The sequence below is a fragment of the Papilio machaon genome, chromosome 15 (assembly GCF_912999745.1).
Source record: "Papilio machaon chromosome 15, ilPapMach1.1, whole genome shotgun sequence".
In the NCBI taxonomy this organism is placed as follows: Eukaryota; Metazoa; Arthropoda; class Insecta; order Lepidoptera; family Papilionidae; genus Papilio; species Papilio machaon.
Window position 1 is genome coordinate 1,115,048 of NC_060000.1, and position 553,363 is coordinate 1,668,410.

The following is a 553,363-nucleotide window of genomic DNA, read 5'->3' on the forward strand; positions in this document are numbered from 1 at the left end:
ACAATTTTCGTAACAAACACTTAAAGAATTCAACAAATTATTTAATTTACGCTCATTTATAGAACGACTAGAAATAATTTTTGTTATGATTATGTTTTGCTCCATATGTAGTTTCAAAAATGTATATAGTTCCGCGAATACTTTATAGGGGTTAGTATCAGAACTACCCAAAGAGAGAATTATCCAATCATTTTTATTCAATTCTTTAAGTGGTTTTCTTAAAATAATATCTGATGGTGTATCCGGATACGTAAAGGCTGTTATATCGTAGTTACATGGGTTCTTATAGTTAGATCTTAATTTAATCAAAGCTGCAGCAGTTCCCGAAGCTTGTTGATCACCTAGAATGTATATCTTATTTTTCTTCTCCAGGTCTTCTTGGCCATCCAGATTTGGGTCTTTAAATGCCGGTCGATTTCTGTCTACCCCATCCGTTCTCAATTTAGAAGCGATATTACTTTCAGTAATATTTCCCTTGTCCTTGGCGTTCAAGTTATTTTGATCATGGTGAATTGGCTCAGTTTGTAAGTGATTAGCGGACACCTGTTTAGTAGGTTCATTGTTGGTTGTTTCATAATTAGGGCTGTCTTTCGAACTATTGCAATGATCAAATTGTTTCGTAAAGAAAGTGTCTTTATACACAGCTTTTTTTAATTTGGTGTTTTCTAAGTTAAGTTGGATAATTTTATTTTCGGCACTGACAAGTTGTTGACGAAGTTGATCTATTTCGTTCTTTAAGTCCGTTATTTGAGAATTTTCTACCAATGAAGTGTCGGTGGAGCTCTTTGGAGAGTCATCAGTTGATGGATTACTGTCACTTCCAGATCTGCTAAGTCTTATTAATGACAATTTGTTTTTGTGAGATTTATTTCTCAATGTTATATTTTCATTTTCATTGCACGTATTTGAAATTTGTGCTGTTTTAGAAGACGGATTTTGCACATTGGATTGTTCTGGAGAAGAAGTAATTAACAATGTCTTCTTGACTTTTTTTGATGGGTTTTTTATACATAAGGCGCATTTCCATTTTTGTTTATTTTCGGAAGACATCAAATAAAATCTTTTTGTACTAACGTTTGTACATTCAATCTCATAATGCTTTTGACAAACGAAACATGTAAGGTATTCTTTTCCCTTTATACTATTTCGGCATTTTTCACAATAAAATTGGTTACTTTTCCCCTTAGTTGCCATGTTTGCTAATTAGCCTCTTATATTGATTTGTAGAAAAGATCCTTCTTTATGTAATGGTGGATAACAAGAATTTTTTGTCTCTTAAAATTTAATTTATCACAAAATCCAAGTGAAAAACACAGAAAAAGTGTTACCGTGCGGGGTCTTGAACCTTGATCAATTTCGTTAGAAGTGCTATGCACTACAAATTGCGCCAAATTTACTTATGATTATACGATGTAAAATTACTCCTTATTCCAACTCAACATTATTGAATCGAATGATTGAATGGTGTATGATCTCAGGCATTTAGAGTTACCGCCTTTTTCACTATTTAATCTTTTTTAACACCACATTTAAAAACACTGCTTATTTACTTATCAGAATACTTCAGATGGTTATATTCTTAAAAATTAAACATATTTGACGTTCAATTTACTCAATTGTAACAGTAACTTTGTTTTTAAATGAGTTTCTTTGTGTTTTACACTCACACGTATTTAAGGTTGAAATTTTATTTTTACTTTGATTTAATGCAAGATAACACTGTCACTTCATTTTTGATGGTTTTACTATGTTTTCATTTGATAAGAACGTTTAGAAAAGCACTTAAATATTTTAAAAATTTAAAAATAGACAGAGGTAATTTGCTTGACACCTAACGAACTTGACAGACCCCTAACGAACTTGACAGACCCCTAACGAACTTGACAGACCAAAAATTATATTAATTCTTCCATAATATAATAACCAAAAATTATCTTAATATTTCAGTGTCGACACATGCTTATAAATGATTGATAAAAATGCAAAGAATAAGAAATAAATGCTATGTTTAAAAAAAGGAAACGACGAAAACGTGCCCGGTCAAAGTACGCTACATAATTTGTATTTAAAATTATGAGTTATACGTGAATTTAGTGTCGGGACAATCGTGTGAAATACAATGCCCTCTTTGCTTTTTATGCAATAATATTGTTAAGATTTATGAATACGTCTTCACTGACTAATAACATGTATAAAAACATAATGTTTATGCTGTTTAAAAACACAAATAACTGTTACAATTTTCACTGTAGTGGAAACACACATTTATGATAATACTAGCTGTCGCCCGCGACTCCGTCCGCGCTTAGTTAAAAAAACTTAATAGGTGTATGAAAAATATAAAATTTCATAAAAGTTGGCCAAGTCGTTTTGGTGGAGTATGGTAACTAATTGTGACACGAGAATTTTTATGTAAGATGTACTTTATATAAGTTAAATAAGTTATTGCCAACGACAGTTAAGTCACGACTTTTGGGGACACTTTTATAATTTGTATACTTATTGCATTACTTATTTACCATATTTATCAATAGAATTATGTTTTTTGAAATAAATTTCACCTTTAAATGTTTTAGGAACGAACTGCAGAGCAGTTCAATGATCGTGTAAAGTCGATCGATGTACGGAGTTCATCCGGTGTCAAGCATTGCCCGCATTAGATAAGGCTGTTTTATATATAAATAAAATAAGATATATGTATATAAAATATTAATATATAAGATAATATAAAATAAACTTAAATAATTACAAAAACAAATAAATTAGAAATATGTATCTGTATTTTGAACCATTTTTCCCATTTTATATTACAATAGGCGATTAAATTTACATATGTTTTAAACTTGTAAGAAAAGAAATAATTTATTATGAAATTTATTTTATTTATCAAAGAAATTGTACCATTTTTAATACGTCAACATTTTTAAAGCTTTATAATTTAGATTGTACATCTTCTCGAATATTCTCTGTGGCGGCGACTTTATTGGGGGTCGTGTTTTGGAATCCCTTTTTGTACATGGTGATGACGACAGCGCCCCCTACGCCCAGGTTGTGCTGCAAGCCGATACGCGCCTTAGGTACCTGTACAATAAACAACAATGGTTTATATCTGACAAAAAAAACAACAAAATAAAAAAGACTAGGTTGACTACTTGGTTTAAAATCAAAACCTAATCATTTTAAACAGTGTAATTTTTTATGTTTTTTAATGTTTTATCCGATTGGACGAAAATTTGCGTGTTGCGTTACGTCAGTTGCATTGTGAGATTGTGACTGTAGCCTTAAAAGCTTACTGATATTGAAATTAGCTGATCAAATTTTGCAACATATATCACCGATCAATCTCCTTCGAGCCTCCCTCTTCAACGCGACACTGGCGAAACAATCAGTGCCCAGTTGGCACACCTAAAAGCCACTGCTTGGAAATTGAATTGAATTGATATTGAAATTATATGTCATTTTGACAGGTGGGGTTACCTAAAGAATTGAAGAAAGTAAAACAGATATAAAACTACTTCGAATAAGACTATCTTAATGGTAGCTCTCATCTCCACCTAGACCTGGCCTAGTTTATCTGTAGGCGACGCCCATGTATATCAATAACATTTGACCCGAAGGTGAAAAAAGTAAGCATTACAAATGTAAAAACGCCGGATATCATCTGATTAGATTTCACGTACTTACAAATTGATAAGACATATTGTTTGTTTAAAGATAAACAGTATTGTACTTTGTCCTTATATGTCATAGATTGTCTATGGGAGGCTGCTTTTGGGCAACTTGATTTTTTATTATTTTAGAAAATTTAAGAATTGAAACAAAACAAACGTAACGACCGTTAGTATTGAGCTACTTAGTAATTCTTATCCTTTCATATCCATCGTGACTCCGCTTTTTGGAGGTCTTATATTTGCAATACCTTGCACAAGGTCTACATGAGTACCCACCTGTCTGGGTCCCGCCTCGCCGCGCAGCTGCCATACGAGCTCCGCACACTGCGCAAGCCCAGTGGCGCCTATCGGGTGGCCTTTGGCGATAAGGCCGCCGCTCGGGTTGACCACCACCCGCCCGCCGTACGTGTTGTCCCCGGCGTCGATGAATTTGGCCGCCTCTCCCTCGCCGCACAGCTGCAGTCCCTCGTATACTATCATCTCGTTGCAAGCGAAGCAGTCGTGCAGCTCCACCACGTCAACTTCCTTGGGGGAGACGCCGGTCTTCTGGTAGATTCGGCTGGCGGCCAGCGCGGTCATGTCCGAGCCCGCTATCTTCATGCAGCTCTTCTCCTCGAAGATGGCCGGCGTGTCGGTCGCCATCTCCATGCCGATGATCTCCACCGCGCGATCCTGCAGGCCGTGCGCCTTGACAGCATCTTCGGACATGAGCACTGCCGCGCCGGCGCCGTCGCTCGTCGGGCAACACTCGAGCTTCGTCAGGGGCCCGTAGATACGCCGTGAGTCCAGGATCTCCTCGACGGAATACTCGCGCTTGCTCTGCGCGCGCGGGTTGCGCGCGCCATTCCGATGGTTCTTGGCGGCGATCTTAGCGAGGTGAACCTCAGTGGCGCCGTATTTGCGCATGTACTCGATGCCCGCGTTGCCGAAGTATTGCGGTGTGTGCGGCAGTTTCTGAACCTCGAACATCTCTCCCATTTTTGCGAGGTGCCTGCCCAACGGACTCGCGCGGTCTGTGAAGCGTCCGGATCCTAGCGGACCCGGCGCCATCTTTTCGAAGCCGACTGCGAGGGCGATGTCGCATAGACCGCCCTCGATGAGCTGCTTGGCCAGGAAGAGTGCGGTGGAGCCGGTTGAACAGTTGTTGTTGACGTTATAGATGGGGATGCCAGTCATGCCGACCTGGTAGAGCACGCGCTGGCCACAGCACGAGTCGCCGGACACGTAGCCGCAGACGGCCTGCTGCACGGCGGCGTAGGGCAGGTTGGCGTCGCGCAGGGCTCCCTCTACCGCCTCCTTGCCCATCTCCGGGTAATCGCGGTCGGGGCTCGGCTTCACGAACGGGGTCATGCCCACACCCACCACGAAAACCTTTCTACCCATTGTTTTTTTTAATTCTGAATTAAAAAATTAAAACAATAATTGTACGACGAGTCGGGTGAATGTCGACGTAGCTACAACGTTTGCGAATTATTTTGATAACGCAGATACCTATATATTGTCAACTCCGCGAGGAAACAAGGTCAGATAAGTAAAAAACTAGGATTCCCTGTAAGACTATCGACGCTGCAAAACACTGCGATGTTGTTGCCTTTAAGTTTTATGTAAAGTTTTTTTCATATTATACTGAGCATATTACAAGGAAACGAGGAAAATAACCTAAACTCACACGATTTCAAAACTGAACCAGACTAGTTTCATATTCCTAATACTTTTAATTTATTACGGAACCATCATAATGTATTATCTTACCTTTGATTACAATATCAACGCCTTGCCAATCTTTGACATAATGCATTCTCTTATATATACGAGTACTATAAAATTAACACTAATGAGAAGCATTTTACATCATCAGACGCAAGCGATGTTTGAACCACAAATTAGACAATAACAGAAGATATTGAAAGTGCATTTCTACTGCATAAACACGATATGTTTAGGATGAAAATGTTCATTTATGTATATGAATATATGTATATGGGTCATTCCATGTCAAATCGACAAATTTTTTACCTGACCCCCTTTGATTTCGCTGAAAATTTTCTATCTTTTTCTACCCCCCGAAAGTTATTTTTCAGAATTTTTTCAATTTTTTTTTCATAATTCAAAAAAAGTTATGAATTTTTGAAAAAAAAACCGCTCTTTTATTTTTAAATTGCCAGAACTTTTTCAAAAATTTACCGTTTGAGAACTTTTTTTTTTTCAAAATTTTTGTTTTCAAATGTAGTTTTCGAAAAAAAATATGAAAAAATTTTCAGAATCCCAGATATATGAAATATTATAGTTTTTTTTGAAAAAAAAACGTAATTTTCTCAAAGTCCGACCGTTTTATTTTTTATTTTTTTTTGCTCTAAAAATACTTCAACTAATTCTGCAATGATCCCCGTTAATCAAAAGATGTGACGACAATCGCTTCTCATTTTTTTTCTTGATTGTAAAAAAAAATTTGTTGAATTTTTGCTGATTTTATATAACTTTAACACTTTAAAAAAAATCAGATTAAGAATCCAACTCCTAAATTTCCTAAATTTTAACATTATCTACTGTTACTACTAATTCAGAAATCGGAAGACTTATTTATGTACGTGTAATTTTACAATGTTTCTAAAGACAATGTTTATAAGATTTATAACTTGAATAAACATTATGGTTGTACAAATCACGCTCAAAACGTAACTTGAACAGGATATTGTGCAAGTCCACACAAACACATCACGAAATGTTCAAGTTTATTTTCCTTCCCTATGCTAAACCATAATAAATCGTATTATTCATGCGACAATGTTTTAAAACTTTACATAAGGTTGTTATATAACAAAATTTGTAGCCAATACAATACTAACATTTTAACAGTAAATGTAATCAAATAGAATGAGTAAAAACCTTTTAGAATGTATTTAATCCTAATTCATAATGTGTATTTAATACTTTTCGACTATTCAAAAAGATAAAAAACCGGTTTTTTACATAAATCGTAGTAATTATGTAGTGGCATTTACATTATACATTTATGTTTATGTTGCCCTCTATCGCCATTGTAACTTTATTTATACTAAAGATTTTTTAACGAATGTATATCGATAATGGCGTGTTTGTGATATGTCAATTTTTTTTTTTGTTTCAAACGAACAAAAATTACCCAACACTGCTAATAGATGTCGCTGTAAAATAAATATTACCAAGGTAGCTGTACTTTAGTGTTACTTTTCTAGCACGATATCTATGTCCAAGTGATTTGTTATCAAATGCAGTAAAAAAATTATGAAAAAAGCATGTAATTGCTTTTTTTTCTTGTTTGTGTTTATAAGACTAAAATATCAATTTTTGATTTGTTTCAAACAAACAAAATTTACCCAATAATGCTAATAGATGTCGCTGTTAAATAAATATTATCAAGTTCCAAGTGGTAGCCGTACTTTAGTATTATTTTTCTAGCATGATATCTATGTCCATATGATTTGTTATCAAATACAGTAAAAAAATAATGAAAAAAGCATTTGATACCTTTTCATTATTTTTTCTTGTTCACAAAACGCAGTGAACAGTGTAAAAAAGTCGTTTGTGGTCACTACTGAACAAAAGATGGCGTTATACTAAAGTTTAAATTTTGGCGCGAATTTTTCCATCCTTCGCGGCCATTTTGCCTTTTTGATGACTGGAAGAGAAGTCGCGTTGATTCTTGTTGTCAAAGCCTTTGCGATAGATGGCGACTACGACCGCTCCACCTAGCCCCAGGTTGTGTTGAAGCCCAATACGCGCGTTTTGTACCTGGAAGAGTGAATGAATACAGACATAATTTAGAAGTTCATACACATTAGTCGAGTCGAGGCGCATTGCTCATCTATATATAAAAGAGTAAATTTACTGCCTCAACTATCAACACGCAGCCAAAACGTCTGGGTGTAGAGACTTGATATTTTGCATAGAGGTTCCTGTTGCATCGTAGGCGTCCACTAATTAAGAATTTTACGAAATGCGTCCCCTAAGGGTCCTAAATGGAGTCAAATGTTTGAATGGAGCAAAGTTATTCCTTGAGCAGAATTTCATGAAAATTGAGATAAATACTTTTCAGCACAAATAATTAACGACAACTTTAAGGCTTTTTTCAAATTTTATTTCCAAAGGTGTAAAAATGGGAGTTTAAGTTCTAGGTTTTTTTTTTATTTCGCGAGGACGAAGTCGCGGGCGACTGCTAGTAATTGATATATTTTTTAAATTCCTTATTTACCATGTTTATCAATCGAATTATACTTTTTTTTAAGTAAATCATTCTTGAAACATTAGAGTAAAATTACCAATAATATTAATTTTGATTGTTAGAACCTTTATCGTTGCTGTATTGTTAGGATACCAAATGTACATGTACATGTACTCGATCGATGTACGGAGTTCACCCGGTGTCAAGCATTGTCCGCATTAGATAAGGCTGTTGTATATATAAATAAAATAAGATATATGCATATAGAAGATAATATAAAAAAACTAAAATAATTACAAACACAAAAAAATGAGAAAAATCGCCATAAAAAAGTAAAAATAACATAGAATATTATCTGTATTTTGAACCATTTTTCCCATTTTATATTGCAATAGCAATAGGCGATTAAACTTACATATGTTTTAAACTTTAATTTATTTTAGTTCTCAAAGAAATTGTACCATTTTTAATACGTCAACATTTTTAAAGCTTTATAATTTAGATTGTACATCTTCTCGAATATTCTCTGTGGCGGCGACTTTATTGGGGGTCGTGTTTTGGAATCCCTTTTTGTACATGGTGATGACGACAGCGCCTCCTACGCCCAGGTTGTGCTGCAATCCGATACGCGCCTTAGGTACCTGTATAATAAACAACAATAGTTTATATCTGCCAAAAAAAATAAAAAGACTAGGTTGACTACTTGGTTTAAAATAAAAACCTAAACATTGTAAACTGTGTAATGTTTTATGTTTTTTTAATGTTTTATCCGATTGGACGAAAATTTGCATGTTGCGTTACGTCAGTTGCATTGTGAGATTGTGACTGTAGCCTAAAAAGCTTACTGATATTGAAATTAGCTGGTCAAATTTTGCAACATATATCACCGATCAATCTCCTTCGAGCCTCCCTCTTCAACGCGAAACTGGCGAAACAATTAGTGCCCAGTTGGCATACCTAAAAGCCACTGCTTGGAAATTGAATTGAATTGATTTTGAAATTATATGTCATTTTGACAGGTGGGGTTACCTAAAGAATTGAAGAAAGTAAAACAGATATAAAACTACTTCGAATAAGACTATCTTAATGGTAGCTCTCATCTCCACCTAGACCTGGCCTAGTTTATCTGTAGGCGACGCCCATGTATATCAATAACATTTGACCCGAAGGTGAAAAAAGTAAGCATTACAAATGTAAAAACGCCGGATATCATCTGATTACATATCACGTACTTACAAATTGATAAGACATATTGTTTGTTTAAAGATAAACAGTATTATACTTTATCCTTATATAAGATATCCTCAGATTGCCTATGGGTGGCATCAAGTCTTTTGGGCAACTTGATTTCTTATTATTTTAGAAAATTTAAGAATTGAAACCAAACAAACGTAACGGCATTTAGTATTTAGCTACTTAGTTATACCTATCCTTTCATATCCATCGTGACTCCACTTTTCGGAGGTCTTATATTTGCAATACCTCCATAAGGTCTCCGTCACTACCCACCTGTCTAGGTCCTGCCTCGCCCCGGAGCTGCCAAACGAGCTCCGCGCACTGCGCCAGCCCAGTGGCGCCCAGCGGGTGGCCCTTGGCAATAAGGCCGCCGCTCGGGTTGACCACCACCCGCCCGCCGTACGTGTTGTCCCCAGCGTCAATAAACTTGCCCGCCTCCCCTTCGCCGCACAGCTGAAGTCCCTCGTATGTTATCATCTCGTTGGAAGCGAAGCAGTCGTGCAGCTCCACCACGTCAACTTCCTTGGGGGAGACGCCGGTCTTCTGGTAGATTCGGCTGGCGGCCAGCGCGGTCATGTCCGAGCCCACCACCTTCATGCAGCTCTTCTCCTGGAAGACGGCCGGCGTGTCGGTCGCCATCTCCATGCCGATGATCTCCACCGCGCGATCCTGCAGGCCGCGCGCCTTGACAGCATCTTCGGACATGAGCACTGCCGCGCCGGCGCCATCGCTCGTCGGGCAGCACTCGAGCTTCGTCAGCGGCCCGTAGATACGCCGTGAGTTTAGGATCTCCTCGACGGTATACTCGCGCTTGCTCTGCGCGCGCGGGTTGCGCGTGCCATGCCGATGGTTCTTGGCGGCGATCTTAGCGAGGTGAAGCTCAGTGGTGCCGTATTTGCGCATGTGCTCCAGGCCTGCGTTGCCGAAGTATTGCGGCGTGTGCGGCAGATCCTGGAGCTCAGCCATCTCGCCCATTTTTGCGAGGTGTCTGTCCAGCGGACCCGCGCGGTCTTTGAAGTGTCCGGATCCTAGCGGACCCGGAGCCATCTTTTCGAAGCCGACTGCGAGGGCGATGTCGCATAGACCGCCCTCGATGAGCTGCTTGGCCAGGAAGAGTGCGTTGGAGCCGGTAGAACAGTTGTTGTTGACGTTGTATATGGGGATGCCGGTCATGCCGACCTGGTAGAGCACGCGCTGGCCGCAGCACGAGTCGCCGAACACGTAGCCGCAGACGGCCTGCTGCACGTCGGCGTAGGGCAGGTTGGCGTCGCGGAGGGCCCCCTCTACCGCCTCCTTGCCCATCTCTGGGTAATCGCGGTCGGAGCTCGGCTTCACGAACGGGGTCATACCCACACCCACCACGAAAACCTTTCTACCCATTGTTTTTTTAAATTCTGAATTAAAAAATTAAAACAATAATTGTACGACGAGTCGGGTGAATGTCGACGTAGCTACAACGTTTGCGAATTATTTTGATAACGCAGATACCTATATATTGTCAACTCCGCGAGGAAACAAGGTCAGATAAGTAAAAAACTAGGATTCCCTGTAAGACTATCGACGCTGCAAAACACTGCGATGTTGCCTTTAAGTTTTATGTAAAGCTTTTTTCGTATTATACTGAGCATATAACAAGGAAATAAGGAAAATAACCTAAACTCACACGATTTCAAAACTGAACCAGACTAGTTTCATATTCCTAATACTTTTAATTTATTACGGAACCATCATAACGTATTATCTTACCTTTGATTACAATATCAACGCTTTGCCAATCTTTGACATAATGCATTCTTTTATTTATACTAAAAAATTAACAGACATCATCAGACGCATCATCATCATCAGCTCACTATACGTCCCCCTGAAGGGCTCGGAGCCCACCCCAAGTTAGGGGGTTATCTGAAATTCAACGTCTATCTGAAAATTTATGATAAGTAAAACATATATTTAAAAAAAGTTATATTTAGAATCCGACTCTGGGGAACAATTTCATAAATTTAAACATAATCTACTGTAAATACTAATTCAGAAATCGGAATACTTATTATGTACGTGTAATTTTACAATGTTTCTATGATTCATCATCAACCTGACCTTATCCCTATGGCGGGTCGGCACAGTATGTACTACTCCTCCACACATCTCTATCAGCCGTCATATCTGAATTTACCACCTTCTTATGCATATCCTCTTTCACACAATCTATTCATACTTTCTTTGGTCTTCCTCTACCTTTATAGCCATCCACATTCAATCTCATTCCTTTTTTGTTTATATGATCAACTTTAAGCTAAAGCATGATAGCCATATTATTCATGCGACGATATTTTAACACTTTTCATAAAATTTTAAAAGTAAATGTAACCAAATAGAATGATTAAAAACTATTTAGAATTTATTTAAACTTAATACATATTATTACGTAATATTTGTCGACTATTCAAAATGATAAAAACCCAGTTTTTCATATCGATGGTAATAAATATATAGACCCCATTTACATTATGCATTTATGTTTATGTTGGCCTCTGTCTCTAATGTTGCATGTTTTTTTAATATTATTTTTTTTTTTTAAAAAGGTATATCAATAGTTGTGTATTTATATAGAAGTTTTTGATTCGTTTCAAAGAAACTAAAATTACCCAATACTGCTAGTAGATGTCGCTGTAAAATAAATATTACCAACTTCAAGTGGCAGCCGTACTTTAGATCGATTTATCTAGCATGATATCTATGTCCAAGTGATTTATGAGGTAGTTTGTTTTCAAATACAATAATAAATATACTGAAAAAACATGTAATTGCTTTTTATTACTTTTTCTGTTTTATAAAACGCAACAATGGAAAAACAAAGTCGTTTGCGGTGACTACTGAACAAAAGATGGCGTTGTAATAAAATTTAAATTTTGGCGCGAATTTTTCCATCCTTCGCGGCCATTTTGCCTTCTTGATGACTGGAAGAGAAGTCGCGTTGATTCTTGTTGTCAAAGCCTTTGCGATAGATGGCGACTACAACCGCTCCGCCTAGCCCCAGGTTGTGTTGAAGCCCAATACGCGCGTTTTGTACCTGGAAGAGTGAATACAGACTTTAGAAGTTCATACACATTAGTCGAGTCGAGACGCATTGCTCGTATTCATATAACCGTGAATTTTCACTGTTTTAATACTTGTATTCATATTGTTGTCCTGCTTTTTCAAACTCAATTAGAGGGAAAACAAAATGATGTTATACAATTGTTTAGTGGAAACCCACCGTATGAAACTAACGATAGAAAGGAAGCCAATCGAGAGCAAAAAGTCCTAGCATTTACCTGTTAAACAATACAATGCATATTTACATAATAGGAACAAAGGTGAAGGTTGCACAACTATGCATAAACATTTCTCAGACTTAAGTTATAAAAACACAATTATATCTTTGATTAATATAATAGGTAACTAATAATAATAAAGTTTATGTCAAGCCAATCGCATTTGACTTTAATCTTTCTTATATTTTAAATTCAAATGTTTAGATGGATGGATGTTTTTTTAAGGTATCTCCAGAACTGCTAACCGAATCTCGTAGAATTTTTATTTTGCTTACTCTCAACAAAGTTTAAAGTGGAAATCTGTAAGAGCTTAACAAGTACCCACCTGTCTCGCTCCCGCCTCTCCCCGCAGCTGCCACACGAGCTCGGCGCACTGTGCAAGCCCGGTGGCGCCGATAGGGTTGCCCTTTGCGAGCAGTCCACCGCTCGGGTTCACCACCACCTGTCCGCCGTAAGTGTTGAGACCTGCGTCCACGAACGCCCCGCCTTTCCCCTCCTCGCACAGCCGTAAAGCTTCGTAAGTAATCAGTTCATTGCTTGAAAAGCAATCGTGGAGTTCAACCACATCCACCTCACGGGGAGAAATCCCGGTCGTCTTGTATACCTGATCTGCGGCTAGCGCTGTCATATCGTATCCCGCTATCCTCAGCCGAGTCGTGTCCGTGAAAACGGCGTTTGTGTCGGTGGCCAGCGCGATTCCGACGATCTCGACTGCTTTTGAAGCTAAATTGTGTCGAGCCACTGCCTGCTCCGACATCAGCACAACAGCCGCCGCCCCGTCGCAGTTCGCACAACACTGCAGCTTAGTCAACGGACCGAATACTCTCTTAGAATTCAATATTTCTTCTAGCGTATACACATTTCTGTTGAGTGCATAAGGATTCGCGGAGCCGTTTCTATGATTCTTGACGGCAATTTTAGCGAACTGCGCCTCCGTGGTGCCGTATTTTTCCATATGTTCTTTAGCCGCGTTACCGAAACATTGAGCGGCGATTGGTGCTTTTTCTAATTTAACAATTTCGAGCATTTTCTTGATGTGTATATCGGCGGGATAGGTACGGTCGGGGTATGCGGTGGCGGGTAAGGCGCCGGCGGTCATCTTCTCGAAGCCGAGAGCCAGCACGACGTGTGCGCCGGCTTGGACCAGGCGGTGCGCGAAGTGCAGCGCGGTGCCGCCTGTGGCACCGTGGTTGTTGATATTATGTACCGGCACTCCTGTCATGCCCACCTGATACAGCACGCGTTGCCCGCACGCAGAGTTCCCGTACACGTACCCGCAGACGGCCTGTTCGATGACGTCATAGGTAACCCCCGCGTCCGTTAGCGCCTTCTCCACAGCCTCCTTGCCGAACTCCGGGTAATCTCGCGATGAGTTGGGCTTCACAAACTCAGTCATACCGACACCGACCGCGTACACTTTAGAGCACATCGTTTTATTACTAATATTTATATATCTAAATATTATTGTGGAATTTTGAGTCTATCAAATAAATTAAACTGATATAATGCGATAATACAAGTATTGTTTATAAACGATTACCATTGAATGTGTTGAGATAACAAGTTACACAGTGCAGTCATTGAAGTTGTATCGCCATTTCTGTCGCACAGGTACAAGGTGATTGCGAAAGCATATAACATGGTATATTATGTTGTTTTCCCAACTACTACTCCGCTCAGTCCGGTTTTCTCAACAAATAGGCAATAAAATAATTAAGTAATTATTATAACTACTCTCATTAATAATTAACAAAAAAACTATTCCAAAAAAGTAAATATTATTGTGTACTGTGGAAAATTGTTTATTTTAAACAATTATTGATCCTGACATAAAATATAATTATTTAACTTTTGCGATAAAAGAAAAAAAAAATTATAATCATTCATAATTTCAGTAATTTTTCTTCTATGGTATTTTTTTGGATTGAAAATATCCTTCCGTACTCTTAGTTGCTTTTAGTAAAATGAGACATTGTTCTGGGCTATTGCTTTTTTCTGATATCAACGACCTTTATTTTACGATAAAATGTTATCGTAAAATAAAGGTAGTTTGTATTAAGTTAAATTAAGTTAAATAAAAGGTATTTTGTTTTTAAGCTAACTTTAGACCATCAGCCACATAGCATCAGGTAGTTTTTTCTTTCTTTAATATTTTGCCATTGGGCTGATTGACCCAACAGTAAAACATATCAATTTGTTAAAGCTTTCTAACGATATTGGTATCGGTTGAAACCTAACAAATACTACAGTATTGAAGGATGGATGGAGCAAACTGTAAGAACAGTTGAACGATTTTTGATGAGCATAGAGTTTAATTATATTCTGGAATAGAGTGGTCGCATCCAAAAATTGTACACAAAGGTATAAATAAAACATTTGTATGGAAATCATTTAGTTTTATTGCTCCACAAGATACTTATCAAGCTTTTCAAGTAAAAACACACTTCGAAACCACACGTTACGAATATGTGTGTGCATAACAGAACATTGTTTTTTTTTTATATATATTTATTTAATATCTTAAATCTCTAAACTATCAGGTACTTTATAATATGCAAACATCTGTAATTAATATTGGCTGTTTAAAAAAAAAACAAACTGAACCGATGCAATCCAAAAAACAAACAAACAAGGAATGTTTAGTTGGATTAGAGTTTATTTGAACGCAATTTTTTTTCTGATATAAACACACACAATTCATAATCAAGACGTTTCAATGGTATTACCACAGGTAACAAACAGTCGCAAATATTGGTCAAATACAGATTAAAAATAAATCATACAAAATTATGCCACCTTCGGTATTACAAAAAAAAAAGACTTTATATGAGTTAAGTGAAGACTTTCTTAGTTAAAAAAATGTGACGTCTTCGTAAAATATAAAAAAAAATATTTAAAAACAAAATTTATTGCACACTACTTATTTCAAATTTTTCGAAGCAGCTTCAGTACCTTTAAAATGTTTTTTTATATTCACAATAATTTTAACCAATACATGAGTTGGGCAAGATTTTAAATAACAAAAATTATGAGTTTAGAAATTATTTATTTGGCAAGAATGGATCTAATACATTTTAAAATAATTTTAAAATATTTTTTATTACTTTCAGCAAAAGTTGTAAAAAAAACTCATAATAAAACAAAAAAAATACAAAAATACGTTCACTTAAATAATTCAAAAAACTGTTTTAAAAATTATCATTAAATAATTCTAAATTTAGTCATTGACCGAAAGGTGGCATTGATTTATTTTAAAAAAAGAAAAAAATTGTTTCTGGTTTTATATGAAATTAATCGACTGCTATAAAAGATATTTATATTGTAAATGTACATATTTAAATGAAACAAACATACATTGAGATCACAGGAGTACGTAATTATACCCTGGCAATTACCGTACGCGATCTGAACCCAACATCCGTATATAAAAAAAAGGTTATCTTTTAAAAAGGCCATCGAAATTTAACACTAATTTAATAACTAATTTACTCCATAGATTAATAATTCCCGAACTTTATGGGCTGTGACACATTTGACAGAAAAAAAAACATCTTAAAAAAGCTTTTAACTCAAATATAGCACAAGAATATCTGTACCGGTGGTCATAAGTGAAACTAAATTATAACAGTTCACTAGAGCCAATGTGTCAATGTCAAAAAAATATTCACAAATATTTTATTGTAATTAAAATTGGCTTGTATATTTTTTGTTATTAAAACAGGCTTGTATTTTTTCCTTTGATTAAATACAAGATAAAAAAAAGTTCCTATGTCCGTTTCCTGGTTCTAAGCTACCTGCCTACCAATTTTCAGTCAATTCGATTCAGCCGTTCTTGAGTTATAAATAGTGTAACTAACACGACTTTCTTTTATATATATAGATATAAATTCTATGCAAAGTAGGTTATATATATTTTATGACTGAACTAACTGACCACTAGACCAGGTATCCTTGTTTGACTATATTTTAGAGTACTTCTGGTATAGAGCAAATTTTTTTTTATTTAATGGCAACAAATGTCATTTAACAATATATGTTGCCATATTTGTGTGATGGATTTAAGGTTCATACGCGTTTTATCTACATTTTAAAAGGTTTACAACAGCCTGGCAATCGTTCATTATGTACAATTAAATTTATATTTACACAAATAAGGATCTCACTGTCTTATATGAATAAAAAGTTATATGTTACATGGGGTCATTATATTTTATATATCTGATTGGCGATGATACAAAAATAAAAATAAAACTTGAGAGGTGTGTTGGGACACCCGGATGGAACGAAGTTCCTTTCAATTAATTAGTGAAGGAACCAATGTTTATTCTATGAATTAAAAACTTAAGTCTTCACAAGAAGTACATTTTATTTCTATGAATTTTCGTTATATATTGTCACGTCGTTGCCATGGTGAAGTAGCGCTCAGTCGTCGTTAACATACTTATTATAGCAAAAAGTGTCGTGACAACTTTTCGTAAGAATTTTTTCCGTCTAGCCCTCTTTCACAACGCGCGATAAGAAACTTCATTCCAAAAAAAAAATTAAATCTGAGGCAGCACAAATTTTTTAATAACGTATTTAGTATAAAATTAAAATTTTTCTAAATAAAAATTAATTTGCTTTCATGTGATTATTTTCTGTTGTGATTTCAAAAAATTATGTTTTCACAAATACATTATATGAATATAATATTAATTATTTCACAACACTATCCCTTAATTGAGATTTAATCTCAATTAAAATATAATTAACAAGGGTAATAACAATATTTAATGTCAATTGTACGTCAAATCGTCTACAAGACTTTAGATACAAAGATGGATATATTCTTAATAATTGTTTTAATTCAAATGTTCGTGGTTTTTAGCACCATTTTTTTTTCCTTCAAAAAGACAGTGAGACAACCTTTTGAAACTTTCCCATCGTTACAATATAACCTACGCTAATAATTAAAGCGTAACATTAGTAAACAGCCTAATACATTACGACACAACTCCAATTTTGCAGGCCTTCGACAACAGGACACTTTTTAAAAGTTAATTTTTCAATTACAGATTTAAAAAAAAAATGAATTGGTTTTATAGACCGACAAGTATATCTGACCTGGTAAGCGTAAGTTAAATTGACAGCACACTAGCGCCCTCCTGTCAATGTTAAAAAAGTGTAATTTTTCATAATTTTAGTTATTTTCTGAGATAAGCGATAGCAGCGTCTCTCATCAGATCAGATATCCTTATTTTTCTATACTTGAAAATGGCTAAGCCATTCCATTTTAGAAAAAAATCCGAATTATTATTTTTTATATGAAAACTATATTTCAAAAACAAAACGAACCAAAATAGTTGCCAATAAATACTATTTTTTATATACAATTAAATACTAAAGTTAGCCAAGCCAAAAATATAGCACCAAAACACGTGTCTAACAACGGTACAGATAGAAAAGTTTCACATACGAGTACATTAGTACCTTAACAACTTGACATGCTTCCCTTCAATATAAACTAAATTTATCCATTAAAAATAAATTATTATTATTACACTCGCCTGTGGTGCCTATTTTAAAAAATAAAATGGTAATTAAATTTTTTTTTCTCGAAACGTCTCTGACTAGAGATACGACCTAACCTAAAAAAATGAACAAATTATTATAACAACTATCTACAACGAAACATTAGCACTCTTCGTGAATAGATTACGAAAAAATGTTCCAAATACATGTTTGAGCTTTGCCAAAACATATAATTAAAAAAAAAGTGAAATCGAATTTCACAAAAAAAATTCAATGTCTTCTATATCTTTTGCCAGGCACAAGTTTTTTTTTAAATGAAGACTCTCAGGAAGAATATAGAATTTTTTCCATGCGATGTCTAAATTATGCAAGAGTTGAAATTATTCCAAGTACAAATTGACTTCAGAAGAACTTCCACTGGATAGAAAATTTTCAAATTTATAATTTGAGAAAATAATACGAAGGAAAATATTTTTCATCGCCCAAATAATTTAGGGCACAATTGAATTACAAAATATTAAATACAACTCGGTTATATACATTTTAATTAATTCAAAGTGCCCTTAAAGTTGGCACGTATTAAATCTATTTAAAAAAAATACTAACAGATAATAAAATATTGTAGGTAAAAAAGTTGCCATGTGCAACAGAATAAAATATTGTCTATGGTACGCTTAGATAAATCATAAAAAAAAGTTTGCTCCGAGGCAAAGACAAAATAAAAATGCACTAGTACTGGCAAAGGCTACGGTATCATTATGCCACGTGTTTTGTACAAACGTAGAAAATGCTTAAAAATGTATGAACTATCAAATATTTCATTAAAAATTGTGATGATAAAAATGTGAGGATCTCTAAAATCGAGATATTTGTTCATACAACCGATTGGCGATAATTTTAACATGTTTTTTTTAATATTTACAAATAGACAAAGAAACCAATACCTAGATATAATTCAGGCAGTGTTATACGTAGCTTATTTTTTTCATTTAAATATTATTGCTTCAAAAACCTGACAGTTCAAACAACTTTTAATCTTAAATGAGAAATTTTTTTCACTTATTTTAGCCGAATTATTTAACATTTATATACAATGAGGTAGAAATTTGGGATCGAACCCATTTTTTTTGTCAACCGATAATTTTAAGTATCATTTATAACTTAAGTCACCAGTTACAGGCAAAACAAATGAAAAAAAATACAACAGAATTTTTTAGCAGCTCTAAGAAACAAAGTTTTGATAGACAGGCCAAATATTAATTTAGAAATAGATAAGCTTTTAAGTATCCCTGTCTAAGAATTGACATGATCTCTTTACAGTAAACAAAATCTTTTACGTAATTTGCAAAGGAAATTTTGTGTTTTTTCCTGTTTTATATTTTGTTGATTTTAATTAGTAAAAAGGATGGTAACAAAAAAACTAAACTACGTCAAAACGGAGCACAATTCTCAGTTTTTTTGTATGTACATGAATTATGTAAATCATGTCATGTTATTATTTGGTTTATGAAGTTTATACAGAGTCATTTATATAGGATTAGTAACATATACATTTGTAAAACGTCTGTCTCATCAGTACTTGTGTTATTTATATAAAACATTTTGATATGTTTATCAGTATAACATTATTATATGTACGTAGTATGACGAGTAAAATAAATATAAATGTTAATTGCATGTTTGTATGTGTGTCGTAGCGTAGTATAACGATGACAGGTAGAAAAAGAGTGTATTTAAAAAAGAACCTGATTAATACAACGGTTGTGTAAAAAAACTTAAGAATAACCCTGTATAAATTATGCTTACCGTTTTAGGCTTTATCAACTATTTCACTATATTATTAAACTTGAGTATTTCATTAATTATTGGTTAAAAAAGCACAGAGTGAGGTTACACGGAGAGGCAACGGCTGTGCCTTCAGAATGGCACACATCGAAGAGTCTACAAGGAAAATAACTGGCTATTACGTAGAAAATAACATGTGATCTCACAAAACTGTACTTGATATGAACATATGTACAACTGTATTTGTCTGTCCTTTAACTGCAGCGTCTATACAATACACAGAGCCCGCTGCCGCCGGCGCGCTGCTGGCGGATACCTCGCCGCACCGCACCGCGCACAGTCAACGGGACATATCGTTTTACAACAGTAAGCATCTATAAATATGTCGTACAATAGACAAAAAAAAACATTTTGAAGTTTCATACACATGACGTTTCCGAACGAAATTAAATTTCTTAATGTTTTTACAAATCATTCAGCACCTCAAAGTTTTGTACTGCGTCGTCGCTATCGACTTCACTGAGCGTCCGGCGCGCGACGCGTCACGGCCGCGAGGCGCGTGATGACTCGCGCGGGTCAACACGCCGGCGACTCCCGCGACTCCCGGGACTCCCGTGTCTCCGACTCCCCCCGCTCCGGCTTGTTGTCCTCGGCGTGGTCGGCGGCGCGCTCTCGCCGGTCCAGCTCCCGCTCGCGCTGGTCGAGACGAGCCTCGCGCCGCGCCACCGCCGCCTCGCGCTCCTCCAGCCGGCGCGTGCGCTCCGCCAGCCGCGCCTCGGCGTCCAGCAGCCGCGCCGTCAGCTCGCCCTCGGCGTGCGGCGGCGGCGACGTGGACGACGTCACGTCGTCGACGGGTGGCGTCAGCGGCTTGAGCGCGACGTTGGGCTGGAAGTCGCGCTCGAAGCGCGCGCAGTCAGCCAGTCGCACGACGCGCTCGGGGTGCAGCAGCGTGGGCTCCGCCTTGCCCCAGGGCCGGAAGGCGGGCGCGGCGCGGTAGGGCAGGTGGGCGTACGGGTCCAGGTACAGGGCGTAACCGTAGTCCTCGCCGCGCGCCTTCTTCGGCGGCGAGTCCGGCGGTTCCGGCTTGCACACCACCGTCTCCACCACCTGGAATTGAGACAAGTTACTATTAAAATGTGCATCATACTTTGAGATTACTATTCTTCAAAATTGCGTTGACAAATCAAGGGGGTGATACGAGTGTAGAGGCGCTTATTTATGCAAATAAAATATGGTTAGTCCAAAGTCGACGCAAGAAGAATTTAAATATTAATTTATAAAGAGCGTACAAATATACAGAGATGGCTAGCAAATGCTGTTGCTAACGGCCTGTTTCTATTTATAATGCAGCATACAACATAGCGGCTATAGCTTTCTGCAGAATCATGTCTGAGTTACGTAATGCAGGGCGGAGCTGGCACGAAGAGTTGTGGAGTGGGGTTAGTGAGGGTCGTAGTGTGGGGTGCCGGGGGGTCAGACGGCGCGCGTCACAGGCCACGAGCTGGATGTAGGTCGCGGCCGGGCCGCAGACGACCCCCAGACGCCGCCACTCCGCGACGACGCGACTCAAGCACGGTACGGTGCCTGCCCAATACCTCTTCACTAATATCAATATTCGATGAATTGGTACAAAGTACAGTTAATACGCAAAATAATACAAATTAATATTTTTTCTCATATTAATAAGTTGATGCATTTTTTCTAGTTAGGATCCTGTATTACTACTTCTACTTCCTACGCTTTATTGACCAACTTTAACCAAGGAACGTTAAATATAATTTAGATGATAACAATAAAAACATATAAGCTAGTATTTAAAATAAAGTTTGCTTTACAAAATACTACGTTATCTTTATTCTTTCATAACTTTACTCATTATTTTGTAAAATGTCAAAAAAGTATCAATATAGATCCTTTCACAAGCGTCGGTATATTCAAGATAAAATGTCCCCGAGGAAGTGTTTAAGAAGAAAATCTGTAAAAGCGATTCGTTGAGGTAAACCTACTGAATGCGTGTAGAGCTGGCGGGAGGCGAGGGCGCTACGGGGTGGCGCCCCCAACACACCCCGCGCCGGCGCCGGACACCCGCCTGGCTTGTTTGGGCGGCACAGGGTTGCCTGAACGACCTTAGAATTCTGACCTAATTATAATAAAATAGGTACCGAATTTTTGGTAGAGCTCCGGCCACGACTTTATTTACTTTATAATACATATTTTAATATGTAGTTCAATATGGTATATATTAACAAAATCGACGCCTTCTTAAGTGCAACCTTTCTTTAAAGAGTTAATTGATCCAAAAGTAATAGAGTCCATTGAAACCATGAGTATATATCATAGTCAATAACGTTTGAACATTTACTACAACATACAATTAAGAACACCACAATAAGAATTTAACATTTTAAATAAAGAATATTTGAAATACTTGTATTACATTCATCTTGTGTGTGTGTGAGTTGTGGCAGCACTATCGAGCGACGGTGCAGCGGGCGGGTTTGCACGTCAATGGCGGGCGGGGGGTCGCAGGGGGTTGCCGACATCGCGACCTACTTGCGACTAATTCAGGCTTTTCTGTGCACAAGGCGCCCTCGCGTTTTCATACCATATAATGAACCTGTGATATTAATGTCAGGTTTATTTACCTTCAAGCCTTTGCTGATTTTACATAACACGTGTAAAAATAAAACAAATCTAAATCCTTACATAACTAATTAATGCCACATTAGTTTTTCATATCAGTCAGCTTCTAAAGTACGACATAAAATTTTTGATATAGAATGAATGAATAGATGAAAGAATACTTCGACCTAAGCTCTACAATGACACTTAGGACTGCTTAGGCCGGATGTAATGTGCGCCGTGTGACCGGACCTTCAGTACTAAGTTTCGCCAGTTACCTGACGGATTTTTTTATATTATAAGGTGGCAAGCGAACAATCGACCACCTGAATTTTCCGAAATAACAAAGAGACCGCTGCCCAAATACATCCACATTTGCAGATATTCACAAATTTCTGATAAACCATTCAGCGAATAAAAAGTATGAAAGACGAGGAATTATATTAGGCAGGCAAAGCACAACGCCGAATAGACAAAACATCTCTAGCGTCCATTACTACACTGACACTATTGTAAACATACATTTAGGGTTCACGCAAAATTATTTTGATGTCCTTTCAATAGTATATTACGTTAAAATCGTAACAAACTAGTAGATGCCTTTAAAAATCCTACTGGTTTAGAAGAACCTCCCTAATTATACATTTCTTTTTCAACTTGTGTATTTAATTTTACTACATCATAAACTCTTGACTAAAAACAAAAACAAAAAACCTTTAAACTCTAAACATTTAAATAAAAACATCTACAATAATTCTACAAAAACAATTATCGGTATGAATCATAAACATTTATAAAATATGTGCATATTATGACACGTATAAATTAATTATTTTACTAAGACAATAAAGGTTCTGCATGTATGACGTATTCAAAGCACGCGCCATGTAACAAACAAATTAATAATGATCGACTGGCAACCCTGCGGCGGCTGTCAATGTACGCGCGCTTGTTTTGACAGCGCGCAAGAAATGGCGCGGATTCCTAAAACGTTTGAGTCGAATCATCCACCATTTAATGAATGTTGTATGTTGATTTAACCCGTTCATTACCGGCTTACGTTGCTAGACGTGTTTAAACTGTTGCATATTTGAATGAGCACACTATCTCGTTTATGTTATCACGTCTCGGTGCTGTTATTCTACTGTATTCTAGTGTATGACTACTTTTATAGCGCGAAAGATTTTATAGAAACATCCGCCGATTCAACTCTGGTAAATAAGTCTTTTGGCATTTTCCACAGTTGGTACTTTTAACATTTTTGTATGCCCTCATTACATCAATTTAATAAGCGACAGACTTCAAATAATCGAAATACGAAATAAATTCATTTGAAGTGATATTTTAAATAAACATTCGATATAATTCCTAGAGTTTCAAATGAAATATTAATCTACAAAGTATTTCTACAACTTTATAATACTTCTTGAATTTCCTTGAGAAATCAATACAACGCAACTCAAAACACACAATACAATGAATGCTGAAGTCAAAAGTCAACCAAAACCAATAGACAAAAATCTATACCCGAGGATCAAAAAATTACAATAACAATACAATTGACACATGACTTTTAAGACGTTTATTTCTAAATCTTTTTACTGGCAACACTCTCATAGATCGCAGCCGATAGTGGCCACGTGTTCATGCAATTTAAATAAGCAACAACAATGACATGTGAAGGTGAAAAGCGACATTTGGCTAACAGATAAGCCGCGTACAGATACGAGACCTAACTTCTTATCTGGAACGGCTAACAATGATATTTTAACAATAACCATAGTGGGACACGTGAAAATATTTCTCTACATATTTTTTTAATGTAAGAGAATGAGGCAAAAAAGTGATGAGAACACCGATGTGATCAACCACGCCCGTGGACATGCGCAACACCATATGAACTGCAGAGGCGTTGCCGGCCTTTAATGAGATGAAAGCTCACTTCTTGAAGGACCCTAACTCGTATTGGTTTGGAAATACCGCCGAGGACCGACCATTCCACAACACAACTGTGAGCTATTATTGAGGTTAAGCGAACATTGTTTCATATTAATCGTTCCAAAATATCCAAAATTCTTGTTTAGGTATTTTTGCTAGGCTATACGTTTAGCAAATGACAGTGTTTTTTTTAACTAAAACATTTCAAAATGAACAATTGAAGATTTTACTATAAACTCCCAGAATGGACCATTAGAAAGATATATTCAAAGGGGTTTTTTGTTTAGCTTCTCATGGCTAAGAAATGCTAGTTATGATTGAATAGTATTTACAGTTGTTCTATTCGATGGGATTAAATAAATATTATCCATTTAGAATTCCAACGTCGTTGCGTGACATGTTTTGAAAAACCTTTTTATAGGCATTTTTGCTATAAATTATAAACTACGATAATTTTTTTTATATTTTTCACAATCCATTGGTAATTATCAAACGTAAAAAACTTCTCGAAAATAACACGTCACGTAGCTTTCTATGTTGTGCAAAAAAACAAAATCAGAATTTAAAAAAATATTGCACTAATTTCATAGCTAAAATGTCATAGACTAAAAAAAGCATGATAAAGAAAGGAAACGTCTTTCATCTATTTCAGCTCTTGCCAAACATATACGATCTGTAAACATAACCTTTAATAAGCAATAGACATAACACCGTTCTGAAATCTTGAATCATATCCGTTTTAATCAATAACCGATTCCACAATTTGGCGGACACCCAACAAAGAACAATGGAGTTCGGAATGACATAAACAGCAACACCACTCCTCAACGCATCATCCCCAAAGGTAGGGAGGTTATCACGTAAACTCCCTTAACCATCAAGGTCACACGTTTCAAGCTTCTACCCTTTTACAGAAATAACAATCTTATACTTTAGACATAGAGTTGAAACTGCTTTATCGATTGTAGTGAAACGAATTCTTTGTTATAAATTGAACTGTAATCTTTGTCGATACGGTTTAAATTCGTTTGTATATGTGAACATAGCGTGCGCGTTATAGTATTTTGGATAGTATTATCTGTTGGGCAATCAATGAATTTTAGCTCGGTGCCATGAATTATGTATACGTTTATACGAGGAATTGTTTGAAAACAAGCCTCAGCTGCTGTTGAGCGACACAGTGGCGCCCTCATCTCCGGATGTTGGTAGAAATTCACGAACATCTTAAAATTCCTAAAGCTATGCTAAGTATGGTTTAGAAATGAACGAGTAATTGGTGAAAAGTAATGTATGACCACGTATTATAAGAATTTATTGCGAAAATATAAGAGCATTAATTAATGTTTTTTCTTGCAGTTTTTGCCTTCATATTTAATAACGTTTTACATCAAAACCGGCCGCTAACAAACGTGAAAAAGTAAATAGTTATGGAGACGTAATAAAATTCGTATATCGATTGCTATCTTTATCGACGTCTTCAGAATACACCTTAACAGTGTAAAAAACCGTGCCATTATAACTAAATAGCTGTCGCCCGCAATTCCGTCTGCGCATGATTAAAAAACTTATTCTGTAGCCTATGTATTCTTCCAGGCGTTGTTTCACATCTATACCAAATTTCAGTCCATGCACCGTTCTAGATATATCTTTTAACAAATATTCGCATTTATAATATTAGTAAGATAACAAGGCCCAGAAGCATGTAGGTAGTTGCAGACGGCAGACAAGAATAGGCGGAACTATCGCTGTTATAGCGGGGGTGGACACGGAAGGTTAGCGATTGTACTGACTTCGATTACCCATATTAATGTATAGACCTACGTTTGGAATAAACGTAACATTATCGTAGGTTTCCATTGCGTTAAACATCGAATGGTTAGTCGTCAGATCTTTTGTTGTAAGAATATTAGTGGGATTGGTTTTGAAAAACGATAAAACGATTTTGTAAGAAATTAATTGCTATAAAACTTCTCTGTAGTATCCCATATATTTATTTATTTATTTATTCTTTAGCACTTTTAAAAGTACAAGGAGGACTTAATGCCTAAAGGCATTCTCTACCAGTCATCCGGTATATGAGAGGAAAGTATTATTATGTGTACTCACGTTATTACATTAAAAAGTATAATGCTAAAATATAATTTCAGACTTTCGTGGTTTTTACTAATATACTAGCTCAAACAGCCTAATCGTGGTAAAAATCCCGTTTCTTACGAACAGTATAATGCTAAAATTTGCCTCCAACTCAGGGACTCGCTAAGGGAGATGTAACATAGATTTAATACGAGAAATAAGTATAGTTATTAAAAGAATGGCTGGAATATTACAATAACAATATAGTACTGCATTCTCAGTTAGAAACACAACAATCTTTACAATCTGTTTATTGTTACATATCTAAGATGGTTACTTCTGATAAGCTTCCTGAAATGTTGCCATACCGATCCAACATAAACAATAACAATGAAATTATAATGGTTTTCATAAATTATAAACGAAATATAAATAAACTTTTGCATGTTATTTTGCATTTTATTGTTGTAAATATAGTAAAGAAAACTTATCGCGCTCTTATCAACTTGTCACTCAAAAGCATCGGTTAGAACGACAACAATGTAGATCCCAGCTTTCATCTAATCAATAGAATGTCTTCTATTGCGGCTATTGGTTATTATGTCATACGATGTCGGTATATCGGGTGTTGACTTATGTATTTAATTATTAGATAAGAGGTCATTAAGTAGAGCTTTGAGATGTCGCAATAAGTGGACAATTCGTTCCTCGAATCTGGCAGGATGTCACCACTCCCGGCGCAGACATTAGGGCTTCCAAGAAGACCTGGCTAATAGCTTACTGGAAACAATCCCTATTTAAGATACGATTTCACTGTGCGAACTACATTGCGCATTCGAATGTATATTAAAGTTAGAGTCTTGTTTTTATGTAATTTTACTCGTTTGATTTTTAAGATTTTTTAACACTTTATGGTTTAAAATTTGGATTTTGGAACACTCAAAGTTTGTCTTAAAGTATTTAACTTCTTTTTAACACGGAATGATAGTTGGGTATTCAAAATAAATATCAGGCGAAACATATTAACGAAGACCGGGTTAAAAATATTGTGTTAACTCTACTTACAAATAACTTCTCATTGCAAATCTCATTTAATAATTACACACTTCGTATTCGTATTCCTTACTTTCGTTTTTGTTATTTTGTTATTTTAATGACGTATTTGCAAACAGTAGGTCGTTCAGTTCAACTATATCAGCTTGAGGTCGTCCACTACCGAATGAAGGCCCTTCTAATGATTGGTCCTAACCTACCCTCAACCAGGATACTCCCGCAATCTTGACCAGGTTACAGTCTATCTTGCGGGAGACCTCACAGACATTGCAGCTACACGTAGATTATAAAAATCTACTAAAAAAGACATTGCCAAAAAGTTGTATTTGAATAATTTTCTTAGTGAAAATAGCCCTTAATAAGATGCTCATGTTCGCGACATTGTGCAGGCAAATTGCTTGGGCGGCTGTTACACCGTAATGCACCGGCCAGTGTGTAATTTGCGCAGTCATTCCGACATTATCTGCGTGTCACACTACAACTAATTGTTATACCTGCTCACAACTTTATGACGGTTAGAATGTGTTTAAACGGGTTTAAATCTTTAATTAACTTAATGCTTTGTATTGTATGATATAATAAAATGTGGCAGAAATATAATGGTACAGAACACAAAGGGAAACATGTCAAATTTATAAAAAATTTATTAAAAAAAAATAATAATATCAAAATAACTTATGTTTGACAGCTAATAGTAAACGTGTGGCGTGACGGAATCATTCTTTCTTTCTTAAGCTTTAATTTTACACCTCGCTGGTATAAACTACCCAGTAAATGTCTATTCTAGACGGTTTATATTCCAAGTTACATACTAAGATGTAAACACGTTTGTGCGCAAGTGTACCGTAAATCTCTCTATTAGAACCAATTAGATCGATACTGTGCTGCCTGACTGGTGACATTTGAACACAGTGTGAGAGTGTGACATTTAGATTTACTAAGCTCCAAGGCAATTGTTGCTCATAGAGCCGATATTACGAAGTTACGTACCGCTCTATGTATGTGATTTTTATCTAGCCGTTACCCATTACTTTTTATGCATGGATTTAAAAAGGAAACTCAGATTGTAATTTAACTCGGATGCAAATTTCAATCAGATCCGTTCTGGAATAAGTTGATTATAACCCCATCTCCCTTTGGTTACCTGCTACTCGATCAACTATGAGGTAGATTAGTTCTACTAGCATAGTCAGTCTAGTCGAAGTATTAGAAAAGCAAACGTTTGTTTACAACTTAAATTGTTTTGATCCCGTCCAGTATGTCAAAGGTAATTGAAATATGGCACTGAAAGCATTGAACTGTGGTATGTATGCCACCAGGGAGTGTTAATGTGCGAAATATCTTCCGCCATTGTTGTTTCAAGTTTCGCGGTACGTGACACCGCGGCTGGTAACACTGCCCACGACTATATTACGTTTTACGGCTTTGTTTACATCCGCACGACAATGGCCGCTCCGCATACCGTTCTATGTATATGAATTATTATATAAGTATATCTTAGTGTCAATTTCTTTATATTGTTTTTCCTAGACTGTTCAAATAATATTATGGCAACAATAAATATCAGTTACAATAGCTGGCATTTGATGAGCAATTTTTTACTTTAGTATAATTTAACAACTGTCATTGAATGCGTTTTAAATCATATGTAAAATGTAATAAATATTTCGCATTTTAAAATAAATTTTTTTTAAAGATCACTTTTAATAACGAAAAAAAATAATAACGCATTCCGTTCTGAAATCATAAATTAATTTAACGATTGAGTTTAATGGCGCCATTATATTTATTCAAAACATCGATTCGTTTTTCGAACTGTTTGCGTTCGTTTGAATTTCGAATCCAATGAAAGTTGTTTAATGTCACATTTGTTTTATGCCAGTGACTAATTATTTTCCATGAAGACTTCATTCATCTGTCAGATAGATTGTCACATTAATTAAAAAAAATTTAAAGCATATATCATGCGGATAATATTTTGATTCTCTTTCATATTATGAATAATCTCTAAATATTTGGTCGCCAGCCAATGGTCACCAAATATTCACCATGATCGACTCTGCCAAGAACTATTTCTACTCGGAAATATATTTTTTTTAATTAGTAATGATGAAATTACTCTTGTTCATGTTTATATTAATATTATACTAATTAAATGTTAAAATATTGCAATAATCAATATCTAGCTTTATGATTATAGTATAAATTGATAGTAATACAATGTATGGATATGAAGGTAAAATCAATATTTTATCATTAACCGACCTTGTCTTATAACATGCAAATCGTTAATAGGTCAATTGATTAATTTGTACTGATCAAATACGTCCACGCGGAATTAAAAATAAAACAGTATCAATAGACACGTGTTTTTTTAAAAACTATCTTACTAATATTAGAAAGACGAATATTTAGATGGATGGATGGATGTTTGTTTGAAGGCTAAACGTATCTTGATAAACTTTGGCACATATATATGGAACATAGGTTGAAAGAAGATACAGGCTACTTTTACTCCGTGCGTACGAATTCGCGGGCAAAAGCTAGTGTTCTATATCTGTGACAAATTTCAAAAAGAGTTGTCAAACCGTTACGAAATTATCTAGTAAATATGTATGTGATGATTTCACGTAACATTTCATAACAACAAACTTGTTAACAAAGAAAAATGGCACAAAGATAAGTAAAAGTTTATCGTCCCTGTACTATTATGAACTAATTAGTTGAGATTCATTGATGGGGATGTACTTTATTTGGCATGTGGAAGTTTTGTATTTATATCGTGGTCAACTTGTGAGTCGAAGTTTCCACATTCTTTGTCAATGATAGTGAATTTTCGGAGAAACATCGCCGTTTATCGTGAGTTGTTTGGCGCCCGTGTTAAAACGAAATTCCGGTGCACTCGTGTTTGTAAGAAAATTATGTTCATTCATTTTGCGAGTTATTAAAAATGTCTAATCAGTTTGAAATTATTGTCTTCCATTTTTGTTACTAATGTAAATATAACTAATAATTTATTATCTATACCTATATATAAAAGAAAGTTGTGTTAGTTACACTATTTATAACTCAATAACGGCTGAATCGATTTGACTGAAAATTGGTGGGCAGGTAGCTTAGAACCAGGAAACGGACATAGGATAATTTTTACCCCGTCTTCTATTTTTTATTCCGCGCGGACGGAGTCGCGGGCAAAAGCTAGTATTTAAATAAAAGACATTTTGCGCACAGAGTTGCATTCGTGAGACGGTCATTTTTAATAAACTTCGCGTAAATGTGCACTCGTAAAAACTGGCCGCCAATAAAATGTACGAAATCAGCACAAGTCGCGTCGTCAACTAACATAATTGCAATCTTAACATTCCTTTCAGTTTTCCTATAATCGTACTAATTAATGTATTAATGTAAATAACACTTTTTATTACAATTAAAAGAAAGTCTCACTGTAAATTAAAAAAAAGAAAAAATATTGGTAAATCGAATGACATCTCACTTGTCAAAATATGTTATGACGTTTATGCTACAGGTAATAATCGATAACTTTTTTATAATAATGACCTTTGGACCACCAACCCGCACTTGGCCAGCGTGGTTGACTATGGCCTAGTCACCCCTAAATTGGGGTAGGCTCCGAGCCCCTCGGTGGGGATGTAAAGCGAGCTGATGATGATGATGATGAATGACCTTTATATTTATGACCTTTCCATAGTATAGTAATTCAAAGATGTTAGAAGGACGTATTTAAGAAAGTTGAACAAATATAGTGTTTCAAAAAACGACCAGTAAGCAGATTATTTATCTGACAAGGCTAAAATCTAATTAAAAACAAAGAAAAAGAAATGTTAACATAAAATAAGATGACATTAAGGAAAATCAGATTTGTCACAAAAAAAAATCAGTAGACAAGCAAAGCAGCACTTAACACCTACGGATATAAAAATTCTACATAAAAAACGTAAGAGCTTTTACGCAAATTCCATTCAAATTTAACATACTATATTCTTCGGAAAAAAAGATAAAAAACATTGTGACATTTATTGGTGCATATAAAAAATACGATCACAAATGAATTACATATTTTCCGAGGTTCAAAAGTTTTCTATTGGCAGTGTTGCCAACATTCCCTGGCGCGGGGTGACATGGGACATTCAATTATCCATCTTCCAGGGCCGTTGAATCATACACAAGCATGGACTGTACTGCCAAAATGCCAAATATCTTGAATTCTTCTAGAAGAAATGTATGATTCAGAAGAAAATTCAATATTAGAGTACCAAATTTGATTATGTTCCGACCCATCTAACAAAAATTGCTTCTGAAATCAAATTTTTATACCTCTGAAATTCGAAAAATTGCATCCATAAAGAAACTTTCTAGTATGCAATACTTCGAAATACAAAATAAGACAAAGTAAAATAACCAAATAAACAATGAATAAAGGAAGAAAGCTCTCACATAATTGCTAACGACAACTCTTCTATGCTCGAAATATTTCGTTAGCAAGCTATAACCACAGACTTATCGTTAAAAAAAAACGGAGAATGTGCACATTTTTTTCTCCAGCCACAAAACACACGAGAGCGCTCAGAACAATGGATACTTTTTATAAACATGTGGAACGAAAACTGTACCACTTTGCTGTTTTCTTAGAAACCTATCCTGCAGTACAATAACAAAACTTCATTAAAATGTTATATGGATCAATAGAGTGATGTTTGTTAGAAAGTATCTCAAGAACGGCTCAACGGATCTTGATGAAATTTAGCACATATATAGAACATAGTCTGGAAGAACACATAAGCTACTTAATAACTTTCTTTTACTCCGTGCGAACGAAGTCGCGTGCGACAGCTAGTTTAATACTAGTAAGATTATGAACTTAATGAATCATCATTCCCATTACTAAGCCTATAGTACTGCACTCAGGTGTTTTTCCTCAAGTCTAGACGGACAGGGCGTCTAGTTCATTCAATATCTACGATGCACGTGTAAACTGTACTACGTGCAATCAACGCATGTGATATTACTCTTAGCAAGAAACATGGAAAAAAAAATAGGATATATCTGTCAAGAAAAATATTATTATATAGGTAGTCAATGTTTACGAGTATTAGCCGGTATTAATTGGCAAAATGACCTTGGACTATTCCTGTTGTTATTTTTTTTAATAAACATTTCGGAACATTCCTGAAGGACCCTCTTTAGCGTACAAATATTTATAAAGCGAAAAAAACTTTTCCATCCTTCTAAGAATAGAATGAATAAAGCATTCTTATCCTATTTCGAGAAGAAATGCGCAATGAAAAAAAAAACGTATAATTTAATTACAAAACCAAAGATAATTGGAAAAAAACCTCTGTATAAAACATATCGTCATCCCTCTCATTATCATAGACAAAAAATAGATAAAAAAATGTGTTAAAAGAGGATTATGGTCTCAGAAACCCAATGTTAGGAAAATGAAATATCCAAATTACCAAAAATTAGGCACATCTTTTTACTATCTCAACGACAAACATCGTAATTTTTGTGCCATTAGAAAAACCTAAAAAAAGGAAAGCATAGGTAATTCATGTTGTTTAGTCTAGTATGTAACAACATAAACACGTCGATTGACGTCACAAAACGGGCCACATTAATCACACGTGCTATACTCCACGCGTGAACTGACACGCAGCATAACATGAATGGCAGCTTTGCAAACTATTTTAAACTTTAATCCTAGACAATAAGGTGTTAAATATAATTTACAATGGTGATGGCCTGTCACAACATATTTCGAGTTTGTTGTTCGAAAAAGGATTTGGTACGTTTTTTTCACATCATACTGTAATGAAAGGTGTTGGTGTGAAGATGAACATTATAAATGTTACTGTTGCTGTCGCCCGCGACTCCGTCCGCGCGCAGTTTAAAAAAAGTAAATGGGGGGGGGTATGAAAAATAGATGTTGGCCGATTCTCAGACCTACTGAATATGCTCACAAAATTTCATGAGAATCAGTCAAGCCGTTTCGGAGGAGTTCAAATTCGAACCCCGTGACACGAGAATTTTTTATAATAGATATTCCGTCTATTTTTCTACAAAAAAAGAACTGTTATCAAGTGTCTAGTATTTGTGATCACTTTAGCAGGCGAACTCCTCGTCATGTTCCCAATTCTAATAAAAATTAACACACGTTTGAAATACTTACGATTATCTTAAACGCAAACTGTGATGTACACTAAAAAAAATGACACAATATTATTTCGGTAACAAATAAGATGAGTAATCGATATTAAGATCTTGAAAATGGTAGCAACCCTATTGTTGGGCAATAAATACATATGTAAGAGTACATTTAAATTTCAATTGTTGCTCCGTATCGTGCTTATTGTGTTTTGTATCGATGTTACTTCCATGTAAATGATAGAATTTAAATGTCCCACGCATACATACAAAGGACACAAACTACAACGCGAGATGGAGACGTGGTTTTTTACGACACGTTGTTCTTTCTGTTTTAAAGACAAGAAATGCAAAATAGTAGGCATTATGATCTTAAAGTCATGACATTCAAATAAAATTTAATCTTGTGCAAGGAGAAATTCGATGACAATGTTTCAAACAACAACCTAGAGGGGTAGGCAGACACCACGGACCTCCATTTTGCGCGGTTCTGACATTCATCCTGTTTCCAACATGAAAAATGTTAAATCAAAAATGTTAAAACAAAAATTATTTATTTCCTATCATCTTACTTATTACTAATATTATAAATGTGAAAGTTTAGGTGGATGGAGAGATGTTTGTTTGAGGGTATCTCCGGAATGGCTCAACGGATCATGATGAAATTAAGCACATATGTAGAATATGTTCTGGAAAAACTAATAGGCTACTTATTGTTTTTTTATATAGTATAGTTTTAAATAAATAAAAAAATGAACTTAGTATCAGAAAAAAGCTTCGTTCATTTCATGTTATAAAAAAATACGTCCATGTGTTTTAACTTCTAATTTTTTTACGCCTATTATGCATTCAAGGTAAGAGTTCACAAAAGGCAAGATCTGTATCGAAAGTGTAATAAAACTCCATGTTGAGCAAGACTAATATTTTAATGTACCCTCTGAATAAACATAAAAATGCACAGATAACAAATCATTCACTTGTTTATGAATACAGATACTACATCATCCTCCTTCCTTTTTTTTTTTTTTTAACCAAAACATTATGCAAAAATCTTACAAACTAATTAGAACAGCAAAACTTAAACTTAACATAAAGTAAATACTTTTTTTTTTTTAACCATAATAATAACAGAAAAAAAAATTTAAACTATTAACATTTAGCTTAATGTAAAACTAAATAAGTATTTTAAACTTCAATTACGGAAACAAATTTTTAAACTTATTTTTCGCTGAAATAGCCGCCTGCCTAACATCAATTTTTTGCGCATTATTATTGGGTAAGAGTGAAGACGTTGCGATTGTGGTGGCCTCGTTACCTAGGTCGCGTTGTAATGCCGAGTCTGCGCTAGACGTTCCCGGGATGCAGCCGCTCTCAGTGGGTTCAGTAGCGCCATAGGCACTGCCCTGCTGACCAATATTAATCAAATGCCGCCTATTACGTCTGTAACATCTGCCCGCGGCATCACTAACAAAATAAGATCGTGGTTGCGCAGCGCGCTCCTGCACACGGCCGCGCCTGCGCCGACTCACTCCGTCCGCGATGATCACCTCCTGCCCGGCCTGCAGCTCCGGGAGCGCCCTCGTGTGCCAGTCGTATCTAGTTTTACACTTAAATTGTTTTTCTCGAATGTTTTTATAATCTTCGCTATTGTCTCGAGAAGGTTTAAGTTTGCTCAAATGTATGGGAAGCCGAGTATTTATCCTACGACCCATCAATAACTCCGAAGGTGAAGCGATGCCGTCACGCGGTGTCGCTCGAAAATTTAATAATCCTAGATAATTAATTTGTTTTACGGCGAATTCACATTTTTTACGATTAAATTTAATACCTACTTCTCTGGCCCTATCGAGAAGGGCCTTTAAGCGCCTATCGTGTTCTTCGATATTTACGCCCCAAACGACAATATCGTCTACGAACGAGTCAACGCCTTCTAAATCCTCTAGAATCTGTCGAATTTTTGAATGAAAAACTTCCGGTGCACAATTAATTCCGTACGGTAAGCGCAAGAACTGGTAACGCCCGAAAGGCGTCCCGAAGGTACATAAATCGGCGCTCGCATCATCGATCTCACACATCCAAAAACCCGAGCGCGCGTCGAGCTTGCTGAAAACGGTGGCCCCTTGCAGCCTGCAAGTTATCTCCGCGAGCGTGGGCAACGGGTAGTGTGCGCGGCGCACGGCTTTGTTGAGCGGACGCGGATCAAGACACACGCGAATGCCGCCGTCCTTCTTGGCGGCCACCACTATCGCGTTAACCCACTCCGTCGGATGAGAAACTTTTCGTATCACGCCTAACTCCGTCATGCGATTCAATTCGACTAACAACTTTTGTCTAACACCTATAGGTATTTTTCTAACAGGACATATCGACGGTTGTACACTCTCATCGATTACAATTTTATATTTACCCGGTAACTTGCCCAACCCCTTGAATAAATCGTCGTAAGATGTAATGTCAATAGTATGGATACGCCTTATCATACCTAATTCTTCACAAGCATTTTTACCGAGTACACTTTGACAATTATGTTTAGTAACAATGAAATGCAAATTATATGTACGACTTTTGTATGTCCATGACAAATCACATGCTCCGACAACAGTTAAGTAATTACCACAAAATGACTGCGCTCTTGTGTTATCTGAATATAAAATAGCAAAGTCGCATCCTAGTCTTTTAAACGTATCTATAGAAATAACATTTAAATCTGAACCCGTATCTAACTTAAATAACTCGCGATTTCCACTACAATTTAAAATTAAATATTCATACCATTTGCCGCCATACTTGTTGTCCTTACATTTTTCACGAAGAGTCGAAACATGATAAAGATCCTTATCACTATCACTTTCGTAACTTTCATTTAATTGCATTACTTTTTTATAAAACTTTTGCCGACAACACTTTTTAAAATGTCCTATTTGATTGCATAAAAAACAAATAGCTTTTTTAGCTGGGCAGGTAATATCGCTATTGCAATTGTAATTAGCGCAACAAAGACATTTAACTCGTGGCGAGACTTCGGAGCGCCGACGCGCCGCCGGCAGGGGGCGCTGTTGGCCGCCGCGACCGCGCCCGCGCCGCCCGTTGCCCCACGCGCCCGCCACGGCGTCCACCGCGAGGCCCGACGCTCCCGGCTCCGGCTCCGCCGATCCGCCTTTTGTTTCTTCTATCTGCTGAGTCTCCTCGTTAGACATTTCATTTGCCTGACATATTTTTACTGCCTTAGCCAGCGTAAGATCCTCGGTCCTGAGTAATCTTTCCCTCACGACGCCATCCGCTACTCCACAAACTATTCTGTCGCGTATCAAGCCGTCTTCTAAATGTTCGAACTCACAGGACTGACTCAACAATTTAAGTGCGGTGACATATTCGTCTATGGACTCCCCTCGGTTTTGAGATCGCGTAAAAAATTTAAATCTGGTGATCGTCGTATTTTGCTTCGATCCAAAGTGTTCATTAAATTTTTTCACCAAAATCTCGATATCCTCGGCGTCCTCATCTTTCGTAAATTTAAACGTAGTATACACATCGTAACCTTCCGGGCCGATTAAATTAACTAACAGACTGCTTTGTACATCTTTTGTACTTTTGTGTACTCCCGACGCTTTCAAAAAGACTTGAAACTGTTTATACCACTTTCGCCAGGCGTCTGCGCGCGCCGCCGGCCCACCTTGTAAAATTAATTCTGCTGGAGGTCTAGCGTGCTCCATTTTAGCGCAAAACTACACTTTTCTAATAAAATCGTAATTTAACACCGCTGCCACCATGTAATAAAACTCCATGTTGAGCAAGACTAATATTTTAATGTACCCTCTGAATAAACATAAAAATGCACAGATAACAAATCATTCACTTGTTTATGAATACAGATACTACAGAAAGTTAGTGGGACAAAAATAACACACAAAGAATAAGTTCATAATAGCTCTCAACAGTCGAACAATAAATAACGGCGAAATTAAAAAGAAAAGTCGTAATACTTTTACATTAAAAACGATACTTCAGTGGGTCTAGCGCTACTATTTGTGACAATCCATTTTTGGTGTACTTTACACATGATAACTTATCTCGACAGTTTTTATACAAATTTTGTCGATGTCGATATTATGGCGATTGTCACAAATATTCATGATAGGTCCACAAGTGGCTGAATAATGGGTTTGCGTGTGCCAAAATAAATAAAAAAGCCAACGCGCCATATTTGCTCATTTATACTAGTAACGCCAGTAAAGTTTTACAAATCAATTAGCAACTTCGTATCGTAAAAATATTAGATTAGTCGTAAACAGTAACTGCAGCGGACTTGTTTGTTAAACTTTAGTGTCACTCAGAGTTACTGAAACAAATCCTTACGGTACACAAAAGAACGCCCTCTGTGACTATTGAACGACAAAACTAATTGCCGTACTCAGTGGCAAATATTTTTGCAATGAAATGCCTTAGGCTGCTAAGTCTCAAAAAAAATTATAAATAGAATAAACTTTTTCCAAATCTAATACATTTTGTATAAACCTACCACCTTTTTGTGGAAACTTAAACCTACCACGTACTCAAACCCGCTCATGACTGTTATGAGATTGTGTAAGGCGGGCTTTTGACCTCACATTTGTACTATGTATTATGTATCTTTACTCAGCATTGCCTATTTTAATCTGTTACTCATCTATTGACATGATATTTAGCGGGAAATCTGACAGGCCTCTTAAGTCCTCTTTCCACTAAACGACTAGAGGCGTGTGCGGTTAGACAATGGAAAAAGAGGTTTCAGAGCTCAGTTACTGTAACTGTTATTAGGAATCTAAATTCAGTTGTATTAAACTGAATATTTATTATATTATCTAGCTGACGCCCGCGACTCCGTCTGCGCGGAATTAAAAATAACGTAATAAGTAGCCTTCCAGTCTATGTTCTATGCTAAATTTGATCGAGAATCGTTAAGCCGTTCTGGACATCCATTCAAACATACACATCTATACATATAAAAGAAAGTCGTGTTAGTTACACTATTTATAACTCAAGATTGTTCGAACTGATTTAGCTGAAAATTGATGGGGACGTAGCTTAGAACTAGGAGACGGACATAGGAACTTTTTTATCTTGTGTGCATTTTTTTTATTCCGCGCGGACGGAGTCGCGGGTAAAAGCTAGTTTATAATATTAGTAAGATTTATCTATAACTTTAAACATAGTCTCTAAATGCAAAACGACATGCAATACATTATTCTTGTATCCGTTGACTAAGACTAACAACAGCAAGGAATCAAAATCGAACCTAAACTTGTTGAATCGCTTCGTACAAATCCTTCATAATGCAAATGTATTAATTTTAATCAACAGCACCTGCTAAAAGACTAACGATTACAAGCAATTTTAGACTCTGTCTTTATTAAAATAAGGTCGTAGTTTCCTTGTTTGTGGAATAGCAATAGTTGAAATACAATATTAGTCGCAGTAGATGTTGGAGTTTTGCCAAGCTCTGGGGTTGACAGTGGCCGGTAATAGATAGCACTGCCCACAGGTGGGCATGTCTCTGTCACCGCAACCGTAATGAGACGAATTTTATATCAACGACATTCTTGCACACATTTTAATATTTTGTAATATGCATATTGGTAATTGTATAAATATTTGCTAAACTAAAAGAAATGTAAACTGATTTGACATTTTACCAAAGGTAGATGGTTGTTATGAAAAAAATATCCTTGCAAGTGTCAGTTTATCGTTATTAATTCATAAGGGCTCCTATCTCATATATTAAAATAAATATAACTTTTTTTTTTGGTTTTTATTATGTAATAATGAACCATAAAAAACTATGATGTCATGAGTCAACTTTGAAGAGCATTTTTATATCTACAATTTCCCGCTCAAATCTGACAATCATAGATAACAAATAGTTACGTCAAATGACACAGACTAACGAACGGGCGAAGTATAGACAAGTAACATGTCGCAACTCCACAGAATCATCTATTAACATCAAACGGTACAAGTCTTGGTTAAGCTTGTGGCAGAAATAACGTGGCTTTTGCCTGTCTTAATGCTCCTTGTGCTAAATGTCAGCCGGAGTACGGGAATAGGACGTAATAAGAGCAAATCATGTGGACACGCTTTTAGCGAGGGGTGGACGAACCGGGGTCAACGAACTAGCACAATTGCAACTAAACAGACATCGGTATGTTATTAATTATATTATTCTCCGAGGAATAATAAACATATTGTGATGCAGAATGTTTTTATATGACAAGAATTTGTTAACAAGTTTTTATAAAAAAAAAAAAACAATTTCTTGATTGCTCTGTCATAGCGGATCTTATATTGTACGCTGTAATCTAAGAAACATTACCTTTTAAGATGAAACTGGATTATCTCATTATTAAATTGGTATATTACCTGGAACAATAAAAAAACAAAATAAGTGACTACAGATTAAAAAAAATCGATACATATTATTTAGAAATAGTCCATGAATTAATACATCGGCAAATAACTAACATTTGAAACGTTGCAAATACCCACACTATTTATTTCTCGGCTCAGTCAAACGACCAATCTTCGACGGCTTATTGCTTATATATTTAAAAATAAAAAAATAAAGATGTCTTTAAAAAGATTCGATTTTTGTTCACAGGACGATACAAATGTAAATAAAAGGCATTTGCATATAAATATTTCATTTTCACGTAAATGTGTATGTCCACACGTTATTTGGAATAGTTTTTATTCTAATAACACAATTTGACATTTTTGAACTGAACTACTTTTCCATAAAATGACTTTTAACGTTGTTAAATAATGTATTTAACTATTTGTAAACCGATCCTTCATTTATCAGTTAGATTTTCAAGCCAAAAGATGATTAGCTAATATTACACAGTTCGCATTCTATCTCAAAAGAAAATCCTTTGCTGCTGCGTCTTCTATTGTGAGAAGATTAATAAAATATAAACACGAAAAAAACCAAGCAAGCCAAAAGCCACGTAACAACTTAACAATGGTGTGCCAGAATAGGCTCGCCAGGTGAAATACCACGACCACACAGAAGACAGGCGTGAAGTAATTCCACGTTTCGATTGATGAGTGTGGTGCCGGAGGTCTTATTTTAGTCTTCTTTCCCTTCCCACCCTTTTCTAATTAGGAAAGGATAGGATGGGGAAGTGGATTTGGCGGAATAGGGGTCGCATAGGTAGAGGAATATCCTCTTTCTGTGCGTCTTCTTCTCCGTTGATTAAAGGTAGGCAACGCATCTGCATTTGCGGATGTCTACGAGGAACGATCGCCTCGCTACTTAGGCGAATTCAGGTGGCCGTTTGTTCGTTTGCCATCTTTTGATATAAAAAAAATAACCAAGAATAACTACTACACTTTCGTCATAAGACGACAGGCATTTATCCAAGATAAAAACACATCAAAATGCTGTTAAAATATGGCGCAACCTCAATACTCCGTCATACACTTTTTATCTAAGCTCGCGCAAAACACTAAAATCAAGTTCTTAATTGGAGCCTTGAACTATTATGGCACGTCGGAGATAAGTGTACTGTTCTGCTTGACATGCCAACTCAAGTGGATACTTGGATCTGGCTCTTCACCACTCAAATTGAGATCCAGGATTCGTTAGGAAGATCAGATCCTTATCGTACTATTCTAGTTATAATAATACAAACGACTCTACTATTATGTAGTAATAACACTACTCTTAGATTTTATAAAGTTGTCTAAAAATTATTTCCAGTTCAGATTTCGTTTAGTAGTTATTTTTTTTATTAATTTTTAATTTATTGTTGAAAAAAATATACATAATTCAAGATATTTTGCGTATTATCATTTTTAAGTAAACTTTAGGTGTCATTATAACAGACTTATCAATTGAACAGAATTAAATATGTCAGTATTAGTAATAAAATGTGTTATTTAGGTAGATGATAACGACAGACGACACCTGTAGCGGTTGCATATTAATATCGTATTGAATTAAATATTCATTCGAGCAAATGTTTCGTATTACCACTGTTCATGGCTTTTATTGTAACAAAAGCATTTATATTTTCAACAACGTCCGTTTTTGTCTCAACTAGTTTAACTTAATAATTCAGAACAAATTGTATTTAAATAAATATCATTATTTTTTTTGCGAAATATACTTAAATCGTTGTGAAATATCAAGCAATATAAAATAGTATGTGTAAATTATACATAGTCCAATCTACAACTTTCAGAATTTTTAATTACTAGCTCTTTATGTAGAACTAGTTGTCGCCCGCGACTCCGTCCGCGCGGAATTAAAAAAAACATTATTAGTAGCCTATGTGTTCTTGCGGACTATGTCCTACGTCTATTGCTAAATTTCATGAAGATCCATAGTTCTGTTCCGGAGATACCATCAAACATCCATCCATCCAAATATTCGCATTTATAATATTAGTAAGATTGATGCGAGATATCTATACTAAGTTAAAGCTTAATAAATTACTCGTACCAGTGCGTAGAATTAACACGTTACATTAAAATACTTGGTTTGTATAAAATAAATCTAATATATAAAATTCTCGTGTCACAGTTTTCGTTCCCGTACTCCTCCGAAACGGCTCGACCGATTCTCATGAAATTTTGTGAGCATATTCAGTAGGTCTGAGAATCGGACAACATCTATTTTTCATTTTTTTTTTAACTGCGCGCGGACGGAGTCGCGGGCGACAACTAGTAACAATATAAATATGTTATGGAATATAACTTTGTGAGCATAGCAACATAGAGAAATGGTCAAACCACATATGACCACAAGGAAAACCAGTTCGCGTGTGCGTTGTTTATTGGGTTTTTCCAATTTCAGTTATGGTATTTTAGTTATAAATATTGTGTTTAATGTTCTATCTATCTTTATTATAGTTTTTTATGGTATCAGACAGGTTAAGACGAGCTGTCATGAAATACAAAAAGGAGAAGTGGATTTGAAGGAGGGGTAGCATAGGAAAGGTATATATTCTCTTTCTGTACGTCTCCTCCACTATCAATGAAAGGTAGGCAACGTATCTGAAATCGCGGATGTCTATAGACTGCGATAGCTTCGCTATTTCAGCAAATTCTTGTGACCGCTTGCAAGCTTGAAACTTTGTAATATAAAGTAAAAAAAAAATTAAGATTTCACTCTAATTTCCTGACATTGAGATAGTTTAAATCTCGAAAACCGAGGGTAAAAGCTTTGCCTAGAAGCGTAATTATTAATTAATCATCATATATGTTTACACCAACCTCTTATTATGACAAGTACTAAGTACTATGTGGTAGTCAGAGGGCGCACTATCTCGGGTCGGGGCCAGCGCGTGCGCACGCTTCTGTTGAACTATCCAACAAGGATGTGAACCTATTGCCCTTAGTTCATGTTGGTTGAATGTACTAAATTGTTAGCTATAATTTTAGCTGAAGACACAGAGTTATAGACAAAAATTTTGTAAATTCGTCTACAAAAATATTTGCGAAAAACGCCTTAAAAAAACAAATATAAATACGTGGAGTTAAAAAATTTATACCCCTTTTAACAGATGAACGTGACATAGTTAAAGTAATTGTGGAAAAGGAGTGCAAATTTTAATTTTAAAAAATACACTAAGGTTGCCTCTTAAACGATTTTGAGTCACAGACTGGCTACTTTACAATATTATTGTGACACAAAGCAATCTCGGTTATTGTTTTATTAAACTGTTGTACTGATAGTCGAGGCGGGGGCGGTAAATAGGTCATTTGCTATCTGCAATTGCATAAATAAATACTTTGTTGACGTAAATAATTGATCAGACGCAGGGACTACTGCGTACGACGTAGCTCGTAAAATTGAAGACAGACCAGATGTAATGTACAAACAAATTGAATACCTATTTTTGTAAATAATACTGATTAATAAATTACTTGGTTTCAATTTTCAGAAGCTTTCACATCTTTAATAATTATATGGGTAACACACATTAAAAAAAATGACGAATTAAACCTTCTTTTTTAGAAGTCGAGTAAAAATAGAGTAAAATAAACAAAAATGTGATTTGTCACTTTTCATACAAAAACGTAAGTACAATTATTCTAAAACTACTCATATCAATGTGGTTCTTGACATCAAGTCATGCAAATATTTGAACAAATATTCGGCCATTATTTGGAAGCTGGACGCTGTTTTCAATTATACAGCACATTAGCAGGAGCCGACAAACAGATCGCTTTACTATTTGTACACCAAATAATTACGGTGTTTGAGTGTGGAATTGTACGAGGGAAAGTCAACGCCTTATACACCCTTAATATCAACTTTTTTTTCCCGCCTGATAAGAAAGACTAGAATACTGTTAGGAACTTTAATATCTGGGCCATATTAAAGTGAAGTTATCACAAACTGATTCGCCAATAGAATGGGATAATGGCAGGAATATGATAACTACATAGTTGCGAATAGCGTTGCCAGGCGTCCGGATAAAGCCGGACATAGGTAGGCTTTTTGATTGCGTGTCCGGCCAAAATAATGTCCGGCTTTTGTTAGGCTTTTTACATTTCGCAAACGAGAGTGGCCGAACGCCGGCGACGAGAGTCGACTGACGCTCGTGTCCGGCCTTTCTACCCAAATGTCCGAAAAATACACAACTTCTTTAAGAATAATACACTATCTTTACAAGTATATAAGACGCAGTAGATAACGCACAACTAGGAAGTAAGTGTTATTCACTTGCAGTATCGCAGCATATCAATCAGGTCACGGAACATAAATTATCTCAGCCAAACTAAAATATGTCACGAGTGGCGCCAAATTGATAATTACACTATAATTAATGTTGCAAATCGACCAATCTGTTTGTTTATAAACAAACTAGCTGTCGCCCGCAATTCCGTTCGCACGGAATTAAAAAATCCAGACTATGTTCAACATATATGCCAAACTTCATCGAGATCCATGCAGTCATTCTGTAGATACCTTGTAACTTGTAACAAACATCCATCCATCCATCTAAATATTCGCATTTAGAATATTAGTAAGACTATCATTTATTCTTTTGTTTCTTGGCACAAAGTCGACATTATTTCATGCAAAACCTGAACGATCGATTTTTAGGAGAGTTAAATTCCGATATAAAAACTTTATAAACAAAACAATCACTAAGGAAAGAGTGTTTCTTATTAATAACTAGCTTTTACCCGCGACTCCGTCCGCGCGGAATAAAAAATAGAAAATGGGGTAAAAATTATCCTATGTCCGTTTCCTGGTTCTAAGCTGCCTGCCCACCAATTTTCAGTCAAATCGATTCAGCCGTTCTTGAGTTATAAATAGTGTAACTAACACGACTTTCTTTTAAATATATAGATTCATAATATTTTTTATTAAATATAGCTTTGTACACTTCATCGCATTAACTTTAATAGTGTCAAATTTTATGTGCATCCGTTAGAGCAATTTTCTCAAGAAGGAGTACTAATACTAACAAATAAATACATATAACGATTTGATGCCTTTATAAAAAGTTAACTCCAAGCATTATCGTATAGTAAATGTTGCTACGATGTTAACGAACTAAACACGTATACCGTTTTACCTTCGTGCGGTTGATTTTAATTTTAATTAATGATTATCTTCTGTGCCATCAACAAAGCTATGGAATGTGACCCTTTTTTATTACTACAACTCACACTATCGCAACTTCATAAATATACATACTTTTTATGAGTTTTTATTTACATTATTTTCCCACATGGTTACCTTGTTTTACCTAAACATTCGTTGTTTTTCATTTCACATCTTCTGTTATAAAAAAAACTGGCCAGGTGAGAGTCTTACTAGCGCACCGAGTGTTCCGTATAAACATGTAGGTTTTTAAGTAAAATTTATGGTTTTCGTAATTTTTCCTTTATCTGTACTGTTAGACGTTGTTTCGTATCAAATTTCTAGATTCTGAGTTCACTGTAGGTTTTAATTCACTTTCGGCTGTCGAAAATTTGCGGCAGAAACGGCTTTATCTTTTGGTTTCTTTGGCTTAGAATTTTCTTTTTTTTTCACAGCTCTAAGGGACAATAGACCTGAGTATTTGATATAAATGCCAGCTTGAAATCTCCCCGCGTTTCTGAGAAAAAGGATCTTGACAGACAGACGAACACACAATAAAAGTGATTTTATAAGGGTTCCGTTTTTTCCTTTCAATGTACAGAACCCTAATAAAAACTTCAAATTTCTAAGAGATGTTTACTATATTGAGTGTAAAATCTATTTTTATATGTAGGCATATCGAGTAGCAGTTCTAACAAAGCCTCTTAAAACCAATTCAATAATTAACATATAAGTGAGATGCGAAGTGCGAAAACATTTAGTTACCCGCACGACGGTAACGAATAAAGCCACATAAATATTGATGGTCCGGCCACAAAGAAAGTACGTAGTTATTTATTCATGTTGATCAGGTGCAAATGCCGCCGTGGACCCTATGGCGATGCGATAAGCTCTCGGCCTATTCAGATTAAAGAGTACGAAGCGTCGGCGATGCATATGCAGCGTGCAGCCGCATCCTGCCGTCATCAGTATGCCGGCCCGGCACCCGGACACGCCGTACTGACGATATCTAGAAGCTGTCGACGTATTGAATATAAATTACACGAAATTATAGCATAAGCATAAAATCCGCGTTACGTGCCGACGCCGTGCCGACGCCGACGTGTGTCGCCATTTTGAAACTCGAGCGCACGCGGGTGCGTTCTGTAAGGCGCGCGGTGCGGCGACCCCGTGACCGCGCGCACATATTAATGCATTGACCGCCCACGGTCGCTATAACACGACCGAGTTTACTCGTCTCAGCGATGTACTAAACGAGCAAACGCTGACTCACCTACTCAAAACGGCTGTATACGATGATGTTGCCAGACTCGCCTCGGATGGGCTCTGCCATCGCAGACAAGTTTATTGTTTTCGTTTTACACTTTTTTCATGTTTACGATTCGGAGCGAGGTCGCCACGCACCCGTTTGGAAGATTTTTTACGACTAAATGTGTAGTTTAGGCCACAAAATATGTCTGGGTCGAAATTCTTAAAGTTAAGCACGTCTTTTAATGATATCTGCTACAAAAATATATCTACATAATATTTTTTTGTGAGATTTGGACCAATTATTGAATTCTGCCACTTCTCTTCTTCTTGGTATGACATAAAAAGCGAATAATAAGTAGCATTATGTTAAAGAGTTCAGAACTTGGTTACTATTACTCGTTTGTATACGAACTGTAGTTGCAGCTAATAACAATAGCCGAAAGCTGGGTGTGGCAACCCTATTACCAATCGTAGTTTACCGCAGGTTACCTTACTAGTTTCTTATTAGAATTAGTATCAACAAACTCAACAAAATATTCTACACTAGATGTAGCCTGCGACTCTGTCCGTGCGGAATTTAAAAAAAAACGTAAAATGTATTCTTCCAAGATACTGGCAACGCCAGCTGTAACCATCTTTTACAAAGAAAAATATTCCCTTCTCGTAAATATGTAAAAGCGAAGTAGGTAACGTTACGTTTCGAACAGCAGACTGATATAAGCCGACCTTGAAAAAAGCCAACGACAATTTACAAGTCAAATAATACAATAGAGTCGGCGATATGCAGTCTATTGCGCGTATACTATGTGACTGTGGATGTACGAGATTGTTGGAACGACGATACGGCGGCCATATTGTCTTGTGACGTCACCACTAGGCTCGCCAACATGCCCTCAACCTTTGTATCAGACAGGAGTAGCCAATGTTGCGTATGTAGGCACACAATAACGGTATCACCTTTAATTCATTGTTGGCGATATACATTTATCTTTATTTATTGTCGATTTTATAACACGAAATAAAATGATATTTCACGCGTTTATAATAAAACTAGCTGTCGCCTGCGACTCTAAAAAAAAAACTTATTAAGTAGCATATGTGTTCTTCCCGACTATGTTTTATATGTATGCCAAATTTCATCGAAATTCATTGAGCCGTTCTGGAGATACCTTCAAACAAACGTCCATCTAAACATTCGCATAGTAAGATTTAATTTTTTTTTAAATTATATTATGATAAAACATCCGCAGATATCGCATCTTAGAGTACAGATTAAGAATATAGATATCGTTGTACTAGTGATGTGTTGTTGAACTATGCGAGGTAATACGGAGGGTAATTTTATTCGGTTGCCATGCCGTTTTTGTTATCGAGAGATCACGGTGGTCGGGCGGTCTGGCAGGCGGGCAAACGTCAAGGTCAACTTTACAACTGTGCCGCGCACCACACTGCCACCATTGATTTCACCACTGACGCAACGCGTCCTCTTTGATACAATTACAACATTACAAAACTTCAAACGCAGTAAACATTGGACAAAAGTTTAGAACAATGTACAGTCAGCTTCATAAATATAGTGGCAGTCAAGATATCCAAATATATAGGAACACCTAAAGTGATCAATTATATAAGTACAACCAAAGTCATCAAATTAATTGAAGCATCCACTCTGCTCAAAAACACCGGAGCGTTCACATCGTCATATATATGAGTACATTCAAAGTGCCCATAATTATAGTAACAGACATAGCGTCAATAGTAACGAAGCATCGAAAGTATGCAAAAATATCGCAACATTTGACAAAATTGAACTCTATCTCTATTCACTTAAGATACACTTTGAAATATACTACTTCTGTTAAATTCATTTGACGCTTTGTATCAACATAATAGGTTGTCCAATAAGTTCGTTCCGATTTTCAATAGGTATCTTAGAATAGACCCGAATATATTACAATTATTGAAAACATATGACATGTTTACATAACACATACATACTGAAAAGCTTAACTTCAGCCATATTTTGACAAATGGTAGGACACGATTCGTTCTTTTCTACCAGTTTTATAAAAACTGATTGACTTAATTTTTGCCGAAATACATAAGACTTTTTGCTATAAAATCGAACAAATATAATTTAAAAGACGTATGCCAAAACTTAAGGGCCTTTAAAATTTCCCTTAAAAATGGGCACGAACTTATCGGACAACCCAACATTTTTCTTCTTATTATTATAACGTAACGCTTAAAATTTATAAATTTACGATACATGACAGATACCTAATCTACCTATCTATATATATAAAAGAAAGTCGTGTTAGTTACACTGTTTATAACTCAAGTTCGGTCGAACTGATTTAGCTGAAAATTGATGGGGAGGTAGCTTAGAACTAGGAGACGGACATAGGAACTTTTTATCTTGTGATCATTTTTTTTATTCCGCGCGGACGAAGTCGCGGGTAAAAGCTAGTAAGTAATATCAAATTTTATTCTGTCACAATATGTGCTAGTTTCAGTGTTTTACTATTTTCGCCGCAGTACGTAAGTTTAATGGTTCGAATCCCAGGCTTACAAGGATTTTATTTTTCAATATTATCAATATATGTAGGTATAGAGCTTGATTTATTTTTTATGAAAAGGAAAATCTAGTAATTTACTTAGAATATGTTTTTTACTTAACAAAAACAATTTAAAATTTTTATTTTTGGGGTATTAAATATTTAAATAAAATTAATAACGATTAGGTTCGGCCATCTGTACAACTTCTGTTAAATTAATTGACAATTTGTATCAAAATATTTTTCTCTTCCTGTTAGGTATCTTCAGTCCGGTTGCAGTAGAATTTGCCAAGCATAGATTTATTACACGTATTCGATGTCGCCTGTGACAGTCCGCGCGGAATTAAATGACGAAACTTACAATTACAAATGTGAACAATAAAAAAACATGCTAATGACGCCTCGATTAAAAAAAGGGACAAGGAATATTGTGGTTCCTTAATTTTTAAAGATGTCGAATAGTAACCAATAATTGTTGCGATAAAGTTCAATTTTATATAACGCTTTGATAATAAAATTAAAAACCTTAAAAATTCGGGATTCGAATCGCCAAAACTGCGTATTACAGCGAGCAGTTAAGCCGTAAGGCCAAACTGGCATATATGGTGACAAATTAAAATTTGATATTGCTTATCTATCTCGTACCTATCTGTCATGCGGGACGTAAACTTGAAGTAAATAGCAAAAAAATGTTTTGATATAAAATGTCAAATGAATTTAACAGAAGTAGTATATTTCAAAGTGTATCTTAAGTGAATAGAGATAGAGTTCAATTTTGTCAAATGTTACGATATTTTTGCTTACTTTCGATGCTTCGTTACTATTGACGCTATGTCTGTTACTATAATTATGGGCACTTTGAATGTACTCATATATATGACGATGTGAACGCTCCGGTGTTTTTGAGCAGAGTGGATGCTTCAATTAATTTGATAACTTTGGTTGTACTTATATAATTGATTATTTTAGGTGTTCCTATATATTTGGATATCTTGACTGCCACTATATTTATGAAGCTGACTGTACATATGTCTAGATAAAAAAAAACGAGAGTTGTGTTAGGATTGCGCCAAATGAAAATTCGTAATGTCTGCTTACTACTTTATTAGATCGGTTGTGTATAAAGGACAGTAGCTTAGAAATACTATTTCTGTACTATTTATAATAAACTAGCTTTTACCCGCGACTCCGTCCGCGCGGAATAAAAAAAATGCATACAAGATAAAAAAGTTCCTATGTCCGTCTCCTAGTTCTAAGCTACCACAATTTTCAGCTAAATCAGTACGACCGATCTTGAGTTATAAGTAGTGTAACTAACACGAATTTCTTTTATATATATAGATAGATTATCTCCGCATGATTTTGAATTAATTACTAAACGTTATTTTTCCGTTGTTCAATAATATTTTAAATGTTAAAAAGTTAATTAACGTTCAACGAATGAATGAAATGAATGAATACACTCATTTCATTAATTCAATGAATGAATGAAAACAACTCGGATAATAAATCTGCCAAACTGCATAGTTTGTTGGCAGCGCCTACTTTCTTTATATTCACTCAATACAATGGTCAAACTGTTGCAATATACTCATTAACTAAACCCAATAATCGATCTTTAAGATCGAGCTTGAAGATTATTTCATATGTTGATTTACTTTGAATGAGAAGTTGTCCTTAACTTTACAATCATTTAAATTCTTACATCTTTATAACTCTCTACCATCATCCATAAAAAAATTTCATTTAATCATTTTAAATCAAAACTAGCTCAATACACTTTAGATTGTTGTAAAAAAAGTTAACTAAATAAAAATAACTAAACGACGAGTATATTGTATTATGTAAGTGACTTTTTCTTTGTCTTTTTGAGCATAAATTCTTTAAACCTTAATTCTATATTGCCGAATTCTAATCAAATTTCAATAATAAATAGTGACCAGTTATGACGTTGGAAAAAGTAAGGGCAGTGATTTATCATAAATATAATTATACATAAGAGTATTTTACATTATTACTAGCTGTCGCCCGCGACTCCGTCCGCGCACAGTTAAAAAAAAATGAAAAATAGAAGTTGGCCGATTCTCAGACCTACTGAATATGCTCACAAAATTTCATGAGAATCGGTCAAGCCGTTTCGGAGGAGTACGGGAACGAAAACTGTGACACGAGAGTTTTATATATTAGATTCCAATTGTCCTATTGATCAAATTAATCATACTAATATTCTAAATGCGAATGTTTAGATGGATGGATGGATGTTTGTTGGAGGTATCTCCAGAACGGTTGAACGGATCTTGATGAAATTTGGCACAAATGTAGAACATAGTCTGGAAGAACACAAAGACTATTATGTTTTTTTTAATACCGCGCGGATGGAGTCGCGGTCGACAGCTAGTAATATGTAACTACCGATCTAATGTAATGTAAAATGTTTTGTTATTGTAACATTTTACGTGTTTTAATATTGACTTGTTAATTATACCTATATTTTTTATAATTAAGTCGATTTAAAATAAAAATATATAGACGAATTGAATACCTCTTCTATTATGAAGTCGGTTAAAAATCGCATATCATTTTAAAATTATAATTTCTTTAATAAAAAAAAAATCATATCATTAACCCAGTTTAAGGATGTTATATTAAAAATATAATATGAATAGATAGAATACATGAGGATATAATTAGCAGATTTATTGAAGTACGACTTCATAAGAAGAACACGCTGGAAGCAGTAACTAAGGAAAAAGGAATGGGAAGTTGCTCGTTAGCATAATTCCGATAAGGAATTATTCATACGAGCGTGAGTATTGTATGGCGCAGCATTTGTTTTAACTCTACATACCTACATACATATATACATACTCGGATGGACATAACTGACTCATAGCAAAAGGGCAATAACTGCTTTAGTACTGTTTACTATGCACTCAGGACGCGCGCAATATGTTGCTTTTGCCTTTTTGAAACGGTAATTTAAAAAACGGAAATGTCATTTAAGCTGTGTTGACACAGTGCAATATTTTGCTTTTATACTGAAAAAATAACTAAGATCAAGATTAAAACTTAATTTGAATTTTAAACATCGATTTACTTACTCTTGAAATTGAACTGAAATTTCTCATACCAAATGTCAATTATTTATTACCTGTAACAAATAAAAGCAGTTTTATCAAAAAAAAAAAACATCAGTCAATTTTTATTTTCACCGTGACATGCAAAATGTGACGAAAACACAGATAAAATATGACATAAATTATCAACTAAAAAAAATGCCTAAAATATATCGCATTCTTTTTCCCGCTAACAAAACACCTACTCATTTTATAAAACTGATGCGATTTAAATATAAAATTATTTGTAGTTAATTCGTAAACGACATTTTTTTCAAGTGGCGGACAAAAAAAAAACGATAAATTCCTGAACGTCAACGCACTGGGAGCGGGTTGGCAAGAGCGCGCGCGATCCAGATCTGTCAAACAGCTCTCTAGAATAATGGCCGCTTATTTTTGGCGCGAACGAATAGTGTTACCATTTATCAGGATTTCGTATGACACTCAGGTATTTGATATTAATGATATATTGAAAGCATACAGGTATATACCTAAATTATATTCTACAAAATATAATTTTGAAATATAATTTTTATAATGTTCAGTATTGCCAATTAGATAAGGGGAAAGGTAACAAGCGTCACTTGTTTTGTAATAATGAACATTTTAAAATGCAAAATATACTATAGTGCAGTGCAGTAGTATAGTAGTTTTTTTTTCGACCGCTGCGCTGTTTACATTGTGTTAATATTTCTATCATTCCGTCAAGTTTATAAGGTTACTATCTTCACAAGTATATAGGCTATATATACATTGGATTAAATTATAACATTTCTCTTGCACTGTCTCGTTTAAAAAGCAAAATGGTCACCCCAAATGTGCTCATATCATCAAATTCATTAAAAAGTGATAATACATGAAATTAATAATCTCTCTCGTTTCCAGCGAAATAATATTGTGCAAGACATACGACGCCAGCGCCATGACCTGCTATAAATTGCATTCTAGAACATCGAGGTGATGATTTGATTCTCATATTTACAGCGAGGTTTATCCAACTTATGTTTTAAATGTAATTTATTGATCACTCCGATGTTTGCTTTTATATATAGATGTCGCCCGCAAGTCAGTCCGCGCGGAATTAACGAAAAAACTTAATTTGTCTATGTGTTTTTCCAGACTATGTTCTACATCTATACCAAATTTCAGCGGGATCCATTCTGCCGTTCTGAAGATACCTACAAATAAACATCCATTGATCCATCCATCATAAACAAGCAATACGACTTCGCACGTGTATTAAGCAACTAAATCCAATATGAACATCGAGAAAAAATTAACCCTATAATTTAAGTTAGATCTATTTACTTAGATTAATTTGGTAGTTACGGAGTTTATCTTAGAAATAGCTCGTGATACGAGATTTTCAATATGATAATATACATACGACTATTTACCTAGCCACGAACATTCTTAGATAATATAATTGTTGATATCACACGTTTTTATTTATACGATTAGAAAAGACAGATTGGGTTTGAAATCCATAACTAAATTTCGTGGAAATGTTAGCAGTTAACTTGACACTATCACATATCTTCGACACTTATTTAATCTTACTATCTTACTAATATTATAAATGCAAATATTGGATGGATGGATGGATGTTTGTTTGAAGTTATCTCCGGAACGGCTTAACGGATCTTTATGAAATTCGGCACTGATGTAGAACATAGTCTGGATGAACACATATACTTACTACGTTTTTTATATATACTTATTACGTTTTTTTTTAATTCCGTGCGGACGCAGTCACGGGTGACAGCTAGTAATAAAATATATTTATATTTTCAATATGTGAATCTGTTCATAGGAACATTATATATTACCACGTAAAGCATATTTCTATATACCTAAGTATATAAACGACTTCACAGGTATATACTCAGCCCCCTTGCATACATTGCTAGTGCTTTAGCACTCTCCTGTACTATTTACTAGGATTTCATCCCTAAGGGTCCTAGGTACGATGTTTACAGTTCTGCTAACCCTTTTTAATGACACCGGCGCGCCCCTAGCACTTGAAGCGTGGGGTGCATTTAGAAAGAAGCTTGTAATTAAAGGTGGGGAGCTAAACTTGCCTACAGCGGATACACTTTGAAATAATGAGCATCGGTGACTTTATCGTATGGTCTTTCATGGTTTAATATCTCTCCCTTTTTATCAAGAATCTTTTACTAGTCCACTTTATTGGAAGATAGCCGAGCGATAACTATGCTTTTAGCATCTATAACTGATATAACGTTGAAGGTGCGATTTCACGAGACACGGCAGACTGCAAACTGCAATAGCAGGCGACGACGGCATGTATCGCAACGGCAGACAGCAGTATTAATTTGTACTATGCGGATCTCACTTCTTCACAAAGTTCTTTTTAAACAAAAGCTCCAATGGTTTTTAACTTTAATAAAACTTATCTCACTGTCAGCTTTATCCGTACAAGCACTAAAAAGGATGTAAGTAAATAAATCGTCAAATAAACATGTATGCTTGCGCAAAATGAACTGTACCTTGTTATATTTAGATGAAACTCGTCGCAACGGCCAAAAATTACAGTCCGAATTAAGTCGTAAACTTCTCCATAAAACGAATGAAAATATACTTTAAAAATGCAAAATAAAGCCTTAAGAAGAATTACGTCGTTTCGGTGACATGTTAAAGATACAGCTAAATAATGTTCAAGTTCGTTGTACTTTCGGGATTTTTGTATTTTATTTCACTGTTTGTAAGAATTGTTAAGGTCAATTTATACTGCTGTTTTGAATTACGCGAGTTGATCTCATGCAATTTAATTCAACTGAGTGCATTGCCCTTTACTTTATCTACACTGTATAGAAGTATTAAAGTTATCTTACATCATGCATAAAAGCATAATTGTTAAAGAGTTTTATGAACGAACGTATTATGCGACAGAATGACATTTAGAGGTTTAAGTTTTTTTTTTACTTTTACTGAATTAAAAGATTTTGAAACGCACAGTTTATTTATTTTTTAGTTACAAATCTTCTATATTACCTATATATATAAAAGAAAGTCGTGTTAGTTACACTATTTATAACTCAAGAACGGCTGAATCGATTTGACTGAAAATTGGTGGGCAGGTAGCTTAGAACCAGGAAACGGACATAGGATAATTTTTACCCCGTTTTCTATTTTTTTTATTCCGGGCGGTCGGAGTCGCGGGTTAAAGCTAGTTCTTAATATTTCAGAAGCGTATTAATATTAATGCCTAGATGTTTTGTAAATACGTATTTATCATTTAATTTATCTTTTGTTTTCATAATAAATGAGTATAGAAAAAAATATCTAGACACCAATAATATAATAAATTCATAGCTTTAATAGGTTTCACCTCTATATCTAAATGTTATTTTTATTCAATCCAATTAACATTCAATTTATTGCTTTCAAAAGCAAAATACGTTTGTGGATTGAATTCTCGTGGCTAATTTCTTTTATTTAAAATTTAAAACAACTTTTTTTTAAATAATATTTTTTTTAAAGTCAAAAAAATGTATGGCAAAAAAACTTTTATATACAGAAAATATCGTAATTTCAAACACAACTTACAATATAACTGTGGAATTCCACTGCAGTGACGCTTGTATTAATTAAAGGATTGACAAAGGAGTGGAGTTCTACTGTAAAACTGCATAAACTTTTTCCCGCGACTCTGTCCGCGCGGAATAAAAAAAAAAAGAAATGAAAACGGGGTATAAAATTATCCTATGTCCTTTTCCTGGTTCTAAGCTACCTACCCACAAATTTTCAGCTAAATCAATTCAGCCGTTCTTGAGTTATAAATGGTGTAACTAACACAACTTTCTTTTATATATTTATATAGATATAGATTTTAACTGACATTACAATAAAATTAAAGTCTGCATACAAATTCCTTCGTAATCGGGGGATCCTAAATCAGCTTGAACAACACGTATTATTCTAGTGTTTCCATCTCTGCATTTCTACCCACGTTACTCACATTTCGCAGATATCACGAGTCGAGTCTCGTATCGCAGTACCATCTTTGAAAACATAAAGTCAGTACGATGAACCCAAACAGGACTCTAGTCTATAAAAGTTCTACATTAGCATAAAACAATAATATATATTATGAATAAAATATTAAAAACGAACACTGTTTTTTTTTTTTTGTTATTTATTACGAGCGATTTAAAAAAAAAGAGTTCGTGAGACACGCAAACGCTCGAAATTTAAAAAATGTAAATATAATAACTTTATGTTTTAAGTTTCAATATATAAATCTAAATTAATTAGTAGTAACTATTATTATAATACTAGCTGTCGCCCGCGACACTGTCCGCGCCGAATTAAAACAAAACTTAATAAGTACTTAATAGCTTATGTGTTCTTCCAGACTATGATTTATATTTATGCCAAATTTCATCGAGTTCCGTTAAGCCGTTCTGGAGATATTTTCAAACAAACATTCGCATTTATAATATTTAAGTAAGAAGTAACATTATTTTTGTATATTTATTTTAATCCACCACTTTTTGTACAATGTTATTTATATATGTTGTACATATTGAACCAATATAAAATAAAGAATAACATTAAAATGCATTGCTCGTTTGAGCAATAACTTAGACAATATGGTAAGCATTTGCAAACGTTTTATTAACAGCAACAATAATGTTGTTCTTAAAATAACTCTAATTTGCATTTAGAATGATCATCATAAATATTTATCATTATAAATATTAATCATTTATATTCTTGTGGTAGGAATTAGGAATCATTAATTTTTAAAAATTTTCGGCAAAATGAAATATTCAATATGAAATTTTAAAACAGAGATAATTTTATTGCAATATATCCTTTATACGTGATTTAAAAAATTAAATAAAAAAAATCTAATATGATTGACCGACGCAAATTATCATAAATCCAATTTGTAATTTAATGATTCATATTAAATTATTCTAAATTTATTAATTAGTGTTAATGAAAAATAAATTATTAATTAGTGTTAATGATTCATAGATTTAGGATAACTTGGAGGAGCAATCCACCTAATTGACATATAGTAATTTAAAAATATCATGATTTTCCATTGCTGAAACATCCGTCATCTTCAACAGTGATAGTTTGAATGAGAGATGAAAATATTTTTTTTACGGTTTCGTCACTTTTAAAAAGAAATGTGAGATGCCTGTTATAATTAATAGAGTAATTTATGTAATAATAATAAAAAACAAAACAATAAAAAGATAATGCAAAACAAAATAACTATTCTAAAAAACAATCGAACCTAGATAAGTGACTCCTAAAGGACCACGATATGTCTCTTGCTTACGGAGGTTGCCCGTCGGGACCGCTCAATGACTCTCGCTTATCCAGGTACGACTGACTACTAAAAATTGCTCCACAGTACCTTGCAACCCCAGAATCCATCGTCACATTTAACTTTTGTTTAATTTCAACTTATTTCAAAGGTCGTTCAACGCTATATATTCATACGACTTTGTGATGGTCATACCAATTAGGTTTTTATTTTGTTGGATTAATTAATTATACTTCATACCGACGAAAATAACAGCGCAGCAGATTAAATTGCAGGCTTCATTAATTTTTTTTACGAGCATAAAAAGTGGCTATATACTGCGTGAATTGGACTTGGTACCTAAAGGTAGAATTTCAATTACCTTATATATATTTTTTTAAAGAATATTGTCGTAAGATAGAATAATGAAAAGTATATGAACACTAAGGTAATACACGGCTATGTAGCCTTCAAGTCTTGGAAAAAAAAAGTTAATTGTAAATCCAAAAACCGACCGACTCTGTTGCATCTCCGCGAAAGAATTAATATATCTCACTCACCCAAATCGGTATAATGAATAGTTTAGAGTACAAACGAACACAAAGAAATATAATGCATGTAACCTTCTAAGTCACAAGTCTTTTCTAAAAGACTTGCACAATTTTCTACAAGTATAAAAAACTAGCCGTCGTCCTTCGACTCTGTCCGCGTAGAATTAAAAAAACTTAATTAGCTTATTCCAGACTTTGTTCTACATCTATGGCAAATTTCAGCGAGTTCAGTTTCGCAGTTTTGGAGAGACCTTGTAATAAACATCTATCCATCAATCCAAACATTCGTATTTATTATATTAGGTAGCAATAAGATAGTAAGATAGAAGTAAGAAAATTAATAAAACAGACTTGTTTTCATCTATCATCCCTTCTTTTCACAATGGTTTCAATGTTTTTATCTTTAAATGTTTCGTAACATGTCTGAACGATGAGTAGAGACTTACATTTTGCGTAAGAAAGTCGGCGCGTTACAACCCGACTAATTGTATTTAAATGTTCATTGTTTTGATTCGGATTCATTTATTCATCAGTCGGTACTTTAGAGGTGCATTAGAATTCTTTGTGTATAGCGGAAGTGACGCGGATGTACTGGATTGTGACAAGCTTATTTCTTTGATGTAAATACACACTTTTTGGTCCCTCGAGCATCAAACGTAAGCGCTTTTGACGCTTTCAGTTGAGGTCGCTTTTGGTATGAGTATGAAATTTAAGGTTTGGAATGGACTGAATTTTGCGGATCTTCACATTGTCGTCCATTGAAAATTAAGTTGGATTAAACTTTATATTATTAATCTTTATATTTAAAATTAAAATAAATATCTTGTTATAATATAAGCGGTTAACGAGTTTTAAAACATCTTTTATGTTAATTAACCAAGGCAGATGTAATAGAACACGTGGAAGGCTATAAGTTAGGGAATAAAGGGGTATCGGGGAGTAAAGGGCCGGGGTCGACGTCCCGACAGCTGACGGGACCAGGGACGCCCGGGGCAACGAACTCACGGGTACCATAGCGTCTATCTAGCTCGGTACTAACATCTCCACGTCTCCCTGCCCCCCTGGTACTTCATACTTTATTATCACGTTTTAACAATATGGCTTGTACTCTGATATACAGAGTAATGTGGAAATACTAGAAAATTCCAATAAAGTTTGTACTTTTTTTACTGTTTTGTTTGTACTGTTTTGAAGACAACGATAAAAAATAATTATGATAATAATGGTAGGTAATATTTTGGGATATTTATTACTTGCTTTTATGAGTATGCAAATAATATATGTCTAGTCTAGTCTATCCAAGTAGACTTTGACTAGTTCGCAAGACTTGACCACAACGCTAGACAGGTTTAATGCAAGATTATCATCCGCTTTCTCTTCGATTATTAAGATGAAAAATGTATTTTAAAGGAAGTTCGAGAACCTGGTAGCGCGTCAGGTCCACGCCTCAACTTGCCTCGACGAGGTTTTTTCCCCGGCATCATTTTGTTTTGATATAACAATTAAGTCGGGCACCGCGTTGCCAACCGGTCGCAAGGTCGTTACCCCTGCCCACAGGCCACAACAAAACTCTTCGCCGCACGCCGGCTTGTTGCGATGGCGAAATTTCAAAAAAGGACATTTAAATAAATAAGAAAGAGAAGCTTTAGTGCACAAACAATTTATTCCTCTTCTTTCCGACGCACTCGCACTCGTTTAAACTGCGCGGCGTTCGAAAGAGATAAAACAACAAGGTCACCGGTCAGTCAGCAGTCGGCCGTCAGACGGCGGGGCGCGCGGGCGGGTGGTGCGCGCGCGCAGACGGCGCAACATGGCGGCGGTGACGTCACGCCGCGAGCCTCCGGTGCACGTTGCAGGCACCGAGTGTGTAACGCGTGAATAATTAAACAACACACGCAAGCGACGCGGCGGCGGCCATTATAACCTCTCTATGTTCTCTTTGTATCAGACACATGATGAACGATATTTTTTTGTTGTATAATTTATTACATGTTTTACAGCACGCGAGCTAGGCGTAGTCGCACGCACCACTTGTTTACGCTTCAAATGAGAAATGATAATATGTAAAAATAAAGTCAAAGACCCTTAGAAGTAGGCGATTAACAATTCTTGAACTATTATAGATAGTATTACATTAAAACAAGAAGCGAACTGTTACAAATATGCATGCATAATTCTTTTATCTAAAAAACTTGCTTAATGTCACAAAAAAAGACTACAAAAAAGTAACTATGTAATGGAACATTGAAGGCATATCTTTGAAGCGTACTTGGGTCCATTTCCCAGTTTGTGGCAATGCTATTTGTGACACTCGCAGGGAGCGGATTGTCAACGCGCCAAAAATGTATAATTAGACAGTTGTCAAATTCCCGCGCTCTCTACCACAGAGTATATCGCCTACCAGCTTGATTGAGTTGCGCAATCATATAGATATTTTTGTATTTCACTCAACTAAACCGCATGTAATTACGACAGATGTGTCGGGAGATATTAGGTTAAACTAATGGTTGTTTCTTTTTGAATTTATTTGCTAATTTGTTCCATTTATTATTTAAATTTATTTGTTTGCTTTATATTCGTTTTAAGAATTAATTTGTAGGAAATGATGACATATATGATGACATAACCTCAATCTTCCATCCTGGAACATGTTCGTAGAGATTTCGTTCAGAGAGATTACCACGACGATGTTTTCGTAACTTGAATTGTAATAGTATAATATCTGTTTTCATAATATCTGTCACCGCCAACATGTCATTTCCTTGATCAGTTATTAAGTGAACATAAATCTCATCTTTATAATAAACATTTGCACAACCAATATTTGCAATTAAATACAAATTTCAATGGTGTTTTCACGTAGATCGACTTCACACTGACATTGACCTCGTGAATGTGATTAATTATTTAGTGGGGTGTTGGGGGACGGTTATCCAGACGCGTGCCACCCCCGGGCCGTTTTGCGGGGTGCGGACTGAGGGATGCCGGGTGGGTCAGGGGGTGGCCTATAATAATTTTAGCACGTCGCGTCGGCAGCGTGAATATAAAATGTGGCACGGCTAGTGATGCACGCGCAATAACTTCAGTCTTAACAAGTTTACATAACTATTAAGTATACGGACATGGTGTTTTCAAGTATCATTTAAAACCTATTCTATAAATATTTGTTGATAAATTGAGGTTAATGGTATCACATATTTACCAAATAAAATATAACTATCTAAGTACAAAGATAGTTCAGTACGAGATAAAGATTCGTTCAAAAGTATCGAATAGAATAGACATCACTAGCAATACTAAAAGGATATTTCGTCACAGTTTCTGTAGCGTTCTCACCTGCGACACACGATATGGGTTTTATATAACGTCACAAAATGTGACAAGATTTATTTTAGGTAGGTAAATACGTTTTCATCTTATATTTTTCAATATAATACGTTATAGTTACTAACGATGTTAGTAGTTCTATTCTATTCTGTAATATAATTTACGAAAAAAGGTTGAGTAGAGACCAGAATTGATCCTCCAGGATCTCATCCATCAAACGGCAACAGATTTTGTATCGGACTCTAACTGAAACATTTTGTAGGAAGTTCAAGTCTATTTCACAAAATCGGCTTTTTGTTTTTTTACTACCAATGGAAGGTTTTTGTTAATATTGGAAAAGGAAACTTTGTCGACCCTTTTTAGACCTTAATAATTAAAATATTTAAAAACCCTTAATTAATAATTATTTGTGCTGAAAAACGTTAATATAAATTTTAAAGAGATTCTGCCAAAGGAATAACATACAAACTTTGGACCCCGTTTTGGACCCTTAGAGGACGATTTTCGTAAAATCCCTTCTTAGTGAACGCCTACGATGCAACAGGAACCTCTTTGCAAAATATCAAGTCTCTAGACCCAGCGGTTTCGGCTGTGCATTGATACTTGAGTCAGTCAGTTTACTCTTTTATATATATAGGTTAGAAAAGAAATATTTAACTTGTAATCAAGTATAATAAAGGATATTGTAATAATACGATTTAATAAGAGAAAATTTGATGTTATACAAATATTAGATACAAATTGTATAGGAAAAATGTTAAAAATACACACAGGTCGTGGGCAGCAATTTTACCCTCGAAAGACTGCCCACGCACTACATTAAGTGTGCCAAGATATAGAGAATAGAGATTCAATGACATAAAGAAACATGTGCTGTTTATGAACCAACCTACTTCATATATAAGAAAAATGTTAAAAAGACCGGAGAACTGAGGTCAAAGGCAACAGCTGGTTTTTTTTTATAGTATAAAGTAGCAAAGAAAAAAATTGTTCGATTTGCTGCCTTCAGGATTCATAAGAGATTTTCCCTTCCTTTACTCCAATCTCTCGCCGAGTCTAATTCTCCTTCCTATCTGATCCTTATTAAAGAATGAGACAGGCAAAAGGACTGAAATTAGGGCTTCGGCACCACAGTCATCAGAAACGCGGAGTTATTACTCTTGACGCCTGTCTTCTGTGTAGTCATGGTATAGCAATAGTTAATAGAGCAGGCCCATTCGTGTATCAGATGTTATTGCGCGGTCTACCATTTGTGTGAATTATGAAAATAATACGGGATTTTATCGTAATAACGTGTAACTTCTTTCTCAGAGACCACAGAGTTTGCTTAGTCATTTGGTTCGAATCATAATATTTGTAAACATTTACCAATAACTTATAATAAAAAATAAACCACAATTACATAACATTACGGCTAACATAAATAAAGTAAAACTATGCTGTCAAGACCGTGGCAGCCATATTTCCCGCCAACCGACGACCTTTACAAACATACGAGGCGTAAAGTTGTACGTTATACATAACTGCATTCATACATTTCATTCACACACAACAAATACAAACAAAATATGCAATAAACAACGTATTACTTCAAATACTAGTAGTTTGCTGTTCGTTTTTTTTGCATTTGGTATTACTGCGCGGTCTTCCCAGTGGTTTTATGTTTTCTTTTATATGTTGGGAAAACAGCAAGCGGTCACCTGAATTCGCCGAAATAGCGAAAAAAATATGTTCCCTACCTCTAATCGACGACTCTCCCGTTAAATCCACTTACCCCTTCCCATCATGTATGTATAAAAAAAGGGTGGGAAGGGAACATGGACTGAATTAGTCGTGGTACTGCACCGGGTGAGACGACCAATGCTGTGCTTCCAACAAATGTTGTTGTTGCGGGCTCTACCATTAAATTTGTTTTTCGCCTTTGCAAGTGTCTCTGGAACTTCAAAAATCTTAATGAAATTTGGCACAGATGTAGAACATAGTCTGGAAGAACACATAGATTACTTATTAAGTTTTTTTTTAATTCCGTGCGGACGGAGTCGCGAGCGACAGCTATTTACTTATACATGTGTTTTCTAACCTTGGTGCCAACTTCATATTGTCTATTGTAAACCTAAAAATTGTCATACTACTGACATCGCACAATCTAATTGCTTTCAAGGTGACACATACGCTTAGCCGGGTCGGCCTTTCTGTATAAATGGATTTAGGTTGTTGAATTATTCAGTAACAAGGTTCGCATGCTTTGTCTTTACTTTGACATTTATTTGAAATCATAATAAAACTGCAGAATTAAAAAAGTAGCCTAAAACATTCCAGCGTGCATCAACTAACTTCCCGTCATGCATGGCATCATTGCATGGCGGACAAACACAATTTTAAAAATTGTTTTTTTCGTTCTTAGCTTCGTAAATACATCATGTTAGAAATATGTTTTTTTTTAAATTTTACATAGACACTTAAAATTTATTAATATATAGTATAGATATAAATTGTTGTTTCCTTTTTTACTAATTACTCGAAAATATGATAACTTTTGCAAGTTGGCTACTGCAAATCGAAATTATCACTTCTGTGGAACCGAAATCTGGCTAATATTATAATTGCGAATGTTTGGATGGATAGATGGATGTTTGTTAGAAGGTATCTCCAGAACGGCTCATCGGATCTGGATGAAATTAGGCATGGATATAAAACATAGTCTGGAAGAACACAGGTTATAAATTAAATCTTTTTTTAATTCGGCTTGGATGGATTCGCGACAGCTAGCATTTATATTAATTTTCATAATTCCAAACGCTACGTTTTACGCAAAACTTCTATAATGAAAATATAATGCGGAATATATTCATCGTCCGCATTATATTTTCTGCGAAGTATAGCTCTCATTCTGCGAAGTGGCACACACTGCTGAAAGCACTCAGGTTTGCACGTCGCCCGCGCAAAATCATAAAAACATACCTATAGATAGGTACAAAAAACAAGACAAGCTGTTACTAGGCGGTCTTACTACACGGCCACGTGAAATAGAAATCGGCATGCGGGTTATTTTCAAGCAGTAATTGTACTACCTGATTTGGTCGGTTAGCAACATCGTGGTTCGGGTTATCCGCCTGCATTGAATACACAATCGAAGATTGCCATTTTAAGTAGGATTTGCGTATTCTAAATTCTCGGCTCGTGAAAAGTAAATATAGGTTCGAATGTGTTTAGTACGCGGTCCAACATTGTGAAGATAACACCTGAATATTAAATAGATTATTTTTAAAACTTTTTTTAATCTGTACAGATTGCCGTGGTGCCTTGACGTGAGATAACGACGGAATGTTAATTTTATTTGTGAAGTTCGTAAACATGCTGGTAAAAAGTAAAGATACCATTTGTTTTATTTTTAAATAACATTATAATGGATTTAGATTGCCGTCATAGATGATGGTCGAAAACGCCCAACAAACGCGGATGTCAAAACTTAAAATTCTCGCCAAGACAATTTCCACTAACTTTATTAACGCGATTGCCGCAGATAATAGAATTAGCTGCAATCATCGAGTTAAAGAAACGTTAACCTAGAGCAAAGGTTCCAGAGATTACAATCCAAGTGGCGGGTAACATTGACCAAACGTCGCGACGGCGTCGGAAGGTAAGGCCGTGCGATTGGCGGGCGCGGCGGGCTCGCCGGTTATGCAACTCCGTTCACTTTGCACGTTTAGCGAGCGCTTCACGAGATGGCGCTCGCTGGCTACGAAGTAATGAGGTTTTATGTGAATACTTTAACAATAAAATTGCTATTTGTTTGAAAATGGTCTCTGAAAGGTATGTAAACATACATGTTTCTAGGTACTTATGGATGGATCTGAATTAAGTGAGTCCATTTTTATATGATCTTATGACTCATGATTTTAATTATTCTAATTAAAAAAAAAATTTCGATTGAAAATACAACATCAATTCAAGATTTTATAGGTTATAAATTACGTGTTAACTGCATCGTTGTTTTTTTTTACTGCAATTAAAGACCTTCTACAAGCACGTGGGTGAAACCGAAATGTCATTATAAATTTTTTTTAATTCCGTTGACTCATTCAAAAATAACACGTTATAAAGAAAATTAAATTCGTTTCTTTGTTTCACTAGTTGGTGTAACAACCTGCCAAGGTTAGGACAATGTATAAACCTGCATGGTTTAACTTCATGTTGTAAAACAGAATAACCACACCAGACTTACATTCGACTATTTATTTATTATTTATTTAGAACTAGCTGTTGCCCGGGACTCCGTCCGAGCTGAATTAAATAAAACATAACAGCCTATGTGTTCTTCCAGACTATGTTCTACATCTGTGCCAGATATCATTAAGTTCCATTAAGCCGTTCCGGAGATACCTTTAAACAAACATCCATCCATCCATCTAAGCTTTTGCATTTATAATATTAGTAAATAACTAAAATCTTTGATAGCCTAGTGAATATGTCTAATACGAAAGGTAAGTCGACAAATGCGTGTATGCAAAAAAAAAAAAAAAACAATTTTATAGACGCAAATCCTAACTTCAAAACCCATACATTTTTTTAGACAATTTTTGGTGTGAAATTATAGTCAAAATCAAAATGCAAAAAACTATAAATATTAAAGGCTTTTTTTAGAAAACTTTAATTTTTTTTATCTTTGATTATACATAATACGACTTTACAATTAAACTATGTTCAGTTAGACTTCTATTTTAATTGCATACAATTCTTTGTATTTCACGAAGAATTTTTTTAAAATGTTGAAACATAATCAACACGCAACAATGTGTTTCACAGACGTTATAGTCCGGCGCCTATAGCGGAAGAGGCAGGTCTGGCGCCGAAAGATATTTACATAAAAAAACTGACCGGTCCGTCGGTCTGTCAGTTCACAGCGCGGTCGGAAGTATATCATTGTAACTAAGTGTATACGAGAGTTTTCTACTAGCAGCTGTTAGACCGTTACATCAATACATATGTATCACAACTTGTTATCTTGTTTTAGAAACATTTTGTAAAACTAACAGCGATAGATCTGTTGCATAAAAAGATCAATAAATAAGCTATAAAATTTCGATATTTCGAGTCTTTTTTGCACACTGTACTTACTGTCTATAAATGGATAGGTGATTGTTTGGAAATGAAAGCTTTTGCTTTACGTGACAGTTAATTTTACCTATATAATTAGTTCGAATCCCCGCGACCGTTACAAACCACTACCATCAATGGCGAAAACCAAATAGGCACAAAATACTACGTTTTGTAGCCAGTCCATTTATAGAGGTCAATGTGGAACATCGGTCTAAATTCGAATTACATTTTAAATTCACGTATACTTTTAACTACATCAAGCTCATAACGATTCAATAAAATATGATTAAGTATTAAGTTCAAAGTGAATCAATGGTCAAAGCCACTTTGGCAGTATATATAAAAAGTCAAACAACGTACAATATAGTTCAAAGATTTTAAAAGATATATATTACTTAAAGTAAACCGTGAAATCTGTTATCTAGGACATTCAAGACAGAACAAGAAAACATATTGGTAGAGCATGTAGTGGTAAGTCACACGAATAGTGGAAAACTATTTACGGATCGGTCCAGCCGGTCGCCGGTCGCCTCTGTCGTTAGCTATAGCATTAAGACCGCGCGTCGCAGAATAACAATGTCATATGCGGGTGCATTCAGCGTGGAAGGAGAAATGGTTTTGCTATTTGTATACTGCAGGTATTGTATACTCTTTTTTATATAAGCGGCCACTTTAATTCGCAGAAACAATCAAGCGACGGTTACCAATAGACATCAGCAATTGCAGATGCGTTATCTATCTTATAAACAACGCACAGAAAGGGGATAATTCCTATGCGTCCACTTCTACGTCAAATCCATTTCCCCTTCCCATCCTTTCCTTATAAGAAATGGGTCGCTATTTAGGCGAATTCAGGTGGCCGCTTGCTCCTTTGCCAGATTATATAAAAAAAGTTATTTTCGCGTTTGCAATTGTGATTATCACACGGCAGCCGTATCTACCGATGCGATAAGTAACACCAGTTGCCATGCTGTGCATACACTACGTGATAACGATTATACGGCTTATCAATTTATACCCCAAAACTTATAGCTTACTATCGTAACTAGAGTAACTCTAAGAGTGCTTTAGTGTGGATTTATCGTACTAAATGTACACTAAGTGCAACTTAAGGACCCTAAGGGATATTACAACATGTTTTATACTAACAGACGGAGACGCAACTCGTCACCCGTCAAGTGGATTGCGGAGGATCGTTTGGCCACGCCAAATGGAGGTCCGTGATCTCTGCCAACCCCTCTGGCTTCCGCGCAACTTGTGTGTGTGTCATATTAACAATGATATGAGAACAAAACAGTGTGTAGCTGACCTCTGCTCTAACTGATAAAATTGTTTTCGTTACGCGTCATTCGATAAAGTAAAATACCTATAATCTACAGACAAAACAAAATACAATGTATATAAGGAACAAATAATTCCGTTTTCTTTAATATCAACCTTAACACTTTTAATATAAAGATTATTTTTCAAACTTCAATAACATAAACTGCGTCTCAAGTCAACATATTAAATTTCTTCCAAGTATAAAAAATGTTATTACGACTATAACTTAATTAATTATTTCTCATTGCTAAGCACTAAGTCAAACTACATCCGTGGATTCCAAGTGTACATTCAAACTTAGATAAGCGAGAGGCCAAGGGATTTTACAGTAGTCGTATAGTAGATCCAGCAACAACAAAATTTGTTGGGTGCACGAATGAGCCGGGCCGACCGGTGAAATACCACGACCACACAGAAGACAGGCAGGAAGTGGAAGCAATTCCGCGTTTCGTCTGATGAGTGTGGTGCTGGAGGCCAAATTTTAGTGGACCTACCCACCCTTTTGTTATAAGAAAAGGATGGGAAGGGGAAGTGGTTTTGACGGTAGAGGGGACGCATAGGAAGTGGATATACCCTCTTTCTGTGTGCCCCCTCCTCTGTCGATTATAGGTAGGCAAAGCATCTGCAATTGCGCATGTCTATGGGCAGCGATGGCTTCGCTTTTTAGGCAGGCTCAGGTAACCGTTTGCTCGTTTGCCATCTTATGATATAATATATATGTATATATATTTTTCTCTCTCTAAGCCGAGTTTCTCGCTAATGGAGGCCGTTTGTTGGGAACCGGGCGATTCTCGCCTATAAAGGTTCGACTTTATTTCTGACGACTTATTTATACTTGTATAGTCACTATGTCAGCTTATAAATTTTTTCTCATATCGAAGTTATAGTATTTATTAGTTGGATTAATAAATAATGAGGAGGTTCCTATCTTTGCAGCCCTGACCGCTGATTGGTGCACTATAGTAGCACTAGTATTGATATAAATTAAGTAAATATATAGTATATGGAAAATATGAAATAGATTTTTATTTTACATCTATATATATATTGACGAAAACTGTTGTGCGTCACTTCGTCGACCTTCGCGAGTACATTTCCTTTAAATCATACTGATAAAAATTCTTATCTTTCAAGTCTAGTCTTTGACAAAACTGCTTTGTTTACATATATAACATTAATAGTTGTCATAAACCATTTTAATAGCTATCGATTACTATTGTTTACTTTGTATCTATATCAATATATATAAAAGAAAGTTGTGTTAGTTACACTATTTATAACTCAAGAACGGCTGAATCGATTTGACTGAAAATTGGTGGGCAGGTAGCTTAGAACCAGGAAACGGACGTAGGATAATTTTTATCCCGTTTTCTATTTTTTATTCCGCGCGGACGGAGTCGCGGGTAAAAGCTAGTATTTAAAAAAAATTGGAGCTTCTGTATATAATATTAAAAAAAATATTTCTTGAACGTGATAAGGTATGGTATGGTATTATATCGAAAAACCAATTTTTTAAATTTTTATCCGTCTGTCTGCCTATCCGCAAGTCCGCATTTGTTCCGGATACTCGACGAAACAGATGAGCCAATTTTGACAGGACTTAGACTACTTTTAGTATAGAAATTTTATTATAGACTATCAAAAACCCTCGAACTCAAGAGAAAAGATACAAAATATTAAAATAAAAAAAAATGCTAACAGATAAAAGTTACATGTCATGAGATATCGAGTAAGGCTCTTTGTACTAAAACCAACATTAGTTTTGTAAACCCGGCGATTTTCGTCGTTAAGCGACTTAAACAATACAATTTTATAAAGGTTCGTATACAACGCGTGTTGCCGACATTTCTGTCATCTCCAAAGACAATCGTTCGCAACCCGTTTGTCAATAATGTCGTGAGACTAGTCGTAATTTTTCAAGATGGCGGAAGAAATCTATACAGTTGACATGTGTTCTCAATTTAACGTTGTTCACGGAGCGCGCAACGCGATCCTCGAGTTGCAACAACATATTAGTTTCGACGGTTTACGTTGCCTTGTATACGATGGGCTTAAGTCTCATCATCGGGAGAGCGGTATGGAGTATACATTAATATTTTTTTCACTACAGACCAACACAAAAGACTTGCTAGCGGAAGTAAAACAGGTATCGTGAGGTTTAGAGAAGCCCTACTAAACCTTCAGATGCCACGGTTCGGTCAGGCAAAGGTGAACGCGGAGTTTAGTGGATAGTCCGGCTTAAATCACAAAGCCGTCTCTGCTGCTCCCGCTGCAGGGACAGCGAAATTCGTAACAAAAAAACCCTTCAGAGGTTACTGAAGGAACTAAATCAAATATGTTATTTACCACTGTCTAATATTATTAAAATTATACAAAGACGGCACGAGTTATCTTTTAGAATTAATACATAAGAAAGAGAACTTTCAAACGACAGCTAGTAACAATTCGTCTGATCTGTTTTTTCCACTGATTTCTACTACAATTTAAATCCACATTCCTAAATCTTGGAACCAACGACTGTCAGAATTTGGTCTATAATACTATTGTAAAAGGCAATCAATTACGTCGAAAACAATTTTTTATCACAATATGTGCAAGCTAAAGTAACACGTGATCGTTTTACAATAGAGATTATATTACTAAAAAATCCTATAAGATTTTTCCTGTCACCTAACAAGAAATTTTTATGACTTTTTTAGCGTTACAAGGGTTTGCTCACAGAAATGCTAATCTTGTTTTTTATTACCTTAATATTTTTTAGTTTACGATACATAGTAATAGCGGTCGTTTATTATAAAAGCGACAAAAACTGTTCAAAAATATTGCTATAAAAATTAGTTCGATGGATTTAATATAAAAAAAATGGATTTGAATGTATATAAAATTGAGAACTTCAAATATAAATTGCTCAAAAAGGCGCTCGAATATCTTAAGTTTTTTAGATAACATTAAATTCCTATCAAGAAAAGCTTACAGTTTTTATCTAATTATATCATAATAAATAAATTACAGTACATTTTTTAAATTAAAATTTCCATAATAAAACACATTTAGATTTTACGCGTAAATATGCATGTATTTAATTTTAAACAATAATTTTTTTATCATGAAATTCAAATAATAAAAAATAAAGTTTAAAAAATATTTTTCTTTTACCAACGTCGATCTATGAAGAATAAATTACAGTGTATTTAACTAATATTACTTTTTTATATTATGTACACATGATATAGGCTGTTTAAAGCTACCTAAAACAAAAAAAAAATTCTATGTTTTTGTCTGTCCTGGATTATCTCCGAAAAAGCTTGACGAGACTTTTAATGTAAAGTCGCTTACGTATGCTAGAGTAGCGTAGACATATTTTATTTTAAATAATATAATAAATAGTAAGAAATATTTATTATATTCTGTAAAATAAAATCATTTAATTCTGTTTACGTCGACACAAATACACTTAGTACGTTCTTTTGGGACTTTATACGCTCACTTGTTAATAAAGAAATTATATTGTCCCGGTAACAATAAACTTTCATCTTGATAAAATGTTAACGTCATCGATCCCTTTTACCTAATGAACTTAATTTGATTACAGTATGTCTTTATCCTTAGGTCTCCACCGAAACATTTGAATAGAAAATTCCCGTTAGGAAGTAATTATATAATGTTTGTTTATTACTACTCGTAACGTTTTTTCATGGGAAAAAAGATATGCGTGCTTATATCGTTGACTGATTTAACTATTACTGATGCAAAAAAAAAATTATGTACTTTAAGAATGGTCTAGATATTATCTCGTAATAGACATAATAGGGAATGTTTATTCATCAGGACAGCGCAATCTTATCTGTTGTGGGAACAGGCTCGGTCACTGCAAGTCGACGCGCTTCTCTTCTAGTAATGGACCAAGGAGGAGAAAGCGAATCTTTTATTCTATTGCACGACTGTGTGATAACTAGTTTCATCTTTTATAGATATTACCATGCACGATCACCGAGATCAAAGTCGATGTATCATCATATACGGCAAGTGTACAGGCAAAATGTTGATGAAGGATACCAATACAATGTATTGGTAGGTATGTAGTTATTGCACCAGAAAAGAATGTGTCTCCATAGATATAACCCACACTACGCAATGACCTGTTAAAATATAACCTAGAAAGAAGAAACTTGGTATGAAAGTAGTGGTACTGACCTGTTTTCTTTTGAGTGGTGCGTGCGCGTGCGCGGTGTCGCGGTCGCGCGCCGCCATGTCATCGAGCAAGGCGCCGCACTTCTCCTGCTCCGCCTCCTCGTCCGCCACCAGCAGAAAGCGTCGCCAGCGTGCCGAGTCGAAGCCCCAGTGGCAGGTGCGGTGCTCGGTGGCGTGCGAGTGGCACACGAAGCGGCGCGGCCCGTACAGCGCGCGGCACTCGGCGCACTGCACCAGGCCCAGCGCGGGCGCGCACACGCCGCGCGCACCCCCGAAGCACTCGTGGTAGACGCGAAAACCTGGCAGCTTGTGAGGGCGCGCGGCGGCCGGCGCGTGCAGCAGCGCCGCGCACAATCGCTCCGCGTCCGTCTGTGTGATGAGGCCGCACGAGGGGGCCGAGCGCGGCAGCACACCCGTCGCCTTCAGCTCGTGCAGTTGCTCGCCCGTGCAGCGCGAGCAGTAGATTTGCAGCTCGTCGCACACGCGGTTGATCTGCTCGAGGCTGAAGTCTGTCAACACCGAGGTCAGGATCTGCGGCAGGCACAGCCGCCGTTCGCCGCCCACGCTGAAGCACGAGATGGGCTCGCCCTCCAGCAGCGTCTCGCCGCGCTCGCCCACCACCGGGTCGGGGGCGAGCAGCAGGGGCGGCGCGGCGGGCGCGCGGGGCACCGGGGCCGGCGGCGGGGCACGCGCGGGCGCGGTGGGCGTCCCGGCGCGGCCTCGCCCCGGGCCCTGCAGGCTGCGCGGCGCGCTCGCCTGGTACGTCTTCAGCACGGAGCTGATATGCGGCGTCACTACATCCATGCTCGCTCGTGGCCGCTCGCGCGCATCTCCCGCGCCCTAGCGGGCGCCGGCCCGCGCGACTCGCTCCGCCCGCGGCGCGAACATGTCTGCCGCCGCGCGACGCGCGACCCGACCGTCGCGACGGCCCGGCCGCGGCGTCCCCGCCCCGTCGCCCGACCGTGCAAAAATACGCGAACCGAATCTCACATAACTGTCGCGCGATCCTTATCCGAATCAATGCGGCGCACACTTCACTTCTCGATCCGTCGAAGAAATCCGATAGGAAAACTGCCGGAGCGTCGCTTTGTAAATAGCGAGCCGTGACGAGTACTCGGCTGGTACGAAGGCGTAGAGTCCGGCGACCGGCGACTGGCGACTGGCCGCAGTCGAGGCAGCAGACGGATGGCTCGGCTACTGAGAGTCTAGCCGGCGCCCCGCACCCCGCGCCCGCACGCCCCGCGCCGCGTCACGTGACCGACCTTCCCGTCAAAATATCCAGAATGGCGGCGCGAGCTGCGCCCAAAGAATAAAACTTACCATTCGTTGTTGGGTTAAATAATAACTTTATAAAAAGTGGACATAAAATAATAATGTAAAGAAAAGAAGTTCATATTTTTTAAAGTTGATATTTACCAATTATGATATATGTTCTTTTAATAAATTTAAAAAAAGTTTTGTTGTTATTATGTAACTGTTAAATGGATCTCTTTACACTTAGCGTAAGAATTAATACGATAGAATTAAGACTACGATAGATTAAGATTAAGAATTAAGGCGTCTTAAAACTTCGTATTGAAAACTGCCATAATCTTTACCTTACGCGTTGTTAAATCAATTGTTAAGTTTTGTTAAATTTGCACAGACATCACATATAAATAAGTGAAGCAAAAACTTTGTTACCCTTTAAATAAAATTGCGAGATCAGATGAACGAGAAATTTAAAACGGTTAAAGTTAATGTGGAGACAAAGTGCATAAAGCTATTGTTAATCAAATATAAAAAATAATCTTTGACTATAAATTGTGGTCGAATTTCAACCAATGGGCGACCACTAAATTCATGAATTTACAAATTTAATCTTTAAAGAAAACGAAATGCTACGACTTGCGATTTTAGCCTCTAAGAGAAAGGCAAATTTTTGTTAAAATACATGAATGAATAAAAGTCGTATCTTTGTTTTAATCTTTGCAAACGCGACACGCGCGGGGCGTTGAGGGGTGCGGGGGGAAGTGCTGCGGGACGCGGGGAGGGGCGGCTGCGTCTAGTGAGACCGTTCGCTCGCAGCTCCATGAAAAGTGCTTTTATCACTCTTTTTGGCTTATTTAAAATTAGTACTTATCTGGTTACGATAGAGTTTAATTTGGAGTATTTAACATAATTTTGCGAACGGCGGATCACGTGTTTTACTTTATTATCAACCTTATTGTATTGTGCTAAGATTTATTTTCGTTGTGTTGTGATGTCCCAAGGCATTTTGAGTAGGCAGCTTACTTGGATATACACCACTCCAACCATCGCCGGTGTTGTGTTGTACGACTGGGACTAGGATACCTTAACTACGGCTCAGCGACGCGATCTTGGCGATTTGTTATGAATTCGTAATAGGTACCTATCATGTATCACAAAAGTCTTCGTAAACAAAAATTTAACTTAATGTCGTCACACCTGTGCTATTATCAAACAAAATTGGTGGCGTCTTTTTTTAATATTATGATTTTATTTTAATCCTCAAGTGGCAACCGAAAAAGCAGCCGCCTGAATTCGCCGAAATGGCGAAGCGACCGCTATCCATAGACATCCGCAATTGAAGATATCTACCTTTAATCGACAGAGTAGAGGATGCACAAAAATCAAATATTTTCCCTTCTTATGCGTCCCCTCCGCTGTCAAATCCACTTCCCCTTCCCATCCTTCCATAAGAAGAAAAGGGTAAGAAGGGAAAGAGGACCAAGTTTAGTCATCCGGGTCGGTCAAGCCGGCCCATTCGTACAACAGATATTGTTGGTAGCGTCTACTATTAGTAAGTCTATATCGTCTAATCTATATCATTTTTAAGAGCGAAAATAAACTTATTAAGACAATAAATTCAGAAGGAAACGCTCTTTACCATTTATCCCGTGTCTTATCGAAGCAAGCACCACTCACTATTTTTCATTAGGTCCTACCTCTGGAGTTGTACGCTTGGGCTCTTGCTCTACTTGGGAGAAGAGCGATCTCTGTTCATCCCAGCATTTCTTTTTTTTTGCTAACTTTTCGACACACAACAATCAACAATAATAACAATAAAGTTGGATTTTAAATATTAATTGTTTTTTTTTGTCCATAAATAGATAACATATATTAATTTAGTACATCCTAGTAATAAGTGATTGATTTGTTATAATTTAAAGAAATGATATGTAACAACGCCTGGAAAAGGCATGAATGTACAAATAAATAAATATTTGTCAAGATAGATAATAGATGGCGCTTTTAAAAATTTGAACGTAGTGATGGGATCAAAACGTAAGCGTTGATCTAATCCAGGTAGAGGATAGTAAAAATCGATTTTTATTTCCAATTTATCTTTTTATAACATGTATCGATGTTCAGGGATACTTGAAAACTTTTTTTATATCTCGTTCATTTTTTTAAAACATCTTACGAATTAAATATTAGGTTCTCAAATAGATTTTAACCTAATTTTGATAAAAAAAATATAAACTTCTAAATGATATGATAATTACATTATTAGAATCGATTTACTTAAGTAAAAGTATTTTTAATCTGTAGTTTCAATGAATTGATTGAAAACTGAATTTGATTTTGAATTGTCAAATGTCAAACTTTACGTTTGAGCTTAAAGACCGTACTTAAGTTTTTGTCGTTTTCGTCTAATATCTAGATTGAATTTCTCATGATTTGAGTTCAACCAATCGCTACTGGCGTAATTACGATTTATCAATCATCAAAAACTAATAATACCCAACAAAGTAAGTTCTTGGAAAGAAATCATCACTTTATGATTTATACCTACTTGGCGTAGTTTAGTTGTCTTTGCTTAATAACTTTATATTATCTTTGTCTTTTTAAACAGGTTTTTAGAGTTAATGGATCCGTGGGGCTGCAAAGTTGTAGGCGAGGCTAAAGTATCGGCATTTGAGGATAATTTCAAGCCCTCAGAAGTGTTCGAGAAACTGTCAGATTCCGCAGAATATCTCGCTATTTTAGGTATAACATTATGAATGTAGATAATATAGTTGTTTACTTTAAATTAGGGTTATCATGCTTCAAATACAATTTAAGTGTTACTTTGAATGAACGGTTTGTTCAGTGTGTACATTTTATTTTGTGAGTTTCAATGTTATACATACATTTATAGTTTGCATTATTTGTGCTGCTTATTTTAAAATTCTATTTAATTGATGTAATTAGGTATTGATCTGCATGAAATGTAAATGAAATAGTTTTAAATGAATTAAACTAACCTTCTAATAATCCTATTTCTTTCATAATTGTATACCAATTTTGTGTAATTTTAAACAGCATTGGTTTAATGAATTTTGTTTCTTTTTACAGAAAGAAAACTGAAGGCCGTCAGATCTAAGAATAAAGTAGTTGAGAACTTAGCAGCATACAGAGCTGACTGTCTCAACCGCCTGCTGCGAGAAGGCTGCAACCTCGATCCTGTCATCGGAGACACAGAAGACGAGAAACTACTTCAGGAGTAATATAATTATCTAACTAATCTTGTAAGTTATAATGGCTTCCTCAACTTGTAGCATTGATCTGTCGGGTCCCACATATTGTATTGTCTCAGGGGCCTCACAGGGTATCGGTCGAGCGATTGCTGCAGAAGTGGCAAAGCTGTTAGGGCCAAAGTCTCTTATGTTGCTATTAGCACGTAATGCAGATGAATTGGCCAAAACTGCTTCGATGTGCCAATCCGATAATGTCAAAGCCATCTATAAATCAATTGATTTGGGCAAAGCATCAACCAAAGAGATGAATGATCTTATCATTAATTCTCTTGAAGGTTATAAAGTGACAGATTTTGCAACTTGCTTAATTTTCCATAATGTAGGCTCTCTGGGTAACTTAGCTGTTGAGACCTCACGAATTGAAGATTCAAATGAACTTGCACAATATTATGATCTTAATGTATTTAAGGTTATATCTTTAAATACGCAATTTTTAAAGATTTTTGAGTCCGTTGAGGACAGGATTATTATTGTTAATATAACATCTTTGTGCGCTATCAAGCCAATGAGTGGTATGGCTTACTACTGTAGCGGTAAAGCTGCGAGGGAGATGTATTTCAAGGTACTTGCTGAAGAGAAAAAACATATTAAGGTGTTAAACTATTCACCTGGCCCAGTGGAGACATCTATGATTGACTATGTGTTGTCAGAAGCAGTGAACGATAACCTGAGGGATGTATTTACATCATTCAAGAACCAGGGAGTACTACTAAAGCCTGATATGACAGCTCGGAAATGTATGAAAGTTCTCCAAGCTGGAAAGTTCACTCCCGGAGAGCATGTTGATTATTTTGATGATGAATGAAGTAAGAGAAATTTAACACATTGAATGCTGTCCACTTTGTGAGTTTTATACAAGAAAATTGTAGTGGCATAGAATGTGTTAAAATGCTTATGAAACTTATGACAAAATTTAATCTCGATAATCATCATGACTTAGAAATTGTCTTTTAAATGTGCTAAATAACTTTAAATTTTTTATTTCTTATGCTAATTATATGTGTAACTAACATTCCTATAAAAATTACTTGAGGCTATAGGGTAATCATGTAATTTAATGCTGAAAAATAAAAAAAAAAGATCGTAACACTTCGAATTTTATAAATTGTTGCTTTCAAGCTATTGTCGAAGCCTCCCTATTTAATATGTTGTATTTAAAATATTCTATACGTTTCAAATAAGAATTTGTTTGATCATGATTACGATCTGTCAAATGTCACTAAAAAGTACAGATTCCAACAAAAAACAACTAAATTATATTTTTGACCTCCGGGATAATTAAAATAAATTATATTGAATAATTATCTGTTTTGCTGACCCTATTTTTTCGATTTGACAGCTATGACGTCACAATATGGCGCGACGTTACGCACATTGTTATTTGAAACGTAAGTCTATGAATGCAATTCATATTTTACAATAAAAACTTGCAAATCTATGGTGTTTTGTTTTTAATAACCCCCTCTTACATTTTAACATTAAACCTTCTAATATGAGTTACATTCATACATTAGTTCACATTTTATCTAAGTTTATCTTTTCAACCTTCACCTTCACCTTTATCTAATCTTTGAGTATTATTCCCATTGTATTAGAAGTTACATTATATTACATGATAAATAATTGCTGAGTCAGTAATCAAAATGAGTACAATAGTTAGATATCTTCCCGGCTTTTAACTTCACGCGACTTGCTGCGTAACACAGTTAGCGCAAGTCGCCGATGACCTTCATCCGCCTAAATATTAGAAAATAACCATACATTGACGATATAAAAATTGTAGAGTAGTTTAAAGTGTCTATTGTCACCTAGGGTCTTTCTAAGGAGACAAGGTGGTTAACAAATATAGTTATTAAAAGGCCACCTACCTAAAATTAATATTCAAAATGTTGTAAAAGTTCAGTCATAAGGATATTCTTCCAAATCAAATTGAAATACAGATTCTGTCTGAAGATAAAATCATTTTTATAACACAAGTTGAAAAACGAACGACATGTTTAATAAGATGATCATCGGCATCCATTAAGTTATTTCAACACTGGCAACTTAAGGTTACAAATACTAAATACTCTATTTAAAAACTCCATCAATTAAATCATTATATTGTCGTAGTGACGATGAGCGGAGGCAGGAAGAGCCTGTTCATGTTCTTGATGCGGCTGGCGTGGCGCTGCCGGTTCAGCATGCCGTTGCTGCTGAGCGGTACAGTGGCCCTGCTCGGACACGCCTGGATGTTCCAGATACGAGTCCATACCGTACATAGACTGCATGAAAACGAGGTAATTGATTACGTCCAGTTAAAGTCTATTAAACTTAGATTTTTTACTACACAATAAGTAAAATAGTTTTTTAATGTTATAAGATATTTTGGTAAATTTCGAATAATCAGCAATTTTTAAATTAATTGTGTTTCCCTTAAACCGAGTTTGACATTAAATTTTAAATGATATTTTGCACTATAAATTAATGAAAACCGCATCACAATCCGTTGACGTCTTTTATAAAATAGCGTACACAAACACACAGACATCACGACAGATATAATACCTATAAAACGTTTAGACTTCTGTAATGTTATAAAAACTCCCCATAATAGATTTTTTTTAATTTCTATTGTACCCAGCTGGCATATTATGACGACCTGGGAGACCAGGATGACGAGGATGGGTCTTGGGAGACAGATTCCACGGACTCGTGGGAGACAATCGTAGAGGAAGTTGCTTACGGCTGATCGTAACAAGTTAGTTATTATTTTTTCATTACATGTGGTAACGTGCCAAATATATTTCTAAGTGTACTAATTATAATCTGTATTGTTTATTAATATTATTTGGTTATGCTTACGATACGTATTCTATGATGAAAATTAGCGTTATTGGAATACGTTTTTTTTTATAAGTTGCAACATTGCGAAGTGATGGCTTATGGTGACTTATTGGGAATAGACAATATGTTATGAATTATGAAGGTAGATTTAAAACATATTTATGGACTCGTCCTTAGTAAATAACCTAAAATCAATATTAAAAACATGACGGTAGAAAAATTGTATTTGATTTTTGTATTCTTTTAATAATAATTAATCTGTGCTGATGATTTATTTGAAATGACTAAGATTTTCTGTAATTAAAGTATTTAGTAATTTATATTAATTTATATATTGTTATATAAAACTGCTTTAAAAAACAATTGTAGTAATTATACAAAGTTAAATATAAGTTATTTGGAATTATTACATAGATCTAAAAGTTCAATTTTAAGTTATTCTTATTTTTTTTAATTCGGGCTGTGTTATTAATAAAACGTACAGGATATATGTTTTTTTTATTGCAAATGAACTCAAAGTAGTAAGTACAATGTGACCGTTTTAAATCCCTCATAACTACAACTTTGTATTTAACTGCAAAATTTCCATGATAGTGGCAGTTTCACGTTGGGCCGTTCGACCTACCGATCGATTAGCAAAGTGAGATTTTTTTTGAATGACTCAATCGGTCCAATGGAAAAAATGTCTCATTTCGCCATTCATCGGTAAACTGATCGGCCAAAAGGGAATCACCCATTAATAAGGAGCTGAGAAGTGCACCTCATTCTACAAAGAAATCATAGAATACCGTATCTTGTATTTAAGGTCGATAGACCTAGCACGACAATCGACATCGTATCGTCATTGTATCGGGTGTAGACAACACTAAAAATCTCATACTAGTTTCGACATAATTGACGATGACGATATGGAGACGCTTGTCAGAAATATTCGTACTAGGTCCAAAAGTCTATAGATAAAGTAACATTTGATTAGCCATATTTCTAGCAGAATAGACAAAATATATTGTAGAAGTACGTGACAAGTATGGGAACATATTGATAGTTATTAGGGGAGCTGGTATTTGACCTACTGTTTATTCCACTGCTGAGTGCAGCTTAGCACAAAACTTCTCTTATCCTATATAAATAAAACTAACATTATCGAAAACGTTAACCTTTCCATTATTTATAAATGTACATCCAATTTATTTATAAATATTTTTACAAACGTGCATTGACATAACTCGACCACCTCATGGGAGTGGCAAGACCCACAGGAAAATACACAAGTTTACTATTTCTTTTTTGGTGGCGGTGGTTGGTTGAACTTCAAGTACAACGAGACGAGCTGCTCGAGGAAAAGGAACAGCAGTACAGTCTGCGGCCCCAGTTTAGTGTACGTGGGCACGAAGCCCGACCACAACTTGAGTGGTCCTTCGTTCTTGATTATTTGTACCAGCACTTTCACCTGACTTGTGGGCTCTGATGCATTTTGTACCCTGTAATAAAGTCTGACATGAAGAAGCGAGTCGACTGTATTGTTTTTCTACTAATATCTATCTATTATTGGATTTTGGTAATCAGTTTATCGAATATATCATGCGCCAAGTACAACAGGTCTTCGACGCTAGCAACAGTTTCTTAGCCATAGATTATTCATTCTTTTACTAACAAATATATCTTTCTCGCTGTTTCGGCTCTGGGACATTATCCACTTACCTGGTCTTAACAATGTCCACGGGTAGGTAGACGATGGTGGTGATGAAGCCGGATATCATAGCGGCCGCGAAGTGCAACCCTATGCCCTCGCCCATCACCGGCAGCAGCATCTCGCGCGCCTGGCGAGTACATTACTGATAGTTCCGTAACACAAAATCCATATGATAGCGAACCCGTGCGTGTAACAAAACTGAACAGTTATTGATATGAAATCTTGCTTTGCCTTTCAGCTATACTTGCAAGGTTAAACCTGTCCTGCAAAAATTATGTACGTGGTCCGCAAAAACGTGCCAATTCACGGGAGAATGGAAGTCTTTTTTTCATCGTCTAGGGATAACACAACACCTCTTACCCAGAGCCTAAACCCGCCCAATCGTCTATCCATCCTAGATCTATCTCCTGCCAAGTGCAACACACAGAAACACACGTTATCCTCATGACACACACCTGAGCGTACCCGCCAAGCTGCGCGGCATTGACGATGGCTGACCGGGTGACGGTGGAAGCGACGCCACGGAACAGTGCCATCGGGCCCTCCTCGCGTACTATCCTGTACACAATACAGCTGTCATAATCAGCAATACAACAACATATCTACTTATCAATACTAAAGGATTTAAAAGCAGTACTACCATTGTTTAAAAGCACAATGTCAAGACAGAACACTATTACTTTGACAGTACCCCAAACTATACTATTATCACACTTTACTGCTCTGCCTTACTGGCCGAATATGAAACTACGGGTGTCATATCTCATTAAACCTGAAGATAGCATCGATGACGTTCTTGTAATTTCTTCTCTTCTCCGGCGGCATTTGGCCGTCGGCCGTCATCCGGATGAGAGCGATCTCCGCCGGGTTGCCCACCACGGCCCCCACGCTGCCCGCGATCGACGCGAGGCACAGCTTCGCCACGAAGCTCGGGTTGCCGTAGTGACTGCAACAAAATGCATATTTAAACAAGCCACCATATTATCTACGTCCCCTCCATCCCGAAATACACTTTCCCTTTTCACCTTTTAAGAAAAAGAAGACTATAAATTGGTCTCCGGCAACACTCCAGGTTAAACGTCTGTCTTCTGTGTAGTAGCGGCACCAGGCGAGCGGGCCATTCATGTTGCGGTTCAGACACCACCATTGTTCTATTAATACTTCTTGATACTTCCTTTATCGTAAAATCGTCAGAATATTAACCTGCTTTTATTGCATTTCACTTTGCCAAGCTTACCCTTTATAAAAGTCTAGAAGGGAGTAAAAGCAGCCCGTCCTGCCGGCGGTGTAGGTGGCCTGCCGGCAAAGCGAGGCAGAAAGGCCGCTGTAGAAGCCGAGAATTCCCTCCTTGCGAGCGATTCTCTGTACTACAGTCATCGTGGACAGCTTCACCTTAGGCCCCAGCAACTGCATGCGCGTCTTCACAAGGTCGGCAGGGTGCACCACACTCGCTGCCATCATGCTAACATTAAATATATAAATCAATTAGATTCCTCAAGGTCTGTCTATAAAATATTTATTAATTTCTTAGGGTATCATTTGTAAAATAATAATTAAATCCTAATTAAAATTCTTATGGTGAGTTTTCACTGTCACAACTCCTACATATGTTATGACTATTGAAATAGAATGAGACAGACAAACATAGCAATAATATTTCCAATTGTGAATGAAAACCATGCACAGAAGAAAGTTGAAAGCATAAAACAGAAGTAGTTCATACTATGCAGTGCCGATGTTAGGGCGTAGTCGGGTGACCGCCAAGGGCACTAGACAGAGAGACAGGTTTACGAATTACACAGTCTCACATAACTCCACCAAAGGCATGGTAACAAAAAGAAGGGCACTGTATACTTGCTTAGGGCGCCAGTAGAGTTAAAACTATTACTCATATATCTAAGCACCATAGTTGAAAGATGGTAGTTGATGTTTAATGTAGAACTATAACTCACCCACTGCATCCACCCAGGATGAAGTTAGCCCATCTTGGTATCTGTGGTTCTGCCATTTTTGTTGTAAAACATAACTTGCAATGTCCACATACTATATACTTTGTCCGGTCACTATTTTACAATTTTTCGTAATCACTTTCGTATTTTAACTGAGAACACTGCACCGCGTTGCTTGTTTGAGAAATTTTGTAACGTTGACATTGAAATTCAAGTTGACATATGTATTGTTTTTAACTTTACGCATATTTATTTCTTATCCGAGATGTCATGAAATATTCATTACCTTAGCAATGTATTCTGAAGGAGGTATATTATAGTTAACATATATAAATGCGAATGTTTGGATGTATGGATGGATGGATGTTTGATAGAAGTTATCTCCAGAACTGCTGTATAGATCACGCTGAAATTTTGCATGCATGTAGATAGTCTGGAAGAACACATAGACTACAAAATAATTTTTTTTTTGTTCTGCGTTGACGTAGTCACGAGCGACAGCTAGTATATAAAATAGTTTGCCAAGAATAGGAACTGTTCCATAAAATTGTCAATTTGTGTGAGAGTATAAAATGTTTGCTATGTAATTACATGTAAAACTAACGAACATATATGTACGTATAGATGTTGCTAGGTATATATAGATGTTGAAGGAATAAATAAAATTAAATTTAATCCTTTCAACTATTACAAACTCCATAGTAAAAAAAATACAAACTAATAAAATAAAAATTAATTTAAATCGGAAATAAAAGGGAATATCTAATACTGATTGGTTAGGGTCCTCACTCAGCTGCCCAGAGCTGATATGATCTTCGAAATGAGAGCAGTGTGCCGTAAACGCGTCAAATGAAAATCCGTAATCTCTGCCTATCCCACTAGTTCACAGTTATGTTATATTTGTAATAATAAATAGTAAGTCAGTTATGTTGTAAAATAAAACACATTTATTGAAAATAATTTTTATTTTTATCTAAGGCATATTATTAATATTTTAATTAAATACATAAAATCTCGTAATCACCACTCCCACACCTCGGTGAAATCTTGTTCCACTGGAAAATGTCGCCTAGAATTAAATAAATAAAATGTTAATCATAATATTAGTATATTATCTAGTCTTTATTCTTTTAATCATTTTATTGTAAGTATCAGTGGAAATAGAAACTATATTCAAGTAGGTTAAGTTGTAATACTTCAATAGTTTGTACCTGCGCGGTGGCGGTGTGAGAGGTGAGGCGGGGCCGGAGCGCGCGCGGCCTCCTTGTCCCGCTTGCCGCCGCGCTACCTCGCCCAGTAGACTCAGGCATGAACGCGACAAACGCTGACTGAAGTTCTGATAACACCAACATTGGATATCATTAACACGTTCAGTGCCATCTACTCTGTCTGGTGAATAACACAATGTTTGCTAAAAATCTTTACAAATAATCAAATTAATAAAGTCACCATCACAAAAGAAACTGCAGCTCTTTAACTTTAAACTCTTCTTTATTAAATTAATAAAATCATCGGTCTTTTATCTCCCGCTTACAGTAGACTTATTAGTTTATTTCCTTGTGAATACTGACCGGGAGGCAGGAGCCCTTCATCTCGCGCAGGTCGATCTTGCGGAACAGCTCGCAGACCAGCAGCTCGTGCAAGGCGGGCGTGCGCGCGCCGAAGATCTGGTCGATTAGATCCACCGCCTGGTGAACACACGTGGTCAACTCAAGACTATGGAAAAATCAACTGCCAAGGCCTGGACAATCACTATAAATGAGTAAAGAAACAACAACTCAAGTTCAACAAGAAAGTTATATCATAAATGTATCGTAAACCTCTGCACTAACACAGTTCGTATACTCCTTTAAGAACCGTCTTTGAGGATTTCTTCACAAGTGTGTCTATGATATTATTCTTACGTGAGGATATATCGGCGCGAGGTCATCTAGTAGCGCCATGTTGGTGTCCTGTCCGGCGCACATCTCGAAGAGCACGTGGCCCAGCGACAGCACCTCGGCCAGCTCCGGCGCAGCCACCACCAGCAGAGGGCAGCGTGGCAGAGCGCCGATCAAAGTGTTCTCCAGACCTGATATCCTGAGGATAGCAGACAACAACTATTGGTGACTAACGGACAGTCTACTCCATAAATCGTTAAAAAAAAGACCAATCTTTTTGTCGTCGTATTGACCTCTTACAGCTTTGGGTGATCTCATGTTGGGGAGAGAGTCAAAGTCCATATATCTGTGAGATAGACAGTTATTTAGAAAACTAATTAATGATAGACTCTACCGTGCAACTCCATTCTGCACTACGACATTCCCAGTGTGCAAGTGCCGGAAGGGTGGGAAGCCCTTATCCTTGAGAAAGAGAAGGCCCTCCAGGATTTGTCTGCCGAAGGTGGCCACCTGCCACGTCGGCAGCCCCACTCCGCATTGGTTGTATTTCTTGCTGTACTCCTCGTTCCACGTACTCTGTTATAAAATTACCAACTAGTCATTTTATCAGGTCTTAACATATGGGCACATTTTACGATTCTTTGTGGCATATCTGCTTTCAATAATTTATTATAGGGATTAAAACTTGCGAGCACATGTCTTTACATATAGGTGTTAGGTGGCCCCACTCCTGGTGGAGAAAGGGCTGGGGTGTACCTTATAGATGAGATCCTTGAGCGTGCCGCGGGGGTTGAGCGGGGTGATTGTGAGCGCGTGCCCGCTGGCGAGACGCATGTCGAGTGCTGGCAGCACATAGGGGTGGTGCAGCGCGCGGAACAGCTCGCTGGTCAGTTGCTGGCACCGCTCGTTGCCCTCCAACGGGCACTTGCTCGTCAACGGCACCTGAGACATGTGAGACACGTGCGGAAAAGGTTTTCGCGTGTTTCTGTGCTATTTCGACTATTTTGACACAGGTTCTATACATGTTTATAGTGTTGTTTTTTCAAAGATAAAAAAAAACAATTTCAAACAAAATGCACTCAAAAGTAACCTAAAAAAACCAATTGCAAACAAAATGCACTCAAAAGTAACATAAAAAAAATTTCAAACAAAATGCACTAAAAAGAAACAAAATAATGTCATGAAAACTCTCTAAACTCTAGTAGTTAGTAGTAGGGGCTCAGTTTTCCGCAACTCCACGACAAGCGCGTATTTTGCGTGTCTCTAAACTCTAAAGAAAGTTCTCTTCTTTCTTGTAACATGTCTATATTGTATAATTATTGTTATTTCGCAGTCGGTGTCGGCCGAAGTAAATAGGTGACATTTTATATTTGAGATGTATTAGACATACTTACGTTTATGTCCCTACTTAGGCCGAAACCGACTCCAAAATAACAATAATTATACAATATAGACATGTTACAAGAAAGAAGAGAACTTTCTTTAGAGTTTAGAGACACGCAAAATACGCGCTTGTCGTGGAGTTGCGGAAAACTGAGCCCCTACTACTAACTACTAGAGTTTAGAGAGTTTTCATGACATTATTTTGTTTCTTTTTAGTGCATTTTGTTTGAATTTTTTTTTATGTTACTTTTGAGTGCATTTTGTTTGCAATTGGTTTTTTTAGGTTACTTTTGAGTGCATTTTGTTTGAAATTGTTTTTTTATGTTACTTTTGAGTGCATTTTGTTTGAAATTGGTTTTTTTAGGTTACTTTTGAGTGCATTTTGTTTGAGATTGTTTTTTTTTGAAGTCGGCTATTTTTTTTTCTTAAAATTTTTGTTTTATTTCACAATTTTTAGTGAATTTGAAGTTCAATTACAAATTTCCTTAATACATATAAAGACATCAATAGGACAAATAAAGAAAAGGACTTTCCTATTTGATATGTGTGTACTTCAATTCAAAAACTAATTTAGAATGCAGCAGATAACCACTTATCCTTTAAACAATGAAATAATTATCAAAATCGGTATACAAATTGAAAATTACCGAACTAATACATCGTAGCGTGCCTTTAATTTTGTCCAGCCGCGCACCGCACTAGCATTTTTCGAATGCGCGTAGTTTTCAATTATTTAATATCTTCCAAACTATTGATCAGAATTACATAGTTTAAAGGCTAATGTAATCTGCATTTAATACTCTAGCCATCAAACATATTTATTTGGATAAGGATTCATGTCGAATATAATATAATAGCGCCGTAAGCTTACGACGCTGTTTTTCGTGTGCATTTTAATCGAAGTTTGTTCACAATAACATGGTTTTTGTGAGACATCCATAGATGATAGATATATGCCACCGAAGACTTTTATTTAGCAAATTTAAGGATATATAATTACTCCATACATCATTTTTATGTAAGTCATATAGTTTGACCTACGTAAGCCCAGAAAGCAAAATTGTGCTTTTCGTGTAGCATTTTTCGTTTCCGCGTAATTTTATTCTTACGATATCTCCTAAACTATTAGACAGAATGATGTAGTTTCAATTGCAAATATAATCTATATTAAATACTCTTGATAATGAACATGTTTATTTACATAAGGGTTAATACTGAACTCGAATAATAGCGTCGGAAATAGGGCATGAATTTAATTGATGTTTCTGAAGAAAAAAATGGTTATTGTGAGAAAACTATAAAAGATAGATATATGCTATCGCGGACTTTTATTTAGCACATTTAAAGAGCTACAATTCGCCATACATCATTTTGATGTAGGTCTTATAGTTTAGCCTACGTAAGCGCTGAAAGCAAAAATGTCCCTAATTTTCGCAACAAATTTTGAAGCTATATTCAAAATCTACTAGTCTTCTAGTTATTTAAAAAAAAAACAAAAAAATGGGACCCACCTGCAAGCACTTCCTTTCGATTAAAATATTTTTCATCAAAATCGGACCACCAGGGGCGGAGTTTCGCGGTAACACACATAAAAAAAAAAAAAATACAGTCGAATTGATAACCTCCTTCTTTTTGAAGTCGGCTAATAAAAGGGATGGCAATATGAATATGAATAGATGGTGTGTAAGAAAAAAAAAGAAGTCAAATGTGAAATTTAAAAATAACTCACCAACGAAAGTAGTCTGTCTGTTTTAGTTGATTTGTCGTATATTATGAACCAGTGCTTGTACGGACGAGACCCGATCGCGCCTAGCTGAGATTTTAATTCGTACCTAAAAGAAGGACAAGGGATAAATAAAATAATAAGTAATCATAACGATGGGTACCGGGAATAAAGCCGCAATCGTAAAAATGAAAATGTTCAGGAAAAAATATTTAATGAAATTATGGAATAACTATAAAACCACTGAATATCTTAAAATAAATTATATGTCACCTTGTTCGTTATTTTTTGCCTAAAGTACTGTTGCAGTTACAAGATTGTATATTTTATACAAATAGGAAAAAATCGGTAAAGATCATATTGCTACTATTTATGTCGAAAGGTTGTTCCCATAATAGTCACTTACAGCTTTGTTCCACGAAAAAAAAATGAATGTTGATACAGTAATCATATGTTACAGCTTTTTTCAGTGTATTATAGGATACACGATGGATACAGTAACCATAGTTTGTGTTCTTATTCCTTGAACTTGATGAGCGTTTTGTGGACGGTATTCATATTTTACTGTTTATCATCGTTGTATGTTTTTTTTAAATCTTTTATCTTTGCGTGAATATCTTATTTTTATTGACAGTAATGTATAGTGCGTTTAATGTTTACATGTTTTATTCCCTGGAAGAAAGCCGTAATTACAATTGCTGGTCTAAAATTGAAACAAAAATTTCACTTTCAACATAACCGTATTGTTCCAGTAATATTTTTTGTAAACGTTTACCAGGAACAAACAATTAATGTACAAAGTGATTTTTCTATTTTTGTCATTTTTCATCAGAATTAAGTAAAAAAAATATATAAGGTGTATTTAGGTCCGTAGATACCGAATCTGACTTAACCCGAAGACTGTCGCAATATCCATTGCGACATTATTCCAACTACCCATCGATAAATTAATCTCAACTTAAAATAACAAATAATTTTCTATTTTGTAAAATTTGTAAATTGGATCAAATAACCATAATTTCAAAGAAATGGTTGTTCAGAAAAGAATTACTTCGTTAAAAGGCGGAAAGACTGTAATTTGTTGACATAGTTTTTATGTTTACCTTGAAGTCTGCGAGAGGTACTCCGAACATATCGCCAGTGCAACTGAACTCTCGAATGATGCCTCAGCTGTTCTGTGAAAATAAGTTAAAATGGTGACGTAATTGAGATATAACTAAGTTGCATCTGTCTTTAGAATTTAATATGGATAAAATTGAAAACTTCTCATAAAGAACATTAGGATGAAATGCAGAAAAAATGAGGTAAATTTGTATCATCATCAGCTCACTATACGTCCTTATTGAGGGGTCGGAGCCTACTCTATTGTGCTTACTTGGGCGAGGAGTTAGACTCAGAGGGCGAAGACTTGCCGGATCCACCGATCAGGGACTTGTTAAACAGCAGCTTTGCGAGTGAATCAATCTTCTGCGCGACCAGCGGGGTCCGCTCCGAGTTCTCTTCTGTATTTGTACATATGAATTATATCCTTGTTACAGTTGAACAGCGATTTTTAACTTAACAGACGAACATAAATTGTGTGGTGGCCATTACAGTATATTTTATTTTTCATACCTTCACTCTCATCTCGATCAGTAGACACGGACCTCACTTTGAATGCGTTCCTTTTCTGCGCGGCAGCTATAGACTGAGGATTGAGTTCTGCTGCTGACTGCGCCCGGCGACAAGCAACTCTCTTCTTCTTCTTTCTATAACTGGACCTGGAGCGCTCCTGGTAGAACCTATCATGTCCTGTCGTCTCTGACTCTCTCTCTCTACCTTCGGCGTTCGCTTTCAAATGCTGGTATAGATTGAACATTTTACAATATCTTATCACATACAACTTTATTTTTTTTATTATGTATACCATTAAATGGTTTTATTCACTGTTTAATTTAACACTACAGCTTTTTATACTATTTAATATTACTGATAAGTAATAAAATTATTTTTTTGTGATAAAATGACTTGGAGCAATGTATTTGTCGTAAAGTTTGGTCTATATGTGCGGTGTGTTTGATCTGCTTGAGTACCGACTAATTGAAACCTCACAAGTAACAGCATTATGTTGCAAAGACGAACGCTGTTCGTACTATGTTCGAAGTCTATAAGTCGTTATTATAGATTCGAAACACATGTCCTTTATACGACTTCGGAAAATTTTGGAGATATATAGACTATTTAAATTAATATCAAAGGCAACATACATAAATTTGGGGAAAAAATGAGGGGAAATGACTGAAAAATTTTTTTTTTCTCCATGCGTGGAAGGCTGCCACTGCCCACCCCACCTGAGTCGCAGCTGACGGTCGCGAGTATTCATAGTATAAGTCCCTTATGCATTTTACGAATTTTCTATTGGGAGGGACTTGGTCATGAAAATCTGTTACTGGCTCCTGGAATAACAGTTACACCATCAAAAGCTTAAAGGTTTCAAGGTCGTGTTTATTATAGACATCATTCGTGACATGAACGACAAAACAGATATTAAGTAGAACCAAATTAAAAACTAGTGTATCTCTAATTATAAAATTCAGTTATATGCATTTTTATATTTAAAATTCTATCACATTACAGTATTTTCAGTGTTTTATTATTATAATAACATTTCGTAAATAAATTAGACAACTCCAATCGAAGGACAAGCACGCTTTTGTTACTAACAGTGTGTAAGTATTAAATGACCTTCCTTTAATTGAATACGTACACTTGAAAAATATCATATTAAATACTACATTGGCAAATAAATGCACATAGGGTTGCCAGGTCGCCAAACCTACTAGCCGGACAGTCCAGCCAGTTTGGCCGGACATTTGGGTAGAAAGGTCGGACTCCCTATATTATTTAGGATTTTGTCTCAGTATTAATAGGTACGCTCTCGTTTGGGAAATGTAAAAAGCATAACAAAAGCCGGAAAACCGTTTATTTTGGCCGGACACGCAATCAAAAAGCCTACCTATGTCCGGCTTTATTCGGACGCCTGGCAACGCTAAATGTACATACGGTAGGAGTAGTTCTAGGGAGAGATGGATTGCGTCGACAGTGACACATTTAAAAACTGATTTCGACTGAAATGATGGAGGACGAAAACTGGTGCGCTAACCCTTCGTGACTGGAATAAGGACAGCGAGATGATAATGTTATTGGGTATTGTGTTAATTTTATTATTACTTCTGTACTTCCTTTTCTATTGACTATGAAAGTTTAAATATATTTTAAAATACAGTTCATTGTCAATTCTCGCTCGTAACTTAGTACGGCTTCAATGAGACGTGTAGGGATTTGTAAGACGCATGAAAACTCACCTTGAAAAACTAATAGAGAGATCCGATTATTATAAATTAATTATCTACAAATCGTGAACCTTTTGTGATTTGTCTAGGCAAGTTTCAGATAGAAAATTCGCAAATTGCCGTGTTATATTTAGACATTGTAAAAGTGACTGTGATAGTGAATTTACAATATACCTCGGCAAATTGCAATCTTTCGGTGACATATATTCATACAGACGACTGAGTAAATGCGCGTTGGAAACATATAACGCGATTACCCGCGTCATAAACAAATATAATTGTATTTGTCTATAAACGTTCGTCTTTTCGTAACTAACAGGTGTCAGCGATTTCATCCGCGCAGAATTAAAAAAAAATCTAGTAATAAATATAGTCTATGTCATCCGAGTATAGTGCAGTTTCCCAATAGTGAGTGAGTGAGTAGTTTTGTAGTCAATTCAATGCAAATAAAAATTTTCTGTTTAAAATGTTAGTCTGTACTAGATGCGTGCGAAGAAACTATTTTTTATCTGTACCTTTCCTAGATCTATCATTTTTCGTCAAATAATGTTTCGTGTACGTTAATGAGGTATTAGGTTACTGAAGTTTTGTTTTTTAAAACCTGTTTCCTTTAGTTCTTTAAAGTAGTTTTGAGTTTTGAATAAAGCAAAATCATAAATATTTGAATTTAAACGGGTTTTCGCTCTTGTTTGTTGTGAAAACAACGGTTATTATAATTATCTAAAACTAGCTTTTACCTGCGATTCCGTCCGCGCGGAATAAAAATTAGAAAACGGGGTAAAAATTATCCTATGTCCGATTCCTTGTTCTAAGCTACCTGCCCACCAATTTTCAGTCAAATCGATTCAGCCGTTCTTGAGTTATAAATAGTGTAACTAACACGACTTACTTTTATATATATAGATATGGTTTACTCAAAATTAACATTTGCACATTAATGTGAGCAATAAACTTATGGAAGAGGTAACATTTCGTTTTTACTTTCAAAGTTGGGTTTCATGGGATGTTAAATAATAAACAAACATTAACAAAGACATTTAATTAACAATATTTTCTCGCTAAAATTAGTCACAAATAAAAATAAAACTGCCTCTATAAAAATATAGCTTTTATCAAATTCATAACTATTATTATATCACATGTTGCTATTTAATTGTTGGAATTTTATAAGTATTGAAAGTAGACAAACAAAAAGTATTTGTGCTTTTTGTGCATATTTGATTTCCGCCATTTTGGCAATGTCGGTGGCGTTAGTAGCGATGGTGGAAACTCGAAGTAATAGACAGAACTGTCAGTAGCTTCAACATGTACAAATTGGAACAAAGTAAAAGCTGTCATTTCCAAGCACCGACCTGTCCATATATAAAGAGGTCAATGGATTTAAAATGTGACATCGCGCCAAAACCAAATCGACCACAGATCAAACAATAGTTGATAAAATGCAAACTAATGAAAACTATTTTGTTATAAATAGAAAAAATATATAAACAAACTATACATTTAACGTAGAATGATTTGATATTCGAAATCATTCTTTATTTATTGTATCTACAAAAACATAATCTTAAATATCGAAGAAAAAAAATATACAAATCATTTATTCGTTGCGAAATCTTTGTTAAATTTTAAGTAAGTATTTTTTAAACTTTTGAGCGTATTTTTAATAATTTTATGGCAACACATAGGAACTAAAAACTATTGTGCATTTCTAAGCAGTTAATTTTAAAAAACTTCCATACATAGATAGAACGATAGTATATATTTTAAAGCAAACTATCAAAATTTGCACAAAACAATTTTCGTATCCTAAAATATGTGACAGGAAAAAAAGGTTTCAAAAGTGGTAATAAACTTAAAAGACAGGGAAATGAACATTTTATATATTATCAACTTCTATCTAAGTATGTAATGTTGTTTACTACAATTGCAGAAGTTAATCTTTCATAAATAAAAGCGTCTTATCGTAAATTTCTGAGACCAAAATCCTCGTTTGAAACATATTGAAAACTCTGTTTTGTTAAAGATAAAGACAATGATGTTGATAGGTTTATACAGAGATTTAGGTCTTGGAAATGAACGGTAATTAAAAGCGGAACATAGAGAATACTGAATCTTAACTTGGTTTGACAAACGCAAGGGTTTTGCATATGTTTACTTCACACAACATAACATAATCTAATGTTATCGTTAACACTTAAAGTAAATATTACTTAAGTTGGAGTATAGGTATTCGATACCGTATTGTAAAAGTTTGATATAAAATCTTTTTAAAACTATCAGTATCTGTTTTGTCATACAAAAATATACTTTAAGTTTATAGTTTAAGGCTGAATGTCGCTTGGTCTTCAATATGTTCAAAGATTAATAATCATTTTGAATTCATTTTGTATTCTCATTTGCAATACTTAATCTTTGTCTTTACAAAGAGTAATTATTACATGTCATTTAATCTATGACCATAGCATAGATTATTTGACGTTTTTATTTTTTATAAAAAGGTTTTAATATGTAAATTTCATGCGACATTCAGCTAACTTCCAGACACATTTAAGTCAATTTGAAGTATATAGTATTGAGCTGTTCAAGGAATATAAATGTTAGGACTGTGTGAGGTCCCAGACGGGTGTAGTATGGCAGGAAACCCTTCCACAGAGAGAATACGCCCTCATTGCGCAGGAGTGACGTCACAACTGACAACTGAGATTGACCTTTAGCTGCATTTTGAATTCTGGAATGAAAAATAATAAGTAATAAATAGGATTGTGTTAAATTTGGGTTTCGACTAACCTTAAACTTGTATTATAATAATAAAATTGACACTGAAGTTTTACCGGTACAAATATCTATTAAATATTCAAGATATGTTGATTTTTTAATTATGCCATATCTATTTTTTTTTTTAAGTTTTTTTTACAAGTATTAGTAAGAATTCTTTATTTATTTTTCAGTCAAACTGTATTTAGATATGTATGACAATGTATTCAATATAAATTCATTAATTTCGCTATTCGTATTAATTAAAAATAACCTTGGGAGTGATAGATCTATAATCAGTAGTCGCCCATTGGTCGAAATACTAACATAATTCATAATCAAAGAGTTTTTTATAATGTTCAATGTATCAAAATTCTAGTTTATTTTTTCTCTCAATTTCTTTAAAAAGGAATAACATTTCACGTATTCTTTTATTTATAAAAATAACTAAATTACAAAGAAAAAAATATTTACGGGTATAATGAATTTTATTATAAACGTCATCTAACTACATTACAAAAGATTAAAAATAATAAAAACATTTCATTTGTTATTCATACATCATTGTCTATGATATTATTTCACAATGAAAATATTATTCTTTAAATGTTTATTATTATTTATTTTCGTAATAAATTAATTGTAATAAAAAAATAGAAACCTAAATTATTACACGAAATCCAAAAATCAATAAAAACATTCTGGTGACTTCTTAAAATAAATTTAATTATTTATTTAATATTAAAACAATAATTTATTAATAATCACAGATTAATTGCATATTTAAATAAAATTAAAATCACAGATAATATTTTAATACGAATAAACCGTAATTAATTAAAAATAAAGTTAGAATTTAACAATTTAAGTAAAGCCATAAATTAGTTATCACAGATAAAAAACCGAGACGTTTGAGAGTAATAGAAAAAAATCTAAGTGTAATTATAGGTTTAGTTATTATAAAAATATTTTAAATATAACTGTGGGTCTTTCTGTTGTAAAAGACATCTTATTTTTTTTTTTTTTATAGAGAATGTAATGGACGACAATAAATATGAGTAAAAAAAATGTCTGAAATAATCTTGTTTATACTTTATTACTTTGGTTCTAAAAAACCCTAATTGCTTAATTTTGTGCCTTTTTTCCCTTTTTGAGTTTAATTTCTAACAATTCACTCCAGCTCTATTCTTTAAGGTATTTTGTAAAAATCTTTTATAATTCTCGTCTACTTATTAACATAACCTCCTTCTTTTTGAAGTCGGCTAAAAAAACCAACAAATTTTCGTATTTATGCTGTACACATAGAAATATTTTTAGGGACAAACTTTCATCCCTATTTAGATATTTACAGCATAAATTTTAAATCGTACTGAAATAAGTACTAAATTATTTCGAGTATTAAGGGGACATAACTTTTCGATACAAATTTTCATCCCCTTGATTTTCAGAGGATTTTTAATTATTTGCTCTCAAAATGGTTTACGTCAAATTTCAATTAAGCAATAATGACCCCAGACAAACTTACATTTTTACTTTTTTTTTTAGACTTTTATAAAACAAGCAAGTAATATCTAAGATGTATTAGAAACTAGATCTAAATTAGATCCGAAAATAGTCAACGCGTTCAATGTCACACCAATTTTGACGCATTAAAGTGAACTCGTAGGAGTAGCAATAAAAATGATGAACAGAAGGACCCCTTTTAGGGGTCATTGTTAACCTCTAGTAGTATTAATGTAGTAAATTTAATATTATACACGAAATGCGTTTCTTTAGGCATATTTTTAATACACTATATAACTTGTGTAAGCGACAGTTTACGCGTATTTGAGGTAGGCAGAATTGAATTGTTCTAGGAATATGAATGTAAGGACGGTGTGGGGTCCCAGTCTAGTGTAGTAAGGCAGGAAACCTTTCCACAAAGACAACACGCCTTCTTTGGCCAACAAATTCGTGATAATTCCCATTTGACTTTCACCTTTACCGGCATTTTGTATCCTGTAATTGTCAAACTTTGTAATTTTCCTTCTTCAAATTATTTTCTATCGAAATACAAGTTACATGAAAGACTACTTAATTTTCACTTAAGTTGAAGAACCCACTAAATTAATTGTATAAATACCATTTAATTACATCGTGAAAAGTATTTAATTTAGGATAGGATTGTGACAGGAAAATGAATGAGTGACCCGTGAAGTAATATATGTAATCTGGAGTTATATATCTGTTTGACGTGTGTAAATCAGCTCTGAATCGGTTCATAAGTTAAGCTCACAAAGTCTAGAACCGTTGAGCTGCGGCTCTATACCTAAAAATAGTAACTCATCGAGTAGTGAACTGAAATTGAGCTGATCTTCAGGACATCAACTTTAGTTGTGTATGTCTAGTGTATGTCTATTCTATACTGTGCACTGACCTGGTCTTGATGATGTCTACTGGCATGGAGGCGATGGTGGTGACGAGACCGGACACCATGGAGGCACAAAAGTGCAGTTGGATGCCATCCGGTACTACGCCCACGAACCACTCCCGCGCCTATGACACACATCGACCTCTAGTAAATCACTTATGCCACAAAAAGTCAAACTCAGTGCTGAGAGAAGATTTTTCTACTCAACTGACTCAACTGAACTGACTGTTTTAAGTAACAAATAGAGTTATTGATATTTTTTGACTAACTCATATGAGGGGCCCTACTTGGTGCGACTCTTTACCTGTGAGTATGTACCGAGCTGCGCCGCGTTGACGACCATAGCGCGAGCGACTGTGGGAGTGGCGCCTCGCCACAGCTTCAACACACCTTCTTCCTTGATGATCCTGCCCGGGATACAAATATAATGCTGTACCTTGTATAACTCTCACAGAAACACAAATACTTTGGTATTATGACATCACAAAGCACGATCACAAAAAAGTTTCATATTGATCATTTAAGATAACTTCTAGTATTAGTAGTTACCTGAGAATGGCATCGACAACGTTTTTGTAGTTCCTGCGTTGTTCCTTGGGCAGGCGGCCGTCGGCGGTCATCCGGATGAGCGCGACTTCGGCGGGAGTGCCCACGAAGGCTCCCACCGAGCCCGCAGCCACGCCCAGAATCGCCTTCATGCCGAAGCCGGGGTTGTCTCCGTACGTTCTGGCGTACAAATATATCATGGTATACAAATTTTGCCAGAAGTAGAGCCCGCAGCAACATATGGCTGCTTCACGAATGGTTTACTCAACCAGTACAATACCACAACCACACAGAAGACAGGGGTGAAAGTAATTCCGCATTTTGTCTAACGATTTTGTATGCCGGTGGCCTAATTACACTTCCCCTTCCTACCCTTTTCTTATAAGGGAAAATTAGAATGAGTTAATTAAATAACAGTAGAGGGCAGACTGTTAACAAATCAATGGAATTATCTACTAAATATTATAAATACGAATGTTTAGACGAATGGATGGATGGAAGGATGTTTGAAGGTATCTCCGGAACGACACAACGGATCTTGATGAAATTTTGCACAGTTGTAGAACATAGTCTAGTAGAACACATAGGCTACTACATATTTTTTTTTTTTAATTTCGCGCATACGGAGTTGCAGGCTACAGCTAGTATGAAGATAAAAGAGCGGTCAGCTAGTGACAATATATTCATCCTTTAGTATATATTTATTTAACTAAGAATTTATATATAAATTGTATACATAATCTTTAACACACAATAGACGTAATCGAGTGTCAGGACAAAGGGGTGTCAATTAACCAGTTGATTGCACTGTAAATTATGTATTCGTGAGTGAAGTCTCGGTCACCTGATCCTATATACACCAGCATTATGTAATCTGTTACTATAAAGATTGAGACAATTTACAATGGACAAGTGTAAATAAGTACAGTGGCCGTTGTTTGCGGTGTTCAACCTTAAAAACAATAAACATTTAAACATCTTGTACGTCTATCACGTACTTGAGTACTTTTAACATTGCAATACTGAGGAGTATAGTACAGGCTATACACATTGCTTATAATTCGATAAAAATATAGATAGCAAGTATTGCAAAAAGTTGCGAAGTGCAAGGCAATTTGTCATCACCGCGAACGAAGGCAACTGTACAGGTATATATGACCTTGACATCGAGAGCGAACAGCGCGTGACAAGGTACACTGTAGCTAGAAGTAATTATTGACCAAGCATGTGATCAAGGCTGCCCTACATTCTCTATGGCAAAGTCACGCTGAAACTTTCCTTTGCGATCCAAAGACGAAATTATGTTAACATATGAACGTCAAATTCCGTACATGACAGCCATTAAGATATTTCATTTAAAATGATGATAAAGTTTAGTTATATAGTAAAATAATATTATGTAATAAATCAATAAATAAATATATAACAAATTTATATGAATAAAAGTGTTTTACTACAAATATTTTGGTACTTTTGTGTCATATTGTAGAGTATAGTTTGTCCATGGTTAAAGGTGGATTGGAACTTTGTAAAACAGGCAACACCTCAGTCAAAGTGACCTTTGTAACTATCATTACAATTAATTATAAAGATATAATGTCCAGTAGATTAAAGATAATTTTGAATAGATAAATACAAGATAGATGAAAGATAATCTGTAAACACGTGCTACGTACGTGATGGAAAAAAATTCTAAACCTGCATAATTTTCTATTTAATACTTATTCAAAATTAGAGAGCTGTCAAGACACAAGTGTACCTTTATCAGTTGGTAACACATTTGCAGTTCCTCTGCTGTTATGTAATAATAACAAAGTTATCCTAAGTTATATGTTGATCACTTAACCATCGATTTCCTTATATCTGTAGTTTCAAACACAGGGTAGTAAGTAACTCACTATTTGTTCGCCTTTTTATAAAAAAAAGTTACAAGACAGACACTGCTCTGTGCAGTGAAATGATCTAAGCAAAAAAGTCTATTAGTTTATGGAAACTTTATGGTTTACCATAGATTTATCAGTGGTAAACATTGACAATTAATAATATATAAAAAGAAATGACTCACTGCTTGTAAGAATCAAACAACCAGTTGTAGACACCGAGACGGGTTGTTGTGTAGGTGGCCTGTCTCAGTAGACCTGCTGATAGACCGGTGTACAGCGAGAAGAAACCTTCCTTGGCTATGATTTCGCCAGCCACCGCGAAACTGGACGCATTCCCGCCACCCAGCTGCATCCTCGTCTTGATTAAGTCCAACGGTTGGACTACACATGTGGCGGCCATACTGCAACAAACAAACATTCGTTTAGGCTCTAGGCAGACAAAATGGAAAATGTCAAAAATTTTCCTTTGTCAGTTGGATACTAAACAATAAATTTTACTCAACTGCCTGACTATGACTATGAAAGGGTCATGAGATGGCTTAACAACCAATATGTCGAAGTATAGCATTTGTCGTGTTTTGTTTAAGATAGTTGACAAGATAATCTATATATATATAAAAGAAATTTGTGTTAGTTACACTATTTATAAATGAAGAATGGCTGAATCGATTTGACTGAAAATTGGTGGGCAGGTAGCTTAGAACCAGGAAACGGACATAGGATAATTTTTATCCCGTTTTCATCATTTTCTTTTTCCGCGCGGACGGAGTCGCGGGTAAAAGCTAGTAATATAAAAACTAAAAAGGAATCCCTTTAGGCAAGGTTCTGAAGATACTGGCAGCATTCCCCCTTTGAATGGCTAGACTAATTCTTTGTCAGAGGTAGCTGCCTTATATATTGACAATATATCTTATATCAGTAGTAATATTAAATAAAATAAAATAACATTTATTCTTGTGCACCATTACATACAATATTAGTAGTATTTTTTGCCAATTATAATCAAGTTTAGAATAATCTGAAATATAAAAGTCTAGCCATACATTGATATAAGCTTGGTGCATTGTTATTTTTACACAAAAATTGCAAACTAAAAAACTGGACTAAAGCCAATCTAGACTGAAAATAAGTTATGCAACATTACTTTCTATATTACAACAGACAGTGGTTCGAAAATAGTTCGAAATTCGTTAATTCATATTCAAAGACTATTTCTGATAAAAATAACTTTATGCACTTTTTTAACACTTCAACTTTAATAATGTCAGTTTAAATTTCATGTTCATCAGTTTGCAAATCTCTGTAAGATAAAAAGTTCATAATTCAATAGAAGTGAAAAATTATAAAAACCTATCTAAACAATTTTTGTTTTACTTTTATAATGCTGTAATCATAGACTTATTAAAAACAGACATATTTGTAAAATAAATCCATCTATATCTAATATATAAAATTCTCGTGTCACAGTTTTCGTCACCGTACTCCTCCGAAACGGCTTGACCGATTCTCATGAAATTTTGTGAGCATATTCAGTAGGTCTGAGAATCGGCCAACATCTATTTTTCATTTTTTTTTTAACTGCGCGCGGACGGAATCGCGGGCGACAGCTAGTATATATATATAAAGTTGGAACCTTGGAAACTTGTAATATCGATAAAAATCATATATCATACTCAAGATGTATTTGCATTGCTAATAATGAAAAACCAATTTTAAAAATGCATGTCTGTTTATATCTGTGAAACCAATCAGGTGTTTCCTGTTATATCAATCAGTGTATGGATCAAGTGGCCCAAAGGAAAACACGCAACCTGTATATGCATAGTATTGTATCAGGACAGGAGAAATGATAAATTACACATAAAATTGAGGTTTCTTTATATATGAGCTAAATTTTTAATAAATTTATTTCGTTTTCTTTAAATTCCTACTGTTGAACTGTTCTAGCAGAATCAAAGCAACAAATATTACAAAAAATAGACTACATCTACACTGGACACTATGTCCATTACATAACTATCGCAGTTGAATAAATGTTTACGTTAATTGGAGGTCATGCATAGAGATAACAATTTTATTTTACGTTTAACATTGTGCCGTTAATTAAAGTATAAACTTTTTGACAAATGTATAAACTTCGGGGGGTTTTATAATTCTTTCAACTATGAGTTTAAAAATTAAGTCCTAAAATAATTGCAAACACTTGAAATAATTATTTTAAGTAAAAATATATGCTGAAACGACTTTGATCCCTTAAGGACGTTACGAGATAAATAAATATAAAAATAAACTTACCCGGCAAGGCCACCAAATGCAAATTTTAGAGCATTTGGTACATAGCGTTCTTTGGGAGGTTCAGACATTTTGAGCACACAACCTATTTACAGGATTAAATACTAAATTCTTTTTGACTATTGTAACATTTGCTGGAAGAAGGCGATCGTCTTGTCTTGCTTGACTGATAAAAATTTTACTGTCAGATTTTGACCCAAGTTCAAAAATTGACAGCTCGGACCATCGGACATAAATACATTTGGCAACAGATTAATATTGTCTTACTTAGATAATAAAATATATTCTGCGGTTTATAATGGCGAAGCCCTTTTTTAATTTAGTAATACTCAAGTAAAATAATTGAAACTGGTATAAAACTGAATACTTATTTGCATGTCATGATAAAAAGAAGAACAAAGTGAAATCAAAGTCTTATTTTGCCTGAGTACCTAATCCATATTTCTTTTCTCGGCGAATATAGTTACGTCGAATGAATTAGAGTAAATTAAATTTTTTAGTAAAGTAAAAATTTCCATAGTTGTAAAAGAATTTCTTAAATGAGGATTTTATCGCAACCCAGTGTCCGATCTTTAGTCGCCAAAATGGCAAGTCAAATAAGCACAAAATGCCACGGCGCATAGCCGATCCACCTGATATATGTCAGTGCCACCGGGTCCAGGAAGTTATCAGTGTGTTCTCTTTTAATTTTTATCCTATAATATATTATACTACATATTACTGTGCTTGTATCACTGAAGTATGAGGTATAAAGAAATATAAAAAAATAATTATAAAGCAAGTCTATGACACGGTAATAATAATACCGCGAGTGAGAGAGATACAGTTATACACAATTCCTGTGACGTGACAAAGACAGGGATAACTATCTTCCGTCCCTTTCTGCGTACCAGGGTTTGGGCTTTGTTTGGAACAAAGGTTGTCCCCTACAAACAACCTAGGTTGTCCCTGACAAAGTTTGACATTCGTGTTATTTTTCGAAAATTGTGAGTACTTAGTGGCTGTAATTGTGCAAAAATATTTTGATATTACAGTTTTAGTAAGGTAAAGTTTATAAAACATGGTATACTGCTGTATCGTCGGTTGTAAAAGCCGTAGTGAGCGAAAAGAGAAAAACATAACCTTTCACTCGTAAGTACTGAAACTACGCACTTATTCACATGTATTCATACAAAATAAGGAAGAAAATACAAACTAGTTGTTCTTTACAGTCTTTGTAATAACTAATATGTTAAAATACGGGTAAAATCAGCTAAAATAAAATAGTATTTTTCGAACATTATGCGCCCAAACGCAGATGTCATTTGTGTCAAATAATATACTGTAGATCTGGGAAACAAGCGGCCATATTAAACTTCTTTTCAAATTGGTTGGTTATTACCCGTAAAAATAATACCACCATCTTGTTGTAAAAATTACCCTGAATTTAGGGGAAATAAATTATAGTATGTATAATGTATATAAATGAAACAATTCACATTTTTTATACTATTTTCAACAGATTTCAAAAGGAGTTTTTAATTCTGGTATATGCTGTGTTTTTAAATATTTGATACTTTCTTATCCCGTTGATTTTAAAGAGTATGCTTTTTAATTTGTCCCATGTAAATTTTGTTTCTTAGAAATTACAATCAAAATAGTTTAATATTAAGTAGTTTTACATGTAGTGTTCACTGTAATGATATACAGAGTAATTTAAAATTATATGACTATAATATTGGTATGTTTTTTGTAGCTTTTTATGAAGACTTAGGGCTTCGTGCATATCGAAGAAAAATAGGACATCGTTTGAATGCTCGTCTAATGGACCTAAGACTGAAGAGATGCCGCGCTTTGTTGAAGCGGTACGCGGGAAAAAAATATCGGGAAATTCTTTTTTTGGAGTCACTCAAGACATCCTTGATTAAGGCAGCCGCCGATATTGACATGGACCTCGTTCGTGCTGTGATAGACAACTGGCCGAGCAGATTGAAGGCCTGTATTCAAAATCACGGATGTCATTTTGAATAAACTTTAGTGTCATAAGAATCTATGTTTTGTTAAGTTCATTTTGGTAAATAAATGGTCACATAATGAATAAACTTGTTTCAATTATTTTATATTAAACATGTGACAGAATTTATGACCTGACTAAGTATTACTAAAAAAAATCTGTTTACGTAATCTTAGTCACATAAACAAAAATTACGCATTGTTTTTATATTTATTACGTTTATTAATAACAATTTAATTGGGAATATATAAATTGGTCTATATTAAATTATATCGTAATTATTCATTTTCGGGACAAAACAAATAACTGGTAACCCCAATCCTTTTACATATATATAGGTATAGTCTATAGTACTCTCTATCTGTCCCTTACGGGTGAACGCGCATGCCATATCTATATAATTCTTCATCTGAGTTATAAAGGCTTTTATCTATTTTTTTATTTGACATTATCCAGTCGGGTCAAAACTCTATGATCGTTGTTGTTGTTTACGTTTTCAGTAGTTTGTTTTTGTTGTTGTTAAAATTCATTGCAAAATTAAATTTTGCTTTCGCATTGTATGTTAAGTGTAAATTACATACTAAAATATACGTATTATGTCGCAAAGACGACATATTAGAACAAGTGCCGTTGAAGATACCACTACGTTGGATCGTGCTGTGACGGAATGCGTTCGATACATTTTTTCTCGTGAAGGAAGCAAAATTCCAATAAAAAGGGCGGAAATTTTAAAATATTTACAAAATGCCTGCGAGACTACTTCCAACCAAATTAGTAGTGTAATGGTTGAAGCGAACAAAGTTTTAAAAACGGTTTGTTTCTTAACATATTTAGACATTTTTTTCATTTACAATTAATAAATAATGTCTGTATGTGATATCAAAGTATCAGATTTCGCGAACATGATGTAGTTGCGTTGTTTATGACTAAAATCTATTTTTTTCCATTTCTGTCTTTGGTTTTCTTTAATTTATGAATTCACGGGCGATAGTATAATATATAAGTCATACTGCCGCACTTACTTATTGTTAAATAGTTTTTTTAAGCAGGCCCTAAGTGCAAATTTAGTTTAACAAATACACACTCAGGGTCCACCTAAATTATCTTTCTACAAATCTAAATTTGGCAGTCAATAATAGTTTTATTTATTAATTGTTATTAGCCTGAGAAAATATTATTCTGTTTTTACATATTTTAGGTATATGGTTACAAGTTGGTACAGGTTGAAGCAAAGAATGGTGTACAGTACATTGTAGTACTTGATGAAGAGTGTCAATCATTGTCATCAAGTGTCATAGATCCGCAGCAAAGAAGGATATTGATTGCGTGTTTAATCCACATATTTATGTCAGGAGGTCCCGTTAAAGAAGGTTTGTTGCCATTACATCGAATTTTAAATGAGCTTTGCTAGGGAATTCGAAATTATTACTATAGCTGGCCTCTTTATATCATGAACTAGTGGTAGCTCTAGAATTGGTCTGTGCAGAATATGCCCACATGTATCAGCTACCTTCCTGGCAAAGTCCCGTCAAAATCTGTCCAGCCATTCTGAAGATATGATATCAAATGTATAGTAAACTATCACAACCGATCAAATGTACACCATAAGAGTTATAATTTTGCACATTTGTATTTGCTATGACAAATTTTCATCCTTATATTGTGAGTGTTAAGTGACGTTCAACTAAATGAGTAGGAAATAAATATCCTCAACTGTATTGAACAGTTACTTTTTATTTATAGATGATATGTGGAAATTTCTCTCGGAATCTGGTCTGATAGAAGAAAATGATTATGCTGGCCGAAAATCCTTTATCAGCACTACAACTAAACAAATGTATTTACTTTACACTAAGGTATGTTTTTTAATTGTAATCGGATATATATTAGATAGAGCGTTGGTGGCTTAGAGGTTAAATACTTGACTTGTAATCTGCATGTCCTGGGTTCGAATTCCGCTATGTACTAATGAGTTTTTCGATTTACATATGTACATTTATCCAACATTCTTATGTTGAAGGAAAACATCGTTATGTAACCTGCACATATCTGAGAAGAAGTTCAAAGATATGTGTGAAGTCAACCTGCACTTGGCCAGCGTGGTTGACTATGTCCTAGTCACCCTTAACTTGTAGTAGGCTCCGAAGCCCCTCGGTGGGGACGTATAGTGAGCTGATGATGATGAATACATATTATACATAAAATTATTCTCAAAGATTTTTTATCTAGTTGAATGTCTTATTTATCATTTTAATGTGGGATTTTTATGTAAAATAATGTAAAATAAAAGAAAAAATACATTGAATAAATTTTATTTATAGACAAGAAGAAGAAGACATAATAGCTATAATATCTTAAGATAGTAATATTTGTATGTCATTATGATTTGGTGTTTTTTTTTTTACTTTAGGTAGGTGATGGTGAGTTAGCTAGAAATATATTTGAATGGGGCAAAAGAGCTACTGAGGAATTACCAAAAATATTTCTACTTAACAAATTGGCAGAGGTATGTATAAAATTGCTTTCATTATTTTTTATTAATTTAAAATATGAAGTTTATTTTTTTAGGTTATGTGATTTATAAAAAAAAATAAAGCAGCTAATGTTCGATTCTGTCAGGTTACTAGAGGATTACACAGTTAAAATATCGTTTTTTTTTTTTTTTTTCAGGCTTTAGGCAAAACACCTGATCACTGGTATGAACAATATAAAGAAGCTACCGAAGGGACCTAAATTTAGATATCCATATCTTTGTAAACAAATAAAACTATATTATACACAAATATGTTTTTTTTTATGACTCACTACATTCTGTATGCACTAATGATGATGATTTTCTCTGCATGATAGGCACTTTTTTTCAAACAAGCCAAGGTTGTATTAAACATAATGAGTGCTTCTAAAAGAAGTATCGTCGTTTGGTTTGCGCCTATCAAGGCCACCCTTAAGTGTTTGTATCCGCCCCTAAGGTCCCAGCAACCCTTATAGACTTGGTTAAAATTGTTCTGATTCAACTAATTTAAATCACCGAAGCAGCCCTAGTAAAAAGAGAAAGGGGCTTAAGCAAAATGGTATCGTGTGGCATGAATAGAGATGTGTTTCTTTCATCACTGGCAAGTATCGTGAAACCTGAAATCATGTAACTAAGGTCCTCAAGTTGTTACAAACTTCGTTAAATAATTATATTTAATATTAAATAAAAGATACGTTTCCAATTCCGACACGATTTCCGGCAACATATTTTTAACAAATTAAGTGATGCAAACGAATGAGCTTATCGTTACTTTTGCAATTACTAGAAAAATAAATAAATAATTTTAAATTCTTTTCCAATTTGAGATTTTTTTTGGTAATGTAAAAATTCTGAAATAAATATGACAACACCATGAATATGACTTCAGTTAAGCTCCGTGTACACTGTGTACTGCGTACATATTTGTAATTTTTACATTTGATACACTGAAAATGATAAATGTTTTTATTGCTTGACAAACAAAAGGATTTTGTTTTTTACATTAGTATGCATGTTGGTTTGTATGTATATCGATTCCAATGTGATCGATTATTTTGATGTAATTTGTAAATACTTTTTTGGAAGTTCAGCAGTTTTCATTTAATGTATAATTGTATTTATTATATTAAACTTTCGTTTTCATGCTGCTTCGTTTTTGCTTCGAAATGCTTGCTATTTCATTCGATGGTCGCAATGCGTTTAATGTTTTATTTTTAGTTAAGCTTTATCTATCCTATGGTTTAGGCCAGTGTAAACGTAACTTTACAGAGAAACGTCATCGTGCCGATGCCGCGGATTAGAGGCCTTGGTATATAATGAACACTTGATTGGCCACTGGGGGCATTTGCGATTGCGAGCGGCTTGTTTTTGTAGGCGGTAATATAAGCCGGTTGCTTATCTATTTTTCTTGTTACTAGGTGCTTATCAATTGGGTAAGTTTACTTCTTTTGTTAATAACGACTAGGAAATATTTTGCTTTATTATGGTGTTTTTATTCAACGATTTAGGTTATACATAATATCGAAAGCAGGTACCTAGATTAGATACCTTCTACCTATAAATTGCTGCCATTGTTGGTAACACTTTACAAGAGGGAATCGTAAATCGTAATTTGTTTCGAAGAAAAAAATAAAAATGTTTATCTCTCATAGTAAATGTTATTTTCACAGGCTTTACATTTTTTTTTAAATAGAAAATGGTCCAATGTACATTATTCAAAACTCGGAACACACATTTTCGCTTTTTGGACAATAAACACTTAAAGATACACCTATGGCTTATATAATTTTATTCTTATTATTAAAATTATTATAAATTGAAACGATAAAGCCCAATAAAAAGGGTTTAGTGAGTACTAAAGACGAGAAAGATTAACCTAGTATGCTAGAATAATGTGTTGTATTTTTAATAGGAAAATGACAAAGACGAAATTCTACTACTTCAATATACGAGCTCTGGGCGAGTCATGTCGCCTACTGCTGACCTACACCGGCGAGGAATTTGAAGACCACCGTGTTGGCATGGAAGAATGGAAGGAACTGAAACCAAGTCAGTATCAATATTTAATATTAGGATGATATTTTTTTTTCACAAAAAAATGCATTACACTAGATTCATAAAAAGTCGCCAAACTGCACAGCAGTTCGATAACGAAAGACACTGATTATCTTATACTTAACCTACTTTGATTTATATTTTCAACGGAGCAGTCAAAATAGTAATAATTAATGAGACGCTATGTTAAACATTTTAACACATATTGTAATTAATTTTCTAAAAAATACTTTTAACTTATTTTTTACAACATTTCTTGATGTTATCACATGATGTGGGTCATTTTTAAGCCATTCTATAGCATTGTACAATTTCGAAACAAGGTATTTAGTTGTTATCTCACCATAGTAGTTACTTGCCCTAATTGTAACATATTGGCCCTCTCTCACCCATTTGGTATTGCATATATTGCTTGCTTTAATTTTATGTTCTTCTCTGAAATAGTTATCTAATATTATCCTCAATTTAACTTTCTTTTCCATAGGCAAAATTTTACATATTGTAAACAGTTGATTGTAATTTTTTTACATGATTCTAACATATTTTTGTTCACTAATTTTTATAAATCTAATTTGTAAGTTTTCTATATCTAATAAATATGTCTTAAATGTCCTACCATAAACAGCAACATCATAGTTTATGCTAGAATCTACAAATGCATAATAAATCATATATAAAGTTTATCTATCCACAATTAGCTTCAGTTAAAAAAACTTTCCTAAGAGTATTGATAGCTACCAACCTCATCTATGTGACACTTCCAATTACTGTGTTCAACTGTTATTAAACCAACATATCTGTACTTTTGAACATATTCCAGTTACGGACATGTACAAGCTGGTTTACACATGGAGGCACTCAGGAGTGTCCTGTAATACTTCTGTCACTGTTATTAATACTTTTTGCACCTTTATTATAATATATGCGCATGCACTTATTTTTACTTATGTTAATAATGATACAATTCTCGTGCGCCCATTTGGTTATACTGTCAAAATCAGCCTGTATGTTATTTTGTATTTATGTTACATATTTATCGCCATATATTAAACACATGTCATCAGCGTACATGTACATATAGGAGTGATGTTATGTAAATACATTCCGGACATTATGTAAATCTATAAAGTTGGCAAATGAAAAAGTATGGATGGATTGTGTGAAAGAGGATATGCGTAAGAAGGGGGTAAATTCAGATATGATGGCTGATAGAGATGTATGGAGGAGTAGCACATACTGTGCCGACCCTCCATAGGGATAAGGGCAGGTTGATGATGATGATGATGATGATAAAGTTGGCAAATGAGGAAGCGGTCTTATTAGAGCATAGGATGTGCAAAAAAAGGTATACATTATACTAAAATTATAGACTTATGATCCTTAATGAAGCATTTGTAATTTACCTGATATAATTCAATGAGTAAAATTACAAATAATTGCGTATAAACCAAAAATTCCCATAATTTAATATTTTAAAGGGCCACTTTTACGAATTCACCATTTTCAGTGAACTTGACTTTAATTCCAGAAAATATAAACCCCACTGTGGACTCCATGGGATCGCCCGGAGCCATTTTAGAAGTATAAATAAATCATACTAATACTAATATTATAAATTTGTATGTATGGATGGATGGGATCTTGCTGAAATCTGGTGTAGATAAAAAAATATTTGGATGAATACATAGGCTACTAATAAAGTTTTCTTTTAATTCCGTTCAAACAAGATTGTGGGTGACAACTTGTATATATTATATTAAAGTATACTAAAAAAAAAATTAGGAAAATCCATAGGTCAAAGTTGATTATCTCTTACAACTTAGCTACAGTAACTAATCTAATCAGTAAACAATAAGTGATTTAGCACAGGTGTAGAATATAGTCTGGAAGAACACATAGACTGCTTATTAAAGTTTTTTTTTTAATTCCATGCAAACGTAGTCACGGACGTCAGCTAGTAATAAATAAAAAAGGAGTTTTATTATTGATTCATCAATTTCCGTCACCTTGACTCAGTATGAATAACAACCATGTTTGTTACCACAACACAGACAGTCCTGTACAATCGCGCACAACAGTACAATAGTGTATAGTGGTACAATCAACAACTCTATCAACGGATGTGCAATTTGTTTGTGACTGTACCACTGTTTACTTAATTATTTTTTCATATGGCTGTATATGATAAAAGTAGATATGTTTTTTTTTAATTTGATGATGACTAAGACAAAGGAAACAAATGGTTGAACACATGTAATGGAAAATTCTGATTGTTTATCTTATTTTTAGTACTGTTTATTTGAACATTACATTTTATTGATACGATTGTGGATAATATTTTGATAGCAAGGTATGAGTAGTCTAGACAATGGAACTGATTTTTTTTAAATACTATTTTATCTCTGATAAATATTTGTCAGAGATTTTGTGAGTCTTTATGTATAATTTTGTTTGCATGAGTTATTATGTTAAAGTTAAATTCTTTCGATCTAATGACTTATATAATATTAAAGACTTTTTTATATATTTAAGGTTACGTTTAACAAGTTACATTTTTAATACATATTTATAATTTTTTCTCTAAGGTTACGATTTTCCGAGTACTTAACTATTTCTCAATACTTTATCTAGTTGTATTTGTATATATATCTATATATATAAAAGAAAGTCGTGTTAGTTACACTATTTATAACTCAAGAACGGCTGAATCGATTTGACTGAAAATTGGTGGGCAAGTAACTTAGAACCAGGAAACGGACATAGGATAATTTTTACCCCGTTTTCTATTTTTTTATTCCGCGCGGACGGAGTCGCGGGTAAAAGCTAGTATTACATATGAGGTAGATGCTACTACGCGCGGAACTAATTTTGATTAGTGAAGTATCAATCGAAGTCATTTGAACTTTTAATAGAAAACAAAATTCAGTGGATTGTCCTTCCAGAGCTGTAGGGTCAGTTTTTTTGTTATGTTCTTATTCAATTTATCAGAAACGGTGTTCGGTCAGCTGCCGATCCTGGAGATGGACGGCAAGCAGTACGCGCAGAGTAACGCCATCTGTCGCTACCTCGGCCGCAAGCACGGCCTCGCCGGAGACACGATCGAAGAGGACCTCATCATTGACCAGAACGTCGACTTCCTCAATGATATTAGAATCAGTAAGTAGAATTGAGACTTGTAATTGACGGCTTGGAATTTTGTTGTAAAAATCGCTGCGCAGAACAGGGAAAGGGTACTGCGTAGTGCTCAGATCTTGACTCTCCAGAAAGATGTCTATATTGTATAAAGTCAGTGATTGTCAAACTTAATTTCTTTCACCCCCTTTGAAAATCAATTATATTTCAGAGCCCCCCTAATTTTTATTCAGCCCTAAAACTTAAAAACCACAATTTCATTACTTTAATTAATTTCATTGCCCCCCATTTTTTTGGGCCCCTTATCGCCCCCTCCTAGGTTTCAAATGCCCCCAAGGGGGCGTTATCGCCCACTTTGGGAAACACTGTATAAAGTAAACTATTTTTATCCTTATGACTGGTATATAAAATGGTGGCGGGTGACAGTAAGTGCCCGTTTCCACCAAGAAGTGTTCGTGTACGTTGTCAATAATTTTTTTGTTCTTCATTATTATTATTATTAATTAACTAAGTGCAATATACTAAAGGTTTATCTACGTAATTAAATAAATAACGAATTTTTTTTTAATAAATGACTTTTATCGAAAACCTGTTGTAATACGGTGCGTTTGAAGGTCGCGAATTAGTCATTGTGTTTTGAAGCTTTAGTGTTTTTACATAAAACACATTAGTGAGATATTATCTTTATAAAAATAGTTGTTACAATGAGTAGTTTTTTTAAAGCGGTAAATTATGTATGTTTTTGTTATGTGAACTATCTTACTTATTATTAAAATTATAAATAAATCCGCATGTTTAGATGTCTACATAGACTACTTATTACGTTTTTTTTTAAATTCTGCGCAGTCAGAGTCGCGGGAGACAGTTAGTATGGAGATAAAATGGTACTGTCAAATTAGTAATTATTGTTTATAACAATGAAGTATAGGAACATTATATGTTTTTAAATTGATTTTATTGTTTCTATTAGCACATCTACATAAAAAAGTGAAGTTATTACGTTCGTAATTTGATGGTATCATTAGCGACTAGTCCTTTTTTTGAGAAAAAATATTACAGTGCAGTATTTAATTACGAATCTCAAAATACGTATTCTCCATCAATAATAGGCCCACCTGGTAATGTTTCAAATATCTTGGCGAGAGTTATCGTAGGTACGGAGAACATTATTTTAAGTAGGGCGGGGGGAGTCGCGGGCAAAGGCGGGTTTAGAATAAATATACTAACAAAGTATTGTTACACAGAGGCGGCCGCAGTGCACTATGAGAACGACGAGACGGTGAAAGCCAAGAAGCACGAAGATTTTGCCAAGAACGTCTACCCTGCAATGCTCAACAAGCTTGATGAAATCATCAAGCAGAACAACGGTCATCTCGCACTTGGCAAAGTAAGAAATAAAATAAAATTCTCGTGTCACACGGGGTTCGAACTTGAACTCCTCCGAAACGGCTTGACCGATTCTCATGAAATTTTGTGAGCATATTCAGTAGGTCTGAGAATCGGCCAACATCTATTTTTCATATCCCCCCCCCCCCATTTAGTTTTTTCTTTTTTTAACTGCGCGCTGACGGAGTCGCGGGCGACAGCTAGTAGACCTATAAAATTCGATAGTTTCGACGTAATTACAGTCAAAATCTGTTATAACGACATCGAAGGGACTACTCATATTGAGTCGTAAAAACCGATAGTTGTAACAACCGGTGACAGGTATTAATAGGAAAGATATGTAATAACATTCAGCCAGGACCTTTGATTTTGGTCAATTTAACCGGTATGTTGTTCTAAACGATGTCGCTATAAACGGTTTTGACTGTAGTTGTATTGGAAAACTTTGTCAATTGCACAATATTTAATGTTTTTTTTTTTAATTTAGGATTAACTTGATGAATAAAGTTCTTGGTGAATTAAAAAAAATTATTTCGTTTAAACTGTTTTTGATGCTCTTCAAATTAACCAAACATTTTTAGTTATCCTGTTTATTTTTTCTTTTATGTACTTCCTGTTCAGAGTGTTCAGAGTGACTGTTCTTATTCTGTCACATCGAACTTAAGTATATAATATTGTAAGTTTGTAAGTAGATTTTATGATTATTAATTTTTGACAGCTGACGTGGGGCGACTTCGTATTCGCTGGTATCTTCCTTTACCTGAAGACGATGCTGCAGATGCCCGACTTGGAGGAGAAGTATCCCAGTTTTAAGAAGCTCTACGACACCGTCTTCTCCTTCCCCAAGATCCAGGATTACGTCTCCAAATTGCCTACGCCAGTGTACAACTTTTAACGCCCCTTTAAACCATTGTACAACTTGTAACATGACGTGTGTAAATCAGTGTTCACCATCTGACATTTCTTTTAACCATGCTACAATATCTTATAGGTCTATAGACCATTGTACAACATCTGAAATATCTATAAACCATTGTACAATAACTCACTTGTTGTTAAACTATTGTTTAATATCTAACTTGTTTATAAACCATTCTACAATATCAAACTTGACCTTTAACAATTGTACAATATCTAACATGTATATAAACCATTCTAAAATATGTAACATTTCCTCAAAAGATTGTACAATATGTAACATCTCCTTAAACCATTCTACATTACCTACTTCAAATTTAACCCAGGGTACACCATCTAACGTTTTTTTAAAACATTGTATAACATCTCAGACATGACCGTTAACTAATGTACAACATGTAACATGTCTGTAAACCAGTTGTACAACATGTAACATGTCTGTAAACCAGTTGTACAACATGTAACATTTCTGTAAACCAGTTGTACAACATGTAACATGTTTGTCAATCAGTTGTATAACATGTAACATATCTGTAAACCAGTTGTACAACATGTGACATGTCTCTACATCAGTTGTACAACATGTAACATGTTTGTTAATAAGTTGTACAACATGTAACATGTCTATAAACCAGTTGTACAACATGTAACATTTCTGTAAACCAGTTGTACAACATGTAACATGTTTGTCAATCAGTTGTATAACATGTAACATATCTGTAAACCAGTTGTACAACATGTGACATGTCTGTACATCAGTTGTACAACATGTAACATGTTTGTTAATAAGTTGTACAACATGTAACATGTCTATAAACCAGTTGTACAACATGTAACATATCTGTAATCAGTTGTACAACATGAAACATCTCTGTAAACCAGTTGTACAACATGTAACATGTCTGTAAATCAGTTGTACAACATGTAACATGTCTGTAGGTTTACAGTTTAGGAATTTAGGGTTTTATTTCTTTGAGTATAACGTGTGTAAAATGGTTAAAAATAATAACAATATATGGCGTGATAAAGAACTGCTTTATTCGTCGCCTTAATATTTTAACATTTGAAATTCAAAGTGCCTTACGTGTTGCATTATTAATTGATGTCATTCAAAGTGTCATAAAAATATTTTAAGGTGAATTACAGAAAAAAAGCACAACATATAAATGTGCTTTTTATATTTTATTTTTGAATAATAAACAATTGTATTACAAGTGGTGGTATTATTTTAGATTTAAATCGAAAACTCATTGGTACATGGCGGGATTCGAACCCAGAACTTGCAGATTACAAGTCAAGCGCTTAACCCTTGAGCCACCGACACTCAAATATTAAATTTTGTTTTTGATAATATCCATTCCACTGACTAGTTATATTTATCGATTTAAAAGAAAACATAATATTATTTTCTTTAAAATATAATTATTAAATAAAAATATTTTATACATGAAACATGGAATATTAATTAATAATCAGTTTTTGGCGCTGCGTCAATGAAAGCCTTCACTTTAAAAGCAAAAACTGTGTCCCTCAGTCAGAAAATAAAGAAAACATACAGATGCAAAGAAAAAAATAAGGGAAGATTTTATTAATGTTGTTGAAGATGACGCAATAGATAATGGACAAAGAAATTATGTGTGTGGCTGAGTATTAAAATAATGTCTTAGAAGAATTGTTAAAAGATGTGAAACATGCCGAAATGACATGATTTCAAGAAGTGATCATGCCAGTAATGCATACATAAAGGCAAAAGAATATTTTCCTGATAAAAAGTGGCTGTGCTACCCTTCTTTATTATTATTTTCTGCTGCTTTTTGAAACTGATTGTTTCAAATAGCAGCAGAAAAGATTACGCGCTTAAATTCACGAAAAAGAACGTAAACAAACAAATGCGACAAGTGCCGAAAGGCCGCGCACGGACTGCGCGTTTCGCGCCACGCATTTGGAACTCTCAGCCGGCGTAAAGTTCCGTTTCTATCTCCGTTATAAAAGTAGCGGAAACAGAAGCAGAAACGGATGTTTAAAAGCGCGCGCGCGGAACTTCCGCACTTGCGGAAACAGAATCAGAGATCCGTTGCATCACTAATATATACGTACTCTTTGGATGACACGATGGATGACATTTAAAAGAATTAATGTTCAAATGTTTCATCGGGTATATCGATAGATGGCACTATTATATTATACACTATTATATGTATTATAGTCGCGGTGAACGATAAGTAAGGAAGTGTCCTGGGCCTGCACTTATTGCACTCCTGATACGCAGTAACAGTAAGTGTCTGTTTACATCAAGAAGTGGTTGTGTATAATTTTTTGTTCATTATTATTATTAATTAATGTGTACAACACAGATGTTAATGCAAAAGGTATATTTTTCAATAAATAGCTGTTTTTTCGATTCCTGTTGCAATACGGTACGTTTGGAGGTGGCGAATTAGTCATTGTGTTTTGAAGCCCAGTGTTTCTACACAAAACACGTACACGTACACGTACGAGTATCAAGATGAGTTTCATAATAGTTTTTGCTATGAGTAGTTTTGTTAAAGGAGTATAGCATGTGTGTTTTTACTTTGTTAACTATCTTATTTCTTACTATAATATTGTAAATGCGAATGTTTGGATGTATTGATGGACATTTGTTTAAAGGTATCTCCAGAACGGTTCAACGGATCTTGATGAAATTTTGTATAGTTGTAGATCATAATCTGGAAGAACACGTATGCTACTAATTAAGTTTTATATTTAAATTCCGCGCAGAAGGAGTTGCGAGCGATAGCTGGTATGATAACGAAATGGTACTGGCAAATGAGTCATAAAATAATTGTTTACTGCAATGAAGTGTCGGAAAGTTACATGTTTTTGTTGATTTAATGTTTCTATTTGTACATCTGCATATAGAAGTGAAGTTATTACGTTCGTCATTTGATCATCGAAGGTACGGAGAACATAATTTTAGGTAGGGCAGGAGGAGTCACGGGCAAAAGCTGGTTTTGAATAAAAATACTAATGGAACATTGTTATATAGAGGCGGCTGCAGTCCACTATAAGAACGACAAGACAGTGAAAGCCAAAAAGCACGACGATTTTGCCAAGAACGTCTACCCTGCAGTGCTCAACAAGCTTGAGAACAAAGGTCATCTCACACTTGGCAAAGTAAGAAAACTTTCAAATCAATATACCTATAAAATTCGATAGTTTCGACGTAATTAGTTGTATTGGAAAACTTTGTCAATTGCACAATATTTAATGTTTTTTTTTAATTTAGAATTAACTTGATGAATAAAGTTCTTGATGAATTAAAAAATTATTTCGTTTAAACTGTTTCTGATGCTCTTAAAATTAATAAATTATTTATTTTTTCTTTTATGTACTTTCTGTTCAGAGTGTTATACTGTTCTTATTCTGTCACATCGAACTTTACAATATAATATTGTAAGCATATTTTATGATTATTAATTTTTGGCATCTTCCTTTACCTGAGACAATTTTGCAGATACCCAACTTGAAAGAGAAGTATCTCAGTTTTAAGAAGCTCTACGACACCGTCTTCTTCTTCCCCAAGATCCAGGACTACGTCTCTAAATTGCCTACGCCAGTGTACAACTTTTAACGCGCCTGTAAACCATTGTACAACTTCTAACACGATGTGTGTAAATCAGTGTTCACCGTCTGGCATTTCTATTGACCATGCTACAATATCTTATAGGTCTATAGACCATTGTACAACACCTAAAATATCTGTAAACCATTGTACAATAACTCACTTGTTGTTAAACTATTGTATTATATCAAACGTGATTATAAACCAGTCTTCAATACCACACTTGACCTTTAACAATTGTACAATAACTAACATGTATATAGACTATTCTACAATATCAAACTTGGTCTTTGACAATTGCAGAATATCAAACATGTTTATAAAACAGTCTACAATATCTAACATTTCTGTAAAAAATTCTATAATATGTAACGCGTCCTTAACATCTTCTACAATGCCTGATATAAATTTAACCCAGTGTACCAAAAACAATTTCCTTAAAACATTGTACAACATCTCAGACATGACCATTAACTGATGTACAAATCTTAACATGCCTGTAAGCCAGTTGTACAACATGTAACATGTCTGTAGGTTTACAGTTTAGGAATTTAGGGTTTTATTTCTTTGAGTATAGCGTGTGTAAAATGGTTAAAAATAATAACAATATATGGCGTGATAAAGAACTGCTTTATTCGTCGCCTTAATATTTTAACATTTGAAATGCAAAGTGCCTTACATGTTGCATTATTAATTGATGTCATTCAAGTGTCATAAAAATATTTTAAGGTGAATTACAGAAAAAAGCACAACATATAAATGTGTTTTTTATATTTTATTTTTGAATAATAAACAATTATATTACAAGTGGTGGTATTATTTTAGATTTTTTTTAATATATCAAAAGATGGCATACGAGCAAACGGCCATCTGAATTTACCGAAACAGCAAAGCGACCACCGCCCATAGACATCCGCAATTGCAGATGCGTTGCCTACCTTTAATCAACGGAAAAGGGGACGCACGGAAAGAGGATGTCACCCCTTCCTATACCTCCTCTTTAACGACAAATCCACTTCCACTCCCCACTTTCTTATTAGAAAAGGGTAGGGACGTAGACTAAAATTAGGGCTCCGGCACCACACTCATCAGACTGTACGCGGAATTGCTTTCACTTGACGCCTGTCTTCTGTGTGGTCGTGGTATTTCACCGGTAGACCCGGTCCCGGCCCATTTGTGCACCCAACAAATATTGTTGTTGCGGGATCTACCACTGTAAAATAAATAAACTATCTGGCTCAGATATTGAGAGAAATAATAACTATTTGATGGATAGCTTTCATATATACAGGATGTGGGAAAGATGTGCAACAGAGTACCACAAATTCCTTAGTTAACAATATGGCGATTTAATCCAAATTACCTCTAAGCAAAGTTTATGCAACTTTGGTATCATTTATAATACCATCTATTAAAGACTTTTCGAGATCAGTTTAAAAATTTTACCCTGAAGAGTGCAAAATAACAATAAGGAATCGGGGAGGACAGTTAGTATAGGAATAGGTTTATGTGAATGTTTTTTAAGTTTAAGTGAAATATAACAACAACATAACTCACATCCGTAACACAGGGGTAGGCAGAGACCATGGACCTCCATTTGGCACGGTTCTAAGTTCTAACACACTAGCATAGTACGTCGGTTAAGTAAAATCATTGAAATCTGCAGAATACCGATTTTAGTTGAGGTACTCATAACCTCTAGGAATATCGTTACTTACTTATGTGTGTCCGTTATCTTTAATTATGTATGTTCTAGTTATTTTTAATTAAACTGATTAATAAATGTAAGCTGTTGTCTTTCAAAATACCTGTATTCATACATAAATGAACACAATGACAATGGAATGTAGATGTCGCTTCCCGTGATATGAGGCGACCGTTACGGTGGCCTTGAGATATGATGCGTATTGCAAATTGCTTCGTGTGAGTAACAATTTCGGTAAGTTTCCACTACCTTAACACATTATTACAATGTTTCCGTCGCTTTCTTTCTTTTTGAAAACGTTATACAAGTGGAATTACTCGATTATGCTATGTACACAACCTATTGCCCGACTGTGAGCGTTTTAAAGATGCAAAGATTATATGGGGAAAGATTTTGGTATATGGCGGGATTCGAACCCAGGGCCTGCACACAAGTCAAGCGCTTAACCCTTGAGCCACCGACACTCAATAATTAAATTTTGTTTTTGATAATATACATTTTACTGACTAGTTATATTTATCGATTTAAAATAAAACAAAATATGTTCTTTAAAAAATATAATTATTAAATAAAAAATATGTTATACATGAAACATGGAATATTAACTAATAATCAGTTTTTGGCGCTGCGTCAATGAAAGCCTTCACTTTAGGCAAAGCACAAACTGTGTCCCTCAGTTTCTTGAAGCTCGGATACTTTTCATCCAAATCCGGCGTTTGAGTGAGCATTTTGAGCGCGTCGTACATCCCGGCGAATATAAAATCGGCCCATGTCAACTGAGAAATATATAAAACACCATAAAATCATAAAAAAATAGTTTAATTAGCTTTAATTATAAAATTTTAGTATTCTTATCGTACCTTTCCTGCAGCTAAATGTCCGTTATTCTTCTGAATAATTTCATCCAACTTTCCAAACAAGAGCGGCAACTGGTTCTTCTTAAGGTCCTCAACTTTCGTTGCTTTTAGTTTCTCGTCAGGTTCGTAATGCGCTGACGCCGCCTCTGGCGACGTAAAATTGTAATTCAAAACTTTATTAGTCTGTACCTACATATGATTGTAGAAGCGCACTTAGCTTATAACTTCAATCTTATACTACGAATATTATAAATGCGAATGATGCATGCAAATTTGGCACAGATGTAGAAGTCTGGAAGAACACATAGGTTACTTATTAAATGTTTATTTTTTAATTCACGGGTGACATCTACTCTTGTATAAAAAAGCTAGTCATTAGAAATAGAACGATCCATACGATACTTACTCAAGCGTACATCGTTAAAGAAGTCCATGTTCTGATCGATGATAAGATCTTCCTCTATGTCTGCGCCAGCGAGACCGTACTTACGTCCGAGGTAGCGGCAGATGGCCACGCATTGAGCGTACTGCTTCCCGTCTATCTCTACCATCGGCAGCTGACCGAATGGTGTCTCTAGAAGATACCACGTAAATATAGAAAAAGATGCAATTTAAGTAGACATAATGAAGAGATGAATGGATTGCGTGAAATGTAATATGATCAAGATTAGAGAGACTGTGATGAAGGTAAAGAACGATAGTAGAATATCTGGTGCGCCGACTATACGTGAGTGGGATAAGTAAAGAGGGTTGAAGACTGAAAGTAAGACTTTAAGTGAACATAAGTTACGATCATGACATGTAATGCAATTATAAATCTAGATGTTAGATTAGGAAGTTGGCTAAACAAGCAATTTATATTTTATCAGTTTTATCAAGAATAATGGCTTTGTTAAAGCTTCGGCTAAATGGAAACCTTTGTTAATTATGCAAATGCACACTTGTAGCCATCATTGAATATTTTATTACCGTCTGGTCGTTTGTAATTTGTCTGGGTGCATTAAATCGGTTTTATTGAATATCGATCAAATCCATTCGCAAAGACATGTCTAACATTTGTATTTTCAACTCTGTTTTACAATATACCTAGGCAAATTACATACGACTGTCATTTACTATAGGTGACTGTACTTGGTTTTAATTCCGGCCATTGTTCCTTCTCTATGCGGACATCTTCGAACTCCTGACCGCCGTAAGCCAGCAACATACGTATACCCTCGCCCAAACCTTTCACGTTGAAATACGTCACAGTCACCTTCGGCATTGTTTAGCTTCAGTTATTCTTACTTCTGTAATAAAAAAAAATTAATCTTACTAATATTATAAAAGCGAATGTTTAGATGGATGACTGTTTGTTTGAAGGTATCTCCGGAACGGTTCAACGGATCACGCTGAAATTTGGTACATATGTAGAACGTAGTCTAGAATATTATAGGCTACATATTACGCTTTTTTTACGATTATAATTAGGTAAAGGTAATTAAACTACTCACAGTTGTGGAAATAAAACAATTGCTTTTTAATTATATCACTTGTGTAAATTAATAAGTAGATGAAGTATTAAATCTTATCAGCTAACAGTGTGATTTTATGCTGCGTGCAACGCCTGTCATTTCTAAACAGGCAATAATACGAAAATAAAATTTAACCTCGTTATTCAATAAATTCTTTTAATATTTTTAACGTGTACTTTAAACTACGCAAGCGCCTAGTAAAATCATATTACGACATAAGTGTGAATATCGTAATATGATTTATTAGGCGCTTACTAAAGCGTTGACGGTATAAATAAATTATATACGAGTATAAGGTGGTACAAATAAAAAAAAATTATTAGTTAAATTTAAGTTAATTTTTAATTAATAAGATATCAATAATTATTTACTTTTTAAAAACTCTATCTTAGACACATCACACGTAATCTAAGACTATCTCAACTACTAGCCTATCTAGTTGTCAACAAACCTATATACATTGTCCTCCGTATCTTTTCAAATCGAATGATAAACAAATTAAACAAAGCTCTTTATAGTTCCACTAACTTTATTATCTTGTAGGCTATGGGGCTATTGACTCCATCCTTATAGGTTTTTAAGCAATAAGAGAATTGTCTAAACCTAAGTTATTACAAATAAACGGTTGCTGGATATTACTCAATTACGATGTATCGATAGTCTAATGCTTAAGTGTAGGCACACATCCGATCGAAGTCGAGGCTTCGAATCCTATTCGGGTTTCGTGAACTATATTTTAGCACAAACTAAGTTGAATCAGCTCACTATACGGCCCCACGGAGGAACTCAGAGCCTACCCTAAGTTAGGGGTGACTAGACCATAGTCAACCACGCTAGCCCAGTGCGGGTTGACTTTACACATATCTTTAAAATTATTCGCAGATATGTGCAGCATCACGATGTTTTCCTTCACCGTAAGAACGTCGGATAAATGAACATATGTAAATTGAAAACACATTGGTACAGGATTCGAACCTACAGATTGAAAGACAAGTGCTTAACCCCTGAGCCGCTCTTGTTAAAAGACGCTCAACGAAGTTGAACTGGATAATATTTATAATCTATATCTATATATATAAAAGAAAGTCGTGTTAGTTACACTATTTATAACTCAAGAACGGCTGAATCGATTTGACTGAAAATTGGTGGGCAGGTAGCTTAGAAGCAGGAAACGGACATAGGATAATTTTTACCCCGTTTTCTATTTTTTATTCCGCGCGGACGAAGTCGTGGGTAAAAGCTAGTCTATATATATAAAAGAAAGTGGTGTTAGTTACACTATTTATAACTCAAGATCGGTCGAACTGATTTAGGTGAAAATTGATGGGGAGGTAGCTTAGAACTAGGAGACGGACATAGGAACTTTTTTATCTTGTGTGATTTTTTTTTATTCCGCGCGGACGGAGCCGCAGGATTCATCACTATAAATAAATGTTAATATTTTTGTTCCCTAAACTAATTAAAATACCTAAATTTGAAGATATCGACACGCAAGCTCCAGTTAAATAATCGGTTAGTGATAAATATAAAAAGACCCAGTGTAAAGTTTATCGCTTTTTTATCTTCAAAGCAATTATCTTTCGAAGACAAACATGCTGTGAGAAGTATACTATCTTTGATACCTAAACTATGATGCACATTTAGCGTTGCCAGGCGCCCGGATAAAGCCAGATATAGGTAGGCTTTTTGATTGCGTGTCCGGCCAAAATAAACGGTTGTTCGGCTTTTGTTAGGCTTCTTACATATCCCAAACGAGAGTGTACCTATTAATACTGAGACAAATTCTAAATAATACATGGTGTCCGACCTTTCTAGCCAAATGTCCGGCCAAACTGGCTGGTCTGTCCGGCTAGTAGGTTTGGCGACCTGGCAACCCTATGCACATTCATACAATCGTAACATACAAATAATAAAATTAACTTATATTTTAACCGAAAAAGTTTCGAATCATTATTGAATGATTAAGTGGCCTTAACTATAGAACTGCAATTTTTGGTAAGATTTTAGGCTGCTAGTCAGTAATTGGTCATATAATGTAGGATTTGTCCTCTTTAAACACTATTTGGAGAAGCTAACCCACCTACGTTTTCTGAGGGTAGATTTTAGTAATGTTGTCTGTAGGTTTTTGTGTGGCTATAGAACATTTTTACAATATTTTTTTTATGAAATTTAATATAGAAGATATTAAGTAATTACGATTTTAGCTTGTTATAAATCCGAGTTAAGATAATAGTTGTAAATTATTGAAAACTTTAAAGAATAAAACTTTCTATATTTGTATTGGCTCGATTTTCCACGAAACCACCACAAGCGCGTTGTTTGCGTGTAAAAGTCTATACTTCTTTAAATCAAGTTAACATTTTTTAAATAGTACTGTATCTAAAGTCAGACATCAAATTATAAAACCGGGCGAGGTACCTATCAATTGAATAATAAAACGCCGGCCGGTTAAATTAATTTTAAATCGCAGGCGAAATATATTCGTATGTTATTTATATAAAATATATATATATATATATATATTTATATATATATTGTTATTATAACTCTAATGCAGACGAATAAAAGAAATGAGGACTAAATTAAAACCGAAAATACTTACATAGAATAAAAAGATTGTCTGGAATGCACTCAACCAACACAATGTAGACGTGAAACTACAAATTGCTCCAACAACCAACTACCGAACGGCAGCGTCAGTGGTACCAACCGTACCAACTAGCAACAAATAACCGGCTATTGACCAACGGTTATGTTATGAGTGTGCGTGTGACCTTGGAAAGTCCACAGCAGTATTCACAGAGTATACACGTAGAGAGAAATCTTTTATCTTGTTAACATCACAGTATATTGTCTGTAAATTAGTCGTATTACACTAATATATGCACCAATTTTATTAAAGACTAGTGATCGACCGCGACTTCATCAGTGCGAACTGAAAAATATCTAAGTTACCTTTTAAGCCATTATCTATAACAATTGCGGATTTGCGGCATAAAGAAATTGAAAGACAATTTTAAAAAAGAAATTTGAGCCGTCATGGGACGCCTGGCAGATGTGAAATATCGTGTGTGTACAAGTAATATGCATAAAAGATAATATTATTAAAATAATAATATGTATATATATGTATACCTTAGTAAAGCGTGGCGACCCGTCGCCACGCCAACAATTCGGTTTACAAGTGATCCTATAGATGTTTCACATCAAAACCTGTTTCTTTATAAACAATGCAAATACCTACATCATTTGTATGATTTTTTCGCACATTTCTTAGATTTTCTGAAGATTTTTCCTATGGAATAGGATACATATTTATGTATTTGTACTGTATGCCAACAACATAACTATTTGGTGTCATATAACTGTAAATAGCAGGAATAAAAATAGTCTATGTTAACGATGTTACCGGCGTCAACACAAATCCAAGGTCAACATTAAGAGTATCGCATACAAAATATTCCATGAGGAAGATGAAAAAAAGTTAATATACTATTTCATACTTCATAGACTAAAAAACCTATTAAATCTTGTTGATGTAATTGATGATAATTATATTCGAATATTTGCAGATCTAAGCGAGAGTTTTTTGGGTTGTTCATAATGAAAATGATGATGATTTGTTTTTTTTGTACATATTTTGCTAGTGGAAACTCATGGGTATTGTTATTTTGATTGGCTTATTCGTCATATGTACAGCGGTAGATCCCGCGACAACAATATTTGTTGGGTGCACGAATTGGTCGGGTCGACCGATGCAATACCACGACCACACAGAAGACAGGCGTCAAGTGATGATTCTTCTGATGAGTGTGGTACCGGAGGCCTAATTTTAATCCTCTTTCCCTTCTCACCCTTTTTAGGAAAGGATGGGAAGGGGAAGTGGATTTGGCGGAAGAGGGGACGCATAGGAAGGAAAAGTATCCTATTTCTGTGCGTCCCCTTCTCCGTTGATTAAAGGTAGGCAACGCATCTTTATTTGCGGATGTCTATGGGCAACGGTCGCCTCGCTATTGCGGCGAATCCAGGTGGCCGTTTGCTCGTTTGCCACCTTATGATATTAAAATATATATATATATATTAATTATCGATACTCCAGTACGGCTGAGAGAGTCAGAATATAAATATATATATGAAATTGAGTAGAGAAAAAGATGTTGCATTTTGTTGTAAAATTTTTCACTAGCGTTTCCATACTTTAACGTTTTTTTTACAACTAATCAAACTTTAACTATATTAAGTAGTGATGCAACGGATGTCTGTTTCCGTTTCCGCAAGTGCGGAAGTTCCGCGTGCTTTTCAACATCCGTTTCTGCTTCTGTTTCCGCAACTTTTATAACGGAGATAAAACGGAACTTTACAACGGCTGAGAGATCCAAATGCGCGGCGCGAGACGCGCAGTCCGTGCGCGGCCTTTCTGCACTTGTCGCATTTGTTTGTTTACGTACTATTTTGTGATTTTAAGCGCGTAATATTTTCTGCTGCTGTTTGAAACAATCAGTTTCTCTTGCTGGAGTAAACTGTCTAGTTGTTGTCCACATAAAATTTGACAACTGGCAAAATGTGACTATTTCATACTTACGAGTTATTAAATGTACTTTTGAATAAGTGATAACCATGTAATGTATATCATCATCATTATATAGTTAGAAATATATTTGTCGTTTGTCAACACGAGTGGTTTGGCGAACTTTAATTTGTAAATAGTGTAATTTTTTTCCTAAAAGTAAATTTAAAAAAAACGCGTAGTTTAACTTATTGCAGCGCAGTAAAAATATATACATTGAAGGCTAAAGGACACTGATATCCAATGCCTTAATAAATTAAAAACGAATACAAACTGTTTTTAACGAAAAAAATATTTTTGTAAATAAGTTTTTTATTATTATTTACACTTCTGTTTCCGCATCCGTTTCCGTTTCCGTTTCTGCTAAAATTTATTTTTGACATCTGTTTCCGTTTCTGGTTCCGGTAAGACACTTCCGTTGCATCACTAATATTAAGGCATAAAACAGAAACCATTTTTTTAAATATGGGTTTTAATTTAAAAAATAAAATAAAAATTAATAACTATTCATACTTTGGTCAACAAAGAAAAAAAAACTAATTTATTTTTTAACTGAAAAATAAATAAATAAAATTTACTTTATTATTAAAAATAACATAGTGATACAATAAAAATAATGATATAATATAACATCGGAATAAACTTTTATAAAAACTAAAAATCTGTCTTGGGCGCAGATTCACAGAACTCTTTAACTTTGGGCAGCGAGCGCACGGTGTCTCTCAACTTGGAGAAACTTGGATACTTTTCATCCAGGTCTGGTATATGTGTAAACATTTTCAGGGCGTCGTACACACCGGCGAACATAAAGTCTGCCCACGTCAGCTGAAAAAAATAACTTTTTGAAAAATCATCTCATCATCAGCTCACTATACGTTCCCACCAAGGGGCTCGGAACCTACACCAAGTTAAAGGTGACTAGGCCATAGTCAACCACGCTGGACCAGTGCGGGTTGGTTGACTTCACACATAACATTGAATTTATTCTCAGATATGAGCAGGTTGCATTACAATGTATTCCTTCACCGTAATGAAGTCTGATAAATGAAAATATGTAAATCGAAAATCTTAAAACACATTGATACATAGCGGGATTCGAACCCAGGACCTGTAGATTGCAAGTCAAGTGCTTAACCCTTGAGCCACTGTAGCTCAAATTTGAAAAATAGTGGTAGTTAAAAAGATGTCCTCTTTCAAATATCTGTTCTCATCTTGTAAAAACGAAGCAATATATTTAAAGATAGAAATTTCAGTAAATACTACTAAGTAAATAGATATATTTTCGACAAATATTTTCATATCATTATTGAATAATACTTACCCTCCCGGCAGCTAAAAATCCGTTGTTCTCTTTTATTATTTCATCCAATTTGCTAAACAGAAAGGGGAAATGGTTCTTCTTGAGGTCCTCCAGCTTAGCTTTTTTGACTTTCTCATCAGACTCATAATTCGCTGCCGCAGCCTCTGCAATAAATAAAGCGTCAAAATATATGAATACTTGATTTAACAAATCGCTAAAGTTCTTAGTTACGCTTCTACAGAGAGTACATAACACATTTTGACTATCTTTTTTTTATAAGAGAAGGCGGCAAACGAGCAGCGGGAATACCAAGGTGTTCATCGACACCCATGGACATCTGCAATACCAGAGGAATCGTAGATGCATTGCCGGCCTTTGAGATGGTGATACGCTCGCTTCTTGAAGGACCTTAAGTCCTAGCGGTTTGGAAATACCGCCGAGGACAGAACATTCCACAACGCGGCTGTACGAGGTAGAAAGCTACGCGAAAACAGCACGGTTGTGGATTGCCAGCCATCGAGCCAGTTATCAATAAGTAACTTCTAAGTCATAGCTTTCTAGTTAATAGATTCTGCAGAACAACTACATAGATCTGAACAGATACACTATTTAACAGTTATCTTTAATTTCCGCGGGCAGTAGCTAGGATCTACCTAAAACAGTCTATAGTTGTACTAGGCCTTTATGACTTGTGCTCTATGCAGAACTTTGATTTCGCATTCAATTTCGTCCTGGCGTATTAAGTACTACAGAATTTGAGTAATATAACTCACTCATCCGGATGTCATTTAAGAAGTCCATGTTCTGGTCGATGAGCAGATCCTCCTCTAGTGTGGTACCGGCCAGACCGTATTTGCGGCCGAGGTAGCGACAAATGGCAATGGACTGAGCGTACTGCTTGCCATCTATCTCGAGCAACGGCATCTGCCCAAATGGCGTCTCTGAGAAGAAAGAGAAATTATTACAAGTAATAAAATCTCATAAACAGAATGCACAAACTGAATTAGAATAGAGTTTAGGTAATTATCGTTTACTAACTAGGTTTCAACTCCGCCCATTGTTCTTTGTCTACGCGAATGTCTTCGAACTCCTGACCGCCGTAAGCCAGCAACATACGTATACCCTCGCCCAGACCTTTCACGTTGAAATACGTCACTGTCACCTTCGGCATTGTCTGACGATGGAAGATATTAATTCTATCAAAAAAACCAATTTCAAACAAAATGCACTCAATAGTAACCTAAAAAAAACAATTTCAAACAAAATGCACTCAAAAGTAACATAAAAAAACAATTTTAAACAAAATGCATTCAAAAGTACCATAAAAAACAATCTCAAACAAAATGCACTAAAAAGAAACAAAATAATGACATGAAAACTTCTTTCTTTCTTTCTTCTCTCTTTCAAAAACCCTCTAAACTCTAAAGAAAGTTCTCTTCTTTCTTGTAACATGTTTATATTGTATAATTATTGTTATTTCGCAGTCGGTGTCGGCCGAAGTAAATATAATATTATACATTTTATATTTGAGATGTATGAGACATACTTACGTTTATGTCCCTACTTAGGTCGAAACCGACTCCAAAATAACAATAATTATACAATATAGACATGTTACAAGAAAGAAGAGAACTTTCTTTAGAGTTTAGAGGGTTTTTGAAAGAGAGAAGAAAGAAAGAAAGAAGTTTTCATGTCATTATTTTGTTTCTTTTTAGTGCATTTTGTTTGAGATTGTTTTTTATGGTACTTTTGAATGCATTTTGTTTAAAATTGTTTTTTTATGTTACTTTTGAGTGCATTTTGTTTGAAATTGGTTTTTTTAGGTTACTATTGAGTGCATTTTGTTTGAAATTGGTTTTTTTAGGTTACTTTTGAGTGCATTTTGTTTGAGATTGTTTTTTTTGAAGTCGGCTATTTTTTTTTCTTAAAATTTTTGTTTTATTTCACAATTTTTAGTGAATTTGAAGTTCAATTACAAATTTCCTTAATACATATAAAGACATAAATAAGACAAATAAAGAAAAGGACTTTCCTATTTGATATGTGTGTACTTCAATTCAAAAACTAATTTAGAATGCAGCAGATAACCACTTATCCTTTAAACAATGAAACAATTATCAAAATCGGTATACAAATTGAAAATTAACGAACTAATACATCGTAGCGTGCCTTTAATTTTGTCCAGCCGCGCGCCGCACTAGCATTTTTCGAATGCGCGTAGTTTTTAATTATTTAATATCTCCCAAACTATTGATCAGAATTACATAGTTTAAAGGCTAATGTAATCTGCATTTAATACTCTAGCCATCAAACATATTTATTTGGATAAGGATTCATATCGAATATAATATAATAGCGCCGTAAGCTTACGACGCTGTTTTTCGTGTGCATTTTAATCGAAGTTTGTTCACAATAACATGGTTTTTGTGAGACATCCATAGATGATAGATATATGCCACCGAAGACTGTTATTTAGCAAATTTAAGGATCTATAATTACTCCATACATCATTTTTATGTAAGTCATATAGTTTGACCTACGTAAGCCCAGAAGCAAAATTGTGCTTTTCGTGTAGCATTTTTCGTTTCCGCGTAATTTTATTCTTACGATATCTCCTAAACTATTAGACAGAATGATATAGTTTCAATTGCAAATATAATCTACATTAAATTATCTTGATAATGAACATGTTTATTTACATAAGGGTTAATACTGAACTCGAATAATAGCGTCGGAAATAGGGCATGAATTTAATTGATGTTTCTGAAGAAAAAAATGGTTATTGTGAGAAAACTATAAAAGATAGATATATGCTATCGCTTACTTTTATTTAGCACATTTAAAGAGCTACAATACGCCATACATCATTTTTATGTAGGTCCTATAGTTTAGCCTACGTAAGCGCTGAAAGCAAAAATGTCCCTAATTTTCGCAACAAATTTTGAAGCTATATTCAAAATCTACTAGTCTTCTAGTTATTTAAAAAAAAAAACAAAAAAATGGGACCCACCTGCAAGCACTTCCTTTCGATTAAAATATTTTTCATCAAAATCGGACCACCAGGGGCGGAGTTTCGCGGTAACACACATAAAAAAAAAAAAAAATACAGTCGAATTGATAACCTCCTTCTTTTTGAAGTCGGCTAAAAACAGAAATATCTTAAATCACAGGAAAAAAGAAAGACATTTAGGATGTACTTGAATGGGGAAAATGTCTTGCTTATAGCCTAATATATAAAAATCTTTTAATAGAACCGTTTTTTCTTAAGGTGCAGATTTTCGTTCTACAAATCTCACTTACTAATATTATAAATGCGAATGTTTATTTGTATGGATGGATGTTAGATTGGTATCTCGAGGCATGGCATAGCATAGTCTAGAACATTTAGACTACTAATTAAGTTTTTTTTAATCACGTGAGCAACAGTTATCTTATTAGGTAATTGTTGTTACGGTGAAACATCTAGATAAGTTCCCCGATAACATTATCAAAGTATTTATTTATATAAAGTGCTATTTTATACATATCAAGGATGATTTTTACCTTATCTAATAAGGTGAAGTAGTGATATATAAATCAAGTATAGCTTAAACTTGTTTAACTTGAATTATTCTCGTACATATTCATTGGTTCATGGGAATGTCTATGGGTCAATAGCCTCAAGCAAAGGCAGGGAGTGAACAATGTGTTATTACAGTTACTGTTGTTACAAGTTACAAATTAAATACTTTAAAGGTTTAGAACACAGATATCTAATATATAAAATTCTCGTGTCAGAGTTTTCGTCACCGTACTCCTCCGAAACGGCTTGACCGATTCTCATGAAATTTTGTGAGCATATTCAGTAGGTCTGAGAATCGGCCAACATCTATTTTTCATACCCCTGTTAAGTTTTTTTTAAATGCGCGCGGACGGAGTCGCGGGCGACAGGTAGTATTACTCTAGAATGAGCCTTTCATAAAAGTTTAACGTTTAATGGGAAGACAATTTTCGAAATATTATTGCGCGTGACGTGAATATTTACACGGACAATAAAAAAAAAACCAAATTCAGGAAAATATTGTGTATAAAATTAGAAATAAAATAAACTAAAGCATTTTTTAAAATGAAATTAAAACCCAAAACATTTTTAACAAATACAATATTGTGATGTTAAAAATTAATTTTAAGCATAATAAAAGATGATTAAGCAATTTATTTAAAAAGTAAATTTTATGTAAATTGCATAATCTCGGGAAATTTGCCATAAAAAGGCTTCACTTTTCTGCATAGTTGTAAATCTATGTTTTATATTTGGAACAAAAGGATTGATTTATTTAAATCTTTTTGCGAGAAATCACTTACGAATTACGATGGAATAAAACACGATGTATAGCGCAATTGACAGTACTACCAACTTAACCACACTGGCTGTATGTTATGTTTTGAATGGTTTTGTATCTTCGTGTGGCCATGGATATTTTATCGCACAAAGAGTAAAGTTATAACACAGAAAGGACATACAAGTAGCCATGTTATTTTGTTTAACCTTGAGCGTAGGTCCACATGAACAGCGGTAAATAGTAAATAATAATAAATAATCTTGTAGACAGCAGATTATAGCATTATAGCAGATACTTAGCCTTTACTTAGTATCTAATTATCTAAGTTACTAAGTATCTAATATTATAGTTCAAATTTATTAATTTAGTTACGAGACAGAACAATCAGGCCTCCACTAATGCCCAATGAAGGTATTTGAATTCTTAGTTGAATTGAATTAAAAAATATAAATTTTCTTAACTCGCTTCCAGTCTGTTTATTACTACTCTGTGAGAATTGACAATGAATGAATGATCGAAATTATCTTTTTCACACAAGTATTACATTTACACAGTTTCAAGTGGTTGTTTAAATATTTGTTTATTTAAATTTACGTACGTTCGATTAAAAATATTACAAGAAAACAAAAGAATTAAGTAAGTTTAATTCAAGCAACAATGTTCGTAACTTGGTTTAAACATGGACTAAGAGTATAATCTCTGTGGTTTTAAAACACATTATTGTTGTCTTTGTTTTTTCATAGAGAATGAGCGGGATGATAAAATGTTTTTAAACACGTTTTTTGACAATGGGAACCCAACGTCATGTAAAACTGGCAATTTGTTGCACAATTATAGGTTTTATTTTTGTTTTATTGTTTTTTCATTAGTCATGTTCATTTGAACAATGTATTTTATATGCACATTTGCAGTGAGTGTATTTGAAAAATTAAAAAAAAATATTGCAGGGCTATTGTTAATGGACTATTCCTTTCCTTTTGGTGTTATAAACAAAACAGAAGCAATAAAATAAGTCAACAACTTATCATAATATATATATCTTTATATCATGTTCGCCTCATGTTTTTTTTTCTAATCTACGTTTTTCGAACACATGGTCGCGTGAGCAAACGATGGTGTGGTGGTGATGAGGTGTGGTCTTGAATGTGACTGGTGTCGCCATTCTCGATAATATAGTCACAGAGCACATTGTTACTTACGTATGCTCACTGAATATTATCAGCAACACGATAGACACAATACTAATCAGTTGTACTGTGGTGACATTTTTTTGTATGTATTGTATTTAAAACGTCAAACTTTAAAGCGTGCGGTTTGCTAACGGGTTTTGAATGTACATGGTTTCGGGTTGTTTTGCAGGCAGATTGTACCGTAGCAATCTATTTTTAGCACATACCGCGTTATGTCGTCGGCGTGTAACAACGTTGTGTTATTGCTTAAATATGACGAAAGTATTAGTAAAGAGTTGAATTAAAAAGTATTTACGGTGGTAACTAAAGGTGTAGGCAGAGTTAAATAATTGTTTTTAAACATTTGACGCATATCTCTATAGTTATCAATGTATTCAGTGACGTCCGTTACAGGTATTACATTTTTTTTTGTGTCATAGTGTCAGTAACCCTAAAAATTAAGTGAAACATAATTAAAAGTATAAAACATAAGTAAAAGCCGGATAATATAATGTGATTCTTTATTTAAGAAAAAATGTATTTAAACGTTTACTCAATTTTTCCTTAAATCGTCATCATCAGCTTTTGTCAGGCCACTGGACTGGCTTTCTCCAATGCTTTCCACAGTATGCTGTCCCCCGCCTTCCGCATTCACTAGGAGCGAGGGCGACCTACGCTCATGTTTCCCTTTCGTGGCCTCCGTACAATGAATTTTTGTTCACTTCGTATATAATGATTTACATAAAAGTATTTACATAAAAGTAGCGATGTGTTTGTAGGTATATAGAAGTGGAACCGACGAACAATGAAATTCTCTCCTCCATCAAATATAATTCAAGAATTAACTAGTTTCGTTTGTCGTTTGTTAACATTGAGTCAAGTTCTTAGCGTACAGTGTAATAAGTATAGATTGTTACAATTAGTCAGTTTGGCAACATATGCCTTGTGGATCGTTTAAGGCAATTTAAAAGGGCGTAATGTCAAGTAAGGCAACATGATGTCAACTATCCTAACTTTCCACTGTCTACCAAAAAGTTAGACTTTTTTTTAATAATTTCACGTAGTTAAAGAAAAGGATAATTTAAGTATGAATCTAATAAATCGTCAGTTTCATGTAAAAAATATAAAAAACTATCAAAATGTTTTTTTATCAAAATAGATGGCGCTGTTCTCAATCTTGGAAATACTTTAAGATGATGATTTCCTTGGTCTAAATTACGTTAAAAAAAACTAGTGTTATCAGTTCTTGATAAATATGTCAAGTTTAAATTTAATCTTATATTTGGAAGTAGGTAAGAAGTCTTTAAAATAATCTGAATCACATGCTTGAAGTGAAGTTAATAAAGTTTGTTAAATATTTCTTAAAAGTATTTTTTCATTGCTTTTTCTTTAGTAGAATTAGTTGAGGAAATTTCTGCGCATGCTTAAAATTTAAATAAACTATGCGAATTTTTAACGCATGTTAAGTTAATTAACATAATTTATTAAGCCCCCTTTTCATTGGAGCTCTTCAATTACGCGATTTAACGCTCAGACAAGCAACACGTTGTTCAACAGTTCGTTGTACGGTTCGACGCGACCGTACATACAAGTTGGAAAGTGTGTGATAACTTTAAATATCAACCGGTTTCAACGTTATTTTTTTCACTTGTTTTTTTGTTCGATTCAATTCTTGAAGCGTGTTTTCCTCAAGTTTTTTTGCAGTACTGTATTTGTCGTCCTCTAACGTGCATTGAATTAATATACAAAAGACCTTGTTTTTTTTCTTCGATTTCGTATTTCGCTGATAAAGTACGCTTAATAGTATATAGGTTTGGTTAAAGTAAACATTTTTATATTTCAGAAAAAATTGTTTCGAAGTGTACATGATCGTAAAAAATTACATTGTAATTTTTTTAAAATGTTATTAAGAATGTAAGTGAACATAAAGCGCCATATTCAAGAGTAATTACAATAAAAATGTTTTGATCGTGCAAAGAACAACAGCGTTTGTGTTAACGTGAGGTGTAAATAAAAAACTTCGTGATAAACGCAGAAAATATAGTGAAAATGGAAAGAAATGATACTGAACGTAAGGAGAAGGAAGAGATAGAGATAATAGAGACGATGGAGAAGTTCGGCAGGTATCAGATGCTGCAGTACTTCTTGATCTGCCTACCCGCTGTAGTTGTCACCATGTTAAATGTTAACTATGTGTTCGTCGCTGGAGACATTAATTATAGGTATGTACGTATTATTTCTATTATATTTTTTTAATTTTCGAAGCAGCATATTCCCCAATTGGACATACTGGGATCACAGAAGACCCGGTGGGGATATGGCGGGAAATTAAGTTAAGGGGTCAAAAGTAGAAGCGTGGTTTACGAACATCCACTTCAGAAGGCATATCGGGTAGAAGAGAAGTCTTATTCCCGACGTGCCAACTTAAATGTTGGGTACTATAACCTATTGCGATGTGTAAAAGTTTGAATTTGATTTCGAAACACTGAATTTGAAGTCACATTGTTGAAAATAGGGAATGAAAATGTGAAAAAAGTACTAAAATAGCAAGTGAAATCCACAATAAAAATAACCTACATGTCATCGATTACAGATGTCGTATACCAGAATGTGATGATCAATATCCAGTGTACAATACATCATGGTGGCCGAACAAGAACATAGACAGGTGTACGAGGCCATTGGTCAAGGAACTTACAGGGGGATCGTGCACCAATGATAGTTTCACTGAGGCTGTCGCAGTCTGCACGGAATGGGTGTACGAAACCAATGAAACTGTTGTTGCCGAGGTTAGTGAATCAAGAATAATAAATTAAGCGTCTGACGATGAAAACATCAAAGCAGTGTCCAGAAATATTACTTCTTTATCCAATTTAATGTGGAAGGCGGAGGATCGCATACTGTAGGAGGCATTGTTGAAGACCTATGTCCAGTAATGGGCAGATAAAAGCTGATGATGATGATGATGAATCTCATCAAACTTAATTGTAAATTACACTCTATCTCTATGCATTCCAGTTGGATCTCGGATGTCAGCCTTGGAAGATAAATCTGATCGGCACAATGCACAACATTGGCATGTCCCTCGCAATGATGGCCTCAGGATGGCTGTGTGATAGGTATGTATGAACAAAGATTTACATTCTTTAGCTTTAGCCACTTAGGATCGATTATCGTAAAGCAAACTGTCACTATAACAGTAATACTAAGATTTAGTTTAGAATGTATGTATATTGCTTTGACAACATTTTAATTAAATCGCACTGTGAACGCCAAATGATATTTCCACGAAGTAGATAAGAAATTGTTCAACTTATTACATCATCACCACGTTTTTCTTATGAGTCGTCAGGTGCATATGCATCCCCACTCTCTGACCTCGGATTCTACTCTGAGTTAGAGGATAAAAGGCCTTAGTCTACCACCCTCGCCATCGCGGGTTGGTCGACTTCACATACTTTTTTGAATTTCTTCGCGATATTACATAATAATGTTATGAATTTTTATTTCATTACCTTTTTTAATTAATTTAAAATTATTCATTATAATTACGGTAAAAAATTGTTCAATTACAAAATGAAATTGTTAGATCTTCGGAAGTGGTACATCTTCGTTAATGACCGGATGTTAAAATTAAACCTATAAAATAAAAAAAAAACAATTAAAGATAAATTTCAAAAAGGCTTCAACTATCGAAAAAATCGTAAAAAAATGAAATGTTATTGATATGTTTTTAAGTTTTAACGTCGATCGGCAATGAAATATGTAAAATTTTTACAGATTCGGTCGTATGCCAACATTAATCATGTGCTCGGTTGGAAGCTGCGTCGGTCTGTTGAAAATTTTCACATCAACCTACTCTGTGTACGTGGTGATAGAAATGCTAGAAGCCACAATCTCTAGCGGAGCGTACACGGCTGGCATGGTATTAAGTAGGTTAAATACATACGAAATACATCACAATAAAAATATTACACAGAAAAATACACGCACGGTCGGTTTTAGCATTTCCGATGCCCTAGGCGCTCCTTTATGTTACTATGGCGCCTGTGTCGCCCCTTTAGGTCCGGCGGCCTCGGCGGTTGCCCCACTTGGACCTACCCTAACGTCTTACTAAAAAAGGTTACAACATGTCCGTCTTAACCACAGTGGGCGCCCGGGTCCAAAAATTAGTCATCAATTACAATCATTGGCTGACTTCCTCCAGAGCTTGGCGCCCGGGCTCCTCCTGAATATGCCTCGCAACCCTTAAATACCAGGGTTAAGATAACCCTTGGTAGCAATATATTAGAAACTCATTTGTTTGTAGCTAAAACGTCACAGTGAAAAGAGTTTTTTTTTTAGATTTATTTTTAACGGTTATTATTTAACACGCCAGTGCCAACGATTCGCTTGAGGTTCACTTAAAACAAATCACAGTAGCATGGAACGTGTTAATGATCAAATATTTTTGATTTCAGTGATAGAAATCGGTGGTAAAAACAACAGAGTTTTAGCTGGAGTTATATTCGCTTATGCTGTTTACCTTGGAGAGACGTTGTACGCTATTATTGCAATGTTCCTGCCTTACTGGAAACATCTCGTCGCTGCTATTTATAGCCCTTCAATAGCATTCGTCTTATTAATATTTGTTCTCAAAGAAAGTCCTCGATGGCAATTACTGAATGATAAAACTGAACTTGCTAAGAATACACTATTACTAGTAGCAAAAGTTAACAAAGTAAATATTGATAGAGAGAAATTGCTTCATATGAATGCAGAGGATTTAAAAAAGGAATATAATATAAACAGTTATGAAGAGAGAGAAGGTTTTATGGCTATATTTAAATCTAGAGAGATGATAAAGAGAGCGATAGTCGCTGCGTTTTGTAAGTTCACGGTTGGTTTTGTGTATTATGGCTTGATGATAAACTCTGTCTTCTTGCCTGGCAGTAAATACACTAACTTCATGTTGGCCACCGCCATGTCTTACCCGGGAGAGTTATTATCTTTGTACTTAATGAATAAAGTTGGAAGGAAATTTCCATTGATATTTGGGTACTTAATTTGTGGTGTGCTCTGCGCTGTAACTGGTTGGATACCTGAAGGTAAAATAGTACAGTATATTTCCGTTTCTCCATCGTTTTGCAATGCATTCATTGATATCATCTTCTCTAATCACCATTTTATTAGATACTAACTTTTGCACGCGACTGTCTGAGCAGAATTAAAAAAAACTTAGTAGTCTATGCGTTCTTTCAGATTATGTTCTACATCTATGGCAAATTTCAACGAGATCTATTGAGGCATAGATCAAAAAAACATTCGCATTTATAATATTAGTAAGATAGAAGTAAGATGGTTTTCATTTATCGTATGGTAATCCACTGTTATAATGTTTACTTTCACAGCTTACACTTGGCTTAAAATAACCATATTCCTATTGGGTAAGCTGATAATATCAGTCTGTTACACTGGAGTGATAACATACACGATGGAACTCTTCCCTACAAGTGTAAGAGGCACTATGCTCGGCGTGTGCTCCGTCAGTGCGGGCATAGGTAGCATGATTGCGCCTTTAACCCCTATACTTGTAAGTACCTCTTCAACCAGTCAACCTTTAAATTATATTTTATTTCGCCTTATCTAAAGTGGCCAAACATCATGGTCATCTATAACAAAAAAGCCTTATAAGAGGGAAGAGACAAAAAGAAAAAGGGTGTTTACCTTTCCTATTTATTTAAAACTAGCAACATTTCTCTCGTCGTGTGACAAAATAGTCAGTCACATTTTTGGTTGTATGGAATGGGGTATCTGTACTAGTAAAGTATTATTTGTCGTTTTAACTTTTAAATTTCAGAACTCAGTGTCCGTAGTCCTGCCGCCGATGATATTTGGTATCACAGCATTAATTTCTGGTGTACTTCTCATACGTACTCCGGAGACCAAAGACGCACCATTAATGGATACAATACAGCAAGTAGATTTAGCCCAGTCGTTAATTCCAAGAAAAAAACCAAATGTAGATATCGAAATTACATACGAATTTAATAAAAATAATAAAGATTGAATCTGTTTTTTTATTTTTATTAAAAACTATCTTTGAATTGGGCCATTAATCCATTACAGTTTGGTAGGTATATAGAACTGAGAACAGGGAACTGTAGAGGAAGGTAATATTACTAAAGTTTACTTTAAAAAAAAATTAAAAATTTTCATGCCTTTAGTAACTCAAATTGAATTGAAAGATGTATCGATTATTAATGTTTCAGTGTTGAAACAACTGTACTAAACACATTGTATTTTATTGTTTCCTCTTTTTGAAAAAAATATCTACAAAACAATAAATCTTTGTACAGGTGTTTTGGCAATAGAAGCCCACGGTAACTTCATATAAAACGTCTTTAGTTTATTGATTAAGTCAAAACTTTATAATAGACACTATCTGAAATGACCATCTAGGTTTTTTCAGGGGATGTTACAATTTTTAATAGCAGTACTTAATGCTTATTGTGACTAGGCAATTTAAAAAAATGGGATTTTAATACATACTGGAGGAGTAATTTATTTGAACAAATTAAAACAATATATACATTAAAATGCACGTACATGTTTAGTTGAAGTACAGTACGCACAGTCAGTCACACATACAGTCTTCTCTGCTGTTATGTTTATGAAGAAATAAACTGAGTTAAAAGTAAATTGTTGTATGGATTTTTTGGCAGTCAAAGCCGGTTACGAAAGGTACTGAACATTTGGGGCTTTTCTGAAATATACTATTTACTGATAAGTATCAATGAATCATATATTTGTAAAGAGACCTCGCCATATTGCGGAAAAATATGGTACTAATTTCTTTGTGCATTAGTAGGTGATGTAATAAAGAATGCGATTGAAGCGCCGAGCCGCGCCGTCAGGTTGCATTTTTATGTTCTTGGTTAGCCTATAGAAAAAGAAATTATATACATTTTCCTTGACTTTATATTTTCACCTAGATTGTTATCAGTTCTTGATAAATATATCAAGTTGAAATCTTATATTTGGCAGTAGATGAAAAGTGTGTGACATACATACTAGTGAAGTTAATGAAAGATGATTTTTTTTTATCATTGTGCAATTTGGTAAAAGTTTTTTTCTTTTTAATAAAATAAATTGTAATAACTTCTACGTTTGCTTAGAATTTTAGATGTACTACACAAATAATTAACGCATGTGTAATACTTAATAAATTAAACCCCTTTTTCACTAGAGCGACTGTTGCAGTTTGTGTTCAGATACGAATAGGTCGTGACACGATACGACGACGGTATAAGTTGGAAATTGCTAAACTGCTAAAACCGGTTTTTAGCGCTTAAATATTCTTGTAACCCGGTTTTTGTTCGTTTCTTATCTTGGACCTAGTTTCCTTAATTTTTTTTGTGTAGTTTTTTCGTCGTCGTATATCTAATGTTGAATTAAAATTCAAATGAGTTTGTTTGTTCTTTAATATATCATTTCACTGATACTTAAAAGTATGGAGTAAGTTAAAAAGTTTTTTACAGTGGTTTTTTGGGTGCACGAATGGGCTGGGTCGACCGGTGCAATACCACGATCACACAGAAGACAGGAATGAAGTGGAAGCAATTCCGCGTTTCGTCTGATGAGTGTGGAGGCCTAATTTTAGTCCACTTTCCCTCTCTACCCTTTTCTTATAAGGATTTAACAGAGGAGGGGATGCATAGGCAGAGGATATATCCTCTTTCTGTGCGTCCCCGCCTATGGATTTAAGGTACATAACGCATTCGCAATTGCGGATCTCTATGGGCAGCGGTCGCTTTGCTATTTAGGCGGACTCAGGTGACCGCTTGTTCATTTGCCACCTAATGATATATTAAAAAAAATATTTCAGAAAAAATAATTTCGAAGTGTATGTGATCAAAGAAATTCAAGGGAAATAAAGAAAGATTTTGTTTTGATGAAACAAAGAACTGCACAACATTAGTGTTTACAAAAACTTCATGATAAACGTAGAAAATACCATGAAAATGGAAACAAATGACAGTGAACGTAATGAGAAGAAAGAGATAGAGATAATAGAGACGATGGAGAAGTTCGGCAGGTATCAGATGCTGCAGTACTTCTTGATCTGCCTACAAGCTGTTGCCGTCACCATGTTCAATGTTAACTATGTGTTCGTCGCTGGAGACATTAATTATAGGTATACGTATAGTTTCAATTATACATTTTTTACTTCTTCATTTCAAATTGGTCTTCTCAAGGAAGACCTTCTGGGACCATGGAAAACCAGGCGAGCATATGTTGGTAAAAAAAGGTTAGGGTCCACAAGTAGAAGAAGGAATATACTTGTTTACGGAAGTAAACTTCAGTTTGCTTGTCGGGTAGAAGGTTACTCTTATTCCTAACGTTTCAACTCAAATGTTTTGTACAAATGAACTTTATTTCGAAATTCGAAATACTAGATTCGAAAACACGTTACTTTAGATTGTGAAATATAGGAATAGTAATTGTTAAAAAAATCCTGAAATAGCAAGTGAAATACGCAATAAAAATAACCTACATGTCATCGATTACAGATGCCGTATACCAGAATGTGATGATCAATATCCAGTGTACAATACATCATGGTGGCCGAACAAGAACATAGACAGATGTACGAGGCCACTGGTCAAGGAACTTACAGGGGGATCGTGCACCAATGACAGTTTCACTGAGGCTGTCGCAGTCTGCACGGAATGGGTGTACGAAACCAATGAAACTGTTGTTGCTGAGGTAAGAAAAATGTTTATAATTAAAGTTTGAAAATATAAACAACTTTACGTCTAGAATTCATATTATGGATGGACAGTTAAATGAACATCAATTCATATTTCCGAGCAATGTCCTACAGAAACTGAAAAAAAAAATAGATGTAAAATGTAACTGTAGAGCTTCACTATCGAAACTTATATAAAATATTGCCATTCTTAACATTCTATTTGAAAAAAGACAAAGACGGCAACAAAAATAGAATTTCTGGACGCAGTAACGCATAAAGTTCTAAGTCGGTTTTTGGATTCCAGCTGGATCTCGCGTGTCAGCCGTGGAAGATAAATCTGATCGGCACAATGCACAACATTGGCATGTCTCTCGCAATGATGGCCTCTGGATGGCTGTGTGATAGGTATGTACTGATAAAGAATTGAATTAGTGTCCCACATAGACTCTAATGTCGTTAAATATTCACAATAAAAGCTTTAATTTATTTCTTGTTCTTAGTTGCTCTGACAAATTTTCAATCAAATTGCATTGTGAACGCATTTCCACTGGACTTTTAAGATCATCATCGTCATTATAGTCTTTTAACTTTACATTGTCTCCGTCACCTTGTATTCCTTCCCAATCTCTGTTTACCTTGAGTTAGAGGATGCCTTTATCAACCACCCTGACATAGTTGGGTTGGTTCATATTTGTAGATAAACTAGCTGTCGCCCGCGACTCCGTCCGCGCGCAGTTAAAAAAAACTAAATGGGGGGTATGAAAAATAGATGTTGGCCGATTCTCAGACCTACTCAAAATGCTCACAAAATTTCATGAGAATCGGTCAAGCCGTTTCGGAGGAGTTCAAGTTCGAACCCCGTGACACGAGAATTTTCAAACATACAAGTTTAACCATAAAAACATTAATTCAATACTAGCAGTTGCCTGCGACTTCTGCGGAGCAGATTAAAAAAAACATGAATAAATCTATATACCCTTTGTTACTAGGATAGGGATCGTGTAGCTTCCTAACAGTGAAAAAAAATTTCAAATCAGTTGAGTAATTTCGGAGACTATTCAATGCAAACAAACAAACTAAGTATCAATTTTTATTATTTCTGCAACATTTCGCTGAGTCATTTTGATAGTGATCTGTAAACGAGGAAATTGAAAGATTCAACCAAAAGAGATAAGAAAAATGATTGTAACTGTTCCTTCCATTGTAAAAATACACTGTAATCGCATTGTCCTTGTTGCAACAGTGATAAAAAAATCTTTTTACATTTCATTATCTCTGTTATTTCATTTTTACAGATTCGGTCGTATGCCAACATTGATCATGTGCTCGGTTGGAAGCTGCGTCGGTCTGTTGAAAATTTTCACGACCACCTACTCTGTGTACGTGGTGATAGAAATGCTAGAAGCCACAATCTCTAGCGGAGCGTACACGGCTGGCATGGTATTAAGTAGGTTAAATACATCACAATAAAAATTACTACACATTTAGATACACATTACACTGTTATTAAAGCAAAAGTTAGTAACATGGCCGTCTTAACCAAATTGGGCGCTCGGATGTAAAAATAATGCTGGCTGGAATCCATCCTTATGTAGTAGACGTGCCGCGCGTTCGAACGAAAAAGTTTGAATCATCGTTCCTTGTGCGTATTGTTTAGGAATAAGTTGCCGGCGTCAGTTTTTCCGTCCAAGTACGATGTGGGGGATCTTTAGACCACATCTTCACCTCATCGGGTGAGATCGTGGTCAAGCGCTAAATTTTTCAATATAAAAAAAAAAATTGGCACCCTCAAAAATTTTACGTCCATTGGCTGGTACACCCCGAGCTCGGCTCTTAGGCGCCTCCAGAAGACGCCTCGCATCCTTTACATCCCAGGGTTAAAACAACCCGGGTAGCAACACATCACGAAAGGAGGTTCATTTGTTTGTTTTCTCCACATTTGTAATATAACAAGTTAGTGCCATCTGCTTCTTCAGGAGATAAATTACCTTAATAGCATTCGTACTCTTTAAATACTTTTGATTTCAGTGATAGAAATCGGTGGTAAAAACAACAGAGTTTTAGCTGGAGTTATATTCGCTTATGCTGTTTACCTTGGAGAGACGTTGTACGCTATTATTGCAATGTTCCTGCCTTACTGGAAACATCTCGTTGCTGCTATTTATAGCCCTTCAATAGCATTCGTCTTATTAATATTTGTTCTCAAAGAAAGTCCTCGATGGCAATTACTGAATGATAAAACTGAACGTGCTAAGAATACACTATTACTTGTAGCAAAAGTTAACAAAGTAAATATTGATAGAGAGAAATTGCTTCATATGAATGCAGAGGATTTAAAAAAGGAATATAATATAAACAGTTATGAAGAGAGAGAAGGTTTTATGGCTATATTTAAATCTAGAGAGATGATAAAGAGAGCGATAGTCGCTGCGTTTTGTAAGTTCACGGTTGGCTTTGTGTATTATGGCTTGATGATTAACTCCGTCTTTTTACCTGGCAACAAACATACTAATTTCATGTTGGCCACCACCATGTCGTTCCCCGGCGAGCTGATATCGTTGTACTCAATGAATAAAATCGGAAGAAAATATCCGTTAATATTTGGGTTCTTATTATGTGGTGTTTTCTGCGTTGTGACTGGCTGGATACCTGAAGGTAAAGTAGTATATTATATTTTTCTTAATATGTTTACGAATTGCGATGCTTTTAAAGATATAATTTGTCGCATGTTTTTTTACACAGTTTTCCTAAGACAAGATTCTTTTTATTTATTACCTAACACCACAAATTAGGACATGATTTGAGAAGCCTCGGAACAAAAACCGACAAATTTTTTGATACAATTTTAATCCACGGCTATATTTTCTTTCACAGCTTACACTTGGTTTAAAATAACTGTATTCCTATTTGGTAAGTTGATAATATCAGTCTGTTACACTGGAGTGATCACCTACACCATGGAACTCTTCCCTACAAGCGTGAGAGGCACTATGCTCGGCGTGTGCTCCGTTAGTGGTGGCATTGGCAGCCTGATTGCGCCTCTAACCCCCATACTGGTAAGTACCTCTTCCATAAGTCAATTTCCACTCGTACTTCAATTACACTAAACTGTTACATTGAAATTTTAAGATTTTCAAGTGTCATTATTTTCTTATCGCATACGAGCAAGCGTACATCCATATGTTTATTGCTCCACTGCCTATGGGCACCCGAAAAAATGAAGAAGCCGATGCATTACATACTGTTAATAAACAATATGAGAGGACAAACAGAAAAAAAAGGGTTCTTCTTTCATACCCACGTGGTTAAAATTACAATTACAGTTGTTATAATTTCATCACTTTCGTTTATATTTTGATGGAATGTATTCTTGTAATTTGTAATATATTCTCGTTGATTCAAAAGTAACAATGCGTGGATAACGTAACGTTTATATAAGACTTTTTTGATTTAATTTGAGATTAGCGCCATCTATCGAGCGGAGATAGAATAACCAGATTAACCTAGCACGAATATTTGTGACAATCGCCTCCGTATCGTCATAGTCGATCAATGTTGAAATTAGTATGAAGTTTTTAATGTACATTTACGTCCGATAGGGTCCGCTACACAAATTTTGTTGATGACGCTACGACAACGATTATAACAAACATTCGTTCTGGAGCCGCTGTACTAATAGAGTATCGTCTACGATCTTAATAATAGCCAGAGTCACATTTTTGGTTGTATGGAATGGGGTATATGTACTAAAATGTATAGTAAAGTATTATCTGTCGTTTTATTATAGGTCAAATGTTTGTTCAACTTTAAACTTTCAGAACTCAGTGTCCGTAGTCCTGCCGCCGATGATATTTGGTATCACAGCATTAATTTCTGGTGTACTTCTCATACGTACTCCGGAGACCAAAGACGCACCATTGATGGATACAATACAGCAAGTAGATTTAGCCCAGTCGTTAATTACAAGAAAAAATACAAATGTAGATATCGAAATTACTTACGAATTTAATAAAAATAATAAAGATTGAATTTCATATTCATTGTAGTTTTTTTCAAAAATGTGCTCATTATCACATGTAATCCAAACGAAACTAGTTTGCTAGTATGTATATTTCTGTACTGAAACTCGAAAAAACACATTCGTCCCTCTCATTACTTCCTCTGTTTGAACATACAAAACAATACGTCTTTGTTCAAGTGTTTTGGTAGTAGAAGTCAATAGTAACTTCGTACATATAAATATTCTAGCTGTCACCGCAGTCCGTCCGTGCGGAACTAAAATTATTTAAGAACATTGAGTGGTTTAAGAGATACCTTCTAAAAAGCATGCATTCATCCATCCATCTATTTAGACATTCGTATTTATAATATTATTATTATTTATAGTATCAGAAAGATTAGTAATATTGTTGTTCGTTTGTCGATTTATGTATAAAAATGAAAAAAAAAAAATTTTTAACGAATCTACATCTCACTCATAAAAATCTATATCTAATCGTCTATGGTTCTATTCTGGCAAAAAGGAAACATACATAAAAATCCACATACTTATAAAAGCGCGGGAAAAGAAACCGATAATCGTATGGATTCAAAAATTAATATGTAATACAAGTATTTACTAGATAACTTTAACGCTATTTATAGATTTAATTGTGTAATTTATGTTTTCGATTTTTTGATAATTACTACGAAAAATATAATCGATCTTTAAAAATCGATAATAAAGAAAAAAAAATTATTTATTTTTAAATCTATGATGTGATTGGATGCGTGGTGTCGTGTGACATAAAATACAAAGTAACAGTTACATTACGTTACAATATTTTTTAGGGTTCCGTACCTCGAAAGGAATAAATGGAACCCTTATAGGATCACTTTGTTGTCCGTCCGTCTGTCTGTCTGTCAAGACCCTTTTTCTCATAAACGCATGTAGGTATCAAGCTGGAATATATATATCAAATACTCAGGTTCCTTGGAACTGTAACAAAATCAAACTTCTATGTCAACGCTATCAAACGAAACAACAATTTATACCGCATATTTATAACTCAAATTCTCTGAATCAAAACCTTAAGGGTTATAGAACAGATAAAGGAAAAATTGCGAGACATGCTACTTGTTTGTCGTGATGTGTGAACTTCTACTTATATATTTACAGGTTTGTATGGAACCCTCCGTGCTAAAAAAATAATTTAATACGCTTCAGTACTCCGCTGTTGTATAAAATTCATTATTGTGATAAGTATTTTAAACATCACGTCGTGTTCAATTGTAAGTTTTTAAAGTAATTCATCTATCTTACTTTTTTTTTATAAAATAAGGCGACAAACGACCAGCGGGAACTTCTTACTTTTTAGCCGACTTCAAAAAGAAGGAGGTTATCAATCTGACTTTATTTTTCAGTTGTTTTTATTTATTTCTTTATTTTTTCATTTTATTAATCGAAAGGTAGTGATTGCAGATGGGTCCCATTTTTTATTGATTTTTAAAATTAACAATATGACTAGTAGATTTTGAGTTTAACTGCAAAATGCGATGCGAACATTAAGGACTTTTTTACTTTCATCGCTTACGTAGGCTAAACTATAGGACCTACATAAAAATGATGTATCAAAGAATTGTAGCTCTTTAAATGTGCTAAATAAAAGTCTGCGTTAGCATATATCATCTATCTTTTGTAGTTTTCTCACAATAACCATTTTTTTCTTAAGAAACATCAAATAGATTCTTGACCTATTTCCGACGCTATTATTCGTGTTCACTATTAACCCTTATGTAAATAAATATCATTATCAAGAGAATTTAATGTATTTGCCCTTGGAACTATATCATTCTGTTTAATAGTTTAGGAGATATACAAAGAAACGAAAAATGTTACATCGCGTTACAAAAAAAATATATATTTCTTGGCTTTCGTAGGTCAAACTATATGATATACATAAAAATGATGTATGAACGAATTATAGATCCTTAAATTTCCTTAATAAAAGTCTTTGGTGGCATATGTCTATTATCTATGGATGTCTCACAATAACCATGTTATTGTGAAAAAACGTCGATTAAAATGCACACGAATAACAGCGTCGTAAGCTTTACGGCGCTATTACCTTTATAATTATTATATTCGGTATGAATCCTTATTGAAATAAATATGTTTTAAGGCTAGAGTATTAAATGCACATTAGCCTTTCAAACTATATAATTCTGACCTGAGTTTGGAAGATATCAAATGATTAAAAACTACGCGCATCTGAAAAATGCTACTGCGGCGCTTGGCTGCACAGAATTAAAGGCACGCTACGATGTATTAGGTCGTTACTTTTGAATTAGTATACCGATTTTGATAATTCCGTCCGCGTGGAATAAAAAAAAACTCAGTTGCCTATGTGTTCTTCCAGACTGTGTTCTATATCTTTAACTAATTTTGAATTTCGTCATAGAATCGCTTTGAGGCGAATGAACTTTATCTAAAGGGGCTTGTTCTACTAGACGTATAATATACGAATATAAGACGTAATTAAACCACTTTTTATCATTTCGTATTGTGATTAAAATAATTTAAATAAAAGATATAAAATATAGTTTCAATTAATTGTTATCTTTTTTATTAATAAGTGAAAACATCACACAGAAAATGGACGTGATGAAAAATAAATTCAGTCCTAAGGATAAAACGCAAATATGTGACATAATGGAAAGACTGGGTAAATTTCAAAGGATACAATACGCTTTCTCGTTTCTGGCAACACTCTTGGTCACAATAACACATATTAATTATGTCTTTGTTGCTGGAGAATTAAACTATAGGTATGTAAAAAAAATTCTTACAAATTTTCAAAAAAAAATCTTAATTTCAGTAATTGACAAAACTGCAATTTTTTTAAAGAAATTGAATAAGCATAGGATTTCAATTGTTGGAAAGCGTCGGTGGCTTAGGGGTTAAGCATTTGTTATGTAATCTGCAGGTTCCGGGTTCGAATCCCGCCATGTACCAATGAGTTTTTCAATTTTCGATTTGATATGTACATTTATCTGATGTTCTACAGTGAAGGAAATCAAATGTTTGCGAAGAATTTCTAGGATAGTGTGTGAAGTGGGTAGGCTCCTAGCCCCTCATTGGGGAAGTATAGTGAGCTGATGATGAGTATTTGAATTTAGAAAGGACTAGGGCACTGCACTTATTGTACAAAACTCGAGTGTAGTAAATTGCTGCTCTTCTAGTATTATTATCAGTCTTTTCACATTACTTGGCGGCCCAAGGTCATCTTTGCGCTGTCTAGTGCATCCCTGCATCCCGCTACACCAAAAATTGTGTTCTGCGCAGCAACTAGCGCGAATTTAAGAGCCGCCAAGATATCTGAAAATAATTTTATTATAAACTTTGTGCGTCCATATAGGTTTCCCATTCCATCCATTCATTCAGCCTCTGCCACTGCTGGGCATAGACTCCCCCAAAGATCTCCCATTACTAAGAAAAATTCGCATTTACGTAAGGCCCGATTAATTTTACAGATGTCTTATACCAGAATGCGAAGACACGTATAAAGATTACAGTCCAACATGGTGGCCCAACAGTACAATTGGCAAATGTTTAAAACCAATACTTAGGCCAAATGTTGGGCCAATTTGCACCAATGACAGTTTTACGAGCGAATTAGAAGATTGCACGGAATGGGTTTATGAAACCAATAACACTGTAGTAGCAGAGGTAAATTATTTTTAATATTTATTACGTCACTATAGCGATGGCTCCTACGAATAAGGGCCAATGTACAAATTGACAACTTTTCAGGAAAGGCTCTTAAACTTTCAAACATATAGGATAATGGCCGCATAGGCCCTTTTACTTTTACTTCTATGTTGTTAACTAAACTAAGTAGGAGGTAGCTTTTAACACATAAAAAGTAAAAATCATCAAATTATTACGTTGGCCCTTATGCGATATTATAGGACTCATCGATAGTCCTGCTCTTTCATTTGTTTTTACGGTGGTATATTTAATTAAAATTTTAATGTCATTTCTTTTAAAACATGTATGAAGTCTTACTGCATAAATTAACATACATAATTAATTAGATTTTTATTCTGTCTTTAAAAATTTTCAATGCTATCAGTTTTTTGCACTTTATATACTTAATTAGTGGATAACCACTCGCAACTTTACAACACAACTTTAGCTTTTTTTACCTTAGTATTTATGTATTAATATTATAAATGCGAATGTAACTCCGGCGAATGTAACGGAAAAACTGCCTTTTGCCTTTTTCCGTCCAAGTACGATGTGGGGGCCTTCAAGAGGCCTTGAATAGGCATCTACAAAGTAAGCGCGTACCATCCTTAGACCACATCATCACCTCATCGGGTGGGATCGTGGTCAAGCGCTAACTTTTTCAAGATAAAAAAAACTCTGTCTGGCTGTCTCGCTTCCACACCAAAACTACTGAACCGATTTAAATGAAATTTGGTACACACGTAGTCTAGAACCTGAGAAAAGACATTATTCATGTAACAACGTTGAAGCTGTTTAAAGATAGTATGCCACGAAACCTTTGCCTTGATACTTACCACGACATTTTCTGGAAATATCTGGCAACTTATTCCACTTGTTTGGTTAATGTACAATGAAAGAAAATTCAATTAGCTTCTTTTAACGCGTGGTATCTACAATAACTGTGCATTCAAAGTGGAGACTCAGCAAAAAATAGTTATCAGTCCTATCCATAGTCTAACAAACTAAATGTAAAAATTAATTTCCAGCTCAAACTCGGCTGCCAACCTTGGAAAGTCAATATGATTGGTACAACGCACAGTATTGGCTTGCTATTGGCAATGATCGTCTCTGGATGGATGATAGATAGGTCTGTTATAATTTGTTGCTAAAAATAATTCATCAGGCGCTCACATATTTATATAACAAAGTACTTAACCAATATTAAAATTGCGAAGCTATATTTAGTAGTAGTAGGTAAACAAAAAGTTTTGGAAAATCGGCTAAGTAGTGAACAACAACGTCAAGGAACGTCTGATGTAATGCCAGCGTATCACATTGCACAAGTTATCATGTTGGATTATGGTTGGGTATGTAACCCATGTGTGGATTTTAGACGGTTTTGGACATAAACAGAAGTTTGCGTTCAATGAATCTATAATCTAATGAACCTCCTTAATAACCATTGCGTGACTTGTAATGTGATTGTAAGCCTTCTCATTTTCCTCTAGATTTGGTCGCAAGCCAATATTTATATTCTGTCTGGTGGGAAGTTGCATCGGACATTTAAAAGCTTTTACGTCAGTCTATTATATTTACGTGCTGATCGAGTTGATAGAAGCGGTGATCACCGGCGGTGCTTACACTGCGGTCTCCGTTCTAAGTGGGTAACTGTTTTTTTATTATTGAATTTTGTTTAGGAGTGTTATCATCACCCATTCTTTTGATAGACATGGCCAGTATTAAATTAAAAAAGTTACTAGTTTTGCAATACTGCTATTAAGTAAAGATGATTTTCTTAGGTTATATTTTTTTATATTATAAGGTGGCAAACGAGAAAGTGGCTATCTGAATTCGCTGAAAAAGCGAAGCGACCGCTGCCCATATACATCCGTAATTGAGGATGCGTTTCCTTCCTTTCATCGACGGAGGAGGGGATACACAGACAAATAATATTTCCTCTTCTTCTGCGTCCCCTCATCCATCAAATCCACATCCCCTTGCCATCCATTCCTTATAAGAAAAGGATGAGAAGGGAACCTGGACTAAAATTAGGCTTCCGGCACGCACATTCATCAGTTGAACTGCGGCATTGTTCCCACTTCACGCCTGTCTTCTGTGTGGTTGTGGTACTCATATTTCATCAGGCGAGCCGGCACATTCGTGCCATAGATATTGTTGTTGTTGACGTCTACCACTGTTAAAATTAAAACTATCGCTGTACTTATTACTTACTTTTCTTAAAGTTGCTTAAACTCATATAACTTTGTTTATCTGACACAACTTTAAATATTTCAGTGATGGAAATTGGCGGAAAGAAAAATAGACTATTAGCTGGTGTTATCTATGCATTCGGAATATACCTGGGCGAATCTGTATTCGCAGTCATGGCAATGTTCGTGCCATACTGGAAGAATTTGATCAAAGTCATCTACACGCCACCTATATTGATTTTATCATATGTGTACTTTTTAAAGGAGAGCCCGCGATGGCAAATTGTCAAAGGAAAAACTGAATGCGCGAAGAAAACTCTCTTACTAATATCAGAATATAATAAAGTTAATATTAACAAGGATAAATTAGAAAGTATGAATGAAGAAGAACTTAAGATAGAATTCAAAATAGAGAATTGTCAGCAAAAAGAAACCTTTAGAGATGCGATGAAGTCAAGGGAGATTATAAAACGACTTGTGGTTGGTTCGTTCGCTAGGTTCGCCGCTTGCTTCATTTACTATGGTCTAATTATCAACTCTGTATCTCTTCCGGGGAATAAATATACGAATTTTCTCTTGTCTTCGGTAATGTCGTATCCGGGAGACTTGACGGCTTTATATTTGATGAATAACGTTGGCAGAAAGTTGACACTTGTCTATGGTTACATTGTTTGCGGATTGCTCTGCGTTGCATCTGTTTGCTTTCCTGATGGTATGTGGTAAAAATAACTATTGTTTTACATTGTACCCGATTTGAGAATCCGTAAGTTAGTTTTTTCTTAGTAGAAGGTAAACTTGCAAAGGGTCACCTAATTTTGTCAAAATAACGAGGTCATCACTACACATTGTCATCTGGAACAAGTTAGAAGGTTACTTTACGTGCAGGAAGACGATATTTTCCCTTCCTATGTTCCAGCCAAATTCGCTTTCCCTTTCTATCCTTACTTTATAAGAAGAGGATGGCAAGGGGAAGAGGACTAGAATTTGGCCTCAGGCACATTCTTGAAAAATTAACAAATGAAGTTTTGTTTTTTGTGTCTTTCAGATTACGCTTGGGCCAATACAGCTTTCTTCTTAGTCAGTAAGATGGTGGTGTCTGGTTGTTTCATAGGAGTAGTGGCTTATACCATAGAACTATTTCCAACCAGCGTAAGAGGCACGTTGATCGGAATATCTGCTTTAGCTGCCAGCATTGGTAACATTCTTGCACCCTTAACTCCTATTATGGTTGGTAATTTTTTAATTTATTTAAAAATAGTTATAAATAATTACTGAATTATCTCAAATTCGGACTGAAATGATTTTGCCGAGTGACGTGATATTAGTTTCGTATCTCTTGAGTATCTCGGGGGTACAAGTCGAGTTTTTGGTTTTGGATTCAACTGTGTAATAACATTTGAAATGAAATGGTATGTTTTAAATTGCAGAAAACGTTTTCACCTATTCTGCCATCTTTAACTTTCGGCGCACTGGCTATTGTCGCCGGATTGCTTATTACAATGACACCAGAGACTAAGGACTCTGCTCTTATAGACACAATAGAGCAAGTGGAACGCGACATAAATGTACATGAAGCTGACAAGAAAAATAATGTACTACATGGACAAATAAATGAATCATATGTCAGCAAAGATGAAGTATAAGTTTTAAAATAAGTTAGGTTAGGTTATTTTAAGAAAAATAAATAAATAAGAATAATATTGTTTTTTTTTTCTTAGATAAAGAAGCGCCTGTAAATATAAAATAGCAAATATATATTAAAATATTTTTATCTACCAGATTTCAATGTGTTATTCGAGATATGTATATTTATCATAATAACAATTATAAAACCAATTTTTATCGATAGAGTCCAGTAACAGTGTTTAACAATAAAGATTGAACGGATAAATAAGAGTTTGATTGGGTTCTTGAATATACAGTCGAACCTGGATAAGCGAGAATCTCGGGTAAGATAGAAAACTCTTTAAACGAGAAATATATCACGGCGCCTAGGACTCCGGTTATCTAGTTTCGTAGAAGACCCGACCACAACAATCAGGAATGTACAAACCAAAATTCTCCATCTTTTTATTTATTTCTGCACTTTTAAAATTCTTTGTCAAAGAATAAAAACATTAACTTCTGTAAGATGTCATTAGGAGTTGACAGTTGATGACAATGTGACAACTTCTTTCATCATCATTTATTTTAAATCTTTGTATACAAAGACAGGTATTACGTTTATTTAATATATTGTTGATTCAGTACAATCTCATTATAATCGTCTAGTGTAGATATTTGTAATGCTTTTGTATACAAAATCTAAAGGAGTACGTAACTTGCGACTTGTTGACAATTTTGCAATGCAATTGATGACTTATTATATGTTCAATGAAACATATTACACGAGAAAAGCTTTCTTAAATTAATTACAATTTTGTTTTTTGTGTATTCAACGTCTTTTAACTTGTCACTGTCTTTTAACTTTTAACGTGTCTCTTGGTGTTGTTTGTTTAATACTCATGGAATCAACTATTTGATGAATTTGTTCCTTATTTTAATGACATTAACGTAAAAAGTGCTTAGGAGTTTGATTTTCTTTTAAAAGTCATGTCATGTCATGGCAACATGTCAAAAGGATATATTGAACAGTGGTAGACGCCTGCAACAACATCTGTTGCACGCATTGGCCGGCTCGTCCTGTGTAATACCACGACCATATAGAAGAAGCGTCAAGTGGATGTATTTCATCTGATGAGTATGCTGGAGGCCTAATATTAGTTCGCTTTCCCTACCTACCCTTTTCTTATAAGGAGAGGATAGGTGGGGAAGTGGAGAAGGGGACATAAAAGGGGAAAATATTTTGTTTATGTGCGTCCCCTCCTCTTTCGATTAAAGGTAGACAACGTATCTGTAATGTGGTCGCTTTGCTATCACGGTCAATTAAGGTGGCTGCTTGCTTGTCTACCACCTTATGAAATAAAAAAAATACTCGCAGACCATTTCCTTTCCCAAGGTTCCTTTTTAACGCTCCATTTTACTTTGAAATGACTATTCTATTATTTGATTTATTCTGCTTGTATCTCAGGGAAGTTTCTGAAAGATGTAAAAGCTGCATTACTGTCGAATATGAACCCTATTAACTGATGATATATAAAACAAACAAATTACCGCAATTACAAGTATCGGAAGTATTCAAAGTTAATGGACTGGATTTACATATAAAAAATCCGATACGTAAAAAATATTTTAAAATATTAATATAATTGCAATTGCAAATACATGTTGTCAAAATGGCTAGCGGTGGTAAGAGAGAAGTTGAAATTGATGAAACAATGGAAAAATTTGGTGTATACCAAACGGTTCAGTATTTCTTAATTTGCCTGCCTGTTATGTTTGTTACAATGTTCAATGTCAACTATGTTTTTGTCGCTGGTGAGATAAATTATCGGTAAGTAAGTCTATCTTCATCACTTCATCACTGGTATTCCTATTCTATTCCTTCATCATCATCTCTCTGTCCTTATCCTACTCAAGTAGGGTCGGTCTACCAGTTTTCGTCATCCAGATCAATATATTTTCCATTATTTCTATCGTTACTCCATTCTTATCAAACTTCATACATCTTCATAACTTCATATCATATCTTCTTCATCTTAGTTCACTTTCTAACCATTTTAAAAGTAGCAGCCAAATGAAATGAACTACCTTCTTTTTCTTCAACCTCTGTAGTCTCTATTTATTTCCCTAGTCTTTCCTGGTCTCTCGTGGACCTCAGGGCAGAACAGTTTGGGAATCACTGGTTCATCATTTCAGTTGCCGTATTCCAGAGTGCGACGACCAATCGACCGCGTATCCAGCCTACAAGCCGTCTTGGTGGCCAGACAAACACATAGATAAATGCACGAGGCCCATGATAAAGCAGCTCACTGGAGGAGCGTGTACTAAACAAAGTTTCTCTGACAAAGGAGAAGTGTGCAAAGAATGGGTTTATGAAACCAACGATACAGTTATAGCAGAGGTTTGTTCAAAAGAAACTATAGAAATAATAAAGATAATGTATCAAAAGCAATAAAATCGCTAACCAGAGTTTTGATGCGGTTATTGTATCAGTAGTTGCGACAAACTTCTATTGTCTACCGTTCATAAACTTTTTTTCTTGAAACGATTGAAGCAAGGTGTACATAAAATATGTCGTCACCATCTTTGTGTGACATCACACAAAATAACGATCCTCGAAAGCGGAATAAGTTCTTTTGCTTCGATATTGCTGTGGTCAATATAACGTAATTGAATATTTAGGTGTATAACTTTTCAGTTAAATCTCGCATGTCAACCATGGAAGTCAAATATGATTGGCGCTGTCCACAATGTTGGTTTGTCGATTGCGTGGCTCGCCTCTGGCTACCTCTCAGATAGGTATGTACAGTGGATAACGTTTATTTCCAGTGCTCACAAGGTCCAGAACTTGTCCTAAAGGATATTTGTTCTATTTATAGGTTCGGTCGAAAGCCGACTTTAATTTTGTGCGGCGTGCTGGGTGGCATCGGTCTGTTCAAAGCTTTTACGACGTCATACTTCTTGTATATCGTACTAGAATTCTTGGAAGGAACTATCGGGGGTGGCTGTTATACAGCTGCTATGGTATTAAGTAAGAAAAAAACTATTAGTCAACTTTAAAACTAATTTACTGACATAACTTTAGTACATCTGACTTCGGCAACCTCTATAGTGTTAATAACGTTAGACAATAATGAAGTTATAGTATTTTTAGATGCCAGTAACTTAACTCTAGTAAAATGGAGGTGTACTTATGCCATTCCATGACGACTAAATTTAATGATTGATATTTCTTTGACTAGAACAGATAGATTCTTCCGTGATGGTTGTTTGTGTTCGACTTGATCAAGTGACTTGAACATGACAATATTGAATCCATTAATTTTGTTTTCAGTGATAGAAATCGGCGGCGTTGAGAACAGAGTGTTGGCTGGTGTAATATTTTCTTATGCTATTTACGTTGGAGAGACACTGTTCGCTCTCATTGCGATGTTTGTGCCTTTTTGGAAAACTCTGATTGTGATAGTTTACAGCCCTGTCATCGCTTTTCTATCTTTTTTCTATTTGATCAAGGAAAGTCCTCGATGGGAATTACTAAATGATAAAACGGAAGAAGCTAAGAACACGTTACTTTATATAGCAAGGGTTAACAAAATAAATATTAATAAAGAGAAATTATTAAATATGACAGCAGGGAATTTAAGGGGAGAGTTTAAAATGGATACATATCAAGAAAGAGAAAGTTTTAGAGCCGTTATCAGATCTAGAGAGATGATGAAGCGAACATTGGTTGCAGGGTTTTGTAAATTCACATCAGGTTTTGTGTATTATGGCTTAATGATAAACTCTGTATTCTTGCCTGGCAGTAAATACACTAACTTCATGTTGGCCACCGTCATGTCGTATCCGGGCGAGCTGATGTCGTTATATTTTATGAATAAATTCGGAAGGAAATTTCCATTGATATATGGATTTTTATTATGTGGAGTGCTATGTTCTGCATGTGGTGCTGTACCTGAAGGTAAACAGGCTACATAAATTTCTGTTCACAAGTAATTTATTTAAAGAGTGCGGAGCACTCTGTATATTAAATATCTCTTACAGATTATAAAGCTATTAAAGTTACTCTATTTCTATTGGGTAAGCTGATAGTGTCGGTATGTTTCACTGGGGTGATCACGTACACTATGGAGCTGTTCCCCACCAGCGTTAGGGGTACGATGCTTGGCGTTTGCTCAGTTTGTGCAGGCTTTGGAAGCATCCTGGCACCACTCACACCCATATTGGTAAGTGGTTCTTGAGTCTTTTGAAATAAAATTTAATATTGTAAAAAAAAACGTGCTGCATAAAAACACGCAATAAACCCAGTAAACACAAAATAATAGAATAGAATTTTTAACAGAAGGCAAAAGTGGCCGTTATATGTAACTAACCAGGGGCGTTAACTAGTCAGTACGGGACGCCTTTGACCAAGGAGAACCACTCACTACGAGTGCGGTAGTAAAATCAGTAGACAATAGTAGAAAATTCTGATAAAAGACAGGAAAGATTTATATGCATTGAAAAGGTGATGGACTGATATTTTAACAATAATTATTAATTTCAGAATCAAGTGTCCATAATTCTACCACCGTTGATATTCGGAGCCACTGCCCTCTTATCTGGGGTGCTCCTGACACGCACCCCGGAAACCAAGGGCGCTCCTCTCATGGACACTATTGAACAATTGGATAGAACTTACGGCCAGCCTTCAAGCAGCAGTTAATTATGAATAAAAATATTGATGATGCATACTATTGTTTGATTTTTTGCTTATTTAACTATCACCACATCCAGAGACGAACGGCCGATGGGGCCGCAAAGTACTGGAATGGCGGCCACGTACAGGTCGACGCAGCGTGGGCAGGCCTCCCGCAAGATGGACCGATGATCTGGTCAAGGTTGCAGGAGTATCCTAGATGCGGATTACACAGGACCGATCATCGTGGCGATCTTTGGGGGAGGCCTATGCCCAGCAGTGAGCGTAACGAGGCTGAATGGATGGATGGACATCCAGATATAATATTGCTCTCATTATCTATGTAAAAATTAAGAACAATATGTTTTATGGATGTGATATGATTAAGAAAACATGACTGAAGGTAGATTGATGTGGTGGATTAAATCTGGTGTGCGGATCTACGTAAGTGGGATAAGGAGAGGGATATCACACACCTTCATTATCTCACTGTCCTGTATCTAGCTAAGAACTGTCAAAGGACAGAGTTCTATAATATAATCATCTAAAATATTCCGTGATTGCTATGATAATGCGTTATAAAGAAGCATGGGCTTACATTTTATTATATTAGTACAGATGTTGTAAAATTTAGTGCCGTAGGAAAATCCAAGTCTAAATTTATATAATATCTATAATTAGTCACATTTACGACTGCTCGGGCATAATTGTGTTTATTTTTTGAGTTCCGTGAAAGCAAAAAAGAATAGATGTTGTTTTATGTCTTTTTTCTGTGACTTTGTCCACGAAATAAATAAAAAAAACTTGTTGTTTATGTGCTCTTCTACATCTACACCAAATTTCATCCAGATCCATGAAGCCATTTTGGACATACCTGCTATCATTAGTAATATTAGTAAGCATTGCTTTAATCATTTTCTAGACGTAAAAATAAATAGAACTAAGATAAGAATCTTTATGATGTTAATGCGAGATGAAATCTGCAAAATCCAACTGTTTATAAAACAATACGTAATAACCATTATCATTATTATAATGTAACGCGTAACGTTAACTAGTTGCTAATACTTAGGATAAAAATTGAAAAAAACTAATATTAAAAACGGGAAATTTGAAAGAAAATCTAATAAACTTTGGTATTTTTTAAATCAGTGTATAACAAAACAAACGAATTATTGTATAGGTTTACGTTTTTTGATTATGTTTTATAGATTCTGTAAATTCTGAGTGTATTCGTTGGAAATATTGATGTTAAATTGAAATTTGTATAAAATGTTAACTCAGTGAATAAAAACAACTTGATTGACAAATTAAACAACAGGATTTGAAAATATATAATTTTCAATAATATATAGTAAAGATATTCATCTAACAGGATATTTCTAATTATAACTTATGAAAATGGGAGCAAATGATACTGAACGTAAGGAGAAGGAAGAGATAGAGATAATAGAGACAATGGAGAAGTTCGGCAGATATCAGATGCTGCAGTACTTCTTGATCTGCCTACCCGCTGTAGTTGTCACCATGTTAAATGTTAACTACGTATTCGTCGCTGGAGAGATCAACTACAGGTACATTCGAGGATATTTATATTCATCTTATCAGCCTGCCCTTTTCTCTATGGAGGGACGGCACAGTATGTACTACTTCTTCATTTTTTTATGTTACAAGTTGGCAAACGAGCAAGCGGTCACATGAATTCGCCGAAATGGCGAAGCGACCGCTGCCCATAGACATTCGCGGATGCGTTGCCTACCCTCAATCGACGAAGGAGGAGACGCACAAAAAGAGAATATTTAACCTTCCTATGCATCTCCTCCTCCATCAAATCCTCCCCTTCCCATCCTTTCCTTATAAGGAAAGGGATGGGAAGGGAAAGAGGACTAAAATTAGGCCTCCAAATCATATCTGCCCTTATATTCACTGCCGTCTTATCCATATGCTTTTGTACACAATCCATCCATATTTTCAAATCCTTTTCATTTTTTAAATTCCACCCAAAATTGTTGTTTTGATCTTAGCTTCTGTCAATTTTTACAGGTACCTAAAATAGCTAGTGAAATCCAAGATTAAAAAAACTTTATCATCATCGATTACAGATGTCGTATACCAGAATGTGATGATCAATATCCAGTGTACAATACATCATGGTGGCCGAACAAGAACATAGACAGATGTACGAGGCCATTGGTCAAGGAACTTACAGGGGGATCGTGCACCAATGACAGTTTCACTGAGGCTGTCGCAGTCTGCACGGAATGGGTCTACGAAAGCAATGAAACTGTTGTTGCTGAGGTTTGTGAATATAAGATACCATAGGAAAAACGGATCTAACAGTGATAGAGTTTGCAATAACAAGGTCTGCTGCACGAATCACCTTCTATGTACTGTCTATTAAAGCAACCAGCACCTACAACCTTATAGCAAATTGCTACAGACAGTTTAAACTTCGCTCTTTCAGCGAAATAAGTGACATCATACTCTTACGCCACTTTAATTTTAAAGGAACTAACAATAAGCCTTTCAGAAAAGATCTTGCGGGTCAATGACCTGGATCCGTCAAAAATCACAGGAAAAGTACAGATTAAAGATTTTCGATTTGAGGGTTTTGACGTCACAATTTAATGCGGGTTATGTTATTTAATATACTGTGATAACTCAAGTTAAACATTTTAGTTTAGCATCTGATCACCAACAGTTTCGTTGTGATTTTCACTTACATTCGCTTTTGAATTTTTGAAAAAACAAACAAATGATACACGATTTTTTTTCAGAACCAGCCAGTATGTCCTCTAGATCAAAAAAGTTTACATAGGTATTACCTACTTGGTTGCTTAAACTTTTTTGATTTGTTTAGTTCAATCTTTCGCTTTTTGCCTTACTGTTAAATTTTAATCTCGATGTAATTTGGTTTTCAAGTGAAATATTATTTATTAAACTTCTTTTCGTTGTTATTGTATATCGTTAAAACAAACTTTGCATAATTTATCTCGAGGAAAACATCTTAACAAATATATTACAGTCTTGTGTACAACTATTATTACATTATACACATATTTAACATTAAAATTAACATAATTTAATCTTAAGCATATAAAATATTCATGCAAATATAATAAAGATAATTATAGAATAGTTTAGAACGTTTGATAACAGTTTGTAAATGTATCTAATTAGTTAAATAATATTATAAAAAGACAAGAATATCTTTATATATATATATATAAAAGAAAGTCGTGTTAGTTACACTATTTATAACTCAAGATCGGTCGAACTGATTTAGCTGAAAATTGATGGGGAGATAGCTTAGAATTAGGAGACGGACATGGGAACTTTTATCTTGTGTGATTTTTTTTATTCCGCGCGGACGGAGTCGCGGGTAACAGCTAGTATTGTATAATTAAATATTTATGAATTTAAATCAAGGACAAGCGTTTGAAAATCATTAAACTGTTATTAGAATAGTAAATTGTAAGAAAATATGTACATTTTTAAAAACTACGTACCAATTAAGATTGACCTGACTGTAATCACCTCTTATTAATATCAATTGTGGTACCTTTCGTTATATCAATTATTTTTTTATTCTCACAAATTGTATTGTGTAATTTAATGATAGTATCTAAACTGAGATAAGGTATAATTAAATTATTATTGACGACCATTCAATTAAAATTACGTTTCTTAGGATATTTTTTTAACAATAACTTTATGCACTTCGTATTCAAATTATCTTTAATTGTTTAAAATTTTACTTTGTTAAAAATGAATATTTTTTCACGTTAAATTATTAATGTAATCTTATATTCCCATTAGTTAGACGATGTTTCAAAAACTTGCTCGTACTGGCTGGTATTCATCGCTTTTACAGTTAAAATGGGATAACAATACGGTTTATTACGTGTATTAATTGTGGAATCGTACAGTTTAAGCCATTACTGTATTTTGATTTTGTATAAAATAATATCCTGTTTTATTTTCAGCTCGATCTAGGATGTCAACCATGGAAGTCAAATCTGATTGGCACAATCCATAATGTAGGCTTCTCGATCGCAATGTTGGCCTCTGGATGGATGGCTGACCGGTACGTATTTATATGAAGTACTAACTGCCGAAGCAAAGTCTACAGTCAAATCTAGAATCTAGATGAATAAAATGTAGATTTAGTACATATTTAAAAATCACACAGCTGTAGTATAACGGGCAATTTTGTTGAAAAATATGTTATTACTTATTCATTTGCCCATAAACTAAAAAACTTGATAGAAAACGGTTGGGTACTAATAACAGATTAAGGATTTTTATAGAAAAACCATAGTCATGAGAATGGAAGAATAAGGCTAAATACAGACCAACTGCAGCGCAAGTAAGGCTATCTCCGTCCGCGCGGAATAAAAAACTCAATTAATAACCTACATGTTCTTCCAGACTACGTTCTACAACTATGCCAAATTTCAGCGAGATCCGTTGAGCTGTTATGGAGATACAAACATCAGTCCATTCGTCCATGCAACCATCCATACATCCATCCCATACATTCCCACTTATAATATTAGTAAGGTTTTCAGATTTGGTCGTTTACCGACTTTGATACTGTGTTCAGTTGGAAGCTGTATTGGAATATTAAAAGTCTTCGCCTCAACATATTATGCTTACGTCTTAATAGAATTGATAGAAGCAACTATTGCTGGAGGAACGTACACATCTGCTATGGTACTAAGTAAGTTAAACAATTTTGAATGTCTATATCGACGCTGGAAAGCATAAACGCTGTAACCCCGAAAGTATGAACTTTACAGGAGAGCCAAAAAATGATAACTCGTGAGCTGATACGCCTACAAGCATGCGGTATTTAGCAATGTTGTGTAGTTTGTGCTAACCTATAATAAAATCATTATCGTTTAATAATGGTTGAAATTATTAACGTGTGAAAAACATATTCGCGATTTCAAGGGTTACAGCGTTTATGCTTTCCAGCGTCGATATATTTAAATTAGCAGGAGATGGTAAGTCATTTCTTTTGATGTTAAGTGCCCTCCATAATTAACAATATCTGCAACAGTTAGAATCCATAAAATAAAAAATTTATAGGTCGGGATCGGGACAGGTCGATGTCCGCTGCCTTTCTTAAAATGATTAGTGGCGCACAGTTTCTTACACAGGGAATATTTTTTATAACTTACATTACAATATTTTTATAACCTTACTTTTGATTTCAGTGATAGAAATAGGCGGTAAAAAGAACAGAGTTTTAGCGGGAGTTATATTTGCTTACGCTATCTATGTAGGTGAAACGCTGTTCGCTCTCATTGCAATGTTTGTACCTTACTGGAAAAATTTGGTTTTGATCATTTATAGTCCAGCAATATTGTCTATCCTTCTATTGTTTGTAATCAAAGAAAGTCCTCGATGGCAATTATTAAACAACAAAACGAAAAGCGCTAAAAATACTCTACTCCACGTGGCCAAAATCAACAAAGTTAATATTAATAATGAAAAATTACTAAATATGAACGAAGAAAATCTTAAGAAAGAATTCAATATTGATAGTTACGAAGAAAAAGAAGGTTTAACGGCTATATTTAAGTCCAGAGAGATGATAAAACGATCATTAGTCGCTGCGTTTTGCAAATTTACTTCGGGCTTTGTGTACTACGGTTTGATGGTGAACTCCGTCTTCTTACCGGGTAATAAATATACTAACTTTATGCTCGCATCTGTGATGTCATATCCTGGAGAGCTGATGTCTTTATATTTGATGAATAAGATTGGAAGGAAATTCCCTTTGATATATGGATACGTACTGAGTGGACTGCTATGTGCCACTTGTGGTTGGATACCAGAAGGTTTGTATACTTTATTTATTTTTTATGTACTAGTTTTTACTTATGAAGTTTAGAGAATGGGATTCACGTCATCCATTCAATTGTTTCTCTTTCAGATTACACTTGGCTTAAAATAACCGTATTCCTATTGGGTAAGCTGATAGTATCAGTATGTTACACTGGAGTGATCACCTATACCATGGAACTCTTCCCCACAAGCGTGAGAGGCACCTTGCTGGGAGTGTGTTCTGTCAGTGCCGCGTTTGGTAGTATGTTGGCACCCCTCACTCCTATATTAGTAAGTATACTATATTCCTCAATGTCCAATCCATCCAATGATCCAATTAGGGTACAATTTACCCTCGATTTAACTTCTATTCTAAAGTTAGACTCAGTACAGCCTTTTATATATCCATCAAATGGCTTAGTTATTTGGAGCATCGGTGGCTTAGAGGTTAAGCATTTGAGTTGTAATCTGCAGCTCCTGGGTTCGAATCCAGCCACTTACCAATGTGTTTTTCTATTTTCGATATACATATGACCATTTATCCGACGTTCTTACGATGAAGGAAAACATCGTGATGCAACCTGCACATAAATAAATTATTATTCAAAAATATGTGTGAATTCAACCAACCCGCACTGGGCCAGCGTGGTTGACTATGGCCTAGTCACCACTAACTCAGGGTAGGCTCTGAGCCTCTCAGTGGGGAAGTATAATGAGCTGAGAATGATGAGTATTCAGTTTGGGGAATGAGGGAGCCAAGTATAACATATATCATACCTTTGACTAGTACGAGTATAATAAACTTGTGGCACTTAATTCACACAACCAATTTGATTAGAAACAGTCTCAAAGGGATTTCTATAATTATCCCAGTGACAATGATCAAATGTGACAGTCTTCATTTCGCCTAAAAAAATAATGATGGAACATTATTTTTCATATAATTCAAATTTCAGAATTCCGTGTCTGTGGTTCTTCCATCAATGATCTTCGGAATAACCGCCATTGTCTCTGGCATTCTTCTGACGAGGACGCCGGAGACCAAAGACGTGCCTCTCATGGACACCATCGACCAAGTGGAGAAAGCTCGAGTAAAGGCACTTCGAGATGCAAACGTACAAGGCGAAGATAATGATGCATTTAATAAAAATATCAACGAATAATAGACAACACTTTTATTTGAAACGCTAAACTACGCAAGAAGTTAATAATAGCACTGTTTGTTAACTAAAAAAACAAGAAACCAGCTGACTGTTCAAAGTTCGTAATCATTTGTTAAATTACTAATATTTCTTGAAGCCATTTCAGGTTAGCTCTAGGGTTGTGCTAGCACACGGCTAACGATAATAGTAGGATTCGAATCCACGACTGAGATCCGTACTCTTAGGTTATTTACGCTTCATGCTAATTGAACGGGACCTTACTCTGGCTAAAGCTGAGTGGTAATATTGTACAGCAGAGCCTAGCATGTCTTTCATAGAATCGTTTGCCTAGGCTGGATCGATCTGAAAAGAAAAGGGGAAAAATTAACACCATGTATGAATCATAAAAACGTAACCGAACTATAGTGCCCTTGACTTTGGCATTGAGTTTTCAACGTAGCGTAGGTACGATATACAATAACTGAAGGTTCTTAGGATAATATTTGCAAGAAATATATTAATAATTAATATTGGTACTTTCATATTCAGAATCGTAAAACAATGTAAAGATAAAAACTAATCTCATTATTTAATCAATAATTTTTTTTTTCAATCGTAAATTTGGCTATAATGTTATGTAAAGTTTTGCAATCCATACTATTTTTTTGTTATATGTAATACTATTAAATTATTTATCAGTCGTAGATATTTTATTGGACTGAGATATTTTAATTTGTAACTGATAAAATTGTCTTATCTTCCGTTTATTATAAAATATAATTTTCATGATGTCCTACATATTGACTACATATGGCGTGTCATGGTAACACTAATGCGCCATGACTCGACATTTTTAGAGACTTACGATGATATTATATTGTCATTGCATAATATTTATGTGTCATTTTGAATGAGTAATTTTTTTTTATTCATTAGATATTAAATAAACATCAATTCACTTTTACCGACTTCAAAAAAGAGGTTTTCAATTCGTCTGTATGTTTTATTTAATTTTTCATGAATAACCCTTTTATATTTTATCTACGTACATATAATATATTTAATTCAGAATAATAATACTAATATATAAACAGCTACAACACTCATGTATATTTGTCACTGGGTGGGAGTCACTTTGAATAAGTGAAGGGCCGCGTCCGAGAAATAATACTGGTCAGATTCATACTGATGAAAGGCCCCCGATGGGATCGAAACTAGTCTGTACCGACACCGGACAAAACAAATATACGTGTATGTTATAACCATTCATATATATGTTTATGATAATGTCTCAGGAAAGTTTGAATAATTCAGAATGATTGTTAAATATTCATGTTTAAAATAATTTTAATTTCTGTCAATTCATTCATAACAATTATTGCATTGCAATGCTTAGTAATATATTTATGCGTAAGCAAGTATTAACATGATCAATAAAAAAAATCTAAATCATTCTGATAAACGAAAAAATATACAATAGATAAAAATTAAATTATTATTTTCATTAATTTATGTTGTGAAATCTTGCGCAATGATGGTATGGAAGATTTTTTTTAGTTTTTAGGTTAAGACTTTTGTATTTTTCTTTAATATTGAAAAAAACTAGCGCTTGACCACGATCCCATCCGATGAAGTGATGATGTGGTCTAAAGATGGTATGCTCTAGCTTTGTAAAAGCCTATTCACTCTACTCTTGAAGTGACGTCGTACTTGGACGGAAAAATCTGAATGTTCCAATCCTTTGCAGTACGCACAAGGAACGATGATGGATTCCAGCCGTATGTTTGAACATCTGGCTGAATGGTGATGGTGGAATTATATCATGTAATTCCAGCGCACACTCTCCAAAATGCAGCCATTGGTACTATTCAGACTGCACTAGCGGGTGCGGTGGCGGGCGCGGGCGCTCGGGTCTTGGCGTCTGCGTATTCACAGTGGCGATCGAGCTAGGAGTGTCATTGCACATGTGATAGGTCGTTCTCAAACTTTGCTACATGATGAAGACATGGATGAAGATTTGTTTTTATTAATGGAAAATTCATACTTGAAATGGAAATTTCAATATATGAAGTTTGGCACACACGATTTAAATAAAGGAAGAGAAAAGTTTGGAGAATTTTATGTATTATACGCTGATTTACGGACGTATCCCGATAAATTCTTTGAATACACGAGACGACGCTTCGGCGGGTGAATCAAAACGGTTTAGAACCACTCGCGTAGTCGCCTAACAGACGCTATATCACTGTGAACGATACGGGCGGACTGAGCCATTAGAAACTCCCGCGCCACGCGCGCCCGCGCCCGCCTCATGAAGACGCGCAGCTCGCGGGAGCACTGTGAACGCAAATGGCGTCTGCATACATTTTGATTTACACGCGCCCGCGCTAGCACCCGCGCCCGCCGGCACTCTGAAAGAGCACTTAGATTTTGAATCTGATGAATTTGTTGTCACAATGTAAAAAACTAGCTAGTTTTTTGTGAGTTAGCCTAGGCGATCGAAATATCTTCCTATGTCATGTTTATGTATAAGGAACACAGCTTTACATAAAGATATTCTTACTAATATTATATATGCGAAAGTTTAAGTGGATGGAGGGATGGATAATTATTTGTTAGATGATATTTTCAAAACAACAAAATGGATCTAGTAGAAATTTGGCATAGATGTTGAACATAGTCTAGGAGAACTCATATGCTAATAACTAAGTTTTTTTTTAATTCCGCACAAACGGAATCAACGGATCGGGACGGGTCCAATTCTAGTCGGTGCCGTCACCAAACAATTAGCCGTACATACTTATATTTAGTTTATAAATTGTTTTTATAAAAACATTGTACTAGAGACTAAATAAACTCAGGAATAGTCATTCTTGGTCATGTTTCGACAGTGATTCACGAATCTTTGTCTCGTAGACTTTCAAAATTAAACTGATTTCAGTGAAAGCTTTAACTTCTAACTCTTAACAGGCTCCCGAGGGTCCACGGAAGTCCTAACTGGACCTGGGAGATCCTGAAATACTTTAAGAATCACTGTGTTACGATTTTAATTCATAATAAGAAATATACTAACTATTCATGCATTGTGAATAACAATATGTAGTTTTATAGATCAGTGAAATTCGAAGTCATTACTCAAAGACTACAAATTTCGCCAAATATTCCAGAAAAAATATGTACTACATATTACATAAATGATGTGATATTCAATTTTCAATTGAGAATATATATTTGACCGGTAGTACCGTGGCGATAAAAAAAAGTGCAAGTCACAGATGTACAAGATATCAACAGGTTTTAATATAAATATTTGGCCCCACGTCGCTATAACAGTGTGTTCACAGTGTGAAACAGACGTGTTACGTTCCTCACAGTTTTTAAATTAAATAACATTTTGTAAGTATTTTTTTATTTATTCATAATATTTTCAAATAGTTTTCTATATTTTTTAAAATTACTTTAATCATATTTTTCAATTAATTTTTTCGAATGATTTTTTGTCATAAATGATAAAAATAAAAAAATAATACAATTTTGTTTTTTAGTTTCCATGTTCTATCTTCAATTTAAAATACATTTTGTATGATTTTTCTGCAATGGACTTTTTTCTAAAATCTTACAATAGCAACGCTACTCGTGTTAATGGTCAATATTTATTCCACAGTACAATGAAGAACGTTAAAGTAACGTATTTCGATATTGAGGGCGTCGCTGAGGCGATCCGCTGGCTCCTGGCCTATGGTGGTCAGGAATTTGAAGACGTCCGCGTTGGCTTCGCGGACTGGCCAGCTTTCAAGCCAAGTTAGTATAAGAAACCATTAATGGACTTAAAATCTATATACAAAATTAATTTCGAATACTTTCGCTACTTAAGCGTTTAATAAAGAAGATTTGTTTTTCAGTTTTTATTCTTCTACACAGAGCTATGTTTAAAAAATGTTGGCTCGTATAGCACTTGCGACGTCTATGTAATTTTATTGTATCGTCTACTTATTTTAGTAACAACTAGCTTTTACCCGCGACTCCGTCCGCGCGGAATAAAAAATAGAAAAGGGGGTAAAAATTATCCTATGTCCATTTCCTGGTTCTAAGCTACCTGCCCACCAATTTTCAGTCCAATCGATTCAGCCGTTCTTGAGTTATAAATGGTGTAACTAACACAACTTTCTTTTATATATATATATAGATTAAGTTCATTTAATGAAATAGATATGATATTCATGAAAAGACTTTGAATAATTTCAGATAATACATCTTGCCACAGTATTCATTGATGCATTATTACAAAAATATTAATTAAAATCATGTTTCTATTATTTCCAGAAACGCCACATGGTGTTATGCCCCTGCTGGAATTTGACGGCAAAGTGTACGGTCAGAGTTTTGCTATCTGTCGTTACCTCGGCAAGAAATACGGCCTTGCCGGTAAGACCCTGGAGGAAGACCTAGTTATCGATCAAAATACCGATTTCTACGCAGATGTCCGTTTAAGTAAGTCGAATTTTATATCAACCATTGGAAAAAATATATTTTTTTCAAAAAATTAGGTAACCTAACCTTTTAAAGAGGCTCTCTCAGTTAGTATTTTTTCACGAAATGTCAAAGGAGTAGTCTTACTGATTCTTAAACTCACGTTAGTTTTTTGTTATTTCAGAGGGAATTCAGTCGTTCTGGGAACCTGATGCAAGTGTAAAGGCGGTGAAACAAGAGGCTCTCGTGAAGACCGTGTACCCAGAACTACTGCCAAAGTTGGAGAAAATCATTAAAGAAAACAACGGTCACATGGCCCTCGGCAGAGTGAGTCTTAACTCAAATATATTAACTTTGTATTAACAGACATTTTTAAAGCAACTTCATATGTTTATTTTTAAGATTTCGCTGAAAGAATGAACCAGCACATGACCACTGATGTTGTGTTTTTTCAATGAGCATTTCCATAAAAATGACTTTACAATATTAATATGTTTAAATACGTTTTGTTTCAGTTGACTTGGGCTGATTTTGTGTTCGCTGGATTTTATGAGTTCTTCAAACAACAATCACTGATTCCGGATATGGACGAGAAATACCCAAGCTTCAAAAAGTTGAGGGAAACCGTTTTGAACGTGCCCGCAGTCAAAAAGTACTTGGAATCAAAGTCGAAATAAATGTAGTGTTATTATAAGTTTGTTACTTTGTTGTTAAGAATTAATTTAAATTATAAAATAAATTAAAAACTATCTTTCAATTGCATTGTTTTTTTTTTACTTCGAAAAATTAAAAAAGAGGATATTTTTTATTCTTGATTCTTATGATCTCTTAATTCATATACATATAAAAATTATAGAAACGGACAAAGTCAAAGATCTGACGTGGTAGTAAATAAATTCTGTCACTTTTTGCAATCAATAATGTTCTTATCATGCGTAGACTTTCAGGGTGAGTATAGAGAGTCTTTTATACTATCCCAGTACCAGTATGGAAGATTTTATTGCAAAACCAACAATTATAAAACTAATAAGATAAGTAGAATATAACACACTGTATTATATTAAAACGTTGCATTAAAATATTTTTTTATATTTTACAAATTATGACAAAGTAGAAGGCTTCGCAAGTGTTCTTACAATTACATTACAGTTTTAGTTGCGGGATGTCCACCACGGCACAGCTCGAAGGTGGCCTTGGGCCACCAAGATATTTAAAAAGAACTATAGTAATCAAAGCAGTTTCAGCACAACCGTTTTTTTTGTTTTTATAAATAGCCAATTCACGATAACTCGGCAATAATAATTGTAGTATAAAGTTGTTACTCATCGTATTGCTCGTTACGTTGATACATGCTCTTCATTTTAGAAGTGTCGAGTCATGCCACGTATTCATAATGATGTATAGTATAGTGAATATTTTTATGCACTAGCTGATGCCCGCAACTCTCGTCAGTGTGGAAAATATGCCTATTTTACTCCTACATACATAAGCTACTTTAAAAGAAACCAACGATAAGATTGAAAAACTTATCTTGATAAATTACTCAAAATGCGTCGAAGGAAAAGCCACTTGCAGAACTTAGAAAAAGCTATATAATTTAAAAAACCTTTAGTATCATATTATTTTAAAACAATTCCAAATAGACAATAAATAAAATTAATCAGAAAGATGAAAACTCTTTTCTTATAGTTTTATTTTTCGTTATAAAAATTTAATTTAATTTATTTACTACGAATTTATTAATTGATAATATTTATGACAATAAACACAAGCAAATATAACGAATTTAACAACAATATATGATAGATGTGATATGTAGAGTACCTTGGAAGGACTGACATAAGCTAAGTGACATTTGTATTAATTCGTACTGTTGTCTCTATTTTGCCAAACACAACAAATATAATGACAAGTGTCACTGAAGTAGATTTATAGGGTAAGAGTCAACATTCTCCTTCATACAAGACTGTCAGACAAGGGTTGGCGCAGTACATGCAACCCCTATTACTGTATGTGACGCCGTCGGAGCCGCATACCGGCTGGTACTGAGTGGAGCAGGCGCAGTTCTGAGCATACGCCGTCTGCAGACATAACAGCAAACAGATAAACACTGAAATGAGAAAATCATTCTTTTATTATCATGGTTTTTGTATTGAAAAACTTGTAAAAAAAATATTTTATACATGTTATGTAAAGAAAATGAGACAAAAGATTGACAATGCAAACTGTTCATGAACAGATAGATTTTATATGTGGCAACATTTTATTACAAACATTACACTTTTTTGTGGCGCCATTGCACACCTTGCACACACATTTAGGTGAAGAGAAAACCAAAAATGTTGCCACATAGAAAATCTTTCTGTTCATGAACACAGACTATTTGGCAAACTTACGGTAACCGTGAGCTGAAATTTGATACAGGGAAACATTTTTACGACCCAAATGAATATTCGATCTTGAAATATTTATGCTTATCCATGGTATCTATTTTCAATCCATTTTGTATTATTTTAATCTACATAAACATTGCAATAGCCAACGAAAAATATAATCTGTTGTTAACAGGGCGATAAAATTTAGTTTTATTCCCCGCGACTCCGTCCGCGCGGAATAAAAAATAGAAAACGGGGTAAAAATTATCCTATGTCCGTTTCCTGGTTCTAAGCTACCTGCCCACCAATTTTCAATCAAATCGATTCAGCCGTTCTTGAGTTATAAATAGTGTAACTAACATGACTTTCTTTTATATATATACTAGCTTTTACCCGCGACTCCGTCCGCTCGGAATAAAAAAAAATGCACACAAAATAAAAAAGTTCCTATGTCCGTCTCCTAGTTCTAAGCTACCTCCCCATCAATTTTCAGCTAAATTAGTTCGATCGATCTGGAGTTATAAATAGTGTAACTAACACGACTTTCTTTTATATATATAGATAGATAGATTTACAAAGAAAATAATATAATTTTCAATCCAGGACCGAATATTGATAATTATTTCGACAAGTATATTAATTATTTTAGGAATTACTTACCGAATGTACGAAGCATCTTAAATGTAAGCTTGTTTCAATTATCTGATAATTTTGAACGTTGTTGCATTTTATACCAACAAACAACAATGCATTAAAGTAAACATCGAATGGTTTCTTACATTCTGTATTGTTATATACTTTTATGAATAAAATAATTGAATAAATACAAAAGCCTTTTTTCAATGTAAAATTTGTTTAAATATATGATTCACTAGCAGTCGCCCGCGACTCCATTTGCGCGTTTTTAAAAACTTAATCTATGTGGTCTTCCAGACTAAGTTCTATATCTGTGCCAAATTTCATCAACATCCGTTAAGCCGTTCTGGAGATACTTTCAAACAAATATCCATCCATCCATCCATCCATCTAAGCATTTACATTTATAATATTAGTAAGATAATTTGTGTGATGTTATTATATTTTAAAATTATCGGTAAAGAAAGAAAGAAAAAGGTAAGTAGATAGCCTATATAGGATCCAGTTAAAATTATATCTTTACTAGTTGTCGCCCTACTCCGTCGACGCGGGATAAAAAAAAATGTAGTAGCCTATGTGTTCTTTCAGACTATGTTCTATATTTCTGCCAAATTTCAGCGATATTCATGCAACCGTTCTAGAGATACCTTCTAACAAACATCCATCCATCCATATATCTATTCCAATTTATAATATTAGTATAATTATACAAGTGTCTGAATATAGATTATAAACTAGGTTTATCGATAGAGGTAATATTCTATTCTTTCCTCTAATGTCATAAGCGAGTAAGTCTTCTCTATTTTCTACATTAACTACTGTTTATAATAATAAAATTACTGTATTATTTTTCATTAATCGATACTTAAAATTATTTAAAAACTGAAATGTAACACGTAAACATGTATACTTTCATGTCTGTGTAATGTTTAAATAGCTGAAAATTTATGCAAACAAATTTTAACCAGTTTGTTATTGTGTACTATTATTTACTTGGGTTAACGTTTGTCTGTTTGATTATACAAAACAAAAGCAATACATTAATCACACTGTAAAAACACTTGGGACAAAATTGTATGAAGTTTTGCTAAGAAATAAAACAAATTAATTTTTAAAACATGTATACATTCAGAAATAAATTAGAAATATAACTAATAAAGTAATTTATAAATCCCTTGTTCATATGTCTTAGGTCGTATGCCTTTAATCCTGCAGGGTCCTTGAGCGATGACCTTCAGATTGGTTTTTTGACATCTCATGCATTGTACGTTGGAATAGGTGTGGCCATCAGAGGCACAAACCGGCCAGTATACGCGGGGGCAGGGACAAGATAAGCCAGCAGCTATGGTAGCTAGCATCAAGAATAGGAGGACTGAAAGAAAAGAGCGTTAAATACAAATAGACATGAATAACCTATTACAATAAGAATATTAATAGTCTCGAGACATTTCCATTTATGTTAATTAAACAAAAATTGTAGCTATGCGTAGAAAGAAAATTGATACAACTTACCAACTTTAAGAGACATTACTTTAAATAAAATTACTTTAAAAATTAAAGGTACAGTCCTTTCAGTACACAGTTTTTTTTGATACTCGATTTAAAAAAAACAACTCTTTTATAGTCGGTGTAATGATAAGCCACTTATTGGTTATCTCATAATAAACTATTAACCTTTATTTGAGCATAAAGTGTTTGTTTATTGATTTCTCGTTCTATGTATATAACAAGATAGGAACGGATTCGTTTATGGGTCTAATAGGGATGTGCCAATTATTTCTTACTGATGGAAAAACTGAATTTTGTGGGAAACTTGGAACCGCATCCATATTTTTTCTAGGTTATGTGTTTCCCAGAAAAGAACTTCCTATAGAAAAAGCTATGGCAGTAATAGTGATTTGTACATTTTACTATAATTTTCCATCAGGCGCTGGTTATGATTTTTTGACAAATGAGTCTGTACCATGTGTTTCACTGCTCAAATACCAACGCAAAAGTATTTTAGCATTTCTGTTCCCTATTAGTATTTTTGAAAAAAAAACTTTAGAACCGAACTGAATAAAAAATCACTTAGGTAAATGAAATCAAATTCATTTTCCATTTACTAATATTATAAATGCGAAAGTAACTGTAGCTGAACGCCAAAACTACTAAACCGATTTAGATTAAATTTGGTACTCATATACCTATAGTCTAGAGTTTAATAAAGGCTACTTTTAATTGCGAAAAATAACCGTTGTAAGGGGTTGAAAGGGGGGATGGAAAGTTGTATGGAAATATCGACATTTTTACAGTTTGAAGAAGCTTGGAAATTATTTTTTAATCTGTTAATTTGATATAAATAAATTTGACGGAATAGGCGATGGAAATTTGTATGCGAATATTGAAAGTTTATGTGAATGTTTTGTAAGTTTAATATGTTTGTAGTTTTAATTTTTATAATTTTGAGTAAATTAATTAGCCTAAATCGTTTAAAATGCTACCCGAAGACAGCATTTCACACGAACGAAGTCGCGGGCAATTACTGATATATTTTATATCAATTGCCTCACGAAGAAAAAACATATTTATTAATTGTGTAAATGTTTAGACGACACAATCTGATCACTTCTCAAGAAAACTCGACTAGGAATACACATTGTGTAATTGTGTAAACTTGCGACATTGCTCTGTGAATGAATATATCATCATATACTCATATTCATAGTTATTTTATGGGCCAAGGTCTTACGATCTAATGATATTTACTATATTAATTATTAATTTGTTTGGTAGTCAGTGGTAGCGAAACACATTCCTCGTTAGGGGAACATCATGCCACTTTGTGGCAAAGGGATGTAATTAGACTTCATTATTCTATTTTATGGATTTTGATATAACCATTTTAAAATTAATGGATTTGATAATTTAAATAAACAAAAGCAAACAGAATGTTTTGGAAGTTTGTAATCGCACTACCTAGTTATATTATAAACTGAACAAAACAGTAGTTTACATAAAATTTTTAGACATTTCGCAAGCTATTCGCAGTGTTCGAAGTATTTAACTAAGTTTGTGGAAGGGAGCGAGTTTAAATTGAATGTTATTTTGCAAGAATAAAGAAACAATTTGTCAGAACCAGAGAAGTATGTTGAATTGTTAGACTGTATTTAATAAAATAATAAATCGTAAAGTAAATAAAGATGTTTACGAAGACATCGTTGTATCAATCACGTGCGTCAATCCAGTGAGTTTACGTCCGTCGGTTCAATACAATAAATAACTTAAACGAAAGATATAAGATTAAGATTCTGTTAGACACGGTCATAAAATAAATCCTTTCGAAATACGGAGTAAAAATGATATCTTACTTCTTAGCTTCTTACTAATATTATAAATGCGAATGTTTAGATGGATGGATGTTTGTTTGAAGGTATCTCCGGAACGACTCAAGGAATCTTAATGAAATTTGGCATAGATGTAAAGCATAGTCTGGAAGAACACATAGGCTACTAATAAAGTTTTTTTTTAATTCCGCGCTGACGGAGTCGCGGGCGAAAGCGTGTACAACATAGTTTCGAAAAATTACGAAAACCGAAACGTTTCTTGATAGAAGTAATGTATTACGAATACTACGTTAATTTAGGATGAAAGCAAATCCCTTTACGAATTAAAATAATATTTTTGCTTTGTTGTTTATTGCAATAATTATACTCATGCAGGCAAACACAAAAAATTGATAAAAACGCTTTTACATCGAGAAAACAATCTGTCTAAGTGTATTTATATCTTCGTAACAAACATAATTATTCTTATGTGCTTTTATAATTTAACCCTTTGAACGACCATGGTAAGTGAGAACGAAAACGTATTTTTGTTTGTTATGAGGCCACTCGCTAATGCAACAATAATGTTACGTACACAAAACCGAGTTCAGTTTACACAAGTAACAGTTAACGAAAACATTTATTTCCTATATAAATCAGACAGAAACAACAAAAAAATCGTAATTCTCTATTTCACATTGAGTAGACAAGATGGCTGCCATTGTGAAGTTGACATTTGTTTTTTTAATCTGTTGCGTGGTTTTCGGACGTTCGGATACACGACCTCAATCGAATTCACCTCAAGTAGTATCGAAATTATCAGGACCTGAACATCATTTCGAGAAGAGATCAGCTGATTATGACGGAGATGACGCAGATGGATTCATTCAAGCACAACGTCCTTATGAAAACTCTTTCGATAGACCTCACAGAATTCGAGTGTTGCCAGGTTTTCTTCATTAATTATAAATTATTTGTAAGTTTTATTAATGTGTAAATAAAATATCTGTTATGGGGCTTATGCAATGTTAATATTCGTTTAACTTCATTTTTCCTTTTCTTTATTGCTTTTAATTTTTATCATTCTGTACTTATGATAATCAACTGAAAATGGCATTTGTTTAAATAAAACACAATTTTTTTATGTTTAAATGAAATTTATTTAAAAAATATGTCTTAAACACGTGTTTTAAATTTATTACATAAGTAACAGATTGTAATAATATGTTCATCAATTATATTTCAATAGATACCTATTGCAAATACTTAGGATAATTTTTAAAACATCTAAATTACCAAAAAAATACAAAAAGAAACTTTTCTAAATTCTTAACGTCGATGATTTATATTTAATAATGACAAATATCGCGATAAAATTTAACATAAAAATGACCAAGGACCATAAAATTACTTAACACTAACGATTATAAACGTACGTCCGAACCCAATAATCGATCCTTATTTAATTTTACAAAAATGGATTTTACTACAAGTACTTTAATCACTTGAATTTACAGCTAACTGATAAAAAAACAGCCATTAAATAATCTTTGTAATCGTAAAATATATGCCAAATCCATTATTGGGTCCGCACGTTACAATGGCTTAAACATAATGTAAAAATTGGTGCATCAATATACATAATATAGAAAATCTTTGAAGTCGTTGATACAAACAGAATGTATCTAAAACTTTTAATAACAAAAGCACCGTTGATTCAGCGAATCCATCTTAAAATTATCATATAAAAAATTAAAAGATTTACTTTTTAAAAACCATATTATTGTACTTCGGACTACATTTGTTACAAAATTGTCATTTTAACCTATTACCCTATATATCTGCATAAAATTAAAAATATATTGTAATCCAAATTAGAGTGATGCATTGACCTCTATAGATATAGACAGGTCGCTTGGAAAAGCTTTGGATTCGTTCCAATTTAAATGGTTAATTCTATCTATATTAATATTAGTTCGAATCCTCACCACCTATACCAACAGCTACCGTCAGCGTCAAAATGGCGGAAATCAAATAGGCTCAAAATAACATACATTTTAGCCTGTCCATTTATAGATTGGCGGGTAAGTATCGGGCTAAATGGTTAATGGAAACCTGTGGTTATTTAACTAAAATATTACGTTAATAAGAAAATACTAAATTACTTTTGGCACTTTGCGAATTCACATCTTTTTTGGGTGCTTACACACTTCGTTAAAATATACAAATAAAATATTTAACATTGTTTGTCTTACAAACTTTACATACTTAATATTAAATATGTATTTTCATTTTTAATAAGAGATTTTTTAATCTATAAATTGTTACTTTTCAAAGACAAAATACAAATGTAAAACTAATTTATACCTATGAAGTAATAACTAAACAAGGTAAAGTAAACAATTGTTTATAAAGATTCTCAATTGCGGCTAAATGGTTCCTTCAGGTGAGAAATCTGCACTAAGGATTCACTTAGCGCTACGAAGGTAAGGGAATTATATAAAAAATAAACTATATCTGGGATTAAAAAATGCTTATGTGTTCTGCATAGGTTAATTTACTGCCAAACAAATAACCGAACTAAATCCTTTTTTACTTATTTAACCACAAGCTGTCAACCGCGACTTCGTCCGCTTGGATTAACAAAAAACTTATTACGTAGCCTATGTGTTCTTCCAGACTGCTCTACACCTATGCCAGAGCTCATCAAGATCCGTTGAGCCGTTTCGGAGATACCTTTAAACAAACATCCATCTATCCATCTAAACATTCGCATTTATAATATTCGTAAGATTATATTGGCAATTAAGTTATTGCTGATTTAATAAAAAGAAGGAAATTATTTAAAAATATTCAATTAGAAACTGTCAGTTTTCGATGACCTTTTGTCATCTCTCAAAATTCAAAATTCGTAAAATATGTCACTAAATAATATTCGGATCTACCTTAGTATCGAATATTGGTTTCCGCTGTTATTTACATGATCATTAATTCTTAACATACAAGTATTTTAAACATTCGATCTAAATATACATATAATATTATATATCTTATATACTCACGGGAGGAATAGTTTTTTTTATAATAACTAGATGAAAACTATACCATAACATTTAAGCCTAAGTAATTATAAGTACCTCTGTTGCCATGAGGTGCTTATTTTTACCATAGAATATAAGTATTTTCCGACATTACACACGGACCTCCATATGGTGTGGCCAAATGAACCTCCGCAATCCACTTTTCGCCATTTCGGGAGAAGGAACTTTACGGATGGAGAGCCGCGTCACCGTCTATCTCCCGGCAATTCACACATATGTGCGGGTTGCATCACGATGTTTTCCTTCATCGTACGAACTTGGGATAAATGTACATATGTAAATCGAAAATCAAAAACATATTAGTACATTGGGGATTCGAACCCAGGACCTGTAGCTTGCAAGTCAAGTGCTTAACCCCTAGCCACCAGCGCTCTATTTCCGACATGCATGACATTTGAAGACAACCGGTCCTAGTCATTGGGCCAGCGTGATTAAAACCTCGTCAAGAGCGTGCCTATCAAACGTAATCAAATTATAAAAAAGATATTAATTTTTCATAAATGAAAATGTGTTACTTAGATCTTAAAATAATTATAAATGAACTACATATATCTTTAATTTCTTCAAATAATAAAAATTATACGTAAACTTACTCTATGAAAACTGGTTTAAAATAACTATCCTATTAACTCATTATCTGGCCCGTTCCCACTCATGTAAGGTCGGCATACAAAGTTTTATAAACCTTAAATTTTTGACTAAATGTTATATGGCCGGTCGCCTGCGTGTCTCCAACCCTACTTGAGAGGAACTATCTTATTAACTAATGTTTGATAAATATCTCTATGTTTTTTATCGATTCCTACAAAAATATAACATCAAATTAAGTTAGTTTAACATAATATGTATTTTGGTAGACTTTATTCTTTGGGTTTATTTTCCAATAATTTTTAAGTACGAAGGAACTTTAAATTTAATGTCTTTGTAAGTACTAATATATATATATATTTTATATTATTACATTTAAAGCAATTACATTTTTTCTTTTGAATACCAAAACTATCTTAAAAAGAAGTAAAACATATCAATCTTACTTCCTACAACTGTAGTTCTTTAGTTATAGACTTTAATATTTGTAAAAACTTCTTGTCGGAGGCCAAGGGCCATTTTAGACGCGCCACAGAGTTATTTAATATTTCTTAAGGTAAACTGGTCAGTACTTTCGACAGTACTAGAAGAATGAGTATGCAAACACTAGTAGAGTAGTATATCTAAGGTATTCTGAAGGTAACTGGTCAGTACTCCCTGCGGCAATAGTAACCTAGGGTACGACACTTCTGGCACAAATGCTGCGGATGAATCTTGGACTGGTCACTCACGTCCAGACCATCTGGCTTCTCCAATGGCCTCTGGAAATCAAGATAATAAGAATTGAAAATTGTTTTTTTTTTTTGCAAGAGTAAGGATAACTCATAAACTATTTGTCAGATTTTGATAAAAATGGAACCGCAAGTTGGCATGGCTGCGACTGTCGTAGAAATTGCTATTGCTAAGTGCAAGGCTTAACGGAAGATCCAAAAAGGGATGTGTTTTGTTGTTACGTCAAAGAGTGTACGTAAAAGTAAATAACGTAATAAGTTGTTATATTTATAAAATACTTGCAACTCATTCCGCGCAGAATTTAAAAAAATTATCTTCTGTTCTTCTACACTATGGCACTATTGTACATCTGTGGCAAATTTCGTCAAGATCGGTTAAACCGTTTCGGAGATACCTTCAAACAAACATACATCCATCCATCCATCTAAAAATTCGCATTTATAATGTTAGTAAGAAGCTAAGAAGTAAGATTCTTGTACTTGGTACTCTGAATTGGGTAATGTATGTCTGTTATTTATAGTATTTTTTATGTTCACAACACATCACTGTGAAATATATGTAGTCGTAAACAAGTCATATTTATGAGTATATTACAGGAATAAAATTTTATACGTCATTAGCCGTATATTACATTGTTATTAAAATAAAATTAAATAAACAGATAACATAAATAAACACTGCAAAAAGTTTGCGAATCGTTTGCTGGCAACTTCCACACTGTTAAAAAAAATAATAAATGCAAACTGTTTCTCATTCAAATATAATTTTTATATTTTCACTAGCTTTTACCCGCGACTCCGTCCGCGCAGAATAAAAAATAGAAAACGAGGTAAAAATTATCCTATGTCCTTTTCCTGGTTCTAAGTTACCTGCTCACCAATTTTCAGTCAAATCGATTCAGCCGTTCTTGAGTTATAAATAGTGTAACTAACACGACTTTCTTTTATATATATAGATTACGTTTTGAAATATGTATGTATACATGTTACAAAGTAAACGATGGTATTCTTTTTTCAAATATTCAAAATATGTTCAACTGTTCAGAGGCAAGGAACTAGATAGAGCAAAAATTATATCAACTAGTAATAGGCAACTAACTGTATACATGTAATTAAACTGTGCAACTCTTAGCAACGTAGCAAGTAACAACTAAATTTGCTATAACTAAAATCCTATGTTGGAATTGTATGGTGTTATATGGTTAATCAAATAATATTTCCTTCAGCTAAACAATCACCTGTTTATGTGGGAAGACGTTAATCCGACATTTGATACACTCCTGTCCGTTGTTGGCCCAGGAGTTCCCACTCATCCATTTGCGTTTGCACTTCGGGCACTTGTACTCGCCGAAGCACCGCTTTTTACCCTGATACGGGGTCAACCCTTCACCTTTCGGACGAGCCTGGAATGTATTATAATTAATCAATTAACCTAAAACGTGAAAATGTGACATTTTTCACTTGTGAGTTTTATTTTTTTTGAAAATTCAATATGTAATGACGTTAAAAAATATAGAGCAGGTGTAGACAGCTTTATTGTTTATTAGGTACATTAAATATTTCTAGTAACAGATCGCTCTACGTGACTATAGCGCATTTAAAGTTTTGTAAACATCCAGCTTGAGATGAAATTCTTAGAAAAATCGTGACTGTAATTCAATTACAATGTAATGTGATTGGCCGGCTTATGTTACAATTAGAGTTGGTACACACTGGGCAATTCAAATAGGCATATAACGCGCGTTTAAAGAAACTTTTAAACTTATCTACACTTAGAGAAGGACACGCCTTGAACTGTGTATAAATATATATTGTTGTCGCTTTTTTTTTCAAAGAGAATCAAAGAGATGATAATATGTGTAATTAGTAATGTAAATTCTATAATTAGAACGCGCGCTACCATTTTTCCAAACGCCCTGTGTGTACTCACCCTTAACCTCAGAGCTGCAGAAACGCTTGCGAGGCGTTTTGCTATCGCCTTGCACCTTACAACGGACGTCTTGCACAAACAAATTCACTTTTCTACGAATAGCAAATCTAATATTATATTCGTGAGATCAGTGGTAGAGCCAGCAACAACATCTGTTGCTCCACATAGAAGACAGGCGTGAAGTGGAAGCAATTCCGTGTTTCGTCTAATGAGTGTGCACGCCGAAGGCCTATTTTTGACTCTCTTAACCTTCTCACCCTTTTCTTGGAAAGAATGGGAGGGTGAAGCAGATTTGGTGGAGAAGGGGATAGATAGGAAGGGGCAATATCCTCTTACTGTGCGTTCCCTTCTCTGTCGATTACGAGCAGCGTGAATTTAACTCAAAATGCGGTCTTATGGCAATCACTAGTTCAGATAAAAGCAAAGTCAAAGTTGAAAGCTGAAACAATACGTCCTTGTTCAGTTCCATGACGGTTTTATTTGCATGAAACAATGATGTATTTAGTTTGATTTAATTAATCATACGACGATAACCCGAATATAGGTTATCGTCGTTAGAATTATCAGCAAAAATTAAACAACAGTTGAACAAGTACTACATTAGTGCCTTCAAAAGTGTAGTCACTTGGCACTTACTAAATGACCATATCCTTTAAAATCAGGTATCAAAAAATTTAACTTGAGGTTCGTCTGCTATTTAGAGAAAAAGTTCTGTTAATAGAATCCAGGGCCAAGTTACTAACAATTAGAATAACTTTTAACTGTTGAATGGTATTATATAAATAAATTAATTAATGACCAAATTGGCATTTTGCCACACGGAGCCGATGCCGTGGTGCGGAAATAACAGAACGGTTACTCGACTTGTTATAAAAAATATTGTCACCGCCTTATAGTCTTAATTTAATATTTTTTAGTCGAAAGAAGGGATATATAATATTGAAAAGTATTTATTTCAATCCTCAAGAAAATATTACAGACAAGGTTAATGCTATAATTAAATATCCAAATGCGTGATAACTAAGTCACTACTCGCCTCAGTGGGACATTGCCGTGTTCCCAGATTTCTATGTTACTTACATCGTACAAAAACAACACAACTCATGCCATGGAACATAACACAGACGGGTAGACAGAGGTAACAGATTTCCATTTAGCGTGGCCCTGAACCATTTTGACTCAGATACATATCACGCAAGCAAGCTCGTCAGATGCTCATGCTTACATTGAAGGTATACAATAATGACGTGCATACCTGTGGGCAATCTCCAATGTAATGTCCTTTCTTAAAGCAAAGATGACACATGTAAGCTGGAGGCGGCGGGCGCGTTGGGCGACGCAGGGACAATGCGGCCAGTTGGTCCGCCAGCGAGGAGACGTCGTCGGAGGGCGCTGTAGAGCATGGTGCCGCCGTCGGCAGCGGGCCCCAGATAGAACCCGGCACCCACTGGAACCAATCAAAATATATGTCCTCATGATATGAAACTTAGGTCCAGTATAAACCCACTGGAAACATAAGTATTGCTGAATGGATTGACCAGGGATTTCATTACCTATTATAAAGTGAGGTTGAAACGAACAGCATTAACGCTTTTATAATGTGATCTCTACGAAATCAAATAAAACTTGTTGTTCATATCACTCTGATTCATAGATTTTCTAAAATAAACACTCACATTTCTTTTTAACTTCACATGTATAAGAAAATATAACCTTACGCTGCGCTTATGAAGGCATTGGATCCACCCGGGTAATTTAAAATATCAACCTGGTACTACGCCCATAGTTAACTGACTGCTTTGTCTACTGATCTCATGTATAGGAAACATCTGGTTATCGGTCAGCAAGACTTCCGTTTGGTCAAACAGAACGAGGTTCGGACAAACGAAATCGCGGTAAATTCTCCCCCCCTTCAGTCCACCACGTCGGTCTCTGCGCGATCGCTGTGCACGCGCATCTGTTTAATGAGTTAGTGCTCCGATTAGGGCTGACAATAATTTTAAAATATTATTTTTTCATATTAAAAATATGTTAAAATAATTCATAGTTGACTACGTCCGCACGGAATTAAAAAAAAACTAATAAGTAGCCTATGTCTTCTACCATATTATGTTCTACATCTGTGCCAAATTTCTTCAAGATCCGTTAAGCCGTTCCAAATATACCTTCACACAAACATCCATCCATCCATCTAAACTTTCGCATCTATATATATATAAAATAAAGTCGTATTAGTTACACTATTTATAACTCAAGATCGGTCAAACTGATATAACTGAAAATTGATAGTTTATAATCTTAGTAAGATTCTGTATATTTTGATGGTAATATTGAAGTAATACAAAAATTAAGATAGTAAGTAATTAAGCATGCATAAAGATCGACGAGTGACAACCCTACCACCGCTCCAATTCGGAAATGCGTGCGTTGACGTCTGGAGGCGAACGCGTGGTCTCTGTATTGTACAAAAATTATTGGTTGAAAATTAGATTCTTCCCCTCTTTTTACTTCATCAGCGAATCCTATGAACCTGGTTACAACAATAAAATTTCAGAGTGCATAAGCAATGAGGAGTCCCGATGTTGATATTACGTTTCGATGCGCATTTTGCCATTTTTGTTTTGTCCTTTACTGTCGATCAGATTAAAATATGGGAATAAATCAGATCGAGAAAAACAAGCAGGTATTTATGTTTACGCAAGAATTTCATACCATTATGCGAGTAAACTGCGTAGTAACTTGAATTTAGGTACTTATTACTTAAGTTAAAAACTATCTAAGTTAACAACTACAAACTCTTTATAGATGCTTAAATTTTCCTATTCCGGTGATACAGGATGATGATATTGTAAGATTAATTTATTTTTTTCATTTTTTTATGCATTTCATCTTCTATTTTGAATTGTGTGAAATTCAAGTTCCTATGGTCTTTTAATTCAATCTGGATGTTGTCTTGTGATTGTTATATCTTAACATCACATAATTACGCATTAATTTTACATTTGTTATTATTTAGTCAACGAATTTTATTCAAGATGTGACTTTACAAATCTTTAATACAATTAATTCGATGTTTTCCACAATTTCAAAACAGTCTGGTGTTACTCATGAAATGCAATGGTAATGTGTTTTTTATTTTGTTTTGACACAGATCGTGACGTAGAGGTCTCGGGTAAATGCGTAGGAGGTAAGAGACGCGCCTACTGGTTTGTGTGCGATTTTATATCGGGAAATTATTTCAAACAAGCATGGACAAAAATAATGTTGTGTTCGGAAAATGAAAACTATAAAATTCAACTTGTTGGTATAGCCTGAGTAGAAATATAAAACACCTCACCATACTAAAGTTTTTAATGAAGTTGGTTAGTTACTGACCACGTGAAATGTGGTCATCATTATCATCAGCCGTTATCAGCCCACTGGTGGACATAAGGCGTACTCAATGACTTCCACAGTATGCTGTACTTCGCCTTTTAACCAGGAGGGAGGGTGCCCCACACTCCGAGATGTGTTCGTAAGACATTAATGAGTTTGAAGTTGTAGCGCAGTTAAACTAGTTATTTACTGTCTATAACGTTAAACTGACCAGTACAGAGATAATTGTAGCTGTATCAGTTACACAAAGATACTTTTCATTTCATTTAAATTGATGACAGTTTATCTTTTAGTATAAGAGTTTCGCCAGTGGCTACCCACGGTAAGATGCGGTATCAAAGCAACCCGCCAATCACCGGATGACGTTATACGACTCTTAACTAAGAGTAACTTGAATCTCTTAACAACAAGCTTTGTCACTTGAAATGTAAGACGTAATAAACTTGAAGAGGTAACATAATTTATTCTTATAAGTAGTCAATAATTATTTTATTGTTTATCAATATAATTAACCTATTTTATATTAAGAGAGGTTTTCATTCTTCTTAAATATCTTACTATTGGAATCTGTTGGGATAAAATGTATCCCATGTTATTTTCTGTGCTCCTGATAGTCTCTGTAAAATTATAATCATGTTCTTGTGACATATGTAGAATAAACGTATTTTTCCCATTGGACCAATAATCGGTGGCCGGATCGGCCCAACGGGAAACATGCATTGTACTTAAAATAATGCTTAAGATTTTTAAATATACTGCTACCAATTAATACACGAATTCAATATGAAAACTTTGTTAGGTTACAAAGAACAGCTTGAGCACAGGTGTTGAATGAACATATTTGGAATTCTGGAGATCGCTCTATAATTAGTGAGTTTTACCGACTTGTATTTGGTCGTAACTTGATCTTGCTTTTAGATTACCTATTTAAGACATAGATTAAGAGAAGGCACTACCTCCTGTAACACAGGTCCCCACCTACCACAGGAGGCAGAGTCCTAAGAAATTGTAAAAAGTTTTTGTGGATCAATAAAATTTATTTTTTTATTTTTTTATTTTATTAGATACAAATAAAATATGAAAGAATACTGACTTAACTTAGACGTAGACACAAAAATTGCTTATACTAGACTTGTAATATTTCCTAATAGAATCAAATATACCTTGACTGATATCTTTCCTCTGTTACTTTCTAGAAAAGAAATAGGCCATCGCGAAAATATTATGCAAAACCTTCTGACCATATCTCCATTCAAAAAGCACTAATTTGTTAATAACATGAAATCTCTAGATGGAAGTAGACTTCAGGAATTGATCTGCCTTAAACTACTACCAACCACTGAGTTATTATGCTATCAAATTGAACAGATGAACAAAACGCAAACGAGTATGAAGCATTGAATTTGTTTATTTCATCAACCGAACGCTCGGCCATTCAAACAATTAGTTAGCGGGGTCAAACACCTATCCTACTTCCTTCAATCATTATGTATGTACGTTATGATTGAATTCGTCAATAGACTATCTACAACCCAACCTTTTGAATACTCCATTCCCAAACTTTGTACACCGTGCGTTTAGAGCAGTGATTCCCAAACTGGTTCAGATGAATCCATTGGGGTCCACAGAGAGCCGGTAGGAGTGTTTAGATGGAAAAGAAGTTGAAGGTTCACAAGTTGAATTAAATTTGTCGCATTTAATGCAGCAGCAAATGTCTCCCCTTTCTGACCAACGCTCTGGGCAATCACCCAACCGCGCCCTACCCCAACGCCAGCTCTACAGTTCACCGAAACCCGTTAAAATTTTAAAGCGGTCTAAGGAAAAAAAAGTTTGTGAATCTTTGGTATAGATCTCTAAATCATTATGAGTTATCGATGTAAGTAACATTAGTTTTATTCTTTTAGTAGTATTATAATTAGTGTACTAATATATGTGCAAATAACTCTAATCAACTTTGTTCTCTCGGCTACTGGTTAATTTATTAAAAATGTTAAGTAACGAATAAATCAATTGCGTTCTATTTCACAACAATTAACTCTTTATACATCAACGGAACGTTTAACAATAATCTGTTGTTCTGAGGATTTAACGGGGACAAATTACACATGTTTAATTTCTATCGTTTTAGCACGTGGACGTTTTATAAATAACTATTTCATCTTCGTTATGTCAATTTTATAAGAAAGTATCCTAACTTTTGATCTTAATGTTGTTTTAGACAAATCTGTCATCTTTAACAATCATCAACATTGCTTCGGCTTCTTTTAAAAACCTATACTTATATCCCAAGATCCTATTGGGCATTAAAGTTGTCGAAAACAGAACATTACGTTGAGATTACTCAATAATTTAATTCGTTCTTCTAAATAGTAATACTAAGTCATAAATATCATTGATTGCCACGTATATATTGGAATCAAACACTCTAAAAGTTGTATTTGAATGCTTTGGATATAATGGTACTTCTGTATCTAAGGTATATTCTGTGCCTAGGATAAAAAGAGTAGTAGAAATTGCTTAACCATATTCATAATAAAATAATCGAAAAATCCTTCCGACTATAACCCTATGACATTCAGAAGAATACGAACCAAATGACAGCACTCTCGTCTAAATTGGTTCAGTCGTTTAGCCTACAAGAGATCACAATGGAAGACTCGCATACAACTATCATAACATGACCCTTCGGAGTCGGAGTAAGTCTGGTAAAAAATAAAAACTCTTACCGGATCATTCTGATCTTGGTTCAGGAAGAGCCAGCCTAGTAAAGCTTGCTGGCAGTTGTCTGAGTTGCCACACCATTGTGGCAGGTCGGAGCTGATGGCAGCCGGTGACATTGCACCATCAGTACTTCTACCACCCTTGACCACAAGATAAAAAGTTTCTATCACAAGTGACCACAGAGCAGTAAACACTGTTTCACAAGTATACTGGTTCAGCACTTGTTGTCGTTGTTATACTGGTATTTTTACAATGTCAGTGTATACGTGGTGAGGGCGGCGGCCGGGCAAGGCGGTATTTTTGGCTCGCAATGTGTCGGGCTGCGCGCGCGCCGGTTACTCTCGAACTAGTAGCAGCCGCTCCTTAAGACGGGAGATGGGAATAGGCATAGTGTTGGCCGAAATACTGAGAGTTAGTGTAGTGATATCGATAGTTGGATATTAAAAATGAAAAGCTTTCTATTTCTTCCGAGTTTCTTTCGCTGTTAAAGGAGATCTGTTTACCAAGATTTATGAATTTATTTACGAATTCCAGATGTACTCCGTTCACAAAAATATACCTTGTATATTGGTTGCTCACAACTTCAGTTTTGCCTACGATTATCTCTTATCCAACTGCGATAACTTAAAAATTTTAATCACTCATATCAAAATTACATTCTCAACTCAAAATAATAAAAAAAACTGTTACTTATTGTAAACAATATGCTTCAATTTATCAATTTTATAATTTTCAACTCATTTATTATAGACAATATGCTTCAATGTATCGATAAAACAGTCTTAAAATCGTGTCCCAACACTACGTGGAACATGTGGGCGCCGACGCGCGGGGTCTCCGTGGAACAATATTTTCGTTCAGCCCCCCTACCACGATATCACAGCCGGCATCCTAACGATATCCCGTGCTCTGAAACAAAGCGACAGATTTGTACAACAAAGCTTAATAGTAACAAGCTTTCACCCATATGCAGTTCTTTTGATGACGTCACTTACGTATAGAAAACGCTTTTTAAATAATAGTTTGTTGTTTTTTATTTCCTTAATTAGCCACCGCTGTTTAGTTGTTTAGTGTTCGTCTTTAGTTCCTATTATTTGAAGGTTCGTTTACATTTTAGTGATTTAGTTTATGTAGATGTTAATAAATTACTTGATCTCGGAAAGGAAGAGTCATATTTTGTTGAAAAGTGATGTGAAACTGACGAACAATGCAACAAAAAGGTTAGTTTTGTTTTGTTTACTATAAAAAGGCTAAGTTTGTCATATATTGTGCAACGATATTTATGCGTATTGTTTACGAAATGTGCTTTTTTTTTTCGAAAAATGTATAAATCGATGTCTCTTATGAATAAGCCAATGTGGATATTGACAACTTTTCAGGTTTTCGGAGGAACAGGTTTCAGGAACGGAGAGGTTTTCACGGTTTGAACTATATAGGAAAATAAGCCGCATAGGCCCTTTTACTTCAACAAAAAATAACATTAACACCTGTAAATGTGTTTTTTGTTTAGTGCATGTTGTTAACTAAACTAAGAGGTAGCTTTTAACACAAAAAAGAAAAAATTACCAATTTGTTAATTTGGCCCTTATACGTAGTACCCATCGAAATATCAGGAATGCTTGAAAGAATTATCAAGTGGATAATTCTTTCGAGCAGCCACTTCAATTCCCACTTCTAAAATACATTGTTGAATTCGGCTAAGATTTCAAATCTTACACAAACTTTAAGTGTGAAATTTATTTGAAGTACTTTTATTTTAAGGTTAGAAAAAAAACTTATTTCTTTTATCACTTTCTTATTTTTTGTATTGTATTTGACTTTGAAAGCTTTCCAAACTTTCTATATTAATTATAAGTTATTTCGCTCCTTATATTTTACTTCTTACTAATGATGGATGGATAGATGCAAGTTCAAATTCATTTATTACAAATTTTCACAAAAATATGTACTATGCAGAAACACAGATTTATTATAAATCAACCACACAAAAATTCCTCCACGCTATAGATACCACTTCCAAGCAATAAATTATACAATCCCCGTTTAAATTATCTGGCATTCAACATCTTCAGGACATTTGGTACCTTGTTATAAATTTGTATACACATAAACAAACAGCTATTAGTATATTTAGTAAGTCTAGGATTATCTTGTAGTACTAATCTAAAATTGTCACGCCGGTTGCGAACAGTGAATAATTTTTTATGCTTCCGTACAAACAAACAAATGGATGGATGGATGTTTGTTAGAAGGTATCTCCGGAGTGGTATAAAATTTGACACATATGTAAGACACAGTCTAGAAAAACACTTGGGCTACTTATAATGTTTTTTTTTTTATTTCGCGAACGACGGAATTGCGGGCGACAGCTAGTTTAATATATTAAGCCCTTTGCCCGTTCAGAGACAATAGTTGATGGTTAGTTTTTATTTAAACATATTACTTGTGAAGGATAAATAATACTTTAGTGGAACGCAATCGATTAAAATAAGGCGACATCGTCACCGCAACGAAGTCAATTGACGCTCTTTAATTGATCACAATAAAGAGTGGCTCGAGATGGTAACCCTATTAAATTAGAATAACCACTTTCATCTTTGTAACGTATCAGTATCGTGTACATGTTAAATTGGTTGGGTTATAATAATGTTAGAAACAAAACATTCAATGGATATAGATAGATGTAAGCTAGCAAATATATTGTAAAGAGCTCAATTGCTCGTACAATGCAACAAGTGCAATACTTTAAAGTTGTAAAATAAACACACAAAAAAATTACTCTTTTGTAAGTTGAATAAATATAGCCAACCCTAGTCCTTTTCCCACTAAGACACCTGTGCTAATAAGGATGTTTAGACGGTGCAATTAGAAAAAATAAATTCATGCACCATGCAGGTTTAATTATTTGCGACATTGATTATTAATGTTAATAACTGGCAATCAAGAAGTCTAAACTTTATGAGTAAAATCAATTTGACATTTCTGTTTTATCAAATACAAAATTGACAGTTCGTATTGTCACGTCTTGTTTCAATTTTATTGCTTCTATTTTACAAAATATTTATCGAAAATTATTGATCATTGTTTTAATTAAAATATACTGTGAAGAGTGAAGATTTTGTGCAAATAACCATTTTTTCGGTAAGTGACTTTCGGTAGTTGGCCTTAGTGGAGTTCACACTCGTAAAATAATGATATCACTAATCAACACATCTGATAAAAACTGATGGCAGGTCAATTTAAAAAAATAAATATACACAATTTCTCAATTTTCAATTTATTTTTGTGTGTTTTGTGTAAATTGACTGTGATGTAACAATGATTTTTCCCTTTGATTTCTACTACCGAATAAAAAACATATATTGTTCACATAGAAAAAATTGAACTTATAAACTACGTGATTAAATCTAGACTTACTGTTGACAAGCATGGTTGACTATGGCCTAGTCATCCCTGACTTAGGGTAGGCTCCAAGCCCCTCAATAGGAACTTGTCGTGAGCTCATTAGTGTCTTCAGATGAATATTGTGCGTTTATAGTTATGACAATAATAAATTCTTCCAAGTAACATGTAACAAAATATTGCATGATGGTTAAAAAAGGAGCTCAATTTCGCTGATTAGAAAAACATGGAGAGTTTTCTGAGAACTAGATGGCGTCACCGGAGGCAGACAATATTGTAGAACCTTCTGCGTAGCTTATCGTATTGTAATATTAAACGTATATTAGCAAGAATAAAGATACATTGTTGCATATGCATGATTGCACAACGACAGGATGTTTGTCTAAAATTTTATACTAATTTGAGTTCGATTTTTAAGAATTAATTATAATGACTAAATAAAAAGAAGCTAAATTATTTACCGTGGGTTACTGAGACCAAAATCTCTGTATAAAACATATCGTTATCCCAGTCATTATCTTTGACAAAATAGATATAACGATGTGTTTTAAACGGGGATTTTGTCTCGGAAACCCACAGTAAGATGTGAAAGTGTTTATAGAATTTCACGCAATCTATCTCTTCTTCTCTTAAGCCTAACTCATACCGACGTGTAATCTTACTAATATTATAAATGCGAAAATTTAAATGGATGGATGTTTTTAGACGGTATTTCCGGTACGGCTCAGCGGTTTTTAATGAAATTTGGCATTGATATAAAACATAGTCTGGAGAAAGAAATAGGCTACTTAGTAAATTTTTTTTTATTTCCTCGCGGACGGAGTCGCGAGCGACAGCTAGTATGTTATAAAAAACCATAACGTATGACTATACATCTACCAAGGATAAGATAAAAAGATTTACTGTACTGGTATTAAAGTGTAAAGCTCTCAGATTTCATTTCTAAATTAAACAGTAGTTAATTATTTAGAAAACACGAACATCACGCTATAGAAAATCGTTTCGCGTGAATAAACTTATCATCACTTATGATCTAAAATCTCCTTGAAAAATTTACAGGGTGTTCACATTACTTCGCAAGATACGTGTCAATGCACTTCTATTGCATGTAACATACTGTAGAGTTGAAGCGGTTTTTTTAAACCGTGTAATGCCCATTCATTGCCTTTAAGAGGACAGACTATTTCTGCTCAGTTATTTCGGCAATTGCTATTTGTCCACTTTTTCTACAATGTTTCTACGTAATCTGCAAACTGGGATTCACTGGTAGAAGTTGACATATATAAATTACTAGCTTTTACCCGCGACTCCGTCCGCGCGTAATAAAAAATATCCTATGTCCGTTTCCTGGTTCTAAGCTACCTGCCCACCAATTTTCAGTCAAATCGATTCAGCCGTTCTTGAGTTATAAATAGTGTAACTAACACGACTTTCTTTTATATATATAGATAACCTAACCTAACCTAACACTTTACATGTAATTTAGTCTAACTTAAAGAATACTCAGTACCCTAGTAAGTTGATTAGTTAAGACGAAATGTGAAACTATAACAAATGGTTAGATATACTGTTATTACGACGGTCATTACCCACAAACCTCGTTCACGTGGTCTGATAGTGCAAAGTTTGGCAATACATGTATTAAGGTCAAGCGGCGTCTTGTGGGTACGATTTGTTTTAGTTATGTAAAATTCCCGTACCCTCGAACTTAGCCCTTGTTAGCTATTGTTCGTACGCTACACTAGAGTGCAAGTGAAGTGCAAAAATTAAGTTGTGAAAGATTTTAATTAGCTTCACAGTCCTACTATCTATTTTCAAATGAGCGTCGTAGATTCTTAGGAAAACCACTGGACTTGAATCGGCCAAACAAATAACATACCAATATGTCGGACCATGCCTAGTCACCCCTGATTTAGCGGAGCTCTCGATTGGGATATTTATAAACTGACGATGATATTTTTAAATGATGCACATATATTTAGCGAATATGTTGCACTGTTGACCAACGTCTTGACCGCAAGCCGCCACACGCAAGGGGTTGTTGACCGCACCCAGTCTGCGGCTCAGCCTTACAGCCCCCTACCCCTACAGTCTTATCCGCCGCATCTACGTAATAACACCGTGACTTCTACGTTACGTAATGTATAACACGTACATTATTTATACATGCCCGGTAATGTACTCGGCAAATTACTATTACAGCAAACTAACATTAATTTGTAATTTGAAATGGTGTTTTGTTTGAAGTTTTACCATTTAAAAAAAAAAAACTTGAGAGGTGTCAAGGGACACCCGGATGGAACGAAGTTCCTTTCAATTAATTAGTGAAGGAACCAATGTTTATTCTATGCATAAAAAACTTAAGTCTTCACAAGAAGTACATTTTATTTCTATGAATTTTCGTTATATATTGTCACGTCGTTGCCATGGTGATATAGCAAAAAGTGTCGTGACAACTTTTCGTAAGAATTTTTTCCGTCTAGCCCCCTTTCACAACGCGCGATAAGGAACTTCGTTCCAAAAATGAGTATAGACGCGGTATAGGCGGTTGCTTTATGTTTTCTCATACATACTGGAGAAGCACGACTTTCATTTGTTTAGATTAGTGATTCCCAAAGTGGTGAAGGACACAATAGGATCCACGGAAGCAATGGCACTGTTGCATGTTGACGGGAAATAAATTTAAGAATAAAACTGTACTAATGTACCATACTCCTGCAGAATGTTCACTGAAACCAGCAAAATTTTAAAAGGATATCTACGAGAAAAAAGTTTGAAAATATTTGATTTCTATCCTGTGGGAGTTATATTAATAAATCTATAAGTTATAAATAGCTTCTAGATTTCTTTTAAGTCGAAATGAATAAGTCAAATGTAAACTATATAAAACATTTCATGCTTAGTCTGATGTAATTGCGAAATTACAATAAAATTGTCGGAACAGGCAGTAGGTAGGCTATTAAAGTGCTCATTACGGGGAAATGCAATTTTATAGCAACCACTGCTTTGTAGATAGTAGTTAATTGAAAACATGAATAATATCTATCCTACAGCAATTACTCTTCCAACTGTAACTAATAAATTATAAACCTTTTTTTTTATAAGAGAAGGGGGCAAACGGGCAGCGGGAACACCAAGGTGTTCATCGACGCCCATGGACATCCGCAATACCAGAGGAATCGCAAATGCGTTGCCGGCCTTTAAGATGGTGATACGCTCGCTTCTTGAAGGACCCTAAGTCGTACTGGTTTGGAAATACCGCCGAGGACAGACCATTCCACAACGCGGCCGTGCGCGGCAAGAAATTTCGCGAGAACCGCACTGTTGTGGAATGCCAGCCGTCCAGATGGTATGGATGGTACCTGGCGGTCTGTCGGGTCGTCCGATGACGAAACTCGGCGGCAGGAATCGTTCCAAACAGTTCTTCGGAACACTCCCCGTGGTATAAACGATAAAAAATGCAGAGGGAACTGACGTCCCTCCGCAAGGCCAGAGTATCAAGCCGATCGGTAAGAGCTCGGTCGTTGACGATTCGAGTCGCTCTCCGTTGTATGCGGTCAAATGGAAGAAGCTGGTATTGGGGTGCTCCAGCCCAGAGGTGCGAGCAGTATTCCATGTGGGGCCGAACTTGCGCCTTGTACAGTTGTAGGTGGTGGCCCGGCTGGAAATACTGCTTCGCCCTACTGAGCACACCCAGCTTTTTGGAGGCCAGCTTGGCCTTGTCTTCCAAGTGACCGCGAAACTGAACGTCACTCGATATGTCAACGCCGAGAATACCGATACTGGCTGAGGCAACCAGGGGAGTGCCCTCAAAATGGAGATTTACGACAAAGGGTTGTACCTTAACTATTCTATTTTTCTATTTATTTCATTTCGTGTAGAGAAAACCAGAGAAATGGAAGTCAGTGGTCACTGTCTTATGTTATGTTGTTTTTGATAACTATTTTGAATGTATGTTCAAAAAGTAGAAAGAATTATATTTAGTAACCCAAAGGGATAGGTAGAGATCACGGACTTGCATTTGGTGCGGCCAGATGAACCTCCGCAATCCACTTTTCGCCATTTCGGGAGACGGAACGTGACGGGTGGCGAGCCGCGACGCCGTCTTTTTATCCCGGGAATTCACACACATGTGCGGGTTGCATCACGATGTTTTCCATCACCGTACAAACTTCGGATAAATGTATACAGTCAAAACCGTTTATAGCGACATCGTTTAGAACAACATACCGGTTAAATTGACCAAAATCAAAGGTCCTGGCTGAATGTTATTACATATCTTTCCTATTAATACCTGTCACCGGTTGTTACAACTATCGGTTTTTACGACTCAATATGAGTAGTCCCTTCGATGTCGTTATAACAGATTTTGACTGTATATGTAAATCGAAAACACATTGGTATATGGCGGGATTCGAACCCAGGACCTGCAGATTGCAAGTCAAGTGTTTAACCCCTGAGTAACCGATGCTCACATCAGATATAAGGTAACTTTTATAAGTGAAATTGGACTGATTTAAACAGAAACTTTGATAAGTTTGTAACAAAAACACGACGAAAACACGAAATTGATTTATATGAATTTACGAATAATTCTGTAGGTAACATTATAGATCAGCCATTTTGCATATCCATAAGTTGTGAATAAACTTTATTTTTTGGTACAAAAAAAATCTTTACTAATAAAATTTATGTCCACAAATGCAAAGGGAAGCTAGCGGTCAAAGTTCTTGGCGTATTGAGACCCAATACAATGATATCCGAATGTCATACAGGCTACGGTTGCAACTGCAAGCTGCTAGACTTTGATTTATGTGTCGTTTATATTTCTCGGTACAGCACCGCTACTAATCCGACTTTAATGATGCCGTGTGAGTTTACCCGTAACGTTATTAAAATGTTTTTCTGATTTTTCTTCTCTTCTGTTTTTCTTGATGATAACTGCATTGTGCAATTACTGATTTCGACAAATTTTTCTTCATCGAATAGAAGTCTTGTTAAAGTACGACCGGCATTATTAGATTATTCCATATTTCTACGACAAAATTGATTAAATTTTACTATCTTAATAATATTATATTAACCATCAAAACATTTGCATTTATAATATTAACACGTTCGCTGCCAACCACGCACGGGTGCGGGGTACGGTGTCTATGCTATGGGCCGTCCACGCACCGGCGCGGTCTCTCGTCGTATTAGATTCATATACTCAATTTGGCGCAGGCACCGGGCCAGAGGTTTTGTTTTTGACTCGGCACTACGCTTGAAATTTCAAATTATCTTAATGTGTTTTTGGTTTTTGAGTATGTTGGACGGTTGAGTTGTTAATCAGAAATAAACTTTTAAATTCGACCAAACAAAAAAATATATGTGGCCTCCTGGTTGACCTCAAATTTTTCAAGTGGCAGCGAACCTGTTAATAAGATAAGTAATTGACTGCAGAACATAAATATTTCAACCGGATACGTTCTGTTACAAAATAATCGCTAGAATTCAAATATTTATAATAAAGTAAGAACCATACTTTGAATAATAAATAATCCATCGAAAAAAACACGCTTCGTAGCCGCATATCTGAATTCAGTCTACGTCGCTACGCGTTCGCAATCGCATGCCTTCGTAGACTGTCTACGACGTAGGTACCTTGGGACACGCGAATTATAAGTTAACTTGTTAATTGTTAATTAAATTATAAAGTTTTAAGTTAATTTCTGTCATAATAAATGTGTTGTTTGAATGAAGTGAAATGTGGTGAGTTTTCATGTTTTTTTTTACGATCGTGTTCGTTAAATTTATTGTGGTTATGAATAATACTGTCAAGTATAGTGGCTTTAAATGTACATGTTTTTGGACGTTAGCGAATGGTTATTTATTTCTTTGTAACTGTTAAGAATCCAAGTATGATAGTACATAGACAGGTCCTTTTTATAAGAATCTTTCTAAACCCAGGTGTCTAAGTAAAATGTGTACTGTCTCACGTTCTGAATAATAATGTCAGAAAAAGCAAAAAAAAGTTTCATTAATTATTTTATTTCTAATATTTTAAAGGACCCAAACCTTCTTTGACTTATTTAAACACTACTAAAATGTCATCAACATTTTTCCAGTCGTTTAACTGCACATAGAGGACAAATACAGAGATTTGTACGTACATATAAATAATAGTACGCGCGTGATGCCAGATATCAGTTGATATGAAAGTTTGGTCAATGAAAAAATTATGACGTAATGCCTCGTTATAAAACCGCAACGAAAATTCTTCAGATATTGTTCCTATACATTTTTATTGATTAGTAATATTAACATGACGGGAGTAAATCGCTACGAGCACGCGACGGGTACGCTACGATGTACTTTTTGCCGGTTTGAAGCCTGCAAGGGAACTTTATTAGCATTGTTGCGACTTGCGATTAAAGTGAGCACATTTGAATTTACTGGCAAGAGGGTAATGCTTTTTTATGATTAACTAGATTTTACCCGCGACTCCGTCCGCGCGGAAAAAAAAATAGAAAACGGGGTAAAAATTCCTATGTCCGTTTCCTGGTTCTAAGCTACCTGCCCACCAATTTTCAGTCAAATCGATTCAGCCGTTCTTGATTTATAAATAGTGTAACTAACACGACTTTCTTTTATATAGATTTTATGACTGTTAATTCCATCGTGATCGTTCCTACCTATAACACTGAAAATTGTGACAAGTAAGGGCGCAGTTTTATAAGTCGGTAAATTGGTCGTTACTATGCATGAGTGGTGCGAGAGATTTCTTGTCCACGCATGCCATAGCGCTCGTATATGAGAACCGTTTTCACTAGTCGTAAGCGCCCGCATGCGTTGGATACTCCTATCTTTACCTTACCGCGCATTGTACTCTTCAACTGAGCTTCGTGCACGGCGCTTAATTTACATCGGTCGATCATTTTCAATAGTCGAAATTCTGTATGCGGGGAGTCCCTGCCTGTGCGTCGACCGAATTATCGACTCTAGAAAATATACCTAAGATGACATTGGATTATAAGTCTAAAGAAGAAGTGAAACGTTTATAATTGTGTCTATAAATAAATTACGACGTAATACCGGCTTATTTATTTTTTTTACAAAATGAGTCACAGTTGTGTAACAAGTTGCCGGTAAGTTAGTGCATGTCCTCGTAGTCACTGCCGCTGCGACACGGTGCGGTTAGGAAACTCGATATTTATGAAGACACGCACTAAAGACACGCTATTCCTGCTTACCCCCTGATTTCCCCCCTTTAAAAATACTTTAGTAATTGGTAGTAATGGTAATTCTGAGATTGAATTATAACTAGTTTCTAAATGGTTATATTGAGTTTTAGAAGTTAACTTAACCATTTTACATAAGTTTTAATATGGCAGGATTTCAACCCAAATTTCCAATATTAGTAGTCCGCAGCTTTAACCTTTAGACTATTGATGCTATGTTATTTTTTATATCATAAGGTGGCAAACGAGCAAACGGCCGCCTGGATTCGCCGCAACAGCGAGGCGACCGTTGCCCATAGACATCCGCAAATGCAGATGCGTTGCCTACCATTAATCAACGGAGAAGGGGACGCACAGAAAGAGGATATTTCTCCTTCCTATGCGTCCCCTCTTCCGCCAAATCCACTCCCCCTTCCCATCCTTTCCTAATAAGAAAAGGGTGGGAAGGGAAAGAGGACTAAAATTAGGCCTCCAGTACCACACTCATCAAACGAAACGCGGAGTAGCTTCCACTTCACGCCTGTCTTCGTGCACCAAACAAATATTGTTGTTGCGGGATCTACCACCTTAGATGTTATCAAGGGTTTTGTTTAGTAATAAAAAATTTAGATATGTTATTAAATAATCATTGGGTTATCAATGTTATTAGATTAAATTCTATTCTAGGCATGTACGGTTGACAATACAAGTCTAATTGCGACGAGCACACCGTCTCTATGACATTGACATAGAAAGCTATCGTCACGCTATTGCCGTATCGGTGTAAACATAGTTACATGCGTCATATGTCCCTCAAGCTGTCACGTAATCTGATTTTTATCTGGGCTTTGATTCGATCACATTCTATTGTTTGTTATTGATTTTGCTGTCGGTACGATGTTTTTTCTGGAATGTTTATGCTTTTTATAGTGGGTTCGTACTTACGAAATATTTATATATGAAAATAGTTTTGATATTAAGTGGTAAGTTACATTTCTAAAAGTGGTAGACGCATGCAATACCATGGTCACAAGGAAAAAAGGAGAGGAGTGTAAGAAATTCCGCAATCGGTCTGTTGGTGTGATCTAATTTTAATCCCCTTCCCACCCTTTTCTTTTAAGAAAGAATGAGAAGGGGAAATGGATTTGACGGAAGAGAAACGCATGGTAAGGGGTCATGTCCTCTTTGTGTACGAATCTTCCTCCGACGACTAAAAGTAGGCAAGGCATCTGCGATTGCAGATGTCTATGGGAATCGGTCGCTTCGCTGTTTCGGCGAATTCAGGTAGCCGGTTGCTCGTTTGGCACCGTAAAAACAAAATTAGCTGGTTGGTCAATAAGTATAAATGGTTTGTAACTACGTTCTATTATACTACCATTCATTTTTTACTTGATGTTATTTTTGCAATAATTTGCGTCCACCTATAGTTTCGTAATTCATAAGTAATGACCCATGTTGACGACACCTGTCCGTGACCCCAGCTGTCACCAATGTTTGAACAAACATTTGTCTCAATTATTGGCCGCGCATTGAATAAACTAGCTGACCTTCAAACAAAGCCCTGTTTAGTATCACACGAGGGCATAACATTAAGACAGAGCAATAGTTGCAGTACTGTTATTGTTGTTTAGAACAGAACTCTACTGTTTTGAACGTATGTGGGTGTTTAGACTGCCGTGACAATTGTATTGTTCTCTCAGTTTTCTCATAGAAAGAAATAAGGATGACAATATTATGCCGATATAAATGTAACTACATTCGAAACGAACACTTTGAACGCATACAATGACAGTACTGCACTGTTCTACTGCTCTGCCTTACTGTTCTGCCCTTGTGTGTACCTAGCCTAACAGAAAATAGCTTTTTATGTATTATTTCATTGACATGGAATAAAGCTATCGTTTATAATGTTTATGAACTATGTTATCATATTACTTTGATGAATAGAAGTTGATTGTTTGATATTGTAATTATAAATCGATTTTGTTATTTATTAACTTGGAAGTAAAATATAACTTATATAATTGATCTTGAAATCGTCTAAATAATCGATACAAGATAACTGTAATGTTCAGTATGTAAAATACGATAAAACTCATGTTTTAAGAATACTATGTGCAATATGTTATTGTGAGTATTTTTAGTCATTTTTATTCTAATATGGTTATATAATAATATTATTTATATTAGCTTAATAAAAAATATTTATCACTTCGATGTAATATGACAAAGGATTTAGAAGTTTTAAAATGTTCCGTAGCATTTAAATAAATAAGTATATAATAGCAGTAAGGTTTTATTAGAAAGTAACAAGGAAAATAGATTCCGCGCTTACTGTATGATTAGTAGTGCGGTGGCGTGGGAGAGAACACGCGGTACTGGTAGTGGCACAAGTTATATGCGTTTAGCGACATAAGAAGAAGGAATCTTTGTGTATTTCTCTCAAACTAATTCTATGATTTTCGTCAGTAGTAGAGTCCGCAATAGTGTTTGCTGCTGAATTATTCGGACCGGAGTAGTACCGACCACGCAGAAGACAAGCGTGAAGTGGAAGAAATTTCGCGTATTGTCTGATGTGTGTATGCCAAATGCTAAATCTAGTCCTCTTTCCTTTCCTAAACTTTTCAAATATGGAATAAATGTTAAGAGGAAGCGGATGTAACATTACTTGTTCAGTTGGACATCAAGACAATATGAATACCTCATAAAGTGAGTCCGTTCTATAGGTCAAATACGACGTATAGATAATTGTCTTGTAATTATCACGTCTGCTACGTTTTTCTGTTGCGAAAATAGGTCGTCTAGAAAACTGTCACCTGCTTATTTAATTATTTATTATAAACTAGCTTTTACCCGCGACTTCGTCCGCGCGGAATAAAAAAAATGCACACAAGATAAAAAAGTTCCTATGTCCGTCTCCTAGTTCTAAACTACCTCCCCATCAATTTTCAGCTTAATCGTGTTAAGCTTAGTCGTAAACTTTAAATAGTGTAACTAACACGACTTTCTTTTATATATATAGATGTAATGTGTTTATAAGTATTCGTAAGGAGATCTCTGTACATGACTACTTCTCCATCCAGATCCTCTCTTTTTCCGAAGATTAATTCCTTCTCAGCTATCTATCTCTGGACATCTGAAATCTCATTTCTACACATATGTTTCATCTCTTTCAGGTGTCACGTGAAGATATAAAGATGTATTCGTTGCCATCCGGCTGTGATGCGTCCCCTCGCGCGGCTCCTGTCTCCCTCGTGTAGTGCACGCGGCATGGACAAGTACGAGCAACTTTCTGTTGTAAGTTATATACTTATATACTTGATGTAATAAGTATTTAGTATAGAATAGCCACGAAAATACCGAGATGGAAGAAATGTTAGACCTTGTTCGACCAAGCCAAGGCCCAAAGGAGCTTAATAACCGAAAAGACAAGTGAACTACAGATCGATGCGGCATAGTTAAGTCTTCCGAGACAAGCTGTAGGGACGCTGTCAAAGGTGCGAGATTTTAAGAAAATAGCAATAAAGCACATTCAAAAGGAGTTTTAACGTAATTTTCACTGTCGATACAAGCGAACAGAATAATTACCTCAGAAGCTCCTGGGATAATGGAGTGCTAGCGACGTTTTTGTAGTAGTGCTTAGATAGTAAAATTCATTCTTACATTGACTCTTATGAATAGAACTGTTGACGTCGCCAGTCATTATTTAGATTCAATATTGAATATTTACGTTTAGAGAAATATTTTTAAGTAAAGGACAGACGCACATGTGGCATCCCAGTCCAGTAAAGGGATAAAACAAAAGGAAATGGCCTGCGGATAGCGGATGACTGGCCGACCGGCGGCCAGGTCAACTTTCACAATAGAGACCCCAACTGTACCGTCGGGACGTTTCGTAGCATGTGAACCGATGCAGCAGCATTGAAAATTATTAAGAGAAGCGTGCGCTCTTTTCTTGACTGCAGATTGGTACTTTGTTAGTTCATTGCTTTCAATACATCCTTGGGATAAGTTTTGGAGTCATTTTGAAATGTACCCAGGTAGGTGAAGGATCGTATGGCGTGGTGCTTAAGTGCCGACGGCGCGACAACGGCCAGCTAGTCGCCATTAAGAAATTCCTGGAGACGGAGGACGACGCCGCCGTCCGCAAGATGGCGCTTAGAGAGATTCGCATGCTCAAGGTCAGCATCAATGTTAATTGCACATTCTAACAAAATAACCACATGTAAGATGTAAGAGACCTAAAATACTTCTAAATTATCAACATGAGTCAACGGGCAAGTCATTTTTCTTCTATAAAGTGATCGATTATTTTCTTTCAATTATTGTGTCTTAGAAAGGTTGCCGTAATCCATTGGGCTCTTTTAAGCGATACTTGGTCGATGATTGACATTGTACATATGTTACTAACTCTACTCTATAAGAAGCTTTTTCTTTAAATATTACTCTATATACAACAATATAAATTTCCTCATTGGTCTCCTCTGTGTGATTTCCCCAGAAGTTGCGTCACGACCACCTGGTAAACATGATCGAGGTGTTCCGACGCAAGCGCCGCTTCTACCTTGTCTTTGAATACCTGGACCATACTCTACTGGACGAGTTGGAGGCAGCGCACGGCGGTCTGGGCGACCACACCACGCGTCGCCATTTGTACCAGCTGCTTAAAGGCATCGAGTATTGCCATCAGAATTCGGTATCTATAACGTGTTTGTGAACTGAAAATCTCTGGCAATTCTTCTGTGGCAATTGTTCCAAATAACTTTATCTCTTTCAACTGAATATAATTAAGGTAACTGGTGACCAAACTTTGGAGATTAAGGACTTATTTTTGACACGATCCTGGTATACTGCGCGCGGTCCGGTTTATCTTAAATGCTACAAAGATCAAGTATATTAGTAAATAAACGGTAAGATGAAAACATTTGCCAAGAAAAGCTGTTGTTTAAATTGGAAAGTCGTAACTTCTGAGCGTTGATATGAAATTATTTGTTAATTCCTGAGTAGATAATCCACCGCGACGTGAAGCCGGAGAACGTGCTGGTGTCGCAGACGGGCGTGGTGAAGCTGTGCGACCTGGGGTTTGCGCGCGCGCTCGCTGCTCCCGGCGAGCCTTACACTGAGTACGTGGCCACGCGCTGGTATCGCGCTCCGGAGCTGCTCGTCGCTGAGCACAGGTACATACCTACACACCAGTCTTTCGTAACCTTTGATCTCTCACCACATTCGGTAACCCTCGATGATCTGGAAGTAGGTATATCAAAGAAAGTATGGATGGATTGTGTGAAATAGAATAGAGATGAATGGAAAAGAAGTACATACTGTGCTGACCATCTGTAGGTAAAAGGCCAGGATGATGATGGTTATGAATTTGGAAGTTGGAAGAATGTTTTCATAGCTATTTTGATCAAACTGTAGGTATGGTCCAGAGGTGGACATCTGGGCGATCGGTTGTCTATTCGCGGAGATGCTGTCGGGCGACCCGCTGTTCCCGGGGGACTCCGATATAGACCAGCTCGCACTCATCATCAGAACTGTTGGTGAGATTGTAATACTTTAACTGGAATACTTATATAAGCGGTGTAGTATCTACAGTCTTTACATGGTCTTTTAATTTCGATAATGGTCTACTTGTGATACTGATAGGTAAGTTAGCGCCGAGACACCAGCAGGTGGTATCCCGTCTGTCGGGGGGTGCGGCGCTGGGCGGGCAAAGTGGGACATGCGTCGCGGGGGCAGCGCGCGGCTCTTTGCCCGGTGCGGGCGCGGCGCGTGATCTGCTCGCTGCTTGTCTACGCACAGAACCCAGAGCGCGGCCCACCGCAACAGTACTACTTAGACACAAGTTAGTCAACACTCATACATACAACCGACAGAGAGTCTTCGTCAGAGCAGAATAAAAAAGTAGTCTATAATATGCCCGCATACATCAACTACTTGGAACAAACGCGGCTTGCAGACAGATAGGCAAGACTTTTAAAAATTGGTTTTTTCTTATAGGTAAAGTAAATACAGCTCACGTACATGAAATGTGACGTTGCCGGTATCAGTTTTTCCGTTCAAGTATGAAGCTTCAAAGAGTGAAGTGAATAGGCATTTACTAAGCAAGCGTGTACTATCTTTAGACCACATCATCATCTTAACATCGTGGTCAAGCGCTTAGCTTTTTCATTTAAAAAATTATGATTTTTTATTTCGATATTATTTTATACAATGACACCAATTTTTTACAAATATAGTGTGTGTCGGAATTGTAAGTTGTCTTAAGTCGTCGATTTAAGTGAATTTTTCGTTCATTTAGCAATGGTATAATTAATTTCAGATATTTCACTGCGGATGGTTTCGCAGAGAGCTTCAACGCTGAGCTGAGGGCTATGTTAGGCAAAGAGATACGGGTAAGTTGGACAAATATGTTGCCATTGTTTAAACACAAACTGTCAAATATTATGTATCCTTGTTTCTATTTAAATTAAATAAATACCAAATATAAAATTCTTTAACATATTTCATTAAAACGTTTCATATAATATATTTTTGTTTCAGACCCCTCCAGCGCAGCAGAGCACAGCGCGCAGTGGAAAGCCGCGGCAACAGTGGACCCTCAGTATTATGCAAGTTAGTACTGAGAACGCGTTATTACTGCCAAGTGAAGTTCAAAAAATTACTTCTTAACTTGTAGTTGTTCATCACAAATGGAGTCTCATGTTCAATTCTTTTTGCTGAATTTACACTAAGGGTATTTTTTCTTGTATTTTCAGCCGGAAAACAACATTTCGAGAACAAATAGTACACACGAGGAATCCCTCATAGATTATAACTACAATCCTAGTGAGTGTATTCCCTGATAGCACAGATAATATAATGTTACACTTGTTCAGATGTTTTGTTTCGTAATTTGAACATAATTAGTCATAACGCCATCTATTAGTTCAACTTATACATTACCTTAGTAACCGTGAGTTTCTAAGACCAAAATCTACGTTTACAACATATTGTTATCTCTGTTTTGTTCTAGATAATGACAGCGATGAACATATGTTTAATACAGAGATTTTGAATTTAGAAACCCACGATAAGAAATGCAATCCCTCTCATTGTCTCATTGAACGATATTATAAGAGCTTAGTTTTCTTTTTCTTACTTGTTAATTCATTAATTATACCAGTATTTCGTCTACCTATCACACTTTTATGACGTAAATTTAATATTATTTTGTATCAAAAGGTTCGGAGACGCCGGCTGAGGGCGTTCCTGTTGCAAAGAAATCGTCTAGCGTCTTATCAACAACAATGTCACCTCAGTTGACCGAAGCTGATGAGGTATACATACTTCTTGGATAATTGTATAGGAATAATATTTTTAATAGCATTTGCATGTGACTTCTTCCGCTTCCGCGTAGAATTAAAAATATTTAGTAATAATAAGCTATGTCATTTCGGGATTAGTGACTTTCCAACAGTGAAAGAATTTTTCAAATTGACTTATCGTTGATTTCTGATATCAAAATCGTTCGTCATGCCATCTTTGACAAAACAGAGGAGATTTTGGTTTCAAAAACTCACGGTTAGTAGTTTCTAGGCCTTTTTTTTCCGGGTGGGGAAATCTTCAAAAGATACCCTGCCTTCTGGGGGAAAGGCAGGGTTATGTGAGATTTGACTCTCTAAAACCCCTTCGGTGGCCATCCTCAAGTGCAACTGGTAAGAGTTACGTGATCTCCAAAGGAACGCAACGGGACAAGTAGTTTCTAGGCATATTCAATATAATTAAATCTTTACTTTTTCTAATATTAGTATACTTATAACGTCAAAAAGAATGTTTGAAACTTGGCTCAGGGGGCGCTACAATAGCTTTATTACATCACAATCTGTACGTAATTTTAGTTCCATATTTTTCCATAAGATGGACGGGTTTTATACGATTCAGGTTATGATAAAAAATATGTTGTCTTATCAGGCAAGTGTGTCTCTACCGGCACCGCGGCCCCCCATCAACCGCTCCCTCGCCCGCCTTGTCAACGAAACCTTCCAGGTTAATACTCCAATAGTTATTCTATTAAATTATGAAGCAATTTTAATGATTACTATCAATTTCATTTAGTTTTTTTGTATACCACGCTTCGATATGAAAATTTGTTACCCAATTTAAAAGCTGATAATCAGAGACATTGAGCACTCACGCTAATGGTAAAATTAGGCTTTGAATCTTATACAAAAGAAAGCTTTTTAATTCTTGTTTTTACTTCTCAGACATTTCCAGTTCCCGTCAGCACTTACCCAAGAACGCCTTATATAAAGAAGTAAGTGTTCATAATAATCGTTCTTAAATCTAAATCCTGAATACGCAATATCTTTTAAGCCTTCAACCTCTCTTATAACCACAATCAATAAAAAAATAAGTAAGGTTTTTTTTTAACATGTTTCATTACATTGTTATTTTATCATATTAAAGTGAACTCCTTAAAACAGGGTGAACAGCAAGCTGGTGATGGACAAGGATATGTTGGGGGAATGTCTCAAAAAGTCCACTAAGTCTCATCCACCTAACTTCTCCCTACCATATGTGCCGGGAGGTAAGAATTAAAACTTTGTAACGTTTAAAAAAAACATATTAAAAAATTGAATTCGTTTGAGAAATATTTATATTAAAAGTAGTTTTTTTTTAATAATCCAGTACAACATACGTCATGCTTTTATATTTATGTAAAAATTTAAAATAATGTTATTACTTCAGCCAGCAACAGTCCCATGAAGAAGGTAAAAAAGCCTCTGATGCACCACTCCGTCAGATCTTACGACACCTGGGACACTATGGTGAGTAAATTATTCCTAATTAGTACATAATAATTATCGATTTTTGCCCTGAAAAGTATCTCAGATGTTATTCAAGACTATATGTTCTTCCAGATTGTGTTCTACCAAATTTTATCCAGATCCGTTGAGCGTAAATTATAATAGATTTTAGGTGAACTTTACGTACGTCCGATAAAGAGATTTAATACAAAAGATACGATGGCGATTGTCACAACTATTCGTGTTAGGTCCACGGGTAGACTTGTTCGACTATAATTTTGACTGTCAAAATGTTGTCAGTGGTCAAAATATTGGTGGTATGACACGCAACCTCAAGACATGTTATTGTACACTCGCTAGATGGCGTAATTCCGATGGGTCTAATGTATAACGGCCAAAGTAACAAATTGATGATTTTAACTCTTTTATGTTAAAAGCTACCTCTTAGTTTAGTTAACAACATGCACTAAACAAAATACATATTTACACGTGTAAATGTTATTTTTTTGCTGAAGTAAAAGGGCCTATTCACCCTATTTTCCTATATGGTTGAAATTTTAAGAGCCTCTCCTGTAAAGTTGTCAATTTGCACATTAGCCCTTAATCGTAGGAGCCATCGATTTATAACTTTACTTTCAGCGGGGTGGAACAGAGTCGACGTTCGAGTCTCGCACGCCGACCAACTTACCATACATGTGACTCTACAAGCACGGCTTCTACAAGCTGTGCCATCGCTACTGACTTGTACACTGTGTACATATATCATCGCACTGCCTTTGTACACTTTGTATATGTTAAGTCAACAGACTTGTGTACGCTTTGTACATGTTCAGTGTTCAGTCAATAGACTTGTGCAGTGTCAGTTAATGTTGAGTGACAATTGTGAAATTGATGATTAATGATTTAGGTACAGGATGTGATTTTTAACTTTTTCTTGTCAAGTTTGTTTATAAATTGTATCAAATGTCATCAAGTATTATTCCATAATATTTATTTAGTAGTTAAAACTCAATAGTTACTAGTATTTGTGCTGTTTTTGTTATTTATTTTAAATAATTAGTAATAATCGCAGGACATTGTAAGAATATGAAGGGAAAATTAAGTATTTTAAAAATAAATTAATGTTTTCATAGAAATTTCGATAGGTTTTATTTGAAGAATTTTTTTTTTTTTTAATATTCTGGCAAAAAATTAAAAATAATTTATTAACTGACTCATTAAAAAAGTACTAAATCATTTTTAATTTATAATTAAAATCAAAAGATATCAACATGTAAACATTAAATGTTTGTGATTTCTTATAAATAATTATTAAATGTAAATAAATATAACCTAAAAATTTTTACGCGCCATTTTTATATTTCTTGAATACTTAATAATTATGTATTTAAATTTATTTAAAATAGATTTATCTAAAAATAGAAATATTGTTAAATATGTCGTGTGTAATGTAAATATCAAAAATTAACTTATAAATATATTGTATACAACTTATATACCTTTTTATATTGTCGTAAATAAAGTACTCAAGCGTCGTATGTTTAATAAATTGTTAGGGTTTTTGTTAAATATTTCAGAGTATTGAACTGATCGTTAATATTACATCAATACAATTTGTCAAATAGATTTTGGTACTCGTTAATATTAATTTTTAAATTAGTATTTATATAATAAACGCGATATTGTACATAATTTTATTGTTTTTTTATTTTCTCTAAACTTTACGAAGTGTAAATTATAATAATACGTGAAGTGAAAAGCTATAAAAATCTCTAAACCTTGGATTAACGTGAAATTAGACACAGTTAATACGGTTATGATGTGCATAATATTTGAAATCAAGAAAATCTTTATTTTATTTTTATTATATAGCTGTCGCCCGCGACTATCCGCGGAATAAAAAAAACAGTACTCTATGTCTTGTTTCCAGACTATGTTCTACATCTGTACCAAATTTCATCAAGATCCGTTGAGCCGTTTTGGAGATATCTTCAAATAAACATCCATCCATCCATCTAAACTTTCGCATTTATAATATTAGTATGATTTTACGTTTACAACTATTAGGAATAAAAAGACAACTTATATTTTATTTTTATTTATTTGTAATTGGCAGTTTATAACTAATGTTATACATTTGAAAATATTATATACATAAGAGTTAAATATAAACATGTTTTTGATTACAAATATTACAAAACATCGCATATAATAATATAGACATTTAATTACTTTGGATTTCTTACGTGTAATATGAAAATAGGATCTTTTCGTGTGTTCTCACTGACGAAACTTTTACAGAAACATTAACAATCTTTAAAGTTTTTTGTTTCCAATAGAAATCAAAATTAAGGCCTCCATTGATCTTTTTTATAACTTTAAAAAGTTTCTGTTATATATCTAATGACATAATATATAGCATTAAAAATAAAAATATGCAAAATGCGAGCGAAATTAAAAAAAATTATGAAAATACAATTATTTTTAAATAAAATGGAAGCAGATTTTTTTTCGAGATCATTTTTTTCTTTCATTCTAATAATTTAAAAAGAAATATTAAAAATTTATTAGAAATATCCTAAAATATTAGATTTAAAAAATATTATTTTTAATTTGAATTAAAAAGCACGAAAAATAGGTATCAAAAGATTAAATATTCACATATTTATTAGTAATCTTAAAAGAGACCTAAAGTACTATTAAATAAGGTTCATAATCAAACTAACCTAGACACCTAGGATACAATTGACTGGTGTGTAAAAATTATCAACTAAATAAAACGCGCTACATTCGAAATGAAGACATGTAACTATATTCATTTAGACCCAACTGACGAATAAAGTTATATCTCATAAATCATAAGAAATGTAACTTTTCATCGGATGTGTTGTATGTCGAATAAAGATCTAAATGCTAGATTTAATTCAGGATAAGATAGACGCATGTAAAACTCCACTGTACGTAACATATGTAGACAGCCATATATTTCTCAAAAAGACTGCAGTACGCGTTCCCATTGTATAGTTAGAGGAGTAACGTTGACGTGTGACGTCATCGCTGACGTCAGTAGTGACGTAGTTCAGAAGAGTGGCGGATGCTGTGGGGGGCAGGCCGTGGTGAGCACTTCTCCCCCGCTCTCCGTGATCGCCACCTTCTTGTGGTGATTTATGAGATCGGCTGCAATTTAAAGACAAAAAATAAATCCACTAACATAAATAGTTTTAAATTAATCAAAAAAGGGGGTTAAAACGAACAAAGTTCTTTGTTTTAAGTTATAGATACATATGCTATTGTGACGTCATCTGTTGAATATTGAAATGTACGTCAATAGATGGCGTTCTTAAAATATAATAAGTCGCTATTAAGATTATGTCTAAAGAAATTACTAATGTCTAAAAAAATTAGATCCGAGTTTGACTCGGATCTAATTTTTGCATTTCGTAAAACTATACACATATGAGTACATAGTAATCTGCATAAAATATCTTATTTTTCGACAAACGAGCAGACGGATTTACCTGGATTTACCGAAATACCGAGGTAACAGTTGCCTCGGTATTTCGGTAAATCCAGATGGCCGTCTGCTCGTTTGAGAAGGAAAAATTCCCTTCCTATGCGTCCCCTCTTCCGCCAAATTCACTTCACCTTCCCATCCTTTCCTAATAACAAAAGGATGAGAAGAGAAAGAGGACAAAAATAAGTCCTCCAGCACCACACTCATCAGACTGTACTTGGAATTACTTCCACTTGACGCCTGTCTTCTGTGTGGTCCAACAAATGGTGTTGCGGGATCTACCACTGTTAATGTGTAGATACAACATACAATAATAAAACCATCTATATATATAAAAGAAAGTCGTGTTATTTATACTATTTATAACTCAAGAACGGCTGAATCGATTTGACTGAAAATTGGTGGGCAGGTAGCTTAGAACCAGGAAACGGACATAGGATAATTTTTACCCCGTTTTCTTTTTTTTTATTCCGCGCGGACGGAGTCGCGGGTAAAAGCTAGTATATAGATATAAAAAGGGGGTGTGTAGGAATGAGAGAGTTACCGAGTGAGTTGTGTGTGATGGTGGCATTGCCGAGTAGACGGTATCCGCGCTCAGCCTCCACCAGGTAGTGCTTGCAGCGATCTTGTGCTCGGTACGACAGTGCGTAGCCCCACACACGCTCTGACACACGCACCAGGAAACTGCCCACCTCACAACACATCAGCAAACCTTCTGCCTCCGACCTCGAGATCAGACCTGATCCGACACAACATTATACAACACAACTTGGAGAAATACCAGCTTTCTGAACGATATCATTAGAGGATTCTATAATAATTACCATGGAACCAGTCGACGGGTTTGTTATCCTGGTCCAGACCTACTCCCTTCTTCAACTCGTGTGTCTTGAACCACTCCAGCACAGCCTCGCGGTTGGGTGGTCTGCCGGCTGCAATTTACAAAGTCAAAAATGTTTTAGAAGTTCCAAAAGAACTTGATCTGAAAGTTTTTAACGAGGTATCTTGAGTTGATTAGAGTCCTTCTACAAATACTAGTATGTCACACCTCTGACCAGTATACCAGGAGGAGAAAGAAGTGAGTTTACCTTGCGAAGGGCAGGGTGGGGGATCTATCTCTGTACTGAGGCGGTGTGCCTCTCTCGCCGCGCGCGCTATCTCGCGCATGGCCGCCTCCGCCTCCTTAGCCTTGCGCTCTACACAACACATCAAATCAATACTTCATTATAAAGAAAAACGGAAGAAGACCATTGAATACAGTAACTTATAAAGAACAAAATGAAAATAGTCGTTGATAGATTCCATATCATGAGTTTTGAATACTTTGAAAGTGAACAAGAGTTATGTAGTGACCTTGTTCTCGCCAGACGGCGTCCATGTGTTGTGTGGTGCGCTGAGCGTCCCGCAGTGTGCGAGCTCGGCGCGCGCGCAGACCTCGCAATATGTCGCCTGCGCGCGCCGCTGCCACGCGTCTCTCCCACGCCGCCACGCGCAGGCTCACACCATCCCCCACACCCACCCCTGACTCCTAAACCACGCCCAAAATCATCAGCTTCGAGCAACAAAAGGATCCCTATTTTCCACTCTATACCAGTGAAATGCCGTTAACTTCTAGGATTTATAAGGTCTACAAGGGTATCAATAGTTGTCTATAATAGAAGTACTTTGAACTTCGTTACATAAAAGAAATCCTCTTTCTCTTCTCTTCTTCTAAAAGTTTATTGATAGCAGTTATACAACGTATGGTAAAATTCTTGTCATTTTATTATAAAACTAACCTGTATCACATCTCTGACGTCCCTCTTGCCTTCAATGAAGTTGAAATGCATTGTATTCTTGTTGAGGTCGAGTTTCATGGCGTCAAATTCGGCCTTGTCCAGATCCTTGGGCGAGGGCATCGGCCCCAACTCCTCCATGCGCGCGCGCAGCTCGTCCACTGAGCAGTACAGGTCTAGTGTATCCTCAAGCGAGTCAACATTTTTTGGGGATAAATCGAACTTCTGGAACAATACATCAATAATCTCAATACTTTTGTACATCAGCTTAATATAGTTACTGAAAATAACATTCATAATACCGGATTATAATTGATGAATGAAAAAAGATTTCGAAACACCAGAGACACATAATCTCAATTTCATGATCTTGTGAAATTGCGTTATTGTTGAGCGCCATCTATGATCCGACTGGAAAACCACTTTAACAGCAATAAACTATATAACACATTACCTGTTCCAAGGTATCCAGCGGCTGGAATTCAATGAGATGTGTAAGCTCCTTCTCGACCGACTTCCTAAGCTGGTGCGCCTCCTGGCAGGCTTGCGACAGCGCGCGCTGACGAGCTTCTTCAGCTAGAATATCCTCGATACTGCGGTCGTCAGGATGCTCTCCCATTACCCATACCTGGCAAAAGATGTAGAGTATAACATTAGGGATGTAATAAGTTTTTAAATAACTTGTTTTAATTGATATTTTTCGATTAACGTCTGTACCAATTTAACCACATCATATTTTAACGTATAAATTTAAAATGAAATCATTGTTCCAAAAAGTCCACCTCAATTTATAAAAGAAATTTTATCGGTTTTTATATATTTTGTTACCTTTCAATATAAAAACATAGTAAAGCTCCTTTATAATTTGCGTTTAGAATTACATGACCTTGTCTCACTTGGGCTTGGTGTTTTATACCAATTACGTTAAATATAGGACAATAACGTTGTACGTAGATAAAGGAAGGGCGAGGTTAAAATAGACCAAGGTTATGTTACGTTTTTACAATCAAATTGTCTTCAAGTCAACAACGCAACTAGACATAGTCCTGATAAATGAATGCAATATTTAAGGATAAACCTAGTTTCCTCTATGTATGTTTTTTTTTATCTTATATATAAAATTCTCGTGTCACAATGTTCGTTCCCGTACTCCTCCGAAACGGCTTGACCGATTCTCATGAAATTTTGTGAGCATGTTGAGTAGGTCTGAGAATCGGCCAACGTCTATTTTTCATACACCACTAAACTCATTAAGTTTTTTTTAACCTTCATTTATCTTACTTCTTACTAATGTCATAAAAGCAAATGTTTAGATGGATGAATGGATCAATGTTTGTTTCAAGATATCTTCGAAACGGCTCAACGGATCTCGATGAAATTTGTCACAGATGTAGAACACAGTCTACATATTAAGTTTTTTTTGTACACATCGGCTACTTATTTAGTTTTTTTTTAATTCCGCGCTGACGGAGTCGCGGACGACAGCTAATAATGATATAAGCCTATCTCAAAATGTCTACAAAACTGTAATGACATAAAAAGTAATAAGATAATTTCAGAGTTTACGTCAACAATATAATTACGATAACAAAATAAAACTAAAACTAAAAAGAGTAACTGCAAATTTGTTGAAAAATACTAAAACAACAAGTACATTAAAAGGAGGTAACCTACTTGCGAAGTTCATGTGAACCGTGCTATGTAATTAGTTTAATGTAAGCATAAAATTTGAATTGTTCTAGAATATATAACTTGACCGTTACATATGAGCGTAACGTCTTTGGCCGCCATTAGCCCAATTTCCCGCGCAAATGTTATATCATTGTTTATGGTCAGATGTCGCTGCGAGGTGATTTCGCGCTAAAACGTACGCATTTAACTTACTTATGGACGTGGTAAAAGTCTAGATATGTCTAATTGTGTAAGACTACGACGTCGTAAAAAAACTAGTATTTTTTTATTTATATTCCACTTGAATGTATCCGTCTTCATTACTACTGTAGTCTTTTTGTAACTGATCTCACTGATGTCCAAAATACTACTTAATAGTGATGGAGATAAGGTCTATTATTGCATATCATTTTCTATTATTAAAAACAACCTGCTTTTATTAATATTTATACAATATAGAGTGAAGGGCAAAATCAGTGTATCTAATCCATTTAAGTTTGCATAATATAACAGTTATTTACTTCATAGTAATTTATAATATATTACATGACATAAGTGGGCCTAGCACGAATATTTGTGACAACCGCCATCGTATCGTCAACGTAAGTACACCAAAAATCTCATACTAATTTTGACATAATTGACGTTGACGATACGAAGACGATTGTCACAGATATTCGTACTAGACCCACAGATGAACAAAGAATTACTTCCACTTGACGCGTGTCTTCTGTATAGTCGTGGTATTGCACCAATCGAGGTCATTCTTTCAGCTAATGTTGCTGGGGATTCTACCACTGTTATTCTACGGCATAGTCGTTACTAATAGTAGACTTACCCAGGGTTCACCATCCTCGCCCTTCAGGAACTGCACGTGCTTTTTCCCGTTAGCTTCAAACTTTGGCTTGTCTATGACTTCTTTGCTCACTTTATCATCCCACACACGCCAGCGACGCACCTGTAAACAAACGCATACTTGAACAACAAAAACTTAATAATAATAAGTCATTGAATATATTCAGAAACTTGGTGTTAAATGGTAGAAGTCATCCTAGACGAATGTACACCAACCTTAGTAAAGACGTGGAAAATACGAAAGAATTGTGTCTAAACCGCTCCAAATGGGAACTATAATGTATAACTTCTAATTATAAAATTGAAGAAAATATTATATTTAATCTGCACCACAACAAAGATTACACAATCTTTTCTCTGCAGAGAGCAGAGACGTAATATTATTTATTATTACGTCAGAGATAAGGGCAATCGGGAGCGCAGTAGACGGACGTCAATGTTAGTTATCGGCGGATGCTGCGGCGTCGCAGTCGGTCTTAGTGCTGGCGATAACAAATGGCGCCGGACGGAAACACTAATAAATTAGGACAACTTCGATAAGGCTTTGGGACCCTAGGGTTGGTGACAGGCAGTCGGCCGGCCGTAAAAAATTAAGCCAAAACTTTTTACTTTGTAAAACCTTGTTCGACGTCCCCACGGAGATGATTACCTTTGAAAAATAGATGGTTCAAATTGTATTTATAAATTAAAAAAAAATACTGTGCTGACCTCTTGACACACGTGAACAAATAAATCTGCAATCACCTTGAACGCAGTAAAGCTGATTCGACTTAGCAGCAACATTTATTCTAGTTAGACTTACACTATACAGACATGACAAGGTTAAGTCCAATACAGACGGACTTCTATAAGCGAGAGTCATTGTTCGGTCCCTATGAACAACTTCTCGGACTCGAACTCGGATTAGAGGGAAGCCCCTATAAGCGAGAATAGTACTGAGGTCCCTTAGACTCTCGTTTACCCAGATTTGATTGCATATACAATTAAACAACTATTGACTGTACAACAAGACATACGTTTAAAAAGCATAATAAAAAAATCTAACATTAACCTCTATGTTACATTCTAGATCTTAAAACAACATAAATGTAATTGATTAATATATGATTCTTTCCGTTTACCTTGTTCTTGACTTAAGTTATTACTTGAATAAAAAAACATATCCATAAAACGTCGCTGTTAGAAATAGAATCTTGAACAAGCACAACCATAATGAGACAAATCGGTTAAAAAGAACCAAACAATGACAGCTGCATTCCTGTAAGCTCTGACTCATACGAGTTGACTCACAGGATAAAATACAGTTGAGCAGTTTATTTTCTAAACACTACGATGAAATGTCGTTTGACGTGCACAAAGCAATTAACTGGAAAACTTGTGTCATGGGAAAACTCTCGTAAAATCTATGGTTGTAGTGTTTATAACATGCGCCATCGTATCGTCGTTTGCAAATCGTTTATAAAATTTGTATTAAAGTTTGTGCAGCGCTATAAAGTAAACCTATCTTACTAATATTATAAATGCGTATTTTAGATGGATGGATGGATGTTTGCTTAAAGATATCTCCGGAAAGGCTCACCGAATCTCGATTAAATTTGGCATAGATGTGGAACATAGTCTGGAACAAGTCTGGAAGAACACATAGGCTATTTATAAAATTTTCTATAATCCCGTCCGGACGGAGTCGTGGGCGATAGCTAGTCGGATATAAAGTAAACTAACAATCTAATACTCATTTTGAAATAATTGACGATGTTAATACGAAGGCGCTTGTTTCAAATATTCGTGCAAGGTCTACTGTTTTTTGTGCGATATTCGGTCCTTAGAAGCAAATTTTTTTACTGTATGTATTACCATGAGTATAAGAAACTAACAAAACTCGAATGTAACAAAAGAAAACCGATCGACATCGATTGTATTTTATTAAAACCGCAAACCGTCCTTGATATAGTATCTAAAAATAACACGTAACATTTATTGTTAGAATAAAAAAAAGGTAAAGGAAATAGAAAAAAACTCGACGTGAAAATGGCGTGAAATCGTGTGGTAATTGTATGAAAAATAAAGCTATTGTCCAACTAGATCTATTTTGAGTATTTATTTATAATTGAGTATTGATTGCAAAAAAAACTATAGACTTTTAAGTCCTATTATCATTAAGTAGCACATTCAGGGACGTTATACAGTTACTCTAGCGCTAATTCTCATTTAATCTACACTAAATGACTTCCTTAGTGACAAATTAATGTTTCTGAGTGCAGCAGTTAAAGATGCTTACTAGTAACTTAAAATCTACGTTACAGATATAGACATACGAGTACAAGTTTAATTATTTCATAGCACCATTGGCTTGGATTATGGACTTTCTGTATTTAGAAAGCACTTAAAGCGTATCATTATATAATTTAATACTGGTATCAATGTCAGCTTACTAGAAAGTCTAAATTAAACACTAAGTCCTGCTTCCACTAGAAACGACGATAACGATGTTACTAACATTATAAATGCGAATGTTTAGATGGGTGGATGGATAGATAGATGAGTGGATGTTTGCTTGAAGGTAACTCCGGAACGGCTCAACGGATCTTGATGAAATTTGGCGCAGACGTAGAACAAAATCTGGAAGAACACATAGATTATTTATTATGTTTTTTTAATTCTCCGCGGACGGATTCACGGACGACAGCTAGTGTTAATTATTTGTAAAGGTGTAAATAGACTATAGCGTTACCTGTTCCTCACGCATCTTGCAAAAGAGCGTCTGTTTCTGCGTCTCGTCGAGCTCGGCGAGGATCTCCGGGTCAACCCACATGTCGCGCAGAATCTGCTGCAACATGGCGACCACCCTGAAAAACAAAAAATATCTTATAATTAAGCATTTAAATCGCTTACTTAACTAAATATTGAACTAAAGGACCATTTAGACGATACCAATGCAACAAATGTACGTAATAATCTTTATTAATTGTTACTGCAACTGTTATTTAGATTATACAAGATATATGTTGGTTAAATTTAATTGTATGCAACAGGCAACTTGCATCGTGTAAATGGGCCTTTAATATTGCGTATAGAATATGTATAGAGTATGTTTAAAATGCACGTATAGTGACGTGCATTTTAAACATACTCAGAGAAATAATGCACGATCATTCATTAAAAGGTCATTAACCATAGATAAAAGTATAGTCTAATAGGTGGTTGCAATCATTAGAAATTTGATTAAGCATCGCAAATAATACTGGCCACAAATAGAAAGAGACGTAATTGTATATAAGAAAAAAAAAGTCCAAAATTAAAGACTAGAATTCTTTATCCAGTTGCGTATATTATTTTTATTCCATGTATAAAAACGACAAATAATTGTAGTCGTACCAGAACTAAAAGCAGCGAATTAGATTACTTCCACATCCTTCTTCGACCATCGATGTATAATTAACTATGCGTTATCTTTTAGTTCCGCATTAACCTAACGTGTGTAAAAGACGTTAACCTTCTAGTAATCGTTTCGCTCAGAGCGTATAAACCTATCTTTTTTTCTGTTTCAACCATTTTCAAAGGATATCTTAAACGACTCGGCAGCCGTAAAATAACTATTTCTTATAATTAAATCATTCTGAAAGGTTATATTACAATTAACAATGATATCTCAAAAAACTTAAACGAGAAATTGCTTTCCAAACGGCTTATTTATTTCGAAAATTCAACACAGCTGTTGTTTGTTAAAACATCCGCACCCTCATACAGGCTACAACAATGTGGTTTGTTACAACAAATATTATCTTTCCGAGCAAAAGAAAACGCATATAAACAACAATTCTTTACGTGCTTTATACAAGGAATTTGTGTTTATTCTACAGAACTACCAATTGTCGTGAAATCAATCAAAAAACCTTGGATATAAATCTAATCTATACATCTTACTAATATTATAAAAGCGATGGATGGATGTTTGTTTATAGGTATCTCCGAGACGGCTGAACGGATCTTGATGTTTGGCACAGATATAGAGCATAGTCTGGAAGAACACATAGGCTACTTATTAAGTTTTTTTTTAATTCCGCGCGGACGGAATGACGGGCGATAGCTAGTATTTTATAAAAAGGAAAGATTTGTATTTTATATGTAACGAATAAATTCAAAAGCTATTGGAGCTATTTCAAAAATTCTTATGCCATTAGAGAGCTTCATTATCACTGAGTAACATAGGCTATATTTATTACTAGATTTTTTTTAATTCGACGCGTCGAATGAAAAAGTTAGTTGTTTATAAATACAAGAAAAATAAAATATTCTTTTGTCTATTTAATTATTTTTCTGCTTTAATTCTGCTTTAAGGTGACGTAAAACTCCCAAGTTTCGCATTAATAAAAGCTTGTCAATATTGAAAAAACACTTAAAAATATAATATACGTCGTGTATACATTTTCTGTAATAATTCTGAATCCAATTCATCACACACCCCTAAACGTTGCTTCATTTGAATACATATCGTACATACTTCCCAGAAAGTGCCACACAATAGGTTCTCCTCGCAGCGGACATACAAAGCCGTGCGCAGGCGCAGCATAAATAATTCATTTCAATGACGCCGGTTTAAACTTGCTCCGTCTCTTCAATTGTTACAAAGCTAACAAAGATTGGAAAAAAAAAGTTGAAACAACAATATGTAAAGGTCTATGAAGCTTACTAATATTATAAACTAGCTTTTACCCGCGACTCCGTCCGCGCGGAATAAAAAATAGAAAACGGGGTAAAAATTATCCTATGTCCGTTTCCTGGTTCTAAGCTACCTGCCAACCAATTTTCAGTCAAATCGATTCAGCTGTTCTTGAGTTATAAATAGTGTAACTAACACAACTTTCTTTTATATATATAGATGTGAATGTTTGGATAGATGCATAGTTTGATAGTATCTCCGGAACAGATCTACGGATCTTCATAAAATTTGGCTTGGCTACTAATAAAGTGTTTTTCCGCACAGACGGAATCGCGGGTTACAACTAGTAATAACATAAAAAGAACATTGTTATTATATGTAACATGAGAAATTATACACGGGCAATGTGTTATATAAACAAGTTTTAAAACAATCAGTTTCCACTACGAAACCTATACAAAAACATATACATATTTTCATGTTGACGTTGTTTCTGCAGTGTAAACTAACGGAGAAACATGTATTTAAAGATGTTAATTCATTTCTTAATGTAATAAGACATGATTGCAGTAGTATTAATATCGCTTAATGTATCTCTAATTGTGAGTCATTATCTTTGAAGCAATATCATTACCATATGTAGGATTCAAAAGGATTTCATAACGACAAACATGTATCTCGGGTCGAAGTACAGTCGAGGACGTTTATTCCCTACCCATTTTGATGAAATTCAGAACTCACGATGCAATTAAGTTGATATTTTGTCAGCAACATTGCTGTATAACATTCGATATGAAGAGCGACGTGAATTTATTTCTTTTGTAATCAAATTTTATACTAGTGTACTGAGCCTTATTCAAAGTAAAGCTAAATATAAATTTTATCTATATACATTAGTATGTAAATTATGTAAATAAATAAAGATGAAAACAATAAGTTATATTAAAAAATAAACACATCGAGACAATACAAATCAGTGCGTCACAAAAATCAGTACAGAGTAGTGGCTTTGTACAAAGACACGTTGTGCTATAGAGCAGTAAAGTCAGTATAACAAGCAGATCTTACGAGGCCGGCAGACAAAGGCGAGTCGTGATCAACCGTTGCACCACTCGCTACGATAATAGCTAAGGCGTTTAAAAGTGAAGGTGACTTGAAATACCGACTTGATAGGACAGGTTTAGCTCAAGTTAGGGCTGCCTAAAAACTTTTGGCTATGAAGTATAACGCAAACTTTATAAGCGCCTTACTAAATTACTGCTGTAAGCCTTCTTTTCCAAAGCTTAATGTAAATATTATTACCTTATTTATCTAACATATAAAATTCTCGTGTCACGAGGTTCGAACTTGAACTCCTCCGAAACGGCTTGACCGATTCTCATGAAATTTTGTGAGCATATTCAGTAGGTCTGAGAATCGGCCAACATCTATTTTTCATAAACCCCCCCCCGCCCCCCATTTAGTTTTTTTTAACTGCGCGCGGACGGAGTCGCGGGCGACAGCTAGTTTTGTTATATGATTTTTGTAAGATCTTATATGAGTGGAGTATTCTCCCTTCTTTTTTGCTTTTGCAAACCTTCCAATATTAGACAGTAAATACAGTTCGTATATAGTCAATGTGACAACCCTATAATCGAGCTTTAACATTGCAAGAGTACGTACACTTATGTTTAGTATTCAAGTTGTAAAATCTCATGAGAAAATTGTCCATTTCATGTACATTCGGGGTCGACCAGTGCAATATCAAAAGCAGAGCAAGTTAGGACACGTTTTGAGATATTTTTAATGCAGTAGTTCAACCAGTAAGGCAATGCTTTAACATAATTTAATAGCATGCAATATACGTACAAGTGAAGTCAAAAAGCGCGTAAACAAGAATTGTGAATTTGGAGACCGTCAAAAAGAGAAAAGTTGCATATTTGGGACACAAATAAAATAAGCATCAAGCAATAATCTAGCTCATTATTCTGGGTAAAATCGTTAGCAGAAAAAGTTATGGCTGAGAAACATCCGGGAGTGAAGACTTTCGGGAATCCTGGTCGTATTGCTAACGTCACTTCTTTCGCTTAGCACAAAGAAAGATGCGTTCGGGCACCAAACTGCCAACATCTATCTATATATATAAAAGAAAGTCGTGTTAGTTACACTATTTATAACTCAAGAACGGCTGAATCGATTTGACTGAAAATTGGTGGGCAGGTAGCTTAGAACCAGGAAAAGGACATAGGATAATTTTTACCCCGTTTTCTATTTTTTATTCCGCGCGGACGGAGTCGCGGGTAAAAGCTAGTTTAGTATTAAAAAAACTATAAGAATAAAAGAAAAGCTGATTTTAATGTAACACACATGTAAACATGTTTTTTGCGTATCATTTCTTTGTTTCAATGTGCACCATCGCCCTTGAATCTCGCACCAACGCCCACAGAGTAATTAGTATCTACAGTAGGTCAACAAACAGACAATTTATGTGAACTATTGACACAGACTGTACTCACATGTAATGAGTATGGATGTAGGTGGATGGTATTAAATTAAAAAGAAACTATCAATTTCACTATATCTGTTTTTTTTTGTACACTTATTTTTTATATTATGAGTGTAGGACCATAGGGTCCCTAAAGATGATTAAGGACAGACACTGGCTCACCACTACCACACTGGAGCGCAGGCGCACGTCCGCTTCGTACCGCGTTCGTCACTCAACTACCCAGAGACAGCTGTGCCTTCCAGTGTGGTACATGAGACAGTGAATTGTATCTATTCCATAGACACAAACACTACATCCCTTCCTTGTTAACAAGTTTTATTTTATTATTATTTTCAACTCAATAAACATCTTATATATATTTTTTTACTGTAATTATAAATTAATAATTTCCAACCAGATTGTTTCATTCATTAATGTTTGATGTATCTTCATTTAAATTTCCATTACATTTCCATTCCCCTTCCACTCTTTTTAGATGTGTAACGTTCATTCTTAGTATTTGTCCAGTTTCTTCATTCCTTACCGTGACATGTAGTTTTTCCGACTACATGAGGCGTAGAGATAAATGTACTTGCAAGTTTGTTTGTCCTATCTAATTCTTTAACATAAATTTCGAGTCCTCTGGGGCAACCTCAATTCCAATTGAATGGAATTCTCTGTAGTCAGCAATAGAAGTGTTCCAATTTAATGGTAACCGAAGTGTTTCCAATTTAATGGTAACCGAAGTGTTTCCAATTTAATGGTAACCGAAGTGTTTCCAATTTAATGGTAACCGAAGTGTTTCCAATTTAATGGTAACCGAAGTGTTTCCAATTTAATGGTAACCGAAGTGTTTCCAATTTAATGGTAACCGAAGTGTTTCCAATTTAATGGTAACCTAACTGTTTCCAATTTAATGGTAACCTAACTGTTTACAATTTAATGGTAACCTAACTGTTTCCAATTTAATGGTAATCTAAGTGTTTCCAATTTAATGGTAACCTAAGTGTTTCCAATTTAATGGTAACCTAACTGTTTCCAATTTAATGGTAATCTAAGTGTTTCCAATTTAATGGTTACCTAACTGTTTCCAATTAAATGGTAATCTAAGTGTTTCAAATTTAATGGTAATCTAAGTGTTTCCAATTTAATGGTAACCTAACTGTTTCCAATTTAATGGTAACCTAACTGTTTCCAATTAAATGGTAATCTAAGTGTTTCCAATTTAATGGTAATCTAAGTGTTTCCAATTTAATGGTAATCTAAGTGTTTCCAATTTAATGGTTACCTAACTGTTTCCAATTTAATGGTAATCTAAGTGTTTCCAATTAAATGGTAATCTAAGTGTTTCCAATTCAATGGTAATCTAAGTGTTTCCAATTTAATGGTAATCTAAGTGTTTCCAATTTAATGGTAACCTAACTGTTTCCAATTAAATGGTAACCTAACTGTTTCCAATTAAATGGTAATCTAAGTGTTTCCAATTTAATGGTTACCTAACTGTTTCCAATTTAATAGTAATCTAAGTGTTTCCAATTTAATGGTAACCTCAATTCCAATTGAATGGAATTCTCTGTGTTCATTGACACTGTATTAATCCAATTTAATGTATTCACAACTACTGAAAATCATTACCACCAATTTAATTTTTTGATTACCGAACTCATACTAATGAACTTTATAACAAACAAAATTACTTAATGTCACTCAAATGTTTAAATTTAAGACTTGTACTCTCATAATGAACATAACAAATAAAAACATTAAGTCTAACATTAAACTCGAAAAAGAGATAACAAACATAACTGACGTAACAAACACAAATTAAAATCTATTACTCCGCGAACTAACTATGGAATAAAACTATTTCGTTCGAAGGCGTTCAAATGTTTAACAACTGTCAGACGAGATAAAGAATTGTAACAGTATTAATGCTTTCAAAAATAAACTTAAATCATATATCATCGCTGAACTGTAATAATCTCTCAATATTTTCTACATATATAACTTTGTCATTTCTGTCAAGTTAGATTCTCTTCTATAATTGTGTTAAGGTTTATTTTGCTTTATATTGATCCTGTATTCTGTATCTATATTACGTATTAACCCGCAAGCCTGTATGATATACATATTTATTTTTCGGGTATATCGATAATTGTTCAGCATAGTTTAATAACATTTAAAAACTTCACAAAACATTTGTTTATAGCAAACGCTTTAAACTTACACCTTCCTTACAACGCACAGAAAAACTATAACTATTACTTTAAATAAATGCAATTACTCATAACAATTTTTTTAAAATAAAATTACGAGCACGGATTTACAGAAGTTGTTTACGCACGGCGGTACGGTTCCGAACATATCTACTCCTTTTTTTTTTTTGTTTTTTTTTAATGAGAAATAAAGATCTTTATACCTAATGGTAGTCATAAAAATTAATTAAATTAAAAGAAATTTACATCATCTGATTAAATGATGTACTCATCGAACAACGCCATCAGAAGTCATGTCGTCATAACAAGAACAATGTTTACATTTCCGTTCATGTGACTGTACAACCAACTTAATGGATATCTGCAATAATTAACAACTGATATAGGAGAACGGTAGGTCTTGTTGCTAACAAACATTTTACGTATAATTTAGATATATTTTGTAGTACAGAAAATACAAAACAAAACAACAAAAGTGTGAGTCATTGTCACTATCAGTGGCTGCAATGAACTCCCCTCGAAGATATACTATGATCGCCATGAATAGTACGAAGAAAAGTATATAGATTAACCTTAAATTAAATTGAAATCTAATTTTTTTTTCATTATTTTGCATAATAATATGCATTATTATGCATAATTTCATATAAACCAAACGGCTATGCCAATAAAGTATTTACTATTTAATCACGATAATTATGCATTATTCAAATGCACACTTAGCTAATCCATTTCCCTTTTTTTTTTTTTTTTTTTTTAGATTGCAGTTGTTACTAAGTATCAATGTTATCATAAGTCATAAGATCATTGGTTTAAGTATGTATCAATTCACTAATCACTCAGCGTTCCGACCGACGCCATGATGTATTATCAAGCCGGCGTATCAACAACACTCAAGCTTAATGTCAAAATTAAGTATTGAATTAAATAATTGAAAAATGTTGTATGTCGAAACTAAACCGAATAATAATTATATCATGTAGCATCGAATCTTATCCCTATTCTTTCGTTTAAAGAAAAGTTCTGAAGGGGTCTTTCCTGTTACTGAGTGAGGAGTACAGTTATACATCATAAAATACTAATATAATGTTTCTCTTATATTCGTGTTTTTTTTTTTCGCTTGCACTGATTCTAAGGCACTTTAAGATATCTTTATTTTGAAGCTCAACTTCCCCATTCATTTGCGGCCAATATGGAACAGTACTAAAAGTTTAATGTTGCAATCTTCACAAAAAGTTTTAAACTCTTCATTTACAAACTGCTGGCTCATTTACAATCTGCAGTGATTGAATGTGGATAGCCCAGTCGACTAAAGAGTTCCTTCAGGATGTTAATAATTTGTGAACCTGTTATGGTCCTGGTCACAGGTGGGCACAGTTAAGCAAAAGTTAACTTCGTTAATCTTTAATTCGTTAAATAAAAATGTAACTTCGTTAATCGTTAAAGCCTTTAATTAATAAATATTTAACGCAATTTAAAGTTGACAGTTAAAGTTAATTTTTGTTTATATTATAAGGGACAATCAGGCAAATGGCCATATGAATAATCTCCGAATCGCATGGACCGATTTTGTCGAGACTATCAATAGAACCTAGGCTATATTTTTTCCGCGCTTACGAAATCACGGACGAACGCTAAACCTATCTATAGTTTAGTTATATTTTAAATTCAAATAAAACTTAGACGATTGGGCCGATGTACTACTGTCTGTACAATACACATGACAGCGTGCACTAGTTACACACACTTGTATACTACACTGACAATGATGGACAAATGACCTTTTCAGTCATTTTTTTTTTATCGACATTCCGACGTCACGGAATTAGAGTTAACTAAATTTAGACAACACAAATTTTCTATTAAACTGTGAGACCTGGTAATATTCAAAAGAAAATAATCAAAACTTTTGTGCAGTATTTACATGTATCTGTTACTATTTGCACCCGTATATTCATTTGCTCATGCTCCCACAATTGAACATTTAATTTTACGTATAATTTGGTAATATATATATATATATTTTTTTGCTAAGGACCCACGAACAGACTTTAGTATTAACTACTTTTTTATTTATTAACATAGGTTTATCAATAACACTTCTTAACATCAGAGGGAACTTATTGTAACATTGATAAATAAACTATATAACCAATCTAGTGATACATCTCAACGCATCAAACTATACAACTGAGATGCCATCGATAACTTCTAGCATCTAATGATATCTCGTCGGATCTAATGTTATATGTTAAATAAAGTTATATTGCTCTCAGTGTACAGAGTGTACGTCACATGACCACGACATAACGAAAACAACCGATTGCGGGTGATGTCTTCTATCTTTCTTATCACCTATAAAATCGTTATAGTCAATTAGTAAGAATATGTTTTGACTTATTTTCAACGACATTCTATTAATTTTAAAACAATCTTTCGATATACGCAAAAATCATAATTACACTAACACAATTATTCTATCTCTTTCTTCATTTTTTCTCGTTTTAGCGTATACTTTTTTTTGTTGTAAACAAACAAATTATCTTCGCTATTGTAATAATGTACCTCTCTTTTTAGCAGTCGTTGCAATATCAGCTGCTTCCTACTGAAAATGTTCGATTTAAATCTAAAATCTAAAATACCTTCAATTTAATAAAAGTTCTTTTGTTTTTACTAATGCTTCTTATTTAAAAGAAGTCCGAGACACATTAAATTCAATCTAATGAATTTCATTTTGTACAACGTAATAAAATAGTTTAGAATATCTCTAATTTAATAGAAATCCAAATTATAAATGTATACTTTTCAATACTATTTTACCTTACCTTATTAGGTTTACCTATTTATGCATTCATATATCCAATTTAATGGATATCCAAAATAGACGAAGATATATCACCAATTTAATGGAAATCCAGAACACTATATATCTGTATTATCTATATATAAAAAAGAAAGTCGTATTAGTTACACCATTTATAACTCAAGAACGGCTGAATCGATTTGACTGAAAATTGGTGGGCAGGCAGCTCAGAACCAGGAAACGGACATAGGATAATTTTTACCCCGTTTTCTATCTTTTTATTCCGCGCGGACAAAGTCGCGGGTAAAAGCTAGTTTTAGTTAAAATGATAGCCGATTTTCAAAATACGGCCTGTACTTGTCATTTTACGTGAAATACTTAGTTGCAGTTAATAGATAATAGACCCATATTTCGTATGACACTGTCTTAGATCCTAGAACGGTTCGTTGAAGAAGATTCACAAATACCTTTGCCAGAAATATAATTATTTCTGAACAAAATAAATATGTCAGTTGATACTTATTGTAGCATTTGATGTGTCTCGTTACAGAGAATATTTGATGACCAAATAGTGGGTAGATTAATATAACAGATTTAAAACATCTTTACAAATAAATCAGGCCACCCGTTGACCCCGCCTTTTATTGACGTTCCTTACACTTATGAAGATTGATATTGTAAGTACTTGAAGGTATAATAATTTACAATAATTTCAATCGCTTTTTTTTTTACAATTAATTTTTTACAGTTAGCTGTAATAATTTGTAAATATTATTGACAATTAAAATTTTTGTGAACTAAACTTTAATAGATAAATATTCCTACTCATCATAATAAATAGATAACGACGGCGGAAGTGATATCGCATGCTTGCAATAAATCATCATTACTATTTTACACGTATACAACTTATAAAATCGTATAAACTGTAAACTAATGTTCCCCATATCATATTGTCATCTTTCTTCTATTATGAAATCTATAATAATTGTACTCTACTTTTAGGCATCAAATTAAATATCTTGATTGCAATGTTTTAATTTACACACAAGTATTTTATTACTTAGGGCGCAAAATACGGACATAGTTACCAATTTTCTATTTTGTTTTTTTTTTTTTTTTCACCTCGTCGCCATTTGTAGGACCATAGGGTCCCTAAAGATGATTAAGGACAGACACTGGCTCACCACTACCACACTGGAGCGCAGGCGCACGTCCGCTTCGTACCGCGTTCGTCACTCAACTACCCAGAGACAGCTGTGCCTTCCAGTGTGGTACATGAGACAGTGAATTGTATCTATTCCATAGACACAAACACTACAATGAGCTTTATGAAAAAAATTTAAATCTATCTTAGACCAATCTTTTTCTTATTTTATTGGAACGAAGTTCCTTATCGCGCGTTGTGAAAGGGGGCTAGACGGAAAAAAAAATTACGAAAAGTTGTCACGACACTTTTTGCTATATCACCATGGCAACGACGTGACAATATATAACGAAAATTCATAGAAATGAAATGTACTTCTTGTGAAGACTTAAGTTTTTTATGCATAGAATAAACATTGGTTCCTTCACTAATTAATTGAAAGGAACTTCGTTCCATCCGGGTGTCCCTTGACACCTCTCAAGTTTTTTTTTTTTAGCTACGTAGTGTAATATTCTATTAACTTAAATTTTATTATGTTGCATATTATTTAATATTATGCTCTAACATTTTTACAATACAATAAATGTTTCTCTTACGGTCACTTAAAACACATTAATATTTTTATTCAGAAGAACCAATTAAATATAAACTTTAACGAAGCAAGTCTGAATGTAAGCCATTAAGTTATGAGTCGATCAGTTCATATTATGTTCTCACCGAGAGACTCAAAGCCTATCCAAGTTAGAGGACATATAGACCATAGACAACCACGCTGGCTCAGTATTCAGTATATAATTTCTTCACAGATGTGTACAGGTTACATCACGATGTTTTCCTTCACATATAAAATTTTCTACATTATTAAAAACATCCTATGTTACTCAAAGATGATGTAGTAATCTAATAATTTTTGATATCGGTCCAGTAGTTTTTGAGTTTATTTTCACATACAAAACCTACATACATAATCTTCAAACGAAGTATGCTCTAGATTTATTCAACATAATTAACATGGCGGTCGTCTTTTGTCAGAATTTAGGTTGAAACTTCGCACAACTTAATGTTAAAGAACAAAAAGAATTGCGTGACTTAAATAAAAGAAATTTCGTTTTGTTTAGCAATTTAAGTTGAATATTGTGATTTTATTCTCAAAGTAATTCTGTTTTAGATAATTATAAGTTGTTATGGATATAAAGTTACGGAAAAACAAATATTTTAAGGCTATACTACTATATAATATAACTTTTAAAGTTATATTATATAGTCGTGGTTCTTCATGTTCTATCCATTACAGTGGTTCGTTGAAAAATAAAGAAGTTAAAACTTTTTATGGATTGGTATAAATATTCAATATTTAATTTATATCATATTAATATTATAAATGCGAATGTTTAGATGGATGTTTGTTTGAAGGTATCTCCGGAACGGATCTTAATGAAATTTGGCACAGATGCAGAACATAGTCTGGAAGAACACATAGGCTACTTATTACGTTTATTTTTAATTCCGCGCGGATGAAGTCGCAGGCGGCAGCTTCTTTTATATAAATATCATTAATAAATTAATAATTCTGATCCAATATAGTCTAGTGACTAGATCTATATATTCTTATTTAAAACTCAATGTACACGAATGACATATTTAACTAAACAAATGACCTTGTGTACCGCCTTGACCGAGATTCGAGAGACAGGTGAAAAGATGTCCGTGTAAAGGCAGTAGTAGAACTCAATAATACCTTTCTCTGACAGTATGTGTCATCGTCGGTATATGTCGCATTTTACAGTTATACAATTTTTTTCTTTTTTTGTGTAGGCCACTGCAAGTTAACAATTTATTATTTATGTTACAAGAGCATTAATGACGAGATAATGTAATCTCCTTGGTGCACAAACATTACGCCCTTTATTAACTTGATTTTCTTTGGCATATTTTTAAATTTTGATTAATTAACTGTCATACTTAATTTTCAACTTTTATTAATTAATCTGACAAATTGCTTGGCAGTTAAGGCAATACCTTTGCCCCATTTTTGCGACAAAGATGCGCGCTGTCAGTGACAAATTTGGCGGGAGACAAAAGAGTACGCTCGAAAGTGTGCCGAGCAAGCGAAACAAATTTGAGGTTATGTGCGATGTCACAGTTTGAAACCAATTTCTATCTCACAACTTTCTTAAAACATATCTAAGTTAGTTAAAACGCTACATATATCGAACTTTAAATGTACACTAAACGTACTTATATATCAAATTTTATAGTAAGGAAAGACAACTTTAATAGTAGCTGTAACCGACGAATTTGTGTGCTTAGATATAAAAAAAATGCTAGGACTGTGACATATTGAAAATAATCTTTACAACTAGCCAACCGCCAATCCGCGATGATTTGTATGCCATAGATTAAAAAAAAAACAGACGCGAATACTTTTCATTTATTTTAGCCACAGAGTATATAAGTCATTTGACATTACTGTCACATTTCTGGTTACTCATCAAATTTTATTTTTATCTAATAACACACTGAAACAACCTGAGAATGTTGAAACAATTTAAACAAAAGCAATGCTATTATAACTATCATTAAATTATACAATCTTCTAACAATCAAATTGCATCACACACTTTTATTATGTATTATTAAGATTCAAACATTATGTCTCGAGTTTCTTTTCCCATTGCTTTAGATTCAAAATAAACAAGACGCATGATAGAATAAAAATAACATAAGTTTGTAAAAAAAAACTGTTTAAATAAATTAGAAAGAATATTTCGTAAATGTACTTTTATATTATTATTTTAATTTCGTCTCCAATAAAAAATTTGAATAAATTACTTGACATTTATAACATCTGTAATTTACATGATTTTTTTTATCAGAAACAAAATAACTACGGTACCTAAATTAAAGTTAAAAAAAAATTAAAGTCTCCAAAATAAATCCATCTTATTAATATTATAAATGCTAATGTTCAGATAGATCGACGGATGGATGTTTGTTAGAAGGTAACTCTGGAACGGCTAAACGGATCTTGACGAAATTTCATATAGTCTGGAAGAACACATAGGCTACTTATTAAGTTTTCTTTTAATACTGGGCGAATGATATCGCGGGTGACAGATAGAAGACAAAAAAAACATTGTCAGCCAGTGAAATGTATAAAGATAATGTCTCATTTCCATTGAATTCCACTATACAAAATATACTTTCTAAAGGTGATCTTACACTCATTACATTAAAAAACAACAAATGAAAAAAAAAACGAAAGTGAAAATAATATTCTCATGACAAATTACAACCTGCCAGTTAGTTACATAACACAGGCCATAAAAAGTGCACTTACAAAGGAAACAATTAATGTCAAAATTAAAAACAAAAGCCGATTTAACTTTTTATTACTCAATTATATAACGAGAATCGTCTCAGTTGCCAGAAAGAAATCAGGACGCCATTTTTTTACGATCCGTTTTCTGCTTTTTTTGTTACAGCACCAGCAGTTGCCTGTTAATTCGCCCTAGCGGAATAAAAAATCTAGTAATAATTATAGCCTATATAACCCAAGGAAAGTGTAGCTTCCCAACAGTGAAAAAATTTTTCAAATCGGTAGTTGTTTCGGAGCCTATTCAATGCAAACAAACTATCAAATCTATCTTTTTCGTTTCATCTACATCTAAATCGTTTATATTATACTATTGGAGACCGCGACTACGCGCGGAATTAAAAAAAAACTAAATTAGCAGCATATGTGTTCTTCCAGACTATGTTCTACATCTACACCAAGTTTCATCGAGATCCATGCAGCCGTTATTTCCAGAACGGCAACCTTGCAACATACATCCATCCATCTAAACATTCGCATTTATAATATTATTAAGATCACTGTTAGGAACAAAAAAGTACACCAATTTACTCTGGGTAAAATTAAAATATACTGGTTAACCTTACAACCGTCAAAACGACCGTTTCGTTTAAAACCCCATATATTGTTAATCAATACACGTAGAAATACCTAAACGTGTCCCTGTTTCGAACGTAACTGTGTCGATGAACTCCGACAAACGCTGCCAAATAACATTCACAAATTCAGAAGGCATATAACTTGGTGGTTACAGTCCAAGAATACATTTCCGGGTTCCAATTTAAACGAATTCTCAAAATAATTTGCATGTATAAAAACGTTATTTTTTTGCGCTTTAGGCAGTGAAAATTTAAAATACACAATATTAAAATTTAACATCAGTGTTAATCCAAAAATAAACCATTTATTAAAAAACATTAAATAATTTACGTTTTAATAATTGATTAGCATGAATATAATAATTTGACATATGATTGTTAACATGTGTTTTTCGATTTTCGATTTACATATGTACATTTATCCGACTTTCTTACGGTGAAGGAAAACATCGTGATGAAACCTGCACATATCTTAATCAATGATATGTGTGAAGTCAACCAACCCGCACTGGGTAAGCGTGGTTGACTATTGCCTAGTCACCCCTAACTTGGGGTAGGCTCCGAGCCCCTCGATGGGGGCGTATAGTGTGCTGATGGTGAATGATGAATATTTTAATAAATATAGTAAACTAGCTTTCACCCGCGACTCCGTCCGCGCGGAATAGAAAAAATGCACACAAAATAAAAAAGTTCCTATGTCCATCTCCTAGTTCTAAGCTATCTCCCCATCATTTTTCAGCTAAATCAGTTCGACCGATCTTGAGTTAGAAATAGTGTAACTAACACGACTTTCTTTTATATATACAGAAGATAGTAAACTGCCATATTAAGTATCGTGCACATTAACAATATGTCAAACACGAATTTTGACATAGAAAAAGCAACAATTCGTTCCAACCTGATAAATACGAAACAATTTTATGGTCTCATAAACTATAAAAGGCTATACTTAAATCAATAACGGTATTAAATTTAGTTTAATTTAACTTAAAAGTTGCCTCTCACTTTGCATTGCATGAAAATCTTGTTGATTTTGTTTAGAAAAATAGATTTATTAACTTAATCAGGAACTTTTTTGAATCCATACGTTCAGCTAATTACGTATAAATATGGTATTACGAAAATACACTTTTTAACAAGTTTATTAAAATCATTATAATCTTACTCTTACTAATATTATAAAAGCGAATGTTTAGATGGATGGATGCATGGATGGATGTTTGTTTGAAGGTATCTCCGGAACGGCTCAACGGATCTTGATGAAATTTGACACGGTTGTAGAACAAAGTCTGTTAGAACACATAGGTCACTTATAAAAGGTTTTTTGCCACGCGAACAGAGTCGCGACAGCTAGTATAGCTAAATATCAGAGAAAATATAAAAAGGAAACTTTATTCCTTTTTTATGTACAAACGGTAGTCTCTAAATAAGAAATAAAAATAAATAGATTTCTTGGAATCTAGGGTTAGAAAACTTATTAGCCACATCGCTCTTTATCAATTGGAATTCGAAGCTAGAACAAGGCAACAAGACAATCGTCACAATTTGTCGTCATCGCCCGCATTTTAAAAATGCAGTTATTTTTATTACAACACAGGTTAACGCCATCGCAACGCCACGCAACAGTCGTCCAACGAACCCAGAGACGATAGTGATTCATAAATGTGTACCTTATTCCAAATGATCCAAAAAAATAAATAAAAGGTAAAAATTAAAATAAAAAATAATTACGAAAAGTTATTTGCAAAAACTTTTTGTTACTCTATTTCGTCCCATAATTAAAAAAATAGATATAAAATAGTAGTAGTTGCTTTATGTATTCACTAGCTGTCGCCTGCGACTCCGTTCGGTATTAAAAAAAAAACTTAATAATTAGCCTATGTATTCTTCCCGACTATGTTCTACATCTGTGTCAGTTTTCATCAAGATCCGTTAAACGTTTTGGAGATAGCATACAAACATCCATACATCCATCTAAACATTCGCATTTATAAAATTAAGTAAGATTTATAACCAAAGAAACTTACAAATTATTCATTTAAAATGAATGTACCTATACATTTCAAATTTTCTAATACATCAATATCCTAATACAGCTCACAACAAATTCCTATATAGATTTCACACACATGTAAGAGAGAAAAATGCGTGTTAGCCAGCTCAATCGGTCAGTGAGATGTAGACTTGTTTCTAGGCTGACGACTGGCCTGGCATCTAAATCGTATCGGAATTGTGTCGGATCGCATGAGGCCATAAACACATGTTACGATTGACTGCCTAGTTATTTTTAAAGCTGATCTAATTTTTTTAAAGAGTATGTTTAAAGGTTCTCAATTTTTTATTCCTTTACAACTTTAAAGCAAGATATTTTTCGATTTCCTGATTACACAGTCATTTCAGAATACAGATTTTACAACCCTACAGAAATGAGAAGAGCGTAGAAGCGACTACAAAGAAACTTATCTATTAAACATCTTTCAATTCTCCGTATAATACATATTAAGTTGTATATAACTGCATTCACATATATATGTATACATCTTCGTACGACACGGAACATAGCAATTAACGCATATCTTTGATAGCGCAGTCATTAACACATAACTACGATGCTTTTTCCGCTAATCTAAATCTATACATGTATGTACAAGGAAGTTAACATACAAATGGTCGTTAAACTTGGAATCTGCATTACTATATTCAATACAAAACTCATTATCATTACTCTATAATACTGTATGACATCGGTAGCTCAGGGGTTAAACACTTGACATGCAATCTGTAGGTCCTGGGTTCGAATACTGCCATGTACCAATGTATTTTCGATTTACATATGTACATCTACCTAAGAAGAAATTCAATGATATGTGTGAAGTCAACCAACCCGTACTGGGACAGCGCGGTTGGACTATAGCCTAGTCACCACCTAACAGGGTAGACTCCGAGCCACTCGATGAAGACGTTTAGTTAGCTGATTATTTTGACTGTATGATTTTATAACTAAAACATTTAAAGTTAAAGCTCTTCGTCCATCTGGAACCCCCCCACCCTCGTGATCGCCGAGGTCAGCCATGGCGTTCACTCGCTACTATCTCGACGTCTCCGATTAAGCGGTACAGAGATTACTAAAAGGTTAGCAAAGCGATACAAAATCGAGTGGAACTGACGAATACTTGTTTATCTTTAATATAGATAAAAAGAAAAAACATTGTCAATTGTTTTTTCAAAAATTTAATATAGCTATGTCTCCATAAATTGATTTAATAGATTTATTTTTAATATTTATAAATTTAATTTAATTTTTAAAACAATGTCAAAATAATAGTTGCAACATGGCATCGTAACGCTCATTTTATTACGTATTAATCAATGCAAGTTTTACCTTTAACCGAAGCAAAGATTGCTATTTATTTGCAGGGGTCATTAGGCATTAACGGATGTCGACTATTACATAGCCTTGATGACAGAAAGTACATAGATCTCTACCTAGTCTACAACAGAAAGTTCGCTTACTTTGTTAAACTAGGTAACTAGAAATTCCAATCCCATTCATGATTTTTCATATAAAGAATTTTATATATTATATGTACTAGTAAAATATGAGCACTATTTAATTACTCGTATTAGCTAAATGCATTTCCTACAAGATTTAAGGTCTGTTACAGCATATAAAGATACTAGAAAAAACTATTTCTTAATCGTTAAAATTGGAAATTACAAGTCGCACGGCGGCCTAGACGCAACAACTCTGCAGCTTGTGGCAATGTACAGCGTATTGTCCGTAACAAATGTACCGTCCACAATCGTTATAACGCATGTGTCACAATAGTGTTAGATCTTACTGGTCAACATAAGTAGGGCTGCCAACGTTTAATATAAAACTAGCTGTCGGCCGCAACTCTATCCAAGCGGCACTAAAAAAAAACTTAATTAGTAGCCTAGATGTTCTTCCAGACTATGTTAGATACCTTCAAAGAAACATCCATTCATCCATCTAAACATTCGCATTTATAATGTTAGTAAGAAATAAGGTGTTAACTTGTTTATAAACGTAAGTCCGAACACTGGCAGCAAATGACCAATGACGAAAAAACAAAACTGCTGTAAGCAAACTGCAGTCACTTGTTTCAAAGCAGTAGCCTCAAATGCACGCAATATTTAACATTGCGTGCATTTGAAGCCTTAGTTATATAGAGATTGTAAATTTACTAATTTGTACTATTCAATACAATCCTTTATATGTACTATATAGTATATAATACATATATAATACGGATCATAGTATACAATAGTATTGTACTGGATATATCCTTAAAACCGACAACGGTTATTTAAGTAACCTAGTGTAACAAAACAAAATGTCATGGCCTTAAGAATCTCAGTCGTAAAAAAAGTTATGCATTTTTATGAATGTTTATAACTGGCTATAGTCACAACACATTGTTATAAATCCAGACATGTACTTGGTAAACAAATATCACTTATTTACCATTAATCACTTAATTGCGAGGTAGATAATCTGTAAGGATAATCGTACGTTTCCGCAATAATTTTCGAATGTACGAATATTACTGTGACACATACTTTATTTAGGTTTAGTATTGGTCATACCTTTAAATATAGTATAGACAAAAAATACGACAGTTTTCTTAACTCTCATGGCCGGTATTATGCAACAAAAGTATATTGACAACATCATAGGATTACTAAGCGATATCAATTGAAGAACTTTCACTGTCGTTAGGTGAAAACCGTTACCACGTCTCTATTCAAGAGGCTGAAAGATAAATCACTTTGAATACCACTAAGACATATTTAATTTTCCAATATGTTATCTAATGCAATGTTGAGCTTCAAGCGTGAAACAGCTATATTTTTTTTATTCAATTCGGAATTATTAGTGACACTCGAAACGTAAAGAGATATATAGAGAAAGCAAAAGTGTAATGCTTGTAGTCGTTGTTCAATCGTGTAGAAAGTATAGTTTTGAGTGGTTGAAAATAAACCTTAGGTTTTGGATGCTATATTACGAAAGCAAATTGTGATTCCTTCTTTCTTTTTCCTGATTTCTCTTTTTTCCTATCCTTAAAAAGATAATTTCCGATTTTAAAAAAAAAGTTATTTGTCACAGCTAAAGCGAACATTAATGTGAGAAACAAAACTCTTTATTGTTATTTTACCTTACATTGACAATTTTAGAATGTGTACTTTTGTGATTATGTTTTTTAAAAACAAGTGAACAAACAAAGCTGTAAATGTACACTTTGTTGCAAAAAAAATAACACAAAAACCATAACTGAGGGTGTCGACGGAACGAACCCTAAGTTGTTTTTTGTCGTTTTTTATACATTGCGCCGTCCCTTTGTTGTCCTAGGGGAGTATACGTAAACGTACACAAATGCTATATGACTGTCTAGACATTTTTAATGATTAAGAGTTTTTTTTTTTCAATTAGTTTAAATTGATTATTACTAATACTTGACTTGTTTACTACAATATAATGTGCTGATGATATTAAGGCGTTTAACAATACATCATTACATCAAAAAATATTTATCTATATATATAAAAGAAAGTCGTGTTAGTTACACTATTTATAAGTCAAGAACGGCTGAATCGATTTGATTGAAAATTGGTGGGCAGGTAGCTTAGAACCAGGAAACGGACATAGGATAATTTTTACTCCGTTTTCTATTATTTATTCCGCGCGGACGGAGTCGCGGGTAAAAGCTAATTTAATAATATGCATAGAGTTTTCAATTGGATGTAAAGAACTTGTATCTATCTGTATTAACCTTCTAATACTTTATCATATGACTCACTGGCAACAAATTTTATATGTTTATATATAAAAAAAAACACGTTAAACCAGTTTGAAATTTTTAACGGTCATTTATTCGTCGATTATTTAACATGTTATTTGGCGTTCGTGTAATATTATTTTGACAACAGTGTAATTCTTATATTTAAAAAGATCTGTCAATGTAAGAATGGTTCAGTAGTTCCTAAAAGAGTCCCACAGTTCGCTTATCTTCTACACTAAGCTAGTTAGGTTAACAATGATTGTGTTAGTAAGTTATATAAAAACAGAAGTATATATCTTAAAACAAAGAATGATTTCGATACATTATGTATAAATGTTTATTGTTTATATTTATAAATAAATAACAAAGTGATCGGACCGGATATGTAACCTTGTCAGTAGTGAATGTCAGGGTAACACGTAAGCGCTTCTTAATGTGGGTCTGTACGTTACACTTATACAATATATGGGCATTTCTTTCATCATCAGCTCGCTATACGTCCCCACTGAGGGGCTCGGCCATAGACAACCACGCTGACCTAGTACGGGTTTGTCGACTTCACACATATAATTGAATTTCTTCTCAGATATGTGCAGCATCACGATGTTTACCTTCACGTCGCGTCGGATAAATGTACATATGTAAATCAAAAGCCGAAAAACACATTGGTACATGGCGTGGTTCGAACCCCAAGACCTGCAGATTACAAGTCAAGAGCTTAACCCCTGAGCCACTGACGCACCTTTCACTTCTTTTTGAAAAAAAATGAGATAACAATGCGTCCTTAGAAGAGCAACCTTCATTTTAGCTAAAATAAAGGTTAGAACACACTATATGTCGATCTCTTATAAAAAAAACTTCTTGAGATAAATTAATAACTCGTATTTTGTAACGTATTTACTGGTGTTTATAAAATAAAGCATTGCGTTGTATAAATTAATGCTTAGACACAAGTAGTACGCATGTTGAACAGGGAAACGACAAGCGGGCGCACATTTCTCATTCCACAGATGATATTTCCCAGTACCGTACTTCACTTTCGCCAATACACGAACACTTCACATCCATCATTGTATACCGGTTCAAAGTTAGCTTTGTGCAAAATTGGTTTGTTATTTAAAAAACATTATTTTTTTACTTTATTGCTTATATTACAATAAAATAGTTATATTTTAATAGTAAAAGAAGAACAACTCAATTGTTTGGTTCATTTCCTAATTTGAATTATAAAAATAGTTACACCTGTACATGATTTAAAAAAGACGACGCCGAAGCATAACCTATCAGTGACTTTAATTACGGTAAACTTTAATTATTTCAACTTTAATTATCAATTAAATAAACTTCGAATACTAAGGGGGTGCTGCGATGCGAAAACAATAATCTTTATGCGAAGCCAAAGACATCCCTTTCACATAGGACTTTCAGCTCATAATCGAGTGTAAGATTTTTATTAACCTGTGCCCGTCGTACATTGTGGTAACTACGTGAAAGTGAAGTTACAATGAAATTGGTGAAAATATTCCTATCATTAAAAACCTGCATCGTATGCGATTAGGGTTGCCACATACAAAAATATAAAAAGACTAGTTTAACTTACCATTGAACTACAGGATGTTAAAAATTTACAATTTAATTTTTATGTATTGTAATGAAATGTGATATTTCATCCTGTATATAAAAAAGTTTATTAAATGTTCAAACATACATAATGATATATTATTTAAATTAATGCGAGCAGATTAATATGTCCCATTCTTTGTACAAAATCATGGTCACCCTACTCATTAAATAATTACAGCCAGATTGTTGAAATGCGATATAATGATATTAACGAGTGCATCTTGTATAACATTACGAGTTATGATGAGATATTGTTCCACTAATTAGTGAACACAAATCACTCTAATTACACTTGTAATAGAAATATGTTTGTTTTCTTTTCAGTCAGCTTTCCCAAAAAAACAACCTCGAATAGACGCTGGTAAATAGATTACATGTATTATTTATTTAAATTTTAACACGTGTTTTTTATCAAAAGACTTATCTTACAAATAATTATATTCTTAGTCTCCTTGAAAGAATTAAAATCAAAATGAAATGGAGAATTTTAACCTCTATAAATCATGGTTACACTACTATATTATACAAATAAGTTGTATAAATTAGGCTGATGCATTTTGATTTTTCGTCTGGCATACAAACTCGTTATATTCTTAATTATCCGCCATTTATGTATTGAAAAATAATATCTTTGCACCGGATGATGTTATAACATTTAAATAAATTTAAAATAATATAATTTAAATGACGCAAGAATCAATAAACATATTATATAACTTAATATCTTGCTAATATTATAAATACGAATGTTTAGATGGATGGATGGATGTTTAAAGGTATCTCCGGAACGACTCAACGGATCTTGATGAAATTTGACAATTAAAATGGCAATTTGTGCCCTCAAGGGCAACCATGTGTACATCTATGCCAAATTTCATCGAAATCGGTTGAGCCGTTCCGGAGATACCTTTAAACAAACATACATCCAGCCATCCATCCATCCATCTAAACATTCGCATTTATAATATAAGTAAGAAGTAAGATAATTGGCCTTCTTGTCGAACTACGAACAGAACTTTGTACGATTTCAGTTGGTTTTGTGTTTAGGGCATCAAATCTCAACACCTTTATACTTACCAAATTAGACCTTATATACTAGGAAAAAGAACATGCTTTTAGAGCATTCTGGGTCAATTAGTTCCAAATAAATGTTAACGTTATTTACGTACCAATCAATGGACCTAGCACGAATATTTGTGACAATCGCCTTCATATCATCCTCGTCAATATGTCAAAATTACTATTGGATTTTTGGTGTATTTTACGGCCGATAGGGGGCGCTATACAAATTTTAATACAAATTTTATCGATGAAGATACAATGAAATTGTCAGATAAATTAAGATTTATAAGGTGTATTATTTTAAATTTTTATCACACACCTATTTTTGTTATGTTTACGACCGATAATGAAATTGGTGCGTCTTGATTGTATGGTCTACTAAAACAGACACGTTGATAACAAGTTTAAGGTAAGTAAACAATTAAAAAAATGAGATAAGATATAGTTCCAAGAAAGCTATTTAAGAAGCAATTAAAGGTTTATTAATCACGTTTTTCTTTTTCAACGCGGTCATAATTTATCGAAAAGAATAAATATATATAGGTTTGTATCCAGAACATATTACCCTGTGCGAAACCATAACGTTTCTAATTCATATAAGCCACAATACAGAAAAAACACATCTTTGAATGTAATAAACAATAATAATAGAAATATACAATACGCATAAAAGTAGGTATTATAATTTGAGGTGGGGTCAAACGTGCAGTTTTAGTCATGAATCAAAATGGCGGGCGATAAGCGCGTTGTAACGCACGAGGTCCATTTGTCGTCAGCAACGCGCGACGCGGCGATAACTTCTATTGTTGTACGTATTTGGAGCAGAAATACATGTAAAATATTCACTACATCATTCAGAAAGTATTTAACAAGTCCTTCAGTCTTTTAACTACTGACGTTGACATCTGTCAAAATTTGTCGCCATTCTGTCATATACACAACATAATGTCACTTTCACCAATTTAACATGACAAGAATGACATCGTAAGTATCAATATCGATATTTTAAGTACGAAAAATAGACAATAACTTACTAGTTAATTCACTGATTCTTTTAAACTTTAGTGAAAAAAAGAAAGTACATTTTAAAATGGGAAAGTAAAATTAACAATATTATCATTTATCATATATCACGTCTAAAATAACATTAAAATACAGCAAAAACTTAAAATCGACTAAACTTTTCCTGAATAAAGATCAAAGTAAACAAACAACTATTAACCGACAGCATTCATTCATAAATTAGTTATTTATTACTATAATAAAAATAACATAATAATAATAAATCACTTTGAGAAAGCTGTTATAGACATGCTAATAACAGTTCATGAAATTTCGAGACCATATTTTATTTTAAACGTTTACCTGTCCGCAATCAATGTCATTTACCTCGCTAATTGTCTACGGTTGATAGCTGGATGTTGCCAGTTTTGACAGCACGAATAATTTAAAAGTAAAAGTTACATAATTTAAATGGCGGAGTGGATCAGCTGCAGCTTTAGAATGGTTCGATTTTAACGATATCTTCTCTAACTGTGAGATAAACGATTTAAAATAATTTATTTATAAAATACTAGCGACCCGCCCCGGCTTCGCACGGGTGCAATGCAAAATATACCTACTACAGAATAAATGCACAATTTATTTAAGGTACTTAAATGGATAAGGATTAATGCTGTATTGTTTAAAATCACTTCGTAAAAGAATAAAAATGGTTATGCTGGGTTATCCCTAAGAGATAGACATATACCATCGCGGACTTTTTTGTTGAACTTTTTAAGGTGAACAATACTGTAGTACATTATTTTGGTCTATCTCGTAGGGTTCAGCCAGCGTTTGCAATATAAGCGCAAAAAAACGTGCTTATTTACGACATCACATTAGAAAACTTTAAATTTATCAGTGTTTCTCTACTATATTATGCATTTATTATACATACAAACCTTCCTTAAGAATCACTCTATCTATTAAAAAAAACCGCGTCAAAATCCGTTGCATAGTTTTAAAGATCTAAGCATACATACGGACATACAGCGAAAGCGACTTTGTTTTATACTATGTATTGATATATATATATGTAAATTACATAAATATTCAGATCAACTCTTTCCGCTTTCATAATAACAGGATAATAATAGCTGTATATTATGTAGAACCCGCATTTCCTTCCTAACATGTAAAGCACTTTAACATGCTCAACTAATAAAATTTGAGTATCTGTATGTGCCCTTACTTGTAACGAAAATCCATTTTTTATTGTCTGTCTGCAAATCCGCATGTGTGGAAGTAACGTATGTATTTTTTATTATACGTTGACGAAGTCGCGGGCAATTGCTAGTTGTTAATAACCATACTGTTTATACCGTCTACGGCAAAGCGAAGAAAATTGTAAGTTCACTTTTACTGTCATTTTTCTTTTCTCCCATATATTCCCATTGTGCTATCGCAACGAAATGAAAGTGGTCTTACAAACTATGATTCTTTAATGATTTAATGCTAGTTTTTTTCACATACGTGCGTATTAGTAAACTAAAATATAAATTTACAAACATACTATGGTTATAAAAGCCAAAATATGCACATACATAACTTTAAGCCGGATTCGATGGTATACTAAAATGGTGATCGCTCAGTCAAACCAGTTCATTTTGACACAACTCCTCTAATAAGGCAACTCCCGAATCCAAATAAATATTTGACTTGTTGTACGTTAAATGATAATTAGTCAATTAAATTAATTATTCTAATTTAAAATCGTATAAAGCATAAAAAAAACGTTTTAATTATTGAGGATTAACATGACGACTGATTTTTCATGAATCGTTTAAAAAAGATTACCTCATAACGGAGAGTTTTGGTAACAATTAACAAAATGATTGGATACCAATTAACAACATACAGATAAGTCATTTAATCAAATAAGAAAGAAGGTTATATAGGTTTAGATATTTTATAACTTACTAGCTGTCGCCCGCGACTCCGTCCGCGCGAAATTAAAAAAAAAACTTATTACGTAGTCTACGTTTTCTTCGAGGCTGATCTTATTTCATCAAGATCCGTTGAGGTGTTCCGGAGATACCTTCAAACAAACAACCATCCATCCATCGAAACATACGCATTAATAATATTAGTAAGAAGTAAGATAGATTCCTAATCTGAAGCACAAAGGTAAAGCAAAAAAAAAAAGAGAACCGGAGGCCTTTTGTTGGATCTTACCCTCAGATTTGTCTCTTATAATACAAAATGATATTTAGTAAATCAATTCTCGGTTGGACACAAAACATGTATAAAAGAGTCCATCTATAGATTATACAACTATAGGTTAAAATTAATTTCAAATCAGAGCAAGCGTTAATGTCTACTGCTTAAATATATAGATATATCTTTTATTCTCATGGAAAGAAACAGAAATGACTATATTTTTGTACAGGAACGTCAACAGAAGAAGTGGTAGTTAGTGATAATATTCTAGCAGTGCTAGTGTTTCTAATCTGCCTGACGACCTTTGATGTACTGTTGAATGAGTGTCTAGGTTTTGTTCTAAGCTTTCAACTAGGCCAACGAGATTAAAGAAATAATGCAAACTAACCTTGTTTTAATTATTTCCCATTAACACAAGAAATAAGTAATTTTCTTTGTATTTAACTCCATACATACGACCTAAGTACCTACATAGTTCATTCGTATGACGTCAAAAATTACTTTTTTTTTAGATACATTGGAATATATTAACCAATATAATTATTATTTTGGTAGTTCATAAATAATTTAAACATAAATTGTAACATCCTGTATAAAAACTTAGTTAAGCGGCGTTCAGGTGCAAAATAACAGGTTGCAAGCTTGCGTTAAGTTCCATATTTGTCGATTTTTTGTATCACAAGGAAGACACTTGTTAACTTAATATTATTATCACCATAAACATAAAAAAGTGATTTTTTTGTTAGTATATAAACATACTTTATTTTATATATAACATTATTTATTTCGGCATCGCTGTTTTGGCTTCCTTTGTTAAATGTTGATCCGAGAATCGATCTAGTAACTATATTTATATATTTAAATATAGTTTATTGTAACATTTTCAATCCTTAATCCTTGATAATAATTATGTGAGTAAATCTATAGATTTTGTCGTTAGTCAAAGACAAGCGAACTTAGTTCACAAATAAAACAGAAACCATACGACAGTCAGCTTTAGTTATCACCAAAATTAATTATTCACCATTTACATTCTATTTCAACTCATCTTAGTATTCAATATTCGTAATTATAATTCAAATAAGAAGCTTAAAAGCACTCGTTAAACAGTTGGATTTAGGATCCTATACACAAGACAGTTATAATATTATTAAAATAATAAGACTTATAAAGGAACGGCTAAAACACTCACGTATATATATCCGGTGTCGGCACCGACTAGTTTCGAGCCCTTTGGCGGCCCTTCATCGGAATCGGCCCGTCGCTCACGGCGTGAGTGTTTGAATGGTGGGCCCCGATGGGCTCGAAACTAGTCGGTGCTGACACCGGATATATATACGTGAGTGTTTTAACCATCCTATATAAGTTACTGATAATGTCTCACGAAAGTTTGAATAATTTAAGATAATAAGACTTTTTAAAAATATACATTTGTAGAATGGAGTGTATTAAATACCTGTGTGGACGTAACCTAAAGGCTACAGGAGTTTATCGTGAATTAGTATTCAAAGCACCAACTTCCCGTTGTATATATCAGACGTTACATAATCATGGGAAAGTGAACGCCGTTTAAATTAATGAACTAAGTAAACTTAGGGTCGCTACACATTTTATATTAACTTGGTTATTGAGTACTTTACTTGGGAATTTTAAATAAGAGCAAATAACTTCAAGTAAGAACTTTAAACAAAATATAATAAAATGCTCTAAATTCATTATTTTTTACTATGAAAGGTAAAAAAATCGACTTCACAAGTACATCTACTTGTAAATTCGTGGTATTTCCAGAATAAGTATAAGGTTTAAATTTAAACTTAGTATGAAGGAAAAAAACATTGTTTATTATTCAAAGCACAGCGTTTCTGTAAACCGACACATATCCCATTTCCTGCCGTTCAATGTTTCACGGAATATTGAATTTTATACTTTACTACCTAACTTTAATGGTCACTGTAAGCTCCCTTAGTGCGGATTAAGTAAGAGAAATTTACACCAAGAGATCAGTGTAAATAACTACACTGATCTCTATAACCCACTGCGTAGGTTGCAGGCCGTAGTGTTTTGTGCTAATTCGATCTTCGTTAATAGCGGCAGGGGTTATTAGCGGTGAGGACTCAAACTAAATATTAGAGATAGAATTAACTGTCAGTAAAATCAACAGCCGCATTTAAATTGAAACGTAAAGAACTATGAAAATCAAACCGCATTTAATTGCGTAACTTTCGCAATTCGTCGAGTTTAGATCAGGAATTCGGTGACAATGTGTCCGATAAGGTTGAGTTGCGAAGCGGCGTAGCAACGAAACAGGCGACAATCGGTCGAACAAAAGCAACCCGCAGGCAATACCGGCTCTGGTGAGAGAGCGAGACAGCGCCCATAAATACCTTTACGATAGGGTGACCATATTCAATATTCTTACTAATTTTAATGGGAATGTTTAGTTATCTCCATAACGACATGGATCTTGATGAAAAATCTGGAAGCACACATAGGCTACTTACAAAGTTTTTTTTAATTCCCCGAGGACGGAGTCGCAGGCAACAGCTAGTGTAATATTAATATATTATAAGTTGTTTAGGGATTAAGTCTTTTTCTAAAGGCTATGAGGTTTCTACAAGTACGAGAAGGTTATATTTAAAGAAAGATTGACTGTCAGTCAAAGAAATCATTCGATACTGGAGATGTATCTAGTGAAAATTTCTTTTAGTATTTTCAGTTATCAAGAGAAACTACCTTGACCAAAAAAATCTCGACAAGAATGTTTAAATATTCAAACTAGATCACACTTCAGGGTTGCTTATTCAAATCTTTACCGAGATAAACATTGGAATCACATGGTTTTACTACTGTCATGTGATCATTAAGGTGTGTTTTCACTGTTGAAGTCTGAGATAAATTAAAATTAAATAAAAAACGATTAATAAATACGGATAGTTTAATTTAAATGTTATTTTTGAATTTCTTCTAAAATATGTGCAGCATCATGATGTTTTTTTTTTTCACCGTAAGATTGTCGGATAAATGTACATATGTAAATCGAAAAACACATTGGTGCATGTAAGAATTCGGTCCCATTACCTGTGTGCTTAACCTCTGAGCCACTGACTTTCTTTCATGATTGTACAAGACTGTATTTCGTTAAACGTTTACAGTTATTGACCGCCATTAAACAAATAACCCTGTCATTACCGGATATTTGTCTTAGGATACGCTGTTCTTTGTGAAGACGTAAAGAGCAACTAAATATGAATCTTGAATATTTAGCAACAAAGAGATGACAGGGCAGTCACATTTATAACTTTCCTTGAATTCTTTAAAAACGTTGTCGCAGATAACAGATCTTTAAAGAAAAACAATTCATCAAATTTCACTATCTTATCAGTCACATGTCTCAGTTTGTAACTCATGGCTTATGTTCTCAATTTGTGATGTTTTTAAATAGATAAATATTAAGGGATTTACCATTAAAAAAACCTTTGACAGTGTTTCAAACACATTTTAGCTTCAACGTACGTCAAGCAACGTAAAACACGTGTTTAAATAAACGGAGTCTAACAGTATTTTTTGGAGTAATACATTGAATATTTTTAACTTAAAATTTAGAATAAGGATTCTAAAATGAGGTACTTTTTTCAACAAATAGTGCGTTCATCGATAAGACAAAGCGATAATAAAAGATGAATACCAAATACTTATATTTTACCACAATAAGACTGTCCTAAATTCATACAATTTTAAATGTTATCCTAGTATTACTAAATAAATCCAACGCAACGCAGCAATCTTTGTCTCACTGCAGGCTATTTATTTTAAACTCTATTCCTTGAGCATAGAGATTAATATCACTTAAAAGATACTACAATTGCGCTAATATTTACATCGGAACTGTTCACGAAGAATTTTACCCTTGAACCTAAAACAAAGAATTCTCTTATTGAATTTGAAAGTACTCTTGAACATATTTTAGTGTGTACATAGCTTTATTTAACACTATGGTTTTAAACGCTTTTACCACTATGGTAATAAGATTCTTTATTGATGAAAATTAACCATTATTTCAGGGTCATTGGTGAATTGAATAAACATATCTGTAAACTAAAGCAATGTATTCACACGAGGGTAGAACAGTAATACAGAGTATTAGACGGTGCAGTACTGCTACTGTTTTAACGCTGTGCTAAGACAGATTACTATAAATGTGCGTTCAAATAAAGACAAAACATGAAGAGAGTCATCAGAACTATGGTGTGATCATACCAGTCAATATATCGTTGATTCGAATCTCAAATCGGTCCAAATAACATCCACACTATCTTATCTGTTTTAATCAACAATCAGACAAATATCATATGTTTACTTTTTACCTTATTTGTTCGCACTCGCAATTAGATAAAACAGGGTAATTACTATAATTTCGCGGATTAAATGACACATTGAAATAATGTAAACATTGATTATTAATAATGTTATCTAAACAATAAAAAAATCTACTAAAAACACAGTTCCAAAAGATTAGTGCAATCGGAATAACCCAGTACTGGAATGAATCCTTCCTCTTTGAATCGGTACCCATAGAAATCAAATAGTACACAATTTTAACTTAGTATATAACACGTTGAACAAAACACTCAATAACTCATTACAGACGCAAACGGAGCCAATTCATTTCCTACTTATTTAATGCGTAAAATACAACATGCATCAACAAAGAAACTGTAAATAGAACTAGTTATAAAATCATATAAATTCCTTGATTACAACAATAGTATGCAAACATCGTTGTATAATATAGCCTAACGAAATTTACGCTTGCAAGGATTTATACGCACACTGGCTGTCACCCGCGACCCCTTCCGCTCGAAATTAAAAAAGAACGTAATAAGTAGCTTATGTGTTCATTCAGAATATATTCTACATCTGTGCCAAATTTCGTCAAGATCCGTTGAGCCGTTTTGGAGATACCATCTAAACATTCGCATTTATTATTATTATTATTATTTTACCACATGTACATGTACGATCTTAATGAATATTCAGGTATATATTCATATACGTGGTATTTTTTGATCTTTTTTTAAAAAAACTACAAGATTATAGAAAAAGAACCCTTGTTAAAATCGTAATTAACAAATTTTCATCCTCACATTTTTATATAATGTAACAATATCTTTTTTACACAATCAAACTGACACTCGAGGACTATTCAAATGCAAGGGAAGTCGTATCAGTTCCTTCCTTTGTTCATCTCATACATACAAAATACCTAAAAAGCGTAAGTAATATATTAAACATGTTATTCACGTCAACAATAACTTGTTACAAAGTCAATGTTACATAATTGCGATGTAACAAGCTTGGATTAAATGTTACATTTTACAATTTGTATTTAATACATGCGCACACGTGACCTAAATGTTACTGGACATTTCCAACACCGCGTTACTTTTTGCCGATAAAAATATGTTACAGTTTCGCAACGTCAGCTATGCGAAAACTTAAATTGTTGTTGCAAATCGAAATGTTATTAATTACAAAATCTATCACGTTGCAGCTTGTATGACTGACTTACGACCAGTCAGGTCGGGAATTCGAAACCAATTCAGCGTTATGCCTATTAAACAATCTAATTCTAATTAAACTGTAACATAAAATGTATGATAGCTAATAATAAATTGAAAGGAATAAGATGTTATCATGTCCCAAATTTCGCAATCTCAACGACGTAAAAATTGACACTAAAATCCAATTTAAAAAGGTCAATCGCCATCTTTAATATATCCATATTTCAAATTTTATATTTTTAAATTTAAACTTTATCAAAATAACACAACAATATGATGGTAACAATAGTTACATTCGGGTTAAAGTTTACGTATATGTTTATATTTAATTTTAATACAATAATAATTTAATATTAATTATTATTTATTATAGTAATTACGAAAACAAATAATATAAACTGTAACATACTGGTACGTTGAGATCATTTAACGTTAAATTCATCATAGTATGTAGTACACTTACTAAGTTAATTTCGGTCTAAAATAAATTATAATAAAAATTTCTGTTGTTTGCATATTCTCAGTCTGAAAAGCTATGTTTCTGTTTGCAAAAAAATTGTAACAACATGCGATGTTTTGTTTTGGTAACAAAATCAAAAAAAGGAAAGTTTATCGTATACTTACAATTCTCAACTTCTGTGGAATAAACAATAAACTTGTACAGTGTTCTCTTCACAAAACTTTAAAACACAAAAGCACACACTAATACACTTTTTATCGTTTTATTTCCTCAATATTTTGAAGGCGTATTTATAAATCTAACAATTCCGTTGAATTTAAATTTATAAAATACGAGCACATGCAACACTACTGCGCGCTCTTCGGCGACTGACAGCGAATGGCGTTGACGCATTCGTTCAAAAACGAGAAAACGCTTCCTTTGCATTGCGGCGACATTGTTCCATTCTCAACGCAAATAAAGATAACTTTTATATAGATACACATTTGATGTAATCAGTAAATGCGTTTAATGCTGTAAAAAAGAATTACTGCAGATAACATAAATAGTCGAGATTTATGATCCACTAACTTCCTAAAATAGTGTTATGTCACACAACTACATATATTTTCGCTGTTCCTATACAATAAGGTTGGATCGGAGTCAAACCCATATTCGTTCGTTCTTTTATCACCTACAATTCGTTTTCAAGAATCGAATACTTTATAGGTCTATTTCTACTAATCTCTAAAACTTTACTGGTCAAAATTTGAAATAAAATCAATCAATTACTAACGTCAATAAAAACTAAATCTATTTATAAGCAAGAAAAGTAATTGTGTCAGTTATTTGGCATTGCTCTAACCTAAAACTCTATGCCATTCCTAGCCTAAATCGATGGGTAGTTGGAATAATGTCGCAATGGATATTGCGACAGTCTTCGGGTTAAGTCAGATTCGGTATCTACGGACCTAAATACACCTTATATATTTTTTTTACTTAATTCTGATGAAAAATGACAAAAATAGAAAAATCACTTTGTACATTAATTGTTTGTTCCTGGTAAACGTTTAGAAAAATATTACTGGAACAATACGGTTATGTTGAAAGTGAAATTTTTGTTTCAATTTTAGACCAGCAATTGTAATTACGGCTTTCTTCCAGGGAATAAAACATGTAAACATTAAACGCACTATACATTACTGTACCTACTTTGATGTTAACAGATTCGCACTAAACATTGCTGTACCTACTAAACTATCGTTGAGTCGTTACTCAATGGCAGCAAATATTAAATCACGCACAAGACTACCAAACTATAGTTATTTTATTTGTATTACTGAAGATAATAATCTACAATAATTATTTTACAATTTTATAGTCATCTGTTAATGATTCGAATTAATGTACCTGTGTCAAAATTTTTGTTTTTTGATATTTTACAAATGACATGTACTTAAATCATCATCATCATCAACCTGCCCTTATCCCTATGGAGGGTCGGCACATTCAATCTCATTACTTTTTTGTTTATATGATTATCATCCCTCCGCATAACATGTCCAAACCACGCTAACCTTCTGCTCCTCAATTTCTCGATAACTGGCGTTACTTTCAAACTTCCTCTGATATGCACATTCTTAACTTTATCTTTTCTTGTCACACCACACATCCATCTTAGCATACGCATCTCAGCTACATGCAATATTCTTTCATCCGAAACCTTGGTGGCCCAACATTCAGATCCGTACAATAAGACAGGTCTTACGATTGACTTGTAGATCTGTCCCTTAAGCTTGGGTGGCATTCTTGGATCACAAGTCACACCGGTGACCTGTCGCCATTTCATCCAACCTGCATTTATTCGGCTTTTCACATCCCGGTCAACACCACTATCGTATTGGACGAGTGAACCGAGGTACTTAAAATCGGAGCAGGTTGGTAGGTCAACACCATTTAAAGCGATTGGAGAAAAGCTGGTCGGACCACCAAAATCGCAGAACAAATGTTCAGTTTTGGTTCTGCCGATTTTAAGACCAGCTCTCTCCAATTTATCTCGCCATTTTTCCAACCTGCTCTGCACCTCGCATTCATCCTCCCCGACAAGCACGATGTCATCAGCATAAAGCATACACCAGGGTGCTTCCTCCTGTATGTCTGATGTTAGCGCATCCATTACCAGGAGGAAGAGATACGGACTTAAAGCCGAACCCTGGTGTAGGCCTACCGAGACACCAAACCTGTCACTATCGCCAACAGCGGACTGGATGTGTGTATTGGCTCGACAATACATAGCACGAATAAGTTGCAGGTATTTCCCAGGCACTCCTTTCACTTTCAAAGCCCACCACAAAACCTTCCTCGGAACCCTATCGTATGCTTTTTCGAGGTCTACAAACACCATGTGCAGGTTTTTATGCACACGCCTATATTTCTCGCAAAGTTGGCGAATAGCAAAAATGGCATCCGTAGTCCCCCGTCCTGGTGTAAACCCAAATTGGTTCCGAGTTACCTCACTCTCCTCTCTTATTCTTCCGTCCACCACTCTCTCCCAAGCTTTCATACTGTGTGACATGAGCTTTATTCCTCTATAGTTGTTACAGATTTGTACATCACCCTTGTTTTTAAAAATTGGCACCAGCGAACTCCTACACCACTCATCTGGAATCACCTCTTCCTGTAACAACTTGTTGAAGAATAGAGTCAGCCACACCAATCCGTCCGCCTTTAGGAGCTTCCATACCTCCACTGGTATTCCATCCGGCCCAACTGCTTTTCCGTTCTTCATAACTTGCACCGCTTTCTTTACTTCATCCACGCTAATCTCTTTCACCATACCAATATTAACCGGCACTTTTTCCAACACTCCACTCCAAATATTCTCTTCGTTCATCAATTTTTCAAAATAATCCTTCCAACGCTGTTTAATATCATTATCATCCGCCAATACATTTCCTTCATCGTCTTTAAACTTGATGTGGTTTACATCTCTTGCATTCCTTTCTCTCTCTCTCTTGCTATACGGAACAGGCGTTTTTGTCCCGGCGGGCTGTTCAGGGATTCATATAATTTATCTTGTGCCTGTGCCTTAGCAGTTGCGATGGCTTTCTTAGTAAATGACATATACTTAAATGTCGCTGATAATATATATTTATTAACACCGAAATACGAGTAAAACATAATGGTGACATTTTAGAGAAATTTACACGTTTAGACGTTGTTTCTACGTATTCTACAGCTGAATCTGCAACTCTTCCTGAATTACAAGGAGCTTACAACGAACCGGTTCCTGTGTCGAAAGCTCTGTACTCTGATCTACTGAGTCTTTGTAACAGTCATGATATTCCACAATATTATCACGATTTCTATAAATCTTTGGCATGTGGAACCGACGAAGCTGCTGAGGTACAGGATCCGCTACAGGAGTCAAGTTTTTAGACGTGATTTTGCTTTAAATATTTTGGTACCCAATTTTTTTATTATGTTAAGATAATACGAATGTTGGTTTAGATGAGTTTATTTCCTACAGTTCCTAATAAACTAGTCTTAGTTTATTATAATTAGAGTAGGTACATTTTATAAAATAATTTAATTTAAATAGCACAAGTTTTAAAGTTAAGCATAAGTACCTTTTTTATTAGGAATTCTTAATTTTCATGGATAATATAAGTAAAAAAGTCTTATAAAGTCACGAATTTGTCATTTTAATTATGCTACTTTGATTCAATAAAAGATTGTTTAATAATAACATAATGCTCTTTTTTCTACCACTTTAAATGATCCATTCTTATATTTCTAGTAAAAAAATAATAATAATAAAAGCACTGTCAATAAAAATAAGATATTCACGCAAAGATAAAAGATTAAAAAAAAACATACAACGATGAATATACAGTAAAATATGAATACCGTCCACAAAACGCTCATCAAGTTCAAGGAATAAGAACACAAACTATGGTTACTGTATCCATCGTGTATCCTATAATACACTGAAAAAAGCTGTAACATATTATTACTGTATCGAAATTCATTTTTTTTTTCGTGGAACAAAGCTGTAAGTGACTATTATGGGAACAACCTTTCGACATAAATAGTAGCAATATGATCTTTACCGATTTTTTCCTATTTGGATAAAATATACAATCTTGTAACTGCAACAGTACTTTAGGCAAAAAATAACGAACAAGGTGACATATAATTTATTTTAAGATATTCAGTGGTTTTATAGTTATTCCATAATTTCATTAAATATTTTTTCCTGAACATTTTCATTTTTACGATTGCGGCTTTATTCCCGGTACCCATCGAAATAGTTCGATGAAATAGGGTAACGACATCTTTTTCTGCCCAACTAATAATAAAAAGATACTATTAAATTAATTGATAAGCAGACTTTATATTATTAAATTAAATTAGTAACATCAGTAGCATCGTAATAATGAAAAATAAATAAATGTCGGCTGTTAAAATTAGTAAAATTTTGCAGAATGAAACCGTTACGCTTCCGCCCATTCGTGGTATATCGCGAATTTGTAACACACTGACAGATGTGTACACAGGCCTGCTATAATTTCTCTCATAAAGAACTGTATAACATCAGTTATCGTCTAACATGCAACTTTTAAAATATACTCACCATTTACACGAATGTTGTTAACGAATAGATAAAATACCTTATTATTTCTCATTAGTAATATAATATCTTTTAAATCAAATATACTTCGTGTTCAGGGTTCATATATCGGCAATGTTTGATTGCTGTTGTCACCCATCTCCCGAGTACAACCCTAAGCCTATTTGAATAACTGATTCGTACTAATTAATTACCTTTAAAGTATTATTCCTGTATTACAATAAGAAGTTGATTCGAGAGCAAAAATTCAGAGAATATGTACATGTACCATGCGTTCGGAATCGAATATTTTATATCGGATATATTTAGCGAATTTTCAGTTGCTCCCATTTAAATTATGATCGATGGATCTAGATCAGGTCTTGTTTGACATTCCGTCTACAATTCTTAGACTGAACGATAAGTAATATTCATCTATGAAAACAAAACACCCAAAAATTATGGCTGATTTATGGAGGCCTGAAAATCCTCTATTAGGAGTGATCAATTGTATGGAATAAATAACAAATTCAGACTATTTTTTTTAAGTACATTTATATTATAAAATACATTTATAAAGTTGCGATTGCAAAATTATAGTGTTTTTGATTACACCATCATTACGTAATTTTTATAAAATAAAAGGAAGACGAACAGCAGCTGGTTTTTTAATCTGTGCCAAAAAACAGCGCGTCAAATTGCACACAGGTGTTTAATTACGTACAATCTGCGTCGCAAATGTTTATACATGCACGACCAGAGCTGGGCATTAACTCGTTAATCCGTTAATCGTTAATTAACGAAGTTAACATTTTGCTTAACGGATTAACTTTTAAGTTAACTTCAAAAAGTGTTAACGCTTTTGTTAACTTCCGTTAAACTCAACTTCCGTTAATAAAAGTCCGTTAATCGTTAAATTTGGAGAAATTTGAAACTTGGAGACGTGCTGACATTTTGTTTAAATTACGTGCCACGCCACACTCGTAAGTCCAACTATGTTGGGCGACTGATGATTAAACTGGGCGATTCAAATGGTGAACGAACAAGTTCATAATTGATATAATATGTGAAGTTCGCGTGCAAGTGTGATGCATCAGAGTGTCCAGGAAAGACGTGAACAACAGGACAAAATCAAAAGAAGGTTCGAAATAGTATATTTCATTACGAGTATATAAAAGCATGAGTATGTAATAGCCCACATTCCGAACGCTCTTCGTCCCTGCAATACGCCACTTTTTGAGCAACTGCATTAAACACTTTTTTACTCGTGCTTTTTCTTTAGCTTTTCTAAACTTGTCTTTCCCAACTGTCATAATAATGTCTGTTAAAAGGAATAACCAACCACGAAGTTTTTACAAAAAAAAATCATTGATGTTTTTATGATTCATGCAAATATTTCTAAAAAGAAGCTTCTAATTTGTTACAATATCAGATATAATGATTTGATTCAATGAATTAGGTTAGTTTTCATTTTATTTCATCTCATTAAATTTCAATTTCATTTCATATCAATAAAAATAATCTACTGAAGACTTGGCTGTTTGGGCATATTTCCCTTTGCCTACCCAGAATGGGTGAAGAAAACAAAAAAAATCTCTGTTTGTCTCTGTCTTTTACGGTTGGTGCCATTTTCCAAACATTTTAGTTGAGTTTATTGTGTTTTTATTATTCTATTACATTGCTTCATTTTTTCGCAACTGTATCAAAAATAGTTGTATAGTACACGCGCGAAACTGTCATTACAACTTGTTCCGACTGTCAACCCTCACCTTCGGCTGCGCCTCGGCTTGGGTAGACATTTGCTGGAACTCTTTGCAATATGAGGCTTTCCGCCCTCGTAATGAAATATACTATAATGCATTCATATTTGTCTCTAATACTAATGTGTACATTCTATAAATGTATAGTCAAATTACTATTTTAAACAAGTGTCGCCACATAAGTGTGAAATTAGTATGTATAATTTTGGTATGGTTAACTATTAACGATTAACTTTAACTTGCGTTAAATTTTCGAGAATTTAACGCTTTAACGATTAACGAAGTTAATTTTTTAATTAACGAATTAACGATTAACGAAGTTAACTTTTCGATTAACTGTGCCCACCTGTGTGCACGACATTTAAAATCACTAGGGTAAGACCATATAGTATTATTGATTTATTTAGTAAAAACATTTTAATCTTAGTAATATTATAAATGTAAAAGTTTAAATGGTTGGATGGATGTTTGTTAGAACGGCTACAGGGATCTTGCTGAAATTTGGCATAGATGTAGAATATAGTCTGGAAGAACATATAGACTGCTAATTAAGCTTCTTTTTAATCTCGCACGTATGGATTCGCGACCGATAGCTAGTTTATTAATAATTAAAATTTAGTTGTCAAGTTAGTTTTAAGACGAAATATTAAGTCAGTTTTTTTTATATAAAACTAGCTTTTATCCGCGACTCCGTCCGCGCGGAATAAAAAAATAGAAAACGGGGTAAAAATTATCCTATGTCCATTTCCTAGTTCTAAGCTACCTGCCCACCAATTTTCACTCAAATCGATTCAGCCGTTCTTGAGTTATAAATAGTGTAACTAATACGACTTTCTTTTATATACCTATATATGGATGAACTTAACAACAAGAATAATATCATAAAAAGTTACCATTACCTATAATCTATAGAAAAAAAATATATTTGAATATATTTGACGTTGACTGTACTTTAACAACAATGACACCAGATAAAATAACATCGTAGATTTTGTACAGCCTCTGTAAGTTAGTTACGTTTCGTAACGTGTTATTTAATATTTAATACAAATTAAAATCTGAGAGCCTAAAAGGGAAATGTAAATTAATTAATATTAACTGCTCTGTTTAAATCTTATCTTTAAATTTATTTTACCGAGAATCTTTATACCTAGCTAACATATACAAACTTACCAATTGAAGAAATTAGACATTCAGTCATGGGTAGGTGGTATATGACCGTCGCTCCAAGCCACAATGAAATAAATTGGACTGTCATTTTAAACACAGTATAATTGAAATCACGAGTGTCCATTTGTGAACATTAACCACCATTTTATTTTGAGTTAAATTAAACATCAACGAAGCCACGCTATTCTGTAATTGATTTTTTTCGGTGTGTGATTCAAGGAGCTTACCGTGCTGGACCAGCGTGTTTACCTAGCCTAGCCTAGTTACCCCTAATTTAGGGTAAATTCGAACCACTCGGTGTAAGCTGAAGACCCTCTCAAATTAATAATAATAAGTAAATAAATATAATCGAGGCAATTCCTATTTTGATTCAAATATAACAATAAGAAAAGTATAAACAACAAACAAAAAGAAAAAGTTATAATAGCCAAAATGTCGTAACCATTCTATCTACAATCGAAATGTTTTTACCCGAATGTCACCAGAGACAATTGACATTGACAAACCAACAGTGATGTCTATGGAGAAAATGGGTCAGACAAAGTACCGATGATCAAACCATTGTCTGGAAGATAATGACTTATTGTATAATTTCGTAACCCCCTTGACGCATCTAGTGAGGGATGACCCCAGACTTAGTTGTTCTCCACATTATCAAATAAATCTGAACACCGATCCTGTATGAGTATAAATTAATAACAGTCATAATTTGTCGTTACATATATGTGCACATAATGTAAACCAATAAAAGCCTTGGTAGAGACCTTCTGAAGAAAGGATATACGCACTGTTGCGTTTATAACAACCGCATATGTACTATTAAATTTTAATAATCCCTATTCTTAAAGCAATAAAAACTAAAATCCTTTGCAGATAAGTATTTAAATTTTTGGTTATAGTTTTTATTATATCAAAAATGACATAATTGCATATAATTTAGATGATGTTTTTTTCAGATACAAATGATCTTTGTGTCTGTTTAGCAAATTTAATCTATTATATTCCGTCTGATTATAATAAATCTATAGCTTTTATTAGGATATGGATCACGACAATAATGGAATGGCGAGATTCGAACCCACGACTGATAGATCGGTACTCTTACCCGTACCCTTAACCGTAAGGCTATTGGTGCATCAAAAAAGGATAGCCATGGAATCTACATGTGTATTGTAAGGGCATATCAGTAGTTCATACGACACGCACTATTTTTCCTATCGTTATACAATCGTTGTTTCCAGTTCAGATAACAGTCCGGTTAACCGTCCGGGCACCGTTAACACCGATAGCTCAGCCGTCAGAGTGTAACGAAATGGATAATCGTTACGTGAGAACCGGACTAATAGGATTTTATATCTATAGCACTGTAAACAACGCTCGATTATTGAAAAAAAATTATAAATATAACACTAACGAGAGTTCAAACAAATTGAGTATTGCAATGTACTGTAAAAATGAACTTATTTGAATATGTATTATCTTACAAACATTATAAATGCGAATGTTTGGATGGATGTATGGATGGATAGATGGATGTTTATTTGAAGGTATCTCCAAAACGGCTCAACGGATCTAGATGAAATTGGGTATAGATGTATATTATAGTCTGGAGGAACACATGGGCAACTCGTTATGTTTTATTTAATTCCACGCGGACGAAGTCGCGGGCGACAGCTAGTTATAGATTAACTATATTGATTTATTTCCTTTTTATATATATATTAGAAAATAAAACTTGAAAAATATAATATCAGTAATGAAAACCAAAATTAAAATAAAGTAAAGAGCGTTGTTTTTACTAGCGGACATATTTAATCTGGCATATCCCGCGCACCGCACACTCTTGTTACGTTGGTAAATAACATCGACGTACTTTCGTGTGCGAATCTTTTAATTACTAAATAGAAAGTAGCTGCGTTTTATCGAGCAATACATACTGTTAAGACGGCTTGTTATTTTCGTACGTTGTCATCTGTCACACGTGAAATTCCTATTCATTTTACATTAATTAAAAGAGTCATAGACAACTCTTAAATGTATTTTTTAAACTGTAAAAAGCATTAACAACTAACTAACTTTTTGTGTCACTGATTAAAATAAATTTAATTAAGATTTTCATCTTTACAAATATTTCTATGGATCTATTATTTTAATCGATATCGCTAGGGTAAGACAGTTGCATGTCACTTGTCAAAACAGTTTAATTTTCTAAGACTGATAGCGTTAAACCTTTGCATTAAAACCAATTTGTTATAATTTATTACGAAACTGCAAGAAAATATAAGATATACCTAAATAAAATAAAGACTGTATCGATTTTGTAACATAATGAAATTTAGTAAATAATATAAGAAGAGATTTTATTAATTTAAATATGTTAATATAAGAAATAATCTTAATACTCATATTAATATTTTCATAGGAAACGATCGAATTTTGTGGAAATCGCGAGCTTAATAATAAAATAATTTTCCCACTTCCTACAGAAAACAAATAAAATTAAACATACAAAGTGCAATGCAAAGGTACCCATTCTTTGGCTAATATAAGATAGGAAAAAAAGGGAATTTAGGCCCTTATTTACATTGCATAGAAGTAGAAAGAACAGCTGGTGGACTGACAACTTATGAATAATTATATCACCGCAAAGATCATTAGAGGAATAACATTAAATATTAAAAAAAATCCTTATCACAGTAATGTAAGAATGTTACTTTGTCCATGACGATAATTAAAAAATATAACATGTATTGAGAAATAGATATAACGAGATGAAAGTAACAACGCACATAATTAATTCCGCACGAGAACTGCCACCGGCGGGATATCTCGACTTCGGAATGAAAGTCTCGCATAAAACTAATCTTGTTAATTAATTTTCGTGGCGAAAATAATTACTCGGCCGGTTTATTGCAGGCGCGGTAAAACTGCGATTCGTAACTACGAATTAACGTCAATTGTAGGAATAATAAGATTCGGTCGCGTGTTTACTTAATTAGTTTTGCACAGCGCAATAATCCATCTGATTTAATGCCATATTTGGAACTTAAACACTCATAATAAAAATACAAAATACTGTAACTCTTACTTAGTATGGATGATTGTGATTATTCATCTTATTATGTTCATTTTCAGTGCGATTCTTTTTGTAGCAATCCTGATTACAGAGCAAAATTAACCGAAGTCAAAGTTAGAATTATCTAATACGAGTAAATCAAAATAGTTGAACCTGTTAAATATAAGGTAAAATATAATTTATTGAAACCATTATAGTAAGCAACGCAACAGCGCCTGATATTTAAAGATATTTAATAAGATAAAAAAATGTTATAATGCAAGAAATGGTTATAATTATTGACACAATTAATTTCAAAATGCATAGTGATTAATATAGGCTGTAAGATCCAAGCTTCTTTCTTGTTTACATTTACCTTAAAAACTTCACTTTGGTCAGCTTGACAGATGTCAAAATGACATTGACACTTGCATCACGTGAGACGCGGGAAGTGTTAGGAAAGTTCAAGGTTGACAATAATTTCAAAAATATTACATACTTGGTAATCATTTAACCTTTAACATTTAGTAGTAAGTGTTATCATAATATTATGTCCAGCCGAATGTCATTTTTAAAGTCGGGTAAAGGCAAAATTATTCTCGCCACTGTGTTTGCTTTGCATCTTGCAATTTACTTTGCTAAGCCGTCATATTTCAAGGACTCGACTGAAAAAAAATCCATTGAAGCACCGCCGAAGTACTTGCCATAAATCGGAATGACCTTATGCAAGACTTGGTACGGAAATTGACAACTGTCAAAAAAAGTCAAATTAAATCGATACTTAAAAAATATCCATTCATGAGGTATAAAGGCGTGTTGTCAGTGATTGCGCCTTACTTAGTCCGTAGAGGTGCTTCGAAAAACATCGTCAGAACCATGAGTAGTTCCGGAAAATACCAAGTTTACGTCACTCGCTCAGATATGCCACAATGTGGCATAGAATTACTTAAGAAACAGTAAGTTGTGACATTATTCTTCATCTAAAACATTTCCAAGAATGTTTTTATACACATCATCTTGTTCCTCTTTGACAAATGTAAGGTTATGTTTGGTATACACAATAACTCGTCATACGTCATAAAAAACACAACTATTATTTTATGTTCGATTCCTGTATATATTCCTCTTAAAATAATTTTGTGTCAGTGATGAAATTATAAAATCATAAAATTATTTTATCATTTGACAATTTTCAGGTGTGATTTAAAAGTTTGGGAACAAGCATCACCATGTCCAAGACAAGAGTTGCTGAAACATGTAGCTGGTGCCAACGGAATCTATTGTTCACTTACGGACAAGATAGATAAAGAACTGTTAGATGCGGCAGGATCTGGACTAAAGGTTGTGGCTACCATATCTGTGGGTCATGACCATATTGATGTGCAGGAATGTAAAAAACGAGGTATCCGGATTGGTTATACTCCAGATGTCTTGACTGATGCTACTGCAGAACTTACGGTAATTCCAATTGAATCACTTAAATAAAACAGTTAATTTCCAAAAATCCAACAAAGTAGATTATCTCTGAATCTACTATAAATTGTAATTTATTAATATTGTTGCAGTTGGCACTCCTCTTATCCACATCAAGACGTTTACCAGAAGCACAAAATGAAGCAAGAACAGGTGGCTGGGTTTCCTGGGCTCCGACATGGATGACAGGACCAGGACTTGCCGGTGCCACTGTTGGAATTGTTGGATTCGGGAGAATAGGCCAAGCAGTTGCTAGAAGAGTGAAATCTTTTAATACTGCAAAAATTATTTATTTCAACCGCAGTGTAAGACCTGAGGCCGAAGAAGTTGGTGCAGTTAAAGTAACATTTGACGAATTACTCACTCAGAGCGACTTTGTGATATGTTGCTGTGCATTAGTACCTGAAACTAAAGAAATATTCAACAAAACAGCATTCGAAAAGATGAAACGAACTGCAATTTTTGTGAACACAAGTCGAGGTGGGACTGTTGACCAGGATGCATTGATAGAGGCTTTACAAAATAATACTATTCGAGCTGCAGGCTTAGATGTGACTACTCCTGAACCTCTACCTTTAGATAGTCCATTATTTAAGCTAAAGAATTGTATTGTACTACCTCATATAGGCAGTGCTTCAATCGAAGCTAGGAACACAATGAGTGAACTCACAGCTCAAAATATACTGGCCGCTTTAAATGACACTAAAATGCCAGCTGAACTTAAGTAAACTTATACAAAACTGTTATCTATTTGTACTGTATAAAGTGTAAATTTAATAGCAATTATATATAACTAGCTTTTACCCGCGACTCCGTCCGCGCGGAATAAAAAATAGAAAACGGAGTAAAAAGTATCCTATGTCCTTTTCCTGGTTCTAAGCTACCTGCCCACCAATTATCAGTCAAATCGATTCAGCCGTTCTTGAGTTATAAATAGTGTAACTAACACAACTTTTTTTTATATATATAGATATATATTAAAAGCCAAGTTTTACTTTATTTACATAAAACATTTAATTTAAACATACGCAAGAATATTCAATTATATGAAAATTTTAAATTGAAGAGTAAATTTGCATATGCAGTGAATAAAAATAAACAACACATTATTTTATCATAATTTATTAAACCTTAACCTTATCTTAGTACATATCACACTGTCAGTCTATCAGACTAGTCATTGTGCTCATGTTGAGCCTCAGATTCTCTCCAGTTGTTTTGAACCATCTCAACTATCATGTTCCACCATTTTGACTGCATAAAATAGTATATTGAACATACTATTATGAACAACCAAGACAACACTAAGAAATAGTCCGTATCTTTTTCTACAATACTAGAAACTGGGCCTTGGAAGTCCTTAGAGGTAACCAAAAGTTCTAAAGGATACTGTCCAGTGATAGCATGAACAAATTTACTAAACGACTGGATATTGTATTCCGTTCCATTAAATTTACCAACTGGTCTACCGTTATGGAACATTTTAAGAGTTGGAACACCTACTATGCCATATTGAGCATTAATTCCATGGTATTTTAAAGCATCTAATGCCACCATCTTTATATTAGGATAAGATCTGGCTAAAGCATTGAAATGTGGTGCAGCATGAGCACTAAAGGGACAAGCTCTCGCATAAAATAATACTAAGACACAATCGGCTTCTGTATCCCGACTAGTTATATCCGGTTTCACTTGCAATAGCTTAGCTAAGTGTGTTCCGTTTATAATTTCCACCTCTATTTCTTCAGTCCCTTCATATAAAATCTCCTTGCATTTAACAAGTTTCCGAGTCTCGTTTGCTGTGTTTGTTCTGTTTTCTGCAGTGACATTTGCAGATGTTACATGGTTGTAGAGGTTTGTTAATGTTTTGTTAACATCGGAAACAACATTTGAAAGCAATGATTCTGATTCATCAACATTTGGAATATCCGGTTCCTCTTCATTCTCTATTGTATCAATTGTTTCTTCATCAACATCAAACTGGTTGGTTATTATTGGCAAACCTTAAAGTAAAATAATAAAATAAGTAGACAGTACATTAAATAATTATCATGTTTAATTAACAATGTATTTTTATATTGTTAAAATGCATAAACAATTTTTTTTAGGTAACAATGCAGTGAAATATATATTTTGAAGTTATTTAGATAATTTACAAGTTCATATAATATATGTATGGACTTTGCCCAATTCTACAAGCGCATTTTAAATTCATGAATAGTATATTTCAACATTTCAAATCGAATCTTCGATTTATTTGTTTAAAAATATTTCAGAACACATCTAAATCTATGATAATACGTACAGATTACAAGTATCAGAGTAAACAATAGCCTACTTCTCCGAGTCATGTTATATATTTTTAAACTTCTTATAAATCACTTATAAATCGAGCTCACAAACCACAATTTATTTACAAATTATAATTTTTGATTTAGAATTTAAAAATCAAAGTTGACTGTCATCCGTCACTGTCACTGTCAAGGCCGAAAGTAACTTTTTAAAAAAATCGTTTTATGGCTTTGGATTCTAACCTTTTTGGGCCTTTTACGAGACCAAAAAAACTTCCGAAGTGTTTTCGACAGATTTCAGTTGGTCGAAGCGAAACCATTATTTAATTATTCCAAGTTCTATTATTTCAAACATACAGGTGAAGGTTTTATTTATCCTTTTAATGGTAAAAAAGCAAGCCCACACATACACTTTCTAAGAGGTTACCTTAATTACCATTAAACGACTCTGAGTGCGTGAGATTGAGTACAAGAAACCATGTACTATGTATGGTCAGTATAATTAATACATTTACAAAATATTTTCAGAAGCGCCTGCAATAGCAATGTGTCACATTGATCTGCGAGTTTCGTATCGCGCAGGAGCAATCCTTGACCGGAAAGAAACAAAAGTAAGTGGTGATCCATCGCAAGGAAAAGCACAGACATCGTTTTTCAATATTATGCTAAATGTAAATTGGAGATTTAATAAAAAAACAAGCATTTACGCTCGTAGCCCGGAGAGGTAAGCAGAGACTACGGATTCCCATTTAGCGTGATACTTGAACAACTATCTCACCATCTCCTCACATACTTGGGAAACCGAAAATTGCTTCAAGATTTCTTCGTCTTGTAGACGAATCCCTTGACGGTGATAAACGAGACAATTTTGAGATGCCAAAATTTATAGGTCTCCTACACATTAAATTTACCTACAAAAAAACTAAATCGACGATGCGCCGCGTACAGCAGATATATTTAACCACGGTGTCGTCAGATTACGTTCTACGTGTGTTCGCGAATGCGCCTCATTCTCACTTCGCCGCATTGTCTTATTTCGTGGCAATGGCAAAGCGGCGCGGGCGATCTAGTGATGGACTAGTATGAAAAATATCGATGAACGTATATTTTACAGACCATACTAAAAATATAATAACTTACTTAAACTTAAACACTTGACTTACAATCTGCAGGTCCTGGGTTCGAATCCCGCCATGTACCAATGTGTTTTTCGATTTTCGATTTACATATGTACATTTATCCGAAGTTCTTACGGTGAAGGAAAACATCGTGATGCAACCTGCACGTATCTGAGAAGAAATTCAATGATATGTGTGAAGTCAACCAACCCGCACTTGGCCAGCGTGGTTGACTATGGCCTAGTCACCCCTAACTTGGGGTAGGCTCCGAGTCCCTCGGTGGGGACGTATAGTGAGCTGATGATGATGACTAAAATATTGAATGTATTACGTCTAACGATTTAAAATTTAATCACTGAAAGACAGGTAGTCCTGTTAACTCCTAAAAGAAAAGAAGTGTGGTAAAAATCAAAAAACAGATTCAGTCAGCACACGTCATCATACTTACTATTTATGGATTCCTAAAGATTTCCACAAACATCAATTCATTGCTGGTCTGTGCCTGCACTATGGAGAAAGAAACTGAAAACATAAACACAATTAAAACGTCGATGTTATAAGGTAACAAATCCAAAGTTTATAAAAAAACCAATCTCACAGTCTATCGATATATTAAAGTTTAAAAATATCGATACACTTACCGCTCTTTCTCAAACAGTTGCCGCGCAAACATCGGCGCGTCCCGCCGATCAGTCGACTGATCCCTATTTTAAATAACTAATTATTCACAAAGACTTATTGGTGGTAAATAAATAATCAGAATGACTTCTTCGTGGGATAACCGTGTTGCTTTTGTTGTGAGATATTTATATGGTGAGTACCCTTAATATGCTTATCTTGCTCATTTAAATATATTCGTAATTATTTCTAAAATCTTAATAATTATTTTTTTTAGTATACAAAATTATATCGAACATAATTCTTAATCTGTGGTCTAAATAGAAAGATAAAGGTGTAATCTTTATGAAATGGGTATCAATATATTTTTGAATTTAGTAGATCAAACACGAAATTAAAATGTGCATAATCGTACCAAGAATGGAATCTTCGACATCTAGTTACGAGGCACAAAACTAAATTGTCGTGTCTAAATTTTCGTCTCTCTTTCGATAAATTCGCTATTTAATTTACATTTGTGTATCTACAAAACTGTTGTAACTTAGTATATTTTATTTCGTATATTTTTATAACAAAATCTTTTGAAGAAACTCCAGCTATTTAATTCATCTGCGCCAAAAATTTTGTATAGTGTTTAGTACACGTATGTACTCACGAGAGCACAATGACTTTTACTGTTAATGTTGAATTTAATTCAATTGGCACCATTCTAAGTTTGAGACAGACTTTAAAAACGTACACTAACAGTATTTTTTCTTTTTATCACGACTTCAAAGGGTATAAAAAAGCAAATAATTTGACTGCAATAAAACGTACAGATGTTAAATGATTCTTGCTCTCGAAATATAATTTAGAATGTTGCGTTTATCTGTTGCGTCAGCAGTGCAGTATCCACATAGCTGACATTTCATCTGAATTTTCGTATAAACTAAACGCATTCACGTCAACTCTAAATATATTAAATTCACTGATCATCTAAACACACGCACGTGTTTGAATTAAAACGTGGGATGAATTTATGTATTTCAACAAAATTCCACGCTTACTACTTATTTTCCGACGTCGAAAATTTTAAGCTTTCGAACACGTTTCATGTATGTTAAATATTTGGCTTTATTAGTACTAATTTGATTTATTTATGTGTTTAATTTTTAGGCTACTGATGGGACTTTCAGGCAGCATAGAATACCTTTTTCGCCTCTACCACATTCATTTATATCTATGGTCATAGATTATAATAATTTATATTTTGGCATAGAACATAATGAGCTATCAATTTGTATTGTTCACGCGCAGCGGCCAAATTACGTTAAGGTTACAACATGACAGATATAGAGTGGACTTGACCTGTGCTGTTAATTAATATTGACTTGCACAGTACAGTACAGACTTGGCTACTTACAGTCTAATAGTGTACTGAATGTCTGTTTATATTCCAGATATCGACTGCAACGGTTACTTGGACGCTCACGACTTCCACTGCTTGGCGCTGCGGTCGTGCGTGCTGGAGGGACGTGGGGAGTGTAGCGGCGCACGGCTGCAGCGCTACCGGCACATCATGCTCAGCCTGTGGGAGGAGATCGCGCAGCTCGCGGACTTCGACAAGGTGCCAGACTATGTCGGTTATCACATCCCACATACTCTACCGCAGTGTACGCAACGCAATGCATGCAAAGGGATACAAGACTTTAATTTTAATCAGATTTATATCAAAGACTAGATATTCATAGATTATATGCGTAAGAAGATGGTAAATTCAGATATGACGTCTGATAGAGATGTATGGAGGAGTAGTACATACTGTGCTGATCCTCCATAGGGATAAGGGCAGGTTGATGATAACTAGATGTTTGTAGACCCGTTATTTTGTTATAATCCTATGAAGTATGTAACTCTCGGTAGAAACAGTTTTGGGTAAGACTGACACATAAAATATCTGCTTTGTTCTTGGAGTAAAATAAATATTTGTAAAGAAAAAAAAAACAGAGTAAATTCCAGACGGAATAGTCAAATGGTGATAGTACTCATATAATTAGGCTATGATTTTTTGACTTAATTCAATTATGTAATAGCTGGCTTGTATCCCTTTTGACGTAGATAGGCCTGCAAATGTGAATGTAATCGTAGATGCATTGTTAGTGTATGCTAGAAGCATGTAAATGGTGGGTATATTACATTACATTATTCGACATTACAAACACACAAAATACCCACAACAAGTCAATACACTCTCCAATATACAATATTCTTTGATTTAAAAATGAAACAAAATTGCTACATGATTTAATTTAAGTAATAATAATAAATTAAACATTGCTTTTAGTTTTAGCGCTTTAAAAACACGCTGCAGCCAAAGCGCACGCTTTTGCTTCAAATGTCATCTCATCCGCCATCTTTGTTTGACAGTTTATTTTTTCTAGGACGGTATAATAACAGTGGATGAGTTCAAACAGGCAGTTATGAACTGTTGTGTAGGCAGAAAGTATGAAGACTTCCCACAGGCTATGAAGGCATTTATAGAATCGAATTTTAGAATGATAGACTTGAACAGTGACGGTGTTTTGGCTTTAGAAGAATACAGATACGACTGTGTGCAGAGGATGGTCCTTGAGGATATCAAGATTATTGATGAGGCGTTCTATTCCTTATTAAATGTAAGTTATTATTTAATTTATTGCTATTATCATATATTTTCATAGTATTAGTGTCTAATAGTTGTGCGGCCGTTATTTCTATAGTGTGGGTAGTCCGAAAAAGTCAGTTTAAAAACTAATTTAATGTGTTAGAAATCCTTATTTCCTGTGACATTGTTTAAGGTGCGTTGTTAAATAAATATTATATGTATAAAACTACATTTTATTTATCTACAAGTGATAATTATTTAAAGAAATTCCTCTTGAAGCAAAACGTAGTTTCTGCAATTTTGATAATTAATTTTGGCAAGATGTCACGTAGATTTATGTTAAGGTAATTAGACCGTTTAATGATCGGTTTCAATTAAAGTTATTCGAGCCAGTAAATATTGCGTCTAGACAACTAGAGGTTAGGCTATAAATATCTTGTTTCTAAAGCAATTTGATTAGTGTTGGATGCCAAACTTATGTTCGAAGGACCAATTTGCTATTGTTATTATTCTTTTAAATATTAAACAATTACGTCCCCACTGATGGGCTCGGAGCCTACCCTAATTAGGGGTGACAAGGGCATAGTCAACTACCGAACCGAAAGAAAACCGAAAAAAAAACACATTGGTACATGGCGAGATTCGAACTTAGGACCTGTAGATAACAGGTTAAGTGCATAAATACTGGGCCACAGACGCTCAGAGTTTAAGACCTGACCTTTCCTTTCCTGACTCAGAAACATTTTTGTACATAACTCAGATTACAGCAACTTTTTTAAAGATGTTTTGTTTTAAAAATTTTCAGAAATAGCTAAGATATAAAGATTTTTCTCATCATCACGAATAGCGTAGTCGAAATATAATTATGCAACAAGATGAATGATCTTGTTATAAGAGCTTTCCCCTGGCGAGTGGCCAACTGGTGCGCGGATCACGGTACGCTGGTCGCGTGTGCCGGGGAACACGCCCGCTCTATTTTCATCTCACTTTCAACATATCATAATATTATTATACACAATGTTTTGTATCTAATCGCATATATCTTAAATGCACAATATAAATTCTTATATAATAATTAAATTACATCACATATCTACCTTGATGGTTGTCAGGCGAACCAAATGTGGATAGAGGTCAAGGAAAGACCGTCATAAAGTTTGCTTAAAACTGTACCATGTTTTAGGATGACGACCGTAGAAGAGGAGGTATTACCCTGTCGCGGTATCAAGAATTATTTGCCCAGTTCCTTGGTGACCAGAGCGAGGACTGTCCGGCGAAACATTTGTTCGGACCTCTAGAACTATAGCCAACTATAGCCGTGTGTGTAAATGAGGTGATTTTCAGTGATAAAACTTACTCCGGTCAGACATATATAAGATTATTATTTCGTTTATAATGTGTTATTTAATCTACTTCGGTTAAGCATTTTCAGTTATCTCGTCTCGTTACGAAATCAGGGTTTTTGAGGTTAACTGTCAAAAGTTACAGAAATTCTTTTAATATGGACCTCACCTGATGTCCCTGTTGGTTGTTATAATGTAGCATTGTTTAAAGAAAATAATTTTTTAATTGTACTCAAGTACTTTTAATCTTGTCTTAAGGTATCAGTTATTGTATTGTCCTAATTTTATTGAGATTTAAATATAGTCTGTTAATAATAAATACTGTGACTTTTGTCAATATTTCATCTGTGGTACAGATAAAAATATTTTATGATATTTTTTTTTGTTATAAAATAAAATTATTTTTTCTCTATGTTGAAATAAAATTTTGTTCAACAATTTTTGTTTCTTTTTTATTTTATTTAAACACACAGTATATTATTTTATTTATTTATTTAAAACACAATTACACAGAATTTATTGAAAGAACAATAAACACTTTATATACAGAGTAAATAGCAAATATACAAATTACTATTTGATATAAAACGTCAAAGTGGTTAGTTGGTATATAAATTTAATTAATATTAACATGATTACAATTTACCTTAGTTTATTTTAATTTTAAACCAAACCATTTTTAAATGGAATCGCATTGTGAGTAAATATTCTTTGTCAATTTCAAGATGGCCGCCTTTTATTATATTACGAATTTACTAAACAATAACTTGGTTAATTACTAAATTAACCATGTTATACTATATTTTTATTTATATTTCATAAGTAAATACTACATTATTTTTTCTACATAATAACAAAAAAATTTATACAAAACGTGATTAATATATACATTATCTAAAAATAGTTCCTGTTAAAGTGTAGTCATGCGTAGAAAAATTTGCCAAATCGTACAAAGCTATATTATTAATTTAAATCTTTGATTTGGTACTTTAGCACTTCAAGTTACGTTATATTTTAACCGAAATCCATTGTCGTGTCACTTGTCATCACTTATATTCCTTTTGAGAACATATTTTTTCAATGTCACCAACAATAACGTAACTAAATGTGCAACGATACCGAATATGTTTTTTTCTTTTCGTTGAAGATGTGGATATTAGATTATTATATTAAAGTAAACTAGTTTTTGATATGAAAAACAACGTTAAAAAGAATCTAGATTTTTCGACAAAACTCTACTATAAAAAATGTTTAATGCGTAAATTGACATTTGAAAGGCCCTGCCAAAAAAACCTTATAAATGATGTTGCCAGGTTATTCAAATAAAATTTTTAAACATTTAATTGTTTTACTACTGCATACATTTCAGTAAGTAATCCTGTTTACAAGATTTTTTTTACTTCAAATACAATTTTTTGGTATCATCGCATATATTTAATTTTCTTTACAAGAATTTTTTAAAGTTAGTTTTAAATATTTCAAATTAGTTTTTTCCTAATTTTGTTTTTTTTTTCATCGACAAATACCAAATCACTATAAAGCATAAACTTTTAAATTCAATGACTAACATTTCATAAATACTCGTATTGTAAAAAATATTATAAGAAAAAAAAATTGGTCCACTTGAAGTCGAATATTGTAACCAGTTACATCTGTTAAAAACAAGATTATAAACGGTTTTTTTCCTTTTAAAATAAAATTAACTATTAAAAAATATATAAATATTTCACAAAAGCGTAAATATACTACTAGTATTATTAAAGTTTATCTACAAGCCTCAAATATACAACTATATGTAGTTACTACGATGATATTTACTCTAGAAATTTAAATTCACGTCGTATAAATATTTCCAGCGAGAAAAGACAAGTTAAACATACTAGTAATTTGATAGTTTAACTGAAATCGTATAACAATTTCTTTTGTAAAGAAGGGTATTTTCAAAAAACTCTTATTACTTTACTCTCGTTTCCTTAGATTTTTATCTCTTTATATATTTGTGTTACATCAACAATATCGAAATTCTTAATCACGATATTGTTTTCTGTTATATATTTATCACAAATAATTTAATTACTTTTATTAATAAATTATTAGGTTCATTTCAATAATACATTTAAACTTTATTCTATAGAAATAAAGAAACTCCTACAATCGAATAGTCGTCATTTTAATGGGGCAATTTTTGTAATTCGATTGATTGTGTTTGATACTTTTACATTAAAATTACCGAATTTTATTATTTTTTAGACAATTGACATTAAAATAATTCATCTGATAAAAAAAAAAAAAATTAAGAAACTAGTTCGAGACTTTAGTTTATAATATCACATCTAATAATAAACAAGTATTAAAATATGGAATAATTATCAAAGACTATAATAATTGTATGTCTTTGGTCTAGTGAACAAAAATGTGGAAGACAAAAACTTATTTAGAGAAATTTTTGATCGGAACGGGAATTTTTCTATAAAGATCAACCATCTTATAATACTTTTAATTTTTTAAGCTTGTAACCTTAAATGTTTGAAACGAGACAAACAAGTCAATTACCACAATAAACTACACTACACCGTAACAGTCCACTAGCTGTGTTGCTGCCAATACCACATTGTCCACTTGCTTTTAGTTTCTTGTTTTCACTAATGTCGCGATTCGTAATCCTCTTTTCACCTCAATATGCTAATACAATTTAAATAATATCTTATTTCTTAATTCTTTAGATAATGTACCTTAGATATAACAAAGCTTATAGTAAAATCTTTTCATAACTCTGCTTATTTGCATTCTATAAGTAAGTACGTTGCTCGTATCATTTCGTTGTTCTTAAAGTACAAATCATTTCGTTACATTCGAATTTACATCATTACTAACAATCTTTTATCCAAAACACTATTTATGCTAATTTTTAAAAACGAATTATAATACATAAATTGCATTTGACAAAGTTCTTTGCAAGTATCAAGAAGATGTGCGAACTACTCGTATATTGGATGGACAATGTGATTACGAATCGCGATCGCAAGGTCTTACGATAGATGGCGCTACATCTCGTTGGTGAGGGGCTCTGAGCTGGAGGCGTGGGGCTCCGGCTGGTTGTCTAGACTGCCGTAGGCGCGGCCGCGTCCTGACACCCGCCAGCGTCCCCGACGACGGGTTATGCCTACAAACAACCAACGCAAGTATAACAATAACGATATTCATACTACGACCCCCAGTCATTCGTGATTAGAGACATTCTTTTCTTGCAGACCCCCTTTTAAAATTTTACTATTTTCGGTGAATCCCCTACTAGTATAATTCATATTTAACTTATAAAGCTTATCTTTATTTCTCGTCATCGCACACAACCGCCGGCGCTCCCGTAGAAACCAGGGGGTCCTAGATCACTTTGAGGATAAATGCTTTAGTTCCTGTCCCTTGAGCATGCATGTATCGCTCTTTCGGCGTGTTATATACATTTGGAGCAATTTTAAAACACAAAAATGTACTACACACTATGTTATTATTTTGACAGATGTACAATTTCAAATTCAATTTACGCATGCAACAATGGAAGAAATGAAAATTACTAAAGCAATGGTACATAGAATAATACAAATGCGGTCTAAATTTAAAAGCAAAAGCACATTAAACTTTTTTTTTTAAGTTATTGACAGTCAAAATAATAATTATGAGTTACTGTTTAACTCTGAAATAGATACTTTGTAAACGCTATTACTCTAGTCACATAAAGAGGTATTTCACTAAGATAATAAATGGTAACTATAAGTACTTTACAGTCAAGTTATAAATGTTATCGTTATCCATAAGTGTTACCTTGTACTCTATCTGTTAAATGTTTGTATATCGCTTACAGGAAATGATCGATATCACCTTACTATAGCTTAGCACCCGTATGCGCGTGCGCAGTGCGTTATGAATAAAACATTTTTAATTACAAATATGGGAACATAAATTCAAAATTACATAATAATCACATACTACGAGTACATTATGTAAGTAGTTCACTTAACTCAAACCTACCAGTAAATCTAAATTTTATTTGTACAATACCTACTCGTAATTGTATCTAAAATTGTGCTAATTATTTTTCGTTTGGCAACACAAAACATAACTTTTACTTCTTCAAATTCCCAAACACTGGCTACTAACAACTGTTACAAACGAATTAAAAATAAATTTAATCTATAACTCTATTCTCAAACATTCAAACAATCAGTAGAATATTCCTATTAGTGCAAATGCGTCATAATAACGAAGTGGTTAAGAGATAAGACTGCGGTTTGTGTTCATTGCACAATATTCGTAATTAAGATCGTGTTCACTCTACAAGCAGTGTGTACATTTAACCTGGGTGTTGTGTTAAATTATTTTTTTTTATAACCGAAAAACCTGCACAAGAATATTTTCAAGTGACTTTGATATTTGTTCCCAATATTATGACGTTATTTTATTTATGTATCATGGAAGTTATCTTTTTTATTAATATTCATTTTTATTTTCTAATTTATTCTTACGTCCTATAATTTAGATTAAAAAGTATTTTTGCTTGTGATTACTGAAAGGCTTAATTTTTTTTTAATTAAAATACATACCTTTGTGATTGTCTTTTTTAAGCCAGTGATTTTGATGACTGGTTTAAAGTGATATGAATTATTTTCCAAACAAAACTAACTGTGAGTTTCTGAGACCAAATTATCCGTTGAAAAAATATTGTTAGTTTTGTTTTCAAAGATAATGACAGATGCCGATATGTTTTAAACCAGTGATTGTCAAACTTATTTTCTTTCACCGCCCCCTTTGAAAATCAATTATATTTCAGAGCCCTCTAATTTTTATTCAGCTCTAAAACTTAAAAACCACAATTTCATTACTTTAATTAATTTCAATGCCCCCCATTTTTTGGGCCCCTTATCGCCCCCTCCTAGGTTTCAAACGCCCCCAAGGGGGCGTTATCGCCCACTTTGGGAAAAACTTTTTTAATCGAAGATTTTGGTCTCAGAAAACCATTTGATTACATTTGAGTTTCTTGTTTTTGTTTTCAGATTATTTAAAAAATTACTTGCAATAGCAAGCTTTAGTTAATTATAACTATTTTTCTGTGGCGGTTTTATCAAAGTTCAGTCCTTATAAAAAATGTAAAATACGACAGGAACTAATATCAAAGACTTAAATATTTCTCACATTGCAATTCTTAGAGAATTGTTGTCAGCGGAGTTTATTTCAAGCAAGAAAAACTATCACAAAATGGCTATGAGTGTATTACTATGAACTACCCTTGTGATTTTTTTTTAATTATTTGCAAAGCTTTTTTTAAGTCTGTATTATTAATGCTGTTTTTTCTGAATAAATAATATTTCTTACGTTGTTTTGACTTGCGCACAGAAGCTCCTTTTTGATCCAAAGAGAAGAAAAATACAAATTTAGTAAAAACTTATTCACTAACAAACTGCTCGGTTGGCATTATGTATATTGGACCTTTGTACTCACAAATGAATTAAAAAAAAATAACTGTCAAAAAACGAGTGCTCATTAAAAATGGCGGTTTTTATGGCAGGCATGCAAAAAAAAACTGGCAACAATTAGTGCCAAGCAGTTGCTAAAATTAAAAAATAAAACAAAAAGAATTGGTCGAAAAAAAATATTTTATTTCAATTACAAATACGCAATAAGCTATTACAAATATACCACTTTGGAAAAGATCCCACAGAGTAAGTACTAACTTTAAGTAATGGAGATTCCTTAGTGTTGAAATATAATATTAAATACACAATTATCTAGTATTAAAAACTCCTAAAATCACTAGGAACATGGGAGGCTTTCTACAAAATGCCCCTAAACATTAAACTAAATCAAGAAACCGGACATTAATTACCCCTAGAATAAATTAATTTGTTCCTTTATTTAATCCCATGGCCTTTACAGATGTACCTGTAAATTATACAACTTAATTGTCATACAAAATCAACTAAATGGGAGAGAGATAGAGACATAGAAAGAGTCAGTGTTGCCAACACCACTTTAGTTATATTGGAAGAGATATCCCATTGTTAGTTTGAAAATAAATTAATACATGTGCGACATCAAGTATAAATACAGCCCATCCGCCATCGCCACTTAGAATGCTCGAAATAAATACAAAAAAAAATAATACTGAATTTTATTTAAAAAAAAAATCCAATTATTTAATTTCCATATATCGCAAATTTAATGTCTTTTTTATTAATTAAAGACATATTTATGATATGAATATGGATAGTTTTCATAACCTCAAAAATAAAAAAAAATGTAAATAAAAATTATATGCCTTTTTATATAATTTATGTAAAAAAAATTGTCACAACTTTTCATAAGTTTGTTTATTGTTAAAATAATAAGTACTTCCAATAAAAATAATTTCAAATGTTACCAGATTTTATCAATATATAATCTCTTTTAAAATCTCTTATTTACGAAAAAATTTAAAGCAGTCTTAGTTTCGAGGCGTCTTTATTATTTGACACAAAAAATATACAAAAAAAAATATTTCATATCATTTTTTTAATTACGACTATTATAAAATCATTAAAGTTATATAAAAGATAAAAATCGAAAAATATTTTTGTCTAATTTTTGTGTCAAAAAGTGTAAAAACAAAAATAAGCTGTTTATAGCAAATAAATATTAAAAGGCTGTGAATATTTAATTTAAAACTATTTAAAAATTTATTATTTTTTATTTAAATCAATTCAAATTGGCGATATTTTAGCCAAATTAAAAAGGTAATTGTAAAAATAATTAAGCAAAAAATAAATTACATTAAAATGAAAGGAAAATATTTAATTTATAAATAACAATAACATTCACTCCATACATTTACACAATAAAATACATTCAATCAAAATGTATCCGAATATTACGCACGCTTTTTCCAAAAAAAAAAAAAGTTATTCGAAAATCTACTAACATTTAAGCATAATATTCAAAATTAATGACAAAAAATAATTAACATTACTTCAAAAAATACTCACAAAAAAAACACTTTTTTTTCGTATTTGCGCGCACCTCAAAAAATTCAACAGGGGTAAAAAAAAATACAGATTTTTTTGGTGTTGCCATATACAATTAAGTACTAACAATTAAGTATCAGTGTTATTGTGAAATAAATGTGCAAATAAAAAGGCGGTGGCGCCCAAAGCCGACAACAAAAAAAAAATTAAATAAATTCGAATAAAATAGGAATGGCTAGTGTCAATACATCTAACATATACATACATACATGCAAATGAGATATTAAAAGAAAAAAATCATATTCCGTATTCTGTCACAGACCATTCAATGGTCAACCAGACCCATGGATCAGAAATTTGTAAAAAAAAAATCGAAATTTTTTTTTCGATATAAATTACAAATTTCTGAACTCATTAACAATAAATAAATGCATTTCACCATATCAATTGAGATGGAAACTTTTAAAGTTTCGAACACTAAAGGCAGTGTACAAAGAACAAAAAAAAAATATTTTTTTTTCGTTTAACTGCAAACCACCTTTAAACTTTACATATAGCCCGAAACCGTTAGTAAGCGATACGAGAGTAGACAATGTTCAAAAAATGTGTGCAACCATCCAAAGTAAAGAAAAAAATATTAAAAAATCTACGAAAAATTACATACAAAATGTATTGACACGCGACATTATATTGACAAATTTTTTTATAATTAAATACTAACACGTTCACTGCCGACTCGCTTTGGTAGTTTACTTACATCCGAAAAATAATGTAGCAAGTAACGTGTTAAAATAGAAAAAAATATAAAATAACCCAACACTCATAAAAGTTAAAGTCTTTTGGTGTTGATTATAAAAAATCTATCATCTTTAAATAAAAAACTAGTGTATACACTTCGGATGGTGTTACACAATAATGAATCTTAACAGTATGACAACAAAGTCGATTCTCGTCCGCTGTAAGCTAGCAGTCAAAGTTATACTGTGTGTATGTCTCGCCGCTTACTCTCGTGAGTGAAGTCTCCGCGACGCCCAGCTCTTTGCCGCGCAGCAGCTGCTTCGCCAACTTCTGTTTGTTGATCGGCGACCCTGGAAAAGGCATTACGTTACCTGCCTGCCTGTACACGTACAATGTTAAACACGTGCAAAGCAAATAGCGGTTGCCAAATTATTAAAAGAAAAGAATAAAGAAAAAAAAATTAAAAAAAAAATTTTTTTTTTTAAATATTTTTTTTTTGTCTTTTTTTGCACAAAAACCGTTTTAAGACTGTTATATGTTTAAATTTGTTATAATGAATTAAAGCATAAGACATCTGCATAGGAAAAAACACCTCAAATTTTAGACCGAACTTCGTCAATTTCAGTTCTATAGTATCTCTCAATTTCCACTTACTAGAACGAAGATTTAAGAGTTCATTTAAGTATATTTAAAATAAAATATACTCGGGAACCACTATTTGAAAGCATCTATTATAGTGTAAGCAGTACATTATTTTTTGTTAATATATCATTTTAGATTTTTTTTCATAGAAAACTATATGTTAGTTCGACATAAAAGCGAAAATAAAGTAAATTAAGCTGTTTAAACAAAAAAAAAAAATATCTTGCCATAAATTAAAAGACTTACCAAAACTACAATTTGTTAGTAAATTTAGACAATTAGTTGTTACTTCACCGCAAAAAAAACAAGAAAAAGAACTGTCTTTAATACGTCCATTAAAAAAATTCACATTATTAAAAACAGTTGTTACAAAATTAATAGAAATAAAAACACTATTTATAAAAAATAATTCTGATTCAAAGGTCCAACATACAAGCAAAAAAAAAAACGAAAAAAAGGCGACAAAATAAAAAAAGTCAAAACAATATATAGAAATAAGAAGCATGCAAATGTTTTTTTGAATATTTTTAAATAAATTTGTGTAGTTTAAAGAATAGCGATAAAACTAGATGTTTTCTGAAGAAAGCGTTTTCTATATTAAAAAAAAAATATATATTCCATCTTTTTGTTTAAATAAAAAATAATAATAATTAATGAATTAAATATTTATTTTATGTCTTATTATTTGTATATTTACTGTCGTAGATTATAAATGCGAATGTATGGATGGATGGATGGATGTTTGTTTGAAGGTATCTCAAGAACGGCTCAACGAATCTCGATGAAATTTGGCACAGATATAGAACATAGTGTGGAAGAATCACATAGGCTACTTATTATGTTTTATTTTATTTACGCACAAACGGAGTCATGGGCGACAGCTAGTTAAAACTAAAATAAATACTATGATATCAGTGAAGTAAAAATTGTAATTCACTTGAAATGTAACCGACTTAATAAATAAATAGCTCTCTATAGATTTTGTATATGCTACATGTTACCAATTGCCGGTGTGAGGTGCACGAGGTGTGTGAGGTCCGTGAGGTGTGTGAGGTGCGTGAGGTACGTACTTGAGGTGCGTGAGGTACGTGAGGTGTGTAAGGTGTGTGAGGTGTGTGACGTGTGTGAGGTGTGTGAGGTGTGTGAGGTGCGTGAGGTGCACGAGGTGTGTGAGGTGTGTGAGGTGCGTGAGGTGCACGAGGTGTGTGAGGTGTGTGAGGTGTGTGACGTGTGTGAGGTGTGTGAGGTACGTGAGATGTGTGAGGTATGTGAGATGCGTGAGGTGCGTGAGATGTGTGAGGTATGAGACAACTCACCGATATAGCTGAGCATGACGGGCAGGAAGATGAGGCCATGCGCCGCACCAAACAGCACAATGCCGAGGTACATTCGGAAGTAGAACACCTGTACAACAAACAATTTTCATAGTTGAAATAAATAAATAAATAAATGCCTAAGTTTCTTCCTCAAACAAGAGCTAACTTTCAGTAAAAGTCCTGTCAGAATTGGTTCAACCATTTAGGACATTATCCGGAATGAACTTGGATTAAGGAACCGACAGCTGGTAGAAAATAAAATTACATTACATACAATATACTATAACATATATAGCGTCGGTGGTTCAGGGGTTAAGCACTTGACTTGCAATCCTGGTTTTGGGTTCGAATCCCATAATCGAATATACATAAGGACGTCGGTGGCTCAGGGGTTAAGCAATCTGCAGGTCCTGGGTTCGAAATCCGCCATATACAAATGTGTTATGATGTCGATTTTCAATTTACACATATACATTTATCTGACATTCTTACTATGAAGGAAAACATCGTGATGATGTACATATCTGAGAAGAAATTCAAAGATATGTGTAAAGTCAACCCGCACTTGGCCTTGCGGTAGGCTCCTAACCCTTGATGGGGATATCTAAGTGTTCTGATGGTGCTAGTATACAATTTGATCCTTCAAGTCGGATGTTACCTGGAAGATCTGGCTCTTGGCGGTGGCGAGGACGATGATGCCGCCGAACTTGGTGAGCGTGATGCCGGAGAGCACTGAGGAGCCCATACGTGTGAGTGCTGCGGCCGCGCGCTCCTCACGAGAACCTCCCGCCGACACGCTGAAGCTGTGCACCAAGTGCGAGCAGAACTCCACCGCTATACCCACAGCCATCACCTGACACAAAAAATATAGTCACATCACAACACAACCAAAATCCCTAATTATACATCTTTTTTTTTAGAACTTATTTCACTTATATGTGTATGAAAATTAACAATTATTTACTGCTGTAACTGACGCAATGACTAAGGCTTTTGCAGAAAAAAGGCCTTGTCCATTCAGCATTGCAAAACTTATAGGAACTTGGATTTTTATACTTGATAATATGTACATGCCTGTTACTTTTGAGTTTTTATGTTTTTAGATTATTATACTTTCCAATTATTGTTTGCTTTCTGTATGGATTAAATGAGTTTATTATTATTATACTCGTTGTTTTTTTTTTCAAATATCTTGGCGGCTCAGAAAACAATTTTAGGTACATACTAAATGCGCGCTTACATTATATACGTCACCTTGAACTGCCTAGATGAAGAAAAAGACTTATATTCATCTTGTATCTTCAAATTTTACTTGATACACATTTTAACGTCATATTTAAGTCATAACACAATATAAACAGCTTAACTATATAAAGCTAACAAATTATTTGATTGTTAAAACCAAAAGTATCAAATCTAGTTGATAATTTCTAAGAATTAAAGCGTTTATACAAACTCTTTAGTTTCAGTTGTATGTATAGATGCTGTGACGTAGTATGATGTACTTACAGTGGATTTCTGAGACGAAAATCTTTGACAAAGCAGATATAACAGTATGTTTTAAATCAGTGATTGTCATACTTAATTTCTTATACCGCACCCTTTGAAAATCAATTATATTTCAAAGCCCCCTAATTTTTATTCAGTCCTAAAACTTAAAAACCACACTTTCATTACTTTAAATAATTTCAATGCCCCTCATTTTTTGGACCTCTTATCGCCTCCTCCTAGGTTTCAAACGCCCCCAAGGGGTAGTTATCGCCCACTTTGGGAAATACTGTTTCAAACTGTAATTTTGGTCTCAGAAAGCCACAGTTAGTACAGTATAGTGTTACTCACCAAGTTGACTAATGAGACAGCATTGAGACTGATCCCCCACCAGTACATGAGCCCGCCGATGTTCACAACTATCATTGTTATAGTTATCACCACAACCTGGATGAAAAAATTACAATTTGATTAGAAATATTAATAGTTATTCATAACTTTTAGTTAAGAAACAAGAAAAAAAACTACGTTTACTATTGAAAATATCAAAGTAATTAACAAATCGATGGCTCCTACGTAAACAGTAGTGTATTTAAAATGAAAATTTAGGAAAAAAACAAAACTTTAAACATTAATATCATTAAAAACGACGAATTAAACATGAAAACACAGATAGAAATTAAAATTTATCAAGTTAATCTTAGTAATATTATAAATGCAAAAATATTAATGTATGGATGGATGTATGTTGGGCTCAACGGCATAATGGCTCAACGGATCTTAATGAAATTTGGTACAAATGTAGAACACAAGCTACTTTTAAGATTTTCTAATACCTCACAGACAACTAGAACAACAATATACATAGAAATCATAGAAATTACTATTTAAATATACAAAAAAAAAAAAAACAGACTCACCAATGCCGAGAACAAATCAAAGCCCATCAATATGAACGTAACAATAAATATAGATAGTACAGAAATGCCCATACTTTTCAATGTATCGGGCCACATCGTCAGATATTGTTCATAAAACACATAGAAAACAGAATAAGGGAAGACATTCACTGTCGTTGTTTCATTCATAGACTTCAAATGTCTATTCATTGTCTCTGTTAAATTAGCTGCCACAGTTCTAGCAGATCTTAAAGCTGAATAATAATCATAACTAGTTTTCAATACTGTGTGGTATCCTTGATAGAAAGTTGCACCGATTTTAGTTTTATTTTTATATTTATAATTAACTGCTTGTGAATAAGCCGCATGCCCTCCTTTAGGACACGATGGTGTTGGGTTATCTTGTAAAAAGAATGGCACATAGTGTTCAAAGTTTGACGCATTTGGACGTTGTTCGGGACCTTCTAATGGTATATTACATCTTTTGCAACCTGAAAATGGAAAGATTTTTTTTTAGACATAAATAATTTATTGATCGTAAAAATCTTAAAATAATTAGACAGAACAAATCGAATTTCATCAATATGAAATTATGGATGGATTGTGTGAAAGAGGATATGCGTAAGAAGGTGGTAAATTCAGATATGACGTCTGATAGAGATGTATGGAGAAGTACATACTGCGCCGACCCTCCATAGGGATAAGGGCAGGTTGATGATAACATAATAAAAAAATTAAGACAGTATTTCAAGTACATTATAATTCAAACATAATATGTTAACCCTTTTGTCGCATGCTAATATGAAATATTACTAGAAATAATAATTATTCAAAGAATATATATTTTAAGGGTAAAACATTCTTTTTTAAACCACGTTGACGTCAATAATATCAATTAGCGGCGGTTAAAGGGTTAAAACACATGTACTAAACAGTTAGACAATATTTAGTACACGTGTACTAAACAGTTAGCGGTAAGCGCCATCTAGTGGCTTAATAAATTCAAATTTTTTGATGTTAAGATATGAGATTATCAGAACTAACTGGTATAAGAGTTGGGACAGAAGCTGGAGTTGGCGGGGAAGTAGCGGCAGCAGTCAGGTGAGGCGGACCAGTCGAAGAAGTCATCCAGCCAGGAGTTTGGAGCCTGCGCCAGGTACGTCTCGTTCGATGACAGGTATGCTAAAAATACACAATATTGCTTAATTCACATGATTTTCAATGAAGTAATGCGAAATAAACAATAATTTTAAAAATTATCTGAATTATTTAACCTTTTAACCAACATTGGCTAAATGTTTTAGTTTATCCTACCTATAAATGCGAATCTATATCTATATATATAAAAGAAAGTCGTGTTAGTTACACTATTTATAACTCAAGAACGGCTGAATCGATTTGACTGAAAATTGGTGGGCAGGTAGCACAGGTGGGCACAGTTAATCGAAAAGTTAACTTCGTTAATCGTTAATTCGTTAATTAAAAAATTAACTTCGTTAATCGTTAAAGCGTTAAACTCCCGAAAATTTAACGCAAGTTAAAGTTAATCGTTAACAGTTAACCATACCAAAATTATACATACTAATTTCACAATTATGTGGCGACACTTGTTTAAAATAGTAATTTGACTATACATTTATAGAATGTACACATTAGTATTAGAGACAAGTATGAATGCATTATAGTATATTTCATTACTAGTGCGGAAAGCCTGTCATTGCAGTTGGAACAAGTTGTAATGACAGTTTCGCACGTGTACTAAACAACTATTTTTGATACAGTTGCGAAAAAATAAGCAATTTAATAGAATAATAAAAACACAATAAGCTCAACCAACTGAAATGTTTGGAAAATGGCGCCAACCGTAAAAGAATACAAACAGAGATTTTTTTTTGTTTCCTTCACCCATTCTGGGTAGGCAAAGGGAACTATGCCCAAACAACCAAGTCTTCAGTAGATTATTTTTATTGATATGAAATGAAAATGAAATTTAATGAGATGAAATAAAATGAAAACTAACCTAATTCATTGAATCAAATCATTAAATCTGATATTTTAACAAATTAGGAGTTTCTTTTTAGAAACATTTTCATGAATCATAAAAACTTTAATGATTTTTTTTTGTAAAAACTTCGTGGTTGGTTTTTCTTTTTAACAGACATTATTTTTACAGTTGGGAAAGAGAACGCACGTGTTCGGAAAAGTGTTTTAATACAGTTGCTCAAAAAGTGGCGTATTGCAGGGACGAAGAGCGTTCGGAATGTGGGCTATTACATACTCGTGCTTTTATATACTCGTAACGAAATATATAATACTATTTCGAATCTTCTTTTGACTTTCATGAAATTTTTTCCGGACGCTCTGATGCATCACACTTGCACGCGAACTTGACAAATATCAATGATCAACGCTTTCGTTCACCATTCGAGTTGCCGACAGTCGCCCAACATAGCTGAACTTACGAGCGTGGCGTGGAACGTAATTTAAACAAAATGACAGCTCGTCTCCAAGTTTCTAATTTAACGATTAACGGACTTTTATTAACGGAAGTAGAGTTTAACGGAAGTTAACAAAAGCGTTAACACTTCTTGAAGTTAACTTAAAAGTTAATCCGTTAAGCAAAATGTTAACTTCGTTAATTAACGATTAACGGATTAACGAGTTAACGCCCAGCTCTGGCAGGTAGCTTAGAACCAGGAAACGGACATAGGATAATTTTTACCCCGCTTTCTATTTTTTATTCCGCGCGGCCGAAGTCGCGGGTAAAAGCTAGTATATTATAAATGCGAATGTTAAGATGGATGGATGTTTGTTTGAAAGTATCTTTGGAACCGCTGAACGGATCTTGATGAAATTTGGCACAGATGCAGAATATCTGGAATAATACATAGACTACTTTAAAGTTTTTTTTTAATTCGCTCGGACAGAGCCGCGAGCGACAGCTAGTTCAATTATACACTTTAATTGTATCAACTAAAATATGAAAATGTAACTCACCTCCATACAACTGCATGGAAAGACTGTCAGAGTTACAGAAGCGAGTGCCGCAGACCATATTCTGAGCGTCTCTGCGCGAGAAGTCTAGACCATCCATCAGGACAAAGTAGACCGGAGGTCCAATGTTGAGGTACTTGTTGAGATGCTGGAAGTACTTCAGCTGGAAGCTGTCCTGCGGCATCGACAGCTCCTGGTCCAGTCCTATCTCTATGTGTGGCGCCACCTGAAACAATCGCATTGATTATAGTTTTATCAAGACTAGTTTTTGCTTGCGACTTCGTCCACGCAGTATTAAAAAAAGGGTGAAAAGAATTTAATTTTAACGTCTGGGCCAAATTTCAATAAATCAAACATATTCTACGGGAACTGTACACATTTTTGGGAACACAAGTAGTCTATGTATTTTTCCAGATTGTATTCTACATCTATACATTTTCATCAAGATCCATGCAGCCGTTCTAGAGATACTTTCTAACAAACATCCATCCATACATACAAGCATTTATAATATTAGTAAGAAGTAAGATACTCTTCACCATAGACTCAGATATGTGTAGTCATTTCTCTACATTAAAAAAAGATACTGAGAGAAATCATACAAATTTAAGTACATTGGAATTTAAAAAATGAATTTAAAATAGTTTAGGCGCTGTATTACTAACCGCAACAGATGAGCAGAGCCAGGCGAAGAAGACTATCATGACGGTGGCGCGCACCTCACGCCGCATCAGGAAGGGTACGTAGGCGTGTTGGAACAGTTTGTACAGCGCGCCCTCGCCCGCGCCCACAGCGCCCTCCGCCTTGCTGCCGCTCAGACAACACAACACGTCGAACCTACGATACACATGTATCTATATATACTGAAATGTTCAAAGTATTACAAAAAAAAAACCAATCCGGTAATAAAAACGAAGTAACAGCCCGAGCCGAGTGAGAGAACTTGAGTCTAGTTACTCTTAAACGAGGTTTAGGCAAAGCGCCATCTGCGCCCGGCCACCTCAAACCCGGTGAAACTGTAAATGCTTCCTCAAGGCAAACAGTGACTACTCAGTCACAAAAAAATAATAAAAAAAAGTATTACAAAGGTTGAAGATTTTCTTTATATCTGCGTAGTGTTAAGATGGCGTTCGGGGGTCTTTTTTTTAATTGTTAATTTTTAGACAAACACATTTAACTACTAAAAATGGACTGTTCTGAATGGACTGCGCGCTGTATTGCCGCGAGACAAACAATTTATACTTTTAGTGACGTCAATGACATTTTAGGGGTTTCTACAAACGTGACTGTTATGTTGCCCTATTGTTAATTGTTCATAACAGTATATTGTGAGGAGGAAGACGTAAGTATGGGTTAACTACACTTTCTCGTTGCTTTTTATGTAGGCGAGACCAACATATGTGTTTAGAGAACAGAAGAGAATGTAAAAAATTGGTATTTCATTAACAGCGACGTAAAACATCACTAGTACGAAACATGTTTTTTTTTAATATTTTCATTTTTTGCAAAATTCGGTAAAAAATACAATTTCCTGTCTGTGAATAACTCAAAACATTGATTTAGTTGAGTGCAATACACGTATATCTGCGTACCTGTTGGCATTCTGTCGATGTGTATCAATAGCGAGCAGGGCCACGAAGCAGGTGACCTGCAGCAGGAAGTCTACGAGCAGAGCAGCACCAGCGTACAGCGCGAAGGCTCTCACCGCCGGCATATCACTCAGCGCTCCCAAGAAGAAGCACACAGACTCTGACACCGATGTCAGGAACATGGACGGTCCAACCTGACCCAGACTGTGTACATATACAAATTTAAAAAACACCTATAAACAAAATATAATCGCTTAAGATGACGATTGGTTGAAATTATTAAAAAAATATGTATAGCATCTTCAACAACTGCGACCTTGCTAGTTTTTCTCGTGAGAATAAAAAACAAACTCTCAATTGATATATACGTATGCAAGTATATACAACCTGTACAGTCAGACATTTTCGTGATGTCACACTTACAGAAAAAATAAAAAATAACCTATTAAGTCAGTATCTTTCTATCAGTGAGAATCACAAACAACGTCATAAGAGTAAATAGCAATTACGCTGGGCTTCTGACATCAAAATCTGCATTTAAAAAACAGGAACGACGATATGTCTTCATACAAACATTTTGGTCTCAAAAACCCACGGTTAATGGTGTAACATTAACCAACCTTTTTTCATATAAACATCAAAAACTACGTCTTTTTCAATATTGTTACCGCGTTATCCTCTCAATGATTACGCAACGTTCAAACGGCTATTGTTTTTAAAGTGGAATACCGTTAAATTCACTGATAGTACATAAGATATACGTACGTCCTGCCGATGTGTTCAGCGACGGTCTCATTAGGTCGTCGCGGCTCTCGCTGGCTGGTCTGCACCAGGATGAAGATGTTGTCAACACCCACCGCCAGCACGAGGAAGGGTATAACCTCGACGATGATGAGTGTGGCAGCCACACCCGCGTACCCAAACATACCCACGGAGCACACCACAGACGCCAGTACTATTAATACGCCTGAAAATATTACATGCATATTAAAACGTACTTTAACTGAGACCAAAACAGTCTATTTCAAAGTATGACTAAGAATCTAGATCAGGGATTCCCAAAGAGGTCGATATTGAACTTAAAGCATTGCTAATTCTCACTCTGTCTTCTTCTATTGACCTAAGTCAGAATGAATAATAATAATTGATCTTAAAAGTAGGTAATTTGGCCATATGGGGTCTGAGGCAACGGTTCATTTTGAAAAAAGGGGTCACTTGTGCAAAATAATTTGGGGATCTCTGATCTAGAGTTTCGTAATTTGTGAATTTTAAGTGTCGTAAAGTTATTGCTATCTTTGTTTTTTTTTTCAATAAGAAATTAGTGGTAGATATCTCGGTAGCTCTTCATTTCTTAAGAGTCGCTACGCAGAACATAATGTTAGGTGTGTTGGCATGTAACAGAGTGTGGAGTAGAGCCCTACCCATCGCGCACATGACATTGGGTCAAGATATTTGAAAAGAACTATACATAAGGACGTCGGTGGCTCAGGGGTTAAGCAATCTGCAGGTCCTGAGTTCGAATCCCGCCATATACAAATGTGTTTTAATTTTCGATTTATATATGTACATTTATCTGACATTCTTACTGTGAAGGAAAACATCGTGATGCTGCACATATCTGAGAAGAAATTCAATGATATGTGTGAAGTCAACCCGGACTTGGCCAGCATTGACTATGTCCTAGTCACCCCTAACATAGGGTAGGCTTCGAGCTCCTCAATGTGGATGTGAGCTGATGATGATGATAAATGCAGGTACCAAGTAGACTGACCTCCCAGTCCCAAGGTGACCTTGCTGTCAATGAGCAGCCTGGAGCAGGTGGTGAAGCGTCCCAGCGAGATGGCGATGTACGCGAACATGATGAAGTAAGAGACAAGTATAGTTGACACATCCGACTGCGACTCCCGGTCCAGCTCGTCCTCTATGGAGCGCTCCGACGTGTACGCGATGTCCATGTACGAAGGCATCTCATTCTCCGTGTAGTTCTTCATGAACTCTATGAACTTCTTCTCCCATTCCAATGCCGGTTTTAGCTGGAAAAAAATAAATATTTACTAACATATTGAAGAAAATTTATTAATCTTATATACAAAATTCTCGTGTCACAGTTTTCGTCACCGTACTTCTCCGAAACGGCTTGACCCATTCTCATGAAATTTTGTGAGCATATTCAGTAGGTCTGAGAATCGGCCAACATCTATTTTTCATTTTTTTTTAACTGTGCCCGGACGGAGTCGCGAGCGACAGCTAGTGTAATATATATAAAAGAAAGTGGTGTTAGTTACACTATTTATAACTCAAGATCGGTCGAACTGATTTAGGTGAACATTAATGGGGAGGTAGCTTAGAACTAGGAAATGGACATAGGATAATTTTTACCCCGTTTTCTATTTTTTTATTCCGCGCGGACGGAGTCGCGGGTAAAAGCTAGTATTTAAAAAAAAATAGTAATTTAAAAATATTACTTTACTAAGCGTGTGAAAAACTGATGTCAATTCTAAGTATATTAGAAGAAATTTCAAAATCTAGTACATACTTGACTGGTATCATGTTTGTTGTTGACCAGTATGGTGATGATGAGAGCATCTGCCTGGTGGAAGCGCGAGGTGCTGGTGAGGGGTTCTCCGGGAGCGAGGAAGCCGCCCAGGGCCACTCCTGGCAGTACTGGTCCACCATACGGCGCCAAGCACAGGTAGGGGTTGCTGTACAATGCGTTACATTAGAAATCAAAGCTTGTGTCTAAAGGAAAAAAAATCGTTATATTTCAAACATTTATTTCCTTTCATTCTTGACTTGTTCAAAAAACAAGTTGTTCTTTCACCACTGAGGGGCTCAAGACAAGTACCTAGTTAGGGCACCTAGTTAGGTTATTCTACCCTTAGTTAGGGGGTTGGTTGATTTCTCACATATCATTGAATTTATTCTCAGATATGTGCAGCATTAAAGATGTTTTCCTTCACAGTAAGAATGTCGGAATTTACATATGTAAATTTAAAATCTAAAAACACATTGGTACATGGCAGGATTCGAACCCAGTACTTATATATTACAAGTATTTAACCACTAAGCCACTGACACTCTTATTATTTTTTGATCAAGTAATCAAAATGTAAACAAAAGTTTGTTAATCACATCAAAACAAAGTCGTCACAAAAATGAATGAGGTCATTTTAAAAACAAATTAAACTTAAAAAAAAAGTTATGATTAGATGAGATGGGCCCATGGGTGATGTGCTTCACTCACCTGGCACAAGATAATACGGTGTCCAGGTACTGATTATCTTCTAGATTATCTAGCAAGTTGTCTCGGCTGTTCCCCCACCAGCCCCATATAGACTGTACGGCGCAAACTGATGACGTCGTCGCCGCTGAGAACTGAGACTGCAGCGGAGCGAAGCAAATATCCTCTAACTTCGTCTCATTACCCAAAGCTGAAAGAGATAGATATATATCACTCAGTTTCTACTAGCATTATTTACATACAAGTATTTCAGTTTGGAAAGTTCTCGAATGTTCTGTACTAAATTCAGTGAAAATTTCATGCTAGTGGAAAATGGGTCTAAAATTTACAATTTAACGTGTTGTCTTTTTGTAATTTTTGAAGATTGTGAAAATCCTAAAACAAATCCATTACTGCAAATTTATTTCGATTACAGAATTGTCGCCACGAAATTGTCTAACACACTTTTTCTTCCATATTTTAATGCGTATCAAACTTATAAAAAATAACGAAACGTAAATCATTTAATTTTTTAAATTTGACTGAAGTTATCCTTTTATAGAATAAGTACACATGTCATGTTTTTTCATACATAAAATTATTTACATATAATAAATCAGCACGGGTTTATCTGACAATCTATTACATCTTACTAATATAAATGCGAATGTTTAGTTTGTTTGAAGATATCTTCAGAACGGCTGCATGGATCTCAATGAACTTTGGCACAGACATAGAACATAATCTGGAAGAACACATAGGCTACTTATAACGTTGTTTTTTAATTCCCTGCGAATGGAGTCGCGGTTAAAAGCTAGTCATTTGATATTTCTGACACGTATTAAAAATGTCAACTAACCCATGATCCTCTCTTGCAGATCCAATACATCGAGTAAGAAAGTAGAGTTGAAAACCGGACCGAAGTCGAGCACAGTGCCCGAAGGGGTCGTGTACTCCACCTTGGGTAGACCCTTCGAGCTGATGATGAGCATCTCAGTGCGATAGAACGGTTCGAAATGGCTATCGAAGTAGTCTCTCTCCATACGCGAGCGGGAGTTCGGTGCAGCCCAGAGCTCTACAGGATTGGTCGTCACTTGCATATATTTTATACCGAAGCCGAGGGAAACAACGAAACATAGACCTGTAACACAAATTACACGCTTAAAAACTTAATCTTACTAATTTTGTAAATGCGAACATTTAGATGGATGGATGGATGAATATATGTTTGAAAGTATCTCCGGAACAGCTCAACGGATCTTGTTAAAATTTGTCACAGATCTAGAAAAAGACCTGGAAGATCTAAAACATAGGCTTTTTTTTAATACCACGCGGACGAAGTCACGGAAATTCGCTATTTTATATATTTGGCGAAATTGAAAAAAGCATGAATAATTTGTCTGTTTTACGTCTTTACCAAGGAACAAAACAATCCAAGGACGGGACGCCATGATGCACCCCCACCACTGGAAGAAGTCCTCCAGCCTGGTCTCAGTCTCTGCTCCGAGCCGCTCAAAGAACGTCGCATCAGCAGCACCATCCGCCTGGTCAGCTGTCCAACCTACACTAGTCGGGTTTGTTGACATCTCTTGGTTCGTATCTGAAGCTACACCTGAGTAAAATAGATTCATTTAAAAATATTATAAGAAACCGATAAAATTTTGGTTATCTAAACAATATTGAAGTTAGCTAAAAAAATATTTTTTTTTTGTCCTAAAAATTGCACTTGAACAAACTTTAACTCTAAAACTTATATTGATGAATATACCTATACATATTATGTTTAGGTTTTAGAATATAAAAATATCGAAACATTGCTTAGTAAACAAAAAAATATCTACTTTAATTATTTTTCTATCAATAAAAAAAAATCATAAATAAATACACAAAATAACAATATTATCTCAGTGCAATCCTACATAAGAAAAGAAAAAAAAAGTTTTTTTTTCTAAACAGCATTATAGTACCTACCCAAATTTCATTTAACAAGAAAAATTACGGAACAATTAACTTCAAACTTTCGTGATTTTTACTAATATACTGTTCGTAAGAAACGGGATTGTTAAGGTGAATATACACTAGAGCATTTTCTCAAGCATTTCTATGTAATGTAACGTTTTAACGAATGATATGATACAGGTAAAAGCATAGTTTCCAAAGCACGTCTGGTTCGTGAAAGTGTGATACACTAGAACATATTATAGAGCGGCTCGTTGTTTTGTTACAAGTAAATGCTCTTGTCTATACCCACCTTTACCACGATTAGGCTGTTTGACCTCCCTATATTTCGACACAGTTGCAAGCGCCATGTTCACGGGTTGACTGGTGTTGTGCGGTACTATGATAAATTTTAAAGATAGCCGAATCAGAAAGAAGGTATACCGATACGGCTATCTTTAACATTTTTCACACTACCGCACAATACCAGTCAACCCGTGAACATGGCGCATGCAACTGTGCCGAAATATCGGGACCTCAAACAGCCTAATCGTGATAAGAATTCCGTTTCTTACGAACAGTAAACGGAAAATCAACACAACGGACAACAAATTGGAAACGCCAACACAACACTCAAAGAATACAGAATATACATATATATGACTTTATATAATAAATATTAAGATAGAAGTTATTGTATACCTTTTTACTTGTATTAGATTATATTTAATGACAGATACCATGCAAAATATAGTTATAATGCAATTAAATCAAAGTTAGAAACACAACATGCAAATACAATATTCAATAACAAATAACTTACAACAACCGATCAACAACATAATAAAAAAACAATAATTACATTTACAGAGGAACAATGTATTCATGCCATGGACATTTTAGTTGTATAAAGAACTAAAAAAATAAAATGTCATATTTGTCTATGCTTTGTTTTGACGTATGTCAGTGCAAAATAATGAAACAAAAACCAAATGCAATATAATTAAATTGCTTATTAAAGACAGAGCATTTAAATGAGTAGGAAAAAATACAAAAAAAAAATAACACGTGCAGTGCCACCTTTGCAAGTTGACTTTTATAAAAATTGTATTAGCTTGAAAGTGTTATGGAGTCATTTTGTATTACTTGCATATAATTATTGTTGATCGGTTATAAATAAAAAACATGAGCCCTAAACTAAATTATACACCTATTTAAATGTCAATATAAATACCTGGAGTAAAACTAACGATTGCTAATATAAAATTAGACAATTTAATTGTATATATGTATATTTAATAATTTATAACTGTACCTACAAAAATGGAATCCGTTTTAATTTATAGATAGTAATAATTTTTTAAACATAAAAACATAGATAAGAATTCGAAAGTAGAGTTATCTATTGTTTTGATATAACTGAAAGGAATTCGTAACATTTTACATACATTGTTTAATATTTGTATTACATCATATACGTATCAGAAATCTTTAAATTATAGTTAATACGAACGTTCCTATGCGAAAATACTTAGGTATTCTGATATTAAGTGGGCCTTTTAACGCTTTATCCTAGTACAGTGTTCGGAATTTGATTTGGCACATCGGGAATAAGCAATCTTTTCTGTCTGACGTGCCAACTTAAGCAGATAGTACTTGATATTGTGTGTGGTATTTGTACCAAATTGTGGTGAACTTGTGGTGATATTGTGGTGAAGTTGTGATGGTGTTGTGATGTAGTGTGATACGTACTAGATCTGTGGCTGTGCAGCGGACTGGTCTCCGAGCCGCCGCGGACGTCCTCCCCGCCTCGCGCCCAATCGTCTGTTCCCAAGCACCGCGTTAGCACCGTCGAATATTATACCGTACAGAAATACACCTTATTTTCAAAGGTTTAAGACTCAAAGTTACTTTGATAAACCTTTTTTTTTAATCAACAAAATATTTTTTTGGCATTTTTTATAAGTTGCCAATGTCATTGTCGTTGACTTTTTTTTTTAATCTGAAGGTGGATTTCTATAGATATTTGATGTCATATTAATAAATCAATAAAATGTATAAGTGGCCATGCATTACATATTGTGAAGGTTAATTTTATGACACAGTATAAAAAATAAAATAAAGAGTATCGTAGTGCATGGTAACTCATATCCAACACCTTATTGGAAATACCACCACGCACAAGTCTTACGTCCAAATTTTTTTTTAATATCAATATTAATATTTAATTTAAAGCTAACACCTTGTGCGTAATTTTACAATGGAACAATATTACGTAATATGGTTTCTACGTAAATAATCGTAACCCATAATTTTGAGTTTTGCAAGTCATTTAGCCTGCGTGAAAACATACGACTCTTTACATCAGAACCATGGATTTGTATTTCTTATATATTTTAAAAATAAAACCAATATTGAATAATTCCATTCATAAATGTTACAATTACTTAAAATTGTGTCAAAATTTCTGTTTTTTTTTAAATATAATATTTGTAATATTGTTCCATCTTATATTTTCTACGTGTTTAGTTTTGATAAAAAAAAAAAAAAACCATCACCAATTTCTAAATTTAAAAAAGCAGAATCACCATTGCCATATTAAATGTATCTGCAAAAAGTTTTCGCATTCAATTAAATATAAATACATAAATATACAATGTTGTACACCAAGGTGTTATAGATATGTAGGTCTGTGATTTGTTCTGTAAATTAAAAAAAAAATATTCGGTAGACTTGAGCGAGATGGCGTTACCGATATGATTTTGAATTTAAACATTTTTTTTTGAATAAGACATAAAAGAAAATCATCGAAAATGTTGTATTAAAAAATTGTAAAAAAAAAAAATCTCTATAAAACAAAAATGAATATCTAATGTAAACAGTTCTTGTGACTTGATTACCAGTCTTCTTTGACGTAATAAAACAATAACATAACAATCTCCAACAAAAAAAAAATTGTTTCTTAAAAAAAGTTATTCGCTGTCCATATAACCCCTTATTTCACTTTTTCGATCGATTTTCCAATCTTCATTCCAACGTAGGCACTGTATTAAGTTATACAACTCACCGACTTGGTTCTCGTTGGGATTGCAGCAGTAGACGCCGCTGAGGAAGAGCGTTGAGAAGATGAGGAAGATGATGGCCATGACGAAGGCGTAGCCGTCGGTGCCCATGATGGTGAAGGGGCGGTGCGGCGGAGGACGAGGCGGCGGCACCGGACACGACGCCGCGCAGTCCAGGCACGAGCAGCCCGGCTGGCCCTGCGCACGCGCACACTCACAGCGTGTTGCCAGCACACAGTGCTAATAACCCTTACACTATTGTTTCTAAGACCAATGTATGAACCATTTTCACAATTACACTTTGATTTCATATTTCTGCTTTTAGCTAGAAAAATACGTAAAAAAATTTAATTTCCAATTTCACTTGTATTAGTTTTGCACAGAACCCTCTCAAACTCCTCAATAAATTTATATAACGAATGATAATTAATGGTCTTACATTGATACTGGCACTGCAGGATCTCGTAGGAGGCTGATAGGGTACAAACTGGTCAACGGGCTCGTCACCCGAGATGTAGTTAATCTGAAAGGGCACCAGGCCGGTGGACGCGTCGCCCATGAAGTCGAACCACCGCTGCGGCGTGCAGTACGCCGCGCCCCATGACCCGCACATCAGATCTAACGCGCGCTGGTTGCTTGAAGGCATTTGTACCTGCATTTATCAAAAAAAAAACATCTAACTTCCGTACTCAGAGTAACTAGTTGGTCACTATGGATGTCCCTTAATGACAACTTTATTAATAAAAGTGTCAGCAGCTAAAGTCTTGACTAAATGATTGGATAAGCTTTTAACAGAGCATTGATACTCTCGACGCAGGGGTTGCTACAATATAGAAATTTTAATAATAAGTTTACGAAAGCTGTAGAAGAATAGTAAACTAAAGAAATATGTTACCTGAAGACATGAATCAAATGTAGAGTTCATATAAGTCGCGCCGAGATGATAGTCGATCTCTTCGATCTGTTCCTTCTTATCTGAAATTAAAGCAGAATTTAATTAAATTAAAAAAAAAACTTTACTTAACTCTCATCAGTCTAATGACAAGATCATAGGGAACTGTTTTTCAACCCGTTTAATGCCACGAGCTCTCAACCAAACAGCTAATAGAAACAGAAATATAACTGAAAATTCACACGAACTACTTGGGAGGTAAGGGGGATTGTGCTCTTATGAGCCAACCAGCATTAGGTTACCTTTGTTAAGTGACGTCCTGACGGGCTTGAGGAACTTGCTCTGATCGGGAGCGCATGTCATGCCACAGATGTGTTGCAGGAAGTTCTCGTAGCAGGCGGGGCAGCGCACCAGCAAGTTCTCAGCCTGCACGATCTTGCTTTCAAAATTCTTCAACTGCTCAATGTTGCAACATGCCACGCCGCCAGCTGCGATCGACGGACAATACTTCTGGATGATTGGCTGCAACAAATAATGCTCTATGAATCTCTCTTTGAATGCTCAAGTTTTGTTAACAGGTTCAGTGCTGCAGAACATAAAAAAAATCTTAGTAATATGGAACTTGATAAATATCTACTTAGATTAAGTATGTTTGGTTTCATTTGATATAAGAAGGATCTTGGAAGGTCAACAATTTTGAAGATTGAGGTGTTATTCGGTACCAGTGCCTATTTCACAGAATGTCAGGCACTGCAGGATCGTGTAACCGTCTCGACTTATTGTAAATGGATATTTTAAAGTGATAAAAGTATCATATTTGTGGGACTTTTTGCAATCTAAAACATTCTGTAAGCAAAAATTTGATAACTGTTGCATGACCGTAGTTTAAGTTCTCAAGTTAAAAGGTTTTCAGTAATGAAACCCGAGTTATGGTTTTTTTTATCATATCTATTACACAGATAGAGATTGTTTATTGGGAATATGTTGAAATTGCTCAACATTATAAGGATGGAGATAACAAAATGACCACTCCCTGAGTGGTTCAGGCTAGGGCTACTACCTCTTCTCGTTTAACGAATTTGCATGGTTTATACTAGAGCTAAGTGAATATCTGGTGTAAAGTAAAACAAGTCACTGTCCTTTTTGCTGATGATCAAGGTTTGGACGGCTTTTCAAAGAGTCTAGGGTTAACAAATCATTTTAAATCGCTAGTATTCGGATTGTCTGTTACGTTTATTAAATGTTGGCAGCCCTAGACACAGCTCGCCCGAGATTCGACCCGCATAATAACGCACTGTCTGTCATCTCTTGTTCACTATGATAAGAGACACGGATGACTTTCTCATGATTCCCCTTTATATTAACTTTAATAATGTTATATTGAACACCAAGATAGTAAGTGAACAAAGTGTTTCATCTATACATTAAATACAAATGAAATCTCTGTATGTAATAGCAACATTTTTTGTCTGTTTTGATTTTTGTCTGTCCGCAAGTCCATGTTTGTTTCGAAAAAAATACTTTATATACGAATATGTGTTCTTCGAAACTATGTTCTACATCTGTGCCAAATTTCATCAAGATCCGTGGAGCCGTTCCGGAGATGCCTTCAAACATCCATCCATCTAAACTTTCGCATAAAGATTTTTACGACTTCTTATTGCAAATCCCTTTGATGTCGGTAGCCGGTTTTCACTGTTGATTAAATATATTTTTTTGTATTTTTCTTAAAAGATCAACTGATAACGCCAAGGTTATATATTTATATGCAAGGCCTTTAAAACGTTTCTCAGTATTATTCCATCAAGATTTCCTTCTCTTGAACATAAAAAGATGCACTTGTTGGTACATCACTACAAACATTTAAAATTAACTAAAAACCTTATGAGTCCACCTACAAATAAAAACCATAAAAAAATTGCGGAATAATATAAGAATACTCTCGTTAGAAATTTAAAAAAAGCTCGTAAAACAATACTTCAAACATATTTGTCCCCGTGTAAGTTCACTGCCCGAATCACACGGATTAAAACATAGTCATTTCCCTCTTTCACCTTAAATAAATTAAGATAGCAACTTGTTTCATGTTTCGGCAGTGGAAATTCACGTTTCATGGAATAAAATAAACGTACAATTTTTTTTAAGTATTACTTATCGATATGTCATTCATATGAAATAATCCTTACTAATATGAAATAAATGTCAAACAAATACTCGTGGTTATCAGCCAGCTGTGCGCTCCGGTCAATTGATAACGCACCTGCGGTTAACAGAACTTTATCAGATTAATTCTACTATAATGAAATTACTAACTTTTGCCTGCGAATCCGTCCGCGCGGAATTCAAAATAAAAACTTTATAAGTAATGTGTTCTTCCAGAGTATGTTCTACATCTTTGCTAAATTTCATTCCATTTCCTTCCAACAAACATCCATCCATCTAAACATACATACGTATTTATAATATTAGGAAGATTAGTCACAAAAGCCCTGTATACCTACATTTTTTAGTAAAATTGAACAACATAACCTATGTTTTAAGTTAAATACGTAGCCATACGTTTTTTAAATCGAAAATCCACGATTAAAACTTTTATTGTATCACGCATTTTTAGAAGACTTTTAGTACTTAAAAAGTGATAAATTAGACTCTATTGTCGCGACCACCCCGCCATGGGGTACGCGAGACATTCACGCGTTGATGAGTGAAAAATTAGCGTTGTGAACGCGGCTTTCGAGGAGAATTTAATGAACGAAAAAGTTCAATTACAGTCGAACCTGAAAAAATAAGAATCCAATGGACTGCGATATTTTTCTCGCTCACAGAGGTTCTTTAAACCACTGGTTAAAGAAAGAGAAGAGAAACAGTATTCTCGCTTATGTATGACGTCAGTAGTGACCATCGACTCTCACTTGTAGAGGTTTCTCGCTAATCCATGTTCAACTGTTTATCCGTTGTTTCTATTTCAAATACTAGTAATACTTTAATATAATTTTATGTCAATTGTTCGAAGTCACAACCAATTATTATTTCAACAATTATCATGTTGGTTATCAAGTTCAGCTTTATTAAGGCTATAAAATGTTATTACGTGCATTATGTAAATGACATCCTTGAAAATTTATTTACGACAAAATCGCAAGATATACTGCAAATAATTATTTATCAACATGCTGTATCAAATGTTTTTTTTTTTAAATCAACGTTCATGCTATCAAATGAAAAATAATTCATCATAGATGATAATCAGTCGACAGAACTCATACAAAAGCCTATCCCTTATCATCATGCAATAAACTTCCGCAACTCAAACCATACATTTTAAGTTCTTTGATATATGAACAGAATACACAATAGACAAATGTTCTGTTTTTCCTATTCTATTTTCCTGGAAGAACCGAGTCGTTTTATTACTAGCCATAGAGTAAGGTTATTTTTTTATTAATTACACGTGTCTGAGTAATGCAACTGAGCAGGTTTTATCAATGTTTACTGTACAACTGAGTCACGCTCGAGCCGTACTAAGACAATACTGGACAGTAATGCGAATAACAAATAAATGACGTGACGTCTGAGATTGTGGTCATACCGGTGGTACAAATTATTCAAAGGAACACGTCAAAAAGAAGTATCGATTTCCAACAAAACAGACGCCGGTCTTTTGAAACAAATAAACATCCGAAAAGATATTAAATTGGCAGTAACTCTCGATATGTAATGTATTTTTTATTTCTAATAGCGACTTTCTACAGGACTCTAGTGGATCAGAGCTAAGTACTTACCTAAGTTGAAGGTTTGAGTCTTCTACTATCAACTGTTTTACGCTAGTTCCTATCTTTATCAAATTTATGTGTGTAAATGGAGATAAAAAAAGTATTTATTTATACTTTTGTTATAAGTCCGTCCATCTACAAATTGCAAGCCATATTCAATATCTTTAATTACATCACAGCATTTCTATAATTCATACAAACAAACGATGCATCGACAATGTACGTTACGTAACAGCTGACAGCAGCTACTATGACACTAATCATATTGCATAACTCAATGAGTTAGGTAATAATCTATTCCTCAGGGACCTTCAAAACATAACACACGCAGGCTACGGCGGTTTATACAGTAGGTTTCCATTGTAGCATTGTTTACTTGTACCCAATCTTACTAATATTATAAACTAGCTTTTACCCGCGACTCCGTCCGCGCGGAATAAAAAATAGAAAACAGGGTAAAAATTATCCTATGTCCGTTTCCTGGTTCTAAGCTACCTGCCCACCAATTTTCAGTCAAATCGATTCAGCCGTTCTTGAGTTATAAATAGTGTAACTAACACGACTTTCTTTTATATATATAGATAGATGCGAATGTTTGAATTGAAGGTATCTATACGGATCTCATGAAATTTGGCAAAGATGTAGATAATAGTCTGAAAGAACACGTAGGCTATGTTATTATGTTTTTTTAATTCCACGCGGACGGAGCCGCGGACGACAGCTAGTTCTATATATACCTAAGTCAATAAATTTAGAGAGAATTCCGAATTTGACTTCAATGCTATCAATAAGCGTTAACTAGTAAATAAACGTTCCATTATTTAAAAGAAACTCTATCTATTATTATAAAATTAAAGCTTTAAGATTAATATCAATATAAACAAATAAGGTTTTGTTTTATATAACAATAAGCGACTCCCTTATTAAAGAGCTGCTCAGTATAATCAAATGGAGAATGGTCTATTATTTAATGACGTCATTGTTTAATAATAGGATTCAGTAATACATAGCTTTATCTCAAACGATGAAAGCTACATGATAAGAATCTACCATTTCGAAAGCATTAGTAGCGTATTTCTCAGTTAAATTGTTTAAACTTTCGTGAGACATCATAATTAATTAATTAAGAAACGGCTTAACTCACGTTTGACGTATTTCTCAGTGTTGGCAAAACAAAACTAGCCAAACTTGGACATTTAAAACTATCTAAATTAGCGTTTCTAACCTCGTGAGGTTGAGAGGCAGCCATAATAACCAATCTGGTAATTTGAAAAAAAACTGTTGAACCTAATTTCTGTTTACTATAAAAAAAATGTTCACTAGAAAACTGTCTTTAGCCATCGATAACACGCTGTGTAATACTAATTACAAGCAATAAAATTTCTCGTCAGGAAATCAATATCGATGATAAGCAAAGGTCAACATTTAACTACGATGTTATATCTACTTCTATAAGAAAATACCTAACAATTCGATTTATGGTGCATTTCCACTGCATAAACATGTATTCAAAAATATATTGGCAATAGTAAATGGCATAATAGAAAATGGAAACCGATTTTTTTAGCCGACTTCAAAAAGAAGGAGGTTATCAATTCGACTGCATTTTTTTTTGTGTGTTACCGTGAAACTCCGCCCCTGGTAGTCCGATTTTGATAATTTTGTTTCTTTTTTTTTTAGACTGGATAACATTTCATTTTGATCCCAATATAAAGTTTTGATACTGAGTCAGCACTCATCATTTTATATTTACAAAAACAAATTGTATAATAAAAAAATTTACCATAAACGCAAACCGGTTTCAGGAATTCATCACATATTTATGTAGATTTTACAACGCCATAGGCAAATTTAAACTTCCTATTTGTGTTCGATTTCCGCAACCTAAACTTCCTAATTGGATACTAAATTACATTTAGGAAATGGACATAACATAACAATAACATAAATAATCTGTATAATGTTTCGAACAAACCACCGGATACATTATAAAATATTTAGTAACAATCATTTTAACACAAAATACACAATTGCAAAAAAATACTGTCATTACCATCTTACTAATATTATAAATGCGAATATTTGGATGGATGGATGGATGGATGTTTTTAAGAAGGTATCTTCAGAAGGACTCAATAGATACAAATGAAATTTTACATAGATGTAGAACATAGTCTGGACGAACGCATAGGCTATTAAATTAATTTTTTTAATTACACAAGCGGAGTCGCCGGCGACGGCAAGTATTGTTATAAATCCTTACTAATATTATAAATGCGAAAGTAACTCTGTCTGTCTGTCTGTCTGTCTTGCTTTCACGTCAAAACTACTGAACCGATTTAAATGAAATTTGGTACACAGATAGTCTAGAGCCTGAGAAAGGACATAGGCTATATTTTCACGCGAAAAAGGGGTTGTAAGGGGTTGAAAGTGGGGGTGAAAGTTTGTATGGAATTATCGTCATTATTGCAGTTAGAAGTTTGAAACTTATTTTTAAAGTAGCTAATTTGATATAAATAAATATGAAATAATTTTTTTGTAAAAATTTTACCCCCAAGAGTGCTAAATAACAATAGGGGATGAAATTTTGTTTGGCAATATGTGAGGTTTTGGTGAATGTTTTGTTTAATATGTTTTGCTGTTACCCTTACCAATATTTAGTCTAGAGCCTGAGGATGGACATAGGCTACATTTTAACGCAAAAAAGGGGTTGTAAGGGGTTGAAAGTGGGGGTGAAAGTTTGTATGGAATTATCGTCATTATTGCAGTTAGTAGCTTGAAACTTATTTTTAAGGCAGCTAATTTGATATAAATAAATATGAAATAATTTTTATGTAAAAATTTTACCCTCAAGGGTGCTAAATAAAAAAGGGGATGAAATTTTGTTTGGCAATATGTGAGGTTTTGGTGAATGTTTTGTTTAATATGTTTTGCTGTTACCTTTACCAATATTTAGTCTAGAGCCTGAGGATGGACATAGGCTACATTTTAACGCGAAAAAGGGGTTATAATGGGTTGAAAGTGGGGGTGAAAGTTTGTATGGAATTATCGTCATTATTGCAGTTAGAAGTTTGAAACTTATTTTTAAGGCAGCTAATTTGATATAAATAAATATGAAATAATTTTTTTGTAAAAATTTTACCCCCAAGGGTCTAAATAACAATAGGGGATGAAATTTTGTTTGGCAATATGTGAGGTTTTGGTGAATGTTTTGTTTAATATGTTTTGCTGTTACCCTTACCAATATTTATTCTAGATCCTGAGGAAGGATATAGGCTACATTTTAACGCGTAAAAGGGGTTGGAAGTGGGGGTGAAAGTTTGTATGGAATTATCGTCATTTTTACAGTTAGAAGCTAAAATCTTATATTTAAGGTAGCTAATTTGATATAAATAATTATGAAATTAATTTTTTGTAAAAATTTAACCCCCAAGGGCGCTAAATAAAAATAGGGGATGAAACTTTGTTTGGCAATATGTGAGGTTTTGGTGAATGTTTTGTTTAATATGTTTTGCTATTACCCTTACCAATATTTAGTCAAGAGCCTGAGGAAGGACATAGGGCACATTTTAACGCGATAAAGGGTTTGTAAGGGGTTGAAAGTGGTGGTGGAAATTTGTATGGAAGTATCGTCATTTTTACAGTTACAAGTTTAAAACTTATTTTTGTGGCTGCTAATTTGATATAAATAAATATGAAATTCAACGTTTGAAAAACTGTTACCCTCAAGGGTGCTAAATAAAAAAGGGGATGAAATTTTGTTTGGGAATATTTTAGACATTTGGCGCGGTCCTGGCACACCTCTCTCTATGTTCTTCTACATCCATACATCAAATTATAGCACGTCGTTAAGTAAAATAATTAGCCTTAAAAAATTCTATCCGAAGACAGAATTTCACGCGGACGAAGTCGCGGGCACAGCTAGTTCTTACTAATATTACAAATGCAAATGTTTAGATGGATCTCTTTAAGTACGTACTAACGTAATTTGGCATAAATGTAGTTTGGAACTAAGTATTTTTTTAATTTCGTAAGGAACGACTCGCGGGCGAAAGTTCATGTTTTTTTACTGCTTTGTATGAAAAAAAAAATGGCTACATTTAAAGTAACATGATGTTAATAATAAATCTTAGATAAAGCTTAGATAAAGTGAAGAAGTAATATGACCAAAGAAAAACATTTTTTCAAATAGTATTTAATTCAAAGAATAATAATAATTTGAATATAAAATTATTATCCTCGTGGTATTAAAAATAACTACTACAATACACAAAACAAAATTATTTTGAGTAGACGGTAGCCTCAACGCAATTTGAAGGTGATTCGCAAAAAAAAAGCACGAATCTTGCAGACGGTTAAACTTGTTCGGACAGCATTGTTTTTTGATCTTTTTTTGCTTCTAAATGTTGGTACTAAAATAAAAAGAATTCAATTGGAAGCATTGAATATAATAGTTTACATAAATTACCTATACCGTGGGTGCTCAATATCAAAAAAGGTACAAAAACACATCAGTATCCTTCTCCAAGAAAAAAAAAACTGAATTAACTGATAAATCTTAGTCCTGAAAATATCAAAAATGTAGTATATCAGATGGTAGGTAATTTTTTTTAACATCAAAATACAATTCTGCATCGTATCCGAATATTTTATCCGAAACTTCATGCAACAAAATCTTACACAACAGCAACCAAAAAAAGCGATATATTCGCGTCTGCGAAACGTGTCTAAAATCGAACGTCTACCCAATGCGACTCTTCGAACCCGTTTTAACGAGTTCCCGAAGTCTGGAGCAGACAAGTACAATCCGTCTGCATACCAACGTTAATGTTCCGTAGATGAGATAATAATATCCTTTAACTCACTATTAACCATTTTTTTTTTTTTTTTTATGAGGGGAAATGCAGTTACGCACCCCTGCGCCAGGAAGTGCAATGGCGCAGGGAGTGTGGGACTCGCCTAAAGACGTTCGGCCATACCCACTAAAACCCCTCGGGCCCTCCACGTCGCCTTGCGGCTGGGACACGGGAACACTCGCGCAATCTTCCGCGACCCAGCCGGCGACCGTCCGCTACCGCAGACACACTTCCTCACGGGGGCAGTGAGTACCCCCCACAACGCGCGTCATAAGGCGCACCCATAACGCCGGGAGCGCCTGGCACCTAAAAAGGTATGCGGCGGACGATGGGGCAATGGGCCGTCCATCGCCCGGAGCTCTCCGCTAAGGAGGTAGACGGCGGGTGTGCGCCTGCCGCCTGCGTCCATCGCGACGTCGGCGAAGAGGGTCCGCGGCTGCGTCCTCCTCTCGCCGTCGTTCTGCCGCCTCCTTCAGCGCCATCACCTCCTCGCAAAAGGAGGCGACAGCGTTCCAGGAACTCTCACTACCCACCATCGCGTTGACGACAGCGGGCAGCGAGAGGTCCCTCCCTATTTCTGCCGCGAGTGCGGCGCGCTGGTCCGAAACTCACTATTAACCATATAGTAACTACAAAGCATGTCCATTTAATAACTATATCAGTTATACTCCAGGATGTCGTAACGCACATTTTTTAACCCCTGTTATGAGTCAATCCGTTTATACTCTATCTCTTTAAAACGGATATACATATACTAATATATACTAATACATATTGGCTATGTACCCAGGGATATTGTAGTTTCCAAACAGTGAAAGAATTTGCCTATTCAATGCAAACAATCAGATCTTTCCTATTTATCTAGTCTCTCTAATATATAAAATTCTCGTGTCACAGTTTTCGTTCCCGTACTCCTCCTAAACGGCTTGACCGATTCTCATGAAATTTTGTGAGCATATTGAGTAGGTCTGAGAATCGGCCAACATCTATTTTTCATACCTCTATTAATTTTTTTTTGAACTGCGCACGGACGGAGTCGCGGGCGACAGCTTGTAATATTATAGTATAGAAGTATTATGACAGACAAGTAGAATTTAACGTTATACTTTGTATCTTTAATAAATTTTTTAAACAACACTAACAGGTACTTCTTATACATGAATTTTACTCCTGGTTATAAATTTTATTAAATACTAGCTTTTACCCGCGACTCCGTCCGCGCGGAATAAAAAATAGAAAACGGGGTAAAAATTATCCTATGTCCGTTTCCTGGTTCTAAGCTACCTGCCCACCAATTTTCAGTCAAATCGATTCAGCCGTTCTTGAGTTATAAATGGTGTAACTAACACGACTTTCTTTTATATATATAGATAATCCGTATCAGATAATATATGAAGTAATTTATCAAAAAAGAATTTCTCAACAAAGAAGTGAAATTACCTCTCGAGTGCAGACTTGTAATTAAACTCTTCAAAGAAACAAAGGTATTATCAAGTGAGCAAAGTAAAACAAAATAGGGAGGGAAATGGGTAAAATAAAGGTCTCCGGAAAATCCCACACAAATAAAATTAATGGTGAGCAAAACGTTGTTGTTTATTTAATATAAAATACCATTTGGGTTAAACTATCAACTTTAACTTTGACAGACACAAAATGACATCTTTGCTAGCAAAGAATAGGTCAATAATAATACTGCAGAATTTTTTGGTTATATCATAATATTGCTATAGCATATTTATTTACATTAGGTAAAAAAGATTGTTTAATTTCTTACATTTATACCATACTAGCTTTTGCCCGCGAATTCGTCCGCGTGGAATAAAAAAAAACCCGGATGAATAGTAGTACTATTATATTCTAAACTTGTGCCAAATTTCAATAAGAAATGTCGAACTGTTGGAGATTTAGCGAGTAAATATGTATGTTAATCATATATATCCCACGAAGAACATACACATTTCCGGGATAATAGGTAACCTATGTGTTCCTCCAGACTGTGGTCTACATCTATACCAAAGATCGACATCCATTTCGCCATTACCTAGTAATAAACATCCATCCATTCGCATTTATAATATTAGTAACTTACAATCTATAAGACAGGAATGAAGTGTACATTTGTACGTCATCAAAAAAAGTACGTCATTTGTAAAAGTAAAATGGCGACATTCAAGATCAAAACATCAATTAAACTATATACAGATCGTACTAAAATTTCGCAAGCGCACGTTTGTTTGGCAACGCGCTGCCTATCGTAACGTTACGCCATTTTGTATTCTGTACCAACAGCATACCTTATATAATGGCGGAAAATATGTAAAAAAATGTGATAATACACAACAAAATACCAGAAATAATCATAATAAAGTATCATAAAGTGAATAAATCCAAATTAAAAATCGGGAAGTTTGTGAGGTCAAACAACAAACAGTCATAATATTTAAAAAAAAAGATTAAAAATAAGAACAAAGTGATAAAACTGGTTATTCTTCATCGTAAACTGGTTTTAACATTTACATGACTTCGACGTTCAAGTATTACTTATGTTACTTCGTAATGTTAAATTTTATCCGTAAATTTTTACCGCCGAAAAACTAATACAATAACAAATCCCTCACATTCTCTTTGAACTACGATATTTGGTAAATAATATTTTTTTAATAATAATATCAATTTTGGAACTGTTAAATCCTATTCATTTTCCCTTGCCCAACCGATTTTAAGGTTATACGAAATATTTTCTAGGAACCCATGCCGTACGAATACACGATAGGATTGTTTCTACGAAATACGTCTCGCCATTTGTACGTATCGTAAATAATAAACATAAACATCACCCAGAGCCAAGAATATAAAGTGATGCTAAAATGTAATGAAAATAGTACAGAGGGACTGTTGTACCTACTTAAAAATTATAGCAATAATACATTATTTATCTATGACCCGAAATCTTACTAATTCTTACTTATATTATAAATGCAAATGTTTAGATGGATGGATGTTTATTTGAAGATATCTCCAGAATTCCTCAACGGATGTTGATGAAATTTGGTATAGATGTAGAACATAGTCTAGAACATACATGTTTTATTTTAATTCGCGGAATTAAGTCGCCGGCGACAACTAGTATTTTCTATAAAGTGAAACTAATTTGAAAAATCCTTTAAAACACTATTCTATGATACTTTTCTAATTTATTGAGCTTTATTTAATAGCTCATAATAATCATTGTACTGATTTTATTCCAAGTATCTTTCCATCATAAAATTTTCAAGAGCATAAATACACAAATTAGTCAATCGCAGACGACATTGAAAACTCGAAGGAACAACATGTTAATTGACATTTCAAATAAACCAGTCATCGTTAATATAATTATTATGTCCTTACTTCAATTGGTGACACAGAACAAAACTGCGTTTCAACATTTCAGACCCAAAAGGCAAGAAATCACGTGACTTAAATTGCAACACTCCAGGTCTTAATCGTCACTAAAGGACTCGTCGGTGCATGTCTGTTTAAACGACGCTTAGTGTTAATGAATAACAAATGAATCCGCAAATTCATAGCCGAAACACAACAACATATTGTTATCTCAGTTTGTCCAATGAGACAGAAAGGGATAAAATAGGATTACACGAATATTTCGACAGTGATAATCAACGGTTATCTACAAACTTATCTAGTACTAAATGATATACGGTACACAATCATGACGCACTTAAGACCCAATGCCAAGTTCTACAAACACTATGTTTGTATTGAACTGCGCCTCTGGAAACTCATCACAACATTTATATTTAGCTATATGAAACATTCCCACAAATGCATATGCTGTAAAGTGAACAAAGTATGGAAGTATTTTTTTATATTTACTCATGGAATGTTTGACAAATATATTCATGACTAACTGTCGCCCGCGATTCTCCTTTCACGGATTTTTCCTTTCTCCGTCTCCGTTCGCGCGGAATTAAAAACATATGTAATTGGTAGCATATGTTTTCTTCCAGGCTATGTTTTTATATCCATGCCAAATTTCATCCAGATGCGTTGAGTTTGATGAGTTGAGCCATTACAGTTATAAACCTAGTAATTCGTAAGTAGAACAATAATATGGAAAATCTTACGATTTGAATAAAAATGTGTCGCCATAAAACTAAACCAGTATTCGTCTCTAGGTGATTAAAGAAACGAGTTTAAAGTATTTAGTCATTGTCTTAACGATCTTACGAAATATATTTTATCATAGGATATTAAAAAACTATAAAAAATTAAATTATTTTACAGTAACAGTCTTATTTAACATCTTCAATGTTAAGGAAAACGCAGTATTCAAATTCACACAATTCCATGTTTACGTCACGGTTTCAATTAAACCGGTTTCAAACAATTTTCAGATTTAGATATTAACTGAGTAATTTGTGACCAGATGACGACATTAACTATGAAGTCATATGTTAATTATATTTATTAGTTGTAACATTACGAAATATTTTTTAAACAAGTCGAGAAAAACAATAGAATAACTTTTAAAAAAGGACAAAGGAAGGAAAAAAAACTTTTTTTTTGGCTACATGTTCTAAATGCCTTTGTATAATATGCCCTGACATCAATACAAAAATATGGGTACAGAAATGAATATCACATATAAATTCATTATAATTAAAAACCCAATGCTTAAACTTTTTTTGTTAGATAAATTACGTCAGCTTGAGTCACGTTTTTTTACAAAGCCATTTGTGTCATTGATAACGTTCCATGAATATTTTCTAGTATCTAAAGCAATTAATTCGTCATCAGTAAGCGAGTATAAAGTAAACAATTTTGACTCATTGATACTTTTACTTATTAAAATGATTGTACTTATTTGTTAGTTAGTCGATCATCTTCAAAAAACAATAAAATACAGTCAAAATCTGTTATAACGACATCGAAGGGACTACTCATATTGAGTCGTAAAAACCGATAGTTGTAACAACCGGTGACAGGTATTAATAGGAAAGATATGTATATAACATTCAGCCAGGACCTTTGATTTTGGTCAATTTAACCGGTATGTTGTTCTAAACGGTGTCGCCATAAACGGTTTTGACTGTAATTATGAATGGATTGTGTCAAAAAGGATATTTATGTAAAACTGGCTGACAGCCGCGTCTCCATCAGCGCGGCATTAAAAAACTTAATAAGTAGCCTATGTGCTCTTCCAGACTATATTCTACATGTGTGCCAAATATCATCAAAATCCGTTGAGCCGTTATCAAGATGCATTCTAACAAACATCCATCCACCTAAACTTTCGCATTTATAAAATTACTAAGATGTGAGTTCAGATATGACGGCTAATAGCGATATATGCATAAAGTTGATAAAAATTAGCTTTTCTAGTTCAGACAATCTAAGACCTGTCTGCATTCGCCAAACCGTAAAGTGTTTATTGGTGCGGAAAAACGTTCACAGTACAATGTACGATAGCATGCTTTGAACTCCGTGGGTCTTAAAGCAAATATTATGTTTTCTGCTTAAAAAAGTCGTACCATAGAATAAAAAAACACTCAAATATGAGTGAAATTAAAGTTATAAACAACAAAAAATCCAGCTGTCAATGCGCGTCGACGTCGAACTGTTGACTTGAGCGATATCACTCGCAAGTGGCGACCCACTTTCGCCGCGTTACTGCACGAAGGAAGCAATATTCTACGTTCATTCTAGAACATACTATTTGATCTTAGATGACGTACGCGTGTAGCCATCAAAAGACATCCAATGTAGCCAAGTTTTTATGCAAGTATCAAGAATACTAAAACTTTAAATACTCCCTAATCTTATCTTCTATATATATAAAAGAAAGTTGTGTTAGTTACACTATTTATAACTCAAGATCAGTCGAACTGATTTAGCTGAAAATTGATGGGGAGGTAGCTTAGAACTAGGAGACAGACATAGGAACTTTTTTTTATCTTGTGTGCACTTTTTTTATTCCGCGCGGACGGAGTCGCGGGTAAAAGCTAGTGTATAATAAACTAAAAAACTAGCTAGTAAAATCATTAAATTTTCTAACAGGAGTAATAACATAATTTTAACACGTTCAGTACTCGCCGGGCTTTCATGCGAAAAAAAACTTAGTGGCATGGAACGTATTAAATCATGACATTTGGATGACAAGTAATATGGCATTCATTTGAGTCAAAATTATAAATTCTTGCCGTGAAATGATTATTTCATGAGGAGAAAACAGGCTAGAATAAATTAATGGCGCTAAGATTATTAATATTTTTATAATTGAAACGAAAAACAAAATGCCATTATTTTCAATACAAAGTACATTGCTTGGTAATGACAAATCACGTTTCAATCATGTTACGGTCACAATAAGCAGTTTTTTGATTGGTATTAGGAGACCAACGAAGCGTGCAATCTCATAACTCGGTCGGGGCTTCTAAGAGCCTTCCTAGACAAATACAAATGCAAATCCGCTTTATTTACTAGAAAAAATACAGCTATATAATAGAAAAAAAACACACGCCTTATTATTACATATAATTTTTTTTCAACCCTTTTTCTATACTTCAAAGATTTTAAATGTTGGTAATACATATCGCTTTACGTCAAGAAAAGTGTAATATAAAAATGAAAATTTGTCTTTACCTCTAGACAACTTCAATAAAACATATCATGTAAACTTAAACTATCTAATCTATCACGTTTTAAACTAAATATTGAATGACGCATTCTAAATATATAAACTAAACTTATATAAATTATCAAAATTATATATTTAACTCAACGTTTAGTTCAATTGAGTAATGTAAAGTTTTGTTCTAATATAATATTTGTTTTAAGATTTTAGTTGAACAGTTGACCATTATATCGATTATTCAAATTGCAATCAATTTATAGGGTTTACTGTGCGTTTCCACTATCGAAACTTGTGTATAGAGACATATTGTTGTTTCCGTTTTATCAAGTAGATTGAAAGAGGGGTAGACAGGGATTTCTGACTTCCACAGCGCGGTCCTGGCACCTCTTCCACATTCATATATCTACAAATGCACGTCAGTTTATCCTTTTAATACCGTCCATATTGAGTATTTCGCCAAGGTCGTATCTGAACGTTGGCTTGATATGAATTTCGCAACGTAAACCTCAACCATCATGGTATTATAAGAACGATACTAATTTTAACTCGACCGCGTACGGGTCAAGTTCCTAGTTCCTCAAAGAGAACTGGGTCTGTAGTGACGTAGAACTGCATATCGCGGCTAAATATAGCCTCGGACGCACGCCACCCTGTGACCTACTTGGACCGCCCTTGGGGGTGCCCATAATATTAGTTGCAATTATTTCAATTTAAATTATAAAGAATTAAAAACATTTTTTATCCTTTAATTAAACTGCTGGTATATATTAATTGTATTTTTAATCATTTTTTTTTTAATTTAAGTATTTTGATGAAGATAGCTCAAGTTTATTTTCATTATATAAGATCCGTTTTCCACTAGTGTCGATAGCTATACAACTGTGGGCTTACGCAGTCGCTAGTGGAAATGATACCCTGACGCGTAGTGTTACTTAGTGATAGGTACTCACCATTGATGCATTGTCTATGGGCTGTGCGGTGCCGTTGTAGGCGCAGTTGTATATAGTAAACGCTTGCTGTGTGCACACGCCGTACCACACGCAATGACCATCTTCAGCCGCACAACCAGGTATCTGCAACAATTAACAATACAATCAACATCTTGGTGTCCTGGATCGTGAAACCTCGTGTACCATGTATGTGTGTACCTGTTACCTTTATAAAAAAAGAACTACTAAATATTACCTAAATTTAGATGTATATTAACCAGTTCTGAACCAGTTCAAAGTTCAGATCACGGAGAATTGAACCGATGAACTGCAGCTCAATAATTCAATAGCTCACGGCTCATCGCGATATACTATATTAGGCAACGAGCCGCAAGCAGCTTGGTGACTTCGCAGTCCGTAGTTCAAAACGCAAATCATAAATCTATACACGTACAAATTGAGCTTAACTGTGAGCTGATTCACTGATCTGCTTCACACATGTGAACCGTGAGCTGATCTGCATGTCATCAATTTTAGAATTACGCATGACTACCTAAATTCATTCAAACATAGTTGAAATCACTGACCACAAAAGAAACATGAAATCCTTCCAGGAAAATAAAAAAAAAACTTCTTATTTCAAATTATTCAATGTCGAGATCAAAAACCAATCACAGCATTACAATAAAAGAACAGGCTGATAAGAATCAGATGTATTATACATACGATCGACGCAAATGCGAACTGATTTACAGGAAGAACCGTTACGTCGACGTCCACCTAACTTGATTATACAGGACACAAGCTAGTTGTTTACAAAAAAATATATATAAAACAGACTCGAAATAGAGCATAATTCATGCCAAAATAGATCAACTTTATACCTAAGCTAGGAATCGGAAAAAACAACTTTATCACATTTGTTTTTTTACTATTCGCTTGTTTCCATGGTATTATAGTGTCTAACTTATGTCTAAAAGAATTCTACAATATCTATTGGAAGACAAAATCATTGACTAACAGTTGGTTTCTGAGACCAAAATATCTGTAAAATAACATATTGTCTCCCTGTCATTACTTTTGACAAAACAGAGATAATAATATGTTTTCAAAGAGTATTTTCTTCTCAAAAACCCATTATTTACTTAATTGTCTAAAACAGCGGAAAACTTGTACAAAACCATATTGTTACTCGTATCATCCTTGAATAAAAAAAAAATCATAATTAACAACTTTTTTGTAAAGTTGTTCATAGAGTAGATATAGAACCCGTCATTTAACAGCCTTATAATCCTTAGTCTTGTCACTTTACATTCAAATAAACTAATAGATATGCCAAATTCAAACTCAATATAAAAAGGTTGAGCGTAGCCGCAAGCTCCGACAGTGACCTCTATACCTCATCCATAAACGAGCAGGAAATCTCACTTCCTGCATCTACTTATTCATATGACTCGTTGTAAGCAAACAGAATAACATGAATCGATAAACATTCCAATATTGTATAAATAATCTATGACACGTATAAATAAAATAGCAATAAAAAATATTTATTTGTTAACTCTGAATAAAGCGGGATATGTCGTTAACAATTTGACTGTAGTAAGATTCAGAAATTTTAACACACGCTCAAATCAGTGATAATATAAAACCCTAGTACGAACACAAAAATTAAATTACATAAAATACAAATGTATTATGTACATAAAACATATAACATTATATTACATAAGAAAAATAATTTTCAACCGATGATGCTCACTTCATTAACTTAAGATAGCTTCTTATGATTCACTTTCACAATGTGTGACGAAATATTACATAAAAACACTAGTTTATTCGATATAAAAAAAAAAATATTTCGTGAATGACACATAATCGAGTCGTATCTACTCCTGCGCAGCGTGCTGCACGAAACTTTTATTTCTTTTAACGATTAACACTGGTATTTTTATAGCAAAAATAAGCAAATATTTTGTATGACAGATTGAGGAGAACGAAACGGATATTAATATGATGTTTGACGAACGCTATCCAATGATTTCAACATATTTGCAAAACTTTGGCCAACTTTTATAAGACTGAGAGCAGGATAGATAAAGAAATCGTTTAGGATTGGGTCAGGTGCAACAATTTACTATCAGTTCATATCCATCAGCTCACTATACGTCCCCACTGAGGGAGCCTACCCTAAGTTAGGGGTGACCAGGCCAAACACGCTGGCCCAGTGCGGGATGGTCGACTTCACACATATAATTAAATTTCTTCTCAGATATATGCAGGTTGCATCACGATGTTTTCCTTCACCGTAAGAATGTCGTTGCATATGCAAATCGAAAATCACATTGGTACATTGCGGGAATCGAACCAAGGAATTGCAGACTGCAAGTCAAGTGCTTAACCCCTGAGCCACCGACGCTCTAATCTCTCTATCGCTCTACTATAAGTTACTTTGTCCAATTATTGTTGAAGTTCGAATGTGTCAAAGGATGATTTGAAAAACATCGCCACAAATTGGGACTAATCTCTTAATCAACACCAGTATATGCTATTGATTGGGAAAAAAAAACTGAATCATTGTTGTTTGTTGTTTATAATAAGTTATAACCGCACATCGATCATTTAGAAATCATCTATGCTAAAATAAACTACTGTTAATGCTACATACTGACTACATTTCAATAATATTTAAACACGAGGAAAAAGCAAAATATTTTAAATTTCCCTATCATAACATAAAACAATTAGCAATAAGTTTTAGTTCCAATGAAATAGACTAATAAAGAAAATCCACGTGTCATCAAAACACACTAAACCCAACATACTTAAAGGCAAAATACTAAATTCGCTTCCCACTTGAGTTCGTATAGCAAATTGTTTTGTTTGAAACTATATTAACAACCGTTTCTAATAAGAACTTTCCGTTCTTAAAATATTTACAAGAAAACCAGTTTATTACATAATAATTCTTAAAACGTAATATTGTGCAATTGATGACCCATGGGTATGACTTTGACCTGTTTACTATTTAAGGTCGAATTATCAAACCTTAACATTAAAACTAAAATTTATAAAGATTATTAATTAGAAACAAAGAGGTTTAATAAATCAGCCATAGACATGGAAAACTTTTCCCAACATACTCTGTAGTCATCAGAAATTCGAATAATAAACTCAACTTCACATGGAGACTATGCTCTTAATCTATGCTTAATTTTAGCGAGATCGGTTTAGAAGTTCTGGAGATACGTAATAACAGCCATCCATCCATCTGTCAAAACTTTCGCAGTTATCATATCAGTAAGAATAATTGTATAGAATAGTATAATTTGAAATCTATATATATAAAAGAAAGTCGTGTTAGTTACACTATTTATAACTCAAGAACGGCTGAAGCTTAGAACCAGGAAACGGACATAGGATAATTTTTACCCCGTTTTCTATTTTATATTCCGCGCGGACGGAGCCGCGGGTAAAAGCTAGTTAAATATAATCAAAACACTAGTAAATATCTAACAAAGAAGTTTCCTTTGTATAAACTAGGTTGATGAACTGACCTTTACATACATAGTACAAACCAAAATGACCTTTCAAATAGAATTTGTTACATTAAAGCTGATTTCCCACGAGAGGAGTTCGGCAAAGCAAACTACGCTTGTTTGAAATGAATATGAAAACGAAAGGCTAACGTAAATTTCGCTAGCGTTAAAATAACGCTCAAAAAATTACTAAAAAATTAGTCGAGGTAATTTTCTTAAATATGTAAAAAAATATTGAACTCAACCTTTGTATTACTATATTTGACTTTATACATCAGAAATTGTAACAATTTGTATAATATACTAGCTACGAAGAAAAAGCAGAGATCAAAAAGTTAATTTTTTAGCAAGACCAAAAAGGTTTTGACTTTACAATGTTCATATTTTACAAGTTTTTATTTAGTTTCACCTGTCCCGATGTTTGTGATCAAATCTTCCCGGTTACTGATTGAGTTGAAATTTTGCACACAAGTGTAATCGCGTGACAATGCAATATAGTAATGACATGGTACTGATCTGATTATGGAGCTGGAAGATAGCCATAGGAAATTCACAATGAAACTACACAACCTTATCGAATTTGAGCTCGTTTGAATCGTCCTAACGAGTAGTTTGACTGTTTTTTTTTAATTTTTAGCTATTTTAATTAACAAGAATTCAATACAACCTTGTTTTCTAAAAGTTTTGTTCTTTTTTTAATTTTATTATATAGCTATCAGCTCTAAGAAAAGCACGAGTTTCCTCCTGTCTTTATAAGGTGTGAGACGAAGGAAACCTTTCCAAATAACACAGATAAGCGAAGAGCGACCCGGTATTCAAAAAGTATTTAATGTAAACAAGTCATATAAAAATTCTCACTTTATTGAACATCAATATGTCAATACATTTTACGATCGGAAAAAACGCTAGATGGTGTTATTTACAATGTAATCTTAAACAATAGAACAGTGTAAAAAACATATTTTGATCAATCCTATGTATTTATAAAACAATAAGAAACAAAGATAAAATATATATATATGTATATAAGTATATATATATATATATATATACATATAAGAAAGTCGTGTTAGTTACACTATTTATAACTCAAGAACGGCTGAACCGATTTGACTGAAAATTTATGGCTTTAAAATTTTTACCCCGTTAACTATTTTTTATTCCGCGCAGACGGAGTCGCGGGTAAAAGCTAGTGTACAATAAACGTCAGATAAAAATAGTATGTTTATTCCAATCAATAGATAAGAGTACGAATGGATGAAAAACAGGATCAAAGTCTGAATACTAGAACATATTGCGCAAGTAAATTAATTTCTGAGTTCTCTTCGGCGACATGTATATCAAAATGTCTTTGTTATACTCCTAGAAGCTTCGAATATTGTAATAATACATTTGGTGATGTTGCCAAGCCATGAACATTGTCATCGAGAACAGTCGTTACCATCTAATTACAGTCAATCAACTCACAATGTTACATTGGCAACTGAATGGAATTCATCGTATCGGACTACTGGAATGAACACATATTGTTAGATATTTAAGTATCTAGATATTATTATATATTTACTAGCTATAGCCCCTGACTCTGTTCTAGCGGAATTAAAAAAAAGAAACTTAATTAGTAGCTTATGTGTTCTTCCAACCTATGTTCTATATTTATGCTAAATTTCAGAGAGATCAATGCAGCCGTTTCGGATAACTTGTAACAAACATCCATCCATCCATCCATCTATACATCTAAACAATGGCATTTATAACATTAGTAAGATATATTGTTTATAAAAATGTTGTTTGTTTGTTGCACATTTTTATATGTAAAAATTATTTATTTATTTTATTGAATTAAATCAATAATAATTCCTATTAAAATCTGCATCTTCAAATATGAAAACATCAGAAACAAAAATACACTTAATAACGAATTGTTTTCTATTGTTGTAGGTATTTTGAACAGATCGTCGCATAAAGGCAAAGGCAAAAATTTCAAAAACAAAAAAACAAATTACGGAACACATCTGCCATAATTGGGATTGCTTTTTTTTTCAAAAATGAAAATTAGATGCATAATATAACAACAACAAAAATTATACGCGGATTTATTGAAGCCATATAAATATTCTAGAGAAATTTATAAGTCTTCAGTTCAATACGTTGCAAATTGCACTTTCAGTTGAAAGAAATAAAATACTCATTGCCATGGTGCCAAGACATACACATATGGGGGGGCGAATAAATCAGGAATTTCCGGTCAAACCGACGTAGTGAGCTGAGTCACGCATATTAGTAATTGAATTATATAGACTTGTTTGAAAACAATACAGCATATACGAATACAAATCATCTCTCACTGAAAGTGAAATCAAATCTACTAAAAAAAACATACAAGGCGATTAAATTTTGTTACTATCTAAAACATGCATTGAGATAAAACTCCACATCGTCTTCTCGTTCCTTGTAGCGCTTACTTCAACTCACAGTTAATGGTTACTTAAACAGTCCTTTAGTGACCACTTAACGAATATAAGTGTGGTTAGTCTTTGTGATAGTAAGACCTGTTATCAATACATGGTAGCTTTCCACTCTTTTGTTTATAAAAAAAAAACAAAAGAGCGCAGACCATTTCTATTGTTGAGTGTTTTCAAACAAAAGTAATCTTTCATTTGAATGTGATAAGATAACGACTAATATGTAATAACTAATTTTTACGTCTGATAGCGTAACCGTGGGGTTCCACGGCACAAGCATTTATACAAAATAACGTATTGTCTGGTAGTGGAGATCCACGGTAACAATGACAATATCGTTGTCAATAACAGATGAGTATAGAAGTTTTTCATCAAAATGATTCTGCATTTTAACTTAGTAACCATACACTATGTCCTTCTTCGGTTATATTTCTGGATAGATGGATTCATTAGAAGGTATCTCTAGAACCGTTCAATGGATCTTTATGAAATTTGGCATCAGAACCCATAGACTACAATTAAATTTTTTTAATCACGTGCGAACGAAGTCTCTGACGACAGCTAGTTACTTATAACCTCATCCTCATCATTTCCTTAATGCTAGAGGCTTTACAATCAAAGAGGCCCTGTTTAGGAACTTATGTAGTACAAAATAAATTCTTGTATGAAGCCAGACGTTGTAATTATAAACATTTCGCTTGTTCATACTCTATACATTAGCATTTCATAAGGCGAATACTGTTTAAAGCATTTAGTAGTTTCTCAGAGTGCGGAGGCAAGGTCGTCATAAAACCCAATGTTTACGTCTAACTTTTCGACAACTTCCTGCTATGAATTATTTCGAATGCACACGAATGCTTCCACAGCGGTCGTCTAATTTTAGTACTTTTAATTGCATTTGTATAGCACTTGAAATTCTAAATGAAATTTGGATGAAATTTCAGATCAGCTTATACAATACTTAAAAAATGAATATACATGGACATGAAGTATTTAAACCATTATCAATACATAGTATAAAACAAAGTCGCTTTCGCTGTATGTCCGTATGTATGCTTAGATCTTTAAAACTACGCAACGGATTTTGACGCGGTTTTTTTTAATAGATAGAGTGATTCTTAAGGAAGGTTTGTATGTATAATAAATGCATAATATAGTAGAGAAACACTGATAAATTTAAAGGTTTCTAATGTGAACGCTGTGAACGTTGTGTATAAGGACATTCTGTAGTAGGTATATTTTGCATTGCACCCGTGCGAAGCCGGGGCGGGTCGCTAGTAATATAATAAAACCCAAAATTATCGTTGTTAAAGACGTTTTTTATAGATTTCATGTTATTTTCAAATAGGTTTTAATTAAGTCCAAGTTAATAGTTTGATGTAAATAATTTGATAGTATTGAAGATGCATATGCATAGTTAAAAAATACCGTGAGAAATACATCTTATTTACTCGCCTCCATGTATTTTTATCCATCTTAGGAATATTATAAATGCGATTTTTTTGTTACTATGTAACTCCAGAACAACTGAACTAATCTAGATAACATTTAGATCCGAAATAGATTACAGTTTGGGATAAAGCATAGACGAATTCATTCACTAATTACAGGTACCAAGTCGTGGGAAACCCAAAACATAAAAACCAATGTGCAAATAAGCAAGCAAGAAGACAATTTTAATATATTTACAATTATTTAGCACATTTACATTAATTAAAAGATAATATGTTATTAACATACAAAATACCTACTTATTTTCAAAAATAATTACTTACAAAGGAAATATACCAAAATCCTATCAGTTGCTACACCTTTAAAATAAATAGGAAAGTAATTAATTATTAATTATTTGTATATTATATTTCAATATATCGAAGCAAGTATATTTGAAATTACTACAAAATCTTCAAGTAGATACAAACACGTCTACCCATGACAAAATGCCACTCACTTTCGAATTAAAGAAGCATGAAGATCGGACAACCAGGAGCGCAGTTACGAAGTAACAAAAAAAAGTAAAAAAATCATACAGACGAATTGAAAACCTTCTCCTTTTTAAATATGGCCAAATCTAAGCCAACTTGGATCATATACAACACATATATTGTAATGGAATTTTTGAAGGAATTGCCAATATGAATGTACCAATATCATGAAGATCCGTTGAACCGTTCTGGAGATACATTTCAACAAACATCCATCCCTAAACATTCACATTTATAAAAAATCTACTAATGTTCAATCTTATTCCTACTTAGTAAGTCATATTTTTTCTTGATTTATTTATAAATTTGTCGAAATAATTTAAAGAACATGAGCACCATTTCGGAATCAACACCGAATTAAACATGAACTTGGGGTCTTGGAGATAAATATATGCGGGTAGCAACACTATACAGAGAAAGATTTGAATTCGCTTCCGACATAAGATCGAATATCGTATCGTAAACTATAACCATAAGAGCTATAATTCAGCAGTTATATATGTTGATATGACAAGTATTCGATCTAATTGCTTTGTGAGCGTCAAAAGAAATTTAACCGATGGGTAGGAAATGAATACTTGCGTCAACGAAAATTATATTCATGTGCATTTTTATGTGTAATAGAGACTGTCAAACTTTATATTCCTCTGCGTAAAAACTGACTTGCAATTCTGGATTTATTTGTGTTACCGACTAGATTGTATAACATAAATAGACAAACATATGTTGTGGGTCTAGCACGAACATTTGTCACAATTGGCGTATCGTCATGATGTCAAAATTAGTATGAAATTTTTAGTGTACTTTAACGCTCGATAGGGGGCGCTACACATATTTTAATATAGATTTTGTCAACGATGATACGATGGCGATTATCAAAAATATTCGTGCTAGGCCCACCGTTAACGCTTCTGAAATAAGAAACGAATTTAACTATTAAACCAATTAAATAATTAAACCAGTACTGGTAACTTACATTAAAATTCTAGTGCAGTGATACGTGTATGTACCACGTTCTCTTTGGTTTTTAAAATACATATATTGAGAGGGGTAGACCTACCCATAAAAATCTTAGCTAGCTAACTAGTGTTTCAATTAAATTTTAGCTTAAACATGGTTCATATATCTTTTATCGCGCGCTGATATTAGACATTTATAGTACCTAATCATAATTATCAATATGAATATGCTTAGCCTTCTGAAATGTGACAAATAAATAACAAATTACTAATACAGGAAACAGTTTCGATGATACATATTTCAGTGTAAAACAATCTGTTTTAAAACTACGTTGACGTCCATAATGTCTCCCGGCGGTCAAAGGGTCCAACTAAACGGCTGTATTTTTGTAGTAATACAGTATGTTTTTTTATAAAAGAGAGAGGAAAGTCATGTCGAGTTCGTAAGCGGTTTTCTCAAAGTTATCAACATGTCAATATTATTTACAAGTTTAATGACACTCTCGATAAAGTATCTTTTCACTTAAGATAATATCAAAATTGTTTATTGATAACATGTTAAGACAACATACAATAAAGATATTAACATAGTATACAAACAATCCGCTCTGATTTCACACAGGTTACTATCATTTTAATTTAAAATTTCGGAGTTTATCCCGGACATAGATCGTTACTCGAAATTATTGGAAAACATGTTTTATTAGCACAAAAACCTAAAGATAATTTCATTCCATACTAAAACCTAGATATGTACGCTCAAAGATATGTATGTATTCAAGACAAGTCCTTGAAGTGGTTTATGTTTGTTAATTTGATTGTAGTTTTCCACGAGCAAATAATTAACGTGCAATAAACTCGTAATTTTATCGCGTATCTCCTTTTCTGTAACTTTTTTTTAACATTTCTTCACATTCTACATATACATTGATTTAAATAGTACAGGAGCTTTTCTATTAACTTACAATAGGGTAACATTTTTCGCGACGAGGTCTATTCCACTATGAACTCCTGCAATTTTAATATCTCAATCGATTTTGAACAAATAGAATTCATTCGATTGCCTTTTGTTACTGCTCATTTTTTGTTTTAAATATTAATAAAAAAAAGTTGTATGTCTGGATGTTGAGGTCAGTGTTTACAAGGAAGCGAGATGCGCATATCACAACATTGTCATGCGGTGTGCATACGAGGTGACGCGGTTCAGGCCTTGAACTACGTCACTATGACTGTTGCTTTTAACATTTACGTACTGAACTTTTACAAACTTAGTTACTAACTAGAATTAATTTCCAAGCTGAGGACCAAACTAACAATAAACGATTAATTGAAAACCTCCACAAAATGCAGACTGAAAAAATTCCAAGGAATACGCATTGAACGACACGTACAGTAAATAATTGATTAAGGTTATTGAGGCTACAGACGGTCATAGTTGAATGGTAATACAAACCTATACATAACTAACATACCCGTAAAAACATTACCTTACTGTCAATCAGACAACGATAGATATACTACCCAATAGCTGAACTATGAATTACGATCAACCAACAACACGCCCGCCTTAAAAATGTACATATCGCTTCGAAAATACAAATTTCCGTTTTATCACCACACCTCTGTCTATTTTTCAAACTCTATCACATAATATTAAACTTATTTACTATATCTATTGTTAAATATCATATATATTTTATTCAAACCTTCTTAAAGTACAATTACTATTAACCAAATATCCTTGTGAAATGTCTCTTTTCATTCTTGACATTCCAAAGAACGATATGGATTATGAATCAGGTTGTCTCCCTTGTAAGGGAACGTACCCATACTACGTGACCCGTTTAGGGGGGGGGCGGAGTCTTTAAAATACTACGGTCAGTCACTTGGTTCAGCTTTTTGTCACGTAGTCGATTTTAATGAGAGAAATCTCGTATTTTTCGACCTATATTCGAATATAGCGCGGTGTTTAGCGCTTTGTAAACTCACAGTTGGTGCATGGTGGTGCAGTGGACAACCTGTCTCGCGTGCGACCTCTGCGGATTCTATCCAGGAGGCTACAAGAAGTTTTATGTGTTTTGGAAGTCGTCTTTATTGCAGTCTTATGCAATAAAGACGAGTATGAGTCAAATTATTATTTTTTTCAATTTTTGCCTGTGAAATGATTAAAAATCATAATTATGAATTACTACGTGAAAACTAAAGGGGGAGGGGGTGGTATTGGCATATACTACGAATGGTCACCGAGGGGAGGGAGGGGTCGAAAAATCTTAAAAAATAGGTCACGTAGTATGGGTATGTTCCCTAAGGTCATAGTAGACAAAATGCCGTCTATATCTCCCCAACAAAAGTTCACATTAGTGTCACTAATCTTGACATTTTTATGACACGAGATGTTTTGTAACTATCCACTCTGTATTAAGGTTAGTTTTAAGGCTGGGAGCGCCCAATAAAAAGATCAATGGACATTATCAAACCAAAGAAGTAGTTACTGAGAGCCGTTATATAACAAACGTTCCTCTATATGATTATTAGCCCTTGACATGCTCTTTATTGGTTTTGATTCGAACGATATCAAAGACTCTATGGTTTCCATTCATGTTTTACACTGTTAACGAATGTTTTATAGATTAATTAGAACACGCATTAAGTCCACAACACAGTGATAATATAAGTATTTCTATTGGAAGCTAATAATAATTTATTATTAACTGCTATTCCTGGTGTTTCTTCTACCACGTGGATATGTCATATATAATTAATTCCAGTCAAAATCCCTAGCCATAGACAGAATACAATTTAAAATAAAATACGCTAAATCGTAAATCACAAAATATTTCTAACTAGCTTTTACACGCGACTCCGTCCGCGCGGAATAAAAAATAGAAAACGGGGTAAAAATTATCCTATGCCCGTTTCCTGGTTCTAAGGTACCTGCCCACCAATTTTCAGTCAAATCGATTCAGCCGTTCTTGAGTTATAAATAGTGTAACTAACACAACTTTCTTTTATGTATTTCTAATAAAACACGTTTTCTCACATAACTATATATCATTACTTATCCTTATTTTTCAATATTAACTGGCATTTTCATGAAAAAACTAAACTTGAACTTCAGAAACTTGACTTTCAAATACGATAATGGCCGCCATTGGATTTTGACATAATTTAGACTTCCAATCGAAACGAGACATATGTATTTGGATGTGAATATCGCTGTTAGTTCCTACCACTGAAACAACTGAATAGAGAACCCTTTCAAAAAAACAGTTGAGAAAAGTTAAAACTACTTTAACCTTAACCTACATAAACAATATCAATTACACACTTTTCATAAATTCTAAATTAGTATAGTAAATTTAAAAAGTAGCCATCATTTTTACACAGCCTTGACTTGCTTTCATTCTGCCAACTTCGCTCAGTGAACATATTATAATAAACACAAATATAAAAATGGTCCTTCGAGAACAATCAATATTTGTTAATTGTTACCACTTACTAGTAAAAACATGTCAAAAAGTCTTAAAAACATGGAATATACAATTTCATGTTGAATTTGAAATGCGTTACTGCACTGAACGAAAAATTTTTTTACAATAAACGCCGGAACATAATTTTTTCGTTCTTCTAGATATTTATTGATATATATTGATAGTAATTCTTCAGATATGATCGTAAAAAAAAAGCACATGAATGTTTCGTTTAAAAATACGGCCTTTCCTCTTAACCTCAAAGAGTCGGCCTCTGACTTTAAAGTTAAAAAACGGTGTAAGCACTTTAATGCAAGGATACTAGTTCGATTAAATAACCAAGGTTTGCTCTACATTATAACACGGACAGTGTCACTATTTTTCCTGGTGAGTTCGCTTTCATACCAAAAAATTATTGGCAGTGAACGTGTTAATAGGAGATGCCACATGTAAAATCTTTATAGAAATAATCTTCTGCCTTTTTTTCAACCAAGAAAGTCTTAACCCTACCAAAAGATAAATAAAACACAGTTTCAACAAGTGAAGGCTCTTTTATATATAAAATTATGCTCACTAACTACTACACTTTCCAACAAATAGTTTACGAGCGATAGAGAAAATGGTGGTATAAATTACGTCGCGTGCTCAACACTTACAAATAAAAGCTATCGATTTATGCTTCGCCGCAATATTCACGGCGAAAGCCTAAAAAGGTCGCGGCCGTGAAAACAGGCTAGTATCAGCAGACAACAGAAAACATAGGAAAGTAATGTTACATAGTGCACAATATGTACTGTACACTATATCAACAACATGTACATAAGATGTACAATGTGTACATAATGTACACATTGCACAAGTCTGAAGTGCCTATATCAGTCAAATAAATCCTTATATTGTAGAGTACTATAGGCTATGGGAAACCTTTATACAGCAAACTGCAAACTTACTTCACAAATATAAACTCAGACTTCAGACTAATATAATTACAAATGATATGAAATAAAATATACTATTTGCATTAAAAAATGATAGACATTTAGAAGACATTTTCATTAGAGTCCAATTAATATGAGTGCCTGCATGTCAATCATCATGCAGCTCTCCAAACTTCTAGAATCAATTGAGACGGCGCATTTCGTTAATAGTATGAATTAATTTTAATTGGCAGACACAACTTGTTCATTGATGGCCATTAAAGGCTAGGGGAGGAAGTTCCATATAATAAATTTTAATAGGATAAATTGTGAATTGAAACATCAAGAAATTTATCTGTTCACTTATTGAACTGACTGTCGCCCGAGACTTCGTTCAGTCGATATTAAAAAATGTCCTTCCAGACTATTTTTTACATATGAGCCAAATTTTATCAAAATCCATTGTATAGTTCTGGACATAACTTCTAAGAAACATGCATCCATCCTTAGATCCAAAATTTCGCATTTATAATGTCCTAGACGTCGCCCACGATTCTGTCCGCAGTGAATAAAAATATATATATATAGTCTATGTGTTCTTCCAAACTATGTTCTATTTCTGTGCCAGATTTCATCAAGATCCGTGAAGTTGTTCCGGAGATAACTTCTAACAAACATCCATTCATCTAAACATTCAAATTTATAATATTAGTAAGAAGCAAGATAACATAAGATTGATATTATGTTGAAAATTTGGGGCTGTTGTTTCAAAACCAATAGTGTGTTTTCTAAAGCAGAACTCATTTTAACAATCTTCAAACTTATACATGCAAATATAAACAAAAATTTTGAAAATAATTTGTTAATCAGAAATTAAAAACCTTCACTTTTTATAACATTGTTATGTCTACATAACGTAACTCTATAGTATGTAACACATTCTTGCATATTTCGGCCACACAATGCACAGAGGAGACGAAAGCCTAAAGAGATCATAGTGGTGAAAGCAGGAGATTGTATGGCCTCTCACCGACCAGATGAAGCAACAAAGTGAAGAACCAGTCATCAACCAATTTCTATGCAATCATGAGAGTCACACTGAACCGCAATCGGTGTCAGTGAATCATCTACTCCAGTACTAAACCTGATGCTAACCACGATCCGCAGCCATGATTGACCAACTCTAGAGAGATGTAAGTAACAAAAAATTATATGGACAAGCATAACAAAAGATCCAAATCTATTATTAACAGTAAATGTTTCCAGTTTAAAGCAAAGATCAATATTTCAAACAGGATTACTATTGGTGTATTTGTGTATAACAAAGATTTTTTTTTACGTTCCTCTATGATTATTGACTAATTCTTAAGCAAATCAGAATGGAGACAAAATAAGATAGAATATTGCGATAATTATTCTTTATTTACTATGGAGAACAATAAAATATTATTATTTTAATATGTTAACTTATGTTAAGAGTGCGTAGTTTCTCTCATCGGCACAAATCTGATAAAAAAATTATAGGGCAAATGTAGGTAAATTAGAAAATAGCGTACGGTACATTACAATACGTAAGCAAACAATAAAAACATGACGAATAGTTCACAACATGACTCTCGCGTTATAATTAATAGCGCGGAACAATAAAAAGTAATCATTCTTTGATACTTACATATTCTGCAAAGGATATCAAAAACAGGTAACTCAAGGCTTGAAGCAATCTCCGCGAATATCTTGGATGAACACCTGCCATTGCGGAGTATTCAAATTCACTATTTATTTGCAACTTAAGTATTTTGTCATATCATAATTACACTATAAAAGAATAACAATGGAGGAGACACTGGGAAACACTAATTTCCGAAATAACTTAAAACACACCCTATTCCCGTCAAGACTTTTAATCGAATGATCAAGTCAAAGAGTGTGATGGAAGAAAAATAAAAAAGCATAGACAGCTTCGTCCAAAGAGTACATTATAATTAAATATCACTGCATTAAAATATTTTAAGTACGTTTTATATTTTTTTATGTTCCAATAAGCAAAATTGTACTTCAATTATATATTACTCTACAAGAATTCAAATCTAAAAAAGTAAACAAAAGTTCTTCGTTTTTAAATTTTTGCTTTAGCTTTTGCCTTCTCTTTGGAATGCACTTTATCTAGGGAAGCTGTATTGGATAAAGTAGCGCTGCTATCCACTGGAGTATGAAACCTTTTAAAAAGGTCTATGCTGCTACTGCTATCATGATTGTTTCTGTCAGAATTCAATAAAACCTTCTTAGAAAATGACATGATAGCTATAGTACAAGAAGAATCTTGATCCTTTGCAGTTTTTTGACGTTAGCAGAGGGGCGCTTATAAGTTTCAAGGGTAAAAATCTCCTTACTTTTTTCGAAAGTCGTTTCGCCCCTCTGTTAATGTCAAAATTAACAAATTAACCTACGCGTCATAACACCATGAGTCATATTTATATGCAATTTCGATATTATGGGAACGGCAACATTAAACCGCTCAGCTCACTTCCTGGTCAAAATATGATGTTGTCAAGATGACATTGACAGTTCAGATATTTTCCGATTGCCACAAGATCCTTTTCGAATCGAAATATTATATTGTTTGTTTGAGTTGGATTAGTGATCTTTGCTTTAACATGTTTTGTCAGACAAATATTGAACTTAATACTAGTTAGTCAAAGAAATTTAGTCGTTGTTTAATTAATTTTTATTCTAGATTATTTGCACTGCAGGAAATGCTTTGAAATTTTTAAAAACGCATCGTCAAAATCGATAAAACCGTATATGTATGTTACAACTAACTGCTTACTTATTGCTTAATGTCATGGAACGAAGGGAAAGGCAGAGATGCGTATACATTTCTGCTAATCAAAAAAAGAAGCTCATTGAATTGATCACAAAACACCCTGAGTTGATATCGTGCAAATTAAACCAAAATTTTAATTACAAGGACTCACAAAATATATGGCGTAGCATAGCTAACGAGTGTAATGCTATACCGGGAGCAAAGAAAACATGGACGCAATGGAGGAAGGTACATATAACTTTTTTTAAGTCACCCTAACTTGAAATATTTATTTTAGTAAACGCCAGCTTAACTGATGGCTAATGGAATGTGAAGGCAGATACATTTATAATTTATCTTTTCTATTTTAGACATGGTATGATCTACGATGTAATACTAAAAGGAGGCGCGCAGAAACAAATGGAGTAACCACATCTAATGTTTTCCTGACTCAGGCTGAACAAGAGGCATTGGGTATTAAAAGTTCCAATGAGGAGACTCCACTAGAAGATATGCATGAAGAAAATTTAAGTGACATATCTGCTGCATCTTTAAGCGAACCTGAATCATTACCGGAACAAAAAGTTAATATATCCACGGTGGATATAAACTTTCCGAAAAAAAACAAAAATTCCTCAAAAAATTCAGGCAGTTGTAACTTAAGTTGTGATATAATAGCTGCACAGGAACAGAGAAAATTAGAGATGAAAGAAGATTATTTGAGTTTTAAAAAGGAGTATTTGAAACAGAAGCTAACATTGATGAAAGAACAAAATGATGCACTTAAAAGTATAGCAAAAGAACTCACAAATATGAAATGAATGCATTTAAAAAATATAAATAAGTTAGCAGTTATTGTTTTGTCATATTTTAAATAAGATTCTTAGATAAATAGACTAAAGAGATACAGTTGGAACTGGACGAGCAAATAGTCCTGATGTTTTTAGCGCCTAAAACCACTTTAATCACATGTACAGTTGCAGTTTTTTTAATGACACATAATTGAAATTCTCTAAATTTAGCATTCCTGCATAGCTGAAATACTTCTTATATCTTTTGGGGAATTATTGTAATTAAAATGTAATTTTACACACTCTGTATTTACTTTCATTAATAATAAAGTCAATATTAAATACATAATAGATTAAAATCATGGCTTAACCAGAATTTTTTGGCAAAAAAAAATCTATGTATTTGTGTGCTCATTTTTAATCAAATTATTTTGTGCAAACAATTTCTTGGTTTAAATTGAGATTTTGTTATCATAAGATAGATTTTATAACTTTTACTTTTATGACTTGTAATTTATATACAGTAAAACCCGCTTAATACGATTTCTCAGGGACCCCACCTAAAACGCGTCTTAAGCGAGAAAGCGTATTATGCGGGATAGGGAAAATAAACAAACTTACTACATATTATTATGTATTTTGTTCTTATTATTTTAAATTATGTACATTCAATACATTACATATTACAATACATATTGTATTTAAAATAATCACTTATTTTGGTTTGACAGAAAGATTTTGATGCATTAGCAATTAAAAGATTTGCAACATAATGCAACTTTTGCAGTGCGTCTTCACTTTGATCCAAAGAAGCAACATAGCATCTTAAATCATTAACAGCTGATAATGCCCGGGCGTTTGATAAAACCGGAGTCAACTCATCTTCGTCTTTATCATTATCACTTATATAGGCCTCGTTTTGTGTGTTATTCACATTCTCAATAAGATCTTCAATTTATTGAATTTCGTACGGTGCTACATTGTCGTCAATGGAAGAATATCCAGGAAAACCGTGCAGTACATGGGGTTCTTCTTCTACCAACACGACGGCTCATCCTCGCCGTTAGAGCGGTCTCGGCTGGCCTCGAGTGCGGGCGTATGGCCTGAGCGAGGGCGTATTAAACGGGATGACGAATCGTATTAAGCGTTAAGAAATGTATGAGAATATGTCTCAAGTTGCAGGGACTGGCGTAAAGCGGCGTATTATGCGAGAAATCGTATTAAGCGTGATCGTATTAAACGGGTTATACTGTATTACCAATTAAATTGTAAATGTATTACTATTACTGAGAATTTCAAATGTTGTGATTTGTACAAGATTATAATAATTATTATTTTATTCAAAGTGAATGGATTTTAGTGCCGGGTATATTATTAAGCCTCTATAATGGATAACGGCTGTTTCAGTACCTTCATAAGCAAAAAACTCAAGTTTATGAGAAACATCTATAAGTCAAAAAAATGTTAGTCCCTTGGACTTTTGCTTATCCAAATTTAACTGTTTATTGTATATAGTCCTATCTCTGTATATAAAAAATAGTGTAACAATTTGTTATCTTTATTTAAAACTTATCTTAAAGTAGGTTCTATCTTATGGTAAGTAAATATTCGATGTACAAGATTACAATAACCTTAATGTGAGATAACAAACTTGTCCTTCATGAAAACAGTAAATATAATTGTATTAATGTTTATTTTATTAATGAATTTTTGGATGGATACATTTTTGTTACCCAATTGAACGGGTCTGCATTTAATTTGGAACATTGCATATTCTACTTTGTAAGATTTTTTCTTAATTTTATGTGGATCGATGGAGTCACTGGCGACAGCTAGTAATTATAAAAAGAATGAGAATTTTGTAAAGAAAATAAAAAAACAAATTAGTAGAAAATAGTGTTTATTCAAGGCACTGAACAAAATAGTCTTCTACAAGTCTGTTATTTTCTATTGCGTGCAAAATACAATCAGTGGCAATATTTGATTTAAAACATCTCATAACAAATATCAAAAATAAATAATTTAACAAATGATTTTTTTGTTTTGTTTTATTTACAGTAAATATAACAAACATTGTTAAAACTTACAGTGAAATTGAATTTACTACCTAATTATATACTTAATATATTTTTGATATTTATTTACATGCTGTATTAATGCCTAAACATTGTCATGTTCTGAATTATGAAGAATCACAATCAAAAATTATCTGTGCTCCATACAATTGTAAAAACAATTATGTTACAGATAAACATATTTTAACTTACAGAAAGTTAACTAAACTTTTAAAAATCTCTACTAGGTATTTTTTTAATAATATCAAAGGTTAGGTGCAACCCAGTCCAAGAATTTGATAGCCAATTCAAACCCAACAAAGCATGCAGCGTTTGCTGGGAAAGCTCTGATCATGACTGGAGTTACTCCCTTATACAGAGCTAATGGACCCTCTCTCTCCATCAACTGTTTGAAGACATCCCTCATACCGTTTGGGTATGTACCCTCTGGGGCTGTTTGAAGTCTACTCTTGAGTACGTCGGCCGGCATGCCCACCAGCCAGTTAGCTATCCCCGCACAACCTCCAGCTACTATGGTAGCCACCATCTTCAGTTTATTACTTGCATCCTCTGGTACAAGGACCTCTTTTATCCACTCATATGTCATGAAGTACATACCACTAGCTGGCACATCTCTCAAAATAGTAGCAACACTTCCTTTGTAGATGCTTCTGATACCACCCTCTGCGTATAACTGTCTGGCACAGTCGACCATGCCTTTGTACTTCTGTGGCGCGTTCGCACCTTGTTGAATTTGGAGTAGACACTTTATCCTTTCGCCCGGAGCCATAATAGAAGTTGTGAACACACCAGAAAAAGCACCTGCAGCAAATAATTCTGTCTTTGTAAGTACTTGATCTTCGTCCGACTTTATTAACTTTTTACCTAAACCAAAACCAAAGAAACTGATAGCAAAAATAGGCGCTACTCCTGTTAAAGGCGCTGACATTCCCTTGTAAAGCCCACGGAATCCTTCAAGCTGCACAGTTTTTTTAAAACAGTCCCAAGTTCCCTTGTACAAGACGGTTTCTCCTGGTTTTGGTAGAGGCATTGTTTGTAATCTCACTTTTATCGTGTCCATCGGATGTCCTGATAAAACAGTACAAACACCACCAAAACCACCGCTCAAAAAATATTTTATGGGGCTACTCTTCTCCGACATTTTCGCTATTTGTCTTTAGTAGAATAGAAAGGAAGGTCAATCACTCCCACAGTTGAAACAACACAAAATTAAAATGTCAAAGTCCAGTCCACGAGAGCTGTTTATCAAAGTTGGCCAAAGTTTACTTTCTTTCACATTTATACTTATATACAACATATCAAGATAGATAACAAACGTCATCGATGAAATATTGTTGATTAAATTGTTGCCATATTATTACAGATTTTTTTCAGTCATGTATACTCTTTGTTTGACATATTTAGATTTTTGAAATTGACATGACTGATGATGATATGTTTTTGACATCAGTCAACTCATAAAATATTATGATGTTAGTAGTATTTTTTTCTATTTTCCATCAGTTTTTATTTCTTTAGTTTACACTTAGATCTTATATATACTTAGTAAAATGTGTAGTTAGAAATAATAATAATGAACAGAAAATTGTACACACATTTTGTGAGACCAACTTCACCAACACAAAGAGCACCAGCTTTGCAGCAATCGATATTGAGTGGAACAGAAGCTAAGAAATTATATTTAGAAGAAGTAAAAGAAGTTAAATATCCTGTTCCAGCTAAAGAAACATACAGATCAGATAAAAAAAGAGGCACAAAACGAAAAGCTTGCACAAACGAAGTACAATATTGTGAAAGAGAATTATTTCTTTCTGTACAAAATAATGACGTAGTCAAGCTTATACAAATTTTAGATGCATTTCCCGATAAAATAAACGTATGTGATAGTTTCGGATGGAGTTTGCTTATGATAGCTTGTCAAGCAAATGCTGTGGAAATTGTGAAAGAGCTCCTTAAACGAGGTATTGATATGTCTGTAAGAGATACTGCAGGCAATTCTGCACGTAGTTTAGTTATCAAGAATAGAAATTTCACTTTGGCTGATATACTCCTTAGTCACAAATCTGATGAGGAGACTAAAGAACCAAGGAAAATGCCTACTATCAACTCCATGGATGAATATATTTGTGATATCTGCAACAATAAGAAGTTTTTAAATAAACAACAGCATTTATCATCAACTTTGCACAATATAAATGCTAGTAAAGGAAGAAAAATACCCACAAACTATGTTATACCTGAATCAAATAAAGGTTATCAGATAATGTTGAGAGGTGGCTGGGATAAGGAGGCAGGTTTAGGTCCTGATGGTTCAGGGAAGAAATACCCTATCAAAGCTACAAAGAAAATTGATAAGACTGGTTTAGGGCATAAGAAAAAAACAATAGAAACAATTTTAAATGAAGAACATGAAAAGGCAAAATGTAAGAATTTAAATGCAAGGAATGACCACAAAAACAGGCTACTGGAAATAAACTTTAGAAGACAATTTTATTAATTGCTGTAACAGTTCTGCTACAGAAGTACTGTGATGTGCAAGCCAATCCTATCCAAATATTTTAACAATGTTAAACAATGTACAAAATATAAAAAGGAATGTCTTAAAAATATATACTTGTGAAGCATTTGGTATTTATTTACACCCTTTTACATTAAAAACTTAAAAATAATTCCTATGAAATCGATTAGTAAATTCATATTTTTTACTGGATTGTCTTTGTCAATTAGGTTTGTTGTTCTGTTTAATTGACTTTTACTTTTTACAGTAACATTGCTGAAGGTTTACGATGTAATTTAACATTTAAGGGAAAATTATTGTTGTTAATGAACCAAAACACTGAACACAACACATTATGACTGACTAGCGATCGCCCGTGATTTCGTCAGCGTAGAATTAAAAAAACATCATGTGTACCAAATATGTTTTTTTTTTTGGTATTACATACCGACACTCCAATTTATTAATTTGTATAGATATGCCATTTCCAAACGATTGCGTTTTTTCGATTGTCAATTGTCAATGTTGTTTTGTCCGGAAATTGTCATTGTCAGTTTCTGTTTCGGATTTCTGTCATTGAAAGTTTGAAAATAAAGCGCTTTTTGTTTAGACGTGATTTTTTTGCAAGTGGTTGATGTGAGATTTGAATGTTATTTAATTTATAATTAACTCAAATTAAAATAAGTTGATAAAAGTGGAGAATAGACAAAATGTCGTGTAGTAAAGAAGAAATTGAGAGAAAACGTTTAGCAGCAATACAAAAGAGACAAACGAAATTATCTTCACCGAATAGCCCTCTGGGAAATATTTCTATATCGAATACTACTCAGGGTAGTCCTTCTTTTACTGCCCAAAATATAAACGGTCGTAAACTTTACCATCCATACAAAAAACCAGAAATAAATGAATCGGAAAATATTCCTGTGACTAAGGTTGTTAGTGGAACAATATACTTGATATCGGAGAGTAGATTCGAAGTAAATCCATCAGAATTCTGTGTTCCACTTATTAATATTTTCAAATCTATATCATCTAAATGCTATGGTAAGTAAACAAACAATTTAAACTATAGTACATTAGAAATCACCTAATAAATTGGTTAAACTGACTTACTAGGTTACTTTATTTAAAGCCATACAATATATCTTTATAAAAAAAATATATCAGACACTACAATTAAATACTCCCAGTCTCTTTATTATCTTATAATGTTTAGTCTGTAATTTGTGGAGTTTATTTTGATTTTATTACCTTTTGATTTTGTTGATTTGTGACCATAGTTGTTTTTATATTACAGATGCTAATACAAAGTTGTGGAATTTCTCAATAGAGGATTATGAACAGCTGATGTCCAAAGTAGCTCCATTGGCACCGCATGTTGTTCTTGGTGCATTACCTGCTTACGTTCTAAAGGTATATAGTATCGGACAAGATACCATGCAGTATTTTTATTTAATTAGTGAATTTTAAAATAAGAATATTCTGTTTTTTTTTTGTATCCAAACTTATTTATTTGTTGTTTCTTATTGTGTATTGTTTCAGGTTGTAAGAGAGAATATAACAGATCCTAATAATATAGATCTGACACCTGTGGAGGCAACATTAAGAAACAAGCTAATGCCATTTCAAGAAGATGGTGTCAGGTTAGATATATATATATATATATATATGTTGTAGGATTATGAAAATCTATTTTTACACCAACTTGAAGTCTATAGTCTAGGAAATATTAATGGCTCCTATGCAAAGTATTGTATGTTCAATACGCAACTTTTGCAAGACATTAATATGATTATTAGAATGCATCAAACGTGAACATTCAATAGAGAAAACTACAATAGAGAAACTACAGTTATTTTTAACGTTACTTTAAATCTACACAGAAATTAATAATAATAATAATAAATTAATTTATTAGTATATATTAAGTTAATTTAAAAACATAAAACAAAGAGTAAATCGCAAAATTGTGGTTTATAATAGTTTACGTAAGAACCCTTCTATATAAAATTGAATATTCAATATTTTTTTCACTGTTACAAATTAGCTAAAAAGACATCAAAAAATATTTCCTTCAACTTCATATTCATTTTTTTGTAGTAAATCTCGTAGTTATGTTATTAAACATTTTTAAGTACATTTAATAACTTTTACTAGGTTTGGTATAGCACATCGTGGTAGATGTATGATAGCAGATGACATGGGCCTCGGAAAGACATTCCAGGCTTTAGCCATAGCAAGCTACTACAAACATAATTGGCCACTACTTATTGTCACTACTTCATCTATGAGGTAAGTTTTGAGTTTATTGTCAATTTAGTATTATAATTAAACTAGCTGTTGCCCGCGACTCTATTCGCGCGGAATTAAAAAAAATAATTAATAAGTAGCTTATGTATTCTGCCAGACTATGTTTTATATCTGTGCCAAATTTCTTGAAGATCTGTTGAGCCGTTTTGAAGATACCTTCAAACAAACATCCATCCATCCATCTAAACATTCGCATTTATAATATTAGTAAGATAATATAATATGTTTCATTATTTCTAATGGTGTTTGTGTGTTTTTTTCTTTTATTTGCAGTAGATCTTAAAAAAAATCTTCACTGTTAACTTAAATGTTCATTGTTCAGATTTCGAAGTTTGCCCAAATGTTCAATTTGTTTTACTAGTAGGAACATTACATGTCATAAGATTGTCATTCCAAAGTTGTTAGATGGAGCTATTTTCTTATGTTCTCTTTTCACTAGTAACTATAATTATGACAGATTTTTCATGTCAACAATATTCAGAAAAATATTCCAGGTAATAATCCCAATGACTGGAATGATTTTGATCGTAAAGTAGTATCATTAGGTACTTTTTTAAATTCTTCGCTAACAAAGTTGAAGGAGACCATTTATGTATTAATATAATAATAGACCTTTACTTTTTTTTATTATAAGTACTTAAATTCGCCGAAATACCGAAGTTACCAATGCCCATAGTCAACTATGAATGCAGATAGTTGTTTTTAAATGCATTGTTATATTAATGACGTGATGTTTATTTAGGGATACATGGCAAAACAAAGTATACGAGCTCCTTCCCTCAGTGCCGCTCATGAACATTGTCACACTTAGCAGCGGGAAGGACACACAGCTTGTTGCTGACAAACAGGTTGATATAATTAAAAATACCTAATAATTTTGCATGGATTTTTTATTATTTGTTAAATTGCAGTAGCTTTATTCTATAATTTTCAAAATTTTGTATTTTTTTTCCAATCTGTTTTTTTTATTGATATATGTATATTTATTGTTTTTAATTGAAACTTAAGTTTGTTTTTCAGACAGAAGTAGTAATAGTGAGCTATAAAATAACAAGTATGCACACAGACTTGCTCAAGAGTAAAAATTTTGGAGTAGTTATACTTGTAAGTTGAATCTTACTATCTTACTGCGGATAATTGGATGGATGGATGGATGTATGTTAGAAGGTATCTCCGGAACGGCTCGACGGATCTTGATGATGTTTGGCACAGATGTAGAACACAGTAACAATGGTAGATGCCAGTAACAACAACATCAGTTGCACGAATGTGTCGGCTCGTCCGGTGAAATACCACGACCACACAGGAGACAGACGTCAAGTGGAAGTAATTCCGCGTACAGTCTGATGAGTGTGTTGCCGGTGGACTAATTTTAGTCCTCCTTCCCTTCCACATCTTTTCTTAAAAGGAAAGGATGGAAAACAGCATTAAAAGTTCGTTACAAGTTCTTTAAACAGTTGTGAATATATGTTTTTATTCAAATGTTTGGAATGTCAACCCACAGCAAAACCTTTGTTGCATGACTAACTTGTAATCTGAAGGTCCTGGCTTCGAATCTCGCCATGTACTAATGGGATGTTTGATTTACATATGTACATTTATCCGACTTACGATGAAGGAAAACATCCTGATGCTGCACATATCTGAGAAGAAATTCAATGATATGTGTAAAGTCAACCCGCACTGGGCCAGCGTGGTTGACTATGGAGTCATGACTTAGGCTTCGAGCCCCTCAGTGGATATACAGAGAGCTGATGATGATAAATTTGTATAGGACGAGTCTCATCATTTGAAGTCGAACAAGTCTCAGTGTACAACAGCATTAGTCCGCGTGTGTCGCGGCGCTGCCCGGGTGCTGCTGCTGAGCGGTACGCCTGCACTCAGCCGCCCCGTTGAACTTTACACACAACTCTTGCTTATTGACAACAAATTCTTCGGCTCATATACTGAATATGGTGAGTAATAGATAAGTGAGACACGTGTACACACGCACAAATTTACTTACATATACGCACATATGCACACACATTTAGGTACATGTACGCACTTACACACACATTTACGTACATGTACGCACATATACACACACATTTACGTACATGTACGCACATATACACACACATTTACGTACATGTACGCACATATACACACACATTTACGTACATGTACGCACGTATACGTACACATTTATACACATAAGTACACTCACACGCATAAACTACACCTGGTTTACATTATGCCAGTATAGTAGGGCATAATGTAAATATTATGGTACCAGTGATACAAAACAGTACATTTCAGACCAGTGCTAATGTTCTACTGTACTGGCATAATGTAAACATGTCACGATATTGAGTAGTACTGATATTTTAAATGGACAGTTTCTAATGTAAAATATGTAGAATAATTTTGATTTTATTCTTCGCTAGGTTAAGGATCATATAAACATGATGATAATTATTTCTGTTTAACTATTTAAATTAATTTGATATTTTCTTCAAAATAATTATAGAATAAAACAAATTAAGTTAAGGAAAAATAATATTAACTTACATTTCACAATCATCACCACTTTTAAGAACTCTGCATTTGATTTCTTATCAATCTTACTTCTTACTAATGTTATAAATGCGAATTTTTGGATGGATGGATGTTTGAAGGTATCTCCACAAAAGCTCAACGGATTTCAATGAAATTTGCCATAAATATAGAACATAGTCTGGAATAACACATTTTTTTATTTAATTCTGCACAAACGGAGTCGCAGGCCACAGCCAATTATAGTATAACAATATATTGTAGGTAAGAGGTACTGTGCGGGCAGACAGACTAACTTCGGCTGGGACATGTCCGGTCAGTCCAACCTCGCCGAGCTGCAGATTTTGCTGCAGAAGAAGTTTCTTATCAGAAGAACTAAGGAACAAGTTTTAACCACTCTCGAAAGTAAGACCAGGTCAGTGGCACACTCGCGTAATAATTAAGACTCGTTTAACTAATTTAGAGATTCCAAATTTTTTCAGTTTACTCTCTACTTTTCCCCAACTTGTGAACCCTTAATTTAGCCCCAAAATGGCGTAAATAAAACAGGCACAAAATACTACAGCTTAAAGCCTATCCATACAGCAGAGACTGAATTGTTTGCAGAGAGACGGTATTACTGGACGAGTCATTACTTCAGTTCAGCAAAGAGGATCAGAAAGAGTTGTCAGAGATGGCGGACACGTGGCGAGCAAGTCGGCCCTCGGATAAACACTCTGCCCTCATCTCTTACTTCACGGAGTCTGCCAGGGTCAAGACACCAGCTATATGGTCAGTATACAGCTCACAAAGGACTTCCACTTGGCACTCTTCTGGCACACCTCTATCATATGTAGCATTCTTTTACTGTTCCTTAACAGTATGAATGAAATGTTTACTGAATTTAAAATATGTTATTACGATTTGATAAATTAATAAACATTAGTTTCTGTCAGCGATTTTGTCCGGGAAGAATAAAAAAAAACGGGACAAAAAGTATCTTATGTTTGTCTCTTGGTTCAAAGCTACCTCCCTACCAATTTTCAACCAAATCGGTTCAGCTGTTACCAAACTTAGTTGATTTTCAGTGGAACTAACACTATTTTTTTTATATATTTATATAGACTAGCTGTGGTCCGCAACTCCGATAGCGTTGGATAAAAAAAAGTAGCCTATGTGTTCTTACGGATTATGTTCTACATTTGTGACAAATTTCATCAAGATCAGTTGAGCTATTCCGGAGATACTTTCAAACAAACATCCATCCATCCAAACATTTGTATTAATGATAGAGACTATACAAAGAACAGTTATATACGTATTTATGTTTTTATATAGTTTTTTTACATAACAATTGTTGTTCCAGTAAATATATAAAGCAGGTGATAAAAGAGGAAGGCGTGGGTAAGTTTCTGGTGTTTGCTCATCACCGCAGCGTGGTGCAGGCTGTCTGTGCTGCACTGGACCAGCTCAACACCAGGTACATCTGCATCGATGGACACACGCCGTCCACCTCCAGAGCGGTCAGTTCTTACAACTTTCTCATCATTTGACAATAAATAACAACCTAATCTTAGTCCTGGACTAGGAGGGGATGATTAGGAAGGGAAAATGCAGAAAGACAAGAAAATACATTCCTCTTACAGCGGTTCCTTCGCTATTTCAGCGAATTCAGTTCTTTTGCCATCTTATGTTATAAAAAATAACACATCAAAATATTTATAGTTAAACAAGGATATTTGAAACAATGAGAGCGGCGCTAGTGTCGCGGTTGGTTCTTTTAAATATATATAAAACCTACTTAGATGTAGAAAATTATATAAAAGAAAAAATTATATGACAATAACAGCACAAAGAGGTTTTGGTGACATTTTTTAAGTTGACAGTAGGGCGCTAGTGAAATAGCGTAGCTTGAAATAGCTAAAAATAAGTTAATAAAAATATTCTAATCAGCACTTTATTTTTTTTAAATCTAATATATAAAATTCTCGTGTCACGGGGTTCGAACTTGAACTCCTCCGAAATGGCTTGACCGATTCTCATGAAATTTTGTGAGCATATTCAGTAGGTCTGAGAATCGGACAACATCTATTTTTCATAACCCCCCACCCCCATTTAGTTTTTTTTTTAACTGCGCGCGGACGGAGTCGCGGGCGACAGCTAGTTTACTTATAAAAGTTTAGCATATTTAACTAATTAACTATGCTAATTTCAATTGCATTCTAAAATGATGTTGTTACAGGAGTTGGTGGAGAGGTTCCAGCACGTGGCGGCGTGTCGCTGCGCCGTGCTGTCGCTGACTGCAGCAGGCGCGGGCATCACCCTCACTGCAGCCAACCTCGTACTCTTTGCTGAACTGCACTGGAACCCTGGAGTTAGTTACATCACCTCGTGATCAGTTTATGTCTTCACAAGTGGGACTAAATGGTGGAAAGCGGTCACAGGAATTTTTTATGGCAACACAGAACGGCCACCTAAATTCATTGAAAACATTGCTCTTAGAGGAACCGCAATTGCAGATGCACAAAAAGAGAGTATTCTCCCTTTCTTCCATCAAATCCATTTCTCTTTCTATTTATTTGCTTTAAAGAAAGTTATTAGAAGAAAAAGAGTACTAAAATTAGGTCCCCGGAATACACAATTGTTAAGTGAAACATGGAATTACTTCCTCTGTGTTGTCTAAATGTTTGTTTTGTATATAACATTGTAATATGTTATTAAATTTAGATAAAACTAATATAAATGTATATTTAAATAGTAATAACTAGCTTTTACCCGCGAATTCGTCCGCGCGGAATAAAAAAAAATGCACACATGATAAAAAAGTTCCTATGTCCGTCTCCTAGTTCTAAGCTACCTGCCCACCAATTTTCAGTCAAATCGATTCAGCCGTTCTTGAGTTATAAATAGTGTAACTAACACAACTTTCTTTTATATATATAGATTAATATTGTATGAACGTATTATAGATGCTGATGCAGGCGGAGTCTCGCGCACATCGTATCGGATGCTGCGGCGAGGTGCGCGTGCGCTACTTGTTGGCGAACAACACAGCTGATGACTTCATCTGGCCAATGTTACAGAACAAATTAGATGTATGTGTCGCAGTCATATTGTATAATCCGCCGTATTATATTACGGCTAACTGTTATAAAAAACAAGGCTGTTTTGAAATGAGGCAGTTCAACGAATAGCAGGATTAAAAACGGCGAAATTGAGTCCGCATTTCTGAATTCTCAACTAGTATAATATTTATGAACTGATTTTTTCTTTAGGATTTTTTATTTTTATGATTTTTTATTTTTATGGTAAATAATTGCGTCACACTAATGACATTTTGATATATTTTGTTTAATTATAAGGTGGCAAATGAGTAAGTGGTTACATGAATTCGCTGAAATGGCGAAGCGACTGCTGCCCACAGACATTCTCGATTACAGATGCATTGCCTATTAAAGCGACGGAGAAGGGGACGCACAGATAGAAAATTGCCTTTCCTATGTGTGCCTTTCTCCGTCAAATTCACTGCCCCTTCCCATCCTTTCCTTATAAGAAAAGGGTGGGGAGAGAAAGAAGGCTTAAATTTAACCCCCAACACTTTATATGACATAATTCATCAAGAGGTATTATATCTATGTTTTTACCTGTCTATTTAGCTACTTTCTTGCTTGAGTCATCTTTTTTTCTTTTCAGGTACTTAATAACGTGGGACTAAGCGGTGATACATTTAAAGACACCACAATAACACATCAGGTATGTTTTATTCCATACAATTTTTTTTATTGAATAATTGCATGCAATAAAATTTTATAAATTCTGACGCCTGTGAAAAATTAATAGCAATTATTCTCTTGTGACATTTTGCATGAATTTTCTATCAAGTAATGTTTCATTTTATTAAGAAATTATTTTTTATAGGGAAATAATAATATAACGCAATATTTAACACCGAATTACACAAAGAACAAGAACGATTTTATCCCGGGAACAAATATAAGGAAGAATTCAATACAACAATGTGATATGCCACAGAATGGTAAATCTGCAACTGAATGTACTAAAAACGAAGAATCTTTCTTAGAACATGATCAAGATGATGATTTATTGGCGAATTTGGAATTATAACCAACTGTTATTTATTTATTTCGTCTATTTATTAAAATATATTTTGATTTATTAAGTTATTTACTATCCCCATACAATAACAGTAGATGTTTTATGAAGTTTTGTTTGTTAATCTTACATTTCCTAACGTAAACATGTCGGTACAAGTCGCGGCTGCTGAATGACGTCATTAATCTTAGGTCACATGTTTTTGTATGTGAATAGTATTTATGTATGTATTTTTCTAATTTATTCCCAACTAGCTGTATCCCCAGACTCCGATTGTACGGAATCAAAAAAAAAACTTAGTAGCCGATGTGTTCTTTCAGATTATATTCTACATCTGTGTCAAATTTCAGCGATTTCCGTTGAGCCGTTATGGAGATACTTTCTAACAAATATCCATATCCATCCATCCATACATCCAATATTTCGCATTTATAATATTAGTAAGATGTCAACTTTAGATAGTCTTTTTTTAAATGTTTATTTTTGTAAATATGAAAATAAAATAGTACTTTTGTTGTTATGATGAATTAAAACATTAAATTGTCTTATTTCTCGTTTTTTTTTATGTTTTTAAACATTTTTATGAGTGTGTTGAAGTTGACGTGTGTAGAGTGTAACTATTTTTAACTTATTTGGTAATAATAATTTTAAATTCATATAACGAAATATTCACACGTAAAGAATCTTAAGAGGTATAAAAAAATCTTAACATCGTAACAATTTATTAAAAACACAAATGGTAAATTATGTAATAACTTAACAATTATAAATTCCCACAATTAATGTTATCAAATAAAACAAAAAAGCACTTATCTACACTGAACTATTGGAACTGTATTGGATGTAAACCATTCGTACGTACTAGCAATGAAGATTAGAGTCATTTAAATAATGTTTCATATGGCACGATGAAACAATAGAAATATTTTTTTTTATATATAATCTGTGCACTTAATTCAGAAATACATTAAATAATTATAAAAAAAAAAATTAAAGCTTCATTTGATTCCATTTTCAAAATAGAAAATCAATAATAAAATATAACCTAATTCGTATCACATTTGCAATATATTATTGCGTAAAATATTTAAACCTATAATTTACACCCACAATAATTTGGCAAGCTTTATATATTCCTTTAGCGGTGTTACTGCAATTCTTTGTACGAAATGACGCATTTTAAATAAATAACAACATTAAAATTCATCGCAAGATCCAAGTCCTTTTATAGTGAGGTGAGTTCCCGCGCATTTCATAAGACATTTGTTGCCGTAAGTGATTCCGTTTGATGCACACACCGGCTGTAGATTCCTCGTACATGCACAAAGAGGCGTTTTAGGAAAATCGTCTTTATTTGCGTCACAAGAATCAACATGGAGTACGTGTAAGTCAGGATTTGTTTCGCGAGCACAGTTCAGTAAGCATGGGTTATTGTACGTGAAACCATCTGTGCCACAGACTAATTTTGTTTCTCTATTCTTACAACCGCAAGAATCATCGACATCTCGAATGTTCCTACACGCTCCTCTATGGCTGATATCTAGTCTGTGGATTTGTCTCTGGCGACATCTGAGGGTGCATGGATTGGGATAAGTTTCACCATCTGTACCGCATACTGGATTGAATTCGAACGTGCATATGCAGTTGTCTGGGATAACTGGGGGAGCTTCGCATTTACCGTAACTTTGTAGGGAGAGATCTGGATCAGATGCGCGAGCGCAGTTGAGCATACAAACGTTGCTATAAGTTTTTCCATTTGAACCGCATACGGGATTTTTCTCGCGCGTGCAAACACATGGTGGTAAAGCGGTTGTCACTGATATATACAGGACTAACATTGATATTGTGCCTGTGAAAAATACAAAATAATATACTATTACGAAGAAGTATCAAAATTCGCCCTTTAAATACTGATATCTGTGATGTTATTCTAAGATTAATTTCTTGATTTCTAGTCTAATTAGTAATATTACATTATGTAGTAACTAGATAAAACTGTCCTTATATACCTGACCTACACATGTTAGACATGAAGGCTAACTTTTACAATAATATCGTATTTGATCTGTTTGTTTTCTCCGCTAAGTTGCATTAATTATCTTATGTAATGTAGATGGTGAATAAATAGCCATGAGAAATAATTACTTCGTTCTTTTACATCTATTGTAAATTCACAGTCTAGAAGAAACTTGGTGAACTAGTAGAATTGGTACTCACTTTAATTAATTTTTGTTATTTTTTTAATTCATCTGGCTTAAGTCTTAAAACTCAAAAACAAAAATATTGTCTCCTCTACTATCTCGAAAATAGGTTAACAAAAATAAGATTTACAGCATTCTAAATGTCTATCTAGATACCACTTCCGAATGACTAAAACAACATCTTACTATCTCTCTTTCTACCTTTAAAAAAACTAGAATACCAATTTGTTTTTATACGATACTAGCTGTCGCCCGCGAGTCTGTCCACGCGGAATTAAAATAAACATAATAAGTAGCATATGGGGTCTTCCAGGCTATGTTCTACATCTGTACCAAATTTCAACAAGATTCGTTGAGCGGTTTCGGAGATATCTTCAAACAAACATTCATCCATCTAAACTTTCGAATTTATAATATTAGTAAGGTATTATCAGGGATTAAAAATTAAATAGTTAACACTTACCGGTTAAATACATTGTGAAAATAAAAGTTTGCTTGATAACACGAATTACAATGAAAAAGTTGAAATTCTTTCAAATAACTAGGATTATCAACAAAGTATCCGAATGCGCTAGTAGCGTTAGTTACAATGCGATCGTATGCGGCTAGCGTTCGTTTATATCACGTTGGGCATTTCAAACAAGGCCTCGTAAAACCCGACTAATGACGTAGTAACTCGCAATGCGTTTTTCCCGACCCTCTGTAAGGGCAATTGTGTTGTCAAGATGAGCCAATACACACATATTTGTAAACATTGATTCCTTTTTAATATTCATTCATGTTTTATTGAGAAATATATATAAACTATGGAAACAATTGTACGTTTTTTTAACTTTGGTTGTTGTCTTCGGTCCCTTGGTTTTTGTTAATTTAGAATTTGGTAAGTCTATGTCATAAAGGCACAAACTATAGAGAGTGTAAAACCAGTTTGCTATATACATACTTGGCATTATGTACGGATTTTGTTATGTATACAGTATTTATTATGACGTGTAATATTGTGCACGTCATATAGGTACCTACTCAAAAATTATTTGTAAGAAATAAAAAGGTAAGGCCGTCGATACGTCAATTATACGCATTAAAAAAATGCAAGGGTTGACAATTTGTACAGATGTTCCTTTATTGAAAATCCTCGGTTAAATATAGTAAAAAATATAGTAAAATATAGTTAACAATATAGTAAAAAAAACTACAATACATGTAAAGTATTTAACAGATAATAAATTATGTATATTGTGCATATTCTGTGGTCCATCAATATTAAAATTTGGCTAGCATGAGGGTAATGGGGGAATTACTTCTGTGAGTAATTATCCTCAAAATTAGCGAATTACTAGTAAACCTTAATGTTATTGTGAAGAAGATGTAGTGTTTCATATATGTTTGACGTCTAATCTCGAGTCGATTTTCGAAATATCATCTGCCCAATGGGAATTTTTATCTTTCGTCCGGAGGCCGTTTTGACTAACTTTTGTGCTCCAGATTAAGTATCCATTTCAGTATTTCCTGGGTATAAAAAATGCCTTGACTCACTTTAATCACTATAAAGTGTCAGCCAGTTAAGTAATTGTAATTTATTCCCGAGCATTGTTTTCTGTTGTAAGGTCTAGTTACAGGAAAATAATAAAAATAGGATATTGAGCGTGATGAGTAAACTCAAATTATAAATTATGCTAATGAAGATTCGCGCCAATTACTTGGACGCCATGTTTCCTGATCCATTATTAAAAATGGCGGCGTTCATTGAAAGGATATTAATCTTAATATTACTGATATTGTTATGACAACATAATATTAGATTTAATTTTAATAATGCAATTTTCAGTTCGCATATAAATTAAAAATTACCACGGAAATACTGGGATACGGATTATTATATTCTTTTGATTTTAAATAATTTGTTTAAGATTTATGTGTGCCAGGAACGCACCAACGGGAAGTCTGTTATCTCTGTTTACCCCACTAGAACTACCCCACTTAATGGATGTGAGTTATGTTTTTGCAGTTTAAAAGATTATTTCACACTTCATTGTAGTTCTGACCTGTTAAAGAATTAGCAACGTTAGACTTGAAGACTAATCTTACAATTGCTTCTAATTCATGAATCATGTATATGTCGCCAAAAAATTGCTGCTTTCCTCATTAAGTATTTTGTTTACGTGGCAACATACTCTTATTTTTTTACTAGTGTAATGACAACTTAGGCTTTACCAGTGTCAAATCGATTGGCATTAATGAAACAAATATCAGACTTTTTTACAGCAGCATGTTTTGTAGCCACTGAATGAAATTAATAAGTCGAATAACGTAGCTTTTACCGTGACCAGTAAAACTGAAGTTTATGTGCTATTGCATAATATGATGTATTACTTTTTTATTTAACATCTCGGACGTGAGACTGCAACGAACCATTGAATTAAATGCAGCTTTAATATTTTTATTTCATACGTGATATCTTGTTATAGTTACATCTATATATATAAAAATGAATTGCTGTTCGTTAGTCTCACTAAAACTCGAGAACGGCTGAACGGATTAATCTTATCTTAGTCTTGAAATTTTCGTGGAAGTCTAGGGAAGGTTTAAAAGGCGAGAAAAAATTCATACCGCTATTAAGTGTTTTTTCCTGCGCGCGGACGGATTCGCGGGCGACAGCTAGTATTAAATAATTCCTAATAAGTATATTATAATAAATAATATTACCAGTTTTGACTAGTTTTAAGCGACTATATTGATCTAAGTAAAAAAAATTCAGTCGAATTGATAACCTCCTTCTTTTTGAAGTCGGCTAAAAACCAAATAATATCAAAGGTTTCTATAGTTGTTACTAAGTCAAATTTAGAAAGCTTAATTGTCGCATTTGATATTCTGTACTAGATAAACATAGCGACACATTCAGTATCCATTTTCTAACTAAATGTGGCAGTATTTGTAGATTTCTCATACAAAATCTACAATATGGAACTCCTAAGTAAGTCATTAAATGAGTCTGAGTGCAAAGTAAGTCTTGGGCCGGCTTTACAGGTCATTGTACAATGCATGATGGTATTAAATAATAATGTTTTGCGCAAGAAATCGCGACATGTATTATTTAGTATTACGCCTTGTTACGAAATGGACGTGTGGATTGTCTTTTAAAGCTGCCGCCTGTGGACGAAGCACGAATATTTGTGACAATCGCCATCATAACTTCATCGACAGCAGCGCTCGATGTTCCTATATCCCCGATGTCGGTACACCAAAAATCTCATATTATTCTTGTCATAATTGACGTTGACGATACGAATTGTCACACATATTGCTAGGCCCACTGACCTGTTGACAGTTTTATGTTGCGAAAAACTATCTTTCGTATTTGAAAAATAATATGTAAACAATATTGAGATTGGAAATCCACAGTTCCTGGACAACAATGAGAATTGAAACAATGCTGTGTTTTGTCCATGAAAATGAGTATAAATAGTAGTGAATCTTGGTTTTTTAAACAAACTTTCTTATTATGTATACGCTGTTCAGAATATTGTACACAAGGTTTTTTAAAACACTTCTCATTCTCTATGGTTACTTATAACAATACTTTTTTGTAGAAATGTTTTGAAAATGCAAAAACACGTTAATTAGTGCTAACCGAAAAATTAACTTTTGCCTGTAACTTCCTTTATTGTAGAATTAAGAAAAAGTAGTTTATGTGTTTATGTGTTCCTCCAGACTGTAGTTCCTCGTTCCGGAGGTACTTTTCGTGTTTGTAATATTAGTACTAAAATGTAATTTTAGTGTTGTGGTTATTAAGCCTCTGAATGGTCCTGTTGTGACAAGGAGTGTGACCTTGAGGAACAGACAACGTGACGCTTGATGCTTGAGATGCGAGTAATATGTTGTTGATTATTAAAAGGAATAACACTTTACAATGACGTTGTAGGGTAACCATTCTAACTGATAGTATAATTTCCCATATTTGTATAAGTGCAACTAATTAATGAGAATATTTTTAGCATAGACCATTGTAAATCCTATGTCAGCCTAGGGTGGGGGATGACTCCTTACATACAGCACGACTCGCACGGGAGGTGCACCGACATTAATCAACGGTGCACCCCCAATGCGGAGCACGAAATAAAACCTCCTAATGCTGGTTAACGAAAGACATTTATTTGATGCATATTTCACTTTTTATTTGTTCTTAGATGCCTGACCAAGCATGATCATTTTTTAAACGATCGACATATGTGTGTGTGTTTCGTTTCAGTCTTCTAGATTTCCTCCGTGCAGTGTGTTTTTTTGCACAGATCACATGTGCCCTACATATTCTAGTTGTTGTGCACTCTTCTAATACTACGCATAGGCTCTGTTCTAGCCATGGTCGTTGATACGAACACTATTCTCGGCAGAAACAGGTTTCAAAAAAGGTTAGTCTGGCAACACTACCACTACAAAAAGTTGTCACAACTTATTTTAGTTAGTGGCCAGTATAATGCATTTATAATTAAACTACGTTACATTCTTATAATTAAAGTATAGTCTTAACTGGATTAGCAAGAAACCTCTATAAGCGAGACATTGTCCAGTCTGGACAGACCTCTAAAAGCGAGAAACATAACGCGGTCCTTTAGACTCTCGCTTAAACAGGTTCGAATGTATTTTATTCTTGAGCTAACTGATGGTGGTGTTAAGTTTAAAAAGTTTTCTTGTCATTTAGTTCTTGTAATTTCTATATTTGTTGGGGATATTTTCTATCTCCCGATCATTAGACTGCCATTTTTACAGTGACATCTGTCTACATTTCTAGTTTAATATTCATATTTCTTGTTTTTGCCTGACTTAAGATACTACGGAGGTTTTAATCCACAACTTCTATCTGACATCATGGTCATAATACAGCAGTAAGTGGTTAATGCACAGATGGACAACGGTTCGACCGTGGCGTAAATAAATATAATAAAGTTATACTTCATATAATTAAAGATGTGTTTAACACGTTACTCGCCACTATAAGGTTTTCGTATGAAAGTAAACTTGCCAGGCAAGTCGGTGATACTAAACGTGTTGAGACAATGAATGTGTAAACAGATTTGTAACACTGTAACATGAATCGATTAACAATTCACTCGTCAAATCAATTTACGTTTAGATTACAAGTGGTCAGAATGCAACATACATACACACAAATACGCATATGTAAAAACATATGTGCGACAAACATTATTCCTTAGTCAGTCGACTATATATATGTTAAATTTTTCTTTACTCTTCAATAACTTTATTTAACTTGTAAATTAACAGTTCATAATTTTCCTGTATCTGTTCTGTGAACATTTATCAGTAAGTACGTTTGTAAACATCAAGATTATCGGCATTCCTGTAAATACAATTGTTTATTTACTACTCAAAATAAATTGTAAAGTCAATAGACGTACTTCTCATGAGTACTTGCATTACAAATTTAACGGATACCAAAAAAAGGAGTCATAACATGACCTAAATGTCGCATATTCATAATTGTACTTTTCCAATACCACAAATCTTGTTACGTAAATCAATCGATTTTATTTTTGAAATTTTTTTTTTATAAGAGTTAGCGAAGAAAACCCTATACTATCCCACAATGTTTACAGTTTTGTGATACGCTTTACTAAAAAACTATTACGCTTTCAGATTTAAAGAGCTATTTCTAGATGTGTTAGCAATTGAAAAAATACAGAAAAAACGCCATCTGTTGGTAAATGAAAAACAAAAAATATTAAAATTAATTCGCTGTCATTAAGTAAATGATATATATTTTTTTATTATATTATACAAATTATGACAATAGCCAAGAAAGCTTTGTGAGCCCTACTAAAGCTCGCGTTTTGATAGTATTTTTTAAAGCTTTGTCAGTCACCATTTTATGTCAATGTTTAAAATATTCTGTTTTTAAGACTGCGAACCAAGTGACATGCAACAAAACAGTTTCTCAACTCTCCGCTAATAATGATAACCTATGTATGTTGATAATTTTTAAAATTATTTCGAAATTGCTTGTATGTTTTTCTCATTGTGTATAAATTAAATTAATTGTTAATTATCAGTATTGTTAATTATTGTAATCGAATACGAATAAAATCATCAACAAACCTTGAACTATTATCTGAGTAAGGTCCTGGCTATTACCCTTTGAGACAAAGAGTTGTAAGATTTAATTAATATACTGTTTGTAAGAAACAGGATTCTTACGAACAGTATATTAGTAAAAAACCACGACAGTTTGAAGTTATAAATGTAATCCTTGTTAGTAAATGTTTTAAATATATACTAGCTGTCGCTCGTAATTCCATTTGCGCGCAATAAGAATAAAGCATAATAAGTAGTCTAAGTGTTCTTCCAGACATTCATGCCAAATTTCATCAAGATCCGTTGAACCGTTCTGGAGATACTTTCAAACAAACATCCATCCATCTAAACATTCGCATTTATAATATTAGTAAGATTAGAAAGGTATATGAAGTAAACAGAAAAAGTATTAAACATATTTTAACAACTTTATTTTTAATAATTTTATACATTAGCAATAATCATACAATTTATAAAAAAAAAGTATTTATAAAACTTTCGTATGACATCTTGAATAAAAAAAGTCTTGAGTATAATTAGATTTTTGTAAAATATAAGTACTTATAATTAAAAGATGGCAAAAGAGACACATAAAACACTAACAAACATACAGCATATTAAATATGAATTTTATATAGAAATTAATGGTCGCTCGCGACTTTGTCAGCGCGGAAATAAAAAATATGGCCGCGTGCATTATATTCCTGTCAAAATCGATCCAGTCGTACTGGACATAACCTGGAACAAACGCGGACTTACGAACAGATATAAAGACAACCAGACATAAAATTAAAAAACAAAAAACATAACTTGTACGAATCTTTTCTTTCTCGAGATTTCATACAGACACTCCAATTTTATTAATATGCATGTTTGATAAGAAATAAAAAAATCAATATTTATCTGACATTTTGCATTAACGACCTGTCCGATTGAGTTATCTGTGCGTCAACATTTTGAAATATTATTTTGCATCTGTCATTGCATCCTTTATAAGAAGTAAAAAAAAAATAGAATTGTACGTCACAATTAAAGGCATATAACAAAAAAAACTAACAAAAAAGATTACAATCAATTGTTTACAATATGTAAAATTTTGCCTATAGAAAAGAAAGTTAAGTTAAGGATTATATTAGATAACTATTTCAGAGAAGAACATAAAATTAAAGCAAACAATATATACAAAACCAAACGGGTGAGAGAGGGCCAATATGTTACAACTAGGGCAAGTAATTACTACGGTGAGAGAACAACCAAATATCTTGTTCCCAAATTGTACAATGCTATAGAATGGCTTAGAAATGACCCACATCAGGTGATAGCATCAAAAAATGTTGTAAAAAATAAGCTAAAAAAGTATTTTTTAGAAAATTAATTACACTTAATAGTAGGTTTAGTATAATATAATGAGTGTCTGTCGCCATCAAACTGCTGTGCAGTTTGGCGACTTTTTATAATTCTTGTGTAGTGTAATTTTTTTGTGAATAAATAAATAAAAAAAAAAAAAAAATAGATCACAATTAAGGGGAATTTCAACTGTTGCAACAAATATATGACAACAATTGCCATGTCAATCATTCACTATGAATAAACATAGATAGTAATATTGTTTTCATACATGCCTTACTACAATCAGGGACTTCCCGTTTTATAAACAATTGTATGCAAATATTTTAACAGGGCCCAAAGCTCTGAACGTCAGTACCCGAGCACTGCAATAGACACATATTATTGTAGGTGTTACCATCCGTACCGCAAACCGGGAAATAATTCCTAGCACAACTACACGAAGGAAGATTGTTCGCGTTTTCTACCACGTTGACTCTATTATCACAAGGCCCGACGTGCACCATGTATAAGCTGGGATTGGCCTGGGTAGAGCATTCCAGTACACAAGCATTGCTATACGTAGCGCCGTCACTGCCGCACACGAATTTAGAATCTCTGGGACAAGTGCAAGGGGATATGCTTGCGACTTTAATTTGCCTCTTCTGTCTACATTCGCCATGGTAATGCACACGAAGAGTTGGATCAGCTGTTCGTTGGCATTGGAACTCGCATTCGTTCGCGTATGTTTCTCCATTCGATGCGCATATCGGATTGTTCTCGAAGGTGCAGAAGCAACTGGGTGCTTCTCGCTTGCATCTGCCGACTGTCTGCAGGATGATGCTAGGGTTCGATGCGCGTGCGCAGTTTAACATGCATTCGTTACTGTAAGTCTGTCCATTGGAGCCGCACACCGGCTTCTTGTCTCGTGCGCACACGCAAGGAGGTAATGCGACAGTCATGGATATGGATCCGATTAAAAGGAGAATACCTGATGAAAAACATATACATTATTAGCGTAGGTTTTCATTCCCCAAACTTGCATTAAAACATATTGTCATTAAAAAACATAACCGTTGTAAGGTTTAGTAACTGTTTAATAACCTTTTATATGGTGTAAAAAATAAATTATCGATTATTTTTCTTAGTCAATAACTAGGAGTTTTAGTTTTGTCGAGCAGGCGTAAAGGTGTGAAATTTTTAATTATTTCTACTCTGAATGTTTTCTTCGAATAATTAATTTAAATACTTATTATAAAAGTTAATCTTCTTTATTTAGAAACAGTGAGTTGTTCGTGATGTTATCTGATTTACTTTGACCATTTAATCCCGATTGTAAATGTATGACTAGATGAGTAAGAATTGCTTTTTTGTGATTATATTAATGTGACTATTTTATTCATATTTTATTTAAACTATCTTAAAAAATTATAAAATTAATTATGAAATTAATTAATTAATTAATTCACGGTCGTTAAGTCCACTTATATTTCTTTAAGAAGCCTTTATGCTATAATTCTTATGACTTGCCTCATTTTATTATTTTTACTTACTTTAAATATATAACAAACTTAACGTCTTGTTCAAATAATAAAATTCTTAAGTCTTGTTTGTTATCTATCTACGAAAAACAATATATTAATTCTTCATTGTTATTAAGAAATAAAAAAAAATCTTTGTAAAAATGTTTTGATAATGTAAAAATATACAAATAAAAAATCGTATGACTTTAATCATATGAAAACGTAAACAACTTACCGAATTGATAAATCATTTTGAAGGCCACTTTATTGATAATTTATCTGACACTGTCGTCTTCTCAGTTGCCAATATTATAATGATGTGTTTGAGACAGACGCATATATTTATATGCTAACAAAATCAGTGTTCACACGCACTTAGTAACTTGGACGTCTTGTGTTTACTTTGTAAATCCCCGGTTGACGTGATCTATACAGACATACAAATATACAAATAGACGAGACTTCGAGGAACACCTGATGCGGTTTACTTTAACCTCGGCTAGTAGAGAATTAGTCAATTAAAATGAGAAAATTTTGTTTTTAACTAGATTATACGTGGTAAAATAAATAGAAAATCTGAGTTATAAGTTTTTCACCAACTAGGACGAGTTAGGAAACTAGTACGTCCCATTTGTTTAGTAAATATAAGGCATGGTTTACACTGTAATGTACTTATAATAATAATAGGTCTGACTGCTCATGTAACAAATTAAAAGAAACTAATAGAGGTATATAGTCTGTTAAACACATCTTAAAAATGAAATTATATTTACGAATTCTTTATGTATTCGATCATAGATAAGTTGATTAACAAATTGTTGCAGCTGTAATATTGTAACTTTTAAAATTAATTTATTTACTGAGATATGATTATTTTTGTAAAACATGTGAACTTTTCACACGTTTAGCATTTTCATTGTTAGATCAAAATTACAAAATGATTACGTTAAACATTAAAAATTGTTTAGAGTTAAGAGAATTTATCCAGTGCATTTCTGTAACCTTGACCTTACGTTGAATCGATTAGTTCAGGGCTATCTCTTTAACTTATTTAGTACAGACTTTTCTTCTTAAAAGTAAAGTCGAGAAACCTCAGAATTCTTTACACACAAAGGTAACAGACAATATCTATGAGTTCAAGTATAAAGGCAGTGGCAATCTAAGATGACATCAAAGGGGAGTTTCTTAATTCGTATTTTTTTTATCTGGTTAAGCAGAGGTCCTTTGACATAAGGTTGGCTGGTTATTCTCCGCCATTTTTAAATTAAAAATAATAAACAATATAAGCGTACGTGTATGTACGAATAGGAATACCGAGACCAGGAAAACGCAGTTCTTGAAACTGGTATTAGTAAATATGTCTGATTGTAGACTCGTCAAATGTTTGACGAGACATGTTGTTTTGTTCGTCTGTATCTTTGCATTGTTCTCAGAAAACGTTGTAAGAAAATAGGTTTTTCTTCCGGATGAATTTACGACTGTTTACTGCCAGCATAGACTCGGTTTTGTTTATGGTGGAATGTAGCTGATGATAATTATTTTTTTTATCTGTTGTTAGTTATTTTTGGCTGGTGGTTGGTATACTGAGATTCGAATTTTGGATTCTATTACTAGTAAGTACTTCGTACATTAGAAATGTTTCTTATCGAATAACCTTCTAATTATATTTAGGATGTTATAGTGGTGAGACGAATTAAAAACGAATAACTCATGTTTGTTTATTGTCAGTAGTTTTTTTCTGAGAGTTTTTTTCGTATCGTCATCGAAAAAATATGTATTATATCAGGCGTAAGTACACCAAAAATCATCATCATATAATTAACGATGAAATACGAAAGCGATTGTCGCAAATATACGTGTTAGGCCAACTAAACTATAAACTAAATTTAATGAGCAATTGAATAAAAATGCGAATTTACATTGTTCGTTTTCATTCATATATCTACTGCCTTAATTTAACTGGTTATCTATTGATTGTTACATTTACGCAGCCCAAATTAAGACTTAGTGGGTCGTAAATTTTAGTGAGTCGGGAAACAGAGACATTTTATTACCGTTATCCTTTCTTTTGATTACCAAACGGATGTATCATGCTAGTGTTGCCTGTTAATATATTAACGTGGAATTTCGGTGAAATTGCAAGTTGCATACGTCTCCGGTGTTTATTTGACGTCTGACGTTGTCAAAATTTCCCGCCAATGGATTACAGAATCAGTTAGTTTATTTTATTTTACTAAAATATTAAATATAAAGGACACAAAAATGGTAATTTGGAAATACTTGTTGTTTGCACTGTTATGGTTGTCCTCAGTGTATGTGACCCGTTCCTCCGAGGTCACGGCCTTCACTAAGCGACTAACTTAGAGTAGGCTCGAACCCTACGATTTATAGATAAACTAAATTTATTCCTCTAATAGAAGTAGGTGTTTCGGAGTTTAAATTTTTCAACATTTCGAATTAAGTGTGATTTAAAATTTAAATTATGTAATTACTTTTTTCTAGTGATTTTGTCTTTATTTTTAATCTACATTGGAGTGGCAGCGAAGCAAGAACCATGGGCCGACTGGTCAGAGAAACGCTGTCTGTGCACATCAGAATACGCGCCGATCTGTGCGAACGACATGCGTCGGTATAGAAACTCGTGTACCTATGAATGTCGTTTGAACCATCTTTACAACAACAATGAACGTCTGATAAAATCGATTGATTGTAAACTATTACCACCTCCTACACCTCACTGAATATTGTAATCTTCGAATACAAATAAAATAGTAAATAAATAAATAAAAAGTTTTAATGTCTACATTTATTTAATGCATCATGGAATAAATAAAAAAAAGAAATATTTCTTTACGTAGAGCCCCCAGCATTAGTTACTGCACGAATAGCCTCGACCGATGCAGTAACATCAACATGCAGAAGACACGTGTGAAGTAATTATGCGTTTCGTATGTTTTGGAACCAGACTTTTTAAGTAAAATACATCAACTAAATTTCTAAAGTTCTCTAACTAGTGTTACAAAAAAACACACGTCAAGAAATAGCAATATTGAGTTTCACGTTCCTTGAGTATGTCAACTTAATGTTCACTCATATAAGATGCTAAGAAACTTGGTAAAGTATCGGATTGCGACGCTAATTACTGGATAAAATGCATAAGAAATGTTAAACGAAAGTGACTGGATATGAGAAGTAAATAAATCGAATAATAACTTTCACTTAAAATTCAAGCCGTTTAAGCTGCAGGTCAAAATAGATCGGACATACATAAGGGCCTCGCCAGCCAATGACTATAAAAAGCTTTTATAGAGCTAGATCTATGGGTAGGGGTAGTTTTTTTTTCTAAGGAATGCATATCAACATGTGGTTAAATATTTTTAATAAAATCTGGCAGAATTTATATATCTACTAGCTTTTACCCGCGACTCCGTCCGCGCGGAATAAATAATAAATAGAAAATGGGGTAAAAATTATCCTATGTCCGTTTCCTGGTTCTAAGCTACCTGCCCACCAATTTTCAGTCAAATCGATTCAGCCGTTCTTGAGTTATAAATAGTGTAACTAACACGACTTTGTTTTATATATTTAGATTTAAATTTTTTTAGATTCTCTAGAACTAGAAAAAGTAGATGTGTCCCCATGGCGATGTTCTTAGATACACACGCATACGTTAAAAATTACCCATTAGTCGTATGAGAAAATAACTTCAAAAGTATTTTAACAATGTCTGATAATACTTGATGATAAATTTAAATCGACAATTAAAACGTCTATATCTGAAAGAAAATAAACACGTACAATAAATAAAGACGTTAAAATGTTTCGATTCAACAGGTAAGTGGGTCGTACCGTTTATGGGCTATAACTGAACGAGAATTAAACATTTTGTCAGCTTTTATTATCCATTATCCGTTTCGCCGGAAACATACAATAATATAGCTAAATGTATATTAAGGTACAGTTGTGAAGAAAGTTGTATTACCAGTCCAAACAACGAACTGTAAACACTGAAAGTTGAAGTTAATATTTTAAGCTATGGATTACAGAATCGGTTAGTTATTTCAATTTTGTTTGTTTGTTTTGTAGTGTTGAAATATTAACACGTATACTTTAGTATATGAATTCGTTCAATAAACAGTAGAAGACAGTTTCACTTATCACAAAATGGACTTCCTTCCAAAGACTTTGTGTTGTTTAAATTTTGAATTCATAGTATACAGTATAGTTCATTTATACTATTTTATATATTTTTTTTACATTTTCAGTAGCACTCTTGCTTGTGATGATGTCTTCAGCTCTTGGTGAAACCAGGCCGGGCTTGTCGTGGCCGGATTGTCCATGTCCTAAGATAATGCGTCCTGTTTGTTCCACGAATAACTTAAATTTTAACAGCCCCTGCCACTTTCAGTGTTACGCTGATGCATTCCAAAAAGAAAAAGGGATTAAATTGTCTATTTTAAAAGAATCCGAATGTTAGGTCGAAATATTAAACAAAAACAAAAATTCTTTCATATGGTCTTTTATTATAACAATTCCAGAATACAATTACATAAAACTTGTGCAAGTGTAAAAGTACAAAAAAAAAAACAAGTACAAATAAAAAAAAATCCTTTATTCAATTATTATGTTTTCTTCTTATATCAATCTTGTTTTGCTAAGATTTTTTACTCCATTAAATTAAAAACATAGTAATATATATTACAGTACCATTTATTATAAATAATAATTATCTACTGTTAGAGGAATTATATTCTATATTATTCATATATGATATATTTCAAGTCCTTATCCAATTTATTTTTAATAGCAGCTATGTTTTGGCTATTTCATTTACACATAGTTATAATTACAGTTGAACCTGGATAAGCTAGAAACCTCTGTGACCCAATGAATACTCGACCATAAGCGAGAACTTCAAATAGAGATAAACCTCAATAAGCAAGAGATATATTATGGTCCCTTTGACTCACATTTATCCAGGTTCAACTGTAATTAAAGTTTCGATGGCATTAATTCATCCAGTGTAAATTTCTTTCTTAAAAAGTCACCTTTATAAACTTCAGAGGGTAAAAAACACTGTAAAAATAAGTGAGTTATAAGTCCCGTTATACCCCATACTTTATGTTTCTCACACAGGAAAATAGGTATTGGATGTTTCTCATATTTTAGGTGCGCATGATTTCTTATATCACATAGCTCTTTCATTGGCACAGTAAATATTTCATCTACTTCATTAATGTTACGTCGCAATGCAGTTGGGTCGAAGTTTATTATTTCACCAACTACAGGTGTGATGAGCATATCTTTATTTCTTCCCTGCACTTGTGGCATTTCGCACCATACGTCTACTTTATCTGCTGGAACGCCTATTTCCTCTTCAGTTTCTCGTAAAGCTGTTTCCACTACACTTTCACCCTCTTCCTTTTTACCACCAGGAAACGATACTTGTCCACTATGGTTTTTCAAGTTTGAAGATCGAAGAGTATATAGAAGATACACTTCGCCGTTTTGCACACATAAGGGTACCAAAACAGAGGCATTGTACTTAGGTTTTTCTTTATTGAAGAAAAATCCTGGCAGCTCTTTTATATTCGCAACACACCGTTCGCGCGCTACACTCGACATCAAAATTTGTGGGGACAAAGACATAACGGGACCTTAAAACGGTCTATTTACAGTAAACATATTACTTATCTAATAGGTTCAAAGTTTGCTTCCCAAAACTTTTTTTATCATTGCATACTTTACTATCAATTATCATTGATTGCTGATCACGTCACATACAAATATTGAATTGACATTTTAAATTTGACAGTGACAATAATGACAAATGACAGACCAGACATTATTGCCATTTACAGTATTTGTAGAAACTACGCGCAAAACCCTTACTTGAGAAGGCTCCTCACCCCTCCCCGAGAACACGTATAGGAACTGACGACGACGTGCAAAAATTATTCATCAAGACAGGACTGGAATGGACATGAAATGGCTTTTAACTGTATTACACTAGGGTGCGCCTCATACAAATCCGCATAATGCGTTACTCAATCCACGCTTTGCTTCCAACAAATTTTAAAAGTGCGAAGTAAAACTGTTGATTTCATTCCTCTTCTTCTACATGAAGTTCTTGTTAAAAATAAATAATCATATTACAATTTAATAGAATAAAAAAGGCATATCATAGAATATTTTTTTTATTAAAGGTATAAAAGCTACATATAACATTAGCATACAAAAATGCATATTTAAAATATGATTAGATAGGAAAACGCGTTTATCAGTCTGCTTTAATATTAACTGTTTTTCAAAGTTTTTAATATTCCATAGGTCAGGTTATACAAAGCATTAATTACATTCAAAATCGTTAATGTATTAACTCACTCAACACAATGTATGAAACGATTTGTATTAATGAATGAGTAAAGAAATTAAAATAAAAACTAAAGAAAAGGCATGCAAAATAAAACACAAATAAAAAAATAATATTTATCCAGGTTTATTTCTTAACATTTAAATTATAATCTAATAACGCTATATAATCGTGTAAATGCTATGATAATTGCATAACTTTACATAATTATAAAGCATTAATATTTTATACAATCAAAATACGTCGAATGACATGTTGATCATCTCTCGCTGTGTACTATTATGTATCAGGTCTTTGCCTGAACTTAAAAAAATAAAAATAATAATGTTGCCAGAAATAAAAATGGTCCACGCCAATCTACAACGCGATATAAAATGAACTATGAAAATTTAAAACATCACAACATTTTGTAAGAAGGGTTTATAAAAGGTAACAATGTTTCCTAAAAAAAGTTCAATAGTAAAAGGCTACCAGAATGTATAATAATATAGTTTTTTTTTTGTTTTATATACTCATCAGTGTTAAATAAGTCAGACGTCAATCATTTTTAATAAAGTAAAATAAGTTTAAGATAAATAAAGAAGATATAAGTATAAGTACCTAAATTGTACCTTTAAAAAGGTAACCATGAGGCAGGCAAGAGCGCTCACTGTGATTTAAAAAAAAAACTTTTTAATCTCTGATTTGGCGCATGATAAGGCAGAGGCAGAATAACTCAATGGCGGTAAAATTTCTAACCTAAAACATTTAAATAAACTTGGAAATATCATTAAATACTGTAAAACTGATCTTAAATTTAAATCAATTGTGAATATAATACAAAATGCCTGATGAATTCGTTGTTTTTGAACAATCTATTACAAAATGCGCTATTTACTAGGTATTTTTAGGTTATGAAAACTGAAGTGTTCAGATTCCCAAAACATAAATTAACTTTTGTATCACCTCTGCCAGATTTCAATCGTATATAAAAAGTTATATAGTTTTAAATTAATCAACTTTTTAACAAAAATAATCGCCATACATACTTCCCACTTGATTTAACCAAAATACGGTTTAATTAGGCTTCATTTACCTTCCAGTTAACAACATGATTAGGTTAGCTAAGTAACAATCACCACATTTAAAACATAAATTAATAAATTTAGATAACACCTCATACACTCAAACTGTAATGTGCAATGTACTAACAAATTTTTATTCTGTTATCGCGATATAATTATAGTAACTTTTTAATTTTCTTACAAAATTACAAAAATAGTTTTAAAAATTGGATTTATGGACGGGCCAAGGGATAGTTGAATTAAGAAGTGTCACACAATGCAACTTTTATTTCGGAAAAACATCCCCGGGCACTTTATGTCTAGGGTTGGAAAATGTCGATATTATTATGAAAATGAATAAAAAAAATTACAGCAATTATTTTTCAATATCAATCATTCATATGGATTTCGTAAACATTAGAGTAAAATAGTACTAAGATATATAACCTTGAACCGAAAATACGCTATCTTTTAACAAAAATAAAATATGCCAACTTATATATTTCAATGTATTAAAATCGATATTGCCATAAATAATATTATGTTTCGCAACCCTAATGACGTCAGTCGACATGACGTGTGAGACGTGTAGTCATTGCATGTATACGAAGCATGTACCGCTTAATGTCTATTGTACAATGTTTACAGTCCACGGTGTGGCAACACCGGCTGTCGTTACTCTGTGGCGCTCAAGTCGTTGACGTCGATGGGAATTGACGTGGTAAATGTCGGCGTCTCCAATTCTTCGTGTTTCTTCATTTTAAGTGCCTGTAAATTATAATTTATAGTTAAATTCAATCTGAATATAAAATAAAATAAGACGCGAGTTTGTTCAATAGTTCTTTTTTAATCTAACATAGAATAACCTAATAGTCAAATAGGTTTTGCATTTATTATTATTTATTTTTGTCTAAAATTTACATATTTGCAATAACTTTGCACCATCCGTACAATTTTTACTTTAGAAAAAATGTACAATTTTGAAGAAAGTAAGTCAGTATATAGAATAATAAAATACTTAAAAGAATAAGTTAGTTGTAAAAGATCCAAATTAAAAAAAGATTAAAATAAATATAAATACGTATTAGTAAATAAAACCCAACCTGACTCACAACACCAATACAAGCCTGAAATGTTAATTTAATGATGTTGACGGATTTTCCATTCCCACCAAAACAAACACATTAATGAATGATGAAGCATTAGGTCTGCTGAATACAATGATGCAGAAATCGATTTATTTATATATGTTTTTTAATTAAGATATTAGTATATATTTGAGTATTATGCTGAGTCGTAAAATCTATTACTTTTGACATTTAAAACATGAAATTTTAGAAACATTATAACCACGATGAAAATTTGTTTGAGGCAATCGTTAAAAAACATGCAAAAATGTTTTTATTTTCATGTCAAATGTTTTATATTATAAGTCAAATTATATTAAATTCTTAATTACAGTAGTTTGGTAAAATAATTAATTTGATACAATCATTATTATTTATTGTTATGGCAACATCATTCTTGACATAATTTTAATGTTTATCCTGTATATTTAAGGACTGGCTAAAACTTAAAATCTACCCATTTGGTATCGAAAAAAATTAATGAAACTATATTTTTCCGAAAGATGATTAAAACGCTTTTAGTTTTTTAGGTTTTATATAAGGCATGGAATACTTGCTTAGGACCTATAGCTAAAAGCGCTTGTTGTTTATTGATAAAGCAATAATAGGATACTCTTTATCGACGCACATTTATTCATTTTACTAAAATAGAATTTAAAAATGTTAACCTTATATTTAATAAAACAAAAACTTCCACCTCTTTTTAAACAGAAAATGTACAATGCCGTCCACACTTACAACAGCGAGTGTTTGCTTTGTGCTTTAAGTATTTTAATGTAAAAAAACAGATTAATTAACATAGAAATATTTTAAAAAAATATTCAAATAACCTAATTAACAAACTGTCAATGTCAAACCATAGACAATACAATATCTCTATGTTCATTACGTAAGTAAAGCTCCAGCCCGCGCAAACAACAATTAGGCACGTGGTGACGTTAAACGCATAGATAATTGTTTTGTTTTTATAAAATGGCGCGAAATGTTTCAGCATGACAACGCAACGCGCAACGTACCGGGTCATCTTCGATCCTTTGTCGTGTCGGCTTCGGCGACATGAGCAAACCTTTTGTCGACAACTGTTGGTGACAGCGAAAAATATTCATAGTATACATATAACGGATAGTACATTATCCCATAGAAAATAATCCCGAATTAAAAAATACTTCGAGAAATAGAAAAGAAAGAGTATAGTGCAGCTGAATAGACCCCATTATAAAGTAAAATAAATTATAATATTATACAATGGCAACATTAAGGAGTAAGTATATCATTCCAGTCAAATTTTGACTAACACTTTTGGCTACTTTTAAGATATATAAATAAAAAAAAAACATTAGAATCAATCAAATAAGAATTGGTATAGTTCTAGCATACAAGTACCAGGAGATCAGTAATCATGTGGTATGTGTACCTGCTGCAGCTTGTAGTGGTTGATGATGTCCTGGTCGGCGGGGCAGCTCTGTGTGAACGCGTCCAGCTGGTACATGTGGTACATGTAGCGCCACAACGCACGGAAATTCGTCTGCAATACAACAAATAACTTTGTAAACATCTATATCTATATATTTATAAGAAAGTCGTGTTAGTTACACTATTTATAACTCAAGATCGGTCGAACTGATTTGACTGAAAATTGATGGGTAGGTAGCTTAGAACCAGGAAACGGACATAGGATAATTTTTACCCCGTTTTCTATTTTTTTTTATTCCGCGCGGACGGAGTCGCGGGTAAAAGCTAGTTTATAATAAATTATATATAAACTATTGCAAAAGAATTATTTTAATTTCTATGTGTTAAGACGATCCTTTAACTAACCTCCCAATTACCTAAATGGGGAAATATTCTAGCTAGTTAATGTTAATGTTTAGATGGATGGATGAATGGATGTTTTTTTACAATTTATCTCCAGAACGGCTGCATGGATCTCGATGAAATTTGGTATAGATGTAGAACACAGAAGAAAGAAAACAAATTATGTTTTTTTTTTAATTCCGCGCTGACGGAGTTGCGGGCGACAGGTAGTATAGTCTAAATAAGTATATGAAAAATAGATTTCTAGGTTTAGGCTGACTCTAGTGTAGCCTTCTGAAAGAAAAGTGACACATCAATGATAACAAAAATAAGTTTGTATTTCAATTATTCACGATGTTGATAAGGGACGAAGAATACATACCGGTATCTCGAAGTCGACAAAGTACTTTCCAGCGACGCGGATGTGCTGCAGACGCGGCATCAGTTCGCAGTCGAAGCAGCACATTGTGTCGCCCGTTAAGAATCTAAAAAGACATTCAATTTTATATGAAAACAATTTACTATACTGCATTTTTATCCATGCTGACGTAAGTTTGGATTAGTTTATGCCCGCTACTGGTTATATGCGAGCGCATGTCTTCGTAGTTGGGTCCACTACGAGTTACATCACTTTATCAATACCTAAAATTGTGTTGAGGACAGTATCTCGTGAAAAATTTCCATAAAGTTTAGTATGGTAAAGAATTTAATATCTGATAGCAGTTATTTTGATATATAAATTGTGCCTTGACTATGGTCAGGATTTAGCTGTCACTGACCTGGTCGCGCGGCGTTCAAGCAGCGCGTCAATGCGTCCGAGGTGTGCGCGCAGGGCGGCGGATTTCTGCTCGTCCTTGCGCACCAGCACCAGCTTCAGCTTGGAGTACAGGTTTTCGATCAATGACGCCACTTCTTTGTCCTGGAATGACGACAGAAAGCTTGTTATATATCTAAAAGAGGCGGAGATTTAGGAAATTCCAACTGACTTGGGCCTAACTGACTTCTCGCGCTTTCTTCAAATTCAATCTACGCACCCACATTCCTAAGCTGTAATCTCACTACTATTTTTTTAAGGATAAGGTACAACGAATATAAGGCCGTTAAAACATAGTTTGAAAATCGCAACTGGGATATGTACCTGTACAAATAGATTATGTCCGCCGGGCACGGACTTCATGATGTGACGCTCAATCTTCTCGTTCTCGAGGATGGCGAGGCCGTTGTCGATCAGTATGGGCGGATGCGTCGCCTCAAAGTTGGTGCGGAAGTCCGGCGGCGGCTTCTGCATGTCCACTGTCGTCACCTACAACACCAAGCATTTATGAATACCTGGTAATTATGTCCAGCCGAAAAAATTTCATTGTTACTCGCATTGACAGAGTTCTATGAAAGTCTAGACAGGCCAATAGCAATTGTGTTCATGTTTTCACCGCAGCGACCGTAAAGCCCTTGAATACGATCACTAATCCTGAAAGCTATATCGTCTATACTCTATACAGTCGTAAAAAATGCTTTTTTGTATGTTACGCAGACAATCAAAGAATCTAGTGCCACTAGATTATTTTTATTAATTTAACATTGCTTTTTATATTATCGACAGCAACCCTTCGTAAGTGGGACAAGATCTGGGAGATGATGATTGCTTTATATTAGTAAAATTGAAGCCTAAACAATACTCAGTAATTTGGCTTAACCCTTCGTTTAACTTACTTTTAAACTGATTGTCTTCAGCTCTGCTAGTAGGTAGAGGTCCATAAAATATTCCTGACAGAAGAGGCACGCTCCTTTCCGCCGCCCATCGATTGTCGACGCCTGAAAAAATTTGTTCATTTAAAAAAAATGTTAGTTTACTATATACTAACCAATCCATACTAACGATTCACAATAACCGTTACGTACTCGTTTTATAAATTAAAAACAAGGTCGTCCGACAACGTCACTTTATCCAAATCTAATTTAACACTACTTAATGGATTTTATAACGGTTTTCGCTTTTTATAACAAACCAGCGGGGTTAGGCAGTAAAAAACAAAAACGAAACGAAAGCGACTGTCGTTCGATTGTGATTGGTTGAGAGACTGACGTCTGACGTCACGCGTTAAAACCGTAGGCAGTAACACGCACGAAAGACGAAAGACGAAGCGTCGTCTATCGTCTATCGTTTTTCGACCAAGTCCTTTGAAATTCTTAGGCAGTAACACGAAATGACATTTCCAATCGTTTTAAAAGCGACACGATCGTTCGTTTTTGAGACGATCGACAAAGGTGTCTCGTTTTGCCGCGAAGTCAACCGAATCAACTTTAGTTAAATATCTTAAACTATTATTAAATATTAAATAAAACTTCTAAGGTGAGAAATCAATTTGGTATTATGTTATAAATGATTTGTTAGTTGAATAAAGTAAACAATTTATGATTTGGCATATTATAGATATGTCTCGCATGTGGAACGCCTTGATGTTAGAAGCTGCAGATGCCGAAGCTAAAAAGATGTCTCGGCAGCGTATGCTTCTACAAAGATTAAAGAATCGCGAACGGTTACTCCAAAAAATTCCGGATTGGCAGTTTAGAGCTCATTACAGGCTGAATAAGGAAGAGTTCCACTCGTTGTGTGACGAGCTCAGGCACAATACCAGTTTAAAAGGTTCGAAAACAACTTCACTGGAACTTAAGGTAAATTGATTTCTTATGATATATGTTTTTTTTTAATATATGTGTGTTAAAAGGTGATTATGTATTTAATATGATTAATGTTAACTTTAGTCACTTTGAGTCTTATACTGACACAATTATTATATTTTAGGTGCTGACAGCATTGAGCTTTTATGCCATGGGTTCATATCAGAAAGGTGTTGCTAATGAGGTACATATGAATCAAAAAAGTGTAAGTCGGTGTATCAGAGAGGTGACAAAAGCTCTGAATGAGATTTCAAGTAAATGGATACAATTCCCACAAACAAGCACACAAAGAACTAAAATTAAGCAAGGGTAGGGGTTACTATATATAAATTCTGTCATTTTATTACCTTGAGCACATACAACTACTTACAAATATTATTTTACAGATTTTATACTAAGTTTAATTTTCCTGGTGTAATTGGTGCCATTGATTGCACCCATGTGGCCATAGTTCGTCCAGCTGCAGATGTACTTTGTTTTTATAACAGAAAAGGCTTTCATTCTCTTAATGTCCAAATGGTATGAACCTTTTTATGTTTGTTATAATAATTATAAGATAATTAAAGATTAATCTCAATTAAATATTTTAGGTATGTGACAGTGATCTCAGAATCACTAATGTTAATGCCAAGTTTGGTGGTGCAAGTCACAACAGTCATATCTGGGCAAGTAGAAGACTGCAAAGCCATATGGAGGCTCTGCAACTATCTGGCAAGTCAGTTTGGTTGTTGGGTAATTGCATTTTTAGTAGAAAAATATTTAATAGGTGATGTTCTATGTTAAATATTATTTGTAACTTTAAATTACTTATAACATTTTAGGTGACAGTGGTTACCTTCAAAGGAGCTACCTTATGACACCTATTCTGAATGCAGAACCAGGATCTAGAGGAGAGAACTACACTAGAGTGCATGTCAAGGCCCGAAACTGCATAGAAAGGGCATTTGTTTAAATATAGATTTTGATATTTGTTAGGTCAGCGTATCCTTTATTATCACCCTGATTATGCAGCAGAAATTGTTATTGCACGTGTGGTACTGCATAACATGCTCATAGATTCAAGAGGAACTCCTACAGATGATGCAGAAGTACTTTTGTCCACTGCTCCTACACAACCAACTGTTGTTGAAAACGGGCTGGATGTGATTGTGGGGCGGGCTGTTAGGAATAGACTAATTATTGGCAGTTTTTAGTTTGGTTGAAGAAGCCCACACAATAATGTCTAAAAGTGTATTTTTAAGAAGAAATATGATGAAGATGAATGTTTTACAAATTAAAAATAAACTTTATTTATATACAATTATTTTTTATTTCAATATTCACTTAAACATTAATTACACAAGTTACAACCAAAACCAATGTAAATGTTACATGTTTTTGCATTTGAGACTGCATCTCAAAGCATAAGCATTACATTAATAAGCCAGTGAGTGAGGGTCCTGGATGCCATTTCCCTCTCCTTTGAACTGATGATGGGGCAGCTATACTCTTGAAGAGGAGGCAACATATATATCATTTTGTTCATCATCTGAAATATCATGATAAAGTTATTAATGTTTAAACTGTATATAATAAGATAAAACTAAACATTAAATTGTATCAATTGATTTTAGTTAATTTATTTTACCCAAATGATTAAACAGAAACATGGGCAAATAAATTGAGGTACTAATTAAATATTTTTCTATTAATACAGTTACCAACTGAAGAATAGATTTGCATATCTGTTTTCTAAATGAAATAACATAGCATTGTAATAAATTACTGTCAGTGATCTGCTCCAAAATTTGTATTTGGATAGATGGTTCCTCAAATGGAGGCTCCTCATTTGACTGTTCCTCTACTGGTAGTCCTAAAATATAAAGTTTGGGTGATGAAATGTGATATTCGTAGCTAGGAAAATGGCAACTACAAAACTATTGTTATTAAATACATTAAATACATGATTCAATAGCAAGGGCACTTGCAAAGAATAAGTAAAATAAAAAAGGATGTGTCTGCCAGCATAACAAACATGCTTCAGAATGAATGTCTTGTTTTATGTTTACAATCATTATTACATTAGAACCAACCTTGATCCATTGCTCCATAGACTTGTCAGGATCACTACCTGCCTTACCCAGCAACATCTTTAATAGTTGGCAAAGTTCCTGGCGCCTCACTCTTCCCTGCGGGGTGTTTACCATTTTAAATACGTTATTGACGTACCTTTCCATAAATTCCACCATTATGGCGATTTGCTCATTGCTTGCGTTTTAAGAATTCATTTTACAAAACGTAAATTGAAACACAAACACTTCACTAAACTTTTGTATTTTTACCGCGAGAATATTTGACCTTTATACGTCAAATTCAAATGACACAATGTTGATCGTCAAGTATAGACAATAATTTGTTTTTTTTGACGATTCACCTTCGTCTGCACGAAAGCGACTGTCGTCTGTTACTGCCTAGCCTTACACGGAAAAACGAGAGACGCTATCGCTTAGACGAAACGATCGATCGTTTCGTTTTTAGTTTTTTACTGCCTAACCCCGCAGTGGTTGCCAGCGTCTTCGTCAGCGCAAAATAAAAAAAGGTCATAGTAAAATTTTCGCGTGCATCCTACCGTCCCGTGAAAATCGGTCCAGCCGATCCGCAAATAACCCGGAACAAACAGACAGAGCACCGCAAATGTGTACAAAATATGATTTTTTATTTTAATACTACAAACAGAAACTCCAATTTTATTGATATAAATATATAAAAATCACGTTTTTCGTTTAATTTTACGAAGAAGCGTAATCCTGACTAGATCGCGAATCATTTAGGGGATAAAGAATGTCTGATTTGAGAAGCAGTTTCATAACGGCCATTATATCTTATTTATCTATGCGTTATTTACAAATTATAATAAAAATACTATTGAATAAAATAAATCGTTCGAAACCAGGTGTGATCTTCAAATTTCGGAAAGCACGCTAATAGAATTTATTTGATAATGCAAATAAACCGGATTTGTATTGGATGTTTCGTGACCAAATACATAATGTTATACATATTTACAAAAAGATCCTTAGTTCTTTGAATAATCTATCTTCTATGTAAAAAGATACATTGAAAAGTATAACTGATAAAGCCGTTTTCTTGAAAGTGGAGATTGAAAGGGACAAAGGAAGGCATGAGGTAGGTAACTTAAAGGTCTTGTGTCATCATCTTCTTAATAAAGAATGCTTTGCATTACACAATAAAATTATGCTTAATCAAAAATCTCACATTATTATGGTTTGTTATTTAATAAATAGTTACGTATATAACAAACATGTTTCCGGATGTGTTACAACTATGTGAGAACGTAGCAAAGTGCAAATATGTAATCTTAGCCCACTACTTTGTTATTTTTATATATTTACATACAATAAATCATTACATAATAATGTAAAAACATTTTTAACAAACATGTTGACTCTAAACTTATGTGGCAATTTACGTTATGTAAAAAGACTTGTTTTATTAATAAAAATATAAAATGTATGCATGTATCCGTAATATTTATCACAAGACATCCAATATATTGATGGCTCCTACGAATAAGGGTCAATGTGCACATTGACAACTTTTCAGGACCTTTACTGAAGCAAAAAATGACAGTTACACCTGTAAATGTGTATTTTTAGTGCATGTTAACTAAACTAAGAGGTGGCTTTTAACACAAAAAAAGTTATAAATATGATATTTTTTTACAACTTGGTACTAATAAGATGCCCGGTTACGTCAATCTAAAACGTCAGACAGAAAGTGATATAATTTTTAAAATTACGCTACTGAAATTAAAATATTTAACCGTTTTGAATATTTTTATAGGTTTTTAAACTATAATTATGTCCGCAATAACCTTCTAAATAAGTATACGTCATAACATTTGTACGAATAAAAATTAACGAGTTGTCCTACTCCTCCGCGTAAATTATAAAAAGATTGAGTAGCTTATGCGTTATTCCAGACTAATTTATTCATTCAGTAGTAACAAACATCCATACATTAAAATAATCAGTAAGAAGTAAAATAGTATAGTTATCTCTGTTTTTTTCTAAAGGGAATTACAGGGATGGCGATATCGTACCTATAATGCAGGTGTTACGACATCTTAAGATGAGACCTTCACTGCATATTCATGCGACATTGGACGATTGTACGAGGCGCCGAGCCATGACAAATTGTGTGGCGTATGTTTAACATCACTTTAGTTAAGACTTATTGAAATACGATATATTTGTATGAATATTTATAAATCAAAATTAAATAACTAACCACTGGCATGTTAAAGGAGAATTATTTCGCTACATATCTTCTTAAGCTTGTGAACACTAAATTTAATGACACGGCATCGTACACCCCGGGACTCATTCTATCCTTTGATATAGACTTAGCATTCCTAATTACCAGCTAACTGCCGCCATCGCGTTTGTAATTAATTGGTGCAGACGCGACGCACGAGTTGTCCTACTGACGTGTAAGGAAAATGTCAAATACTTTACCCTACATATTTGAAATGTCGTCTGTGAGTCATTGCTTCTATGAAGTTATATTGTCATTGTCCTCTTTGTTAATTTTAATTGTAAGTACTTATACTTTTATTATCCTTATACAGCATTAAGTAAAGGGTTCTATTGATTTATTTTGAAACAAACTCAGATTAATAGTACAATTTTTTATACAAATAACTTATTACATTTGGTTCAAAACAATAGCTTAATGTTGGTATCTAACCTATAACTCGACCTACAGTTTGAGAACCCTGTCAAAATTACATGACACGTACTCACGCTAGACATTTAAATGTCTACAGCGTGTTCTAACATTGCAGATATATGTATTTATGTCTATGTATGAAAGTTCTTTGTTAAGTGTGCCGTGAGTCACCCGATACATCTACAGTTCGAGGTCAAAGGGCCACATGGTATATGGGGACTTTCTAAATTCGCATTAATGCCTGAACCTGCCTAGAAATTATCGAGAAAGTGTGCGTTCATTTTAGTACAAGAGAAGAGCAATTATCATCTCAAAGGTTATTTCCTTATTTATGTACCCTATACTAAGTATAGTATAAAGGATGTGCAGTGAGTTAAAATACTACAGATTTGCATCTGAGACAATGTTAGCTGTTTAGGTTGGCTGACCAGTAATGTTTTTATCGATAAAACCGTGCCGTTGTTCGTGCAACCGTTTAGGGTAGTTCTGGCATAAATAGACATTATTATCGATGGTTTTCCAATCGGACGATACTCTACGCTATTGTAGTCACGTTATGTCCGCGGGCTCGGTAGCGCATAATCACATAAACAATGTTATTTTTTTTCAATGAGTATTTTTTAAATACGCTCTGTAAAATACTATATACTGCGAAAGTTTAGATGTATGGATGGATGTTTGTAAGAATGTAATTCCATAACGGTTCAGAGGAAAAGTAAATTTATGTTGAAATAGGATGATTAAGGATACGGACACTAATTGAGGGAAATACCGGCTAGGTGACGGCAATTTTCTGGAAGGAAGGTCCTGTCAATCTTCATTATACTATGTTCCATATAAAAATCTTTAAGAACTCTAGGATCTTAAATTCATATTGATTTTAGAATTAAGTGGCGAATGAAATTATTCATATTGTGTCTGTCCTGTCTTTTGTTCATAATAAAGTTATACAAAAACAAGTCTTTTGTTTGTAATATCTTTAATCATCAATTTTTCCCTTGCTTGCTACCCCATAATAAATTGCCAAATTGTGTGCTAATTAAGGAAATAAGACGCATGAAATTGATATTCTCCATGGTACACCCAAACCGAACCTATTGTCACCGTTCAATGGGCGAGCGGAATAGAAACCCGGGTGTGCGGTGATGCGTGTCGCGCTAGCTGCGCAGATGTTCGCCAATCGCGCGGGCCGTGTGTACTGGACACAATTAGAAAATCGTAAAGCGACACCGGCGACATCCGATACGCTTGGGACCTGCAAATTATATGCCAATCGGCCTTCAGTCTATTCCTATTGATATAGTTAATTCAATTTGAAATAGTGACATCAGGTGCAATTTTATTTTTAAGTAAAGTAACGTTAAATGAAAAATAATCTAGTGTTGCGTTGTATTCTCCGACAGGTTAGGGAAAGTTGGAGTATAATGATCAGTTGAAGAATTGGATAAACGTAAACGAATAAATCCAATGACTCGATAAAAAGGACGTTATTTCATTGAAAACACGCACTGTACGCGCAAAGATTCCTCATTGCTCGAAGGCGTCGAAGCGAAACGCATCTCACGCTGAAAACAAAATAAATGTTCCAACGCCAAATTACAACATCACAGCTCGGCACGATATGATGATGCAGAGTGGAGTACGTGGCCGACCAGCCGTGGCAAACAAACATCAGAGTCAATGACACCCCAACATATAGCCACTTTCGGTTTCGTGATAACGAAAGCAACAAATACATCTCCCGCGCAACGCAAGACGCGCTATTTTAGCCAAGATGGCGGCGAAAAAAGTCGATAACCCGTCACGGAGTCCGCGCAAGCGCAGCACTGGCCACCAATTTATCTTTATTTGAATTTACTGTAACGTTCCGCTAAGAAGTTCGATTAGAAACTCTATTGAAAGTGACACTAAATGGTTTTAATTAATTAAGAATAATTTTGTGCACGTTCTGCCAAGGGACAATTTCATTTCGTTACATCAATTCGCTGTAAAATCTCATCAATTTCTCCGTGTTGGGAGAGTAGTTGCTAAAACCTTTTAGGTTGCCTGCGACAGGTTTGGCCGCTCGCTGATCCCTAAACCTGTCCAGGTATCAGTTTGAGTGCGGTGACCCGGGACAGTGAAATGCGACACTCGATTGCGAACCGGCAAGCCCGCCGCCGACCGTGAAAGTGACCACCTCTCTAATACTAGCAGAAAACGCCTTGCTTTTTTATAACTAAGGTTTGATATTGACATCGAACTACTAGACAATTCAAACTTTAATACATAGTGAAAGTACAAATATAGTAATAGCAAAATGCCATCTTTAATTCACAAAAAAACCTATTTTAAAGTTGCAATATGCTTATTTTTGAAGAAAAAAAACGTCGCATGATGCATGCGTGTTACTTCACGCGAAAATCTACGACTGTCTTCCGTATTTTGCAGTGTTGACACTGAAAGTCTTGACTTTACTAGTTTTTTTTAAACTATTTAAGGTTAAATGATTACTAAATAAAAATGTGTTTTTAAGTTTCTAGTAACTGCGATGAATTTCGGCTTTTCATTCGTCATCTGATTAACCTAAGCCATTGCTAAAGTTACACCTCTATCTTATCTTTGTAGGTCATGTAAAACAATGGGTATTACACACAAATATTGCGTTAGAATACATCACCTACTACCCGCCTATTTAACCGTTAGTTTCCACTGCTGACACACCTGTATTAGTTATCTCTATTTTTTTTTTTTTCAGAGAAAATGAAAGGTATGATAAAAGCGTGATGTTTTTTACGACTATTCGGCAATAGAAAACCACAAATTGATTGTGTTTAGAAAAAATATAAAGACAATTAGATTTTGTTGTCTCTAAAAAATAATATTTCGTACACAAGATGTAATATATTTGCGTTCCTGATTTGGATCGATTTTGACAGAACTTTAAAAGAAAAGTAGCTAATGTTTGCGGAAATATTACACCATTACTGTAGACTACTTTTTTATTTAATTCCATGCTGACAAAGTCGCGAGCGACCGCTAGAACTGTATATAGGTAATAAATTGTCGCTTGCTTATTTTCGTACACAAACGTAAAGTAACAGTTTACTTGCAGTACAACAAGTGAGTTAATATTCATAGCGCGCGCACAACACTGTTTTTGTTGAATGGGACACAAATGACACCGTTTATTGCACACTGTCCGGTTTCCATTGGGACTTATTAATATTAATGTTACTAATATTATGATAAATGCGAATGTTTAGATGGATGAATGTTTGAACGTATCTCCGGAACGGCTCAACGGATCTTGATGAAATTCGGCACAGGTCTAGGACATAGTCTGGAAGAACACAACAGTTACTACTACCTATTACGTTTTTTTTTAATTACTCGCGGACAGAGTCGCGGACGACTGCTAGTAATTACATAAAAAACTTTAGGACCATTTTAAGCATTGGCTATTATATCTGCCAACGTTGTAATGATTTGGATTTATTCCAAAATAAGTACTTTCAAGTATTGAACGTTAGTCCTCGTTACAGTATTCACAAGGTTATAATGATTCAGATTTATTTATAAGCATTCATATAACTTGAAAATTAAAAACGCATGACGCAGTATTCTTGAAACTCAACTTGATAGAGCTTTGTTTACACGCCAGTTAGTTCGCATATAATATATTACGATGACATCATACTTAATACATATATAGTCATAAACTTATAGTTAATATAGTCATCTGCTGTGTTAATGACATCATAGCCTTGACTTAAAAATGCTTAAAGATATCCCTTATTACTCAGTACACAGGAAATAACTTGTAATCTAATAATGTTACATTTTAGTACCTTTATATGTACACATTCATGGGCGTCACCAGGCGATGACCTATGCTAGGTCTAGAAGGGGGATCTACCATTAATATGGTCTTATTCGAAGTAGTTTTTATATATGTATTTTACATTCTACGATTCTCTAGGTGGAGCAGCTAATAATAATCTCTTATAGTACTTAAATAAAAAGTGTAACTTAATCAGACAGTCTCAGGTATCCCTAGTTTCGTGTAAGCAGTCGTCCGGCTGATAAGATAGCTGGTTTCTTCACAAACCAGCTATTAATTTAATGTTACTTTACAACACGATAAGCAGTAAGCAGTTATCGTAACCTTGCCTTTCGTTATACGTTTAAATAATTCACAATATGTTTTAAATTAAAATCACAACTTTAGGCCCTGTAGGAAAATTTTCAGTAATCGAAAATAAATTTGTGTTAATTCGTATAACCTCTAAATCCAGGTAAGAATAATTTTTAAAAAACAAATTAATATTTAATTTTTTTACATAAATTGTTTACTATGTTTGAAGTTAACAATATCATTTCAACATATCAATCATAACCAAGAGATTATTTGGAACAAATTAAACACGTAACAGTATTGCACACCGCGCTTGCATTGTGAATGCAAAATACATATTACATATATGAAATGTCACGTAATATTGCCCAATTATGTTATGTCCAACATTGTTATCACATTATTACAACATTAATTTATACAACAATATTTTTATGTTGGAATCCATAAATAATCTAAAGAAGAAATAGTCTAGGTGTCAATGTAACCTCGAACCTGGATAAGCTAGTGTTATACGGTCTAGGCAAATGACCTCAATAAGCGAGAAACTATATAAGCGAGATGGTAATAATGTGTACACATTTGTTACGACAGTGTAAACTCACCGTTATATTTGTATCCGACGACTGTAAGTAAAAAAGGAATGGACAGTCGCGGGGGCCATGACCGAGCGGCCGAGCCCAGCTGATTCGAGCACAGTTGTGCAACACGCACACAGACGTATTGCATTAAAACATAATCTTCTGTATAAAGTAGGTATTGGCACTTCGATATGAATATGGTTACGAAGGAAATGTCCGACAGGTGATTGATTTAACTTATTGTCATTGACATAGTGTCAAACTAGATATAGAGTTAGTTCGTGGCCAATCAACAACCGATTACCTGACCAAAATAGTGAAACATATACTGTCTAAATTTCTCACGTAGTCCATTCATTATAAAGACCCGACGTAGCACGAATATTGTGACAATCACGATCGAATACGATACGAAGCTGAAGCTGAGCTGATCACAAATATTCCTACTAGGTCCAATTTAATGTTTAACATTGGTTACCACACAACACAAACTATTCATTTGTGGCTTGTATTACATAGAAATAGTACAAATATAAAGATAGAATAAAAACCACACTTGAATTAATTACACACTGCAATTTAATACCTGTCGGTACAAGGTTGTCATTTGTTTTGCAAAAATATAGAACACACAGCGCTTTTATTATTAAAAAAATACAAATTATAGCCATCGTAAATGCGTTATTTTGATAGTTATACACTCGTGATAGTAAACGGAAAATAGTTATATGAAAGACAGGATAATTCTAGAAATAATTAATTAATGTTTTTTACAAGTGCACGTTAGCATACTTTATGTGGCATGCGTACAACGGTAGACATTTTTTTATATTGAATAAGCCAGCGACCACGATTATACATGTCAGCTGATACGGCTTAATACAATTTAAACGCTTTTCAATTTTTTAAACTCTAGGCAGGTGCGTGAATTTTTTTTGCCATATTGCACAATATTTTTGTTTTAAGAGTTCGAACTCGATTTTAATGTTGCCTGTTTAAGGAATAAAAATTTTCTTTATTAACAGTTTACTAATTTAGATTTTAACTATTTTATTTTACAGCTTACATAAAAGCATTCGTGTTTACCCTTACCCTACATAGTAATTTGACTAATTAGTTGAACATTTTAACCTAAAAATGCTGTACACATTTAAAGCCGTCTATATCCCATTATGATAAAATAGGAATGTCGGACACTATCGACGGTTCTCCTCTTAATTGCTTATTCCATTAAAATTACTTTAATATAACTATGTTTAAGGACTTCTTACCGTGAGTTCTCACTGCACACACAAACAATAACATATTCCGAAAATTGAAATATTAAAATGATCGAGTTTGTTGGAAAAGACTTTAATACAAAATCGCACACGCATTGTCATTTAAAATTCCTCAGTGAGAACAGGTGAAAATTTCTAACGGTTCCAAGAAAGACGAGTCGATTGTCAATGTCGCTGCATATTTTTCATAGACGTATTATATGTTTCTATTCAGATACTTTTGCTTTAAAGCATACACACGATGAATATATGCAAACCCTTATTCTAAAGAGGTAAACAGAGGTGATATGGATATCCACTAGGCAACTCTTTAGCTTCTACGTTTCTATTAGTAATATTATAAGAAGATTATTTTCAGATATTGAATTAATATAAAAAATGGGTATTGAGAGAAAACTATAAAAGATAGATATATGCTATCGCGGACTTTTATTTAACACCTTTAAAGAGCTACAATTCTTCCATACATCATTTTTATGTAGGTCCTATAGTTTAGCCTACGTAAGCGCTGAAAGCAAAAATGTCCCTAATTTTTAAAAAATCTACACTAGTCTTCTAATTATTTTAAAAAAATGGGACCGATCTACAAGCACTTCCTTTCGATTAAAATAATTTAAAAAAAAATACAGTCGAATTGATAACCTCCTTCTTTTTGAAGTCGGCTAAAAAGAGTGATGTATGGAGTGGGGATTCTCTTCGCGTACTTTCTTTGTTCTGGATCGTTGCAATATTAATTCGGAAACATACTCAATCATTGTAATACTCGAAAAAATATTGTTAAACACTATTTAAACGCGTATTTTAACCCATTGACCTCCGCTGATTGTTATATGTATCACCACAATGCTTTCGGTATAAGCACTTTATTATTTATTGGTAAAGATCGCATTTCGCAAATCTGAGCAGAGACGAGAGTCACGGTATAAAAGGGTTGACATATGTTTTAGCTAAAATGTATTTGAAAAACCAAGTTTTTATGGCAAGGACATTAAAGATTAATCGATGTCCAACTTCATATTCAAAGAACAATGTTCAACCGCTAGCTAATAATAAAAAAATCGTGTGGTAATTGTTCGTGTTTCAACACATTTCTAGTTGGCATACAACATCTGCATCACTTATCGTACTGGACATAATAAGCCGGATGCATTTGATAGCGTTAAATGACAGATGAAGCAAAAAAAGCGCTTTAACATAGACCAAGCGCTTTTAGCTACGGCTGAATAGCACATAGAGTCTAATGAACACGGCTAATGAGGATAACGACGATTAGAAACTATGACTTTACATCGACACGAGAAAAAAATAACAGGAAATGTTATCTGTATTGTCTACTTAGCAGAATAATTATATCGGACGGAATCGGACGGACACCGGCTAGTCATCGGGATAGCTTAGAAAATTAATAATCGGACTATACACTTGAATAGTTCATAATGTGTGTTCACCATGGTCGTCGTCAAGGGGCGGGGGGAAGGTAACAGAGAATCGCAAAATGTAAAATAGTTATTCGAAATACTACGCTTACAATCCTACATGGATAATTCCAAAACAGCTTATCAAGTTTTCCATTTTCATTAAATCCTCTTTGGAATAACCTTCTACTAATCCCCCTCTTGATCATCGACTGGCGACGCTCTTCTAGGTGACATATTAATCCGGTTCTTATTACACCAACCTAATAAGATTAGGTCCGAAGAATTTTACGCTATATTAGTGACCTATATATTAATCCTGTTTGGCAGACCTTATATACCAGAATATACCAGAGTAACATAGGCCTATAGATTTATATCGCTTTAACAGTTATTGGTAATTACCGGAAGATGACGGTACTTTGAACGTTATTGTGGTTAAATTAACTAGAGAATAAATGCAAATGCCTGAGAATACGTATTAGCACTACAAAGCAGTTAAACCAATCTTGCACTCGGTAAAAATAAGTCGGATTGACAATTGAAACGATGAATCTGAAGGACGAGAACTTGGTGCACTCACAACACATAGACTGAGAATAGGACAGGGACAAAATGATAATAATTTACTCATTATAAATTTTAGCATTACTAAGTTACGAAATCTTTAATATTCATAAATACCTTTTCGTATGTAAGTACATTCGTTTGAACTAAAATGTATCGTTATCAGACGTTCCGGTTAAATATTGCAGATAAAAATGTAGAAAACACTACTATTGAACTATGAACTGTATTACCTCACATTTAGATAGTGTTTTGCACTTTGTGTTTAACTGCAGTTTTATTTAAATATATGATAGTGCGCTAATCTAACGGAAAATTAAAAATGTCCTTGCTGGTGACGTTCCAAAGCTGATGGTGCAACAAACTTTTTGTACAGCCGTTTCCTTATTCTTACTTCTTAACGGCCAGTATCTATCCCATTTACCTGTAACAATAAAAACAATATTTTAAAGTTGGCAAAACTGATTCGACTTATGATTGTTTTTTAAACATCGAACAAGTCATTGTTGTTTGAGTCAGTTAGTTAGTTTTCACGAGCGTGTCGAAATAGCCCACTTTCCCTTTTAAAGCGTTAATATCTGTCTAAAACACTTTCGCCGAGTGTACACGATTTTTTTAAACTAGCACAAAATCTGCATGCATTCAACCAAAAAAAAATCAGTCGTCCGGGAAAACAATTCTGTGTAATATAAATTAACTTGAGGAAGAGCATTATCTTGTGCCTGTTAAAATACTGGTTTATTTTAATTTACAAAGTTTCACAACGTATCCGATAAAACAAATAAATTAAAACACACATTAAAAAAATTACTGAATGTGAAACTTAGTTTAAACTATTAAAAAATCATTCAATTAATATAAAAAGTTAAATTAATACGAGATAATTGCATTCTGAATGCATTAATCCAGTTGGTCCTTCGAGCCGGACGGCAATAATTGCTTTAGGAAGGTACAAAAACACGTAAACATCGTAATATAGTAACGGTTTACGCGGGAATAGCTTATCTGTATGCAACCTCGACCGCGCACCGACTTACGTCATCTGCACAGGCTATAAACCGGCGTATTTCTTTTAAAAGCACCGATATAGTTATATTCTCTGTTGACTTTATTTTTTTTACAATTATAATAAAAAAAACTAAGAGTAAAAAGGTAACACATATTATTTAATTCTTTGAATAATACAAGGTTATTATGATTTTTCAGTCAATGACAAAGGACAGATTCAACTTTATTCCATTGATGTACAAAACTTTGCAACAGAAATAGGACACACTACAAACAAGAGACAGTTTAATTTTTTTTCTTATAAATGCTAAAGATTAGATAAGATACTATAAGATAAGGTAGATATAATATAAGTATTATTTATAACTAGCTGTCGCCCTCAACTCCGTCCGCGCGGAATTAAAAAAAAAACGCTTTTCCAGATTATGTTCTATGTCTGTGCCAAATTTCATCAACATCTGTTAAGCCATTCCGGATATACCTTCAAACAAACATCCATCTATCCATCTAAACATTAGCATTTATTATATCAGTAAGATTAGATCGTAAAATAACTACTATATTACTGTGATTATGAGTTCTTGTGATGAAATACCAGAGAATGGTCTGTAAATAATTTTCTATCAATTATGAATTAACAGTAATCATGGAAACGAGAAATGGCAGAGAATATTCATCTTGTTTCATGCATGATAACATTTTCAACGAAGGAAATCGAGTTCAAATAATCAACAAGAATTGAATAAAATAAAACAGCAAGCTTTGTTTACATTTTAATTGAACAAAATTTCAATACGATTTCTACAAAATCGTCTTTGAGGATTGCCTTGTATTAGTTGATTACGGGTCTATCACAAGTTTTTTTTTTTTTTTATAACAAAAGGGGGCAAACGAGCGGCGCGAACACCGAAGTGATCATCGACGCCCATGGACATCCAAGTTTAAGTTTTTTCAAGTTTCATAAGAACTGGAAAAACTTTTTATAATTAAGATTTTTTAGTATCTAAACCTTGTCTATGGTCCACGAAACATACTTCCAAAGTTACATCAAAATCTGTCCTGTGGTTTTGGAACACATAGGGTACAAAAATACGAACATTCATTTCTATTTATATAGATGAAGACAGAAAATTATTTTATATGTGACATATACAGAATCAAACAGTCGCGTCGCCACAATAGTTAGTCACGACGGGCGCACATTAGCACTTAGTTGTTGAAGTACACTTGATAATTAAGACGTCCTTGGCGACTACGGCGTCGTCTTTGAAGTGACACTTTTTGACATTACGTAATCACCTACACATTTAGCAGTATAAGACGATATCTTCATCCTTTACCAAACATAGCTAAGCACCTACTTCTGAAGAAAATCATTTGAACCTCAACGAACAGTCTTCATAAATAATTCGGTCTACCTAGTAACTTCTAGACTCTTACAAATTATTATTATGTGGGCATATCAAAACATATTTGCCACCAAGAATTATTGATTTAAACAATCGGATGCCACTTATTACTTTAAAAAAAATACACAATACTATGTTCTTTTTGTTGATATTGAAATATAACGGTTGAGATTCAAACCCACGACCAACAGATAGTATGCCGGACGTCATGTCACTGAACTATCGCTACTTTAGTTTCACATAGTATGTGAATTGTGTCAGACACACCTACACATGGTCTATTTACTCGAATTACATAATTGTACAATTGTCGATCTCTGATGTTCAAAAGTCATCATTTTTTGTGTAAAATAATTATAATTCGTGTGTAACACTGAATCATATAGTTAAAAATAGCGTCAATTGTTGATAACAAAAACGTAATGTTATAAACACGTGGTAACATTTAACGATGAAGAGAAATGTATAATTACTTTAGATGTTTGGTTTAGTACAATAGAAAGTATGGATGGATTGTTTGAAAGAGGGTGAATTCAGATATGACGGCTGATAAAGATGTATGGAGGAGTAGTAAATATTATGTCGACCCTCCAAAGAGATAAAGGCAGGTTGATGTTTAAATGAGTGTAACCTTTAGTTTCCACTGCCGAAATAATCGAACGAAAACTAGTCTCGACCATGGAACCCCACAAAATGAGCTGCAAAAAAAAATATTTTAACTAACAACAATAAGAATTACTAGTATCTGACTATTGCTAAAATAGACCAGTTTCGTGATTAACTTAACAGTCGTATATTTATCATTTAATTGAACTTACTGTTAGTTACATTTAACAACCAAGTCCGTAACTTCGTAATAGATATAGCTAGCGTATTGTCACAACGGAACAATTACAAAGCGGGTCAATGACCGGGAGTAATTGAGAGGAACAGAAGAAAGCTGTACCGTTGGACAAACAATCTAAAGAATAAAACAAAAGGGAAATAGTTTCGAGAACATTCGACCAACCAACCGCAAATGTTGGAGCAAATCGTCTGCGGTTCCAATAACTGTGCCACGTAGTTTGCTAACGACACTAATGGTTTACGCCAAAGTTAAATTATATAGTTCAGGTAATAAGCCGTCACGGCTCATCATGCAAATAGAGTAGACGAAGAGAACAGTAATTTCACTACAAGTATCTTGTTAGTTCTTTATTTTATAGTATTAAAACTAGGACTGGCATAAATCTACAAATAAAACATAAAAAAGGAAAGTATATATGTACAACACCACTAGCCTCTGTTCTTGTGCGTTAGTGTAAAATACTACCAATAAAGCATATTGTTGAAAATAAAGCCGCGTTTTCAACACTTGGGTAATATAATTCTAGTAGGTTTCATATTATGATACCCTGGTCCCACGTTGTGAACCAGCACGTTAATACATATATAGGCATGTACTGCAATGTTACACTCATAATTGTCACCATTACGCAACCGGAGCGTAATCTTGTTAATGCCAGTTTCACACGAGGGACACAGTAGACAGTGCGCTGTGGTGTACTGCAGTACTGCTATTGTTTCCACATACACTGGAAAAAACTTAATACGTCTAGGAGGGCCGTTCTCAGTGCTGTAATATTGTACTGTTTTGCCTCACTGTGGTCCTCGTGTGAAGCAAAACAAAAAGTTACGCACTATTTGTACTAGTGGCCGTGAGAACAATGCCGTCGAAATGTGTCGTAGTGTAATCTGGGTCGCTTATACACGAGATTTGTTAAAACTTAGAAAAGGAAAGACAGACATACGTAATAGTAGTCCGCCTCCACAACATAACGTTACGTTGTTTCTCTACTATTCTATTCAAATACTTTTAAGTATGAACTTTTGGATTCTGATATACGATGTTACTGGTCATAAAAGAAAAAAAACAGTCAGCCTGACGGGTCAGGATGGGTGACATATTGTATCGTTCGTGATAGAACCAGTGGAAAATTGACCAAGCGTCACCATACAATAGAGTGTGAATTTAGTGAAACGAGATTAAAAATTGGATTTCATTAATAAGTTGTTTATGTTTCTAGTCGTCAGGCGTCCTCAAATGGAATTAACACTAAAAATTCTTCTTATAACTTCACTCTATACTCGATGATGATGCATAAATTATACCTAAACTAGTGATTTAATATGTTATCTGCTTAATAAATAGGAAGATAATAAAAGATTAACATTCGTTCTCTTCCAAGGATTGAATACATGAGAGATAAAAATAATCTGTATGACATCATTGTTTAATGAGTACAGCTAACCTAAATCTATGGCATGGCGTGGGGGATATATTCCGATCTCGATTTTCAAATATATACTTAGATTCAAATTGGTTGGTGCACCATTTTATATATATTATTTTACTACTCTGAAATATAAAACAACTAATGATTTCATGAGAGTTAAATGTAAATTTCCTTTTTACTTTAATTTAAACATTTAAATAAATTAAATATGCTTTATTGAAAAATAAAGAAATAGTTTCAAAATGAACCATTTAATATTCAACAAAACGTATTATAACACAGGACAACAAAATCAAACTTTTTTTTTGTTGCATGAAGTTTTTCTACTGTTGTTTACTAATTTGGGTGCGCTGATTTCAAATCTATTCTCAGATTTTTTGTAGCAGCTCTAGTTAGTGAGATACAGGTACCGGCTTGAATTTACATAAGTAGTCGGTAGTTTCTATCTATAGCGGTGTAACTTAACTAGTTCCTTTATAAATTTCATTATGTCTTCCTCAAGAAGGACGTGTTTAATCATCCTGATTGTTTTTGTGTTATTTGTGGAGAATATATGTTCCAAAAATTTCGTTTTAATGTGTCGGACTTTGTGAAAAAGGCATACTTCGACTACTTTTGGTTACCATTGCCGCCAAACGCCAAACCTTGGATACCAAGTTTGGTATGCAAAAGTTGTGTTGAATCTTTGCGACTGTGGGGAAACAAAAAAAGACCCACTTTTAAGTACAAAGCTCCTATGATTTGGCGTGAACCATCCAACCATCATGATGACTGTTATTTCTGTTTAACGAAAATCATAGGAATAAACCACAAAAATTGCTCTAAGTGGATATATCCAAACTTAAAATCTGCCATACGAACAGTCTTGAGTATTAGTGAAACATCAACATCACAGTATGCATATAAAACTGGGGTTGATAAAACAGTTCGTAAAAGCTCTTAACAAAGATGGCGAATGTTTCAAATACATTGAAAAAGTGTTTCCAAAATTGAGTAGTAAGAAAATCAAAGGTGGTATTTTCGATGGCCCACAAATCAGGAAGTTGATAGATGATAAAAAATTTATCAACCATATGACAGCTGTCGAGAAATGTGCATGGGAAGAGTTTGCTTGTGTAGTGAGAAATTTTTTGGGCAACAGGAAGTCTGACGGGTACATTCAGCACGTTGAACAGTTGCTGATACACTTCCAGCGGCTTGGATGCAACACGAGTATCAAGCTTCACTACCTTCACAGCCATCTTGACTATTTTCCTGAAAATCTCGGTGACCTGAGCGAGGAACAAGGAGAGCGCTTTCACCGGCATATTCGGAGAGATATCAGGGATACTGGAATGAACATATGATGGCTGATTATTGTTGGAGCATTCAAAATAGTACTCATATTACATCTCACTCTAGAAAATCCAAAAAAAGGACATTTTGTTCTGAATAAATATATTTAATACATTTTTTATAATTAAACTATGTGCATTTTCAATGAAAAGCCCTGTCAATTCGTAACTCCAAAACTAGAGCTGCTTCATAAAAACGGCATATATTTTTGAAATCAGCGTGGAAAAACTATTCAGATTCATGTAAAAAATCTCATGCAACAGACATGCTGTAATCCAGTGTAATATTATCAAAAAACAACTTTTACTGATTGTAGATAAGATAAATAAAGCAATTGATAAAATGTAAATTGTTGAAGTAGATTACATTTTCAAATAAATAACTGTTACATAACAAAATTTAATCCCGTACTCAGAGTCGTAGTCACCAAGGAAGACTATTTCAAACGTTAAATTCCCTTTACGTGTTTTGAATTTTAAGTTTCTTTGATTAATATAACTGAATAAATAATACATCTATGTTTGTGTTGTGTAAAGTCTGTTACTTATACGATTATCTTATCTACCTATATCAGTTTATCACGCAGGCGCAGTTCTGGGCAATGGCGCAGTGACGTCACAACATACGGCAGAACGCTCGTGAAATCTGTTTTACGAAAATAATAAATGTGAATGTTTGGATGGATGGATAGATATTTGTTAGAAGGTACAGTTTGGCATGGATGTAGAACATAGTCTGGAAGAACACATAGTCTACTAATTATGTTTTTTTTTCTAATTCAGCGCAAACGGTGTCGCGGCCGACAGCTAGTACTTAGGAGAACTATCTGTGAGTGTGAATTACAACTTGCAGGTTCTAAACCTAAACGAAATTGTATTCTTTTGTCCATTTAAGAATTAATACATGATAAGATTTTTTTAAATCAAATTTCACATGTTTATAAAATTAATTTCGTATTCAATTTTTATTTTTCCATTGTTTGAATGAACATTGCTAAATTAAAATGTGCATCTAGATGATTTTCACGCAATTTTAACATTAATGTAGGGTCTAACAAGGATAATTTCTATGAATCACTTGACTGTTTATTTCAACAATAGGTTAAACGTTATATAAATAAAACATCACATTGTAAAAACACAATATGCACATCGAATATAAAAGGGTTTAGAAGCGCAGTCTAATAACACTGGTCTGCAAAAAAAATTTTTTTTTCTCTCCTTCAAATGTTATGCAGTTATCTTGTCTGATACAACAATACTGAACATAAATATATCATTCAAAGTTTTCTAGCACATATATATTCTTTGGGACGGAATTTTTAAGATAAACAATTTTTTAATATGAAATTTTTATCATTCATTTAATTACTTAAATAATGTTGGATGTACACTATTACACAACCTTTAAAACGCATATGACAATATCATTACTAGTTGTTAATACCATTTTATTTAGTCGTTTTTTTTCCTTTTCATATTTTATAAAGGAGTTTCCTGATAAATCGACCAACAAAAATCTGCAAGTATTGCTTCGGACCATTTCCCGTTGTGTCCTCTCTATGTGCAAAATATCGTGATGAAACCTCTCACAGTCTTCATCAGATACTGTTATGAGATTTGGTGCGAAAAATTTTAAGTGAGAGTGCAAAAAATGAATTTTAAGAAACATGTTACTTTTTTGAGCCTTGCAGGAAATGAAGAAGTTCTTGTTTGATTTCCTGATAGTTCTGATTTTTTTCCAAGAAAATTTTGGCACAAATTTTCTACAAAAGCAGTCTGCGCCCTTTTTTCGAATTGATTTAAATTTATTTAAAACTTGAGTCCTTCATAAGCTCGAGTATTTGAGGACCTACGAAAATTCCTTCTTCTAATTTCGCCTCATCCGGGGAAACTTTGTTTTCTAGTACTGAAAGTACTGAGCTATCACAAATTTTTCATAAGACCCAGCTTTATATGAAGTGGTGGAATTTTTTTTTCACTAGGAACGAAAGGATATTCCTTTACATTTTTAGATACAGGAGACAAACTCAGAGAGGTTTTGATTTTGAAAAAAAAAAAAAAACGTTCTTTGTGGTCAGCTTTTTACTACGTTGTGTTTGTCTTTTGCGCGACTGTCCCACTCACATAAAAAACCACAAAATTTGGTATTTACCATTTGGTGATTTTAACTGGACTGCAATGAGGACATCCTCCTTGCAGGCCAGTTAAAATTGCTACAAATTTAGATCAACGTAAATGTTCTATGCGTATTGTGAATTTTTGATTTCTTGCAGTAATAACATCATATTCCCATATAATTTTCTTTCATATTCGCTTAAAAAAGCGTCAGATAATACTTTTTTCTCTCTTTCTATCACTGCACACCGTTTATTTGTGTGCAAATACAATCTCAACCAATTAAAGTTGCTTTAACGCGAGAATAACATAGTATAGTATAGCAAAAAATCCCATAATTTCAAAAAATCTAAAATCAACATTAAAAAAAAATTAGACGTGATAGCATAAAACGAAAAGCAGATATAGATTGAGGATGGTAAACTCTTTAAACGGATCATACTTTTATTCAAAGGAGGATTTCGTTGCAGACCAGTGTAATAATTGATGGAGAATTTAAAGTGAATGAATACGAGATAGTGTGACGTCATGTGTTGCAGCGTGGGATTGTACGTTTTTAAACTGTGTACGATTCACGTGCAGATTTATATTAATATCACATTGACAAACATATGAGTGTAACATAGCATATACGGACCAATCATAAAGCATTTTAAAACTCATACATGTTAACTAAAAAAAAACAAGATAGCCAGCTTGTGTAGAATTTATTCTAGGATATAAAAAAAGATGGACAAGCGAGCAAGAAAACGGACAGAAAATAAAAAGTTTATTTTGTCTGCTTGAACATATTATTATTGTAATGTTTTCAATATTTTAATAAATTTCTCGTCAACAAGGCAAAGGATAATATAATGTAAGATGTTTCTCAGATGCGGAGGATGTTCGTGCCAGAGGTCGCCACGAGGTCGGCTGACTCATCGCAAACCGGATCCGCAACGAACCTGACTTAAATACTATTTCCACTAAGAGGCTTAGCTGCGCAACTCTGGCCGCGCACTACCGCATAATTGGAAATAGAATGACAGACATCAAACAAATAACGGTAGACAGTACATTTTATACACTAATGCTCAATCTATCTTTGTTTTTTACTTATTACAAAATCATAGTATGTCGTTTACTTTGCTAATGAATTTCAAATGAGAACCCTTTATACTCACTTTAAATTCACATTTAATGACTGGCTACAAAAAACAATAAAGTAAGAGTAAGTAACTCTAAGTAAGAGGATTCGAAATTATACTCAGACATATAAAGTCTTGCCAGGTCGCTAAACCTACTAGCCGGCTAGCCGGACAGACCAGCAAGTTTGGCCGGACATGCGGGTGGAAAGGTCGGACACCCTATATTATTTAGGATTTTGTCTCAGTATTAACAGGCACACTCTCGTTTGGTAAATGTAAAAAGCCTAACAAAAGCCGGAAAACAGTTTAATTTGGCCGGACACGCAATAAAAAAGCCTACCTATGTCCGGCTTTATCCGGACGCCTGGCAACGCTAGACATATGTGTGCTTATAAATTTTTAGATATAAATGTAGAACAAAAACATCATTTTGTTATTGTTGATGAATCTTAAATGTATGTGTAATGCGATTGTGTACTTCTGTCCATCTCTCTTCTGAATACTTATTAAAAGAAATGTTAGAATCTAGCTACTTATTGAGTTGTTAGCTTGTCACGATCATTGTTGATTATAAAATTCAAATGCGCGCTGAAAGTGGACGGAGGCGTGGCTCTCGGACATGCGATGCAACCAACATACAAGTTAAAGGCGTTTCTACAAGAGTTGGAATGAAGATATATGATTATCATCAAATTATAGGTCGATTTTTATCTATTGAAGGAAAGAGAAAGGCAAATGAGCAAGCGGGTCGTCTGATGTCAATTAATACGTATTATCGATAGGTATTTGTTACAGAATTCGGATCCTAGTAGAAAATAAACTAACATACCATTTTTTTTATCTCGTCTACAATAGCATAAAACAAGATAATTAAAATTAAAAAAAAAATAGAATGTAATTCAACTCGTTAATAAAATTCATATTATGAAGTTACCAAAAATGGCGAGTAACAATTTTATTTACTCATTCACTCAAAAAAATTACCGATCGTAATATAAGACGATTAAAAACAATTGAACACCGACGAAGGATGTTCGACGTGACATTTAACTAAGGAGGTTTAATATCGTTCTTTTTTTTATTCTAATTTTAATGTGGAAGCAACGTAACGGCTGACAGCTGCGGACACAGCCGCGCCATATGCGGTCAGGGCGTCGATAACTATGGAGGTACAGACTATAAACCCTCACCTCACCTTACAGCTTAAGACGTTTTCAATAAAAAAAAACATTTTATCTTGCATATTTGCATTATGCAAAGTAAACAACAGTATATTTGTTGACTGTTGAATATTTTACAGCGTAATTGTTGCACAAAGTGTAATTATCAAAACATTTTTATTGATTTAAAATGATGTTCAACGTTGAATACAAGCTATAATTTAAAGTAATTATTTTTATTGCCACATTTATCACAGACGATTAACTCAAGACGATATTACTTAATAAGTCCTTATTAAAATGAATAAAAAAAACGAATTGGTAACAAAAACTCTAATTGTATTATAGAAATCTTTTATAGTTCGCATTTTTTTCGAAAATTTTTATAAACTTCTCGTTACATACATAAACTGCCTTCTGTATTTTTTTAATTAAAAATCTAGTTAAAAAAATATCTCTTATCATTACTTTGTAATAAAATAAGTAGTATGTAGAAAATTTACAGATCTAAAAAGCACATTCAATTATAATTGAATTTAAAAATTACATTTTAACTGCAAACACACATCTTAATTTATCTTCTTCGTACTACGGTCATTATAGCAAGCTGCAAGTTGATAATTGGTACATCCCTTACAACTTTTTATACGATGGGATGAAAATAAACGGCGCGTGCGCATGCCCTAATGATTCCGTCACACCTGTCGTTACGTTTGAGAGAAAAAGAATTCTAATCTATACATTTATGTTATTGTTGTCAATGGTTAATTTGTACATAGAATTATTATTTATACGCATTTTATTTATTTTGCATATCAGTGAAATCGAATTAAAAAGAGGAGGTTTTTCAATTCGTGTGTATTTCTATAACTCCAAAAAGTATTTAACTAGTAGTCAAATGGCGGATTCAAACCCATGACCTTATAATAACATAACAGTTTTGATAACTCGTTTCTTTTTTAAATAGACAGACAGGCTCCCGTCCGTATAATTTTAGCAGGTGATATCTGACTTCATCTTTATATGGTATTAAATAATTTATAAAAAAAAAACTGTAACGAGATCATACGAATCACCTCCTTTATATTGCAATCGTTATTAAACTGACGCTGACAAACTGTCAGCCTGACTGAATAACAAAGCCACAGGATAATAACGCGACAGGTGAATGTTAAAACACCGCCATTTTTTATCACGATAGAAAATGAACTGAAAATTAAAAAAATATAATCTGAGCAATATTTATCAAAAAATTTGGACCTTACCTGATGACGTCACATCATCTTAACACGTTCCGATTTTTATGGCATTACAAAGAATTAATTCAGAAGGCGGGTTAATGACATGGAAAGTGTTAATATTGAGGAAAATTCAATTTGAAATACTTATTCAAAGCGTTCTATTTATGTTTAACATATTAAGAAGTGCGTCATCACAGCTGTATCAAAGTACAGTCATTCCTCTAAACTAGGGATTCTCAAAGGGGTCGATTTGAACTTAAAGCATTGCTAATTCTCACTCTGCCTTCTTCTATTGACCAAAGTCAGAATGAAAAATAATAATAATAACAATAATTGATCTTAAAAGTAGGTAATTTGGCCACGTGGGTTTGTGGAAACAGTTCATTTTGGAAAAGGGGGTCACTTGTCCAAAATAATTCTGGAATCCCTGCTCTAAACGTTGCAACACGTCTGTCACATTGTTAATCAATACGAACAACATTACCCAAGTAAGGCACTCGATATATCGCCACGACGTGATTCCCCAACAAATATCTATCGCATTTGTCTTTATTTTACTTCATTCGTATGTTTCTTAAACTTATCACGTAAGTAGGTCTTTCTTGTTTTATTTCTTTATGTTTAAAATTAGAAGCAGCGTTTTTAAAAGTACACTTTTGTACAGTTTCGAAACAAAGATCGCTAATTTCTATTTCGTTGAGTAATACAATATTAAAATCAAATATTTTTTGCTACTATATGCAGTACGGTCTAAGAAGAAAGGCGATAACTTGTAAAGCTTACTAATATTATAAATGTGAATGTTTGGATGGATGGATAGATGTTTCTGACAAGGTATCTCCAAAACGGCTGCATGTATCTCGCTTAAATTTGGTATTGGTGTAGAGAACAAAGTCTGGAAGAACACATAGGCCACAAATTATCGGCGGATTCGCAGGCGACAGCTAGTCAAACTATATTTACGATAATGATGATGACATATTCGTTTTGACGAGTTATTCGATTTACTAATTTAAATTGCTCCTAAATATAAACTTACTATCATGGTCAATATAATATGCTACGATTTATTAGTATTTTAATGTGATGAGTTATTTTGATTGCGGTTACGTGATTTAGGCAACGTTTCGTGACGACGGACAATTATAAAACTGCATTATCAGTGCGAATAATCGCCACAGTATATATCTCATTTCAGTTTTCGCGAAGATAATCTATCATTTCTTAGATCGTATTAAATAAATCTTAAAAGCAAAAACGTTTTTAACACGAACGTATCTGTAAAATTCTGCTTTTGTTTCGTATCATATTGCATGGTTTTCATTGTCTATAGTTTGTGACTATTAATATGCACGCTGCACCAATGGGAGTGGGAGGATTTGAACGCATTCAGGCACCCCTGGTGAGGAAAAAATCTTTTACCCTAACTGGATCCGGTGATAATTGGTATCTGAAAGAAATTATAACAAACTAGCTTTTACCCGCCACTTCTTGCGTGCAGAATTTAAAAAAAACAATGTAAGTATCCCGTGTGTTCTTCAAGACTATGTTCTACATCTGTGCTAAATTTCATCGACATCCCTTGAGCCGTTTTGCAGATACCTTCCAAGCATTCATCCATCCAATCATCTATACATCCAAAGATTCGAATTTATAATATCAGTAAGATGGAGAACATGTTTTAAAATTATATTTCATTTAGTGTATAAGTCAACGAAAGTCGGCCACGTATGATTTGTGAAAGAATCGATCGATATATAATTCACGCCGCGAAACCAGTCTGTTATGTAAAAGGTGTATAAAACTCGCGCTATTGTAACCTCAACGACATTATGCATAATCTGTCTGCGTAGCCTTGTTTATTAAATGTCAGAATTGACACAGATTGTTCTTAGTTTTAAGTACATTTGTAATATTCCTACAAATTAAAAAAATAAATAAAAAGGAATCCTTTTTTGGTGTAAACTCTTAAATGAAACAGCATGAGATTGTTAAATGGATTCTAATAAAACTAACGATTAATTAATAATTTTTATTTTTGAAAACATCGCGACACCTAGAAAGTATTGTGTACGATGGGATCTTTAAAAAAAGTTTTCACATGTATTATTAAATATATTTTTTTCTATACACTTTGACATAAAAAGTGAGAGGTTAGTGGCACATCATCACATTCACGCCTCGATACAAACGTTCACGGCCATTTTGGTTTGGTAGAATCGAGTTGCCTTGTATTTGGGACGACTTGCACACTGTCTCGATGTTTCGAAATCAAATCGATTACACTAACTTTTTTTATTTCTACACGCTATATTACAACATACCAGGAACTTTTGAGCATTAATCTGTATACAATTGTGAAAGTATTGTTTAAATTTATATGCATAAATAATGTGGATTGATAGGTGACCTTATTTAAAACGGATAGACTGAAATGACGAACGATTTGAATGATTTAAAATCAGAAATTATTGTAGAAGTAAATGTAAAAATATGTATGTAATTTAGACACCACACAAATTCAATGATGCCGCTAATTTGATAACCGCTGATTGATAATTTTGTCTATTATAAGTATCATAATTACTTTGATAATCATATTGAACAATACCTTTGGCTATTAGTGTATTAATCAACTTAATAGCACTAACAATGAAACGCTCACGTCGATTATATTAGACGGTAAAAACAAAAGCACTATGATATCTTACTAATATTATAAATGCGAATGTTTGGATGGATGTTTGTTTGAAGGTATCACCAGAGCGGCTCAATCTCGATGAAATTTGGTATAGATAAAGATCATAGTCTGGAAAACACATAGGCTACTCACTACGTTTTTTTAAATTGTGATCAGAGTCGCAGGCGACAGCTAGTATCTTATATTATAAATGCGATATATAGATATATTTTAGATTTAAAAAAAACAAAACTTTTTAATTTGTAGAGGTAGAGGTAACAATATATTCGTTTCTCATAGTAATGTCTATCTTCGTAGTAGAATAACTTCGGAGCTATGAACAGCGTTGCCGTGAATTTACCGTGGGTTTCTGAGACCAATATCTGTATATAAAATATATCATCATCCCTGTCATTGTCTTTGTCAGTAACACACGGTTACTGGAGTCACGTTCTCACAAATTAATCTATGCATAGAGTATAAAGAGTGCACCTAATTCGAACTTGTTCAATTCGAGCAATTTCTTCAACAATCGACACAATTACGGGTAATATACTAGCTTTCATTGAAAAAGAAAACTTTAGAAACGCATTCGATCGCAAATCTTGCATTATCTCTTAAGTACGGTCAATTAATTATTAGAAAAGTGCAACAAAGCATACTATAGCAAATAGACACGACATAGTAGACGCGAGAACGTTACGAGATTAGCATAGTAGAGATATATAGACTTGGATTGTCCAATAAAACCTATTACAGTACTTAACTATAAATGTTCCCCAACACGTTAATTAAAACCAGTAAATTGTAAAATTAAACCTGGTTTAAAATCTTTAAACTATTTATACTTTCGGTTATAATGGTTATTTAGAATTTCAAGATTTGTATAATCATCGGTGGCTCAGGGGTTAAGCACTTGACTTGCAATCTGCAGGTCCTGGGTTCGAATCCCGTCATGTACCAGTGTGTTTTTCGATTTACATATGTACATTTCCGACGTTCTTACGGTGAAGGAAAACATCGTGATGCAACCTGCACATATCTGAGAAGAAATTCAATGATATGTGTGAAGTCAATCAACCCGCACTTGGCCAGCGTGGTTGACTATGGCCTAGTCACCCCTAACTTGGGGTAGGCTCCAAGCCCCTCAGTGGGGACGTAGAGTGAGCTGATGATAAAGAGTTGTATAATAGACAAAGTCTGGAGGGCATAACGGAAACTAATTTACAAAAGGCTCATTAGGGTCCCCCTGTCAATGTCAAAAACATGTTACAATATCCTTGAGCATATGAGAGGCGCACTGTTATCTCGTTTAGTTCTATTTGAAAATATTATTTAAAATCTATCTAGGTACATAAAATGACGAATAATGACGAACAAGAGACGAATTTAGGTCTACAAGGAGCTTGATTAATTTGTTAATATATATGTAATACTAGCTGTCGCCCGCGAATCCGTCCGCGCGCAGTTAAAAAAAAAAATTGAAAAATAGATGTTGGCCGATTCTCAGACCTACCGAATATGCTCACAAAATTTCATGAGAATCGGTCAAGCCGTTTCGGAGGAGTACGGTGACGAAAACTATGACCAGAGAATTTTATATATTAGATGATGTATCAATCTAAATAGTATGGAGTTACTACGAGAACTCAGGTCGTAAGTGGCAAATAAATTGGACGACTTTAGGAATAAATTAGGAAACTTTTGCTCACTGCCATAAAATACTTGTGTGACTATATTATCCTGGTTTAACTAGTAATTTAGGTTCAGATAAACTTACAGGCTTGCGGCATTACAATCATATTTAGCGTGAACAGCGAACTCTTGTGATATATAGATCTGTCAATAGTTCGTTGTCACAGTGGCGACTGGGGACTGGGAGCGAAGTGTGTGGTGGCGTGTCTAATGTCACTTTCGCCACCGCTCGCGCAGGTTTCTGTTTCGAAGGCGCGCAGGCGCTCTCTCCGCGCGGAATGCTCGCTATAGGACACGTTTCATTGCACAATCTCAACAAGATAGGGCTTACACTTTTTGCAAAAAAAGATTTTATCTAATACATAGACGACAAAAATAAAAGTTATTTAAATTGTCTATAGTTTTTTACTAAACTCCATACGTACCATCTTCAAAAAATTCTTCGTAAAGCGAAACCGCACGCAATGGAATCGCAATTGAGATATCTGTTAAAAATTACGTAAAAGAATCTTGAAATTAAAAAAAAATTAACAGTTAAATCATAACATAATCTGCAATAATCACATGCTAATTACTACGCATACGTAATCTGTTTACATTGCAATCAAGCTTCGCGTAGCATAACACAAGTCTAGATTTACTTGTTACTAATTAGGTTCGTACAAGACATCTATCTCAGATGTATCATCCATCACATATGTATCTTTTAATGATCTAAAATTAATTGAAATTATTTACGATCTCTACACACGAAATGTTTACATTTTTTCTTATACCTTTGTGGATATCTTACATATTATATGATTTTGTTATTTAACTAAGAGAGTAAAAGTTCTCTGTAGTCATTATTTATAAAAATTTAGACATTTACCATAAAACTAAATACATAATAATGATCTTGGTTTATTTGTATGTAGAATTTGAATATGCAAGAAGACGAGGACATCTGGTCTGTTGGAGATGTCAAAATCAATTGACAGCTTACTATGGCTACCCCAGCATAGCTGTCTTGTATTTTTTTCTTTTACATCTTTCTATGTATAATTCGGTTTTATATCTTTTGTGACAGGCCAAACTGCAATAGCACTTCTTTCACCACACCAGACCCGTCTTTGACTATATTTACAAACCATGTATAATAAACGATAAATAAATTTGAGACTTGTAATGAAAAACTTATAAGAAAATATATAAAAAGTTAATGGTGTGAAACAATAGAACATTATCATGACTAATAGACCAACTAATAGGAAAGTTGTATAAATTCATGTGTCACACCGGTTTCCAACTATTGCGTACTCATTATACTAATGTCTGTCTAGTTGCCATTGACTTTAATCCTTCATTAAAAAAAATTATACAAATGTATATTTTAATAATGAATTAAATCTATTATACTATATCTCTGTCTCGTAAAAGAATTATTATTGACCTGAAAATTGACAAAACTAAAATGGTTTATTTTTATAATCATACTAGCTTTTACCCGCGACTCCGTCCGCGCGGAATAAAAAAAATGCACAGAAGATAAAAAAAAGTTCCTATGTCCATCTCCTAGTTCTAAGCTACCTCCCCATCAATTTTCAGCTAAATCAGTTCGACCGGTCTTGAGTTATAAATAGTGTAACTAACATGACTTTCTTTTATATATATAAGATAGCTATTAAACATTAATTATGACACAAAGTTTTTTAGCTCTCTTTACCTAACCATTACAACACTATCATTGTGTTTACCTGGGCTAATAGTGATGGCTCAATAATATTTTTTTAACCTCATAAGTTACTTTAGAAACTATATACAACTAATAACCACAACTCTAATTTTGGCAATAATCATCAAGCATGCTATAGGCTATATTTCAAGATAAATGAAAAAATTACGATGAATATAAAAGTAGAATAATACAAAAAACAGAAATTGACTTAAAGTACATTAAAGTACTTTTACTATTGAATATGTGAAACATGAATTGTATTGCAAATTATACATTTGGCTAATCTCCAAATTTTCTGTGAAGTATTCAGAACAGATATGTACCTAGTTTATTTATTATTTATGGTAAAACACATAAATTTAGATTAGAATCGGCGATCATTAATACTTTTCCATAGTAGATATCACTAATAATTCTAAGCTACACTTTGTGTTGCAAATTATTATGACCTTTGCAATTTCATTCTCCAAACAAGTTAAAATTATTTAATAATTAAAAAAGAGAATCTAAAGAGAAATTAAAAGAGAAAAAGATATGTTATCTTTAGAAGAAGTAAGTCTTTGCAATGACCTTTCTATCGAAGTCACCTTTATATTTATCTAAAGCAATAGTTATCGTGAAATGTGAAAAATAATCTTGACGAAGTGCAGTCATGACCTATATAAATCTCGTTTAAAAATTTTAAGTTATAAAAAAGTTCTGACCAACCGTATTAAAAGGTACTCTTAAGAATATAGATCACTTGTCTTAGTTTATACGAGCAAAACGCCATATGCCGTGCATAAAATGACCGCATAATAATATATAACATATTAACATGCGGAAGAATCGTGAACATTTTCATGTATACTTCGATACATCAATACTCGAAGACGATAAGTTATCACCATATCACGAAAATATTATCTTTTATAGTTTAAAACACATAAAAACAGTGAAGCAGCGTTATATGCCAACACCTCAAAATCTTTAAGACCGATTATTGCGCATGCCGTGTTGTCTGAGTGTATTGCAGATCTCGGGTTCGCGTATAAACACGTGTAAAATTAATTGTACCTTTATGATCAGCTCGATCTCCGGCACGTCTCCGTTCGCTGTTCCATTCTCGGCAATTTCATCCGACATCGTGAACTTAAAAAACACTCGAAAATATTACAATAATTCGATCACACAAAAACACACAACCGACACCGTATCAAAACACCGACTGACTGGCCATGACACAGAGTATATGAAAATAGAGTCGTGACTTGATGTTTTCGTGCATCAAAATTAATGCTTGCAACACAAAATCAACTGTACCACCATTACAACACTATAACTGCAAGGCTACCAATATAACAAAAAGAGACATGTGACGTGTGCGACGTGTGTCATGTCAAATCTGTCAAACAGCACATTGAAGTTAGCTTCATGAGTCAAAGACTAGACACACAGACTCGAATATTTTTTTTTGAAAATGGCCTCCTAATGAATGAAACTTCTTATTGTTTTTGTCAAAAAAAACATTTATATATTAATTCATCCATATTGATCCTGTAGTTTTAACAGACACAGCATTAACATGTTTCCAAAACATTAAATGAGATTTTGATTGTTCGACATTTACCGCTGTACTCGTCAGATCTATTCAAGAAAAGTCAAAGAAAGTCGCGTTTTTTCAAATAATTTGACAAAAACGTACAAGTTTGGCAAAAATATTTTTCTCTTTAAGAAGAATCCTCAATTAAATTTTCTAGCTTTGGCAAGGGAAATCTTGTTACGCATCTGTGTTCGATTACTCTGTGTAGTTTGACATTGACATCAAATTGACATGTTGAGTAAGTAGTGGAAAAATAGAAATATTTTGAGGAAAGTTGATCGTTTGATGTAATAAATAAACAAAATATTAAAAATGGCTACAGTGGAAGTATCAGAAACTACGTCAACCACAAATAAGGAAATGACCTTTGCTGAAAAGCAAGCTGAACGTATGAAGAGACTACGTTCTCTTCACTCAGCTAGAAACGAAGCAAGAAGTCATAATCATCAAGAAGTTGTTGCGGAGGAGGCTAGAAATAAACTTCCTCCAAATTACGAAGCCAAACGAAGACAAGCAGAATGGTTATTAGACGATCAAAAGAAACGTGAAGAAGCTGCCAAGGAAGGTAAAGAGTACGATAGAGTGAAGTTATTAAACATATCAGCGACAGAAGCAGAAAGACTTGAACGTAAAAAGAAGAAAAAGAATCCCGATCAAGGTTTCTCCACATATGAGCAAGCAACAGTAAGGCAATACAATCGACTTGTAAAGAATATGCCCGCAGCTGATATGGAACAATACGAAAAACAGAAACAAAAATATGGTGATGCATTTTATGGTGGACCTAACGTTATTATACATGGTATGCATGAAGATAGAAAGGATGCTATTGACAAAATGGTTGATGATTTAGAAGGGCAAATTGCAAAACGTGCGAAATATTCTCGACGTCGTATCCACAATGATGACGCAGATATTGATTACATTAATGAAAGGAATGCTAAATTCAATAAGAAGTTGGAGAGATTCTACGGAGAGCATACATCAGAAATTAAACAAAATTTGGAAAGAGGAACTGCAATATAAACCAACAAATTACATTTGAATAAATGTAAATCTACAATAGTATTTTTTTATTTTTATAATAATTGTGCACAGATAATGCACTTGAACTGATATTGTGTTCAAAATCATTTTTATGTCTATAAAAAAAAAGTATTTATGTATATCAAATTTAAATCTTTGTATTTTATTTTAGAAAATGGACTTTAATGTTCTTAAATGGGAATTATTAAAACAAATAAATTAAACAATTTTCAATAACAAGTTTATTTGATACATGTGCTGATTAAGTACAAATTATTCAATAGAAATTGTATACATAATGAAGGTCTAAATAAGCATACTTTAAAAAATATATATTCTTACACACATCTGTGCAAGCAATATTTAATAAAATTTGTTTTATTTCATTTTTATTGTAGGTACTAACAATTATTCAATTTACACTTGAAACATTCACATAAAACATGAGAATTTAGTTTATTCAAGATGGCAAATGATCCAGCTTCCAATTTATAAATTTGACTGAATCCCAACAATTTTATTATAAAATAAAAATTTATCACTGCTTCAATTAAATTTTTTTTAGTCCTTGCACAGATGTTGCCTTTGATTAGATTATATAAAAATCTTACACAAGTACTTACTCATATATACAGTGAGCATGAATTGTTTACACAAAGAGAAATGCTTATTTCTTATTACATACAAGAACAGAAATACATAGCATCGACTAGAAATCACAGTATCTGTTTCAATGCAACTTATAAAATTCTACAAAATTTTCAATAGAAATAATACAAAAAATGTCTGCTTCAGGCCTCTTGATGTAGTAAAACTGACCTGTAATAGTTTTAAGTTAATACTTGAGTTTGGTTTATTTCTGTTATTTAAAATTCCTAATGGGTAAAAAAACAATCACTTATTGACCCATTACAGGAAAGATAAAGCAGCATTGTTGTAAATAGTAAAATATCTTTGTTGAATTGCTTTTTATTATCTTTTATAAAGGAAAAATAATATAGTTTTATGAATTTTCAAAGGTTTTATTTTTTGGTGTATTTTTAGAATTAATTTTTATATTATTTAGCTACTACGTTATATTTAATTTTAAAAAATTCCTCCCATTAGGGTTGGCGACAGGCAGGCGGCCGGCCGTAAAAACTTTAAGGTTCGTAAAACCTTGTGTGCCGACCCCACGTAAGTGGGATAAGGCCAGGGGGATGATGAATTTTCAAAGGCCAGATTTTTAAACTTTTAATCTGGGAAGCAAATGTAATTCTAGTGGCAACAAAATTATGACTGTGTTTAAAAATATAAAGCTGTATTAATTCGATTCGATCGAAAAATTTATGTTGAAATATTTACAAAACCATAGATACAAAATGGCAATTTTTTTTTAAATGTTTCATGTCACTATGATTTTTTATAGTGAATGTTGAAGGCAAGTTGGTGGCTCAATGAGTTAATTTAATAAGCTGCTGTTAAGTTATTGCTCTGATAAGTTATTGCAAAATTTTAATCTACTGTAAGTGGTAGGATTTTTAGGGTTGACCAAAAATATGGTTAAGTTAGTGGTATGAGTCATTGTGAAGACTCTTCAAAAGTTTGCAGGAAATAATTTTTGAAATACTTAATGATTTGAATTTTTCTAAATTTGACTTAGGATTAAGTTTTTTTTATAGAAGGTGGGGAAAAGTGAAGACAGTATGGATTTGTATTTTTTAATACTGGGTAAGGCCAATAATATTTCATAAAAAATTATTTATAAACATTGGTTTATTATGGCTGTTGCCAGCAGAAGCAGAAATGGAGTAATAAATCATTTGTCTTCAGATGAACTGTAATCAACATAAAAAATGACTATAACAAACGTCAATTCCAGAGTTATGTTTTTTATTCGAATTGTATTTTTGCGCCCCTTTTGTTATATGGAAAAATGTCGGGGCTTTGCAGCCATAATTTAAGGGGAGGTTAATTGTAACAATGTATTTTTTATTGCATCTTAACGAAACGATATTTGCTTTATTTTTGGCTAATAAATAGCTTTAAATAATAATTATGGTAGGGTAATATAGAGATCAAAATAGTATTAAAAAAATTGACTGTTTAGTGGCCAGCATTTTAAAAATTCGGATCATTTAAAATGAAATTGATGATTACTTTTCCTGTTTTGAAATTCATTTACGCTTATTTTTTCTTTGTATCCAAAAATACCGGAGTTTATAACTTTTTTTAAATAGTCATATTATTTTCTTGTAAATTCATTACAAACCCTGTTTCATTAAGTTATCAATGAACATTAATAATAACATACTTCCTGAATTACATAAATTTTTGTTTGATACTAATTATAAAGAAATATTTCGCTACAAAATATTTGAATTTAATTAATTTCCTATCCACCTTAAGTGCAGCAGTGTTAAAATGTAAATAACAGGGAGTTATTCGCATTTGGTACAACAGAGCACTCAATGAGTATAGGAAAGAAAAGGTAACAAAATTTTATCTTTTATTACGGGAAAGCGCGAACTGATTCATTGCAATTACTCTATAAACCACACCAGTAATAGATAATAATGCCATTTTAACACAAATGCCCATTTATCTATACATTCTCATAATTAATCCTCACAATAATAAAACAGATCCCACTTCCCCCAGCATGGAATGTGTTAAATTAGAATATTCTTTTTTTAACATCGAATCAGACTTCTATTTTAAAAACAACCAAATGCGAATATCACAGATTAAAAAACATTAACATATACTGCACTTAAGACTGACAGTTTTACTTATAAATAATGATTTCCTTCGCGTCTCATAAAACCCACGATCGCACTATTTCTGAAAACGAAAAATCTCATTGAAATGTGCCAATTGGTTAACATTTTTTTTTAATTTTCCTTTCTCTTTTCATGTATAGTCTATGTCGACATACTTACTTCGTCGACCTGGCATTAGACGTACTGTTATTCCATCAGGAGCTCGAACTGCATAAAATAATAAACAAATCTTAGCAAAAAATACAGCAATCAATATAAAAAAATAAAACGATGAACATCACAACATTCAAAGAACAACATCGTGTTAGAAAGATTAATTGAAAGAAAAAAAACTTACCTTTTCAAAACCAGTCACACCAAGCTTATGCATTATATTAAGACAAAGGAAATAAATTGAATAATTTTATTGACCAACATTTTTATTACGTGATATACAGAAATTTAAACTATCACAATGCTCTTATTTATAAAACACATAACATACAAAGTGTACAAGAATACCTGTAAAGATCGTAAATAACTACAAAAACTATTTTACGTGCTTTTTGCCGTATTTCAAATCAATTACCTTACAGTGGATTACCACTGCCGAAACACACAACGTACTGCTGTCTCATTTTTTCAAGGAGTTTCGGCAGTTGAAACGCACTGTCATATTGTGCACACATACTGGCAATTATATTTCCATAGACAATTTATGTTTTTTTTTATATAATATTTTTTATCCAATCTACAAAGCCACTACTTTCATTGTAATACTGCAGTGTGATTTGTCACACCATTCAATATATAATATACCATATTACCAATAGTATCACTTGCAGCTTGCATAATACTTATTACCGGGTCACTAAACAGCAAAAAAAGTGCCAATTTTAACTAGAATTAATTAGTGTGTAAAAATTTTTCCTATCTTCGTAAAAATTTTACCACCAAATTTTTTCTAGAAAAAACACATCTTTTACTCGGTGATTTAAAATTCTACATTTTTGTGATGCTATTAAGGCACAAACATACAATTTTGTACTGTTCCATACTTTAGTATTACTTTTTTTTTATATTTTAACATACTATAAAATATATATTACTATAAAAATTATTGTTATAATTCCAACAGTAACATGAAAAAAAAAATGATAAATGTCTACGCCAATCACTACCATCCGCTAAAAAATCGAAAAATCTCTGACCTGTTGGTCAATTATCTGTTTGAAAATTTGATGTTTTATAAATTTACAGTTGTGGGATGACATTATTGTGCGTAAGAGATATAACAGTGAAGATTTAAAGGCGTGTATAGTGAGCAATAGGTAAATCCTTGAGCAAAGATAAAAAAATTATAGTTTATCAAACTTACGACATTCGTCGTATTTCATAACATATTTTTGGCAAGGCGTGGTAGTCTTTTTTGTTGAGATCTTGTAATGCCTCTCGTTTGACCAGTCAATTGTGATGTTAAGTTGTAATTCACCTCGTAATATTAATTAGAACAATAAATAAATGTAACTTATCTAATAAAACATTCTAGTTATTTTAATTAAACTTATAAAAAGACTAACTTTGTAAATATATAAACAAATCTCTTAATTTCATTGTGTTAATTAACTTAACTCTACTAATAACCATAGAACATGTAAAGTTAAATAAGTAAGATTGATAAAAAATACCCTAAAGCCTTCGTAAATTCGTACTTACTAATAAAACTTTAAAACTGATATGGACAGAATCAAATTTATACACATAAGCTTAGCCTAAATGGTTAAAATCAGTCAATTATATAACACGACACGCATGCAAACAATTCTGAAATGTCAATAACAAAAACAGGAACAATCTTACCACACGGCAAATCGATAAAAGCACAATGTTCAGTGGCCACATTGTCCGACATGGCATTGACATGCTCACATCACATGCTGGGGTTAAAACTTTCAAATGTCACAACACAGAATCTTGTTATCTTCTAGTGTTCAAAAACAACACCCAAAATACCTGAGCACTGACTAGTCATCATCATTATAGGCACTTTTAATTCATCATGGTAGGCACTTTTTTAAGGCAAATATGAAGGAACATCGGTAAACTTTAAGGAGCATGTGATAGGCTCTGTGATCTCAAGGCCTGATTCACATTGGGGAATGTCGATTCAATAACATGGGGCACTTCATTGACCTCATGATGTGAGGTGTCATGCGGGATGCCCCTACGGTTCCTGTCTCGGAAGGAGCCAAAACCCGAGTCGTGGTTCCTGGAGGGAGACGTACCTACGAGTATGCGCGGCATCTCGCACTCCTCGCACTTGGTGAGCAGCTCGTGGTTGCGGAAGGTGCACATGTGGCACTGCCACATTGCGCTCGGCCGCTGCCCTGTGTAGATGTTTCTGTAGAAGCTGTCTGAATCATCTGGCTCTGGAATTTTTACAAAGTATTAAGCTAATAAGGCAAATAGAATTCAATATATTATGTAAAAAAATTGTAACTCTTATTAAAGTATTCTACAACTACAAGTTATTGCTTTCCGTGAATTACATGATTTGAATTTTTTGTTCATTTTATAATTTTGTTATGTAGATTGTAGTCTCAACACAAATGTAGCAGTAAATTTACATAAGTATTGTTTCATTTCATATACTGAGAACATTGTAATGTAAATTTCAGACCAGTAAAATAAAATGGGACAGTTGCAGAACATGGTTGATTCTAATCAATTTTGTTTACAAATTTAAAAAGTTTTACATATTGTACCAGTCATAAACCACAGCTCACGGAACAAAACAGTAATTTGCATGTAAAAACAGATGGTAAAAAAATCTCAAATCTTTCATTGAAACATAGTTTGAAGGATGATTACAACATATTTTTCACAACAATCAGAAATATTTGTGTATTGTTGCGCAATATTAATATAATATAAATGCGAACGTTTAGATGGATGCATGTTTGTTTGAAGGTATCTTCCGAATGGCTCAACAGACCTTAATGAAATTTGATATAGTTTGGAAGACACACATAGGCTGTCATTGACTTTTTCATAATACCGCGCGGATGGAATCGCGGGCAAAAGCTAGTGTGTAATAAATAGCACTAAGAAACATGTGAAAAGCTTTATGTTCACATGTACAAAAAAGATATGAATTGTCCTATTTACATCATATACTAGATGAATGATAAAAACTTGTGTTCTTATCAATTCTATCACTATTTCATCTAGTCTAGACATTTTGATGGATGTAGATACATGACAGATGCCATTAAAAATTGATATTTTTGTTTTTTACATATGAACTTACCATTGTTGGCCATTTCTAATCTCTTAGACAATGTGTTACATTCGTCACGTAGTCGTTCAACATAGTTTTTGAGCCTCTGTGTTGCAGTCGGTGATGGCGGGGGTGCCGCTAATATTTGCGTTTCTCGACTCAACTGCGCCACTCTACTTTTCTCTTGAGCTAAAGCTGCAGCAAGCCTCGATAAACGTTCTTTCTGTCTCTCTATTAGTGAACGATCTGGAAATTAACAATTTTTTAAAAATTTGTGTCAACTTGATGTAAATATAAAATAATTTTATAGTAATTAACTATGAATGACTAGAAAGCTCAGTGTGATTGGAATGTCCATAATTATTGCATTATGATATTATACAAGTGAAGTTTGTTTGTTGCAATAAGTAAATATATCAATTCCATTACATATTAGATGGAAACTCAGTTATAATTATGGTGTACAATATTTTTACATACCAATTGTGCCATGATTAGACCCTGCAGGTGGTTCTGGGGCCGTTCTTGAAGGTCTTGGGGATTCCAGTCTTGTCGGAGGAGGCTGAGCGGGAGGTGGAGGCGGTGGCGCGCGACGTCGAGGAGGCCTTGTGGTGCTGGGGCTCACTGTCACTGTTACATGGCCCTCAAAGCCTCCCTCATCATCTCTCGTCTCCCTGACTGGACTAGCCATGTTCGAAGTTGGTGTACAAACTGTTAAATTAACTGAAGTAATAGCTCTAGGACTTTCGTAATCTTCCATCCAAGGATCAACATATGACCTACTCAAGTCCATATGACAATTTACATTCACAGACAAATTTAGCGGGTACCCACATTCCCGTCTATATGTGTTAGGCTTCTCTTTGCTTTGATTGTCCTTTTGTGTTGAAACAGCGGGCGACACTGATCTACATGGTTCTGGATTGTCTTGTTTTAATGTTTCTTTAAATGCAATATCTGGATTGGGTTTGATAAAATCAAGTGTATTGGGTCGCTTGGGTTTTTCTTCTACTGGTTTAACAGTTTGCGGTTCCTTTTTGATAGTCTTCTTCTCCTTTCCCTTTTCTAATCTTTCATTTAAATTGCACTTGATTTTGTTACTCTTCAATATTTTGTAATTAGTGCTCTCAGATTGAGTTGCATCAGAACCTGTTTTTTGAATACTCGATTCCTCTTTTCCGTGATTTTCATTTACTTCTTTTTTGTTGTCATTCGTGAGCTCAGGATCACTTGGTGACTCAGCACTATACTTTGCAAAACAATTGTCTATATTTATAATTGTGACAGGCGATGGACATTTACTAATCTCATTATCAATGGAAGTTTCAACAACATTTTGATTAGCATCAGTGTTTATTTTCTTTTCGTTTTCTTCACCTATCGAATTGCAGCTTATAACAGCTTTTTGTGGGCCTTGGCAAGTTACAGATTTTACAGCCGATGTTCTCACGATCTCATGCTTGACAATGGGTTGGTTGCGACACTTTACTGGTACATTAACTTTGAGCTCGTTGAGCTGTCGGGCGGCGGCCGACGAGGACGCATGGTAAGCGTGAGTTAGGGAGGCCTTGACTTCCCGGTGGAGATGTGTCTCGCAGGCTTGCTTGTCATGGCAATACAGCTCGATAGTACTAGATACAACATGATCGGGGACACCAGGAAACTTTTGCTTTAGTTCGTGGAACAATTGCATAAGCGATATATTAGTACATGCACACGGTGAGGGACTCGCAGCGTTTCCGGAGGGGGCAGACATCGCCGCCCATCCTCGCGGGGGCCGACCTCTCCGCCGCGAACTCTGCCCTCCCCACGGCTTGCTATAAACTTCTGATCACCGGCAAAAACCAAAAAACATTGTACGTGTAGTGTAATTTATTGTCTTTCGCTTGTGACGTCACAGTCCTTAAAATCACTTTCTCGTAGTTACGTATACATACTCTAGTTAATGTCTCTGCAAACGTTCATGACTTGTTAATCCTAACTGCACACATGAATCGAAAAATAACACATAACGAGACAAGACTGAATTTTTATATCTTTTGTTATCATCATTCGAAACTATTTTTCAATCCGTTGTAACACACTTCAAGAGACTTTTAAAACTTTTCTTTACAATTAAGGTATTCTTCCTTTTATGCCCCATAAAGGAACACGCTTTTTCACTACAAAGGCATTAAACATTAATGTATCCAAAAATAAATTACGAAAATCGCATACTTGTCAATCCTATTCTTCCATTTTGACCATAGGCAAACTTATTTTGTTCTCGAGAGTTTTAATGTTGCTATATTAATCAGAGAACAAAATTCTTTGTATCACAAATTGAACAAAAAGTATAACTATCAAGATAGAAAATTACATTAAAATAATATCAGACGTAGTTCAATCTAACATTGAACAATCTATATGCATTCACTACATATCTCTCAGAATAAGATCGCCTTTGCAATCGCTAACTTAATGAAAAACAAATACATTTTTTTAATTGACTGGGCTGTACCCTTACAGTCCTTTCCATTTTCATTTCTGTCAATTATAATAAAATAAAAAATATTTGAACTGTCAATGTCATTCAATGTCACAATTGTAATGTTTTTCTGGTTTTGTTGATTTTCTTTTTAATTTCTTCACAGAATATCTTAAATAATAAACAAAAGTTTTTATATTTAAAAAGATGGTCGATGATCTCAGGAAGTATTTAAACCATTTATTAGAGAAGTAAGTGAGTGAAACATTTATTGTTTTGTACGAAAAAATTTGAGAAATTCATGATTTTACTTTGCAGGGTAAATGGTCTTCATTGCATTTTGATAACTGATCGGGATGGCGTTCCAGTTGTACGTGCAGTGACTGAAAGAGCTCCTCCTTTAGCTTTAAGACCTAATTTTATATCAACATTTGGTATGGCCACGGACCAAGCAAGTAAACTTGGTTTGGGCAGAAATAAGACTATTATCTCCATGTTTTCTAGTTACCAGGTATATTTAGGTTTATATATTCCTTTTTATACTAGTTCAAACTTTTTATGATTTTTATAAACCCATGTTACTGTGAAACACAACAGACAAACAACAACACTTACTTCTGTTTTATATAAGAGAATGATAGAAGGTTTCGTACAAGTTTTTGAGTGAAAACTCATGGTTATTATCTTCTTTTGTTGCCAAATTATTGTTCCCCATCACTTTATAATTTTTCAATATGGCATTATATGTTTGCAGGTGATCCAAATGAATAAGCTACCACTAGTCATCACCTTCATTGGAAGTGACAATTGTAATACTGGCCACATACTGTCACTGGAGACTCAAATAGAACCTTTTTTGAAGGATCTTGCAGCTGTAGTGGCAGACGCACCATAGCATATAGAGATATCACAAATTGTTATATAAACATAAATATGTAGAATATATAGCTATGTTAAATATTTTGAAATGTATTACATTAACTTGTAAAGTATCATATTATGTATAAATCAAATTTAATCTTGAAATTGATATAATGTTTTTATATCACATTGTTTTTGCTCTCAAGTGTAATGTTAAGGTGAATATACACTAGAGTATTTTCTCAAGTATTTCTATGTAATGTAACGTTCTTACGAATGGTATAATACTGGTAAAAGCACAGTTTCCAAAGCATGTCTGGTTTGTGAAAGGGTGATATACTAGAACATATAGAGTGGTTCGTTGTTCTATTACAAGTAAACACTCTAGTCCAGGGATTCCCAAAGGGGTCAATATTGAACTTAAAGCATTGCTAATTCTCACGCTGTCTTCTATTGACCTAAGGCAGAATGAAAAATAATAATAATGGCAATAATTGATCTTAAAAGTAGATAGGCCATGGGGGTCTGCGGGAACAGTTAATTTTGGAATAGGGGGTCACTTGTCCAAAACAGTTTGGGGATCCCTGTTCTATTCTATACCCATCTTTAGATCAGTACCATAACTAAATTGGCCTAGATAAAAAAATTGTTTAAAAGATGAAGTTTCTTTTTGGAAAAAATCATGGGTTTATGAAAATAAAAATCAAGCTTTTAGGTTCAAAATTATATGTTATCACTGTCTACACATAGTTATAAGCCTTCAGTCTCTCTCTTTCTCTGATGCCACTTAGTTTATTAAACTGTACATATTGTCATATATTGGTTGGATTATCTTAATAAAAGATTTTTTATTAGTAATTGCTTTTATTTCACCTTTTAACCATAAAAACAAAAACGGGAAACTTCACAGAAGATATTTAGATTGTATAATTTTATGGGATAATAGTTTTGTGCAAATGAACATTAAACCAAACCTGTTTTGAAATAAAAATAAAGTAATGTCTGTATTTAATTATAATTAAGTTAATGTTAAACTTATTTTGAACATGTGATTCAAAAAGGTTTAGTTTAAAAAGGTATAGTCGTTCGCACGTTGACAATTAAACAATTACTTAGAACGTTTTAATTATAACAGTAATTAATTTCGTATAAATGTTATTATAAATTAAATTAGTAATTATTATAGATTTTAAAAGTTTAATAACATAATTGAATATTATTCCAAAACTGGTGTAATTAAGGGTTTTCCATTAAGGGCGTTGACAACGTTTTTGGCGGCAAGCACGGCCATTGCGTTCCGTGTACCGATCGTCGCGCTGCCAATATGAGGAAGAATAACTGGAAAAGATAATTTTATGAAAATTAATACATATTTAATATATTTTATTATATAAAACTGGTGGTGTATGTTTTAATGTCAATTTTTTATAAAGGCATATATGAGATTACAGTCTTAGACTTAATGTCTATGGTAGCCTTAAAAGGTAATCGCTCATACAACGAACAATATATGTACATACATAGTAGCTTTGACAACTATTTTTTTTAAAAATAAAAATCGTTTATTTAGGCAACAAAAGTATGGTAATTACATAGTAATAGTACGCCTGGTTCGTAAACTAGGTTCTAGACCCGTATTATAGGAGCCAGGACTCTTTCGTCTTAGTAGTACAGTTTAAATAGCAGAATAGTAACATTATAAAAAGTAGCTAAATGCCTAATTGCACGATTATCTAACTTAAGACTTAGAAAAGTAATAAATTAAAATTATTTACAATTAAAAGGCTTAATTATATATATATATATATATATATATATATATGTGCAAGTAAATGTGTGTATGTATGGATGCTTGTTGTGATGTATGTATGGATTTAAAAATTGTCTTTTTGCATAGCCTTCGATCATATTTCGTGGAATATATTCGGAAGATACTCACAGATGTTAGGCAACGTGAGCAGCTTGTGGTCTTTGGGTAGCGGCTCCGGTGTGGTAACATCTAGACCAGCAGAATAGATATCTCTGTTCTTCAGAGCGTCGTACAGGTCGTCTTGGTTCACTAGGTCTGAAAAGGAAATTTATTGTAAAAGTTTTGGCTACCTCACTTTTAATTTTATTACCATTGTCGAAGGGCCTTTAATCTTTTGACTGCTAGGGACTTATATGTACTTTAAAAAAACTCAAACTTCTACGCGTCGGCTACGTGTATATACGTCACAACATGTGTCTGATTTATACTTATTTCTAATTTATGTCGACCTTTAACAAAAAATAAATTTGTTTAAATAACTCCACTTTGCATTAGATGTCTTGGCACACTAATTATTCTAAGATACGGTAGATATAATGTCAAACTTTTACCTCCACGTCCGACGTTAATGAGTATAGCATTCTTCTTCATCTTGGCCAGCGTTGTCTTGTTGATCATGTGCTTGGTTTCGTCGGTCAGAGGCACGGCGAGCACCACGAAGTCGCTATGAGCCAGCAGAGTGTCCAAGTCTACGAATTCAGCGCCTAGCTCCTTGGCTATAAGGAAAAAGATAAGACTCGCTTGCTTTCCAAGAAAAAAGAATTGTAAACAATTCTAGTTCTAGCTTAGTAACGTATTTCTCAAATGAATGAATAACCATTTTGTACTGTTGACAACATTATTTTAGTTATGATTATTTTTTAATATATTTCTTCATCTCTTGTAACATACCCTCAGGCTTTTCGCGATGACCTGTGTAGAGGAATTTCTCAACATCAAATCCACGCAACCGTTTGACCGTTGCCTGTCCGATACCACCAAGACCCACAATACCAACTGTGCTGCCTTGGATATCTTGACCGAGGACTTTGTCGAAACCGATTTCCCATTCGCCACTGAAAGGTTTTAACGCATTTTAAACTAATGTAATGTTTCATGTCATTGTTCATTGGTGGTTAAATATAATTATTGTTAACGTTTTAAATGGTACTTCACAAGACATTGGAGAAGTGAATTTCGTAATGAAATGTTAAGAGGTTGTTTCTTGATCATCGAAGAAGCGACTGAATGTTTCTAGAAATCTAGAAGAAGTGTTTACCATGATTTTATAAACCTGTATTTTAACCTCTGAGTTATGACTGTTTATACATGTTTCATATGTTTATAGAAAGTTTAATGCGTGAAGTATATTTTACGACCGCACATTACACATGGTTATAGGAATTTGTGATTAAATAATATTATGTAACCGATTATTACCTTATAGAGGTAATAATTATAATTCAACATTCCCATTTGCAATGAATGTTAAAGGAGTTAGGTTTATGATCATTTATATTTATTTGGTTTGAAAGGAAATAAACTATCCCCTTATTTCAGTTTCATTTCTGTCACTAAAAACAAGAAGATGGTTGTGAAGCTGAAAGTAGAGAAATACTTTTTCCAACGGTCGATGTACAATATTCACTAAACACTTTTGTTTTATTTTAAAATCTCTTAATGTTTTTATTTTACATTTATAGCAGTACAATTTGGGGTAATCATACAGTTATTGAGATATTTTTTATCAACGATCTTTATCTGGTTGACGTTTGTTGATCTGTTAAGTGTTTCAAGATTTTGTGGCCACCGTCACTTGGCAACTTGGATTGGGAATTTATCCATCGATATCTTTTGATTTCAATAGATATCGATATGTACAATATTTTTATTGTATCAAGTGGGTTTCGTCTATAAATACTATGCATAGCTTACCTGTGCACCTGATCAAGGTTCTCAGTGAAGCGTCTTGCAGCTCCGAGCATAAGCGCTATGGCGACTTCAGCGACCGCGGCGCTCAGCACGCCAGGCGTGTTGGCCAGCTTGATACCACGCTTTTTCAGCTCCGGCACGTTGCAGTGGTTATAGCCCGCAGACGCTGTGCTAACAACCTTCAGCTGAGGCCCTGGAGTCGTGAAAAATTTTGTTTGAAACGATATATGTTTAAGCGGATGATTTAAGTAAACGGGAGGGAAATGTACTAGGATAGAAGAAAAAATCTGTACATCTGATGAGTTAAAGGATTTTAATTACCACAACTAGATCAAGCACGCCTCGCATGGCTACATGAGTCGCTAGATGGGTGTAATGAGCGATAACCTTTATCCTTAACAGTTACCTGCTCTATCCAAAAGCTCCTTTGTAATAGGATGGTGAGACACCCAGACAAGTGCAGAGCATCCCGGAATGAGGTCGAATAACTCATCTTTATTCTTCGTAAGGCCCTCTTCACTAAAGTTTTGGTAGCGGCTTTTTATTACTGTAAAACTTAATTTAAAATAGACGATTTAGTACATTTATTTTGGCCATTGATGACATTCTAAGTATGTACGAAAGCAAACAATAAAAATGATAACTTCCTACATTAAAAACAAAATTGCAGTATCAAAAATATGCTTTGCTTAAGTACAGAAAAAACTGAATGCACACGTAACTTATTTAGGCTTATTAACGTTGTCTTTAATAAAGTATATCCTTAATGTAAAACCATAATCAAACATAAAATCATGGTATTGCATCTGTGTTCGAACTGATTTTTTCTATTTCATCTGTGCTTATGCGTCAACTCCAAATAAAAATTAAAGTCAAGTAATTGTGAAGGCCAAGCCAAGTTTGTGTTTACTATATACAATACTTTACTATAAGTTATAATTTAAAAGAAGGATAATAAGAAAAATAAATTTGTTGATTTTCCTGTTCTGTTTGTTACCTTACCTATACCTTTATTGTTTTATATTTTTCTTAATGTACTGGGTAAGTTTATAACCTTGAATTAAAAATGTTTTAAACAAAATTATTACAATATGTTACTTTATCTTATATATAATAATAAAATTAACTTACTGTTCTTCTAAAATTTTAATTCCACTGTCGAGGTAGTCATTAGAAGACACAAGAACTTTGAGTGATTTCGTCATATTTGTGTTCGGAACGTCTTCCACAGACAATGCTGTATTAAAAACTGACGCCATAAACGTGACAAATAGTAATCTCTGAACATTTTTCTTAAGCATTGTATTATCTTTAAGTGCGAATCGTTTTGATAGCGAACGTTATCAAGTAACCTATAACGATTGTTCACTGCCGGCGCCCGGTCCGCACAAGGCCAGGGTAAAAACTGATCGTTGGTCAGAAATAACTGTGTATTTTTGTATACCGTTCACTTTTGCATTCTCAAAGTCTGCTTTTACGCATAATGAATATTTTAGAATGATATTTAACTAAGTATGTATAGCAAGTCTTAACTTCATTTTATTTTGTGTGGAGTCTAAAGATACCTCCTAAACTGTCTAATTTATGAACTAAAACTTTCGTTAGTAGACCTCCAGTAGGTGATGACTCTAGAAGAAGAAAACTGCTGCTCTTACATACAGCTTTAAAGATCATTGCATTGTCGTCCGTGATTTTCCATTAGTGACCATCAATGCATTAATATTTACTAGATTTGTGATATAATCAAAAGAAAAAGTATTATTTTTATTACTTAAGGAATAACATCGCTCGAAAAATAACAACTATGTGCTTTAAGAAGGAAATTTTAAAAACAAGAACAATTTATCGGCCATATTGGTATTTATATATCGGAGTTTTGAAATTAGTTGAATAAATTTTTTAAGTTCGCTTCCCTTTGATTTTAGCTAAAAATTTCTAATTAAACGACTAGTCATAATATGTTAGAAATCGACAAAGTATAACTACCTGCTGGCCTCCAAAATAATACACATTCTATAACCTTCTAATTACGAAGTGAAGGGACTTGTGATACCATAAATACCAAAATATGAGAGAATTTTTTTCAATCATACTTCATCATTAACACTAGAAAACTGGAATATAAAGCAAGTGGAATAAGAAAGTAAAAAATATCTTCCAATCTATACAATTAAGTATAATTCACTAGTAATATGAGTAAACAATGTAACATAGGTAATAATAATTTCGACAAATATTTTTTAGGTTATAATTTATGATATTATAACACTGGATACATCATTGGCTGTCCTTCTAATGCTTGCGTTACGTTGTTAGCTGATATTGTCGCCATTGCATTCCTTGTAGCAATTGTTGCGCTGCCCAAATGTGGCACTATGACTAAAAACAAATATTTAAATAAAGTTAGATAATTTAACATGTTCTATGATGTTACGATTTTTTCCTATGAAATTTAATTCGCCAGACGAGTTGGCACTGAATATGTTCAATGCTATGGTAAAAATCACGGCACAGAGCTGCATAGCAATTTATATATGTTTATTTTTCGAACGGATTTCATATGTATCTATCGTTCTTACGAAGAAGGAAAACATCGTGATCTAATCTGCACACATCGGCGAAGAAGTTCAAAGATAAGTGTGAAGTCAATCTACCCACGCTGGGCCAGCGTGAATAACTAAGGCCCAGTCAACCTAACTTGTGTAGGCTCCGAGCCTCTCGGTGGGATATATATGAGCTAATGAAGAGGTTATTATTATGTTTGACAACTATTAACAATTAAAAGAAGTTACATTTAACTTCGGCAGTGGTATGTGAAAAATGTAACAAAAGTAACAGAAACTGGCAACAATATAAGGTTTAATATTCTTTAAAATATACTTACAGCAATTGGGCAGTGTAAGAAGAGGGTGGTCTTTGGGCAACGGCTCAGGAGTGACCACGTCTAGACCCGCGGAAAATATTTGACCTTGCTTGAGAGCGTCGTATAATGCTTCTTGATCAACGAGACCTGAATTTATAATTTACGGAATGACGATCCACGACAAATATGCAGAAAAAATCAGTGTATTTAAAATAATTAGGAGGTTCGCAGGAAATAATACACTGAAAGGGAAGAAGTCGACACGTCAGTGCCATAGACTCGACCTGCGTGTCCACTTCGCATAAAAACCGTAGTGGCATTGAACCTGTTAATATATATCTGAAAAAATCCCACATTTAACCAACCTCCTCTTCCAATATTAATCAGAACGGCGTTTTTCTTCATTAACTTTAACGAGTCTGCATTAATTATGTGTCTGGTCTCTTCAGTCAGGGGACAGGAGAGGAGAACGAAGTCGCTCTCTCTTAGCAACTGCTCTAATTGCATTCGCTCTGCACCCAGGGTCTTCGCTGTTAAAGATTATTAAAAAAGAACGAATAATGAATGAAATAATGAACGAACGAAAGTTCAATTGAAGTAATAAATAAATTAATTAATTAACAAAGGAAAGGATGAATTAATGATTTAGCTAGTGTCCGTCTGTCATACCTTCAGGTTTTTCGCTTCGTCCAGAATATAGAAAGCGTGCCACATCAAAGCCTTTTAGCCTCCTTACCATAGCTTGCCCAATACCACCGAATCCTATGACACCCACGGTACTGCCGGCAATGTCCTGCCCGAGGGACCACTGCACGCCATACTTCCATTCACCGCTAGAAGAATGAATGAAGGGAATGGATCGAAATACGTATTTTGCTCAGTTTGTACAAAATTGTAATTGTCATATCAATGTTTAATACATCTTACACAATGATTACGGTATTTTGTAGATATGAAATTGTTATCTGCACTGTATGACTGTCTTCACAAACAGATTGTCATGGAATTTTACCGCATCTGAATTATTACGAGTAACAAAAAGGTAGCACCCGTAACTTGTCTTTTCGGTAACAGGTGCTTCCGGTGTTTCATTTTTCTATTACAAAACTTGTTATATTCTTTCTTAAAACTGACTTTCATTCTGTATACTTTTTCATACCTCATAATTTCATCTACGCCTTCTTTGAATCTTCTAGCAGCTGCTATGAGGAGACCGACAGCGATGTCTGCTACGCAGTTGTCGAGCACGTTTGGCGTGTTGCCTAGCAACAGGCCGCGTGTGAACACGTCATCAAGGTTTATGTGGTCAGTACCAGATGACATTGTGGAAATAGCTTTTAATTGGGGACCTGGAAGAGGGTGAACCTTTATTATGCGTATGCCATTCTCTTTTCAAAAGAAGCAAGTTACAGGTTATTGTTTAAAGTCGTTCTGAGTTGCTAGTTAAGGTTATTTTACTAATAATGACCTGCTAAATCCAGTATTTCCCCAGTGAGCTGATGTTTTGTATTCCAAATAGCAGCGTCACAGCCTATTATAGCTTTCTTGATCGCCGGCAAGCTCTCCGGTTCGTAGTCTAAATGAGGCACAACTATAGGTTCTACTCTAAAAAACAAAAGAAACATTTTATTGTCATACTAGTGGTCGTCGGCGACTTCGCCAGTGCAGGATTTAAAAAAAAGAATTAGCTACCGTTATCGGATTTTAAATCGGATGTAAATCATGTTTAGGAAATATGTTTTTATTTCGATGTATAAAAGATGACAAAGGTTCAAAATGAAGGGTTTCGCTCTCCGACAATTCACGCCTTTCTTATGTGAGGTCGCTTCTGTGTAGGTCTATGAGGTCTGTGAGGCATGTCACATGTCACCGTTTGACACGTTTGTATGCAGTTGCTGTGGACTTATATTAGTAGCATGTATTTTAGGGTAAAATTAAAAAAACGTGAGCCGTCACGGGACGCCTGGCAGATGTGAAACAAAAAATAAATAAATTACAAATGAATGAATGAATGAATGAATGAAGGAATGCATGAAGGAATGGAGGAATAAATGAATGCAGGAATGAGTGAATGAATGAAGGAAGGAATGAAGGAATGAATGAATGAATGAATAATAATAATAATAATTATATATATATATATATATATATATATATATATATATATATATATATATATATATATACCTTAATTCATTCATGAATTATAAAAAATAATTAATTGAAGATAATATTAATATAATTTATATAATTATTAATCTTAATATAATTTATATAATTACTAATATGATTAATATGAATATAATTAATTAATAAATATAATATAAAATTTTTCACATCAAAATTAAATAAAACGCAGGTTATGTGTACCGTAGTAACCAACAACGTCGAACTGAGTGAGAAGCTACACCGTTCACTCAACTATTCATAAAATATATACATGTATACCTTAGTCACGGTCAGTACTTAAAATAATAAACATTAAACCAAAAAGTTGTATATATCACACAATCTGTTTTAGAGTATAAGATGAATTATATCACAGATAATATCAAAATATTTTCGAGGTTTTTACATGTGTAATTAAGGTTTTGATGCGTCTTGAGAAACGGAGATATGCTAAAAGGCAATTGCTACTCATTTTATAACCTTAATTAATAAAATATAATATCTGATTATAATCTGTGGAATGAGGTTGTGTGTAAAATAACAGGCCATTTAGAATTATAAAAAGTTGTATAGTTACAGTTGTAGAAAAAAACATCGTGTACAAGTAATATGCATAAAATATTAAATAAATAATAATAATAATATATTTATATAGTTTATATTTTACCATTATTTATTTACTTTATCTTTCCTATAAAAACCAGCCAGGCGGAGACAGAATTAATATAAAAGAAATAATAATGATGATAATGATAATGATAACGATGACGATGATGATGACGATGACGATGACGATGATGACGATAATGATAATGATAATAATGACATTAATGATATTAATGATAAAAATTATAATAATGATAAAAATGATAATAATGATAATAATGACATTAATGATAAAAATGAAAATAATGATATTAATGATAATAATGATAAAAATGATAATAATGATAAAAATGATAATAATGATAAAAATGATAATAGTGATAAAAATGACATTAATGATAATAATGATAAAAATGACATTAATGATAATAATGATAAAAATGACATTAATGATAAAAATGATAATAGTGATAAAAATTACATTAAAGATAAAAATGATAAAAATGACATTAATTATAAAAATTATAAAAATGACATTAATGATAAAAATGATAAGTGATAAAAATGACATTAATGATAATAACATTAATGATAAAAATTATAATAGTGATAAAAATTACATTAATGATAATAATGATAAAAATGACATTAATGATAATAATGATAAAAATGACATTAATGATAAAAATGATAAAAAGGATAAAAATGACATTCATGATAATAATGATAAAAATGATAATAATGAAAATAATGATAAAAATGACATTAATGATATTAATGAAAATAATGATAATAATGAAAATAATGAAATTAATGATAATAATGACATTAATTATATTAATGTTATTAATTATATTAAAGATATTAATGATAATAATGATAATAATGATATTAGATATTAATGATAATAATGATAATAATGATATTAGATATTAATGATAATAATGATAATAATAATAAAAAAAATAATATTCAATATTCAATATTATTAAACTAAACACATAAAATATATATATGTATACCTCAGTATAGCTTGGCGACCCGTCGCCACGGCAAGCGTCGCCAACCCAACGATTCGGTTTACAAGTGATCCTATAGATGTTTCACATCAAAAAAGGAAATGTACGTCGATTCAGGTTTTTATTATTGTATGAATCATAACGTGTGGACTTACACTTGTTTAAAATGGCTCATTTGCCCATAAATTCATTAAGAATGTTAATTATTTTGTACTGGAAATGTTAGTACTTTAATAGGATAATTGTTCAAATTAACATTTATTCGTGTTAATAGGTAGTTATGCTTTTTTTGTGAAAGTTTCCCGGTTCTTATTTCTTTCAAGTCAAATACTTAATTTAAACACTATGATGATAATGCAATTTGTATTTTTACTTACTTCTTTTTTAGTAACTCCAATCCAATTTCAGGAAATGATTTATTCGCAATTAGAACTCTTTTCAGCGCCATCTTGTGGACAAGATTAGATTTATTTCTAGTGCTACTAGTACTAAACGACTTAAAATTGTTTACTCTAGGTGTCTACAAAAAATAAATAATATACTGTTCATAACCTATTTATAAAAGTACAAACTTTTTTAATATTAAAAATAATTTATCTTTACCTTCTATGGATGATTTATAATTTGAACTATTTCAACAAATATTTACGTGTTCACTTGCAGATCAATCTCAATAAACTGCTCTTCTTTCTGAACACGCCACCAATTGATTCTCTACTGACATAGGTGGGCACAGTTAATCAAAAAGTTAACTTCGTTAATCGTTAATTCGTTAAATAAAAATTTAACTTCGTTAATCGTTAAAGCGTTTAATTTACGAAAATTTAACGCAAGTTAAAGTTAACAGTTAAAGTTAATTTTTGGAACGAAGTTCCTTATCGTGCGTTGTGAAAGGGGGCTAGACGGAAAAAATTCTTACGAAAAGTTGTCACGACACTTTTTGCTATAGTAAGTATGTTAACGACGAATGAGCGCTACTTCACCATGGCAACGACGTGACAATATATAACGAAAATTCATAGAAATAAAATGTATTTCTTGTGAAGACTTAAGTTTTTTATTCAGAGAATAAACATTGGTTCCTTCACTAATTAATTGGAAGAAACTTCGTTCCATCCGGGTGTCCCTTGACACCTTTCAAGTTTTTTTGTTTATATTTCGAGTATAAGGCGCAAGCGGGAAACGGCCATACGAATAATCTCCGAATCGTATGGACCGATTTTGTCGAGACTTTCAATAGAACTTAGGCTATTTTTTTTACTGCGCTTACGAAATCTCGGGCTATCGCTAATTCTATCTATAGTTTAGTTATGTAATATACTAAAATAAAATTTAGGCAATAGGAGCGATGTACTAATGCCTGTACCATAATAATGACATAGCATGCACTAGTTACACACACTTATATACTACACTGACAATGATGGACAATTGACTTTTTCAGTCAATTTTTTTATCGACAATCCGACGTTACGGAATTAGAGAGCTAACTAAATTTAGACAACACAAAATTTCTATTAAACTGTAAGACATGTGATAATATTCAAAAGAAAACAATCAAAACTTTTGTGCACTATTTACATTTATCTGTTACTATTTGCACCCGGTTATTCATTTGCTCATACTCCAACAACTGAACATTTAATTTTATGTATAATTTGGTAACATTTTATTTTAGCTAAGGACCCACGAACAGACTTATCATTTTTTACTTATTTTTTATTTATTAATATAGATTTACTAATAAAACTTCTAACAACAGAGGAAACTTATTATAACATTGATAAATAAACTATATAACCAATCCAGTGATACATCTCAACACATAAACCAATCAACTGAGATACCTTCGATAACTTCTATCATCTAATGATCTATCGTCCGATCTATTGTTATATGTTAAATCAAGTTAAATAACTCTCAGTGTATAGAGCATAAGTTACACGACATAACGAAAACAACCGATCGCGGGTGATGTCTTCTCTTTTTCTTATCACCTATAAAATCGTTATAGTCAATTAGTAAGAATATGTTTTGAATTATTTTCAACGACATTCGATTAATTTTAAAATAAACTTTCGATATACGTCAAAAAATCGATGTCTTTTTGTAAAGGTCACTTGTGGCGACATTTAACATATTAATTTTAGTATAACACACAATTTGACATTATTTCACTAACATAATTATTTTATCTTTTTCCTCATTCTTTCTCGTTTTGTCGTATACTTTTTTTTTGTAAACAAACAAATTATCTTCGCTATTGTCTTTGCGCAGTGCACGTGCATCCCCGACCATTAGAAGGGTTGGGGCCATAAATCCATCGAGTTCGTTATCGTATTCTCTGTGCAGCTGTCCATTTGATCCTTTGTTCATATTTTTGTTGTTGTTAAAATTATTTTTCGTTGACTATGAAGAAGCTCAAAAAAAAACAAACGACGGTAATAAACACCTAAATCCATTTTGTTTTTGAGGAACGTTTATTGCGTGCACATTTCGTCTTTCGAATTTTTAAATTTATTTTTCATTGTTTGTTTCTTATCTACGTAATGACAAAAAATACTATTTGTACGCTTTTTCAAATGAACCATAAACTATATTTTTTTATATTTTTTGTTGTCTTTAAACTCCAACCAAAATAAACATTTTTGTCTGCAACAAAGTTTAGTTGTATTTTAGGTACGACGTTGAAGAGTAATGCACACCCGATTATTTTGATTGCAATTCAACGCAGGGTTTATCTTTTTTAATAGATTTTGCGTCTCACGTATAACAATTATTGTATTAAGAGTAAAGTGTTTTCGAACCTTAAGTTGATTTTATAACAAAGTATTGTTCTAAAAAAAAGTGATGTTAAATAAATGAAAACCAGTATTAATGTGAATCAAATGTAATAAAGACTTTTCGAGACATTTGTGTAAATGTGAAATAATTAATAATCTTTGAAGGTGTCTAGCGCCTAAACTTGGCAATATTTGATAGAGGTAAGTTTGTTTAAATCGTCACTATTTTCTAACAAGGATTCTGTGGTACGCTTTTGATCACGTCTATCCCGGCCGCTCGGTGTATTGTATTACATGCATCACACACGCTCGTTCTCGTTCTCTCTCGTTCTCGTTCACCATTCGACTCGTCGACGATCGCCGAACATAGCCGAACTTACGAATGTAGCCTGATGCATAATTTAAATAAAATGACAACACGTCAATAAGTGTCTATTGTAACAATTAACGGACTAAATTAACGGAAGTAGAATTTAACGGAAGTTAACAAGAGCGTTAACACTTTTTGAATTTAACTTAAAAGTTAATCCGTTAAGGAAAATGTTAACTTCGTTAATTAACGATTAACGGATTAACGAGTTAATGCCCACCTTTGTCTACTGATAATCAGTCGGCATAACTGGCTATTGTCACACTAAATGACGACATAATTTTCATTGTTTAGCGGCATCTAGCGTTGAATAGAAAATATTTGAACTTTACGCATGATAAAATTTTAATTAAACTTTTGAACGCTAGATGTCAGTCATTACACTACGGAGCCTTACTACAAAATAACAATAACAAAATTACTAATAGATACCGGTTCACTCCTTTTCCGACTCAGGATAGAGCACAAAAATGTTTTACACTGTATGATATTGATAGGAAATTGTATTCTCCTTGATTTTAGTCAAATCTCAATGAACGAGGAACTAGAAGCGAGTTGCTATAGGACGAGTTCAAAGTTCGAGTAATAAAAAAAAATGGTTGATGTGATTTTATTTTTTTATGCTAATATACTGATATCCTGGTGTCAAGTTCCCAGCTGAGTTCTTTGCAGCCATACAATGAATTTATATTTATATTATCTATCTGTTTAATTATCTGTATTTGTTTAGTATACAAATAATTAAATAAAATACACAGTTATCTTAGCAACTTTCAATATTTTACACGATCAATTATTTGATTAAAGTTCACTCTTGATTGCTTAATATTAAACTCTAATAAAAACGTTTGTTTGCATTATGCCAAGATTGATAATGATCTTTAAATTGATCACAATTAAATGTTGACAATACGAATCGGCCAAATGTGACTTGATTAATTATAAATCGCCCTTCGCGTCTCCCGCCACACCGCCACCGTCGGCGCCAACGTCCGCCATTTTGGCAAATTCGCAACTATTGCAGGAGTTTTATTACGAAATAATTAAAGTTATCAATTATAATTTATAACAATAATTTCACTTTAGATACAGAAACCTGAATAAATCTTGTTGATTTAAAAGAAGGTTTTTTATTAATATTATTTAATTAATTGATAAACATTAATTGGTAACCTATTAAGAGAGTACAACCGGTACGCGAGTTCTAATTACAGATAAGGGGTATTAACTGTGATAAGGCATTTAAAATTATAAACGTATGATTCTTTATATCTAGATAATAAATACTAGCTGACGCATGCGACTCGGTCCGACCGCACTTAAAAAAACTTAATGATAATGATAAGAGGTATGATAAATAGATAATAGCCGATTCTTAGACCTGCATATATATATAAAAATTTTATAAAGGTCGTTCAAGCTGTTTCTAAGGAGTATGATAACTAACATTGTGACACGAGAATTTTATATACTTATTTTGTATAAGATTAAATCAATACAAAATAAAGTTAAATTGAAATCGTGAACTATTATGAAAAATTGTTAAGTTAAACTTTATTATGCTAAGAAACATCATGTAAACATAAAAATACATGTGCTTGGAAAATGGAAATGCTTATCTAATCTTTACCTGTACCTCGTTTCATTTGAACAAAATAATTACGTAAACAGAGCAACGTCAAATTCAACACATGGCGGCAATTACGTTAATTTTACAGATGTATTAGCGCTTGATATGTATAGAAAAAACTAATTTAAATAAAATTTGCGAACAAAATCAACTTTAGTACTCTTGTAATAAATCAAAAATGTAATTGTTTATTTAGTTTATTGTAAAACAACAAAGATTGCATTTGCAGCACTTGCAGTAACCATATGGATGTTGTACAAAGGAAAGTAAACAAGCAAACATCTGGCAACATGAGGAATCACAACTACCGCGACCCCTACTACGGTTTTCGACACGCTATCGCTGGTTTCAAAGACCAAAATCCTTGTAAAAAAACATATCGACATCCCTCTCATTATCTTTGACAAAATAGAGATAAAAACATGTTTTACTAAGGGATTAATATTCATAGATTATTAAGTTTAAACTAGCATGTTATTATTGTAATGAATTATTTTCTATTGGTATTTAAGTCGAATGAAAATCAGTACGTTTCTTTTATTATGAGGACATTGAAACAAGTGTTAGTTATGAGATATCCTCTGAAAACGTGAAAAACGTTTCAGGATCGTGCCAAATGGAACCGTAATCTCTGACGGGTGATTTATTAAATATTAATTGTTATAAATTCTTGTCTGTACAAATTTTCTTGCCTCTATTTTTGCAAGTAAATAAAAAGGGATGACAACATAATTTTATGCAGGTGTTTCATGAGTCGTTTACAGTAACGGTTTAATTAATTTCGAATTATAATCGAGTTTAATTCGAGTGGTACATTGTTAGGGGTGGTATCGAGCGGTGCGGGCGCCGGCGTGTCGGCGGTGTCGCGCTGTCCGCGAGACGTTTTCGACGCGCACTAAATCTCTGACCCGTTACATAATCGATTTCTGCCAATACATTTATCGGAGCCGCTTGCCGTTTGCGACTTGGCATTCGACTCCTAACTACTACGTAATGTATACTCAAATCTTGCTGACGTATGAAGAGTTATACGGTCACAAAGATAGCTATAGGATGGACGGTTACAAGCCATTTTTTATTATGTAAGTATTAATGTTTGAGGTTTTTCGTTATTAATAAAAAGACAAATAGCAGCTTTCTGGGTACAAAATTACCATTTGCCGAATATTACTATATTATTAGCAGTATAAACATGTGAAAGTAATTGTCATAGACAGCATGCGGAATTTCCGTTTTCTGCCGAATGTTGCGCGTGCGCGTGCGCGGTCACCTGCGCGCCGCAAGGTGGCAGCACTGCGCCCTCACACCTGTAGCTAAAAAACGCATCAGGTGGTATAGACGTTAAGGTCGCATTATAATACCTTTTATTAGCATTTTTTTTTCGGTGGAACGTTCAACTATCTTGTCTATTGGTTAATTCACTTTCTTTGTTCATTCTTGGTTAACGAATTTATTGGATTACATGAGACTTAATAGTAGGGAAAAATAAACAAATAACTTTAGGTCAGATATTTTTTCGTTGTCAACTGTTATTAAGATAAAGGAGCGGTACTAAACAAGTTACCAAAATCTATTGATCTATTTCATGAAAGGACATCTAACCTAAATACTAGTAGGTTCATAGATAAAAAAAGTTTTATACCAACAATTTTTCGGTGCCTATAATCATTTGAAACAAATCATTTGTCAAATTACGGCAGTTAATTTCAAAATCTAATCTAAACGATTTCAATATGTCTCTCTAATCATATGTTGTCATTCCAGTAAGTTAGAAATTATCATCTGCTTAAGAAAAAAAAATAACCAGTGAAGAAGTTATAATAACTTAAAACGGTGACATTTCGCCAAATAAACATTTAGATAAATAGTCTTGAGGTCAAAGATTACGTGTTCTTGATATAGATTAAATTTGCAGCCGATTTACAGAAAAATAAGACTTATCACCTTAAAAATAAGGTATGTGCTTTTATTTAAAACCGCCATAACTTTGTATTTCATAATGACAAGAAATATTTATCCAGAATTTACAGTTAACAGCTTTGTATTTGCAATAAAAAAGTTAATGTTATGTTTACTCGAATTTAAACCTTATCTCTATTGTTATAAAATATATTTTAAAACCATTTTGAAGTTTTTTTTTAATTTTTTGGTAGTATTGAGTCAAAGGAACACATATGTGCTGCCTGCCAGTCGTTAGTTATTTTTTTTACCTCCTTCTGCGACACAAATTTGTGTCAACAAATGATACATATGGTTCAGCCAATAATATTGTTTTAGCTGTTTTCTATTTGTATTTGTGTTCGTAGCAGTAGGGTTGCCAGCTCTTTGAGTTTAACCCGAATTATTCGGATTTGCTACAGGTTTGTTTTAGAGTGAATGGTGTGCAAGCAGTAATTGGATGACGTATTTTTTTTCTTCTGCTATATGAAAAGTGTTGATGTTATGCCTTCGATAGAATTGTATATATTTTTATATTTATTAAAATAAAGAACTGCTTTTCTATTACAAGACTGGTGTTTTTTATTGAATTAAAAACAATTCATAAAATGTCAAGAAGAAAAGAAAGAAAAATAAACATACAAAAAAGGTTGCGCTGTGCGCACTGGCCACTCAATCCCGGGACCGGTGTTGCCGCAACAAAAAGTTCTTTTCAAATTGACGTTTAGTAATAGTTGGCAACCCTGGGTGTAAGCAAGTACATTATAGCTAGTATTAATTTGAAGCAATATTTACACATTTAAAATATTTTTCAGCACCAAAGTTGTTATCCTGCGTAACAAGTAAAAGCTTATTTAAATTTCTCTTTTAGAGAGCGTATATAAAAATTATTTTTAATGAGACTACGATAATAAAGAATGTCGGCGGCAAATACAATGAAATTACTTTACAAGTGTCCGGATAATTCGATAGTATCCATTTGCCGATAATTAAGGTAATTGTTTATGTTTTTAATTAACTCAATGCACTTTCGCGAAAGGATCTCATTTAATGAGGACGGCCAACCTTTTTCGGCTGTGAAAATGTGAGCATAAAAATTGATTACAAAACCGCTCCCCAAGGCATATAGTTGTAACACACAAAAAAAATCAATAGAGTTACTTATATATTTAACTAGCTTTTACCCGCGACCCCGTCCGCGTGGAATAAAAAATAGAAAACGGGGTAAAAATTGATTCAGCCGTTCTTGAGTTATAAATGGTGTAACTAACACAACTTTCTTTTATATATATAGATTTAAAATCTTATAATTGAAATAAGATTATCAAATGTTAATTTCATCAGAATGAATGGTTTAGCAGAGTTTTAAAAGTACAAGGGAATAATTATGCTCAAAAAAAAGACGACCTTTAGCGTAGTCGTCAAATTGCTTCGACGTCGTTTACAAATATTTTTTCTTAATATTAACGTCCGTTTATTTTTTCAATCGCTCGATTGTTTCGGTGAAGTTGTAACAAAATATTTTTAATGACAACGTTTACCTCGGTACAATGTTCGACAGGTGTTGGGGTACAAAGTTGATCAAATTGTCGCTAGCCTTTGTAAAGCGCAAGTTAAATAGTAATTCAACAGATGTTTCGTAAGTACATTGTTCATCTCATTATAAAAAGGTCTAAAAATTCCAATATAATTAACAATGTTTCGATCACCGCTTTTGTTTATGTTACTGATAGTCCGCCATTAATTTATCCCGTCTTAATAACAGTATTTAAACAGAAATGCAGGACAAATTAACGTGACTCAGTTAACAGTTAAGGAAGTTACAACTATATTTTTCATATGTATGCCAGTGCAAGGAATGCCATTGAAACGTGAAATAGTGAATTCAACTTCAGGTTAAATCAACAATCTATTAATACGCTTTAACAAATCTGTTTTTTTTATTTTGAGGGTCAATGAAAAAATGTTGAGAACCTCTGCACGTTAAGTTGAATTGCGTGGATATACCTACGAGTATTTTAAGAGAGCAGAGCCAAACATTTTTCTACTAAATAGGCAGAAACCGTTTACGAAACTGTCTAAAAAATATGTTTGCGTAAGTAACACGCCTTACTCGCATATTGATAAAGAAGGGTATATTTAATAATCTGTGGGGAGTTTGATATGAAAGCAGACGCACGGAGTGATCCAGTATAAGTTTATTGGTGTATCCGACATCGGGCGAAGGTTCCACAAATGCAATAAAACACGCGCGATGCCAACTGACGGAGATGTGCGCCGCGCCGGTGGGCCGGGGTTACTTGTTGCAAAATATGAGAGCGAGCGTTTTTTTAAATAGGTTTAATTTGCTCCTATTGATTTTAATGGTATATTTTTTTATATTAACAATATGATTCCAAATTGCTATCGTCAATGATCCGTCCCCAAAATCCGTATGACTGACTGGTGCGATTAGTTAACTTGTATTTTATTGTAAGTCAATTTAGATCAAAACAGAAGTTTCTTTTTTTCATTCAGTTCTTGTTTTATTTTATTTTGGCAATTATAAAAAAACACCATAATATCTTTAGATGAAGAAATATTATAATTCCTTCCATTTTCTTTTGACTTGTACCTTTCAGTGCGGTAGAGATGTGGCGATCGGGAGTGTCGTGGGGGAAACGGGGGGTTTCGGTGTGCGGGGACCGCGACGAGCCAATTTCACAGATTCGTCACCGATTAGCATGCGCCGGTCAATGTGTTCCAATAGTGATGATCCCTTGTCTATCCCAAAATGTTGTTTTGGCTTATTGGTTATTTTTTTGCGTACTAACGACAATTGTAAGTTCTGAAAAAAGTATGCCATAAAAAATATTTCTCTACATCATTAATTTTCAAAAGAGATGAGAAATAATTATGAAAAATCGATGACATAAAATTATTTTTTATACTGCAATATGTTATAGAATAAAAAGCAGTATAAAAAGTATGTATTATAAAACATTATGAAGTCAGATTCTTAGCTTATTTAATTAACATTCTTCGAGACACCAATCCGTGCAACACTAGTACAACGGAGAAATGCGAAATGGCGCCAAGACGGCGCCGCGCCCGCTACACTAGCGCCGCACGGAGACGCACAACTACGCATTAGCAAAGACTAAGTACTGTCTAATAATATAATTAACACCAGCTGTAATAAATTTATTTTAGTCTAACTGATTTAAGTATCTTAAAAGCAAATGAACAGCTAAAGGATAGCAAAAACGAAAAGAAATGAGGTCGTAATAGTTTATGGTGGATGTAATTTTGAGTATGTATTCCCGTTTTTTTTTTGTATACCATTATTTCTCTGTGTGCTCTATGGTTTAAGGCACTATTAAATAGTTTTTTTAATAAACCATTAAATCATAAAGATTAATAAGAGTGATAGTGTTGCCTACTTTAATATTCCAAAAAATCCTGTTAAAGAGTATTTCAGTAAGTACCTGTGTGTTTGCACCTTTACATTGGCATCTTATTGTTAAATGGACAGGTGTGTTTTATTTTAATTTTTAATTAAACTTAATCACCTTTACCCTAAATTACTTAAACTAGTATTAAAGACTTAAACAAAAAAAGTAACGCACAATCTTAAACTCTAAAAAAAAAATTGGAATTAGTCACGGGAGTAAGTAGTTATTTTAAAAAGAAGACACTGATGCCTTTATTAATATAGATTACATTTGGACAGCTGAGTTTTCGCTTGAGCAAGTTAAAACACCTGCACTGATTTTTTTAAGCGGTTGATTTTGTGTAATTTTTATACGTTCTTTTTTTTTGGTAAAACACTCGTCTTCAACACCTGGCAACACTGGCCGGGTGACGAATGTTTATTACTTTATATCAGCCGGCGGTAGACATGGGTAACTCAACTAAGATTATGAATCTGCAGATCAGCTCGGAGCATACATATGTGAAGCAGATCAGTGAGTCGACTCATATATTTATAATACATCGCTATGAGCCGTGAGCTGCCAATTTAGATGTTGTACCGCAGTTCAACAGTTCAAGAATATGTGACCTAACTTTTTTACCGGTTCAGAGCTGATTTACACGTCACTAGTCAGCTGTAAGAATGTAACAGAAAAGCTAAAGGAGTTATTTAAGATATTTAATATCATAATTTGAAACCAGTCATAATTTACAAAACATATAGGTAAGGTGACGAAAGACGTCTGTGAACCAGAGGAATAGACAAAGACTATATATATTTCATAGGTAGCGTCGGTGGCTCACGGGTTAAGCACTTGACTTGAAATCTGCAGGTCCTGGGTTCGAATCCCGCCCTGTGCTAATGAATTTTTCGATTATCGATTTACATATGTACATTTATCCGACATTATTCCTCCACATATTATCCTGCACATATTTGAGAAGAAATTCAATGATATGTGTCGACCAACCTGCACTGGGCCAGCGTGTTTGACTATGGCCTAGTCAACCCTAACTTAGGGTAGGCTTCGAGCCCCTTGGTGGGGATGTATACTGAGCTGATGATGAATGATATATTTCATACATATTATTTAACGCTAGTGATAAGTTTAAGTTGGTTTAAAAATAATAAAATCCTTCTTTTTCATACCTTTATTAGTACAGATTCACTCCACTTACTTTGGCTCAATATTTTAAACGTTTAGAATAGCAAAACACTCCAAAGCTCAAACATTTATATTAGAGTTTTTTGTCGCCAGTTTTTTTGAAAGTTACGGGAGTGAGTGCTGTTTAATTTTATATGTTCTAAAATATACGTAACATAACGTAATTATCAGATTTTCTTTCCAATATCTTAAAATGAAAGTTACGAAAATACGAGGAACATTCTATTTTTAAAATTGCATAAATAAAATTAAGTTGGAATTTAATCGATAAAAGTGGTTAATAATTTTCAATGTTTATTATAACCGGGTTTTAAGTATGCAGACAACGGCTGTAAATTAACATTTTTTTTATTTTAATTACAAATGAAAACGACCTTAAAATTGTAGCAAATGTTTGAAAAGGTGTTCCCTATGCGTAGACAATGGGTTCACGACTAATGTATTTGCGTCTATAAATATTTAAAATAGACCTTAAGTAATTGCAATAAGGTTGACAATGGTATTACTGGATGTATTGTCTATGACTAGAATTGTCCTAAGGGTGTGTTTACACCTGACCTGTCCACCTGTAACGACAGTTGCGTCACGTCTTGTCATTTTACCGCATATTAGGTATTAGAATAATAACGGCAACTTATATGTCACGGGGTTTTTGTGGCGATGTAATAACGGTTTTCATTGTTCGAAATGGGTTTTTCTTTCTTGTGTTTAAACGATTTTTATATTATAAATCTTTTACATAATCTAGGCCAGGAGTAAAACAACTGATCGATCGTGATTATTCCAGTCGATCTTGACAAGTCAAAAAAATATAGATACAAAAACACGTAATTAATAATTAGTTACTAAGACTAATCGTCAGTTTTAAATGCTACAAATATCTTAAAGCAATCTTTCTATGCAAGTGTTTAGACCAAGTAAACCCAAGGTCCAGGTTATAATTCTCTACTAATTTTTCCCCATATTTTATAAATTATGCGTCCATTAAGTATAAAAAATTATCTTAATATTCTAGCTCTAACAAACACAAGACAGAAACTATTTTGTAAATGTATGACTTTGTTATTTTATCGTTAAGTCCAAAAAAATGTTTTTATAACAAAACGAAGACTTGTGGTTTAGCTGCCCTCTAGTTTTGGCAGTAGTTCGCAGTTAGTGTGTCCTTGCGACAGGTGTGGGTTTGACACAGTTGTGTCTAGATCGTCTAGACTACCGCTGTTACACTATTTGTTATCACCTTACGAGGTCCGATATATCATTTTGTTACGACTTGTTAGATGTATTTAGACGTGTTAGTTTTTCCGTAGAATTACAATGCAGTGACATTTGTATTTACGTGTATCCATCCATTTTATTCACTTTGATAAAACAGAGACAGCAATAGTGTCACTGTCGATTTCAATGGTTATGAATAGTGGCATTTAGAGTGTTATAGTTATTTTTATAGAGGTAACTAGCTGACGCCCGCGACTCCGTCCGCGCGCAATTAAAAAAAACTAAATGGGGGGGGGGGGTATGAAAAATAGATGTTGGGCGATTCTCAGACCTACTGAATATGCTCACAAAATTTCATGAGAATCGGTCAAGCCGTTTCGGAGGAGTTCGGGAACGAAAACTGTGACACGAGAATTTTATATATAAGATTATATTTATTTTCAATTCAAACTCGACATTATTTCACCATAGACAACTGCATATTGTCGCTAAAGTTTCACTTTATCTCACAATTTTCATAAAATAAAAAAAGTTAAATATCGTAATAGCCGTCATGTTCTATATGGTAACGGTCCATTGTTTGTTTAATTTCGGCGTTGGATTAAATGTGTTATATTCTTATCTCCTGTGTATACCAATACTATGAATAGAATTCACATAAAAACTGACTTCATATCATTATATTAAATACAGTTACTTATCTGACACAAGTGAGGATGTATAGTCAAAATTGAGCTTCTGGCATCAAAATAAAATAAAATAGAATGAAGATAATTGGCTTTTTGTTTATAAATTTACTATTTATTGATCATTGAGATGCTTATTTGATACAAAAAACAATCAAGTTACTTCTTAACGCACCTGACAAATCCAGATAAGGTAAAAGCTATTCGTTGCGAGTGTTTGCGAAAAATTGACGAAAGTACTTTTGCAAACAACGATGGTTTTTATTAAATTTATCGGGCAATTTAAAAGCAAATTTGTAATTAGGTAGAAAATAAAAGAAATTACGAGGTTTATTTATAACTTCATTATTTTGTAACGGATCAATCAATATCCAAGCGAGACTCACGCTATTTTTTTCAACGCAGTTCACTGGTGAATTCCAGACGTGGAATGAATTTAAGTTGATATTTATTTTTGTAAATTGTTTTGTTTTTATAGAATTTATTCGTATTTTTCCACTGCCGAAAGCTATACAAAACATATTCCTATTTATGTTTTTAAAGGAAATGAGAGAGAGACTGAGAAATATTTGTTTTTTGTACATTTGTTTTGACAAACTATGTTCGCAAGACCTTGTACATAACAAGGTATGTTCAAGGTGGACTAAATTTTTTCTCACTTTTGTGCTGTAGAAAACCTATTTTAGGTTATGTCTCTATGGTGTTCATTATCTTAACATCTCTTTACGTTACATCACATATTATATATTATATACTCGCAAACTAAGGCAGTAATATTCTAAAAAATATAAAAATAAATGATTAAAATTACAAAGTGGCCGCAAGATCATCAGAAGCCGAAACAAACAGGTGATCTTTATTTTTTGCGTTGATTAAAAAATTTTACTGATCAACACTCGAGTTCCCTTCACTAAATCATTTGTCAAAATAAGCAGTTAAAACGAAAGAATAATATGGATACGATTGTACGTCAACAACGTGACAGATGATCGTAAACCAACGAGGACATTACCATAGTCCATTGGAATTTCCGAACGTAAATAGCACTTAATTTTTTTTTGTTAAATGTCTTTGTTTAATAGTCCTCACAAAATTACTTGCTAAATTTGTAGGTGGCATTTTGTTTTTTTTTGATGAATAAGCGAGCGTGTTTTATTTTAATGAATAATTAATAGACAGTTGCACATTATTGTGTGTTATTTGTACACTGAATGTGGTATTTAACAATGAAATATGATTCAATATAAATGCGAATTCTGACTCAAGTAACGAGGGTTCTTTTTGTAAAGTTCAATGTTTGTAACTATTTATACAATTACTGTTACTTTATATATTTAAACAAAAAAAAAAAAAATTGAGAGGTGTCAAGGGACACCCGGATGGAACGAAGTTCCTTTCAATTAATTAGTGAAGGAACCAATGTTTATTCTATGAATAAAAAACTTAAGTCTTCACAGGAAGTACATTTTATTTCTATGAATTTTCGTTATATATTGTCACGTCGTTGCCATGGTGAAGTAGCGCTCATTCGTCTATAGCAAAAAGTGTCGTGACAACTTTTCGTAAGAATTTTTTCCGTCTAGCCCCCTTTCACAACGCGCGATAAGGAACTTCGTTCGAATAGATTTCTGTAAGGAATTTACTTATACAACTAAATGTTTTTTAAGATGAGCTACCTTAAGTTACAATGAATTTTAAATGTGTAACCAAATGTCTTATAACAATGTTGTAATCTCTTATCTGAGATAAAGAAATGGAATTAAATATTTTGCAACATAGGTGTTACAATAGTGGAGATTCACCATAAAAGATTAAGCTAGATATGAAATCGCCATTAATTTCCTGTTATGTCCATAATATTCTTTCTTCCCAAAAGTTTAAAAGCAATAAATAGGAAATGACAGCGGTCAAATCAATCGGCATCGCACACAGGCGCAGGCGCAGCATCCGACTCTAATTACAGGCCGGTGCAGAGACCGAGGGACCGGGTTCAATTCCCCAATGTTATTATGTCTTTACACATGTGCTCTTTTTGTTACTTTACCCATTAAAGATTATTGATAAAAAACCATTAACTAAAGCGATTTCAAAATTGCTGCGGATAATATATAAAAATGGATAGGTAATTGTTTTGATCGAAAAGTAAATTTTTTGGCTAGTTTTTCTATAAATTGTTTGTTTTCTCTTTATCATTTGTCAGATTCACATCTTATCTATATATATAAAAGAAAGTCGTGTTAGTTACACTATTTATAACTCAAGAACGGCTGAATCGATTTGACTGAAAATTGGTGGGCAGGTAGCTTAGAACCAGGAAACGGACATAGGATAATTTTTACCCCGTTTTCTATTTTTTTTATTCCGCGCGGACGGAGTCGCGGGTAAAAGCTAGTATTATATACAAAAGAAGAAACACACTGTCTTCAATATTAATGAAAAGGTTACAACTCACTATGAAAACTCGTGCAACTTTTTCAGTTTTCCGAAACAAAAAAACATAACGATTTCTAACAAATCCTGAAACATGCGTAAATTATTTCACATTATTAATACTTAACACTATTCAGGTTTATTAGATTCATTCCACACTGTAATCATAACTGTATTGTAGAGACGTTTTAGTTCTTAGACCCATTATTAAGAAGGTACCGAAATTTCCCAGTCGACATGGCCCGGGGTTTGTTCCCACGGCTGTTGGTGGGTCACACCCACTCTGTAATACAGCCTGAGTTAATATTTGGCCTTGCAACTGGTAATACTTAACGTAAGAAAATATGTTCTTTAAATCATCATGTATTTTTCCTATTCAACGTAAATCTGACAAACAAAAGTTGTCAAACATTTTGACCTGTACCGACCTTTTAGCATTCGGAATACAGCGTGTACTATTTTGTAAAATATTATATTTTAAATTTATGAAAGTTTATTAATAGTTTATTTAATAAATGATTTATAAAAAAGTGTTACCTTAAAACGTATATAAACAGAACACAGCATTATGCGAGCACGATTCCTTCGTCTGTGTAATCCTTTTTAGTTTTTTTGGGTCCTTCAAGAGGGATGTGTCTATGTAAGGCAATTTGGTGTATAGTCAACATGTCTACTGTATTTAGTCTGGAGTTCGAGTAAACTCAGACAAGGTGATTTCAAAATATTGTCCCTTTTTTAATCACAGATATAACAATGATATGGTCAATAGTTTTACAGATTAACAATAGCAATTATATTTTCGTTAAATTACGTTAATCTTGAAACGTATGATAGAAGTTTTTAATAATATGAAGGATTTTAAAATTAGGAAGTTTATAACTTTGAACTACAGATCTGATATGAAGAAATATTTATGCATTTGATAGTAATAATATCTGTTGAATTAAACAAGCGAGGTATGATTTAACTATTTATTGAACAGTTACTTTAATACACGCATTAGAAAAGATAGCGTGCGTTATGGTTGCAAATACTTATGTCCCAAAGTCAAATTGTTGCCAGCATAGGAAAAAATTATACTATTTTAAAAGTTGCCAATACTAAAACAAGATTTATGAGAATTAGATAAAAACGATTTAATAATTATGTGAATTAATTGACCACTGTTGAAGTAGGTTATGTCGCTACGAATTTTTGATAGCGAAGAGCTGATTATAAATGTAATTTAACTTGAATATGCTGGCAAAAAACAATTAATAAAAAAGTGGACTAATAAATTGTATGACTTCCCTTCCCAAGAATGGGAGCACGCCAGAACGGGATCACTTCCCGATGCACGTCGGTCATGGGAACACATCGTGAGGTCAAAACGGATGTCAGTTTTTATTCAATTTAAATGTTTGCCGGTCAAACAACGTAGGTGTCGAGGCGATACTGACAGCAAAGCGGTTGTCAGATCTTGAACTCTGTTTGTATAACATAGTGTTGGGACAGTGTCAATAGATGGTGAGTAGGTGAGGGGTCATAAGGGACCCATTGTAGACTACTGACCAGCTAATTGCCCGTTAGAAAATAGGGGATTTTTTTCATAAAAAGATTGAACAAATTGTTAGCATGCAATTAAGTCAGGAAAATATTTCACCAAATTAAATACACGAAAGGTAAAGATCTTTACTTTACTTTTTAATATGGTTTTTGACAATTCGACATATTGGTTCTTATTAAATTAAGTACATAATTAATAAAATACAACTTTTTCAGTTTTTTTTACAATGTTTTACTGAATGTGGTCAGTTATTGTTGCTATGGACCGTGTCCGTTGTCACTCAGTTAGCATTAATTACTCCGTCTGTTTGTCTCTCACCGCTTCCTGTTTAAACGATATTATGCTTGATGTAAGAGATAAGTAAAGAACATTATATGGATTTCATTTGACGTCGTTTTAATAATTTTCGACATAGAGTATTGAAGTCTATACGCGAACACACAAAGGCGTGTAAACATCCCAGTTTTTTTTTTCAAATATGTGGATAGCAAATTATTTTGTACATGTTTTTCGGCGTCGGTGGTTCAGGGGACAGTGCAAGTGTAGTAAGTCAAGTAAGCACTTGACTTGTAATCTGCAGGTTCTGGGTTCGAATCCCGCTATGTACCAGTGTGTTTTTCGATATTCTATTAACAAATGTACATTTTTCCAACGTTCTTACGATAAAGGAAAACATAGTGATCTGAGAAGGAAGTCAAAGATATTTGTGAAGTCAACTAACTGTCTCCCTCTCAGTGGGGACATATAGTAAGCTGATGATGATGGTAGGTACATTTACAATATTTTTCGCAAAGTTAAGAACAATTATTGATAATACATCATTGAAAAAATATTTTAAATATATTATATAATTAATTAGAAAAGATAACATAGTTTTTATCTAGCTACATAATTTTCTTTCCTTGGAACCTTATGTCGAGTTCTGTATAAAAGCATAGTTAATTGTTACATAAGACTGCGTGTGATGTGGCTACAGGATGCGGGAGTTAGGACCGCATCTGTGTCAATTGCCACCGCGCTTTGACAAACTGACCGCTTCCTCTAAGCAATAAGGTTTCCGTTATATTACCGACTCACTTGTTTTCATTTGTTGAGTACAATGACATGCCATTACATATTTAGATTTAATTATTATTAATTGAATAGCTACGCTTTTGTTTCAGCGATTTAACAATTTTACTACTGCCTAATTTAATGTAATTTGAAATGTTTATTTTATTAACTTTGTTATTTAACTTCATTACTGTTAAATGTGATTATGTAAAATTTTGGCAAACTTATAAAGTAAAATTAAAAACATAATTTATTTCTCATACTTTTAACGTTAATTTTCAACATTAATTTATTATAGCTAGTTATTTCAAAAGCATATTTTCGAGATAGAAGTCTATCTAATGTGAAAGTAATGGAGATGGCCGGTTATTATCAAAACAAAGGCATTTTAAAAGTTGCCAAAGGCGTTACGATTTTGAATCTCTCGAGGCGTTTCACACAGTTGGAGAGATCATTACGCGAACGACCGGACGAAAGTTCATAGGTCCACGGCTTTTCGACGATCATACAACTTCCTGCCTCGCAAATTTTACTGCCAGCATCTGAGTCATATTTGCTCTATTACTCATGACAATTTTCGATAAAAAAAGTCGTTTACACACACTTAAGATCGGAAAGTGAACAATGTTTTTTTAATTGATTGGACTCTTTTTAGACCTAAGAATTTAATAAACTAAAAAACAACTAACAAATTAATGATTAGTACACTGAATATTTATTTTGTTTGGCGGTTTCAGGAATAGGGATAAAAATATTTAATACATCAGAGATCTAGACTAGATCAATCTAGAATACGAAAACAAACTATAGTTGGAGTGGTACTTATTGATAGTGGGAGTGGGAGGCGTTGTTTGAGCGATATCGTGCCTGCCGACGGTACCTCGTGTCTGGCGCTGTGGGAATGTCCGCTCGTGCATCGCCCGTGGCTTATGACAATTTGCATTTTTTGCCCACTGTACCGACTGATCGCTTAAAATATGGCCCAAGTTGGGGAAGACAGCGCATCTGTAACAGATGCTAGTTCTGTTGTTTTATGTGTAGTGTGTTTATAGTTTTGTAAAATATATAAATTACAGTGGTTAAACATAAATTATTAATTTGAGATCTATAATCTTACATATTTTAAAATTTCGATTTGCTGGATTGAATGGATGTTAGAAGGTATCTACAGAACCGCTTAACGGATTTTGGTGAAATATTGCATAGATGTAGTACATAGTTTGGAAGAACACATTGGTTAATCATTAAGTTTTTTGATGTAAAACATCTATAGGATCACTTGTAAACCGAATTGTTAGCGTGGCGACGCTTGCCTTGGCGACGGGTCACCACGCTATACTAAGGTATACATATATATATATATTATGTGTAGTAGAGTGTACGCTGAGGTATACATTATTATTATTATCATTATTTATTTATTTAATTATAATATTTAATATTTTATGCATATTACTTGTACACACACGATGTTTCACATCTGCCAGGCGTCCCATGACGGCTCACAAGTTTTTTTTTATTACTTAACAAAAATATGTTTGAGTTTAGAACTCAAACACTAAACCCTGAAACTCAGACGTTGTTTTCAAGTGATTTTACTGTTGATTAATTTAACAGTTTAGTTTCAGTTTCCATTTAACAGTTCGCAAATAATTAAGACTTTTTATTAAAATCATGTTTCGCTTATGATTTACGGCATACGTTTTCCCCGCGGCGTTGACCGCTCTCAGTTCAAACGCAACCTTTCTTTTCTTGATACCGCGATTCATTCGTTAATTGCTGAGATCTACATCGCGTGTTTTTGACGTCAGGATAGCTTTAAGTGATCTATTGTTTAAGCAATTTTTAGCAAAAATTATGATACCTACCGTAAGCTTTATATAAAGATAATTTTCATGTTAAATTAGTCATCTTTTCATTCGTAAAGCATTGGTTTATCGATAAAGAAGCAAGAGAAAATGCATCAGTCTGTGAATCTTTCCGTTCAATATGTAAGCTGACTTTTTACAATTTTCCTAGGCAAAATACAAACAGCTGACATTCACGATCAGTCGATGACTTAAATATACAACGTAATGTATAAAAACAGCAATTAAGATGTATGATGTCGCTAAAAATTTGATCCCGTAACTCACAAAGCATCAAAATCGCATCGGTGACTTAACTATTTGTTAATTTTCACATGAAGCGTTAACATTTCGAGTTCACATTCACACGTCCGATGCTAATTGCGACTCCATTGCTCTCTCTGTCCGCCTCGAGCTACAATTGAACCCTAAATCCAACAGAGAAATCAATATCATGACGCCTAAAATACTGTCCGGCTAACCTGTAATCAGCACGATTGATCTATTGCTGACGTACCGATGTTAAAAGTACTTTTTTATCCATTACTGGCTCTTTATAATAAGAAGTTTAGTTTATAGTTTTATGCAGCAATGTATTTTAAATTATGAAAATGATTTGTACAGTTATCGATAGTGAAGTGGGCGGGGGAACGATCGTGAGAAATGCCCGTTGGCGACATTCGCCGCTTAGCACAATGTACAGTCACGTACAATGTAATGTACAATTTTAATTTTATAACTCTTATACGCGTTGTAATATGATTTATAATATGTTTAAATTATACTTTAGAAGACGTGAACACTTATGGCTTTTTCTATGTTAATCTTTGTTCCGGAGTTTGTTATTTGCTGTAAGAGGTCATAACATTTGGTCACGAGAGCTTTTTGTTTTCAGTTATTTAGTTAGTGCATTGCGTTTGATTAGCTTTCTGCAAATTATATTCTATTCTCTCATTTCATTTGAAAATATCGAACTCGTTTGCAACGCAACTCTTCGGATGTATCACCACAGTCAATAAAAACCTTACAGACATGCAAACTCTAAATAAAATGCTTTAAGTTATTATGTACCATTCAACGGTGCTTTTCTTATAACAAAGAATTAATACAGTAATTAATTAGGATTTTTTTTTATATCATAAGGAGGCAAACGAGCAACGGCCACCTGGATTCGCCGCAATAGCGAGGCGACCGTTGCCCAGAAGGGTACGCACAGATAGAGGAAATTTCTCTTTCCTATGCGTCCCCTCCTCCGCCAAATCCACTTCTCCTTCCCATCCTTTCCTAATAAGAAAAGGGTGGGAAGGGAAAGAGGACTAAAATTAGGCCTCCGGTACGATACTCATCAGACAAAACGCGGAATTGCTTCCACTTCACGTCTTCTGTGTGGTCGTGGTATTGCATAGGTCGACCCGGCCAATTCGTGCACCCAACAAATTTGTTGTTGCGGGATCTACCACTGTTACTACAAGGATATAGGATTAAGGTAAATAATGGAACTAAAATAAGAAAAAATGGATTGATAGATGGATGGATGGATGGATGTTTGTTTGAAGGTAATCTCTCCGGAACAGCTCAACAGATCTTTATGAAATTTTGTACAGTAGTAGAACATAGTCTGGAAGAACACTACTGCTACTTATTAAGTTTTTATTTTTAAATTCCGCTCGAACGGAGTCGTGGGCTACGGCTAGTAAAATAATAAAGAAAACACGTTTTTTATTAGAGATCATTGGTGTATTTTTACTGCTTGTAATTTTAACCATACGGTTTCTGTGATAGAGACAAACACCATGTGATTTGTGTTTCCGCTACCGGCTTTGGACGGTCATTACTTCCCACGCAGGTTTCTTCTTCACTAAGACTTCGTCTACACCAATTTTAAAATCATTTATATCTCAATACAAATCCTAAATAAATCCAAACCCCTAAAATGTTATTTCACAATATCTTAGCTAAATTATCAATTTAACTTTCAACAGAAACATTGCAATTATTTTATTCCTATTATAGTACATTTTAGTGTAAGATTCGACTGCCATGTCATTTGTAATAATACATATTGTACTCTCTATTTTATTAAAGAAAACAAAAGGGACGACAATACGTGCTAGTACAAGTCTCACGACAGTGGACCTCTACGGTTAAAGGAAATGTAACGAAAACAAATGAAGTATTTCTGATCAATGCTTGATCCAGATATTAGATGGTTTGGGTACTGTGTTGTAATGTCCGTTTCAATCATAAAGAATGCTCGAGTGTAGACCCGCAGCGGTTAACAGCGCCCACATCTGGTGTACTGCTGACCTCAGGCCAACTGTTTAACACAGATAAAAATTTTGAAGTTACATTATTGCTGCTTATTTCGGAATATGTCTATACATAAGCTCCTAGATATCTGTAACCAGAGAGAATTAAAAAATGGATTAACCTAGATCGGATATAAAATGTGTTGTCAATTGTCACACAAAAAATAGAGTCTTCTCACCAGTTAATGACCATACTGTAAAAAAACTAAGTTATCGCATGATCGCGTAGTATTTTGATAGTCTCCCGTATTTTATTCCCTTCATCATTATCGTGTTTCCACGCGAGGTATTCCGCAGCCACGGGCTAGTTCGCACGCTCGTACTACCAGCAAGTGGGACACGACTTGATGACTTATTGGAAGGAATGTTCTCTTACAATTTGGGTCCTTACTGTGTGTTTATAAATAAAGGTTTTTTATAGATGGCAAGCGAGCGGTCAGTTGTGTTTGGAAACAGTATTTATTTAAGTTTTCATTAGTTTAAAGTGAACCGTGAATGTACCTATATATCAATAATCTTATTAAGTTTAAAAATGCAATAGATTGGCTAGATGCATATTTGTGATATATAAATAAGAAATTAAAAAAAAAACAACCAAGAAGGTTTATATTCACAGACCAGAAGGCTACCGAATGGCAGCTGCATTCCAAGCAATTTAGAAATCGAAAAACGAACGCCTTCGAATTCAAATTTGGAACATTTTGCGTGCCGCCAAATGCTACCGATTATTGCATACCACAATGAAATCGAGCCTCGTATGAATAAGCCTAAAACCCGTTTTAGATGATCCTCGAGAATTCAAAAAGCCAATATTTAAAAGGGTTACTTTAATACTGGATACTTTAAACTAGTTTAAAATGAATCTTACGGCATCTCCTTTATTATTATATCGAGAGTATTATTGGAATTCAGAAGGTTCATAACAAACTGGTTATTAAAAATCTCAGGATTTCAAAGCAGCATCGCCGCAGGTGGGATTTGTGAATCACGAGTGAATTTACAATGACATATTTAATACTTCGGAATTTAGTTTTGATTATTTTGGTTATTTTGTAAATAAAAAATGACGTTAATATAAAATCATAGTGTTGTTGAAAAAAATATTTCTCTCTTTAAATTCTCAATTTTTTTTTGGTTTTTGACCTTTTTGGGATGAAGAATATTTAACAGATTTAGATTTTATATTTCAATATTTTAGGACCCAGAATTAAGACATTGAGTCAGTTGTGTGTTTTTGAACGGTTGTTCAAAAGTTGTATTTGTAACGGCTTTTTTATCTGAAATCTCATAGGACCGCTTTAATATTTTATTAAATATGTTCAGTACCTATTTTAGTAGAGCAAAGCTTTACATAGCTCCAAAGCTGCGCGCAGCACACTTTAAATAAAGCTAAGCTACGCATTGACAAAAATATTAACTTAATCCTTTCAGAAATATATTCAACAATTTTCAAATTGGTATTGAATGTAAGAAAAAATTTAAAAACTGTTAAAAAAAGATTTCCATTTTTACCATTTTTAATCAATCTAATCTAGATTTTTTTTTTTGGTATTATTGCATTAACAGAATAAGTAAAGCATGTGATATAAATCAAAGTTGAAGCAATAATCTATATATATAAAAGAAAGTTGTGTTAGTTACACTATTTATAACTCAAGAACGGCTGAATCGATTTGACTGAAAATTGGTGGGCAAGTAGCTTAGAACCAGGAAACGGACATAGGATAATTTTTACCCCGTTTTCTATTTTTTATTCCGCGCGGACGGAGTCGCGGGGAAAAGCTAGTATGTGAATGAAAAAAAGATTTTACAAAAGCAATCATGAAACCTATATTTTTGGTTAGATGTAAATTAAGATATAGTCGTAGTATTAGAATCTAGATAACAACGAGTACCGTAATGTTCATTGTTCTGAAGTCCCACGTTCTGGAAACAGCAAAGAGGATGCTATAACAAAGATTATCAGATCAAATAACGTTTTATCGAAACGGTTTATAATTTAACGTAATATACACCTGATAGGTAGTTTTTGAAAAATTTTTTACGTAGACCAGGATTTAAATGTGAAAAGTAACTTCCAAATAAAACTTCAAAATAATGACGTTTTATTCCATGGCATGTACACAGCTTGTCTTTTCAGCTTCTAGTGGTCGCCCATCAGTCGTTTGACCATTATTATTATATAGGACTTTTTATAGACATCAACTTCAAGTGTGTTACATTTAACGTTAGGATTTTTTAAAAGGGGTACATTTTCGCTTTACGTATATACGGATTACGCGATTAAAAATAAAAAGCGGCACATGCGAAGACTATGTGTGAGGTATTATTTTCCAATGAGTCGAAATTATATTATATATAACTTTAATGTATTGTATACACTTGCATAAGAAGTGTTAATGATCATACCAAAAGATTTCGCGCCACCTCGACGTAGCCGAAAAAAAAATCCATAGAAATCAGAAAAACCTGTCAAATTCGCAACACAATTCTCAGTTCATTTAACTCCAATCATATAAATGCAACAAAGGGCTCCGCTGTCAAAACACAAATGTTCACGGGCTTCAAAGCCCTTAACTTTTTTTATTGCACTTCGCAGGTGCAAAATGTATGAAAAAACATTTTACGACGGCGCTTCGGACGCCCGAGAGTTGAATACAAAATATCCGAACTCGGACTGGCCGGTAATAATTTTGTTTTCTTTTTTTTTGGCTTTGGCGCCATTTGAAACAAAGACAACGATAAAGGTGAAATATTGTTCGGAATGATTTCATTTAGAAATTTATTAAAGTCATTACTTTTATGAACGATCGAACTCGAAACATTGTTTTTAATTGCCATGTAAAAGAACATATCAAAGGTATCGTTTATTCGTACAGCAAGATATAAGGTTACCCGACCTTATTATGGCGTAAATCTTCATCAAAAGCTTATTTGTTGACTGAAACTATTTCAAATCTTGAATTATAAATAAAAAAACATCATGGTACTAGAGAGAGGATAATATTAATTTTCATAAATAAGTTGTGTGATTAAGCGAAATACATCAAATGTAATCCTTCAATCATCTCACTTCTTACTTATATTATAAATTAGCTTTTACTCGCGACTCCGTCCGCGCGGAATAAAAAATAGAAAACGGGGTAAAAATTATACTATGTCCGTTTCCTGGTTCTAAGCTACCTGCCCATCAATTTTCAGTCAAATCGATTCAGCCGTTTTTGAGTTATAAATAGTGTAACTAACACGACTTTCTTTTATATATATAGATGAGAAAGTTTAGCTGGATGGATAGATGGATGTTTGTTAGAAGGTATCCCCGAAACGACTCAACGGATCTTGATGAATTTTGGCACAGATATAGAACATAATCTGGAAGAACACATAGGCTACTTATTCCGCGCTGACGGAGTTGCGGGCGACAGCTAGTGTTATCATAAATTAGCTGGGATTGCTAATGTGTATGCAATATGAAGTTGAAACACATAACAACTAAACAAATATACACACAGAAATTGTTATTTCATGTGTCACATTATATTGCTCATGTAAGCTATTAAGACGCTGTTAAATCGATATTTAAAATTAATTTACCGGATATAAACGATAGCAATAAATTTCAACCCCAATAAGTCTATGAATGTCTTTCGGCAGTTTTTTGCCATACTCACCTGTGCTACCTGCGTGAATTATTATAACTGAATGATGCAAAACGAATACCTGAAACCGTTATATTTAAATAAGTAGACATAACTGTTTATTTTGCACATGTCGAATTTAATAGACTATTTTACCTTTATTTAATTACATTTTAAAGTGTAAAAGCATCTTTTAAGCACCTTATTTGATCTTAATTGTTTATTGTTCCACATTATTTCTTGAAGCATTATTTAAATGTACAGATGAGGTAAAATAGGTAGGTATGAATTATTTCTTTCAGGATACGTTGTTTCGATTGACAATTTTTATCATTAACCGTGTATTTCTAAGAACATATGGTTATCTCTATTTTGTCAAAGATAATGACAGGGATGATTATATGTTTTTTTGCAGAGATTTAGGTCTCAGAAACCAACGGTAAGTTATATTACAACATGTATGGGGTGTCCGGAAATGACGTGTACAACGGCACCACAGATTCTTTGGTCGAACTCGAAAGTATGACTATTCAACCCAACTTACCTTTATCCCAAGTTGTGTAGTTTATTGAGTTAGGCTATTTGAACATGTGTAAAATAATTTATAAACATAAAAGGACTCTAGCTAGATTCAATTATCATATTTTCGACCGAGGAATCTTTGATATTCCGTTGTACAAGTCTATCTAGGACATCCTGTACATGTAACCATGGGTTTTCACTGCCGTAACACCTGTGAAGACCCTATTATTATCTTTGTATATGTTTTTCCAAAGATAAAATATTTTCTACTAAAAACGTTGAAATATATTTATTTCATATATTACTTATTAACACTTCCATTTGAAATTTTTTTGTACACGCAATTGTTTGTAGAGTGAACAGTAAAAAGCCGTGTCGTTTTCACAGCTCGCTAAGTAAATAACAAGCTTCGCGCGAACTCAAAACTGCCTGCGCGGGCGCACTCAACGCGGCTTGTTGGACTGAGACGCTTTGATACTTGGAAATCAGATTGAAAATCAACATGAATCGATATCGACTAAAGTAGCCAGAAATGTAAATATCTTGATAAAAATAAGCATAAAAAAGATGATCTAATTTATGGTTTAAAATGTAAGTATCAAAAATACCAAATTTATGACACTTGAAATATCTAAACAATGACCACAGCATTTTAGTCGTATAAAAATATAAAATATATAATTTTCATTTTCATTGTTTAATAACAATATTATAAAGTATCAAGTGTAGAAAATCGTACTACGTACACACGAGACTTTGGAAGGCTTTACCTACACAGGGCTGTATCAAACCAAATGAAAATTATATTTTTATAGCAAAATTTTCAAGAAGCTATAAAACCGTAATTTAAATATTCTTTGATTATATTCCTCTGGCTCTTTGGCGTTAATACTTTTTCAACTACAGTATATATTTATATGAACATATTATTATTACCTATAAAGACAATTTTGTGCACTATGTTGCAAACAAACGGCAACAGTAAGTACATTAACCATCATATCTTATGACCATGTCCAAAGTATAACAGATTTTATAATAAGTCAGAAGCAATCCGTCACTGTCAGCCCTCAGCGCGCTTGAAGCGGCGCCGGCGCATCTCGCTTCCCGCACAACTATTGTTTTCAAACTTGATTTAACCTGCTACCTGAGACATGCGAGTACAATAAAACAAGTGTTAGGGGTTTCAAAGCCCTTTTAGACACACCGCTAGACACCGAAATAAGCTTTGCTGAAAAATTAACTATTTGTAAACGTCACGCGTTAAATCTAAATGTTATTCTTGTTAAATCTAGACTTGTAAGACCATGAAAAATGAATATATGTTCAGCCAACTTGACCGAAATATTAAGTAATTAGCCAGAAATACAAACAGGTCAAACCCCATATAAGATGCTAAATCACTTATATTTGGCACTTACGCAAACTTTTGAACGGACGCCTTGTTCGCACGCCAGTGTTGCTTCGGCAAATTAACAACTCATTATTTTGGAGAATCCGCAAATGAACGAATACGGGGATATGAGCTGGCAACACACATTGACCCGCTTTTATAACAATAGTGTTTTGGTTGCCGCTAGAAAAACCATTTTAATTGTAGACAGGGTAAATCGTTACTTCATTTACCTACATAATTTTATAATTAACAAAATAATTTTAAGTTCCAATCTAATTTTATATTGGAAAATAAAAAAGTTGTAATTTAAAAATGAACTGCCAAAATTTGTAGAAAAAATAACTTCTTACCTTCGAATAACACCTTTAATCAGGCATGGCTAATTTAGGCGAAATTTACCAAAAATCGTTATCGCGACCATAACCTGCGGTCACGATCGACCAATTTTAATCTGCATGTAATTACGAGGAGGAAATTCCGTAACGAAAAGACAAGGTGTTGCCAGACTCGAGTCTATCATCAGCTGCGAGCTCATCAGGTGTTTCATTCGACGGTGGAAAGGTGTTACCGAATAAAAGTTTTTAAATAAAGGAACCGAAAATCGATCGCGGTCGACCTAATTACCGGAAACAGACGGCAATATTTAATTACGAATTAAAATGGTTCGGAGTCCATTATTTTTACATTATCCAAACGCCCATCTAAGACGCACCTTCTAGGCCCGAATGTCAAATGTCAAAGGACAATTATTATAGACGAGACATTAAAAAATTGAGGCGCGTTTTCGCCCAGCTGTCTGGCAATAACGGCCACGTGCTCGAGAAAAAAAATAAAGAATGAGAGGGGGGTACACAAGATGGCGGCGGGTCTCGTGCACTTGACATTTCCAATTAATTTGCGCGGGACATCTGTGCCGTTAGCAGCTGAACTCGATCGGCTATTTGGATGTAATGCGGATTACGTAGGAGTAGGCATAACGAGACGCGTGCCTCTGACACAGAGGGGAGAGGCCGCGAGATGGGGACCAATATTGTCTCTCCAAACGTTAATTATGACCCACTTAAATTTATGGTAGATAAAACAATTTATGAAATGGAAATCTGATACGGGGAGAGCGTAATGCAAGAAGCTACTAATACTATATAATGCTGCTGTTTAATCGGTATCTATTTTTATATTTAGTCTTTTGTTCAAGGAAAGCACTTTCCATTTATCACACTTTTCATATGACACTTGTCAACCTGTCCAAATTTCCTATTTCTATGGTTTTTTATATTGCTTTTTTAAAAAAAAAAACAATGTAAATAATACAGTAATATATACGAGTATGCTAGTTATTTTTAACACCTTTGCTATTTTGCTAAACTGCAATGAAAATTTACTTCTAAGGAAAAGAACAGCACATTTGCACAGCTGTCTTAGGGAATTGTTTACACGATATAAAAACACCGTTATTCCTCTGTTTGTCTTGTTTGTATGAACGACAAGTATAGTGTATAAAGACATTAATGTATACTCTATGTGTTCATTAAATTGAATAGTGTACTACTGTACTTGTAATTCAGAATTATTGGGAGAGAAGCATCAAATTTTTAAAGGTTACATCGGGACTACGAATTGATGATTCTTTGTTTTACATTAATGTCAAATAAGTTATCGGTATTTTTCTTTCTTCGTTAATCTCACGGAATATTTGAAATTAAAACAATGTTTTACGTTTTATTAACCTTTGTACGGTACAAAGTATACTGTTATATACTACTAATACCAGTAGCCGGTGTGTAAACGATTATATTTATATCTATGTATACAATTAATAAAATTGGAGTGTTTGTATGTAAGGTTGAAAAAAAAACATACTCATAAACTATATATATTTGCGTTGCTTAAAATGAAAAAACAATTTTAAAAATGTTGGTCTGTCTGTCCCTTTATCTATCAGTCAGTTTGCTAGTCTGTAGGTATGTGTATAACAAGACGGGGTAATACCCGAAATGGGGGCTAGGCTGATTTGACGTGAAGGTAGATAATGTATACGGGAACATTAAAGGGTACCTTCTTTTTTAATGCCACGCTGACGAAGTCGCGAGCGACCTCTAGTGTACTCGTAAAAGTATACTTATAAACTTATAATGTTGTAAAATATGTTGCGGTGTAATTTACACTTAATTGGCGGGCTCTTGGGTCAGTTGTTGTAATTAGCCTTCTGTGTACAGGTGTATAAAGACCGTTCAGTTTGATGGCTTGTTAAATTCTTCAGGCAGACGTGTCCTTGCAAAATACTCTTTACAAAGAATTGAGTCTCCTAACTTTGAACCATTTTACTTTTAAATAATAGTCAAGAAATTAATAACGTATTTCGAATTGCAATTGTTTTTAACCATCATAAAGAGAACTAAAAAAGTGTTGCTATGAAGAGTAATGTCATTTTGGTAGACTAGTTGTCGCCAGGACTGGGTCTGCGCGGAAACTTAAAAAAAAACTTCATGGTACCTATGTGTTCTTTCAGACTATGCTCTACCTCTGTGCCAAATATCAGCAAGATCCGTTGACCCGTTCTGGATATATCTTCAAACAAACATCTATTAATCCATCCATTTAAACATTCGCATTTATATTTTTTTTACTATTATCGCAACATGTCAAAAAAAACATTATAAAAATTGTCTTTCACGCTTTTATTTCATAAAGTCAATTATAATTAAAATTATCAACTCTTATCTACAGTTTACCTTCACTTTTAATCCCATTATAAAAGAAGACTATTAATATTACTTTAGTATTAAAATTTATTAATAAGAAATAATTACAATGATAAGTGTCGATTGATATAACGATTATCATTTAATTTCTTTCATTTTGTACGAGTATTACATTGTTACCAATGACAAACGTTTGTCCAAACATTTGTAGTAATTTGCGTATAGTTTGGTCCAGCGTTGGCAGTGACCCATTCGGGTGAACGTTGGCCGGTTTTACGATGTTAAGTAAAAAAACAAATATGTCTGTCGGTATGATATCATCCCGTGTGCATGTGCAGCCCGGATTGTTTGGATCGTAAACACGGTCGCGCCTCAATACCCGATTTATTGATGTTTAACTGTAAACATGACTATTGAACATTGATACGATAGAATTTTTCGATTGAAATCTGGTGTCCATTCTAATATTAGTTTTTATAGGAGAACGGAGCAAACAGATAGCGGATCTCCTAATTTTAATTGATCCGATGTCCATGGACTTTCGCATATGCAGAGCCGCCCTTTAAGGCAGGTGAAAATTCTTTATTTACCACGAATCCGGTAAATCGGCAGAAGTAACATCGGCTGTCATAGAATTGGGTGGTCTCGACTTGGAAGAATCACATAGATTTTTTGGTAAAAATAAAAGATATTTCTTGGTTTCGTCTAATAAATTACGGTGGTCCAATTTAAATAAATTGTATTTTTTCGTAATTGGCCACCTCTTTTATATTCCTGAATTTTAATAGGTGTAATTTAGAACTATCGGACTGAGTCTATCTTACTAATAGTATAAATGCGAATATTTAGATGGATGGATGAATGGATATTTGCTAGAAGAACGGCTCAACGGATCTAGTGAAAATTGGATGTAGATGTAGAACATAGCCTAGAAAAACACATAGGCTACTATTTAAGTGTTTATTTAATACCGCGCGGATGGAGTCGCGGGCGATAGCTAGCATTTTATATTTAAAGTTAATATGATTTCACGTTGCTTTCGCATTATTTATTTATGTAATAATTTTATAAAAGGTAGTTTTAGTTTTCTTAGATGGCAGCACTGCTCGACCCCGCCACTCTTTTGTGACAACTTCCGGCGAATGGATTGAGAGTGGTGGGGTTGAAACAGCGTTTGATTATTGAGTCAGGAGCTCGGCAGTCGTGGGATATCCGTCGAAGTGATAAGTCGTCGAGTGGAAAGACAGTCGTCTAGTAGAATTGACCGTTAGAAATGTTGAAAATGGAATAAAAGTATTCACTGTGCAATGAATTGGAGTTTTTCTTGACATTTCAGAAGCGGGATATAAAAATCCAGGTATGAACGCCCTCAGAATTTTAAATACTAATTTACATTAAAAAAAATACTTTAAAGTACAAAGTAGCTGTAATGCTTGTTAATTTTCTTATTTTTATTCTTTTTTTTTTTTTTTTTATTTTACTTTCGATACTGCACAAATATGACACTGTCATACTGCATTTGATCACGGCTATTTTCCAAAAATACAAATTATGCATATCTTCTATATATCTATCTATCTATATATATAAAAGAAAGTCGTGTTAGTTACACTATTTATAACTCAAGAACGGCTGAATCGATTTGACTGAAAATTGGTGGGCAGGTAGTTTAGAACCAGGAATAGGACATAGGATAATTTTTACCCCGTTTTCTATTTTTTATTCCGCGCGGACGGAGTCGCGGGTAAAAGCTAGTGTTACAAAGACTTTTTATTGAGATCATTATTTACGTCATTATTAAAAATATTTATTTAATGACTTATTGATTTATAAGTATCGAATGTGATTTTAACTCGTATTTTCACTTTTCTTTATTTATATTTATGCTATCTATTTTGAATTCTTTAGAATTTCAAACGTTTTACGGGATATTTGGAAATTGAATATGGGTAATGATTTCATAGTTATACAAGCGAGACCCCCCAACAGGGAAATAAATAATAGAGGTTTCTATTTTATTATATATGAAACTTTACTTGTGTGTGAATCATTTACTTACTTTTTATTTTTTTTTGTATTTATGTCTATTGAAATTACTCGCTTCGAACGATTAAACAGTGGAGAAATATCATGTTTTCGGGATACAGATTGAGCGAACAATGAATGTTCGCTGGATAATGATTGAGCGAACAATGATGTACGCTGGATAATGATTGAGCGAACAATGAATGTTCGCTGGATAATGATTGAGCGAACAATGATGTACGCTGGATATTGATTGAGCGGGCAATGATGCTCGCTGGACTGTAAGAATCGACTGAACTTAATGACTGAGTGAACAATGATGCTCGCTGGACTATAAGAAACGACTGAACTTAATGATTGAGTGAGCAATGATGCTCGCTGACCTGTAAGAAACGACTGAACTTAATGATTGAGTGAGCAATGATGCTCGCTGGACCGTAGGAAACGAATGACTTTAAATTTGACTGAGACTGAACTTTGATGTAAATAAGAGAGATTGAGACATGATTCCAGGGATTTAATACATTTAGATATGACGTCAGACGATGACTAAGTTGGAGGTACGCTACCTACAACTCCACCAAGGAAGCGTAAGTACGCAAAACGAAGGAAAGTAAAGAGGAAAAGAGCTCCTTCGACGTCATCTACTTCGACGTCGTCAAGTGAGAATAAAAGTAAATGTGTGTATGTAAGGACGCTTGTTGGGATGAATGTGTATTGATGTATGATTGCGTGTGTGTGTATGTTTATGTACGTTTATAAAAGTAAAGTTCTATGTTTGTATCAAGGATTAAAAGGTTCTATACAATTAAATCAATGAGTATAATATGAAATAATATCTTTTGCGTTTGAAAGAGGTAAGATTGGGCTTAAGAAGTATGAACATTTTCCGGATAACGTAGTATGAACTTTTGGCACTTCACATATATTATGTGCGGAGCGTTGAATGAAGATTAGCTCGTGATTGTATGTAATTGATGAGTGATGATGAAGGATAAGAGCCGGTATATATAGTTGCCTTACTGTAAGAACTTTACATTCCCTGTACAGGTTAGCTGTTGGATATCTGTACGGGCGGTTTGTGCTGCATTTTAGTATACCGCGTTGGGCTCTCTCGAGTGGAAAAAGATTTATTTTATTTGAACCTCCCCAAGACGAAATACAATAACTTAGCACAGACTGACATAGGGAGTAATATAACATTTTAATGATGTCTTTTATATGCACAAACTCTGATGTTTTGAAAACTGCAGTTAATTTTCTGATTCGCTGAGTTAATTGATTACGCTAAGATATCTAATTGAGGTAACTTTTTGTATGGTCTGGCATTTACACATGAAATTCGGGAACCTGTTTTGGCAGGTAGATGAGGTGTGTGCAAGTAGAAAGAGGGACTCGAAATTCTGTGGGTTCTTAATGGAAAATGTTACATGCTTTGTTTTTTCTATATTTAATGTTTATCTATTATTTCTGAGGCACATTGAGATGTTGTTAAACGCTCCCTGGGCTGATGCAAAAGTCCCAGGCCAGGTGTCTCCTTGGACAACTAAAACTGTATCATCAGCATAAGTGATAAAGATACCGCGATCGACTGGGAGGTTGCAAAGCTCGTTTATATAAACTAGAAAGAGGGTAGGCCCTAGTATACTGTCCTGCAGAACACCACAGCTAACAGTTAAGAGGTCACTTATATGAGGTCCTATCTTTATGCTCTGTGTCCTATCCGAGAGGTAGTCTTTGAAAAGGTTAAGTTGAACATTTTTGATTCTTTTTGTTTAAAAGTAGCGGTATTGGCACAGTGTCAAAGGTCTTTGCAAGATTTAGAAATAGAGCAATACTCTTCTTTCTGATAGTTTTTGGCGACATATTCTGTTAATGTTAGTACAGCATTTGAAGTCGACCTATTTCTTCGGAAGCCAAATGGATTTTTAGAGAACATGTTATTGTGTTCTAGATAACTGACCAATCTATTGTTAATTATCTTTTCAAAAACCTTCGATAAATATGTTAATATGGAATTGGGCCTGTAGTTACCAACAATCATTTTATCATCACTTTTGTGCATAGGTATTTTTTGCCATGTTTAAGAGATTTAGGAAAGACTCTTGACTGTAGGGAAAGATTAACAATGTGTGTTATGACTGGTGCAAGTAAGTAACTATTTTGGCGTAGTACAGCGGAGGGAATATTGTCCCAGCCCATGGAGCTATCGATTTTTAACGCGTTAATGGTGTTCAGAATTTCAGGTATATCGGCATCCGTTAGGATCACGGAATTTAGTGTTGTATTAGTTGGCTGTAGACTATTACTTATATCAGTGTCGGGAGCAATATTTTCTGCGAGAGCTTTACCTATATTAACAAAATAACTATTCACATCGTTGACTGTTTTTTTTTATAGTTGGTTATTTTCTAGAAGATCTTGTGATACCTTGGGAATTGTTTTAAAATGTGTAATTTCGTTTATGATTCGCCACGTTATTTTCATATTTTTCGCTTTACTAGCTTCCCTCAGACGTTCTATTTCATAATTGGCTTTTGCTTTTCTAAGAAGGGTTTTACAGTGATTTCTATAGCGTTTATATGTCTCAATAAAAATAAAATTAACAGGTTGATTTCGTAATTTCATATGCATTCGATCTCTATTTTTCATGCACCTTAACAGTCCTGTCAAGATCCAGAGTTTTTTTTAGTGTCTGGTAATTGGTTTAGATATATTATCTAAAAGATAGTTTGTGGCCAAGTTACAATCAGTAGTAATAAATATTTTTGAGAGGTCTGATGCTTTGATTGTTTCAGAAACTTCTTTGTAATTAGTCTTGGTAACAGTGATAGTGAAAAAGGGTTTTGTTTGGTTAGTATCCATGACTAGGAAGGAATATGGTATCGTGGTCGGTGAGAGCATTTTGAACATTATGTTCATATCACCTGTTATTACTATGTTTTTTTTTATAATTCTTACATAAGATTAATAGTTCTTCTAATGATTTAAGGAATGGTATTACATTATGAAATGATTGCGATCTGTTAATGGACTTTAGGATAATACCATTTTTTTATTTGTTATAATACAGGTAGCATCTGAAAGTTTATGTTCAAAGGAATCACAGTGTAAATAGTTTTTAGTGTATATCATTATGCCATCGTTTTGGTTTTTTTTTTTTAAAAAAAAATTCTAGACTACTAGTATTGTACCCTTTATTTAAGGGATACATAAAGAATTGTTAAACCAGCATTCTAATAAAATAATGGTGCCAGGACTTATTGCTATTCTGGAAAGAAGTAATAGGAAACCGTTAAAATTGCACAATATACTCTTTATATTCTGTGTTAGAATCTTTAGTTTATGTGTTGGTGATTTTATTAACGAGTTGAATTCTTCAGATGTGCAGGTTTGTGCCTTAGATGGTACAATGTTGTCGATGTTATCATTAATTATTGAGATTGTGTGGTACATTATTTGTATGTCGGATATAATTAAGGGTACATTAGTACTCCTACAAAAAAAATGAATGGATATAAGTACTACGTTTAGGGCTGTTTGTTTTGTAAAACATCAGAGTGCCTTAGTATGTGTATACATAATACGACATATTAATAGAGGTTTAAATTGATAAAACGTATGTTTTGATTTTGTAAACAAAATTCGTGCTTCGTTATTAAGTAACAATAACAGTTTTCATGAAGTTGACACTATTGGAGGAATGATGTATTTTTATTGTCATGAGTTTTAATAATGTTAGTTGATAGTGTGAAATTGATATTTATATCATTGTATATAAGATATTGTAGATTAGTAATATGACACGTATATTGCAACTTTTATTGTAACTTTTCATAAATTTAGTGTACATGAGTAATATATAATGTTCTCGAATGGTAGTAGTAATAGGCCGTACAGTGTGTTGATGTTTACACAGTACCAGTATTTACAAATTAAGCAACCGTAATATGGAACATTAATTTCAAGGTTAGCATACTTGTATGATAAACAAATTGGGGAACTAAGGTGAATTTTATAAGTATGCCTGGCATTGTACACTTCTATGATGCTGTGGTAGTATGTGTGACAAGAGTAAGTAGATTGTTGGCAGTTAATTGTATTATTTTGGGAGTGTTGATTTTTATGTTTTAGTAAAATGTGTCTACATATTACATTTATAAAATGAACAAGCAAGATAACATTATGGACGGTATATGTTATACAAATGTGTTAAAATATTGTACTACGTAGATTATTTTATTGTGTGTCTGTAATGAATGTAGTTGATCTTCGTTTTTAATGACAATGCCCCTTCTGTTTTTCGTAAAAGTATTTTACCATTTTTAACCCAGCTGTGAGCGTATTTTTCTGCCTTTGCTAATTCTCTGGCGAGAAAATGTACGCTTCTAATTTTTGTTAATCTCTTTTAATCTTTATAACATGTAAACTGGAATGACTTCTCCGACGAAAGGAAGTTGCTTGGAGTTTAGTTCGTCAGTTCTGTTTTTCTGTACTTTTGACAGACGCTAGCACATCCATTTCAGTCCAAGTATTGGTAAATTCGACAACGACTGTAGACGTTGTGGAGTCAGCTCATTCTTCTCAATTTGAACATCCAAAGTATTAGTTAGGCGCTCAAAAGTTTGTAGGAGATTGGATTTGGATTCTGCTTGTTTACCAGGGACGTTTCTTATTTCAACGGCTGTTTTTAGAGGAAAACGTTCCAAAGTATCTAATCGCTCTTCAAGTAGCGATGTCCGTTTTTCCAGATCGCCTCCTCAGCTAACGTAGATAACTTACCTTCAATGTTTTTTAATTGGTCCGTTAGGAAGTCTAGACTTTTATCAAGCTCTTGGTTAGATTGATCGACTTGCGATTTTAAATCTTTCATAAGAGCTTCTACTTGAGTCTCTCATAATTATTACGTAGGTTGAATACTTTTATGAGGAAAATAGATACTTTTATACCGTTTTATAATATTGTATTATAGTTATATTGTTAAATTAAATTAAGATTTTATTATGTTGGCTTCAAAATTATAATAAGTAACTTAAGTTAGTAAGTAATTAATTGGCAGAGTTCCTGATGTTTTAGTGTGCCAGGAGGCTACACATTTCGTAGGATGGCCGAATGTAATAATTTTATAAAAGGTAGTTTTAGTTTTCTTAGATGGCAGCACTGCTCGACCCCGCCACTCTTTTGTGACAACTTCCGGCGAATGGATTGAGAGTGGTGGGGTTGAAACAGCGTTTGATTATTGAGTCAGGAGCTCGGCAGTCGTGGGATATCCGTCGAAGTGATAAGTCGTCGAGTGGAAAGACAGTCGTCTAGTAGAATTGACCGTTAGAAATGTTGAAAATGGAATAAAAGTATTCACTGTGCAATGAATTGGAGTTTTTCTTGACATTTGTCAGTCTCAATCTTGAATTCTATCGTTAATAATTGTATCTAGAGTCAAGTGGTCAATCAAGTAATCTTCATTGAATGCAGATAACTTTCCTCAGCGAGGTAATAGTCGTGAAATTTTATAAAACGGCCGCTAATCTTTCACGTATCTTTAGGACGTTGTAAAAATAATGGTTGGCATCTAATTCGCCAGTGCTTTTTATTGGCGAGATAAAAATGCATTTTTTATGAGGCCACTTAGTTTTTCGTACGTGTCACATTTTGATGCGGCCTCCTTTATTCCACTGATAGCTCTAAGCAGGTTTCAGTCGTGTAATCGCTTCATTGAGCCACAGGTGCTTTAGGCTATATTTAGGAGTATGATGTGTGAACCATCGAGTTATAAGACAGTTTAATAGAGGTGGCATTACAAAATATTGTATTGAAGTTAAGTTTGACAAGGAAGCTAATAAAATCTAAAACAATTTTCTTTAAAATAGTTTGTTAAATTTTAAACTTTGTTTAGTAAGATTATAAATAACCCCAAAGCCTGTCTAAACTCGGGCTGACATGGCTCGAGACCAAACGCAGAGCCCAAGATAGAGTGAGCTGGCGACGTACTGTGGACGCCCTCTGCCCCACTACGGGGACATAGGACTTTAAGTCAAGTCTTTCTAAACTATGACTTAACTTATTGATCTAGATATTAATCTAATAAAAACATTCTGTCTGTTTTACATTTGCTAATGATATTAATAATGTAATTCTTTTCCTATTGTTGTATAGTAGTTAAGTAATAAAGCTGTTCTTATTTTGTTCCTAGCTCAATTTGTTCGTTCTCCATAAAACTTACTTCGTAACTCCAGGTTACTGATAGCCATCATTATTTCGTTGACGATCCTCGTCAGGCGACTTTGCATTTTAATGTGAAATTTAGCAAATGTTTCGACTCAATTTCGTCTGTGCAATAGTCTTCCAGCTGGATTAATTAAGTTCACCTGCTGTTTTCGTCTAAGATAATTCACTACGACATTATAGCGAGAAATGTTCCTATCTAAATGCCCGGATTAAGGATAGGACAAGAATTTTTTTAAGACCTTATGTGATAAACATCTCGTTTGATTAATTAGCGTTTCAATTCCAAGCGACGGTTGAAGTTATTTATATAAATGAGTTTAATGAAGACGGAGTCTCTATAGAATTAATAACTTAAGTAATATAGGTAAGTAAATTTCAAGTTTGTAGGGCCAGTAATAAATTCGTTACTTATGTTCACTTGCATTTCAGTCTTCATTCTGATGCTAATATGTGTTTGCGTAGCTTGCTTAAGCTCTATCTGTCTGCCTATTTACAAATATGTAATTCACATATGGGCTTTAAATTATTAGAATTAATTCTTAGCATTCTATGTAAATTTCTAACAATGTTTCTTGTAAATACTAAATACTTTACCTTCTTGGCCTTAATATTATTGTGTTAGTACATAATCGCGATATAACTTGCACAGTTTGATACACAAAAGAAATCTAGACATCTTTGTTATAAAACGAAATGTCTTGACTTATAAAATGTCTGTGCACATTATCTTCCGTATTGATGTTGATTAAAGGAATATTAAAGAATGTCACAATTTCTTACGAACTGGTTAAATTTTTAGGGATATGATATTAATATAAGACCAAATTTTATAAATCGTTGTAAGATTTTGATAGAGTTTACAGAGAGCTTTGGGAAAGATCCTTTGGCTCTGGCTAATTTACACGTAGTTCAAATTGGAACAAATCTTTGACGTCAGTATTTTCGTTTGTGATGGTGTCTTCGATAGATAACTGGCATAGCTTGATACGACTAGTACAAAGAAACAAAAGACGAAGAGCAGTCTTACAACGAAGGATGAAGTCTAAGTTGAGAATATTTGCAGTAAATTACAGGCGATAGTAATCTGAATACTTCAAGTGTTTGACAACACTTATAGGACAAATGTGCCTATTTTTAATATTGTATTCACAGCTTGCAGCTAATGCCAGTTTCATACGAGCGCAGAACAGTGAGGTAGAGGAGTAAACGTTGCAGTACTGCTATTGTTTGAACACATACTACGGGATAGAATGGTACCTATTGTTTTGAGAGTAAGAGTTTTTCTTACTGGTAGACCATTAGACGTCGGAGCTACACATCCGGTACCGGACATCCGGTATATAGAGCTAAGACTCATTGGTGGCACTGCTGGCATGAGACCCATACTGACTAAAACGTCCCGCTTTATGGACTTTTTATACCCCCATAGAATATAGAACTATCATCAGGTATTACTTTTGCGAGGTAGTCGTAGCAATCTTTGCTTTCACTTCTAACAGATTGCGCTTCACAAGCGTCGGTGGCTCAGAGGTTGATCACTTGACTTGTAATCTACGAGTCCGGTGTTCAACTCCCGTCATGTAACAATGTATTTTTACCATACGTAGATTTATCCGACGTTCTTACGATGAAAGAAAACATCGTTATGTAACCTGCGCATATATGTGAAGAAATTGGAAGATATGTGTGTAGTGAAAATACCCGCACTGGGCTCTTGTGATTGATTACGGCCTAGTCACCCCTAACTTTGGGTAGACTCTGGGCCCCTCAGTAAGTATAGTGAGCTGATGCTAAGCTTTAACTCCTTGCGAAAGTGAGCGTGCGTTAAAACAATAGTAGTACTGCACATATAGCTCTACCTGAATGTTCTGCCTTCGTGTGATGGTAGTATAAACGCGGCGAGAAACATCTGGTGGCGTCTGCGGCGTGCGTCATCGTATATTTGTCTTGGCGGTTTCGATACGATGCCAGAGTGTAACGCTTTGGAACTAAATATGTTCCTTTTTAAATAGAATGCAATTTTAACAAGTAATAAAATTTATAAGATTAATGCTTTGCATGCAAACGATTCGTTTAGTGAAAGCATTGTAGCAAATTTACACGATTTTGTCTTTAGAGAGGAGTTTAACATTGGATGAACTGTTAACTGTTTTGAATACCACGTATATATGGAAAAAATTTCAATAGGTGTCAAAACAAACAAAACAATAGTTATTTATCGCAAACTATTAATCTATCCACCTGATCGACGGCGTCCCGATGCCGTTTCAATCAAAGTCAATCTGCAAATCAATTTTATATGCGGCATAATTTTACGTTTCCAGGTGACTGGCAATTGAGTTCGACTTTACACGTGTTTTCAATTGAATTAATAGAGTTGCGTCTTTGTAGTTTTTCAAATGCATTATGCGTTTAATGTATGTTTCTATGTATTTTATTCGGAATATAATTCACAATGAATAAAATATCGTTTTGAAGAAGAACACTGATAAATAGATGAAACTGTTGAATATATCAAAGACTTATTTCTATTTTATATTTCACTTACAAGCAACTTTTTTAAATTTAGTTTTTTAATACCTGCATTTACGCCATTTGTACTGTTGTCGGGTATTATTACTGTGAATTCATTCAAAGTATTGATTCGCTTTCGTTTCGTACAAAAATTAAACAATGCACCCTTGATTTTTTTTATTCTTAATAAATCATAAGCGCGTGCGTAATAACTCTTCCTTCCCCTCCGGAGGTAGTCGCACGACTGACGCGCGACTGACGCGTGCCGCCACGTGCTGCCATCTATTGTGTTAACTTCTCATTATCTTTTAACGAACGAATGAGATTTATTGCGGAGTACCACCTTTTTACTGCTGTGAAAGTAACCGAATGATACTTGATACTTTTGTATCTGGGGTGCTTCCAGGCAAATATATGTTTTTTTTTTTTTTTTTTTATTCTTTAGCACTTTTATAAGTACAAGGAGGACTTAATGCCTAAAGGCATTCTCTACCAGTCATCCGGTATATGAGAGGAAAGTATAATTATGTGCAGGGCAGATATGAATTGAAGATGCAATTTTACTAATACAATATTATGTAATACAGTAATATATTAGAAATAAATAGGTATAAATAAAATATTGTATTTAATATTAATAAAACATTGTACATGTAGAAGAAAAAGAATAAGATAAATAAAAACTCTAGATTAATAAGTACAATAATAAGCGATAACAGCGAGAAGGCTACTTATGAATGGAGTCTCATAACATAATGATGCCGAATCAGACGCTTGAAAATATTTTTTTTTAGTAATTAATATATACAGTCAAAATCTGTTATAACGCCATCGAAGGGACTACTCATATTGAGTCGTAAAAACCGATAGTTGTAACAACCGGTGACAGGTATTAATAGGAAAGATATGTATATAACATTCAGCCAGGACCTTTGATTTTGGTCAATTTAACCGGTATGTTGTTCTAAACGATGTCGCCATAAACGGTTTTGACTGTAATTTTAGGTGCTGCGAGGCGTAGCGGGATACAAGGGAAGAGTACTGCACAGCGCGCCGATAACCTTATGACGGCAAGATGTTTCTAAGTAACTGTAATAAGTAACTGCTACTACTAAATAGGAGTATTTCGATTGTGAAATTACATTAATTAATTAGAATTAGTCATCTTATCCGATACGATTAAAAGATATAGATACGACACAATCTCTTTGAAAATATTTAATAACAAAGACAATGTCGAAATAAAGCAAAAAAAATTACCGTGTTAACACTTGCACAATAAGCATACGTAACAAATTCATATTTCACGTTAAAGGAAACATTTGTCCGCAGCGAACAAGTTAACACAAGGCATTATCCAGTTATAAATAAGCACTCGTCCGTTCCCAAACATTCAAATAGACACTTCCACCAGATGGCCGAGGATATCCTGGGCGCTGCACATTGCCTGCACACGAGGGTAATTATAGGCGGCAAGTAGGGTCACCATGTCACAGCAAATCGTCGGATGAATAAATAAAATTGAGAAAATAACAATATGAAGCTGCTAATGTGTTCGACTTTGTAATAATGCATTATATATGAATGTTAATAATGATTAATATGCAAGCTTCAATATCCAGAAGTAACAGTCAAGTCCTATTCATAGTGGCGTCTGGAACATTTGACACAGAACAGTTTCAACGGTTTCTAACCCAAGTGTCTATGAGAGTGAGTAAAATAATCTATTAAGATAAATACTTTAAAAGAACTTACCAATACAAAACAAAGACATGTTAACTTCTAAGATTATTAACGTTTGTCAATTAAATTGTGGACAGTTACTATAATGTTCAGTTAATTTTTCATTTTATTTTAGGAATAATCTACAAAATCTAACGAAGTGATGGCCAACGTAGCGTCAAGAGGCGCGTGCGCAACACCCGATCGCATTCGGTTGTTGATCGCTACAATTGTGTTGCTAACACGCACTGTCCACCCGGTATTTATATCAATGTAGAATATAAAACGGTTTTAATGCACATTTTGATCCTCTGAGAAATATCTGATGTATCGTTAAAGCTCAGACGCACAAAGAATGAAGATTTTGCCTCAAATTAAGAATTATAGTCTGATGATTGTTGTGATTTCTAGCTGTAATACTAAAGAGAATGAAGTTTCCAGAATCTTCAGTTTACACTAAAGAAGTAAATAAAAGGGAACAAGTTCTAACAATTAAATAAATACTTTCATTTTATCCAAGGTGAATCTAAATTAAAATGCCAACGTTTATTATCCCTTGTATTAACACAGACGTTAAAGCTGGCGTGTGCCGGCTTCCGTTTACTATTTGTCGAAATTTCATATGTTGTCAACATTTATATTATATGGATCGAGATAATAAGAATTATTAAACTTATTAAAATTATTTTTATAAAACCCACCAATGAGTTAGGTTTTATTAACATGAAGTTAAGATATAACTTCCATAGGCATCTACAAATATATAAGGTGCAAGAAACGTTGATTGTTTTCCTTAAGTTTTACGAAAAAGATTTAAAATATAATTATATTCTCTTTGAGGTTGTGATTTACTGTCCGAAACTACATATTCATGCAACAACTGAAAGAATACGACATGTAATCTGTTAATTTTGTTATTTTAAAGTAAATTTTAGAAAAGGTTGTGTACCCTTCGTTCAAGTTTGAGGATGACGGACTTCCGAAACAACTGGTCGGCGTTTACAACACAATGAGTGATGGCGTTACACTTTGTTTATATTAAACATAACACGCGTTAATAAAAACAGTGTAAACTTGTGTCAGAGTTCATCCAAATAGAAACATATGAAAACAGATAAAGGAAAAATATTTTAGATTTATTTTATAGTTTAGGTCAATTTTAAATGATTCGAATCTTTATCTACTTAATGTGGTTATTTTTTTATTTTAATAGATAAGTATATAAAGTGATTTCTGTTGTGGCAATACACTTACAAAGAAACGCAAAAGTATGTAACTTCAAGTTGATTTGTTTTCTAGTCGTTTCATTTTTTAACCCACTTCAAAAAGTACCTCCTGTACTCAGTTTGTTTGTATTTTTTTTGTTACTTCGTAACTACGCTTCTGGTTGGCCGATTTTTTTTTATTCGAATATTCTGACATGTAATAAACAGAAATTAACTAAGGACAAGTTCCCTGGAGACATGTTGCAAGCTCATTAGGTCGTTACAGCCACTAAATACACACGTCGTTTCCTGTAATCCTTGGGGATGTTTGACAAATATCCGAATGGTGTAAACAAGCAAAAAATTTAATGATCCACGGTTTATGTAGACTGTGCTCTCGTGACAAAAACATATGGAAATTAAAAATAACTCAAAATTAGTTATGTTACCTATCTTTGAGACTCAAATCCAAAAAAATTTGCTAGCTTGGCCACTTGATAAGGATGTGTGAGAACCGAAACGTCAAACTAGCGTATATCGGGAACTCTGAATTGATCGCCGACATGTAGGGCGGCTCAGATATCGTTGGAGAGACGTGGTAGAGCTGGGCCTACAGGAGTTGCAAGCGGTCGGCTGGAAGAAGACGACGAAGGACGGGCGATGTTTGCCAAGATCCACTTTGGGTCGCTGCGCCATCGGAGTAAGTATAACTTTAAGATAGAATTCGTAAGTTGGTTGACTTTTTAAATTCATTCGCTCTAACAAATTAGGATCACGTCCACGCATTGTACCCCAATAATATTAAGTCCCGTTAATTTGGTAGTCAATTTAAATCATTACGTATCGTTTTAAAATTCCTCGTATTGTACCTAATTTTGTTTTTGTGTGTCGCAGAGAAAGTCTCCCTTCGCTTTACGTATTCACACCGTTCGGAGGCAAACGTGTGACCAATTTTGAACTAATTAAATGCGGCATCCGGCTCATTGGCTGTCAAATCGCCGTATTTTTACCGTCTCCTTTTTGTCCGCCACTCTCCGTGCGGCGTAAACAGATACGTTACAGTTTAGTTCACGTACTCCGCGTAGAATAACGCGTAAGAACAATGTGGATATGCTATTAAGAAATATAATTAATCTTTGTTTCTTTATGCTTCGTTCTTTTTCAGCCATGAATATTAAGTGCAAAAATGAAATAAAATGTAATGTGAAAAATGTTGATTTGAGATTTAGCTAGTACACTTTTTAATAGAACCCAAAGCATTTTAAAAAAACTTAAAAGGTATCTCTATTAATATTATCTCAGTAAACATCTTCAATCTTCACAAAGGCTTTTTTCTATAAGTTCAAGTTACAAAGCGAAGATAAGAGAATCTTAAGGTTACAAAAAAATTGAACTATTATTTCTACGTTAAGAATTCTTCTGTTTGCTATTAAAATACATATACAACTTATTTGCAAGTATATATGTCTGATAATCGCCTCTATAAGTCTTATTGAACTTCTACGAAATCTTGCGCTAGATTGGCATACCCTTATTTCGCCTAACGTGCGTCGATTTCGCACCGGAAACGTATGTCTGTATTTCATTCGCCGATGACATGTGTCGTGACTCCTGCGCATGTGTTGCTGTGTTGCCAACCTCTCGGAAGGAATTTGCCGAGAAATTGATGAGATCATTAGTCACTACAGCTACTTTTTGCTACTAACCTTTTTGGTTTGGACCCCACATAGAGACTAAGCGTAACGCAATTATTTTAATGGTTTGAAATGGTACCAACAAAAATAATATAATTTTTAACGTTTTACTATCTAAAAATTAAATACAGAGATCTAAAAAAAATTATCCATCTGTTTTAAGCTTAAAACTATAACATAAAAAAGGTTTAAAGTTATTATCTTTGATGACATATTTTAAATTTTTAACACACGAAAAGATATGTCTGATCAAAAAAAAAACTTTTTACCATCACAAAATTCATATAATATCCTATCACGATACACTGACATAGTTTTTGTATAAAAATTAAGTTACAAAAAATAAAGCCACCCATGTCCGTGACCCTAACAGACATTTCAGATTTGAAGTTTATACGGTCTGTGCACATGTCTTTTGCGTGTCTTACGTCCGTCTAATGCGTTTACGTAATGCGTAACAGCTAGGAGTTTTGGACTCTATTATTATCATACGTTATATCAAAATAATTCTTCTATATGATTGATGTAAATAAGTTATATATTATAAGAAACTAATTGCGAGTTAGAAAGGCTATCCAAATAAAAAAATGACCTAGTTATAAAAGCCTTTATAATGCAACTGGTTTTGATTTATCTGAGCGGCTGCGACGTTACATCGTTTGTATCAGGTAACGAGGAGAGCGGCCAATTTGTATGATAAAAAGCTCTTGATCGGATTCAGAATCACACCTTTTACGTAAAAAATTAAAGTTCCGACCTTCACACAGTCTAGGAGATTGAATTTTACAGACTTAAGAAATTTCTAGAAGGTACAAACATTTTTTAATATTAACATTAAAAGAGGGAACACTTCCTAAAGGCACAGCCTATTCAATTGATTCTTTTTAAATATCTATGAATAAACTTTTTTTTTTCTTAATTATTATTGTACAGAAGTGCATTACTGGAGCTAGGACCTTTCAGAACCAATATTTTATACATTTTTTTAGTAATTTATATACGAATAAAACATTTTAATTGTAGATATTTATGGCAACAAGTTGAAATTAATTACTATTTGTGTAATAATTTATCATAAATTTAACTGTCCGTGTCTAAATGTTCCTATGTCACCCTTGCACAATAACATATCGGCGTTGGTGCAGGTGTGTGCACAAAAAAACGAAAGGATTCGCCGCAGGTGCTCCCCAGGATCAGGTGCGGGACGGGATTTGGGTTAGGAGTAATTATAGGAGACGGTGACTTACAGCGTAGCCGTCGCCCCCCACTGTGAACAAGCCCAGTATAAGCCAATATAAGCCACTTCTAACGTCAACCCTTTATATACTTTTAATTTATTTATTATTCAAATTAATTTGTAATTGGCTACATGTTCAAATATTCGTAGAGTCACTTAAAGGAGATGGCATGTCTTTGTAAAAATTCAAAGATCTTTTGGTTGGTCAATTAAAAACGTTTGTTGGCTGATAAAAAATAATCAAGAGAATTTCTTATAGTCTAAGATCTAAATTTTACTAGGTATATAAGTATACATGCAGTTGCTCCAGCGTTTTAGGTGTATTTAGAGTACTTAGTTTTGAGGTTAATGTTTTTTAAATATAAAGGTAAAGTTTATGGCTTTCTTTATAAGTTAAAGTTGTACTTGAAAATTATCTTTTGTAAAATATATCCTTAAACGATTTGATGAGACAAACTTATAGATAATTGCAGGTTTTGATGGCAATAAATATCTAACATCGACAGGCAAACTACAGACCAGTGTGTAGACTAGAGTCACCTGAAAAATAATCTAATAAAAATCGTTATACTTTATCTAGCGATTGGAAACATATAATGAATTTGACAAGAGTACAGTCGCTAACACTCTATGTCTTGTATTATTTTTATTTATTTTCTATGTAGATACAACATTTACGAGTAATAATAGCAATTGCCCGCGACTGCGTCATGGCCGAATATAAAAAAAAAAACTAGTAATAAATACAGTGATAGTGTAGCTTCCCAACAGTGAAAGAATTTTCCTAATTAGTTTATTAGTTTCGGAGCCTATTCAATGCAAAAAAAAAAAAACAAAAAAAATCTTTTCTTTTTTACAATATTAGTATAGCTTATAAGAAAAATCCTGAATAGTGTTATTAGTTTATTTTTATTATTAGGTTTACCTCCTTTGATTCGAACCGTTTTATCATAATTTCAATTTGCCAAAGCTTTTTTTTTATATTATAAGGTGGCAAACGAGCAAGCGCCCACATGAAATCGCCAAAATGGCAAAGCGACCTCTGCCCATAGACATCCGCAATTGCAGATGCGTTGCTAACCATCAATCGACGAAGGAGGAGACGCGCAAAAAGAGAATATTTAAAATTCCTATGCATCTCCTCCTCCATAAAATCCACCTCCCTTTCCCATCCTTTCCTTATAAGAAAAGGGTGGGAAGGGAAAAAGGACTAAAATTAGGCCTCCGGCACCACACTCATCAGACTGTACGCGGAATTGCTTCCACTTCACGCCTGTCTTCTGTGTGGTCGTGGTATTTCACCAGGCGAGCCGGCCAATTCGTGCAACAGATGTCGTTGCTGGCGTCTACCACTGTAAAAGCTTTCTTGAATATGTCTTGTACATGTATCGTACATAGTTATTATCACCTTTTTATTTGATCTGTCTCTTTAGAATAATATTTATAATAAAAATTAGGCTTTGGATGATTAATATATATTATTAATAATTTTAATCATCATTAATAGTAATAAAACTTCATATAACTTTTTCAGAGCGATGCGTAAACGTGTGACTTGCCAAGCATCTCCGCTTTAGTAATTCGATCTTAGTTATAGTTATTTGCTAAATTGCGGAGAGAGGTCGATTTTAAAAGCTCCGTTAATTGCCGGCATCGTTCCCATTACTGTTCCCCGCGCCACTGATACGCCTCTGCGAACTCAGAAACGCACATCTGGGACCAATGTTAGCCAATATACGACCACAACGGCTTACAAACCAATCAAATAGTCTACGATTTGAACTTTATTGCGTTGAACATAAGGTTTATTTTCTTTAATTTAGAGTAAAGACAACCATGTCTACGAACACCTGTTTCAACCAAATCGTTTATTTAAGCAATATAACATGTGATTGTGAATCTTACCACTATGTTATAAGGTCGGATATTGAATGAATGATGCTATCGTTGCATTCTTGTTTGTTAGGGATGTTCGCATAAATTATCGATATTTCGCTTTGAGTTTGTAGACGGGGATAAGACTGTCCTTTTCTAAGCGCCTGATTATGTTTTGCTGCCTGAAGAATGTGTGGCCGGAACGAGTGGTAGAGGCTTTGTGTCTGCGACTACTGCCATATTTAGGTTTGTGTTGTTTTAGATTTGGACCAAAAATTTCTGCTGTATTTTACCATAATATTGATAAAACTTTTCTTTTGCACTAATCATGTCTGATAGCTTTTTGTTTTCTTCTTTAAATAAATAAAATTGCAGTTTGTGACACCAGAATATACAATGATTTAAATATCAATGTTACTAAAACATTAAAAGAATTAAGAACAAAATTATGTAACCGTAAGTAACCACTTGGACTAAAAATAGTTTTTTTTAATGAATACTTCAATCATTGTACTACAGTCGTTGCATTCCAATGTTAAATGATGCCTTATAAGTTGATTTTGCTTAGAAATGAGTTAGTGGTATGGTGCGGCAGCGCTGCGGTTCATTTGCTGAGTCAAATAGCAGCCGATCGACGCCGGGTCACGGGGCTAGTTCATAATACACGAGGTGTCGGCGGCCCGCCGGCGCCACGGTGACCGGCGCCTACTATCCTGCCGACAATCCATACATATATCATACAAAAATCAACTTTACTCCAGCAGTTTACAGTTCAATTTAGAAGACACTCATTTTAATCAGCTGTGATTTATACACACATTTGAAAATGCATTCTAATGCAAGTAGATAGAGTAGGTTATAGGTTGCTTGGGGTTTATTGTATAGAATTCATTCCTTGATTTTGAATTCCAAACGCCAAGTAAAAGAAAGTCATTCTTAAAGGAGCACGATAAGATTTTTTATACACATATTATTTTTGATACTTATTTATTGAGTGTATTTCGCAATTGTTGAAAAGTTTGATGTGATTACATAAGAGTTGTTTGCAAATGATATTTTTTTATTTGTTTCAGTTTCATCACCGTGGTATCTAGTGGTTTTATATATAGTATACTTAAATATTACTACAAACCCTTGGTTATAGAAATATTTAGTGTAGTTGTTCCCTATTGTTGACATACTCTTACTTTTTCGCACATGTCACGTCGATCAATGTAGATGCCAGTTTCTCAGTATTTAGTACATAGATAGATGTATCACATTTGTATAGATTTTTGTTATCAAAAAGCTTTCGATATCAGCGCTTGTTTTTCTATATTATTGCCGAAATAGCAAAGCCACTGCTGCCCAAAGACATCCGCAATTGTAGAAGCGTTGCCTACCTTTAATAGGCAAGGGAGGAGATGCAAAGAAAGAGAATATTTTCTCTTATTATGCAACTCTTCCGTTAAATGCATTTCCAGTTCCCACCTTTTCATTTTAAAAGTTGAACTAAAATCAGGCCTCCGCCACGTTCACTCATCAGACGAAACGTGGATAAGCTTCCACTTCACGCCTGTCTTCAGTGTGGTCGTGGTATTGTACCGGGCGAGCCGGCACATTCGTGCAACAGATGTTGTTGTTGCTGGCATCTACCACTGTTGGTAGTTGACGTGATACTAGTAACTGCAATTTATAGCTTATTTGTAGAGAGTAGTGTTCTAATAGAAAGTTAATAAGAGAGGTAAGAGACGGTAACAATATAATTTCAATTATGGTTTAATATAAAACCGAATCTGTTAAGACAAAGTTACAATAAGTTTTTTACTATTAAAAAGGGCTAACAAAAAATATCAACCTAAGTTAAACAAAAAAAAAAGGAAATATTAGAAATGTTTCTTATTTTTCAAACCTGATAATTCTAACATTTTATTCGAAGTCACACTTGTCAGGTCAAAATTTCTATATGAACCTCATCAAATAGTCAAAAAACTGTAGCATGCTAAACAAAATGCGATGATATTCACGCATACGGGTCTATGGCTAGGTGTCAAAAGCCTTACCTGACCGTTCGCCGCCCACACGGGCCTGCCGAGACAAGAAATATTTACAATCTCAGCCGCATTCTGTTTGTTCGGGAGTTATCCCTTCACACCCGCGCATTGAGTCCGCCACTCAAATTAATGTATCAATATTGTAAAAACTATCTTCCCGAAATGACACGTACTGTGTGTGCATTGTTGAGGTTTATATAAAATGCAACCATGAACCATGCATGTGAACCAAAAACATCATTGCTTCAGTTCTGCTCACGTTCACTTTTTAGGACGAAATTTATTTTTCACTTAAAACCACTAGGTAATCGCTTATATTTTTTTTTTGTTAAGAACAGCTGTCGAATTTACAAAAATTCGTAAACATGCAGTTTTGTTACGCTTATGACTCGAATTAATGTAACTTCTTTGAGCTGTCCATAATAAAATTCACGACAAAACCTGTATAAACGGCTGGAGGCGAAATTTGGCTGTTTTTTTTCGACGAGTCGTTCCTCGAAACCGAGGAAATGTTTGGGCAAAAAGCCGACGGAACAGGATTTCGTATCGACGTTGCCAAATCTGGACGCGTTAAGAGATGATAAAGAGTGGGCCGCCACCGCAACGGACAAAATCACAACAGAAACGAACAAAAAAGCATGTTCTACCAAAACGAATTATGGTCCTTCAAGAAGAGTGTACTTATTCCTTAAATGCCTAGAATGTATCTGCAGTTCATCTGGTCTTACACATGTACGAAGATACAGGATAATTTAATTTTAGGGACCCTTTGCTTGTTTATTGTCTCTATTATAAATTTTCCTAAAGCCGCCGCGCTTCTTCCAACTAACATGTAAAAGAAACTTGAATTAAAGGATTAATGCATATCTCCACTTATCTACGACGACGGCAACAAAAATGTATCAGGATGATAAGCATGTTTTGTTCTTAGCTGCGTGTTGTTGTGACTTGCATAATTATTGAAGGTATCTGAAATTCAATATTGTATACTGTCTGAAAAATTAAATGTTGACACGAAACCATAAAAACTGTACCATATATGTGTATAATCTTCCTGCATGCCATCATCAAAGATAAATAAACATTAGAAATCATTTAGAGAAAGTAGGTTTTTAAAACTGTGTATAAATCCTTGGACACCTTGTTAAAAACCTGAAGACTCCATTAATAAGACTAATGAGAAATGTGACGATGACATATCGATTGAAATCGGAATCGTATCTGATGACGGCCAGTTCAAAGGAACTGCAGCGCGAAATGTGCGTACGTAAATTTAATGCGTATGCGTGAGTCACAGTCGCACATGTGTAAGTGGAAATAGCCTCTAGCCTGCAAGTTGGAACAAATGTTGAGATGCGGCGGGCGCTGCGGCGTCGGTCCGAGAATGCGACCGGCCGCCGCCAGTGATGCGAAACATCGATAGCATACAGACGTAATTAAATCGATAACATTTTTATATATGTTTTTATTTATCGATATTACAAGCAGAGAAATAATTAAGCTAGTAGATATTAATTAGTAAAGAAGTTATTTATAGAAAACTAAATTTACTAAATGTTGAGAATGAAAGTGTTACATATTTGGAAATTTGAGTTGTTCGAATTTATAGAAATCTACGCCAATCGTTTCTTAGTAATTATTATCCGACTCTAGGTGTGGCATCTGGGGGTTGAATTATATCAATTTATTAGAACTATAATAACTGTTCTAAATAAAACAATGATGTTTAAATTACCCTGTTTTATATAATTATATATAATAAAACATCTTTATCTTTGTTATGCATAAAATTGGTAACCCGTGAAAACAATGAAATATTGTTTTAACTGAAATTATTTCTGCGAGATTCCTAAACAAATGCAATCAAGTAGATTTTTGTTTTTCCTCTTATGATATGTTTTAACAGCTTTGTTTGCGTGAATGGCTGTTCCGTGTATACTTCTTGATTTGTCAGCTTTTGGGAAAGGTAGTATAATTCCATTCGGTTTTATTCCCCAGAGTGTCACAAGGTTATTTTTATAAAATTAACTGTTGCGCATTTCTCTTTAATCCGTCTTAGTTTCTCTATTTTTTTATTTAGTTCATATTAAACAAAATTAAATATAATTATAATAAAAATAGTTGGTATGGGCGCATCTCTAAGGGCGGACCGGGCTGGCGCCGCGCTTTTTTACCCCGGCACCAACACTGGCGCTGCGTATCAACTTGTTATTCAGTTCAGTTCAGTTTGACTCGGACCGTCGAACGAGGAGTATGTGCGTATTGTCGTATGTTACTCGACAATTACGCGAACGCACGTGACATGCAATGACAATTTTGTGTTTGTTTACGTAGTTTTGAATGAAAACTGTGTATGAAATACGTGTAAAAGATTGTTCTGTTTTAAGTGTGACTTATTTTATAGTTTGTTACCACTTCAAGTTTTATATTTGGATTTGAGCGTCAACCATATATGAAGATGTCAAATACTTTTACGTCTGGTGATACAGGAGAGCAAGCTGACGTAAAAGGTTTGTGTGGATTGTTTTTTTCTTTTACTTAAAAATAAATTTACGATATAGTTCTGCAACAAAATTATGTAGCGGCATGATTTTTATATCTTTAAAGTGATTTTACCGGGGGTTTCCACTGGCGAAACACTTGAACAAACACAAGTCGTTACCTCCGTTTGTTTTAGGATGATAATATGTTTTTAAACGAGAGTTTTGTAGTAATAAATACCCACGGCTGCTTGGCTTTGTTGCTTGGCAGTCTGCAACGACTTGAAGATGTGAATTCTTTTAGTAAAATATTATTAGGAACTGCAATATAAGTTACCGACATTTAATTTTATGAATAGCAAAGTTTTCTTTTGTTTCAATAGACAGTATCTAAATTAATTATACGATGTTGGCTAAATCTTAAAATTTATATAAAGCAGTTCAACTCGTTCAGGATTTAAGTTGAATGCTATTTTTTGGTCTATAAATTAATACAATAATAATGAACTAAATGTTTCTCCTGCTTGTTATTGGTCTATATTAAGAATTTAGTAGTTAACTATAAAAAGATGGTTTGTATATCAAACGTTTGGTTAAATTACCGTTGCTGAATATTCAAACGTTTGAAAGCCGGAAGCTTCAGTTTCAAACGGCTCCTGACTCGAATTCCGATTTTAGATTCCGTTTTTGGTCGCTGGTCGTAAATGAAATTATGCTTTTATCTTATTACTGAATGCATTCTCGCCGGTTCAACCATGGCGGCGCCTGCGGGTGAATGTCTTTATTTAACGATCTCTTTGAAGTAATAATTGGAGATGCGTATCTTTTTCGGTACTACATTTTATAAGTTAATATTTTATCCATGTATCTTATGGATTACGAGAAATATGTTGTTATAATGAATTATTTCACTCTATTAACCTAACAATAATGTTAATCAAAGATGAAAAATGGTTAAATGCATTTCAGAAGAGAGTTATCCGCAGCTATTTCAGGTTCGCTTTATTACAAGGAATTAAACTAAAAAAAAATAGGTAATAATTACTGAAAAATCAATCAGTACTAATTTGTTAGCGACTCGCAGTCTTAAAAACAAAAGGGGAGTTCGAAAAAGGGCCCATTCACACGTGCACATGTTACAAGGGTGTAAACCCCACCGAGCGCACAAGTGTACATAATTACAACATTAACATATGCTACTGTTACACACAATTATAATCTTTATTGCATATGCAGTAAAGCTTCGTATAATGTAAAACGTTTATTTGTCGTAGGATTTGTTTGTTCACATGTTACGAGGCGGGGGTCGCGTGAATCTTAAATTATTTTCTAGTGCAGTAATGATTACAAAAACAATCGAACACCTTATTAATATATTTGAATCTGTTAACTAATGAGTGGAAATAATAAGAAAATGCAGTTCGTGGTTTGTTTGACTTTTTGATAATGCGAAATAATGATTTGTGCATTTTAGGTTATTTCCTTAAGATATTGAATTGTCATACATGCCACTGTTGTCATTTCTTATCTTTCTTCTCCAATTTTGTAAAAATAACCTTACATATAAATTAATAATGTGTGAAAAGCAATAACGATAACAAATGTAGTGTAACAAATGTGTTATTTTAAATTATCTGACTATTAATTGAAGGCCAAAATTTAAAATAAAATCCGGCATTATTCGGTAATCTTTGTACTCGGCTGAGTTATCGCAATGAACGGTGCAAAATTTGTCACTGATATATCCCACAGATTATCTCATATCTTTCACGCGTGTAGTAATGTCACTTTTGATAGCGGTCGTAAGTGAATAAACGATTGGGTGATTTAAATAAGCTACACTTCGCCGGGGTAGTACTTTATCAAGATCTGTTTATAATGTTCTTTTTTATTACATTCAGATCGAAACAAATTTGTAAAAATGTAGTACATAAATATAATTCGCGCCAAAATTCAAAACATTTTTTTATATCATTATCTTGCGTATTATAGATTAAAAATCTAAAAATTTGTCTATCAAAGCTGTCAAAACTCCCGCCGCTAATTTGTTCTAATTTCCGAACGACTTTATTATCTGCTCACAGGAGTCACCCTTTTACTTTTTTTATCGTCGGGCAAAGATACAGATGTCATACAGCCGTGTTAGCTATCGTTATTACAGCTATTATGTGCACCACATCTGGTACTGAGTTAGGGTGACTCTAAAACTATTAAACATTCTATGGATATTCCCGCTAAAATACCCTAAATTGTAATATTGTTATATCATAAAGCGGTAATAAAATTTCAATTGATAACAGCTGTTTAAAAAGGAATACTCTGTTTTTAAAAATTATTGTAGAAATAGCATCTGTAAAGGATAGAAATTGTAAACAGAAGGTCTGTTGTAACAATAATTTCTGCTCAGCCTATACGGGGCACACATCTGGTGCCCAAGCGCGACCTGACGTCATCAGTTTGACATGTGGCGACAACGGACCAATGTTTTATTACTGGCCTATTGAATTATTTCAGAGGCCAATTGCATTGTTCAAAAATAAAAAATAATAATATGAAAGTACGATAATAATGCATAGTAAAATTAATAGTTATTGTTCTTTTGGTGAAAATTATTCAATGGATTCCTACTACACCCGTTTTTGTGTATCCGATCGCAAAAGTCATTAATTTGCTAAAATATTTTTTAGTCTTTCACATACATATTCTTCAAGCTATCTCAAGCTATATAGATAAATGACATTTATCGACCGATATTATTTATCAGTGTACTAAGACCTGTACTAAAGGTTTTTATTATTTTTTGGTTACCATGATCAATCCCGATTTCACAATTCTGTTTAGTATTCCAAGTGATATTAGCACATGGAAGAGAAGATTGGATAAAAGTGTGAAAGATTTTATAGCATAATAAAACTACCATGAAGGTAGAAAATATTTGGAAGTTGGAAAAAATTTAAGCAATAATCATTGGCCGATTTAAAACCTTTAACTGTTTTGAGACAAAAACCTCTCTATAAAAAATATCGTCATCCCTGTTATTATCTTTGACAAAACAGAGATAACAATATGATTTAAACGGGGATTTTATTTTCAGAAACCACAGTTACTTAAATGTGAATTAGAATTTTGTTATTATTTTCAGTATTTACGTAACTATTGAGGTAATAAAAAATTATTCATCGAACTTCTAACGTTACATTGTTAATAAAAAAAAAATAAGATGGTCACTATGACAATGCATATTATGTATAATGAATGATAAGCAATGTTCTAGTATGTGTGCGAAGACCTAGTTGGTCTACCTTCAGCATTTACTATAATCGCATCTATAGTTTGCTCGTCTATTAAAAATGTTGGTACATTCGTGCTTTCTGATTGGTCAAGAAGTATATAACTAGAGTGACGTAATAGCCTAGATAAACATAGGTAATTTTCTTCAGTTAACTATGCGCTGACAGCCTTGGCTTATTACGTCGTACTGAAAGCCGATCATAGCCAAAGCGATATATTGTTAAGACTTGAAACAAAATATTTATTAGCTGTCACCCGAGACTACGTCCGCGCGGAATTAAAAAAATACTTAATTAGAAGCCTATGTGATCTTCCAGACTTTGCTCTACATTTTTGCCAAATTTTCGAGCCGTACCGGAGATTCTTTCAAACAAACATCCGTCCATCCATCCATCCAAAAATTCGCATTTATATTTATATAGGTAATATTGCCGATAATATCAGATAAATATGTATGACACATTGTGGCAATCAATGGGGGTGGCAACGTTAAGTAGTGCTCAATAAAAATAACTTATAATTCTCTTAAGAAGTTTCCTTTAACAAATTTGTATATTCCTCAACTATATACGATCTAGATAATATGTGGATAAACAGTTGACTCTATTAATATTCTGGCGATCATATCTTAGGCTATTCTGCCATTTAATTTTTTAAATTATATATTGAGGCAAATAAAATAGAGAGATCTTCGGACACCTGTAGAGGTGAACGACAAAAACTATCAGGATCTTGTTTGTTGTAATATGGGGTTTCCCAGTGGCGTAAGTCTCAACGTTGAGACGGATGAGAAAATATTTCGTCAATTGTTAGAAATCGCTAGTAACCCCATATCTCTGATTTTTACAGGATTGTCCTGTTGCCTTTGTAAAAAATCTTTGCAAAATCACTGTTACACTCAGTCGTTTAGTGGTGGTTAAGTTTTTATGTCTAGGTATACTTGAGCATCTGTGAACATGAGAACTGATCTTTATGTACCAAGGAAAAAATCCATCAATTGTTTAAAGGTGTTCCTTAATTAACATAGGTAATATATGTATTTAGTCAAGTGATTATGTCTCAAATAAGCAATGCTAATCTTGATTTACGCATGGCGGCGCATGGGCGCCACTGTGCTTTTGTTTTTGAACGCATTCCCATACTCTGCTACGTGTTAAACATAATAAGAAACTGATTTATTTGAAAACGTATTAATTACAGCTCTATGTTAGATATCTCTACTCTATATAATATACTGAGAATGTTCTTATAGATGTCTCAGCATATTTCTTAAATAGCATTTTTGCTAAAAATGCTAAAAATACATGATTGTGGGAGAATAGGTGTGTTAAGACCGCGCCAAATAGAAGCCTGCATACCCTGGGATAAGTCGTAATTTTTCTTGTTGTTGTGGTGCAGTGATTTGGTGTATTGTTTTCTTTTAACGCTTCTATTTCTCGCCGAACTATGTGGATGTCTATGGGCAGCGGTCATTTCGCTATTTCGGCGAATTTCCTATAGCTCGTTTGCTACCTCTTGATATAAACAAAACTGGCCGAAATGTGGCAAGAGAAATGCGTACACATGTTACCTTATCGACAAAAGCAACGTCCGGTGTGCCAACGCACGTGTCTGCGTACACGTGAAGACGTTGTTTCAAAATATCGTTGCCGTAAAAAGTCGATGTAGACGTCAACAAAACCTTACAAGATCGCAAAAAAATCACGTTGCGAACACATCGACTGGAAATATCCCGGACGTGACGTCACTTTTTTAATTACCACAAACTCTTTTGAAATTATTGCAAAGTTGAAAAGATTTTATATTGAACAACTTTAAGAGGATTTAAAAATACGATTCCAATAAAATGCCGAATAGTTTTTTTTTATATGTAGACGGAAGAACTTCTCGTTTTTATAAACAGATGCCGAGTAAAGATTTCATAACGATAAAATGCGCAAATGATTCTAATAAGTAACCACACTAGCGTATTTACTCTTTTAAGCCATTTAACACATTAGGGTGAGTTATTCAACACCTCTTTGGTATGTATTACAATTGTTATGAGAGATATCACAATATTATAAAGACTAGGTAACAATAAAATATAAATAATTACATTTAACTCAAACTAGCTCTACGTTTTTTTGTCTTCATGTACGATTATTCACGATATTTACACTATATTCTTGCATTATCTGTGCGTTTAAAAACATCAAACGTTTATCTTTAAACAGTGATTAAATTGCGAAGAAATTTGCTAGTCATAGTAACATTTACGTTTAGTAGCTCTTTATTTTTATAACAATTATCACAGATATCATTAAAGATTTGATAAATAAAATGTTATAACTTGTCTGAGTAGTTATGCGCTAACAATCAATGTTGCCAGTTAACAATTTGTAATGTAACAGATGTCAAAATCGGTCGTAATAAGGTCCATAAAACAATTGTACTCATGACATGCGGCTGACAGATGGATCAAGTTCTCAGACGGAGAGTAATACACAATGGTACACGAAGGTCGGACTACACAGATGTCAGTTAACGACTCGAATATTTCAAAGACATTTAACATATGAAAATTGAAATTGATACTGAGTGAATCATGTCCATGTGTTAAAGTTAAAACATTTTTAATCGGCCCTTTCACTTTTAAAATAATTATTAATATCAAAATAAATGTCATAATTTGTTGATTTCTGCACTGACGAGAATACTTAACTTTACATTTTTATTAATTCTTTCGTATAAAGTTATCATCAGGTGATATTTATTTAATTAATAAAGGCATACAAAAGAATAAATTTTTATTTGTTCACAAATTATTGGTTCTCTAAAGGCATATTATATTATAACGGTTTTTAATTCTTTCTGTTGTTATTTTAAATGATAAGTACCAACAATAAATACTTTGTGAAGGGTAAGATTCTTATTAGAATATATTAGAATATATTTTGCATACTTGCATTAATATTAAAGGGGTAACGGAGTGTAGGCCGAAATTCGTCGAAAAGGACAAAGGGAGGAAGCTATCGGGTGGCCGGGAGACAAAACATGGTACTTCCCACTGCGGATACAGAAAAACTTAGTTATTACAAAAAAATACTATACTGATTCGAAGTCTTACCAGTGCATTAAAATCTTAGCCTTAAGTTTTTAAAAGATTTCTTGCGTTTGTAAGGTTTGATATTTTTTTAATTACGTCATACTGTAATTAAACGAATAAACATTACTTTTTAAACCATGTTGACTATCGTGTATTGTGATTAAATTTAAGGATTTAATTTTTAACGTCATTATAACGTTAATTTTGAAAGTCAATCAATTTTTCTTCGATAAGGCGGGAAAAATCCACTTGACAAACTATATGATAAACGTTATCATGTCTGTTATATATTAAATTGAATTTAATTCAACAATTAAACAATCTTATTTACGAATTTAATTTGTTTAATTGTAAGGTTATAAAAAAATCCGAATTAGGTGCGAATGATAGAGAAACATTATATCATTAGGAACTTAGTTTGTGTCACTTCATGTTACATTATGTTTGCATACTTTTTGATAATCTTAGACGTTGTTAGGAGTAATACAACATCGGCTGCTTACCTAAGGGGCATTTAAAACGTTTTATTATAATATTCAATATGAAACCAAAAAAGGTAAAATTTTGCAATTTAAAATATAAATCGACTAATTAATTTTATTTATGGTGAATAAATTAAAAGCCTTCATCTGTAAAATGAAAGCAGCACGGCGTAAGAATACGAACAAGCTAGTTTTTGAATTTCGTAAACCTAACCTACTCAAATTTCGAATTTATTAGTTAGAGTTGCCAGCTATAAAAATATAGATTAAGCAATTTCATGTTTTTTGTTATCAAAATTTTAATATTCAGCGTAAAAATAAATGTTTTTCGGCAGACCTTATGTTAATTTTAGGTTACATTTTATATTATTTATTTATTTTCATTAGTGTTTAAACAATGATATGTTTCCATTCGATGTGCACCGTCATACATCGCCTGCCGAGCCGCGGAGGCGTGAATGACACGAGGCGGCCTTGTTAGGTCGTCCGATTTTATTTATTTAGTTTTCGCTTCGTTGCCCTACAAACGCTTTAATAAAAATAATCATAATATCCGATCAGATTTTTTTTTATATTATATATTAGAGACGGCACAGATATTAAAATTTAATTCTTAGATTATTTTACTTTACTTAGGTTCTTTTTCTTTTCGGCTTGGTATTGGTGCTTTCTTTATTATTGTTCTCGTCTTGTTATATAAATATGGATCAATTTCCGAGTTGGTATGGTCGTTGCGACACCACCGCGGAAGCTCAAGCATTTGAATGTCTGTTGCATTGCTCGTGACTTCGATTACGAAATTTCTAGCATTATAAATATTCAATAGTAACACGACAGAACTAAGTTGGTAGAACTTAAATATTTAAATTTCTATTATCTCATTTATTTCTGTCTGTTAATGTCTGTTTGACATATACCTTTGGAATATTAATAGCTGTAAAATGCTCATATAAAATTGATTATTTTAAAGGGCAAAATAGTTCTACTCTTCGAGCCATATGATGTGCAATGACAAAAGACAATCGCGGGGATTGTTAAACGACCGTGTCATTTTAGAAATTCGATCGCTTGTTTTGTTTATAAGAGATGTTTACTCGAACGATCCACGTCACCGCATTCCGTCGCCGAGTCGTATAACCCAACATTTGCATTAATTCGCAAACTGGTACTAAAAGAATTTCAAATAAAATTCTATCGCTAACAAGCTGATCAATTTAAAATGGCGCTTAGCGCCAACTAGTTCGGTGTTTTTTTTTATATAATTCTTAACCAACATCCGGGAAACGAGGCTTCAATAAAATACCAAACAGATCGAATTGTATTTTTATTGATATAATTTATCATTTATGATATTATATGTTTATTGAGTTATCTAAATGTCAATGTTGGACAAAATTGTTCATTTTGCATATGCAAAACATATGTTTTTAGTCCTAGAATTGATTGAAAAAATTAAAAGAAAAGATATAACGTAGTTACGAGAAGGCATTTAAATTTTAGAGAGGACTAAAACTGTCTTTGATCAAGTCAATATTTTCTAGTTAATATATATTTTTGTGCATTAAAGGCGATTAGAATATCTTACTTATGTTAGTAATATTATAAATGCGAAAGTTTAGATGGATGGATGGATGTTTGTTTGAAGGTATCTCCGGAACGGCTCAACGCATCTTGACTAAATTTGGCACAGATGTAGAACATAGTCTGGAAGAACTTGAACACTTGGGCTACTTATTAGTTTTTTTTTTTAAATCCACGCGGACGGGGTCGCGGTCGACATCTAGTTTAATATAAGCCTATTCTTTTCAGCTAAAAAAAGAAAGTTGAACATCTGACATTTGCAAAGTGAAAACGGCGTAGAGTAAAATTTTTTTTTTTTTTTAACATCGTCCCTATCGTTTTAACTGGTAACTGGCTGGTAACAATTACACGCGCCGCACCAGATGCGAGTTAGCATCGAGATTCGCCATCTGGCTGCACGATTCCTACTTGTCCGCATGCGAAATCAACTTTTTATATGTGATTTATTTTATCGACAACGGGGCGCCACTGCAAGGTCACTTCAGACGGCCGTTGGCGCTTGCCGCTTGCCCCTTGACGTCCAAATAGGTTGTAGTAGCTTCCCGCGCTTTATGGAATGTCATTAATTTTGTTGCAGATTTATTGTTTTATATTATACTAGCTAACCCCAGAATGCATTTCAATGCCAAAATAAAAATAACAAATGAAAACTAAATAAACATATTGCAATTCTAGATTTTTAGGATATAAATCTATTTAATTGTTTAGAAATATAAAGGGTGAAAGCAAAAATTTTCATAGATTTTTTTTTATTATCCTCAAATATTATTATAATTTGGACATCCTATTACAGAGCTTTAATGTGGAACTGTAATTGTTGCCATTAAAAAATACTATTAGCTTCTACCCAGATGTGGCCATAAACGATTAACGCTATAAAATGTTTACTGACTTATTTTTTATGTTTTTAATGATTGTACGAAAATGCAATTTAACTTAAAAAAATGCCGGTGAATCTATATGTAAGACCGTTTTACAAATTTCAATCTTAGTAATATACAATCTTGTTTTGTTTTAATTCGCTCCAACAAGTAAATGTAAAAAGTTTCGACAACTATTTAATAATTATCATCTGGTTATCAAGTCAAACATACGTATGTACATACATATACGTGGTATACGTAAATCATTGACATGGCCCTAATTTAAATTTTCAAGACATTTTGTATCCTCTCTAATTAACCTACTTAAAGTATAATTCTTATTTCAAATTTGAAAAAGAACGGCCTTTTTGCTATCTTTAATTCAGACACGATCACAAAACAGAAGTGTCTATAGGTGTACCTTAATTTGGTTAGCTTTACACAGATGTTCAAGTCATACTGACGACGAAAAAAAAAATATTTTAATTCCAACAGTTGTTTTTCCAAATTTCAATATAAAGGCAATCTGTCAGGCATTAAAAAGTAGTAAATTAATAGCCTTCTTTGCCAAGCTTTACGTTTGCGATATTAACATGTGTTTGCCCCGGGGAAGAAAAAACATAAAGTACAGTCACAAACAAAAAATAAAAAAAACATGTTGTATTATTTTATTGTTAATAATGAAATTAAACTTTAAAATATATTTTCTTTTATAGACATTGAAATTGTATATAAAATTAAATACTAGATAATGTGCAAATAAGTGAAATAAACATTTTGATTGCGACTGTACCGCGATTGTTCGCTCCTGTATAATTTTCAGTATAAAAAGAAATCTATATTCGAGTCTAGGTTTTATTCAAAATTCGTCGGCTGTGATGTGTAACAAATTGCCGCTGACAAAATGTCACCCAAATGCAATATGTCACATTCAGCCAGGTGGTTTTATCCATTAAACATAGTATCAGAGATGAGTTCAAAAAATTGACAGTCTTTGATAATTTGAATTGTTTTTTTTTTCTTTTGCGACACAAAATCACGTAAACAATATAATCTAAAGTTTATAACATGCTAGCTGTCGCCCGCGACTCTGTCTGCGTGGAATAAAAAAAAAATAATAAGTAGCCTATGTATTCTTGCAGATTATGTTCTACATCTGTGTCAAATTTCATTAAGATCCGTTGAGCCGTTCTGGAGATGTCTTCAAACAAGCAACCATCCATCCATCCATCTAAACATTCGCATTTATAATATTAGTAAGATGAAAACCTTATGGACTGTTTTGGACTGTTTTGTCGACTTACCACACCACAGTCGATTTGATTCATGAAACGGTTTACAATGTTTTCAATTTGACATTTGATATTATCAAATACTATGTAATTGAGAACAAAAATTGTCTATAGTTGCGATTAATTGTAGCTAAAGCACGTGGCTGCCAGGTGCGCGCCAGACATGGATGTTGAGTCTATGGTAACTGGAACAATACATTATTTTGACTCTGCGGACATCGCTGCAACGTTTCAATGTTTGAACAGTTGCTAACAATGGTACCCGGCTATCGTACTGATCTGACGTTTACAAGAATATTACGTTCTTTCCGTTATAGTATGAATTATCACACAGGTTGAAAAAGATAATAGGAATTGCCGTTAAGATTAAAATATTAAAAACTGTCACTTGTGTCTTGGTCGTCAAATAAAAAAAACATCTTTATCTCTGTTCCAAATTTCAACCACATCCGTTGATCCGTTCAATAGTTACGTGGTAATATAACAAAACTTCCATCTAAGCTTCCACATAAATTCGTTCATCGAAATGGCGTTCATTAGAATAACCCATCTATTGGTATATTTATTGTGCATTAAGTAGTGCTGGAATGTGTATTATATAAATATACTAGAAGTAATACATGTTCTAATTAGCTGAGTACATAACTAATAAGTAAAGACTAATTGAAGGCTACAGAGGAATGCCGAGAACTGCAACCTCCGCCCTCGCATGCTATCAACCAATGGCGTCTGAAATCTTTGAACGGTGGGGTTCCACTGTCGTAATACGTGTATTAATATGTCATCCCTCATATTCTCTTTGGTAAAACAAAGACGACAATATAAAAGTTCTGGCAGTGGACTTAATACTAAACACGTGTAAAATGAACAACTGTTTTATTTATATATACCTATATATAATGGGATATGGCTAGGGTTGCCACCACTTCGGTTTTGACCTGAATTCATAATTTGCAATATACATTCATACATTCATTTGTCATCTATAAAAAAAAAAAACCTTCATAATTTCTGTTGTAAAAGTCAATATCTAATATAATAGTGTGAAGATTCAGCAATGCGGCAATACGTACTTTAATAAGAAATTGTAATTTAGTATGTTATAAGAATATGTTGGAGCGGCGACCGCGCGGCGCCTGTGTGTCGCGGCGTTGGCGCGCATACGTGACTAATGCGAACCCGGACGCCCGGACATCGGGTCCGGATCGCGCGACCGGACCGCACCGGACGCCGGGAATCAAGAGATTGCTTAAAGTTTGGACAATGACCGTAATATTATTAAAACTGTGTTTTACACATAACAAGTTGATATTGAATTAAAATATCACATAATTTTTAAACATTCTTTTCACGAAATGTGATGTTATCTTTATTGATATCGTATTTAATTTAATCACATATTTAAAATAAATTTCGTACTGAAAAAATGTTGAAAAAAAATTATGGTCGAATAAGACAATATTCACTTGTAACTTAAAAAAAATAGCCGACTTCAAAACAAAAAAAAAATATCTCAAACAAAATGCGCTTAAAAGTAACTTAAAAAAAAAACAATTTCAAACAAAATGCACTCAAAAGTAACGTAAAAAAACAATTTCAAACAAAATTCACTCAAAAGTAACATAAAAAAACAATTTCAAACAAAATGCATTCAAAAGTACCATAAAAAACAATCTCAAACAAAATACACTAAAAAGAAACAAAATAATGTCATGAAAACTTCTTTCTTTCTTTCTTCTCTCTTTCAAAAACCCTCTAAACTCTAAAGAAAGTTCTCTTCTTTCTTGTAACATGTCTATATTGTATAATTATTTTTATTTCGCAGTCGGTGTCGGCCGAAGTAAATAGGTGACATTTTATATTTGAGATGTATTAGACATACTTACGTTTATGTCCCTACTTAGGCCGAAACCGACTCCAAAATAAAAATAATTATACAATATAGACATGTTACAAGAAAGAAGAGAACTTTCTTTAGAGTTTAGAGGGTTTTTGAAAGAGAGAAGAAAGAAAGAAAGAAGTTTTCATGACATTATTTTGTTTCTTTTTAGTGTATTTTGTTTGAGATTGTTTTTTATGGTACTTTTGAATGCATTTTGTTTGAAATTGTTTTTTTATGTTACTTTTGAGTGAATTTTGTTTGAAATTGTTTTTTTACGTTACTTTTGAGTGCATTTTGTTTGAAATTGTTTTTTTTTTAAGTTACTTTTAAGCGCATTTTGTTTGAGATATTTTTTTTTTGTTTTGAAGTCGGCTATTTTTTTTTCTTAAAATGTTTGTTTTATTTCTCAATTTTTAGTGAATTTGAAGTTTAATTACAAATTTCCTTAATACGTATAAGGACATAAATAAGACAAATAAAGAAAAGGACTTTCCTATTTAATATGTGTGTACTTCAATTCAAAAACTAATTTAGAATACACCAGATAACCACTTATCCTTTAAACAATGAAATAATTATCAAAATCGGTATACAAATTGAAAATTAACGAACTAATACATCGTAGCGTGCCTTTAATTTTGTCCAGCCGCGCGCTGCAGTAGCATTTTTCGAATGCGCGTAGTTTTTAATAATTTAATATCTTCCAAACTATTGATCAGAATTACATAGTTTAAAGGCTAATGTAATCTGCATTTAATACTCTAGCCATCAAACATATTTATTTGGATAAGGATTCATATCGAATATAATATAATAGCGCCGTAAGCTTACGACGCTGTTTTTCGTGTGCAATTTAATCGAAGTTTGTTCATAATAACATGGTTTTTGTGAGACATCCATAGATGATAGATATATGCCACCTGAGACTTTTATTTAGCAAATTTAAGGATCTATAATTACTCGATACATCATTTTAATGTAGGTCATATAGTTTGACCTACGTAAGCCCAGAAAGCAAATTTGTGCTATTCATTGTAACGCGATGTAGCATTTTTCGTTTCCGCGTAATTTTATTCTTACGATATCTCCTAAACTATTAGACAGAATGATATAGTTTCAATTGCAAATATAATCTACATTAAATTCTCTTGATAATGAACATATTTATTTACATAAGGGTTAATACTGAACTTGAATAATAGCGTCGGAAATAGGGTATGAATTTAATTAATGTTTCTAAAGAAAAAAATGGTTATTGTGAGAAAACTATAAAAGATAGATATATGCTATCGCTGACTTTTATTTAGCACATTTAAAGAGCTACAATTCGCCATACATCATTTTTATGTAGGTCCTATAGTTTAGCCTACGTAAGCGCTGAAAGCAAAAATGTCCCTAATTTCCGCAACAAATTTTGAAGCTATATTCTAAATCTACTAGTCTTCTAGTTATTTAAAAAAAAAAACAAAAAAATGGGACCCACCTGCAAGCACTTCCTTTCGATTAAAATAATTTTTATCAAAATCGGACCACCAGGGGCCGAGTTTCGCGGTAACACACATAAAAAAAAAAAAAAATACAGTCGAATTGATAACCTCCTTCTTTTTGAAGTCGGCTAAAAACACAACTCTGCATAAACTACAAACAATGAACTTTAGAAATAACTTTCTACCGCTTAACGTGAAACCAAAATGATTTCGAAGTTTCAAAACATAATGACACCTAATGGTTTTAAGGTTTGAGAAATGGTTATATCCCAGTAAACTTACCTATACTATATAAGTTAAACAGAAGTTTTAAGTTATTTGCGTTTGTCAAAGTTATGTAGGTTAGTTGCTTAGATTCTTTTTCCGTTCAAAAACTGAAATACTATTAACACAGAAAAAAGGGGTGACATAAGAGATTCGCTCTTAGCTGTCTATAAAAATTCACTCAAGGCAAAAAATATTAAGCATATAAAAACAGGATATTGCGAACTAAACTTTATTGCTCAAACGTGTAAACCACTGGTGATATCTCAGTTTTCAAGTTGAACACGATGAGATGTTTCACATGTATTGACATGTAAGTCAATTGCCAAAATTGTAATAAGCTCCCTTTGTTACTATATATTATTAAAAAATAAATAAAAGCATTGAAATAAAAAACATATAATGAAATCTAATCATTGGAGATTTATTTAACTGTATTTATTGTTGAATATATTTATGGACAAACACTACTTGATATTCAAACATCGTTCAAATGTACCATAATTAAAACGTCAGAATAGAGCGGTAGAGCCATATAGTTCAAGATCGGTCGAGCCGGCGCCATCGGTAATATTTGCTCGGTGAAAGTCGGTAACAACATCACGACTTCTCATACATTAAGCTTAAGAGACCGTGCGAATACAACCGCGGACGCGACATATTAGTCTGATTTTTTTTATAACGAAATAACTGACCGCTCATCAATTTCTCATTTCGGTAGCGTCGCGTGGAACAAAATTTCCGTAATTGCAACACTGGTAAATCGTGTGCATCCGGGGAATGATACATCATTTTTGACATTTTGTTTTTTTAATAATCAGAGATAAAAAAGGCAAAAGTCTTTCGATGTTTTAGTCATTTTTGTTAAATTAAAATCATTGAGACTCTAATTATGTTAATTAAATCGAATATGTAAACTGTCACGACGTGAGGGAAATAGAAAAAAAATTTAAATAAGGTGAGTTTTAAACAAGAACGCGTTGAGTTTCTGTGAAATTTGGCGCCAGATTGGTATCTATGGGTCCGGGCACGACGGGGCCGGACCCCGTCTTATCTTACCGAGATCGACAACCATTCAACGGTCGAGGGTCCATAGTGCCGGCACCTTTGACTCCTCTTTGTTTTAACACTTCAACGTGAAACATCGTAATGAGCGCCAGCCCTTATTTTTTCTTACTTTTAACACTCTACATTGGATTCAAAATTCACAGGTACATGTTTTGGTTCAAGATTGTTTTTCATAGGTACAGAAGCCATCTATGTAATTTTCTTAAACTGATACCACCAGAGCTTTTAGGAAGCAATGTTTTTTTTTTTAATTCATGGATAACGGCTTTTAACCGTTTCATCTTTAAAATCTAACAATTCACCTTCTCTTTCTCTAGCATCGTTGAATGTTTATGGGCGGCGGAGATCTTTGAACTTCAGATGAGCTAGTTTATGGTTTATCCTTAAAAAAGTAAAACGTTAGTGTAATTAAAGTTTAGTAATACGTAGGCGGTGCTGTCGGTTCCTCACCATCCTTTTTAAGAAAAAAACACCCGTAAGTGTGAGAAGTGACCTCTCGAACGCCTCCGCTAACTCGTTCATAACCACTTAATTTGTAATGTAAAATATACCTTATTGAATACTAATAGAGTTGAAAATTGTTTAGAAATATAGCAGCTTGTGTATAATCTGTGGAACGCCTTCGAGGCGCCGCGGCCGCTCGATTATGAGCCATAAAACAATTCCGGTAGCACAACTATTACCAACGTACGATTATCAATATTAATTTCTTGAATGCATTTGATTTTTTTTGTTGTAAATGAGACGAAAAATATATGTATTTCTCTATTTATACAAATAGAGAAAATTGTCACTTGATTTTAAATGCTACAGTTGGAATACAATTAACTTTAATTTAAATCTTATTAAACGACATCCATCTGATTCTGAGAATCATTTAATTTCTTAAGTTCAAATGACATTATTAACTTATTTATAAAGTTCGATACACTGTTATATTTAAAAATTTATATCCACAATTTTTCCATTCAACTAAAAATAGGCGAAAAACCTAAATAAACGACCAATTAAGATTGGAATGCGGACAGTAATTTTTTAAAGAGGTAAAATTAAATAAATAACAATCACGGACACGACGACCATATGGGCATAAACCAGTTTTGTTTATGGTACGTATGGATGGATGCAGGTGTTACGCTCACTTGTGAGGGCTTATTGCTGGTAAATCTTTTTAAATCATGAATCACATTTAATTAACTTGCTGTTGTATTGTTTTTATTTATAATACGTTATTACTAGTTTATGCAGACATATTGTTAATTAGTGACAGTTATTACACATTTAAAAATGCTTTTACAAGCTTATGTATTTTTTTATACAAAATCTAATTTACAGTTTTTTTTTCTTAAATGATAAAACTTTTACAACAACTTTTAGTTAAAATAAGTACTATAGATTATACAAAAAAAATATTTAGAACTTACTTATTAAAAATTTGTAATTTTATAATTTTAAGTTCAATCATCATTTGTATTGGAAAGAAAATTCTTACCTATATACAAATAATTATTAAAAAAAAGAAAGATTCAAAAGGTCTATACAATACGTCAATTCGTAAATATTATTACTTCGGTCATATCGTTGAACTGGAAATGTGCGCGGGCGCCGGCGCTAAGCGGCCGTGCGATTCCCATGGCGTTAGAAAAAAAACTCGATCCGCTCACATCCTTGTACGATGTTAATTATACGATTTAAATAAAACAACGTCGATGAAAACAACTTGAATTTTGCAAATTTTTTTATTTTTATTAATGGTGACTATTGTTGGCCAGTTTCTCGGATTACACTAAATTGTCACGGTCTAATTTTTTTTTTATAAAGTACGATATTATGAAAGTAATTAAGTAATTTAATTTTGTTCTTTGTTAGTTGATTTTATTATTTAAGATCATCAATTATCTTTTTTTTATGTTGCCAGTTTTGTAAATCTGTGGAATGTTAGATTCAGTTAATAAGCAGCACTCGCCATTTGTTTGTAATATTTCTGAATTTTCAACTTAATCATTTTTTTTAGAAATAAATTAGGATACCCTGCTATATTAAACCATTAAGTATTAACATGTTTTTTATCGCAAAAGACAAAATAGTGCCTGAAAAAGACATAACACAATTGGAAATTATATAAAAAAATCATTTTAATTCAGAATAACTTAAGGAATATGACCTATTGCCCGCTGGTTTCCTTGCTATACGAATAGAGTACGCGTCTCGTGTGCCGGGCTATTACGAGCCGGCGAAGTTTGTATTTGTGTCCGTCTTTTTGTCGTATAGCTTCCGTTACCCTCGTACGAGTAGATAGTAAACATAGCTTCTATTCTCGATCATTTGGGGCCTATACCTACATTTTTTATACATGTTGTATCAACAATTTCAGAATTAAAAGCGAACTCCACAAAGTATAACTCTCAACTAACTCTAAAGTGTAACTCTTTAGTCTTAGTATATTCACGTATTAAACAATGTCTTATGTTAACCTGTTTGTTTCAGAAAGAATATTAGAACGAGACGCTGGCTTCGTGTCGGGCGGCGACGATGACGACACGTGCTCGGGCCCCGCGCACTCCGACGACTCCGGCGTGCGACTCGCTGACACCGAATCGAGACTCAAAAGAGAACGCTCCCCAGCGCTCCTCCAGCCACCGAAGAAACGAATACGATTAAGCTCGCGAGACGACCTCGCTAGCCCAGAAAGCGATTCAAACCCATTCAGACCCTGGTCTTTCGCCGAAGAACCGCAAAGAGAACCATTATCCTTAGTGAAAAAGACCAGCGAAACTAGCTTACTAAGACAAAGAAGAAGGCCGCTAGAACCCCCTCCATCGCCTGTACCACCACCCGAAAGACCAGGACCACCTCGAGTACCCTCACATCCTGGTGTAGTGGAGTACAATGATAAAGTAAAACCTAGAGAGCAAAGAAACTATAAGAACATGACGAGAGAAAGGAGGATAGAGGCCAATGCAAGGGAGAGGACGCGAGTGCACACTATAAGCGCTGCCTTCGACACACTCAGAAGAGCGGTTCCCGCTTACAGTCACAATCAAAAACTCTCCAAATTATCCGTCCTTCGGATAGCTTGCGCGTACATTGCCGCGTTGTCAGCGGCGATAGAACCGGATGCTGATCTGTCAGCAGCAGTGGAAACTGTAACACAGACGATACACACAGAGGGTAAGCTTCGGAAAAAGAAAGACGATCCTTGAATGGAACAAGGAGCGATAGTTTGATACAATGCCGTCCTTGAAGCCTTCACTTGAAAGGGATAAGCAGGTTTTGTAAGCGAATCCGGAGTCCAAAGGATATAAGAGAAAAGGCTAAGAGAAGTCAGGACTTCAAAATTTGTCATAATTACATTTTCTAATGACTTTTACGATATAAACACGCCTTAAATGATAATAGAAATGAATTATGAACTCTTGACTTAAGATTGATAAAATTAGTTACGTCCTTTCGACTGGTAGTACAAAAACGACAATAATATTGGATGTTAAAAGTTTACTATTTATTGGTATTGTATAGTCGTTTTGGAAATTTTTAAGGATGTATTTATGGGACGCATGCAGAGCTGGGCATTAACTCGTTAATCCGTTAATCGTTAATTAACGAAGTTAACATTTTGCTTAACGGATTAACTTTTAAGTTAACTTCAAAAAGTGTTAACGCTTTTGTTAACTTCCGTTAAATTCAACTTCCGTTAAAAAAAGTCCGTTAATCGTTAAATTAGAAACTTGGAGACGTGCTGTCATTTTGTTTAAATTACGTGCCACGCCACGCTCGTAAGTTCATCTATGTTGGGCGATTGTCGGCGACTCGAATGGTGAAGGAACGATTTGATAATTGATATATGTAAAGTTCGCGTGCAAGTGTGATGCATCAGAGCGTCCGGGAAAGACGTGACCAACAGGACAAAATCAAAAGAAGGTTCGAAATAGTATATTTCATTACGAGTATATAAAACAAGAGTATGTAATAGCCCACATTCCGAACGCTCTTCGTCCCTGCAATACCCTCCAATCCCTTTTTGAGCAACTGTATTAAAACAATTTTTTACTCGTGCTTTTTCTTTAGCTTTTCCAAACTCGTGCGTTCTCTTTCCCAACTGTCAAAATAATGTCTATTAAAAAGAAAAAAACCACCACGAAGTTTTTACAAAAAAAATCATTGAAGTTTTTATGATTCATGCAAATATTTCTAAAAAGAAGTTCCTAATTTGTTACAATATCAGATTTAATGATTTGATTCAATGAATTAGGTTGGTTTCATTTTATTTCATCTCATTAAATTTAATTTTCATTTCATGTCAATAAAAATAATCTACTGAAGACTTGGCCGTTTGGGCATAGTTCGCTTTGCCTACCCAGAATGGGTGAAGCAAAACAAATAAAATCTCTGTTTGTATTCTTTTACAGTTGGCGCCATTTTTCAAACATTTTAGTTAGTTGACTTTATTGTGTTTTTATTATTCTATTAAATTGCTTAATTTTTTCGAAACTGTATTAAAATAGTTGTTTAGTACACGTGCGGAACTGTCATTACAACTTGTTCCAACTGTCAACCCTCACCTTCGCCTGCGCCTCGGCGCGGGTAGACATTTGTCGGAACTGCTTTCCGCACTCGTAATGAAATATACTATAACGCATTCATACTTGTCTCCAATACTAATTTGTTATAGAATGTATAGTCAAATTACTATTTTAAACAAGTGTCGCCACAATAAGTGTGAAATTAGAATGTATAATTTTGGTATGGTTAACTGTTAACGATTAACTTTAACTTGCGTTAAATTTTCGAGAATTTAACGCTTTAACGATTAACGAAGTTAATTTTTTAATTAACGAATTAACGATTAACGAAGTTAACTTTTCGATTAACTGTGCCCACCTGTGGACGCATGCATATGCGGATGTAAGCTTTATGTACTGAATCTCTGAAATATGCTAATAGTGTAACTTTGCCTGTCGGTTTAAACATAATGTTCCTTTGCAATGTATTCGGATCTCAGACTATTTTCTTGTGAATTTGTGTTAATTTATTTAATCTGTGAACTAAATGTATAGTGAATTTTTTACTAAAATACAGTTTAATGAAACCTAATGTGTTCCATCGTTGTAATTTCAAATCAGACCTTCAACAGATTTCAAATTTAGAAACCGTTAATTAGCTAAGTTCATCACTATAGCTGTTATAATATTTCATTTTTCTTTTTTATTTAGTCTGTGGTTCGAGTGACATGAAAACGTTGTTAACCATTCCCCTAGCCCAGTATTAAACTAAGACGACAAACATACTTGTAAAGTGTCTCATTTATAAGAAAAAAATATGTGTTTGGCTTTAATATTTTATATTTATTGAAAAAAAAAACGAGTCAATAATTTTAAGTCAGAATTGTATATTTTATTTAGTTAATAATATTTGTAAATATTGTACATTAAATATAGTTATAATTATTTATAAGAAAATCCTATTAAAAATCGAGGCAGCTTAATTTAGGACAATACAAACAAGCTACATTTTTTAAATTAAGATTTCTCTTTTCATCAATTGTTCAACGGACCATCGACAAAAGTATGATTTTTGTAAAAAAAAACGAAAACGATTTCATTTTTCTATACGTCCTGCTCAAGTCGTAATATAGAAAATAAAAAAAAGCATCACTGAAGGTTATCGTTTGCCATGTGATAGAAAAATAAGCCGCCTTAAATAATACAAGATTAAAATAACTAGAAAAAATATTAAAACAATAATGTTATTATATTTCTGCGTCTATCCAGTCGTAAGTCCATAATGCCTCGAACATGGATTGTGATATAAAATACTGTAAATAAATTATTCTTAAGAAATATTACGCCGTCACCATTGTTGTTGCGTTATTAAAGTATAGTATAAAAGACATAGTTTGCGACTATTGTTATATTGAAAACGTTTTATTTTGCTTTGTCTTGTTTTAAAAAATAATAGAATTTAATAAAATACAATTATAAATAACCATATAATAATAAAACGATACACACCACTGTTTTGAGGTTATGTTGAAATTCAAAATGGAGACGAAGCAATATAATCGTTTTAGAGTTGTATAAAACTTATTTATACAAAATATAAAGAGATGGGAGTAATAAATGAAGGAAGTACATGAATTTCTCTGGTTTTATTTTATCCATTTTTTTTCGACAAATTTAAAAGTTTTCAGACAGCGAAAGTTTTTAGATCTCAGTTCTACTTATTATAAATAAGATTTTGATAAATAACTTATAAAATAACATGTGCGTGGAGTCCTTCTAACACTCCGCACTTTTGTGCTCCGAGCACTAATCTAGAAGTATAGGTTAATGCTTAAAATCTTTTCTCACGATTTTTGACAGATCGAGGTCATTGACACGAACAGTCTTATTCGAAACGTACCTATTGTAAATGAGTCTGAAGCCGTAAGTCAGCGGATACATTTCGCGCAATAGGAAGTTTAGGGAGGAAGCCCATCTGCTTGTAACAATGGGGTTTATGATCACCGCAGCTGCCCGTGTGATAACGCCCCACGTGCCCTCTTATCAATATTTGGCGAGGGATACCGCTGACATAGAGTAAGGGAGAGTGTGATAACACTATATTATGTCAAAGCGAAATGCTTGTCAATATTACCTAAGCCCAACATTGTGGATCTGAAACTAATATCTAACATTTTTTTTATTTGTCTATGTCTATGATAAAGAGCAAAGATTGATTGTTTGTTCGCATTGAAACTAATAAAAGGATTTAACAAATTCTTTCACTGTTGAGACGCTACACCATTCTCTTGTGACAAAGGCTATAATTATTAGTGATGCAACGGAAGTGTGTTAGCGGAACCAGAAACGGAAACAGATGTCAAAAATAAATTTTAGCAGAAACGGAAACGGAAACGGATGCGGAAACAGAAGTGTAAATAATATGAAAAAAAAAAAAACATATTTTTTTTGGTAAAAACAGTTTGTATTCGTTTTTAATTTATTAGGTCCTTACATATGAAATTGGCGTTTTTCGTACTGGCCACTTTAATCACGAATTTCTCCTCTTTGGTAAGGAATTCCAAATTCAAATTTGTACAGCTATAGACTCATGTATTTGTGGTTCGATGACCGTCATTCATTTGTGTTTTTTCTTCTGTTATTTTCTGTTTGCGTCACTCATTTTACAAAATGGAAGACTTAAAATATCGCATTATTTACGAGTACGAGTTCCGCCGTGGCACTAGTGCTGCGGAAACGACTCGAAGGGTGAATGATGTGTATGGCGGTCGTGTTGCAAAAGAAAACACAGTTCGTTTTTGGTTCCAACGTTTTCGTTCTGGAAATTTCGATCTGCAGAACAAGCCCCGTGGACGGCCTGAGACTCAAGTTGATAATGAAGAGTTGAAGGCTATTGTGGAAGCGGATCCATCGCAAACCACGTCCGAGTTAGCTGCAGGCTGCGATGTTAGTGATAAAACTGTTTTAATTCACTTGAAGCAAATTGGGAAGATTAAAAAGCTTGAAAGGTGGGTACCTCACGAATTGACTGAAGCAAACCGGCAAACGCGCGTCGACTGTTGCGTTACATTACTAAACCGGCACAATAATGAAGGTATTTTAAACCGAATCATTACCTGTGATGAAAAATGGGTTCTTTACGATAATCGGAAGCGCTCAGCGTAATGGTTGGATCCTGGCCAGCCAGCCAAATCCTTTTTTTTTTTTTTTTTTTTTTTTTTTTTTTTTTTTTTTTTTTTTTGTACGAGGGGAAATGCAGTTACGCACCCCTGCGCCGGGCCTGTGTGTGCAGTGGCGCAGGGAGTGTGGGACTCGCCTAAAGTCGTTCGGCCATACCCACTAAAACCCCTCGGGCCCTCCATTCCGCCTTGTGGCTGGGTCACGGGAACACTTGCGCAATCTTCCGCGACCCAGCCGGCGTTGTCCACTCGGACTCTCCTCTTGTGGGGACAGAGATGTAGGGAGTCCCCACAACACACGTCTTAAAGGCGCACCCAATGCTAGTGAGCGCCTTACACCCGAAGGTTTGGCGGGCGATAGGGCAATAGGCCGTCCATCGCCCGGAGCTCTTCCATTAGGGAGGCAGACGGCGGGTGTGCGCCTGCCGCCTGCGCCCGTCGCGACGACGACGAAGAGGGTCCGCGGCTGCGTCCTCCTCCCGCCGACGTTCCGCCGCCTCCTTCAGCGCCATCACCTCTTCGCAGAAGGAGGCGACAGCGTTCCAGGAGCTCTCGCTACCCACCATCGCGTTGACGACAGCGGGCAGCGAGAGGTCCATCCCAATTTCTGCCACGAGTGCGGCGCGCTGGGCCGACCAGTGCACACACGACTCCAGGGTGTGCTGGGCCGAGTCCTCAGCGTGGCCGCACTCATGGCACCTCGCACTGGGCTCTCGCCGCGCAATCCGGCACAGATACGCCCCGAAACAACCATGTCCCGAGAGTACCTGCACCAGACGGAACGAGAGAGCCCCGTGCTTCCGACCCGTCCAGAGCTCGAGGACGGGCCGGATCGCCTCAATGGTGCGTTGGCCGGCGGACGCCGTAAGCAGCCGCTCCCGCCACTCGGTGACGAGCTGCGCCTCCGCCGCCCGCCGCCACGCACTCTCCTGATCCGGGGAGCCAGCCAAATCCTGCCCCAAGCGAAAATTAACCCCAAAAAAGTTACTTGTAAGCGTTTGGTGGACTAGTGCCGGTATTGTTCATTACAGTTTTCTCAAATCTGGCCAGACTATTACGGCTGATGTCTATTGTCAGCAATTGCAAACCATGATGGAAAAGCTAGCGGCTAAACAACCTAGGCTGGTCAATCGCTCCACGCCACTGCTGCTTCACGACAACGCTAGACCACACACTGCGCAACAGACGGCTACTAAATTAGAAGAGCTTCAATTGGAAAGTCTAAGACATCCTCCGTACTCCCCGGACCTTGCTCCAAAAGATTACCATTTTTTTCGAAATTTGGATAACTTCTTGCAAGGGAAAAAATTCAACTCCGATGGGGCAGTCCAAATCGCCTTCAAAGATTTTATTGATTCCCGTCCGACTGGTTTTTTTAGTAAAGGGATCAATGAACTACCTATGAGATGGCAAAAGTGCATAGAAAATAATGGTTCATACTTTGATTAATTAAATATATTATATTAAAAAATATTCGACTTTTTGTTCCTCCCATACAAAACGCCAATTTCATATGTAAGGACCTAATATTAAGGCATTGGATATCGGTGTCCTTTAGCCTTCAATGTAAGTATTTTTACTGTGCTGCAATAAGTTAAAATACGTGTTGACAAACGGAGGCTTTTAAATATTAAAACCGAGAAGATAAAAGCTGGTTTTGATTAGTATCCTTACATGTTTTACTCAATATTCTGGAATTTGATGAAAAACTTGACTGTCAAAATCTTGCAACATATTAGTACACAGAAATGCGATCGTGGAACAAAAATCTACATATTAGTGAACTAAACCATTGCTATCCCTAGCGCTCAAAATGATGATCCCTAGGGCTCAAATGCAAAAAAAAGTGTTTTTTTTTATTCAAATAATTATAATAACTATTAATTTATCTATATGTTCAAACATTCCCAGATACTCAATAAAAATTCACCATCAACTCCACCAAAAAGTTTTGGCTTCCACCTGTTACCTCTTTTTATTTTGTAAGCAGTGAATGTGTTAAGTATCAAATACACCAAATCTAAATTAGAAAAAGATATAATTATTAGGCGTCGGTGGCTCGTGGCACTTGACTTGCAATCTGCAGGTCCCTGGTTCGAAACCCGCCATGTACCAATGTGTTTTTCGATTTTCGATTTACATATGTAAATTTATCCGACGTTCTTACGGTGAAGGAAAACATAGTGATGCTGCCTGCACATATCTGAGAAAAAATTCAATGATACATATGTGTGAAGTCAACCCGCTCTGGGCCTGTGTGGTTGACTATGGCCTAGTCACCCCTAATTTGGGGTAGGCTCCGAGCCCCTCAGTGGGGATGTATAGTGAGCTGATGATGATAATAATGATGATGATATATTACATGGTTATCACTTATTTAAAAGTACATTTAATAACTCGTAAGTATGAAATAGTCACATTTTGCCAGTTGTCAAATTTTATATGGACACCAATTAGACAGTTTACTCCAGCAAGAGAAACTGATTGTTTCAAACAGCAGCATAAAATATTACGCGCTTAAATTCACGAAAAAGTACGTAAACAAACAAATGCGACAAGTGCGGAAAGGCCGCGCACGGACTGCGCGTCTCGCGCCGCGCATTTGGATCTCTCAGCCGTCGTAAAGTTCCGTTTTATCTCCGTTATAAAAGTTGCGGAAACAGAAGCAGAAACGGATGTTGAAAAGCATGCGGAACTTCCGCACTTGCGGAAACGGAAACAGACATCCGTTGCATCACTAATAATTATTACTAGCTGTGCCCGCGACTTCGTCCGCGTGAAATTCTGTCTTCGGATAGAATTTTTTAAGGCTAATTATTTTACTTAACCGACGTGCTATGATTTGATGTATGGATGTAGAAGAACATAGAGAGAGGTGTGCCAGGACCGCGCCAAATGTTTAAAATATTCCCAAACAAAATTTCATCCCCTATTTTTATTTAGCACCCTCGAGGGTAACATTTTTTCAAACGTTAAATTTCATATTTATTTCAAATTAGAAGCCACAAAAATAAGTTTTAAACTTGTAACTGTAAAAATAACGATAATTCCATACAAATTTCCACCCCCACTTTCAACCCATTACAAACCTTTTTTCGCGTTAAAATGTACCCTATGTCTCTAGACTATCTGTGTACAAAATTTCATTTAAATCGGTTCAGTAGTTTTTGCGTGAAAGCGAGACAGACAGACAGACAGAGTTACTTTCGCATTTATAATATTATATTAAGTAAGGATTAGTTTTTTACGATTTCGCGCGCACGAAGTCGCGGGCAACAGACAATGCCATACAACATTTTATTAATAGCTATTTAACAATACAAATTGTATCCTACTTCTGGGAAACCAAATATTACCGAAGAAATCAATCGAACCAAATGTAATTGAAGAAGTAAACGCGAATTTTGTGAGAATCCTAATAAAAGATAATAAAAGCGGAAAAATATTAACAGCAATATATATTAGAAAATATATAGTAGAAAAATTATTTTTGTAAAAAATAATATATGTACAATTTAGGGTGTTTTACGAGAGCAGCCATTTTGACATCAATTGGGTGTGTGCAGCAGTGAGCAAGTCAGCAGTTGTGGGCAAACAGACGCCCTTTATTAGCGGCTTCGATATCCCGCCAGCTGGTGTCACAAATGTTCAATAATCGCCTCCAATGGTCGCATTCAACCCTCCCCGTAAAGAAGGGTTACCATTATCGATATACCGATTGGGTTTTTAACACATTTTTTGCCTACTTCAAACGACCATTGAATGATTTACTCGAATAAACGACATATGTACTATTTGTCAAGATGTGGTCAGTCAGAAAGTAAATGTTTTGGTGATCGACTTATTGTAGCCATGAAATTACAGTGTTTTTGTACAGTTTTTGTAGAAATTGGTTGTGTTGTAATGTAACGACGATCTGTTTTTTTTTGTAAACTACAAGGATTTGAGACCTCGACCCTAAATGTAATAAGTCAGCAGGCTAATCGTTATGTTACTGAGGTATCGGTAAACAGAAACAAATTTGAAAAGCCTTCACAGATTTTTATCTGTGTACAATAATTATAGTAAATAGCTTTACTAATTTATTAACGAAAAATCATTGAATATCCTGGTGTAAAAATTATTTTCTAGTTTTGTGTCTGTCAACTCATTTTACGGTAATGTCTGAGAATAAAATGTTAGTAGTGGGATTTCATTTATAATAATTGACTAGTAGCACTGTAGATTTTAAATGTGCTAATGTATTATAATTTGTTACAAAGGTTTTAAAACATAGTTTCATGTTTATCATAGTATTTATTTTAAAATAATGATGAACTGACGTCAAGTGACATCTAGAGAATTTAGTCAAAAACTTTAATTTCTTAATTCTGCTTCTCAATACTAGATGGTACTTTCAACAGAAAATTTTAATAAAAAATTGTTTCTCTTTTTGCCGATAGATGGTAGTGTTCTTTTATTCACAATTTTGAAGAACGAGAAAGCTATTTCAAATGGACACTCAAAATTAATAATTAAATTTAGACGACATATATAAACAAAAAACATTAATATTTGAAGTGATTTTTTGGCATTGGTCAATGTTTGTTAATGGCAACAAACCTATTTCGTTTTTAGTAAAAAGAAAAAAAAAAGTTTTGGCGGGAAACAAAATACTGACGAAAAATGACAATGGTGATTAAAGTAACAACTCGGTTTTAATTAAAGGTTAGTAAAATAATTATATAATTTAGAACGGAATGTAATTAGTAGTTCATCTTCCGGACAAAAGTTAAAGTTAACTCAATTATATCCTATTTTATGCAAAATGGCGTTTTAGATCAGAACACCTGTTTTTTTTACTACAAATTTCATGAGATTAGTATTCGTGAGGAAGGCTCCGCTATATTGGGCTGTTCTACTCAAATCCCCATGATAATATGTGTTCAATTCCAATGACCAGATTATTTTTTATTAATTTGTAAAGGCTTCTGCTGTCTAGAGTAAGTCAGTCAATTTATAAAATAAAACAGTATTATATAGAAAAATTATATGTATTTAGTCAGTTTTATTACACTATTACTTTATTTAATCACAATATATAATGTAATGAACAGTTCAGGTATATTTATTACCATAGAATTAGACTGCCGTGACATTTATTTTAAACCTCTCTCCTATCATGTCTTGTTTCTTGTTTTTTTTTTTGGAACCACTCCCTCCTCCTTTCGAGCCTAAGGCAATAAATCCCTTAATCTCATAAAGGACAATCCCAAAAAGAATGAAAAGGGATGAAGAAAGTTATTAAAACAAGTGTCACTGGAGTGAAGTTTTATATTAAACAATTCAGGCAGTCCATTTGAGGCATCTTGTATCCAAGTGTGTTCCGAGACATTTGACAGAACAATATCTTGCTCCGCAGGGAATGCAAGTGTAGTTTGAAGGGAACCCGCACACAGCGCAGAAATGTCTATCGGGAAATCTGGAAACAATATTGGAATTTATTACAAACTAGCTGAATACCGCGACTCTGTACGTGCGGAATTATTAAAAAAAATATTAAGTAGCCTATGTGTTCTACTTCTACTGCTTTGATTCTACTTCATTTTACTTACTTTGATGGTGGGACTTGTGCCGACAAATAATTAGGAGGTTCTGCTCTACTACTTGCATCTTCTTCCACAAGTTGCGCAAAAGTTTTCCTAAATCTCATCTTATAGTATTCCGCACTTCTCGTCTTCTTCTTCCTTGTAGGTTTCTCATTAGAATCAGCAAATTTTGGGACTTTCTTGGACATAACCAGATCTGCGTGTGGGTCTTCATGGAAATTGTCTTGTTCGAGAGCCTCAATGGCCTTCCTGGCCCTTCGTTTCCTAGCGGCATCATCAAGTACCCTTCTCTTCTCTGATTCTTTCACTCTACCTGATTCTCTTGACGCCATATTTACAGTCCTTTGTCGTGTACTGGTATACTTAATTGGTCCATTAAATCATCAACACGAGCTTGTAATGTTTCCACTATATCTGATGATATAAACAAATGTGTTTCGTCAAGGTCTTGGAGAATAAACTTCCTTCCGAGTGCAAGAGTCTCATCTAAGTGTAGCAAGAATTGTTTCATCGCTGGATCACTGGAATTAATAAAACATGTCTAAGAAAAGAGGTTTGAGTGCAGATGAGAAGAGGACAAGAATGCTGGAAATATTTCATCAAAGTAAAGATTTTTTTCAATTGAAGGTAAGATATTAATTAATATGTTTTAGCTTTGAAAACTAATATCACATGATTATAAGTAGACATAACACACATAAAAAATGATTACAGTTGACCCTGAATAAGGGAGAAAGCACTATTTGTGAGAGTCTATCCCGATGGACAACCTCCTTAAGCCAGAAAAATATTGGGGACACTTGAACTCTCTCTTATCCAGGTTCGACTGTATTTAGATCCTTTTTTATATTGATATTTAAGCCTTCAAAAGACTTGCTTTGTTCAGCCTTTGGAAAATAATTAATTACAAAGAGTATCAGTAATTTTCAAAAATTTCCATCATTTTAACTACAGGAGTTAGAAAAAATTGCTCCTAAAGAGAAAGGCATTACAATGCAGTCAGTCAAAGAAGTTATACAGAGTTTGGTTGATGACCATCTTGTGGACTCTGAGAAAATTGGTACTTCCATCTACTTTTGGTCATTTCCTAGGTAATCAATATCAATACATAGTATAAAACAAAGTCGCTTTCGCTGTATGTCCGTATGTATGCTTAGATCTTTAAAACTACGCAACGGATTTTGACGCGGTTTTTTTAAATAGATAGAGTGATTCTTAAGGAAGGTTTGTATGTATAATAAATGCATAATATAGTAGAGAAACACTGATAAATTTAAAGTTTTCTAATGTGATGTCGTAAATAAGCACGTTTTTTTGCGCTTATATTGCAAACGCTGGCTGAACCCTACGAGATAGACCAAAATAATGTACTACAGTATTGTTCACCTTAAAAAGTTCAACAAAAAAGTCCGCGATGGTATATGTCTATCTCTTAGGGATAACCCAGCATAACCATTTTTATTCTTTTACGAAGTGATTTTAAACAATACAGCATTAATCCTTATCCATTTAAGTACCTTAAATAAATTGTGCATTTATTCTGTAGTAGGTATATTTTGCATTGCACCCGTGCGAAGCCGGGGCGGGTCGCTAGTTATATATATAAAAATGAATTGCTATTCGTTAGTCTCACTAAAACTCGAGAACGGCTGAACGGATTTATCATATCTTAGTCTTGAAATGTTGGTGGAGGTCTAGGGAAGGTTTAAAAGGCGAGAAAAAATTCATACCGCTATTAAGTTTTTTACCTGCGCGCGGACGGAGTCGCGGGCGACAGCTAGTCTACTTATAAATTTCATATAAATCAAATGCTACTTTTGTTGACTCTTAGTTGTATGGAATAATGTGATCATTTTTTTTTCAGCAAGGCAAAAAACGCTAATAAAAGGAAATTAAATGATGTTCAAAATGAATTGAATGAATGTGTTAAAAAATTGAAAAAAACTGAGGATTCCATAATGTCTGAATCAGTTAGTCATTATTTTGGAAGTTTTTTCGTATTTTTACGTTGAACTAAACATTTCGAAATTTAATGTTTTTTTTAATGTCAACTATAACAAAACTTTTTAGGTTGGAAGAGAAGTAAATGAAGAAAGAGAAAAGGTACTGGCAACACTTGAACTAATAACAAAGACAGAGGAAGAATTGAAGAAAGAGTTACAAAAGTACAGAGATTGTGATCCTGAGTACATTGCCCAGTTAACTGCGGAGATAGAAGTTTGTAAACAGTATTTTAACTTATAAATACACCTATAGTTTGTTGCTTCCTTTCAGATATTCCGAACTAAACAGTTCAATGTTTATTATACCCTTTATAAAAAATGTAACATAATAAATCCAAAGTTCTAGTTATACTTGATAGTATTATTAACCCTTTTACAGTTTTATAATATAGAGTGAAATGGTTTATTAAGTTGTCTTATGTCTTTGAAAATCTTTTCAGGAGTTGAAATCTGCAATTAATAGATGGACGGAAAATATTTACATACTAAAGTCTTACATTAAGAACACATTTCAAATGGATAATGAAGTTATCGACCAGAATTTCAACATACCTCAAGACTTAGACTACCTTAATGACATTTGAATTTTAGTATAACATTTATTTCTTAAAATACTATAATAAATATAAACTTCACCTTTATTGGTCTCTTTTTTTTGTATAACATTGTGAAATAAACATAACCTTACCATTCAACGAGAACTCCTTTCATAACATTCACCATGATTCATAGTTATTTTCTCTCGTTACTTATGAAAATTAAAGAAGTAGTTACTTTCTTCTTAAATTTCTAGACTATTTTATATTACTTTCATGTATAACTTAAGGAAATTGAGAAAAACGTTAAATAAACCCTCTCTAGAACTCAACTTTCGCGTCACACGTTTGACATTGACAATGAGATATGTTGAATTTGAAGTTAGGTCCAGTGTTTCTAGATTGCTAGTTTTGTTGAACGTAACACACAAATAAAAAAACATTTGGAATTGGTTTAAATATATAACGTGTATTGGATATTTTTTTTGTAAAGTACGAATTTATTCTAATTTTTAAATATGAAAAAAGTGCATTGCTATTTATTGCAAAAAATTAAACGTTTTCTTTTATTTCTTACTTCTTACTTTTGGATGGATGGATCTTGATGAAATTTGGCACAAATGTAGAACATAGTCTGGAAAAACGTATAGGCTACTTATTATTTTTTTTAATTCCGCGCAGACGAATTCGCGGTCGACAGCTAGTACATTATATAGGTGTACTTATTAAGGATGATTAGTTTGCAACTGACGGCTATAATGTATCGAATTAATTTCGTATGAGAATTAATGTTGTACGGATTTCATAGTGTCGTGTTGAACTGTACGTGCATAACGTACAACAACGAACTATCGACCATCGGTCTTGTTATAAATTTATTCAAAGAAGTACTATAACTTAGGTGTTATATTATATTACTTTTTGTAATTATTACAGTTATTTGGTTATGTATCGCACAATTAAGTAAAAAAAGCATTACATACATTGCTTTTTTGTTTTTCAACACTTCAATTTTTGATTATAGTTTTATTTCTTTATGTAGTTTAAGAGAATGAAGTATAAGAAAGAAACAATTTTATTTTTATTGTAATTCAAAAACAATAATCACGAAATTTTCGATTAAAAGTTCTTTGAGAACAACTATCGAAAATAGATAAGATTCATAACCGATTTTACTCAACTCATCTTTAGGAAATTGTCAAATGAATTGTCAAACTAATCATCCTTTAAATGGACGTGCCGTGGGTTTCTGAGACCACAATCTCCATTTAAAACATACTGTTATCTCTGTTTTATCAAAGACAATGACAAGGATGACGATATGTTTTATGCAGAGATTTTCGTGTTAAAAACCCACGGTATTGGGACAGGTTACACGGTTTTTTTTAACATAAAGAAATCAAAAACAATTCGTGATATAAAGTCAATTTCTATTCGTATTAAAGCATCAAAAAGAAATCGTTGACCGGATTTTATTAAATTACGAAAGGTTTTCATTTAATCAATTGCTACAAGGTTCAATCTGACGTTTACAAGAAACGCTGTTTGCATTCCAACAGAGGATCAATTAGGAATTTGGGCAAACATCTTTTGATGTTGCTTAATCAGGGACAAGACAAAATATTTTGTTATTAATTTATAGAGAGGTCGAGATGAAAATTAAATCTTCTAAGTCCTCTCATTTTCATATCTGTGTGACCTGACTTGACCTCAAAATACTAATGTTATCAGTATGATCCGATTACACTGATTAATATACATTTTTATAAAGGTTTCTGAATATAAAAAAAACGAAATAAATTTTTCTCTAACCTCGAATATTAACATATTAATCAATACCTACCTACATCAAGCCATATAAAATTGATTTGATTGGAGGATTTTATTGGATTCAAGTAACAAGAAAATATAAAGCGATGAAAGTCAATCATCGCCCAACTAAAGTAAGTCGGCGTTAACAAAACTATTTCAACAGCCTCTTTAACTAACTTTGTTACCAAAATCAACAAAGTGAGCGTTCAGCTTTATTTTACGATAGTTGTAAGAGTTTCGAGTATCGTTTTGTGGGAATAAAGTTCTAAATTGCTTTACATAAACCACTAAAATTATTTATCTATTATTAATGCCAGCTTAATGTTAACGGGATCGTCTAGGCTAGCAATCTGCAATTGTGTCTGTGTAAGTAATGTTCATAGTCGTCGATACAAGGGGGAGTCACTTGTGATACGAAATCGACCCAAAACGATGTGGTGTAATCACTCTTTAAGCATTGAAACCTATGCATTAATTTCTTTAAATATATATAAAATCAATGCATCAAATAAATAAAAATTATCATAAAATATGAGGGTTCCTTATAATATTATATCATCGATCAATCTAACCTTTTACCCTTTGTGGAATTAAGGTAATAAGGAGGGTTATTCGGTTACTTGCCCGAGAATTCGATTTTGTTCCTAACAAAATATGTATCTTTGAATAAGCTTATATTTACGTCGGAGAAACCTATTCCGCTTGATTTAATTATGTCCCACTACTACTTACTTCGTCTCGAGTCTTTGAAGCTGAATTTGTTATAGTCATAGCAACACAAAATTATAAGAAGAAAGAATAATATGAGAGTTTCAAATTGTAAAGCTATATCTAGAGAGAAACGCCATGGCGGCCATTACACTATGTTTCTTATTTTCGTTGCATCAGAAATTTAATTCCTGTCTTTCTCTAATGCTCTAACAGAAGTATAACTTTAAAAATCCTGAGAATTTATTGGCTACTTATGGCGACAATGTAAGCGTCTTTCTATTTACTCGAGGGTTTGTTTAAAGTGGAACTAGCTTAGGAATGCTTAGTTTAGATTTAGACTTAATGCAATTCTACAGTTCCAATCAAGTAGAGAGTGGCATAAACATGTTTGAACAAGGCGAAAGCGCCATCTGCAGTTGGGTTAATACATTGTTTTACTTCCACACTCAAATTGAATACATTGTCTCTGATAGCTAACCAAAGTAATATGTGGTTGAGAAACAACGTAATTTTTTTTATTTTAGCAAATATTTAGAAATAAGTACAGAAAAACGCAGATAATTTTACTACAATGTATCATTAAAAATGAATACGCAATGAAAACTGCAGTGTATACTTTCAAATCAATTTTTATGAAAAAAGTAATAAATTGTACAAGTTTAAAAATTTATAACGGAAACAAATTAACGATTTATTATTGTTTTAATCGCTGGAGGGCTCCCTAGGGCTTTTAAGTTTATTAGTTTTGGGATGTATGAAAATTGGAAATTTTTACAATGAAATCAATACCGTCTATGAACACAACGAACTCGAAGCTAAACAGAGAGCGATTTAAAAGCGCTAAAGCGAGCGCTAGAGCGAGCTAAAAAGAGAGAGACAAAAGATTACCATTACCTTTGCTCTATTTTATTTCACATCCGCATGAGATATGATGCTTTCTCAAACTTTAGTATAAATCTCTTCTCGTACGAAAGTTATGTAATCCTAAAGATAAAAGTTTGGAAGGTAAGTAGGAAGTCCTAGTGTACTGAATAATGACGCAGTTCGCGTGCTTTTAGTGCGAGTATTTCAACAAAAATGGTGTTTTTTTTGTGTTTTATTGACATGTATAATAAATAAATAAAAAAATGTAAAATACAATATATAGAACAAAATACAATAACATATGATGAATTCGTCGTAGGTAAAGAAAGAGAACAAATGCTCACATTTTTATTTAAATCCAATCAAGGAAAATGCCTTTTGAGTAAATGTTCCTTTTTCATTAGGTAGGAGGATCTTTTTCATTTGCTTGGGTTGAAAATGACGAGAAATTTTCATTATGGCAAACAGCAATTTCCCGCTTGGATATCAAATTACGCGTAAGGTAATAGAATAAAACACAACTCGAATAATTATACATGGACGTTTTTGATGGCGTAAAAATAAACGCCATCTACTGCGTAATTTAGTAAACGCAATTAGAAGTGAGTGGGCACTTTTAGAACTTTGTAAAAAAATATTTGAAGAAAAGAATTTCTATTCCATTTTTGTTCCTGCCATCTTATCTTATTCTGAGCCAAAAACGTGGCGATATTTTTATATTATTATGATGTTATTTTTATACGTGAAACATCCAACGAACCTGTTTAATCGTGAATTAAATGTAGTGAGTGAATAATCAGTATCTATTTATATCACTGCTGAATTATTTATATATTTTAGAGTTCATGTTGTGTCATTACTAGAGGAAAAAAATTTGGTATTTTTATTTCAACAGAATAAAAATTACGGTCTATATGTAACAGACTAACCGTGGGTTTTTTAGTCCGAAATCTCTGTATAAAATATATTGACGTCCCTGTCATTATCTTTGAGAAAACAGAGATAACAATATGTTTTAAACGGAAATGGTCTCAGAAACCTACGGTATACGAAAGAATACAATAAACAATTAATGGCGAAATTATTGCCATTGCAAACTATTGATGAGAGGGATGATTTAATTTATTAATTTATAAAATACTACCTGTTGCCCGCGTCGTCGTACGCGCGGAATTAAATAAAGAAGTTTTGTAATAAATAAAGCCTGTGTCATCCGGATAGTGTAGCTTCCCAACAGAGAAAGAATTTTTCAAATCTGTTTAGTACTGGAGCCTATTCAATGCAAATAAACAAACAAACAATCAAATTCCTATTTATAATATTAGTATGGATAAAAAGACTTTATTAACTATGTATTTTTAAGTGTAATCACTTAATATTACTTACAAAAATAAATAAATAAACTTTAAGATGGCAATGAATGGGTTATCGTATTTATTTTATGGAGGTTGAGATGTTTTCTTGTGTAAAATTGAAATTAGAAATTAAGGATTCTTTTAATATCAACTAACATTGGAATGGAAAAGGTTTGATCCCTCCTTTTCAGTTAATCGTAGCTAATGGAAATTTAAATCAAATTTTCTTACATGAAAAAAGAATTTTAAGTATTAAAATACATTATTTAAATTGTTTTTTTTTTGTGTAAGAAAATAATATATTTTAAGTAATATTATTATTGATATTTGGAAATTATGGACATTTTTAAGTTATTCTGTTTCATATAACACTAGTCAAATCGCCCCGGCTTTGCATGTCATCAAAATATAACTACATTATTCCGAATAATTTCGTTATTATTACAAAGAAATTAAAATATATTTTGGTTAAAAATGGAAGAGTGGCAATTTTAGCTTTATAAACTTTCAAGCTGACGCTCATGACTTCGTCTGCGCGGAATTTAAAAAAAAAACTTAATAAGTATGCCTTAACTTAATATATGCCTATGTGTTCTTCCAGACTATGTTCCACATGGTTGCCGAATTACATCAAAATCCGTTGAGCTGTTACGGAGATACCTTCTAACATCCATCCATCCATCTAAACATTCGCATTTATAATATTAGTAAGATTTAAATTTTACTAGTAGTATAAAAATAAATTGCTTTTCAACGTTTATAAAATGATATAAATTATTTAATATGAAATGTTTATTTTTCATTAAATAAATTAACATAACCGCTGACCGTTTAAGTCTGTCACTGAATGTCAAAGGGAATAGCTAAAGAGATGGGCTTTCTATGAAATTATTAAATATGCTCAACTTTGCGTAGCTGTCATGTTAGAAACACAAAACTACCTGCGACGAAACTTCAAACACGGCGACTATCAAGTATAATTATTATTAAATCGGAATTATAGAGCGTGAATGAGCACGATAAAGGCATTCACGATAATGAGCACATTTTATCTTTGTATAATTTACTGTGGGTTTTTGAAACCAAAATCTCTAAACTTACTCTGTGTTTTGTCAAAGATGAAAGGGATGACGATATCTATATTATATATATAAAAGAAAGTCGTGTTAGTTACACCATTTATAACTCAAGAACGACTGAATCGATTTGACTGAAAATTGGTGGGCAGGTAGCTTAGAACCAGGAAACGGACATAGGATAATTTTTACCCCGTTTTCTATTTTTTATTCCGCGCGGACGGAGTCGCGGGTAAAAGCTAGTATTTTATACAAATATGTTGGTCTCAGAAACCCATGGTTAATCGCTTTAAAGACATGATAGTTATAAATAAGAAAAGATTTGCTTTATTTACTAAAGTTCCACTTCAAAAAACTTCAAACGGCTCACTTTAAGGGAGCTGCAACTTTGTAAATTAACGAAGATTTCTTCTTTGTAAAGTCTTATTAGATAATTACTTACAGCCTTTAAAGGAGTTTAAACTAGTTTTCCCTTTGTGATATTCTGTAAATCTTTTATATAAATTAATTACAATTAATTTAGTTTACTTATAGCTGTATCTAGTTGTACAGCAAGTTTATTTTTATGCTGGTTATTGGATAAATTTATACTGCTATTTTTTTAAGGTTAAAGATAACTAAGTAAAGACAAGATTTTTCGAACTAAAATATATTTTTGTTAGTGTCTATTCGAGTCTGTTTATTCAGGGATCATCCATCACTCAGGTTTCAATGGGGGGGGGGGGGGAAGAGTTCCGTTAAAAATCATGCAACATTACAAGGAGAGGGGTGAGAGGAGCTAAAAAGAATTTATTTTCTGATTTTTAAATTTTCATTAACTATACCTTCGCACAAAAAAAATACGAAACCTTGCCACATATAAAGAGAGATAATAATATATTTTCATATACATGTGTTTAGGCAATAGAAATTCACTGTATGTATTTAATAATAAAAACATTAATTATGTCACCTCGTTGGAAAATAATCTAATATTCTTGTCAAGTTTATTGGAAATTCAAATCAGTGCCAAATAGAGTCGGGACTGGAATCCTTTGTGTTATTTCCTTTTAATTTGAATTTGTGGCTCCGCGCCGCTTGCCCCGGGATTATGTGACTAGAATACCTAATGTTTTGCTCCTAAAATATTAACATGATATTTAAAAAAAAAACAACCATTATCTGCATCCATCCTATGTCACGTAAATAATTTAAAATGTCAAAATAATGTCAAAACCGAGTGTAGGCGAAATTAAAAAAAAAAAAAAACGTAGTACCGAACATGACATTAATTACTTTTTTAATTTATTTATATAAAATTACAGAATAATTAATATGCTAAGGCATAGTTTTAGAGAGACAAACTATTAACATTTTGCGTATTCTGCGTGTTATATGTTTTGTACTTTCACTTGTTAGGCGTTTTTTTTCAATTTACACCGCATAAAAACGAATTTCTATGTAAATAAAACGTATAAAGGGAAAAATATGAGGAAGCATACCGCATAATAAGGTCTTAATTTTATCACTGGATTTGCATGCAAAGGTAAAAAGCGGCTTCAAGATGGAGGAAATGAACACCAAGAATATATGAACATACTAGCAATCTACGACACCGTCCGCACAGAATTAAAAAAAGTTAGTAATTAGCCAGTGTGTTCTTCTAGAATATATTCTACATCTGCTCCAAATTTCAACAAGATTCGTTTAACTGTTCCGAAGATACTTTCTAATAAACATCCATCCATATAATATTAGTAAGATATAGAAGGACTCTAGTAAAAAACAAACATTACATAGGACTTGGAAAATAGTTGATTAACGCTGTCAATACGAGCGATAATATAGCGAAGCCATTTTAATTTATAAACATTTAACTTTATACGAATTTCTTCTTTTGTTGGATCATTTAACATTGACGAATCAGCCTTTAGATAGTGTAAAGAAGGGTTTTATTAGCCATTGTAGAACTAAATTTTTATGGAGGCCGTGATTTTTTCAATTATTTCACGGAACATTTGCTCGGTTCATATTGACGACGTCACTGGATCCAACAAATTTAGGCCACAAACAAACCGTCAATTTCCCAAGTAAAGCTTGCTTTATGATTCAGTCATCTTACAATTTTTTCAAGTCAGTAGCGTAAACTATGAGAGTATTTCTTCGTATTTAGTTCATCCATATTTTACGCCCAATTTTCAACGCTTTACTTGTAAATTCTGTCACAAAACATGCTGGCATAAGTGCTCGTTGTGATAACAAGGCAGTTGCAACAGACAACTTCATTTCAATTTATGCGCTCGACAATCTCGTCTCAAACGTTGAATTTTACAAAGAGAATTTTCAAAACTAAATTTTTACAAATTTAAAAAAGTTCGTAATCACAAGTTTCGCATAATTACATTTTCTAATTTCTACATTTTTTACTACTTTTTGTATTATCGCGGTTATGTATTTTTTTGTACAAGAATACAGTAGAATAATTTGCTTCATTGGGGTATTTGCCTCGGTTTGGAATACACTATGTTAGGGCGTTTAGTAGCGTCAGCGTTTTACTATTATTGTAGACTGCGACTACGTCCGCGTGAAATACTGTCTTTTATTTAAACTAATTAATAATTAAAACCTAAAAAATTTAAAGATTCTATCATTAAAAATGAACGATACTGCCATACAAATTCCCACCCCCATTTTTAACCACTTACAACCCTTTTTTCACGTTAAAAAGTAACCTAAGTCTTTCTCAGGCTCTAGAGTATCTGTATATCAAATTTAATTTAAATCGGTTCAGTAGTTTTGGCGTGAAGTAACACACAGACAGACAGACAGAGTTATAGCTTTCGCATTTGTAATACTAGTAACGATGAAGTGAGGAGTTCCTGCATTCCTAAGTTTCGTCTATGCGAGCAAAAATCTTTCGCGGTGAAATTTCGACTGGCGTTTAAAACTATATTCGAGGCTGGTTGGTAAATAATGTTAATATTTTAGTATTTTACAAATAATATTATTTTGAAGATTAAATTCGCTTTAGGTAACCTTTAAACAATATCAAATAAACAACGTTACCCGAAGCTTTAGTGAAGGCATACATAATTCAAAGAAACCATTAATGTAACAGCTCTCAACAAAATGTGTCTTAAATTTTAAGCAGCTTTGTCCTAAAAGGTGACGTTTACGCATTTCAACGTGTTTTAAATTTCATTCGACGTCTATAGTATAGTTGGGAATATAGTTGGCAATTTCTTTCACCTCAAATTCATATTACATCGGCAAAAAACACATGTGGACGTACGAAATTATAAATTAGTGAAAACTGAAAAATTAGTTCGATTCTTACTGCACACAACTTTCAATTTTTCGAATTTTTAAAAGATATTTTCAAGTGTCCCATTAAAAGATATTGTTTATTAAGTTTATATTAAAAAAAGTAATGTTTCAAAATCTTAGTTTTAAAAAGCAGCCAATAGGCGGCGCTATCTCATGTATTAGAGCTTGCTTGGGTTGTTTGATTATTTTATATTAAGGAGGATTTATTGAGGGCGTGTAATTTTTTTCTTATTTTAAAGTGGCCAACGAGCAAGCTGCCAATAACTTCATCAGAATAGCAGAGCAACGGCTGTCCATAGACATCTGGTAAATTCAAGTCTATGACACGGTAATAATAATACCGTGAGTGAGAGAGATACAGTTATACACAATTCCTGTGACGTGACAAAGACAGGGATAACTATCTTCCGTCCCTTTCTGCGTACCAGGGTTTGGGCTTTGTTTGGAACAAAGGTTGTCCCCTACAAACAACCTAGGTTGTCCCTAACAAAGTTTGACATTCGTGCTATTTTTCGAAAATTGTGAGTACTTAGTGGCTGTAATTGTGCAAAAATATTTTGATATTACAGTTTTAGTAAGGTAAAGTTTATAAAACATGGTATACTGCTGTATCGTCGGTTGTAAAAGCCGTAGTGAGCGAAAAGAGAAAAACATAACCTTTCACTCGTAAGTACTGAAACTACGCACTTATTCACATGTATTCATACAAAATAAGGAAGAAAATACAAACTAGTTGTTCTTTACAGTCTTTGTAATAACTAATATGTTAAAATACGGGTAAAATCAGCTAAAATAAAATAGTATTTTTCGAACATTATGCGCCCAAACGCTGATGTCATTTGTGTCAAATAATATACTGTAGATCTGGGAAACAAGCGGCCATATTAAACTTCTTTTCAAATTGGTTGGTTATTACCCGTAAAAATAATACCACCATCTTGTTGTAAAAATTACCCTGAATTTAGGGGAAATAAATTATAGTATGTACTATGTATATAAATGAAACAATTCACATTTTTTATACTATTTTCAACAGATTTCAAAAGGAGTCTTTAATTCTGGTATATGCTGTGTTTTTAAATATTTGATACTTTCTTATCCCGTTGATTTTAAAGAGTATGCTTTTTAATTTGTCCCATGTAAATTTTGTTTCTTAGAAATTACAATCAAAATAGTTTAATATTAAGTAGTTTTACATGTAGTGTTCACTGTAATGATATACAGAGTAATTTAGAATTATATGACTATAATATTGGTATGTTTTTTGTAGCTTTTTATGAAGACTTAGGGCTTCGTGCATATCGAAGAAAAATAGGACATCATTTGAATGCTCGTCTAATGGACCTAAGACTGAAGAGATGCCGCGCTTTGTTGAAGCAGTACGCGGGAAAAAAATATCGGGAAATTCTTTTTTTGGAGTCACTCAAGACATCCTTGATTAAGGCAGCCGCCGATATTGACATGGACCTCGTTCGTGCTGTGATAGACGACTGGCCGAGCAGATTGAAGGCCTGTATTCAAAATCACGGATGTCATTTTGAATAAACTTTAGTGTCATAAGAATCTATGTTTTGTTAAGTTCATTTTGGTATATAAATGGTCACATAATGAATAAACTTGTTTCAATTATTTTATATTAAACATGTAACAGAATTTATGACCTGACTAAGTATTACTAAAAAAATCTGTTTATGTAATCTTAGTCACATAAACAAAAATTACGCATTGTTTTTTATATTTATTACGTTTATTAATTACAATTTAATTGGGAATATATAAATTGGTATATATTAAATTATATCGTAATTATTCATTTTCGGGACAAAACAAATAACTGGTAACCCCAATCCTTTTACTTATATATAGGTATAGTCTATAGTACTCTCTATCTGTCCCTTACGGGTGAACGCGCATGCCATATCTATATAATTCTTCATCTGAGGGTAAATTGTACATGCGTTGTCTACCTTTAATCAACAGAGGACGAAAAAACGCGCATAAAGAGCATAAGTCCCCTTCCAATGCGTTCCTTTCTCCGCCAAATACACTTCCCCGTCCCATTTTTTCCGTATAAGAATAACATTGGAAGGGAACGTGTATTAAAATTAGTCACGCATGTAACTTTCTGTTATATTTATATAATATTTCGGATGTAAAATGTATAAAAAATATTTTTTTGTACTAAAATAGTAAGTTCTGCGTTTTATATCCTAGGCCCAATATATTTCAGGAATACGTGCTCTAGATAAAGCGCGGTTAACAGTAGATAACATGACAAGGGTTTAAGCTTATAAGAAATGAAATAGAATGGAAATATTTCCAATTCAAATACTTTCAGACACTATCTATGGACCTAGATTAGTTTTTATATTATTTTACGTAACTATATGCTTAATTGAATTTTAATTTTACTAATATTATAAATGTTTAGATAGATGGATGACTATAAGAAATACGGTAAGATATAGACTATAGCAACTTGTCAACTACATAATTTGCTACCTTCTACCTGTCAAAAAGATGTTATATCAGTCTATTTTTTTGCGCTTTTTATATCAGTATCCCTTAATGTTGTTAGTCTATTCCGTTGTTAATTAAATTTATATTTAAATTGAAAAGCTGTTAGCTATAAAAATAAACATTGTAGATCCCTTATCCAGTTGCCGTTATGTTCTAGAGAATTTGCAATGCACTCTGTGCATTTGAAGTTGGCACACGTCCAGAGATTACAGAAGGTACCATTATTTACGACCAAAACCATAGAGATTCTAATATAATAATACTTGTAGAGCGGACATTATCGCATATAATTGTTAGTAGTCACTGTCACAATTGACAAATTAGGCAACCGAAACTGTACCGGTAGTAACTGTATATATCTTTTTATGTGTACCGTTTTCTTTCTTAAAGTTCCTTCTGTTGATATTGTACAAGATAAATGTCCGACTCAACCATACTTACCGTGTAGTCTCACTTGCCACTAGATGAAAAATGTTTTCGAAACATATTTTTTTCGACATTACATACAGAAACACTAATTTTGTTAATGTTTAGACAATTTGTTTCACTTAACTCTACCTTATAGTTGTACCTTTTAAATAAATAGTAATTACTAAAATATATAATAAACCCTCTTCTTAATAATCTATCCTTTAATTTGAAGCAAAAAGGATTGAAAGCACCCAAATTAGAAATGTATTTTTCTGAAGGGTTAAAAAGATTTTTTCCTCTTTGAAAAGGGTTTTTATTTAGGAAGCCGGTATTGAAGTATTCAAATTTTAGACATCGCTTTTTCGTTTTTTTTGAAGAAAAGGTTTAATTAAAAATAGACTTAGTAAAATGTTAATTTTTTTAATCTTTAATTATCTCGACGAATTACCTGTTTATTATGTCCCAACTAGCTGTCGCCTGCGACTCTGTCCGCGCGGAATTAAAAAAGAACTTAATAAGTAGCCTATGTGTTCTTCCAGACTATGTTCGACATCTGTATCAAATTTCATCAAGATTCGTTAAGCGATTACGGAGATACCTTCAAGCAAACATCCATACATTCATCTAAACTTTCGCATTTATAACATTAGTAAGATTTTAATTTTAATATCTGAAAGGGTTTCTTTTAAAAATAAAACCACAAATTGTTTTGTCTGCACACATTATCTAGCGGCTATGTTTCTGCTATGATCCTTGCAGTGCTTCTTCTTGTTGTATTTAATTATAAGATATGCTGAGATAAAATTCCCAAAAACTTTCCTTGGAAAAGGTACTAATACAATTAATAAAGTGCACAATAACTTTAGTAACCAACTGCTACAATCGAATTAATCAAATTAAAAATTTGGCACAACGATTGACAGCTTTCATTTTATTCTTCTGGCAGAGAAAAGCACTTTTCGTATACGTAAATCTAATTAATTTAAATCTTGGTATTCGATTATTAGTTGTTTCTTTATTTTTAATTATTCGTATCTTCATAGTTCAGTGGTTTATAATAAAGTGGTCTTGAATCTTGATGTGATAATCACAAACGATCTTTCTCTGGCATTACAATATTACTTAGGGCTTATTTTCACTTGACTGTGTTTTTGCGTGGTCGCGCTAATGAAAATAGGACACGAGACTTCATAAAAACAAAAGGATTCTCGAAAAAAAGTACTCTTGTTTAAAGATAGATGTCCATAAGCGTCAGTAAGTATAAAAATTAACTGTAGTTCTTTTGCGAGCTTAATATCAATCCTGTTGGCTCATTGAAAAACAAAGATTACTTAAATAAACACGTCTATCGCCAAAATACATTTTGTATGTGAATATTACGTGTTGAGCGCAAACAAGAACGTCTCACAATTTAAAAAAAAAACGTCAATACCTGAACAACTTAGGGTACATAAGTTCCGTGTTAAAGGCCGTAGGTTGATATCTAACATTCGTGAAAAGTTTACGATTTGTTAAACTAATTATGTAATATGTTTTTGTAAAAATGATTTCCCTTTTCAACTATAGAATAGAAAAAATATTTTTTCATAAGAGAAATACATATAATGATGTAAATAAGAGAAGATATAGAAAAGATTATATGAACTAAATCGTAAATTTTTAAGTAAATAGTAAAGTTCAATCCAATAAAATGAACTAATTGACTGTAAATTGGATAAGAAAATCGAATTAAAATCTCAATTGTTTGATGATTGACTTCGGATATTTTTGAATTTACAACTCGATGTAATTATTTAGTATGGATTTAGAACAAAGTCGTTATCGAATAAAGCAGAATTATATGGAAATTTATATATTGAATATTGTGCTATTTGAATACTTTATAACGAGCATAAGCTTTCTTGGAATGTTACATTTGAAATGAAATTCACCAGAGGTAAGGACTACTTACGTGTTAATTTAACCTGTCTATATATAGACTTAAATGTCGTTCAATATTATTGGATAATTAAAAAGGTTAGGTATATTGAAACTTTCATAAGGCATATAACAAATTTACAATCTGACTAATATTATAAATGCAAAATTTTGGACGTTTGAATGGATGTTAGAAGATATCTCCAGAACGGATCAACGGATCGGAACGAAATTTGGAACAGATGTAGAACATAGTCTGGAATAACAAATAGGCTACTATTTAAGTTTTTTTTTGATGCCGCGCGGTTGGAGTCAGGCAAAAGCTAGTTAATTAATAACACTTTTTTTATACCAATTTTATTTCTAGTTTAAATATAATGAAACATAGTATTTGCGCGACTCATGTGATAATATGCATACTATATATATTAAACGATATGCTTCAGACAAAGTCAGTCATCTCCAAGCGGAACAAGTTTTCACTCTCTGTAATAGATTGGCTTCTACAACTTCTAAATTTAGTTAGACGGTTCACTAAAAGCTCTAGCTTTAGACGAACTGCGAGTTTAACATAATGATTTGAGTAGCTTGCAATTGTAAAATTAGAGATATTTTTTCTTGCTAGTATAATTAATTAATTAATTAAGAAACGGCTTAACTCACGCTTTGATCGTCCGGTGGCGGCACCTTGCTAGTATAGATAAATCGGGATATATTCATGAAGATGTGCCTAATTCCACTTATCAGTCGCATTTGCACTAGTGGAAATAGGACGTGTGACTCTATAGAACATGTAAATGAATTAACGAAGAGTAAGAAATTAACCCTAGTTAAAGAAAAAGTGGAAGAAATTGCTCAACCATGGGACTATCAGCTGGAAGAAGAAGAAATAAATAAGGGGTGAAAAATAATTGAATTGAAGAATACATCCTAATGAACGCAGAGATTACCTAACTAAATTCTGAGACGTTGTGGTACTTTCTTGATCAAAAAAGTATTGCCTCTAGAAATTTTACAACTGGTAACACTGTAAAGGTAAAAATCCTTATTAAAATCATTGCAAACTAAACTGTAGTAATTATTTCTTATAATCCTTAAATTATCTCAATACATTATTTGAGTCTGACAGGTTACGTTACTTACGTATACCTACAATTAAGTCCGCCAATATGTCGGCACTTTATGAGGGTATTATGTGAGGGTGAAGACAAGACCTTTATAAGGGTTGTTATTTGACTTCGTCTGAATCAGTCGACTTCTACGGGCTCAAGTTTACTTAGTTATTGAATTCCGGACATTGCATTTACTAGATCATATTTAAAAATCAGCGGTTAAATTTTTCTTTCCATTTTTCTTATTTTAATCTCTTCGGTGCTTTATATACGAGTATTAATTTGATATAAAACATATTATCACGTTAAATAGCGTTAAACATAATTTAATTGCTGAATTTATTGATATATGGAAATAAAATAGTACTTATTGGGCTAAAAGTTAATTATTTCATTTAGGACTGTAGCACACAGTCGCTGAAGTGAAACTTCGTTCTTGTTGTAAATTGCACTAGAGTCTGTTCACGAACATATTCAGTTTTTCGGAGTGCGTCTAATAAACGATTCGATGGGTTTAACTAAATTCAAGTAACTTTTTTCGCTTCGCTATCGTTTCGCTTTCGTAGCAGTGTACTTGTGGCTTTAACTTTGGATAAACAAAGATGAATGTAGGTCAACAGCTGATGTAACGAATGGCTTCAATTTCTCGTTCCCGCCACAAATATGCGTGATACATTCGCGGGTCGCGGACATGGGAAAACTTGCACTCATAAATTAGCCATAGTGCTATCCGAACACAAATGGATAAAAAACTTTAGTTATATGTCAACGAATTTTTACGTTTATTTTTACTATATTTTCTTGACATTGTGGTCGTTACTGTGAAGGAAAATATCGTTATGCATCCAGAATAATATGTGAGAAATTCAATGTTTTACAATCCAAAAATTAATACTGGGTCAGCGTGATAAACTAAGACGTAATCACCGCTAAAATTAAGCTCGAATTTATTTAGTAGAGAGGAGCTATATGAGTATATGAGTATATGAGCTAACGGAGAACTGTATTTTAATATTTATTAATCTATTACTGCCTTCATAACTAGATCAAAATGACAACAAAGATGAATAAAACTTTGACAAGTATTTCAGAAACCGGGTATAAAATGTTAATACTCTTTCTAAGAGTATTAAGTATTCGAGTATCAAACATTTTTAAAATATAATCTTACAAAATATAGCTAGGGAATAGAGATTTTAGCTCGCTTTTTATTTTTACCCTGATGCACTGTAGAGTTTAGACTGCGTTTTCTCTCAATAAAGTCTTTATTAAAATAGATAGCGATCTAGACGTTCCAGAAATATCTATGAGATTACGCTGTCACAGGATGTGGAATATTTACATTGCATAACTCAGTATGTACATGATTTTATTTTTCTCAATTAATTTGAAAAGACTAATTGAAACGTTACCGTAAAATTCCACTGGTGTAATACTTGTACTAATGAATAGCGGTTGCTGTTGACTTTGTCAGACCTGAATTAAAAAAAAAAAACGTGACCGGTAATATGAACGTATGCAACAGCTAACTTCCCGTCAAAATCGGTCCAGCCGTTCGGGAGATTACCCGGAACAAACGCGGTCTTGCACACACACCTTGGACACAAATACAGATTGACAGACAAAAAAAAACTGAAAATATTTACATTTATTTACATTATATGTACGAAATATGATTTTTTTTTAGATACAGATACTCCAATTTTATTATTAAGTATAGATATTTACCATAAATAAATATACCTATATAATAGTGTTAAAGGAAAAAAACATTAAATTGAATGCCTAATTTAGTCAAAGATTAACTGGCTATTGGTATTTTCGAGATTTATATAATATATTGAAATCTTTGGTCAAAATTGGATGAAAGCCAATACCAGTATACCATTTCATATTATTTTCGTATACAGCGTTTAAAAGGTTAATCCCCACTAGTTTTTTGCTCATCAGGTTATAAAATTAATTATCATCGAATCAGTTTTTATAAAAATACTAGCTTTTACCCGCGACTCCGTCCGCGCAGAATAAAAAATAGAAAACGGGGTAAAAATTATCCTATGTCCGTTTCCTGGCTCTAAGCTACCTGCACACCAATTTTCAGTCAAATCGATTTAGCCGTTCTCGAGTTATAAATAGTGTAACTAACACGACTTTCTTTTATATATATAGATTTAAAGTAATCGAATAAACAAAAAAAGGGTACATATTTTGATAGTTGTCAAAATTTTCTACTTTATTACTATTTTTTTTTTATAATTCTTACAAATGAAATACTAAAAAAGATCAATAATTTCTTACAAATAATCTATTTATTCGCTTTTCTTAAACAAATACAATTTTAAGTGCGAGCTTATCTATAATAGTTGTATGTACAAAATTATTCTAAATCCCTTCTTAATTAGTCAACCTTCATCACCCTTTATTTGTAGTAAAATTAACTACATTGCAAATTACTGAAGAACGAGAAACAAATTGTTCAGAGACCGGGCTTAAAGAGATATGTTAACAAATTAGTGGTAAAAGGTTCACAAGACAAATATGTATAGCGAAGATAAAAGTAAGATGTAATTTTCGTATGAGTAATCTACACCTGATTTATAAGTTTATACAGTCAAACCTAGATAAGCGGGAACTAAAGAAGCGGGAAACCTCTGTAAGCGAGTCATTATTCGGTCCCGTCAGTCAACCTCCATAAGCGAGAAATTCGGATAAGAGAGAAAAATATCGGACAGTCCCTTGGACTCTCGCTTTTTCAGTTTAGACTGAATATCCTTACTTTAGAATTGAATAGCGCCTAACGCTGTGCTAACATAATAATAGTTGTTCTATCACCTACTTCTAACTCCTGTAATTTTAAATCCATTTAATGCGGCTATTAATTTCACAAAAGTGTTATATTAATTTACACTTAAGAAACCGGGCTTTAATTAAATAACATGTTAATCATTATTAAATACGTAATCCTTTAAGAAAATCTATTACCGTTGAGTACGCATTCAATAGTAAAGTGGGGAAATATCAAAGAACGCAATTACGTGAGAGAGGAGAGCACATAAAACATTCTTGAAGATAAATTCTCGGCCGTGTCAGGTGCCGTGTCGCTTCATTGTACGGAGTCTACTTTATCTTATGTGTTTTAAATAATAATAATTACTCTGTTACACTATACATATACCTATAGCAAAAAATACATATAACTATATCATACTAGCTGTTGCCCGCGACTCCGTCCGCGCGGAGTAAAAAAAAACTTAATAAGTAGCCTATGAGTTCTTCCAGACCATGTTCTACATCTGTACCAAATTTCATCAAGATCTGTTAAGCCGTTCTGGAGATAAATTCAAACTAACATTCATCCATCCATCGATCCATCTAAACATCTGTCATAAGAACTTTCTCCTGACAATAAAAAACACAACAAAAAAAAAAGTGAAATCGGTCCAGCCGTTCACGCATAATGGCGTGACCAGGGGATATAGGGATTCATTTTTATATATATCGATTCATGCTATTTCTTTGATTCGATATTAAGTCGATTAAACGTATAAGTTTTGATGTAGTTTTTAATTAATTCATGTTAGGTTTAAGTAATTATTGATAAGCAATTCAATATTTAAAATTGTATAAACAAAATAATCTAAAAGAATTCTAATATTTTCAATGTAATATTAAGACATTATAATAGCAACACTGAATAAATTATGTTGAGGGTAGGATTGAGGAGGTGGGAGGAAAAAGTATAAAAGATGATGTTTAGTCGAATCGGGGCCTTTTTGACTCCGAAAATTGTGCAGACTAAGAATATTACTGTGTGTGAATTGTTTCCAGTGGAATAAATTGAATCTCCCATCTATCTGAAGTATTTTATTTATACTTCAGAAGTGGGATACTCGTGCGTCCACAAAAGTGTAAGTACAATCTGTTTCTCTTAATTGTCTATATGCATTTCTCGTTTTAACTTGGTGTTAACATCGCAATAGCCAAGTGTAGTTTAAAATTGGTGCAATCAATCATTGTTTAAACGTGATTTTTCTCCACGTTATGACTGCCACGTTGTTGCAAGAGTGTTTCCTTTATTAAGTGAATGGTGAGCACCAGTCTTCTTCAGCATGGTACTGGCCTACCTGTTTACAAGTTTCACAACACCTTCGATAGTTTTCCTTACGATGTTTTCCTTTACTAAGTGATCAAGTTACGAGAGTACGCGTAAAAATTGGAAGTGCCTCATGGCACGTGGCCGTGCTGGGGAAACCTAAAAATTCCTAAAAAGACCATGCGTTTTCCATCCAAACCACTAACTGTCATGGTACTAAGATTCAGACTTATTTTTACATTTTATTCCTCTGTTGTGATGTTTAGAGTTGTCTCATTCTATATAGTTTAATTAGTTACGGTTACGGTACGAAAAATTCAAACTTTATCTGTAGCCGTTTTACGTCCCCGCCGCTGGGACGCAGGCCTATTCCCGTACAGGGTAATGATTTTGGTGCGTATTAGTGGATTTTAAGAGTTTTCGAAATACCTACTGCGACAAATATTATTATATATATATATATATTATATATGTATATATATATAGATAAATAACATCGGAGGGGTTTTATAAAGGGGGTTGAAAATTTGCTTAAAAACGGCCTATCTTTTATAGTTTCCGAGATATCAACCAATAAACATAACTCCGGGTCAAGATCATTATAGCGGCTGTTATTAAAGCGGTTGCTAATATAGCTTAGCTATAGCTTTTAAGACAGACATACCTGTAGAATCGTTACACTATAGCTTCAAGTCTTTTCTTTAGAGTATTACCGATTACATCCTATTGTATATCTAAAGTTGGTATGTAGTACTGTGGTAGTACATAGGAACTACATACATTGAAACATAAGAAAAGCACCATCTGGGTTAGCGTTAATAATATATCACAGGATTTATTTGTTTTTGCTTTTTGATTAATCAATGTAGAGTTTTTATGTTCTAATAGATTATTGATTAAACTTCTTACATTAAGAATTACTACTTATTACTACTTAAATATTCGGTTACTTAGTTTTCAATATTAGACACGGTCATATTGTAATTATTTGTTAAAGTAATATTTGTTTATGATCGAGTTCCAGGATATGAAAAAGTCTGAACAACGGCGAAGCGATGAGCAACGTGACCGAAGCGGCGAGCACCGCGACCGGGGCAGCGGGCAAAGCGACGGAGGCAGCGAGCAAAGCGACCGAGGCAGCGAGCACCGCGACTGAGGCGGCGTGAAAAGCATTTTTAAAGATTTTACTTTCTTTTATCTCTTTTTGTATTAATGTTGTGCGTGACTCTTAACAAGTTTCTGACATTATCAAGTTTATCATTATATGAGGGTTAATAAAAAGGATACGAAAATCTGCTAATTTGGTGGATAATCTATATATGTAAAAGAAAGTCGTGTTAGTTACACTATTTATAACTCAAGAACGGTTGAAACGATTTGACTGAAAATTGGTGGGCAGGTAGCTTAGAACCAGGAAACGGACATATGATAATTTTTACCCCGTTTTCTATTTTTTTATTCCGCGCGGACGGAGTCGCGGGTAAAAGCTAGTGTAACATATTTTTTTGGAAATTGTAATTAACATACATGTACCTTCCTTGTCTGTAAGTTTTTAGACCAAGGACGAGCCGCCAGGACGCTCAAATCGAGACTACAGGCGGCGTACACGGAAGACCGTCGTCAATCATCGTCATCTTGTCGGCGAGCGCCGCGAGCCCTCCGGACATCGGGCAAAGCCAGCCGACCGTCGGGCAGAACTACGTGTCAGCGAGTGCCGCGAGTCCTCCGGATATCGAGAAGCCGAGCGTCGAATGGAGTTACGTGCCAACGAGCGCCGTGAGCCCTCCAAACGTCGGGAAGCTGAGCGTCGGGCAGAGCTACGTGCCAACGAGCGCCGTGAGCCCTCCAAACGTCGGGAAGCTGCGCGTCGGGCAGAGCCAGGTGCCGAGCAACGTAGTAATGCAGGACAGAATATAAGGTCATGTAGTCCATCTTTTTCTAAGAACGATCTTGTTAATGTTTTAAAATTGCTGGAAAAGGATTTGTCGTCACAACCACATAGCAAAATGCACAGTCGTCTCATATGGTAGACCACCAAAATATATTGCCTAAATTTGACCCTTCAACTAGAAATCAACGTATTGAAATATGACTGAAAAGCTTAACGAATGTGCATCCGTATATGGTTGGGACTATCGAACTACTACTCACTTTGCCATGCAGAAACTCCAAGGCCTGGCTAAAATGTGGTACGAAAGCTTGAATTCCACTCTTTTCAGTTAGAACGAATGGTAAGATAAATTGATAAATGCATTTTCCTGTGAACAAAATTATGGCCAGACCTTGGAAGATATACTGAAAAGAAAGAGTAAATGCAATGAGCCTATTTAGATTTATTATAAAAAGCTCGCCCTCGTGAATCAATGCGATATAGTAGGTAAGCGTGCCGTGGATTGCGTTGTTCGCGGCTTATCAGACAGGACGTTTAAATCAGATGCTTTGACATTACGTTGCAATCACCCTAACCAACTTTTACAGTTCTCAGTGAGCAATAACATACGGCGGACCGCGGTCATTTTCATAGTAAAGTATTAGACACTACACATCAGATTTATAACCAAAACCAAGCACCTAAACTTATAGCTAGATCGAGTCAGCCTAGTGGTTGCTATAATTGTGAGAAGGGGCACAGGGGAATAGTTTTCTACATTGTTCTAAAGCTATCTTATAGTGCCAGGATTACTTGTAAGGTTTTGTGTGACGACTTTTTGGAGAGACCTTTATTAATTGATCAGACTTATACGGAACTTCCCCATATAGTTATTTATAAAAATATTTCTGAATTGAAATTCTTCGACAACTGCGATAAATTGTCCTTTTCTGATGTTGAAGTTGAAAGTGGAAATTGTTTAAAGGTTCGCGCTTTAGGAGTTCTTTTTCGATCAGAGCCAGCGTTGATTCTACCGTTAGTGGCAGAATTTTCTAAGAAATAGTGTAATAGGAAAACCCAATCAGCGATTTTCTGTTTGCGGCGGATTTCGTAATGCGACAAATCACCGTGTGAGTGTATTTGTGATTCCCCATGCTAATTTCTGCTTGATTCCAAAGGGTCTTTTGTTGTCGTTGAGACACTTGAACAAATGAGTGGGTTAGCCGGTAGTAAATTCAATGAAAGTCAGGTTAGCATTTGCCGAAAGGTACCTGATGATACCAGGAATCAATTGCCTTGTTTGCTCAGAAAGTATAAGCATTGTTTTGCGTCATCCTTTAGGGATCTAGGTTGTACTAAGGTTGCTCAAATAAAAGTAGAGCTAAGCAGTCAAAGTCCCGTTGTGTACCGACCGTATCGATTGTCATAACATGAGTGCTCGTAGGTCCGTTCAATCGTAGATGAGATGTTAGAAGCAGGTATAGTGCGCGAATCTTACTTTCAAATTTGTTAGCATTCTCACTCGTCAAATTATTATAAAAAGTGTGCCATGGGAATGGGGCGATAATCAGGAAACTGCTTTATAGACTTATTGTCGAGATATTCGATCCATTAGCAGAGCTCAAGCTGCACACTGACGCCAGTAGGGTAGGTATTTAAGGCATCTTAAATGTATCTAAACGTTTCGTCTATACTTTCACGCGAAATCCAGATCCTATTGTGGGCAATTATCAACTGAGGAATACTACACTCCGCACCTTAACTAATACAACAGGCCTTGGGGTCGTTTTTGATGCAAAACTACGATTTGATACTCATATAAACACTGTTATTAATAAAGTTTGACGACACCGGATATATATACGTGAGTGTTTTTGCCGTTTCTATAATAAGTTAATGATAATGTCTCACGAAAGTTTGAATATTTTAATTATTTATAAAGCTTCAAAATAATTAGGTTTCGTTTTGAGAATGTCATCTGAATTTCAAACTATTACACAGACCTTCAAAATATTATATTGTGCATACGTACGTAGCCACCTGGAGTACGCTTCCCAAGTCTGGAACCCTTGCTATAACACCTACAAAAACCGCATAGAAAACGTACAAAGACGGTTTCTTCGGTTCATACAATACCGTGCTGGAACATTTGTTTACAACTATTACTCTCGTTGTAAGAAATTTCATCTATTACCGCTAGGAGAGAGAAGGCGCGTGGCAGACTGAGCTTTTTTCAGCAATATTGTAAACGGCGTGGTCGATTGCTCTGAACTCCTCGAAGAAGTAGGCATCATTGTTCTCAAGTGTGGGCTTCGTTCCCGTGAACACAACGCATTATACTCACCGCGAGTTAAGAATAATAGGGAGAACAGTTATTTAGTACGAGCGTGCAGATGTTATAATGCAATCTCCGATCATATTGACATATTGAACATGTCAGCATTTAAAATAAAACGATTTTTAATAACCGTTTCTTCAGTGCATGACTGAGAGTACAAAGGACTTGAAGTGAATTTCATCACCTAATTTTAATTGTCCAAATATTAAATAAAATAAAATAGAAATAAAAAAAAAAAATTAAAATAAAAATCCTGCTTCAATGTTCGGCTGATTAAACATCCTCCAACTTGGAGATTCAGAACTTAGAATAATTAGGGATAATTTGGATAGTAGTCTAGATCGAAAAGGCTTGCAATATATTAAGGAAATTTATGTTTTTAAGTACAAGTGATATGTGATACAAGTGTAATACAAGTGATACTAATAGTGAACTCGCGATATCCTCCCACATAGCAGGCAGGTTTTCTCCTATCGCTTCCCGAAGTGGTAGTAATGTTGGCTTTATTAGTAATAGCAATCAGATAATAGCAACCGAGCAACCCTTGAATCGGAATGATAAACGCGTATTGAATGACCGCCCAAGCCGAGGTCCCCTCTCGGGGGCCCTTGACCCCAGTCACTCCATGGAGCGTCTGCCGAAGCGATCTAAGAGCTCTGTGACCTTCCAATCCGGTAATTATAATGAAGTAACAGCCCGAGACGAGGCTCCTGAGGGAGCCCTCGAGCCTAGTTACTCTTAAACGAGGTTTAGGTTAAGCGCCATATGCGCCCGGCCACCTCAAGCCCAGTGAAACTGTAAATGCCTCCTCAAGCCAAACAGTGACTGCTCAGTCACAAAAAAGAAACTAATAGCGAACAAAGTAACGACCCTAAAACGTAGTCACAAACTAAATCTTTTGTAAATAAGCCAACTTTATTTATTAGGATATTGATATATTTCACTACAAATAGTGTTTCTGTATTGTTTCAGATAGAGCGCGAGAAGTGATTGGTTCGTGTCTCTATCTTGAATGAGAATGAATGAAAGAAAGAAGAGATGACATACGGTCATGGACGAGAATTGATTGATAGAGCGCGAGAAGTGATTGGTTCGTGTCTCTATCTAAGAAGAGATGACATACGGTCATGGACGAGATTTGATTGATAGAGCGCGAGAAGTGATTGGTTCGTGTCTCTATCTTAAATGAAAATGAATGAAAGTAAGCAGAGATGACATACGGTCATGGACGAGAATTGATTGGTTCGTCATTAACTACGAATTGAATACACATTGAATATGAATTGAGATTGAGATAAAGTGATTAGAATTGACTAGTTTGGTTAATTGAAAATAACGATGACTATTCCTCTTGAGATCTGCAAGAATCGATTGGTTTGCAGATCATTGTAATAATATCCATTTAATAACCTCTATCACTAGTACTGTACCTATGTGCATTATTTGGAATAAAATTGTTAAACACTGCGCATTATTGTAAATAAATAAATTAATGAGATCAATTATGTAAAAGTTTAGTTTAGTAAAGTATTAGTTATATCATAATAATTGTAACGTAAACGTTTAGATTTTTGAAAAACTTCTTATTTTCAATTAAATTTGATTTGTCTTAGGTTGGTATTCACATAATAGGATACGTGATATATATTCGTTTTCTGTACTACAATTTTCCATTTTCGAAACCCGATGAGCTGTGAATACCTACCTATCCTGTGTTTATTCAGGCCGAGTGTTAGGTTAATCACTTGATTCGTGTTCGAGGGCGAACACGATGTCAGGATGGTCGAGTGTTAGGTTTAAGTAATTATTGATAAGCAATTCAATATTTAAAATTGTATAAACAAAATAATCTAAAAGAATTCTAATATTTTCAATGTAATATTAAGACATTATAATAGCAACACTGAATAAATTATGTTGAGGGTAGGATTGAGGAGGTGGGAGGAAAAAGTATAAAAGATGATGTTTAGTCGAATCGGGGCCTTTTTGACTCCGAAAATTGTGCAGACTAAGAATATTACTGTGTGTGAATTGTTTCCAGTGGAATAAATTGAATCTCCCATCTATCTGAAGTATTTTATTTATATTCAAAGCTTTGTAAATTATTGGATAAAATGTAGGCTAGCTGGCCCTAAATATTAGGTCCTTACATATGAAATTGGCGTTTTTCGTACTGGCCACTTTAATCACGAATTTCTCCTCTTTGGTAAGGAATTCCAAATTCAAATTTGTACAGCTATAGACTCATGTATTTGTGGTTCGATGACCGTCATTCATTTGTTTTTTTTCTTCTGTTTTTTTCTGTTTGCGTCACTCATTTTACAAAATGGAAAACTTAAAATATCGCATTATTTACGAGTACAAGTTCCGCCGTGGCACTAGTGCTGCGGAAACGACTCGAAGGGTGAATGATGTGTATGGCGGTCGTGTTGCAAAAGAAAACACAGTTCGTTTTTGGTTCCAACGTTTTCGTTCTGGAAATTTCGATCTGCAGAACAAGCCCCGTGGACGGCCTGAGACTCAAGTTGATAATGAAGAGTTGAAGGCTATTGAGGAAGCGGATCCATCGCAAACCACGTCCGAGTTAGCTGCAGGCTGCGATGTTAGTGATAAAACTGTTTTAATTCACTTGAAGCAAATTGGGAAGATTAAAAAGCTTGAAAGGTGTGTACCTCACGAATTGACTGAAGCAAACCGGCAAACGCGCGTCGACTGTTGCGTTACATTACTAAACCGGTACAATAATGAAGTTATTTTAAACCGAATCATTACCTGTGATGAAAAATGGGTTCTTTACGATAATCGGAAGCGCTCAGCGCAATGGTTGGATCCTGGCCAGCCAGCCAAATCCTGCCCCAAGCGAAAATTAACCCCAAAAAAGTTACTTGTAAGCGTTTGGTGGACTAGTGCCGGTATTGTACATTACATTTTGCTCAAATCTGGCCAGACTATTACGGCTGATGTCTATTGTCAGCAATTGCAAACCATGATGGAAAAGCTAGCGGCTAAGCAACCTAGGCTGGTCAATCGCTCCACGCCACTGCTGCTTCACGACAACGCTAGACCACACACTGCGCAACAGACGGCTACTAAATTAGAAGAGCTTCAATTGGAAAGTCTAAGACATCCTCCGTACTCCCCGGACCTTGCTCCAACAGATTACCATTTTTTTCGAAATTTGGATAACTTCTTGCAAGGGAAAAAATTCAACTCCGATGGGGCAGTCCAAATCGCCTTCAAAGATTTTATTGATTCCCGTCCGACTGGTTTTTTTAGTAAAGGGATCAATGAACTACCTATGAGATGGCAAAAGTGCATAGAAAATAATGGTTCATACTTTGATTAATTAAATATATTATATTAAAAAATATTCGACTTTTTGTTCCTCCCATACAAAACGCCAATTTCATATGTAAGGACCTAATATAATATTTGGCCATGAAAATTCCTCGTAGTTACGGTATTTAATTGTTTTAAAAATAATGTCTCTTTTACATTGAACAAATATCACATTAACGAAATAATAAATAGTTACAAAATTGACATAAAACCCCTTAAACTCAATCAAAACGATTGTATGGAAACCAAGGATCAAATAATACACGTGTATTTCAGCAAATGATTTATATTTTTATGTTATAGGACATTGGTTTTTGACAAAGAAAGCAAAAGCCCTTTGACATTGGGTTCCGTATAAGCTTTCCCATCGACTGTCATCGGCTTAAGGGAAATAAAAGGGATCAATAACATGCCAAGATAACACCACATTATACTCTTATTTATTGCACTGTCACTAAATAAAACAAGGCCCAGTTACGGTCGCTATATTTGTCTGTTTAAGATAAACTAAATATACTATCGAAAGGCCTTTCATATAGTTTTATATGTAAGAGTATCTTGTGGTTGAAAATTTAGGTATTGTAATAGTTGTATGTTGCAGAATACATGATTTTATCATGTATTCTGAAGAATTAGAATACATGATAAAATCACTCGCCGCACAGAGTAGATTGGTAGGACTGAAGATTAACGAAAGTAAAACTAAGGTTATGACAAACAGGGAGCAAATACAGATCACTGTAGATAACACACCGTTAGAATACGTTGAAGACTATATCTACCTTGGACATTTAGTTTCCTTCAAGTCGAGTATTGATAAAGAAGTAGAAAGAAGAATTAAAAGGACATGGAACAAGTATTGGTCAATGAAAGAAGTATTTAAAAGTAAAATCCCTATTGAACTGAAAACAAAGGCCATGAACATTTGTCTCCTACCCTGTCTTACATACTCGTGTCAAACCTGGCCATTAACAAGGAAAAATCTGTACAAACTTAAGACATGTCAGAGAGCAATCGAGAGAAGCTACCTAGGACTAAAACTCAAAGATAAAGTAAAAAACAAAGTAATAAGGAATCAAACAAAAGCAAAAGATGTAGCTAAACAAATATTACGTCTAAAATGGAAATGGGCCGGACATACACAACGAGTGAAAGATGAACGATGGACAAAAATAATAACCAACTGGCTGCCCATCGATCACAAAAGAAGGAAAGGAAGGCCATATCAACGGTGGTGCGACGACATAGCCAAAGTAGCGGGTCACTGCTGGACAAGGTTGACGACTGACAGGACGACGTGGAGCACTCTGGAGGAGGCTTTTACCGCGCTAGGCGGCCCTTATAATGATGATGAGTAGCAATCATACTAACAATACTAATATTTTTGCATAAAATAGTTTAAGAATACTAACCAAACTAACAATTATCATTATTTATTTATTTTTTTCTTTCCGTCATAAATTTTAGTAATATTAGCATAGAAGATAATTATTTAAAACTTTGTTAGTAAATGTGTAAATAATACAATTCACATTATATGTATTATGTTATAAGGGAAATAAAGCTATCTTTATCTTTATCTTTATCTTTAATAGTTGTATGTACCCATGTTCATTTCATTATGGACGCCTACATATGTCCTAGTTTTTTAAACTGTAACGTTAGATAAGGGTTTAAAAAATTAATAATATGTAATATATTTTAAGGGTTTATTTCCTTAAATGAAATGTTATTCTTCGTTATAATACTAATTGAAGTTTTATTATTTCATCTGATAAATATTTTTTCTCGTTCTTGAACGTTGTAATGTAAGGTCGGAGTTTTTGAATACAATATTTTTATTCGATTAATTAATTTTTCATAGTGTTAGTTATTATAATAGAAAATAGATTTTGTTCACGGCAGTCGCAAAAACAATATTAAATTGACTTTCAATATTTATTATTATAGTGAGTTAAACTTATCTGGCCCGGCTAGTGTGACGTTGTTATAGCGGTTTGTTTTATTAGAAATATGTAACAGCTACTTAGCCATAGACAAAGAAGTAAAAGAATAAACAAGGCAGCTACAGGCTATCTGAACCCGTGTGAAGTACACTAACCCCTCTGTAATCGTCGAAAAATATCATAAGATTCTCTTTGTACTATAACTGCCATTTGATTTTTCTTTTTTATTATTTTCTATGTGTAAGCTTAGAATCAACCGCGATAACAGCGCCTCTTTCACCGGTTCGGCTTATTAGTGCCCGCCGGGTCAGATAACTTTGTCGGTCAACAAATATAAGTAGACATAAGTTTTTATTCGACGTTATCCGACGTTCTTATTTTGAAGGAAAACATAATGCATGTTGTGATGCAACCTGCACATATCTAAGAAGAAACTCAATGCCAGCGTGGTTGACTATTGATATGTGTGAAATCAAACAACCTGCACAGCGGGAAACGGGCCAGCGTTTTTGACTATGGCCTAGTCACCGTTAACTTAGGTAGGCTCAGAACCTCTCGGTGGGGACATAGTGAGCTGATGATACGTCTTGATGTGGCTTAGATTTCTCTAAGAGATTTTTAACCATTAAATAAATATGATAAAATTTTAATTGAGTGACAGAAGAATTATGAAGTAAGTTAACAATAATTCTCATATACAGCATTACTGCTTTTTTTAATCAACACCATTTCTTTTTATTGTAATCTTATACGAGATATAAAATTACAAAGGCCAGTACGAGTAATACAAGCCGTCGCTGCCCGGGATTTCTCAATAATTATAACTGAAGCTACTTCTTCTGAATTAATCCAAGACTTACGGTGAGTTTAACTTAGCAATATTGCCATCTCTTTTATTCTTATTTAAAAAAAGAAACAGAGATATTAATATTGTTCTAAAACGTTACATATAAAAATTCTTCTGTTCAAGTCTGTTCTATCCCAGACAAAAGAAAAAAGAAACTTCTGAGTTACGTACTTACATATGAAAGAAATATGTACTCATAATAATAAAAGAAATTCTTCGGGATACCAATATTACACTTTGCACCTTTGCACGTACGATAAATTCAGCGAACATTTCGTTCAATGGTATCTCAGAATTATTCCTTAAGTGACAATATAAATACGACCTTAGAACGTAGAAAATACAATTGAAAATAAGTTGCTTTGAAAACTGTGGAGTACAAAAAAATATATGTATATTATTGTACATTTATTACAAGTTTTTGTACACATATATCCAACTAGCTATCGCCTGCGACTCTGTCCGCGCGGAATTAAAAAAAAACTTTATTTGTAGCCTAAGTGTTCTTACATACTATGCTCTACAACAATGCCAAATTTCATCAAGATTCGTTAAGTCGTTCTGGAGATACTTTCAAACAAACATCCATCCACCCATCAATCCACCAATCCATCCAAACATTCGTATTTATAATATTAGTAAGATTAACTGTTCATAAGTTCGTAAGATAACCGGCAAGCAGAGATTGTGTGTGATCAAAGAAGATTGCACAATCAGTAGAATACGTAGTAATAAGAAGAAAAATTTGCATTACGTTAAATAATACGGTCAGCAGGAAATTTATGAGACTGGGGATAACGCACGTTACATAATGCACATTCTGAAGCGTAGTTAAAATCGGTCACCAGAACACACACACAGATGTAAATCGTATAAAGTTGTATGCTTGGTCAGCTGTGTCAATTAAATATAAGGTGACACATCTCTACCATTAGTGGTTTTATTTCCCCGCATCCTGCATTGTTGGTAGTGCACAAAATTAAAACATTTAAATAGTTATATTTTTTAAATATATAAAGGGAAGATGTAGAATTAAACAAACCTTCGCCTTAATAAATGGGATTGCCTTTTTTTCCCAAGAAACAACAATAAATATATATATTTGGAGTCAAAAGGAAACTGTACATTCTAGATTTAGACATGGCGACGCTGAAAGTCATAAAATATTTTGTCATGAAACTCATTCGTATCAAGATAATGAAAAGTTTGGTAATATTTTCGTCTACTTCGCACTGCGATACTTTTTATTTTTCTTTATTTGAACGCATTTTTTGTTACTCTACTAATATTATAAACTAGCTTTTACCCGCGACTCCGTCCGCGCGGAATAAAAAATAGAAAACGGGGTAAAAATTATCCTATGTCCGTTTCCTGGTTCTAAGCTACCTGCCCACCAATTTTCAGTCAAATCGATTCAGCCCTTCTTGAGTTATAAATAGTGTAACTAACACAACTTTCTTTTATATATATATAGATGTCAATGTAAGATAGATGGATGGATGTTTGTTAGAAACTATCTCCAAAACGGCACAACGGATCTTGATGAAATTTGGCATAGATACAGAAAATAGTCTGGAAGAAGTCAGCTAGTTTATAATAATTATGGGTTATAGTTAATACATTTGTCCCTACGGAGCTTGTTTCAGCCATACATCTCTATCAACCTTCATATCTGAATTCACTCCCTTTTTACGCGTGGCCTCTTATATACAATCCGTTCACTTCGGTGTTCCTCTACTACTGTAGATCTGCATTCCGTCTTAATAAATTTTAATGAAAATGTGTCTTACTTAAAAGACTTCTAAACTCGAAGTTTGTCTAATGGTCACCAGAGGAAATTAAAGCCATGTGGCAATTAAAGAATGAAATATTAAAATAATTGAAAGTTGCCTTTACTTATAACTTATTGAACTGATGGCAAAAGTTGTAAGTAGGTCAGAAGGATTTTAAGGCTAAGGATCGCCCTAGAGTCATTAAACTGTAGACGATCAATTACAGTTAACTTTGTAGAAGGAAGTAATAAATAAACCAATTTAAATGTACGTCTGGTGTTACAAATATTAGGCTATGTTTAATATTGTTTCTTATTTTCTTATACATAAATATATTTCAGGAATATTCTAGTAACGGAATAGGGATAGAAAGAATAACTGTTAGTTTCCATGGACACGCATGTGCGACATATCATTTCGTATTTAGTATTATACAAGATGTCGCCTGCGACACCGTCCGCGTGGAATTAAAAATAAAATGTAATAAGTAGCCTATGTTCCAGACTATGTTCTTGATGAAATTTGGCACAGATGTAGACATCAGTGCCAAATTTCATCAAGATCCGTTGAGCCGTTCCGGGGATACCTTCAAACAAACATCCAGATGGATGGATCATCCAAACATTTACATTTATAATATTAGTAAGTTTAGTATATGTGATGCAGTACTTAAGTAGAGAAAAACTATTTTAGATACAAACTATTTCTAACATACTTTAAACTAACTAAAAATGTCGAATAGTTTAATTATATTTAACACTCATTTGATGAAAGAGACTATTTCATCCGCAATCCGTTATAAATTAAAAAGTTTCATGGCCGGCACTTTCACACAAAGAGTTTTTCCAGCTTTTTTATGATTTCAATTCCAATGATTTGAATTATTAACCTTTTTTATACGCTTCAATAAAGAGGTTGTTCATTATATTTATATTAAGGCGCAGTTTCATTAGTTGTTAGCCTGTCTACATGCGTGGTACGAGAGAAATCATGTTCACGCATACCATAGTGCTTGCATACGAAAACTGTTTTCATTTGGCGTTAGGGCCCGCGCGTGTTGGGCGATAGTCCTTACTTGTCTTTGCCGCGCATTGTACTCGTCAACTGTGTCCTCGTACATTGTTTGCTTTTCATTGGCCAATCACTTTAGTGTATGAGATGTATTGTATGTATTTAGAGTCCACATGTTGTATAACGACCGAGTTAACAACTAATGAAGTACGCCCATAGGTGTTATGCCAAATTACATGTTTGATGAATATCATCACCAAACAAGTTTGACAAATATTGTTCATTTTCACGTGAACTGTTTTCACATTCGTGTTTGTTTACCTACGGTTCATTGATTTACTTACAAAGATAAGTTCACTCGACGTGGTCTAATTATCGTTAAGTGCTAGTGACAAAACCAATGGAGTTCTTGAGATTTTTCCAATGTGCTTTGATGTATGGAATAAAAGAGATTGAACGAATAAATTCGAAATTAAAAATTACTAAAAAATTTTTTAGCGTGAATTTATTCCAAGCAAATTCATGGTTAATTAAAAAATCAAAACACCTACTAACTATACCCTCAATACACTTAGGGCAATACAAATAAACCTCACTCAGCAAAATGGTTCAGTTGTTTTGGCACCTGGCGTTCACAATGAAAAACACGTATTATCAGGCAATCTAGCGGTATTCCATCTTAAAAATGGCAAAATCTTTTTATAAAACATATCGTCACACCTGCCATTATCTTTGACAACACAGAGATAACCATATTTTTTAAACGGAGATTTTGGCCTCAGTAACCCACGGTAATTGCTTTTTACTATTATGCCGACATTTGCTCAATTTACTGCTACCTAATGGTTATTTTGCAAGAAGGAGCAGTTTTGTCTCATTGCAAGGAACACGTGAATTTTTCTGTAAGTGCAATACCGTGAAGGGCTTAGTCTGTACTTAAAAATATATATTCGCTCTAAAAACAATACCCCCCTGAGTGACTCGGGTACAAATAAATTAAAAATATAGTCCAATTTATATTAAATATCTCAATTTAAATTCTGGATAAACCTGAATAATAAAGTAGCCGTTCATAGTGTCGTATACATCAGTTCACTTCAGCATTAAATAACGAGCCTGCAATGATCGCTGGAGTGATGCCAACCACAGCCCCTCACACAACCGGTATCACCGACAAGTTAAATATATGCGTAGTTACGTAATTTCGAACGGAAAATTATTATAGGGATTTGAAGAACACCGTACTCAGTATGTACCAAAACATTTAATAATAAATACATTTCACCTTCTAATGCTTAAAGTAAAGTTATTAACGCTTGCAGAAACCAGCTTCTAAAAATTCTAAAAGCTTCTTCGTACAATTTTTATAATATTTACGATATTCTACGATTAGACTCGATATTATCACACAGAAGCCATAAAATTATAATATTTCCTTTGACTTTTTATCTAGTAAAGTACAGGGTTTCCCTTGCAACATCTTTTATGGTACAGTCAGCTGCATAAATGTGGATACATTTACAAAAAAAATTAAACTTGTATAGGCCTTCGGTTTCAATAAATATGTATGCACGTATGTATTCGTCAACAGCATGTATTCATGGTCCAAATGTATGGATAGGTGCGTGTATATTATAGAAACAGAAAGCGTGCAAGTTTCTGAAGCAAGTTTGTACTTTATGCAGCTGACTGTACTTTTATGTAGTAATCTATTATTTTATCTAAAAAATAGATGATAAGATCAACATTTTTGACTTTATTTTTACTGTCTTACTTGTCTATTTTTACTGTCTGGCGGGTGGTGAGCGTATCTGCGAGACGCCGGTACCAGAGATACCGGAGAAGGCGTCACAGAGACCCGATCACTGAGGCGAGGTTGCAGAGTACCTACAGAGACGCGAGGCGCAATCTGTGCCGAGCGATCTCCGAGGCAAAAGATAGGGCGCGAGAGGAGATGATTGAATCCCTCAATCAAAATCCGTGGGGCCGCCCCTATCTTTTGGTGCGAGGGAAATTAAGGCAAAGGACACCGCCTCTGACGCAGAGCCTTCAGCCCCGCCTGGTGCAGGAAGTAGTGACGACACTATTTCCGTGCAGAGAGGCGCATACGCCACCGTTCAGGGTACCGAGAAGTGAAAATCCTGACACCGTAGAGGATGTCCCACCCATTACCTCTGGTGAATTCGGGGCTGCGATCCGCCGGCTACGTGCCAAAAGGACGGCCCCGGGCCCAGACGGCATACCGGGCCGCGCCTGGGCGTTGGCCGCGGACGCGTATGAGGAGACAGTGGTCGCGCTCATGAACGAGTGCCTCGCTAGTGGTCGTTTTCCCCTGCTGTGGAAGAATGGCATCTTGGTCCTGCTGAAAAAGGAGGGCCGATCGCCTGACTCCCCAGCAGGGTACCGCCCGATTATTCTTCTCGACGAAGTGGCGAAAATATTCGAAAGAATCATCGCGAATCGTCTGCAGAAGCATTTGGTGACGGTCGGCCCAGACCTAAATGCCAATCAGTTTGGCTTCAGGAGCGGCCGATCCACCATCAATGCAATATTGAGGGTCAAAAGGATAGCGGAGGAGGCCGTAGCTCGGGGTGAGGTTGTTCTCGCGGTGTCCTTGGACATCGCGAATGCGTTTAACACCTTGCCCTGGAGCGTTATCATGGAGGCACTCCGTTATCACCAGGTACCCCAGTACCTTTACCGGATATTGAGGGACTATCTGTCAGACAGGTCGATCTCATACCAGAGCCGGAACGGGTGGCGTTCTCACACGGTCACCTGTGGGGTTCCGCAGGGCTCGGTCCTCGGCCCCCTATTGTGGAACGTGGGATACGACTGGGTCCTGCGGGGCTCCTTAATCCGAGGGGTAGAGGTAACCTGTTACGCAGATGACACGTTGGTGACGGCACGAGCGCCCACACACTGGGAGAGTGCGAGGATCGGCACGGCAGGAGTGGCCCAAGTTGTCAGCCGAATTCGGGCCCTGGGCCTGGAGGTGGCTCTTCACAAATCGGAGGCCTTATATTTTCATGGCCCTCGGAGGAAACCCCCTCCAGGATCCCATATAACAGTCGGTGGAGTAAATATTAAAGTGGAGCCCCACATGAAATACCTGGGTCTCATGCTGGACGGACGGTGGTCCTTTGAGGGCCACTTCCGGACATTGGGTCCCAAACTTTTACGCACAGCCGGTGCGCTCAGCAGTCTGCTGCCGAACATCGGTGGCCCGAAGGCGGCTTGCCGGCGCCTTTTTCTCGGAGTGGTAAGCTCGATGGCGCTCTACGGCGCTCCAGTATGGAGCGGCGCCTTGAGCAAGCGTACGGTAGACATTCTGCATAGGCCTCAGAGATCCTTGGCTATCAGAATTATAAGAGGATACCGCACCATCTCTTTTGAGGCGGCTTGCGCCCTGGCAGGTTCTCCGCCATGGGTACTGCAGGCGGAAGTGCTCGCGGCAGTCCACTCGTGGCGCGAGCGTAAAACCCTTGTTGACGGTGCTCCGCCATCAAGGGTAGAAGTCGAAAGATATCGCGACGAACGGCAAGAGGAAGCAATGGCCAGATGGCAATTCCGCCTCCGCCAGTCGCAGTATGGATCCAGGACGATCGAGGCAATCGGCCCAGTCCTGACGTCGTGGGTGAGGAGGGCGCACGGGATGGTGACCTTCCGTCTGGCGCAGGTGCTGTCGGGGCATGGATGTTTCGGCAGTTATCTGTGTCGGATTGGGAGGGAGCCGTCCGCAGTGTGTCACCACTGTGTCGGTTGCCTTGACGACACGGCACAACACACGCTGGCGGAGTGCCAGGCTTGGTCGGCACAAAGGCAGGACCTCATGGCCGTAGTTGGGGAGGACCTCTCCCTGCCGGCCATAGTAAAAGTCATGGTGGGATCCCACGACGCATGGCATGCCGTGCAGGGATATTGCGAGGAGGTCATACGCCTAAAAGAGGACGCGGAACGAGCTAGGGAGGCGTCCAGTCAGGACCCCAACCGGAGCCGCCGCAGAGGGGGGAGGAGGAGAGCGTTCGCTCGAACCCTGCCACCCTGACAGCACTCGAGTGGCGAGTTAGGGGGAAGCTCGTCACTCTGAGTTGATGAGGAAGCGCTGGTTTCCCGCGCGAGCACGAGGCACGATGATTGCAGCGGAGGCGTCAGCCAATCACCACCGGGGAGTGTGATGAATGCTTTAGCGTGCCCACACCCTGGTGCTCGGTGAGCTGAGGGAAACAGTGGGGTTTTAGTCGGTAGTCTTCTGTAGGAGGGAGTCCGACATAACCACCGCGCCTTTCCCCTCTAGGGCGCGGTGGTATGCGTAACGCATTTCCCCACTATAAAAAAAAAAAAAAAAAGGGTCAATTTCCCCATCTCATTTCCTTTTCCGTGCCTACGCCTTCACCTCACGCATCTGAGCTTTTTTTAATCTTGCTAGTATTTATAAAAGCTAACCTGTTTGCTTTTTTTTTAAGATTTTTTTCACTTTATCTTTTCTTTAATTAAGTATACTCGATTGATGTACATTAAAGAGTTAAAACTTTAGCTTAATGTAACTTTATTAAATTTAAAGGAACTTACTCCTTTGATCCTTTTACTTTTATCTTTCCTTTTTCTCAATTAAAAGAATGGAGAGGTCTTATCCTAATTTCCTGTTCTTTGCATTAAATGCTCGAAATAAAATTGATTTTTAGACTCACACATTTAAGGCAAGGTAATATAATTTAAAATAATTTGGGTTCAAATTAAGTACATTGCCAATTTAATTAAATAAAACAAGTTATAGTCTTGGAATCAAAACAAGTTATAAATAATCAATAACCTTTTGTTAAGTGTGTCAAAAAATGTTCATCCTGAAATAAATAACGTCGTAACGTAAAGTCCTTTAAGTAACAGCTCTTGTCAATATGATTTACTAATTTGACAGATGCTGATTAATAGTCATCTTAAAAGTTGAGTATATATCAAAGGACTATGACCTAACGCAAATACATTTTCTATTTACAATAAATCATGATCTATAAATAATAATAAAAAAGTTCTCCTTGTTGTGTTTCATATAAATGCTAGAACTATTAAACCAATTTGAAGATAGTTCTAAAACTTTAGCAATTTTTTTTTTTTTACCTCTCTGTTTATACCGAATTTCTACCCGATTGAAACAGGGTCGAACTGTTAGTATATAACAGTTTTGAACGGAAATTTCGAGTATCTCCTTTGATGTTATATGATTTAAATGTTTATGTTTGTTAAGAATCCACGCTACATTAATAAATGTATCATTTTCAAAGAACCTCTTCAGTTTCTATTCAACATATAGCCGAAGTAAAAGTAAAAGAAATCAATGCATACATTTGCATATTGTAAGGTTCTTGAATCATTTTGAATTTATGACAAAGTTAATGGTATCTTGAGTTTTTGCACACATAGTTATATAATGTACGCTAAACTATAGGTTTCAACTACAAAAGCGTCTGTGCAATAAAATATTGTATACACTTTCATTATCTTTGAAATAACTGCGACAAAAATGTTTTTATATAGAAGTTTAGGTTATGTTAATATTTAACGAATTTGTTTCACTTGATTTTATTTATTTTGTAAACTTACTTATATTTATAATTTTTTTTAATATCATTAGTAACTTATATTGAGAATATCATAATACAGAAAGAATATTAAAAATATATATAACTACCTGTCGCCTGCGACTCTGTTCGCGGCATTTAAAAAAACTTAATAAGTAGCCTGTGTTCTAAATTGTGTGCCAAATTTCATCAAGATCCGTTGAGTCGTTCCAGAAATACCTTCAAACAAACATCCATCTAAACATTCGCATTTATAATATTAGTAAGATTAATTAATTATTATTTTATTACGTTTTTTTTTTTTTTTTTTTTTTTTTTTGTGACTGACGAGCCACTGTTTGCCTTGAAGAGGCATTTACAGTTCCACCGGGCTTGAGGTGGCCGAACGCAGATGGCGCTTAGCCTTAACCTCGTTAATTAGCAACTAAGCTCGAGGGCTCCCTCAGGAGCCTCGGCTCGGGCCGTTACTTCAGAATTATAACCGGATTGGGAGGTCACCGAGCTCTTAGGTCGCTTCGGTGGACGCTCCATGGAGTGACTGGGCACAAGGGCCCCCGAGAGGGGACCTCGGCTTGGGCTGTCACTCATTACGCGTTTAGCATTCCGACTCAAGGGTGCCTGAGAAGGCCGAACCTCGGCTTGATCGGTTGCTATTATCTGATTACTATTATTATTATCATTAATATGTCTAACATTACTACCACTTCGAAAAGCGTTAGCGCTGGGAGAAGAAGTGGCGGAAGAAACTCCAGCAACGCTTCTATCATTAACAGGAGAAAACCTGCCTGCTATGAGGCCGTAGCGCGAAAATGATTTCCGCAGTCGACAGCGACTGCGGCGTGTGGTCTGACTGCGAATTTGTTTTACCCTAGCCTGAGCGACAGTGGTTGCATCGTCTTGAAAGTCAAGAACGTGCCTAGGTCTACGATGATCATGTTTAAATTTACCGAGCGGGATTGGTTTATAGGTGGTCGCACCTACAACTAACGGATTGGGATGACCGACGGCGGAGTCAAAATAACGACGCGACGCCAACTTCAGGTGTTGGGCTATGGTAGGCAAGTCCAAGTCTATGTGTAGATCGCTGTTGCGTACGTACCACGGGGCCCCCGTGGCTCTACGCATGAACTTATTCTGAATCACCTGAAGTCGATGTATTTGTTTCGGGGATATGTGCGCGAATACCGGACTAGCGTACGTCATGACGGGACGAACTACTGATTTATAAAGTGTCACCTTATTCCGAAGGGACATTTTGCTCTTTTTATTAAATAGCACGTAGAGACGACCTAAGATGAAAGCCGCGCGGTTCCTTACCCGGGTCACGTGAGCGGAGAAGTTGAGTTTATAGTCAAGGATGACACCTAGGTACTTAACTTGGACTTCCCAAGGTATTGGACTGTCCATGAGTTTAACGGGTGGGAGATTACTCTCTTTTTGGCGTGAAAAGTAGAGAGCCGCGCTTTTGGTAGGATTAATTTCGATTCTCCATTTCCGAAACCAGGCACCAAGGATGGTAGCTGCGGACTGGAGGCGTCGACAAACAACATCAGGCTTGCGACCTGATGTGTAAATGCAGGTGTCATCGGCGAATAAAGCTAGTTCTACACCGCGTACGCGCGGGATATCGTTGGTGTAAAGAGTAAAGAGCACTGGCCCTAACACCGAACCTTGAGGCATCGAGAAAGATAGCTCCGGTGTTAAGGCCGTGTTGACGTTTGGCAAGTATGTGCTCCGTGATGCGGTGCACTTGATGAGTACATGAATGTTTGGTACGGAAGCCAAACTGTTCAGCGATGGGCATGCCTTTCGTGACCATGAAGGTACGTAGACGGGCTAGTATTAGGCGCTCATAAATCTTCCCAAAAGTTTTGAGAAGGCTTATGGGGCGATAAGACGTGGGATTTGTGGGCGGCTTGGAAGGTTTGAGGAACCCTATGACTTCGGCGTCTTTCCACTCGCTGGGAAAGACGCCTTTGGTCATTGCTACATTATATATTGCTACCAGGAGCTGTATAATAGCAGCTGGTAATAGCTTGGTCACCTTATTGGTGATGCCATCTGAGCCGGGCGCTTTGCGGGAGTGTAGGTTTTTAATCAATTCCTCAACTTCAACGCTGGTTACCGGAGGAATGGGATCGAGAAGGGGTACGTTTTTCCTACGATCGACCTCGCTGTCCACCTTCCGGAGATGTTCAGGGTCGACCGGTAGGCTACTTGGAGAGCACTGAGTCTCAAGACTGTCAGCCAGGCATTCGGCTTTCTCTTCGTCCAACATGGCTGGTGTCATGTTTGGACGTGAGAGCGGCGGCATCGTGGAGTATGTGTCGCTTTTAAGTGATTTGGGGAGCCTCCAGAAGGCTACGTGGGATGGCTTTAAACTTCTAAGATCTGAATCCCACCTATCGTTTCTAAATGCAGCTATGCGTGTTTTGACCTCACGCTGTAGTTTACGTAGCTGCTTTCGATTCGATTCAGTGGGATACATATCATGGGCACGGGTAGCCGCATTCTTGCGTCTTAACAAGTCTCTGACGTCTGGTGGCAGCGTCCAACGGTGGTTTCCCGTCTCTGGGATCTGCCTTGAGCAGTCCTTGATGACGTTTTGGACATGACTTGTTAGTGAGCCGATCGCATCACCCATGTCTTGTTCGGAGTCTAACTGATCTGAAATAGCGTTTAAGTGTGGCGAATCGATATTTTTAAGTTTAGCGCTGAGCTTGTGCCAGTCAATTACTGTCTTACTTTGGGGAACGGTAGGTGCAGATGGCCCTAGCTGTAGTAGGACTGGCCGATGATCCGAGTGAAGCTCGTGAATCACCTTAACGTCACAGAGATTAAGGTTGATATTTTTGAAGATTGCAATGTCAAGCACATCCGGGGTGTGTCCCAGTACGTGGGGATAGTGGGTGGGCTCAATGGGCGCTACGATTTCAAAGTCGAGTAGGTCCGAAAGTGAATCGAGAGCTCCGCCTCTTTTGCTGATTCTGGTTGAGTTCCATCGAGTGTGCTTGCTATTGAAATCACCAGCAAGAATTGTAGCACCTCCTAAAGTTAGTAGGGCTTCAAAATCCGAGCGTAAAATTGTTGCATTTGTTCTACATGGAAGGTAAACTGAAGCTATCGTTATGGGAGCATGGCCAGACATGGCTAGCTGGCAGATCGAGGCCTCTAGATGTGTTAACGCGGGCGTATCGATTGGCTGCGTACCAATCGATACGCCCGCGTTAGTAGTGATTTTTTATAATAAATTATAGTGCCGCCGCCTGGGGCGCCTGCTCTATCGTTTCGAACTATTTTGTAATTAGAGATATTCGGATCTCTCGTAGTCGGTTTTAGAAATGTTTCCTGCACTAGTAGAATATCGATTTGGTGATCGCGAAGGAAGTTATGTATTTCATCGCGTTGTTCCTTCATACCGTTTGCATTATAAAAAGCTAACCTGATCGACCGCGGTTTGACTCTGCCGTTATTACTTGCGAGAGACGGGGGGAAGCTATTATTTCTATTTGGTTGTACCGCCATACTAAAGATATACTATTATTGTAGAGCGCGGATAATTTGCTCGTATTTTAATATGACATTAACACGCGCAATTATGTCACCGGTAGAGTTTTTAAAGGCATGAGCGAAGTCTAACACCTCATTCATGTCGAGTGATCGCAGTTGACTAAGTGCCTCAAGGGGATCAGTCCCTGTCATGCATGATGTTTGGGGCACTAATGCCGGCCTAACAGGTATCGGTTTGGTTATGGGCGCGGCGTGTTGGGTTTTCGCGGACGCGGCGTAGGTGTATTGAGTTGTCGCCGGTGTTACTTGCGAGATCGAAGGACGCACGGGACGAAGCGGCGGAAATGAACCCGATGTCGGCAGCGGTTGAGGTCTGTGAGTAGCGTTGAGAGTAGGTTCTTTACGCTTCGGTGCTTTAGGGCATCCACGGAAGTTTGCTGTGTGATCGCCGCGGCAGAGCACGCAGGCGGGTTTGCCGAAGGCGGCTAGTAGTGATTTGTCCTTTGGTCTAGAACAATCGGCGGTGCCGTGATCACCTAGGCACTTAACGCACCTCGGACGGGCATAGCAGTTGCGGGCAGAGTGTCCGTATAATTGACACTTGTGGCACTGACCGGGTATAGCGCTCTTACGCGGCGGTTCTACGACTAGGCCACTAAGGCCGCAAATTGACTTAATATCAAAAATGGACTTGCCCTCCGGCGAGAGCTCTAATTGGATTTTAACCATATCTAGGGGGGATTTCGTGCGCCTGTTATTCATCCTGTGGACTGCAAGTACGGGGATATTTTGGGATTTGAGGGACTGTGTCATCTCTTCCACAGGGATTTCCTTCGGGATCCTCTTGACGACCACCTGAAGGATTCGCTCTTCTGCGAGCGTGTATGTGTGGTAATATATGTCCTTTTCACGAAGGAATTTTGTGACATTGCGGAAGGCGTCTGTCGATTGAAGCTGTAGTTTGATACCCTGTTGGGTAGGCGTTGCTACGCATTCTATTTTGTTGGAAAGTGCCGATTTGATCATCGGCCACTTATCCTTGGCTTGGATGTAGATAGGCGGTGGTTTTTTGTCCTGCAGGGCACGGGTTGCTGGAGCAACCGGACGAACAGACGAAACCTGGGTTGCGGAGGATTGGTTGGGTGCCATGAGGACAGTTTTGGGGGCCTCAACGGGGATGGCAGTGAGGGCTGGTGTGTGAACCGGCTGTGAAGCTCCGGATTCGAGCTGGGAATGTGGGCGCGGTGCCTTCTGAGGCACGGGAGACGATGACGATGACGCCGACGAGGGGACGGGGGAGGAGCGCTTCTTACGCTTCTTTTTGTTGCAGACTTCTGTAAATAGTCCGCCTGCATCTTCGGGGTTATCGGGGGATAGGGGGGAGTCAAGCTCCATCTCCTCAGTATCGCTGTTGGGTAACGACGCGTCACTACACGTCGCATCTGATTTGGGAGGCACTGCGAGGGCCACGGATTCCGTATCTAAGAGGGACGTAGTTAATGCCTGAAACGCATCAGGGAACTTAGCCCTGAGGAAGTTAAGGACGGCTCCTAAACTTTGGTCCGCCATTTATAATAATTGCTATGGATGCCTACCTATTTAATTGCAGTCTCCCGGTGGGATGCCGGGGTGTGTAGTCCTAGCTCCCTCCCTGCTGGGTTAAGCAGGGAGGATGTGTTCCTACTACGTGTAGCCCTAGTGCGTCCGATTGCCGATCTTATTGTGCAATCGGGTGTGTACTTAGGTCTAACTAAAGCTTTTTATTACGTAATTAAGACATAAAATATTATTGAAAAATATTAGATTCTAACAATGAAATTCCACTACTCGTGTCAATACATTGTTGTCCTTGTTCCCCTCAAATGAGTGAGAGAGATGACGATTTATTTTCAAACAAGTGAAACTCACAGCAAAGGTATTAACATCTGTGTTTGAATTATTTTGCTACGAGAACCCTCAGCACGGCTGAAACGTAATTAAGTATTCCTCACATTATCATAGGAAAGCTCGCTGCGGTGATACACACAATTTAAATAAGGAACACAAAAGCTCCAGTAAAGCTCTAACCGTGAATAGAGCTTTAAAATATTTTTATGTAAATATTTGATGCTAAAACTACAATAGCCAGTTAAGATATTTTTTAGTCTATTTTAGTGAATGACTGCTTTCAAATAGAATGTTCAGAGATTAAAAAAAACATTTTTTAAAGTAACTGGGGTCTTAATTGTCCCTTGAATAAATGGAATTCGAATTCATGCCTTCATTTTCGGTACTCCGTATCTTTAACAACTCAAGGATCAATTTTTTTTTGTATAGAATACCAAGATTTATTTTCATTCAAGGACAGCGTGCCTACTTGGAATTTTGGTATCTTAGTAACGTATGTTATAAGCCGAAAATCTGGACTTTAATTAAACCAAGCAAGTAGTAAACTAATATACGAATTCAATGTGACCTCACTGAGTACCGACTTGTTTAACATCTCCAGTTAACTTCGAGATTAGTTTCTTGTTTATCCGAACTTTGACCTTACCTTGTCACGTGACTGAAATTATTAATTCTGTTTACGCGAAAATGAACAAAGATATATAAGTAACATGTGACGACAGTTGAAATTTTATTCACATACTAGCTTTCGCCCGCGACTCCGTCCGCGCGGAATAAAAAAAATGTACACAAGATAAAAAAGGTCCTATGTCCGTCTCCTAGTTCTAAGCTACCTCCCTAAGATATTCTGTACATTTTGAATACATCTCGATCTTCGCCTACGGGATTTGATCTCCTAATAGGGATTCCTGTCCTTTCATTGTCAGTCGTATATTGTAATCCTTGTTTAATATGAAATAACAAAATATTTATTAGAAACTAGCGGTCGTTCAAGACTCCATGTTATGTTAAATTTAAAATTATTGGAACGACTATTAAAATATTTTAACTATACTCTAAAAAAAAAACTAATTCCTTCACACACTTGGGGCAAGAAAAAAAAAATTTAAAAACTGATTTTTTAACATTTGAGTAATGAACATAAAAACAGGACCATTGTATAAAATTGTTGTAATATGGGAAGTTACAAACTTTCTAATAACTTCTGCCGCGTCGATCGATATGTGGAAATGAAAAAAGTTTGTCCATTTAACGTTCATATCATTATCATCGTTCCGATTTGAAGGCGTTAAAAAGGCTTTAAGAATTAATTAAGAATATAAAGGTGTAAATTGTGGTTGATAATCTTTATACATATTATACACAATATTTAGAGATGAAGCTTTTTTCGTCGGATATTCCACTCACAAGCAAGGGCTAACTGTTGGTTTCTGAGATCAAAATAGTTGTATTAAAATATATCGTCATCACTGTCATTTATAATACAACAGAGATAACAACATGTTTTAAACGGGGTTTAATTTTGTATTCGGGAACCCATTTAAAATAGTCAAATACAGCACATAGTAATTGTATGTGATGTATAATTTATTCCTTATATATTCAAACAGACACCCTATTTATAATACAATTGTTATTCAGCATGAAGCAATCATTAACATAGGTTATGTTCATGAAATTCACTTTCTTCAAAATCTCTCATGGTTCATTCAGACCACGTTTATTTGTGAGATCTCATACGAGTTTGTCGAGAAATTATTTAGTTGACCTAAATAAGTTATTTTTATTGAAATAATATTTTTCGTGGAATGGAAAAATATAATTGATTATTTTTAAACAGACAAATTATTGGGGATAGGAATAGAAAATTATTAGAGACAGATCTGGATTATTTGTTACGACACTAATTTGGTCTACTAATACAAATCGATAGCTCCTACGCCAATGTGCAAATTGACAATTTTTCAGGAGAGGCTATCAAAGTTTCAACCATACAGGAAAAGATGCCGCATAGGTCCTTTTATTTCAGCAAAAAAAACATGTTTTCATCAGTAAATGTGTATTGTTAACTAGACTAAGACGTAGCTTTTAACATAAAAAAGTGAAAATCCTTAATTTCTTACTTTAGCCCTTATACATAGAACCAATCGAAATATAATTGACTAAAATATAAGTAGATATAAAACTGTTATTACAATATCGTATTATTTTTTTTGTTATGAAGGAAATTGAAATGAAACGTTGATCGGATTAGTTTCCAGATAGAGCAGTATTGAATTACAATTACCTTGACCTTTAACATTTTGTACGTAAGAAATTACTGCCTTTAAATAAAAAAAATTTACTAGTATTTTAAACTAGTTAAAACATTTTTTAGGGATGACAGTACTTTTTATTAGTTAAGATTGACCTGTAGATAATTTTAATTAATATTATTTGGAATGGAATACAAAAAATGTATCAATCGCTCATTAAACGATAGACATTTCAATTGTTAATGCTATAGTTTTTGTAGCAATGGAAAACTTTTGTTAAGCAAATTGGATTTAGAAAGTTAAACAAATCCGAATCACAGACACCTTAGTCAAGCTTATTACGTTTAACTTTAAAGTTGCTTTCGTCCTTAATTAGCTAATTTGAATCTTTGACTTATTGTGTTTAGAATTACTAATTTTATTTAATATTAATTTTACTTTAGTAATAATTAAATTTAGAATATAGGCGTGCGAATATTATTCGAATTGTATTATTCAATTTTTCAGGTAATACAAATTCATGAATTATTCGATTCGAGATTCGTATCGAATAGTAATGTTCGATACGGAACGAATAATTTGTAATTTTGAATTATTCGCACAACCCTAATTTAGATATTAATCTAAATATCTATTATTAAATAGTGCTAAAAATAAATTGGCAAAAGATAAGCTTGCAAGCCTAAGCATATTTGTAAATAGCGGTTATCCGTATGTCAATATTCTAGAACGTTATTCGATCGAGTGACGCTTGAAAGGCCCACGTCTGTCTATCAAATATTCGAGTAATTAAAACGCACTTGTGTGAACATAAAAATATAATAAAACCTTCTGAAAGCATATAACTCTATGTGATATTAAATATTATGGTATGTTTAATAGAGCGATCGAAACAAATATCTTTTAAAATTTTACAAATATACTTTAAAACTTCTGATTACCTAATTATTTATTAAAAAAAAACTACATATATGAATAGTTAAGACTCGGTTTAGTATTCGATTCCAAGCTTAATCCATTTTATTATTTGTAAAACAATGGATCGACAGTTTTAATCCGAAGATAATTGTTAGATTTTATACAATTAATAAAAAAATAAATAACAATGTTTGTTTGTTCCGTGATGTAATCCGTGAATGGCGAACCTTACTATCTCCGTGAGTGCGATCGGAGTGATAATGTCAGATAAGGTTTGTGCCCTAAAAATGTAAAAATAAAGTTCTCAAGTAAAATTTCTGCTTGACCTTTTTACTTATATTATATTGACTTTGCCTTTGTTATGCTGATGTCAGCTAGTTATTATATTTGTTTTTAAATATTTCATACATGCCTGATTCGGCATCATTATGAAGAGACTCCATTCATATGTAGCCTTCTCGCTATTATTGCTTATTATTGTACTTATTAATCTAGAGTTTTTATTTATCTTATTCTTTTTCTTTTACATCTACAATATTTTATTTAAACTTATTTATTTCTAATATATTACTGTATTACATAATATTGTATTAGTAAAATAGTATCTTCAATTCATATCTGCCCTGCACATAATTATACTTTCCTCTTATATACCGGATGACTGGTAGAGAATGCCTTTAGGCATTAAGTCCTCCTTGTACTTATAAAAGTGGTAAATAATAAATTAAAAAAAAATATATATATAAATCGATTTTTATTGAAGGATATGTGGCTGAAAGTAGAGATAAATATTAATGTTTGCTCGAAATAAATTCCATTGTGTACTCCGCTATTGGAGTATATTCTACGGAATTTTCTTTTTTATGTCGAGATCAAATTTTTCTATTAAGCATATTTACTCACGATGATGGAAATTTATTTTTGATGTAGATTTTGTTTATTGGAATTGTGATGTTTTTTCAATGATGAATGGAACTATCCTCTATCAAGCTATGTTCTATATTGTAGTGAATGTTTAATAAATTATTTAAATAGATTGCCATATTAAAATTAAATTGTTACATGTGAGACATAAGTCAACGTGAAAACTGCCTTTTTTACATTAAAATTTCCATGATTGGAAGGAAGAATTAAGACTGGCCTGTGAAAAAAAAAATTAAGAAGCAGAAATCACAGTTTTACTTAAAATGAGAAAGACATTTATTGCTAACACATTAAGTGGTCTTTTTGATCTTTTGATAACAAAACAGAAAGCTTTTATCTTAAAAGTATAGCGTTTAAAACATTCAAGGGAGGAATAATTTGATTAGAGGAGATTAGATTAATTACATTTTCCAAATACATGTTTTACTCTAAAAGCCTTCAGGCAATTTCGCTTAATGTTAATAGGAGTGATCTTTTCTTCAAAATACCTTACTATAGTAGATTTTCTTTAAAGAATAAGCTTTTAAGAACAATCATAATGCTTAAGCATATAAATTATTTTATCAATTTCCGACATATAAGAAGGCGTTAAACATGATTATTATTTCAAAATTTTAACGAGGAACTTTATTTCATGACGATATTTTAGCAAAGAAAAGAAAGTCTACACAAAAGCAACTGTTAAGAAACATTATTAAGGTCACCAATTAAGGTAGCTATATTTTTCCTGTTAAAGGTCATAATCATTTGATTCACGCAATTTTAAAATCGACCAAGTTCGACTTTCTGGTATAAAATAATCCAGATTTATTAAGTTTTATTTCCTAGTTACTTGAACTAACTTTACTAGCTTTAGCACTACGCCCGTAACCCAAAAAGACAGGCAGAATTATAGATTTCTGTATGACGCGGTTCTCCTACAAGTATTGTTTTTTTTTTTCATCAATACTATAAACGAAATTATGTAATGATTAATTTTATAAATAATAATTAAATTTTATGCAAATTTGATAGCGTATTTCGTCAAAAAACATTCAAGGTGAAAGTGTTGCAATCTCCATTTTCACTCAGCCAACGGAAATTGCTTTATTTTCGAAGTTATATAGAACTATTTGAAACATTTGAATCTACGTGATTCTAATTTTTTAAACAAAAGTTTGTTTAAAATGTTGAACGATGAAATGTTTCTAAAAATCTCATGCATACATTTTTGTTGGTGGAGCAGCTTTCAATGTTATCTTACTCTCTTGATACGGCAATTGAACATAATGTAATTATTATTTTTTAAGCAATATTCATTTTAATTGTTAGAAAATGTTAAAGATATTCAAGGAGCGTAATGGACTTTCTCTTATTTAATATATACGTAGGGGGTGACTTGCATTAAAAAAAAAACAATATCATCGTAAAACTTTTTGTAAATAAATTTTTAATTATTCACTAACTTCTTTACATTTTACATTGTCGTTCAGTCTTCAAAATGATCTATTTAAAACATTACAACAAACATAATAATTTGACGTCCCCTTTTGTATTGTCAAAACCCCTTTTATACCTCAGATAAAGAATACTCGGTCCTAGTTTTATACCCTGCTTTGGCGGAAGTTCTATTTTCATCTTTTATTTTATTTTTAATTTCTAATGAACTTCCGGCCAACTTATTTGTCGTTCTGAACATAATCCTACATTTATATGTTATGTAGTTTATACTTGTATATATTTCTTAATAATTATAAATAATAAAAATGAGCCATAACTTTTGTAATCGTTAGCCATTTACAATTATCTATCTGATGTCGTTAAGTTATATATTCTGTCAAGATAGGTTTATTTTTAATCAATATTGATTCAATATGAAGCATCGATATAGTGTTAGATTAATTCTGAAATTTGTCACATTTTATCAGTAATTTATTATAAAAAGAGCAATTCTAAGTACTTAGTGATGAAAATTTTGCGGGAAAAGAGTCATCTCCAAAAAGCAATTTTTTAAAATAACTAACGCCCTGTAGGTATAGTCAGAGGTTATGGATATCCATTTGGTACAAATGTAAGAATCTTAAAGGAACCTTTACCTAGATGGTACTCAATAAATTACTTTGTATAGTAGAACTTGGATTACCTAGAAACCTCTATAAGCGAGATTCGTTTTCCGGTACCGACAGACGACCTCCATAAACGAGAAAGGTTAGAGGGAAACCTCTATAAGTGAGGAAAATATCGCGGTCCCTTAAACTCTCGCTTATTCAGGTTCGACTGTATTAAAAAAGTATTTAATATTAGATGCCATGTGGTTGTGAGCTGGTTTTATCCTTACATTGAAGTACTTAAGAAGGTAAGTTTAATAAATAAAATGCAGTTTTACGTTTGCATTCATTTATTTATTTACTTTATTTACATCGT

At 34.1% G+C, this 553,363-nt stretch overlaps 42 protein-coding genes across 58 annotated transcripts; 19 read left to right on the forward strand and 23 right to left on the reverse strand.

Annotated features, from left to right (window-relative positions):
* Window positions 1-2,892: 2,892 nt before the first annotated feature.
* Window positions 2,893-5,161, reverse strand: LOC106718551 (sterol carrier protein 2). The gene is made up of 2 exons (XM_014512673.2): window positions 3,948-5,161; window positions 2,893-3,081 (listed from the first exon to the last, which is right to left on the reverse strand). Exons 1-2 carry the CDS (start codon window positions 5,052-5,054, stop codon window positions 2,932-2,934), a joined length of 1,257 nt encoding a protein of 418 aa, XP_014368159.2. The 5' UTR covers window positions 5,055-5,161; the 3' UTR covers window positions 2,893-2,931.
* A 2,089-nt stretch (window positions 5,162-7,250) lies between these two features.
* LOC106711498 (sterol carrier protein 2-like) lies at window positions 7,251-10,583 on the reverse strand. Of its 2 annotated transcripts, none has more exons than XM_045681405.1 (2): window positions 9,382-10,583; window positions 7,251-7,442 (listed from the first exon to the last, which is right to left on the reverse strand). In XM_045681405.1, exons 1-2 carry the CDS (start codon window positions 10,486-10,488, stop codon window positions 7,275-7,277), a joined length of 1,275 nt encoding a protein of 424 aa, XP_045537361.1. In that variant the 5' UTR covers window positions 10,489-10,583; the 3' UTR covers window positions 7,251-7,274. The 2 variants fall into 2 exon arrangements, with proteins under 2 accessions (XP_045537361.1, XP_045537360.1); XM_045681404.1 differs by lacking the exon at window positions 7,251-7,442 and adding an exon at window positions 8,294-8,513.
* A 1,335-nt stretch (window positions 10,584-11,918) lies between these two features.
* LOC106713393 (sterol carrier protein 2) lies at window positions 11,919-13,992 on the reverse strand. Its single transcript, XM_014506200.2, has 2 exons — window positions 12,748-13,992; window positions 11,919-12,178 (listed from the first exon to the last, which is right to left on the reverse strand). The coding sequence occupies exons 1-2, from the start codon at window positions 13,849-13,851 to the stop codon at window positions 12,011-12,013; spliced, it is 1,272 nt and encodes a 423-aa protein (XP_014361686.2). The 5' UTR covers window positions 13,852-13,992; the 3' UTR covers window positions 11,919-12,010.
* Window positions 13,993-19,342: 5,350 nt separating this feature from the next.
* LOC106715631 (ski oncogene) lies at window positions 19,343-72,658 on the reverse strand. The gene is made up of 2 exons (XM_045681260.1): window positions 71,858-72,658; window positions 19,343-20,825 (listed from the first exon to the last, which is right to left on the reverse strand). The coding sequence occupies exons 1-2, from the start codon at window positions 72,656-72,658 to the stop codon at window positions 20,295-20,297; spliced, it is 1,332 nt and encodes a 443-aa protein (XP_045537216.1). The 3' UTR covers window positions 19,343-20,294.
* Window positions 72,659-75,455: 2,797 nt separating this feature from the next.
* Window positions 75,456-76,347, forward strand: LOC123721705. The gene is made up of 3 exons (XM_045681125.1): window positions 75,456-75,609; window positions 75,714-75,847; window positions 76,196-76,347. Exons 2-3 carry the CDS (start codon window positions 75,727-75,729, stop codon window positions 76,345-76,347), a joined length of 273 nt encoding a protein of 90 aa, XP_045537081.1. The 5' UTR covers window positions 75,456-75,609; window positions 75,714-75,726.
* A 31-nt stretch (window positions 76,348-76,378) lies between these two features.
* On the forward strand, window positions 76,379-77,336 carry LOC123720916 (sepiapterin reductase). The gene has a single exon (XM_045681123.1). It carries the CDS (start codon window positions 76,379-76,381, stop codon window positions 77,180-77,182), a length of 804 nt encoding a protein of 267 aa, XP_045537079.1. The 3' UTR covers window positions 77,183-77,336.
* An 86-nt stretch (window positions 77,337-77,422) lies between these two features.
* On the forward strand, window positions 77,423-79,412 carry LOC106715637. Of its 2 annotated transcripts, none has more exons than XM_045681124.1 (3): window positions 77,423-77,765; window positions 78,490-78,656; window positions 79,001-79,412. In XM_045681124.1, exons 1-3 carry the CDS (start codon window positions 77,732-77,734, stop codon window positions 79,106-79,108), a joined length of 309 nt encoding a protein of 102 aa, XP_045537080.1. In that variant the 5' UTR covers window positions 77,423-77,731; the 3' UTR covers window positions 79,109-79,412. The 2 variants fall into 2 exon arrangements, with proteins under 2 accessions (XP_045537080.1, XP_014364457.1); XM_014508971.2 differs by lacking the exon at window positions 77,423-77,765 and adding an exon at window positions 78,356-78,428.
* A 552-nt stretch (window positions 79,413-79,964) lies between these two features.
* On the reverse strand, window positions 79,965-83,031 carry LOC106715626 (mitochondrial 2-oxoglutarate/malate carrier protein). The gene is made up of 6 exons (XM_045681122.1): window positions 82,849-83,031; window positions 82,134-82,358; window positions 81,669-81,842; window positions 81,352-81,454; window positions 80,905-81,023; window positions 79,965-80,684 (listed from the first exon to the last, which is right to left on the reverse strand). Exons 1-6 carry the CDS (start codon window positions 82,902-82,904, stop codon window positions 80,480-80,482), a joined length of 882 nt encoding a protein of 293 aa, XP_045537078.1. The 5' UTR covers window positions 82,905-83,031; the 3' UTR covers window positions 79,965-80,479.
* An 826-nt stretch (window positions 83,032-83,857) lies between these two features.
* On the reverse strand, window positions 83,858-89,740 carry LOC106715629 (slowpoke-binding protein). Its single transcript, XM_014508962.2, has 10 exons — window positions 89,446-89,740; window positions 89,207-89,333; window positions 88,935-89,006; window positions 87,838-87,940; window positions 85,482-85,667; window positions 85,120-85,301; window positions 84,750-84,924; window positions 84,417-84,533; window positions 84,057-84,181; window positions 83,858-83,914 (listed from the first exon to the last, which is right to left on the reverse strand). Exons 1-10 carry the CDS (start codon window positions 89,738-89,740, stop codon window positions 83,866-83,868), a joined length of 1,431 nt encoding a protein of 476 aa, XP_014364448.2. The 3' UTR covers window positions 83,858-83,865.
* A 3,914-nt stretch (window positions 89,741-93,654) lies between these two features.
* On the reverse strand, window positions 93,655-101,236 carry LOC106715628 (mitochondrial 2-oxoglutarate/malate carrier protein). Its single transcript, XM_014508960.2, has 6 exons — window positions 101,052-101,236; window positions 98,939-99,157; window positions 96,877-97,053; window positions 96,632-96,734; window positions 96,334-96,452; window positions 93,655-93,891 (listed from the first exon to the last, which is right to left on the reverse strand). Exons 1-6 carry the CDS (start codon window positions 101,117-101,119, stop codon window positions 93,711-93,713), a joined length of 867 nt encoding a protein of 288 aa, XP_014364446.1. The 5' UTR covers window positions 101,120-101,236; the 3' UTR covers window positions 93,655-93,710.
* A 2,272-nt stretch (window positions 101,237-103,508) lies between these two features.
* On the forward strand, window positions 103,509-105,818 carry LOC106715630 (non-structural maintenance of chromosomes element 3 homolog). The gene is made up of 5 exons (XM_014508963.2): window positions 103,509-103,853; window positions 104,240-104,411; window positions 104,785-104,897; window positions 105,452-105,547; window positions 105,712-105,818. The coding sequence occupies exons 1-5, from the start codon at window positions 103,638-103,640 to the stop codon at window positions 105,772-105,774; spliced, it is 660 nt and encodes a 219-aa protein (XP_014364449.2). The 5' UTR covers window positions 103,509-103,637; the 3' UTR covers window positions 105,775-105,818.
* A 1,037-nt stretch (window positions 105,819-106,855) lies between these two features.
* LOC106715634 (glutathione S-transferase 2) lies at window positions 106,856-117,411 on the forward strand. 2 transcript variants are annotated; one of them, XM_045681144.1, is made up of 5 exons: window positions 106,856-106,986; window positions 107,466-107,602; window positions 110,597-110,764; window positions 111,985-112,127; window positions 116,541-117,411. In XM_045681144.1, exons 2-5 carry the CDS (start codon window positions 107,470-107,472, stop codon window positions 116,655-116,657), a joined length of 561 nt encoding a protein of 186 aa, XP_045537100.1. In that variant the 5' UTR covers window positions 106,856-106,986; window positions 107,466-107,469; the 3' UTR covers window positions 116,658-117,411. The 2 variants fall into 2 exon arrangements, with proteins under 2 accessions (XP_045537100.1, XP_014364453.2); XM_014508967.2 differs by lacking the exon at window positions 116,541-117,411 and adding an exon at window positions 112,845-113,390 and having other exon boundaries at window positions 106,866-106,986.
* A 1,511-nt stretch (window positions 117,412-118,922) lies between these two features.
* LOC106715627 (glutathione S-transferase 2) lies at window positions 118,923-123,435 on the reverse strand. Its single transcript, XM_014508959.2, has 5 exons — window positions 123,327-123,435; window positions 120,342-120,499; window positions 119,617-119,784; window positions 119,214-119,356; window positions 118,923-119,129 (listed from the first exon to the last, which is right to left on the reverse strand). The coding sequence occupies exons 2-5, from the start codon at window positions 120,472-120,474 to the stop codon at window positions 118,959-118,961; spliced, it is 615 nt and encodes a 204-aa protein (XP_014364445.1). The 5' UTR covers window positions 120,475-120,499; window positions 123,327-123,435; the 3' UTR covers window positions 118,923-118,958.
* Window positions 123,436-125,920: 2,485 nt separating this feature from the next.
* Window positions 125,921-131,022, reverse strand: LOC106715624 (glutathione S-transferase 2). 2 transcript variants are annotated; one of them, XM_045681140.1, is made up of 5 exons: window positions 130,936-131,022; window positions 127,630-127,765; window positions 127,365-127,532; window positions 126,613-126,755; window positions 125,921-126,116 (listed from the first exon to the last, which is right to left on the reverse strand). In XM_045681140.1, the coding sequence occupies exons 2-5, from the start codon at window positions 127,760-127,762 to the stop codon at window positions 125,946-125,948; spliced, it is 615 nt and encodes a 204-aa protein (XP_045537096.1). In that variant the 5' UTR covers window positions 127,763-127,765; window positions 130,936-131,022; the 3' UTR covers window positions 125,921-125,945. The 2 variants fall into 2 exon arrangements, with proteins under 2 accessions (XP_045537096.1, XP_045537097.1); XM_045681141.1 differs by having other exon boundaries at window positions 127,630-127,787; window positions 130,936-131,016.
* A 3,002-nt stretch (window positions 131,023-134,024) lies between these two features.
* On the forward strand, window positions 134,025-138,168 carry LOC106715623 (solute carrier family 22 member 3). Its single transcript, XM_045681128.1, has 7 exons — window positions 134,025-134,304; window positions 134,676-134,871; window positions 135,101-135,201; window positions 135,863-136,014; window positions 136,543-137,169; window positions 137,473-137,654; window positions 137,922-138,168. The coding sequence occupies exons 1-7, from the start codon at window positions 134,132-134,134 to the stop codon at window positions 138,129-138,131; spliced, it is 1,641 nt and encodes a 546-aa protein (XP_045537084.1). The 5' UTR covers window positions 134,025-134,131; the 3' UTR covers window positions 138,132-138,168.
* A 1,784-nt stretch (window positions 138,169-139,952) lies between these two features.
* Window positions 139,953-164,266, forward strand: LOC106707576 (solute carrier family 22 member 3). Its single transcript, XM_045681127.1, has 7 exons — window positions 139,953-140,258; window positions 140,635-140,830; window positions 141,121-141,221; window positions 142,112-142,263; window positions 142,845-143,471; window positions 162,962-163,143; window positions 163,809-164,266. The coding sequence occupies exons 1-7, from the start codon at window positions 140,059-140,061 to the stop codon at window positions 164,013-164,015; spliced, it is 1,665 nt and encodes a 554-aa protein (XP_045537083.1). The 5' UTR covers window positions 139,953-140,058; the 3' UTR covers window positions 164,016-164,266.
* LOC106715622 (organic cation transporter-like protein) lies at window positions 145,738-151,749 on the forward strand. Its single transcript, XM_045681129.1, has 6 exons — window positions 145,738-146,087; window positions 147,432-147,623; window positions 148,329-148,524; window positions 149,574-149,674; window positions 150,036-150,187; window positions 150,823-151,749. Exons 2-6 carry the CDS (start codon window positions 147,451-147,453, stop codon window positions 151,458-151,460), a joined length of 1,260 nt encoding a protein of 419 aa, XP_045537085.1. The 5' UTR covers window positions 145,738-146,087; window positions 147,432-147,450; the 3' UTR covers window positions 151,461-151,749.
* A 3,044-nt stretch (window positions 164,267-167,310) lies between the features above and the next one.
* Window positions 167,311-169,175, forward strand: LOC106714472 (glutathione S-transferase 2-like). Its single transcript, XM_045681226.1, has 5 exons — window positions 167,311-167,390; window positions 167,659-167,795; window positions 168,318-168,485; window positions 168,649-168,791; window positions 168,980-169,175. The coding sequence occupies exons 2-5, from the start codon at window positions 167,663-167,665 to the stop codon at window positions 169,139-169,141; spliced, it is 606 nt and encodes a 201-aa protein (XP_045537182.1). The 5' UTR covers window positions 167,311-167,390; window positions 167,659-167,662; the 3' UTR covers window positions 169,142-169,175.
* A 9,800-nt stretch (window positions 169,176-178,975) lies between these two features.
* On the reverse strand, window positions 178,976-187,559 carry LOC106720896 (zinc finger CCHC domain-containing protein 24). Its single transcript, XM_045681324.1, has 4 exons — window positions 187,232-187,559; window positions 182,386-182,577; window positions 180,439-180,603; window positions 178,976-179,230 (listed from the first exon to the last, which is right to left on the reverse strand). Exons 1-4 carry the CDS (start codon window positions 187,340-187,342, stop codon window positions 179,117-179,119), a joined length of 582 nt encoding a protein of 193 aa, XP_045537280.1. The 5' UTR covers window positions 187,343-187,559; the 3' UTR covers window positions 178,976-179,116.
* Window positions 187,560-190,277: 2,718 nt separating this feature from the next.
* Window positions 190,278-207,318, forward strand: LOC106720993 (cyclin-dependent kinase-like 1). The gene is made up of 16 exons (XM_045681355.1): window positions 190,278-190,367; window positions 201,007-201,127; window positions 201,871-202,011; window positions 202,332-202,526; window positions 202,838-203,007; window positions 203,249-203,370; window positions 203,477-203,675; window positions 204,153-204,225; window positions 204,374-204,445; window positions 204,589-204,658; window positions 205,055-205,149; window positions 205,784-205,858; window positions 206,077-206,126; window positions 206,296-206,399; window positions 206,561-206,640; window positions 207,259-207,318. The coding sequence occupies exons 2-16, from the start codon at window positions 201,053-201,055 to the stop codon at window positions 207,316-207,318; spliced, it is 1,581 nt and encodes a 526-aa protein (XP_045537311.1). The 5' UTR covers window positions 190,278-190,367; window positions 201,007-201,052.
* A 1,989-nt stretch (window positions 207,319-209,307) lies between these two features.
* On the reverse strand, window positions 209,308-256,951 carry LOC106720942 (SH2 domain-containing protein 4B). Of its 2 annotated transcripts, none has more exons than XM_045681262.1 (10): window positions 256,917-256,951; window positions 217,166-217,280; window positions 214,418-214,537; window positions 212,363-212,536; window positions 211,912-212,133; window positions 211,487-211,661; window positions 211,222-211,329; window positions 210,958-211,065; window positions 210,678-210,872; window positions 209,308-209,796 (listed from the first exon to the last, which is right to left on the reverse strand). In XM_045681262.1, the coding sequence occupies exons 1-10, from the start codon at window positions 256,934-256,936 to the stop codon at window positions 209,699-209,701; spliced, it is 1,335 nt and encodes a 444-aa protein (XP_045537218.1). In that variant the 5' UTR covers window positions 256,937-256,951; the 3' UTR covers window positions 209,308-209,698. The 2 variants fall into 2 exon arrangements, with proteins under 2 accessions (XP_045537218.1, XP_014371234.2); XM_014515748.2 differs by lacking the exon at window positions 256,917-256,951 and adding an exon at window positions 249,557-249,755.
* A 3,448-nt stretch (window positions 256,952-260,399) lies between these two features.
* On the forward strand, window positions 260,400-262,197 carry LOC106720953 (glyoxylate reductase/hydroxypyruvate reductase). The gene is made up of 3 exons (XM_014515759.2): window positions 260,400-260,924; window positions 261,165-261,426; window positions 261,534-262,197. Exons 1-3 carry the CDS (start codon window positions 260,692-260,694, stop codon window positions 262,167-262,169), a joined length of 1,131 nt encoding a protein of 376 aa, XP_014371245.2. The 5' UTR covers window positions 260,400-260,691; the 3' UTR covers window positions 262,170-262,197.
* Window positions 262,198-262,576: 379 nt separating this feature from the next.
* Window positions 262,577-263,916, reverse strand: LOC106720979 (thioredoxin domain-containing protein 15). The gene is made up of 2 exons (XM_014515789.2): window positions 263,747-263,916; window positions 262,577-263,444 (listed from the first exon to the last, which is right to left on the reverse strand). Exons 1-2 carry the CDS (start codon window positions 263,790-263,792, stop codon window positions 262,615-262,617), a joined length of 876 nt encoding a protein of 291 aa, XP_014371275.2. The 5' UTR covers window positions 263,793-263,916; the 3' UTR covers window positions 262,577-262,614.
* A 1,598-nt stretch (window positions 263,917-265,514) lies between these two features.
* On the forward strand, window positions 265,515-269,716 carry LOC106720964 (sarcoplasmic calcium-binding protein 1). Of its 2 annotated transcripts, none has more exons than XM_014515770.2 (4): window positions 265,515-265,663; window positions 266,908-267,086; window positions 267,889-268,122; window positions 269,275-269,716. In XM_014515770.2, the coding sequence occupies exons 1-4, from the start codon at window positions 265,612-265,614 to the stop codon at window positions 269,395-269,397; spliced, it is 588 nt and encodes a 195-aa protein (XP_014371256.2). In that variant the 5' UTR covers window positions 265,515-265,611; the 3' UTR covers window positions 269,398-269,716. The 2 variants fall into 2 exon arrangements, with proteins under 2 accessions (XP_014371256.2, XP_014371257.2); XM_014515771.2 differs by having other exon boundaries at window positions 266,908-267,074.
* A 2,174-nt stretch (window positions 269,717-271,890) lies between these two features.
* On the reverse strand, window positions 271,891-326,629 carry LOC106720897 (NPC intracellular cholesterol transporter 1). 5 transcript variants are annotated; one of them, XM_045681340.1, is made up of 23 exons: window positions 326,407-326,629; window positions 311,421-311,543; window positions 295,507-295,726; window positions 295,208-295,287; window positions 294,752-294,964; window positions 294,318-294,510; window positions 293,003-293,074; window positions 290,730-290,924; window positions 290,172-290,453; window positions 289,337-289,523; window positions 288,629-288,794; window positions 287,864-288,125; window positions 286,858-287,059; window positions 286,096-286,296; window positions 285,169-285,340; window positions 284,507-284,729; window positions 282,554-282,691; window positions 281,531-282,000; window positions 280,962-281,057; window positions 279,781-279,975; window positions 279,123-279,210; window positions 277,432-277,514; window positions 272,519-272,597 (listed from the first exon to the last, which is right to left on the reverse strand). In XM_045681340.1, exons 1-23 carry the CDS (start codon window positions 326,485-326,487, stop codon window positions 272,592-272,594), a joined length of 3,948 nt encoding a protein of 1,315 aa, XP_045537296.1. In that variant the 5' UTR covers window positions 326,488-326,629; the 3' UTR covers window positions 272,519-272,591. The 5 variants fall into 5 exon arrangements, with proteins under 5 accessions (XP_045537294.1, XP_045537296.1, XP_045537295.1 ...); XM_045681339.1 differs by lacking the exon at window positions 272,519-272,597 and adding an exon at window positions 275,039-275,368; XM_045681338.1 differs by lacking the exon at window positions 277,432-277,514 and having other exon boundaries at window positions 271,891-272,597.
* A 751-nt stretch (window positions 326,630-327,380) lies between these two features.
* Window positions 327,381-328,531, forward strand: LOC106720987. The gene is made up of 2 exons (XM_014515798.2): window positions 327,381-327,786; window positions 327,909-328,531. The coding sequence occupies exons 1-2, from the start codon at window positions 327,541-327,543 to the stop codon at window positions 328,356-328,358; spliced, it is 696 nt and encodes a 231-aa protein (XP_014371284.2). The 5' UTR covers window positions 327,381-327,540; the 3' UTR covers window positions 328,359-328,531.
* A 2,063-nt stretch (window positions 328,532-330,594) lies between these two features.
* LOC106721027 (congested-like trachea protein) lies at window positions 330,595-331,721 on the reverse strand. The gene has a single exon (XM_014515859.2). It carries the CDS (start codon window positions 331,542-331,544, stop codon window positions 330,648-330,650), a length of 897 nt encoding a protein of 298 aa, XP_014371345.2. The 5' UTR covers window positions 331,545-331,721; the 3' UTR covers window positions 330,595-330,647.
* A 255-nt stretch (window positions 331,722-331,976) lies between these two features.
* LOC106721026 (G patch domain and ankyrin repeat-containing protein 1 homolog) lies at window positions 331,977-333,007 on the forward strand. Its single transcript, XM_014515857.2, has one exon. It carries the CDS (start codon window positions 331,977-331,979, stop codon window positions 332,898-332,900), a length of 924 nt encoding a protein of 307 aa, XP_014371343.2. The 3' UTR covers window positions 332,901-333,007.
* A 464-nt stretch (window positions 333,008-333,471) lies between these two features.
* On the forward strand, window positions 333,472-342,142 carry LOC106721028 (SWI/SNF-related matrix-associated actin-dependent regulator of chromatin subfamily A-like protein 1). Of its 2 annotated transcripts, none has more exons than XM_014515860.2 (14): window positions 333,472-333,944; window positions 334,198-334,313; window positions 334,443-334,543; window positions 335,058-335,192; window positions 335,953-336,058; window positions 336,231-336,314; window positions 336,985-337,165; window positions 338,013-338,163; window positions 338,355-338,519; window positions 339,094-339,250; window positions 339,970-340,101; window positions 340,697-340,822; window positions 341,421-341,480; window positions 341,646-342,142. In XM_014515860.2, exons 1-14 carry the CDS (start codon window positions 333,611-333,613, stop codon window positions 341,850-341,852), a joined length of 2,055 nt encoding a protein of 684 aa, XP_014371346.2. In that variant the 5' UTR covers window positions 333,472-333,610; the 3' UTR covers window positions 341,853-342,142. The 2 variants fall into 2 exon arrangements, with proteins under 2 accessions (XP_014371346.2, XP_045537355.1); XM_045681399.1 differs by having other exon boundaries at window positions 341,691-342,142.
* A 715-nt stretch (window positions 342,143-342,857) lies between these two features.
* Window positions 342,858-344,648, reverse strand: LOC106721052 (serine protease inhibitor dipetalogastin-like). The gene is made up of 2 exons (XM_014515917.2): window positions 344,505-344,648; window positions 342,858-343,689 (listed from the first exon to the last, which is right to left on the reverse strand). Exons 1-2 carry the CDS (start codon window positions 344,515-344,517, stop codon window positions 343,037-343,039), a joined length of 666 nt encoding a protein of 221 aa, XP_014371403.2. The 5' UTR covers window positions 344,518-344,648; the 3' UTR covers window positions 342,858-343,036.
* A 6,987-nt stretch (window positions 344,649-351,635) lies between these two features.
* On the reverse strand, window positions 351,636-353,307 carry LOC106721053 (serine protease inhibitor dipetalogastin-like). The gene is made up of 2 exons (XM_014515918.2): window positions 353,216-353,307; window positions 351,636-352,448 (listed from the first exon to the last, which is right to left on the reverse strand). Exons 1-2 carry the CDS (start codon window positions 353,229-353,231, stop codon window positions 351,805-351,807), a joined length of 660 nt encoding a protein of 219 aa, XP_014371404.2. The 5' UTR covers window positions 353,232-353,307; the 3' UTR covers window positions 351,636-351,804.
* Window positions 353,308-357,795: 4,488 nt separating this feature from the next.
* Window positions 357,796-358,777, reverse strand: LOC106720980 (mitochondrial coenzyme A diphosphatase NUDT8). The gene has a single exon (XM_014515790.2). It carries the CDS (start codon window positions 358,627-358,629, stop codon window positions 357,973-357,975), a length of 657 nt encoding a protein of 218 aa, XP_014371276.1. The 5' UTR covers window positions 358,630-358,777; the 3' UTR covers window positions 357,796-357,972.
* Window positions 358,778-360,940: 2,163 nt separating this feature from the next.
* Window positions 360,941-397,718, reverse strand: LOC106720941 (chloride intracellular channel exc-4). Of its 2 annotated transcripts, XM_045681151.1 has the most exons (8): window positions 397,509-397,718; window positions 365,028-365,129; window positions 364,456-364,620; window positions 364,097-364,236; window positions 363,700-363,802; window positions 362,938-363,048; window positions 362,540-362,602; window positions 360,941-361,164 (listed from the first exon to the last, which is right to left on the reverse strand). In XM_045681151.1, exons 1-8 carry the CDS (start codon window positions 397,575-397,577, stop codon window positions 361,072-361,074), a joined length of 846 nt encoding a protein of 281 aa, XP_045537107.1. In that variant the 5' UTR covers window positions 397,578-397,718; the 3' UTR covers window positions 360,941-361,071. The 2 variants fall into 2 exon arrangements, with proteins under 2 accessions (XP_045537107.1, XP_045537108.1); XM_045681152.1 differs by lacking the exon at window positions 362,540-362,602 and having other exon boundaries at window positions 397,509-397,716.
* Window positions 365,499-366,963, forward strand: LOC123721707 (putative nuclease HARBI1). Of its 2 annotated transcripts, XM_045681150.1 has the most exons (6): window positions 365,499-365,667; window positions 365,749-365,990; window positions 366,121-366,305; window positions 366,383-366,515; window positions 366,587-366,728; window positions 366,818-366,963. In XM_045681150.1, exons 2-6 carry the CDS (start codon window positions 365,751-365,753, stop codon window positions 366,946-366,948), a joined length of 831 nt encoding a protein of 276 aa, XP_045537106.1. In that variant the 5' UTR covers window positions 365,499-365,667; window positions 365,749-365,750; the 3' UTR covers window positions 366,949-366,963. The 2 variants fall into 2 exon arrangements, with proteins under 2 accessions (XP_045537106.1, XP_045537105.1); XM_045681149.1 differs by having other exon boundaries at window positions 365,499-365,990.
* Window positions 397,719-398,264: 546 nt separating the features above from the next.
* LOC106720978 (pre-mRNA-splicing factor Syf2) lies at window positions 398,265-399,103 on the forward strand. Its single transcript, XM_014515788.2, has one exon. The coding sequence runs from the start codon at window positions 398,347-398,349 to the stop codon at window positions 399,058-399,060; it is 714 nt and encodes a 237-aa protein (XP_014371274.1). The 5' UTR covers window positions 398,265-398,346; the 3' UTR covers window positions 399,061-399,103.
* Window positions 399,104-401,309: 2,206 nt separating this feature from the next.
* LOC106721029 (uncharacterized protein DDB_G0284459) lies at window positions 401,310-407,326 on the reverse strand. Of its 4 annotated transcripts, XM_014515865.2 has the most exons (5): window positions 405,562-407,267; window positions 405,112-405,327; window positions 404,087-404,230; window positions 401,982-402,029; window positions 401,311-401,883 (listed from the first exon to the last, which is right to left on the reverse strand). In XM_014515865.2, the coding sequence occupies exons 1-5, from the start codon at window positions 406,835-406,837 to the stop codon at window positions 401,858-401,860; spliced, it is 1,710 nt and encodes a 569-aa protein (XP_014371351.2). In that variant the 5' UTR covers window positions 406,838-407,267; the 3' UTR covers window positions 401,311-401,857. The 4 variants fall into 4 exon arrangements, with proteins under 4 accessions (XP_014371350.2, XP_014371351.2, XP_014371349.2 ...); XM_014515864.2 differs by having other exon boundaries at window positions 401,310-402,029; XM_014515863.2 differs by lacking the exons at window positions 401,311-401,883; window positions 401,982-402,029 and adding an exon at window positions 407,299-407,326 and having other exon boundaries at window positions 403,859-404,230; window positions 405,562-407,032.
* A 367-nt stretch (window positions 407,327-407,693) lies between these two features.
* LOC106720992 (ragulator complex protein LAMTOR3 homolog) lies at window positions 407,694-408,857 on the forward strand. Its single transcript, XM_014515805.2, has 3 exons — window positions 407,694-407,799; window positions 407,867-408,059; window positions 408,303-408,857. Exons 1-3 carry the CDS (start codon window positions 407,756-407,758, stop codon window positions 408,441-408,443), a joined length of 378 nt encoding a protein of 125 aa, XP_014371291.1. The 5' UTR covers window positions 407,694-407,755; the 3' UTR covers window positions 408,444-408,857.
* A 733-nt stretch (window positions 408,858-409,590) lies between these two features.
* LOC106720947 (glyoxylate reductase/hydroxypyruvate reductase) lies at window positions 409,591-413,614 on the reverse strand. The gene is made up of 7 exons (XM_014515752.2): window positions 413,262-413,614; window positions 412,537-412,685; window positions 412,134-412,323; window positions 411,111-411,274; window positions 410,771-410,935; window positions 410,349-410,474; window positions 409,591-409,747 (listed from the first exon to the last, which is right to left on the reverse strand). The coding sequence occupies exons 1-7, from the start codon at window positions 413,429-413,431 to the stop codon at window positions 409,626-409,628; spliced, it is 1,086 nt and encodes a 361-aa protein (XP_014371238.2). The 5' UTR covers window positions 413,432-413,614; the 3' UTR covers window positions 409,591-409,625.
* Window positions 413,615-414,390: 776 nt separating this feature from the next.
* On the reverse strand, window positions 414,391-419,303 carry LOC106720983 (glyoxylate reductase/hydroxypyruvate reductase). The gene is made up of 7 exons (XM_014515794.2): window positions 419,165-419,303; window positions 416,462-416,598; window positions 416,153-416,342; window positions 415,663-415,826; window positions 415,359-415,523; window positions 415,015-415,140; window positions 414,391-414,509 (listed from the first exon to the last, which is right to left on the reverse strand). Exons 1-7 carry the CDS (start codon window positions 419,233-419,235, stop codon window positions 414,391-414,393), a joined length of 972 nt encoding a protein of 323 aa, XP_014371280.2. The 5' UTR covers window positions 419,236-419,303.
* A 52,939-nt stretch (window positions 419,304-472,242) lies between these two features.
* Window positions 472,243-491,329, forward strand: LOC106720970 (protein atonal homolog 8). Its single transcript, XM_014515778.2, has 2 exons — window positions 472,243-472,511; window positions 490,267-491,329. Exons 1-2 carry the CDS (start codon window positions 472,454-472,456, stop codon window positions 490,980-490,982), a joined length of 774 nt encoding a protein of 257 aa, XP_014371264.1. The 5' UTR covers window positions 472,243-472,453; the 3' UTR covers window positions 490,983-491,329.
* Window positions 491,330-500,593: 9,264 nt separating this feature from the next.
* Window positions 500,594-501,380, reverse strand: LOC106720939 (zinc finger HIT domain-containing protein 1). The gene is made up of 2 exons (XM_014515745.2): window positions 501,055-501,380; window positions 500,594-500,921 (listed from the first exon to the last, which is right to left on the reverse strand). Exons 1-2 carry the CDS (start codon window positions 501,378-501,380, stop codon window positions 500,786-500,788), a joined length of 462 nt encoding a protein of 153 aa, XP_014371231.1. The 3' UTR covers window positions 500,594-500,785.
* A 2-nt stretch (window positions 501,381-501,382) lies between these two features.
* LOC106720940 (general transcription factor IIH subunit 5) lies at window positions 501,383-503,857 on the reverse strand. The gene is made up of 2 exons (XM_014515746.2): window positions 503,740-503,857; window positions 501,383-501,569 (listed from the first exon to the last, which is right to left on the reverse strand). The coding sequence occupies exons 1-2, from the start codon at window positions 503,772-503,774 to the stop codon at window positions 501,383-501,385; spliced, it is 222 nt and encodes a 73-aa protein (XP_014371232.1). The 5' UTR covers window positions 503,775-503,857.
* Between the last annotated feature and the right edge of the window lie 49,506 nt (window positions 503,858-553,363).

What these genes read in the sequence shown, in the direction of transcription:
- LOC106718551 (XM_014512673.2), bottom strand. Translation starts at nt 5,054, where the DNA reads ATGGGTAGAAAGGTTTTCGTGGTGGGTGTGGGCATGACCCCGTTCGTG. An exon ending in GCGAGGCGGGACCCAGACAG is followed by an intron (nt 3,082 to 3,947) that starts GTGGGTACTCAT and finishes TTTATTGTACAG; the next exon opens with GTACCTAAGGCGCGTATCGG.
- LOC106711498 (XM_045681405.1), bottom strand. Translation starts at nt 10,488, where the DNA reads ATGGGTAGAAAGGTTTTCGTGGTGGGTGTGGGTATGACCCCGTTCGTG. An exon ending in GCGAGGCAGGACCTAGACAG is followed by an intron (nt 7,443 to 9,381) that starts GTGGGTAGTGAC and finishes TCACTCTTCCAG; the next exon opens with GTACAAAACGCGCGTATTGG.
- LOC106713393 (XM_014506200.2), bottom strand. Translation starts at nt 13,851, where the DNA reads ATGTGCTCTAAAGTGTACGCGGTCGGTGTCGGTATGACTGAGTTTGTG. An exon ending in GAGAGGCGGGAGCGAGACAG is followed by an intron (nt 12,179 to 12,747) that starts GTGGGTACTTGT and finishes TCACTCTTCCAG; the next exon opens with GTACAAAACGCGCGTATTGG.
- LOC106715631 (XM_045681260.1), bottom strand. Translation starts at nt 72,658, where the DNA reads ATGGATGTAGTGACGCCGCATATCAGCTCCGTGCTGAAGACGTACCAG. An exon ending in CACCACTCAAAAGAAAACAG is followed by an intron (nt 20,826 to 71,857) that starts GTCAGTACCACT and finishes TCTCAATTCCAG; the next exon opens with GTGGTGGAGACGGTGGTGTG.
- LOC123721705 (XM_045681125.1), top strand. Translation starts at nt 75,727, where the DNA reads ATGGATCCGTGGGGCTGCAAAGTTGTAGGCGAGGCTAAAGTATCGGCA. An exon ending in AGAATATCTCGCTATTTTAG is followed by an intron (nt 75,848 to 76,195) that starts GTATAACATTAT and finishes TTCTTTTTACAG; the next exon opens with AAAGAAAACTGAAGGCCGTC.
- LOC123720916 (XM_045681123.1), top strand. Translation starts at nt 76,379, where the DNA reads ATGGCTTCCTCAACTTGTAGCATTGATCTGTCGGGTCCCACATATTGT.
- LOC106715637 (XM_045681124.1), top strand. Translation starts at nt 77,732, where the DNA reads ATGGCGCGACGTTACGCACATTGTTATTTGAAAC. An exon ending in CGCACATTGTTATTTGAAAC is followed by an intron (nt 77,766 to 78,489) that starts GTAAGTCTATGA and finishes ATATTGTCGTAG; the next exon opens with TGACGATGAGCGGAGGCAGG. An exon ending in ATAGACTGCATGAAAACGAG is followed by an intron (nt 78,657 to 79,000) that starts GTAATTGATTAC and finishes TATTGTACCCAG; the next exon opens with CTGGCATATTATGACGACCT.
- LOC106715626 (XM_045681122.1), bottom strand. Translation starts at nt 82,904, where the DNA reads ATGGCAGAACCACAGATACCAAGATGGGCTAACTTCATCCTGGGTGGA. An exon ending in ATCCTGGGTGGATGCAGTGG is followed by an intron (nt 82,359 to 82,848) that starts GTGAGTTATAGT and finishes ATTTAATGTTAG; the next exon opens with CATGATGGCAGCGAGTGTGG. An exon ending in GTCATCGATGCTATCTTCAG is followed by an intron (nt 81,455 to 81,668) that starts GTTTAATGAGAT and finishes TATTGTGTACAG; the next exon opens with GATAGTACGCGAGGAGGGCC.
- LOC106715629 (XM_014508962.2), bottom strand. Translation starts at nt 89,740, where the DNA reads ATGGTATACATAATAAAAAAAATAAAGTTGTATGTGATAAGATATTGT. An exon ending in TCAAGGATCTCATCTATAAG is followed by an intron (nt 85,302 to 85,481) that starts GTACACCCCAGC and finishes ATTTTATAACAG; the next exon opens with AGTACGTGGAACGAGGAGTA. An exon ending in TCGCGCCGATATATCCTCAC is followed by an intron (nt 84,534 to 84,749) that starts GTAAGAATAATA and finishes TGTGTTCACCAG; the next exon opens with GCGGTGGATCTAATCGACCA.
- LOC106715628 (XM_014508960.2), bottom strand. Translation starts at nt 101,119, where the DNA reads ATGTCTGAACCTCCCAAAGAACGCTATGTACCAAATGCTCTAAAATTT. An exon ending in GCATTTGGTGGCCTTGCCGG is followed by an intron (nt 99,158 to 101,051) that starts GTAAGTTTATTT and finishes TGTTTGTTGCAG; the next exon opens with TATGGCCGCCACATGTGTAG. An exon ending in AGCTCGGTACATACTCACAG is followed by an intron (nt 96,453 to 96,631) that starts GTAAAGAGTCGC and finishes TGTGTGTCATAG; the next exon opens with GCGCGGGAGTGGTTCGTGGG.
- LOC106715630 (XM_014508963.2), top strand. Translation starts at nt 103,638, where the DNA reads ATGTCGCAAAGACGACATATTAGAACAAGTGCCGTTGAAGATACCACT. An exon ending in CGAACAAAGTTTTAAAAACG is followed by an intron (nt 103,854 to 104,239) that starts GTTTGTTTCTTA and finishes TACATATTTTAG; the next exon opens with GTATATGGTTACAAGTTGGT. An exon ending in TACTTAACAAATTGGCAGAG is followed by an intron (nt 105,548 to 105,711) that starts GTATGTATAAAA and finishes TTTTTTTTTCAG; the next exon opens with GCTTTAGGCAAAACACCTGA.
- LOC106715634 (XM_014508967.2), top strand. Translation starts at nt 107,470, where the DNA reads ATGACAAAGACGAAATTCTACTACTTCAATATACGAGCTCTGGGCGAG. An exon ending in ATGGAAGGAACTGAAACCAA is followed by an intron (nt 107,603 to 110,596) that starts GTCAGTATCAAT and finishes TCAATTTATCAG; the next exon opens with AAACGGTGTTCGGTCAGCTG. An exon ending in GTCATCTCGCACTTGGCAAA is followed by an intron (nt 112,128 to 112,844) that starts GTAAGAAATAAA and finishes AATTTTTGACAG; the next exon opens with CTGACGTGGGGCGACTTCGT.
- LOC106715627 (XM_014508959.2), bottom strand. Translation starts at nt 120,474, where the DNA reads ATGCCGAAGGTGACTGTGACGTATTTCAACGTGAAAGGTTTGGGCGAG. An exon ending in ATGGCCGGAATTAAAACCAA is followed by an intron (nt 119,785 to 120,341) that starts GTACAGTCACCT and finishes GGTATCTTCTAG; the next exon opens with AGACACCATTCGGTCAGCTG. An exon ending in GACATTTAGCTGCAGGAAAG is followed by an intron (nt 119,130 to 119,213) that starts GTACGATAAGAA and finishes TATATTTCTCAG; the next exon opens with TTGACATGGGCCGATTTTAT.
- LOC106715624 (XM_045681140.1), bottom strand. Translation starts at nt 127,762, where the DNA reads ATGCCGAAGGTGACAGTGACGTATTTCAACGTGAAAGGTCTGGGCGAG. An exon ending in ATGGGCGGAGTTGAAACCTA is followed by an intron (nt 127,533 to 127,629) that starts GTTAGTAAACGA and finishes CTTTCTTCTCAG; the next exon opens with AGACGCCATTTGGGCAGATG. An exon ending in GATTTTTAGCTGCCGGGAGG is followed by an intron (nt 126,117 to 126,612) that starts GTAAGTATTATT and finishes TATTTTTTTCAG; the next exon opens with CTGACGTGGGCAGACTTTAT.
- LOC106715623 (XM_045681128.1), top strand. Translation starts at nt 134,132, where the DNA reads ATGGAAAGAAATGATACTGAACGTAAGGAGAAGGAAGAGATAGAGATA. An exon ending in CACGGCTGGCATGGTATTAA is followed by an intron (nt 136,015 to 136,542) that starts GTAGGTTAAATA and finishes TTTTGATTTCAG; the next exon opens with TGATAGAAATCGGTGGTAAA. An exon ending in AACTGGTTGGATACCTGAAG is followed by an intron (nt 137,170 to 137,472) that starts GTAAAATAGTAC and finishes TTACTTTCACAG; the next exon opens with CTTACACTTGGCTTAAAATA.
- LOC106707576 (XM_045681127.1), top strand. Translation starts at nt 140,059, where the DNA reads ATGATAAACGTAGAAAATACCATGAAAATGGAAACAAATGACAGTGAA. An exon ending in ATGAAACTGTTGTTGCTGAG is followed by an intron (nt 140,831 to 141,120) that starts GTAAGAAAAATG and finishes TTTGGATTCCAG; the next exon opens with CTGGATCTCGCGTGTCAGCC. An exon ending in GACTGGCTGGATACCTGAAG is followed by an intron (nt 143,472 to 162,961) that starts GTAAAGTAGTAT and finishes TTTCTCTTTCAG; the next exon opens with ATTACACTTGGCTTAAAATA.
- LOC106715622 (XM_045681129.1), top strand. Translation starts at nt 147,451, where the DNA reads ATGGACGTGATGAAAAATAAATTCAGTCCTAAGGATAAAACGCAAATA. An exon ending in GCTGGAGAATTAAACTATAG is followed by an intron (nt 147,624 to 148,328) that starts GTATGTAAAAAA and finishes TTAATTTTACAG; the next exon opens with ATGTCTTATACCAGAATGCG. An exon ending in ATAACACTGTAGTAGCAGAG is followed by an intron (nt 148,525 to 149,573) that starts GTAAATTATTTT and finishes ATTAATTTCCAG; the next exon opens with CTCAAACTCGGCTGCCAACC.
- LOC106714472 (XM_045681226.1), top strand. Translation starts at nt 167,663, where the DNA reads ATGAAGAACGTTAAAGTAACGTATTTCGATATTGAGGGCGTCGCTGAG. An exon ending in CTGGCCAGCTTTCAAGCCAA is followed by an intron (nt 167,796 to 168,317) that starts GTTAGTATAAGA and finishes TATTATTTCCAG; the next exon opens with AAACGCCACATGGTGTTATG. An exon ending in GTCACATGGCCCTCGGCAGA is followed by an intron (nt 168,792 to 168,979) that starts GTGAGTCTTAAC and finishes GTTTTGTTTCAG; the next exon opens with TTGACTTGGGCTGATTTTGT.
- LOC106720896 (XM_045681324.1), bottom strand. Translation starts at nt 187,342, where the DNA reads ATGTCACCGGCTGCCATCAGCTCCGACCTGCCACAATGGTGTGGCAAC. An exon ending in ACATTGGAGATTGCCCACAG is followed by an intron (nt 180,604 to 182,385) that starts GTATGCACGTCA and finishes AATACATTCCAG; the next exon opens with GCTCGTCCGAAAGGTGAAGG. An exon ending in ACGTCTTCCCACATAAACAG is followed by an intron (nt 179,231 to 180,438) that starts GTGATTGTTTAG and finishes CTTGATTTCCAG; the next exon opens with AGGCCATTGGAGAAGCCAGA.
- LOC106720993 (XM_045681355.1), top strand. Translation starts at nt 201,053, where the DNA reads ATGCGTCCCCTCGCGCGGCTCCTGTCTCCCTCGTGTAGTGCACGCGGC. An exon ending in AGTATTGCCATCAGAATTCG is followed by an intron (nt 202,527 to 202,837) that starts GTATCTATAACG and finishes ATTCCTGAGTAG; the next exon opens with ATAATCCACCGCGACGTGAA. An exon ending in AGTTGACCGAAGCTGATGAG is followed by an intron (nt 205,150 to 205,783) that starts GTATACATACTT and finishes TTGTCTTATCAG; the next exon opens with GCAAGTGTGTCTCTACCGGC.
- LOC106720942 (XM_045681262.1), bottom strand. Translation starts at nt 256,936, where the DNA reads ATGTCTAATTTCTTCAATTG. An exon ending in GCGAGGATGGTGAACCCTGG is followed by an intron (nt 212,537 to 214,417) that starts GTAAGTCTACTA and finishes ATCTTTTGCCAG; the next exon opens with GTATGGGTAATGGGAGAGCA. An exon ending in ACCCGTCGACTGGTTCCATG is followed by an intron (nt 210,873 to 210,957) that starts GTAATTATTATA and finishes GTGTCGGATCAG; the next exon opens with GTCTGATCTCGAGGTCGGAG.
- LOC106720953 (XM_014515759.2), top strand. Translation starts at nt 260,692, where the DNA reads ATGCAAGACTTGGTACGGAAATTGACAACTGTCAAAAAAAGTCAAATT. An exon ending in ATAGAATTACTTAAGAAACA is followed by an intron (nt 260,925 to 261,164) that starts GTAAGTTGTGAC and finishes GACAATTTTCAG; the next exon opens with GTGTGATTTAAAAGTTTGGG. An exon ending in ATGCTACTGCAGAACTTACG is followed by an intron (nt 261,427 to 261,533) that starts GTAATTCCAATT and finishes ATATTGTTGCAG; the next exon opens with TTGGCACTCCTCTTATCCAC.
- LOC106720979 (XM_014515789.2), bottom strand. Translation starts at nt 263,792, where the DNA reads ATGACTCGGAGAAGTAGGCTATTGTTTACTCTGATACTTGTAATCT. An exon ending in TACTCTGATACTTGTAATCT is followed by an intron (nt 263,445 to 263,746) that starts GTACGTATTATC and finishes TTTTACTTTAAG; the next exon opens with GTTTGCCAATAATAACCAAC.
- LOC106720964 (XM_014515770.2), top strand. Translation starts at nt 265,612, where the DNA reads ATGACTTCTTCGTGGGATAACCGTGTTGCTTTTGTTGTGAGATATTTA. An exon ending in TGTTGTGAGATATTTATATG is followed by an intron (nt 265,664 to 266,907) that starts GTGAGTACCCTT and finishes TTTATATTCCAG; the next exon opens with ATATCGACTGCAACGGTTAC. An exon ending in CGTTCTATTCCTTATTAAAT is followed by an intron (nt 268,123 to 269,274) that starts GTAAGTTATTAT and finishes ACCATGTTTTAG; the next exon opens with GATGACGACCGTAGAAGAGG.
- LOC106720897 (XM_045681336.1), bottom strand. Translation starts at nt 326,487, where the DNA reads ATGGCAGGTGTTCATCCAAGATATTCGCGGAGATTGCTTCAAGCCTTG. An exon ending in CCTGCAGTGCCAGTATCAAT is followed by an intron (nt 294,511 to 294,751) that starts GTAAGACCATTA and finishes GCGCGTGCGCAG; the next exon opens with GGCCAGCCGGGCTGCTCGTG. An exon ending in TCTGCAAGAGAGGATCATGG is followed by an intron (nt 289,524 to 290,171) that starts GTTAGTTGACAT and finishes TATCTCTTTCAG; the next exon opens with CTTTGGGTAATGAGACGAAG.
- LOC106720987 (XM_014515798.2), top strand. Translation starts at nt 327,541, where the DNA reads ATGTTACAACTAACTGCTTACTTATTGCTTAATGTCATGGAACGAAGG. An exon ending in CATGGACGCAATGGAGGAAG is followed by an intron (nt 327,787 to 327,908) that starts GTACATATAACT and finishes TTTCTATTTTAG; the next exon opens with ACATGGTATGATCTACGATG.
- LOC106721027 (XM_014515859.2), bottom strand. Translation starts at nt 331,544, where the DNA reads ATGTCGGAGAAGAGTAGCCCCATAAAATATTTTTTGAGCGGTGGTTTT.
- LOC106721026 (XM_014515857.2), top strand. Translation starts at nt 331,977, where the DNA reads ATGAACAGAAAATTGTACACACATTTTGTGAGACCAACTTCACCAACA.
- LOC106721028 (XM_014515860.2), top strand. Translation starts at nt 333,611, where the DNA reads ATGTCGTGTAGTAAAGAAGAAATTGAGAGAAAACGTTTAGCAGCAATA. An exon ending in TACCTGCTTACGTTCTAAAG is followed by an intron (nt 334,314 to 334,442) that starts GTATATAGTATC and finishes GTATTGTTTCAG; the next exon opens with GTTGTAAGAGAGAATATAAC. An exon ending in GTCAAGACACCAGCTATATG is followed by an intron (nt 338,520 to 339,093) that starts GTCAGTATACAG and finishes TTGTTGTTCCAG; the next exon opens with TAAATATATAAAGCAGGTGA.
- LOC106720980 (XM_014515790.2), bottom strand. Translation starts at nt 358,629, where the DNA reads ATGTCTTTGTCCCCACAAATTTTGATGTCGAGTGTAGCGCGCGAACGG.
- LOC123721707 (XM_045681149.1), top strand. Translation starts at nt 365,730, where the DNA reads ATGATTTGGCATATTATAGATATGTCTCGCATGTGGAACGCCTTGATG. An exon ending in AGAACTAAAATTAAGCAAGG is followed by an intron (nt 366,306 to 366,382) that starts GTAGGGGTTACT and finishes ATTATTTTACAG; the next exon opens with ATTTTATACTAAGTTTAATT. An exon ending in ATTCTCTTAATGTCCAAATG is followed by an intron (nt 366,516 to 366,586) that starts GTATGAACCTTT and finishes TAAATATTTTAG; the next exon opens with GTATGTGACAGTGATCTCAG.
- LOC106720941 (XM_045681151.1), bottom strand. Translation starts at nt 397,577, where the DNA reads ATGTCGGATGAAATTGCCGAGAATGGAACAGCGAACGGAGACGTGCCG. An exon ending in GACATAATCTATTTGTACAG is followed by an intron (nt 364,237 to 364,455) that starts GTACATATCCCA and finishes TCGTCATTCCAG; the next exon opens with GACAAAGAAGTGGCGTCATT. An exon ending in TTGTCGACTTCGAGATACCG is followed by an intron (nt 363,049 to 363,699) that starts GTATGTATTCTT and finishes GTTGTATTGCAG; the next exon opens with ACGAATTTCCGTGCGTTGTG.
- LOC106720978 (XM_014515788.2), top strand. Translation starts at nt 398,347, where the DNA reads ATGGCTACAGTGGAAGTATCAGAAACTACGTCAACCACAAATAAGGAA.
- LOC106721029 (XM_014515863.2), bottom strand. Translation starts at nt 406,837, where the DNA reads ATGTCTGCCCCCTCCGGAAACGCTGCGAGTCCCTCACCGTGTGCATGT. An exon ending in GTCTAATCATGGCACAATTG is followed by an intron (nt 405,328 to 405,561) that starts GTATGTAAAAAT and finishes GTTAATTTCCAG; the next exon opens with ATCGTTCACTAATAGAGAGA. An exon ending in ATTAGAAATGGCCAACAATG is followed by an intron (nt 404,231 to 405,111) that starts GTAAGTTCATAT and finishes TAAAAATTCCAG; the next exon opens with AGCCAGATGATTCAGACAGC.
- LOC106720992 (XM_014515805.2), top strand. Translation starts at nt 407,756, where the DNA reads ATGGTCGATGATCTCAGGAAGTATTTAAACCATTTATTAGAGAA. An exon ending in TTAAACCATTTATTAGAGAA is followed by an intron (nt 407,800 to 407,866) that starts GTAAGTGAGTGA and finishes TTTACTTTGCAG; the next exon opens with GGTAAATGGTCTTCATTGCA. An exon ending in CCATGTTTTCTAGTTACCAG is followed by an intron (nt 408,060 to 408,302) that starts GTATATTTAGGT and finishes ATATGTTTGCAG; the next exon opens with GTGATCCAAATGAATAAGCT.
- LOC106720947 (XM_014515752.2), bottom strand. Translation starts at nt 413,431, where the DNA reads ATGCTTAAGAAAAATGTTCAGAGATTACTATTTGTCACGTTTATGGCG. An exon ending in ATTAAAATTTTAGAAGAACA is followed by an intron (nt 412,686 to 413,261) that starts GTAAGTTAATTT and finishes TTTTAAATTAAG; the next exon opens with TTTTACAGTAATAAAAAGCC. An exon ending in CATTAACGTCGGACGTGGAG is followed by an intron (nt 410,475 to 410,770) that starts GTAAAAGTTTGA and finishes TTTCCTTTTCAG; the next exon opens with ACCTAGTGAACCAAGACGAC.
- LOC106720983 (XM_014515794.2), bottom strand. Translation starts at nt 419,235, where the DNA reads ATGGCGCTGAAAAGAGTTCTAATTGCGAATAAATCATTTCCTGAAATT. An exon ending in GGAAATACTGGATTTAGCAG is followed by an intron (nt 416,343 to 416,461) that starts GTCATTATTAGT and finishes ACCCTCTTCCAG; the next exon opens with GTCCCCAATTAAAAGCTATT. An exon ending in GATTAATATTGGAAGAGGAG is followed by an intron (nt 415,141 to 415,358) that starts GTTGGTTAAATG and finishes TTATAAATTCAG; the next exon opens with GTCTCGTTGATCAAGAAGCA.
- LOC106720970 (XM_014515778.2), top strand. Translation starts at nt 472,454, where the DNA reads ATGAAGATGTCAAATACTTTTACGTCTGGTGATACAGGAGAGCAAGCT. An exon ending in AGAGCAAGCTGACGTAAAAG is followed by an intron (nt 472,512 to 490,266) that starts GTTTGTGTGGAT and finishes TGTTTGTTTCAG; the next exon opens with AAAGAATATTAGAACGAGAC.
- LOC106720939 (XM_014515745.2), bottom strand. Translation starts at nt 501,380, where the DNA reads ATGGCGTCAAGAGAATCAGGTAGAGTGAAAGAATCAGAGAAGAGAAGG. An exon ending in GCACAAGTCCCACCATCAAA is followed by an intron (nt 500,922 to 501,054) that starts GTAAGTAAAATG and finishes TATTGTTTCCAG; the next exon opens with ATTTCCCGATAGACATTTCT.
- LOC106720940 (XM_014515746.2), bottom strand. Translation starts at nt 503,774, where the DNA reads ATGGTGAATGTTATGAAAGGAGTTCTCGTTGAATG. An exon ending in AAAGGAGTTCTCGTTGAATG is followed by an intron (nt 501,570 to 503,739) that starts GTAAGGTTATGT and finishes TATTAATTCCAG; the next exon opens with TGATCCAGCGATGAAACAAT.